This window comes from Callithrix jacchus, chromosome 3 (genome assembly GCF_049354715.1).
Source record: "Callithrix jacchus isolate 240 chromosome 3, calJac240_pri, whole genome shotgun sequence".
NCBI classification, from domain to species: domain Eukaryota; kingdom Metazoa; phylum Chordata; class Mammalia; order Primates; family Cebidae; genus Callithrix; species Callithrix jacchus.
The window spans coordinates 50992667-51569382 of record NC_133504.1 but is presented as its reverse complement, the minus strand read 5'-3'; the positions used below and the strand labels follow the sequence as shown (position 1 = coordinate 51569382).

The window sequence follows — 576716 nt, the reverse complement described above, 5'->3', positions numbered from 1 at the left end:
TTCCATCATATTAAGAAGGTAAAGACTTTAATGTTGTTGGGACAACTGTTGAAGAGTTGTTTTATGTGTTTGAAGTATGGGAAATAATTAACCAACTAGGAAAATATTAGAACTTATTATTAAGTTCTAATTAATAATTAGAACTGGTCTCTGGGAGTTTGAGACCAGCCTGACCAACATGGAGAAACCCGTCTCTACTAAAAATACAAAATTAGTCAGCCATGGTGGTGCATGCCTGTAATCCCAGCTACTCAGGAGGCTGAGGCAGGAAAATCACTTGAACCCTCAATCAGAACTTAATTCCAATTAAGTCAAAACTGTTGTTTGATATAATTAGGGAAATATGTGATTTTATTATTGGAAAACAAAAATTGACGTCTTAAAGCTTCTAAATTTTTGTCTTAAATATAATAAAATATTTTATATCAACCATTTTTTTTTTCTGTTTCTATACAACCGCAGTCACTAAATTCTCATAAGGTGGTTGGCAATTTCTACGTTTGTCCTCCTGTGTGCATCAAAAATATGCCTGCACTCCTGGAAGAAGTTTTAATGTTAGCTGCCAGATGTTTAGATCTTCACTAGCAAATATCTAGCATAGTTTCCCTGTTCAAATCCCACAGAATTTACTATCTCTAGGCTGAATGCAGTGGTTCATGACTATAATCCCAGGACTTTGGGAGGCATGCATATTTCTTGGGGCCAAGAGTTCGAGACCAGCCTGGTCAATCTGGTGAAACCCCATCACTACTTAAAAAAAAAAAAGACCGAGTGCAATGGCTCACTCTTGTAATCCCAGCATTTTGGGAAGCCGAGGCAAGTGGATTAAGAGGTCAGGAGTTCAAGACTATCCTGGCTAACACAGTGAAAAACCATCTCTACTAAAAATACAAAAAATTAGTCAGTTGTGGTGGCACATGCCTGTAGTCCCAGCTACTCAGGAGCGGAGGCAGGAGAACTGCTTGAACCCAGGAGGCACAGGTTGCAGTGAGCTGAGATCGGACCACTGCACTCCAGCCTGGACGAGAGCAAGACTCCATCTCAAAAAAAAAAAAAAAAATTAGCTAGATGTGGTGGCACATGGCTGTAATCCCAGCCACTTGGGAGTCTGAGACACAAGAATCATTTGAACTTGGGAAGTGGAGGTTGCAGTGAGCTGAGACTGTGCCATTGCACTCCAGCCTGGGCTACAGAGCAAGACTGTCTTAAGTTAAAAAAAGAAAAGAATTTCCTATTTTTAGATAGTATCTAGTAAATGCTCGTCACTTCTAAGCATATCCTCAAATTGATAAGTGAAAACACAGCTGTAAAAATCTCCTTTTACAGGTCAGGTACAGTGGTTCTCGCCTGTAATCAAAGCACTTTGGAAGGTCAAGGCAGGTGGATCACCTAAGATTGCGAGTTCCAGACCAGCCTAAACAACATGGAGCAACCCATCTCTACTAAAAATACAAAGTTAGTCGGGCATGGTGGCGCATGCCTGTAATCCCAGCTACTCAGGAGGCTGAGGCAGGAGAATCGCTTAAACCCAGGAGGCAGAGGTTGTGGTGAGCTGGCATCTGTCATTGCACTCCAACCTGGGCAACGAGAGTGAAACTCCATCTTAAAAAAAAATTCCTTTTGCACAAAGCACTATTATTTAGTTACTTGAGATGAAAGCACCGTGTACTGTTTGTTATACGGCAACATCTTTGAGGAAAGCAGCATGTCTTGTGCATATAGCTATATCCACAGAGACTGTGCTGAGCATATAGTAAGTGCTACAAACATGTATAGAAATAAGTAAACAGACTGCTGTTTATACTGAAAAGATACTCAATGCTTTTTGATAATAATTTACCAATATGTCTCAGAGCCTGTTAATTCTTGCATTTTCAGCTGCGCATCCAGAAAATTGAAAGAATAAAAATGATGAAGTACAGCCTGAGATGTTAAAGATTATAGTGAATATCTGTTCGTCAGGAGCCCCATGTAGTGGTCTATTAAAGTCTGGATGCAGAAATCTAAAAAGACTGGATTGTTGGCCTCAGACTGAATTCCTAGAGGTGAGGTCTCAGTCAGAAAGATAAAACTTGATTCTGGCAGCATGTATTTTTATAGTGCCATGAACATTTAACCCACCTTAATTAAAATTATATTCCATAAGCAATACTTTTTCTTATACATTTTGTCACTCATTTTGCAACTTCATAGTTAACTATTGCAAAATAAGAAGTAGTGAACATTTTGGCTGTCTTTAAATGTTTGCTGAATTTTGCTTGTCAGCAGTTGGTCATTGCTATGTACTTTCCTTTTAACCAAACCCAAATTGGAAAGAAAATAACAAATGTTCAGTGAATTCGTTTTCTGTGTGTATGTGTGTGTGGCTGTCTTTCAAAGACAATAAGCATTGCTTATTGATGGTCATCTTTTTGGTTGCAAACTAATCAAGTGGCAAAATAAAATGGATCCTACACAAGGGATTTAGAAAATACTTTATTAAAAAGAACTCGAATAGCAATTCTCATAGGAACTAGACCATACATGTAGAGCAAAGCATGTAGTGTGTGCTTTGGGAATAAGCAATGAAGTTATTAGCTATATGAGTCTTAAGTGATTACATTAACATGCTGGATGACTTGAGAAGTTGGACAACTGGTCTTTTACTTTTTGTATCTTTCTACATCTGTCATTTTCAATGGCCTTTCACTTTTTGAAGCTTAGCTCTGTTATATACTCTAGGTCATAGTATAAATGAATAGAATACTTTCTGCCTTCAATTTATTATAGATTGTCTTTAACATATATAATCGTTTGATAAAGAAAACTTTACATATGATAAAATTTTGTTTTACCTAAGGCACACAAGCTTGTTTAACCCAACTTACGTTGTTATTGTTGTTTTTCTGTTTTGTTTTGTTTTAGGCTCTCAGAAGCCTGAAGCCATGGTTTTCCGTTTCTGTCTCCAGTGATAAGCTTAAAAGAGGAATGAAGAAGAGGATTTACTGGCTCAACCAGAAACAGAAACTAAGAATCCATGACTGTATTCTCTCCCTTAGACACCCAATAGCTTCTCTCTTCTAGCAGGATAAATATCTTTGTAAATGCTAAGGCTATCTATGCAAATGTTTCACATTCTTTTTGATAACACAAACTCGATTAATTCCAAGATAGCATTTATATATATTTTTTCTTTATTTCAAATATGGGTAAAGGAAAAGGCTTCATTAACAAAACGTTGTACTACTTTCTCACAGTTCCATTGAAACCCGAGTTAAGAACCGAAAAAGCAGTTTCAGCTAGTAGTCTATCAAAAAACAGTGAGGCTCTGCCATCAACAAGATATGCTACGCATTCTCATTTTTAAATGAGAGAAAGATAGAGCAGAGGGTATAACCATTCCCCCAATAGTCACCCAGGAACTCTGATTGGAACTAAATCTAGACATCTTTACAATCAGTATCTTTCTTGCATAATGGCAATAAATCTATGACTAGCTTTGTACTTATAAACCCAGATTCTCCATTCTATTGGTTGAAATAACTATTAACAAACATTTATTTAATCATTTTTTTATCTTTATGTTCCTTTATTGGAGCAAGATTCCTGATTGGTATACAGTGATGTATTTACTAAACAGAGACCTGTGCAGAAATTACATACTATCCATCTAGATAGGTTGTTACACTTTGGCCTATTGATGAAATAGTTCCATTTATCAAGTTTTATACATCAAAAAGCTTTTGAATTTCACCAGACTGTCCATTAATTCATCTCTGAAAAAGTGGCATTTAATTTCAGCTACTATATTTTACAGCATCAAAAAGCTTATGCATTAGGGTGCTTCTCTGCACAATGGCATTGAGCAGACAGAGCTGAGTCCATTATCCCAACCAGATTCACATAGTCACATTTGAGAACTTGATACCAGAGAGCTGGGACAGTTACTGCCAACCATCACAGACTCCTTACTCTGAGAGCCTATCTCCTTGGCCACATTTTATATAGCCAATGAAGACATGCCAGCAACTGTCCCACATATAACTTGGCATGAGAGCACCAGGTCTGTTGGAGGTGGTGGCAGGTACTATTATTTTATATCCAGGTAAATGGCCAATTTTAAAAACTGCCACTTAGAGATAAAAATCAAGGGCACAATATACTCAAAGTATTGAGAAATCTGGTATTCCAAATGATGTGAATACTTTCAGAAACCAATGGCAAATTGCACCCGCTTCATTTTCAATGTTAGACAGTTGCATTAGTGAAATATTACAATATCTAAATAAGCAGAAATAGTGCCTACATAACAGATTTTTAAATTTGTTTTCAAATTAGCATTCAAAGCAACTAACTATATTATAACTCAAAAATACACTCAGCTATGATATTGATACAGGCAAAACTACCTGAGAAGAAGCCTCAATTATTTGCCACTTGAATCACTACTTGAACGGGAGGTAGGATGGAGGCTAAATGAGGTATGCCTGTAATATAATGATTTTATGTCTTTTCAAGTAAGCATCAGATCATGCTCAATTTGTGTTTGGCTCTTTAAAGTGGGTACATCAAAAGACTACATACCCATTTCAACTGATACCGCTACTTGACAAAACTTTGGCGTTCCTCCTTTGAAATTGTCTTTCAAAACTGCAACAAAAGCAAGATCAATATTCTCATCTTGCTTTTACCCCAAATGTAATTACCTAGATTAATCATTCACACATGTATTTAATGTGTTTGACTGTTTTTCTTAATCATATCCATGTTAAAAATTTTGCCACCATTGAGCACATTAAAAATAATGAACTAGAGATCTGAAGAAATTCCTATTAAAAAATTTGAACACAGGCAGAATAAGTAATTGTCTTCTATAGAGAAGCTCCCCCCACACACATACGCAAACACACATTGAGTATTTATGTTCTAATATCTTTTAGAGTCATTTCTTGAATACAAATTAATTAGTAAATTCTTATTGACTATACTAGAAAAACAATATGGCACAGTGAAAAAGAATTTGGCCTTTTGAGTCAGATTAATCTATTTTGCCACCTATTCTATTATCTTGATAAATTATTTGAAATTTTGAGTTTTTGTATCTTAATTTGTAAAATGGAAATGATAATGCTTATTTTGCAAAGTTGTCATGAAGATTAATGAAGATAATTTATCCAAAAGCGTTGAAAACTCAATGTAGTGTAAGACAGGCTCACGCTTGTAATCCCAGCACTTTGGGAGGCCGAGGTGGGAGGATCACAAGGTCAAGAGATTGAGACCATCCAGGCCAACATGGTGAAACCCCGTCTCTACTAAAAAATACAAAGCATTAGCTGGGCGTGGTGGCACGCGCTTATAGTTCCAGCTACTCAGGAGGCTAAGGCAGAATTGCTTGAACCCAGCAGGCGGAGGTTACAGTGAGCTGAGATCGTGCCACTGCACTCCAGCCTGGTGCCTGGTGACAGTGAGGCTGTGTCTCAAAAAAAAAAAAGACAGGTACTTCAAGAAGTCATCTCATTCTAGCCTCAGATCAAACCTTTTTAAGTATACCAGACAAATTAAGTAGGTTGTTCAAGTTTCCATAGTCATCAATCAAATAAATCAATTGCACTTAATCACTACGCTTTATCCCACCATGCTAGCCATGGTGGGCATCACAGAAGTGAAAAAAAAAACCCACTAGTCTTCCTTATGAGGCTTAGAATCTTTAAAAATCATTCCTGAAAATGATAGGAGACCCAGTGTATGGCACAAAAACAGACTGACAACCTAACTTTCCAAAGCTACATTATCTAATTGCCCTTTAATTTTCTCTTTTCAGCTAGACTGTTTTTTTCTTTTGTTTCTGATGTCCTTTAAAATTCCTACTGCTATAGCAGAGATGAAACTTTTACAAAGAACTGGGTGTCAGTGAAGAGTACCTGGATGAAACATATGCAGCTTGTTATTCAAAAAAGAGATTGCTGTAGTTTATAATGAACATTTTGGAATAGTAACTAGCTGTAGCTTCATAGTAAAGCAGTTCCTCTTGAAGTCCATTCATTGTATAGAACTTCAAGAGGGACTGCTTTACTATGAAGCTATAGTTAGTTGGCTCTATAATAAGTATAGCCCATTAAATAGTATACAGGATAGACCAATTTTTTCTTTGTAAAAACAGCTTTAATGAAGTTTAATTGACATATAATAAATTCATCTATTTAAAATGTAAACTATGCCAGGCACCTTGGCTCACACCTGTAATCCCAGCACTCTGGGAGGCCAAGACAGGCATGATCGCTTGAGGTCAGGAGTTCGAGACCAGCCTGGCGAACATGGTGAAACCCCATCTCTACTAAAAATACCAAAAATTAGCCAGGTGCAGTGGCAAGCGCCTGTAATTCCAGCTGCTCGGGAGGCTGAGACAGGAGAATTGCTTGAACCCAGGAGGCAGAGGTTTCAGTGAGCCGAGATCATGCCATTGCACTCCAGCCTGGGCAACAAAAGAGACACTTCTCAAAAAAAAAAAAAAGTGTGAACTGTAATCAGTTTTGACATATGTGTATACCTGTGGAACCATTAGCAATTCAAGATAATGATCATATCCATCAGCATCAAAGGTTTCTTCTTACTCCCTTTATAGTCCCTTCTCCTTGCCCCTTCCTGCAATCCACCTTACCCCAAGCAACCACTAATCTGTCTTCTGTCACTATAGATTAGTGTGCATTTTTTGGAATTTTATACATAAGTAATATGTATATGGTTCATACTCTTTATTGGTAGGGTGGGAGTTGAGTCATGTCACAGCGTGTATCAACAGTTTGTTCCTTCTGGTTGCAGTAGTATTCCCACTGCATGACTGCTCCATAATTTGTTCCTCGGTTTTCCTTTTCATGGACATTGTGATCTTTTCAGTTTTGGGCTATTACAAATAAAGGGTCTATGAACATCTCTGTGCAAGTAGATAGAATGTTTTCATTCCAGAATGTCTACTCATTTCAAAATAGACATATGCTTTCATTTCTCTTGGGTAAAAAAACCTAGGAGTGGAAAAATTAAATTATATCCTAGGTGCATGTTTTTAAAACTGCTTTCCAAAGTGATTATACAATTTTACATTCTTACCAGTAGTATATGAGAGTTCCAGTTATTCCATATCTTAGCCAATATTTATATGATAAATATTTATATATCAAACTTCTTAATTTTAGCCACCCTCATAGGTATCAGACTAATAATGATGAACATCTCTTTATATACTTATCTGCTATTTGTATATCTTTTTTGGTGAAGTGTCTGTTTCAGATATGTTTAAGTATTTTGCTCAGTTTTTAATTTGGTTGTTTGTTTTCTCATTATTGAATTTTGATAGCTCTTTATATATTCTGGTTACAAGTCCTTTATCAGATGTAGTGCACTGGATAATAGCCCCACAAAGATGTTCATGACCTAATCTCCCAGAACCTGTGAACGTGTACCCTGTATGGCAAAAGGGACTTTGCAGAAGTGATTAAGTTAGTGATCTTCAGGTGGGGGATTATCCTGGATTATCTGGGCAACCCTTTAGGTAATCACAAGGGTCTTTATAAGAGAAAGACAAGAGGGTCAACATGGGAGAAGACAGTGATATGACAATGGAAGCAGACATCAGAGTGCTGTGACCAGGAGTTAGAAATGTTGGCAGCCTCTAAACGCTGGACAAGGTTTCAACATTCTCTCTTGCAGACTCTAGAAGAAACCAGCCCTGTTGACACTTTGATTTCAGTCCCTAAAGACTCATTTTGGACTTTTAACCTCCAGAAATGTATAAGAATATATTTGTATTGTTATAAGCTACTAACTTTGTTTTAACTTGTTATAACAGCAATAGGAAACTAATAAATCAAATAACTACTATGCAAAGATTTTTCCCAACCTGTAATTTGTCTTTTTATTCTCTTAATAGTCTCTTTCAAATCTGAAAATGCGTTGAATGTTGATGTAGTCCATTTTGTCAATTTTTCAAATAGTGCTTTTTGTGTAATATCTAAGAAATAATCTGTACTTAAACCAAGAACACAAAGAAATTTTTCTACATTTTGCTCTAGATGTTTCATATTTTATATTTTATTTTTAAGGGTATGATGTGTTTTGAATTAATTTTTGTAGAAGATGTGAGGAATGGATCAACGTACATTTGTTTTAGAAAGTTTTATTGAAGAGACTGCTCTTTCTTCACAAAATTGTCTTTATAACTTGTCAAATATTAATTATCCACATATATGAGGGTTAATCTCTGGAGTCTGTATTCTCTTGCATTAATCTATGAATCTGTCTTTACAGCAATATCACACTGTCTTAATTATTCTAGTGCTTTAATAAGTCTTAAAGTTAGGTATTATTAGTCATCCAACTTTGTTCTTTTTTCAAATTAGTTTCGGCTTCTCTAGAATCTTTAACATTTTCATAAAATTTTTAAATCAGCCTGTCAATTTCTACAAAAATGTTGCTGTGATTTTGACTGGGGTTGCATTAAATCTACAGATACATTTCAGGATAATTGATATCTTAACAATATTGAGTCTTTTGATCTTTGAACATGATATGTCTTCCCATTAGTTTAGTTTTCTTTACTTTTTTCAGCAATCTTTTATAGTTTTCATTGTATAGGACATATATTTTGTCAGATTTAACCCTAAGGATTTCATATTTTTTGATGCTATTGTAAATAGTATTTTAAAAAATTTAATACCTGATTGTTTATTGCCAGTACATAGAAATAAAATTGATTTATGTATACTGATCTTCTATCTTGAAACCTTGCTGAATCACTTATTAGTCCACAGAAACAATGGTGGTTTCTCCAAATAGGGATAGGCTGGCTGCTTCCTTTACAATCTAAATGTCATTTACCTCTTTTTATGGCCTTATTGCCTTGACTAGAATTTCTAATGTAATGCTGTATAAAGATGGTGAAAGCAGATATCCTTGAATTGTTTGTAAACCTAAGAGGAGAGCATTTAGTCTTTCTTACCCATTATGAATAATATTGGCTGTTAGCTTTTTATAGATGGTCTATAGCAGATTGAGAGAGTTCACTTCCATTTCTAGTTTGCCAAGAGTTTTTATCAGACATGGATGTTGAATTTCGTCAAATGCTTTTCTGTGTCTATTGATATGATCATTTTTGTTGTTGTTAATGTGGTGATTAACTTGATTAACTTTCTAATATTAAACCAACTTGCATTACTGGGACAAACCTTATTTTGCCTGATATATTATCCTTTGCCATGATGTATTATCCCTATTGTTGTATTCAATTTGCTAACATTTTGTTTAGAATTTTCACATTAAGTTCAGCAGTTAGGTTGGTATATAGTCTTAATGTTTTCCTCTGGTTTTAGTTTCAGGGCAAAACTGGCCTCATAGGACTAGTTGGGAAGTGATCCCTCCACTTTACTTTCCTGGAAGAGTTTGTGTAGATTTAGTACTGATCACCAGTTTTCTTTAGCCCAGGAGAGAGTTAAATGCAAATTCTATTTCTTTGTTAGATACAGGATATTTGAGTTTTCTGTCTTTTTGAATGAGCATGATAGCCTGTGCCTTTTAAGAAATTTGTCTATTTCCTCTAAGTTGTCAAATTTATTGACATAAAATTGTTCATGATATTCTATTATCCTTTGAATATCTGTAGAATCTCATGTGATACCACTCTTATTCCTAATATTGATAATTTATGCCTTTTCTGTTTTGGATGTGCTGGTATAGTTTTCTTAATTTTCCTTAGAGTTTGTTTAATTTCTTCAATCTGTGAGTTTATAGTTTTCAACAAATTTGGGGAGTTTACGATATTATTTTTTCAAAATTTCTTCTGCCCCCTTCCTTTTCAGGAACTCTGATTATACCTATATTAGGCCATCTGAAGTTGTTCCATAGGTACTGGTGCTATTTGTTTCCTTTTTGTTCTTTGTTCTCTCTGTTGCACTTTGGTTAGTTTCTATTGCTGTATCTTCAAGTAGGCTTACCTTTTCTTCTGCAATGTTCAGGCTGCCATTAATCCTACTCAGTGCATTTTTCATTTCAGACATTGTAGTTTCCATCTCTAGCAGTTCAATTTTGTTTTTAAATATATTCCTTGCTCTAGTTCACTTTTTAAACTATGTAATATAGATACAATTGTTGTTTTAATATTCTCATCTGTTAATCCTAATGTCTATGTCAGTTCTGCATTGATTTTGATTTGTTAATTCTTCTGTTCATTATGTTTCATATTTTCCAGCTTCTTTGCATGCCTGGTAATTTTTGGCTGGATATCAGACAGTACCAGTTTTACTTTGTTGAGTGTTGGAATATGGATTTTTTAAAAAATATTTTCTATAAGTATACCTAATATTTTTCTGGAATGCGGTTATATTACTTGGGATTGGTTTGGGTTTTGTCTTCCTTTTAAGATTTATCAGCCCAGTCCAGAGCAGTGTTTAGTTCAGGGGTAATTATTTCTCACTACTCAGGTAAGACTCTTGTGCACCATGAATTATGAGTTTTTCAGTCTGGTTGTGCAGACTGGAAAGTGCAGAAAGGCACTTTCCCATCCCTGTGTGCATACTAGGCAGTGTCCTTCTAATTTTTTCAGATGGTTCTTTTCCTGATTTTCTCTTATGAATTCACACAGGTCTCTGAAGTTTTCACTCTGCACTTTTCTGTCTTCTCCAGGTCTCTGTCTTATGAATTCTAGCCATCTCAATCCACTTGGACTTTCAACCCCATCCCCTCAATTCAAGGAATCTGCTGGGAGCCTCCGCCCTTTCTGCACTGCAGCCTGGAATTTCTCTGAAGTCAGTAAACTGAGACAATTATAAGACCTACCTTTTTACTTTCCAGGCCTCCAAGATAATCTTCACTGTCTTGAAAAATCATGTTCTATGTATTTTGTCTGGTTTTTTGGTTGTTTCATGTACAAGGGTAAATTTTGACCCTGTTTCTCTATTTTGACAAAAGGTAGAAATCCAGTTTCATTGTTTTAAAGGTACAATGTTTCAGCAGGACTTCAGGACACTTCACCAAAGTATGCATATTTAATTTATTATTCCAAAGTTTAACAATGAGGTACCTTGGATGTACATGCAAACCCCAGCAATTATGTCTTATTCACTCTTGCATTCTTAACATCTATCACAGTTCCTGGACTGTAGCACATACTGGGTACTTAATAAATATTTCAAAATTAATCATGAGTGAAGTAAAGTAAAATGTATTGCAAGGACATTACATTCAAATGTTGCCTGTTTGACTTCTGGATTCTCTCTCTCTGTTTGCTTATGCTTGATTTTTATTTTTCCTTACATAGTGAGGCTTTCTCCAGGGAAAAATATATCAGGGTTGATATTTCCAAGCAACTCCATTTTTACATCCTTCTAGCTATATGACTTCAGAGACTCCCTTCTCTTCCCTTCTCCTCCAGCTGCAAATAGAAAAGTCCTAGGGAAGGACTCAAGCCAGTCCAGATTAGGTAATATGCCCACCCATATGGTGAGAGATAACACAATACTGTTATTTTTAAAGAAAGCATTTTAGCCATTAAAATATATGTTATTTATAAAAATTGTGGAAAATTTAGACAAGTATAAAAAATATATATGTATTACACTATCTATAGCAATCCAGTGTTAATATTTTGAGACCTATCTTTCCTTTTTATGAAACATTCTCATGGAAAATGGGGGAAGGGCAGCAGAGTCCGTATGTTTAGCTTGTTATTTCGGTTTCTATTTGTAAATATTTGAATTCATTCTTTCTGAGGAAAGTTAGATGAAGATGGAAACCAATTAGAACCTATAATTTGCCTGTAAACACAGCAAGTCCATGTGTTTGCAGGAAATAAGTAAAGAAAAGAATGATTCTACCTCTTTGACTGTATTGAGAAATTCTGTCTCTTTAAGAGACCCAGAAACTATTTGTTCCCATCGCAGGTCTTGACTCACCTGTGTTACAAAACACCTGTGTGCCTTCGGGGCAGTCTCTTTTGAACACTTGTATAAATTAAAATTTGCCTTTAGGGATTCCAAAGTTCTGTGTGAAAAACTATATGCAAGGGGAGTCTCAGCAAATCAGCTCCAATAGTTTTCATATGGCATAGGCCTTATTATACAGATTTTTAAAACGAATCTATTGTATTCAGATGAGCCATTTAAAAATGTTCATTAAATACCTACTTAGGGCATAACATTATACATGCTATTTCGGGGATCACAAAGAAAATGGAGGCGTGATTCCCATCCTTAAAAAGCAAACTAATAATCTCAGTGGGGAGGTAGGTAAAATGAATTTATCAGCTTTAGTGAGAGGGAGCGGTCAGGATTTTAAAGCCACAAATCCCAGTTTGACAAACATTCTGTTGAACAAATTCACATTTTATTGCCTATCCCTGCAATTCATTGTCACTGAGACTTAAAATATGAATGGCACAATGTCCCTCCCGGCAGGGCCGCTGCTAGAACATGAAGAACCTCTTAAAAGGAAATAGAAATCTCATCCATATCCCTCTGGATTGGGCTTTGCAAAAATCTGTCCTCTTTTGACTGACCAATTAGAAAAAAGCGACCTCTCTGGGCATGCTGATTAGAAAAATGTGCCCCTTCCACAGCCCTACGCTGGGTAGAGAAGCTGCAATTTGGGTACCATTTGTACTCCAGTAGCACAATCTAAATGAGGAATCTGCAGTTTATTCTCATTCTTCCATCCTCACATTTTCTAATAATAACCAATCCTAATTCTTTGAGCCAGGTAAATAAGGGATATTCTTATAGATATGGAACTCTGCTGCCTCAAGTTGTTACTTCTTTCAAGTTGAGACTTTGTTTTTAACCTCTTGGCTTACCTACAGATTCCGCAGGCTTGCTGCTATGCTTATTATTTCAGGATATATATATATGTTTTTTCACCACATTGTTAGATAGATGGCAGAAGATCTGACGGGCTTGTCATAAGAAGCCCTGGGCAGCTGGGGTAGTTTTTGCCAATACAAGCATTTCGGTGCTATGACTGATGGGCAGAGACAAGAGGGTTAGAGTACCTTCGAGCAAATACACAATCCTCCAGTGACCCCTCTGGCACTACATCAGAGGTTCTGCAATATAGCTCCAGGCAACAACTTGAAGCCAGCCAGAATTTATGGGGGAGGCTCTGCTGTGCTCAGCTTTTAAAAATACCTGCACTACAACGCCTGACAACTGGCTTCTTCTTAAGTGCATCTGATGACTCCAAACTGAGCCTGATTGATATCAGGCAGGACTGTCCTTGGGAGTGCTTTTGGGAGATAGCTCTCATTTGCAAAACCTTCTTTTGAGTCAGGGTTGTCTCAAGGGTGTAACTAGGGTGTTCCTATAAGTGGTTCCAAATAAATGGAAGCCTAAAAGCTAAGAACTTCTAGCCTTTTCACAAGCCTTGCTAAAAATTGCCTGGGATTTGTTGGGACTACCATGTGTACTAAAGTTAGTATCCTGAAAATAAATATTGTTTTGGAGGGTTATCATCCTTGGTTAGAAAATAATTTGATTTCTAGCCATACTTCATGGTTGGTAGTGAACAGCTGTTTGGAAAGCATGAGATTTGCTTCTTTTTCATCTCTACTTGTTTATTCTACTCAACCTTCACTAAATAAGTAACAATCTCACCAAATAAGAAGGATAATCTAGGCTCCCAGAAAAAGAATTAAGTTGTTTGTTGTTGCAGTGTTTGTAGTAGCCAGGAGTCGAAGGTAACCTCAGGATTTACTGGGTAGTAAATGCACACCCAGGAATATTATGCAATGGTTACAAACAATGACTTAAATGCACCTGTAGCAACATGCATGCATCTAAAACACCTCGTACATAGTGGAAGAAGTAAGAAGCAGAGGTAAATACAGCACATTAACATTTCCACGAGTTTAAAAATACATGCATACAAGACAACACTACCCATACTGCAAAAATACATACAAACGAAAAGGTAACACATCCCAAATGTTAAAATGGATGCTTGTGAGGGCAGGAGAGGAAAGGGAATGGGGTATTGAGAATGAAAGAGTAAATCGCGTAAGAGTGAGACTTACACACATAGCAGTGATTAGCTCTACCCTTTGTTTTTCAGGATCAACAACGAAAACAGCAACAGAGTTCTACTTTCCTCTGCTGGAGACTTCCAGAAGGTCTGTTGGAGTCCCAGGAATGTGTATTTAACAAGCCATTCTTTTTTAAGTGTTCTCATCAGAAAATTTGGAGAAACATTGTTCTAAAGTCTAGATAAAAACAGCTTACAATATCCACTTTCATTAAATTTACTTCAAAGCAATCATTGGAGAACTGACGAGAACCTCTTAAGAAAGGCGCAAAATGGGAGAAACAAAAGAAGTAACATCTGCTCCCCGCCTTTAATAAGCTAAGACCAACACACCTGGAAAAATCAAATAGAATGAGCACAGGCATACCTGGGAGATACTGTGGGTTCAATTCCAGACCACTGCAATAACGCAAAAATCCTTGCTTATATTGACTGTCAGGGCAATTTGGAGAAGAGATATTGAGTGCACCGGAACATTTAGGGAAAGCCTCATCAGGTGCTGGAATGTCTAACTGTTCTTTGTAGGTAGTATGAAGAGTTAGAAAGGGAAAGTGGTGTTGGCATTCTAGCAAAGACAATGGTGAGCCATGTTTCAGAATTGGGAATTGGCAGCATGCGCAGTACCAGTGAGGTAGATAGTCACCATGAAGGGCACATTTTGGATTGCATGAGGAATCAGTTGAACAGATAGGCTGAGAAAGAGTAGGAAGGATTTTTAAACCCAGGGGGAAGGTTTAGACTGATCTCGGAAGAACAACACTACTCCCCCGCAAATCTCATGTACATCTAATCCCATCTTGGTATCTGCTTCTCGGTGGACCTGAACTAATGCAAGTGGTACTGACAGTGATCCAAAACTTAGTCAGTTGAGATCACAATTTGGGACTGGCTCACCCTGCCCAGCAGGCAAAGAAGACATCGTCTTGAATAATAAGTGAGACACCCTGATACAAGGGGACAACTCACGTACTAAAGATTTTAGTGGTGATAACCTAGGAAAATGTCCCAGTAGAGGGAAGCAAACTTGCAAGACAATGATTCAGACAAGCGTGAAATCTCATGAAACACAGCACGCAACCACAAGACCCTCTTCACAGTGAAGAGGGTGTGAAAGTGGGTCTAGGACCATGGGATCCACTAGTCTTTGCATGCTGTAGTCTAGAAGCAACCAGCTTTATGGGACGCCGGAATAACCTTTTAAAGGTACAACTTCACTTTCAGTTCTGAAACAGTACTTTGGAAGGATTCAGTACCATTTCCCAGAATAGCATACGCATTTAATCAGAGAGCCATACTATGTCCCAAATAGGAGAAATACATGGGCTTAGAAACCAAGGGATGGAAGCATAGTGGCCTATTCCCGTCACTCACTTGGGATTTTATCTTCTCATCCTCACAACTCTGGGTTCTGCAAGGTTGTTGGTCCCACTCTTTCCAAGGGACACAGCAAGGATAGCATTGAACTAAATGCTTTGGCTACCCCCAGTGTACTCCATGTGATTCCTTGTGACTAGGGATTGGCAAATGATCAGTCAATATAATGGTAGAGGTAATTGACCCTGATTAGCAGGAAGAACTGTTATGAGATCCTGGCTAGCTTACTCCTAGATTAAAAGTTTCATATTTTGTTTTGCTTATAAACTGTTTCCCAAAAAATGGACAGTACTTAGATTTTCTTACTGAACATTATATTGAGATCCCTGCTCAAAAGTCATTTGGGTTCCACAGAGCAAAAGAAAGCAAGTTCACCTGGATTACACTAAATCAAATAAAAATTCTCTGGACATGCTGAAACCCCATCTCTAAGAAAAATACAAAAAAATTAGCCCAATGTAATGGCGGTGCTTACTCAGGAGGCTGAGGCAGGAGAATCACCGGAATCAGGAGGAGGAGGTTTCAGTGAACCAAGATTGCACCACTGTACTCCAGCCTGGTTGACAGAGTAAGACCCTGACTCAAAAAAAAAAAAAAAAAAAAATGCACTGGACAAATGAGCAGAGAACATCAGTTTGGTTTAAATGTAACAAGAGTTGGAGTGTTTATTAAATTTTAAGTGAAAGCAATAGCAAAGACTTGGAACCAACCCGAATGCCCATCAATAATAGACTGGATAAAGAAAATGTGGCACATATATACCATGGAATACTATGCAGCCATAAAAAAGGATGAGCTCAGGTCCTTTGCAGGGACATGGATGAAACCAGAAACCATCATTCTTAGCAAAGTGACACAAGAACAGAAAACCTAACACCACATGTTCTCACGCATAAGTGGGTGTTGAACAATAAAATGAAAACACACGGACACAGGGAGGGGAACATCACACATCAGGGCCTGGGGGTGGGAGGCTAAGGGAGGAATTGCAGGGGGTGGGGAAATGCGGAGGGGTAGCATTAGGAGAAATACCTAATGTAGATGACTGGGTGATGGATGCAGCAAACAACCACCATGGCACCTGTATACCTATGTAACAAACCTGTATGATCTGCACATGTACCCTAGAACTTAAAGTATAATAATAATAAAAAAATTTAAGTGAAAGGAGTTTGCCTTTAAGAGGTCATAACAAAAGGTGATATATTTCTTTTTTCTTTATTTTTTAGATGGAGTCTTGCTCTGTCTCCCAGGCTGGAGTGCAATGGTCCAATCTCAGATCACTGCAACCTCCACCTCTAGGGTTCAAATGATTCTCCTGCTTCAGCCTCCCAAGTAGCTGGGATTGCAGGTGCCTACCACCATGCCTAGCTAATTTTTTGCATTTTCAATAGAGATAGTGTTTCACTACATTGGCCAGGCTGGTCTCGAACTCCTGACCTTGTGATCTGCCCATCTCGGCCTCCCAGACTGCTGCGATTACAGGAGTGAGCCACCGCACCAGGCAAAATGTGATCTATTTCAACAATGGAAATTTCATGGACTTTCTCACACCAATTACTGAACTGGATCTTTTATTTTTTCATGGACACATGGAAACATTTCAAAATAAAACACTAAATGTGACTTGTTTATCCAAAGTAGCTTATGAAGAATTAATAAAAACAATGTGAAAACAAAATGAAACAGCAAATTAAATTAAACGAGAAAACAAATGCTGTTTCCTTCTCGTAAATTCTCCACCCCAGATGTGATAAATACTAATCAGATAAATACTAAAAAGATGTGTGACACAGTTATGATGAAAATTCCTAGGAGCCATTTTTAGCTTTTTTGCCAGCTGAAAATCATCTTCCCATTGCTTCATTCAACAAAGCGAAGGTCTGGACAATCCTAACCTGCTGCTGGACAACTGTCATTGTCAGTCTTAGGACAACATGTGGTGAAAGTGAAAAATAGCGGTGCAAACATGACTTTTAAACATTAACAAATTTGTATGTGTGCCAGGTAAGCCTTATTCCTTTAATCTCATTAGTGTTGGGCAGTTTTCTGTCTTTCCAGTTTATCCCGTCAGTGAACTCTTTTAAGTTATTTTAAGCCAGACGCGGTGGCTCAAGCCTGTAATCCCAGCACTTTGGGAGGCCGAGGCAGGTGGATCATGAGGTCGAGAGATCGAGACCATCCTGGTCAACATGGTGAAACCCCGTCTCTACTAAAAATACAAATAATTAGCTGGGCATGGTGGTGCGTGCCTGTAATTCCAGCTACTCAGGAGGCTGAGGCAGGAGAATTGCCTGAACCCAGGAGGCGGAGGTTGCGGTGAGCCGAGATCGTGCCATTGCACTGCAGCCTGGGTAACAAGGGCGAAACTCCGTCTCAAAAAAAAAAAAGTTATTTTAAATATACAGGCTGTTTCGACTGAATTACATCCCTCTACACACATCTTAATATATTGAAGTCCTAACCCCCGTATCTCAAAATGTGGTTGTATTTGGACATAAGGTCTTTATAGAGGTGACAAAGTTAAAATGAAAAATAATGGATACTTGGCTTACTACCTGGGTGATGAAGTAATCTGTACAACAAACCGCCATGACATGTTTACCTACGTGGCAAACCTGTGCATGGACCTCTCAACTTAAAATAAGTCAAAAAATATATTAAAAGTAAACATATGTTTAACAGCAGAAGAAATGTTAAGTTACTAAAATGTGAAAATGATAAAGATGAACCATAAAAATAATAGAAATTATTTTGATATAAAGCAAATTATACCAAAAGTTTGAAATCATACCAAAAGCCATAATTCATTGAAAGAATAGATTAATTTTTTCAAACTGAAATAATTATTCGGTTATTGGATTGTTTGGGAACATAATTAATGAAGAGAATGATGCATAAAAATACATTAGGGAAACAAACTCTTTCCTGATTTTACAATATTTTGATATCACTCGAGATAACATACAATTCACAATATTCTTCTAAACAAGTATATCAGACTGCTATGGCAAGCTAGTTACTGAGTGTTGTCAATTCAAAGACTATTTGAAATTAGTCATTCATTAGAAATCTTTAAATACTCTCAAATTTTACAGTATATGCAAAAAAGAATTTAGATTGTTTTCCCAAATTGAATGACAATTCTAAAAATTGACGAGACAGCATCAATAACAAAAAGATGAATAAAACCCACATATGTTTAGAAATTAAAAATAGGCTACTAAATAATAGTTCAAAGAAAAATACAAATTAAAATTTTAAACACTTAGAAATTAATTAAATTGAATGTGAAAATGTGGATGCATCAAAACTTGTGGAATGAGGTGAAAATGGCACTTTCAGAGGATATTGTAGAAAAGAATAAATATTGAAAGGTAATGTGGTAAGTGTCCAACTAATAAGTTAAAAACAGAACAATATAAGCCTGCAGGAAGAAGAGAATAAAGACAAGAGCAGAAATCAACAAATTAGAAAACAATTACAAATAGAACAGCCGCAAAACCAAAGTTGGCTCTTCAAAAATACTTATTTGAAAATCAGTCTCTGCTAAGATTGATCAAGGAGAGAGAGAGAACACGCCCAAATGAACAATACGAGGATTGAAAAGGGGTATAACCTCTGTTGTACCCATGGTTGTAATATTAGAGTCCTATAACCAAGCTTATGCCAATTTAAATTTGAAAATAAAGACAAAATACACAAAATCTTAGAAAAATATATCCCAAAACCAACACAAAAAGAAATATGTGCCTATTACATATATGTGTGAATTTTATCAAACTTTATGAAGTGAATAATTCCAATTAGAATTATTAGCTTACAGAACTTATTATCTTATACAAGTTTATACAGAACTGTCAAAAGGAAAAACTTGGAAATGCATTTTACAAGGCAGTTTAACTTTGATCTTAAAACTAAAAAATTGTACAAGAAAAGAAAAGTATAGGTCAATCTAATTTAGAAACATGATGAAAAATTCTAAATACAATATTAGTAAACTAAATCTCGCATATACAGAAAAATGAAATATGCCATGACTAAGTTGGGCATTTATCCCAAAAATGAAAGAGCACTTTAATATTAGCAAACTTATGAATATCAGTTATCATATAAATAGATTAAAGGAGAAAAACATGATAATTTTCATAAATGTAGAATAAGAACTTTATGATTGTATAACTCATTTTTTATTTTAAAAACCCTATCAATTTAGAAGCTGAAGATTTTTTACCCTGACACAGAACAACTACCACAAATTTGCACAAAATATTGTATTAGCCAGGCACAGTGTCTGTTGTCCCATCTACTAAGGAGGCTAAGGCAAAAGAATCTTCCTCCCAGGCTTGAGCTTGGTAGTTCAAGTACAGCCTATGCAACATAGCAAGAGCCCCCATCTCTAAAAAATAAAATGAAATGGCATAATCAGGAAAAACATTCACTTCTACTCAACATTGTATTAAATATGGTAAGCCAGTACAAAGAGTCAAGAGAAAAACTAATAGAAGCAAAGATTGGAAATGAAGGAACAAAAACTATCATTTTTCATAGATATATGTGTACATAGAAAACCCCAAAGAATCTGTAGAAAAATTATTGAAATTATGAGTTTGGGAAAGTGGGTGGCAAAAAGATAAATGTATAAAAAATCAATTCATTTATATACACCAGTCACAGACAGCAAACAGACTCTAAATATCCACTTAAAATTGCAACAACAAAAAAATGTACTTCAGAACAATCTCACAAAAAAAAATGCAAGTCCTTTATGGATAAACTATAAAACATTACTGAAAGATGTAAAAGAAGAGCTTGATAGGCAATGGTTCCATGTTGATGAAAAGGAAGACTCAATGCTCTAAATATGTCGATAGTCCCCAAATCAATCTACAGCTTTAATACAGCACAATTCAAATCTCAACAGTGTTTTTGGTGGAAATGTATAAACTAATTTTAAAAGGTGTACAGAATAGCAATGTGCCAAGAATAACAACACTTCTGATGAAGAGGAATAAAGTAGATGTACTTGTACTACTAAATATTAAAATATTTTAAAACTCTAATAATTAAGATAGTATTGTCTTGGTGCAGGAAGGCAAATTGACCAGTGGAACAGAACAGAGTTCAGGAGTTAGACATCTGATGTATGGTAGAGGTTGTATTGTAGTTCTGTGGGGAAAAGAAAAGATGAGATGGTTGATAAACATGCAAAGATAACTGGCTATCTCTAAAAGAAGTTGGATTCCTACTTCATTAGTATTCTAGGGCTATCATAACAAAATACCATAGACTGAGCAGGTTAAACAACAGATGTTTATTCTCTCACAGTTCTGGAGGCTTGAAGTCTAAGGTCAAAGTGCTGGCAGGATGGGGTTCTCGTAAAGCCTCCCTCCTTGACTCACAGATAGCTGCTTTTTTTCTGCGTTCTCACCTGGCCTTTCCTCTATACACATGCATCCTTGGTGTATGTGCATCTCTCCTAAGGCAGAAGTCCTATTGGATGAGGGCCAAACCCTAATAATTTCCTTTGGCATTAACTACCTCCTTAACGGTCCTATCTCCAAATATAATCACATTGAGAGTTAAAGCTTCAATATACAAATTTTGGGAGGACATGATTTTGTCTATACAGCTACAATAGACCAGTAGAAAGAAAAATCTATTCCAGATTGATCAAAGATTACATGTGAAAGACAAAACTTCAAACCTACTACAAGTGGATGTAAGACATGAAACAACAGTTTTTGTACATTGGTCATCAGGCAGCTCAAAACAGCAATCACTGAGAAAATGGAAATTTACAAAGTAAGCTCTAGAATTCCCCCAAATAATTGCTTAAAGACAGCTTCCTGGCTGCAGTGCAGGAATGAGGATCTCAAACAGCTTGCATGCTCCTAGTGTTAAGGGGACAGAGCTAAGGATTCGGGGAAGCCAGGGCAGCTAGAATTTGTAGGACCAAGTAGCAGAAAAATTGCTGCACAGAGAAGAGATCTGCACAGACAGAGCTGCAGATATCTACAGAGAGTTCCCTTTGAATCTTCAGTTAATTATTGATCAGTGAATGTATATGCTAAGAACCAGAAAAAGAATCACTAGAAAGGAACAGGTACAATAATCCCCAGAGATTATACAATGGGCTATTGCAGTCAGAATGGAAAAACTGATACTACTTGAAGAGGCATACAAAGACAGAAAGTGGCAGATATCTCCTACTTCTTCAGAGTACTCAGAAAGGAATTGCTTCACTAATGGGGCCAAATTAGCTCTAGACTAAAAGCTGCTCCGTTTCCACCTGAATAACCTTAAAAGCAAGCATTGAAAATATCAAATTGTTTTCAAGTAGCTTAATTGCATCTCAGAACAAAGTTCAAGAATATATAAAGGAATGAAGATGTCCTGCAAGGAACAATATGAAATTCACAATGTCTGAAATTCAATCAAAATTGCCAGGCATGCAAAGAAGAAGAATATGACCTATAATGAGGAGAAAAATCAGTCTATAAAAACAGACCCAATGAAATGGATTATAGAATTAGTGGACAAGAAAGTTAAAGCAGCTATAAAAAGTATACTCCATATGTTCTAGAAGGTAGAGGGCAACAAGAGCATTTTAAAAAGAGATGTGAAAGAGACTTTTTTAAAAAGACCCAAATAAAATTGCTAGAGATGAAAAATACAGTCATTAACAAGAGTTGATGCTGTAGAAGAAAAGGTTAGTAAATTAGAAGACATAGCAGTGGAAATCATTTAAAATGAAGCACACAGAAAAAAATGAAAAACAAACTAAAAAGCACAGTGCATAACTAAGTATACGGAAATATGTAATTGGAGTTTCTGAAAGAGAAAAGAGGAAGGAAAGGGGAAATAAAAATAACTGAAGAAATAATGACTGAAAATATTCTAAATTTCACTAAATTTATTGGAATTTTATTCCAAATTTAACTACCAAAGGTCTAGTGGATTCTTTCTTTCTTTTTCTTTCATTGAGACAGTCTTGCTCTGTCACCCAGGCTGAGGTACATGGGCACAATCTCAGCTCACTGCATCTTCCACCTGCTGGGTTCAAAAGATTCTCATGCCTCAGCCTCCCGAGTAGCAGGGATTATTGGCTTGTGCCACCAGGCCAGGCTAATTTTTGTAATTTTTAGTAGAGATAGGGCTTTGCCCTGTTGGCCAATCTGGTCTTGTACTCCTGACTTCAAGGGATTCACCCACCTCAGCCTCCAAAAGTGCAAGGATTACAGGAGTGAGCCACCAGTGCCTGGCCAGATTATTTCCTGAAGCCATTCAAAACAGTCATTAGAAACTACAAAAACAAGAAATTTGATTTTTTAATGAACTCACAAAAATACAGTAGTTTGTGGTTAAGTCAGAAAAAGAGAGAGAGAGAGTGAGAGAGAGGCATACAAAAGACAGGAAGTGGCAGATATCTCCTACTTCTTCAGAACAAACTTCAGGTGATTTATTCCAACTCGCTGATGATTTTAGATCTCAAACATCTCCCAGAGATCATCTTATCTAATTTCCTTGGCTTATAAATTCAAGAACCAAGAATAAAGATATTGAATGACTTGTCCAAAGTCACATAAAATGTTAGTTACAGAATTGTCACTAGCACTTAAGTTCCTTGATTTCCAGTATTCTAGGACTCTAGAAGGACTCTAGAAGCACTCTAGGCTTTCCAGCAAATCAGAGAGAAAAACCTCTCTCTCCTTTTTTTTTTTAAACCCTGGGCAAACCATAAGGTATCCCCAATGTACAAGTAAAATTCTCTGATCACATTACCCATTTTAGAGAATAGCTATGAAAATGTGATCTGCTTCAAGGATGGATAGTCTGGTTTAACTGGCTATGAGGTTGGCTTGAGGATCAATGAGAGAAAGTACCTAGTAGTGGCTCCAGGACCTGGAAACCTATCACAGGACTGTGTGGGGAAAACTATTTTCTTAATAATGCTAAGACACTATTTGCCTTTTCATGCTCCTTCTTTTGTGAATACACAGAGGAATTTTCCAGAGTCTACATGATGTGTGATATCATAGCAGATTGAATGTACAAGAAGGTGTGAGACTATAGCTGTCTTCTATTGTCAGGCGCTAGAAAATTAGAAAAACAATGCTACCCTTCTCACTATTTTTTTGTTTTGAAAAAGTAATTTTTTCATAAAATATGTTAACATGTAATGGGTTTGTTGTTGCTGTTTAAAAATATATAATAGGCTGGGCACGGTGGCTCATGCCTGTAATCCCAGCACTTTGGGAGGCCAAGGCAGGCAGAGCACAAGGTCAAGAATTCAAGACTAGCCTAGCTGATATTGTGAAACCCTGTCTCTACTAAAAATACAAAAAAAATTAGCCGGGAGCGGTGGCAGACATCTATAATCCCAGCTACTCGTGAGGCTGAGGCAGGTTGAACCCGGGAGGTGGAGGTTGTGGTGAGCCAAGTGGCGCCACTGCACTCCAGCCTGGTGACAGAGAAAGACTCTGTCTCAAAAAAAAAAAAAAAAAAAAAAAAAAAACAAAGAAAAAAAATATATGTAAAATAAATATTTTTAAAATTCCCTCAGTCTTAACTTCTAATTTAATAAATAGCGATAGGTATAGTCCATATAAATAAAAGTTCCTTGGAGTCCCTTAGAGGGAAAAGGGATCCTAAAACAAAGAAGTTTGAGAATGGCTATTATACCAGGTTTCCAAAATCATGCTGAAGAATTTATTTTTCACTCTCAGGCTCATCACTGAAGAGTTCTGAACAGGGATGTGTCACAATCAGAGTCAGGTTTTAGTGAAGACTTGCCTGGCAATTTATGGGGGGATAGACAATGAAGAAGGGAATGAAGATTAAACAATCAGAAGGCTATAAAAGTGCAATTGAGAATCGGGGAGATAATGGACTAAATATGAGAAGGAGGCAAGACGATGTAGCAGTGGAACTTACGGGAGAAACAGTGATGAGATTCAAGGGTCACTGGAGAGAAAAATGACTGATATATTACTACCTAGATGATCAAAACAGTGGCAGTACCATTAACAAAAATAAAAAAGTCAGGAGGATGAGTTTTAAGTTTTGAACAGTTAATGTTGAAGTAAAATTGTGAATACAACCTGCAGAGAGTTGGAAGTGTGGAACTAGAATTTAAGAAAGGTTAGTTCATGTAAAGATGGAGTTAAATGGTGTTTGAGGTTTGGGGAAGCTGAAAAATTCCCCAGGGAGATGGAGGGGCTGGGTTGGAGAAAGGAGGGCAGGGGAAGAGACTCCATAGTGCCTATAGGGGAGGTGTCAATCCTAAAGGTAGAGTTAGCACTAGGATTTTGCAATGCCTCTGAAGCCAGGAGGAGTGCTTCTAGAAGGAGAAAGAAGAGTTAATGGTACCTAGAAGCCCATAGGGGTAGGAGCTAAAATGATTTCTGTGATGTCTCAGGAATCTTCAAATATAATTTTATTGAAGTGGTGGATATGAGTCAGATTTCAGAGGGCTAAGGAATGAGTGTGGGTTGGGAAACTCCAAAAACAAGTCTGCCCATAAGAAAATAGAGTGAGAGAAAATGGTAGCCAACCCGGAGAATGGATAAACTCTGAGGATGAAAACATGCAGAAAAAGAAGGAAAATCCTAGAAAAACCTATTGTTTGAAGTCAGAAAGAAAGAGCTTGAAAAAGAAGGCCAGGATTGGTTAGTGCCAACGAAAATGAGATTGGCTAGAATGTGGGAAAAAAAACAGCTAACAATGTCCATGAAAAGCTTATATGCCTAGAAAACTCCTGGAGATTTTATAATAGTAAACTTTTGAAAGTGGTTTCCTCTGAAAAGTAGGACTCATGGAGATTTCCTTTTGGTATTTATTTTTCTGTATAATTGGAGTTTGAAATCTTTAAGATCATGAATTATTTTATAATTTAAAATATTTAAATTTTTAACAATCTGTGTCAAGCTCAAAATTTTAAACAATTTGACCTTGATTAATTGGAAGGAAAAATTGAAGAAGGTATCTCTTACTATATATATACACTTTAGAATTTCTTCATGTGCATAAACTTCTTTTATAATTTAAAACATGTACAAGAAAATATTGTCAACAGGAAGAAAAATAAATAGCTGGTACTATGTTCTGTAACATTCACCTTTTTTTTTTTTTTTTTTGAGACAGAGTTTCACTCTTGTTGCCCAGATTGGAGTACAATAATGCGATCTCAGCTTACTCCAACCTCTGCCTCCCGGGTTCTAGCAATTGTCCTGCCTTGGCCTCCCCAATAGCCAAGATTACAGTCGCATGCTGCCATGCCTGGCTAATTTTGTATTATTAATAGAAATGGGGTTTCATCATGTTGGTCAGGCTGGTCTTGAACTCCTGACCTCAGGTGATCTGCCTGCCTCGGCCTCCCAAAGTGCTGGGATATAGTCGTGAGCCATGATGCCCAGCCAACATTCACCTTTTAGTGCTGAGCAGGAGGATATAAAGTCCCTCCCCTCAGAGAGTAAAGAGACAGGACATGATGCAAAATGGCTTCTAAATCCCAGCCCAGGATACAGAGTAAAAACATCCTGGGACAAATTAAAAGAATTAACTCTAAAGCTACATCTAAAGCCTTTAAGGTACCTGGCATATGGTAGGCACTCAATAAATATTAGTTATTATGATTTGTCACTTTATATTTATATTTAGTATATTATAAAATATAAATGTAGTAGCCTTAGGCCTCTAATAATTCAATTAATATTTATAGAACACAATGGCTGCACATGTGCCAGAGATTAGAAAATGAATGAGATATTATTCTTTCCTTAAAAGCTAATTGGCAGGCTGGGCAAGGTGGCTCATGCCTGTAATCCCAGCATTTTGGGAGGCCGAGGCAGGCAGATCACCTGAGGTCAGGAGCTCGAGACCAGCCTGGCCAACATGGTGAAACCCTATCTCTACTGAAAATACAAAAATTAGCTGGGCGGGGTGGTGGGCACCTGTAGTCCCAGCTACTTGGGAGGCTGAGGCAGGAAAATTGTTTGAACCCGGAAGGCAGAGGTTGCAGTGAGCTGAGATCATTCCACTGCACTCCGTTCTGGGTGACAGAGCAAGACTCTGTCTCAAAACAAAACAAAAGCTAATTGGCAAACAAAATATAAAAAATATATAATAATGCAGGTCACTGTATGCCGTATTCCAAATATGTGATCCAGACACAAGTGATTCTGCAATTGAAGATTAGCGAAATCACAGAGAATAGGAGCAATTAGGAAAAGCACTGCAGAGATAAGACATGACTCGACCTTGGAGAATAGGTCAAGGAGAGAAAAGGGCATCCTAGGGGGGAAACTGTGACGAGCAGAGACTAGAAACAAAAAAGATGTGTGGTCTAAATACAATTTGTTATGCTGGATGGGATCCTGAAACAGCAAAAGGACAGTAGGATGAAAACTGGTGTTCAGTCAAAAGTAATATACTGATACTGTTTTCTTAACTTTGACAAATGTATCACGATAATGTAAGATGTTAACATTAGAGAAAACTGGATAAGGAGTACACATATAGGAATTCTCTGTACCAACCTTATAATTTTTCTGTACATCTAAAAATTATTCCAAATTAAAGTAGAAAAATTGCAGTCCTAGATTGCAGAAGACTTTGAATGCCTGGCTAAAGGTTTCTGATTTAATCCTGCAATTCATGTAGTGTCTTTAAAACTAGCCGAGCAATGAGGTGTTTGAACGAAAAAGGAGCCTTCCAATAGGTGGCCCAGAAAGTCTTATGTCACTATCAACATTGACTTCCATTTGTCCATTTCTAAAAACCACCACAAATGACACACTGACATATTCTTTTTCATATTTCCCTCAGTTATTAAAATACTAATGTTCAATAAAAGTACCAGGTAATGGGAGAGAAGCAAACATTGTAGCCCTCCCCTCATGAATCATTGAGCCCTAAATAATGATGACTTGGTCTCACTCAATATCCATAGTGCCAGAAGCAGACCTTTCTCTATGAAAAGTTAGTGTTGAAATGAACTTCCGCTTTTACTGTCAGCCAAGAACAGTTCCTTGAAGGATATTGCTTCACTGTAGGAAAATCATTTAAAAGACCCTCCAAGTTGAGAAAATGTAAGGCAAACAGTTTTTGCCTGAGAGTTTGTGTGTAGGTGTACGTGTCCAAAATGAGCATGTGTTTGTTGCTGAACCACATCTGCCTTTTCCCCTTTGCATGCAACAGGGAGATTCATTACTGGGGTGTGCCGAGGTGGTCCAGTGGCAGGAAAAGATGCTAAGACAGACCAAACCAAGATTTATGAAGAAGACCCATGTGTTCCAGAATGTCAGGAGGCTGGCATTGGGTTCTTTTCCAGCCTTGGCCCACCTGGCTCAGTGCTAAGCATTGCAGGGAAAAACAGACAAGTGTGTGAATGTGGTCTAAAATAGATGTGGTCTCAGGGCTCCAGAGGGACACTGCCGGGGTGATGGGAAGAAAAGAGCTGAATCAATAGGAGCGTCACAGCAGCCACAAACAAATATCCTACTATCAGAATGTGAGAGACCCATCTTTAACCTTATGTGGCCAAGACCAAGCTAAGGCATTAGTGGATTGTTCATACTTCCCAGCTTTCTCTCTCTTCCTGGCTTTTTTGCAAGACTGATCTCCTTGGAACTGAGTAAGTTCCTAGTGTTCTTACCCAAGCAAGGTGGCTGGGGGAGGCCTTAGGAAATAAGTGGACTTCCTGTCTCTAAGGGCAGGTGGGATCAAGCAATAAATCAAACAAATAATCATGAGGCAATTATGTTTGTATTCCAAGCTAGCAAAGTGGATCACTCCAGACATACTACTGATGTGAATTTCTACCAAGTGAGTCATTTCCCCTATGGTCTTTCCTAACATTTCTTAAATGTATTCCCACAACACCTGCAGTTCAGTGAACTGTTTCTGAGAATAAAAGAAGCAGAGCGTCCATCCTACCTAAGAGGAAAATGGACCCAGAGGATAGGAATGAGAGCTTCATAAAGAGGAAACCTGAGTGTACTAGTCTGATTATTTTTTCTGCTTTTTAGGACACACTAGCATGCTGCCTGTTTGAAGCCATCTCACAGGATCTTTACAAGAGCCACTAGGATGTCAGTTCCATGAAAGGAGGAGTCCTGGTTGCTTACTGACCTGTACCAGGGCCTGGTAGATGCTCAGTAAATATTTATTGAACAAACCAATGAATCCAGTGAGCTAAGGGACATCAGAGTGTCTAAATACTACAAAGTAGGATTGAAGACTGATGATCTTTCATGTCTATCCACTGAAAACACTACTAGGGAGGGATAAATTTTCTGGGAGAAGATTGTCAAGAGGAAAGAATACATTAATACAAATATAGAGGGGAGAAATTTTATGTAATGGAGGGCTCCGGTCTAAGTCTCTTTAAGCTAAATTGAGCCAAGAGCATTGCCTTACTGATGAGTATTCCTTTGTAGAGGAAATAGAGATCTTTGAGACGTAGAAGTAAATCTCAATTTTCTGGGCTTGATGCCAGATACTCTAGCACATTAAAGAAGACAGACAAAGGAGATGACACCTTAAGATTTATTCCAGACTGTATATTTTCCTCCTTTTGTGAATTAAGTTGTATATTTTCCTCCTTTTGTGGGTTGAATAATGCATGTTGAGGAAGTAATAGAGAATGTGGGGAAAGAAGATTTCTGCTGTTCTCTCTATAATTTTAGGAGCAACACTATCTGGGAAGCTTGAGGTCTAACTAATCCTGTGATGTCTAGACTAAGTGAGAAGAAATGGGTGGGCCTCCAGGTAAAGGAAGATGGTAAGATATATCTTGTCCACGGCTTCTTCTGGCTGAGCATGCACTAATAGCTGATTATCCCGAAGAGTAACTGAAAGTCCCACGGTAGCTCTACTTACTGGGAAAGAGGGACATTTTATATTTGATTTGAAATGTTTGTTATATTGTCGGAAAACTCTATTGTTACAGATTTTCTGAAACTCTATACTACATTTCCCCCATTATTCTAATGAGAATGACCTAGTAAGTCAACTGTGTCTTGCCGTGTATAATTTACAATACTGAATACTGGAAATTATAATACAATGGTAAGTATATGTGTATCTAAACATAGAAAAGGTCCAGTAAAAATACAATAGGAAGAGTGCAGCTCAGGTGTTTCCCTCAACTCGCGTCCTGGATGCGGGAGCACTCAGGAGCTCCAGGAGCACTCAGGCCAGTGGACAGTGAGGGTGCAAGTTACAATTTGGATATAAAACCATTTTTCTAGCCCATCTTAGAGAAGACTCTGGACACACTAATTAGAATGGTTCCAATAGTCTACCTTACAAGACATTTCAGATTCAAAGAATTTCCTTTGTAAAAACAATAAGGGAGGGATCACAATTTTCCATTTAGATCAACAACTTCAAGTTCTTACCATGGAAAGTTCAGAGTAAGACTGAAGTGGTTCTTCTTGCTGTGGCTCCTTCAATCCTAACACCAACAGGCACCTCAGGTTGTTTGAGCTGGACGAGGACTACATGAATGGCACCGGAAGATACAGAGTTGCCAAAAGCATGATCTCTCCCGTTCACAATGCATGTAAGAAGAAAGACGCTTTCTTCTTATATGCATCACCTGGGTTCAAGTGATTCTCAAGTGTCAGCCTCCCAAGTAGCTGGGAATACAGGTGCAAGTCACCACACCTAGCTAATTTCTGTATTTTTAGTAGAGATGGGGTTTTGCCATGTTGGCCAGGCTGGTCTCAAACTCCTGACCTCAACTGATCCGCTCACCTTGGCCTCCCAAAGTGCTGGGATTGCAGGCATGAGCCACCATGCCCGACCATCATCTGCCCTCTCTTTATTTTCAGGAACAACTTCAGAGATGACAGCACGCAACTTTGAATTGAGAGAACCACAGATAATGAGGGGTCTCATTCAAGAAGCTTATACTTCTGAATGCTCTTAGCCTTTATCGATAGCTTAATCAGACCTGAGTGGACTTCTCTCACACTGTCGTGCCTTCCTACTGAGAAGGACCTGTTCCCTGCTCAGCTGTGACTCTACTGACCCCAGGACATCACTGGACAAGGCATGTGGGGACCCTTGCAGGAGCTCTGGTAATGATGAAATGATCCTATTGTTACACTATTTATGGAGCAACAACTTTGTACAGAGTACGAGCTGCTTGGCTTTTTCTCCCAGTGCACAGGATGCTGCTGATGCCACAGCATAATAGCATAACTCTGGGTGTCCTCAAGGACAGAACTTCCCCTTTGAATAAGGAAATTAGAACAATAAACTTTACAGGGGAATAAATATTAATGGCTGATATGACTTTCTTAAAGGAAGAATAAAATATGCCATTGTTGGTACCCTCTCGCATCATTTCCATAATTTGCTTTTGTACAGTGAATTTAGAGGAAATGAGTGATGCTGGTATTTTGTTTTGCTTGTTTGTTTGATGCTGGGGGTTTTATGTGTGGTACAGTTTTTACCCCTTACGTTGTGTAATTTGAATGCAACAAACTTGCAGTAAAAGTCCTTTATTGACATCTTCATTCAGATGAAAAAGAAAACAAAATAGGGAATATTTTTAAATGGTACACTTGTGTAGGGCACTTGCCATGAATAGAGCTTGCAGGACTGGAAATCGCTCTGTATGAGTTAGTGAGTGAGAGGAAGGTGAATGTGAAGGCACATGACATTACTATACACTACTGTAGACTTTATAAACATTGCACACTTAGGCTACACCAAATTGATATAACAAATGTTATCTCGATAATAATAAATTAACATTAGCTTACCGTAACTTTTAAATTTTATAAACTTTAAATTTTTTTAACTTTTGGATTATTTTGTAATCACTTAGCTTAAAATACAAGCACATTGTACAATTTTACAAAAATATTTTCTTTTTTTATTATTATTCCATACACTTTTGCTATTTTTAAATTTCTTAGTGTTTGTTGTTTTTTTTTTTTTTTTTTTTTTGCTTTTTAAACTTTTTTGTTAAAAACTAAGACACAAACCACAAACACACACATTAACCTAGGCCTGCACAGGATCAGGATCATCAATATCATTGCTTCCCACTGTCACATCTTGCCCCACTGGAAAATCTTCTGAGATGACATACATGGAGCTGTCATCTCCTACGATAACAATGCCTTCCTCTGGAATACCACCTGAAGGAACCTGCCTGAGATTGCTTTACAGTTAACTTGCTTTTTAATAAGTAGAAGAACTATACTCTAAAATAATGATAAAAAATATAGTATAGTAACCACATAAACCAGTAACATAGTCATTTATTATCATTATCAAGTATTATGTACTGTACATAATTGTATGTGCTATACTTTTATGCAACTGGAAGCACAGCCAGTTTGTTAACACCAGCATTACCACAAACAGAAGAAATGCATAGGGCTATGACATTATGATGGCAACATCAAAGGTGACAGGGATTTTTCAGCTCCATTATAATCTTATATGAAACCACCATCATATAGGCAGTACATCGTTGACCAAACCATCACTATGTGGTGCCTGATTGTATATTTTTATGCTACATTTTAAATTTCAAATTTAAAATGCCAAATATTATTAATAATGATATGACTACTGAAAGTTTTCTTTTCTTTTTTAGTTATTTTTGTCCTTCAATTATATCCCACCAAGGATTTATAGATTGTTGCATTTTTTAAGTCATTCAAACTAATTCCTTTCTGTATCACAAGCTTAATTAACAGGTTGATTTGTGGTTGTTTTTAATTTTAGTTTTTATTGATTCTTTTACAAAATGACAATTAGTTAATTAATTAATTTATGTATTTTGAGACTGAGATTTGCTCTTGTCACCTAGGCTGGAGTGTAATGGCATGATCTTGGCTCACTGCAACTTCCACCTCCCGGATTCAAGCATTTACACAAAGGACTACAGGCACCCGCTGCCATGCCCAGCTAAGTTTTGTGTTTTTGGTAGAGACAGAGTTTCTTGGCTCACTGCAACTTCCACCTCCCGGATTCAAGCATTTACACAAAGGACTACAGGCACCCGCTGCCATGCCCAGCTAAGTTTTGTGTTTTTGGTAGAGACAGAGTTTCATCCTGTTGGCCAGGCTGATCTCGAACTCCTGACCTCAGATGATCCACCTGCCTCTGCCTCCCAGAATGCTGGGATTATAGGCATGAGCCACTGTGCCTGGCTTGACTTTCAATTTATAAGTAAGTAAAATATTTCCATGGTTCAAAGTTAAATCCACAAAACATGGTATATTCAGAGAAATCTAGCTTCCATCCTGTTTTCTCAGCCTTTTTTCCCTTTGCCCTCTCTGTGACTTTAAAACATTTTTTATTTATCCTTCCATGATTGTTTTTTATGAGCAAACATGTACATATTCATATCCCTCACCTTTTAAAAATAAATGATAACATGAACACATATTTTTCTCTACTCAACTTTTTTCACTTAACAATAAATACCAGCAATTACTCTCTGTAGCATATAGAAAACAGTCCTAACACTTTGTTATAGCTCCAAAGTATTCCGTTGTGTTACTTCAGCTAGACCTCTAGGAATGGACAATTGTGTTGTTTCCAGTCTCTGACAAAGCCAAGGTTTTTGAGAATGGAATAATGACTAGTAGTGTTTAATGAGTCTGAGCCATGCAGTAGAATAAAGACAGAAAAGTATTGATTGGATTTGGCAATACAAAAGTCAATGAAAATTTAACCAGGGAAAAAGTGTATGTACACAACCTTCCCAGCAGTATGGAGTGGCCCTGCCTTAGCAAGAATAGTTTCAGTGGAATGGAGCAGACAGAGGTTGGATTCTAGTGGCTTATGGGATGAATGTGACTTATGAAAATGAAGACAGTGGGGGCATGAACTACTCTTTCCAGAAATGTGAATGGGAAGAGAAAAAGAAAATGGATAAAACTAGATTAATATTTAGGAATGGAGGGGTTTTATTTTTGTGGCTCTGTTTTGTGTATTTATTGTATGCATATATGTATATTTTTAGGATGTTTATTGTTTGGGGAAAGGAACCAATGCAGAGAAAGAGTTGAGACAGGAAAAGAAATGTTGTTGCTGGTGAAGAAATTTAGCAATTCTTCATTTTTTTTTTTTTTTTTTGAGACGGAGTTTCACTCGTTACCCAGGCTGCAGGCTGGAGTGCAATGGCGCGATCTTGGCTCACCGCAACCTCCGCCCCCTGGGTTCAGGCAATTCTCCTGCCTCAGCCTCCTGAGTAGCTGGGATTACAGGCACGTGCCACCGCCCCCAGCTAATTTTTTGTATTTTTAATAGAGATGGGGTTTCACCATGTTGACCAGGATGGTCTCAATCTCTTGACCTCGTGATTCACCCGCCTCGGTCTCCCAAAGTGCTGGGATTAGAGGCATGAGCCACTGCACCCGGCCCAATTCTTCATTTTTTAAAGAGAAGACTCCTGAGGTCATTGAGAGTATGTTGAAAAATATAAAGGTGTCCACCCCTTACCTTGCCGTGTTTTATTGTCCTCATATCTTAGATTTCACATTTTATCTTGTGTTCTAGTGTTCATTGTTTGTCTCCCCAATTAAAATTATTGGTTTGTATCCCCAATTAAAATATCATTGTCAACTTAAAGTGAAAGCTTCTTGCTCACTGGAGTCATCCAGTGCCTAGAACTGTGCCCAGCATGCAGTAGGTACTCATTAAACATTAGCCAACTGAGTTAATGTTGTTCTTTCACTGGTACTAGGACTTTAATAGTAAAAACCTTTCCATGTTTTCACTATTATTTTATCTCCTGTGATTTTACACAAAGCATTCCAACTTAGCCATGGTTTTCGGGGACTATATAATCCATTTGAAATGGTTACAATTTGAGCTTAAGCACCTTAAAAACAAAACACAAACTTGGATGGGCACAGTGGCTCACCTACATCTGAATCCCAGAACCCAGCACTCTGGGAAGCCAAGGCTGGAGGATCACTTGAGGCCAGGAGTTCAAGACCAGTCTAGGAAACATAGGAAGATCCTATCTCCATTAAAAAAAAAAATAGCTAGCTGTGGTGGCATGCACCTGTAGTCCTAGAACTACTAGGGAGGCTGAGATGGGAGAATGGCTTGAGCTCAGGAGTTCGAGCCTGTAGTGAGCTGTGATTGCACCACTGCCCTCCAGCCTGGGAGACAGAGTAAGACCTCAAAACAAACAAATAAACAAACAAAAACAACTTCAGGGAGTCTTATTTAGGCAAAATGGAACCTCTCTTGGTTAGCTGGGGAAAAACGGGATCATCTTGTCTCAAATGGAAAAGCACAATATTAACCTGTTTTTTGAAAGAGGAGGTAACTTAGGGTATAAACTGATACAGAGTGGAAGACTCTTTCTAGAAATTAGAAGAAGGGCATTTTCTCGTGAGAGAGTGACCTTTTGTGATCCACAGTTATTACAAATACATTGCAGCTTGTGGCTGTTCCACTATGGTAGTATCTGAGACTTTTTAATTTAGAGGTAAAATATTAGCAAGCAAATTTGGCCACGGATCTAAGGCCAAATCATCCAGTTCACTTGTAAAGGGGCAGGGGAGTGGGGAGCAGCAGCATCAAGAAGATGCTCCCAGTTCCTTGATCCTCTTAACCAGAATAGGGAAAGGGGACCCGGAGGGGAGGTGAGTTTGCCGTCCTTTGAATAAATATCATGGACCCAAAGAGTTTTGCAGAGAGCGATTTATTAGACAGAGAGAGATTTATTAGAGAGAGAGACAGAGTGAGTGAGAGAGAGAGAGAGAGTGTGTGTGCTCGCGAGAGAGACATAGCTCTCACGCTGCCGTGGGAGGGGATTCAGAGGAGGAATCCATCTATATAGGGAGAGAGAAGTGGGATTTTAACCCTTGAGTTATTCCCTCCCCATTCATGTTCTCATCCAATGAGAGCAGTTCTTTCCAACTTCCTCTGGAGTGATTGATCTTTGACTCTAATACCAGATTGGCTACTTTTGATTTAGAGAGCCCCCTCCTCACAGAGCTTTCAGTGGGGTTTTTGGACAAAGGAGCCCACCTAGATTTCTCTACCTAGCACCTAGCCTATGGGCAGGAAACCCAAACAAAAAACTTCACCTTCCACATAGAGCCGGGAAACTCCTGCCTTTGAAACCCCACCCCTCATGGACTTGGGAAGAGTCCCTAACACTTTTTAGATAACAAAGATCATATTTAGACTTTTATCTCTCTGACTTCTGGTTTTTGTTTTTGTTTTTGGGTGGGGGGCAGGGTCTGCCACCTAGGCTGGAGTGCCCTGGTGCAATCATGGTTCACTGTAGCCTTAAACTCCTGGGCTGAAGTGATCCTCCCACCTTAGCCTCCCAAAGTGCTGGAATTACAGGCATAAGCCACTGTGCTGGGCCTGATTTTGGTCCTTATTTGGCTTCATACTTGGGAGGGCAAGCAGGTGTCATTTATTGACCATCTTCTAAAAACCCTCAATAGACAGTGTTCAAATATGTATAATTCACCTGCATAGCCAAGCCTTTCAGACTGATCATTATGGATCATCTTTTTAAAAATCCTCATCATAACTACTAGAGTTGGGTAACATTAAAGGAAGTCATACAAAGCAAGATTTTTCAAAGAAACATTTAAGGTACATGTTGCAACTCTAACTGACACATACCTTTGTTTCCCGTGCTTCTTTCTCTGTATTCTAAATATAGAGAATATTCTTGTCTTGGAGGCAAGACCCCTTAAGTAGGTTCATGCTCACAAATTTTTGAGGCTTTCTTCTTAATTTCCAGCTCAGTTTCTAAAATCTTTCTTCTTATTGCTTCCTTTCAAGACAAAAGGAAAGCATTTTTTTGTGTTGTCAGTGCTGTGCTTTTAAGTACCTGTTTACATTCTAAAGAAAAGGGGAAAAGACCTATTTTAGGAAGTTTCCTCCTTGAGGATGAACAGCCATTGACTCTTCCTTATAACCAGGAGCAGATAACATTCCACTTTACTCTTTTCTCAGGATTAAATTTTGAAAGAAAAAATTATTGTAAGGTATTTTTTTCTACTTCAGTAAAATTATACCTTAGAAAAGTTAGTGGTCTTAGCAACAGCTTGATATCACAGTTGCTTCAAATATAAAATTAAGAAGCTATTTCTGAATATATCTGAATCTTTCCAGATCAGAATATTTTGAAATAAAACCTTTTAAATGTCTGGAACAGAAATTCACAATATTTTACAGCACTCCTAACTTACTACCAAGAAACAATTTCTACATTCTCTGCAGAAAGAATTAAACTCAATAGAATAAAGAGAGAAGGTTTATTAAAACACCAAGTTTTTCCAAAAGATTACTTACCTATGTGTTAATAAGTCTCAATCAGTAAAGTCAGAAATGAGTGGCGAATGTAGTAAGACAAAAAAAAAAAAAAGCCTCAGTAGCAGGGACTCCCAGTTACTTGACCAATATTCAGTGTTGTGCTGGTAAAAGTTTAACAACTGCCTCTCCACAAAAGGGGGCAGGGCCTTAATTTTTGGTGTTCGACTGTTTTTGCAATGTAAATACTTCCACCATAGACAGTTTCAGGCTACCAATGTGTTTAAGGACAAACTTACAAAAAATCTGTAAATGTTGTCATCAGCTCTCAGAACCAGGACAAGTCATTTGGAGCACACCATTGCATTCATCTTTTACCTTCTTTCTCACTTTGTCATTTTGTGGTCTGGATTAGAAACAATTTGCCTAGATTAGAAACCAAAAATATTATTTCCTAGCCATCCTTGCAAATAGGAGAAGCCACATGAGAGTTCTCACCAAGGGTGTGTAGGCAGATGTTGTAGTAGTGATGACAGCCTATCACCCATGGTGGCGATAGGTGGTGTCTTCCTTAAAGGGGCTTTAGGCTCAGTCCACGCCTCTTGTTCTTGTCTTTTGGTTTTTCCTGTCCAGAATAAAGATGTAACTGGAGCTGCAGTGGCCATTTTATAATCAACAATGAGGGAGAGGCAAAGGGAATCACAGAGACCTTGGTCTAACCTAACACTTTAAGTCGATTACTTTGAGTTTTTAAAATTTGTGACAAACGTTCAAACCCTGGTTTGTGCCAGATATGGTCCTCAGCTACCCTACTTAACTGTCCCTGGAATTCCTTTTTCTGGTCTTCTTTCTACAAGAGATGAAGTAAAATTCCATCTTGCTTAAGCCACTGTTATTTTGATTTCCATGGTGAAAGCCAATCTTTCACCACAGAAAACCTTGCCAATGGATGAAGGCCTAGTGAAGAGAAATTACTTTTGAAAGCAAAACTGTTAAAGATTTTTTCTGGAAATCATGTGGTCATTAAAACTTTTAAAAACTGATTAATCCACTAATTGAGTCTACCTAAAATATGTCACTTATGTACAACACTGTGAATGCTCAGTGAAAAGAATATGGGCTACATTTACTGAACACATATATATGCCAGATACCTCATTAAGTACTTTAGAGACATTAGCATATTTCCCCGTGACTTTGAGAAGTTACTTAAAATGTTGGCGTTTCAGCGTCCTCATCTATAAAATGGAAATAGCATAGTATCTATCTCATAGGATTGGTTTGAAGAATAAAGGAGTTAATAACATATATGTAAGGTGCTCAAACCAATGGCTGGCAAATAGTAAACATAAGTGTTAGCAATTATTATTATTCCTCACAAGCCCTATTCAGTCGACATTGATACTATCCACAGATGAGGATGGTGGCATCTACCCTGTATGGAGATTTGAGACTGAAAGAGAATGATGCCTCTCAGGTGTTTAGCATTGTGACAGGAAAATGCTCTGTCAACTCTCGCCATTATAAGTTTGATATATAACAGCACTTGGAAAAGGCTCTCATTTCAATTTTACTTCAGTAGTTTTTGGGGAGCAGGTGGTTTTTGTCACATGGATAAGTTCTTTAGTGGTGATTTATGAGATTTGGGGGCACCTATTACCTGAGCAGTGTACACTGTACCCAATGTGTAATCTTTTATCCCTCATCCCTACCTCCACCTTTCCCCACAAGTCCCCAAAATCCACTGTATCGTTCTTACGCTTTTGCATCCTCCTAGCTTAGCTTCCACTTATAAGTGAGAGCATACCACAATTGGTTTTCCATTCCTAAGTTATTTCACTTAGAATAATGATCTCCAACTCAATCCAGGTTGCTGTGAATGCTGTTATTTTGTTCCTTTTTAATGGCTGAGTAGTATACCACCGTATACATGTGGCATCATGTCTGAAGCTGCACAGAGCAGCAGGGCCCTGGACCTGGCCCACAAAACCATTTTTCCCTCCTAGGCCTCCAGGCCTGTAATTAGATGGGCTGCTGCAAAGGTCTCTTACATTCCCTGGAGATCTCTTCCCCATTGTCTTGGCTATTAACATTTGGCTTGTCTTTAATTATGCAAATTTCTGCAGCCAGCTTGAATTTGTCCCCAGAAAATGGCTCTTTTTTTTTCAACTACATGGTCAGGCTCCAAATTTTCCAAACTTTTATGCTGTTTCCCTTTTAAATATAAGTTCCGATTTCAGACCATCTGTTTGTGAACACATATGACTGTATGCTGTGAGGAACAGCCAGATTACATCCTGAATGCTTTGCTGCTTAAAAGTTTCTTCTGCCAGGCTGGGCGCAGTGGCTCATGCCTGTAATCCCGGCACTTTGGGAGGCCGAGGTGGGTGGATCACAAGGTCAAGAGATCAAGACCATCCTGGCCAACATGATGAAAGCCCATCTCTACTAAAAATACAAAAAAATTAGCTGGGTGTGGTGGCACGTGCCTGTAGTCCCAGCTACTGGGGACGGTGAGGCAGGAGAATTGCTTGAACCCGGGAGATGGAAGTTGCAGTGAGCTGAGGTCACGCCACTGCACTCTAGCCTGGTGCCTGGTGGCAGAGTGAGACTCTGTCAAAAAAAAAAAAATTTCTTCTGCCAGATACCCTAAATCATCTATTTCAAGTCCAAAGTTCCAAGATCAAGTCCAAAGACCTCTACAGCAAGGGCATAATGCCACCAGCTTCTTAGCTAAAGAATATCAAGAGTGAATTCTGATTCCCAATAAGTTTCTCATTTCTATCTGAGATCACCTCAGCCTGGACTTCACTATCCATATCACTATTAGCATTTTGGTCAAAATCATTCAACAAGTCTCCATAAAGTTCCAAACTTTCCCACATCTTCCTGTCTTCTGAGCCTGCCAAGCTGTTCCAACCTCTGCTCATTACCCAGTTCCAAAGTCACTTCCACATTTTCAGGTATCTTTATAGCAATCCCCCACTTTCCTGTTACCAATTTTCTGTATTAGTCCATTCCCACACTGCTATAGAGAACTACCTGAGACTGGATAATTCATGAAGAAAAGGGGTTTAATTGACTCACAGTTCTGCAGGCTATCAGGAAGCAAGGCTAGGCGGCCTCAGAAAACTTACAAGTATAGTGGAAGTTAAAGGGGAAGCAAGGACATATTATCATGGAGCAGGAGAGAGAGAGCAAAGGGGGAAGTGCTACACTTTTAAATGATCATATCTCATGGGAACTCACTCATTGTCAAGAACAATGTGAAGGAAATCTGCCCCCATGATCCAATCATCTCCCACCAGGTCCCTCCCCTGACATGTGGGGATTGCAATTCAACATGAGATTTGGGTGGGGACAGAGAGCCAAACCATATCACCCCACAAATTTCAGAAACTTGAAATAAAAAGTTCCACTGTCAACATAATGTTTACCATAGAATTTTCACATGGAACTTTGTAATGTATAGACTGTTACAAAACTCTTAGAAAAAGAGCTAACAACTCTATATTAATTCCTACTATTTATAATTAGATCCAAATGTCAGATATGAGGGCAATAATGAGAATGATTACTATGAAGTATGCTGTAATTAAGAAAAAATACCAATTTGTATTTTACCACAACAGTTGTATTAGAGATTTATTCTTTCAGCAAATATTTGAGAGTCTGTCATGACAGGTCTGTGCAAAGTTTGGGCTTGGAGACAGGAACACAAACTAGATATGGCTCCCACCCACATATTACTTAGAAGAGCAGTGAGATTTTCTCACTGGATATTCGACAATACAATGAAATGTTTCAAAATATATATATATTTTGAAACATAGTCCTGCTCTTTTGCCCATGCTGGACTGCAATAGCACCCTCACAGCTCACTGCAGACTCGACCTCCCAGGCTCAATTCATCCTCCCATCTCAGCCTCCTGAGTAACTGGGACTACAGGCATGTACCACCACACCAGGCTACTATTTTGTATTTTTTGTAGAGGTGGGGGTTTCACCATGTTGCCCAGGCTGGTCTCCAACTCCTGATCTTAAGTGATCTGCCCACCTTGGCCTCCCAAAGTGCTGGAATTACAGGCATGAGCCACCATGCCTGCCCAGCATTTCTTTTAATATGAAAAATAACACACCAATGATCCTTGGCAGGCTTATTCCAGGAAACCTGAGTCACTTAAATTCCCTGAGGGATCTGAAGTATAAATCATTACATTTCTTTTTCTTTTCTTTTTTTTTTTTTGAGATGGAGTTTCGCTCGTTACCCAGGCTGAAGTGCAATGGTGCAATCTCGGCTGACCGCAACCTCCACCTCCTGGGCTCAGGCAATTCTCCTGCCTGAGCCTCCTGAGTAGCTGGGATTACAGGCTCGCGCCGCCATGCCCAGCTAATTTTTTGTATTTTTAGTAGAGACGGGGTTTCACCATGTTGACCAGGATGGTCTCTATCTCTTGACCTCGTGATCCACCCGCCTCGGCCTCCCAAAGTCCTGGGATTACAGGTGTGAGGCACCGCGCCCGGCCACATTTATTTTTTTATTGAGTAGAATCATCTCTTAAAACAGGTTTTTGGATTTACATTTTGCATATATAAAATTTGCAGCCAATTTAAAGGGCTCATCTTATTGTGATTAGTAGCTGATTTTTTCCTGATAAACGGATTACATAGCATAATTAATTTCCCTTCAGTTCCTTAAAATATTTTCTTTGAGGATCTTGTCTTCCTCTCTACCTAAGCCACCCACCATCTCTGGTCGCACTCCTAGATCTTGGCATTGCTCAAAACTGCTCCAGCATCATGATTTCAATTTCAAGTATCTCATTCCCAGACTGCTCCCCAGCTTTTGGAAAAGGTTCCCAACTCCAGTAACTCATGGACCTCACTAGTACCTTCAATCAGTAGATCCTATCATCTTTCCAACATCTCACATTACTATATGTTCTCACCTCCCTCCTATAAAGACCCCTACAGTCACTCCATTGCCTATACCTTCTGCTGTCTGATCCCGTTTCCTTCCATGACATACACCTACAAAACCCCAGCCCTAGTTAAACTCAGCTCTGCCCCCTTAGGTTGAAGGAGGCTGGAGAAGACCCACAACCATGCTGACTGGTCTTACTTTAAATTCATAGCCACTAGGCTGAGTGTAGTGGCTCATGCCTGTAATCCCAGCATTTTGGGAGGCCTTGGTAGATGGATCACCTGAGGTCAGGAGTTCAAGACCAGCCTAGCTAACATGGCAGAACCCCATCTCTACTAAAAAATACAAAAATAAATTAGTTGGCTGTGGTGAATGTGCCTGTAGTCCTAGCTACTCGGGAGGCCAAGGCAGGAGAATCACTTGAACCCGGGAGGTGGAGGTTGCAGCAAGCTGAGGTTGCATCCCAGCCTGGTGACAGAGTGAAACTGTCTCAAAAACAACAACAACAACAACAAACAAACAAATAAAAACAACACTTAATGGATTCACAGTTTTTCATGGCTGGGGAAGCCTCACAATTATGGCAGAAAGTGAAGGAGGAGCAAAGGAGCAAAGATGTCTTACATGGTGGCACGCAAGAGCATGTGTGCAGGGAAGCTGCCCTTTATAAAACCATCAGATTCTAGTGAGACTTATTCACTATCACGAGAACAGCATGTGAAAAATCCGCCCTCATGATTCAATTACCTCTCACCAGTTCCCTTCCATGACACATGGGGGTTATGGGAGCTACAATTCAAGATGGGATTTGGGTGGGGACACATAGCCAAACTAGATCAGTGGTATTCTATTCCAGCAACACAAAATGAACTTAGAAAGGGAAGGAATAGCTAGCACACAGACACCGAGATGACAATGTGCCCAGATTGTTCCAGAAAAGTGAGGACACTAGCATGGCTTGGGGAAGTGAGCAAGAGGGAAAGTAGAAGAGCAGATCAGAGTGGTAAAGGAAGGGGAAAGAAAGATTATGTATCTGAGTCATGGCACCAAAAAGAAAAAAAAAAAAAGAAAAAAGAAAGATTATGTAGGGTCTTGGGCTCATTATGGAAACTTAATTTGAGTGAAATGGGGACATAAGGGAGGATTTTTAAAAAATTTAATATAATAACATTAATATATAGTCCATATTTATGCTTTTACAATGGTCTCATCAACATCCTTTTAAAAAGAATATCCAAATTTTTATTACCATTTAAAGAAACAACTTGCACAATGGGCAAAATCAAATTTTATAGCATACATAATAATATTAATAATTATCATTTAAGATCTCTAGGATTACACTAAGAAAGGTCATCTAGGCTGAGTGCGGTGGGTCATGCTTGTAATCTCAGCACTTTGGGAGGCCAAGGCGGGTGGATCACTTGAGGCCAGGAGTTCAAGAGCAGCCTGGCCAAAATGGCGACACCCTGTTTCTACTAAAAATACAAAAATTAGACGACTGTGGTGCTGGGTGTCTGTAATCCCAACTACTTGGGAGGCTAAGGAGAATTGCTTGAACCCGGGAGGTGCAGAGCAGGCCGTTGCACTCCAGCCTGGGCGACAGAGAGAAACTTCATCTCAAAATTAAATAAATAAATAAATGCCATCTATAGGTTTAAAAAAAAATTACAGCTTTAAAATATCAGTTTATAGCTCCCCTCCCCGTTCAGGATCCAATCAAGGTCATATACTGCATTTCATTGTCATGCTTTTTTTTTTTTTAATAGCTTGAGGAAAATTCACATATCAAATGATTGACCCATTTAAAGTGTACAATTCAATGGCTTTTGGTATATCCACAGAACTGTGCAACCATCACCAGAAACTAATTTTAGAACAATTTTGTCACCCCATGACCTTTAGCTGTCACTCCCCAGGTTCCTCAATTCCTCAACCCTATGCAAACCAACAATCTACTTTCTGTCTCCATAGCCTTGCCTACTCTGAGCATTTCAGATATGTGGAAGAATACAATGTGTGGTCTTACTGTGTTATCTTCTTTCACTCCACATGTTTTGAAAGGTTATCCAGGTCACATGCATCAGTATCAGCACTTCATTCCTTTTTATGGCTGAATAATGTTCTCTTGTATGGGATATTTTGTACTGTTTATCAAGGGAGAGTTTTCAACAGGGGAGTGGCCTAATCTGAGTGGCATTTAAGAAGGTTCACTTTCCTGTTGTTCCAAGCAGCAGAGAATGACCAACTGCATCAAATGCTGCTTTTAGGGAAAATAGGATGAATTCCACGAATTGACCAGTAAGGGCGCAAATAGTTTAAGGAAAAAAGGAATTTACTATACATTGATATATGTTAATGATACACTGGATACACATGGCTGGGAGTGATGTTTTTTGCTTCATGTGAAATTTATTCCTCAAAAAATTATTCTTTTCTAAACGTCACTCAACGTTATGGTAATTATCCAAGATTTTATGCAGCTTCCAGAGAGTTGGCCAAGAGAAAAGTTGACTCTTGCAAGAAGATACTTTCAATGTCCATGCAGATCAGGTAGGTAAGAGTTAAGTTTGTTTTCGGGGTGTTGGCATCATCTAAAAGACTGTAGAAATTGGACCAAAATGTAGAGTTCTAAAGCAGTATCTCCTTGTGGCATGTTATTATTTGGAGCAACAAGGTTACCTACTCGAATCATTGTATCCTGAGTTGACACAAAACCCATCTGTTGACCCAGGGTTTGTATAAGCACGTGCAGTAGTTACTAGCTAACCACTTCTGGGTACGTTCAGCTTCTGGTGCCTGCAAATTATTGGAGAGTGAGTAAGGGACAACGAAAACTAGACATCAAAGGGCCAGTCTCGAAAGATAACTGTCAACATGCATTCCATATTTACAGAAGAGTTAATGAGCGTTTCAGAAAATAAACACATGGAGCATCGAAATTCACTTGCAGATAATGCACCAAGTCCACTCTACCGGGACTAAAGAAGGCAGGGTTAGGAAAGCCAGAACGCCGCCACGCTGTTTTTTCTCCAGGAATAAACGGAGCGTGGGGCTGGGGGTGGAAGGGGGTGACTCGGGCCGCTCCCCCTCGCCGTCCTCCAGCCCAGGCCGCGCTGCGCTCACGCCGGCCGGGCCGGGAATTTGGAGAGGATCCCTGGTCGCTCGGCAGCGGCGGCGGCGCGCGGGTGAGCGTGTGAGCGGGCGGGCGGGCAGGCGAGTGCGCCGGGCATTGGCAGCCGAGGAGTGGAGGCTGGGCGGCTCCGACTCCCTGACGCCAGCGCGACCAGATCAATCCAGGCTCCGGGAGAGAGCGGGCTGAAGGGCGGGCGGAGGAAGGAGAGGCCGAGCGGCTCAACCCGGGCCGAGGCGCGGGAGGGACCCTGGGAGCGGAGCGCGGCGCAGCACCAGGCCGGCCTGACCGGGGCCGCGGGACCCCGCTCTCCCGGCCACTCGTGCGCCCGCGCGGATGGGCGCGCCGCCAACCCGGTAAAACGAAACAGACCCGAACCCAACTTTCCCTTCATGCTGCGTCCACGCCTTCCCCTCGGCGCCCCGGGCTTTCCAGAGCTGACGCCTCTGTACGCGTGGGGCCGCCGCGGTCCTGCGGGGCCGGGGGCGCGGACGGCGGCGGGGAGGGGGCTCTTTCCGCGCGGGGCGGACCGCGACGCCCCCACCCCCCATGATGGCGCCTCCCGGCTGCTCTGAGGAGCGAACCTGCCACCGCGTCCTCTCCTCCTCGCGCCCAGCCCGCCAGGCTCCCCCGGCGTCTTTGTTGGGTCTTCTGCTGTGGGAAGCTGAGTTCCCGGCCCCCTCTAGCCTCGGCCCTCAGGCCTGACCGCGCCGGGACCTCCCCAGCCGCGCTCCCTCTCCGCGCGCTCCTCACATCTCTCCGGTGCTGCAGCCGGGCCGAGGCCAGTCCGCGCGGCCCCGGGCCCATTGTGTCCCCGCGCCGGCGGGGCGACCCCTGCGGGAGCTGGAGAACGGCCGCCGGCGCTGCCTTCCCAGGCGCCTGGAGGAACGGGTCTCGTGGGCGGGGGACCCTGGCGCCCCAGACCCCTCCACATCCCGCACGGGTTTCCTTCTCGGCCCTAGCGAGCCTCTTTGGGGTCGAGGTCAAGGAAAGTTCGCACCGAAATCCCCTCTAATTTATTCAAAGGTTTGGCCGCGGCGCGTAATTTTTTCCTCCTCTTCCGCCTACACCCGCTTCGTCTCCTGGTGTCTCATTCCTTTCCCTTGACCGCAGTCGATTGCCTCACTGCATGTGTATTCGTGAGTTCGCGTTGAACAACTGTTCCTTTACTCTGCTCCCCGTCTTTGTTAGTGTTTCTCGGGGTTGTTTCTGTAGGAAGGTGGGGGTGGTGGGCGTGAGAGACAGACGTGGGCTTGTTTTTCTAGTTGCTGAATCTGTAAGAAGGCTTTAAAGGGAGAACGTTTCCTTGATGATGTGCGTTAGGAGGGGAGGAGGAACAAATGCCTGCCAGATCTCACAACTACAGTAGCTGCGCTTTTGTTTATTTTGAAGCGCATGCAATTTTTAAATAGACGGTGCAAGACAACCAGTAAAGACGCGTTTCTGAAAATTGAGACCGATCTCAGAACCATCTCCTGGGAAAGCATCATTTTCGTGAGTGCCGAGACAACTGTCCTTTTTCTACGTCCCCCCCCCCCCCGCCCGCTCCCCAGTCTTTCTCTCCTTTCCACTGCATCTGAAGTTTCAAAGTACGTGGAATGATACAGAAGTTGCATTTCTGTTGTGTCTTCCTGTTGCTGGAACTCTCAGCTGCTAAATCTCAGAATGCCTTTATTTCAATAAGAACATCTTTGGCTCTAATTGCCTGTTGCGGGTAACTTGCCCACATTTCAGTAACACAGTGAGAAAACTGTTCCCTGCCCATGTTGATTTTTCATCTTGTTTGTAATTAAATTGTATTGAAGGTAGGTGAGCTGTATTAAAAAAGAATCGGGACAGAACCAGTGTTTACTGCCCCAGCATTTTCAATTGGTATAAATATTGTTGCATCAGTGTTATTCTGATGTAGGTGCCAGATCTAAATATGCTGTACTGATTAAAATGTTTGTTCTGCCCTCTCCCACTCTCCCATTTTCAGTTATTTGATATTTCTGTGCAGGTGGTGTATCATTGGTGGTGTAATACTGCAATTCTTAGTAAAGTTTAACTAGGGTTGTGAAAGATGATTTTTCTGGAGGTGGGTGATGCCAGAGGCTCTAGAGGATCCAGGAAGGATCGGGTTTCTTCTGAGGGTAGGGATTTGTCCTTGATTTAGTTTTGACCCCTGCAACCATAGGTATGTAACCAAATACATTTTTCCTCTTGCTGTATCCTTTGGTTTCATATCCTTGAAGAGCTGATGATCTTTGTGTTTTAGAGAAATGACAGTTTTTAGGCAATTAAAAAAACATTGACCTCTAAGACTTCTTGGAATTTAATTTTATTTCTACTAAGTTTAGTAAGGCAGTAAGATGAAGTAAGTCACATTTTCTCAACTGCATTTGTTACATTTATTAGTTAAAAACTAAATTTCACTTTGTAATTTCGATTTCTAGCAATTCTGGGTTAAAGATAAAATCTAATAACTTAGTAGATTGAAAATAAGAAGTAACTTGGGTGTAATTAGACAAACATGTTTAAGCTGCAGTAGCCTCCATAATCAAGGCCAAGTGTGTGTGTATAACAGATCTCATTTGTGTAGTCTTACAAAGCTAATGGAAGCATCACTGAGGCTTTATAAATAATGTAAGTTGTGTATAATGTAGAGTCTCCAGAGACTGCAGAGAAAGCATCATTACCAGGCTTTTCAACCTGCTTGAGATCTTAAATTGATTTACAGCACTGAACTAGTGCAAAATGATACATCAGGATGACATGGGGTCAGCCTGTAAAAGTCTATGATGTCAGCCTATTAGTTCAGTCATCATAATTAAACCATATTACAGGGGTAGCTAAGCAGGAGTCTGGCGTTATACTTCAGATATGGGTGGTACATGGGTTTTGTTTATAGTGGAAAGACTGAGATGGCCAGGAACACCAGTGTTCCTGAAAGAGGCAGAAGGCTTACAGAAGTATGAATTTTTGAAGAAAAATTTGAGATAAATGCAGAGATAGATACTCAGTCTGCATTGTCTAAGTAGCTTTTCATTTGGTAGAGGAGAAGCAGCTGCTTTAGAGATGCTGAGAAGGACCTTTGCAGCTCTGATCTGTGTACTGCTGTGTACTGAATCATGCTTCATGTGAGCTTGAATTTAACTTGGCCTTAGGGACCTTCTAAAATATCAGAGGACCACATACTTGACTCTAATCCTTTTATTACCACTGAATTTGCACTGTATTGATGTATCAACTGACATGTTATTTCTTTACTAGTCAAACTTACCAGGCCTACACCGGAAACAAAGATATTTGAATTGAACCTATAAAACAGTTCAGGAAAAGAAGATCCTTGTTTTGCTTAAGTTTCTGACAATTCTTATTTAGCTTATGGATTATCTAGGGCCTTGCTATCCAATAAGGTCTCACATGTAGTTTTTTTGAAATTTTGTTTTATTCTATTTTTTTTGAGACAGGGTCTTGCTCTGTCATCCAGGCTGGAGTACGGTGGCATGATCATGGCTCGACCAGCCAGGCCCAGGCAGCCCTCCCACTTCAGCCTCCCAAGTTGCTGGGACCGCAGACACTGCCACCATGCCTGCCTGCCTAATTTGTTTTTGTATTTCTTGTAGAGACAGGGTTTCATCATGTTGTACAAGCTGGTCTCAAACTCCTGGGCTCAAGCTGTTCTACAGCCTTGGCCTCCCAAAGTGTTGGGATTACAGGTGTGAGTCACTGCATTCGGCTACTTACAGCTATTTAAGTTTAAATTAAAATTAAATAAAAATTCATTTTCTCAGCATTGACCACATTTCAGGTGCTTAGTAGCCACTAGTGGCTGCCATACTGGACAGTGTACATATAGAATAGTTCTGTCATCACAGAAGGCTCTGCTAGCCAGTGCCGCCCTAGCACCTTTACCTCTTCTCACTTGTTACCTCTACTAATGAGTTTGTGGAGTTAAAGATGGAAAGCCATATATAAACTAATTTTATTTCTAACTAGCTGTTCTTTTTAAACTACAGCCCAGTTTGGAAGGGACAGTTGAAGCTACTGGATAAAAGGAGTTTGACTTTTCTGTAGACCTTATTTATTATTATATTTAGTATTAAAAGTTGCTTTAAAGTCATGGATCCTAATTTGGTTTAGAGTCTTGGAGAGGAGAAATAATTGTAGCTAACTTTTTTCCTGAATTTTTACTTTATGTATGCCAGGTGTTGATTATAATTACCATATCTCATTTAAGTCTCAAAACTTCCTTAAGTACTGTTGTTGGCACAATTTACAGGTAAAGAAACTGAGGCCAAAATAATTTAGTATCTTGCTTCAGGCTATATAATTAGTGAGCAGTTATAGTTTGTAATCTTAGCTGGGATCAAGCAGTCCGGCTCTAGAAACTCCATATTAACTATATTTTTTGTTTTTTCGTTCAGAAGACCCAAGTCATCCTTGTTCTGCTATGCTTTACTATGCCAGTATAGACATGACTTGGCTTGGGTTTTTTTAGGTCTTTAAATAAATTTACCTTCTGTTGTGCCTTTCTAGGCTATCTTCTCTCATCCTTTTGTAAGTGTTTAAGAAAAGAAAAATAATGCTTATCTAAGCAGCACATAATTTGAAGAATAAATCTGACATGAAAGTAATGCATTTCAAAGCCAAATTAGTTTTATCTCTGCTTCTCTGCATAATCCTTATCACTTTCTTCTTGCATTTTCTTACATAATCACAAACTGATGTTAAGTTAGGGATAGTAATTCAGTTTGTCTGTCTTACCAAAATTAGTCGTCTTTCCTGAGCTGTTAAACACTGTAATAATAGTAACTGCAAATTTGTTGGGGATTTTGTTTTTTGAGCCAGAGTCTGGTTCCCTCATCTGGGCTGGAGTGCAGTGGCGCAATCTCTGCTCACTGCAACCTCCACCTCCCTGGTTCAAGCGATTCTTCTGCCTCAGTCTCCTGAGTAGCTGGGACTACAGGTGCATGTCACTGCCCAGCTAATTTTTGTGTTTTTAGTAGATACAGGGTTTTACCATGTTGGCCAGGATGATACCCATATCTTGGCCTTGTGATCCACCCGCCTTGGCCTCCCAAAGTGCTGGGATTAGAGGTGTGGGCCACCATGCCTGGCCTTGTTGGAGATTTTTTGAAAAAACATTTAACATCTACTTTTATAAATGTTTTACAAGGTCAGAACTGTTTAAGGATCTGATGAAACTGTGGATCTTGTATCTTTTTATTCCCACCTTCCTATCCAAAAATGCTTAGATGCCATGGTGAGTTAATGTGTACACTTAACTATCCAAATCGCATGTCTTGGGTGAAGTATGTCCATGGGACTGCACTGTCAAGTGCTTTCATAAACATTAAGACTTGTAATTTTCTTTATAGAGAATAGAGAGATTTAGTATTAAAAGTTGCTTTAAAGATTTTCAGATCTAGTTGGTTCATATCAAGGTGAACAATCTGAAATCCAGAGAAGGTAACCGATGTTCAAATTTACCCGTCTAGTGATTGGAAAAGGGAAAGCCAGGATCTGGATTCCTCTTAGCATTAAGAGCCCATTTGTTTGTTTATTTGTTTTCCCTTGCCACGTTCATGATGTTCCTGAGGGTTTGGTCTGAGCATATCCAGTGTAATTTAGGGAAGGGGGGAAAGAAGAATTTTTTGACATGTTAGTGATTTTTTTATACCTAACATTGTTTGAGCTAAGTAGGAATCAAGCCTGACAACCATAGAGAAATGCTTATTTTCTACATATTAAAATGGATTCTTTTTCATTCTGGAGGTGGAAGAGAAAAGCCCTATGTCTAATTTAATCAACACGACCTCATTAGAAAATGGGAGATCCAAGATTGTACAAAATTCGAATTAAAGCAGGCAGCAGTGACATCTAGTAAAATACACAAATCTCCTCTTGACTCTCAAAAATCATATTCCTAACCAAAAGCTAAAGTTTGGGGTATTTAGGGGATACTAGGGAGCTAGGGAGTACTAGGGAGAGAGTTAGATAAGTCTGAGAAGAAAAAGGATAATTTAAATATAAAAATGTGGAGAAAATAGGTTTAATTCATAGCATGTCTTTGAGGTTGATAAAATGTTCTGCTACTTCTATATGTGGTTTTACTTTTTGGTACCAAGATTTTAGAATGTACTTTAATAACAAATAGGGACATCTCCTCTTTGCCCCAACCTGAAACCTCCTGAACCCTCTATATTCCTTTCCTGCTGCTATCTGGTAGTATAGCTATTCAGTCTAATCTGTTGATCTGTCATCTGATTTGCAGCAAAAATACCGGAAGTATTTTCATCACTCTGCTGTAGCTACCTTTAAAAAGAAGAGGAAGGGGGAAAAAAGGCAGAGCCACATAGTATTAATGTAATTGCTTAAAATCTAAATTAAAATACTCATTTTGATGTGTGTTATTACGATGGTGTTTTAGAGGTGCAGGGCTAGTCCTATATGAAAAAAGTAATGTCTATAGTTATTGCTTGCTGACTTGCAGCAATGAGCGGCTTCTCTTGAACATTCGTTTGCATAAAGGAAACTACGTTTCAGAAAAGAAAAGTCAAAACTTTTATAAGCAGTTTTACTTCAATGACTAAATCAGAGTTTTAGTAAGGTACTGGGAACTACAGTATTTGAACAGTTCAGCATCTTTATAATTTTTGTTACAAGCTAAAATCAGAACCTTAGAGAAAACTCTCTCTTGCAAATAAAGCATTAAATCCTCTAGGATGTGAGGGAGTCCTTACCTGGTGATTCTCCCAAATCTCTTCTCTGTTCTTAGTGTTTGAAAAAGGAGCTTTTTCTTTGTAAGAACCTAGGTTTGCAGTATAGATTGGTTTCTTAAGTATTTTTTTTTTAGCTAATAAGCCTAGATTTGAAGAAAGAATGTACAGTTGTTAATTATGCATCTGTATGCTTTTGAGCTCAGGATGTGAATGAATATTCACTAGGTCCTGTTTGGGAAGAGGAGGAGAGAGGGTTCTATTTGTTGATTCAGAATATATTTTTATACATAATTTTTAATGCTTTATTTGTAGTTACTCCTTAATTTTGGGACTTCTGTACTGTGAATATATTTCTCTATAATCTGAGATTGTTATATTTTTACTCAAACTATCCATTTATTATCCTTCCCCTGTCTTTTTTTTTCCTGTCGTTTCTTTGTGGTGTGCTTGTGCAAAGTAGAAGTATTCCAGACCTTTATAGCTTTTTTTTCTTTTAGTTTCAAACACTGCAAGAAAAAAAGGTTGGGGATGGGGGGAGACTGTCTCTCAACTGTTATAATTAGGCATTAAATTAAGTCATTATTCAGTTAATTAAATGCAAGATCTTTTGTTTGTTTAGATGGAAAATAAACTTATTTTTTTAATGAAGGAGGGATATTAGTTGGCCCCTTATTTGATAATTTTGCTGCAGTATTATAATAAGTGTATGTTTCATTTATTTTATGAATATTTATTAGTTCTGAGGCTCAATAATTAGGGGATACACAAAAATGAAAAAATTAAATGCACCAACATTGTAAGGGTTGTTACAAGGTAGCATAGGAGTAAGTTGTACAGACAGCTCATATCAGGACCACTGTGGCATGGAAGGACATGTGAGTTTGCATAGGTAGAAGGAAGAGGGACATTATTGCAGAGTAATGGCATGGAAAACTTGGGAGATAAGCATGAGTGTTGAGTATCTGTAGAGCAGCACTGTCCAATAGAGTATCTGCAATGATGGAAATGTACTACCCCTGTGCTGTCTAATACAGTAGCTGTAGCCACACATGGAACAGCATTTTTTATTTTAATTGATTTGTGTTTCAGTTGCTGCATGTGATTATCATATCAAATAGCACTGATCCAGAGGTAGTGAGCAGCCCTGCCTGACCCCAGTGGGTGTTCTTATGGAGCCTAGTATGGTGGTGTGGAGGAGATGCTCAGAAAGGTTAAGTTCCAGTGAGAATTTTAGGGCCTTAGAGTGCCAGAATAAGGAAACATTGAGAAGTCACTGAAAGTGTTTGAACATGCAGTTTGTATTGGAGGGATAGAACCCAGTGCCAGGAGGTCAATAAGAAAGCTATTGAGTTGCGTATGAGATGATAAATCTCTGGTAGACATAGAAAGAGAAGGGTATTTTAGGTAAAACAAAACAAAAAACCATGAAGGCTTGGTGATTACATGACTATAAAGTAATGAGAAAGAGATGTCAGAGATTATCCTTAGAAAAGGAAATTTTGAGCTGGAAAATTAGTAAGGGTGTTACTTAAGAATAGCGGAGAGCTGGTTGTAGAAGGAATAAAGATTGTGTGAATGATAAATTAGAGTTGATGTGTTGAATTTAAGGTGAGATATCTTGGTAGAAGTATGCTACAGGCAAGTTGGAGATAAATAACTGAAGGTTTGGGAGGACTTGGAAGCTTTACGTTAGACTCTCTGCAGTCATCTACTGGGTATCATGAGAGAACCACAAAGAGAGAGAACTGGTGGATTGAATCTTCCATTGGATCCCACAGTTAGGAATTAATAGAAGAAAGAGGCTAATTTAAAGTAGACTGTCTGAGAGGCTGTATACCAAAGAAGGCACTGGAAGAAAGGCACTGGAAGAGATTCTGGAAGTAGGTTTGGAGGGGAAAATGCACATTTCAGGGTGAAGGAGAAGCAGTCGGATAATCACGTCAATGCAATTTCAGAGAATACTGAAAACGTTAAGAAGTGAAAAATAGATTCTTATCCTGCCTTAAGTGACTTGCATTTTAAGATAGATGAGACCTCTTCATGTTTGAAGGTTGAGGGGAAGAAGTCAGTGGACAGAGAGCAGTTGGAGGTGATGGAGTTAGTGATCTGGAGCACAGGTGACAAAATGTTGACCATGTTAAGGAGGGAGAGTTGTCTGAGGAAGAAACAGAATGGGGTCTGAGTGAAAGGAAAGCATGTAGCAGAGCTCCTGCCCACTTTTTCTGATTTTCCTGTATTGTTGAAGGTAAGTCCTTTCACTGGGATGGTGAGGAGGAAGGTCAGCACATGCTAAGGGAAGCTTAGGAATACTGGAGAAGTTTTGGAAGAACCAGTGTAGGTAGTATGCCAGGCAATTTATGGAGAAGTCAAATTCTGAACAGTTGCGGGGAAGGCTGGGGTAAAGTTTGATGAGGCGGTATAGGAGACTAGGTTAATTGTTAGTTTTGAGTATCACTTTGAGGCCTTGTAGGCTTAGGTATAGCAAATGGGTTCAGAGATAAGTCTCTAGAGTCAGATTGCCTGGGTTTAAGACCGAGTGCCAACACCACTTCATAAGGAGCCCGATGAACAAAATGAACTGAGAAGAGGTAAGCCATGAGAATCCTGGTAATGAAATAGTGAAATTTCAAGGTTGGGAATTTGTGGATAGAGCATTTTCCTAACGGTTCTAGATAAAGGTTTCTAAGAAAAGTATAGAAATTGAACTAAGGAAAGAATCCCTTTAATGATTTTAAAGATTATTTAAATTGATTAGAACTTTAAAAAATAAGTACTGTATTCTGAATTTTTCTGTGGCTTTTCTTATAGCGTTCATTACAGTTAAAAACATTTCTTTTTCACTAAACCAATACATGCCTAATGCAGAAAGATTCTGCAGTGGATTCTTTTCATAGCTTTAGAAGGAAAGGGGAGATTGATTTATGCCATTGGGGGGAGGGTTATTAATAACCAGCCACAGAGCCCTTCTAAATGTGGCTCCAAAGGCAGAAACAATAAACTTTTTATAGATTTGATAGGATTTATTATATGACCAAACATACTCAAAAACAAAACCTGAAAGACAGATAACAGTTTTGTAACAAGATATTGTTCTTTGTAAGAAAGTCTTATGTCAATAGGAAGCACCACCCCAACAGAAAAATTGGTAATGGATGTGAACAAGCAATTCACAAACAAATAAAATATAAACTGCTGACGGGAAGGTTCTGTGCCTGTCATCCCAGGAGGCTGAGGCAGAAGATTGCTTAAACCTAGCAGTTCAAGGCTGCAGTGAGCTATGATTGTGTCACTGCACTCCAGTCTGGACAACAGAGCGAGACTCTGCCTCAAGAAAAAGGAAAAAAGAAGTAAAAAACTACTAATGAACATAAAATGCTCTGGTCATGTCCTAGATCAGACTCTTGATTGAAATGGGGACGATGCCTTCCTTTTTCCTGTATTTTGTTATCAGTCTGAGAAGGCTGGGCTTTTCTCATTTAAGGAAAGGAAGCCTAAATTTCCCAGCCTCCTAAGAGAATCTGGAGTTACAAGGGAGGTACAAGGTATATGTAAAGTGGAGTTGTAAGAGGCAGGCACCCTGCTTCCCTCCATAACATGATTTTGGTCCAGGAGTTTCCTTATTAGAATATGAGGGGCTATCAGTTATACACAAGTTTCTCAGTCACCTGGCATAGTTGATGAACCTTGAAGACACCCGTGCTTCTTAGAGCATATTGAAATAGGCCTCTTTCTCTCCTACCTGAATTGCAGTATTAGATTTTATAGTGGCATTTACTCATTGATGTGGATGCAGTGATGGTCTAGGAATATGGTTTTGATTATTGAGATGGATGAGTTTATGAGGTATTAAAATAAAGTGGGAAAAATTCCCTTTGTAGTAAAACCTTAAAATGTTTTAAAAAAACTTAAAATTAGGCATCAGTGTTTAATTTTCCAAATTTTTTTATAAGGGATAATAGTGGTCATGGGTTTTCTGTGAGTAGAAAATTCAAACTGTTTTCTCTCTGCTCTCAGACTACAACAGTCAGCACAAAACACTTCTGTGACTAAATGTGTGTGGGTTTTTCCCTACACACCAAACACTGGCTGGGTGTCTTCCAGTTCAGTTTTGACACTACTTGGAGATAGCATCACATCCTACAGATTGAGGGTTCAGTCCAACCCACCTCCAACATAAATCCAAGCCTCTGGAACTTCTGGCTGACCAGCTTCGAGTTGGGGATCCTGTGACCCTGCTCTTTGGATTCATTAAATTTGATAGAATGGCTCACAGGGTTTGGGGAAACTTATGTTTACTGATTTATTATAAAGGATATTAAAAAGGATACAGATGAAGAGATGCATAGGGCAAGGTATGGGGGAAGGGGGCATGGAGTTTCCATGCCTAACCTGGGCGTGCCATGCTTCAGGAACCTCTGCGTGTTCAGCTGTCCAGAAGCTCTCTGAACCTTGTCCTCTTGTTCTTTTATGGGGCTTCATTTTATAGGCATGATCAATTATACTGTTGGCCACTGGTGATCAACTTAACCTTCAACCCCTTGCCCCCTCCCTTGAGGTTGGAGGGTGGGGCTGAAAGTCTCAAACCTCTAATCCTGCCACCATCCTGAAGCTGGTTAAGGGCTGCCAGCCAACAGTCAGCATTAGCATGCAAAAAGACATCACTTTGGAGTCTCCAAGGATTTTAGGAGCTGTATGCCAGAAACAAGGTTGAAGTCCAAGTATATATTTTGCAGTATCGCAGGTTTAAAAGGCTATTCATATCCTTCCCATAAGGGAATGAGTCTGGTGGTTATTGGTAGGATCCTTACCAAACTGAATTACATTCAGTCTTAAGTGGGTTCTTACCTTGCCGCTAGACAGAATCAGAATTTTTCTGTGTCTTCTGTCTTACCATCTCCTTTCTTTTAAATGACCTGGAAACATTTTAAAGTTGGATAAAAAAGGCTTTTAAATTTCGCCTTCAGGCTCACAACTTGGCCCACTAGCATCCCCTGCCCATCCTTACGTCCTTTCTGAGTGAGACGTGACTGGGAGTACGGGCCCTGAAGTGGTATGCATTGGCCAGACCTGGCACTCAAACTCTTTGGGTTAAGTGGTAGAGCCAGGAAAATGGGTCTTAATTTTATCAGAGACAGTAGCTTTTCATGAAGGAGAATAATGATGCAGTGAATGTTGCTGTAGAAATTATACAGCTGGTTGCGTATAGCTTGCCATCTCATCTATTACAGCTTCCTGTTTTGCTTTTTGCCCATTGCCAGCTTTGCAGTACAACATAATTAATAACAACCCCTTTATTTTCCATGTGTTTATGTTTGTGTGCTAGGACTTCTGTTTAGTTTACTCAAGCTTGAGGGAATATTTTATTAGTTTAAATGTTTTTCTGTTAACTGTGAACAAAATTAACTTGATTATCATTTAAATGTTGGCAAAAAAACTGTATTTATAGCATTTATTTTCATTTATTTATAGCATATATTTGCTGAAGAGTTGTCAATTTGTGTGGGCTGAGATGTTCTGTATTCTAGAAAAGGCTCCTTTAAAAGGGGTGCATCCTCACTGTGGAGTCCTGCTTTTTTATTAAGCTGATATTAATCAGTTCAGCAAGTATTTCAGGTATTCCTACTGTGCATCCAGCACTGGACTATGTTTTGGGTGATGTAGAGAAAAGTGTAAATCATTTTCTGCTCTGAAGAAGCAGTCTAATTGGTAAGAGGAGATTATACATTTGAAGCTGTTTTACTTACAGTTGGGATCATCTTTTAAAATCAAGGGATTGGGTTCTTTTCCAATCTGATGCAGTTGTTAGAGCTTTTGCCTCTGGCCTAGTTCTACCTTAGTTCATTCTTTTAGCAAAGTTTTGAGTGTCCGTGTTTCTATTTATGCTTATGTTCATAGTGTGTCTCTTAGACAGCTTGATAAAGTTGGGATAAGGGATTGTAGATACAAGACCTGCACTGAGGATCTTCTAACTTTGAGGAACAATACAAATCTGCTTGTTTAGTCTAGCATCTGTTGTAATACCTTTTACTACACTTACCTTATTAACTCTTTAGACTGAGTTCCCTGAGGGTATGGACAGTGTCTTTATGATCTTTGTGTTAGCACAGTGCTGGTTCTTCCTTGTCTATTCATTAGAATTGTATGAACAGCCACCACCACAAAAATGCCTGGGCCCATCCTATCGAAGGATTAGGGTAAGGATTCTTTCACAAAGTACCACAGGGAATATTAATATTGTTAATATTCAGAAAGAAAAATATTGTTAATATCCAGCAATATTAAGAATGGTTGGCCTGACACACAGTAGGTACTTGATGAGTGTATTTTTTCTTTTTGTGCTTTTTAGAACTACATCAGGAAATATAATATGGTATATTGTGAGTTCACTGTGGTTATGAACCATGTCTTTTATACTTGGTAGCACCCAGCACTGTATGATGCCGGTTGTGGGTGCTCAGACTCACTAGTTCTGAGGATTGACTGCTTTGCTTCCCCTTTCTTTTCGTTGAGAAGAACAGAGATAGAAAGGGTGTGTGTGTTTGACATGTTTCCCTTTTCCTCTTGTGGAAGAATCAGCAGTTCTCTGAGTCCCGGAGTCTAGAAATGAGTTACAGAAAGCTGTTGAGGCCTGAGGTGCTTAGATTGCAAAGAGAAAAGGAGAAGAAAAGTGGCAGTATAGAGCCGTGGCTTATCTGGCTATGTTAGAAAAATGTTTGGTTGTCACAACTGGGAGGGAGGGGCTGGAGGGTTGCAAATAGCTTCTAGTGGGTAGAGGTCAGGGATGCAACCAAACATCCTGTAATGTTAAAGTTGAGGAACCCTGAAATAGAGGATGAAAAGGGAGATCAGAAGACAGATGGGATAACTGAAGTGGTAGTGTCACGACCGTTTCTGCCACACCAGCACACAGTTTGTGTGCTTTATCTTCCCACTTCCCTTACGCCTTACCCCAAATCCTTCAGAGTGCAGAGTACTATTTTTGCCATTATCTGTAAGTAGCATTGTGACTTACAACTATGTTTAACTGTGTATTAGGTGTTAAAATTAATATCTTACCTATATTAAAATATACCTGCAAGATTCCTTTAGTTAAATTTTCTTTATCTCTACATTTACTTGATTAGAAAAGTATTAACCTCAAGAAAAAGAGAGCTAGCCACTTTTATTTTATGTTTTCAATAAATGATCTTAAAATAATTAGTGGGAATGTAAAGAAAATGAATTTCTTTCTTTCTTTTTCTTTTTTTTAAATAGACAGGGTCTTGCTATGTTGCCCAGGCTGGAGGCTGGAGTCCAGTGGTGTGATCACAGCTTACTGTAACTTTGAACTCTTGGCCCCAAGTGATCCTCCTGCCTTAGGCTCCCAAGTAGCTGAGACTGCAGGCATGCACCACAGTGCCTGGCCTTTTTTTTTTGTAAAGGCTATATTGCCCAGGTTGGTCTCAAACTCCCACCCTCAAGCAATCTTTCTGCCTTCCAAGAGTCCTGGGATTACAGGTGTGAGCCACTGCGCCTGGGTCAAGAAAATGAATTTCTTAAAAGGAGTTTAATTTTAATGTTCTACAGATTCATCATGAGAAAAGGATTATTAAGATTTGAACATACAAGAGCTAATGGTGCCAATTATCTGATGTCTTGTTGAATGATATAGCTTATAATGTCTTATTCTAAGATCTTTAGATTAAAATGAATTTAATTTTATTACTGCTACACCAATAAAACTCTTGGTTTTTTCATGTCCTAACAGCGTGGGAAGATATCAAGAAGGAAAGCAACAGCAAAAACAAGAATAAATTAGAAGGGGAAGGGAAGGAGATGGAGGGCATTTTTTAAAACTATAAGCAAATCCTTTCCCGTTAGTCCTTCTGCCTTATGCATCAGACCAAGAAGGGGGCGACTGAGGAGAAGCAGTAGAGGTGTTAACCTTGGCAGGTTCCTTAACCTTTTTCTACCTCAGTTTTGTCATCTGTAAAATAGTAGTTATTTTATAGGACTCATAAGGATTAAGAGAGCTATTTAATTTAAGGTGCTCAGAACAGTGCATGGTGATTCATTATGGTGGTGGTTGTGGTAATGAAGATGATATAAGGATGATTTTTGATTGTTTTTGAATATAGTTGACCCTTGACCAACAGAGGCTCAAACTGCATGGGTCCACTTATACTCAGATTTTTTTCTCAATCAAAAGTGGATACAAAATACAGTATTCACAGAATGTGAAACCTGAAAATGCAGAGGGCGAGCTTTTTGTTTATGCACAAGTTCCAAAGGGCCCACTGAGACCTGTATGCAAGGATTTTGTATTGGGTGGTTGGGTCTGGGAACCAGTGCCCCAGGTATACTGAGGGATGACTATACTTCTGTTGAAAATTGGTGGAGTCCATGGATGTACTTTTATACAGTGTTTCTCGTAAAACCACCTACCAATTTCTCCCTTTGAAGTTGGTGGTGATAGTGATAAAAGTTTCATGAGTTTTCAAACTAGTATATTTCATGCGTTCTGTAAAAGTCTGTTTTATGCCTATACTCTGCATTCCAAAAGAGTGATTTATATGATAAAATGTTTGTCTTCATGTTTTTATAATATACTAAAACACTATAATTAACTGTCATCCATTTACATATTTTTCACCACAATTTTTAAATCTTAAATAGGCATTTCTCTAGAATTTGCTATGTTTTCAGGGTATATTGTAGCTTCATTAATAGTATAAGCAAAATATAAATGATTAAAAGCTTTCTTTGTTGAATCATAATACATTGTAGAAGCAATAGTTAATTATTAGTAAGGCTGCTTTGAATTATCCGTTCCATTTTCCATACCCACTAATGCAGGTGTTTGATAGTTTTTGGATTTCCATTGTAGGGTAAGTAACACAGCTCAGAATGTGTGGAAGATGTCATTGTAGTACAGACTGTAGGCCGCTTTGTCTGCATGTATGTTTCTCTTTAGGTGAAGAGCCTGAACAGTGGTCTTGTGACTTTTATCACAGTCTACCATCTAATATGGTTCTCCCATCTCTCCCATACCCACTTTATAAGCTTGATGGTGATGGGAACTGTGTTATTTTCTTTCTACTGCAGCTTTATGTTGGTGATGAGGGCTTACAAATTGGTTCAGTTAAATAGTGGATAAATGGAAACTAAAGCCTTCTTAGTAATCGAGCACGTGAAGGAGGAGAACTTGGGTTCTGAAGCCTTCTGAGAATATTGTCTTAGGTTTTTCCATTGTGATTGGTAAATAAGTTACTTTAGGGATGTTAGCAGATAAGATTGTACTAAACAAGTGATCAGAGGTAGAAAGGCCTAGATTCATGGGTACAGATCTCACCTAATTCTGTAGGTGATGCTTGCTTATATCTAAAGCATTGTTTCTCTAAAACCAGTGAAAAACTTTGCTTTTGCTTCGTTTAGGTCTTAGGTGAGGGAGCTCTCACATTCTGGAAGAGGGTTGCTGCTGTTTGTTCAGTTTCTCCTCTGAGGTGGCCAAGTGAATGTTTGCAATTACAGTCCAGTTTTTGGCAGATTGAAAGAGTCTGTCACTGATTGTCATATGGAGAGTGAAATCTGGCCGATCTCAGTGTTTGTTTCAGTGGTTATATAAACTTTGATTTTTAGAAGTTATTCTTTCAAATAACAGATTTCTGTAATGGAAAAAGGACAGGACTAAATTGCTCGTGAAGATATTTGAATAACATTTAACATTTTTATTTAGTAAGAAGTTCATGCATTGAAAAATTTATTGGCTATTTGAATAGTTAATAGAAAGGGGAGTAAGGGTCTAATATGGGAGGGAAACTTTTTTGTTATAATGTGCCATTTCGTGAAATGGAATTCTTTGATTATGTGCCTGGATGCTTAATAAAAGCGTACATTCCATTCCTATGCATATCATATTAACCTAGAATAGGGTCATGTATTTTACCAGAATACATTTCTCTGAACATCCTATGCAGATACACTTTAAAATTGCTTTTTTCCTTTATAAGAAGATGTATCTTGCCACCTGTTGGTCATAATGCTGTCTTCTAGGGCTATGTAGAAATAACTCTCTTACTTCCTTTCAGTTTTTATTTCTTTTTATTGTTGGGGTTTTAACTTTGAAAACAGCAATTGGTTAAGAGTAAAAGTAATTGGCTCTCCTGCACTCCCTTGTACCCAGCTCACTCCTAAACATAGCTACTTTTTCAGTTTCATTTATTTTTTTTTCCAGGCCTTTAAAAGTGCACATGTATATACATAGACAGTTTTTGTTTCTATTTGTGTTTTTAAAAAGAGACCATACTGTAGGTACTGTAACCACTTCTTACTGAACAGTTGAGGTAAGGTTTCCTTTTTATGGTAGTATTATACACGAATGTCCATCTGTCTTTTCTTTTGTTAACAGTTACATCATAGTCAAATGTACCATAATTTATTTAATCATTCCATTATTGTTAGGCACCTGTGTTATTTAGAACATGAATATCCTTGAACGTGGATCTTTGTGTGTGCTCATCTAAGGTTGCTATTTCCCCTATGGCTTTCTCAAGCCGTGGCTGCTTTCTCCCATAAACCTCTTACCTCTTTTTTCCACCTTCAGACCATTCTTCTAGCATCCTCTATAAAAAACACCTAGCTTTGACTATCCCGTAAAATTATACCACTCATTACCCTTCCTTGTTAATCATTTTCTGCCCCACTGCCATATAATTCATTCTAATTCCTGCAAGATTTAACTCCTAGTTGTTATTCCCTTGGTTGAGCAACCCTAATCCGAAAATTCAGAATGCTCCAAGATCCAAAACTTTTTGAGGACTGATGTGGCACCACAAGTGGAACATTCTATACTTGATGTGAGAAGTCACAGTGAAAACACAGTCAAAACTTTTTTTGTGTACAAAATTATTAAAATTATGATATAATATTGGCCAGGTATGGTGGCTCATGCCTATAATCCTAACCCTTTGGGAGGCTGAAGCAGTGGATCACTTAGCTCAGAAGTTCGAGATCAGCCTGGGCAACATGGCAAAACCCTGTCACTACTAAAAATCCAAAAATTAGCCAGATGAGGTGGCACTCGCCTGTAGCCCCAGCTATTCAGGAGGCTGAGGTGGGAGGATCACTTGAGCCCAGGAGGTCTAGGCTGCAGTGAGCCATGCCACTGCACTCCAGCCTGGGCGACAGAGCAAGACCCTGTCTCAGGAAAAAAAGAATTACTCTTCAGCCTATGTGCATAAGTTATAGATGAATTTTATGTTTTGACTTGTGTCCCATCCCCAAGATATCTCATTATGTGTATTCAGAATATTCTAACATCCAAAAATATCTGGAATCTGAAACGCTATCTGGTCCCAAGCATTTCAGGTAAGGGATACTCAGCCTGTATTCCTGTACAGGAATTATGGATATTTAGTCTGTCATTCTTGGACTACTTCTCCTCCAGTGGCCTTGTCTTTGGTCCTACCTCAGATACTCAATCTCTGGCTGGAAAGATTCTGTAAAAGGAAAAAAATCTCAGTCTCATAGTCTGCATAATATGAGATTTCATACTTGTAAAAATTAAACAATTCTCCAATCTTGTGGTTATTTTCTTTATTTACATAAGCAGTGAAGTATTATTTGTTCATGTCTATTCTTTGAGAATATATCCAGAATCTGACTTCTGCCATGCTGATTGAAATCTTTATCATCTCGTACCTTAATAATTGCCATAGCTTTCTAACTGGTCTCCCTACCCACCAGTCCCTAATTCCATCCCTGCATCTTTCAGTATGTTCTCAACCCAGCAAGCCGTAGTAATTCTGTTAAACTGTAAGATGGATGATCTCCCCTCTGCTCAGATCTCTCAGTGTTTCCATCTCAATTTGGAGCAAAAGCTCTGAAGTCCCTATGGGCCCCGCACATACCTGCCCCTGTGACCTCTCTGTCCTCATCTCCCATTTCTCTTCTCTCTCTCACTCCGTTCCAGCTTAAGTGAGGACTCCTTGCTGTTGCTTGAACATCTCAGGAACATTCTTGCCAAATGGCTCAAATGGCCTTTGCAATTGCTCTTCTCTCTGCTTGGAATGCACTTCCCCAGATACCGCTTTTCAGAGGGCTGTTAAGATACCATATTCGCAATGAGGCTTTCCTTGACCACCAGAATGTAGGCCCCATCAAGGCACAGTCAGGGACTTTGAAAAACTTTTTTTCTCTTTCAGTGCTGCCTTTTTAGTGCTTAGAATAGTGCCTGGCACGTGATACCTGTTTGTTGAGTGAATTGAATTACTGTAGTGGTTATCAGTTTTCCTTTTTTTGTATGAAGTTAGAACTTCATTAAACAGACAAAAACTAGACTGTAAACCTCATTTTTTTGCATATGCAAAATATTTAAATTAGCCCTATTTGTGAACCTGCTTTGTTAATAAATCACTTTTGTTTTTCAGCATGTTATAATTTTGAAGTAAGTCTTTCATATTCAGGTTTAATCTGCATAACAACCCAGTGGATTGGGTGGTGGTATCACAATTTTGTGGAAAAGCAAATTGAGGCTCAGAGTTGTTTTCTTGAAAATACAGCTACTTAAGCGGAGAGCTGCAGTTCAAACCTTTTCAAGTTAAGGACTCTTGTTTTCTAATTTAGAAGCCATCTTAAAATGACAAAAGATAGAGGTTTTATTTGAAAGTATGAAGAATGTGCCCTACTTTCTCATTCTGGGTTTTGTCTGCCTTTTGTTTCCATTTGGAAAATATGTAAAATAAATGGTTAACTTTAAAATTCCTGACAATGACAGATCAACAAGTTTTATTTCTCTCACCTGTGGAGGAAGTGGCCTCCACCCAGTTTTACTGAATTAGGAGGGAAGTGATTTTTTCAAGTGATAAAAAGAAATAAAATTCCATGCTCTTCCCAGAGGAGGAGTCCAACAATTGGGAGAGTGGCGTGAGACCATATGTTGGTTTGTAAAAGGATATAACTTGTAAAGATGTTTCCTTTGATGCCTGTGATGAATATGGATGTGTTTCCCTTCTAAAGGGTCCTGATTAAATTATGCAATTAAGAGCTGAGCTGAAGGATCTAAATATAGGAAGAGAGTTCAGACCGTCCTGCTTTGTGTCTGTCAGTTCACCCCTACAGATGTGCATGTTTGTTGTCATAAACGCACCTGTGAGATCAGCAGAGAGAGAGAATTATGTTCCAAAAAATGAAATACAGCAGGTTGTTTTTTTTTTTAAAGGGATAGTTTTTTCCTCCTATAGTTGATTCCATTTTCATCTGTGAATTTGGTATTTGGATTACTTTTTGTTTTTTAAGCCTGATTGAGGGACTTTGTTATCAGTCAGTACTGGTTTAAAATGTAGATCTACTACTTACCAGAATAGGTCTGGAGAAAGTTACTTTAACCTCTGAGCCTCAGGTTTATTAGTAAAATTGAGATAATGATTTATACCTTGAAGGACTGGTGCGAAGAGTCAATGCAATAATGTTTGTGAAAACAACCAGTATAATGCTTGTCTAAGGTGGTAACTCAATTCTGTTTATTAGCTACTGATGAATCATTCATAACTAACCACTTACGGAAATCTACCATATTTAGCATTCTTTGTAGTCTAAAATTGCTATTCTAGGATAACTGACTCAAAGAGAATAGTTTTTTCTAAGAGACAAATACCGTAGACCTTTTCCTTGAGTAGTCAATAAAATTAAATCTTAAAATGTCTCTGGTCTTCAATCCTTCCCGTGTTTGAGGAGTGAGCATTTATAGGCCAGGAGTCTTTACAGTGTTTGAGTTGACATGTATGTGAATGGACTTTATCAGGGTGAGCTTATGACGAGCTAGATATTTTGAAAGCCTACCATGTCCTGAAGGACAGTATTCCAAAACAAACACGAATTTGGGAATGGGGGTTCAGTGGGAGTAAGGAATGTTGTATAACTTTTAGAAAAAGTGGCAGGGAAATAGAGAAAAGCCAACTTCGTTGAAGTTGGGGACAATAAGAAAACTTTTTATTGCCTTGTCTGCTTACCTATGCAAGTAATCATCTAATGAGACAAAACAGATGTGACAACTGCTATTTTATAGAGAATTTCTATGATTAAGACAAATTAACCAGGCTCTATTAGCCTAGATTTGTCAGGATGGAAGGATTTGTGTATGCAGTACAGAACCAGAAAGAACTCCAAGAATTTTCTGATACAATGAAGACTTGTTGAAGAGCATACTTGGCGCACCTAAAATACATAAACTACAGTTATATCCTTAGAGACTCTTGTCATTGTGACATCATGAGTTCCTTGCTTTTTTTTCATCAAGGGGATGCTACTTTTGAAATTGTTTGGCTGAACTATAGCTTCAGTGAACTTACACATTGGCGAGTAATAAGCTGGAATTCAGTCTACATGTTATTCCTTTTCTTTTTGATTCCCAAAATTTCTACTCAGCACTATTGAGGGACCACATGTGTCTCTTGCTAGCATGTCATTTAAGTCACACTGGAGGGACTGGAAGACCTACTGTTAGTGTCTCTGCTTTAAAGGCAATAGTACCTGCATTATTACATTACTATAAATAGGTTTTCACGAGCTGAACCTCTCTCCTATCTCCAACCCTCAATTTCTCCAGATTTGGAAAATCAGTATCTGGCAAAAAAAAAAAAAAAAAAAAAAAATTCAGCAGGAAAAACATCAAACTAGCTATTCTGTGTCATCAATCCCATGTTTGGAAGGTTGGAAAGTGTTTGGAAGTAACTGGAACAAGGCTGAATAGTAAGAGACTCAGTAAGATGGAACTTTATTTGTGGGTGTTTGTGATAGTAGAACTCTCCTGCTGCTGTGAACTGAGACCAGCAGAGTTCTCTGTTCTCTGTGGGTCTCCATATGGCTTTCTTGTGTAGGAATTTTGGTTAAATACATTTTTTCCTTTAAGGACTCAGTCGAAGTAGAGTTCATTTTAGCCTTTTTAGCAATGAAGTTAAGCGCTGTACTTTATGAAGTACATTAGAATTAGTAAAAGAGTGAGGTTTTATCCATTTTTATATTTCTTTCTGTTCTAGGTTTTTTTCCCCCCTTATTTTGCTTAGTGGTGAGTTTTATTTAGCTAAATTTGACTTACTTGAGATTGAGAAATGTTGAAAGTTGAGGGCTAAGTGCCGTTTTAGACAGGAAAAAGGAATGCAGGGCACTTCACCTGTTTCCTCCCCCAGTACAAATACAGCAGGTCCTCAAACAACATCATTTCATTCAGTGTCATTTCCTTATAATGTTGATGAGAAAAAACATTCCCAACCTAGGACACTCTGTGTGTGGCGCTTGCACTTTCTCCCTGTGTCTGCATGGGTTTTCTCTGAATACTCCAGTTTCATCCCATATCCCAAAGGTGTGCGCGTTAGGTCAATTAGTATGTCTACATTGTCCCCATTGCAGTGAACGTCGGGGTGTGTGTGTGTGTGTGTGTGTGTGTGTGTGTGTGAGTGCGCCCAGCCATGAAATGGAGTCCTGTCCAGGGATTGTTCCCACCTTGTACCCTGAGATGCTGGGATCGGCTTGGGCCACTGTGACCCTGAACTGGAATAACTGGGTAAATAATTATCTTGTTTCTATTAATCTTTCTTAAATGTATATGTGGCTTACATTTATTTCAGTGTTAATTTTATAAGTGTTTTGGGTCTTAGAAGTTTGGTGATGTTTTTGTGACCAGGAATGCCCTGTAGGAATTTAACTCTTGTTTATATCAGTTAGCTGATGCTAAAATTAGTTTTGTTTTACATCGTTTCACTTAAAAAAACAGCTTCCAAGAACTTACCTAGGACATTAAGTAAGGACTTACTGTATCTGAAAACCCGGTTAGTTCCTAATTGGAGTAACTAGGTTAAAGAAGCCTTTGAACATTGTTATTTGTTGAACTAGATCAAACTACTTGAGGGTATTTTCTGGAACTTAAATAACTAGATCCATTTCTGTTTGTATATTCATTGTAATGGCATTGGACTTGTATAGCAAATTTTAACTTGTTTTTTCTTGTCTGCCTTAAGGGTAGATAGAGATTTATCATTTTTCTTAAGGAGCTGTACAATAATCTTTTATGCTTTTTATTAGGAACCGTTTACAGTTCCTACCATCTACTAATCATTGTGTTCTACTTGTTCCAGAGTTCTCTCTCCACCTGTCTTGATTTTTAGGGGTTCTATCTCTCTGTTTGGAAATGTGTGCGGATGCTTCTGCCTCAGCCTTCTTGCTGGGCCGTTGTCTCATGTCGGTTGTCTGCTGTTCCACATTTAAGTAATAGGTATTTAGCTTTATCAAAAGTTTGTAAGTTCCTAATTCTTCTGGACCTCTGATTTATTCAGTCTGATTTTATTTAGGGTAATGATTATGATCGCCTTTCCATTTTATGAGGTTTTCATCTTTTACCAATAAATCTCATTGTAATTCTTTGCTTGCAAGATGGCTTGAAAGATGCAAGCAGTAATAAATTGCTCTTTACATTTTAAAGTATTTATTGGCATTAAATTGCTGAAATAGTATGCTTTTTGCAACCTTTGTACTTTTATGCATTTTAAACCCTACATCTTCAGTGTATAATATTCTGTGAGTCTATAGTTTCTGTAGGTGTCAGGAATGTTTCAGGTGTCTTTATCATCCTTTGGAATCATGATCTATTTGGACAATTCCATTTTTGTTCAGAGTATACAGTTGACTTGAGTACCTAAGTAAAATGAAGCAGGTTAGAAAAAAGTAGTTTATTTTAGAGTATTGAAAAGTACATTACAGGACCCCTGGCATATTCCCCTTTGGCCTTTTTTTTTCTTTTTTTTTAAAGATGGCGTTTCACCATGTTGGTCAGGCTGGTCTTGAACTCCCGACCTCAGGTGATCCACCCACTTTGGCCTCCAAAGTGCTTGGATTACAGGTGAGCCACCACGCCCGCCTGACCTTTATTGATGTTTTAATTTAAGCATCTCAAGGCAAGAGTTAATCTCACCAGGCCTTGAATTCTATCCAAAATTGGATGTTGGATTAACATATACATTTCTATAATACTAATGGTGCCAGTTAATATTGATCACTTTCTACAGTGTCTCTGAGGTATCTTACATCTCCATGGCATCTAATAAGGTATATTGTGAAACGATTTCATATATTAAAAACACCGAACTACAAAATTCGTGCAGTTTGTTTATGATCACTCTAAAGTCCACCGTAGATCTACTTTGGGAGCTCAAGTCATACTTTTGCTGTGTATTCACAAGACCAGTCTATCTGTTTAAGAAGATATCTGGTGGTGTAAGTCTGGAAATTTGCACCTAGGTGGTTTCATTACTTGGAAATACTTGTTTCCAAAAGGAAAAAAATGGATCAAACAATTTTATTTCATTTTTTTTGAGGTGCAGTCTCACTGTCGCCCAGGCTGGAGAGCAATGACGCGATCTTGGCCCACTGCAACCTCCACCTCCTGGCTCAAGCAATTCTCTTGCCTCAGCCTCCCAAGTAGCTGGGACTACAGACATGCACCACCACGCCTGGCTTATTCATGTATTTTTAGTAGAGACAGGGTTTCGCCGTGTTGTCCAGGCTTGTCTCGAACTCCTGACCTCCGGTGATCCGTCCACCTCAGCCTCCCAAAGTGCTGGGATTATAGGCATGAGCCACTGCACCCAGCTCATCAAACAGAATTTTTATAAAGTTGTCTTTAAAAAAAAAAAAAAAACTTATTCAGCTGTTAAACATTTTCAAAGTGAAGTTAATCAATACCCTTTACTTTTAGTTTCTTAATTCTTTTGATCTTTGTGCCATGATTTTTTTAACTGTTAAGAAAGAGTAATGTGAACCAAAGAACAAGAAGTGTGGGGAGAAAGAGTTGCCTGCTTCGTTTGACATTAGACCATTTATCTTCTGTCATTTGCCTTTCTTAAAGTACTGGAAGTTTTTGGATTTTTTTCCCCCTAGTCACTTTTTGTAGCCTGTATTTTTTGTTTATTTTATTGAATAATGTAATTATTCCTTCAGTATTTCATGGGAGCATTTATTTAGTCTGTTGAATTCCACACCGGTCCAATAATTATAAAACAGCCTCTAGTCTGAAACTGATACAGAGGGTGGTTGGACATTATTTGTCTCCTCATCGTTTTATTAAGGTACTTGGATTTTAGCACTTGCTGGTTACTCCTCCCTTTAAAAAACAATTGTATCTTCATATGCAAATTAGAGTAATTTTAAAAAAAACTTTCCATGGGAATTTGGGATCTGTAACATATTAAATGGAAGAGAGTGTGTTTTGTTGATATTCACAGGAGTTGGATAATTTAAATGTTGCTTTATTACTAGATGATGACAAGATGAAGAAAATGCCCATTTGTTGTACAATTGGCTAATTAGGTTTCCTTAATATATAAAGCAAGTTACACAGCAGTTAATAGTATTTTAAATTTGTTTTTTTTTTTTTCTTTTAATGTTAAGGAACAACACATAAGTTGGAAAATTATATAGCTATGTCAAGAGGAGTCGTATAAGAGTATTTTTCTAATTTCACTTCTGGCAATTTTGATAGAAATCCTTCCCATGAGTGAGACTCCTTAGGAAAACGTCCTGAATTTAGAACACTGCTTTAAACAACCTTTTTTTTTTTAAATTTCTCAAACCAGATCACACTATAAATCCACCCTGATTTCTAAGTAGCATCTAGGTATGGCTTGAGCTAATGAATTGATTTTTGTGGGGTTTTTTTTTGGCAATTAGCAAATATTTGCATAGAAGGCCTTTTTTAAAAAATTGTAAGTTACAGTTTTTCATTAAAGAATGTTTGAAAAGTTTAGAAGAGGAGGAGAGAGGCACATTACTAATCTTCCAAACCCAGTCATAGTTAATATTTTGATATATTTACATAGTTGTTCATGGTACATATAACCATTTTATGTTCTGCTTACAGTCTTTCACAAGTTTTTACATAGTCTTTATGAACATAATTTTTAAGGGCTATATAATATTCCATTGAGTAGATGTATGTATGCAGTTTAGCTATTTTTCTAATTATTAGATGTTTCTCATTTTTCCCTATTATAAATAATGCTCTGATGAAAATCTTTGTGCAAAAACTATTTTTCCTTTCTGGTTCAGAATATTTCCTTAGGGTAAATTTCTGAAGGTAAAGTTGCTGGAATAAAGATCTCAATATTTTTAAGGCTGCTGGATTGTTGTTTTAACTAGATGAATACTTTTTCTTTTTTGTCAGTGTGAAATGTTTATATTTGGACAAGAGGGAAGGAAATCTCTGTTTGCTGACTCATGTTTTTATTTTGCACTTTAAACTGATAAGGCCAGTTAGCTTTTGACATAAACTAAGGCAGGAAGTACAAAAAAGGGACAGAAGAAAAGTAGTTGTCTTGCCAAGGCTATAGTATAGTAGACTCATTTGAGTTCCTTATATGAGGTAGGTTACCTGTTTGACTTGTATGTAAAAAAATGCTTAACTCAGGTAAAAATTAGTCATCAGCCTGCATTTTGTTTTGTCTGTGCATGTTTATATGCAAAATGCTGTGATCCTTTGACTTTAATTTTTGTGAGAGGCCTCAAGACATTTACCACCCAACTGGCTTCTATAGTGTTTGGAGGCCCTTGGTTTAGAATTTTTTTTTTTTTTCTTCTCCCAGTATGAAAGAACTCTTTCCATATTGAAGATACTACCTTAGATGTCTTTCTAAAATGTAGATCTAATAATGCTAATTCTCAGATTTAAAACCTCCACTTGTGTACATGATAAGATTCTTCACAGTCTTGCCACTGCCTTTATATCAGCCTTGTATAATCTCCAACCAGATTAAACCTTAGCATTTCTATCATGTGTCTATTAGAACAAGCCATTTAGAAAAGCAGTTTAAAAATTCTGGCTCTACATCCCAGCAAAATGGGTTCAGATCCAGGTTCTGCTACTTATAGCCGCCTATATAACTTTGGACAAGATACTTAACCTTTCCATTTTATTTTTCTTACTTGTAAAATAAAGAAATGATGATAATTACTTCACAGTAAATACTATGGCATTGTTGCTAAGATTAAACTGGTTAACAAATTAAACAACAGTGAGCAGTGTTTGTCAAGTAATGAACACTCAAAATGTCTGCTCTATTGTATTGCAAAATTCTACTTATCCTTTAAATCTGATGTTTTCTCTTGGGAAAAATGTCCTGAAATCTCTGGAATTAATTGTTCTTTCCTTTTCTGTTTTTATATATTATTGTTTATCTTAGTTTGTAGGCTGCTATAACAAAATACCATATAGATTGAGTGGCTTATAAACAACAGAAATTTATTTCTTAAAATTCTGGCAGCTGGGAAATCCAAGATCAAGGTACCTGGTAAGGGCCCTCTTCCTCTTGGGTGGCTTCTTCTCACATGTAGAAGAGAGGAGAGCTCTCTCTGGGATCTCTTTAATACGGGCACTAATCCCATTCATGAGGGCTCTGTCCTCATGACCTAATCACCTCCCAAAGGGCTCACCTCCTAATTCTGTCACCTTTGGGGTTAGGTTTTCAACATGTGAATTTAGAGGGGGCAGAATACAAATATTCAGACCAGAGTGTTGTTGATACTTGTTTTATAGCTTTTATATCACATGATATAAGAGTTAGTTAATAGTAGGCAAATGCATGGCATGTGGGCCTCCTCTTCTGTTATTCTTGTGCCATGGGTGACAGTATAATCATAGCATTTCTTCTGACAGAGTCCCTGGAAGTTGCCTAAAAAGACATCTCAGCACTTTTAGAATTAGCATGCAGGTTAGCAGTTTGCTTTACGGGAGTTAGTTATTTTCGCACTAGCTTTCCCAGTGGATTGTGAGCTCTTCCAGGATGTTAGACATCTTTGCCTCTGTGCTAGCACTGTGCTAGGCCCTTAGCAGGTGCCTAATACAGCTTTGTTGAATGAATGCCGATTTGAATAGTTAAAGCAGAAATCTGAAATGGTGGTTCTTACACACTACCTTGAAATAGCCCCAAGTGATTTTGATAAAAACTTAGCCATTCTGTTTTTAAATTATTGGTTAAAATGTTAAAAAGCTGTTTTTGAAGTAGAAGAAATGGGCATATAGAATATGAAGAAATACACTCCCTCTACAGATTGTTCTTAGAAGCCTCGAAAAAAGTTCTTGTTCTTTTGCAAAACTAACCTTTTAGTAAAAAGGAAATTATCATATCAGTAGGTACACTCTGACCAAGTGTAACTTTTGATAATAGCATAGTTTTGTTTTCTCTTTCTGTTAATGTTAAATGAAAATAATACCAACTTCAAAAGAACTAGTAAATTTGGGTGAACTCTTTAAAAAGGAAAACAGCAGACTCTCTATAGCCTCCCAAATAAAGTTGACGCTCCACATTTGGCTTTCTAAATTCTTCAGGGAGCTAAATTATTCATCAGGCATATAGTGAGAATCTGCCATGTGCCAGGTACTATGCCAAGTTCCAAAGGTAAGAAAATAATAAGCTGGAGTCCCACAATCATTTCCTGTAGTGAAGATGACAGATGTGTAGATTATCACAGTGTAGCCATAGACATGTGCAGTTTGCCGTGACAGCTATTTATAATAATTTTTTAACTTCTGAGGCTCACTAATAATTTTCCCCATTCTAATTTATTTTTTAGTAATTTGTTCTTCTCTTTTTTATTTATCAGTTTTGCTAGGGATTTATCCAATTTTATTAGTATTTTCGAAGAATCAACTTTGATTTTGTAGATTTTCTTTAGCATGCTTTAAATTTCTGCTTTCATTTTCTTCTTCTTTCTTTGGGTTTATTTTTCCTTTTAAAAAAGGCTTTGGTGGGTATTAGAATGTTAGTTTTCAGCTTTTTTCCTTTTCTAATATATGCATTTAAGACTATAAATTTCCCACTGTGCCTTGAGCCACATCCTACATTTTTAATGTGATTTTTTTTTTTTTTTTTGGTGAGACAGAGTCTTGCTCTGTCACCCAGGCTCGAGTGCAGTGGCATAAATCCTGGCTCACTGCAACCTCTGCCTCCTGGGTTCATATGATTGTCCCGCCCAGCCTTCCGAGTAGCAGGGATTACAGGCACATACCACCATGCCCGGCTAGTTTTTGTATTTTTAGTAGAGATGGCCAGGCTAGTCTCGAACTCCTGAGCTCTAGTGATCTGCCTGCCTCGGCCTCCCAAAGTGCTAGGATTATAGGCATTAGCCACCATGCCCGGCTTTGATGTGATATTTTTACAGGCATTCAATTAAGAATATTTTCCATTTCCACTACAATTTCTTCTTTGACACTTGGGTTATTTTAAAGTGTAGTTCTTTTCAATAACAATATTTTTATTGATGTCTTAGTTACACTAAGATCAAAGGATATATTCTATATGGTTTTAGTCTTTTGATAAAGATTGAGATTTGCTTTGTCGTTCATTATATGGTCAGTTTCAGTAAGTATTCCATGTGTATTGGAAAGTGTTATGAATTGTACAGTTGTTGAGTGTTGTGATAATGTGTATGAATTGGGTCAAGTTTTTAAACATGTTTCTTTTCTGTATCTGTTGTTTTTGTTTGCTTGTTTTATCATTTACTATGTTAATCTCCCACTAGGATTGTGGGTTTGCCTGTCATTGTAATTGTTAGTTTTTGCTTTATGAATTTTGAGGATGTTATTATTTGCATAAAAATTGGAATTTTAAAATCTGCGTAATGGTTCAACTCATCACTATAAAATGTCCTTTTTTTCCCCTTTTTTCTCTTTAAAAATCTCTGGTGATATCTCCTAAACTATTTTGATAGCTATGCCAGTTTTTTGGGTAGCATATGCATAGTATGTATTTTTCCATTCTTTTGCTTTCAGTCTTGTGTACTTATATTTAATGTATGTCTCTTTTAAGTACCATATAGTTAAATAATGTTCCCCACAACACCTGTCTCTTAGTTGTCATATTGTAGTCTATTTATATTTAAGTAATTTCTCATACTTTTAGGATTATATCTAAATCTTATTATTTTCTATTTGTCTCATCTGTTGTCTCCTTTTCATTTGTTTTACGTTCCATCATTTTTTAAATTTTTATTTGATTTTTAGAGACAACGCTCACTCTGTCACTCAGGTTGGAGTGCAATGGCACGATCATAACTCCTATTGGAGCTCTTAGGCTCAAGCAGTCTTCCTGCCTCTGCCTCCTAAGTGGCTGAGATTACGGCTACGTGCCACTTTGGCTGAGTACTTTTTTTACCTTTTGTAGAGATAGCGTCTTCCTGTGGTGCCCAGGCTACTCAGTAACTGCTCAAGCTGTCCTCCTATCTTGGCCTCCCAGAGTGCTAGGAATACAGTCATAATCCACCACACTGGGCCAATCATATATATATATATATATATATATATATATGAATAACCATATTTTTTAACTCCTCTATTAACTTGTTGTAATTTTTAATTTATTCTCTCTTAGTTGTTGCTTTATTATGACATGAATTGATAACTTATTATACCAATAATAAATTAATACTTTACCATGGCCTGGATAACACAAGGACCTTAGAATGCTAACCTCATTTATCTCTTTTTGCTGTTGCCATGCATTTTAATTCTACATATATTTTAAACACCACAAGACATTCCTGTTGTTGTTTTGTAAAGTTGGTTTTCATTTAAACTTACCCTTATTTCTCCTTCAGGAGCTCTTCCTTATTTCCAGCAGTTCTTTGCTTATTTCTATAATCTTTTTCCTTTTGCCTGAAGAATTTCTGTTAGTACTTCTTTTTAGTGGCAATCTACTATAAACCAGTTCTCTCAGATTTTGGTTGTTGGAAAGCATGTTTGTTTCACAATCATTTTTTGAATGATTGTAAAATGATTGAAAATTTATATAGAATTTTAATTTACCAGCTACTTACATATGGCACTAAAGATGTTATTTCATTGTCTTCTGTTTTCCATTGTCTATGCTGTAATGTCAGCTGTCAACCTGATTGTACTTACTTGAAGGTAGTGTGCCTTTATAAAGAGTTTTGTCAGTTTTTCAGGAATTTTACAGTAATATGATACTTTGAAACTTGTAGATTTCTCTGTATGTATCCTTGGTAGGTGTGTTAGGCTTCATCAATGTATAATTAGATGTCTTTTGACAGTTTTGGAAAATTCTTGGCTAGTATCTAAAAATATTTCTCTGTTACAGTCTTTCTTCTTTTCCTTTAAGACTCTACTTACATGGTGCTAGACCTTTCCACTAGATCCATTATGTCTTCTCAGTTTTTTATTTTTCATTTTTTCCCTCTCTTTACATTAGTGTATTTTTTACCAATCTTTCTGTTTACTAATCTTTTGGTCTTCTTTATCTAACCTGTTGTTAAGTTCATCTATTTAAAGTCTTCATTAGTTATTCAGTTTTTTAGTTCTGTAATTTTTTTTTGAGATGAAATCTCACTCTGTTGCCCCGGCTGGAGTGCAGTGGCACAATCTCGGCTCACTGCAACCTCTGCATTCTGGGTTCAAGCAATTCTCCTGCTCATCCTCCTGTGTAGCTGGGATTACAGATGCACCACCATGCCCAGCTAATTTTTTGTATTTGTAGTAGAGATGGTGTTTCGCTATGTTGGTCAGGCTGGTCTTGAACTCCTGACCTCGTGATCTCCCCACCGCGGCCTCCCAAAGTGCTGGGATAACAAGCATGAGCCACCGTGCCCAGCCAGTTCGAGAATTTTTATTTCATTCTTTTTTATAGATTCCAATTCTCTGTTAAAATCTTCAACTTTGTCTTCTTTTTCCCTGACATGTTAAATAGTAATCATTAATATTTTAAAGGCTGTATCTGGTAACTCCACTACCTAGGTCATGGCTTAGGTCTATCTGTATTCTGTTTTGTTTTGGTCATTTGGTCCTGTTTCCTAGTATGCTTGATAACTTTTGGTTGATTGCAATATACTGTGAATTTAAAATTATAGTGGCTACATTTGATGTCTCTATAGAGAATTTGTTTTTCTTCTGGCAAGCTGTTAGAGAGCAAAACCCGTCACCTAGACCCAGGCTAGGATTAAGATGATTCTAGGTTGGTTGTAAAGACTGCTGCATTTCATTTTTGCCCTTAGACTGTATTCCTCCAGGAGATTCCATTGAAAGCATAGACTAATTACCAGGGTTTCTCCTCAGCAGGCCTTCCACTCCATTTGTTGTTGTATTATATTTTGTGTTTCCTCAGCACTATGAGACTACTAAGAGCTCTGCGTTTTTTAGCCTCTTAATTACCTCTTTCTGCTTGGTTCCTAGACCTTTTGCTGCTCATAGCATAGCTATTGGCAAATCCCTGGAAAGGAAGAGCAGTGAAGAATATTCAGCTCACTTCATTGCATTTCTCTTCTCTCCAGGATCTTGGCCTCTTCAAGTCCTGAGTGCCTTGGTTCCTCTTTGATGCCTTTAGAAAGCTGGGCTTTTGTTTGTTTTTTTTCTGGCTTGTTTGTTTGGAAGGAGGTTGGTCTGATACATGCTACTCCAATTTAGCCAGTTTGTACAGAGTTAACCTCCTTAACCTTTTTCACATTTTATGTTTTCATGTTCTGGAGAGTCAATAGCTTAAATGAGGCAAAGTGGCTGAAGAATTTGGTACAGTATGTGTCCACGTGCTCTATTCCTTTTATGTCAATAAGTAGCATAATTTTTAAAGCAGGAGATGTTATTTCCTATCTTATTTGCCCTATAGCCCATAGACAGTCTTGTTCACTGAAGAAATACCCTAAAATATTACTGCATTTATATAATAGGAATTTTCTTTTAGCATAAGAAATATTTATAAAACAAACAAGAAACAGATCTTAAGACTAATATATATATTTTTTCACTCCCTGTTGCTTACAGTTTTTGTTAATTGAGGTGTTTTGAAATATATTTTTAGAGGTTATAAATGAATCTAAATCTAAAACATTGTAATATCTGTTGAGAACGTTGACTTTTTTTTTTTAACTTTGTTGCTTCTATTCCAGAGCTTATGTTAACAGTGGCTTACTACTTTTTAAACTACTTCTCAGTTTACTCATCTGTAAAATGGCAACAATTGTATTACCTAGCTCAAGGGATTGTGAAAAGCATTCAATGCTATATGTTAGTTTGATTTGGTTGCCATAATAAAATATGATAGACTGAGTGGCTTAAATCACAGAAATATGTTTTCTCAGAGTTCTGGAGTCTGGAAAATCCAAGATCTTGGTTCTGGACAATCCAGGCTTTGGTGAGGGTTCTCTTCCTGGCTTGCAGATGATCACCTTGTTACAGTGCCCTCCACAGCCCTTTCTCAATGCATGGGCATAGAGGCTGGAGGAGTGAGATAGCAATCTTAAGACCACCAGTCTTATCCGGTTAGGGCCCCACCCTGATGACCGTATTTAACCTTAATTACTTTCTTAGAGACTCCATCTCTAAATATAGTCACACTGGGAGATAGGGCTTCATCATATGAATTTTAGGGGCTACAATTTAGTCTGCAGCATACTGCAATACATGAAAGCATTTGAAATAGTACCTAGCACATAAAATAGTACCTTAATAAATTTGGTTGTATGATAGAGATGATTCTAACCACTTTTTTTTTCTTTTGTAGGTGCTGACTTTGGGTTACTTTTTGAAACACTAGGAATGGTAATTTCTACTTTTCTGGACTTCAGACTCAGAAGTTAAAGAGAGTCCTCTGTAACAAATCTCTTCTGCTGTCCTTTTGCATTTGGAGACTCCTTTATTTCACCATATCCAAGGAGTAGATAACGAGTGCTGTCATTATGAATGTGACAAGTTTATTTTCCTTTACAAGTCCAGCTGTGAAGAGACTTCTTGGGTGGAAACAGGGCGATGAAGAAGAAAAATGGGCAGAGAAAGCTGTTGATGCTTTGGTGAAAAAACTGAAGAAAAAGAAAGGTGCCATGGAAGAACTGGAAAAGGCCTTGAGCTGCCCAGGGCAACCGAGTAACTGTGTCACCATTCCCCGCTCTCTGGATGGCAGGCTGCAAGTCTCCCACCGGAAGGGACTGCCTCATGTCATTTACTGCCGTGTGTGGCGCTGGCCCGACCTTCAGAGCCATCATGAACTAAAACCACTGGAATGCTGTGAGTTTCCTTTTGGTTCCAAGCAGAAGGAAGTCTGCATCAATCCCTACCACTATAAGCGAGTAGAGAGCCCTGGTAAGTGAGTCCTTTTATGTTGATCTGCTTTTTGTGCCCAGTATCAGATTTGTGTTGTTTAGAACATCAAAATAATCCCTTTCCTTGTTTTTAGTTATAATTTGAAAATATTCATGGAAACTGTGTTTGTGTCTGTAAGACAGAGAAGGCCTTTGAGTATTTCGTACATTTTAACAGCTTAGTTATCTCTGGTTAACATTATGTCTTAGGAGCAGGCTATGACAATTGTCATTGCAGTACTAATACCTCTAATTTTTAATAAATTGTTTTCTTTCTAAATTTATTTTTCATGTCTCACATGGTTCTCTGCATTTCTCTAGATAAAACGAGCTATGAATTGTATTCTAAGGGAAGCAAATTAGAAGTGCAGTATTGCTGTCTATATGCTTGAGGGAAGTACAGCATGAGGGCAGTTGCCAATGACTTCAACCATTTTGAACTTAAGAACAGCACTTTTTATCATCTCTGGTGGAATTTTGCTGTGGCATATTTCCTGTAGTGAATATAAAGGAATTCTGTTCTTCTGTGGAATCATTTGATACTATTACTTCATAAAATACACCTAGTTTTTATATGTGTAGTCTTTTGAGAGGTATGGTAAAGGACATATATCAAAATTTGTACGGTTTTGCCTTCAAGTTAGAATCTGCATTCTAGACAATTGGATCATTAGAAAGTGATTAGATATTCATGCACTTAAATGTCTCATTGTCAGATTGGGACCAATTTTGTTGATGGATTGGCTGTTAATAGTTACTGGGTTACTAAGGCTGTACATTAGAATCATATGGCTCTCCTCCCAGACATCCTGATCCTGGAATAGCCTGGTAATCTGTTTTTAACAAGTACTTCAGGTGTTGCCAATGTCTATTGAATTGGTGTTTGGGAATTGCTAAACTAGATCATGTAATAGCATGGTTTTCAAATAAAAGGCATTCTGTAGTTTTGTGGAATATTTAAGACATGTAAAAAAAAAAGATTTTAAAGACTAGAGAATAGTATAACCAGTGTCTTTGTATCCACTACTTATTTTAAGAAATGAAAGATTACATGTAAACTGGAACCCCTGTTTTTGCTCCTCTGATTTTGCTCTTTGATAACCACTGTTCTGAATCTGATGCTTATCATTCTCATGCAGGTTTTTATATTATTACATATGTATGAGTCCATGACTATACCTATTTTTTATATTTTAAAATGTTATATAATGATATTGGAATTTCCTTGTACAACTTTTTTATGCTTATCCAACATTACATTTTTGTGATTTATAGATTATATACTTTACGATTTCCTTGTTAAGTCTTGTAACTTTGGGAATTTATTGGAATTTCATTGATTTTATTTGGGGAAGATTGACATAGTATGCTCTTGAGCGTAATATTATGTAGTACCCTTTTAAGTTTTTCCATATAGCTCTTGCACATGTAGATTTATTTCTAGATAAGTCATTTTTATTGTATCCTTTTAAAAGTTACATTTTGCTGCAGTTGTTCTTGTCTAAGTTTTTTCTAACAACTGTGCTGAATTCTCCTTACTAGTTCCAATGTAGACATTCTTTACTGCTTGTTATATCAGCTGTGATGCAGTGTTCTTTTTTCTCAACTCAGCACAGAGATATTTCTTGATATTGCCTTCTCCACACATATCTCCCTACTCCACTTGGGGAGATTAGGTCTCTGTTCCCACAGCAACATGAATTTCTTTAGAATGTTCTTCACACTTGTAATGATTGTTCTGTTGGTCTTCTCTGCAAGATAGTAAAGCTCCATGAGGGCAGGGACTGTGTATATTATTAACATCTCTATTTTTAGCAACAAGCTCATTTTGATAAATTTTACCTGTTAAATGATGTTGCTGATTTTTCATTTAATATATAGTCATTTGGCCATTTTTTTTAGAGCTGAATTTTCTAGCCAGAAATGGAAATGGAGCTAAGAGTTTTGAAGAGTAAAATGTATTGGATAAGTAATAGGTACCAGCAATGTTATTTAGGGACATGATTTTTTTTGATTCTCATAATGAACTTAAAAAGTATTAATACATAGGGAAGATTTTAGTTCTGCTGCATAAGCAATGAAACGGAGGCTCCTACAAATTAATTGCCCTATGTTAGAACTAGAAAATAGAGGCATTTGACATGAAAACCAAAAATCACTGTTTAAAAAACACTATGAATATGTCTTCTCCATCCACATTCCCCCTCACCCTGCGCTAACCTTCCAGCATTTCATCTTGCAGGGCAGCAGCTGCCTCCTGGCTGGTCACCGCCTTCAGTTCATTGTCTACAGAGAGGGATCTTTTAAGATGCAGACATGATCCTCTTGTCCTGCTTTTCATTGCTCTTGGGAAGTCCTCTAGAGAGGTCTACACATTCTGGTCCTTGCCTCCCTTTCCAACTTCCTTTGTGCTCTTGCATGCTTTGTGTGCTTGAATTTAGTGGAAATATTCCATGCACATTTCCTCTCTCTGTACCTGTTTATCCTCCCTCTTTGCCCAGCCCACTCTTATTTATCCTTCATGTATAGCACATGGTCATTACTTAATAAACTAAATAATTGTGTGGTGGAGGTCAGTTTCATTGGGAAACCTTTCTTGATATTGCCTTCTCCACACATACCTCCCTACTCCACTTGGGGAGATTAGGTCTCTGTTCCCACAGCAACATGAATTTCTTTAGAATGTTCTTCACACTTGTAATGATTGTTCTGTTGGTCTTCTCTGCAAGATAGTAAAGCTCCATGAGGGCAGGGACTGTGTATATTATTAACATCTCTATTTTTAGCAACAAGCTCAGTTTGATAAATTTTAGCTGTTAAATGATGTTGCTGATTTTTCATTTAATATAGTCATTTGGCCATTTTTTTTAGAGCTGAATTTTCTGTTTGTCTATACCTTTTGACCATCTTCTTCCCTTCTTTGGTCGTTTTATGGCTATTACACGTCTGATACAAGGTGAAAAGTTAAAACCAATACCGAGATGAATTTTTTTACTCTTAATAACATATGAGCTAATAAAATAATGGGGAAGAGGTAGAAAACTGACTTATGTAGGCATTTTGAGATTCCACAAATGCCATTTCAGCCTCCCCTTTACCCAGGAATCTTGTGAGTCATGGATAGAATAGAACAATTCTGGAAAGCATGAAGCCTGAGGCTAAGATCTATTTAATTTGAACATACCAAGATTTTATGTATATTTTTCATATTGTGAAGTGACTGATGTGAGAATTGGAACAAAGGTCTTTTTCCAGAGACCACTATGAAGCAGTCCCTGTACCTTTTGAGGAGAAACTACTAAATAAAAGTACAAGAGGCAGCCAGGTATGGTGGTACATGCCTGTAGTCTCAGCTACTCAGGAGGCTGAGGTGGGAGGATCACTTGAGCCCAAGAGTTGAAGGCTGCAGCACACTATGATCATGCTGTAAATAGCCATTACATTCTAGCCTGGGCAATGTAGTAAGACTCTATCAAAAAAATAAAGTTGAAAAACAAGTGCAACATAGTGAAACCCTATCTCTACTAAAAATACAAAAATCAGCCAGGTGACTTAGGGGCACCTGTAATCTCAGCTACTCTGAAGGCTGAGGCAGGAGAATCACTTGAATCTGAGAGGCACAGGTTGTAGTGAGCCAAGATTGTGCCATTGCACTCCAGCCTGGAGGACAAGAGTGAAAACTTTATCTCAAAAAAAAAACAACAAAGTCCAAGGGGCCTTAATCCCTCACATTGCCAGAATTGAAGAGTCATTTCCCCCTATAAAGCCCTATGGAGCACACCTGGATATTGTTGTGAACTCACAAAAAGGGTGTCTGGGATTCTAAGCTGCACATAGACACAGCTCAACACTGAATTATTTTGAACTTTGTCACTATTTTACCTCTGATGAAATACCTCAAAGAACATTTTAGCAGTTTAACATATTAAGTCTCCCAAACTTGGTGTTTCCTGCTGAGATCCCAGTGACTCTTGAAAAAAACTCAAAAATTGAGAATATTTAGAAAGTTTTGAGTAGTGGTTTTCAAAGTTCTGCAGACTAGTAGCATCAGCACCATCTTGGAACTTGTTAGAACAGCTAATTATTATTTTTAAATTGAGAAATAATTGTATCTATTTGTGGAATAGTGTTATGTTTTGGTACATGTGTACATTGTGGAATGATCAAACGAGGCTAATTAACATACCTGTCACCTCCAATGCTTATTTGCTTATTTCTTGTTTGATTAAAAAAAATTTTTTTTTTCACTGCCTAGTCTCTGAACCTTCTTTTTAAAATTTATTTTTTTCACCATACTTGTCTCTTTGTGATGAGAACATTTAAAATCCACCCCTAGCCTGGGCAACATAGCAAGACCCCCATCTTAATTTTTTTTTTTAATTAACTGGGCATGGTGGCATGTGCCTATAGTCCTACCTATTCAGAAGCTAAGTCAAGAAGATCACTTGAGCCCAAAAGATCAAGCCCGTAGTGAGCTATTATCATGCCAGTACACTCCAGCCTGGTAAGAGAGAGACCCTGTCTCCCACTCTTTTAGCAACTTTGAAATATACAATATATTTTTAACTATAGTCACTATGCTGTGCAGTAGATCCACCAAAACTTACTCCTCCTAACTTAAGGTTTATACCCTTTGACCAACATCTTCTCTTTCCATGTTCATCCCTCCCTGCAGCCTCTGGTAACCACCATTCTAATTATACACTCTACTTTTATGACTCTTTTTTTAGATTCCACATGTAAGTAAGATTATTATGTGGTATCCCTGTGCCTGGTTTATTTCACTTAATAATGTCAGCCAGGTGTCACAAGTGACAGTTTTCATTTTTTAAGGCTGAATAGTATTTAATTTAAAAAATTTTCAACATCAGTAATCATCAGGGAAATGCAAAAACTGTAGTAAGATATACCTCTCACCTGTTAGAATGGCTGTTATCAAAAAGATGAAAGATATCAAGTGTTGGCAAGGATGTAGAGAAAGGGGACAGCCATTTTGGAAGATAATATGGAGGTTCCTCAAAAAATAAAAAATAGAACTACTGGCTGGCACAGTGGCTCATGCCTATAATCCCAGTGGTTTGGGAGGCTGAGGTGGGCGGATCATGAGGTCAAGAGATTAAGACCATCCTGGCCAATGTGGTGAAACCCTGTCTCTACTAAAATACAAAAAAAAAAATTAGCCAGTTGTGGTGGTGCACACCTGTAGTCCCAGCTACTTGCGAGGCTGGGGCAGGGGAGCTCCCAGGGCTTGGCTGAGCCAAGGTCACATCACTGCACTCCAGCCTGGTGACAGAGTAAAATTCCCTCTGCAAAAAAAATAAATAAATAAAACTACCATATGATCCAGCAGTCTCACAACTGGGTATATGTCCAAAGGAGGTAAAATCAGTGTCAAAGGGATGTCTGCATTACTGTGTTCACAGTAGCATTATTTACAATAGCCAAGATAAGAAATTAACCTAAGTGCTCATCAGTGGTGGATGAATATGTAGAAAGGGGAAATTCTTTTTTTTTTTGAGACTGAGTTTTGCTCTTGTTACTCAGGTTGGAGTACAATGGCGCGATCTCGGCTCACCACAACCTCCGCTTCCTGGGTTCAGGCAATTCTCCTGCCTCAGCCTGCTGAGTAGCTGGGATTACAGGCACGCACCACCATGCCCAGCTAATTTTTTGTATCTTTAGTAGAGACAGGGTTTCACCATTTTGACCAGGATGGTCTCGATCTCTTGACCTCGTGATCCACCCGCCTTGGCCTCCCAAAGTGCTGGGATTACAGGCTTGAGCCACTGTGCCCGGCCAGAAATGCAAATTCTTAAACCCTTCCACAGACCTACTATATGGAATCAAACTCTGGAGTTGGGTCTGTGTTGTAACAAGTTCTCCAAGTGAAACTGATAGTGCAAAAGTTTGAGAACCACTGGTTTAAGGTATCCAGGCAAGTCAAATCTGATTGTCTAGATGAGCTTGCCTTGAATTCAAGAGAGAGGCTAATGAGCTAGTCTTTTAAATCTTCCAGCATTTTAAATTTTGCATGTTTGGATATAGACAGCAAATTGACTGCTCTTTCCAGAATTTTCTTTCTGATATTCATTAAAATTAGCCCTCTGACAACATGGGATAAGTTGTCTTTAAGTGGATAGGGAAGTTGGGGAGAAGGCCATGCTTTTGTTATTCTGCTCAGTGCAAGTTTTGGAATTGTTCTTTAGAGTATACTATCTCCATTTCTTTGACTAAAAATAATGTTATGGACCGGAGTAATTTGTTGTATTTCCTTAACCTATGCTCTTTATTTTCTTATGAATAAAACAGTGTAAAAAATGGTAGTGTGGAAAAACAAACTTATGGAAACACTTTGCTGCAACTTGTATTTATTCTAGTTAACAATGACAAGTGTGCAAGGAGAAAAACCTTCCTTTTGTTGAAATTTACTTCTTTGACCATTGCTGAACAATACATCTTTGGGAAAGTAGAAAGTGTTAGGAATTTCTTTTTCTGCAAATGTGTGAACACTTACAGGAAAGAGAGAGTTTGTGGAGCTTCTGAATACTGTGACCCTACTGATGATGTAACAGGTGGACTGTTTACTTGGACTTTTTCTAGCCTTCAGAATCAAGGCTACTTATTAGTGGTTAAATTAAATGTAGAGTTTATTTTTTCTTACCAGAGTGAATGCTGATAGTGGTTAAGGAAGTCATCTAACTGTGGTATTTGAGAAGACCATTCAGTTGCTATCTGCTGCTATTAAAAAATGCCTTAATGGAGATTACCTGCCATTGGCCTTTTTTTTTTTTAAATGTTTTTCACGTGGTTCTCGAAAATCATCTTCTGCACTTTGAACTTAGTCAACTTGAAAGGGCATATTAAACCTGAGCTTGAAATTCTGAGATTTCGGTTTTGATCTTGAAGATAACACCCTGGCGTTAGCTTCCAGGTACTTTCATTTTCAGCATGCTGGCTGTCAGCTGTTTAAAATTAAAATTCATATAAAATCCTCTTCACCTGTTGACTGAATGCATGTTTTCACTCTTTGTTCGCCTCAGTCACTGTGTAATTCGTGTCTTGGTAAATTTTATCTTGAAGAGAAACTATCTTAACATTACAGAAATGGAGAACAAATTCGTTCTCACCAGGGACTAAGGAGTGGAAAGAGGGGAAGGGGAGTGGGTGTAGCTATAAAAAGGTGAAGTGAGGGATCCTTGGGGTGACGACAGTTTTCTGTATCTTGACTGTATCAATGTCAGTATTCTGATTGTGATAATTCTGTAATATTCTGTGATAGTCTGTAATATTCTGATTCTGTAAGTGGGATTTCTCTGTTATTCTTAAAACTGCATGTGAATCTACAATTACCTTGATTTAACAAATGGTTTTCCATAAAAAAGGAGCCACTTCAGCTCACACTAGTGCTTTTCCTTAAAATAGGCATTGTACTTTGGCATGTGGTGAAGGTGCTTTTTTGCACTTTTCATTTTGTTACACAGAATGTTAAAAAGACAAGAGTGGAGACTTAATAAAATTAATATTTTAAAAAAACAAAAACAAGCTGGGAGCCATGGCTCATGCCTGTAATCCCAGCACTTTTGGAGGCTGAGGAGGGTGGATCACCTGCAGTCAGGAGTTTGAGACCAGCTTGACCAACATGGAGAATCCGTGTCTCTACTAAAAATACAAAATTAGCTGGATGTGATGGTGCATGTCTGTAATCCCAGCTTCTTGGGAGGCTGAGGCAGGAGAATTGCTTGAACCCGAGAGGCAGAGGTTGCAGTGAGCCGAGATCATGCCATTGCACTTTAGCCTGGGCAACAAGAGTGAGACTCTTGTCTCGATGGCACCGGGGCAGGGCAGGGGGGGATAATGGAAGTCTTTAAAAAATGTCTTGCTTCACTGCATTGTGAATGTGTGTGTGTGTGTGTTTTTGTTTTTGAGACGAGTTTCACTCTTGTTACCCAGGCTGGAGTGCAATGGCGCAATCTTGGCTCACCACAACCTCCACCTCCTGGGTTCAGGCAGTTCTCCTGCCTCAGCCTCCTGAGTAGCTGGACTTACAGGCACGCGGCACCATGCCCAGCTAATTATTTTTGTAGTTTTAGTAGAGACCGGGTTTCACCATGTTGACCAGGATGGTCTCGATCTCTTGACCTTGTGATCCACCCGCCTCGACCTCCCAAAGTGCTGGGATTACAGGCGTGAGCCACTGCGCCCGGCCTGTGAATGTGTTTTTATATGACATGTCTGTGGTAACAAAAAACTTCAGTCTAATTGAAGTTTTTTAAAAAGTGTTTTAAATACTTGGGATTAATTAGCAATAATATTAACTATAAAAATTACAATAAAGCATTATGCCTTGTGTTCCTGCATGTCTAAATTGCTTTTCATTCAGACATTTAAAGCACATAATAAACTAACTCCTTAGGAATAGTGCCTGCCCCAGAAAGATAGCATGTAATTACAGCACTATATGCTAACATGAATAGAGATGTGGACAGGGGCGGCAGCTAATTCTTACACATTGGACAGGGGCTGCAGCTAACTCTTACACACCCTGGAGTCACCACAGAAAAGCTTGCTCACTTAACTCTGACACATACAACACACTATGTTGCAGCCTATGTGGTGAAGGAATACATGAGTGTATGTTTCAGCATAGAAAGGACTTAAATTTAAGTTTACAGGTAGACATACAATAAAATACAAAAGAATTACTAATAAAATGGACACGGGAAAACAGTGAAAGATCAAAACTAAGGAAAACTAGCACAAAGGTGTTTCATAGGAGTTGCTGTAATACAAATATACTATGTATAGTTACATGTTTATAATCCTAGCCTGCATGTTTCTCATAATGGCTTTGGTGTGGGGGAGAGGTATATGTATTAGTAGCTTAGAGATGAAGGAAGAAAGTTTCAAGAGTTATGAGATACAAATCAGTTTTTGTGCTTGAAGGGTGGGTTCCGGGCAGAGCCACTGAGACGCTTACAGAAATTTCTAGCAGGAGCGGTGCTTTAGGGTGGGGAGGGTGCCCCCTGGCTTTTGCAGTTGCCCTTCCACAGTCCTCTCAGGGCTCCATTCTTTCAGTCTATGTGGGAATTCTTTTTTGGCTTTTTGTTTTGGTTTGTTTTTTTGAGACAAGGTCTGGCCCTGTTACCCAGGCTGGAGTGCAGTGGTGCAGTCATCGCTCACTGCAGCCTCAAACTCTTGGCTTCAAGGGATCCTCCCACCTCAGCTTCTCAAAGTTCTGGGATTACAGGCATGAGCTACCATACCTAGCCTGGAAGTTCTTTTTTGAAAAAGCACAAGGTCACTACTTAGATTTCTAGCCACACAGCCAAGTGGACATGGAGATAAGACAGTGAACTCTCCCCACAATTTTATCATTTGTATTGGCTTATGTTTGATAATTTTATCATTGTCATCTATAATATTCCAGTGTTAAATCCTAGGCAAAATGTGAAGCTTGTTATTTTAATTTTTTTTTTTTCCCCCCGAGCAACTGTTTTTTTTTTTTTTTGAGACGGAGTTTCGCTCTTGTTACCCAGGCTGGAGTGCAATGGCACAATCTCGGCTCACCGCTACCTCCACCTCCTGGGTTCAGGCAATTCTCCTGCCTCAGCCTCCCAAGTAGCTGGGATTACAGGTGTGCACCACAACGCCCAGCTAATTTTTTTTGTATTTTTAGTAGAGACAGGGTTTCACCATGTTGACCAGGATGGTCTCAATCTCTTGACCTCGTGATCTACCCACCTTGGCCTCCCAAAGTGCTGGGATTACAGGCTTGAGCCACCACGCCCGGCCACAACTGTTCTTAAATGCATTATTTGTGGCATTTGTTTGGGGTTATTAATTGATGAATAGATACTGTTTCAGCAATTACTATATGTTACTTTTACTTGAATTGTAAATATGCATAAATTATTATACATTGATTGAAGCAGACATCTAGACAACTACAATGTGATTTGTTTCTGGGCAGAATTTTTCTATTGCCAAATTAATTTGAAATTTTAAGACAGTAGTCTATAGATCATACAGAGTACCTTTCTCATACTTTTGCTTTCCTGATCTTTATCTTCTGCTTTATTATTTTTCTTCTATTTCTGCAGTATTAAGTGGGCAAGAGAAGATATTTTCAGATTCATTTAAAGTGCAGCTGTCTTCCACCCTCCATTGCTAGTTCATAGAGCTGAAAGAACACCAGCCAGCCAGCAGCTGTTAAAAAAGAAAGCTAAAAAAAAGTGGCTGAAGAAAAACAGCAATTTTGAAAACCATAGAAAAACATTTGTCATAGTATTTGAAATTAAAAGAAAACAAAAAACAGGCTAATATTTCCAAGACTAGCTTTGGGTGAAATAATAATTGAGACTTTCTGAATTGTGCTTTTTGGCTTATTATTCCCACATGTGGATCATCCTGAAGCAATAATTTCTTATAGGTTTGAGGAAGTTTTATATGTGATTGGGGTTGGGAGGAATCACAGGTGATTTGCCCCCTGTGGGAGTGCCCTGTGGCCTTGCTGGACACTTGGAAAGGGGCGAGAAATAGAAGGGCATGGTTGCTTATGTAATGATCTCAGGGTGATTAATTTGGTTTTACTTTCAGCCTCTTTGGTGCTAGATATCAAAGGATCAGAGAACAGACCGGAGATTGCTTTCTCTCAAATATATGTTCTATCTCCTTGCCATTTTCCACTACAAAATGCAAATATTCCCCTGAAAGACTAAGCATCATGATTAATAAGCATGAATTAGCCAGATCATCAAAACTCTGCCCTGATATTTGGAAAAATGAGATTTGTTTAGGGAGGAGATGGGGCAGCAATAAGGGTTTATTTGTTTTGAAGAAGCAGAGCTGGAGGATTTGAAGCAGCTGTAGGGTGGATACCATGAGCTCTGTGGTGAAAATCTAAGAGGGCTTGCAGAATAGTAGAGCTAAAACTCCTACATTTTGTTAATTTGCCAGTTTGGCTGGCGATTGGCGTAGTTGTTTGATACTGGTGCTGAATCTAGTTTGAACGTCTGCATGCAGACTCTTTCCCCCTGGGTACAGGCTTGGCTTTTGTGAACCGGGCCAGGCCTCCCTGTGTATGGGAGATGGAGAGATAATCACTTGCTGCCTGCCCACTCTGCTTTCCTAATTATCATTGCCTTCAGTCCTCAACAGGATTTCTCTAGCACTGAAGCCTGACTGTAATACTCAATTGTAGGTCTGCTCTACATAAAATTATGTAACGAGGTAAATGTAACTTCCTTGATAAAAATCTAGGGTCTTGGAACCACGTTCTGTGGCTTAAATAAAGATTTAGGTCAACAAAGGAGTGTTTGGCAATTTCCGCCAGTTTTCTAAATTATAATGTTCGTGCTCTGGAATCTTAGCAGGTTTTAAAAATGGAAGATCAGGTTTATATTCTGCTGTATCACCACCTTGGTTCTAACACAGCTCTCCAAGAGATGCGGCTGTTCTTAGTTATTTACTCTTTCACATGAAAAAAGCCATTTCTTATCAAAATTGTGGCCTGGCATGGTCTAGCTTATGTAGTCACATATCACCTTCACTTGACTAATTGCCCAGCTGCCTTTCTGGGATGTTCAGTCAGAATAAAGTAAAAGAAGATGACTTTGTATTTGGACAGCTCAATGTAAACTGAAAATAAACATGTAAATGATAACAGAGTGAAATTGCCTTGTACATTTTCACCTTTGTTTCCCTATCAGTTGTAGCTAGCTAGCTAGCTTTGTAGCAGATTCTGCAGTATTTTTTTCTGTGACAGTATCTTTGAGCACCTGAGAAGTTTACCCAGGGTATGGTGGTGTGCTTGACAGATACTTAAGATGATCAAGTTGGGAGAAAAGTTGTGGATAAATGTCTATTCACATACTTACAGCTTTTAAATAGGGAAAAATGATAGCTAATCTTAAAAGGTTATTTAAGAGAAAAATGATGGAAGCATGTCACAAAGACCCAGGGGACACCTTGTGACAAATCTGAGACAATTTGATCAACAGAATAATTAAGGACGGCAGTGAATTGTAATTGGTAGAAAAACAGGAATCCATGCTGATGACAAATGGAGGAGAAGGAAAAGGCTCTTACAGTAGAATGCAGTTGCCAACCGTGGATTTCTTTAGGGTATTGTGGACAATAAGGCCATTTAAAGGAGACACTTATTTCTCTTTAGTAGATGAAATATGGTAGGGGAGAATCTAGGGTTAGAAGGCCTGGACTAAATTTTGACACTTGATAACTTTGACCTTGGGTGAGTTATTTGTCCTCTTTGAGCTTGTGTTTGCTAACCCATAAAATGGAGGAGTGGTTACTTTTCACGTTGTGATCAGGATAAAATTAAATAGTGCATATGAAAAGGCTTTACGTACTAATGCATTCTTGAAACAATGTGACTGAAATAGTGATACGAGAAACATCACTTCTGTATATCTTTCTTAGAATAAAAACAAAATTTGTAATTTGAGCAATTTTCACTAAACAGATATCAGAAAACAAGTGATATTATTAAAATAAAAATATTAACAAAGTTAAAATAGTGACTTGTTTTTGCTTCCTGTGTGCTGGACATTGTGCTTATCACTTACCAGCTATTCTCAATTAATCCTAACCACAACTGCAGGAAGTAGGTACCAATGTGACTACTGAGAATTTGAGTAAGTTTTCACACAACTTATATCTGGAGAGCCAGGATTCAAATTTAAAAAGCCTGACTGCAAAATCCATGATGCTAACCACTGAATTGTACTGCTTCCCAAAAGAAGTATTTTCTTTAATCAGTTACAGAAAGGAGGGGCATCCGGGGTTTTTGGTAGTAGAGCATGTGATCTGTGATCATATATGTACCAGCTACATGAGTTTTTGGTTGTGAGTCCACATCTGCCCTCTAAGTGTTTATGGAGGCTTGTGTTTCCCATTGATCAGTAAGGTTTTCTTTTTATTTATTTATTTAGAGATGGATCTTACTGTCACCTTCGCTGGAGTGCAGTGGCATGATCTCGGCTCACTGCAACCTCCACCTCCTGTGTTCAAGTGATTCTCCTGCCTCAGCCTCCTGAGTATCTGGGACTACAGGCATGCACCACCATGCCCAGCTGCTATTTTTTGTATTTTTTAGTAGAGATGAGGTTTCACTATGTTAACCAGGCTGTTCTTGAACTCCTGACCTCAAGTGATCCACCCACCTCGGCCTCCCCAAGTGCTACCGTGCCTGACCATAATGTTCTTTATTAGATAGTAGGTATCTCATTTTCATGGAACATAATTAATTACATCAAATATAAACTCAGAATTAGCTGAATATAATTAATTCAGCTGCAGTTACAAATTAAGCAAAGATGCCTGGAAGACACCTGGGTTAGCATTTACATATCAATAGTGCAGTAGGTGATTGGGCACCACAGGCTAACTGCTTTATGTGATGATGACTATCCCTCACTGAGTGCTTATAGAACTTTGTTAAAACTAACCTGTGCAACATTGGGAGACACCACAGCACAGTGGCTAAGAACTTGGATTGTGGTGCCAGGCTGCCTAGGTTTGAATCCTGTCTCCCTGGTTATTGGTTATGTATTCTCTGTATCTCATTTTCCACTGAGATACAGAGTGAGAGGTAATGTAGTGCCTAGGATCAGAGTTGTTATGAGGATTATATGAGTTAATATATGGTACACCTTCGTCTATGACACTTAGTACACACATGTATAAGCACCATATTAAAAGAAAATCTAAGAAGTACTATTACTCCCATTTAAAAGTGAGGTTTAAATAGTAAATTGCCCTAGTTAATTGGCTAGTATATAATTAAGCAGAATTGCCAGTTTTGGAACTGAGAAACTAAAATCTGCTTCTGACCATTGTTATACTTCATGTGTGGCTTTTGAAGGTAATTTTTTCACCTGATGTTTTTAGCTTATACCTTGAATTTTTTTTCTACCTCTAACAACTTTTGAAGTCTCTAATAACATAGCACCTTCCTTCTGTGGAAGTAAAGCAAATAAATGCTTGGCAAAGGAAAGGAAGCTACTGGGGTAAGAGTCGGAAGAGAAAAGACAGAGAGGTGACTAGGTTATTCTCACAGTGCTGTTAAGGGTTTGCTATCCCTTTGGGGAAACTGAGGTGAGAACTCATGCCACCTAATTCATACAGCTAGGAACCTGGGCTGTCTTGATCCAAAGCCAATGCTTTTTCCATGACACCATGCCTCTTGACCAAAAAAACTGGACACTAAATTTTCTGTAAGCTTAGTATAAGGCCATGCCAGCCTTTTCCATGTCATTTGGATTTATATCTGTATACTATCAAAGAATCAGGACCAACACTGTGTAAAGTTTTTTATAAGTGAAAGGGATGATCTCTAGAAATTTGACTTAAAATGAGAAAAATTGAAGTTCAAGTTCCACAGCTACTTAGTAACATAGATAGGGCCGGACACCTAGCTCTCTTGCCAGTGCAAGTTAGTAACCGTTCATCTTCCTGAGGCTAAGCTGTATTCACCCAGATGAAGGTTTTGATTCGTTATACTTGGGTTGAGGTATAAAAATCTGCCTTTTAAAATAAGTATCTAATTCAGGTGCAGGGATTCTGAGGGCCGAACTTTGAGAAAGGCTGGTCTTTATGAGCCGGTTTATACTAGAAAGGTCAGAAATAGCAAAACAATTTACAAACATACAGTAATTGAAAAAAAGCATTCATTCAGGACCAATTAAGTGTCAGACACTGGATAACTCAAAAGAAAGAAAACCAATTATACCCACAAAGGCATTATGATCCAGGTGAAGAAAAATCAAATTAGCAATACAACGTTGCAGATGCTACTTCAAAATCTCTGTAGGGCATACTGAGGCACAAGGAGGAATTCTTTTCTACTAGGGGTAGGTGGAAAGACCAGGAAAGACACCATAGAAATGCTGTTAGAATTGAGACTTGGAAATATGGCCAAGTAAGCAAAGGTGCAGAAATATGAAACTAGCAGATGAAAACTGCAAAAACCCCCAAAGATAGGTTGCAGCAGGAATCTGACGTAGGTCATGGAGTCATAGCAGATGTTCTGTGGGTACACAGAGAAGGTATTTTTCAAGAAAATCATCTGTGGTATACAAAAAGAATCATTGGCCTGGCATTATTGAGGTAGTTGTATTCTCAGAAGTTGAGTTAGCTTTAGATGAATTTTAGGTAAATTTAATGGCTGTTTTTTAAAGCTTGATAATGTTATTGAATGAAATTCATTTCTTTATGTCAAATTGTGTTCACATATTTGTCTATAAATATATTTGTACTTAAGAGTAATTATACTCCTAGAAAATACTTCAGCGTTGCTACCTTTAGGCAAAACTGTCATACCTTTCAAGAACATCTTCCCCCAAAAAACTAAACAGAAGGATGGACAGAGAATTTAAAAAACAACTTCCACAATCTCTTTCCAGTTTTATAGTACTAAGTGATTGTCTAAGTGGTTATGGGCAGACATTGATGCACATCCTGGCCCCCAGTTAGCAGCTGTGTGACTTTGGATGGGTTACTTAGCTAGGCTGAGCCTGATCCTTCTCCTGTAAAACAGTGATGGCTGCTGTGAGGATTTAGTGATAGACACTTTCTCTATGGGCAAGGACAGTGTCTGTCCTGCTGACTCATACCTGCAGTGTCCTGCATGATGGACACATACGTGGTACCCAGCGAACCTTATCTAATATTTCAGATCCTTTGAACTATCACCTCATCACCAATAAGCAAAGAAAGTGCTGCCACTCAGGGATTCAGGCTGTTATATATTTTCATTAGAATTTAACCTCTATTGAGGTTCCAAGAATCGTTTCTTCAGTGTAAAATTTCCCTGATACAGCCTGAGGTAAGGAATTTTATTTCATAAAGGTGTATACTATTAACTTCTTAGCCTTTCTGGCACTTTCTACATGAAGTGTCTCTGTTTAGAAGGTCACTGAACACACTCTGTTTGGGACATCTGTCTTGTGTGGACATCATATTGGGCACAGCTGCTCTGGCAGCTTGCCCCCCTCCCCTTCTCACAAGAATTGTCTAGTTCTGGAGCAGCTGACTAGTTTTGGGGCCATTCTTCTACTAGCCCTGGGCCTCCTTTCTGCTTGTAGGTGGCCTCACTGAAATGTCCTGAGATTCAACTTAGATGCCATCTGGGGCTGGGCTTTGAACATTACGAAGCTCTAGGTGTACATGAGCAGCATTTTCATCAGTCAGAAGACTTGCAGAATTTAGAGCAGGAAGACCGGGTGGAGAACAAGTTTCTTACTCTTGTGTGTGAGGAAACTGAGTTCCAGAGACATTAAGTGATTGGTTCAAAGTCACAAAGGTGGTTCTCAGAGTCAGGACTAGAACTCAGGTGTCTTAACTCTAACCTAAATGCCTTCTCCACTTTCTCAGAACTGGAAAGCATTTCTCGACTGCCAGTTAACAAGTAGCTTGTGTCCATTATTTCTACATGGACAAACATATATCAGAACTCTCGTGTGTTTAAAAAGAAAAAAGCTACATTTGGTGGGTCACAGCCCATGGGATTTGTCAGACTTAGTCTCATTAATATACTATACCACTGACAACTTGGTGATAGAATTTCAAGCAGCATTTAAAAATCTTAAAAAAGCTCTTACATCTAGAGTTTACGGGAATCCTTTCCAGAGCTCAGTACCTCTACAATTTTAACTGTTCTTTTTCATTCTTTTCCTTGTACCTTAGCAACGCAGAAAAGCTGAGTGTAATAGAATCACAAATAACTCTCAAACTTTTACTTCCTGAAACATTCTTAGTTGGGTTTCCCTGTTGACTGGAAAAGGGATTTTATTTTTATTTTTAACAGAGGTGCACAGTTTGAAAAGCAGAGCTACATCACTGAGAAAATGCAGAAATCTGAAAATTTTTTTTCTCATGAGAGAAAAGGAAAAGAGGTCAGGAAAAGAAGATAAATCAGCCTTTTAAAGACATAAAACACAATTAGAGATTTTCAAGTGGGCGGAGAGGATTGGTGAAATCACCTAGGGGCCTTTTTTCAGAATATATTTGAGGGGTTCGGGTGGGAGATGAGATTTGGGTTTTTACCAGGGTTAGAGCTCCTAGGATACAGGAATGACATACATGGTCTGATTTTTAAATAACTCAAAAGAAATTCATGTGTACAAAGAAAGATGTTTTAACGTTGGGCTCCTCTTTGAAAGCAGATTCTTATTCAAATTAATCAACAGGAGCAGCCCTCAAAGGGAGAAGTCCCACACTTTAGCCATTCTTTGAAGTTACCAAGCAGGGGTGACCCTAGTGCACTAAGAAAATGGTTCCCCAGAATAGTCTATGTTCCCATATTTGTTTTGCACAAAATAGTAACAGCCCGAGACATAAAGCAAGTCAAAGGGAAACACTGCTCACCCTCTCTCCCTTCCTTCCTATTGGTGACCTTAGTTGGGCCTACAGTTTGCAAATCCTTATTCTTGAGGCTGGTAAACCTCTCACCCAAGAAATGAGAATGGCATAAAGAAAGTATGCTTAAATATGAGTAATTATCTGAATGTTTCTTCTTTCCCTTTCCCCTAATAGAATACATATTGTAATTATTCTTTACTGAAATCTTGCTGAAATAGAAGGAACATGAAATGGGGTAAAGTGAGATATCTGGGGGAGAATCACAGCATTGTCCAGGATTCCACACAAAGAGAGAGGCCTGGGCTGTGTTATTTTAGAGGAGCACGTGTGTAGGCTTAACCCAGCCTGAGTAACTTCCATGTGTCTCCTCTCTGCCACGTTAATACTTCTTTCTAGGGCTGGCAGCTGTTCCAGACCTGTCTCTTTCCTGAATTTAGTCAGTCATTGCTTATAGTTAGGATGAACAAGCCAGGAGGCTTGAAATTGACAAGTCACTTATTACTAATTACATCAGACAAAAGGTACAAATTGGGACACTCCCAGGCAAGCTAGAACGTACAGACACCCTACTTATACAGTTTCAGGCTGGGTCTGGTGGCTCGTGCCTGTAATCCCAGCACTTTGGGAGGCTGAGGCAGGAGGATAGCTTGAGGCTAGGAGTTTGAAACCAGCCTGGACAACATAGTGAGACCCTGTCTCTACAAAAAAAAAAAAATTAACTGTGCATGGTGGCAGGTACCTGTAGTCCTAGCTGCTCAGGAGGCAAAGACAGGAGGATCTCTGGAGCCCAGGAGTTTGAAGATGAATTGCTCTATGATTTTGCCTGTGAATAGCCACTATACTCCATCCAGGGCAGCATAGCAAGACCCCAGCTCTAAAAATAATAATATTTGTTTTTTAAAAACCAAATAAGGAAGTTATTGTATGTACTGCTGTGGACTGTGTGGTAATAATTACCAGTTAGAAGATACATTGGAGGAGAAGCCTCATTTAATCTCATTGAAAATAGCAACAACTTGATAAATTTAACAAGAAATGTACAAATCCTATATGTAGTGTTAGGAACTGAGTTGTATGCCCCAATATTGATATATTTAAGCCCTAACCCCAAGTACCATAGAATATGATGGTTTTTGGAGATAGGACCTTTAAAACAGGTAATTAAATTAAAATGAGACCGTGAGCATAGGCCCTAATGCAGTCTGACTGGTGTCTTTATAAGAAGAGGGATGAAACATGCAGAGACACCAGGAGAAAAGGCCATGTGAGTACACCCTGAGGAGGCAGCTGTCTACAAGCCAAGAAGAGAAGCCTCAGGAAAACCAACCTGCCAACACCTGGACTTTGGATTTCCAGCCTTCACAGCAACAGTGAGAAGATAAATTTCTGTTGTTTAAGCCACCAGTCTGTGGTATTGTGTTAATGGCAGTGCTAGAAAACTAATACAGACAGTACCCGTGGAACACAAAAGTGGGCTTGAACAGACCTTCCTATGTCTTCAGAAGGGCATTTCAGCATCATCAAGTTATTAATCTTGACTTAATTTATGAATATAATGTGACCTCAATAAAAGTATCAGTAACTTTTTTTTCTGGAGGTGAACAAGGTGGTAACCGAAGTCATATGGAAAACTAAGCATGTAGACAAAACACTGAAAAAGAACTGTGAGAGGGGTTGGCCCTATGAGATATTAAAACCTCTATGAAGCTTTTATAAGTAAAACAGTGGTACTGGGGCACAGACTGGAATAGGATGAAATGCAATGGAATTAAATATCTAAAAGTAGACCCAAACACTTATGGAACTTTTATTTTTTTTTTAAAGTGGCAACTCCAATCATTGGGACAGAGATGGGCTTTTTGATGGATGATATTGGATGACTGGCTTTGGAGAAAGATAAAATTAGATCCGTTCCACATACCACAAATAAAACTAAACTCCAAAGGAATCACAGATCTAAATAATGAAACTTTATAGGCACTAGAAGTATATATGCATGGATGAATTCCTCCTTATAATCTGGGTATAGAAGAAGGCTTTCTAGGACTCAAAAATCCATATACAATAAAATAAAATGTTGATAAATGTGACTACCAAAAAATATACATAAGCAAAGTGAAAGACAAATGACAGTTGTGGTAAAATATCCACAACATGTATCACAGGCTAGTATATCTAGTATGTTGTTTTTTTAAATGAAGGATGAAAAGACCAAAAATGGGCAAAAGGCATAAGCCAGCAGTTCACAGAAAAAGATAGAAAAACACTCTCTCAAATACATGAAAAGACAATCAACTATCACTGTAAGAGAAATGTAAATTAAAATTGCATGAAAATGCCATTTCTCACCTATCAGGTTGTCAGGATTCAAAAGCTTGACAGTTTATTCTGGAAGGTATGGGAAAAAGGGACTCCTATGTGACTGTGCAAAATGGTGCAGTCATTGGGAAGGGTACTTGACAATAACAAAGTTATGTCAGTGTACCCATTCACCCAACATTTCCACATCTAGGAATTTGCCCTGAAGATACACTTTGACAATGCACAGTCATTGCACTATTACATTTTATAGTAAAATATTGTGAAATACCTACATGGCCAGATATGGGAGATTGTTAAATGAACTTTGGTTATTATCTGTCAAAACACATGAGGAAGACCTCTGTGCACTAATATGAAGTTATTTCTCATGTATAGATGAAAAAAGCAAAGCCCAAAAGAGTACATATAGTAGGCTACCTTTCTTTCTTTCTTTTTTTTTTTTTTTCTTTTTTCTGTCACCAGGCTGGAGGGCAGTGGCATGATCTTGGCTCACTGCAACCTCTTGCTCCCTGGTTCAAGCAATTCTCCTGCCTCAGCCTCCTGAGTAGCTGGGATTACAGGCATGTGTCACCACGCCCAGCTAAGTTTTGTATTTTTAGTAGAGATGGGGTTTCACCATGTTGGCCAGGTTGGTCTTGATCTTCTAACCTCCTGATCTGCCTGCCTTGGCCTCCCAAAGTGAGTAGGTCACCTTTTTTTTTTAGCAGTAAAGATGAAATAAGAAAGCATGCATTTATCTGCTTGCTTTTTTAAAGAAGAAACACAGGATAAACCAGAAAAAAATGAAATTGGTGACCCTATGAGGCCGTTAGAACAGGGGTACTAAGTTAGAAGGGACAGGGTAGGGAATGTATTGTTTTAACTTTAAAATCATGTTAATATTGTCTGTATTTAAAAAGTAAAATCAACAAGAATCAGAGAGGGGAACTCCTAAAACTAAGTGCAAACAGCAACAAATGTATTCAAAGTAACTAATGAGAAATTGAATAAAATTTAAAAGTAATAACACTAAAGAGGGAGATGAATCCAAGTAAATTTTGAATGAACTTGAATGAACCCAAGTAGTTTGTATACAAAAAAATTTTTTTAAAGAAAGTAAACCCCAAACTTGTCTTAGTAGGTTTATTTTATAATTTCTACAATTTTTTCAGTGTATTGTAGAATTAAGCACATTCATAAATACTTTGATGGTAGCCAAGGTTCTCACTGTTGAAATAAGGAGATAGAGATATGAAATAGAGAAAGACAAATGAAAACCCTATGGAGTTGGCTTATGCTTGGATATAACAGCATAATGAAATTTCCAATACACACATGCACATACACAGGGCTTAGAATCTGTGTGACTCCAGTAGACATACAGAACACAGCCAAATCCCATATTTTGGTTTCTAAATACCATTCCTTACTAAAGGGAACAACAGATTACAGCGACTGGCCGAAAGGGAAGGTAAGAGATAAGCCTGTTGTTCCAGAAATTAGCAAATACTAAAAAAATTAGTATTTTTAATTTTAAAAAGGGCATGTTAAAAAGACACAGGGACTAGCTTGAACAGGCACCAAATAGCCAAATCTAAGACAATATGACCATCAAAATGGTTAAGGACAGTAATAGATTATAGCCCATTGACTAAGACTCCATGAAGCCATACTGATGACTATTACAGATAAGCATATGGATACATGAGAAGATGGAAAAGCACCTCCTCATATTAGAATCCTGACTAATAATGAAGGAATATGGAGTTAAAAGTCACCAGTTCGCAAGCATTATAGCAAAAATTTATTCAAGCACAAATGGATGCTAAATATAGAGGATAAAGCTTGATGAGGAACAGGATATTTACACAGTCTCGTGGTATCTCTCACTACTTATTAATTACAAAAGCAAGACAGTAACTGTCTACAGTGGAAGAAAAATGCACAATACCTTAACCAGGTGATCAAGATTAATCCTCAAACAGGCAAACACGTTGTGTGCTTCTGTATGTATGAACTGAGAAAGGAATAATACCTCTTACTTAGTAGTCTAACCAAAAATCTTAGAGTTTAATCACAGGGAAGCATCAGAGGGACCCAAATTGAGAAACAGTCTGTAAAATAACTGCCTGTATTCAAAAATGTCAGTAGCATGAAAGCAGGAAGGGAAAAAAAGACACTGAAGAACTATGCCAGATTACAGGAGACAAAAGAAATACAGCAACAAAGTATAATACCTGATTCCACCTTATGTCCTGTATCAAGAAGTTGCTACATAGGACATTGTTGAGACAGTTGACAAACTTGGAATATAATTTTATATGAGATAAAATAATCAATGTTAAATTTCCCAAGTTTGATAACAAATGTGTATAAGTTAGTGGTCTTTTTGGGAGTTACTCTGAAATGCCATAGGGTAAAGGGACATGTGTGTTATCTGCTCTCAGATGATTCAGAAGGAGTGTATATGTATTCTGGGGTGGGGAAAGGGAAGAGAGAGAATGAATAAGTTAATGTGGCAAGATGTTAAAAATTGGTGAATCTGGATAAAGGGTATTTAAGTGTTCTTTGTACTATTACAGTTTTTCTGTAAGTTTGAAATTATTTCAAAATACATTAAATATTTTTAAGTTCATAGAAGTTTTTATAGCTACCTCGAACTGGAAACAACCCAAGCATTAGGTTATTTTTCCCCCCTAACCCAAGTATTTATTAGCGGAAGATAAAATTGTATCATCAAATAAATTGTGGTTTATACACATAACAAGATGCTACACACACAACATTGGATGAACGTGCATTGAGGAATGCATATGCAGATTATTAGCTTGGGGAGCTGAAATACATTGCCCTTTGCTGTGGCTATTGTAAAAGCTGGTTCTTCCTCCCTGACTACCCCCATCTGCAAGTAGTAGGAACAAGTAAGTCTCCAGTTCTAAAACTGTTAGGAAGCAAGAGCTACTAAAACAGATGTTCCACTAAGTGTTAGATGGGTACAAAAGTTACTGCAGTTTTTGCCATTAAATGCAAAAACCGCAATTATTTTTGCACCAAGCTTAATAGACTCTGCATACATGTTGTGGGAGGGAGGGGTCCTCTGAAGGATAGAAGAGATGAAGAATTGGTTCTAGCCGCTGTCTGATGCTACGTTTGTGGGAAGGAGTTTAAGGGCCAATGTTTTCCCCTTTTAAGGGTAAGAATCATCATTGAGACCATAGCCAGATGCCTGTAAAAGGCACGTTGGGAAATAGTAACTCAAGTTACAGCAGCTAAAAGAAAAGGGAATGTTTGTCATTGCAAAAGTAATTGAAAGGTATTGGGCTGTTTTGGAATATAAATGTTTATTGGCATTAGGGATCCTTATCAGGAATGTTTCTTCGACAAAACAAAGGTATTTTATGGTTCAGATGACTGTAGAAAGATAGACAAAGAAATTACGCTTTTAATGATTTGGTTTGGGAAGATTCCATCACCATACTAAAATATACATTTATTATATACTCAAAAGATTTGTTTCTAAAGAGTCAAATAGGGAAGTCAACAAATCTGATGCTATGGGATTATGTAGGAGTATAAAATATAGCACATGAGAAATTTTAATAGTTTTTTAAAAACCTGTTTTTATCTAAAAAGCAAGTTTCAGCTCATAAAAATGTGATAAAGTGTTAAGAGAACTTTTTACTGTAAAACTGATATAAATTATGCATAGATTCCCTGGAAAGCCCTCAGAAGTCTGCTAATTCCTAATTCCACTAAATATTGTTTCTTTGGGGAAATATATTCTGATTCCTAACTACCAACAATAATTATAGGTTTTAAATCTCTCCTTTCTCCTCTCACGGAGTTCATAAAATGGGTTGTTTTTCTCTTTGGATCTGAGGCCACAGGAGCAAGAGGGATTGCAGAGGCCTTTATTAGAGTATCCATCTGGTGACCCTGGCAGAGAAACTTAGGATCTAACCCTGGGATCTGGCTAGGGCTCTGTAACTGACTGTTAGCCAGCCCTGCCTTTCTAGGATAATTGTATTTATAGTGGCTTTGCCTCAGGTGGTTTCTGGAGGTTGAGGACCATGCCAATTATTAACTCCTTAGGTTCCTAACACAGAGCATTTAGTTACAGGAGTTGTTTTCTTTACTTCTCAACAGGTGCCCACCTATTGGGCCGCCTTTGTACCTTGATTTTCAGTTCACAAAATGTGGATTGTATAACCTGTGTCTTCTTTGGCCTCTCAGATGGTGTTAAGGATTATTGAAAAGTGGATAAAATCCTTTAAAAAAAAGATTAACGTATGACTCCTAGAACCGGATACAACAAAAATCCACAAAACACCTTATATTTTATATAATTGACTATCGTGGCATTTGAGTTTTTTATGGCTCACTGATTTTAGTTCTTCAGCTTTATTTACTGGGCTGCTTTTTTATGTTAAACTAGGGTGTCAGCTTAAAACATTTGTGAATAATTGATATCATTCAATAAGCATTAACTGTTATATGTGAATTCTTTTCAGCAGGACAATGAAGTATAATTGTCACTGGTGATAAACAATTATGCTTTGGTTTTGAGTGAATGAAAAAAATTAAGAATGAGGGAACCTTAACACTTTTAACCTGAAAGATTGTATTTTGCCAACTTTCCTTGGGCAATTGGTGAATACTGCAAATCTCAGGCATATGTCGTCAGTGATTCTAAAGGGATTGTATTTGTTCCTGAGGGTAAAATTGCTTTTCATTTGAATGATGCTTTTGAGTTGGCAGCAGGGCAGGGATCAGATAATTTGTTGTCACAGATTCTTACTTTATTGTGATGTAATTATAGATCATCATACTCATTTTTGTCTTTTCTCTTTTTCTCCTTCTTTTTCTAGTACTTCCTCCTGTGCTGGTTCCAAGACACAGCGAATACAATCCTCAGCACAGCCTCCTAGCTCAGTTCCGTAATTTAGGACAAAATGAACCTCACATGCCACTCAACGCCACTTTTCCAGATTCTTTCCAGCAACCCAACAGCCACCCGTTTCCTCACTCTCCCAATAGCAGTTACCCAAACTCTCCTGGGAGCAGCAGCAGCACCTATCCTCACTCTCCCACCAGCTCAGATCCAGGAAGCCCTTTCCAGATGCCAGGTAGGTTGGAATGTTCAGTGTTGTTCTGTGGTCGGATCAGATAGTGTTATCACAGTGTCACAGAGAAGCTGGGTCACCCTGCAGTAGAGGGAGCTTTTCAGCTCTGGTATATGACACAGTGCTTCAGCACTTTTCGGATATGATTTTTGGAGAAAGGAGACCTCATAGCCAAGTAAGCAAATGTTTTATTTTATTTGTCAGGCACAGATGCTTGAATAAGCTGTATTTTTCCCTTCTTTTTAAAAGGTTTTGAAACAGCTGCATCCTTCTGGGAGTGGCATAATTGTTACAGTCTTTACTCTTGATAAAAAGAAAAATAGTATGTTTACACATTTGCTCTTATGAGAACACAACCTCAATTAACATCGTTTTCATACATGAAGAAACTTCTGTTCTAAGTGCAACCTCAGAAAAGATATTTTTTGAGGGATCACACCCCTACTTAATTAAATTTATCTAAATGATGATGTAATCCCAAGAAACACATACTTTAACAACAAAGGAATTAGAACAGAAGTACTAGAAACCATCTGCTTGTTCAGCTTAGCAAACACAAAAAACAGTTATCTTCTTTTTTTAGATGTAACTAATGTTGTAATGGTTATCAAAATAAATGATTAATAAGGACATTTTATATTTTACAGGTTAATGAGCAAGCATCTCCAAAAAAAAAAGTGCCAAATTGCTTGCCAATAGACCTTAAGAGGGATACCCTAAACAAAAATGTACTTAACATATATTAATGTTTTAGGAAAGGAAAATGATTGGGCACGTGTGTTTACTGGGCTGCTTGAAATGTTTTTAAGTAAATTTGAATTTAATATCAGTGCTAGGCCTTCAAAAATTGACAAGTGGTCCATACTTTATATTGCTTCCTTTTATTTATGTATGTATTATTTTCTTTTATTTAAATCTCGCTTATTTCACATTGTTTTGTCTGTTTTTCACTCCAAAGCTGTTTGGGACGAGGGTTGGGAGATAGACTAGTTTAAAAATGAAACTCACTGGTGACTCCTGTCCACCTCACCACTAACCTGTTTGATGGGCAGGTTAGTGGTGAGTAGACACATTTCAGAAGACTTTTGAGCAGTGGCAACCCAGAGTGGCCCCAAGAGTAAATTAAAGGTTATTGCTTGAATTTACACTTTGTTTCTAAGTGTCAGGGATTAAGGTAGGCCAAGTAGCAGAAAAATGGAAAACTGTTGCAAGGGATGGGAGGAGGTGCTTGTAGGAGTAGTAGAATAGTATCAATAATTATCGGGTCCCTCTTGGTTATACTGTTGCCGTAAGTTGCCAATGAAATTTTTATCAGCTTCTTGGCAGAAATTCATTGATTTGGGCTCAGAGGAGGCTCTTTGTCTTTATTCCTGGCTTTAGATAAAGCCAAGTCAGCCTTACAGCTGCAGGGAAGAAGCTGAATTAAAAGAAGCTGGAGAAAGGGCAAAAAAGATATCCAGAGAAGGTCCCAGTAGTCCTGTCTCAGTACTGTGAGTCGTTGCTTGTTAGCAGCTGGATGTAAAGTTACTGGGTTGGGATTCAGCTGGAGAGTGAGTCTTGGAAATCACTGGGCCTCTTTGAAGGAACAACATGAGTTATTTGTATTTGACAGTTGCTCTGAGTGGTCTTTATTACTTACCCAAGCATTCATGATTCCCTCAGGTAAAATTTTGTCTCCAAGGCTCTGTCACATATGTTAGATGGGCTCACGATAGCTAGTGAGGAACTTGCTTTTGGGTAGAAAAGAATTATTTGTGAGAAACCTATACCCTTTGTTTTATGTTAGGAAAATGCAAGACTTGTGTTAGTATTCTTTGTTGAAAAAAATCATGTTTGCCTCTTATTTGCCAGAAGAAACATATATACAAATTCTGAAGTAGAAGATAGCTGTGATAATCTGATTCATTTTGTTTTATTCTGTTACTAGGGATTTAAAAACTAGTGATGATTTAAATGGGTAGGGAGAATGTGGTCCTAACAGATTGCCTAAAGTCATGGAAGATGAACAGTTCAAATCAGTAGGCTGTAATGAAACTCAGTAAATTTCCTAAAAGCCCATAGATCTAATGCAAAAGACCCTGAAGCTCCTTTTCTTAAGAAGTCCAGTGAAGTTTTCAGAGGTTTTCCTCTACCAGTGAAACTGAAATGTAGTGGTCCTCTAAAAGCAGAATAAAGTATGCTTAAAATACTCTTCTGATTGGATAGGCAAACAGCTTCTGGAACTGGCTTATAGTATAATACTTTTCTTCCCACTTAATTTTCACAAAAATATATATGATTGTGGCATGATTAATACTTTTTAGAAGTTGTACATCAAGGCCAGTGCCTGTAGCCTTTAGTCTTTTAATGGAGGGGTTGAAATGGCAACTTGATCTCTTAAGAGTTTCAGTACAGAAGAGGATATGTGTTTAAGGGTTAAGAAATAACTTCTTTCAAAACTTTGTAGCTGATACGCCCCCACCTGCTTACCTGCCTCCTGAAGACGCCATGACCCAGGATGGCTCTCAGCCAATGGACACAAACATGATGGCGCCTCCCCTGCCTTCAGAAATCAACAGAGGAGGTAAAACCAATTGTTACCTCTTCCCTTTGTTAGAGTCTAAAGTTTATCTGTCCAGATGTTACTTTCTCTCACAAATTTTTATTAGTCTTTAAAAAGACAGCTATTTGAGAAAAAATAGAGCCCAGTGGTAAGAGAAGCTCAGTAGAATTCCTTCAAGTCTTTCATTTAAGGAACAAATACACTGACTTAACTAATGAAGACCTGAGAATGAGTTTGCAGTCATCTCTTTAGGTCTTTAATACTTATAATTTTTAACTGATGATGAAAATAATTTTTTTTTTTTTTTTTTTTGAGACTGAGTTTTGCTCTTGTCACCCAGGTGCCATGGAGTGGAATGGCACCATCTTGGCTAACTGCAAACACTACCTTCCGGGTTCAAGTGATTTTCCTGCCTCACCCTCCTGAGTAGCTGGAATTACAGGCCCACACCACCACACCCAGCTAATTTTTGTATTTTTAGTAGAGATGGAGTTTCACCATGTTGGCCATGCTGATCACAAACTCCTGACCTCAGGTGATCCACCCACCTCAGCCTCCCAAAGTGCTGGGATTACAGGCATGAGCCACTGCACCCAGCTGAAAAGAGTATTTTTAAATGAACAAAATGGTATTCAGAAACAATAAGCATAACAGTACTGAAGTAGAGTTTCATTGGTGATTTCCAAAGTTGGAAGTTGGTATAACTGGGCTGTCCAAAGGCTTTCTTTTGTAATTAAGATAGATACTCATAAACCTCATCTATTTTCAGTCCTTATGTATGTGTAACCACAACTGGAACAAACTAATAGCATTTCTTTCTTGCTGTTTGTTTCTAACTTTGTTACTAAAAGAAATTGAGGCCCAAGTTTTTCCTCTTTTCAACCTGAAGAACTTGCAAGCAGAAATGAAAATTTCTTTCCCCCTTTAGTAAAGGGCAGGTCTTTGATTCCAGTGGTATATTATCCTTAGCAGTGCTGAGTGGAGGATCATTCTTCCAGCTCCACAGAAGCAAGTAGAATAGACTTAAGTGAGCAGAGAACTCAGGTAAATAAGTCTGGTAGAATCTCTGAGAATTTGTTAGAATCCACAGCCACACTGGCAAATAAAACTGTTCCTAAGTAACCTCTCGTGAAAGAAGGTGCCTCACTGCTGCACTCAGCACATGGCATGGGTCATGCAATTTGTATAATGTTGATGCAAACTGAAGTTAAAGTGCATGCCTAGTAATTTGATTACCAGGCATGTCTTATTTCACTCTTAGTGCTTTTTTATTAAAATAGGAGTTGCTTATATTTTTAAGTACTTGAAATTGATTTTGTCTGTATGATACATTATACAGTGGTAGCTCCATGTCAGTATACATTTGTCCAAACCCATAGGATGTACACCACCATGAGTGAATCCTGATGTAAACTATAGACTTTGGGTGTAGGTCTGTAGGATGAATGTAGGTTCATCAGTTATAACAAATGTACAACTCTGGTGGGGGAGAGTCTTACATTTGTTAATGGGGGAGGCTAGGAAGGTGTAGGGGGTTGGGGGGCATATCAAAAATTACTCTACCTTACACTCAGTTTTGCTGTGAACCTAAAACTGCTCTAAATGTCAATTTAAAAATTGGTGATGAAGGCTAGGTGCCATGGCTCATGCCTGTAATCCCAGCTCTTTGGGAGGCTGAGGCAGGTGGATCACCTGAGGTCAGGAGTTCGAGACCAGCATGGCCAACATGGTGAAACCCTGCCTTTACTACAAATACAAAAATTAGAGGGGTGTAGTGGTGGGTGCCTGTTGTCCCAGCTACTCAGGAAGCTGAGGAAAGAGAATCGCTTGAATCCAGGAGGCAGAGGTTGCAGTGAGCTGAGATCACACTATTCTACTGCAGCCTGGGCAACAAGAGCAAATCTCAGTCTCAAAAAAAATAAAAATAAAAACAAAAATTAGTGATGAACTCAAAGGACCTTTCTTAGATGTTCAGTGTAATAAATTGGAAGGTACACCTTTTTAATCAGTATAATTTTAAAATATTTTTTATTGGCTTCATATTTTATGGTTCCTGATTATCTCTTGAAAATCTATCAAACATAATTATAAGTCAATGAACACTCTCATTGGGGGAAATAACCTCTGTCTCACACATCTGTGGAATTTATATTTGGGGACCAGGACAGCAGGAGAGAATAGGCACAGTACCTCACTATTAGGAGCATGTGGACCCAGTATCTATTGTTGCTAAGCCCAGAATGTCTGATTTCAGGAAACAGATCTTTAAATTGCTTTAAGATTTTTTTTCATTTAAATAGCTTTAAATTTTTTTTCCTTTTTAATGTATAGTCATTTAATATTTTCATGAGAAAGGAATGTTGGCCTTTTTTTTTTTCTTTTCCCCTTTTTTTCCTACTTTTCTTTAACCTTTGGTGATTTTCTTAGAGCAGGGGTCAACAAACAACAGCCCACAGGACAATTCAGCCCGCTACCTGTTTTTGTAAATAAAGCATTATTGGACCACAGCTGTATTTATTCATTACATATTGTCTGTGACTGCTTTTGTGTTACAAAGGCAGAATTGGATGGTTGTGATCAAGATTATACCACCCATAAAATCTTTCTGGCCTTTCACAGAAAAAATGGATCAACCTCTGACCTAGATGAATAGTATTTTGAAGTATCCTGATAGCTGATAAAAGCCTTCTGTTAAAATGCTGCGATCTGCTTTAAGATTTGTAAATCACTGAAGTTTTGTTCTTTGAAATATTGCAAATTGGTATGGTAGAGTTGCTTAGCAAGCAAGGAAGATAGTGTATGTTTTTAGCTAACTACTTAAGTATGTAAAGCAACTAACTTATGTCTGGGCTTTTTAATGAGTATTTTCCTTGTTTTCTTGGTGTGTGTGTGTGTGTGTGTGTGTGTGTGTGTGTGTGTGTGTTGTGTTTTTTCTTGTTGTTTTGTTTTGTTTTGTTTTGACCAAATTCTAAAGTAAGTGCATTTTAGTATTTGTGGAATTTGATGTTAAGAACACAGAGGTGCTTCTCCCTTAGCAGTTATAGCCTGGGCTTCTGATGTGGACTTTCTTTTCTTTCTCTTATTATTCTATACCCAAGACTTCGTAAACCTCAGATCATTATATATTGGCTTGCTGGAAATATATGGTTTGTATTCCTGGAATCTTTAAAGCAGCAATACAAGAGGTTTACTACAGAAGGAATTCATCTTTAAAACCTTTTAGTTGCAAATGTTTAGAAGCATGTTCTGTTTGGAAAGATTTGTTAGTCTTAAGAGATTTGACTTAACAAGCTGCATCCTGTCAGTAAAGTTGGGTAATTTCCATTGTTGGCCCATTCTGGGAATGGAGAGACAAAACACACCTGCTCTGCATGACTTAAAGCAAATATAAGGAAGTTAGCATGAAATCTGGATGAGAAAGATATGATTCATTCTGTAAGAATGGCCAGCTGGCAAGATTTCTTCCTGAGTTTGAGAACTGGAGCACCACTGTAGCTGTGATAGTTATTGGCAACTTAATATGAGTAATTAACTTCTTATCAATAATTAGAAACTGATTTTCATTGCTTTGAAAAAGCATAGGCATACTTAGTCTTTGCCAAAACGAATTCATTTTTATGCCGGTACTTTTGGCATATTTCCTGTCTTCTATTGCCCTCTTCCCACTTATTTTTTCACTTGTCACTTGTGTTTCTTTAGATGGTGAGTCAAAGTCTACAGTGGAGTGATTTCCATTTCTGCATATTACAGAGCAATTATCATATTGTTAGTATTTGGCAAAAGTTGTTGCTATGCTTCCTTAGCTGGTGTTTTGGTTATCTGATAGTAATTGGAGAACATTGTTTTCCTAAAGAAGAATGTCATATTTAGTAAGAAGTACCTGCTTTAAACATCATAGAAAAACTGTATACATTATAATAGCAATATCTTTTCCAATATCTTCATTCCATGATCCTGAGCCAATTCAACAATACGGTTTCAATTTTTGAGCGCTTGAGGCACTAACCTTGGTTGATAAGTCATTTTCTTTCTTATAGACGTTCAGGCAGTTGCTTATGAGGAACCAAAACACTGGTGCTCTATTGTCTACTATGAGCTCAACAATCGTGTGGGTGAAGCGTTCCATGCCTCCTCCACAAGTGTGTTAGTGGATGGTTTCACTGATCCTTCCAACAATAAGAACCGTTTTTGCCTTGGGCTGCTCTCCAATGTTAACCGGAATTCCACTATTGAAAACACCAGGCGGCATATTGGAAAAGGTGAGTTTTTGCTTTAACCTCTTTCAGATGTTTTCAGTTGGGTCCCTGTTCCTCCAGAGCTGACTTAAAATCATTCCTATACCAAACTAGTATAGCAAAGACCATAAGACTCACTTGCTGCAGTTTGTAAATATTTTTCCAGTTTCTTCTACCTGGAAGCTCTTGCAGTCAGTGATTTTTGTGCTCGATCAACTCTCATAATATTGAAATTAATTAGTTGAAATTATGATTTGCCATTTTAAGACTATTTTATTTGATATTTTACTACAGAATAAATTGATGGTTAAAAAATAAATTACAACCTAAAATTAAAAGCAAATTAAACTTAGTTGCTAATTGTATTTCAAATGAATACCGTAACTCAGTAAATAGAAGAGAAAACTAGCTTCTAGCACAGACATCGTGCAAGGTGGTCAAATAGAACCCTGCAGTGGTTGTCCCCCAAAAGGGACACCAAATTGAACAACTATCCACATAAGAAAGCACCTTCATAAGAACAAGAAATCAGGCATGGATATATTTATAATAAGAAAAAGTAAAGACCAAAAAGCAAGCCTAATAAGTTACCAATATAGTATGTGACTATATATCCTCAGTCTAGGCTGAGTGGAGTAGATAGCATAGGGGGAGGATTTCAAATAAATCCTGAACTCTTTCTAGTAAACTTGATTATTTCATAGCTGTGTGAGTGAAACCATTCTGAAACTTTCATATGTATTAAAAGATGAAGCAAATGACTAAATATGTGGATATTGTTTCCACTGTGGAAAAATGGACATAGAAATGCAGAAGGGAGCAAAAAATAAACCCTATGAAGGAAGATGAAGGTATCAGTGCAAAATCCTGATTTTAATAATATATATGTATATGCATATTTATGTTCTCATGTATTATGTATATGTGTATGTATGCATATGTATATGCATTTTTACATGCATATAGTTTCTTATCTGCCTGCTGAAAGGGCCCAGAAGCATACATACCCAGTAGCAATGAGCACACCTAATGTTCAGATCATCATCTCTGTCTAATACCATGTTCCACTAAAAGGAACTAGGGCTCCGTGAAGAAATGGCTGATCCCTAGGCTTGGACAGGTAGGCACAGGAATATCCTGGAGCATCTTGTTGTGGCAGAAAGTAAAGAAATAAAGAAATGCTTATGGAAATTATGGGGCATGCCTCAGGAGCCAACTTGGAGGGTCTTCCACTGGCCAACTCTCAGAGAATTTGAGCTTCAAAATAACTACACTGATGAATTTTATTTTATATATACATATACATAATTTTATTTCATTATATATTATCTATATTATATGCATTATGTGTGTGTGTGTGTGTGTGTGTGTGTGTGTGTGTGTGTGTGTGTGTGTATTGACATGGAGTCTTCCTCTGTCGCCCAGGCTGGAGTGCAGTGGTGTGATGTGGGCTCACTGCAAACTCCATCTCCCAGGTTCAAGTGATTCTTGTGCCTCAGCCTCCCCAGTAGCTGGGAGATTACAAGCATGCACCACCGCACTTGGCTAATGTTTATTTAGCAGAGTCTGGGTTTCACCATGTTGGGTAGGCTACTCTCAAACTCCTGACTTCAAGTGATCCACCACCTTGGCCCCCCAAAGTGCTGGAATTACAGGCGTTAGCCACAATGCCTGGCCTCAGTACAGTATTGAATTTTAAACCACTGAAAAACAAAACGAATACATAAGTCCATACTCATAATAAATAGATAAATAAGTGAATGGGGAAAGCTAATTGATAAATGTAGAGTGAGTGCTAAAGTTTAAATATCATCATTTTGTAACCGTCATAGTAAGGATCAGGCAAGAATCATCAATGGATGCTAAATATAAAGAAAATGTTTATGAGAATTGATATATTTGCATGGTCTTAGGAGTGTTGTCCCTCAAACTGCCTATTAGTACAAGGAAGAATAAAAAGCATTAACTAAACAGTGGAGAAACTGTATCATTTGTATTTTAATTGTAATTGCATAATTGATGCCCTCTTTTGACTGGGGGATCAAAATTATCATCACCAATGAGAGACAGATGGGTATCATATACCTCCAGATGTCATACCCTGAGAAGGCCGTAACATCACCTACACAGGATTCCAGCTGATAATGCAAATCCAAATCTCATCCTGAGGAAATACCAGACAGACTCAAAGCAAGGAACATTCTATTAAAGAGGGTGAAGAAGGGGGACTAATTTTTCCAAAATATTATGTCAGAAGACAAATAAAGATATGAAAATGTTCCAAATTAAAAGCAGTTAAAGAGATAGGACACCTGTATGCAATACCTGACCCTGGACATGATTCTATGCTGAACAAGAGAAAAAAATATACTGTAAAGGACATTATTGAGGTCAGCAGGCAAATCTAGAATGTGAGTGGTAAGTTAGACCAATGTATTTGCATTGCCAACTGTACTATGGCTACGTGAGAGACTATCCCTATTCTTAGGAAATACTTAAGTATTTAAGGAAGTGGTTCAGGAAGAAATTAGTATATAAAGATACCGGTCTACTCACGATCTATCTAAAACCTGTGTCACAATACATACGTACATACACACACATGCACGCTGCGTGTGAAGCAGCAGCGGGAAGGGAGGGCACAAGTGATCAAGCAAATGCAGGAAATTGTCACAGTAGATGCATCTGGATAATGATTATACAGGTTTTCTTTGTTCCCTTTCAAACGTTTCTACAAATTTGAAATTATTTCCAGAGTAAAAGTATGAAACAGTGACCTGTGAAATTCAGAACAGTGGACCAGATTAAAAGATTATTTATTGGATGCTTAAAAAGCACTCAAGGTAAAGTGTAGTAGCATTTACTCCTGAGGGTAAGAAAACTCCAACTCTTAAATCAGGAATTGATAGATATTTTCTTATATAATTTAAGGAAAAAATCCCTGTACATTTAATAATGAAATGCTAGAACTTAGGTTCAAGCATACGTAGATATCTTTCTGTGGTCTGTAAACCTCTGAAATTGTGTATAAACACAATTTTGCATACATTTGGGAGGGAAAGACATACTTTTCATTAAATTCTAAAGATGACAAAGTAGCAAAAAATGTACGAGACATTTCCTCTTAAAACATTATTAAGAAAATAAGGATTATTGGAATGCAGTTATTCTAGATGCCCTGAGCAGTGTCCTCAAATACGGAATTATAGATAATGGAAATCAGTCAAGATTATCATTATGTGTAGATGATATGTTTGATTGGCAATATTCTTGGGATAGACTCTTGAAGTCAAATTAGTAGATCCAAATCTCTTGATATATTTTACCAAGCTACTTTGCAAAGAGTAATTCCAGCACTTTGGGAGGCCAAGGCAGGTGGATCAGTTGAGGTCAGGAGTTCGAGACCAGCCTGCACAATGTGGTAAAACCAGGTCTCTACTAAAAATATGAAAATTAGCCAGGTGTGGTAGCACAGACTTGTAATCCCCACTACTCAAGAGGCAGAGGCACAAGTATCACCTGAATTTGGGACGTGGAGGTTGTACTGAGCTGAGATCAAGCGACTGCACTCCAGCCTGGGCAACAGAGAGAGACTCTGTCTCAAAATAAATTAATTAATTAATTTAAATAAAATTAATTTGCACTCGTACCAGAAGTATAGGATGAGAGCCTTTCTCTTTTCATCCATGCCAGTATTATGATTGGACATTGTGCCTATTCAAATGACATGATTGTTTATCTAGAAACCTCCATAGAATTTATCTTTTAAAAATTATGAAGTAAATTTCCTTTAATCTGGTAAGAAAATATAAAGAAAGGGGAAATCTCCTTCCCAATAGCCACAGAAAACATCAATTTCTTGGAAATAGTCTGAACCTGCAATATGTGAGAATTACATGAAGAACCCAAATTTTATTGGGAGAAAATTTGAATAAATAGGCAGTCTGTGTTCTTTAAATAAGCTTAATATTGTGAGAACATTTTAAGCATATTCCATCTAATTTGTAGTTTAAAACAATTCTTTTCAGAATCACAATGTAATTTTTTTGAAAGTTGGAAAATGTATTCTGAATAGTACCTAGAAGTTTAAACAAGTGAGGCTAGCTATATTTGTAAATGGAAAGGAAAGAAAAAATTATTGGCATTAGGGTTAATAAAACATTGTAAAACTATAAATAAATAAGTGTGTAGACAAAACAGAATGAGTTAAACTCAGACTCTACTATGTATAAAAATATAATGTGTGTTAAGTGAAGCATAACAAATCAGTAGAGTCTTCTAATGGTTCTACAGTAACAAAGTTAGCTTTTGGGTGAGGCTGGAAAAGAGAAACACTGACCTCATACTATATATGCAAACAGATTAATGAGTTGAATGTTTTTAAAAAGGCAAACAATTAAAAAGCTAGAAAAAAATATACTTGATAAAAGAGGTAGAAATTTTCTAAGCATAATAAGCAACAAAGGATCATAAGAGGTTTGACTAAGATTGCAAACTTCTGTAGGTTAAAATTACGTCACAAACAAAATGGAAAGACAAAGGACTAACAGGGAAACAAATAAGACATAAAGTATTTATATCCTTCCTACATTAACAGTTCATTAAAAAAAAAATAGAACCCCAGTGAGATAAATAGGTAAGAAATGTGAACAATGAATTCACAAGAGACACACAGATGTCTAATAAACTACAAAAGCATATCCAGCCTCACAGGCAAATTAAACCATTATTTGTCAGCTATAAATTAGGGAAATTTTGTTTTTGCTCTACACTCAAATTCAGTACTGGCACGAGTAAAATGAGAAAGGCATTCCTACACTGCTGGTGACAGTGTAAATTGATGCATTCTGGAAAGTCATTTGGCAGAGTGAATCAGCAGCCTTCCATCCAATAATTTAACTTCCAGGAATCTCTCCTAAGGATGTTACCAAAATTGTCCAGAGACATTTATCATGGCATTACTATAAAAGCAGAAAATTAATATCAACCCAGTGATCCACTAATGGGAGAATCATTTTATAAATACTCATACAATCATGCAGATATATAAAATGTTTGAAAAGACATTTTAATGATACCTAAAACCTAATACACTGTATCACACTATTAATATTTATTGCCTCTAAGTCACTAAAAAAGTGATAATATTTTCTGCTTCTTTATATTTTGATTTACTTTCTGATTTTTCAGAATGAAAATTTGTCATTTTTATTATCAGGAAAAATTAGTAGCACACACACTCTTAAATTGTTTTCTCTACATCAGGCCAAAAAAAAATGGGCTTCTGCTCTAGCAGCTATTTAATTGTTATAGAAATTCTAACCATTGTATATACATATAAATAGAACATATAATATTTTCTATGAGACAACAATTTAGCCTTGACTTAAGTTATACCAGAGTTACCTACAATGTGGATCATTTCAACCCACATAGGATATAACGCTGCTGGTTGACCTGTATAAAGTCATCTCTCATAATGGTGTGGGGCTTTGTGAGAATGAGTTTTTTCCCCCTATTTTTCTTTTTTTTAAGGCAGGGTAAGACCAATTTCCTACACTTTAAACACTCGGTCTCACAGGAAGAAATTCAGAGCAGGTAGTAGTTTAATGAGATCTGATTTTACACTTTATAGTTTTCTTTTCTTTTCCACTGCATCTTATGTCTTACAGCTCTTGGCAATACTTCTTCCACCTGTGGTTTTCCAGTTTCTCTACCTCTCTTTCTCCACCCTTCCCTCTCTCAAATTTTCCAAACATCTTAGCTGCAGAATAAATTCAAGAGCACTTTATATATAGTACATACATAGCATCCAGGTTTTGTTATGCTATATTTTTAGAGTGGAAATATACTTTCAGTGTGTGGCCAAATAGGGCAGTAATCACCTACCAAAATGAAATTGCTGTGCTTTGTTGTTGTTGAGACAGGGTCTTACTCTGTCACCCAGTCTGTAGTGCAGTGGCATGATCACAGCTCACTGCCGCCTTGACCTCACCTCAAGCCATCCTGCCACCTCAGCCTCCGTGTAACTGGCATACACTACTATGCCTGGCTAATTTTTTGTATTTTTTTTTTGTGGAGATGGTGTTTGCTCTGGTCTTGAACTCCTGGACTCAAGCAGTCTGCCTACCTTGGCTTCCCAAAGTGCTGGGATTACAGGCATGAACCACTGTGCCTGGCCTATTGCTATTTTTAAAACATTTTGTTATGTTATTTTCTAGAAACCTCCTAAATATTGTATTAACTAATACAGTTAACTAAGATTTTATCAGTCATACGGCATCCATCCCCAATCTTTTTGGCACCAGGGACCAGTTTCATGGAAGACAATTTTTCCACAGAATGTGGGGGAGGGATAGTTTCAGGATGAAACTGTTCCATATCAGATCATCAGGCATTAGAGCCTCATAAGGAGCATGCAGTGTAAATCCCTGGCATGCACAGTTCACAACAGAGTTCCTGCTCCTATGAGAATCTGATGCTGCCACTGATCAGACAGGAGGTGGAGCTCAACCTGTAATGCTTGCTTGCTTACCCATTGCTCACCTCCTGCTTTATGGCCTGGTTTCTAACAGGCCTGGGACTGATACTGGTCTGTGGCCCCGGGGGTTGGGGACCGTGTTGTACAGGACTTAGAGAATAGCTGTCTAGCCAGAGTTTAAATCCATGTAAATTTAAGTTTCTGTGTTGAAGCTGCACAGATGCCTTTGAGCTATAAAAACTAATGATAACAAAATGATATGTTTGTCTTCCTACAGGAGTTCATCTTTATTATGTTGGAGGGGAGGTGTATGCCGAATGCCTTAGTGACAGTAGCATCTTTGTGCAAAGTCGGAACTGCAACTACCATCATGGATTTCATCCTACTACTGTGTGCAAGATCCCTAGTGGGTGTAGTTTGAAAATTTTTAACAACCAAGAATTTGCTCAGTTATTGGCACAGTCCGTGAACCATGGATTTGAGACAGTCTATGAGCTCACAAAAATGTGTACTATCCGTATGAGCTTTGTCAAGGTAAGTGAGCCCTGACTCCTCCGTTTAAGGTCTAATATACTTTTACTGATTTGTTTGTTTGTTTTTTTTTGGCAATATATGAATCTATATCCTCTTGATAATATGTTCATATTAGCTGACTTATCTATGCATTTTTAAATTTTAGCAAGAATGTCACTTTTTAGGAAAATATCATTGGAACATAGGTGTACTTATATTAAATATCAAAAGCAGTAAGTTTTAATAGCCTTTTCCTTATTCAAATAGCACCGCTTTAGCTATTGTATTACCATTAGCATATGTTGTCATGTATTTAACATATCCTTTAAAAGATCAGTTGAATAAGCATCTTTCTTTCCATTCTCATTTTTAGTACTTTTATGATGGTAATTCTTGTTTTTGTTTCAACAGTAAGCAAGTGACTTTAATTTTGTAAAAATTGAAGTTCGTCGCATTGGAAATTGTGTTTGGTCAGGTTTTTTAGTGGTTTCAGTAAGCCTAATGATTTTTTTTATCATTCAAAAGGTAGTAAGACCCTTGCCCAAGATAAATAGATGCCTTAGCTAAAAGATTGCATTGTAAGGTTTGATGAGGGAGAAGTTTAAAGACATTGCTCATGATAATTGATCTTTTTGCTGCCTCATCTTCTGCCTCTGAGAAATAAAAATGTTTAAGATGCTATTGAAATCTAAAAAAACCTTAAATGTCTGATTAGATTTCATGAGTCAGTGACTTTTTCTAGTAACTGACCTATCTCTGAATTCTTAAAAATTAATTTTATCCTCTGGTACTTTGAGAAACAAAACTAATTATATATTTGAGTGAGCCAATTACCTTTTATATCTTCTCTTCAGAAGCTCACCAAACTTGTTGTTAAACCTGTTTTGTAAGGTATTTTATTACTGAGGATAATTTTGGAGCTTTACTTGTTGATCATCCCTTAGATCATAGATATCTTTTCCTGAATATAATTACTTTTCCTACTTATTTAAAGCATCTTAGATTTTCAGTGTATTCCCTCAGTGTTTTTGTTTTTTTGTTTGTTTGGCAGTGTACTTCAATAGTTATTTGTAGCTGAGTCTGATAGTAAGGAAATTTTTTTACCCTTTAAAGAGGTTGACCTATATGCTATGTACATAGGGGACTACAAAGACCTTTCTTATTCATTATTAACATGTGCTGTTTAATTTTTGTCTTAGCATTTGGCTCAAATGATTTTTAAAATAAGAACAATGACCTGCCAGAAGTGTTTTTCGTTTGCTTTTATTGGTATGGAGGAAAGAACAGCTCTAGAGAGTTGAGATGCAGTTTCCAGTTTTTTTCTACCATTTTAACTGTATGATTACGACACGGATTTCTTCTCTGGTTCTTATGTTTATCATCTTTGAAATGGAGGTGGATGGAGTTGAGAACTATGGTCATTATTTTTAAGGTCCCTCAGTGAGTCTATTATTATTGAAGGATCACTCTAGGTGAATTTATGACTTTAATGTTCCAATTAGCTTTCTCCTCAAACTCATTTCTTATTGATTACCCAATCAATTTTAATTATTTTACTTTTGTACAGTTTTAATAATTCACTTTTACACAAGTAAAAACACCCTTTACACCAATAAAAGGTATTTATAATACAAAGTTATGCATTCAAAATTTATTAGGTTTCATTGGTTCAGCAGATACTTTAGCACTATTTCAGAGAAGTAATACAAAGATGAAAAAGAACCTAAAGTCTGTCTTCAAGATCCTTATGCTCTAGTATATCTTTAATTATAATATGATAAGCACTAGAATCAAGAGTTATACAGGATATAATGAGCTTAGCCTGGAAGTTGGATATAGAGAGCTAAAGATAAATATTATTTAAAAATTCTGCTGAATGTTAAAGAGAAGTTGTTTATCATATATTAGCAACAAAAATTTTGCACACAGTTTTTACAAAATTGTTCTTTATGATAAGGACTACATACTTTATCACTCTGCCATTCAGCATTTTAAAGGAATTATAATAGAACATTTTACTAACAATAGCCAATCTTGTGCTGTTTTTTGATGTTAACATAAAACGTATTTTATAAATTATTAATCTCGCTTATGTCTGAAACTCCTGTGTCTGAAAATTCCAAGTCAGTTCAGCTGAACATGTGTTTATTGAGCTTCTGCTTTCTATTATTATGCTGTATATTGGAGGTAAAGATGAATTCCTGCCTTCAAAGATCTTGTTATCTGACAGAGGAAACCTGCACATAAACCTGTAAATTAAATTTAGGAGTTTGTTTATATTTACAAATGCATGGTATACATACATTTATATATATATATATATATATGTAGTTCATATAGGTTCTGACGTTGAGATATTTTTCTTTTCTTTTTTTTGAGATGAGTCTTCCTCTGTCTCCCAGGCTGCAGTGCAGTGGCATTATTTTGGCTCACTGCAACCTCCACCTCCCAGGTTCAAGCAGTTTCCTGCCTCAACCTCCCGAGTAGCTAGGATTACGGGCTGCCACGCCACCGCACCTGGCTAATTTTTGTATTTTTAGTACAGATGGGGTTTCACCATGTTGGCCAGGCTGGTCTTTAACCCCTGTCCTCAAGTGATCCACCCACCTGAGATGTCTCGCTCTGTCACCCAGCCCGGAGTGCAGTGTCGTGATCTTGGCTCACAGCAACCTCCGCCTCCTGGGTTGCAGTGATTCTTATGTCTCAGCCGCCCAAGTAGCAGGGATTACAGGTATACACTACCACCATGCCCGGCTAATTTTTATATTTTTAGTAGAGACGGGGTTTCGCTAAGTTTGCCAGGCTGGTCTTGAACTCCTGCCCGCCCATCTTGGCCTCCCAAAGTGGTGGGATTACAGACATAAGCAACCGCGCCTGGCCCCAGATATATTTCTTAAAACCACTGGAGTAAGTAGGTAGCACAAATAAATAGAACCCAGCCTTCTCTAATACTCCTCATGAAACAACAACCAGAAGATTAATCAGAACATCACATTCATTGTCCACCCACACCAATGAGTTTTTGATGTTTGCAGTAGCAGTTACTTTTCTCTTTTTCTTAGTGACTTTATTCTGTGGAACTGTAGTATCTTAATGCAGTCAATCTGGCAAGCTACTTTCTTGTACAAATGAATGGTAGAATGTATTGATTGATGGTAATGGCTAGGTGTCAGTAATAGCTTTTTGGATACTTGAATGTACTCCTGCCTGTTTTGCTTAGAGATTGAAAGATCAAGAGCTGTGTGTTGATAGAAGGACCTTCAGTGGCTGAGTAGGGAAGAAATTGAATGTCAGTCTGTCTAGCATAGCTTTTCCTTATTTTCTTGATGATAAAATGAGAATTTAACAATAGCTATTATATTACTATCAGTAATGTAATGGGCAATGAAAATTACAGTTTTAAAGTGTCTTTATTAAGACAGCTTTATAATGTATTTTAAAACCTTCATTCCTCAAGACCAGTAATTCTTATTGGAATCCATGGATGGACCCTGGGGAGCTAACATCCATCCCTTGAATTGCGTGCCAAATTATGTGTGTGTTTATGCATGTGTGTTTTTTTCTCCCCGGGGATGGGAGGCAAGGGGGAAAGATGCATAACTTTAATCAAAGTCTCTGGTTATGTAAACTTTTTTTACTTAATAAATTTAACCACTGAATTAAACAAGTTAAATGACCTCCAGTATGTTTTTCCTAGGGCTGGGGAGCAGAATACCACCGCCAGGATGTTACTAGCACCCCCTGCTGGATTGAGATACATCTGCACGGCCCCCTCCAGTGGCTGGATAAAGTTCTTACTCAAATGGGTTCACCTCATAATCCTATTTCATCTGTGTCTTAAATGGCCCCAGGCATCTGCCTCTTGAAAACTATTGAGCCTTGCATGTACTTGAAGGATGAATGAGTCAGACACGATTGAGAACTGACAAAGGAGCCTTGATAATACTTGACCTCTGTGACCAACTGTTGGATTCAGAAATTAAAAAAAAAAAAATCTTGGTAACATACTGTTGATATCAAGAACCTGTTTAGTTTACATTGTAACATTCTATTGTAAAATCAACTAAAATGCAGAGTTTTAGTAGGATTTTGTGTATAGTTAAAGGGGAGATGGCCAGGCCAGGGACAAATTATCTATTAGAAAACAGTCCTAAGAGATTCTTTTGTGTTTGGCACTTTAAGGTCATCGTTGGGCAGAAGTTTAGCATTAATAGTTGCTCTGAAACAGGTTTAGAGCCCATGTTGAGTCTTCTTTTCATGGGTTTTCATAATATTTTAAAACTATTTGTTTAGCAATGGTTTTGTTTGTTTAAGTAAAGGTTAATCTTGATGATACACATAATAATCTTTCTAAAATTGTATACTGACCATACTTGCTGTTGGAATAATGCTAGGCATATGCTCTTTGCTAAATATGTATGTACAGAGTATTTGGAAGTTAAGAATTGATTAGACTAGTGAATTTAGGAGTATTTGATGTGGGTGGGGGGAAGAGGGAAATGACAACTGCAAATGTAGACTATACTGTAAAAATTCAGTTTGTTGCTTTAAAGAAACAAACTGATATCTGAATTTTGCTGTGTTTCCATTTTTTTTAGAGATTTTTATCGTTTTTTTTTTCTCTCTTTGGCATTCTTTTATCCTCTTCAGAAAGCAGTTCTGCAGCTGGTTAATTCATGTAACTGTGAGAGCAAATGAATAATTCCTGCTATTCTGAAATTGACTGCCTACATGTTTCAATACCAGTTATATGGAGTGCTTGAATTTAATAAGCAGTTTTTATGAAGTTTACAATACAGAAATAGGCTTTAATTTTCAAGTGAACTTTTTGCCAAACTTAGTAACTCTGTTAAATATTTGGAGGATTTAAAGAACATCCCAGTTTGAATCCATTTCAAACTTTTAAAATTTTTTTGTACTATGTTTGGTTTTATTTTTCTTCTGTTAATCTTTTGTATTCACTTATGCTCTCGTACATTGAGTACTTTTATTCCGAAACTAAGTGGGTTTTCTTTACTGGAAATTTTCAATAAACCTGTCATTATTGCTTACTTTGATTAAAAATTTGTCATCTCCTTTGTTCACATACTAGATTTTAGGATCAGTTAAGTTTGCTACTCTTCTGAGAGTTTTTTCTCAAATGTCTTCCACCCAACATGAGCGAAATTGCTAATACAGAGACAGGGACATTGAAGCATGAAGAGACCAGAGCCAATTTAAATCACAAAAGAAAGGACATGTTCACCTTAAAAAAAATTAAGAAAAACTACCAAAATCTAAGTGTATAAACTTTTTAATTTTAGGAATTACAGCAGCAGCACTTTTTGGTTGGTACCATGCAGTCAACCAAAGTAACAATTTCTAAACTTCAGATGAAGTTACAAGTGTGACTGTGAGAAGAGGTAATAAAGGGAAGGGATGAGAACTCACGGTACAGCAGGAGAAGATGACTGTCTGCAATCTACTTAAGTCTGGGATGATCCCAACACTACCCACACCCTCCCAAAAAAGTTTACCAATGAAGGACGCAGATTGAAGAACATTTAGATTATTTCCTGGCCCAACAGATGCCATTCTTTCTCCTTTACATTTTTATTTATCTTTCCTGGAGTGTGTTTATGAGGCATGAAATTGAAGGACCCTCCCTTTTTAAACCCAGTTTAAAAGAAAAGAATGCCTTGCTTTTTCACCCCCAATTACAACATTTATTCCCTAAACTATAACCAAGCAAAAATTGCTGCTGTTTTTTGTGTTCAAAAACCATGATATAAGTAGAGAAATCCGTGAATAGAAGTCCTACATTATAACACAAATGCACACACATCTTTGCTGGATCACTTCACTTCTGTGAATTTTTATTTCTTCATTTGTCAAGTGGATATAATGTAGTTGTGTCCTTACCACAAAATTGCGGTAAAGATAGCTTAGAAACATCTGCCTTGCAATTATGGGGATCACTTGAACTCTCCCATATGCTCTATTTTCCACTTACCTAAGTCATTTCAAGCACAGGCAATCTAGATAATAGTGATTGGTGAGATGTAATCAAAGAAGATATTAAAACTAAGGCCTAACAATGGAGTATAACTGGAATTGTCTGGAAATAAAGAGCTCAGGCCAGGATTCCTCATCCTTTTCCTAGTAGAAAGCCATGTCTGAGTTCCCATGGTTGCCTGCTGGGACAGTTATACAAGTTGTTAGTTGGGTGTAGCAATGCTGGTAGCCAGCTTGAAGTTCTATCAGATAAAACACAAAGATCATCCAGTAGATTGAAATCCCCTGGTTGGGGATCCGTGGAGTTTGCAACATAGTGCATAAGTAGGTCCTTCATGGTTAGGTGCAACTCTGTTTATTTTTGATGAAATCTTAGGAAGATGATTGTCATCAACCATAGGAGGCTGTAAGTCTCTTTGAAAGGTTTAATTAAAGGAATGGAATAAATCAACTATCAGAAGTGGAGGGTCCTGGAGCTCTTGTCTCATTCCATCATTTAATATTGTTTGACTTCCAGCGAGAGTTTTAATTTTTCTGCACCTTTTTCCTTATCTGTAAAATAGAGACAATAAAGCCTACCTCCTGAGGTTAGCATGATCAAGCCGATACATGCAAAGCAGAGCCTCTCAATAAGTGTTAATACAGCCAACTAAATCTGGTTAGGGAAACAACTGAAAGGAATTTTATTCAAGGACATTTGATGAAGACCTACTTACCTTTGAAGTACTTAATAAACACAGTAGATCTTATCTTCAAGGAACTCAGAGTCTAGAGAGAGAAACCTGGAGAAAGAAAACTAGCAATGCATGAATGCCTGGCCTATTGTGTTCCCGGACTCTGCAGGGGGTTTCCAAACATTGTCTCTTTTCATCCTGGCAAGGACGTACTAGTTACTACTACATCCTCAACTCCTTATGCCATTTTTCTTATAACTGAGGAAATTAACTCAGAGGCTATATAAGTTGCCCAAAGTCACCTAGCTAGTTTAGAAATCAGTTTCAATTCAGATCTGACTTAAAATCTAGAGTTAATTCTATTAAATACTATATTCTTCTTTCTCTTGTGAGTTCACAGTCATTCGCACTTACAAAGTAGAATGAAGAGCACAGAGGGAAGTAGTAGTTCAGACTTGGTTGGATGGAGATCAGAGGAGGTTTTGCGGAGGAAGTGGCATTTAATATTGAGCCTTGAATGATGAGATTTTGATAATTGGAGGAACTTCTGGGCAGGAGAAGAGTCCAAGACAGATACCTGTTGTTTGGCATGCCCCAGCATCTACCCCCTGGTTTTTACAGATGTGCCACCCAGACTCAGGGTGACTGGGATTTATCATACTGCATGGCATATCCCCTCTGGCCACCGTTGGGTGGAACCTGCTCTTTGGGAATTCTGGAGCTGGAAATAAAGTTTGTCTCTGTGTATCTGAAGATGCAATAAACCTTGGGAATTGTCCCTTGTCATCTCACCTGCTATATGGGCTGGAGACAAAGAAAAAGAGAATTCTCAGGACATCCAGTGTCCTCGGTCTGGGATTTATCAAGACCTGCCACATTTCTGTTCTTTGCTATCTGTGGATATACCAGAATCTGTACAGGTAAATCCTCCCTTTTACTTAGTGTAGTTTCACTTGGGTTTTTGTTCCAATACAGTATGAAATTATTTGGCTTTTTTTTTTAAAAAAAGATAGATATTTTTAATTATTTTCTTTTAACCAAAATAATATTTGTCCACTAAAGATTTTTAAAGTACGGGATAAATAAACAGAGTCACGCAGCAGAAGCATACTGGGCCCAGAAAGTACTGGGTAAACAAAAAAGAAACCTAAAGTCACCTGTATTAACCCATGATAATTAAATGAGTTTATCCTTGAACTAGGTGATGCTAACCTGGCAGAGATAGCATGCTATAGGAAATGCAGGTATAGAGGCTAATTGGAGCACCAGCTTAGTAAAGAGATGATGATTGACTCCATTGTTAAGCAGTTATTGAGTACCAATACCAAGTGAACAAATCTCAGCCCTGCCCTCAAGGGTCCTGAACTCTAATAGGAAAGGCAGACAAGTAAATAGACTGATGGCACGGTGCCATGATAGCAAGGGGCATAACCTAGACATGTTATATAACCTAGACAGGAGTAAGGGGAGACTTCTCAGAGGAGATAACTGCCTCAGAGCTGAGTCTAATAGGTATTACACAGCAAGGCATGGGAAGGGGGAAATGTGTACCAGGCAGAAAATAAGGCACGACTGTTGGGAACAACCAGTAATTCTGTGTAGCTGGAGTGTAGGGCAATTATAGGCAATGATGGGTAAGAGAATGGAGAGGTAGGAAGGAGCAAGGTCATTAAGAATCTTATGTATGTTCTGCTAAGAAATGGGATGTTTCCCAAGGATTTTAGCTCCTAGGGATCTTAACCTAAGAGCTAAAATGATCAAACAGAACTGGGGCCAGGAGAAAACCAGCAGCCAAGCACATACATAAGGAGCAGAAAGGAGCTAAGAAAGAGTAGGAAATAATCACAGAAGCCAAGGGAGGCATTTCAACAAGCAGGGCTTGATTTACAACATAGAGAATGATGGAATTTAGAAAAAGTTTACACATAGACTAGGAAGTCTTTGATAACCTTAAAGTTTTGTAGGGGTGGGGCATAAAGCCAAATTATAAGGGACTAAAAAAAGTGGAGGAATTTGTTTCTTTCGTAAAGATGAAGTCTCACTATGTTGCTCAGGCTGGTCTCAAACTCCTAGGCTCAAGTGATCCTCCCACCTTGGCCTCCAAAAGTGGTGAGACTACTGGTGTGAGCCACTGTGCCCAGCTCAAAAAGCATTTTGATTCTAAGAAAAGTTTATTGGTGAGAAGGACACAAAGAAAACAGAATGAGGTGGCTGGAGAGATGAGCAGATGTGGAGAGAGGCTGTTAGGACAAGGAGCTATGGACATGCCTGTTAGATGATGTGTGCCTCCTTGGTGAGGTCATTCATTCAAAGGGGACTAAGACTGGGCTGAAGAACAGAAAGGTCACAGCAGCCATTATAAAGAGAGGAGTCCACAAGTAATAAACCGAAGCATTGTCAAGAAGTATCAATGTGCACAGCAGAGGTGGGTGATATGACCTTGAGGTGGACTCAGTCCACATAGTCATACAAAGTCTCTATACTTTGGGGGCCAAATCAGAGAAAAAGAATATAGTAAAATGCTTAGAGTTGGGGATCAGCAAAGCAGTGCTGGGGAAATTCTGTCAGACTAATGACTGCCTTTGGAATGATGATCCATGTGGAGAAGGCTAAGAATCAAACTAGGAACAAGAAGCCAAAGGGAGTTGCTGGGATGCTGAGATGACAGCGAAGAGTGCATTCAGCGTGAGTGTCCACAGCCTTCGATCATTACCTCCCCCTCAGAGAAATCTGAGAAGACAAGCATCTTGAAATTCCCCAAAATAATAAATCCTGAACCAAAGCCATTTCACGGGGGATGCTAATATGGAACAGAGTTGTAAAAGTCATTGAAAGAGAGCTCCAGCAGAGCAGCTTCCACAGACACACACCAGCCCACCCACACCCTTTCCTCATTGCAGCCTCCCCTGTGCTGCTTTGCCTGCACACATTCACCCATAGCCACCCCCAACCAACATCACTACACCAGTCCATATGTGCATCAGAAGACCTCGCCTCCTCTTCCCCACCAGCAGGCATGTGCATGTGCGCACTGTCATGCCACTGCTGCTGGCGTGAGTGCACCCTGCCCCTTTCCCCATCACATTGCCACTGCTGTTGGTGTTGGCAAGCACAGACCCTACCAGCCATGCCCCACTGGTGCCTCATCCCTGCATTGTCACTGCCACCGGTGCAAAACTAAGCACAGAAAACAGTGGATGTACCCTGAGTAGCCACCACTGCTGGTGTAAACATGCACAGAGAGCACACAGTCTTGTGCTCAACAGCATCCTGCCCCCATGCTAATACCACCACTGGCAGGAGTGCATGCACAGTCACCAGCAGAGTCCTCCCCCAACCCCCACGCGCGTGCATGCACGCGCGCACACACACACACGCGCGCACACACACACACACACACACTGGCATCTCACAGCCATGCTGCCACTGCTGCTGTTGCAAATGCCCACACAGAGACAGGCACCTTTGTATCCACTAGCAACCTGCCACAGCCAATGAAATGTGCACCCCACTGTGCTGCTGCTGCTGCTGCTGCTGCTGCTGGCTTGTGCAAACAAGGGTAGATCCCATTGCTACTACCCTACAAAGTGCTTTGGCTGGCACTACCCATTGGAGTGTTGTGACTAGCTTGTAACTAACAGCCAGAGAATATGGCAGCCCCTCCAGTGCAGGTTTTTAACCTCAAGGAGTCAGACAACAAAGCCAGGAACCAATACCAGCCCCTAGAGTTAGAGCATGCAGTCTAGAAGTCCTGAGTTGGGCCTTGACCCCATAAAATCTTCCAGAAATGAAGTCAATCAAATGAATCCACCTTATACCACAATCAAACCCCCAAGTTCATTAAATAGGATAAAATAAAATTAAAAAAAAAATCATCTGAAGGACAGCAACTTTAAATACTGACGGAACTTCAGTTCACAAAGATGAGAAAGAAAGAGTACAAGAACTCTGACAACTCAAAGAGCCAGAGTACCTTCTTTCCTCCAAATGACTGCACTAGTTCTCTAGCAAGTGTTCTTAATTTGGTTGAGATGGCTGAAATGACAGAAATAGAATTCAGAATACTAATAGGAACAAAGACAATTGAGATTCAGGAAAACATTGAAATCAAATTGAAGAAAGCCAAGAATCACAACAAAGCGATATGGGAGCTGACAGGCTAAACAGCCTGTGTAGAAAATAATGTGACCAACCCAAGAGAGCTGAAAAACACACTACAAGAATTTCATAATCCAATCACAAGTATTCACAGCAGAATAGATCAAGGTGAGAAAAGAATCTCAGAGCTTGAAAACTGGCTTTCTGAAATAAGATATTCAGAGAAGATAAAGAAAAAAGAATAAAAATAAATGAAACCTCCAAGAAACATGGGATTATGTAAAGAGACAATATCTACAATTCATTTGCATCGCTGAAAGAGATGGGAAGAATGGGAACTTGAGAAACATATTTCAGAATATCATCCATGAGAATTTCCTTAACCTAGCTAGAGAGGCCAACATTCAAGTATAAGAAGTGCAGAGAACCCCCACAAGCTACTTCACTGGAAGATCATCCCCATGACACATAATCTTCAAATTCCCCAGATCAAAATGAAAGAAAAATGTTAAGTGCAGTCAAAAGAAAGATCAGGTCACTTACAAAGGGAAGCCCTAACAGTGGACCTCTCAGCAAAAACCCTACAAGCCAGAAGAGATTGGGGGTCTATATTCAACATTATTAAAGTCAAGAAATCCCAACCAAGAATTTCATATCTGGCCATAAGTGAAGGAGAAATACAAGCCTTTTCAGACAAGCAAATGTTGAGGGAATTTGTTACCACCAGACCTGCTTTACGAGAACTCCTGAAAGAAGCACTAAATATGAAAATGAAAGAATATTACCAATCACTACAAAGACATACTTGGAGTACACAGACCAGTGACACTAGAAAGCAGCCACACAAACAAGTCTGCCTAATAATCAGCTGACAACACAATGACAGGATCAAATCTAGATGTATCAGTGCTAACCTTGAATTTAAATGGATTAAATGCCCCAATTAAAAGGCACAGAGTGGCAAGCTGGATAAAGAAACAAGACCCAATGATATGCTGTCTTCAGGAGAAGACATGCAATGGCAACCAGAGGTTCAAAACAAAGGGATGGAGAAAAATCCACCAAGTGAACAGGAAACAGAAAAAAGCAGGAGTTGTGACCCTAATTTCAAACAAAACAGATTTAAAACCAGCAATGATTTTAAAAGACAAAGAATGTCATTACATAATGGTAAAGAGTTCAATTCAACAAGACCTAACTATCCTAAATGTAAATGTATCCAACACAGGAGCACCCTTATTCATAAAGCAAGTTCTTAGAGGTCTTCAAAGAGACTTAGACTCCCAAACAAAAACAGTGGGAGACTTCAACATCTCACTAACAGTATTAGACAGATCATCAAGACAGAAATTTAGCAAAGATATTCAGGACCTGAACTCAACACTGGAGCAAATGGATCCAATTGACACCTACAGAACTCTTTACAACACAATATACATTCTTCTCATTGCCACATGGTACATACTCTAAAATCAACCACACAGTTGGACATAAAACACTCCTCAGCAAATGCAAACACACTGATATTATATCAACCACTCTCTGGGACCACAGTGTGATAAAAATAGAAATCAAGACTAAGAAAGTGATTCAAAACTATATAATTAAATAGAAATTAAATAGCCTGTTCCTGAATGACTTTTGGGTAAATTATGAAATTAAGAAGTTATTTCAAACGAATGAAAACAAACATACAACATATCAGAATCTTGGGCATAGTTAAGGCAGTGTTAAGAGGGAAGTTTGTAACACTAAATGCCCACATAAAAAAGTTAGAAAGACCTCAAATTAACAACCTAATATTACAATTAAAAGAACTAGAGAAGCAAGAACAAACCAACCCCAAAGCTAGCAGAAGACAAGAAATAACCAAAATCAGAGCTGAACTAAAGAAGATTGAAACAAGAAAAATCATTCAAAAGATCAACAAATCCAGTAGTTGGTTTTTTGAAATAATTAATAAGATAGATAGACTTCTAGCTAGACTAATAAAAAAGAAAAAAGAGAAGATCCAAATAAACATAATGAGAAATGACAAAGGGAATATTATTGCTGATCCCACAAAAATACCATACACACAAACTAGAAAATCTAGAAGAAATTTATAAATTCCTGGACACATAACACCTTCCCAAGACTGAAATAGGAAGAAATTGAATCCCTGAACAGACCATAATGGGCTCCAAAATTCAATCAGTAGTGAATAGCCTACCAGTCAAAAGAAAACCCAAGACCAGATGGATTCACAGCCAAATTCTACAAGCTGTAGAAAGAGGAGTTGATATTATTCCTGCTGAAACTTTTCCAAAAAATTGAGGAGGAGGGACTCTTTCCCAACTCGTTCTGTGAGTTGATATCATCTTGATACCAAAACCTGACAGCGACATAAGAAAAGAAAATTTCAGGCCAATATTCTTGATGAACACAGATGCAAAATTCCTCAACAAAATACTAGCAAACCAAATTTAATGGCACATCAAAAATATTTACTCCACCCCATTTGCTCTGCTGTTTTCTGTTTTTTTGTTTACTTGGTGGATTTTTCTCCATCCCTTTATTTTGAACCTATGGTTGTCATTGCATGTCTTCTCCTGAAGACAGCATATCATTCGGTCTTGTTTCTTTATCCAGCTAGCCACTCTGTGCCTTTTAATTAGGGCATTTAATCCATTTACATTCTACATCACAATAAAGTAGGCTTTATCCCTAAGATGCAAGGTTGGTTCAACATATGCAAATCAATAAATACGATTTGTCACATAAACAGAACTAAAGACAAAAACTACATGATTATCTCAATAAACTAGGTATTGAAGGAACATACCTCAATATAATAAAAGCCATCTATGACAAACCCACAGTCAGCATCATACTGAATTGGCCAAAAACTGGAAGCATTCACCTTGAAAATTGGTATATGACAAGTTTGCCCACTCTCCCCACTCCTATTCAGCATAGTATTGGAAGTCCTGGCCAGAGCCATCAAGCAAGAAAAGAAATAAAGGGCATCTAAATAGGAAGAGGGAAAGGCAAACTATCACTGTTTGCAGGCAATATGATTCTATCTAGAACACCACATAGTCTCAGTCTAAAAGCTCCTTAAGCTGATAAACAACTTCAGCAAAGTTTCCATAGACAAAATCAATGTACAAAAAATCATTAGCATTCCTATACACCAACAATAGCTAAGCTGAGAGCCAAATCATGAACCCATCCCATTTACAATTACAACAAAAATAGTAAAATATCTAGGAATACAGCCAGCCAGGGAGGTGAAAGACCTCTAGAGTGAGAATTTCCAAACACTGCTCAAGGAAATCAGAGAAGACACAAATGGAAAAACATTCTATGCACAAGGGTATTGTTAAAATAGCCATATTGTCCAAAGCAATTTACAGATTCAATACTATTCCTATCAACTACAAAATTAGAAAAACCTATTCTAAAATTCATACAGAACCAAAAAAGAGCCTGGGTAACCAGGGCAATCCTAAGCAAAAGGACAATGCTGGAGGCCTTGCATTACCCAACTTCAAACTATACTACAGGGCTACAGTAACCAAAACATCATGGCACTGGTCCTAAAGCAGACAAATAGACAAATGGAACAGAAGGAAGAGCCCAGAAATAAGGTCACATACATACAACCATCTGATCTACTACAAAGCTGATGGAAACAGGCAAAGGGGAAAGGGCTTCTGATTCAATAAATGGTGCTATGATAACTGGGTAGCCCATATGCAGAAGATTGAAACTGGACCTCTTTCTTACACCATACAAAAATCAACTCAAGATGGATTAAAAACTTAAATGTAAAACCCAAAACTATAAAAACCTTGGAAGACAACCTAAGCAACACCAACCTGGACATAGAAACTGACAAAGATATCAGGACAAAGATGCCAAAAGCAATTGCAACAACAACAATTGACAAATGGGATCTAATTAAACCGAAATGCTTCTGCAAAGCAAAAGAAACTATCGACAGTGTAAATGGACACTTACAGAATGGAAGAAAATATTTGCTAACTATGCAACTGACAAAGGTCTAACATCCAGCCTCTATATGGAACGTAAGCAAATTTAGAGGGAAAAAAACAAGCAATCCCATTAAAAAGTTGGGGAAAGGACTTGAACAGATACTTCTCAAAAAGAAGACATACATGCAGCCAAGAAGCATATTTTTAAAAGCTCAATATCATTGATTATTAGAGAAATGCAAATCAAAACCACATGAGATACCATCTCACACTAGTCAGAATGGCTATTATTAAAAAAATAAAGAAAATAACATACTGGTGAGGCTGCAGAGAAGAGGAAATGCTTCTATATTATTGGTGGGAGTATAAATTAGTTTCAACCAATGTGGAAAGCAGTGCAGCAATTCTTCAAAGAGCTGAAAAGAGAACTAGCAATCCTATTGCTGGGTATGTACTCAAAAGAATATAAATTATTCTATCATAAAGACATGTGCATGCATATATTCACTGCAGCACTACTCATAACAGCAAAGACACAGAATTAACCTAAATGTACATCAAATGATAGACTAGATGTGTTAGTTCATTTTCATGTTGCTGATAAAGACATACCCAAAATTGGGTAATTTATAAAGCAAAAGAGGTTAATGGATTCATAGTTCCATGTGGCTGGGGAAGCCTCACAATCATGGCAGAAGGCAAAAGGCATGTCTTACATGGTGGCAGGCAAGAGAGAATGAGATCTAAGCAAAAGGGGTTTCTCCTTTAAAACTATCAGATCTTGTGAAACTTATTCACTACTACAAGTACAGTATGGGGGAAACTGCCCCCATGATTCAATTATCTCCCACCAGGTCCCTCCCACAACAAGTAGGAATTACAGGAGGTACAATTCAAGATAAGATTTGGGTGGGGACACAGCAAAATCATATCACTGGATAAAGAAATTGTGGTAGATATCACTGCTCAAGGAAATAAGAGAGGACACAAACAGATGAAAAAACAGTCCATGCTCATGGTGAGGAAGAATCAATATTGTGAAAATGGCCATACTGCCCAAAGTAATTTATAGATTCAGTGCTATCCACATCAAGCTACCATTGACCTTCTTCACAGAGTTGGAAAAAAAACACTTTAAACTTCATATGGAACCAAAAAGGAGCCCACATAACCAAGACAAACCAAAAAAAAAAAACAAAGCTGGAGGCATCACGCTACCTGACTTCAAACTATACTACAATGCTATAGTACTTAAAATGGCATGGTACTGGTACCAAAACAGAGATATAGACCAGTGGAACAGAACAGAGGCCTCAGAAGTAATGCCACACATCTACAACCATCTGATCTCTGACAAACCTGATGAAAACAAGCAATGTGGAAAGGATTCCCTGTTTAATAAATGGTGTTGGGAAAACTGGCTAGCCATGTGCAGAAAGCTGGACCCCTCTCTTACACCTTACACTAATATTAACTCCAGTTGAATTAAAGACTTAAACATAAGACCTAACATCATAAAAATCCTAGAAGAAAACCTAGGCAAAACCATTCAGGACATAGGCATAGGCAAGGACTTCATGACTAAAACACCAGAAGCAATGGCAACAAAAGCCAAAATAGACAAATGGGATCTAATTAAACTTAAAAGTTCTGCACAGCAGAAGAAACAATCATTAGAGTGAGCCAGCAACTAACAGAAAGGGAAAAAATTTTTGCAATCTACCCATCTGACAAAGGGCTAATATGCAGAATCTACAAAGAACTAAAGCAGATTTACAAGAAAAAACAAACACATTCAAAAGTGGGCAAAGGATATGAACAGACACTTTTCAAAAGAAGACATTTATGAAGCCAACAAACAGGAAAAAATGCTCATCATCACTGGTCATTAGAGAAATGCAAATCAAAACCACATTGAGATACCATCTCATGCCAGTTGAAATGGTGATTATTAAAAAATCTGGAGACAACAGATGCTGGAGAGGGTGTGGAGAAATAGGAACACTTTCACACTGTTGGTGGGAGTGTAAATTCATTTCACCGTTGTGAAAGACAGTGTGGTGATTCCGCAAGGATCTAGAGCTAGAAATACCATTTGATCCAGCAATCCCATTACTGGGTATATATCCAATCCAAAGGATTATAAATCATTCTATTGTAAAGTCATATGTACACATATGTTCATTGCAGCACTATTTACAATAGCAAAGACCTGGAACCAACCTAAATGCCCATCGATGATAGACTGGACAAAGAAAATGTGGCACACATACACCATGGAATACTATACAGCCATAAAAAACGATGAGTTTGTGTCCTTTGTAGGAACATGGATGAATCTGGAAACCATCATTCTCAGCAAACTGACACAAGAACAGAGAATCAAATACCACATGTTCTCACTCATAGGCTGGTGTGAACAATGAGAACACATGGGCACAGGGAGGGGAACATCACACACTGGGTCTGTTGTGGAGTGGGAGACTAGGGGACAGACAGCAGGGGGCAGGGAGGTTGGGGAGGCATAACACTGGAAGAAATGCCTGAAGTAGGTGATGGGGGGATGGGGACAGCAAACCACCATAGCATGTGTGTACCTATCCAACAATCCTGCCAGATGTGTACATGTACCCCAGAACTTAAATTACAATTTAAAAAAAAGAAAAAATGTGGTACATATGCCCCATGGAATATTATGCAGCCATAAAAAAGAACAATACCTCATCCTCTTCAAGAACATGGATGGAGCTGGAGGCCATTATCCTTAGCAAACTAACTCATGAATAGAAAACCAAAGACCACATGTCCTCACTTATAAATGGAAGCTAAATGATGAGAAAATATGGACACAAAGAGAGGAAAAACAGACACTGGAGCCTACCTGAGGGTGGAGAGTGGGATAAGGAAGAGGATAAAAAAAATAATTATTGGGTACTAGGCATAGTACCTAGGCGGTGAAATAATCTGCACAACAAAGCCCCGTGACATGGGTGTACCTATATACCAAACCTGCACGTATACCCTGAACCTAGAATAGAAGTTTTTAAAAAGGGGTAAGAAAAAAAAATAAAATTAACACTTGGAGCATGATCTCTAAGAAATACTTTGTGAAAAGCTGACAATTTGTACATTTCCCCTTGATCCAAAAAACAAATATACCAAAGTGTAATATGACTGGCTTTATCTCTAAACACAGACAATTTTTAAAATGAAGTGAAAAGAAAGAAACAAAATTGCAGCAGAGCTCCTTGTTACTCTAGGATTAGAAATCCTGTGAGAATATGAGACAGAACATTTTCTTTTTAAAAACAAGAAAACAAACAAAAACACTCCTTATTTTTGTATTTATTTATTTATTTATTGAGATGGAGTCTCACTGTCACCCAGCCTGGAGCGCAGTGGAGTAATCTCAGTTCACTACAACCTCCACCTCCCAGGTTCAAGTGATTGTCCTGCCTCAGCCTCCCAAGTAGTTGGGATTATAGACATGCACCACCACGCTCTGCTAATTTTTTTTTTTTTTTAAGTAGTGGGTTTTTGCCATGTCACCAGGTGGTCTCAAACTTCTGACTTCAAGTGATCCACCCACCTTGTCCTCCCAAAGTGCTGGATTACAGGCGTGAGCCACCGCACCTGGCTGGAGAGAGAACCTTTTCATCTTTGCTTTGGTCTTGTGTCTGAGAGACTAGAGAAGAGTCACCCACACCTAATTTCCATCCCATGGATTCATAATTATACTGGAGAGGTAATGGCTAGGAGCAGGTACTGAGTTTATACAGACTTGCCAGCTCTACCACTTTCTAGCTAGGTCATCTCAGGCAAGTGAATTAACACCTGAGCTTTAGTCTTGTTATCTGTAAAATGGAAAAATAACAGTCACCCTCTTATAGGTGAGATATAATGGTGTGATGTACATTAAATACTTGCACAGAGCCACACTGTAGGTGCTTAATAGTGGCTTGGCTGCAATGGTCATGATGACCTAGAGGGGTTCATTAATACGGATCTAGTGTATTCATGAACTCAGTAAGCGGAGGTGGTAGGGTTTTCAGTATCCCTGGGATATGATAGATGATTTGAAACCTAATAAGAATTTTTTAAAATGCCCATAACAATAATAAGCATTACGGTAAAGAAAAGAAAAAATAAAAAGCAGTGCTCAGTACATACATAGCTAATGTTAATAAAACAGACCCTGCCAGTTTTCCTCTAATGCTTCCAACAGGATCCAAAGATTCCTGACTCGAAGAGAATGATGTGACTATTTTTTGCAAGTTTTATCCTATTTGCTAAATAATTGTATTCTCAGGGTACTTATAAATGTAAATTCCCATTTATGTCATTCTTTACCCCACCTTTAATTTATGGACTAGTCAACTGTTTTTTAGGGCATCCCTGACCCTTGTCATTCCCAATATGAAAATAAGTTCTTTATTTTTGGTTCCATCCACAGTTAGACTACCTTGAATGATTTCCACATCTGATCTCAGACTTGTGACTTCCACCCTCAGCCTCAGAGCTCTGCTGACCTCAAAAGATTCTAGCTGCTCTTTAGTTCTTACTGTCACTCACATCCCACTGCCACTGCCGAAACCACATGCCAGTCATTCTCTCACCCCACCAGGAATTCGCAGTCAGTATACGGCTTCACCACGACTTTGGCCATTCTCTGTCTGTAGAGTTCCACAGCCCACATTCTTCCTTAGCCCTTTGTAGGCAAGGATTTATTTTGGTAGTGTAATTTTTTCTCCTCTGGTCAGGACATCAAAGTCTCCTTTTCTACTTCTGGAAGTGTATGATTCATAACTGGGTGAACTAGCAGCCACTTTGCCCTGGTGTCTGCCCAAGTACACAGCAGATTCTACCCTTACCAGTCATCATACAAACTCACTTGTATCTAGTAAAATCCATTAACTCATGTCCCTACCACTTTTCCTACCCAACCCCCAACACTTGCCTAAATTTATTTAGAAACTTAAATTGGCAAAGGTCCTCTTGAGAGGAAGGAGACAAGATAAGCCAACCTAACATTTATAGGACATGTAATTCTACGTAAACACAAGGCATTAAACATAACACCAATAAGACATTTCTTTGAAGTCAATCTCCATATGGCAGTAAAACATTTTAAAGTTCAAACTAGTAAGATTCCTATACCAATGAGTTTTGGCCTTGATTTATCCTTAAAATAGGTGGAGGGTTTTCTGTGTGTATTCCAGACTCTAGCATCTATCTTTCGGGAGACGAAGGGGAGGATGAAGTAAGGGAAAGAGAAAAGGATTTAAGTCAGAGAGACCTGCATCCAAATCCTGGCTCCTGTACCCCCTCCTGGGGCGATCCCTGGGCAGTTCTTCAGATCCTTTGAGGCGGGATTTTCTTTCTGTATAATGGAAGATATACTCTTCAGAGATGCTGGGAGGACTGGGACTGATCAAGTGCTGCTTATCATACCCTAAGTTGATGCTCAGTAAACAGTAATTGCCATTTTATGTTTTGTTCAGCTGACAGGGTGATTTAGTTTCTAACTTACATATGTCTATTTGAAAATGCACTGTAACCACTTCAAATTAAAGATTAAAATTGTATGGTATGAGAGTTATACCTCAATAAGCCTGTTAATTTTTTTTTAATTTAGAAAATTGAAACTTTCAAATTCCCTTAGAAAATGTGAAAGTAATTTTTAAACTGAAAAATTTCATGGCTTATTCTGTAGGTGACCAACAAATATTGATTAATGGAATTTATCATGAGAACATGAGTCCAAGGCCTTCCTTATGTAGCCTGCCCTTAATCCAAACATTAATTACTACTTTTGTATTATAAGATTATTATGATATCCATACTCTATGCATTGGGAAATAATTTGAAATTCATGAAGAAGTCCATCCTTATGCTTTGATAAATGAGTATAATTAGTTCCAAAATTTTTGTTCATAAGGCAAAACTGGTGTCATCAATCATTGAGTATTCTCATTAAAATTAATGTTAAAAACCTCAGTGTTTCTCTTAATGGAGTAATTAATAGAAGACGGTGTCTCATTTAATAGTGCTGAAGGTCCCTGAGGCTCTCTCCTGGCCGCCTTTCCCTCCTCCATCCACCCACTCTCCCAAGGTGACCTCACGTCTCCAATCCCATGGTTTCAGATGCCTTCTGTGTACCACTGACTCCCAGATGTGTCTCCAGCCAGAACATCCCACAGGAACTCATATATCTAACTTGACATCTCCACATGGCTGTCATCTCAAACTTGGGAGTGGCATGGGGATCATGAGTTCAATTTGGGCCATGTTAAATTTAAAAACAGTAAGAAGACAAAGCCATGGATTTCTCCCAGGATCTGTAAAGGTATGTATCATTCACTCAGTTACTAAAGCCAAAAATCTTTTCTCATCTCACATCAATGCCATCAGTAAATCCTGTTGCCTCAACCCTAAAAACATCCTTAATCTATGAATTTCTTTCCATCTCTGCTCCTTCCCTGCTGCCTTGCCTGAGGCTAGTCATCTGTTGCCAAGTTTCCCTGCCACCACTTTTGCCCTGCTACCATAGATTCTCCACATGGCTTCCAGAGTACATGGAAAAACGCACATCAGTTTCTGTTACTTTCCTGAATAAAACTTTTCAGTGGATTCCCATGGTACTTTGAATAAATCCAAACTCCTTCCAGTGGCTCAGTGGTTCTCATTCCTGGGGAGTGCTTGGAATTTCATAGGAGCATTTTTATTGTTGAAATAACTGGAAAGAGGGGCTGCAACTGGCATTTAGCAGGCAGGGTCAGGAATGCTAGATGCCCCACTCTAGTGAGATTTCCTTCATTTCGCCTGTCAATCATTATCTGAGCCTGGATAATTACACAATATTATATATTAAATACAAAGTACTTACATGGAATTTTCCAGGAACACAATGACTGTGTCAATGTAGAAAAGGTCGTACTTTATTTTGTTCCAAAATTTGTCTAGAAATGTTTACTATTTCAGAAAATTACCTCACCCTTAGCGGAGCTACTGGCTGTATATGAGTCACTATTGCAACATTCCTGCACATGCACAGTGATTCAACCTAAACAGGCAATCATTTGATGGCTTCTCATGCTTTCTAGTGGACACATGCCTGAACATTGACAGGTGGCAATACAAAGCCTTTGTTATAAATTTCTTTATGAAATTACTCATTTAACAATCATTAATGGTTGATTGGCAATACAGTCCAGGCCTAGGAGTAAACATTTTGGACTGGTTATACCCATCCATTGAGGAATAAATGCATTTCTATATGAAACCACAGATTATTTCCTGATACAAAGAGTATGGTTGTCATAACAATCTTAAGATAAAATAAGCAGGAAGTAATGCAGGCCACAAGGGAGCAGTCTAAATCTTTGCACCAGCTATTTATTCCCTCTTCCTGCAGTGCTCCTCCGGACGGTGTGTATGGATGGCTCCTTCGTGACTATTACCTTGAGGCACTCTGCATCCCATCATGTACTTGAATTCTCTTTGGCACTTGTCACCTGATCAAGGACCTTTTCTGCTTTACAGAACACTGTGTCCACTGTGCCTCAAACACTGCCTGGACTAGAGTAGGGGCCCAGTGCATATTTGTGGAATGAAAGAACTGAGAAGATGAGGCAATGTAGTGAGCATCCTGGTGATAATATGTAAATTGCATTCCCAATTCTATAATATAGAAAACTGTCAAGTTTTGCACAATGAAATAAATTGTTAAAATATTTTAGCCAACTTGTAGCATTTGTGGTTCCCAGGCCACCATTTCAGAGGTGGCAAATTAGGGCTAACTGAAGCTGACATTTACAACACATTTGTAAGCTCTTTTATTCCAATTAGTTAAAACATATTTTTGGGCACAAATGTAGGGTATTAAAGCTTATGTGAGTGATATCTTATCAAAACCGGAGATGAAAACCAACCAATTGTAATGAATAGATACGTGGTCAGATGCCTCCCAGCAAACCCTGATTACCAATAAGCACAAATAGACTTGTCAGCATCAAAAACTGAAGTAAAAGTATAGTGCTTAGGCAAGTGCACATTTTCCTCAAGGGAATCTAAACAGAGATGTGTGTAAGGTGTGTTAGCCTGTTCTAGCCTCCCCATCTCCAGTCTGTCTTTCACACCATCTTTCCAAAATATCAATTATATGACTCTATTCCTGTGGAAATCCTTCAGCAAGTTCTTGTCCCCATATATGACATGTGTAATGAAATTTTTTAAATGCCATTTACTTACAAAGCATGTAGGGATCCTTTATAGTCTGGCACCTCCCATTTTCCTAGCACGACCCCACACATGGCTAAGCTCTCGCCTCTAGCCACACCTCATCCAGGCTAACAACCTCTTGCTTTTACACAGCCATCTGTCCAAGAGGGCCTTCTCCTGCTGCCCGGAAAACTCTAACTCATCCTTTAAAAATTATTTCAGACCTCCCTGATTCCTGTCTCAGGCAGTGGTGGGTGCTCTCCATTGCGCATGCACCATTTCAAGCAATAAACACTCCTTAGTAATTTTCTAATCATGTTCTCCCACTCTGCTAGCTGCTGTTTGAATCCAGGACTGTATCTCATTTATCTTAGGATTCCCAGTGCTACTCCAAGGCTCAGAAATGATAAGCACTCAGTAAATGCTTGTCTGAATGAAAAAGTGTACTCACCTAAAGCTATATAAACTCTTTATACAGGAGTAGACAGACCTCTCAGAAACGGATATTATAAATATGATTTTTGGCTGGGAACAGTGGCTCATGTCTATAATTGCAGCACTTTGGAAGGCCAAGACAAGTGGATAACTTAAGTCAGGAGTTTGAAACCAGCCTGGCCAACATGGTGAAATCTCCTCTACTACAAATATAAAAATTAGCCAGGCATGTTGGTGCGTGCCTGTAATCCCAGCTACTCAGGAGGTTGAGGCACAAGAATTGCTTGAACCCAGGGAGTGGAGGTTGCAGTGAGCCAAAATCGCACCACTGCACTCCAGCCTGGGCAACAGAGTGAGGCTCCGTCTTAAAATATATATATGTTTTATCCTTTTAGGATTGATCATGACTCAATTTGTGAGGAAGGCTTACTCAGTCTGAATGTGAAATCTGAACTTTCTTTCCTTGGGATTCTTAGATTCCATCTCTTTGAAATATAGTTCAGCAAAAACATAGGAGAGATATGAAAACAGGTGAATGTTTATGTGCATTACATTCAACAAAATTTTTGTTGTTGTTTTGGAGACAGGGTCTTGCTATGTTGCCCAGGCTGGTCTCAAATTCCTGCCTCAAGTGATCTTCCTGCCTTGGCCTCCCAAAAGTGTGAGCCACCACTCCTGGCCCTTAAACTTGATAAGATTTTTATCAAGGATATTTTCAACCTTAACGCTATCATGAGGTTTCCAAAAGAGTGAAAGACATGGTCTATCCTGGGTCACAGTTAAACTAAGGAAACCCAGTAGACAGGCATAGGAGAGAGACTGAGGGACCAGACAGATGGTGTAGCCCTCTACGGGCCCTTCATGGTCCTTACGAGGCATTAATGGCTGGAAAATGAGACCCTGAAATTGCATGTAAAATATTCTATGTATGTACCAAGGTGTATTTCTCCTAAAAGGTGGGGCTGGATGAGCCCATAGCTTTCAGTAAATTCCCAAAGCCATCTGTGACTGATAAAAGGTTAAGATCTAGCCCAATATCTATTCCCCCCACTGCTATTGAGGAAACTGAGGCCTAAGCAATTAGGTGATTTCTCCAAGGCCTCATGGCACGTTAGTGTCACATCTGTGTCTAGACCCCAGTCTCCAGGGATCTTTCCACTTCTTGACCACGTCATTGTCCCATCAGAGAACCCTAAAGGCTGTGGCAGTTTTGTTGGAAAGGCTTCATACATTGATGGCAGTGTTTACATTTGTCCTAAATTAAGTATAATATCAAAGGGTAGCACTTTAAAATTAGGAGAAAATACTAGGCTTATTATATTTGATCTCTGTTTGACACCAGATTATATAACAATGCTATGATACTTACATCTCCCTGTCCCTTCTCCCCGACTCTCCACAATTTGGAGATGCTTTTAAATTCCTTTTACATTTGTACCAGGTCAGAATGCAAATTTTATAATAAAATTAGTGAGTTGTGTTTGAGCTTTTAAAATTGCAGTTTCATAGGCTCTTAGTTTCTAAAACAGTGATGATTTGCTTTATTTATACACGAGCTAAGCTATTAAACTCTTTAAAAGGAGCTACGCATTTCAATATTTGGTTTTCTCTGTAGGAAATGACAATCAGAAGTTCCGCAGGGAAATTCTTGTTTCGACTCCATTTTTATGCTATTGGAAAGAAAAACATCATTGCTTTTTGATTTGGAATAGCAAAAAGAGATTGTGTCTCTCTGTTTCTCATGGAATATGCCCCCTTTAGAGTTACTGCCTTGATGCAATTGCTGATGTATCAGTCAGAACAGCCTATTGTTGTGTAACCATTTTCTTGGATTTTAAATACTGTGTTCCTCCATATCTGAGGCATACAGCAGAAGGATTGGTTTCAGGACACCCTCAGATATCAAAATCCTCAGATGCTCAAGTCCCTTACATAAAATGCATATTTATGTATAACCTATGCACATCCTCCTATGTACTTTATCTCTAGATTAATTATATACCTAATACAATGCAAATGCTATGTAAATAGTTGTTATGCTGTATTTTTTAATTTATAAAAGAAATACACTGAATTGTCTTCTTAGTTGTAAGATTTTTAAAAAGAGGTTCAACTCTATATAGTTCAGAGGTTCAATTCTAATACTGAAGGAGAACAGGAAGTTCTTCCCAGGTTGCACACTGGCTACAGTGATTCTGCTTAAAGCGTGGTATTATTGCTGAACTGATCTCACTCAGAGTGCTTGAATGGGTAAGGGAGAGAGAAAAAGCTTCCAGGTGCAGAAGAGCTCAGGGAGATATGCTACTATCACTATGAAACATCTAACCTTGGGGGTGGCCGTGGGGAGGAGCTAGCAGGGAGAAGGGAAGATGGAACCAGTCCTTCCTCTATGGGAATTCCTAAAAGAAAAGAAAAAAAAAGATAGTCTGGAGGGGAAACAATCGGAAGAAAAGTCTAGGAGCATTATGCAAACATCATAAACTGTTAGCATTATGTACACAGGAGGGACAAATGCATGTAAATTGCAAATGCGGAGAACTAGAGGAGCAGGGGGGGTGAAACCCGGAGGAGGCCTGACAGACCAGGCCAGGGGCAAAGGAAGACAAGAAAGGAGGGGAAGATGAGGAGGATTAAGGAATGACAGCAAGAAAAAAAAAAAAACAAAGGAGAAGGACGTGGGGAGAAGAGGAAGTAAGAAAACAGGAGTAGGGAGAGGAGAAGGAACAGACTGAGAGCATGCGGCTGTTATCTGCACCTCCCCATTTCCCTGAGGTACCCACCGAAATTCCCAGCCTTCCCCCCACCTCCAGTTGCTGACCTGCATGTTCCTAAGCTCCTCTTAGAAGCATATTCTTCCAGCTTCTGATCATTCACTCAGGTAGCAAGCATTTCTTCAGCAAATATTTATTGAGAATGGCTCTGGCAAGAGTGAAGCTTTCATCTAGCCTTGGAGCAGGACTGCCAGGAAATTGCAATGAGGAAGTAAAACCTGGGACAGTTCCAACAACAGCCTCAATCCCCAGCAGTGTGTGGTTACACTCAAATAGAATTGGGGTCGCCTGCAAAATGGTCCCTTTCCCCGGGTTCCTTTACACAACAGTCAAGTTGATGCTCCATTTGCGCTGGCTGTGGGTGAAGTGGGCAAGAGGCAGGCGCCTTAGGTGTCAGGCAGGTGGAGATATGCCCTATGACATTAATTAGGGATTGGTTGTTACATTACTATGTCATTATACTTGACTTGTTCTCTAGTATTCTTCCCCAGTCTCCAGGCCAGCTTCAAGAATGAAGGATAGAAAGGCTGATTAGAAGCTCTGAATATGGGCAAAGGGACTTATTGACCATCAGGTTTCCCTTCACAGTCTTTATGTTAGGGGATCCCTAAGACCAAAATGAGCAGAGTTTTGCTCTAGGGTTCTAAGCTCCATGATGGCTGCCCTAGTTCTTCCCAGAGAGTTTGTTGGGAAAGAATCTTTGTCTTGGAGTAATTGCTGTGTTGTTGCAGTTCTGCAAGCAATCCTGCTGGAATTGGAAGGGAGGTGGGAGAACTGTACTCTATATTAATCTTCTGTTCTCTGCCTCACTTCTCATTTCTGTACTGTGATATCTGCCATTTCCAGTCCCCTCCCCAAAGCTGCAGCCCTAACTGCTTATGTTCTTGGTGGCTTCTGCCTCCTGTCTGCTTCATGGCCAATATTCGCTATTCTCTTCACACATTCCAGAAGTGTGTTGAGCTCTCTTATCTCAACACATAAAATGGATGGGTCCCTCGCCCTTTTATTATTATTTTTGCTGGAAAATTATATTTTTTACATTTTAAATTACTTTACTATAATATCAATGGGCTCTCACAGGGAGCTGTATTTCAGCGTGTGTTCTTTGGTCTGCCATCTTGAGTACAGTATTCTGTGGAAATTTGATACACAAGAAATTGGGTCAGGATATGGGCAAAGGAAAATCATCAGAAAAACAACCTGAGGCAAATGGGATGTGACTGTGCCCTGAAGGACAGGAAACACAGCCACAGACAAAATAACATAAGATTCCTATTGACAGATATAGAAAAATTATTAATAGTCTTTAGCGGAACAGTTGGAAGCACCCCCAGTGCTGACATGCATCATCACAGCCACAAGCCACAAGACAGTTTGCCTACATCCCCAACAGGGAAAAAAACGTTAACCCAGCATGAATGGTTTTTTCAAGTCACCAACACCAATGATGACCATTCATTCAATAAATAGTTCATTAAGCATCTATTTCATGCCAGATATTGTGCCAAGTGCTTGAGATATAATGGTGAACAAAATCAGACATATTTCTTGGTCTCATAGAGTTTACAGTGTTGTGATTATATAATTAATATGGTTTGGCTGTGTCCCACCTCAACTCTCCTCTTGAATTCCCCTGTGTTGTGGGAGGGACCCTGTGGGAGGTAATTGAATCATGGGGGAAGGTCTTCCTTGTGCCGTTCTTGTAATGGTGAACAAATATCACAAAATCTGATGGTTTGATAAGGGGGAGTTTCCCTGCACAAGCTCTCTTCTTGTCTGCTGCCATCCACGTAAGATGTGACTTGCTCCTCCTTGCCTTCTACCATAATCGTGAGGACTCTCCAGCCATGTGGAACTGTAAGTCCAATAAACCTCTTTCTTTTGTAATTTGCCCAGTCTTGGGTATGTCTTTATCAGCAGCATGAAAACAGACTAATACAATAAATAAATGTAAACTTACATCTGTGGTTACTGCTGGAACAATACATCCATCTGTGAGAGTGAATAAGGGGTTGCTGACCAAGTCTGAAGGGTAGGTGAAGGTTTTTGGGAAAATCTGACTTATGAGGAGCACGATTTTCAATAAGGGCCATTGTACATTTTATAAATGTGTATGTATATTACTATTGTACAGATAGGCTTAATCATAAAAGAAAGTTAAATCCAGCCTAGGCATCAGGAGACCTGGGAGGCATTTTAGTTTCAGGTTTGCCAACAGACAGTATGACCCTGGGCAACTCAACTCAGCTTCCTTGGGAAGGAATTTTTCATCTGTAAAATGAAGAGATCTGATGAAGTAATATGTTAGGTAATGAGTAAAACACAGAAATATATTTGTTTTCACACAATATGACCTCATATCTTTGTATATTTCTGTTTGCACTTAAAATGACATCATATTGACAACTATACATTGGTCTTGTTTCTGGGAGATGTGTTGGCTGAAGAACAGGGTTTCAAGCAGCAATTATTTTTGAGCATTAATTAAGTAGTCTTTTGGGATTTTTAATCCTGGATTCATTTTAAATTGTGAAAGTTTCTAAAATGTTTATTTGCACATTAGTGTTAACTGTTAGTGTTAACATTAGTGTTAACTGTTGCTCTTAAAATATCCTTCATGAAATTGGGTGGAAGTTTGTGTGTGTGTGTGTGTGTTTTGTATTTATTGGCAATAAAAGCCCCCTTTGAGGAAACACAAGATTATTTTCTTGTCTATAGAAATGTCCCTAGAAATGATAACATATCTTAGGTTGCCTGAGTGATTCGGCACATTGAAAGAGAAACTTCCATGTGGTCAGAACTCTAAAACAGTTTTTAGAATTCAGCTAGCACTGAATCTTGAAGGATGTTATCTTTAATACTTCGTTTATCAGTTTGTGTTTATTCTTGTGCTTGATTGAAAATGTTCATAGTTTGGAAACACTATCTCCAAGTGAATTAAATGCTTGCATATTTTTAAAATAAAGTTACACTTCCATCTTTTAATTTATTTTCAAATTATCCTTGATTAAGCTCATAGTTTTAATTCCTAATTTGGAGTAAACTCTCTGCCTTCAGGAGCTTTAAGTCAGTGATCCACTAGTCCTCAAATTTAAGTGAGTTCATTATTTCATCAGAGATGCTGTCCCTCTCCCCGATAAAGAGTTGGTACTCAGGTGTGGTTTAGCTAAATCCACAGGAAACCTGACTCTCCTATGATTTTGCTGGGTGGTATTGAGGCAGAAAATAAAAGTAACATGTGACTAACAGTTGAGAGAGGAATCTCATCTGGGTCCCTGATAAAGGCTAAAGGAGAAATGTCTGTCTTTCACCAGTATTCTTTCCCCCTTGAGAAACAGTGGTTCCACCAGCAGAGTGTAACTGTCCAGCTCTGTTGCTCTCCAAGAGCCTTTGAAATACGAACATAATTATAAATAGGATTTTGAGTGACACAGGGAAATATTTAACATCATCTTTGGGAAAGTGGTGGTGCTCTCTCCAAATTCCTTTCAAAAGAAGTTTTGCGTCTTTCCTGTTTTCTGTAGTGATGTTCTAGTTGCTAACCACCATTTACAGTCCAGAGTGTGCAGTGAGATGGCAGTCGATGCATAAATAAATACTTGTGAACTGCTAATAAGTATCTCAGAAAAACATGGTCATTTTCAAGCATTCATGTCAACATTACTTTATAGGCAAATGTGTTAACAATACACATAGCTTTGATCAACTGTGGCTATATTAGTCAAAATGCAGCTGTGAAGGGATTAAGAAAGGGCTGACCAAATCTTTTCTTATAAATTGCATTAAAATGCAATGCAGAAGAAAAAAAAATGAATGAGAGCATGCATGGATTTCCTAAACCTACAACATCTGTGCTGATAGCTCAGACCTGCATTTTAATATTATACATATGTAGTTACACATATAAAATATGTTTAGCATTAAAAACTATATTGAGGATGAATACTTACTGACATGGAAAGAAATTTGTAATAGACATATAATTTAAAAATCAGGTGAAAAAACAATTTTCAGTGAATGGTGCCACTGTAGTGGATAAGTGTATACATATTTATTAAAAAGAGAGAGAGAGAGAACTGAGTTGATACACAGAAGCTGTTAACAGTGATTACCCCAAGACAGTAGGGTCATGGGCATCTTATGTTACTCTTCTTGCTGACTTTTTTCCAATTTTTCTTAAATAAGGTTGCCTTGTCTTTTTAATAAGAAGAATAAATATTAAACATACTGTATAACAAAAAGTTTTATGATCACTTGTCAGCAACTGAGCCACTGATATTTGCAGTGATCACATAAGCATGAGTGTGAAGGAAATAAATAACAATAAATTCCTTAGGGCCAACCTTTCCCAATGTGTGTTCCTGAGAACACATGGTCACAAAATTCTCTGTGAAAAGCATAAGGAGGATTGATATATTAGACCTATAGCCATGTCACCAACATTATAAAAAGGACTCTAAGTGTTTCATAAATTCAAAAGGCACTCTGGAAACTTCTGCAGTAGAGAAACCTGCTGCAGCAATTTCGGTTGTTGACCCTCTAACAACATGGGTCCACTGATATGCTGATTTTCTTCTGCCTCTGCCACTCTGAGACAGCAAAATCAACCCCACCTCTCCCTCCTCCTCAGCCTACTCAACGTGAAGGTAGTGAGGATGACAACCTTTATGATGATCCACTTCCATTTAATGAAGAGTAAATATACTTTCTCTTCCTTACAATTTTCTCAATGAGATTTTCTTTTCTCTAGCTTACTTTATTGTAAAAATACAGTACATAATATATAATATACAAAATATGTGTTAGCTGTTTTTGTTATAGGTGAGGCTTCTGATCAAGAGTAGGTATTAGTTTTTGGGTTTTGGAGGAGTCAAAAGTTTGCGTGCAGATTTTTGCCTGTATGGGGGGTTGGTGCTCCTGACTTCCCATACAGGCAGTTGTTCAAGGGTCAACTGTACTTATTTGACCACAGACCCCTTTTTTTTCATGGAACACCTATTAATATTTCATGGCCCCCACTTTAGAAAATGTCAACTTAGTTTATTTTGTGTTGTTATAACAGCTCGCCACGGACTAGGTAATTTATAAAGAAAAAAAATTATTCTTTACAGTCCTGGAGGTTGGAAAGTCCAATATCAAAGTGCCAACATCTGGGGAGAGTCTTCCTGCTGCATCATTTCATAGTGGAAGGTGGAAGGTCAAAAAAAGAATGCTCCAGAGAAACCAAGACCAAGAGGGGTCTGATCTCACCTTTATAACAAGCCCGCTCTTATGGTAGCTGACCCACTCCCACAATAACAACATTCATCCATTCATAAAGGCAGAGTCCACCTCTTAGTACGCCCCACCCACTGTTGCATTGGGGATTCGGTTTACAGCACATGAACTTTGGGGGACACACTTAAGCCATAGCGCCATCGTCAGTCTGAGAGAATTTCTTTCATTGAAGTTCCAAAGGCTTCTTATTTTGTTGACTTTGCCTAAAGAAGGGATTCTGCAGCCAAATGCTTGCTTTTCAATATGCCTAATGAGTAAAAGTGCAAAATAAGTACAGAACTATCAAACGGCAACAAATGTGCTTCTGCTGCCTACCACAGAATTTTCCTTGGTGAGAAGAAAACCCTGTATTACATTCCTCTTTGGCTTCTGTCTCTGCAGATGAGAAGAAAGTGGACACCCCCCCTAGTTTACAGGGAGTTTCAGTTTTCACGTTCAACACCTAATTTCTCAGGGTTAGCCCTACTTCTAGTCTCTTCCAATCTACTCTCACTTCCTCCAGTTGGTAGAAATGATGCCTCAGAAGTCCTAATGAGAATTTCCAGAGCTGGATTCCAGCACTCACAGACCAGTCACTGGGTGTTTGGTACCCACAAGGCTAACAATTTGGGATACCTTTTTAAAAGATAGGGTCTCACTATGTTGCCCAGGATGGACTTTAACTCCTGGGCTCAAGCAATCCTCTCACCTCAGTCTCCCAAGTAGCTGGAACTACAGGTGCACACAATCATGCTCAGCTTTAAGTACATTTTAATCACAATTTTAAAGTCATAATAAAACAATTACTTTAATGTAGTAATGTAAAAAAATGTCATTTTGACCATTTTAAAGTATACAATTCAGTGACACTATATACATTCATGTTATGTAGCCATCTCTACCATCCATTTCTGTACTTTTTCATTACTCCAAATGGAAATTATGCACCCATTGTTAGAAGTCTTTCTATTAGTTCTGTCAGTGTGAATTTGACTATTCTAGGTATCTCATATAAGTCGAATCATACAACATTCATCACTTTATGTCTGGCTCTTTTCACTTAGCATGATATCCTCAAGATTCATCCAACACATATTTTTCAATTAATAAAGACTATCTCATATCAATTAAAGGGATGATGTTGTTTGTAGTTTTTTGCCAAGATAAAGAGCCCACATGCAGTCCATGTCTTTCCTGACTCTATTTCTGCTGAAATAGCTCTAATAATCATCATTGGTGATCAGGATTGGTAGAATTATACTATAGTTTGGTTTTCTTAAGAAAGCCTGATGGCCACAATATTTAAAATAATTCAGTTTACACTTTGACATGAGGCTACTAAAAGGTAGGATATATCATTGAGATATGCCACTTGAAAAAACTACTTTTAAAAAGTGACATTACTGTGTCATGAAGAAACGCTTTTATTTCAACCATGGTTTCAAAACCTTGTGAAAACACTTTTCCCCTTGATAAATAGTTTACTTCTGTGTAGAAAAGGAGGCCCCCCTAGCATAGGGTTGGAGCAATAAACTAGTCAATAAGTCACTGAGCACTTTTCTTTCACATATTTCTGCACATTTCTGTCAAGTACTGATTGATACTCTGCACACCTGATTCTTTCCAAATGTAAGCCAAAGATCTGCCAGCATGTACTCCTAATAAGACATTGCTCATCTGTGCTGTATGCCATTAATATTCTAGGATATACAGCAGTTCACTTGGATTATGGAATTGCCAGTAGCTAATTAAAGTTTCTGTCTGAGCATGGTAACTATCATTAACCTTAGAGCTGGTTTTAGAAATTGTTTAATGATAATGTGACTTCCATATTCCTTTTTTGATATATAATTTTGAATAATATTTATTTAGTTTCAGTCTCTTCTCCATCTTTAAATGACAAAATTTTTCAATTTCATATTAGAAAGCATTATTTTGTGCTTGTTCAGGAAAAACTCAATTGGTTTATCAGAAAGGTCACGGAACTCTGAAAGCAATGCAAAAGCTCCTGTGGCTTCTTGCCATTCTTTAACAAAGTTTTGTAACAGACAATGCAATAGAAACTAGAGGCAAATTGATTGCTGGTCTGACAAAATCCAATTTTCACATACTCATCAAAATTCACTTGTTTTAGCAAATACAGCTTCATATTTGATATTTGCATTGAATTCCTGTTCACTGTTTACATTTACAGTGTTGTTCTATTTATATTAAAATTTTGTCACTACTTTTACACTTTACTTTTAAATAACTGATTTGTTTCTGTGAATTGGCTATCAAGACACAATAAAAAGTCTAAAACTGACAGATGTAAATGACATTTAAATATATAAAATTCAATAGTAAAGGCAAAGTGCACTATTAACTATTAGCTGAAATGCACAACTTTTAGGAAGAAACACAGTGATTATTAAGCATGTGACTAGCTTTCTATAAAATACAGTAAGTTAACCTTAACTCTCAAGTTTACAGAAAAAATATGAACTAAATGGTTTTCTTGCTCTTTCCTCCTATAGCTAGCCTGGAAAACATCAATGACCCATAGTCCACCTGAGATCAGCATTTCCCTATAGGGTCTAATTTTATGGTTGCCTGTCCTCCAAAATAGCTCATTATTTAAAGCCTCCAACTTATTTTTTTTCTTCCTCTGATTGCAAGATAGACCTGGCTCATAAAATTCAAAGGATGTAAGTACTGTGTGAACCAATTGCGTCACTTGTCCCAGCTACTCCGGAGATTGAGGCAGGAGGATCAATTGAGCCCAGGAGTTCAAGGCTGCAGTGAACTGTGATTGTGCCTATGAATAGCCACTGCCCTCCAAACTGGGTGATATAGAAAAATTCTGTCTTAAAAAAAATACTCAAGGCTATTTTTATTAATATCATGCAGCCTACACCATTAAAGGCAGGCTATAGACTTGAGCTACATATGAAATAGACATAGTCCCTATCTTCCCAGGGCGTATGATTCAGATCTTAAATAAATAAGCATGAATAAACTGCAAACTACCAATTGTAATAAGTGCTGAAGGAAAAGAAAGATAAGAGAGAATAATAAAGTGAAGGTGAGTGTCTAATTTAAATTGTTGGGTCAAAAGCAAGTACGGTGTGAGCTCTTTTCTTTGAGCTCCTCCACCTGGGGAATAATCCACAGGTACTTAGTATATGTCCCTTTTCTAATAACATTTGTGTAGTATAGGAATGCCTGGAGATAAAAGATGTTTCTTCTATGATTCATTTACGTTTTTTAGTGGTTACTATAATAAGACATTGTTCTAGACTTGGCAGGCGCAGATGGGGGCACAGAGTAAGACAAGATTTCTGTTATTATGTAGTTTTTCTTCTAGAGGTGAGAGGTTCCTCCTCAGAATATGGAAAGAGAGGCCGGGCATGGTGGCTCATGCCAGTAATCCCAGCACTTTGGGAGGCCAAGGCGGGTGGAACACAAGGTCAGTCAGGAGTTTGAGGCCAGCCTGACCAAAATGGTGAAACCATGCCTCTACTAAAAACACCAAAAAAAAAAAAAATTAGCCAGGCATGGTGGCGATTGCTTGTTATCCCAGCTACTCCGAAGGCTGAGGCAAGAGAATGGCTTGAACCCAAAACGTGGAGGTTGCAAGTGAGCCGAGATTGCGCCACTGCACTTCAGCCTGGGCAGTAGAGCAAGACTCCATCTCAAAAAAAAAAAAGAATATGGAAAGAGAAAAATATAACTTTTTTATAACTGGAGTAAACTATTTTTTTAAATAACTGGAGTAAACTATTAAAAAAGTTTATGAAGTTCACCACGGGGATCAAGAAATACACCCATGCCCGATGACACTTGACTGTAGTGAATATTTAATAATCGGTTTTTTAGAAAGGCATATATCAATCAGAGGTGGTGATGAACAAGGTAGAAGATAAATGCTAACATGGAGCTGGTATAGTACATATTATAGATTGATGACACTACCCATTACTCTTACCTTACTCCTCGTATGATTGAAATTTGGCCTCAAATATAAATTTGTTGTAGAGAGAATTATTAACAAGAACTGGATATGCTGCTGGCATTCTGGTCACATATATTAGTGTTTGGGAGTGTGTTTACCATGAATCTTTACCTGAGTAGGCTATAAATGAAGCGGTGAGCCTGCTAGGCCAGGCACTGGCTCTGGATTGAGTGCGGCGCCATCATCCCCAAGTAGTGCCCCCAGGGCCTGTGTTGGGGTAGCCAGGCAGCTTTCCCCTTGAGACCACTGGCGTTAGGGTTAGTTTTTTTTTTTCTTTTCCAATCAGCAATTTGAATTAATCAATTATCACATTTTTGAGATACTTCATCAACTATCCCTAGAAAGACAATAATGATTTAGAATGTCAGATAGGAATGGTTATTTCAAGGTTTCATTAAAAAAAAACATTTTCCGTGCCGGGCGCGGTGGCTCAAGCCTGTAATCCCAGTACTTTGGGAGGCCGAGGCGGGTGGATCACGAGGTCAACAGATCCTGGTCAACATAGTGAAACCCCGTCTCTACTAAAAATACAAAAATTAGCTGGGCATGGTGGCGCGTGCCTGTAATCCCAGCTACTCAGGAGGCTGAGGCAGGAGAATTGCCTGAACCCAGGAGGTGGAGGTTGCGGTGAGCCGAGATCTCGCCATTGCACTCCAGGCTGGGTAACAAGAGCGAAACACAGTCTCAAAATAAAATAAAATAAAATAAAAACATTTTCAAAAGATAGGCTGATATTCCCAAGTGTTATCAAAGTAGACTAGAAAGTGTAGGAGCAATTGAACCCACAACTTTTTATCATTTTATAAATGCAGTTGCCGATTCTATAAGGAAGAAGATGGGCTAACACAGCCAACAGGATTCTTTTCAAATAAATGAATACATTAAATAAACAGACATTTCTTTTATTCTGACAACTGAAATAGTGCATAAGATCAAAAATAAACATTCGGCAGTTCAGTCTTGTCTCCCTTTCTTATGAAACTGAATAAGCACATTTGAATTTGATGTAAAGGGGACTAAGAATATTTATCATAGACAGTTGAATAGTACTTATCTGAGACCAAATCTACTCATTTCAAATTCAGCAAAAATACACAAAGAATTAGATAAATATTGCATTATGCTTCAGGGCAACTGCTTATACTTTTAATATAATCTTTTTTTTAAAAAAAGTAATTCCTTCTACTTTGAAATTGAGGTCCATCACCACATATGACTTTAAAAATACATTGTATTTCTTTTTGTCTCAGCCTAGGGAAGATTTTTTTGCTTGCTTTTACACCACAACCTTCAGTTATTTTTCTCCTGAATGAGAGGAAAGAAAGCTTGAACATTTGCAGAAAAATGCAGCAAAAGGAAAAAAAAAATTGACTGACTGTAAAATGTTGTGGTCATGTTAGATAATTGCATACTATTGCTAAGACAGTATGTTTAGAGACATTAACTTAGATTATGCTAATTATTTTGGAAATGTATAGTATTCAGTGTATGGAGCTTTATGTAAAATGGGGAATACTTAAGCAACTTAAAACATTGATTAGTTTTTCTACAATTTGACTGCACATTAAGATCATGGGATATTTTTAAATGTAATTTTTTTTATTCATAACAATTAAAAAGTGCTCTTTACATATTTAATTAAAACATGAGAGGGAGACAGACACTGCTAACATGTTGTGCATTTCCTTCCAGGATCTAAATAAATAAAGATAGTTGTAGATCTAGGAATCACACATTACTGAGATTTGATCATGAAAGCAGAAAACTCTCACATCTTCTGTCTTCTCTCTTCTCTACCAAGGCACATGAAAAGAGATGCCTTCATCACAATCACAGTTTCACGCAATGCCTTTGCTGTTGCTTCCCCAACTAATGAATCAATTTTCCCTATAATGCTTCCTTTCCACATTTATTTAGGAAGCCACCTTTCTCATAATTTTTTGTTGCTGGTATTCTGAGCCAGGCATTCTTTTTTTTTTTTTTTCTTTTTCTTTTTTTAGATGGAGTTGCTCTGTTGCCCAGGCTGGTGTGCAATGGCACGATTTTGGCTTACTGCAACCTCCATCTCCCAGGTTCAACTGATTCTCCTGCCTCAGCCTCCCGAGTAGCTGGGATTACAGGCATGTGCCACCATGCCCAGCTAATTTTTGTGTTATTAGTAGAGACGAAGTTTCACCATGTTGGCCAGGCTGGTCTCAAACTCCTGACCTCAGGTGATCCACTGCCTCGGCCTCCCAAAGTGTTGGAATTACAGGTGTGAACCACTGCACCCAGCCAAATCAGGCATTCTTTGTTGTGATTTATAACTAGTTTTCCTGCTATAAAAGAAAATTATTATTATTTTTTAAAATATATTTTATTGAACTTTAGGTTCTGGGGTACATATGCAGAACATGCAGGATTGTTGCATAGGTACATACATGGCAATGTAGTTTGCTGCCTTCATCCCTGTCACCTGTATCTGGCATTTCTCCCCATGTTATCCCTTCCCAACTCCTTACGCCCCACTGTCCCTCCCCTAGTCCTCCCAAATAGACCCCAGGGTGTGATGCTCCCCTCCCTGTGTCCATGTGTTCTTATTGTTCAACACCCGCCTATGAGTGAGAACATGTGGTGTTTGATTTTCTGTTCTTGTGTCAGTTTGCTGAGAATGATGGTTTCCAGATTCATCCATGTCCCTACAAAGGACACGAACTCATCGTTTTTTATGACTGCATAGTATTCCCTGGTGTATATGTGCCACATTTTCCTTGTCCAGTCTATCATCGATGGACATTTAGGTTGGCTCCAGGTCTTTGCTATTGTAAATAGTGCTGCAATGAACATATGTGTGCATGTGTCTTTATAATAGAATGATTTATAATCCTTTGGATTAGATATATACGCAGTAATGGGATTGCTGGGTCAAATGGTATTTCTAGTTCTAGATCCTTGAGGAATCGCCACACTGTCTTCCACAAAGTTGGAATGAATTTATATTCCCACCAACAGCGTACAAGTGTTCCTATTTCTCCACACCCTCTCCAGCATCTGTTGTCTCCAGATTTTTTAATGATCGCCATTCCAACTGGTGTGAGATGATATCTCAATGTGGTTTTGATTTGCCTGTCTCTAATGACCAGTGATGATGATCATTTTTCATATGTTTGTTGACCTCATAAATGTCTTCTTTTGAAAAGTGTCTGTTCATATCCTGCAACCACTTTTGAATGGGTTTGTTTTTTTCTTGTAAATCTGCTGTAGTTCTTTGTAGATTCTGGATATTAGCCCTTTGTCAGATGGGTAGACTGCAAACATTTTTTCCCATTCTGTTGGTTGTAGATTCACTCTAATGATTGTTTCTTTTGCTGTGAAGAAACTCTGGAGTTTAATTAAATCTGATTTGTCTATTTTGGCTTTTGTTGCCGATGCTTTTGGTGTTTTAGTCATGAAGTCTTTGCCTATGCCTATGTCCTGAATGGTTTTGTCCTGGCTTTTTTCTAGGGTTTGTATGGTGTTAGGTCTTATAGTTAAGTCTTTAATCCATCTGGAGTTAATTTTAGTGGACGGTGTAAGGAAGGGATCCAGTTTCAGCTTTCTGCACATGGCTAGCCAGTTTTCCCAACACCGTTTATTAAAGAGGGAATCCTTTCCCCATTGCTTGTTTTTGTCAGGTTTGTCAAAGATCAGATGGTTGTAGATGTGTGGAACTGCCTCTGAGGCCTCTGTTCTGTTCCATTGGTCTATATCTCTGTTTTGGTAAGAGTACCATGCTGTTTTGATTACTGTAGCCTTTTGGTATAGTTTTAAGTCAGGTAGCGTGATGCCTCAAGGTTTGCTTTTTTTACTTAGAATTGACTTGAGTATGTGGGCTCTCTTTTGGTTCCATATGAAGTTTAAGGTGGTTTTTTCCAGTCTGTGAAGAGGGTCATAGGTAGCTTGATGGGGATAGTGTTGAATCTATAAATTACTTTGGGCAATATGGCCATTTTCATGATATTGATTCTTTCTAATCATGAGCATGGAATGTTTCTCCATCTGTTTGTGTCCTCTCTTATTTCGTTGTGCAGTGGTTTGTAGTTCTCCTTGAAGAGGTCCTTTACATCCTTTATTAGTTGTATTCCTAAGTATTTTATTCTTTTTGTAGCAACTGTGAATGGCAGTTTGTTCTTGATTTGGCTCTCTTTAAGTTATGGGTGTATAGGAATGCTTGTGATCTCTGCACATTGATTTTGTAGCCTGAGACTTTGCTGAAGTTGCTTACCAGTTTCAGGAGATTTTGGGCTGAGACTATGAGGTCTTTGAAATATACAATTATGTCATCTACAAATAGTGACAATTTGACTTCCTTCTTTCCTAATTGAATACACTTTATTTCTTTTCTTGCCTGATTGCTTTGGCTAGAACTTCCAATACTATATTGAATAGGAGTAGTGAGAGAGGGCAACTTTGTCTAGTGCCAGATTTCAAAGGGAATGCTTCCAATTTTTGCCCATTCAATATGATATTGGCTGTGGGTTTGTCATAAACAACTTTTATTATTTTGAGATATGTTCAGTCGATACCTAGTTTATTGAGAGTTTTTAGTTTAAAGGGCTGTTGAATTTTATCGAAGGCTTTCTCTGCATCTATTGAGATAATCATGTCTCTGATTTGTCTTTGACATGATTGGTTCAACCAATTACTTGCATATGTTGAACCAGCCTTGCATCCCCGGGATGAAGCCTACTTGATTGTGACAGATAAGCTTTTTCATGTTGTTGCAATCAGTTTGCCAGTATTTTATTGAAGATTTTTGCATCTATGTTCATTATGGATATTGGCCTGAAGTTTTCTTTTCTTATTGAGTCTCTGCTGGGCTTTGGTATCAACATGATGTTGGTCTCACAAAATGATTTGGGAAGGATTCCCTCTTTTTGGATTGTCTGGAATAGTTTCAGAAGGAATGGTACCAACTCCTCTTTTTATGTCTGGTAGAATTCAGCTGTGAAGCCATCTGGACCTGGGCTTTTTTTGGTTGGTAGGCTATGAATTGGTGACTCAACTTTAGCCCTTGTTAATGGTCTATTCAGGGTTTTGACTTCTTCCTGGGTTAGGCTTGGGAGAATGCAAGTGTCCAGGAATTTATCCATTTCTTCCAGGTTTACTGGTTTATGTGCATAGAGTTGTTTGTAGTAATCTCTGATGGTAGTTTGTATTTCTGTGGAATTGGTGGTAATATCCTCTTTATTAGTTTTTATTGCATCTATTTGATTATTCTCTCTTTTCTTTTTTATTAATCTGGCTAGTGGTCTGTCTATTTTGTTGATCTTTTCAAAAAACCAGCTCCTGGATTTATTAATTTTTTGAAGGATTTTTTGTGTCTCGATCTCCTTCTGTTCTGCTCTGATCTTAGTTATTTCTTGTCTTCTGCTATCTTTTGAGTTTTTTTTATCTTGGTCCTCTAGCTCTTTCAATTTTGACGATAGGGTGTTGATTTTAGATCTTTCCTTGCTTCTCATCTGGGCATTTATTGCTACAAATTTTCCTCTAAACACTGCTTTAAATGTGTCCCAGAGATTCTAGTATGTTGTGTCTTCGTTCTCATTGGTTTCGAAGAACATCTTTATTTCTGCCTTCATTTCATTGTTTATCCAGTCAACATTCAAGAGCCAGTTGTTCAGTTTCCATGTAGTTGTGCAGTTTTGAGTGAGTTTCTTAATCCTGAGTTATAATTTGATTACACTGTGATCTGAGAGACTGTTTGTTATGATTTCTCTTCTTTTGCATTTGCTGAGGAGTGATTTACTTCCAATTATGTGGTCAATTTTAGAGGAAATATGATGTGGTGCTGAGAAGAATTTGTATTCTGTGGATGTGGGGTGGAGAGTTCTGTAAATGTCTATTAGGTTTGCTTGGTCCAGATCTGAGTTTAAGTCCTGGATATCCTTGTTAATTTTCTGTCTCATTGATCTAATATTGACAGTGGAGTGTTAAAATCTTCCAGTATTATTGTGTGGGAGTCTAAGTCTCTTTGTTGGTAGTTAAGGACTTGCTTTATGTATCTGGGTGCTCCTGTATTGGGTGCGTATATATTTAGGATTGTTAGCTCTTCTTGTTGCATTGATCATTTTACTATTATGTAATGCCCTTCTTGGTCTCTTTTGATCTTTGTTGGTTTAAAGTCTGTTTTATCAGAGACTAGGATTGCAACTCTGGCTTTTTTTTTTTTTCTCTCCATTTGATTGGTAAATCTTTCTCCATCCCTCTATTTTGAGCCTATGTGTAGCCTTGCATGTGAGATGGGTTTCCTGAATACAGCACACTGATGCATTTTGACTTTTTATCCAATTTGTCAGTCTGTGTCTTTCGACTGGGGCATCTAGCCCATTTACATTTAAGGTTAATATTGTTATGTGTGCATTTAATCCTGCCATTTTTATGCTAACTGGTTGTTTTGCCCATTAGTTGATGCAGTTTCTTCATTGTGTTGACGCTTTTTACCATTTGGTACATTTTTGGAGTGGCTGGTACTGGTTGTTCCTTTCTATGTTTAGTGCCACTTTCAGGAGTTCTTGTAAGGCAGGCCTGGTGGTGACAAAATCTCTCAGCAATTGCTTGTCCATGAAGAATTTTCTTTCTCCTTCACTTCTGAAGCTTAGTTTAGCTGGATATGAAATTCTAGTTGAAAGTTCTTTTCTTTAACGATGTTGAATATTGGCTTCCACTCTCTTCTGGCTTGCAGTGTTTTTGTGTAGAGATCTGCTGTGAATCTGATGGGCTTCCCTTTGTGGGTAACCCAACCTTTCTCTCTGGCTGCCCTTACCTAGCATTTTCTCTTTCATTTCAACCCTGGTGTATCCGAGGATCATGTGCCTTGGGGTTGCTCTTCTTGAGGAATATCCTTGTGGTGTTCTCTATATTTCCTGGAGTTGGATATTGGCCTGCCTTGCTAGGTTGGGGAAGTTCTCCTGGATAATATCCAGAAGAATGTTTTCCAGCTTGGATTCATTCTTTCTGTCACATTCAGGTACACCTATCAAAGACAGATTAGGTCTTTCACATAATCCCATATTTCTTGGAGGCTTTGTTCATTTTTTTTACTCTTTTTTCTCTAACCTTGCCTTCTCATTTTTTTGATTGAGTTGATCTTCAGTCTCTAATATCCTTTCTTCTGCTATTGAAATTTGTGTATGCTTTGTGAAGTTCTCATGTTGTGTTGTTCAGCTCCATCAATTCATTTATATTCTTTTCTAAGCTGTTTATTCTTGTTAGCATTTTGTCAAAACTTTTTTCAAGGTTTTTAGTCTCTTTGCATTGGGTTAGAACATGTTCTTTTAGCTCAGAGAAGTTTGTTATTACCCACTTTCTGAAGCCTGTTTCTGTCAACTCATCAGACTCATTCTCCATCCAGCCTTGTTCTCTTGCTGATGAGGAGTTATGATCCCTTGTAGGAGGAGAGGCATTCTGGTTTTGGGTGTTTTCATCCTTTTTGTGCTGGTTTCTTCCCATCTTCATAGATTTATCTACCTGTGGTCTTTATAGTTGGTGACTTTCAGATGGGGTCTCTGAGTGGACATACTTTTTGTTGATGACGAAGTTATTTCTGTTTCATAGTTTTCCTTCTAACAATCAGGCCCCTCTGCTGTAGGACTGCTGGAGGTCCACTCCATACCTTGCTTGCCTGGGGATCACCTGCGGCAGCTGCAGAAGAGTAAGGGTTGCTGCCAGTTTCTTGTTCGGTTATCTTTGTCCCAGAAGGATACCTGCCAGATGTCAGCCTGAGTTCTCCTTTATGAGGTGTCTCTTTGGATATACAGGAGTCAGGGATCTGCTTGAGTAGACAGTCTGTCCCTTATGGGATCTCAAGTGCTGAACTGTGGGCTCCATTGTTCCACTCAGAGCTGCTGGGCATGTTCATTAAAGTCTGCTGCAGCAGAACTTATAATTGCCTTTTTTTCCCAGCTGCTCTGTCCTGGGAAGGTGAAGCTTTATTTATGAAGTTATTTATTTATAAGTTATTTATAAACTTATTTATTTATAGTTCCTGATGTGCTGCTGCGTTTTTCAGAGATGCCCTGCCCAGTGAGGAGGTAGCCTAGTCACAGTCTGCCAGCAGAGGCATTGCTGAGCTGCCGTGGGCTCTGCCCAGCTGCTGTGTGAACTTTCTTGCAGTTTTGTTTATAGAGGTATAGTTAGAACTGCCTTGGTAATAGTGATCTACCTCAGGAATGGTGGACTGTCTCTGTAATGGCAGACTGCCTCAGTAGTGGTGGACTGCCTCAGTAATGGCAGATGCTCTTCCCCCAACATAGCTGGACCATCCTGGGTCCAGCTGTTCTTGCTGTGAAACTCTCAATACAGAACATTTCAGATTTCTGGTCTTTGTGTGGGTGGGATCAGCCAAGCCAGATCACCTGGCTCCCTATTTCAGCCCCCTTTTTTTCAGTTGAATGGGTGACTCTGTCTCTCATGCGTTCCAGGTGCCAGTTGAATTGGCCTCCCAGATTTGTGTGAGTTTTTGTGCAGAGACCCTCTGCACCAGCTGAAACAGCCAGCTGGAGACTCATGGTGCTTTTCTGCCTGGGAATCTCCTGGTCTGTGGGCAGTAAAAACTCATTTGGAAATGTGGTGGTCACTCACCCTCTGTATTCTCACTGGGAACTGAAGTTTAGAGCTGTTCCTATTTGGCCATCTTGGATCATCTCCCCAAAATTATTAACATGTATCAATTTATTTTCTATTTGGCCTCCTAAGTGAACCTTTTGTTTAAGAAGTTGCCAAACATAGGATCTACTACCCCTTCTTTGGCTAAGCTTTCTTTAGGCTGTAAAATCTGGTCACACAGAGGTGGAAAGTTTTATGACAGAAGTGAAAGTTTTATGACACAAGTTGATGAAACTCAATCAAGGGATTTTAGTCTCTTTTAATTCTTTATTGAATACTACTAAGTAGGGTTCAACCATTCCTCTTATTGCTTACAGCCCTCTTGTGAAGGAGAAGTTTCTACAAATGTCATTGTAAGGACCATTGCTCTCACAAAGCGGGTTTCCTTGACCCTTATTATTACCTCCTCTGAGTCAGAAGCGGTGTGCTCTTACCATTGAGACATGTTCGACAATGATTTTCCAGACCAACATTTAACTACATTAGGTTATCATTTGTATTCTTTCCTATAAATCTTACATAGCAAGAAGCATGCTTTCTTGGTAAATGTAATATTCTAACAGGAATTTTCAAACATTACATAGTTTTCTCATGTTTTATTATGTATAATTTATTTTTCTGGTAAGGGACCAAAAATTTTGGTGTGACTTGACTAAGAATAATGTCAGAGTTTATTAACCACACGTCTTCCTGTGGGAAAGAAAAAAACAATAACATGGTGATGCCAATGGGTCTTACAAAAGTCTCTGCAAACACTCATTTATTAGTTTCAATAGTTTTAAAATTAATGTTCTTGGGTCGATAATAATGATACCAAGAAATAAAAATAGTTTACTTTTTCTTTTCAACATTCATACCTTATAAATGTAATATATTAAGTCAAATAGATTATTGAAGAAAAACCACATGACCACCTGATTAGATTTTAAAAAGGCATTTGATAAAATTTACCAATCATTCTTACATTATTTTATGTATCTGTTTATTTACTGTTTTGAGACAGAGTCTTGCTCTGTCACCCAGGCTGGAGTATAATGGAGTGATCTTGGCTCACTGCAGCTTCTGCATCCCGGGTTCCAGCAATTCTCCTGCTCAGCCTCCCAGGTAGCTGGGATTACAGGTATGCACCACTACCCCTGGCTAATTTTTGTATTTTTAGTAGAGATGGGATTTCACCATGTTGGCCAGGCTGATCGCTAATTCCTGACCTCAGGTAATCCACCTGCCTCAGCCTCCCAAAGTGCTAGGATTGCAGGAATGAGCCACTTGGCTGGGCCTCATTCTTACATTTTTAATGTAGTGAACAAGGAATAAGATGTTTCTCTAACATGTTCAAGATTATGTATCTTAAACTAATCATCAACATTAAAATATCTTTGTGTTTCTGGATTAAGTCACATATTTTATGTTGGCTTTTAGTATTTCTCCTATAATTTATTAATGTAAAACACATTAACTAATTTCCTAATTAAAACCAATCTGCATTCTGGAATAACCCCAACTTGGTCTTTAATTACTATACTTTTTATACATTGCTATATTTGATATGCTAGTGTTTTAATTAGGATTTATGCATCAAAACTCATAATTCAGACTTGGCTGTAAATTCCTTTCTTGCAAAGTCTTTGAGGTTTTGTTATCCAAGTTAGAATAGCCTAATAAAATTAGTAGAGGAGTCTTCCCTCTCTTCAATTCTCTGGAAATGCGTGCGTAAAATTGAATTTTTTTTCCTGACTCTTTGGTAGAATGTACTGATGAAAACATCTGGGCCTGAAGATTTCTTTTTTCCTATGAGAATATTTATGACTTCTGTTTCAACTGGTTATAGAACTATTCCAGTTTTCCATTTCTTTTAATGTCAGTTGTGGCTAGTTACATATATTTTATAACCACTTTTCCATTTCATCTAAATTTTGAAATGCCTTGACAATCAACAAATTTTTTAGTAATATCTAACTATACATGTATTTAACCTCTCTTAAATTCTATTTTTTATTTTTTGTATTGATAATTTGTGCTATATCTCTTTGCTTTTGATCACTGTCACCAAAGGTTTATGAACTCCATTAATTTTTTCAAAGATCCAAATTTTGGCTTTGTTATTCCTCTTTATTGTATGTCTGTTTTCTATTTTATTTATTTCTTCTTCTTTTATATTGTCTTTTCTCCTACTTTCTGTGCATTTATTTTGCTAGTCTTTTTCAAACTTCTTGAGATATCTGCATAACTCATGAATCTTCAGATTTTCTTCATTTCATATATTGAGCATTTAAACCAGTAAATTTCCTTCTATATACAGGTTACCTTTATCCCAGTAATTTTTTCTGTATATTATTTTCATTATTATTCAATTCAAAATACATTCTAATTTTCATTATTACTTCTTTATCCAGTGATCATTTATAAATATATGACAGTTTTGTATTATTACATTGTTGCTGACTTGTTGTCCACTTAATTGCATAGAATATGCTCTGAATACCAAAATTCCCTGCTTTTTATCATAAAATATGACATATGTAGAAAATTGCACAAAATATATGTGTACAGATTAATAAATTATTAGTTGTGGTATAACCAGTCATGTAGCCCCTACTTAGCTCAAGAAATACAACACTGTCAGCCTTCCGGAAGCCTTTCTCATTTCTCTTTTCAAGCACAATGCCTTCCAACTTCTAATAATAACCATAATACTGACTTTTAAAATAATCAATTTCCTATTGTATATTAAATGTTTTTTCTATCTAAGCATAGATTTCTAAACATTATAGTTTAATCAGCTTGTTTCTGAACTTTATATAAATGGAATCATGTGGCATGAAGTATTTTATGTCTGGATTTTTTACTGAATATTATATATTTGTGATTTATCAGTTCCATGTAACAGTAATTGACTTATATTCACTGTTGCATAGTATTCAGTTGTTTAAAAATATAACAACTTATGTATCTATTCGATTGTTAGTAGACATTTGTTTCTTTCTATTTCAGGGCATAACACTTCTATAAACATTCTTCTATATTTCTCCAAGCATACATGTGCAAGAGTTTCTTTGTGGTATGGATGTAGGAGTGCCATTACTGCATCATAAGGCTTGCATATGTTCAACTTTATTTTGAAATAACTTTAAACTGATAAAAAAGTTGCGAAAATGGTAGAGTGTTCCCTTGAATCATTTGCTAAGATTTCTCTTATCATAACATTTTACATAATTATTGTACTACAATGAAAACCAGGAAATTAACATTACAATACTATAAACTATTCTACACACCTTATTGAATTTGCCAAATTTCCCACTTTAAACATTTCTGTACTCTCTCTTTTTTTTTTTACATAAGAACACTTTTATTTTAATCACTTAACACTTGTGTAGTATTCAATTTTGAGACTGAAACACTTGTTTCCCTTTCAACTGATTAGGAAACAGTCTGAGTTGGCAGAAGTTAATCCTCACATTATTCAGCTAATGAGACAGAATCCTAAAACCTGATTCTAACTTCTGCCTGTATCCCACAATGCCTTTATTTTATTGTTATATAAGTATAAGGACCATATAATCTGGATTCGTTAACTTTAGGTAACAATAACTTAAAAGCTAGGGAAAGGTATACAGAGATTTAAAAATTGACTATACAATAAATGATGAAAACTAACAACAGAACATAACAATGTTCAAATAGTGAATACAATTAACAAATGGGGCCAAAAGGTCAACATTTATCTTGCATCATCTTTCAAGCAATGTCTCAGCTTTTTTCTCCCAAACATAAAGGCAGATTAATTCAAAGTAGCCCTATTAAGAATATTTGTTTGTTTCCTTCTGAAATGAATATTTGTTTGTTTCCTTCTGAAATGAATATTTGAATGGAAACTGTATCAATAACTCACAGCTTCTCCTAAACATAAAGACAGATTTTCTTTTCTCTCAAACATAAAGGCAGATTAATTCAAAGTAGCCCTATTAAGAATATTTGTTTTCTTCTGAAATGAATATTTGGATGGAAACTGTATTTGTAACTCATGGTTTCCTACTGAAGTTTAAGATTCCCCTAGATGATGGTCAGATTTAGACAATGCTAGAATAAGACAACTGGCAATTATTTCAAAGTATGAACTACAGGCAAAATCTAAAAGGACATACATAATTAAAAGTTTTAATTTAAAAAACATAGTAAATATAAATGAATTAACTCACACAACCTACTTACATACAGACAAAACTAGGATAAACAACAATTTTGCCACTTAACAGGAGCAAGATCTTAGGTGGGTCATTGTGTTTAAGGATGACTTGAAATTTTACAACACTACCTTAGCTCCCACACATGAAAACTCTTCAAGAATCTTATCAACTAGAAGTTGGGCAAACTACAGTGAGAAATAAAATGAAACAGCTTCTCACCCATATGAAGGCCCAGATCATGCCTAAATTTCTAGGGATTTAACTTAAGAAGCTCCTTGCCCTGAGAGATTCCTTGATCCCACAACACTCTCCTCAGATGGGACAGAGAATCCCAGAACACTACACAAGCCACAGAAGAAACACACAACCCATCTTGTATCTGGCACCAAAGGCTAATATCTAGCTATACACAGCATTGACTTTAAAGTTGGTTAATGAATATTTTAATTCATTAAAATAAAAGTTAGAAATTACATGCTTAGTCTATACAAGTTTAACTTACGTTAGTCCCTTAGTGAATTGTGAATTGGCTCCTGTTAGTGGTCAGGAGAATGCTTTGTATTTGGTGTAGAAACCAAATAAATCAAGCTATTATCATCTTTTGAGTACAAACAATGTTTGTTTGTAAAGTGCCAGTTTTATATTTAAGTAAACATTAAAATCTGCATTGAAGCAGTGAGACTGCATCATTCAACTGCCTGTGCTGGTTAAATGAAATGTTTAATCCTGCTGTGTCAAGCTCACTAGAAGGTCACCCCTCACTTTAAAGTCAAGAAGACTGCCACTGTCACTGCTATGGTAAGTCACAGCCAGCCAGCCAATCTGCTAGCAAAAGGTGATAGCACCAGCATTATAAATAAACAGGACTGGTTGTGAGGTAGCTACACAGTTTTAAAGATGCTGTTAATGAACATTACGGACAATGCATGGTGTAGCTAGTTGATAACACTTTAGGTGATGTTTTCATGAGGTGGAAAAAAAATCAGCAAAATAAAGGCACATCTTCGGTTCATTTACAAGTCAGCATCCAAGGTAAAAGAATTCTCTGTTGGACTTGACATCACTCCCATCCTCTGATACTTGCCTACTCTCTTCTCAAAGAAGTTAGTCTTTCCTTCCAGTGAAATATTCTCCATAAAGTCAAATGGATTCTCTACTCTGAAAACCTTGCTAAAACCCAGTTCCAGCATAAGTCTGTCTGCTACAAACTCAATGCATTGCTTCATTAGAGTGCAATTCTTCCCAATGAGCTTCACAGGCAAGGCCTCAGTGAGGAGCTCCTGTTCTATCCGAATAGCATTGATAATTATTTCTCTTACTCTCTCCTCTGATGGTTTGTGTACTAGCTGTTTGAACATCAGGCAAGCAAAATCACAGTGTAAACCCTCATCTCTGCTAATAAGTTCATTAGAAAATGTGAGGCCAGGCATCAGTCCTCGTTTCTTGAGCCAGAATATGGATGCAAAAGAACCAGAAAAGAAGATGCCTTCCACTGCAGCAAAGGCTACGACACCTTCACCATAGGTAGTCTCTTTGTCCCCAATCCAGGGCAAGGTCCAATCTGCATTCTTCTTGACACAAGGCATCGTTTCAATGGCATTGAAGAGAAATTCCCTTTCGTTGGGATCTTTTATGTAAGTGTCAATAAGGAGACTATACATTTCAGAATGTATGTTTTCCATGGCAATTTGGAAGCCATAGAAACAGCAGGCTTCTGTAATCTGAACTTCTTGGCTAAATCACTCCACCAAGTTTTCATTTACTATGCCATCACTTGCTGCAAAGAAAGCCAGAACATGGGATATAAAGTATCTCTCCTCCGGCTTCAGGGCTTCCCAGTGCCAAATGTCCTTGGACAGGTCCACCTCCTGGCGGTCCAGAAGGAGGCCTCCGCCTTCTTATACATCTGCCAGATATCGTGGTACTCCATGGGGAAAATGACAAAGCGGCACGGGTTTTCTCTCAGCAGCGGTTCATCCTCCATGCTGGGGGCGGCTGCTCTAGCTTTCAGCTCTGCGGGCTCCCGAAAGATCCTCCTCGCGGTCTTGCAGGCCAGGACGCAGGTCCGGTTCAGGGCTGGGGGCATGTTCTCCTTGTCGACCAGGCTTGAGCCCCTTCAGCGGGAGAGCTGCAGCCGCTGCGGGTCCGTGATGGGCGCGAGTGGGACGCAGACGGACAGCGTGGTGACGGCGCAACTAAGGAGAGCTGGCAGTCAGTCCGGGCAGCTGGGAAGGGGTGCACAGGCATTTCTGTACTCTTATATGTTAGATATGTTCCTTACAAAGAGTATTTAATTTGATTTTCTTAAATTTCAGTCCAACAGTCTCTGTCTTTTAAATATACCATTTGGTCCATTTACATTAAATACAACTGCTAATAGATAATTTATATAAACAATTATAACCTACTCCTATGTCCTGAATGGTTTTGCCTAGATTTTCTTCTAGGGTTTTTATGGTGCCAGGTCTTATGTTTAAGTCTTTAATCCATCTGGAGTTAATTTTAGTGTAAGGTGTCAGGAAGGGGCCCAGTTTCTGCTTTCTGCACATGGCTAGCTAGTTTTCCCAACACCATTTATTAAACAAGGAATCCTTTCCCCATTGCTTGTTTTTATCAGGTTTATCAAAGATTGTATGGTTGTAGATATGTTGTGTTGCCTCCGATGTCTCTGTTTTGTTCCATTGGTCTATATCTCTGTTTTGGTACCAGTACCATGCTGTTTTGATTACTGTAGCCTTGTAGTATAGTTTGAAATCCAGTAGTGTGATGCCCCCTGCTGTGTTCTTTTTGCTTAGAATTGACATGGCTATGCGGGCTCTTTTTTGGTTCCATATGAAGTTCATGGTGGTTTTTTCCAGTTCTGTGAAGAAAGTCAATGGTAGCTTGATGGGGATAGCACTGATTCTGTAAATTACTTTGGGCGGTATAGCCATTTTCACGATATTAATTCTTCCTAACCATGAACATGGAATGTTTCTTCATCTGTTTGTGTCCTCTCTTATTTTGTTGAGCAGTGGTTTGTAGTTTTCCTTGAAAAGGTCCTTTATGTTCCTTGTGAGTTGTATTCCTAGGTATTTTATTCTTTTTGTAGCAATTGTGAATGGCAGTTCTTTCTTGATTTGGCTTTCTTTAAGTCTGTTATTGGTGTAGAGGAATGCTTGTGATTTTTGCACATTGATTTTATATCCTGAGACTTTGCTGAAGTTGCTTATCAGTTTCAGGAGTTTTTGGGCTGAGGCGATGGTGTCTTCTAGGTATACTATCATATCATCTGCAAATAGAGACAATTTGGCTTCCACCTTTCCTATTTGAATACGCATTATTTGTTTTCCTTGCCTGATTGCTCTTGCTAGAACTTCCAGTACTATATTGAATAGGAGTGGTGAAAGAGGGCATCCTTGTCTAGTGCCAGATCTCATGATCAAAACACCGAAAGCATTGGCAACAAAAGCCAAAATAGACAAATGGGACCTAATCAAACTCCACAGCTTCTGCACGGCAAAAGAAACAGTCACTAGAGTAAATCGGCAACCAACAGAATGGGAAAAAATGTTTGCAGTTTACCCATCTGACAAAGGGCTGATATCCAGAATTTACAAAGAACTCAAACATTTACAGGAAAATAACAAACAAGCCCATTCAAAAATGGGCAAAGGATATGAACAGACACTTCACAAAAGAAGACATACATGAGGCCAACAAACATATGAAAAAATGCTCATCATCACTGGTCATCAGAGAGATGCAAATCAAAATTACATTGAGATACTATCTCATGCCAGTTAGAATGGAGATCATTAAAAAATCTGGAGACAGAAGATGGCGGCGGGGGCAAGGTGAGGTGTTGGCAGTGGAAAGGGGTTCGGGCGTGGGGGGCGGGGGCCGCGGGGAGATGGCCCGCTCCGGCCGCAGGGGCGGATAAAAAGCCGTCACGCTGCGGGAGCGGGCGGGAGGGAGAGAGGGTTCCCGAGCGCCACAAGAGTATGACGGGGCTGTACGAGTTGGTGTGGCGGGTGCTGCACGCGCTGTTCTGCCTGCACCGCACGCTCACCTCCTGGCTCCGCGTTGGGTTCGGCACCTGGAACTGGATCTGGCGGCGCTGCTGCCGCGCCGTCTCTGCCGCGGTCCTAGCGCCACTCGGCTTCACGCTCCGCAAGTCCCAGGCGATCGGCAGGAACCGCCGTTACCATAGGCACCCACGCGGGGGGTCGTGCCTGGCCGCTGCCCATCACCGGCTGCGCTGGCGCGCGGACGGCCGTTCCCTGGAGAAGCTGCCTATGCACATGGGCCTGGTGTTCACCGAGGTGGAGCAGGAGCCCAGCTTCTCGGATATCGCAAGCCTCGTGGTGTGGTGTATGGCCGTGGGCATTTCCTACATTAGCGTCTACGACCACCAAGGTATTTTCAAAAGAAATAATTCCCGATTGATGGATGAAATTTTAAAACAACAACAAGAACTTCTGGGCCTAGATTGTTCAAAATATTCACCAGAGTTTGCAAATAGTAATGACAAAGATGATCAAGTTTTAAATTGCCATTTGGCAGTGAAGGTGCTGTCCGCGGAAGATGGAAAAGCAGATATTGTGAGAGCTGCTCAGGACTTTTGCCAGTTAGTAGCCCAGAAACAAAAGAGACCCACAGATTTGGATGTAGATATGTTAGGCAGTTTACTTAGTTCAAATGGTTGTCCTGATCCTGATTTAGTATTGAAGTTTGGTCCTGTGGACAGCACATTAGGCTTTCTTCCCTGGCACATCAGATTGACTGAGATTGTCTCTTTGCCTTCCCACCTAAACATCAGTTATGAGGACTTTTTCTCTGCCCTTCGTCAATATGCAGCCTGTGAACAGCGGCTGGGAAAGTAGTGGTCATGGGTTGCATAATTTGATTTTAGGGTTATGGAGGAAAGGATCCAAGTGACTCTGATGTTTACAAAGCACCCCCTACACACCTAGTTCATAATCCTCATAATTTATCAGCAAATACAAAAAAGTGTCTTACTTGAGATTGAGTGTGTGTGTGTGTGCGCGCGTGTGCACGTGCACACATGTGCACGTTTGTATGTGTGGAAATAAACTTATAAATGGGGATGTATTAGAGAAAGAAATACATACACCTACAACTTTGAGCAGATAGCAGCGATGTTTTAGGAACTGGAATGTCACACTTAACATCTTCAGCCCCAGCTACTTCCCTGTTTTTGTGGGGAGTAGAGGGCCTGATAGAACTTTTCAGGTTGTGTTTGATGGGAGGGGAATAATTTTTGTTCAGTCCTTCTTAGTGACCAAACTTTAATTTTTAAGAATAATATATTGACTTACTGAATTGAAGCATTCTGAGTTTAAAGGAGCTCCAGAGGAATGGAGTTTTGTGTTGCTCTTGTGTTAAAAGCTTGCTCACCTTCAGAGAGAGCAGAGGGAATACCTATCTTCATATATCCGTCCATTTTCATCTCTTTATTACAGTCACAGTGTGACTTGAGAGTGTTGCTCTGGTGTCTGTATTCTGGGTTATGAAACTCTTACTGCATTGAAATATAGACTTTAAAAAATTTAAATATTGGTAGGCAGTCAAAAAAAGCAAACAAGCATAAAAGGTGAATATGTTGTAATCTTAAAAGATGGAGAACTCATTTAAAAAGGAAAGAAGGTTTTGATTTCCTTTTTTGTTTGACGGGCAGCATGCTGTATCATACCCAAAGTTGGTTTAAAAAGTATTTCCATCAACTATTTTTATTTAAAATAAACATTTGAGGGAAGTTACTAAGGCAGCTTTTTTCCTCAAAAGTAACCTGGTTACTCTTTGGAATAGCACATTTTAGGGCCATGGTTAATACCTGAGACTTTTACTCAGTAAGTCCTGATGATTACTGTGTATAAAAGGATTGAAGGCCTGTGTGGGGAATAAAATATTACCAAAGTCTATCAAAATAAATTTTACATGTTCTCTTTTATGACAGAGAGCAGCACTGGTTCTGTTATTTTTAAAATGAATAATTGATTTCTTTTTTTTTTTTTTGAGACGGAGTTTCGCTCTTGTTACCCAGGCTGGAGTGCAGTGGCGCGATCTCGGCTCACCGCAACCTCTGCCCCCTGGGTTCAGGCAATTCTCCTGCCTCAGCCTCCTGAGTAGCTGGGATTACAGGCATGCGCCACCGTGCCCAGCTAATTTTTTGTAATTTTTAGTAGAGACAGGGTTTCACCATGTTGACCAGGATGGTCTCGATCTGTTGACCTCATGATCCACCCGCCTCGGCCTCCCAAAGTGCTGGGATTACAGGCTTGAGCCACTGCGAATAATTGATTTCTTGATATGTGTCTAATATTTCTTCCCTCACTGCTGATTCTTAGATAGAAACCATTCTTTATATTTGATAGACTGTTTTCAGAAAACCCTTATCAACAAGTGTAGTTTTCTAAAACCTTACATTTAGAATGGAGCAGTTTAATACTAGATCTCAGAAGTTTGAAAATAGCAAAGAAGATTGGATTTGAAAAGCATGGTCTACAATTCCTTGTAAAATTCTGAAGCTATGAAGGATAAATGTTTCAACGCTGGATTATGAAACCCCATTTATGATTTTTAAAATACACTTGAAATAAAAATGATTAAACTAAAAAAAAAAAAAATCTGGAGACAACAGATGCTGGAGAGGATGTGGAGAAATAGGAACACTTTTACACTGTTGGTGGGAGTGTAAATTAGTTCAACCATTGTGGAAGACAGTGTGGTGATTCCTCAAGGCCTTAGAAATAGAAATTCCATTTGACCCATCAATCCCATTACTGGGTATATATCCAAAGGACTATAAATCGTTCTACTATAAGGACACATGCACACGAATGTTCATTGCAGCACTGTTTACAATAGCAAAGACCTGGAACCAACCCAAATTCCCATCGATGATAGACTGGATTGGGAAAATGTGGCACATATACGCCATGGAATATTATGCAGCAATCAAAAATGATGAGTTCGTATCATTTGTAGGGACATGGATGAATCTGGAGAACATCATTCTCAGCAAACTGACACAAGAACAGAAAATGAAACACTGCATATTCTCACTCATAGGCGGGTGATGAAAAATGAGAACACATTGACCCAGGGAAGGAAGTACTAAACACTGGGGTCTATTGGGGGGAATAGGGGAGGGACAGTGGGGGGGGGAGCTGGGGAGGGATAGCCTGGGGAGAAATGCCAAATGTGGGTGAAGGGGAGGAAGGCAGCAAAACACACTGCCATGTGTGTACCTATGCATCTGTCTTGCATGTTCTGCACATGTACCCCAAAACCTAAAATGCAATAAAAAAATAAAATTAAATTAAAATAATTAAAAAAAATTATAACCTACCATTTTATTTTGTGCTTTATATATATACTTTTTCTTAACTTTTGAGTACTCTTTGGGTTCAAAGGATAATTTTTATCTGTTTTTATCACCTCAGTTTCTCCCATTTTTTTCTTTTAGAGTTTGCCATAGAAATTGGAACATGAACACTTAACTTCTTGAAGCCTAAAATTAATCAGTTTACTATAAGGACATTTACAACACTCTGAGCCCATTTACTTCATGGATTTTTATGTCTATGGTAATTGTTAATTCTACTAGACAATATTATTTATATTTTAAAAATAAATTATATGGTTTATATTTAAGGTACACAACATGATGTTATGGGATAATACATGTTTATAGTAAAAAAGCTACTATAGCGAAGCAAATTAACATATCCTTTGTCTCCCAGCTACCTTTTTTTATGGCAAGAGAAGCTGAAATCTACTCATTTAGCATGAATCCCAAATAAACTACAGTTTTATTACCTATAGTCTTCATGTTGTATGGGAGGTCTCTAGACTTGTTCATCTACATATTTGCTACTTTATATCTTCTGACCTACATCTCCCATTTCCTTTCTACCCCGCAACATTCCTGATAACCACTGTTTTGTTCTCTATCTCTAGATATTATATTTAATTTTTTGGAAAATTCCACAGATAAGTGAAATCATGCAATATTTTTGTTTGTTTCTGGTTTATTCACTTAGCATAATGTCCCCCTAGGCTCATCCACTTTGTGGCAAATAGCAAGATCTCATTCTTTTCAAGGGCTGAATAATCTTCCATTTTGTTTGTACACACATACACTCAAACACACCCCATACATCAGTATGTCTTTATCCATTTGTCTGTCAATGAGCACTTAACATTGTTTCCATATGTTGGCTATTGTGAATACTGCTGCAATGAACATGGGAGTGCCAAAATCTTTACAAGGTGGTCATTGCATCTCCTTTGGATATATATTTAGACAAGGGATTGCTGGGTCATATGGTAATTCTATCTTTAATTTCTGTAGAAACCTTCATACTGTTTTCCATAATAGCTATACCAATCTACATTACCACCAACAGTATGCAAGTGTTCTCTTTTCTCATATCCATCCTAACATTTGTTATCTTTTGATTTTTTGATAATAGCTATTCTAATGAAATAAAGTGATATCTCATAGTGGTTTTAATTTGCATTTCCCTGATGATTAATGATGTTGAACACTTTTGCATATTCTTGTTGGCCATATTTATGTCTTCTTTGGAGAAATGTCTATTCAGGTCTTTTGCCCATTTTTAAAATCCAATTATGCATTTTTCTATTTGTTATTTATTCATTCTGTTTGCTGTATGATTTCTTTATAAATTTTACATATTAACCCCTTATAAGCTGTATGTTTTACAAATATTAGTTTCTAGTCCATAAAATGCCATTTCATTTTGTTGATTGTTTCCTTTGATTTGCGGAAGCTTTTTAGTTTAATGTAGTTCCATTTGCTTATTTTTGCCTTTGTGACCTGAGCTTTAGGATCAAAAATTCATTGCTAAGGCCAATGTCCAGAGGCTTTTCCTCTGTGTTCTCTTCTAGGAGTATTATAGTTACTGGCCTTGCATTTAGGTCTTTTATCCATTTGAGTTTATTTTTGTGTGGGGTTATTTTTGTTTAAAATACACAATGCTTGGTCACATTCATTTATGCATTTAGCCTTTACTTTGCACTTTATTTCCTATTGCATATCAGACTCTCCCTTTCAAATCACTTTTCTTCAGTTGAAATTATATCTTTCATCATTCTTCTTTGAGTTTTACACTGCTGGCAAACTCTCCTTTTGTTTTTGGTCAGAAAATGTCTCTACTTTACCCTCAATCTTGAAAAACAATTTTATTGGATATAAGATTTTAATTGGCAGTTATTTTCTTTCAACATACAAAAGATATTTCACTACCTCCAGGCTTTCAGTGTTTATTGTTGGTCTAAGTGAGGCTCCTTTGAAAATAATCATTCTCTTTTCCTACAGATTCTTTTTAAATGTTAAGTCCTTATTTTTCTGCAATTCAGTGTGTGTCAGGATTTGTACTTCTTTTTGGTTTCTTTCATTAGTTCTGGAAAATTCTCAGCTATTATCTCTGTTCCATATCTTTCTTTCTCTTCAACTGGAACCTTTATCAGATGTATAATAGATCTTCTTAACCTAAGAAACTCTTAAAGAAGCTCTAAGCTCCATGTTAAACTCTGGTTTATACTTTCTACTTGCTTTTGTCTCTGTATTCTGAATAGTTCTTTTCTTACCCATCTTCAAATTCATGAATCCTCTTTCGACAGCTTCTTGTATGTTGCTAATTCTATCCATTGATTTTGTATTTCAATTTTTATGTTTTTTATTTTTAGAAGTTTGCTTAGTTCTCTTTCAAATATGCTAGTTTCTTTTTAAGTTTCCTATTCCCTGAAAATACTTTGTTTTTCATTTTCAAAACATAGTCATTTTATTTCCTGTAACTGGAATACTACATCTAAATTCATTGTATATTTGTTTCTGCTGTTCGTTGTTTTAGGCTGGGTCTTATGCATAGTGACTTATTTCCTTGTGGTGCTTGGTTACTTTTGACCATGAGTTGCTTTTTGTTTTCCATTGGAAAATTATTTTTGTAGTGTCTTAGAGGCCTAAAGAGAAGAAAGCTTTGCCTCTGACTAGTGCATAGAAACACTACCACTTTGGAAACAAAATTATAGCTTAAAGTTTTCTGGACTACCTTGGTGTTGTAAGTATTGTATGCAAACTCCTGAAGCATCCATATGGTTACAACTTCTCAGGGGTGTTTATTTCCTACCCCTGCTCTGCTTAGAGCCAAGTCAACATTCCTTGAAGAAGCAGAACAGGTTCATTTCTGGTTTTTCTTTTTCCTGAGGGAATATTCCTTTAGTATCTTGGCTTTATGAGAGAAGAGTCTCTATTTAGATCCTCACCTAGTTCATCTTGAGTACACACTAGGCTTTGAATTCTGTTTTCCATGCTCTAAAAGGCCACTAAAGCCAAAGTTGCTTGGTTCAGCAAATCCTTTTCGGGCAAAAGCAGTTTCAGTGCTATGCTCATACCTTGAGTCTTTTCTCTGTTTAAGTTTTTCCCTGAAAATGTCTTACTATCTTACCACTTCTTTATTGCTTTAAAGCATTCACTTTTTATGTGCTGTCCAGCATTTTAAGTTATTCTTGCCTTCAGTCAGTAGTGTTGTTTTGAATAACCTAGCCTGCCATACGACTGGAAACAGAAGTCTTCTTTTGGAATGATAAAAGCGTATCCAAGCGTTTCTATTCCCTTTTTCATTCCTAACATATTAGGTGTGTGTGTGTGTGTGTGTGTGTGTGTGTGTGTGTGTGTATGTTTCTTAATGAGAAATCTAACTTTCCCCCCTTATAGGAAGGATAGCCAAGATGGCCAATCACTAGCAGCTCAGGTTTGTAGCTCCCAGTGAGAGTGCAGAGAATGACAGGATGCCACACTTTCAGATGAATTTTTGTTGCTCACGGACCAGGAGATTCCCAGCGGAGGAGCCCCATGGGTCGCCAGCATGACTCTTGTGGCCAGCATGGCAGTTTTGCCAGTGCCCTGGCACAGCGGTTCTCGGTGCAGAGTAAATGGGACTGGGTCCCCTTTTGGTCATCATTTGGAGAAGAGTAGCTCATTTAGCTGTTTGAAGAAGGGATTCAGGAGGGAAGTGAACTGGAGACTCCCCAGGCAGAAAAGCACCAACAATCCTGACGCTGCTGTTTTAGCTGGCACAGTGGGTTGCTCAGATTTTGGCACTGGGAATTAACAAGTTAGAAGTCCACTCAGAGACCTAATTTGAAAGTCGGTAATTACAAAGACAACAGGTGGATAAATTTACAAAGACGGGAAGAAACCAGCATAAAAAGGCTGAGAATACTCAAAATCAGAATGCCTCTCCTTCTACGGGGGATCACAGTTCCTCATCAACAAGGGAACAAGGCCTGATGGAGAACAAGTGTGTTCCAATAACAGAATTAGGCTTCAGAAGGTGGATAATAAGAAACTTCTGTGAGTTAAAAGAACATGTTTAGCCCAATGTAAAGAAACTAAGAACCTTGAAAAAAGGTTTGACAAAATCCGAATGAGAAGAGACAATTTAGAGAGGAATATAAGTGAATTAATGAAACTGAAGGATACAATACGAGAACCCTGAGAAGTATGCACAGGTTTTAACACTCGAATTGATCAAGCAGAAGAAAGGATATCAGAGACTGAAGACCAACTTAATGAAATGAAATGAGAAGACAAGGTTAGAGAAGAGTAAAAAGGAATGAGCAAAGTCTCCAAGAAATATGGGACTATGTGAAAAGACCTAATTTACGTTTGATAGGTGTACCTGAATGTCATGAAGAGAATGAATCCAAGCTGGAAAATATTCTTCAGGATATTATTCAGGAAAACTTTCCTAACCTAGTAAGGCAGGACAATACTCAACTCCAGGTAATACAGAGAACACCACAAAGATATTCCTCAAGTAGAGCAACCCCAAGACACATAATTGTTAGATTCACCAGGTTGAAATAAAGGAGAAAATTCTAAGGGCAGCTAGAGAGAAGGGTCAGGTTACCCATAAAGGGAAGCCTATCAGACTCACAGCAGATCTCTCAGCAGAAACCCTACAAACTAGAAGAGTGGGGGTCAATATTCAATATCCTCAAAAAAAAAAAAAAAAAGAATTTTCAATCCAGAATCTCATATCCAGCCAAACTAAGCTTCACAAATGAAGGAAAAATAAAATTTTTCACAAACAAGCAAACACTCAGAGATTTCACCACCACCAGGCCTGCTTTACAAGAGCTTCTGAAAGAAGTATTACACACAGAAAGGGACAACCAGTATCAGTCATCTCAAAAACTTACCAAAAGGTAAAGAGTATCTCCATAATGAAGAATCTATATCAACTAATGGGCAAAATAGCCAGCTAGCATTAAATGACAACATTAAACTCACAAATATCAATATTAATCCTAAATTTAAAAGGATTAAATGCCCCAATCAAAGACACAGACATGCAAGTGAATAAAACGTCAAAACACATCAGCACTCCAGATCCATCTCATAAGCAAGGACACACAAAGACTCAAAAGAAAAGGTTGGAGGAAGACTCACCAATCAAATGGAGAGAAAAAAAACAACAACAGGAGTTGTAACTTTTGTCTCTGACAAAATAGACTTTAATAGTAAAAAAGACTAAAAGAGACAAAGAAGGACATTACATAATGATAAAAGGATCAATGCAACAATAGGAGTCAATGATCATAAATATATATGCACCCAATATAGGAGCACCCAGATACATAAGACAAGTTTTCAATGACTTATAAAGAGACTTGGACTACCACACAATAAGAGCGGGAGACTTTGACACCACATTGTTAACATTTGACAGATCAATGAGATAGAAAATTAACAGGGACATTTATGATTTGAACTCAGACCTAGAACAAGTAAACTCAGTGAATATAGAATTCTTCACCCCAGGTCCACAGAGCATACATTTTTTTTCTTAGTATCACATTATACCTATTTTGAAAGTGACCACATAAATGGAAGCAAATCACTCTTCAGCATTTGCATAGCATTTCACAGATTTAAATGAAATATTGGTTGGCAGTTTGTTTGCTATTTTCTTTCCTTATTCCTTCCTGTCTCCACTGTTAAGCACAATTATTGGCATAAAAGAGGTTTTTAATACCTACTTTTAGATTGTATTCCAGCCTGGGCAATAAAGCAAGACTTCTGTTCTCTCTCCCCTTTTCTCTTTCTCTTTCATTAAAAAAAAAAAAAAAAAAAAGATAAATCTAATTTTTTTTTTTGGAGGAAGGCAGGAAGGGAGGGAAGGAGGACGGTAGGGAGGAAGGAAGGGATGAAGGAAGGAAGGAAGGGAAGAAGGGGGGAGGGAGGAAGGGAGGGAAGGAAGGGAAGGAAGAAAATCAAGCAATGAGAGAGACATTGCCAACCTGGATCTAGAGGTTTACAAGTTGATTTCTTTTTTTGAGAGAAGGAAAGAAAATAATAATAATAATAATAAGTAAAGGAGAGGAAGAAAGAGGAAGAGAAAGAGGGAGATTAAACAGAAATATTGCTTTATTCTGAAAAAAATTGGGTATTAATAATGGCCAATCAATGCTTCATTTAAACTTATGAGTAGGTGTGATGTGGTATTGACAAGAATGTATATTTTGTGTATTTGAAGTGGGGAGCTCTACAAATATTTATTAAGTTTGCTTGTTCCGGATCTGAGTTCGAGTCCTTGATATCCTTATTAATTTTCTGTCTCATTGAGTCTAAGTCTTTATGTATCTGGGTGTTAGGATCGTTAGCTCTTGTTGTTGCATTGATCCTTTTACCACTGTATCTTTGTTGCTTTAAAATCTATTTTATCTGATATGAAATTTGCAACTCCTGCCTTTTATTTATTTATTATTTATTTTTGCTCTCCATTTGGTTGGTAAACCTTTCTCCATCCCTTTGTTTTGAGTCTTTGTGTATCCTTGCATGTGAAACAGTCTGGATGTAACATGTCGTTGGGTTTTGGCTGTGTCTTTTGATTGGGGGATTTAGTTGATTTAAATTTAGGGTTACTGCCATTTGATGTTGACTGGCTGTTTTATCCATTCGTTGGTGTAAATTCTTCTTTATGTTGGTGCTCTTTACTTTTTGGTATATTTTTAGAAAGGCTAATACTGGTTGTTTCTTTCTGTGTGTAATGCTTCTTTCAGAAGCTCTTGTAAAGCAGGTCTGGTGGTAATAAAATCTCTGAGTTCTTGCTTGTTCACAAAAGATTTTATTTTTCCTTCAGTTGTGAAGTTTAGTTTGGCTGTATATGAAATTCTGGGCTGAAGGTTCTGTTCTTTGAGGATGTTGAATATTGGCCCCCACTCTCTTCTGGCCTGTAGAGTTTCTGCTGAGAGATCTGCTGTAAGTCTGATAGGCTTGCCTTTGTGGGTAACCTGACCTTTTTCTCTGGCTGCCCTTAGAATTTTCTCTTCGTTTCAACCCTGGTGAATCTAACGATTATGTGCCTTGGGGTTGCTCTTCTTGAGGAATATCTTTGCGGTGTTCTCTATATTACCTGGGATTGAATATTGACCTGCTTTGCTAGTTTAGGAAAATCTTCCTGAATAATATCCTGAAGGGTATTTTCCAGCTTGGATTCATTCTCTCCGTCGCATTCAGGTACACCTATCAAAAGTAAATTTGGTCTTTTCACATAGTCCCACATTTCTTGGAGACTTTGCTCATTCCTTTTTATCCTTTTTTCTCTAATCTTTTCTTCACATTTTATTTCATTAAGTTGGACTTTGACCTCTGATATCCCTTATTCTGCTTGAACAATTTGAGTGTTTCAACCTGTGCTTACTTCTCGGAGTTCCTGTATTGTATTCTTCAGTTCCATTAATTCACTCATACTCCTCTCTAAGTTGTCTATTCTCAATAGGATTTCATCAAACCTTTTTTCAAAGTTTCTAGTTTCTCTACGTTGGGCTACAATATGTTCTTTTAACTCACTGAAGTTTGTTATTATCCATTCCTTGAAGAGTACTTCTGTCATTGGGATGCGCTTGTTCTCCATTAAGCCTTGTTCTATCGTAGACGTGGAACTGTGATCATCTTTAGAGGGAGAGGCGTTCTGACTTTGAGTATTCTCAGCTTTTTTATGCTCGTTTCTTCCCGTCATTGTAAATTTATCCTCCTGTCGTCTTTGAATTTACCAACTTTCAGATTAGGTCTCGAGTGGGCGTCCAGGTTGTTAGTTCCCAGGGCCAGAGCAGCGGCATTAAAACTGATGGTGCTTTTCTTCCCAGATTCTCCTGTTGGGCTTCCTTCTTGTGTCCATAGTAGGCGACTCTGCCTTCCCGGGGCTCCAAACCTCGTCAGAAGGGGAACCCGTTTACTCTGCGCTGAGCGCTACTGCGCCGAGGTGCCGTCACAGCCGCTGCGCCGGGCTCTGGTGTTGTGCTGGGGGCCCGTGCGGGTCCTCCAAACCTGTTTACTCTGCTCCGAGAGCTGCCGCGCCGAGGTGCCAGCGGAACCGCTGCGCCGGCCATGAGAGTCGTGCTGGGGACCCGTGTGTTTCCTCCACTGGGGATCTTCTGCTCTGTGAGCAACCAGAATTTGTCTGAAAGTGTGGCGTCCTCTAGTTCTCCACACCATCACTGAGAGCTGCAATCCCGGGATGTTAGCGATCAGCCATCTTAGATTGTCTCTCCTTTTTTTTTTTTTAAGGGTATTTTTCTTTTTTCTGAGACAAGGTCTCACTCTGTCATCTAGGCTGGAGTGCAGTGGCACAATCACGGCTCACTGCAGCATCATCCTTTCATGCCCAAGCAATCCTCCCTCCTCAGCCTCCCAAGTAGTTGGGATCACAGGTGCATGCCACGACATCTGGCTTATTTATTTATTTATTTATTTATTTATTTATTTATTTTAGAGACAGGGTCTCACTATGTTGCCTAGACTGGTCTCTAACTCCTGGGCTCAAGAAATCTCCCAATTCAGTCTCCCCAAGTGCTGAGATTATAAGCATGAGTCACCGCACTCAGCCTTTATTTTGTACTATTTTTTCCTTCAAAGACACAACTCTTGGTCTACTTATAACTCTAATGGCTTTTATTTAATAATTCTTTAATTTTTGTCTTTATTTTTCTTATTTCCTTTTCCTTAAATAATGTATTTATTTGAGTTCATCTTTGCATGCATCCCATTAGTTTTGTTATTTTATATACTTCTTTTCTAAAGGTGCAATAATTATCATTTTTATTTCCTTTTTGTCATATAACTTATTTGGGATAATTTCCTTCCAAAATTTCTAAGTGATTGCTTTTTTCTCCTTGTTTAATCATTTGTTATTCATTTTTATTGTATTTTATTATTTTTAGAGAATGTGGTCAAAGTTTTAGGTTACTTTCTAAATACTGATTTTTTAATGGCCTAATATTATCAATTTTAGCATATATTCCACAGATCTTTGTCAAAAAGAAATAATCATATTTAGGGTCTAACATTCAAGATATACATACACATAGGTAGGTAGATATTAATCTTTTAAATTATAATCTTAGAATTTTTTTAGCCACACAGCTAATGACAGTTATAAAATGAAAATCCTTCTTAGGGATAACAGGTCTAAGCATATTATTTTCTATATATGAAGGCATTTTCCCTACATGTCTGTGCATATTGTTTTCTATATATGAAGATATTTTCTCTTATGTTACTTTAGAATATTTAATATTTTCATTAACTAATGATACTTGGCAAAGCATATCATTAGTGTCTGTAACAGGATTGCTTTTTCTCACTGTCAGATTTTAATCCCCTACATCCCTTTCTATATTGAATACATACAAACTACACCAGAGTGGTCTTTCTGTGCCTTCTTTCTCCAGTAAGCAACATGATGATTGTGATGACTGTGGGGTCTTTTGGTGTATGTGAAAGGAGGAAGTTGGGTTATGTGTAGACTGGCACCTTTGTCTTATTTTTGATCTTACCAACCATACATTTAGAACAAAATGGGCAAGAATGTAACCTCTAAATAGGACTTTGGGAAGCCCACAACCACATCCTTAATCATTGTTAAGACTTATTTATAGGCCAGGCGCAGTGGCTCACGTCTGTAATCCCAACACTTTGTGGGGCCAAGGTGGGCAAATCATGAGGTCAGGAGTTCAAGACTAGCCTGGCCAACATAGTGAAACTCTGTCTCTACTAAAAATACAATTAGATGGACTCGGTGGCAGGTACCTGTAATCCCAGCTACTCAGGAGGCTGAGGCAGGAGAATTGCTTGAACCCAGGAGGCAGAGGTTGCAGTGAGTTGAGATCATGCCACTGCACTCCAGTCCAGGTGACAGTGCAAGTCTGACTCAAAAAAAAAAAAAAGTAAAGTGGTTTCTCAGAAAATTTGAAAACAGCATGGCAATACAAACAAGCAGGAGGAAAGTGGTGCATTTAATCACATCACACCAAGGCAACCATTAATAACTAGTTTTGCTCCTTTCCTTCTAATATTTCCTCTAGAATTGTTTTTACATAATTGAGACTCTTTAACTATTATGTAATAGGCATTTTCCATCATTAAAAATTATTGAACAGAATCATATTTAAATGCCTTGACAATATACTATTATTCACATTTATTTAATATTAGACTGGAATTTCCAATATATTTATATTATTAATTATGCTTGGATGAATTTGTCTTCCTTCCTTTTTTCCCTCCCTCCCTCCTTTCCTTCTTTCATTCTTTCTGTCTTTCTGGAATCTTGCTCTGTCGCCCAGGCTGAAGTGCGGTGGCATGATCTCTGCCCACTGCAACCTTCGCCTCCTGTGTTAATGTGACTCTTCTGCCTCACCCTCCCAGGTAGCTGGGATTACAAGCACCCACAACCACACAGGGCTAATTTTTGCATTTTTAGTAGAGAAAGTGTTTCACCATGTTGGCCAGGTTGGTCTTGATCTCCTGACTTCAGGTGATCTGCCTGCCTCAGCCTTCAAAAGTGCTGGGATTACAGGCATGGGCCATAAGTAACACAGTGGATCCCTAACTTTTGGGTGCATCCAAAACCCCTGAAGGGCCTCATTCCCCAAGTTTCTGATTCAGTAAAAGTCTGAGTGTGGCCAAATAATTTGTATTTCTAACATTTCAGTTGATATTGATGCTGCCGGTCTAGGGACCAAACTTTGAGAATCACTGTAATAATAACAGGTAAGGATTTGTTTCAATAATTTTTGAAAAGCAATGCTGCTGCTTCTATTGTTGGTTCGACCTTTGATAATGCAATGAAAAAATAATGTTTATTTTAGATTAGAAAAAGAAGTAGTAATGTCTACCAAAGGTTTTAAAAAATCTTTTAGTCATTGGCTTTCACTAACTCCTTTGCATGGATTGTGGAATCTTACTGGAACCATTTGACCCTGAAGCTACATCACAGTACAGCTGGTCTCATTTTTTTAATGTCACCTGCTCTCATTTAATTCATTTCCTTTGGTGTTTTCCTTCCTGTGGAAAGTCTCTGACATCTGTCCTACATACTTCCTTATGAATACAAAAGCTCATCATTTTTATTTTTAGCTTTTATGAGCCAATTACTCTTACCCTTTTTGTATTTGTGATGTTTTCATGTCTTATGTTTTCAAAAGACACTCTAGTCTATAATTATTTATGATTGCTCTTTAAAAAGAATTTTTTTAAACATCTTTTACTACATTCTGTTGACATATTTAGGTCTGAGCCTAATGTCAAATACTAGCAGCAAGATGACTTCTCACTTCATTGGCACCATCATGTGGTGAAACTGTGCGCTACATTGAAACTTTTGCCAACATGGTGCCATTTGATCACATCTTATATATAGATAACACTGAAATTGGAGTAATCATAATAAGTTAGGGAATCTGAAATAATCCTGTTACTTTAGTAAATGCACAAAAAAGTAAGCATCAGTGATTAAGTATGTGGACACTGAAGTCAATTACATGAGTTCAAAGCCAGGCTTTTATACTAACATATGACATTGGGCACATTGGTTAATATCCATATGTAAAATGGAATAACAGTAGTATCTGTCTCACAGGGATGTTGACAATGGCCATAAAGTAGTTTAATAATATAATCTGTTATTGTTACTATGCCATCACATTTGATTTTCCCTTTATATTCAAACCAAGAAAAGAGTATCAGAAGACTCCCCTGTGAATTTAGAAAATTACACCAAAACAAAATAATTATTTTCAGAATAATTAGAAGTAACACAAAGTTAAAAACTGTGAAAGATCAAGATTGAAAAAACATTTAAATAAAAATTATTTTATTAAAACAGCAACTTCTGGAAAGAAAGATCTTACGAACTTTAACCAAGTGAAATTTGAAAATTAATCCGGTTATATTAAGCATAATTGACAGTCAAAATAAATAATTGTTAAGGATGAGTAACTTAAAACCTTTTAAGGGTCAAAAATACTTTTTAAAATTAAACATGATTTATAGTCCCCAATGCTCTCAATGATCTATTGAAAAAGAAATGTATAATTTTATAAAGCCTTGAAAGAGATACATGTGGGACAAATCTGTATGTTGGAAACCTATTAAAAAATAAATTCTAATTATTTTATCAGAATAATAGTGAGAGTAGAAGAAAGCAGGCAGGTTTGCTGTGATTTGAATGTGTTCCCCAAAGTTGATGTGTTGGAGGCTTCATTTCCAATGCACTTGTGTTGAGAAGTGAAACTTTTGAGAGGTGATTGGGTCCTGAGGGCTCTACTCTCATTAAGGGATTAATGGAGCCATTATTGCAGGAGTACATTAATTGTCATGGGAGTGAGTTTCTGATAAAAGGATAAGTTCAGCCCCCTTCCTTGCTTTTCACCCTTACCTACTCTTTCCTTCTCTTGCCCTCCTGCTTTTCACCATGGAATGATGGAGCAAGGAGGCCTCACCAGGTGCGGACCCCTTGATTTTGGACTTCCCAGCCTTCAGAACTGTAGGAAATAATTTCTGTTCCTTATAAACTGCCTAGTCTGTGGTATTCTGTTATAGAAGCACAAAACAGACTAAGAACCTTGGTGTTGAGGAGTCAGGCTGTTGCTATAACAAATACCTGAAAACGTAGATGTGGCTTTGGAACTGGGTAACAAATAGAGGCTGGGAGAATTTGAAGGAGCAAGTAGAAAAGCCTAGACTGCTATGAATGGAGCACTGGGTAATTCTGGTGAGAAGACAAGAGTTGTGAGCAGAGCCGAATCTTCTTAAGGATTCTTGAGTGTCCATGACCGAAGGCTGGTGGAAATATGGAAAGTAAAAGCCATTCTGATGAAGTCGCAGATGGAAATGAGAAACAAGGCATTGAAAACAGGATTAAAAGCTATCCTTGTTTTGCAGAAAACTGTGGTGGAACTGTATCCATTTCCTAGGACTTTGTGGAAGGCAGAACTTAAAAGAGATGAACTAAAATATCTGGTGGAAGAAGTTTCTAAGCAGCAAATTACTGAAGGAATTAGATGGATATGTTTAACTGCATACAGTAAAATAAGAGAAAATGTAAGATATAAAAGCTACAGAGAGAGAGACAGAAAGAGAGAGAGGTGATTTAGAACTTATACTTAATGGGAAGCAGAGCAGAAAGATTTGGAAAATTCACAGCCTGGGTGTGGAGAGTGTGTTGTCCAAAAGACCACCAGAATGGCTGTATGGTAGAATGGAGAGCTTTACTGGCAATATCAGTTTACAAACTGAGAAGAGAGTCTTGGCAGGTGCTCTTTGAAGATGAAAAGGGCAGGTTGGGTCTTACGCCTCAGAGGACCTGCCTGTACAGTCATACACATTCAGCAGGTTTGTGAAAAAGCTATACATATTTATGTGGACAGCTGAGTGAATGTGTAATGGGAAATATCTGTTTCCTTAACCTTGGGGTCTTAGACATATGTAACACATATCCCATGTTCCCTTTGAGGAGGGGCTTTGGCATTAAAATGACGTGAAATTTGGCTTCATGTTAAAAGGTTAACTATAAGGTACAAAGATTGTACGTAATCTCTATAAGCTTGCTGAAACTAGTTTAAGGTCTACAGAAACTTATTAGGAAAGAGTTTTATAAGGCAAGTCCTCTGTCCAATCAGAGTTGCAGTGGTCTGAGTTGTAAATCAGAGTTTATGAGGGCTCTTGATGATTTACCTGATAGCTCCTATTGTTAGGGAGTTGACTGTGTTTTTTCTTATAGCCATAGGGATTTAGAAGTTATCATGTCAGTTGAGCACTGAACCCTCAACCTGTAGGTAATATCTGTTTCCTTAACCTTGGGGTCTTAGTAGATAGAGGAGCATCTATTTTGTTTTCTCAGATTACAAGTAAAATGGTATTTTTAGGACAGCAAACCAAGGATATGGCCAAGCAACTATTTGCTAAAGAGTAGGGTTAGAAGGAAACCAGGTGGTATTCATCAAGACCGTGGAGAATAACCTGAAAGGAATTTCAGACATCTTTGAGGCTGCCCTCACATCACAGGCCCAGGGCTCTAGAACAGAATGGTTTGGGGTGGGGGACGGCTCAGGGTGCCCTCTAGAGCACTGCCCAGGGCCACTTCCAGACTCCTCTTCCTGTATGCCAGTACAGTAATCCTGTCACCCCAGCTGTGGTTCAAGCAGGCGTGGCTATGGTTCAGGTTGTCATTCCAGAGGACACAAGCAGTAAGCCTTGGTGGGATCATGTGGTGCTGATTCTGCAGATATGCAGAATGAAGGAGCTGTCGGGCATGGTGACTTCCACCTAGATTCCAAAGAATGTGGACAGCCCAGTAGATCAATGCCTAGTGGTCTTGGGAGTGGGCAGCTCCCGAGACCACAAACTGTAGGGCTACCAGCATGCAACACCAACCTGAGAAAGCTGCAGGCACGAAATTTCAACCTGAGTGCTGCTGGGTGGACAGTACACCAAAGCCATAGGAGTGGAGTTGCCTGAGGCTTCGGGGACCCTGCCCCATCCTGGTGTGCCTAGGATGTGGCATATGGAATCAAAAGAGATTATTCTTCAGCTTTAAAACTCTTTTATTTCTTATTGGATTTTAGACTTGCTTGGGTCCTACTTTCTTCTTGACTATTTTTCCCTTTTGGAATGGGAATGTCTATCCTATGCTTGTCCCAACATTTTTTTGTGGAAGTAGATAACTCGTTAAATTTCACAGGCTCACAACTGGAAAGGAATTTGCCTCTGGATAAATTGTGCCTTGAATCTCACCCATATCTGATTTACATGAGAGTCTGGTCTTTGGACTTTTGAACTGATGCTAGAACAAGACTTTTGGGACAATTGGGATGGAATGAATGTATTTTGAATGGTGAGAAGTCATTAAATTTGGAGGCCAGGGGTGGAATGCTACGGTTTGAATGTGTTTCTTGAAGTTCACATGTAGAGGCTTGATCTCCAATGCAACAGTGTTGAGAGGTGATTAGGTAATGAGGACTCTGCCCACATAAACTGATTAATGCCACTTCACAGGAATTAGTTGGTTGTCACAGGAGTGAGTTCTGGATAAAGGGATGAAACCAGTCCCCTCCCCGCCCACCCTTCTTCCCCTCCCTTGCCCTTCTGTCTTCTTCCATGGAATGACATAGCATTAAGTCCCTCACCAGAGGTGAGCCCCTCAACATTGCACTTCTCAGCCTTTAGAACTCCAAGAAGTAAACGTTTATTTTAATTTTTATAAATTACCGAGTCTCAGGTATCGTTATAGTAGCACAAAATGGATTATTTTCCATCCCCTTTAACACCATGTATAATTATTAAATAGAATGAGTAATCTTGCCAGAACCACAGTCTTACATTCTGTTTCCAAACTGTAGTTTCCCCCAGATAGTTAGCATTGTTCAATGAATTTTTGTTATGCCATTATGCAAATGTAGTCTATGTTCATTATCTTTGTACTTATATTCATCAAAAGCTGTCCAGGAACAGATTTATGTTTTGTCAACTACACCAATAATCTTGTTCCCAGATTTTACATCAGTATTTTCAGACTGTTAGGGAAGGAAAGCAAGAAATGGGAACAATTTCATGAATTTTAAATATGCTGTAACTCTGTTTTAGTACAATCAAGTATATAACAGCCGTCTGCAGTTGCTTCCAGCATACCTCAATCTCAGGACAGTGCCAGGTTAATGCAGTTGGTTAGAATGTGGCAATATGTCCATAATTATTTCCCATATGAATCACTTGGCTTGGCTGTGCAGAGAAGAATGTCTTCAGTGTTTGTCTGAACTTTTGAGGCCAGCAGTCTGGAAAATCTATGCCTTTGATTATTGAGATTTGGAGATTTCCAAAGGTCTATTATTGACTTCCATTTTTATTCCATTGTGGTTGGAGAATAATACTCTATACGATTTTAATACTTATAACTTGAGACTTACAACCCAGAATATGATCTTTCTTGGCACATGTTCAATATGTATGAATATGGGACATCTCTCCATTTATTTAGCTTTCATTTCAGCAATGTTTTGTTACTTTAGAGCACAGTTCTTGTATGTTTCATTAAATGCATCCCTAGTGTTTATAATACAGATGCTCCTCAACTTATATAACGAGGTTATGTCTGAATAAACCCATACTAAATGAAAAATACTGTAAATTATAGGTGGGTTTTCCACTTAATATTTTCAACTTATGATGGGTTTATCCGGATGTGACCTCATTGTAACCTGAGGAGCATTCTGAATGCCTATCACTTTCACATTATTATAAAGCAAAAAAATCCTAAGTCAGACCCTCCTAAGTCAGGGATCATCTGTACTATTATAAATGGCGCATTTTAACATTTCATTTTCCAATTGCTGCTTACTAGTATATATATTTTTTATATATGACTTCAACATCTAGATGAAGTCTTCAACAGTAGATGTTGAAGATTTTCCACATGGACAGTATACAAAAACTATTTATGTAGTTTTGAAAAACAGATTTTCTACATGGACCACTGTGAATAAACAGTTTTGCACTTTTCTAATATTTATCTTTTATTAATTATTGTACTGTCTAGAACTTCTGATACAAAGTTGAATAGAAGTGGTGAGAGCAGACAGCTTCATCTTGTTCTCAATCCTAGGATTGGATATTCCACCATTAAGTGTAATAGCTATTGATCTTTCATAGAGATCCTTTATAAATTATTTTATTTCTAGTTTTGTGATTGTTGTCATCATGAGTTGGCAATAAATTGTGTCAAATACTTTTTCTGACATTACTAAGATTTTCTCTTTATTAATGTTGTAAATTATTGTTTATTAATGTTGGCAAATCTTGCATTTTGGATAAACCACAACTGGCCATTGTATTTTACTTTTTTCTGGGTTCAATTTGCAAGTACTTTCTATAGGAATTTTGCATCTGTATTAGTGAGTAATATTAGTTTGTGATTTTTTTTTCCTCTAACGTCTGTTAGATTTTTCTGAGGGTTCTGCTGTCATTATTCCTTCCTCCTCTATTTTCTGAGTTTATATAAAACTGATAATGTGTGTTCTTTAAAGGCTTGATAGAATTCATTAATGGGCATGAGGTTTTGTTATTTTTTAATTATGAATTCAAATTCTGTAACAGATGTGGTAGTACTCAGACTTTCCATTTCTTCTTCAGTGTTTTGATAATTTTTTTTCATTATTTTTCTTGAGACAGTCTCACTGTCATCCACGCTGGAGTGCAGTGGTGTGATCTCAGCTCACCACAATTTCTGCCTCCCAAGTTCAAGCGATTCTCCTACCTCAGCCTACCAAGTAGCTGGGATTACAGGTGTGTGCCACCACACTCGGTTAATTTTTGTAGAGACGAGGTTTCTCCAAGTTGGCCCAGCTGGTCTCGAACTCCTGACCTCAAGTGATCTGCCCACCTCAGCCTCCCAAAGTGCTGGGATTACAGGTGTGAGCCAGCACGCCAGCCCCCAAAACTTTTTATTCTAAGTTATCAGATTCTATTGGCATAAGTTTGTTATAATATTCTCCCTTTATGGTTTTAATTAGGATTTTTCAATCTCAGCGCTATTGACATTGGAGGCCAGCAAACTGCTGTCGAGAATTGCCTCATGCACTGCAGAATATTCAGCTGTTTCCCTGGCCTCTGCCTTCTGATAGCAGACTCTCCAACTGTGACAACCAAAAATGCCTCTGGACATCGCCAAATGTTCCCTAGGGACAAAAAAAACCTCTGGATAAGATCCGTGTTTTAATGTCTGTAGAATCTTTAGTGTTCTTTCATTCCAGATAGTGTTAATTTGTCTATTTTTTAAATGAGTTTTTCTACAGTTTTTAGGCTGTTCAAAAGAAGACTATGAACTGGTCTTGGCCTGTGGACCATGGTTTGCCGATTCTTGATCACTGATTTTTTCTTATTTTCTAATAAAGGCATGAAAAAACTATAAATTTCCCTCTGAGAATAGTTGTATTTCATAAACTTTGAACTGTTGTATTGATGGATATTAGTCAAATAATGGTTATGGAGAGTGCTTATGAAGATAAAGTGAGCCTGACTGAATGTTATTCCAATAAAAGAGCTTACAAATGGACTTCTGGATCTGTGAGAGATGAGCAATGAAGAACAGTATTAATGTAAGTACTTTCTCAACTAGTTGATAAATTAACATAAACTTCCATAATCTGGCACCAATTCTTTTGGCTCCTATCCCTAAAAAAAAGCCAGTCTGCAACATCCAAAACATTTACCAAGACAAGGATATCACAATGATTTTACTGTACCTTATCCAGTATTAATTTGCTGCCACCTGCTGGGAGGCAGAAATGGGTTTCCAGCATTGCTAGCTACAATTTGTCCCCAACTATTTATTTTGAAACATTTCAAATTTATAGAAGAATTAAAAGAACATTCATATACTATTCACCTGAAACTACCAGCTATTTTGCTTTGTTTTGTTTTGTTTTTTTGGGACTGGTGTCTCACTCTGTTGCCCAGGCTGGAGTGCACTGGCACCATCTCAGCTCGCTGCAACCTCCACCACCTAAGTTCAAGAAGTTCTCCTGCCTCAGCTTCCGGAGTAGCTGGGACTGCAGGCATGTACCACTACATCTGGCTAATTTTTGAATTCCTGACTTCAAATGATCCACCCACCTCAGCCTCCCAAAGTACTGGGATTACAGGTGTGAGCCACCATGCCCAGCCGAAACTACCAACTGTTAACATAGTGCTCTATATTCTCTCCTTCCACATTTTTGTTTGGCTTTGGTCTGGACTATCTGTAATACATTTGCAGACATCATGATTCATTCCTAAGTACTTGGACATGTATCTCCTGAGAACAAAAGAATTATTCTAATAACCACAATACCATTATCATTCCTGAGAAATTTAAGTCAACAATATGTCTTGATTCCGGGTTTTTTGTTTTTTTTTGAGAGATGGAGTCTCGCTCTTGTCCCCCAGGCTGGAGTGCAGCGGCAAGATCTTGGCTTACTGCAACCTATGCCTCCCGGGTTCAAGCGATTCTTCTGTCTCAGCCTCCTGAGTAGCTGAGACTACAGGCAGGTGTCACCACACCTGGCTAATTTTTTTATTTTTTAGTAGAGAGGGGTTTCACCATGTTGGCCAGGATGGTCTTGATTTCTTGACTTCGAGATCCGCCCACCTCGGCCTCCCAAAGTGCTGGGATTGCAGGCGTGAGCCACCGTGCCTGGCCCAGGTTCAAATTGTTTAAATCCTTAATGCTATCTAGTTGACAGCTGTCTCTAATGTACAACAGTCTTCCTGCCCTTTTTCACGTTAACCTTATTGAAAGGTCCAAACAAATCACATTCTGAGTTTATCTGAGTGTTTTCTCACAATCAGATTCAGGTTAAACATTTTTAGCAAGAGTACTACATAGGTGTACTTCCCATAGTCTCATAATGGCAAGTTCCTATTTTCGCCAGTATTGGTGATGTCAGCATTTTTTCCCGTGAAGCTTCTATTAACATTTTGCAAAAGACTATTGTTCAATGGAAATGTGTTCCCTAACCTGTGTTGTTTAAGAAACATCTAATAAAAAAGTTGATATGCACAAAATGTTTTAGAGTTTGTAGAATGAAAAGCAGGTAAGGATCAAGTCAGTTTTAAAATTAACAAACTTCTTCATTTCTAAGCTAACACAAACTGAGCTTTCATGAAACGTAACCCTTAGCAAAACAACTGTCCAGATGAGCAAAGACAAGTTTAAAGAAACGAAATAAACCATCTCAAGAACTGTCATTCTGTTTGTGTTCAATAGCTGAAATTTGAAAGGTCTAATTTTATGTTCTTTCCACTAGATCCTCAGCTTCATTTAGACTTGTGCTTAATTTTCTGTCATTGACTATTGAGTCTACAATCACTCTTCGGATTGTGGTAGTCTTTTAGTCCATATAATGAAAATGGTGAGACCAGTAATTCATTTTTTATCATTCTATATTAAGAATCAACCTATATCAAATAGCTGCAAAGGCCTAAAGTCTCCCAAATGCATGTCATTATGAAAATTGTGTGTAAGGACTGACATCTTGGTTCCATATACTAATGATACTGCATGGCCCCCATTTATAACCATCTCCACTTGTCATAATTTGATCCTGGCTACTGCCTATGGATGCTATCTTTATCACATTACAGCAAACATTTGGGAGATGAAGTTTTTAAAAATCCTAGAATAGCATACAACGGCTTTACTACTTATTACGTCATCTAAGAGGGTTTTAAAAAATTAGTTGCCAATCAGCCCACGCAGTGAGGTAGCAAATATGCCTATTTTCATCTCCATTTCAGGCTAGCGCCTTTCCCCCCTCGGGTGACTTCCCGAGGACATCCCTGCAGCAGTGAGCCCGAGTCCTGGCTTTGGGTGCATGTTAAGAAATATTAATCAATATGAATGGATGCCTTTTAAGAGAAAAAACTGTGGATCCTTCAGCCTTTAAAAACCATGCCACGGTTTAAAAACTTAAAACTATATTCTGGTGGAATGCTGAGCATTTCTTCAAATCACTGTGAGGAGCTTGTCTTTAATTTCACCGGTCTGTCAAACGTAACGTCTCTCCCCCGGCCCACATTTTAAGCTTCCAGGGAGCGGAAGAAGGGGCTCTGGGTGTCCCGGCTGCTACAGGTTGCTGGGTGTGACGGCAGGACTTGGCCTCCGTCCGACTCCAGGGCGTCGCGAAGGCCAGGACGGAACAAACGTTACCCTCGAACTTTGGGGACGAAACATTCCATGGGACCTAAGAAGGGCAAAACCTACCCTAAAGGCCGTAAACTGCCCTCCCCTCCTCCCGCCAGAGAACTTTCCGGCGCAGAGCTGCCGCAGGCCAAGAGACCTTCACGCTCACGCGCTATTCGCCACACGCCGGAACTGCGCGGCCACGTCCGCGGGGACCCGGGCATGCTCCACACCGCCAGCCGGCCCCAAGCGATCCCGCGGCCCCACGCGCCGACAGTCGGCGCTGCGCCTGCAGGGAGGATCCGGCGGAAGGGGCGGGGTCAGGCGGCACTTCCGTGGCTTCGGGCGGGTGAGTACACGGAGTACGCGCGGCGTCCGGGAGTGGGGACTGGGCTCCCACCTACGGCTGCCCTCCCGCCGATGGCCAGTGCGGCCCTCCGGGGCGCCCCCTGGAGGATTTGGGGTGGGGGAAGGAAAGGAGAATATTACCGAATATCCTAGGGGTGCGGGATATTGTGTGGACAGGCAGGAGTCGGCAAATGGGTTCAAATGGAAGGTTTAACAAAGAAGGCCCTGTACATAAACAGTGTTTTATAATCCTCATTTTGGACGGGTTTCTCAGGTTATCTTTGAGCCACAGCAAGGAAGCTTTGTTAAGGTGGCTCATGCCTTGTCGGTGCCAAACCCGGTGAATGGTTAACCCGAGGCCGCGTCAGTGAAAGCCACTGTGACTCCTCCTACCAAAGAGTGAAATTAAAACTCTTTTCGGGGAATAAAATGCAGGATATCAAAGTAGGATTCAAACTAAAAGTTAGGAACAGTATCTAGGTTCTGTCACCTGCTGTGCCGGGCAGGGGCTAAATCTTTTTCAGCAGAGAACATGCTGTCTTCATATGTATTTCTCATTAGAAAATGAAAAGCAACCTAAACCAAAATAATCTGATAACATTTTTGTATTTATTACCTGTCTTGAGAGTTGTACCCTAATCCATATGTTTTGAAAACATAAACTGATAAAACTTTTCCAAGTTGGTAGAAAGCCAGAAGTTTCCAGAAAAACTGTGTGGATTATTCAGCATTTTGCAGTTGTCTACAATGCTCAGAATATTCCTTTACAGTGATTTTACACTACTGTTTTGTGTTCAGGGTAACAAGAGTTTTTTAAAAGTCAAAGACGGACAGGTTTCTAAAGGGTTGTATCCTATTAGGAGAGGAAACAAGCGTGAAAAGTTACATAACCGTAAGAAATGTAAATCACTATTTGAGATATTTGAAGATATCAAAACCTTTATTTATAATGGAAAGAGCTGGTGAGTGCTTGAAACAGTTACCATTTAGCTGATTGCTGCCATGTGGGAATGGGGGGTCCCTCAAATCCAGATCCTATTTCCTCCATTACAGGCCAAAGATCTGTATTTTTACGTGATTTTTCTTGATTTTTAATGTTACTTGCAACCAATTTAGTTAACACACACCTGTGGGTGGGCCAGGTGCAACTAGTTTGTGACCTCTGCAGATTTTCACTTTAGTACAGTCCTTCACTTAAAAATGGTTCAGCTAAAAATTTTTTGACTTTGCAGTGGGTTTATCCAGACACAAACTTCATTGTTAGATGAACAAATAATTGAATAATAATTACTCAGAAATAATTGGAATTAGAGGTCAGAAAAAGTCCTGGAGACTGGGATCGTCAGGAAAGATTTTAAGCTGGGTAGGAGAGATATCATAGAGGGGGAAGGATATAAAAGATGAGTCAAATCTTGGGGTTGGGAGAGTGGTAGGTTTGGAAGATAGTAAGTAAAATTTCCTTAGAGGAAATTTGGAAAGGCAAGTGCAAGAGGTGCTGCTGGCCTGGGGAGTACACTTTGGGGACTACCCTTTGAGAACCACGGTCCTAGAGTATGGTGAACTTTCGGAGGAATTTGAGTAGGAGGGTAAGGAGACCACATTCATCTTTCAGGATAAGTCTTGCTGTGAAGTCTGAAAGGAGAACTGAGGAGGGAGAAAAGAGGATGGTTTCTTAGAGGTAATTGGCACCTGCTTGGTGCCAGGCCCTGTCCCAGGCTTTCTCATGCATACTGTCTCATTTCATACTCACCATGACCCTGATAGGTAGATCTTAATGTTTTCATTTTGTAGGTGAAGGAACTTTGAGAATATGAGAAATTGCCCAGGTATCATAGTTGGTCGCAGAGCTTTCTAATTCAAGTCTAGATTTGAAATAGGGTGGTCGCAGTGGGAATGTATCAAAACATTTAATGGTCATGGAATTTAGAAAAATAGAGACTTCTGAAGCAAATTTAAACCCAAAAGTAGAAATTGGGAAATCTGAATCTTACTGGAAAAGTGATCAAAGTTAAAGTGGGCAGAGAACTTTAGAGAATCCCTGCATGAATTTGGTATGCGTTCCTTATTACTCTTAAATCATGATGACCTATTTAAACCTATTTAAAAGTTGCTTATTTAAAAAGTCATTCTGCTCTACAAAATTTTTCTGAAATTATTTGAAAAAGAGAAAGTAAAGCCTTCTGTTGGGGGTGATGGGATATGGTAAACAGATTAATGGCATTTGACAGCTTATCTTCAAATCAAAAGTGATTAGCATTGAGGAATGGAAACACATGGTACAACACTGAGTTGCCTGTATAAATTGTGCTGTGCTGCAGACATTGACCTAATGTATTGATTTTGGAAATTCTGTATGCTTTTTTCTTTTCTTTTGCCAGAGTAGTTATTGAAATTGAGAATATTCATTGGATCAATTTCAAGACAAATATCTCAAGTCAGACTGGCTTCTGCTGAGCAAATTTTTAATAAAGGAAAATATCCATATATTGAAATACATTTAAAAAGAAAGTCCTTAAAAATATATATATATATATATTACTGTAAAATCTAGAAAAAAATGTATATTTTAAAAACATCAGTTAACCAAGTAATCACTATAGTGGAGTTATTGATCCATGCAGAATTATGGCATATATTAATTAATTCTGTGAGCAAATAATTGTCCTGTAAATACAAAGATAACCAATATGGTTTGGCTCTGCCCCTCCCCAAATCTCATCTTGAATTATAACTCCCACAGCCCCCATGTGTCATAGGAGGAGCCTGGTGAGAGGTGACTGAATTATGGGGATGGGTCCTTCCTGTGTTGTTCTTGTGATAGTGAATGACTCTCATAAGAGCTAATGGTTTTAAAAAGGAAGTTTCCCTGCACAAACTCTCTCTTTGCCTGCTGCCATCCATGTAAGACGTGACTGGCTCCTTTTTGCCTTCTGCCATGATCATGAGGCTTCCTCAGCCATGTGGAACTGTAAGTCCATTAAATCCCTTTTCCTGTATAAATTACCCAATGTAGGGTATGTCTTTATCAGCAGGATTAAAATACTAGGTATGGCATACTTTGAGGTATCTTACTGAATCTTGTAAAGCTGGGAAGTTTCTCTTGTATTTTGGTAGTGCTTAGCTTACAAATTGTAGAATGAAGCCATATTCCCAAGAATCATGAAAATTAGTTGAAACATTTTGATTTGGGTTTTTTTTTTTTTTTGGCTGTTATTCTTTAATGGAGGCAGATACAAAATTCATCAACGCAAAAGAATGTTTTACATACTCATTAACCTAGTGATTAATGTAAATTATATTTTGACAATGTAAAATACAGTGTGTTTGGCGTCAAAAAGAAACTACAGTTAGCTGCAACTTAAGATAACTGGAAAGGCTCCTTACATTGTCTTTGCATACCACCTTTATTATAATAGTTCTAAATGATATCTAGGGAAGGAATTAAAAAATGATACAAAGCTCTTTCCAGCTGTGGTTCAGAGAACTCTGGTGAAGCTGTTTGGTAATGACATTGTGGGACCATGAAGTTTCTTCAGAAGTATTTCCAATAACAGGCAGTTAAGAAGCTTAATAGTTTAAAAGTTTGGAAAGCACCTAAGATATCTTAGAGAATTTAAAAACATTATAAACCCCACTTCTTTCCTATGGAAACATTTTAAAGCATGGACATAACTTTAAGGAGATTGAGAAAACATGAGTAGTTTTCATAAAGTTTCAATGAATACCCCAAAGCACAAGTGTTGAAAACACTTGTTTTCAACTGTTCACTAAAATGTCACTTTTGGAGGTACAGGTAATGCTGTCCTTGCAGTGAGAGGATTACTTTATCCCTAGATAAAAAGCATCAGGTGTCAAGCTTGGCTTCCATTTACACAGGATACACCAATAATCCCTATGATAGTGAATGGTTCAAGTACTATACTACATTTCCAACATGTATTTGCCTATTTGCTTAGTCGGTACTAGGGTTCTTTTAAACCCCATAGGTTTGTAGAGTATTTTAAAAGTCTAGAACTACCTCAAAAATAGTCTTGAGGCCAGGCACGTTGGCTCTCATGCCTGTAATCCCAGCACTTTGGGAGGCCCAGGCGGGTGGATCACGAGGTCAAGATATCGAGACCATCCTGGTCAACATGGTGAAACCCCGTCTCTACTAAAGATACAAAAAATTAGCTGGGCATGGTGACGCATGCCTGTAATCCCAGCTACTCAGGAGGCTGAGGCGGGAGAATTGCCTGAAGCCAGGAGGCGGAGGTTGCGGTGAACTGAGATCGCGCCATGGCACTCCAGCCTGGGTAACGAGAGCGAAACTCCGTCTCAAAAAAAAAAAAAAGTCTTGAAATAATACCAAGCTCTAAAAGAGCTCACTGGATATTTTAATAACATTTACAGAAAGAAAGACAAAATTTGCAGTAGCTGAGTTTCTTTCATTATTATTATTCAACTGAAGAATAATAATATAGAACATGTAGACTAAAATGTTTGGTAATGTCAAAAATTGCCAAGATTATTAATATATATTTTGATAATCACTATTGACCAGGTTAATTTTTTGTGAAAAATACACTCTATATTAATAGAAAAGGAAAATCATTATTTCAGACCACTAACAGAAGAAAACCCACAGCAAGAGAAGCACCTATAGGGCAATTAATTGTTCTGGAAGTTTACTAGCTTTAGAATATGTCATTACACTTCAATTACAGAAATATTTCATTTTTAAAACTAGAGTGTTTTAATGTACTTTCAGTACTGACTCAATCTAAGGAGTCTTGGAGGCTTGTGAAAAAAGACGTATCCACAAAGATGCTGCATTTCTAGTGTGGGGGTGAATTAATACTTCTGTAAGAAGGAAGGAACTGAATCACCTCGGCATCAATAAACAACATTTTTCTTTTAAACAGCAACTCATAATCTGATGACTCACTTTGCTTTACTAGTTCAAAATTAGGCAGGAGAGGAACTAAGCTAACTGGTCAGACCCAGAAACGCAGTCATGCAGCTCATGATGTGTGATAATTGGCAGAAAGGCCACTCAACTCTAGTCCATCCTTCACATCTGTATGGGAGTTGAGTATAACCACTTGTCTTTATCAACTTTAAGCTGCATACAGGCAAAGAGATCACAAACTGCAGGGAGGTTGTAATGGTCTGAGGGGAAGTTATGTTCTTCCTATAGAGGTGAATTAAGTAATACTTCCTGGGTCTTCTTTCGAAGCAGCCACTTGTCTTCTCCAGAGGATAACTGCTGAGGTTGGCCATCTTCTTTTCTGGCAGGACCTAGTCAGCTGTGTTAAAGGGACACCAGGAAGTTGTCATGGGACTTTTAAGCTTTTGTTTGCCAGCTCTGTCTTCAGTACTAGGCACTTCCTTAGACTTCCTTCTTTGCATGGGGGCCTGATAAGCTACTCAAGGGGCTGTTCTTTATGAGTTGGAAGGAATCAGCAATTCTAGAAGGAACCATTGCCTTTGGTGCTTTAGTTTGTTCTATTCTTTTCCAGAATGACAGAGTCACATATTCAGGGAATCTTTATGCTTCTCAGGCTCAGATTTGGGTTCCACGGGCATCCCATTTTTATCCTTTTCTTCTTTCTTCAGAAGCCACTTATACAGAACCTTCTTCTCACAATTCTCTTCACACACACAGCCAAAGTTTGTGCAGGGCTCATTGGCTCTGCACACCTCCTCTACCTTACATGGGTCATGATGATTCTGGACAACCCAATCCTCTGTAACCATGCCGGGGGTGGATAGTGGTTTCTTGGCCTCCAAGTGGTCATTCAGGCACTTCAGATTGCCCAGGTTTTCAATCTCCACACCTTTGGGCTGTTTTCTCTGACAGTTGGTACAGGAGTCAGTCTTGACAAGCCAATCATTCACATTTAGGACTGGAACAAGAGCTTAAACTTCTCACTGATTTCACGACTGCCATTCTCAGGCTTCCCCAGCTGATGGGATTTCTGGGGAGTCACCAGCCAATGTGATAGGTCCATCTCATCTTGCTTAGGAAGCTCTAGATCTTCAACCTTTTCAGTGGAGAAGGAACTAGTAGTGGAATGGCTATTACGCTTTTGATAACCTGGTTTTTTAGGAACTTCCTGTTGCTGATTCTTCAGGAGCCAGTTTTCTAAGTCCTTTAGATTTCCCCAGACATTACTGAAGAAATTGCAGGCTCTGGAAGAAGTCTGATTATTCTCCAAGGTCTGCTGTTGGGTGAACCAATAAAGAATCAATTTTTTTTTATTGGTGCTGGGTATGTAAGGAGTCTGATGACCACTGGCAGGTTGCTTCCAAGAAGTCATTGACTGAGGGAGACAGCTGCAATACTGGATGCTGACTTCTGCTCTGGCATTGGAATATAGCCTCTCTTCTCCAGGAAGGGCCCAGTATTTGGTGAACTATGAGCCATCAAGTGCTCAGGAATTTGAATGGTTTGGGGAGACCCAAATGTGGTGATGGTGTGGTGCAAAGCAGTTGTGTCAGCTAAAGAGCAGGACAGTGGAATCTTCAGGTTTAAGGGTCAAACTGCCCAGTCTTCCAGGCACACAGAGACTCGATTAGCTAGAGCTTTGTTTTGGGTACACTCCTTTTGATGAGTAAGACAACTGAACTGGCCCAATAGCCAGTAGAGCTGCTGAGCCTGCTGTTGAAATGTCTCCTCTTTAAGCTTATAGATGAGGTCTACCTGTTCATATAGCCACACTTACGGTGTCTAAGACATTCCAGGTAATGGCTTATGCAACTGTGAATCTGAGCTTTGACCTCTTGCAAGTTATCTTTAATTTGCTGTTCAGCCTGGAGAACTCCACCAATAGCAAGCTCCCAGTCCCTCCGTGCATCTCTACACCTCAAAAGGATTTCTCTATTACTGGAGCTGCCACTCTGGTCTTGGAAGTTATTCCTTCTTCTCACTGCTCCAGGCCAAGTGCCTCTCTGAATGATCTAAGGGTACCTTGGGTGGACTGAGACATGGCCCCACACAAACCTAGGGCCCAAAGCTGATTAGATTATTGATCAAGTTCTTTGATTTCTTTTCATGAGAAAGCAGGAAAAGATGCTGAGTTACAAGAGCAGATAGGAAATCCTCTCTACTTACATGATTTTGCCATTTTAGTGGAATTAGTCTGTTCTGCCTGTGACATACATAAGGGTAGAAAGCTGCTCATACAAGGCTGAGTTACACTGGCTTTTAAAAAATTTATGGGCTGCTTTAAAATCTGGTTGATTGGATAAATTCATGGGGTTAAATATATTATGAACTTGGTTATCAGGAGTGAATTATTGTCTGTGGAGCAAAAAATACTTTAAAATGTGGTCTGTTCTGTCACCTTACACATTATTGAGATCTCTTACTGATACAAAACTTCACACCAAAGATAGAAATTAATTTTTCATTTTGGCCTAAGCAAAAAATAAATAAAAAGATAAACTGCCACCCATAATCAGGCATGTTCAAAAGTACAGGATTATTTTATTTTCTCTAGAGTTGACACCGTATAAATCTGGATTTATGAAATCCATAAATTTTCCCAGTTTCTGCCACTAGTTGTGAGGCCCTGATGAATCAGCCTCATGCTGCTGGGCCTCACTTTTAAAATAGGATGTCATCCAGTGGAGGATTGTTGTGAGGTTTAGCTGAAAAAAATGCATGCACGATGCCTCACATATAATAAACACTCAATAGAAGGTGGCAGCTGCTGCTTGCCAGTCAGATGGTCCAGAGAGTTGGGGGGAACCAAGAAAATTAGTCCCCTGGGAAGAAGTTTGAGGATGTCAAAAACCACAATTACGTACATCTGGGTAGCTTTTTGGTTTTGGCAAAAGAATTGGAGTAAGATGGTATCATCCTTTGTGTGATTCTTTCTTTTCACTGAAAGTCCTTTTAAGATTTGTATTGGCATCAGAAGGCAGAGAAGAGTTATCCCAAATTGTGATAAAACCTGCAGTGTAAATCATAAGCTTATCAGGCTGGGCATGGTGGCTCACACCTGTAATCCCAGCACTTTGGGAGGCAGAGGCAGGTGGATCACCTGAGGTCAAGAGTTTGAGATCAGCCTGGCCAACATGGTGAAACTCCATCTCTACTAAAAATACAAAAAAACTAACTGGGTGTGGTGGCACACGCCGGTAATCCCAGCTACTTGGGAAGCTGAGACAGGAGAATCACTTGAACCTGGGAGGCAGAAACTTCAGTGAACCAAGATTGTACCACTGTACTCCAGCCTGGGTGAGACAGAGCGAGACTCCATCTTAAAAAAGAAAAAAATCATAAGCTCATCAGACAGTTGGTGTAGATTTTCTAAGAAAAATTGCAATTAAATTGATGTATGAAACCACTATTTTTAATGTTACAGCCATCTATAATATTTATTTAGAGAGTATTTGCTTACATTATTATAAATGGACATATTTTCATCTAGTAAAGCTTTTCATTCTAAATTTTGATTTCTTGCAAAACCTTTTCTTAGCATTTTTCTGTTTAGAAGATTGGTTATATGTCAAAGGTGCCTTGATTCAAAACAGGAAACTTAGAAGGCAGAAAGTTTCAGTAAAGGTCCTTCAGTCACACAGGTTAATATTGTTACCCAAACTTTTCCTTATGGTTTAGTAGATTAACATAGAGTAGATAGAGTATATATTCGTGAACCTAAAAAAATATTGGAAGGTTATGTGTGCCAGGCACTGTGCTTGTTTCTGAGGAAATATGCCCTTTCTCTGGGAGAATCAGTTGAGATGAGCAATGAGAATTGGTAGGGAGAAGTCTATAAACAGATAAATTAGAAGACAAGAAGACAAATACTATTTCTCAGATGAACAAAAGACTGTGGAGCATTGAATGGAACACTTAACTGCCTGGATAAGGTGTGGGAAGATGTATCTCTGAGGAGCTGCTATTTGAACTGAGTAGGCATTTGTCAGCAAAAAAGTGAAGGACATGCATTACAGATACCTAGTTTTTATTACAGCATATATATAGTTAAAAAATATTACCATGCTCAAAAATGGTTACTATCTCATATATATCATGTTATTTCAGAATTTTTTTGAACTTCAAATTTAACATGATGATTCTGATAAAATATCTGTTCATAGACGAAAAGGTAAATTGTGATTATTGCTTATTTCACCTTGCACATAATTCTTTTTACAATTTTTTTTAGTATATATGTTGACTTTATATCTAATTTAGAAACATATGAATGCATTTGATGTAACACTGATAGTCACATAACTGGTAAAATTAAGCATTCATCAAGTTTGACTCTGATGTTAGGAAAAAATCTAAATGCAAAAGGAAGCAAGTTACAGGTTATGGCAAAGATTATAATTCATAAGTAGTTATTAGATATTTCTTATTAAATTTTTAAAATTCTGAATTTTATCTTTTAAAAAAGATTTTTGTTTTTATTTACTTTTTCTTACCATACCACTGTATTGGTTTTCTATTGCTCCTGTAATAGATTACCACAAACTTAGTGTCTTAACACAGATTTATTATCTTATAGTTCTGTTGGTCAGAAGTCTGACACGGGTCTCACTGGAGTAAAATCATGGTGTCAGGAGGTCTTCATTCCACCTGATAGGATCTAGAGGAGAATCAGTTTCCTTGCCTTTTCCAGCTTCTATAGGTTGTCCTCATTGCTTGGTTCATGGCCCTTTTACTCCATCTTCACAGCCCTGAAGGGTGGATTGAATCCTCACATGATATTACTCAGCCGTTCATTTCTACCTCCCACTTTCATATTAAAGGATATTGGTGATTACATTGTGTCCACCTGGATAATCTAAGATAAATCTTTTTACCTTGTCAGCTGATTAGCAACTTTAATTCCATCTGCAACTTTAATTCCCTATTTGCCACGTAACATAACATATTCTTAGGTTCCAGGGATTCAGGTGTGGACATGTTTGGGAAACCATTGTTGTGCCTGTCATAGTAACATGCTGCTTTAAAAAAAAATAGAAAAATATGGTCAGCCAAAAAACAACATAAAAGCACCATAATACCACTGATCTGTAGATGAGGTTACATACCCATCGATATATTTATTTCTTCTGTGTGTGTGTATAGCGGGAGGGTGTCAATGTATGTTTAAAATTTTTTGAAAAAGGTGTCACACTTCCTCTTAATCTTGAATCCCTTTTTTAGTAATCTGGTCTCATGGATTTAAATGACATCTAAACATCGAAGGAATGGTGAGTTTTATCAGATGCTTTTTCAGTGTCAATTGAAATGCTTGTAGCTTTTTGTCTTTCATCTGTTGATATTATGTATGACATTGATAGATTTGTATATGTCAAACCATCCTTCTTTCACAGGGATAAACCCCACTTGGCCATGATCTTTTTGCTATCAGGCCAGTATTACTCTGATACCAAAACCAAAGATAAAACAAAAAAAGAATACTAGAGGCTAGTATTCAGAAGAATAGTATTATTTTTCTCTTTAGTATTCAAAAGAATACTAGCCTTGTATTAGTTCATTTTCATGCTGCTAATAAAGACATAACCCAGACTGGACAGTTTACAAAAGAGGTTTAATTGGACTTACAGTTCCACATGGCTGGGTGAGGTCTCAAGATCATGGTAGAAGGCAAGAAGGAGCAAGTTAAATCTTATGTGGATGGCAGCAGGAGAAGGAGAGCTTGTGCAGGGACACTCCTGTTTTAAAATCATCAGATCTCATGAGATCCATTCACTATCAGGAGAACAATACAGGAAACACCCAGCCCCATAATTCAATAATCTCCCACTGGGTCCCTCGTAGTAACATGCTGCTTTAAAAAAAAAAAATAGAAAAATATGGTCGGCCAAAAAACAACATAAAAGCACCATAATACCACTGATCTGTGGTATTATGTGGGAATTATGGGAGCTACAAGGTGAGATTTGGGTGGGGACTCAGAGCCAAACCTTAACCCTGTAGAATTTTTTTTTTCTGGCCGGGGAGGGGGGCGGGGGGGGGCGGGATTGTCTTTGGTTTGGGTGTAAGAGTAATACTGGCCTCATAGAATGAATTTGGAAGTATTCCCTTTTCCTCTGTTTTTCAGAATAGTTTCAGAAGGATTGGTATTAGTTCTTTAAATACTTGATAGAATTCAGCAGTGAAGCCATTGAGTCCTAGGCTTTATTAGATTTTTTATTACAGCTTCAATTTCATTACCTGTTATTGGTATGTTCAGGTTTTGGATTTCTTCATTGTTCAATCTTGGTAGGTTATATATGTCTAGGAATTTATCCATTTCTTCTAGATGTTTTCAATTTATTGGTATATACTTGCTCACCATAAGCACTAATGATCCTTTGAATTTCTGCAGTGTCAGTTGTAATGTCTCCTTTTTCATCTCTACTTTTATTTATTTGGTTATTTGGATCTAATCTCTTTTTTCCTTAGTTTGCTCTTGATTTTCTAGTTAAGATGCATTGTTTATTTGAAGTTTTTCTTCTTTTTAAATGTAGTCACTTAAGGCTATAAACTTCCCTCTTAGTACTGCTTTTGATGTATTCCATTGGTTTTGGTATGATGTGTTTCCATTATTATTTGTTTCAAGACATTTTTCAATATCCTTAATTTCTTCATTGACTCACTGTTCATTCAGGATCATATTGTTTGATTTCCATATGTTTGTTAGTTTCCAAAATTCTTCTTGTTATTGATTTCTAGTTTTATTCCAATGTGGTTAGAGAAGATGCTTGATCTTATTTCAAATTTTTGAATGTTTAAAGACTTTTTTGTGAGCTAATATATGGTCTATTCTTGAGAATGATCCATGTACCAAAGAGAAGAATGTGTTTTCCCCAGCCATTTTATGAAATGTTCTGTAAATAGCTATTAGGTCCATTTGGTCTGTAGTGCAGATTAAGTCTGATGTTTTATTGTTAATTTTTTGTCTTGAAGATATGTCCAATAATGAAAGTGGAATGTTGAAGTCTTCAGTTATTATTGTATTTGGGTCTATCTCTTTAGGTCTAATAATATTTGCTTAATATATTTGGGTGCTCCATGGTTGGGTACATATAGATTTAAAATTGTTATATCTTCTTGCCATATTAAACCCTTTGTCACTATTTAGTGACCGTTTTTGTCTCTTCTTATAGTTTTTGTCTTGAAATCTATTTGTCTGATATAATTATAGCTACTCCTTTTCTTTTTTGGTTTCCAAAAAAGTTCTTTTTTGGTTTCCAAAAAAGTTCTTTTTTGGAATAACTTTTTCCATCCCTTTATTTTCAGTCTATGTTTGTCTTTATTGCCTATAGAAAGTGAAATGGGCTTTCTATAGGCAACAAATCATTGGGTCTTGTATTTTTTTTATCCAATCCACTACTCTGCGTTTTTTGACTAGAGAGGTTAGTCCATTTACATTTAATGTTATTATTGATAACTAAGCACTTATTCCTGCCATTTTGTTATTTTCTTGTTGTTTTTTGGTCTTCCCTTTTTTCTTTCCTGTCTTTATCATAGTGAAGATGATTTTCTCTGCTGAAATGATTTAGTTTCTTGCTTTTTATTTTTTGTGTATCTGTTGTATGTTTTTTTTCTTATGTTTGAGATTACTGTAAGACTTGCAAATACTGTCTCTCTACCCATTATTTTAAACTGTCAACAAGCTAACACTTTAAACAGAAATAGAATAGATAAACAGAATTAGTGAATAGAAAACTAATAAAGAGTATTCCTTAATTCCCCACTTTTTAATTTTTGTTGTTTCTGTTCATATCTTATATGCTGTCTGTCTTGAGAAGTTGTTGTAGCTATTATTTTTATTGGTTCATTGTTTAGTCTTTATACTTAAGACTAGTTAACACACCACAGGTACAATGTTCTTTTGTATACTTACTGTTACCAGTGAGTTTTGTACATTCAGATGATTTCTTACTGCTCAATAATATCCTTTTCTTTCTCACTGGAGTGTTTTCTTTAGCATTTCTTGTAGGAAAGAATTGGTGTTGATGAAATTTCTCTGCTTTTGTTTGTTTGGGAAAGTATTTCTACTTCATGTTTGGAGGATATTTTAGCATGATTTTTCTTTTTCCTTCACCACTTTAAATAGGTCATGCCACTCTCTCCTGGCCTATAAAGTTTCCACTGAAAAGCCTGCTGCCAGTCATATTGGAACTCCATTGTATGTTGGTTGTTTCTTTTCTCTTGCTGCTTTTAGGATTTATTCTTTATCCTTGACCTTTGGGAGTCTGATTATTAAATGCCTTGAGGTAGTCTTTGAATTAAATCTGCTTGATGATCTGTAACCTTCTTGTATTGACTATTGATATCTTTCCCTAGGTTTGGGAAGTTCTCTGTTATCCCCTTGAATAAACATTTTATCTGTCTCTTTCTCTACCTCCTCTTTAAGGCCAATAGCTCTTAGATTTGCCCTTTTGAGGCTATTTGCTAGATCCTGGAGGCATGCTTCATTGTTTTTTATTCTTTTCTCTTTTGTCTTCTCTCCCTGTTTATTTTTATATAGCCCACCTTCAGCTCATTAATTCTTTATCTTTTTTTTTTTTTTTTTTTTTGGAGATGGGGCAGATAGGGATCTTGCTGTGTCACTCAGGCTAGAGTATAGTGGTGTGATCAGGGTGATCAGGGCTCAGTGAAAGTTCAAGCAGTCCTGTCACCTCAGCCTCCTGAGTAACTGGGACTACAGCCACCACACCCAGCTAATTTTTATATTTTTTGCAGAGATGGGATTTTGCCATGTTGCCCAGCTGGTCTCAAACTGGGTTCAAGGCGTCTGCATGCTTTGGCCTCCCAAAGTGCTTAGATTACAGGTGAGAGCCACCATGCCTGGCCCAAGCTCACCAATTCTTTCTTCTGCTTGATCAATTCTGTCTTAAGAGACTCTGATGCATTTGCCAGTATGTCAGTTGCATTTTTCAACTCTAGAATTTCTGCTTGATTCTTTTAAATTCTTTCAATCTCCTTATTCAGTTTATCTGATAGAATTCTGAATTCCTTTTTTGTGGTATCTTGAATTTCACTTTTTGTTTTTTGAGATGGAGTTTATTCTGTCACCCAGGCTGGACTGCAGTGGTGCAATCTCAGCTCATGGCAACCTCCACCTTCCAGGTTCAAGCGATTCTCCTGCCTCAGCCTCCCAAGTAGCTGGGATTACAGCACCCACCACCACACCTGGCTAATATTTGTATTTTTAGTAGAGATGAAGTTTGACCATGTTGGCCAGGCTGATCCCAAACTCCTGACCTCAAGTGATCCACCCACCTTGGCCTCCCAAAGTGCTGGGATTACATGTGTGAGCAACCACACTCAGCCATCTCTTGAATTTCTTTGAGTTTCCTCAAAACAGCTATTTTGAATTATCTGTCTGAAAGATCACATATCTCTGTTTCTCCAGGATTGGTGTGGTGCCTCATTTAGTTCATTTGGTTTTGGTCATGTTGTCCTGGGTGGTCTTGATACTTACAGATATTTGTCTGTGTATGGACATTAAGGAATTAGGTATTTATTAGAGTCTTCGCAGTCTGGGCTTGTTCGTACCTGCCCTTCTTGGGAATGCTTTCCAAATATTTGAAAACGCCTGGGCATTCTGATCTAAGCCATATCTGCATTTGGGGGCACCCCAAACCCAGTAACACGATGGTCCTTGCAGATTCATAGAGGTACTACCTTGGTGCTCTTGAGTAAGATCCTGGAGAATTCTCTGGATTACCAGGCAGAGACTCTTGTTTTCTTCCCACGCTTTCTCCCAAATAGAGTCTCTGTTTGCTTTGACCTACCTAGAGCTGGGGATAGGGTTATATAAGCAATGCTGTGGTCACCACCACTATGTACTGAATAAGACCTGAATCCAATACAGCACTGGGTCTCACAAAAGACCCATTATAACTACTATTTATCATTTGTGTTTGTTCAGATTCCTAGGGCTGTGCAATCAGCAAGTGGTAAAGCCACACAGGCTTATGTCCTTCCTTTGAGGATGGTTAAGTTCCCCCATGCTTTAGGCAAGTCCAGAGATGTCATCTAGGAGTAAGAGCCTAGAGTCAAAAACCCTAGAAATCTACTTGATGCTGTGTTCTACTGTGGCTAAGCTGGTGCACAAACCACAAGACAGTGTCCTTTCCACTCTTTTCTCCCTTTTCTAAAGACAGAGGAACCTCACCCATGACTGCTACTACCATAGGCCCACAAAGAGTACTACCAGACTACTGTTGATGATGTTCCCTTAAGGTCCAGGGGCTCTTTGGTCAGCTTGTGTGAATGCTGCCTGACCTGGGACTTACCCTTCAGGGCAGTTGGCTCCCCTCTGGCCCAGGGCAGGCCCAGAAATGCCATCTAAGAGCCAAGTCCTGGAATTGGGGACCCCAAGAGCCCACTTGTTTCTTTACCCCACTGTGGCCAAGCTGGTACCTAACATGCCGGACAAATTCCCCTTTATTTTTCCCTTTGCTTTTCTCAAGCAGTAGTCTAGCCCTGTACCTGCTACAGCGTGGAATGTGCTGAGTGTCACCTGAAGCCAGCAAGTCTCAGAGTCTCACCCAAGGCCCTCGATGTGGTACCTTGGCATTGCTGCTGGGCCCAAGGGCTTTTCAGTCAGCAGGTGATGAATCCTGCCAGGAGTGGCTCCTTTTCTTCAATGCAGCAAGTTCCCTTCTGGCCCTGGGTGTCTACAGATGTCATTTGGGACCTAGGGCCTAGAAGGGAAACCTCATGACTATAACTGGTACCCCATCCCGCTGTGGCTGAGGATATCCAAGAGGCAAGACAAAGTCCTCCCCACTCTTCTTTCCTCTCATCAAGCAGAAGGAAGGTGTCCTTTTGTAGCCATGAGCTGTGCAGCCTGGGATTAGGGAAGGAGCGATGCCAACACTCTCTTCACTGCCCCGGTTGGTGTGTCATTGGGTTGTGTTCCCTCTAGTCCACTGACTCAGTTTAACACTAGGACTTACCTAGGAGTTGCAGTCTTTGTGGCTTAGATTGCCTTTAAAGTTTATTTGGGGCACTAGAGCACTTTAACCCACAGTGGCAAGGCTTGTGTGAGCTCAGGGAACTCAAGTTCCGACCGCTGGGAACAGCCATTCCTTTCTGGCTGGTTTAATCGTTTAAATGTTCCTTCCGTGTGCGGTGTCCAGTGACTTTGTTCAGGTTTTGCTTTCTGCTGTAGCAGGGTGGCAGTGAGTTCAGTGCCTCAAAATTGCTATGTTCTCCCTCTCCCCAGAGCACAGAAATGCTCTCTGTATCATGCCACCGCTGCCAGGGAATGGGAGAGGAGTGGCCTTGGGGATTCAAAACAGTTTTTCCTACCTCTTCAGTGCCTCTTTGAGTGATAGGAAATTAAATCCAGCTAGAAGATGATTGGTGGAGCCTTGCATTCTGCTATCTTGCTCCGCCCCTGGCCACCTCTCTCACTCTTTTTTTGAACTTGTTTGGTAACAGGAGGTAGTCATGGTAAGACTTGTTAATTAAGGAGCAAATGTTAAATAGCTCTAATTTGCTCTTAGACTTCATATGACAACATCTCCCTTATGGGTCAGTAGGACTAGATTTGATATTAAGAATGTTTTATATCCTGCAGATTTCTTCTGTCTGTTCTTTGGCTCCTCCTCATGCCACCACCATCACTGCAACTGAAAATACTTCTTACTCACTTCAGAAGTGGGCAGAGTTACTAATATCTACTTCCCTTTTAGCCAAAGGACTTCTCTGTTATTTTAACATAATTTATTAAGGAATGCCTGCCATAGAGAATCAAACAACCTGGGTTTGAATTTTGGCCCTGCCGCTGGCTGTGACTGTAATCACTCAACTCTCTGGGTTCATTTCCCCCTCTGTTAAGTGAGAATAATAACTGCTGTACTGCCCTCATGGAATTAACTGGAGAATAAAGTGAAATAAAGGATCCGAAAGTAGCTTGTAGACTCTCATGTGCCAGGTATTTGGAGAATGAAATAAGTTCAGATCAGCAGCAGCTCTTTTTTTCTTTTCATTTAAGCAGTTGCAGTGTGCCAGGGTCCATGTCAAACTTTGAGGATTCTAACAAGATAAACTAGGTTAAAAGGTCTTAAATCAGCTTTTCTTTTCCACTCCTTAATACCTTTCCTAAGTCCAGGTCCTCATCATCTCCTTTGCTAGGCTTCCTTAACTGGGCTCTGTTAAAAAGTCGCATCACTCTTGACTTCATGCCACTGCTTCTAGAGTTATCTCTTCAAAAGCAAAGTTAATTATGTCACCTCCATAAAAGTCTCTGTCATTTGTCCACTGCCTACAAGACAAAATTTAATTTCTTGACCTCAGTTTACATCCGGTCCAACCTTATCTCCTATGAGTTGTTCCATATACCCTAGGCTTCTGCCTTACTGAATTTCTCAGTTTTCTCTGACATGACAGGGACGAGACCAAGTCCCAACTCTGATTTTGCACATTTAGGTCCTCAGCCTGGAAAGCCTGCCTCAACCTTCTTCAACATTTTTGTTATTTCAGACTCAGTCTTGACATAGACTCCTCTATGGCTTGAATTCCCCAAGGAGAGTAAGTTTCTGTAATCTTGTCTGTTCCCGTAGCACTTTGTCCTTTCTTTGATGTGGTGTATTTTACTCTGTGAGCTCTTTAAGTGCTAGGATTAGGTTAAGATAAGATAATGAATGAGGCATTCTACCGAAGAGAGTGTAACGGGTTGAATGATGGCCTTCAAAAAGATATGTCCACATCCTAATCCCTGAAACCTGTGAATGTGGCCCTGTTTGGAAAGAGTCTTTGTAATGTAATCAAGTAACTAATTCTGTTATGGTAATTATGGTAATTTGTTACAGCAGCCCTGGGGAACTAATATATTAGTAGAAGGTTATGGTACAATGGCTGTAACATAATCAAATACTATTGTCATCACCATCAGTACCATTACTATGGTCACCATTATTATTATCACCTATCATGGAATCTGAAAAGTAGTATGTACTAAGAAAATTGTGGTTGAATAAAAATACAGTTCTTGCCTATGAGCTTCCAGTCTGCTGGTAGTGGCAGTGGTATTGATGAGAATTGTACTTAAAGGTGGTATTGAAAGAGAGCGTCTAAAACAGACTCTCTATTAAATTTCTGTTTTGAATATCTTTTTGTGTGTTTGTGTGAAAGGTGATAGTAGATGTTTTAAAATTATTTTTTAGAAAAACTTTTATACATTTTTAATTGTCCTTTTAGAATAATGCTAGTTTTGTACAAATAGACATTAGTAATGCACCCCCTAAATAGAAAAAAAAATGTTGTTGTTTTTGGAAAACTGATGAGCATTTATAGTTCTACCAGTTTAAAAAATCTTAAAGTATTCTTTCTCCCTAATAGAATGTTAAGTAGCTAAAATTAATTTTATGTTCATTGGCCTTTAAGTACCACGTAGAGGTGGATCTTGGAGCAATAATTTATTCTGTCATGCCACAAGGTGCTTGAAAATCAACCACAGTTTACAAATACTCATAAACCCAAATTGAGTGAGTTATATTTAACTGTAAATTTTAGTTTGCTACTGGAAGAATTACCAGTGTTTCATAACTTGATGTAATTAAAATAAAAACTAAGGTTAATTGAGCTCTTACTCCGTTGTAGACACTGTTGTAAGCTTTTTTTTTTTTTTTTGAGACGGAGTTTCGCTCTTGTTACCCAGGCTGGAGTGCAATGGCTCGATCTCGGCTCACCGCAACCTCCGCCTCCTGGGTTCAGGCAATTCTCCTGCCTCAGCCTCCTGAGCAGCCGGGATTACAGGCACACGCCACCATGCCCAGCTGACTTTTTGTATTTTAGTAGAGATGGGGTTTCACCATGTTGACCAGGTTGGTCTCCATCTCTCGACCTCGTGATCTACCCGCCTCGGCCTCCCAAAGTGCTGGGATACAGGCTTGAGCCACCGCGCCCGGCCCTGTTGTAAGCTTTTTACAAGAATTGTCCTTTTGCTCTCACAACCACCCTGCTTTCTCTTTACTCCAGAGGAAGCTGAGGCACAGATTGGTCAAGTAACTTTCCCAAGTTCATTTTGGCTTAAGTAGCAGAGACTCATAGTGACCATGGCTCATAACCTCTGCACTGCCCTGACTCGGCATACCATGTCAACTTTCATTCTTTAATACAATTTGAAGTAGAGAATATCAGTATGCCATCATAAAAAGATTATTATTTAATTTCGTAGTGTTTCAAACATTAGTGTAAATCTACAGAGATTCTGATTAGTGGGGCTGGGAATGTGCATTTTAAATAAACACCCACATGGCTCTGACTATACTTTGAGATACACTGATCTGGTTACTACACAACTCCTACGATTCATTTATGGCTTGTTTGTGTGCTTTAGGTTAGGCTCCTCTTTGCATACATCTGTGTTCAAGAGTGAGTCTGTTGAATGTGTCTAAACTTACGCCTGAAGTGCCCACCCTAGTAATCACATTTCCTTTTGTAGAAAATGAATACAAGGCCAGCATCAGAGAGATTCATTTTTTTAAAACCTCTCATATGAGCTTCAGAATCTGGTGTATTGACCTGAGGAAACTGTTAAGATGAATGTAAGAGAAGGCATAACATAAAGTTTCTACCCTGGTGGTATTCTATATATTCAGTTTTTATTAGAAGAAAATTTTAATGTAAATTCCACTTCGCAGTAGAGTAGTAGTTCCATTATTTTAGTTACTCTGAATATTAACTGTGACCATAAAGGGATTCTTCTGTTTTATTTAGTATGAAAACTTTCACCCATTTTTACCACCAAAATCTCTGATTAGGTGTGGTTTAGAATATGGGGGAAACACTATGCTTTCAAATTTTACTACTTCATTATTTTAGTTATATGTTGAACTGGCTAACATGTTTTTCTTTCTAGGAAGGTCACAAATCACATTGAGCCAAAACGCACCCAGTGTTTTCTTCAGTTACAAATAAAACGAATATGCCCATGCTGCTACCACATCCTCACCAGCTTTTCCTAAAAGGCCTTTTACGAGCACCTTTCCGATGTTACCACTTCATCTTTCACTCACAGACTCATCTCGGATCAGGAATCTCATCTGCTGGGCCATTTAATTCTCTTGGACTCCATTGTACAAAGTGGATGCTACTGTCAGATGGTTTAAAGAGAAAATTATGTGTACAAACAACCTTAAAGGACCACACAGAAGGACTTTGTGATAAAGAGCAAAGATTTGTGGATAAACTTTATACTGGTTTAATCCAAGGGCAAAGGGCCTGTTTAGCAAAGGCTATAACTCTTGTAGAATCAACTCACAGCAGGAAAAAGGAGTTAGCCCAGGTGCTTCTTCAGAAAGTATTACTTTACCACAGAAAACAAGAACAATCAAATGAAGGAAAACCACTAGCATTTCGAGTAGGTCAGTCTTTTTTGTGTGTTTTTTCAGCAGATATTTTTACATTCTCTGTATTCTGTTTTTAAAAGAAGTCTAAATAGTTTGCAATTGAATGGGGACATTTTTCACATATTTGGATGAATTTTAAATGACTTTTCATGGCAAATGTTAGTTAAGTTGAAAAAATTGCCATGACCATTTGAACCAAGGCTATGTATTTTAAGAAAATAATAAAAGATTTTTATTTTGGCAAGAATCTTGCTTTGGATCCCAGGATAGAAATATTCATAGGAAGAACTATTAGTGACTTTACACCTTTTTCTTCTGGTAGTCCTTCTGCTAATAGTCTAAAGTTAATTCCCTGTTTTATTGTTGTATCAACTATAATTATCACATTTCAAAATTCTGCCTCTTAGGTATTTTACAGTCTTTGTATAGACAAGTCTCGCTTCTTTCAGGTACTTTTTATTGAGTTTCTGGGTGTGGCTGTAAATACAGTCATCTCAATACCAAAATGTATTTTTTTTTTAATTATTATTTTTTGAGTCAGTTCACTCTGTTGCCCAGGCAGGAGGGCAGTGTGCGATCTTGGCTCCTGGGTTCATACAGTTCTTCTGCCTCAGCCTCCCAAGTAGTAGGGATTACAGGCGTGCACTACCACACTAATTTTTGTATTTTTAGTAGAGACGGGTTTCATCATGTTGGCCAGGCTGCTCTTGAACGCCTGACCTCAAATGATCCACCTCCCTCCGCCTCCCAAAGTGCTGGGAGTACAGGCGTGAGCCACTGCACCCAGCTATTTTATTTTTAGAGATGGAGTCTCACTCTGTCACGCAGGCTGGAGTGCAGTGATGATCACAGCTCCAACATCGTGCTCACCTACAACATCATGCCTCCAACATAATGCTTGGCTAATTTTTTGAAAAATTTTTCCTAGAGATGGGGTCTCATTATGTTGCCCAGGCTGGTCTCGAACTCCTGGTTTCAAGCGGTCCTTCCACCTTTGCCTACCAAAGTGCTGGGATTACAGGCATGGGCTACCATGCCCAGCCTATCAAAATGTACTTTAAAAAAGAGATCATATTTATTTGTTTTCTGTCTATTAGATGTTCATTTGATTTCTTGAATAATGTGACTTGGTTTTGAAATTGTGCATTGTAAAACAGTTTGGATATGTTTGACTAGCAGGAATCAACCAAGGCAGTTAGGATGGAATTAGGATGGAATGAGAATGTCCCATGGTGGTGAACTAAGTGATTTGACCCAACTGTCCTGCTAAAAGCAACTTGGTTTGGTGGTTAAAGTGCAAAAATTTTGTGGTGAAAGAGTAAATACTTTTAAAATTTAATGTTACATTACACTTTTATCTCACAGTGTATTGGCAATGCAGAGATGAAAGCCTTCTAGTTTCTAGGGTAATGGTCATAAAATGCTTTAAAGATACTTCAAAATAGCTCACCAACCAGTATTTATACTGGTCCCCATTTTTCAAGCTTCTTAATCTTCTGCCCTCACTGAGGGATTTTCATTTTGAGAGCACTACTTTGGATGTTAATAATCTTTGTGTATGGTAGACAAAGATAATAGCAAACTCCCACAGAGAAATTCTTGTTATGACAAAGTGCCTACTTACTAGGTTTTAGAGAATCTTTGAGAAAATGTCCGAGAAATATCTGGAATTAACTAGCAGTTCACACATAACTTTGTAGTGCTATTCTGGTTCTTCCATCTTGATCTTCTGAGGCCAGATGAACCTGTGTTTTTATTGCAGTTATGTTTTCACCATCATAAGTAAAAGCAACAAATGTTTATTCAGCACCTAAAAAGGTGTTTAAGATAGGGATTAGATCTGCCCTAAGAATTGTGGTAGGGAGTCAGGCATACCGTAACACTATACATACTTTGAGTGTAGTTAGTTAAATGCCTATGTTTTATGTATTGCATTGAATATACACTTAGATATCTCTTACGCCATACACTGTTCTAAACATTGCAGACATTAACTCAATTCTTAAAACAACCTGAAGAGAGAGGTACTATTACTATATCTATTTTATTGCAGTGGACACTGAGGTATAGAAGGAGGTTAAGTAACTTACCCAAGATCACACAGCTCGTAAGAGGCAGAGTTAGAGTGAGAACTGGCTGTGTGGCTTCAGGGTATGTGCTCTTACCTGCCAGGTACTGGTCCACTCTCTAAGTAGGAGAGTTTTCTGCTTTTCTTAACATAAATTATTTTTTTCAGGATTCAGTTTATATTCTTTGAGTTATGAATGGGATGAAGAAAAACGATGATCCTTTATAATTAGAAAATTGTTTTCTTAATCACTGGGAATTTCTAGAATAATGAGTTGTTTTACCAGTGGGAAGAAGTGTACAGAACTGAGGCAGGTAGAATAATTACTGATCATGGTGAGAGATGGGCAGATGTAGAAATTGAGCACATTAACAATGGAGACAATGAAGCCTGTCCAGGAAGATCTAGATTATAGTACAAAGGCAAAGCATGCTTTGTAATTTTTAAAAGTGAATCTTGTGATCATGTGGAACCCAGAGTGTTTCCTTTGTATATCTCCATTACTCAGGAATTAGATAAAGAAACATTTTTTTGCCGTTTTAGGGCATGTTGAAATATAATTGAGATTTTAATACATTAGGGGAAGGCAGTCTAATATTTTACTCAGTAAAACTGATCATAGTTCCGATTTCATTTGTTTCATTGAATTAGAAGATCTCTTTCTATCATAGGATTGTCTGGGCCCCCGGGTGCTGGAAAATCAACATTTATAGAATATTTTGGAAAAATGCTTACTGAGAGAGGGCACAAATTATCTGTGCTGGCTGTGGACCCTTCTTCTTGTACTAGTGGTGGTAAGTATGGTTGATTCTTTTTAAATTGCAGGGCTCTGGGAGCTCTCTCTTACAATTTAGTAGGAATTGGCACAGTTGGGAGACCTCTAAGTACTAGCTAAGTTTGGTCTCGCTGAAGGAAGGGAGTTCTGTAGTTAGGTGGGAGCTGAGGGAACTAGTTTGGGAGCGTTGTACTCTTCAGAGGAGGCCAGCTTGTGGATAGCTCAGCAGGTACTCAGAAAACTGCAGTAACAGGTGCCAGAAGTTGAAGATGATCAAATGGAAATTTCAGTCCTTTGGCTCCCATGCACAAGGCCAGGCCCCTCTTTGCTCCTGGTTTTTTTTCCCCCCTGGCTGCATTAGTACCTGTACAATTCAGAAAAATAGGTCCTTACTCATTCATCATTTTCCTCATAATGTTTTAACATCTCTTAAGCTTTTTAAAAAAAACCTTACTGTTGTATATAATTGTCAACTGTTTACATAATATGTTCAGTTAAACAGAAAGCTCTTAGAGGGGCACTGTAATATACTGCAGTTCCCCTTACAGCATTTAGCATAGTACATTGTGCTTCACAGAGTGTTCAACAAATACTTTCTGATTTGAGGTCATGCAGTCACTCAAAGTTTAATTTGCAGCTCATCAGAGATAAAATGAATATAAACTGTTTTGCAAAAGATCATTTAAAGAAAACAGAAAGCATACAATATAAATACTCAGGAAAGGTTTTTTTCTTCCCTTACCCCTCTTTATGATTTCAGCTTTTCATATTACAGTTACTTACTTAACAAGTATTTGAGTGCCTTCTATAGGTGAGGCATTGTACATGGAAGGTTCTTAAACTGTGTTACATAATGGTGAACAAGATAGAGTCCTGACCTTAGGGAGCATTTGTCTTACACAGGAAACACAAACACAGGCCATTACAATATAAGGTGTGTTGTGAAGGGGTAAATACAAGATGCTTTATGGAAGTATTTGTTTTTTCTATACTCTGTAATAATGCAGGTTTAATACTAAAATTCAGAATGGTGATGTAACTATATTTTAGGGACTTGGGTTAATATAGATGTGGAAGATTCCTGTTCCTATCCATTGAGAAATCTAGCTCAGAACTTCCAAAATTTTTGAGTCACTATAATGAAAAAAGTTAACTGTAAAATAAAATTTTTGCTCACAAGGTTCAGAATTAAATCCATGTCAATGTGTTGTATAATTTATTTACAGCTTTAGAACTTTGTTAAAAGTATGTACTTAAAGGATTTTTAAATAAGTGGCCCTCATTTGTATATAGGTGAGAAGGCCATTCCCCCATTTTCACAACATTCTAAATACTTACAATAGAAAAAGAAAATAATAGCTTGAGATAATAATAGAGGAAAATAATGTCATAAAACATTCTGTGATTAAAGTTACATGGCTATGTAGTTCCTAACCTTTCTCAGAAAATAAGGATCCCTTTCTAAGGCAAAAAATCCTATAGACTTTGAAAGAGAAAAATACAATGATAGACTAAACACTATAAATTTCTACCTTATTGCATCAGTACATACATACACTTGAAAAATAGCATTACATTAAAGTTTAAGAAGCATTAGTTTTTTGGTGTAAGCTCAATCTTTTTTGTGCTTCGAATTCACAGAACCCCTGTGATAGCTTTGAGATCTTCCTGAGGTTCTGCAATGAACAGTTTTGGAATTGCTGGCTAAGACATGGGAGAGTAGTTTTGTAATGTTGACTTCAGTGTGATGGGATCTATAGGATAGTAATTTAAAGTAAAGCTTTGGCAAGTTGTTTCCTTACACAGAAATTATTTCATGTGGAAAATTACTTTAGAAAAAGGTTGTATGTGAAGTAAATAAGGAAGAATTGGAACCCATCAGAACACTCTGAACTGGCATTTAGTGGTAAAAGAGCATATCTTTAAGAAACTTTTCAATCTTTAATACCACGAAGAAAAAGTAGCTCTTAAAAAGAGGGAAAATAAACACTCAGATTAGAACAGCAGTATACCTACAAATGTTATTATATGACTAAAGCAAAATAGTAGAAGGTAACAGTAGTCCTGGGACTTTCAGTCTTCTGGAATTTGTAAGTATTGATGTTTGTCAAAATATTATACTACAGTGAACACAAAAACATAACCAGTTTCATTCCACAGTTATTGAGTGCCTACTCTTAACACTTTGTTAAGCACTTAGTGTAAAACATATGTAAGACATGGTCCTGTAGGCAAAGACTTACACTAAAGCACGGTTTCTCAACCTTGGCAGTAGTGACATTTCGTGTCAGATCATTCTTTGTTGTGGGTGGCTGTCCTGTGCATTGAAAGATGCTTACTTAGCAGCATATTTGGCCTCTACCCAGTAGGTGCCAGTAGCACCCTACCCCTCACTTGTGACAAGCAACTGTGTCCCTAGGCATTGCCAAATTGCCCCCAGTTGAGAACCACTGTGTGAAAGAGAGAAGATATGAAACCCAAAAAAAAAGTGTTGTATGAATAGTTTTCCATCCATTAACTTAGCTTACATTGCATTCAGTGAGAGCTCCAAATTTTCTAAGTAGTAGGCGATTAGAAGCAACAGACTGGACAGAAGGGGCAGCTTGAAGATATATTTGCGTAGCACTTACATAAGGTTGAGAAAATGTCATTTGTAAAAATAAAAGAATGAGGAGTGGAGGGTGCTCATGTAGATAATAGAAATAGGAGGGACACTAAACTTCTCTTATGCCCTCCAGGATGCTGGCGTACATTTCAGAGCTGTTGTACCATAGAAATTCACAGAGATGGGCATGGACTGAAAAGGTTCCAGGCAGACTGTACAAGGACTTTTACTGATCTTTATAAGGTGGATAAGTTCTATGTTTTTGTTATTAATGGTTTTTGAAGCACATTCCTGTAAATAATTACAGGAATTCTGTAATTCCTGTAAAAAATCCTCCAAATAAGTATAGGATTCTCCCAGTAGCACATTACCCTTGTGATGTAGCTGAGGAAAGAAGGGTTCAGGAAGGTAAAGTGACCTCTCAAAATTGGATAGTATGAAATGGTGGAGCCAGATTACAGACCTTGGGCTTAACACACTGTAACTTAGCAGTGAGGAAACCAAGAGATACTTCTGGCATGAGAGAACAAACAAAAGATGGGAAGAAGCAAACACAGTGATGTTAAGATAACATTAATCTCCCTGGTTGGAACAGAGGATTGGTGTGGGGACTAGTAGAAGCCAGAATTGGACAGGTAAGATGCAGCTAAAGAATCTAGATGGGAACCTTTTGTCGGTGGGAAGCCATAAATGATAGGTTTTGAAGGGCTTGAAATGTTAAGATTAATCTGACCTCATTATATACAATGAGTTGGAGGGAAGCTCAGTAATATGAAATGCAGTTTGAGATTTAGGGAGAAATGGCACGAAGCCTCTAGAAACTGGCTGATAATTGACCCGCAAAACTGTTCTACAATTATAAAATGTAGCTGTGTGTTTCAGGATCACTCTTAGGTGATAAAACCCGAATGACTGAATTATCAAGAGATATGAATGCATACATCAGGCCATCTCCTACTAGAGGAACTTTAGGAGGTGTGACAAGGACTACAAATGAAGCTATTCTGTTGTGTGAAGGAGCGGGATATGACATAATTCTTATTGAAACCGTAGGTGAGTGTGATATTCTATTTCATAACAACAATATACTGTTTTGTGAATGCTATATAAAGATGAGTGACCACTTATTTTTGTTCATTCAGCAGGTATTTGCTAAATGTATAATTAAATACAAGATATCCCATACTCCATAGAAGATATGAATGTATAGTTTATAATCCTTACCCTCAAAGATCTTACCATTTAAAAAGTAAAAGTAAACCATCTATCTGGATAACTGTTATACAGGTGGTATGTTATACATGCCAGAGGAGAACTGTAAGCATTAGGATGACTTGTGTAAATGATGCTTTAGCACAGCACCTATTTTGTTTAAGTACATTTCATATGTCTATTATGTTCACTAAGAAAATTAATGTAGGCCGGGCACGGTGGCTCATGCCTGTAATCCCAGCACTTTGGGATGCTGAGGCAGGCGGATCACGAGGTCAAGAGATCGAGACCATCCTGGCCAATATGGTGAAACCCCGTCTCTACTAAAAATACAAAAAAAATAACTGGGTGTGGTGGCGTGTGCCTGTAGTCCCAGCTACTCAGGAGGCTGAGGCAGGAGAATTGCTTGAACCCAGGAGGCGGTGGTTGCAGTGAGCCGAGGTCACGCCACTGCACTCCAGCCTGGCACCCGGTGATGGAGTGAGACTCTGTCTCAAAAAAAAAGAAAGAAAGAAAATTAATGCAATTGGCTGCCTTTTGAAAATGCAGATATGTTTTATTTTATTGTTTTATATCCTTAGCTTATACTTACATGCAATGGAGATACTGAAATGAAAACCCCAAGAAATTCATTCTTGTGGAGAGACAGTCTATTATATTACTGTGTGATAAATGTGATACAGCCTAACTCAGATGTGGGGACCCAGTGAAGACTTCCTAGAGGAGGTGACAGCTGAACTCAGTTTTGAAGGAAGAATTGGAGTTAAACAAAATATGGGATAAAGGGCATTTGTAAAGATACGTGGGAGTGAGAAAACATGGCACATCCAGAGAAGTGCAGTTTGCTCAGGATACTGAGAGCATGGGGTGTGAAAGCAGGGAGTGAAGGGACATCAGCTGGAGCAGTAGGCCAGGCCAGATTGTCAGGGACCTTACATGCCATCCCAAGGAGTCTTCTAGAGTTTGCCATGAAAGGAGTGGGAAGATGCTGCTGGAAAAGTGGGAGAGTGAGAAAATCAGATATGTATTTTGGAGAGATCCGTGGCAGCAGAGTATAGAATGGTTAGAAGGAGGACCAGAGTTGAATAAGGAGACTACTGTACTTATCCCAGAAGGGGATGGTAAATGTCTGAACCAAGTGGAAGTGGGAATGGAGATGAGATGGATCAACAAAACATTAAAGATAAACGGGCAGGATTTCATCTATAATAAGATGTGAGATAAGGAAGGAAGGAGCATTGTAGATGATAGAGAATACTGTGGAAAAAGTAGATTTGCAGAGAGGAAAACAATCAGCTCAGTTGTTTATATATTAAGTGTGAAATGCTTATTAGGTGTCCGAGTGACTGTGTGTCTCAAGAGAAAAGGACTGAATGAGAAATACAGACTTAACAGTTACCAGCATAGTTCATAGTTTCATATTTTAAGAATTTGGTTTAGATAAACGGGAAAATATGAGACAAAAATGGAAGATAGTTATATTAATCTGCTAGGACTGCCATAACAAAATACCACAGACTGGGTGGCTTAAACAACAGAGATGTATTTTCTCACAGTTCTGGAGATGGAAGTTCAAGATCAAGGCGCCTGTAGGGCTGGTTTTTCCTAAGACCTCTCCCTTTGTCTTGCAGATAGATGGCTGCCTTTCTGCTGCATCTTCACTTTACTTTCCCTTGTCTCTACTCTTAGTGTCTCTTCCTGTCCTTTTGAGAACACCAGTCCTATTGGATTAAGGCCCTACCCTTATGACTTCATTTAACCTTAATTGCTTCTTTCAAGGCCCTATCTGTTTCAAGAACTTTAACATAGGAAAATTTTTAGATGAGGGAAACACAAGTCAGTTCATAACAATAGCCATGACAGGGCTTTAGAAACTGCACCATTAAAGAGTAGGTCAAAGAAGAGTTAGTGGCCTGAGTGGTATTAAGAGAATCAAAGAAGAAGAGCACCTTAAAAACCACATATTTTACCTGGAAATTGTAGTTAGCTACTTTTCCCAGAAACTCAAAATAACAGTGACTCAAACAAGAAAGAGGTTATTTTCTAAATAAAAAAGTCCTAAACCAGGCATTGTGGCCGCAGCCTGTAATCCCAACACTTGAAGACCAACACAGGCAGACTGCTTGAGTCGAGGAGTTCCAGACCTGACTGGGCAAGATGGTAAAACCCCGTCTCTACAGAAAAATATTTAAAAAATTAGCTAGGCATGGTAGCGTGTACCTGTAATCCCAGCTACTTAGCAGGCTGAGGTGGAAGGATCACCTGAGCCTGGGAAGTTCGAGGCTGCAGCGAGCTGTAATGGCACCATGGCACTCCAGCCAGGGTGACAGAGTAAGCCTTTGTCTCATAAAATAAAATCAAAGAAGCCTGAGGCCAGGCATGGTGGCTCACACCTGTAGTTCCAGCACTTCAGGAGGCCAAGGATTGCTCGAGCCCAGGAGTTTGAGACCAGCCTGGGCAGCATAGCAAGACCTCAGCTCTACCGAAAAAAAAATAGCCAGGCATTGTGTTACACAGCTGTAGTTCCAGCTACTCAGGAGGCTGAGGCAAAAGGATGGCTTGAGCCCAGGAGTTCAAGGCTGCAGTGAGCCATGATCATGCCATTGCACTCTAGCCTGGGCAACAGAGCAAGAAGCAAAATCAAAAAGGAGCTAGAGGCAGGCAGCCCAGAGTAGGTGTGGTGCTTTGACAGAGCCCTCAGCGTCACAGGTTTCTTTTGTCTGCCTGCTCACCGTTCTTAGCACTCAGTTTCTGTCCTCCAGTTTGCTCATGCTTAAAAGATGGCTGATAGAGCTCTGACACTTTCACATTCCACACAGAAGGAAGAAGGTAAGGGAAATAAGGAAGCAGATGGGTGGCAGAAGAGGTATAGCTAGATTAGCCATCTTTAACACACTTTTCTGGAAACCCCATCTAATGACTTTTGCTTTGACTTATTCATCACATCTAGCTGAAAGAGGATCTTGTGAACGTGGTCTTTAATCTGATGCATTGATACTCCTAATAACATTGGGGTAAGAAAATGGGGAAGAATAGATATTAAATATGCAACTCTAAGTCCATCACACCAAGAAAGGGAGAGAGTTTCCAGAATTTTAGTGGAAGCAAGTTTTTTTTGTGAGATGGAGTATCATCATGTTGCCCAGGTGGGAGTGCAGCAGTGCAGTCACAGCTCACTGCAACCTTAGCCTCCCACCCTCAGGTTCAAACTGTCCTTCCACTTCAGCTTCCCAAGTAGCTGGGACTACAGGCACACCACCATGCCCAGCTAATTCTTATACTTTTTGTAGAGACAGGGTCTCACTACATCACCCAGGCTGGAAAGCAGTTTTAAGTGGGGTGAGATGTGAACATGAAGTGAAGTGGAAGCAGTGAGCATAAATTCCCTTTTTCCAGAAACTTGAGTATAAAAAAAAGTGAGAAACATGGTGATAGTTGGAGGATTTTGTGAGTTTTTTTGTCTTGTTATTTCGTTGATGGTGTTTTGTTTTCTGTGGTTTTAAGATGAGAAAGATTTGAGCACAATTTATGTATTGTGCTGGGGGGCAAGAGCCTGTAAACAAAGGAGAGGTTAAGATAAAAATCAGCAAGAGGCCGGGCGCGGTGGCTCAAGCCTGTAATCCCAGCACTTTGGGAGGCTGAGGCGGGTGGATCTCGAGGTCAAGAGATTGAGACCATCCTGGTCAACATGGTGAAACCCCGTCTCTACTAAAAATACAAAAAATTAGCTGGGCATGGTGGCGCGTGCCTGTAATCCCAGCTACTCAGGATGCTGAGGCAGGAGAATTGCCTGAACCCAGGAGGCGGAGGTCGCAGTGAGCTGAGATTGCGCCATTGCACTCCAGCCTGGGTAACAGGAGCGAAACTCCCTCTCAAAAAAAAAAAAAAAAATCAGCAAGAACCCAGAGGAAGTGGAAAGGAATGAGAGGTTCCTTTTCAGTCGATAGTTCTTACACTGAGACTGCAGATGAGGCAGTAAGGCTGAGTTTGTATTTGTGTCTTGTTACCTGTGGAGTCCCAGAGAGGGAGGTGGTGAGGAAGTTCTTGCCTTTATTTCCTCTGTGAAATAGGTGATGTGGTCCTCTTCAAGCAGGGAGTTTATGGGACAGTGAATACTGTGGGAAATGGAATGGAGGCCAGCTGAGGGCGTTTAGGGAGATTGCTTTTGCCAGGCAGCAAGGAAGATGCAACAGAGGCTGCCTGTAGTGTCTCTTGTCCACAGAGTTGAGCAAGTTCTCTCACGTGCTTATGGGGGAAAGAGCACACATAGTTGGATTGATCCATACATAATTGGGCGTTTGCAGGCAAGTATGAGGACAAGAAGGGAAAAAAGATGAAAGTGTTTGCAAGCATGATTCAAGATTTGAGTCACAGTGTTCAAGCTGCTCGCCGATGAAAGGGAAGCCAAGAAAGAGCTGTGAGAGTGAGGAGAGGATGGAAGCTTCTAGGTTCTCCATTCAATCCAAGAACAGAGGGGGAGAGCTGGGAAGGATAACTGGTTTGCTTAGAGGGTAAGATAGAGACATTTAATACATTTCTTCAGAAGTGGAATGTTTAAAGTGGTGACCAGGTTGATTGTGTGACTGTTAGTATGAGTGAATGAAGTAGAATGAAAATGATGGTCAGTGTAGTTGAGAAAATCTAATAAAGGTGAATATTTTAGGATATAGTTGTGATTTAAAATTTCAGGTGTGGGTCAGTCGGAGTTTGCTGTCGCTGACATGGTTGACATGTTTGTTTTACTACTGCCACCAGCAGGAGGAGATGAGTTGCAGGTAATTATTTGGATTTTTTTCCCCCAAAAATACAAAGTGTTTGTCTCTGAAAATAAAAATTTCCAATGTTGTGTTTTTGTAAACTAGTTGATAATGCTTTAGAAAAAGGAGCATTATTCATATTGGCTAAAATACCTGAATCAAAGGCAGATTCTCTGTATTTTTTCCCAACTTACAGGAATAGACTATATAACCTTGAGAATGTAAAATTATACAGCATAATTTTTTCCATCTGCAACATGACTGAAATACAGGGATAGTTCGAGCCAGAAGAGACCATTGTTGCATAGATGTTGTTACTTGATTCAAAAGTTCTTCATAAGCTATAACTGGGATCCCACTATCCTAGTTTATATGTTGTAACAACAGGATTCTTACTCTCCTCCTGCACTGCAGTTCTGGCACTACTACCCAAAGTTAGTGCAGACTTCCTAGGGTGAGGACATAGTCCTCCACAAGCCTCCTTTCACTTCAGACACTAGCTGCAGGATCCAGGCTTCCCAGGCCACCCGTACCTCTAACCAACTGCCTATAAATTTTAGGGTTCCCATTGCCCCTTAGGTTTAGTAATTCATTAGAGCAGCAGTCCCTAACATTTTTGGCACCAGGGACTGGTTTCATGGAAGACAGTTTTTCCACGGCTGGACTGGGGGTAATGGGGGATGGTTTCAGGATGAAACTATTCCACCTCAGATCATCAGGCATCAATTAGATTCTCATAAGAAGTACATATCCTAGATCTCTAGCATGTGTAGTACACAATAGGGTTTGCACTCTAATGAGAATCTAATGTCACTGTTGATTTCCCGGGGCAGAGCTCAGGTAGTAATGCTCACCCACCTACTGCCTGCCTGCTGTGAGGCTCAGTTCCTCCATGGCTTGGGGATTGGGGACCTCTGAGCTAAATGACTCAGAGAACTCAGGAAAGCAAGATATTACAATTGTAGCATGCTTGTAAAGGATACAAATCAGGATCATCCAAATGAAGAGCCACTAAGAAGTCTGGGAGGGCCCAAATGCAAAGCTTCTGTGTCCTCAGGACATATTTCTCTCCTGGCATATTGATGTGTGTCATCAACCAGAAGACTTCCTGAGCTTTGATGTCCCAAGGTTTTATTGCGGTTTCATTATATAGGCATGACTGATTGAATAACTGAACTTGATCTCTAGCCCCTGTCCCCTCCCTGGAAGTTGGGTTGATATCACATGGCATAAAACCTCAACCCTCTAATTACATGATAGGTCTTTCTGCCATGGTCAGCCTGCCATCCGGAATGATCTCATTGTATAAACTCAGGTATGGCCCCAGGCACCTCCCATGAATAACAGACACTCCAGTTATTCAGGAAATTCTAGGAATTTAGAACTTAAAAGATTACCTCCCTGCTTTCTCTTAGACAAATGAAGGTGTAGTTAAAAAAAAAAAAAAAAAAAAAAAAAAAAAAAAGATTACCTCCCAGAAACCCAAAGACTAGATAAATTTTTTCTTTTTTTTTTAGAGACAGGGCCTCACTCTGTTGCCCAGGCTGGAGTGCAACGGCATGATCATAGCTCACTGTAACCTTGAACTCCTAAGCTCAAGCTATCCTCCTGCCTCAGCCTCCCAAGTAGCTGGGACTACAGCCATGTGCAACTACTCTCAGCTAATTTAAAATTTTTTTTTTCTCCAGATGAGGTCTTGCTTTGTTGCCCAAGTTGGTCTTGAACTCTTGACCTCAGGCATTCCTTCTGCCTCAGCCTCCTAAACTGCTGGGATTGCTGGTGTGAGTCACCACACCTAGCCCAGACAAATTATTTGTTATACAGTATATCCATTTCAATTTTGTAATTCTAAAGCATAGTGATAGCAGACTATGGCTGCTGATTTAGAAACATCTATTAGAATTTCATAATTGAAAGTTTTATTAAAAAATATTCAAAAATAAATTTTAATCTTATATAGAAAAGTCTGTATTTACCAAAGAAGATTTGGCTTTTGGATTTCATCCTTTATTTCTAATATTTTTATGTAACATAATTTGAATTAAGAGATTGAGGTTTGTCCATGTAAAGCTGAAGGAAGAAAAATACAAAGTATGAAAAGAAATAATAAAAAAGATATTGAATATTTTTAGACATCAGATTATTTTGCCTCAAATGCAAATTGAAAATAAAATCCTAATTTTAAGGAAAATTTCAAAGACTTTTTTCTGGAAATGCAGATGTTAATGATAGGTGTGTTTTCTTTTTAAGAACCTTAATGATGGATGGTTTTGCATCCTGCAATGTTAGCTCATGAGCAGATTCCATCATGAGACAATGTGAACTCTCCTGCCTCAATCATGTTGTGGCTTGATGTATTTACCCTAAATTTGGAAGAGATATTACACATGACTCCTATAATCCCAATGGCCAATGCTTTTGAGTAATTTCTGTCAAGTAATTGTGTCTTGACATCCAGGGCTTAGGAGGATACGGATAAAAAGTTAATGATATATATGACTTTCAAAATCTTAGCATTGACTAATTTCCCCATTTTTATTTTGGCCATCATTAAATGTTTTTGATCTCTTTAGGGTATCAAAAGAGGTATAATCGAGATGGCAGATCTGGTAGCTATAACTAAATCTGATGGAGACTTGATTGTGCCAGCTCGAAGAATACAAGCAGAGTATGTGAGTGCACTAAAATTACTCCGCAAACGTTCAGAAGTCTGGAAACCAAAGGTAAGCTTGCACTGCATTCTGTATCTTTCACTCTGAGTGGATTGTGTACATTAGAAGACAGGATGTAAGTCCCAAACTAGACATATAATCAATCTTGCTTCTGTGTGAAGATTATAGTTTTAAAAATCATGACAAAGCCAGAGTGTGTAGTGATGATTTGAAATATAATCCTTTAACCACTAGATGTCAAAAGCTAGATAAGAGGTGATAGATTTGATTGTTTAATACTTGATTTGAGCCATTCGAAAGTGATAGCAAATCCATTCTGAAAGAACCATCCTTAAGTTTTGGAGCAGCTAATGATTTGATTATCTATATTGGAATTTGAGTAAGAGAAAAGGCCTCCATTCCCATTATGTTTGTTGGGTGCCATTTTCAGTAAGGAAAAAAATTTTAATCCTGTAATAAGTGATGCAGTAATATTGATGTGGGCCACTTTATTTGTGGACAGACACTATGTTATTAAGGAATAAACTGTAATCATTATAATAAGACAATGATGACTTACTATCATATCCCAGTTTTTCCCAATCATGTTGTCTGCATTGAATCTGGAGCCACCTTAGATATACATGCAGGTGTCAGATGCCCACTCTTCCACTTGCTAAATTGGGCAAATTTGACAAAGAGAATTAGGCTATTTCTCAACCTAGCTTCATTTTTTGGCACTCAGGCCTCAGGGGAACTTACCTGGCATTGCCCTTATCACAAGTCCTCTATGATGCCCCTGACCATCTGAGGAATCCTAAATTAAAACAAATCTCAGCAGGGCATGGTGGCTCACACCTGTAATCCCAGCGTTTTGGGAGGCTGAGGCAGGCAGATCACCTGAAGTTGGGAGTCCGAGACCAGTCTGACCAACGTGGAGAAACCTCATCTCTACTAAAAATACATAATTAGCTGGGCGTGATGGTACATGCATGTAATCCCAGCTTCTTGGGAGACTGAGGCAGGAGAATCGCTTGAACCCTGGAGGCAGAGGTTGCAGTGAGCCATGGTCACACCATTGCACTCCAGCCTGGGCAACAAGAGCGAAACTCCATCTCAAAAGAAAAAATAAATAAATCTCTGGGCTAAAAATTTGACCTTGAATCAGTGTTTTATTTCTGCTGTGCGCTTACTAATCCTAGGTATATTACCTCAGAATATATATTGGTATATTTACTTTGACACAGCAATAAAATCTCATTCATGTCAATTGCCTATTTCTGTAGACTGTAAGAATTAACTGGCAGATATCAGAGTCTCCAAGAAAATGTTTTCTATTATTTTAAGTAAAATGGTCTGGTTCTTCCCTTTTCAATAGGTAATTCGTATTTCGGCCAGAAGTGGAGAGGGAATCTCTGAAATGTGGGATAAAATGAAAGATTTCCAGGGCGTAATGCTTGCCAGTGGGGAACTAACTGCCAAACGACAGAAGCAACAGAAAGTTTGGATGTGGAATCTCATTCAGGAAAGCGTGTTAGAGCATTTCAGGACCCATCCCACAGTCCAGGAACAGATTCCACTTCTGGAACACAAGGTTCTCACTGGGGCCCTGTCCCCAGGACTAGCAGCAGACTTCTTGTTAAAAGCTTTTAAAAGCGGAGATTAATAAAATTCATTCCATGTAATAATGTTACATATTATTTCATAAATTATTTTATAGAAAAATCACTTATATGCTTACATTTTCAGTAATTATTTTATGGTGCTCTTCTCTGATTGTGAGCTGTGCTTGAAAACTTGAAGGAAGTTAGATATGAATGGGAAAGTTTAGACAGTCAGGCAGTATTTATAAGGTACCTGTTGTATGCTACTGATTTCTGTTTCTTTCTCTTCTTATACCCTGTCATGATGGCCTGTAGGGTAGTTTCTTCTTCTTAGTCAAGAGCAGAGAAAGCTGAAGAGAGCAGAAAATACCTTGCACTTTAAAATGCTTACTTTGATTCCATATTATCTGAAATTCCAGAGAAGATGTAAACAAGAATGGCCATATTTTTGGAGTCCTTGAAGCCAAAACAACACACAGTGGGTTGCTATGAGCTGAAAATCATAATTGACATTTAGTGTACCAGATTATTCTAAGAATTTCTGAAATCACCACGTTCATGCGTAATGAAACAACTGGAGTAATGTGATGATGTGCACACAGTTCTGAAGTCTGCTTGTCTCGATTTGCAGGCACCCTTCCCCCACTGGTGTGATAGGTAAGAGAGCCAAAAGGAACTGGGAAAATCAGCTACAAATAAAATGGGTGATTAATCCCCAATTCTTGGACCCATTTTATCTGTAGCCAATTGGAGTAAACCTCCAAAGACGAAGTGAGGTCAGAATGATTCAAGGATTATTCAGTTGAAGACTACCAAAGGCTTTTGCTTCTCTTCTTCCTTGGCCATTTCACTTCATTTTAGCATTTTTTAAATCTACTTTTTTCTTGACAGTGAACAACTTTTATCCTATAGAGGAAGCATAGCACAGTGATTAAGAGCTTGGGCTCTGTAGTTGGACTATGTGGGTTTAAACTTTAAACCCAAATCAATCACATATTAGCTATATAAGCTAATCTCTAAGCTTCCATTTCCTCCCTGGTAAAACGAAACTGGTAAATAACTTTATAAGGTTAGTGAAGACTAAATGAGATAATGTAGGAGAATTACTGAACTATCATCATGGTATATAGGCAATACTGAAATGCTGCTTACTATCATTATTACATTAAAGTTATGGATACCTGAAACCGTACAAACCTGATATGTAATTTCAGTTTTCTCCCATGGTCTTGTTACTACCGTCATCCTTTATTGATGTTTTATGTTTTATCTTTGAAGAACCCTTTCTAGTTAATTCTTTGAATATATTTTATACTATTCAATTGTAGTTGTAATTATGTACATTTGAATAAAGTTTCTAACCATAAAATTTCTCCACTGCACAAAAAGCCTTTATAGAAGTTTCTAACATATTCTATTCTGAACTCTGTAGAATATTTTATGTAGTATAGCAGCTTGCATTGTTACTTACCCTACTGTGGAATCAAATCTCTTGAGCATTATTTTAACAAATATCCCTTTAAATTTTTTGGAAAGATTTTTGGTACTCCATTGGCATAGCTATTTCATACAAGGATTAGGAGAAACTTGGAAAGGTTATCCAGTTGACTTTTCTGATTTTAGAAAGGACTACCATTAAGCCACCCAGCAGACAAAAAAAACTGGTTTTAGAAACCTGAGAGAAGGAATTTGATAATTACCCTGAGTAAGCTGTTACAGGACATAACAAATCTCCTGCCATATGTGGGACAGTGTAAGTAGCACTGGAGCACACACACACACATAGAGAAGGTAGGAAAGGTGGAAGGACTTTTGTTAGCCTTAATTTTAAAGCTAAAAGCATTTCTTCTCAGTTTGAACTACTTTTAAATGTTATAAATGTCATCGTAAAAATCATTAGAAAACTCCCTTCTCCTTATGTTGTCATTGTACCATTGGGTATTGTATAGAGACCAATTTCTAAGAGATTTTTCACCTCTCTTTCTGTTACTTGCCGTACTGGAGGTAATATAATAATAATGAAATGTAGCCTTCTTTTTCAACTCGGAAATCCTATTCCCTCTCCCCATCTGTGATTATATTGTGCTGGACTTCTGACTTGGTCAAAAGCATAGGTTTTGACTTAGATACATGTGGGGTCAGATCTCAGCTCTATCACTAACTAGCTATATGATTTTTGGCAAGTTTTTTCTTTATATGCACCAGTTTCCTTATCTTTAAAATTAAGATAATAGCTACTTTACAGGGTTAGAAGAATTAATTTAGAAATTATAAAGTGCTTAGTACTCAACGATTGGTAGGTGATGGTGTAAATATTTTACATAGATATTTGTGACAGTTCTGTGTTCTACAGAATAGACTAATATTTTCAGATTCGCCAAGCTACTTAATTTCTCTGTGCCTCAGTTTCCTCACTATTAAATGGGGATGACATTAGTATCTGTCCAGAGCAAGACTATTTTAGTATTACATATAATCCTTGGATATAAGTGCTGATGAAGTTTGGATATCTGTCCCCACCCAAATCTCCTGTTGAAATGTAATCCCCAGTCTTGGAGGTATGGCCTGGCGGGAGGTGTATGTATCAGATCAGATCTCTCATGAATGGCTTGGGCCATCCTTTGGGTGGTAAGTGAGCTTTTGCTCTGGGTTCACATGAGATCTAGATCTGTTTATTTAAAAGTATGAGGCACCTCCCCCCGACACTCCCTCACTTGCTCCTACTTTCATCATATGACATGCCTGCTCCACTTTTACCTTCTGCCATGATGTAAGCTTTCTGAGGCCTCCCTAGAAGCTGAGCAGATGCCAGCACCAAGCTTCCTGTAGTCTGCAGAACCATAAACCAATTAAACATCTTTTCTTTATAAATTACCCAGTCTCAGGTATTTCTTTATAGAAAGAACAGCCTAGGACAAGGGCTAAATACATATTTGATAATAAAGGGTAGTTATCTCTTAGAACTGTTATGAGGATTAAATGAATTACAGTATCCATTCATCTTAAAAAGATAATTCTGAAAAAGTCTCATAGGTTGACTTTGCCTTGTCAAGAACATAATTACCATTAACTTCTGTAGGTAGGAAAAAAATGTCCTGAGCTCCAAAACTGACAGACATTTTGCTAAAAAATATCAAATCTCATTAAAATGATGAGAGTTATTTTAATAGCTGGCATTAGCTATCCCAATGCAACCTAACAGGGCATTTACTCTCCATAATCACTTGATCATATGGCTATTTACCTGCTTTCCCTAAGCTTTTATAGCTATTGCCCAGTGTATACTGAAGACAGCAGCTAACGAACAACATATGTATGATAATTTATGTAGCTAAACCTGTGATGCAAAAAAAAAAGCAGGAAAAATCAGTGCAAATCATCCAAACATTGTCCTCACCAGATAGACTGCCATCATCGAAGTCATAATGCTACTGCTAAAAACTAGTAAACTACTAGTAAACTGTGAAGACAGAAGTAACTCCTGTGATCTATACGTTTGTGCAGATGGTGGAGCTTTGCTGCTCCTAAAGCCTGAGAAATGCAAATGTGGCTTCGTTAATGCAAATGCTTCCTACGCCAGACTTTATGAAACTCCTCCTAAAGTTGAATTCTTATCCAAGTGGGCATATGTTAGGGTGCCATTGTAATTCAGGTAGAGTGTCAGAGTGGAGGCTGGCACCAACAGTAGACGTTCTAAACAATAGCGTTATTCAGGTAAGACTACAAAGATGATGAACATGTCAAAACTTTAAAAGGAACAATCAGAAAAACTCCAACATATGTTTTTCTTTCTATAGTATTTTAATTAAAATTTACTAAATTTATGAACATTTTTATCCCGCTTGAGATGAATACTTAATGATAGTTCTTGTTCCATGAAGTTTCTATAGATTTGCTTTGTCATTTGTGGTATGTTTGATAACAAAAATATTAGTGGCAGAAAAACAGTTATATTGAATGCTTTTGTTTTAGAGAAAATTTCACTCTGTACTAGCAATGTAGATGATGTGAGTCAAAATTTATTAATACTTCCCTGAAAATTTGTGCATAAAAGTAGCCTTGAAGCAGTTTATTCTGCTTAGCCCTCTCAGCTTCTTGGTAGAATAAGGTGAGGACATATGTAAGTCAGTAAACTATTCTACTGTTAGTAAGGTCAAAGGCTTAATCTAAATAATTATGCTTTTAACTAACACAGAGGAAATCATATGACCTCATTCTCAAAGCTTGTAACATCCACCTGGCCAATCTTGAGATGTGGATAGAATTCTTTTTTTTTTTTTTTTCAATTTTCACAATAATTTTTGACATATCAAAGCTGTGCATGTTTATGTGGGCATAATTCGATGCTTCAATACATGTATATGTTGTGTAATGATCAAATCGGAATACTTAGCATATCTGTCATCTCACGCATTTTTCATTTCTTTGTGGTGAGAACATTTAAAAATCTTTTTTTCTAGCTATTTTGTAATATATGGTACCTTACTGTTGTGAATCATGGTCACCCTACTGTGCCATAGAACACCAGAACTATGCCTTCTATCTAATTGTAACTTTGTACCCATTGAGCCCCTTCCCTTCCTTCCTTCTGCTCTCCCCTTCCCAGTTTCTGGTAACCACTGTTCTCTTCTCTATGAGATAAACTTTTTTTTTTAAGATTCCACGAGTGGGATCATGCATTAATTGTGTTTCTGTGTCTGGCTTATCTCCTTAAACATAATGTCCTCCAGGTTTATCCATGTTGTTGCATGGTCTTAATAGAATTTTACAGAGAAATATCTTAGCATGACAGCATAGCCATTTATAGGGCTCATACTTAAATGCCAAATTTTGTTATATATGGAACCCAATTATTTCAAGGATCAATGTTCTCTTACGGAGTCACATTAGCATTTACACCCAGATTTTGCTGACTCAGAATTTCATCGAATGCAGGATCTCGGTCTTCTGAAAAGTCCTCTCTCCAACTATTTTTGGAAGTCCTAGGGGTTTCCTCACTGATTCACAAACAAGTTCACACTCTTGGGTGCAGCCTACTCGTGCCAGGCTTCTGTTGGGCCTCTACTATTTCTACTGGTGCTGTTCCTGTAGGAGAATGCTGCCTTGCTTAGATGTTCCCAAACTGTGAAACACTTAAGTTGCCAAAATAGTGCTGTGTTTTCAAAGCACAGCATCCTTGCCTCTCTTCCCACAAGGGCCAATGCTTTGTGCTGGGATAGGAACCAACTACTACCATTTCTCATTGTCCTCAGGTCTCCTGTCTGTCTCTTCTGCTGAGCACCAAAGTACACAACCTCTGCAGAAAGTTTTCCCCACACAAACCCACTTTTCAAAATGTAAATCAACTCCTGCAAAGGATGCCTGGCTTGTTGGCTGTCCTTCCTTTTCTGGTAGTATCACCTTTGGCTGAATCATGACCTCCCAGCTTCACATGTGGGTATCATTGCTAATTCTGTCAACCCCTCAAAAAAGATATCACCTCCATTTTACAGAAAGAGAAATTCAGAATCAGGCATACTAGGAAATTAATCAAAGTTCACCATTTCTAAATGTGATGCATTATATACATTAGATTCAACCCATTACCATTTTCCAAGTTACTCAAAGCACTCTATGAACCTCATTCTTTCTATAAGACAGTTCAGTGGCAGATGTTATCTTCAATCATATGTAACATCTGTGGTATAGAGTAGTTAAGGAATTTGTACATAACTCAGACGGTAAGATCCTGCTCAGTGTTTTAACTTTAAGGTCTTTCTTCTGTAATCTAATATCCTTGATTTTGCTTTTGTGGAGAACACACCTCAAGGTATTTTATTCCAGTAGAATTTTTTGCTTATGTTTAAGGATAATATTTTAGACATTCAAACCAAATAGAAACCCTTAACATCAGCTTCTGTATTAGCCCAACTAGAAATGATGGAAATCTACTAGCTTGGGTAAGAGAGTAATATACTGGCTCGTCTAATAGTACAAGGAGAAGAGTATAGGAGTACAGTAAACTTCACAGGCACAAATGTTGGGGATTCTCCCTGCCTTTTATCCTCTATGTATTATTGACTTCATTATTCTGGCTTCCTCCACATAGCTGGAGATATGGCAACAGCAGCACTTAGGTCCACAGGAAGGATTTCCCCTATCTCCATAGACCTAATTCTAAAAGTCTCAGGGGAGCATTCTTGCTGGTCTGCCTGACAGGTCGTAGGTCCATCTCCATGGCCAAGGATATGGGTTCTATGATTGATTGGAGTTGAGGAAAGATCAGTTCCCCAAAATAAGAGGTTTGATAGTCACAGAATCAAATCAGATGCCAGGCGGACAAAACAGATGTCTGTCATAGATACTTGAATCTGTTTTGGAATAAAGTGAGATATAAATGTATTATTGATTGGTGTCTTATATTAAAAGGTTCAGTCTTCATGAAAAGGTTTAATTACCGAATTATTGGTAATATAGTTAACCCTTGAACAATATGAATTTGAACTGTGTGGGTCTATTTACATGCTGATTTTCTTCCATCTCTGCCACCCCTGAGATAGCCAGACCAACCACCCCTCTTTTTCCTCCTTCAGCCTACTCAACATTAAGATGACAAGGATGAAGACCTTCATGATGATCCACTTCCTCTTAATGAGTGATAAATATATTTTCTCTTGTGATTTTCTTAACATTTGCTTTTTGCTACCTTTATTGTAATAATATAATATATAATACACATACAAAATATATACTAATCAACTGTTGATGTAATCAGTAAGGCTTCTGATCAACAGGAAGCTATTAGTAAACTTTTTGCATAGTCAAAAGGTATACATGGATTTTTGACTATATGGGGTTTCAGCACCCCAACCTCAATGTTGTTCAAAGGACAACTCTACCCACTGAAACACACACAAGTGAGGTTCATATTGTCAGCTGTCACATTTTTGAACTTATATTAATAACACATAGAAATAAATAACATCCTTATTAGAAATATCCTTCCCTGATCCAGTTTTACAAGTAAAATATTTTTCTTTTATCCCCCTATACTAAATTACTGTTTACCCTTCCTGTCATTGAAGATGCATCTGAAAACAAGGATCAGTAGCTTCAAGAGGAATGGTTAAAGCGTGGCATCTTTTTTGTATTATTTCTTTTATGTCTAGTTGATTAATAGGAGATTTTAGAGTCGAAGAAGCTATGACTCATGGAAGCAATACATTTTAGACACAGGACTTTTGATTGTGTGGTTGATCTACCCAAGCCAACTCTAGAGAAAAATTGCTTTATTTTAAATATAGAGAATCTCATGAAAATCCAAGGACAGGAATCAAAATTTAGCCTTTAAGAATGGAGGCAATAAGGACTTCCATTTTAAACTCGGACATATAAAGAACTTGAAAATCACCACTCCCACCATCCTTACCACAGGAAAATGCTGGTCAAACTGAAAATCACGGACTTTGGGACCCACAGGGAACCACCACACTGAAATCTGGAGACAGGTGCACACAGACAGTCACAGCTCAGATCTGCTTATCTAGAGCAGAAGTCACTGGAGCCATGAACTGTTAGATTATCTTGAAAAATTAAGTGATTATTTTGAAGAATTGCTGGAGACTGAGTTTAGACTAGTGTAAAAGTGAGAAACTCCTGGACATTGCAGTCTTGGGGGAATCCCCACAGTTTCACGGACTTTACTTCCAAGAACAGTGTTGTCACAGGGGAGATTAAAAAGAAAATCTCTCATGGCTCTGGGAGGAGGAGGAAAAGAGAAATCATTTTGTAATAAGCCCATAGGCCTACTGTCCAGGGGAAAAGACTGAGCTTTTTCCAGGCTGGGATAATGGCATTCCTTCCACTCCATTCCCAGCTGATGTTTTTTCTCACCTAAAAGGGGCAGGGGAACATAGTCAACAGGAGTCAGGGCTTGGGGCAACTAGATTAGAAACTCAGTAGCCAGTGAATGGAGAATGGAGTGGGAGTAGGGAGAATCTGTATCATTGGAAAAAAACTTGTGAAGTCACAGTTCAGAAACACAGGACCAATTAAAAGACTGATATTTAATTTTAAGATTATGGGACCCTCCCCCATTAAACCTTGCATTAAACCTTGCTATTGTAACAGTGGATTACAGTTGTAAGAACTGCCAGACACAGACTCTTTGAGGAGGAGTACTTAGGAAAGCCTCAAATCAAGAGGAAAGACAAAAACAAAGACATGAGGAATTTGACTCTAGTACCTGTAGCTACCACAAATACTAAATACAGCTCAACTTCTAGCCAGACTAATATGCATCCTCACACTAAACAGCTGTTTAAGTTTTTGTTACCCAATAACATGTATATATTTCAATAAAGAAATTACAAGTTATGCCAAGAGGCAAGAAAATATATAATATGAAGAGACAAAGCAATCATCAGAACCAGACTCAGATATGACACAGATGTTTGAATTATCAAACAGGGAATTTAAAATAACTGATTAATATATTAAGAGATCTAATGGAAAAATAGACAACATGCAACAACTGATAGCTAATGTAAGTAGAGAGATGGAGACTCCATGAAAGAAAAGGAAATGATAGGAATTTCTAAAACTAGCAAAAATGAAGAAAGCCTTCAATGAGTTCCTCAGTAGACTCAACATGACCAAGGAAAAAGATCAATGAGCTTAAAATAAGCCATTAGAAATTCACAAACTCAAATGCAAGATAAAAAAAAATCATGGAATAGAACATTCAAGAATTGTTGGAAAATTCCCAAAGATACACAACTATGGATTACTAAAAGGAGAAGAAAGAAAAAAAGAAATGTTTGAACAAATGATGCCTGAAAACTATCCAGAATTAATGACAGACACCAAACCACAGATCCAGAAGCCTCAGCAAACACTAAACAAGATAAATAAACAACAACAACAACAAACCCATACATAACCTATATTTGAACTGCAGAAAACCAGACGAAAAGGCTATGGGCCATTCTCACATGAACCAGAAAGTCTCAGTCATGATATTTCTCTCTGTCTTGTTTCTGCACCATTCTCATTCTAGATTTTAACTCTTTCATAACTGTTTTTTATATGGACTATTAAGGGACTTTCTAGCTTAAATTTTATCTCATTACCTTACATCTTTAGTTTCCACTTTAGCACTTTATAATTTATTGGTTCCAAATTTCAGATTCCTGACAGAAATCTTTTGGTGGCAACAGGGGTCACTGAGAGGGATCTATGGGTAGGTTTCCCAGAATCTGGTGCTCACCTCAATCTGTGTCTCAGGAGGTGGGATAATAAAGCATAAATATGGTTCCTGCTCATTCATCAAGAACTGTTTGGATGGCACTTTTTCTTGGGGTCTGTGGGTAAAACAGGCAATGGTGTGTACTTCCATCACAGAATATTAGGTAGACCAATGAGCTCCAGAGGAGTGAACAGTTTGCTTAAGCAGCCAGTATGACTTAGACTCAAACCTACCTCTCCTAACTAGCATTTACTTAGTGATCTCTCTGTGACACGGATTAGAAACAGTTTGTTAAGAAAAATGTTTTGCCTTTTGTTAAATTTTTTTTTTTGAGACAGGGTCTTGTTCTGTTGCACAGACTTGGAGTGCAATGGCACCATCACGGCTCATTGCAGCCTCGACCTCCTGGGCTCAAGCAATCCTCCTGCCTCAACCTTCTAAGTAGCTGGGATTACAAGTGAATGCCACCATCCATGCCTGGCTAAATTTTTGTATTTTTAGTAGAGACAGGGTTTCACCATGTTGGCCAGGTTGGTCTTGAACTTCTGGACTCAAGTAATCCACCTGCCTTGGCCTCCCAAAGTTCTGGTATCACAAGCATGAGCCACCGTGCCCAGCCTTTTTTTTTCCGCTGTAGAAAAAAATACAACACAGGTGGGGTGCAGTGGCTCACACCTGTAATCTTGGCACTTTGGGAGGCAAAGGTGGGAGAATCACTTGACTCCACAGTTTGAGACTAGCCTGGGCAACATGGCAAGAGCCCATATCTACAAAAGATAAAGTAAAAATTAGTCTAGGTGTTGTGGTTCATGCCTGTAGTCCCAGCTACTTGGGAGGTTGAAGTGGGGAGGATGGCTTGAGCCCAGGAGTTTAAGGCTGCAGTGAGATATGATCTCTGGACTATACTATACTACAACCTGGACAACAAAGCAAGACTGTCTCTAAAAAACAGACACACAAACAACATAAAATTCACCCTCTCAATTTCCAAGTATAAAAGAGCATCAACCACATGCATATTGTTGTGCAACAGATGCCCAGAATCACCCCCACCCTGCATGACTGAAATGCTTTAGCTACTGAACAAACATCCCACTGCTTTCTTCCCCCAGCCCTTGGCAACCACCATTCTACTTTCTATTTCTATGAGTTTGACTATTTTAGCCACCTCATATATGTGGAATCATGCAGTATTTGTCTTGTGACTGGCTTATTTCACTTAGCATAATATCCTCAGTTCATCTATATTGTAACCTAGGACAGGATTTCATTTTTTTAAGGCTGAATAATATTTCATTGTTTGTCCATACCACATTTTCTTTATCCTTTATCTATCAATAAACAGGTTGCTTCCACCTCTTGACTGTCATTAATGGTGCTACAAATGTGAATAATGCTGGATGTGCAAATACCACTTTGAAATCTTTAATTCTTTTGGATATCTATCTAGAAGTGGAATTGCTAGATGTATTACTTTGTTATCACACTGCTATAAAGAACTGCCCAAGACTAGCTAATTTATAAAGGAAAGAGCTTTAATTGACTCACAGTTCTACATGATTGGGGAAGCCTCAGGAAACTTACAATCATGGCAGAAAGGGAAGCAAACACATCCTTCTTCACATGATGGCAGGAAGGAGAAGCACAGAGCAAAGAGGGAAAAGCCCCTTATAAAACCATCAGATCTTGTGAGAACTCACTATCACAAGAACAGCAGCTCCCATGATTCAATTACTTCCCACCAGGTCCCTCCCACAACATGTGGGGATTGTGGGAACTACAATTCAAGATGATATTTGAGAGGGTACAGAGCCAAACCATAACACTGGATCAATATGGTAGTTCTATTTTTAACTTTTTAAGGAAACTCTATACTGTTTTGCATAATGGCTGCATCATTTTACATTCCCAAAAACGCACTGGAGATCCAATTTCCTCACATCCTCACCAACACTTTCTGTAACTCTTACCATTACTTCTTTTTTTTTGGTAGTGGCTATCCTAAAGGGTATAATGTGATATCTCACTGTTGGCTTTGACTTCCATTTCCTTGATGATTAGTAATGTTGAGCATGTTTTTATATGCTTAAAGTCCATTTGCATATCTTCTTTGGAGAAATGTCTAAGTCTTTTGCTCGTTTATTAATCAAGTTATTGTTTGTTTGTTATAAAGGTGTAGATGTTCTTTACATATTCTGAATATTGACCCCTTATCAGATATATAGTTTTCACATAAACTTTTAAATTATTCCTGTTCTTCTCTCATAGAATTGTCAGTCTATCTCATTCTAGAAATGTCATTGCTTCCCAGAGATCTGCTACACATACTACATCTTTATTTCAAATAAAGAATCTGAGAAATTACACCACCTCTTTTGTAAAACCAGTGGTGTTACTGGTGCCAGAAACTTTCTTCCGACTAGCTCCAGTCACTTGGGGCTCTTCAAAATAATAGAGGACACAAAAACCATTTTTCTCAATGAATCTAAGAACATGTTATTGCCTGTCATATATTATTACTGTTGTTATAGCTTGATTGTGATTGTGTCCCTCTCTCAAAAAATATGTTGAATTCTAACATCCAGTACCTCACAGTATGATCTTATTTGGGAATAAGGTTGTTGCAGATGTAATTAGTTAAGATGCAGTCATGCTGAAGTAGGGTGGGTCTATCCAATAGGACTGGTGTCCTCATAAGAAGACAACATGTGGCAAAGACACCCAGGGAAAATGTCATGTGATGATGAAGGCAGAGATTGGAGTGATGCAGCCAGCTGCAAGCCAAAGAGGACCAAATGCTGCCAGCAAACCCCAGGAGCTAGGAAGAGGCAAAGGAGGATTCTCCTACAGATTCAAAGGGAGCATGGCTTGGCCAGCACCTTAGTTGCAGACTTTCAGCCTCCACAACTGAGAGATAATACATTTTGGTTGTTTTATGCCATCTAGTTTGTGGCATTTTTTAATAGCAACCTTTTTGCTTCCTTTTATATTCCACAACTTATACCATATCTTGGCCTTAAATTCAGTATTGGGCTTTGAAATATTCCAAATATTGAAATAGATATTTTTCCAAAGAAGATACACAAATGGCCAATAAGCATACAAAAAGATGCTCAACATTACTAATCATCAGAAAAATGTAAGTCAAAGCCGCAGTGGGATATCACCTCACACCCTTTAGGATAGCTGCTATCAAAACAGAAAGTAACAGTAACTAGTAACAGTTACAGAGAGTGTTGGTAAGGAAGTGAAGAAATTGGAACCCTGAGAAATTAATACAGCTGTCAAACTATCTAAGCCTGCCTCAGAGAGAGAAATGTCTACAAAGATTTTATAACTACCCCTGCCAATCCCCACTACCCAAATAAGAATATATTCTTTCACCTCCCAATTCTGCTTCCCTCAGTACCTTAAAACCCCATAAAAAGAAAGGAACATGTGAGACTCCTTGTGTCTCTCTTATCAGGGTACTTTGCTTCCTTTTATATTTCATAATTTATACCATATCTTGGCCTCAAATTCACTATTGAGATTTGAATATTCCAAAGACCTAAATTTTACAAGTCTGGGAGGTTGAATTCCTTATAAGAGGGACTCGGGAGATGTTAGAGGCATCCTAAAAAAAATTAGCAATGAGCAATAGAAAAGTCATTATGAAATCTTTGGTCACTCAAGCTATTCTTCCTTGAGGAAATAATGGGGAGAAGGCAGAGTATATAAAGTGTTCTGCTATTATAAAACTCATTTCAGTTCTATCAAACTTTTGATTTATTTATTTATTTTTGAGATGAAGTTTTGCTCTTGTTGCCCAGGCTGGAATGCAATGGCATAATCTTGGCTCACTGCAACCTCCACCTCCCAGGTTCAAGCGATTCTCCTGCCTCAACCTCCCAAGTAGCTGGAATTACAGGCATGTGCCACAACGCCAAGCTAATTTTGTATTTTTGGTAGAGATGGGGTTCCTCCGTGTTGGTCAAGCTGGTCTCAAACTCCCCACCTCAGGTGATCCGCCTGCCTTAGCCTTCCAGAATGCTGGGATTATAGGCCTGAGCCACTGCGTTCGGCCATTCAGCTTTTTATAATATGCATTCATGTTCTCTAGCATCAAGCTCTATCACATGGCATTTACATTACAAATTTTTAGCTCAAAATAATATATATATATATATATATATATATTTTTTTTTTTTTTTTTTTTTTGAGACAGAGTCTCTCTCTGTCACCCAGGCTGGAGTGCAATGGTGCAGGCTCAGCTCACTGCAACCTCCACCTCCCAGGTTCAAGTGATTCTCCTACCACAGCCTCCTGAGTAGCTGGGATTACCGGCACCCACCATGACACCTAGCTAATTTTTTGTATTTTTAGTAGACAGGGGGTTTCTCTATGTTGGCCAGGCTTGTCTTGAACTCCTGATGTCGTGATCTGCCGGCCTCAGCCTCACAAAGTGCTGGGATTACAGGCCTGAGCCACCGTGCCCAGCCCTCAAAACAATATCTTAATAATTTACTAGGTATTTGTGTCTCAAAACAACAGATAGTTCACTACACAAAATTTACCTACTTTCCAATATCAAGAAACAATAGCCAGTGAGATTTGTATGCTGTTTATGCTGTCTTTTTACACAGTTTTCTGCTTAAATATCTCTTGATTAGAGAATTAATCCTAAGCAGGGTGGTGGGAGGAAATGACATGGGTATAGTGTATATCACTCAAATGTATTTGTAGAAAGTGGATGAGGCCAGGAGCAGTGGCTCACGCCTGTAATTCCAGCACTTTGAGAAGCCAAGGTGGGCAGATCACCTGAGATCAGGACCAGCCTGGCCAACATGGTGAAGCCCTGTCTCTACTAAAACTACAAAAATTAGCCAGGCATGGTGGCAGGCACCTGTAATCCCAGCTACTCAGGAGGCTGAAGCAGAAGAAATGCTTGAACCTGGGAGGCAGAGGTTGCAGCGAGTGAAGATCATGCCACGGCACTCTGGCCTGAGCAACAGAGTGAGACTCCATCTCAAAAAAAAAAAAAAAAGCAAGTAGACCAGTATGGAAGGAAATAATAAATGGTGCTGTTCAGTGACCCAAGGTAGTTGCAAAATAAGTATTTATTGAATGAATGGGTGAATGAACAAATTCTGAGCAAAGTTAATATGTAGACACAGGGACAAAGAGGCAAAGCCATAGACTAAACAGTCCCTTCAAAGAATGACAGATCAAAGGGCAGTAATATGTTGAATTAATACAATTTTCCAAATACCCTAAAATGGCATTTGTCAGGATACTCACATTTCTGTAAGATAAAACATTGCATTTCTTGGCTCAAACTATCTTTCCGTGTACCTCTGGAAACGCAGAAACAGGTATGTAAATACCAGTGCACATTATAAATCTGCTACCATGCAGACTAAATGTCCGAAGGACATGGGGTGAAGTATTAACCTTGGTCATTCTAGGATCGTCTGTTCCCAGGTTTTGGCACATTTCTTTCTGTGCATCCTCAAACTTTTAGGTCCCAAATCAGCACATAGTGAGAAAAGAGATAAGGAGAGTCAAACTTGGATATGTATTTGATTAATCCACCAACATAGGCAAATAAGCTCCCCTTGATAAATAGGGAGGGAATGAAGGTCTGTCTGTTAAACCCCAAGAAGGTTTACCCTCTGGTCTCTGTTCACCAACATTCATACATTAACTAATTATTTTAGCAACTTTATTTTATGGCTTTCTCCACTTCTACCATGAGGTTCCAGGTAGAATTCAACTTATCTAAAGCTATGAGGAGTTCATCTATCTATTATTTGTCTTCAAGCATTAAGAAACTGTAACTCACTAAGATTAATCTCTTTTTAACAGAGAACTTTTTTGGACTCCAGTTAGGATGTATGCCATGGGTGATAGCCTCCTAGAATATCTCCTCTGAGCTTGAATAATTTCTGGGGTTGTGAGGTTTTTGCATGTTAATATTTAATTGATAATATTTGATGTGTGGTTCTTAAACTTGGTTTCAGAATCTTCAAAGTATTTCAGTGATGCATGTAACAAGAGACTGTATACTTCTTTCCTGTAAGCAAGTCTACAGACCTCAGCTTGGGTACACAAGGCAGTTTGCATTAAAAATAAATAGAGAATGTCATTCTTTGGTCTTTCTCTGCAGGACTTACTTATTAGGTCATGATTAGAAGCTTCTTTGAATATGAAATCCAGTCATATATGGGTTATCAGAGATACTTTTGGAGTAGTCAGCAAATGTGGGACCAGGCAAAGCCAGGGCAGAGATAGGTGGAGGGTAACAAATAGGTGGAATGTTCAGTAGGTAAGAGTCCAGACTCCGCAACCACATTGCTGAGTTTCAACCCCAGTTCTACTGCTTCCTAGCAAGGTGACTTTGGGTAAACTTTCTATAGATCAGTTTCTTCCTCTGTGAAGTGAGGGTAACAATGGTGCCTTTCTCACAGGGTTGCTGTGAGGATTTAATGAATGTTAATGTCTAAGAAATGTGCCTGGAAAGTGTTAAGTAATTTGCTTCTTTATTAATCCATTGTTATTATTAAATACATGAGACTCAGGTTAGTTAAGCAAGAATATTTTGAAATATCTTTTAAGACATCCTTCTAAATGACTTTTGACTATCCCAATAATGTTTGTCGTATAAGAGACTGAGACAGGTGTACAAACAGAATTGTATAGGAATAGCTTACTTTTACAGTACAGGAAAGATAGGCCAGCTCCACTTGAGAGTCAACATTCCCCACTCTCTCCAGGGGTGACCTGACAAAATCAGCTATTACTATATGCTGTTTATCCCAGAGCTGCCATTAGGAAATCCATGAAGTCTTGACCATTAATATAAATTTTTTTTTTTTTTTTTGAAACAGGGTCTCACTCTGTTAACCAGCTGGAGTGCAGTGACCTGATCTCAGCTCTCTGCAGCCTTTAACTCCCAGGCTCATATGATCCTCCCACCCCAGTCCCCCAGGTAGCTGGGACTACAGGCATGTGCCACCATGCCTGGCTAATTTTTGTGTTTTTGTTTTGTACAGAGGGGGCTTCAACATGTTTCCCAGGCTGGTCTCCAGTCCCTGGGCTCAAGCAATCCGCCCACCTCAGCCTCCCAAAGTGCTGGGATTACAGTTGTGAGCCACCATGTTTGGCTTTGATCATTCTTATTTGTCTGAGAGTGTGAGGCACAATTTGTGGACTATTTCATCACAGGTATTTATGAATAGACAGGGTTTCCTTGAAAAAGAACAACCATTCAAGTTTCCTCACATGAATACCTTGGTCCTTTCCTCAGTGGGCTCTCATATTCTTTCCACCCTATTTTTCTATTCTCTATTCCCCACCCATTACATTACACACACACACCCTAAAGAGCTGTATACCTTATTTTCTCCTACCTCTGATTATTGGATCCAGAACTAAAAGGAAAGAAAGTTTAAGAAGTATCATATTTGATTGAATTGATTCCAATCTCTATGCCTTAGTGGTTTTCTTTCTTAAGGCCTAAATTCTGGAAGGAAGTGGAAAAGTAAATGCAAAGAATTTCTTGCAAGATTTGAGTGATTGATTATGACATATGGCTTGGATATTGGTCCTGCCCCAAATCTCGTGTTGAAATGTGATCCCCAAAGGTGGAGGTCAGGCATCCTGGGAAGTGATTGGGTCATGGGGGCAGATCCCTCATGTATGGTTTAGGTCCTGCCCTGCCATGATGAGTTCACAGAATATCTGATTGTTGAAAGAGTCTGGGATCTCCCCTGCTTCCTTCTCTTGTTCCCTGTCTCATCATGTGATATGCTTGCTCTCTCTTTCACTTCCACCATGAGTGAAGCTTCCTGAGGCCTCACCAGAAGCAGATGCCAGCACTGTGCTTCTTGTGAAGTCTGCAGAACCATGAGCCAATTAAATCTCTTTTCTTTGTATATTACTCAGTCTCTGCCATTCCTTTAGAGTAACATAAAATAGCCTAATACAGATTATATGTTGATGCATTTAATTTGCTTTAATTTTTGTAAAATATCATTTTGACTCTGATTATAAATTACATATATTCGTTGTAAAAAGTTTAAAAAAATAAAAGAGGAGGAGGACTCAAGATGGCGCTGTGAGAACAACCCAGGATTGGAGCTCTTCTCGTTGAATCCGCAAACGGTGAGTCAGAGCGGCATTTCCAGACTGATCTTTGTTGCCCACAGAACGGGGAAACTCCCAAGTATAAAAAAGACACGGGACCCCAGGCAGTAGGTCTGCCTGGCGAAGCCGGCAGCCGAGGCGGTGGCGGCCGGCCCTACCCAGCAATCCCCACAGGGCGCGCTTGTCCGGGTGCCCTGTTGAACCAGCAACCTGAGACTTGAGAGGGCTGGACTTGAGACTGAACGAGACTTGGACAGTAGGCCAGCCCAGGGGATTGCAGGGATTGGGATACCCAGTGGGATGAACAAAACCGCGATTTCAAACTATCCCGAGCAGACGGTCCGAGACGCTCTGTGGGGGAGGGGCGTCCACCACTACCGAGGCAACCCGCCCCAACTGAGATACACGCCCACTGCTGATGCAGCCAACCGTTGCCGAGGCAACCCGCCCCAACTGAGATACACGCCCATTGCTGCCGCAGCCAGCCATTGCCGAGGCAATCCGTCCCTACTGAGATACACGCCCACTGCTGACGCAGCCTGCCGTTGCTGAGGCAACACGCTACAACGAAGAGACTCCACCACAGGGCGTGGCGGAGACCACAGCAGAGCCGGCAGGAACAGCGCGAATCACACAACAGCAGGGCGGAGCCTCAACAGCCAAACAGTGGCTAGTCTGCCTTCTAGCTGGGCAAGACACCTGATCGGACATCCAAAAATAAAGCCCAAACCCCTCAACACAGAGCATTTGAGGAAAAAAAAAAAAAAAAAAGGGTTTTTTAATGAGCTCTGTTGCAGCAGAATCAAACATAGCAGCCTAACAGCCCTGAATGAACAACAGAGTGCACAGCTCAGCAATTAAACCCCTATAAAGTACAAACTGTCTCCTCAAGCAGCTCCCTGACCCCTCTATATCCAAAAGACTGACATTAGGCAGGCATCATCCTGGGACAAAGAGAGCAGAAAAAGAAACTGGTAGCATCCCTCACTGTGCCACAGCTACTAGAGGTGCACCCCAGACAAGCAGGGTCTGGAGCGGACCTCAGCAGTCATACAGCGAAGGGGCTAGACTGGTAGAAGGAAAACCAAGCAACAGAAATACTTCATCATCAACATTCTGGGTGTCCACTCAGAGACCCAAATGAAAAGTCAGCAACTACGCAGACGACCAGCGGACAAATCCACAAAGATGGGAAGAAACCAGCGCAAAAAGGAGGAAAACACCCGAAACCAGAACACCTCGCCTCCTAGAAAGGACCAAAACTCCTCACCAGCAAGGGAGCAAAGCTGGACGGAGAAGGACTGTGACGAAATGACGGAATTAGACTTCAGAAGATGGATAATGAGAAACTTTTGTGAGCTAAAAGATCATGTATTAAATCAATGCAAAGAAACTAAGAACCTTGAAAAAAGATTTGAAAAAAGATTCGAGGAAATGATAACAAGAATGGATACCTTAGAGAGGAATATGAATGAATTAAAGGAGCTGAAAAACACAATACAAGAACTTCGCGAAGCAAACACAAGTTTCAATAGCCGAATTGACCAAGCAGAAGAAAGAATATCTGAAGTCGAAGACCAACTCAATGAAATAAAACGAGAAACCAAGATCAGAGAAAAAAGCGCAAAAAGGAATGAACAAAGTCTCCAAGAAATGTGGGACTATGTGAAAAGACCTAACCTACGTTTGATAGGGGTACCAGAAGGGGATGAAGAGAATGAATCCAAGCTGGAAAATACTCTTCAGGACATCATCCAGGAAAATTTTGCCCACCTAGCAAGACAAGCCAACACTCAATTGCAGGAAATACAGAGAACACCACAAAGATATTCCGCAAGAAGAGCAACCCCAAGGCACATAATCGTCAGATTCAACAGGGTTGAAATAAAGGAGAGAATACTAAGGGCAGCCAGAGAGAAAGGTCGGGTCACCCACAAAGGGAAGCCCATCAGACTCACAGCAGATCTCTCGGCAGAAACACTACAAGCCAGAAGAGAGTGGGGGCCAATATTCAACATTCTTAAAGAAAAGAACTTTCAACCCAGAATTTCATATCCAGCCAAACTGAGCTTCAGAAGTGAAGGAAGAATAAAATCCTTTGCGAACAAGCAAGTACTCAGAGATTTTGTCACCACCAGGCCTGCTTTACAAGAGCTCCTAAAAGAGGCACTACACATAGAAAGGATCAATCAGTACCAGCCATTCCAAAATCACACTGAATGCTAAAGAGCTTCAACATAATGAAGAATCTACAAAAACTAACAGGCAAAACAGCCACTTAGCATCAAAATGGCAGTATCAAATTCACACATAACAATATTAACCCTAAATGGAAATGGACTAAATGCACCAATCAAAAGACACAGACTGGCAAATTGGATAAAAATCCAAAACCCATCAGTGTGCTGTATCCAGGAAACCCATCTCACATGCAAGGATACACAAAGGCTCAAAATAAAGGGATGGAGGAAGATTTACCAAGCTAATGGAAAGCAAAAAAAAGCAGGAGTTGCAATTCTCATCTCTGATAAAATAGACTTTAAAGCAACAAAGATCAAAAGAGACAAAGAAGGCCATTACATAATGGTAAAAGGATCGATACAACAAGAAGAGCTAACGATCCTAAACATATATGGACCCAACACAGGAGCACCCAGATACATAAGGCAAGTTCTTAATGACTTACAAAAGGACTTAGACTCCCACACAATAATAGTGGGAGACTTTAACACTCCACTGTCAATACTAGACAGATCAACCAGACAGAAAATCAACAAGGATATCCAGGGCTTGAACTCAGACCTGGAGCAAGCAAACCTGGTGGACATTTACAGAACTCTCCACCCCAAATCCACAGAATACACATTCTTTTCAGCACCACATCACACCTACTCAAAAATTGACCACATAATTGGAAGTAAAGCACTGCTCAACAAATGCAAAACAACTGAAATCATAACAAACAGCCTCTCAGACCATAGTGCAATCAAGTTAGAACTCAGAATTCAGAAACCGACCCAGAACCGCACAGCTTCATGGAAACTGAACAACTGGCTCTTGAATGTTGACTGGGTAAACAACGAAATGAAGGCAGAAATAAAGAAGTTCTTCGAAACCAATGAGAACGAAGACACAACGTGCCAGAACCTCTGGGACACATTTAAAGCAGTCTCTAGAGGAAAGTATATAGCAATAAGTGCCCATATGAGGAGAATGGAGAGATCCAAAATTGACACCCTATCGTCAAAATTGAAAGAGCTGGAGGAGCAAGATCAAAAAAACTCAAAACCCAGCAGAAGACAAGAAATTACTAAGATCAGAGCTGAGCTGAAGGAGATTGAGACACGAAAAACCCTTCAAAAAATCAATAAATCCAAGAGCTGGTTTTTTGAAAAGATCAACAAAATAGACAGACCACTAGCCAGATTGATTAAAAATAAAAGAGAGAACAACCAAATAGGTGCAATAAAAAATGATAAAGGGGAAATCACCACAGATTCCACAGAAATTCAAACCATCATCAGAGAATATTACAAACAACTATATGCGCATAAACTAGTAAACCTGGAAGAAATGGATAAATTCCTGTACTCCTGTGTCCTCCCAAGCCTAAACCAGGAGGAAGCTGAAACTATGAATAGACCAATAACAAGGCCAGAAGTCGAGGCAGCAATTAAGAGCCTACCTCACAAAAAAAGCCCAGGTCCAGACGGGTTCACAGCCGAATTCTACCAGACACACAAGGAGGAGCTGGTACCATTCCTTCTAAAACTATTTCAAACAATCCAAAAAGAGGGAATCCTTCCCAAATCATTTTATGAGACCAACATCATCCTGATACCAAAACCCAGCAGAGACCCAACGAGAAAAGAAAACTTCAGGCCAATATCCATGATGAACATAGATGCAAAAATCTTCAATAAAATATTGGCAAGCCGATTGCAACAGCAAATCAAAAAACTTATTCATCATGATCAAGTAGGATTCATCCCGGGGATGCAAGGCTGGTTCAACATACGCAAGTCTATCAACGTAATTCACCACATAAACAGAACCAAAAACAAAAACCACATGATTATCTCAATTGACGCAGAGAAGGCATTTGACAAAATTCGACAGCCCTTTATGCTAAAAACCCTCAATAAACTCGGTATCGATGGAACGTATCTCAAAGTAATAAAAGCTATTTATGACAAACCAACAGCCAATATCATACTGAATGGGCAAAAACTGGAAGCATTCCCTTTGAAATCTGGCACTAGACAAGGATGCCCTCTCTCACCACTCCTATTCAATATAGTACTGGAAGTTCTAGCCAGAGCAATCAGGCAAGAAAAAGAAATAAAGGGTATTCAAATAGGAAAGGTGGAAGCCAAATTGTCTCTATTTGCAGACGACATGATAGTATACCTAGAAGACCCCATTGCCTCAGCCCAAAAACTCCTGAAACTGATAAACAACTTCAGCAAAGTCTCAGGATATAAAATCAATGTGCAAAAATCACAAGCATTAGTCTACACCAATAACAGACTTAAAGAAAGCCAAATCAAGAGCGAACTGCCATTCACAATTGCTACAAAAAGAATAAAATACCTTGGAATACAACTCACAAGGAACGTAAGGGACCTCTTCAAGGAGAACTACAAACCACTGCTCAACGAAATCAGAGAGGACACAAACAGATGGAGAAACATTCCATGTTCATGGTTAGGAAGAATTAATATCATGAAAATGGCTATACTGCCCAAAGTAATTTACAGAATCAACGCTATCCCCATCAAGCTACCATTGACTTTCTTCACAGAACTGGAAAAAACCACCATGAACTTCATATGGAACCAAAAGAGAGCCTGCATAGCCAAGTCAATTCTAAGCAAAAAGAACACAGCGGGGGGCATCACACTACCGGATTTCAAACTATACTACAAGGCTACAGTAATCAAAACAGCATGGTACTGGTACCAAAACAGAGATATAGACCAATGGAACAAAACAGAGGCACCGGAGGCAACACAACATACATACAACTATACAATCTTTGATAAACCTGACAAAAACAAGCAATGGGGAAAGGATTCCATGTTTAACAAATGGTGTTGGGAAAACTGGCTAGCCATGTGCAGAAAGCAGAAACTGGACCCCTTCCTGACACCTTACACTAAAATTAACTCCAGATGGATTAAAGACTTAAACATAAGACCTGGCACCATAAAAACCCTAGAAGGAAATCTAGGCAAAACTATCCAGGACATAGGAGTAGGCAAGGACTTCATGAACAAAACACCAAAAGCATTGGCAACAAAAGCCAAAATAGACAAATGGGACCTAATCAAACTCCACAGCTTCTGCACGGCAAAAGAAACAGTCACTAGAGTGGATCGGCAACCAACAGAATGGGAAAAAATTTTCGCAGTCTACCCATCTGACAAAGGGCTGATATCCAGAATTTACAAAGAACTCAAGCAGATTTACAGGAAAAAAACAAACAAGCCCATTCAAAAGTGGGCAAAGGATATGAACAGATACTTTACGAAAGAAGACATATATGAGGCCAACAATCATATGAAAAAATGCTCATCGTCACTGGTCATCAGAGAGATGCAAATCAAAACCACATTGAGATACCATCTCACGCCAGTTAGAATGGCGATCATTAAAAAATCTGGAGACAACAGATGCTGGAGAGGATGTGGAGAAAAAGGAACACTTTTACACTGTTGGTGGGAGTGTAAATTAGTTCAACCATTGTGGAAGACAGTGTGGCGATTCCTCAAGGCCTTAGAAATAGAAATTCCATTTGACCCAGCAATCCCATTACTGGGTATATATCCAAAAGACTATAAATCGTTCTACTATAAGGACACATGTACACGAATGTTCATTGCAGCACTGTTTACAATAGCAAAGACCTGGAATCAACCCAAATGCCCATTGATAATAGACTGGATTGGAAAAATGTGGCACATATACACCATGGAATATTATGCAGCAATCAGAAATGATGAGTTCGTGTCGTTTGTAGGGACATGGATGAATCTGGAGAACGTCATCCTCAGCAAACTGACACAAGAACAGAAAATGAAACACCGCATATTCTCACTCATAGGTGGGTGATGAAAAATGAGAACACATGGACACAGAAAGGGGAGTACTAAACACTGGGGTCTATTGGGGGGAAAAGGGGAGGGCCAGTGGGAGGGGGAGGTGGGGAGGGATAGCCTGGGGAGAAATGCCAAATGTGGGTGAAGGGGAGAAGAAAAGCAAAGCACACTGCCATGTGTGTACCTACGCAACTGTCTTGCATGCTCTGCTCATGTACCCCAAAACCTATAATCCAATAAAAATAAATAAATAAATAAATAAAAGAATATAGGATGTAAAAATCATACGCATTTTTCCACTCAGCTAAAATAAGTATTAATATTTTATATAAACCTTCTAGCCCTTTTCTTCTAAATACACACACACACACACACACTTTTTATTAAGTAAAATCAAGATCACAATATACGCACTGTTTATAATCAGTTTCAGTTTTCAAATAGTAAACAGAACCAAAAATAAATTTCAGGAAAGCAATGACAAAAGATCCTTCCTTTTGGTCTTTTGCTCACTAATTTTATTCACTTCCTTTTCCTGTTCCTTTGCAGTTTCCCCTTCTTTTATTTGCATCAATTCTTATTGCAACTGATTTCTTGTATCCCATGTCTTTTAGGCCGTCTACTACCCAGTTTTTGATAAGTTGCCGAAAATTTCCAAATCCCACAGTTAGTTGGTAAGCATGGAGAAATTATTCCAGGAACAAGGACTGAGAATTAACACTATTGTAATTGAGATACTCAAACAGTTACTAACCGTAACACATTATGTGTACTCATTAAGGTGTATAGCCACACTCATCCAAATATCAGAACTTAGTACCCTATGGGGAGGAGACGGATTCAGGCTGAGATGGAAATTTCAGCTTTGTATGTTTTTGTTTTTGTTTTTCTCAAGGCAATTCTGCTTTCTCTAGTCTTTATCTGGTATCTTCCTAGGTTTCATCTTGTGATGATATTAGTTAGCTTCTGCCTTCACAGGATATTGCCTGACGTACCTAGTCTATGGTGATAGAAATGGAAATAGTGGTTACCAGATGTGTTTTGTGTGTGTGCGTGCTTGCATGTGCGTGTGTGTGCACATATGCATGTGGGCATGTGTGCATGTGTGTGGGCATGTGTGCATGTGTGTGTGCACATATGCCTGTGTGTGCATATGTGTGTGCTGTTTTGACTAGAAAGGGACACAGAGGAGCCTTCTAGCAGATATGGGTCATAGTTACATGGGTAAGCACATATGTAAAATATATGTGTGCATTTTACTGTTTGATGTTATCTCTAATTTTGTTTTTGAGATGGAGTCTCTCTCTGCTGCCCATGCTGGAGTGCAGTGGTGCAATCTTGGCTCACTGCAACCTCCACCTCCTGGGTTCAAGTGATTCTCCTGCCTCAGCCTCCTGAGTAGCTGAGGCTACAGATGCACGCCTCCAGGCCCAGCTAATTTTTCGTATTTTTTTTAGTAGCGATGGGGATTCACTATGTTAGCCAGGATGGTCTCAATCTCCTGACCTGGTGATCTACCCTCCTTGGCTTCGCAAAGTGCTGGAATTACAGGCATGAGCCACCATGCCCAGCCTGTTATCTCTAATTTTTTTTTTTTTTTTTTCCACAAAATACAGTTTGATCCACCCTTTTGGCAGGCTGTCAGTACTTCAAGCTGGTGATCTGGTCAGGATCCAGTAACTTTCAGAGACTGCAGACCAGCCATCGTGTGAAAGTCTCTGGCCTTTCCTGTTCCTAGACTCTTCTATAGAATAGCAATCCTCAGAGATGCTTTTGACAAAAGGAGTTTTGTGGTCAAGTAAGTTTAAGAAATGCTGCACAATTTACAAGATGCACAATGACCAGTTTGCAAGACACACAATGCAAACAGATGTTTAAAGCGCTGAGAAATCTTACAGCAAAGAACATGTTTATCCCAAATTGTTCTAAACTTACTTACCATGAAACCCTTTTAATTAATACTTATTGACATCTCATTCGAATAATCAGCTTATGTTCAGAGAGAAGTCTAGTCAAGGCGAGGTCACCAAAGGCTCCCATGCACCAGGTGAAATGAGCACCCTCTTCTAGTTTTATTTGATGTGAGGTCACTTGATAAGTTCCTGTTTTCACAAAATCATGCTCACAACCCAGAGTTTGTTGTCACAGTGCTCTTGATTTTTTTTGTCATATTTAACACACTAGTGACTAAACAATACAGCTTGCCATAAATCAGTTACAAAAGGGAAGGTTTAGTGCAGATTTTCCAAACTGGAAATCAGACCATATAAGTCAGTGTCCATGGAAAGTTAAATATCTGATAAAATGTCAGAACAAAGAATGAGTATGAGGCCCTCTAGAATAATTATAGATTAAACACTTATAATCATAAATTCAATTAGTCTGTTCACTTATTCTCTAATTTGAAGTCCAATTTATTTTTAACAGACTTGTTCAACATCTAGTGGACTGCTGAACTAAGCCATAATTCTATCTAAACCCAAGAGTAGACATTTTCCCTTCAGTCTCACTTTTAGTTTTTGAGGATATAATTATTAAAATTATATCATAACTTACTATGGGAAAAGTAAAATATAATAGAGGACAGGAAAGTGATAATAAAGTACACTGATACCATAATGTATTTGTAAAAGACCTAATTTTATTTCATATTCATTTATAGACTAACACATAATTTGAGAAGAAAATTTAAAAATGTTTCCTACAAATGATCTTTCACAATTTTGTCTATTTATTTTCCTGTCTCAAAACAATACATATTGCTGGCAGAGTTTTCCTTAAGCAGCCGCTACCTGATACTGAGAGGGCTGAAAAGGCTGAGACAGCCCAGTGTTCCTTTCTCGTCTTCACTCTTTATCTCCATCATCTTTTATTTTAAAAAAAGAGATAGGATCTTACTCTGTTGCCCAGGCTGAACTTGAACTCTTAGGCTCAAGTGATCCTCCTGCCTCAGCCTCCTAAGTAGCTGGGATTACAGGTGTGTGCCACCACCCCTGGCTTCTTTCATCTTTTTATCTCATCTGGAGTTCTCCAAAAGTCTTCAATTCCATGATAAAAAGTAGCTAAGTCTGCCAATATTTGCCTAATTCTTTTTCTAGGACAAAGGTGCTTATGTTCCAGATTTCAACATTTTAAGGAAGAAACCTTAAGGAAACATACTAACAAGTATTTGCAAATAATCTCCTTCTCAGATCAACATACCATATAGTGTGTCAGCCTGATTTTTAAAGTCTTCAAATTCAACCCCTGAAGCAGCATCACTTGTATTCAAAGAGCAATTGCAGCAGAATCATGTAACAATATGAAAATGCAGATCCCTCGGCTTACCTCAGACCTACAGTCTCTGAAGGTAGAGCTGGGATTTCTGCAGGTTTAATGGGCCCTGTTGGTGTTGATCAAATTAACTATGGGATTTCTTTTTTTCAGCACATAATGATAGCTCCACTTGCAGAGTTGCTAATCAGTACTTCTGGCATGAGGGTGCTGCGGTGAAGTGGGGATGATACATGGCATCTGTGTTTACTAAGAATTCTGAGGGTTACTTGAATGCACACTGAGGGGCTGAGAATTACTGTGCCAACAGCTAATTAAAAAAAAAAGAACAAACATTGAAAGATGTATTTGATTATGATTTGCCAATGAATTGTTTTTTAATCTGGAAAAGTGAGAATGGGCAAACGATTTACAGTAATTATTAGTGAAGGCTGGAGGGATCCAAGTGAATAGAAGACCAAATGCTATGACTGCTCAACATAAAAAGATCCATGGTTTCATTTCCATGACCTTAATTCTCTCTCCCTCTCACTCTCTCACTTTTTTTTTTAGGAGGAAATGCACTTTTTAATATTTCAATAGATTTTGGGAAAACAGGTGGTTTTTGGTTACATGGATAAGTTCTTTAGTGGTGATTTCCGAGATTTTGGTGTACCTGTCACCCAAGCAGTGTACACTGTACCCAATATATCATCTTTTATCCCTTACCCACCTCCCACCATTGCCCCAGAGTCCCCAAAGTCCATTATATCATTTTTATGTTTTTGCATCTTTATACTTAGTTCCCACTTATGAGTGAGAACATATGATATTTGGTTTTCCATTCCTGAGTACTTCACTTAGAATAATGGCCTCCAACTTCATCTAGGTTGCTGCAAACGCCAATACTTTGTTCCTTTTTATGGCTGTGTAGTATTCCATGGTATCTATATACACCACATTATCTTTATCCACTCATTGGTTGATGGGCGTGTTGACTAGTTCCATATTTTTGCAATTGCAAATTGTGCTGCTATAAACATGCATGTGCATGTGTCTTTTTCATATAATGACTTCTTTTCCTCTGGGTAGATACCAAGTAGTGGGACTTCTGGATCAAATGATAGTTCTACTTTTAGTTAAGGAACCTACATACGGATTTTCATAGTAGTTGTACTAGTTTACATTCCCACCAGCAGTATAAAAGTGTTCCCTTTCCACCACATCCATGCCAACATCTATTATTTTTTGATTTTTGCATTATGGCCGTTCTTGCAGGAGTAAGGTAATATCTCATTTTGATTTGCATTTCCCTGATAATTAGTGATGTTGAGCATTTTTTCATGTTTGTTGACCACTCATATATATTCTTTTGAGAATTGTTTATTCATATTATTAGTCCACTTTTTGATGGGATTGTTTTTTTCTTGCTGATTTCTTTGAGTTCCTTGTAGATTCTGGATATTAATCCTTTGTCTAGAACAGAACTTTGCATGGTTTGCAAATATTTTCTCCCACTCTGTGGGTTGTCTGTTTATTCTTCTGATTATATCTTTGGCTGTGCAGAAGCTTTTTAATTTAATTAGGTCCCTTCTATTTATCTTTGTTTTTGTTGCATTTGCTTTTATGTTCTTGGTCGTGAGGTTTTAGCCTAAGCCAATGTCCAGAAGAGTTTTTCCTATGTTATTTTCTAGAATTTTTATGATTTTGGGTCTTAGATTTAAGTCTTTGATCCATCTTGAGTTGATTAAGGTAAATGATGAGGATTGTTTCATTCTTCTACATATGACTTGCCAATTTTCCCAGCACCATTTGTTGAATAGGGTGTCCTTTCCCTATTTTATGTTTTTGTTTGCTTTGTCAAAGATCAGTTAGCTCTAAGTATTTGGCTTCACTTCTGGTTTCTCTGTTCTGTTCCATTGGTCTATGTGGCTATTTTTATACCAGTACGATGCTGTTTTAGTAAGTATAGCCTTGTGGTATAGTTTGAAGATGGGTAATGTGATGCTTCCAGATTTGTTCTTTTTGCTTAGTATTGCTTTATTCCATATTAATTTTGGGATTTTTTTTCTAGTTCTTTGAAGAATGATGGTATTATTTTGATGGAAACTGCATTGAATTTATAGATTGTTTTTGCCATTGCAGTCATTTTAACAATATTAATTCTACCCATCCATGAGCATGGGATGTGTTTCCATTTGTTTGTCTTATCTATGACTTCTTTCAATAGTGTTTTGTAGTTTTCTTTGCAGAGATCTTTCATTACCTTGGTTGGGTATATTCCTAAGTATTTTATTATTTTTGTAACTGTTATAAAAGGGGTTCAGGTCTTGATTTGATTCCTAGCTTGGTTGTTGATGGTGTATAACAGTGCTACTGATTTGTGTACATTGATTTTGTATCCTGAAACTTTACTGAATTAATTTATCAGACCTAGAAACTTTTCAAACGAGTCTTTAGGATTTTCTAGGTATATGATCATATCATCGGTGAACAGCAACAGTTTGATTTCTTCTTTACTAGTGGATGCTCTTTATTGCTTTCTCTTATCTGATTGCTCTGGCTAGGACTTCCAGTACAATGCTGAATAGAAGTGGTGAAAGTGGGCATCCTTGTCTTTTTCCAGTTCTTGGGAGGAATGCTTTCAACTTTTCTCCATTCAGTATAATGTTGGCTGTGGATTTTTCATAAATCGCTTTTCATATTTTGAGGTATGTCCCTTCTATGCTGATTTTGCTGAAGGCTTTAGTCCTAAAGGGATGCTGGATTTTGTCAAATGTTTTTTTCTGCATCCATGACCTTAATTCTTAACCCTGGCTGCTCTTTAGAATCCTCTAGGATTAAGCTTTAAACAAATAGTGATGCCTGGGCCCTACTCCACACCAACTAAATCAGAATCTCTGTGGTGGGGGCCTAGACTCCTGCTTATTTTAATGACTTTCAGGATGACTCAAGTGTGCAGCCAGCCAGAGCACCACTACTCTGTGACATATGAGAAGCTGTTGAGTCACCTCAATAGCTTATATGTCTGCTATTGCTGACATTGTAAGCAGTTAATGTTCTCTTTCAGACACTTGGAGGCTAGGTCTTTAGGGGAAGTGAATGCTTGGCACTGTTTTTTCATCTCTTGTTTCCACTTCTTGAACCACCATCATTAGGAATTACTGCTTTGTTCATGAAAGCAGTAATATACAAATAATTTTGCCACCTGCTTTCTTGCCATAATTATGAAGCAGCATATTTCTTTAAGTCCAGAAAGTTATATAACTTAAAAATTGGTTAGTTAAAATTTCCCTCCCTCCGGAGGCAAGGGGGTAGCATTTGTGGAATTTTGTGATTCGTTGCTTGGCAACTATATCTAAGACAGTTAAGCTTCTGCACTCTGTGAACTGTTGAGTCACAAAGTTTGGTGAGCCCAGTCAATTGCTTCCTGCTACTAGAAGGAAATTAGTTCTTCATTATGCAGAGGACATGACAAGTTGTCATCCGGAGCAGGCCTTTTGTAGTTATGTCACACTTCTTCTACTTGACTCCACAAATTCTTCTGCCCTTTAGCCCTCTTACTTCTCAAGAGTTTGATCTGATCAGACACAAGGCTGGAGCATCTTGGCAGGATGAAACACCATGGTCAGATTCTTCTGTGACAACATACACAGGCAGTTACCGGAAAAAACAACTGGACGAGTCCACGTGTAGCCGATTTTCTTTAAGAGCAGGACAGCATGAGCCTGAGTGTAAACAGTAAGATTTCTTTGTAATTTGCACCTGGATATACCACGATAAATAGACAAGAGTGCTCTTAGAAGAAAGAGGTATTGTAGACCCTGAGAGACTTCATAGACTTTAACCCTCTATATTTTCTTTTATAAATGTCAGCAGGAAGAAGAGCTAAATGTCAGTGACCAGATGAAATTATGATCTTATTCTCTATTTAGTATTCTTAAAGTTACATATAGCTACCTACTCCTGAAATGAATATTTGACTAACTTTTGGAAATTTTGGGTTCTCTTTTCAGCAAAAAGGTGCTCCTGAGAATTTTGCTTTGTGTCTTGCTTAGTTTTCTGGCTTTCGGGAGCTTAAAATTTCCTTCAGAGCAGGAAGAAATTGACTAAATCCTCTCCTACTCCCTACCTGTGGTTATTGCATTTTCTGAGTGTTTACTGTAAGCCAGGCCCTGTGATAAGCCAATAATCAAAAAAATTAATTTCAGTTTGATACGTGACTGCAACTATAGAAATAAGTAATCAGCACAAACAAAGGAGATTGTGTGGGTGTCTGGTGGGGGAGGGAGTGTTGTGTGTCGGAAGAGAGCTCAGTAAAGCAGGTTTCTTCTAAGCTGGGTTGGAAGGCAAGTGAGTTGGGGAATGAAAAAGCACACTGCATGGAGAAAAAGCATTCAGCCCCAAGCACTATCAAGGAGCTGCAAGGAGCTCAGTAGTACATTTGAAAAAGTAAAAGTAGGGATGTGGAAATATGTCAGGACTCATTATGAAATCTGTCCTTCTGTATATATTAATTGGTAAATATTTTACCCAAATTCTTGAAACCTATTTGATAATCAGTTAAATTATTAACTTCAACTTCAGATATGAGAAATAACCCACATAATACCCTGATAAATAGTTGTATTGCCATCCAGGCCTTTCCAAATTATCAAAACTAAGTGCTTAAAGTTAAAATGTCTCAGAAGTACTTTCCAATTGGGTGCCTTGCCTGGTTTAGTCTAACAAACTAGAATTTCTGGATTTTTAAAATAAATCTCAACTATTTTGACACTTAATTAGCTTTGGACATCTCACTGCTAATTTTGTGATACTTGAGGTTCCTCTTGGCCAGATAGTGAAGTTGTCTTAGTCCATTTTTTGCTACTATACCAGAATACCACAGACTGGGTAAATTATAAATAATGAAAGTTTATTTGGTTTATGGTTATTGGAGGATGAGAAGTCCAAGAACATGATGCCAGCATCTGGTGAGGATTATCCTGTGGCAGAGGGTGAAAGGTGGAGGAGAGCACTTGCAGCAGAGAAAGATACCAGAAAGTGAACTTGCTTTAAAACAACCTCCTCTTGAGATAACTAACCTGCTCCTATGATTAATCTATTTGTGAATATTCCACACTTATGACCGAATCACCTCTTATTAGTCCTTACCTCCCAAAACTATTGCAGTGGGGATTAAATTTTTAACACATGAACTTTTGAGTGACACACTCAAACCACAACAAGAGTCTTTAAGCACTACTGAGGTCTTTTCTGAAACTAGTGTTTGAAACAAAGGTGGTATCCAAACAGATCCACTTACCAGAACAGGAAAAAAAGGCATTACACTTAATAATTCTGAAAAAAATACAAGAATAAGACATCTGGTGAAACTGTATAGAACTCTGATTTTCTTTCCTATTCAGAGTGTGATCATTATGTGAATCATTCCAACCAAGGCGGCCTGTGACACTGCAAAGCACAAAAGAGCATGAGCTAGTGAGGTTCATCTGTTTTTGGAACCTCAGAAATGTAAATATATTCTTTGCACAACTATTTCTTATTCTATTAGAAGCTAAGAAGAAGCAAGTGTTATAAATGAGGATGAAGTACAGATTGAGCTCATTTTGAAAGTACTGATTATATTCTAAATTTGCTTTTGTTTTTCATCTTTTTTCATGGCTAATTTTAGCCCCAAGGACAAATGTCTTTTTAAGTTCTGAGCAAAAGCTATTTGATTAAAATTCTGTAAGCCTATGGAGAGACATGTTACATTGCTATAAAATCAGAATGGCCCAAGGAGAATTATTGGGACAAAACATAAAATGATTGATCATTTAAAGTGGGTTAAGTCAGGAAAGAATTAAAATATACAAAACATTATACTTTTTATTCATCATTTTTATTTACCATACATTGAATATTCATATTGTGTGAGATAGAAGAAAGTTAGTAGAAGTCCTGATTATTTGGTTCTGAACCAGTTTTAACCACAGATATGTAAATTTATAAACATAATAAAAGGAATTCTGCATTTGGAGTATAGAGATTAGTGTGATACAGACTTAAGCTATTATGAAATATTGGCGTCAATCCCAGTTGTCTGCCAAGGTTAAGATAAGGGAAGAGTCACATTTTGAAATTCCTAAGCCAGGGATATGGCTCAAGTATAAATTATTAAGTCCTGATTCTTTGTGTATTCAAGACAAGGAATGGAATGGCATACAAATTGGGAAGGAAGAAATAAAACTGTCTTTGTTTGCAGATGACATTATTATCTACAAAGAAAATCTGAAAGAATCAGAAAAAAAAAACCTGGAACTAATAAGCTATTATAGCAAGATGCAGAATATAGGGTTAATATATAAAAATCAATTACCTTCCTATATAAGAGCAATAAACAAGTGGAATTTTAAGTTAAAAACATCACACCATATATATTAGCATCTCTCAAAGTTAAATACTTAGGTATAAACCTAACAAAATGTGTACAAGATTTACATAAAATTTTATAAAACTACAAAATTCCAATGAAAGAAATCAACCAAGAGCTAAATAAATGGAGAGATTTTTATATGTCGATGGATAGGAAGACTCATTATTATCAAGATGTCAGCTCTTCCCAAATTGGTCTATAGGTTAAATGCAATTCCAATCAAAATCCTAGCAGGTTAGTTTGTGAATATCAACAAACTAATTCTAAAGTTTATATGGAGAGGCAAAAGACCAAGAATAACCAACACAATATTGAATAAGAACATAGAGTTGGAGGACTGACACTACCCAACATTAATGCTTATCATAAAGCCAAAGTAATCAAGATAGTGTAGCATTGGTGAGAGAACAGATCAATGGAGCAGAATAGAGATCCTAGAAATAGACCCATATAAATATAGTCAACTGCTCTTTGACAAACGTGCAAAGGAGCAACTATTGTTCTTTTCAACAAATGGTGCTGAAACAAATATTCACATGCCAAAAAATTAACCGAGACACAAACCTTACACCATTCACAAAAAATTAACTCAAAATGGAACATAGACCTAAATGTAAAATGCAAAACTATAAAACGCCTAGAACATAACAAGAGAAATCTTAAATGACTTTGGGTATGTCAATAGCAATGATATTTTAGATACAATACCAAAGGTATGATCCATGAAAGAAATCATTGATAAGCTGAATTTCGTTAAAATTAAAAACATCTGTTCTGAGTAAGACAATGTCAAGAGAATGAGAAGAGAAACCGCAGACTGAAAGGAAATACCTGCAAAGGACACATTTGACAAAGAACTGTTATCCAAAATCTACAAAGAACTCTTAAAATTAAACAATAAGAAAACAATCTAATTACAGAATGGGTCAACAGGGCAAGGTGGCTCATGCCTGTAATCCCAGAACCCTGGGAGTTTGAGACCAGCATGGCCAACGTGGTGAAACCCCGTCTCTACTAAAAATGCAAAATTTAGCTGGGCGTGGTGGTAGGTACCTATAATCCCAGTTACTCAGAAGACTGAGGTGTAGCTTGCAGTGAGCCAAGACCACATGAGCCTCCAGCCTTCGGGACAGAGTGAGACACTGTCTCAAAAAAAAAAAAAGCTGGGGTGGCCCAAGAGGCCGGGTACAGTAGCTCAAACCTGTAATCCCAGCACTTCGGGATGCTGAGGCAGGATTACTTGAGCTGGGGAGTTTGAGACCAGCCTGGGCAACATGGTGAAAATTCGTCTCTACTAAAATACAAAAAATTAGCCAGGTGTGGCAGTGTGCGCCTATAATTCAAGCTACTAGGGAAGCTGAGGCAGGAGAATTGCTTGAACCTGGGAGGCAGAGGTTGCAGCGAGCTGAGATACTGCACTCCAGCCTGGGTGACAAAGCGAGATCCTGTCTAAAGAAAAAGGGGGGTGGAGGGCCAAAGATTTTAAAAGACACCTCACCAAAAGGATATACAGTTACACAGTTGGCAAATAAGCATAGAAAACGATGTTCCACCACAAAATATGTCATCAGGGAAATGCAAACTAAAATAGCAATGAGATACCATTACACGCCTATCAAGAGTGAACCCCTAAGGTAAACTAGGAGCTTGGGCTGATAATTGATGTGTCTGTGTAGGTTCATCAGTTGTAACAAATGTACTGCTCTGGTGGGGGATGTTGATAATGGGGAAGCTATGAATTTGTAGGAACAGGAGGTATATGGGAAATCTCTGTATATTTGTCTTAATTTTGCTATGACCGAAAAACTGCTCTTAGAAAAAAAGTCTTTAAAAAATTGAAGCAGAGGAAGCTGGGGAGTGGTAAGGAGGGCTGCTTTAAAAGGGATGGTCAAAAGGCAGGAAATATTATTATGGTTAAGGAAAGACATTTTCTAATAATAAATGAGTCAACCAAATAGGAGAATATGGCAATCCCAAATTTGTCTACATCTAATAACATAGTCTCCAAGCTTATTAGGTAAAACTGAAAGAGCCAAAAGGAGAAATAAGTAAATACACAATCATAATTGAACATTTTAACATACCTGTCTCAGTAACTGATGGAAGAAATAAATCATTAAGAAGGGCAAACCAAATATGAACATGATTAAGACACTTGTCCTAATTGACATAACTACCAACCACAGAATATACATTTTTTTCAGGAGTATATGGAATATTTTCAAGAATTGACTATAACTTAGAACATTAAAAAGCAACAATTTTCCAATAATTTAAATCATGCAGAGTATGTTTTCTGACAAGTGTTAGGCTGGAATTCAATGACAAAAACAAAACTAGAAAATGTCTAAATATATAGAAATATAACAATACACTTAAAGCAGGAAAAGCTGCAAGACCAACCTCTCGAACACTGAACTGGGAAGGAAGGGGTGATTTATTCGTCTGGGAGCAGGGGGCATAGTTGCCTAACAGCCAAGCTCAGCTCACAAAGAAAGTCCCTGCCCTTTTAAAGCTTGCAACTCCAGAAATTACATGTAAAAGGTCTTGGGCTTACAACTCTACAAATTACACGTGAAAGGGTCTTGACCCATGAAGTAGGTGTGGGGTGGGTGTTTGATCCTGTTTAAGTGAAAACAATGCCTTCGGAGAGATTCCTCCATACCATATCTGTATGATTATAGATGGGATTGTGGTTAGCAATAGGGATCTTACCCTTAACCAGGCTGGCCATGCCAACTGGTCCCTTTTCTGGCTAACTTCTAACTTCTCCCTTTGAGATGCAACATAGAAGGCCGAAAGTGATTAAGGGTCTCCTTCTTCACACTTACATAACCCATAAGTAAAAATTAAATCACAATGGAAATTAGAAAACAATATTTGAATTGAATAATACATAAAGTATGATAAATAAAAGCCTTGTGAGAGCCATTGCCAAAAGGTGGAAACACCCCAAATATCCATCAATAGAGAAATAAACAAAATATGGTACAGACATACCATAGAACATTATTCAGCCTTAAAAAGGAATGAATGCAATTATGGCATATGCTACGACATGGATGCACTGAAAAAAAAAAGCATTGAAAGCTTTATGCTAAGTTAGTGAAGTCAGACATAAATCAAAAGACAAATTTTGTATGAAGTTCCTAGGCTAGGGAGATCATAGAGACAAAAAGTAGAATACATGTTACCAGAGGCTAAGAAGAGGGGGAAATGGGGAGTTATTATTTAATGAATATAGAGTTTTTGTTTGGGTTGACCAAAAAGTTCCAGACATGGATAGTAGTGATCATTGCACAACATGTGAATATTCTTACTTTCACTGAATGTACACTTACAAATAACTAAAATGATAAATTTTCTGTTGTGTGCATTTTACAATAATCATAATAATGAAAACTTCTGAAGGGTAGGACTTGTAGAATGCAGAGAGGGGGCTCGTGTATATCCATCCCTCCATATACCTCTGCATATTCATTCCGTGCGCAAATTGTCAAAATCAACTTTTTCAAAACTCTGGAAATTAACCAAAGGTTTACAGCAATCTGAGGAGTGTATATTTTGTGGAAAACTACAAAACTCTGGTAACAATGGTGAGGTTTTCATATTGTAACTTGATCAGTCCCATCTCCTTGATAGTCCTTCAGAGCAATGATGGTTACTACACTGTCTGAGCGTGAAAATGGTAAGTTCTTTTTAAAAATAAAAGTTCTCAAGTGACTTTCCTTAGAAATTATCATAATGAAGCACTTATGTTCCAGATGAATCTTATGATCAGAAAACAATGGGAAATGCTGTTTGGAAAAGGGTGAAAAATCTGTTCGAGCCACATGACAGCCTGACACAAAACTCATGTCACTTAAGGGGCTCTGAGGAGTCACTCTTTCAGAAGACACTGTTTCCCTTTACTCTCTGTGAAAGAAAAAGAAATCTTGGGGCTCCCAAATCACTAAGTAAAAGGGGGAAGTCAGCCTAGGAACTGCTTAGGGCCAACCTGCCTCACATTCTTCTCAAAGTCATTCCTCTGCTCAATGAGATAGATGCATATCTAATTGCCTCCTTTGGAAAGGCTAATCAGAAACTCGAATGCAACTGTTCACCTCTCATCTATCTGTGACCTGGTAGCTCCCTCCCTGCTTTGAGCTTCCTGGATTTGCTTCAAGCTGTCCTGCCTTTCCAGGCTGAACCAATATGCTTCTTACATACATTGATTGATGTCTCATGTTTTCCTAAAACGCATAAAACTAAGCTGTGTCCCAACCAAGTTGCGCACAGGTCCTCAGGACTTCCTGAGGCTGTGTCATGGGTACGCATTCTTAACCTTGGCAAATAAACTTTCTAAATTAACTGAGATCTGTCTTTAATTTTCAGGGTTCACAGCTCCTTTTCACTAGAGGACAAAATTTACTTTTCTATGTCAATCTTGGACTCCTTCAACTGACCTCATTGTTGCTTAGGAGAAAAACAAACCCAGAAAAGAGAAAAAAGTTGCGATAACTGACTGAGCCTTTCAGAATAGTCCAGAATTGTTTGAAAAGCAATCGTTTTCCTTTCTGAATTGGCAGTTATGGAAACAAATTCCTGAGTGAAAAAGCAGCAGCATGTCAGGTTATGCTTCTCAGATGAAGTAGCACTGTGCCAGGTCTCACAGAAAGCCGCTGGACAAATAGGGAGCAAGAGTTTGTTACCGCAGCAATAGAAAAGTAATACAGGTGGAAGAGAGAGCAGAAACATTTTTATAGTAAAGAAAAAGTATAAATGATTTTTATAATAAAGGAAAACATAGCGTGATACAAAAATTTTAATAAATGTTTAAATTAAAAGAGGAAATTAAAAAGTTAGTGCTTACCAGTAACGGTTAAAAATGATGTTAAAAAAATGTCACATACCAGCCTGAGCAACATAGTGAGACCTCATCTCTACAAAAATTGAAAAAAAAAATAGATGGGTAGTGGTGACACATGCCTGTGGTTCCAGCTAATCGGGAGGCTGAGGTGGGAAGATCACTTAAGCCTAGGAAGTGCAAGCTGAAGTGAGCCATAATTGCACCACTGCACTCCAGCCTGGGTGACAGAGTGAGACCCTGCCTCAAAAAAAAAAAAAAAAAATGCCACCTACAACATGGCTAAAATAGGTCACATCTCTAGTAAGAAATGTAATCAAAGATGTGCAAGATTTCCACACAGAAAACTAAAAGACATTAGAGGAAATAGAGACAATCTAAAAGGAGATGCAAACCATGTTCATGAATTGAAAGATGATTGATGTGGTTTGTCTCTGTGTCCCCACCCAAATCTCATATCTAATTGCAATTCCCATGTGTTGAGGGAAGGTCCTGGTGGGAGGTAATTGGGTCATGGGGGTAGTTTCCTCCGTGCTGCTTTTGTGATAGTGAAGGAGTATTCATGATGTCCGATAGCTTTAAAAGTGGCAGTTTCCCTGCATGCCCTCTCTCTCCTGCCACCATGTAAGATGTGCCTTGCTTCCCCTTTGCCTTCTGCAATGATTATAAGTTTCCTGAGGCCTCTCCAGCCATGTGGAATTGTGAGTCAACTAAACCTCTTTTATTTATAAATTACCCAGTCTCAGGTAGTATGTTTACAGTAGTGTGAAAATGGGCTAATGCAAGAATATTGTAAAAATGTCAGTTCTTTCCAAATTGATTTACAGATTTTATACAGTTCCAATAGGTGTTTTTGTAGAACTTGACACAATGATTTAAAAATTTATGTGGAACTACAAAGAGCCAGGAAATAGCTAAGACACTCTCAAAAAAAAAAAGAAAAAAAAAAAAGAAAAAAAAAAAGGTGAGTGTCTAAGGTAGGATACTTTTATGAAACAAGAATAAACAAAGACCAGTGGAACAAAATAAAGAGCCCAGAAACAGACCCATGCATATACAAGTATTTGATTCATTAAAAAAAAAAAAACGCAGAACAGCAAAGATAGGCTGTGTTTTTAATTCCAGGTAGATTAATTCAGATGAATTCAATATCAAAGTATAAAAGGCAAATCAATGAAATCATTAGATGACAATATGGAGAATATCTTGATGATTTCAAGGTTGGCAAAGATTTCTTAAACAGAACACAAAAAGCACTAACCACAAGGAAAAAGTTAGGTAAATTTTGAAATACCTTAAAATTAAGTAAAATTAAGTAAAATTCTATTCAATCAAATACAATATTAAGGGTATATTAAAAGGCAAGCCATAGAGAAGAATATATTTTCAACTAGTGACTGACAAAGGGCTTGCATCTATGAGAGATATATGTACCTATATACACACACATGAATTTGTAAGAACTCTTACAAATAAGTACCAAAAAAAACACAATCCACTAGAAAAATAAGAAAGAGGCTTCAAAATTAAATTAATAAAACAAAATATCCAAATAACCAATAGTTAATAAACATACCAAAGGTGCTCAACCACATTAACAATCATAAAACGCAAATTAAAACCACAAAGATCTTATGCTAAATGCCCTCCAGAAAAGTTGAAATTTAAATAACCATTAATATTAAGTGTTGACATAGACCAATGGCACAGAATAAAGAACCCAGAAATAAAGCCACATACCTACAGCTAGCTGATCTTCGAAAAGGTTGACAAAAATAAACACATTATTCAACAAATGGTGTGGGGAAACTGGCTGACTGTATGCAGAAACATAAAACTAGACCCCTACCTTTCACCGTATAAAAAAATTAACTCAAGATAGATTAAGGACTTAAATGTAAGACATCAAACTTTTATAAAAACCCTAGAAGAGGCTGTGTACAGCGACTCATGCCTATAATCCCAGCACTTTGGGAGGTGGAGGTGGGCGAATTATCTGAATTCAGGAGTTTGAGACCAACCTGGCTAACATGGTGAAACCCCATTTCTACTAAAAATAAAACAATATTAGCTGGGCATGGTGGTGCATGCCTGTAATCCCAGCTACACCCAACTACATGGGAAACTGAGGCAGGAGAATCATTTGAACCTGGGAGGTGGAGTTTGCAGTGAGCCAAGATCGCACCATCACACACCAGCTTGGGCAACAAGAGAGAAACTCCATCTCAAAGAAAAGCTTCTAGAAGAAAACACCTAGGTAACACTCTTCTGGACATTGGCGTAGGCAAAGAATTTATGACTAAGTTCTGAAAAGCAAACACAACAAAAACAAAAACTGACAATTGGGATCTAATTAAATCAAAGCTTCTGCATAGCAAAAGAAACTATCAACAGAGTAAATAGATAACCCACAGAATGGGAGAAAATATTTTCAAACTTTGCATCCAACAAAGGACTACTATCCAGAATCTATAAGGAATTTAAATCAACAAGCAAAAACTAAATAACTCCTTCAAAAAGTCCATAAAGGACTAGGTGTCGTGGCTCACATCTGTAACCCCAGCACTTTGAGAGGCCGAGGCAGGAAGAGGATTGCTTGTCCCCCAAGTTTGAGACCAGCCTGGGACCATAGGGAGACCCCATCTCTCCAAAAAAAAAAAAAAAAAAGAATTAGCCAGGTGTGGTGGCATGTGTCTGTGGCCCCAACTACTCAAGAGGCTGAGATGGGAAGATTGCTGCGAGCTTCATGCCACTACACTACAGCCTGGGTGACAGAGTGAGACTTTGTCTCAAAAAAAAATTGCGCAAAGGACATGAATAGACACTTTTCAAGAGAAGACACAACAAGTGGCCAACAAACATATGAAAAAATGCTCAGCATCACTAATAATCAGAGAAATGCAAAGCAAAACCACAATGAGATACCATCTCACATCAATTAGAATGGCTATCAATAAAAAAATAACATGTTGCAGAGAAAAGGGAACATTTATATACTGTTGGTGGGAATGTAAATTAGTTCAGCTCCTGTGGAAAGTAGTTTGGAGATTTCTCAAAGAACTTAATATAGAACTACCATCGACCCAGCAATCCCATTACTGGGTATATATCCCAAGGAAAGTAAATCATTTAACCAAAAAGACACCTGTGCTCGTATGTTCATTGCAACACTATTCACCATAGCAAAGACATGGAATAAACCTAAGTGCTCATCAATGATGGATTGGATAAAGAAAATTAACAAGGATATCCAGGACTTGAACTCAGACCTGGAACAAGTAAACTTAATAAACATTTATAGAACTCTCCGCCCCAAATACACAAAACATACATTCTTATCAGTACCACATCACACCTACTCTAAAAGTGATTACATAATTGGAAGTAAATCGCTCCTCAGTAATTGCATAGCATTTCATATGTTTAAATGAAATATTGGTTGGCTGCTTGTTTGTTATTTTCCTCCCTTATTCCTTCCTGTCTCCACTGTTAAGCACAATTATTGGCTTAAAAGAGGTTTTCAATACCCATTTTTAGACTGCATTCTAGCCTGGGCAACAAAGCAACAATCCCGTTCTCTCTCCCTCTTTCTCTTCCTCTTCCTCTTTCTTTCTCTCTTTCATTCTTTTTTTTATGATTCTTTTTTCTGTCTTTCTCCTTTTTTTTCTTTCTCTTTCTTTCTTTAAAAAAAGAAAAAGAAAATGTGGTGTGTATACACCATGGAATACTACATAGCCATGAATAAGAATGAAATAATGTCCTTTGCAGCAACATGGATGAGGCTGGAAAATGAATTACTGCAGAAATCGAAAATCAAAAGTAGCATGTTCTCACTTATAAGTGGGAGCTAAGCAGTGGGTACACATGGACATAAAAATGGAACAGTAGACACCGAGAATCCAAAAGTTCAGAGAGGGAAGGGAGCAAAGGTTGAAAACTACCTCTTGGGTACTAAGTTCACTATTTGGGTGACAGGTTCAATATAAGCCTGAACTTCAGCATCACACAATATATTCATGCAACAAACCTGCACATGTACTCCTCGAGTCTAAAAAAAAATGCCTACTTTGGTAGGTTGGTAAGGGCTCTTTCCTTGCCTAATGCAGCCATGGCTTGTGGTCTCAAGAAGCATCTGAAGCTGGTGGCAGCTCCAAAGCATGGGATGCTGGATAAATTGACCAGTGTGTTTTCTCCTTGTCCATCCACCGGTTCTCACAAGTTGAGAGAGTGTCTCCCCCTCATCATTTTCCCAAGAAACAGACTTAAGTATACCCTGACAGGAGATGAAGTAAAGAAGATTTGCATGCAGCGGTTCGTTAAGATCGATGGCAAGGCCTGAACTGATATAACCTACCCTGCTGGTTTCATGGATGTCATCAGCATTGACAAGATGGAAGAGAATTTCCGTCTGATCTAAGACACCAAGGGTCGCTTTGCTGTACATTGTATTACACCTGAGGAGGCCAAGTACAAATTGAGCAAAGTACGAAAAATCTTTGTGGGCACAAAAGGAATCCCTCATCTGGTGACTCAAGAGGCTCGCACCATCCGCTACCCTTATCCCCTCATCAAGGTGAATGATACCATTCAGACTGATTTAGAGACTAACAAGATTGCTGATTTCATTAAGTTTGACACTGGTAACCTGTGTTTCGTGACTGGGGGTGCTAACCTGGGAAGAATTGGTGTATCACCAACAGAGAGAGGCACCCTGGATCTTTTGATGTGGTACATGTGAAAGATGCCAATGGCAACAGTTTTGCCACTCGACTTTCCAATATTTTTGTTATTGGCAAGGACAACAAACCACGGATTTCTCTTCCCTCAGGAAAGGGCATCCGCCTCACCATTGCTGAAGAGAGAGACAGAAGACTGGCAGCCAGAGCAGTGGGTGAAATGGTCCCTGGGTGATATGTTAGATCTTTATGCGTAATTTAAAATCATGTGGCATGTTTTAAAAAAAAAGTGTTGGTAAGGATGTCTAACAGTAAGATCTCTCATATATAGCTGATGGGAATGTACATTGATGTCACTGTTTAGAAAAAGTTGGGTTTTACTTTCTACAGTTAATTCTATGGATATCTTAGACCTAGCAATTCTACTCCAACTGAAATGCACTTTCACATGTATGTCGAGAGACATATATGATAATGTTCTTAGCAGTACTTTGCATAATAGCCGAAAAAACGAAAACAAGCAAAATGTAGAATAAGTACTATTCATCGACAGAAGAGTCAACAGTGGTGTTATCATCGATGGAATACTATATAGCAATAAATAAGAACAAACTATGGTTCCACTCAATAATCTCATAAATATAATGTACATTTTGAGCTAGATGACATGCTATATAATTCTATTTAGATAAAATTAAAAAAAGGAACATCGCAAACCATCATGTTTACTGATAAAATATATTAAAGCAAGCCAAAGAAGTGGTTCCTGTTGAAGTCAAGAAACTGGCCCACTTGCCACCTGTATCAGAACCATCTGCCCCAAATGTACTAAAGAATCCCTGCTGAGAGTCAAGCTAAAAAATCTGTACTTTTAAATTCATACCCCCAGGTTAGAAGAACGATGCAGGGTAGGCCACCAACCCCTGTCTCAGGAATTATTAGGGCTGATTTGTATGCTGATGATACATGTGTAGGAATATTTTAGGGCTCGTTAGGCTGACATCAATTCCACTCTACCCCTACCTCACAGAGTCACAGGTTCCTGAAGCTTGAGGTCCCTCCTCCCTCAATCAGAGGCCCTAAAATAATTATTACTATGTGTTGCACTCTAGAAACTGATGACTTTGTTCATTCTGTACAAAATAATCTGTTCTTGCCACCCAGTCTCTGCTTGCTTAGAGTCATATTTGGATTCAAGGAAACTAGGATACAGATGTGTTTCAAAGGATACACACTGCATCTGTGAGTCCCCAAGTTACTCCACTGATACTAAGTTTTTAGTTTTTTTCAGACACCAACATAATTACTGCAATCTTTCATATCTCATTCATAGCACTTATCTTATTTTGAAAACAACTCCCTAGAGAAACACTCATAAATTCCTTTGAAATAATTACGAACTTAATGTTTGAGCTTTTCATGCACAGAAGTTGAAAATATTACCCTTTTATGACAAATTAGAGAACAAACAAATCACTAAAGATGATAAAACCCAACTTTAGTTTATTTAATGGGATTGTGCGATTATCGTTAGGAGTATGGAGAGAGAGGAAGAGAAGAAAGAAATGTTAGATGAATGATTCATATTTCTCTCAGTAAATACCCAGTAATGGGATCACTGGGTAGAATGGTAGTTCTGTTTTTAGCTTTTTGACAAATTGTCATACTGCTTTCCACTATGGTTGAACTAATTTACCCTCCTAGCAACAGTGTACAAATGTGCTCTTTTCTCTGCAACCTTGCCAGTATCTGTTATTTGTGACTTTTCCAATAATAGCCATTCTGACTAGTGTAAGATGGTATCTCACTGTGGTTTTAATTTGCATTTCTCTAATGATCAGTGATAATGAGTTTTTTTTATATGCCTTTTGGCCACGTCTTCTTTTGAAAAATGTCTGTTCATGTCCCTTGCCTGCTTTTTCATGGGATTGTTTGTTTTTCTCTGGCAAATTTGTTTAAGTTCCTTATAGATGCCAGATATTAGACTTTTGTCAGATGCATAGTCTGCAAATATTTTATCCCGTTCTGTAGATTGTCTGTTTGCTCTGTTGATAGTTTCTTCCGCTGTGCAGAAGCTCTTAAGTCTAACTAGATCCCCTTTGTCAACCTTGACTTTTGTTGTGATTGGTTTTGTTGTCTTTGTCATGAAATCTTTGTGAAATAGAAATCATTCCGCTCTAAAGACACATGCATGCAAATGTTCAGTGCAGCACCATTCAAAATAACAAAGACACAGAATCAACCTAAATGCCCATCAATGACAGATTGAATAAAGAAAATGGGGTACATATGTATCATGAAATACTAAAAGAGAACAAGATCATGTCTTTTACAGGAACAATGATGGAGCTGGAGGCCATTATCCTTAGCAAACTAATGCAGGTACAGAAAACTAAATACTGCATGTTCTCATTTATACGTGAGAGCTAAATGATGAGAACACATGGGCCCAGAGAAGGGAACAACAGGCACTGGGGTCTGCTGGACAGTGGAGGGTGGAAGAAGAAAGAGAAGCAGAAAAAATTGCTATTGGGTATTAGGCTTAACACCTGGGTGATGAAGTAATCTGTACAACAAACCCCCATGACACAAGTTTTATCTATGTAACAAACCTTCACGTGTGCCCCCAAACCTAAAATAAATGCTAAAAAAAAAAGATGAATGGAAATCCCTGTAATCCATAGGCTTCATGTGACTTATAAATCCATACATTTGTAATTTGTTTCTTCTATTTGCTCCCCTTAGGATGCCATTGCCAAATAGTTCTGCCTGTAGTCTTCTCCGCTGGGCTGGTACCCAAGAGACTACGGATGTCAAAAGTAAGTGCAATATGATTCATTTCTGGGCCCAGCCCTTTTGCCAAAGTTGCTGTGTTTCTTGGAGATTCTTTTTTTCTCTTGCTTTACTGAGGTATGATTGACAAATAAAAATTGTAGGCCAGGTGCTGTGGCTCACGCCTGTAGTCCCAGCACTTTTGGAGGCTGAGGTGGGCAGATCACTTGAGGTCAGGAGTCCGAGACTAGCCTGGCTAACATGGTGAAACCTTGTCTGTACTAAAAATACAAAAAAAAAAAAAAACAATTAGCTGGGTGTGGTGGCGCATGCCTGTAATCTGAGCTACTCAGGAGGCTGAGGCATGAGAATCACTTGAACCTGGGAGGCGGAGGTTGCAGTGAGCCAAGATTGCGTCACTACACTCCAGCCTGGGCGACAGAGCAAGACTCTGTCTCAAAAAAACCAAAACAACAAACAAAAAAATTGTATATATTTAAGGTGCAAAATATGATATTTTGTTATATGTATATATTGGGAAATGACTATTACAATCAAGCGAATTAGCATATCAATCACCTCACATAGTTACTGAGTGTGTTTCGTGTGTTGAGAACAATTAAGATCTACTCTCTTGGCCCGGCACAGTGGTTCATGCTTGTAATCCCAGCACTTTGGGAGGCTGAGACAAGTGGATCTCTTAAGGTCAGGAGGTCAAGACAAGCCTTAACAACATGATGAAACCCCATCTCTACCAACAATACAAAAATTGGTCAGGTGTGGTGGCAGGTGCCTGTAATCCCAGCTACTCAGGAGGCTGAGGCAGGAAAATTGTTTGAACCCAGGAGGCAGAGGTTGTGGTGAGCCAAGATCATGCCACTGCAGTCCAGCCTGGGTGACAGAGCAGGACTCCATCTAAAAATAAAAGAAAAACACAAACAAATCTACTCTCTTGGAAACTTTTTTTTTTGAGACAGAGTCTCACTCTGTCACCCAGGCTGGAGTGCAGTGGTATGATCTTGGCTTACTGCAACATCTGCCACCCAGGTTCAGGTGATTCTTGTCCTTTACCCTCCCAGGTTCCTGAGATTACAGGCACCTGCCACCATGCCTGGCTATTTTTTGTATTTTTAGTAAAGACGGGACTTCACCATGTTGGCAAGGCTGGTCTCGAACTCCTGACCTCGAGATCTGCCCGACTCGGCCTCCCAGAGTGCTGGGATTACAGGCTTGAGCTACTGCACCCGGCTTTCATTGCAAATTTTAAGTATACATTTTAATTAACCATAGTCACTATACTGTACATAAGGTCTGCAGATTTATTCATCTTATAACTGAAAACTTGTACTCTTTTACCAACAAATACCCATTTATCTTACCTCACACCTCCTGGTAACGACTGTTCTACTATGCTTCTGTAATGTCAACTTTTTGGATTACACATATGAGTAAAATTAGGCAGTTTTTGTCTTTCTGTGGCTGAGTTATTTCACTTAGCATAATGTCCTCCAGGTACATCTATGTTGTCACATAGACCAATTTGTCCTTCTCTTTAAGGCTGAGTAATTTTCCATTGTGTGTATATTCCACATTTTCTTTATCCATTCATTACTGATGCTCACATAATTTGTTTCTATATCCTGACTCTTGTGAATAATGCTGCAGTGAACATGAGAATGCAGGTATCTCTTCAAGATCATGATTTTATTTCCTTTACATATGTATCAGTGAGATTGTTGGATCATACAGTAATTCTATTTTTAATTTTTTTGAGAAACCTCCCAATTAACATTCCCATCAACAGTGCATAAGGGCTTCCTTTTCACATATCTTTGCCAACACATATTTTTTGACTTTTTGTTAATAGCCATTCTAACAGCTATAAGTGATATGTGGTTGTGGTTTTGATTTGCATTTACCTGAAATTAGTGAGATTGAGAACGTTCTTACATACTTGGCCATTTGTTTGTGTTATTTGGAAAAATGTCTCTTCAAGTTATTTTCCCCTTTTTAAATCAGTTTCTTTTTCTGCTATTTATTTATATAAGTTTGTAAACCAAAAGTATTTGAGACAGGTCTCAATCAGTTTAGAAAGTTTATTTTGCCAAGGTTAAGGATACGTCTGTGAACAACAGCCTCTGGATGTCCTGACAACATATGCCCAAGGTTAGGGTACAGCTTGGTTTTAGACATGTTAGGGAGACATGAGATATGGGTCAATATGTGTAAGAAGTATATTGGCTCAATTCAGAAAGGTGGGACAACTCAAAGCAGAGATTTCCAGGTCACAAGCAGATTTAAAGATTTTCTGATTAGCAAATGGTTGAAAGAGTTTTTATCTAAAGACCTGGAATCTATTGGAAGGGAATGTCTGGGTTTTGATAAAGGGATGTGGAGACCAAGACTTTATCATGTAAACGAAGCCTGTAGGTAAGCTTCAGAGAGAATAGATGGTGTTTCTTAACAGATTTTAAAAGTCTGTTCTATCAGTCTTACGGTCTCTGTGTTGATGTTTGTGAGACATGTTTGACCCCCACTTCCCATCATGGCCTGAACTAGTTTTTTGGAACAATTTGAAATGCCTTTGGGTGAGGGGAGGGTCCACCAGTCAGGTAGGGGGGCTTAGAATTCTATTTTTGGTTTACAAGTTCATTATATATTTTGAATATTAACTTCTTATCTGAGATATGGTTTGCAAATATTTCCCCTTATTCAGTTTTCTTTTCATTTTGTTGATTGTTTCCATTCCTGTGTAGAAAGTTTTTGTTTAATACAATTTCATCTGTTTATTTTTGCTTTAGTTCACTTTGCTATTGATGTTATATCCAAAATTCACTGCCAAGTCCAATGTCAGAAAGCTTTCTTCCTAAGTTTTCTAGGAGTTTTTGGTTTTCAGGTCTTATTCTAACACTTTAATCTATTTTGAGTTGATTTTTGCGTACACTGTAAGATAAGAGTACAATTTCTTTCTTTTATATGTCGATATTCATTTTTCTCAGCCCGTTATTGACAAAATTACTGTGGGAGCCATAGGCTCTTGGCCCCCTAAAGGTTTGCTAAAAATCACTGACATTAGGCAGATTGATTTATAGGAGAAAAGGCATAAAAATTTATTTAACATGCATCCACAGGAGCCTTCAGAATAAAAGCCCAACTTCACAATGAGTTACAGAAACGTGTATATTATCCTGAGGCCGCAGTGAAGAATGCAGACTATGAGCAAGTCTAGAAACAGGCAAATCAGGTTTAATGGCAAGGCAGGTTTAAAGAGAGAGAAATGAGGAGGCTTGACTAGCAAAGGTGGCCTTTTTATGTAGATGAAGCCTCCTTCAGAGAGAATAGATAGTAAACATTTCTTTTCAGATCTTTAAAGGTGTCAGTTCATCTGCCAGAGGTGGAGGAAAAGGTTTTAAATAAATAATTAAGGCGTCAGACTCTCAACCTCTCCTGGATCTGGGGGAAGGCATAGGAAGGGAAGTAGAGATGGCTTCGCTAATGGAGATTCTCTACAGATGCAAATTTTCTGCACTTAAAATAGCTTCACAAGGCCAATTCTGCCTGCTGGCCAAGAAGCAGCCATTTAAAAATATGTCAAAGAAATGTATTTTGGGATAAAGTATTTTAATTCCCTTCACTATTCTTTCCCTATTGTATAATCTTGGTGCTTTTGTTGAAGATGGGCTAACTGCATATGCATGGGTTTATTTCTGTGTTCTCTATTCTTTTTCATTGATCTATGTATCTGTTTTTATGCTAGTGCCATGCTCTTTTGATTGCTACAGTTTTCTAACATAATTTGAAATTAGGACAAATGTTTTCTCTTGCTGCTTTCAAAATTCTCTGTCTTTGAGTTTTGTAAGTTTTCTTACTGGTGGCAAATCCATACAGGTTTGCAGAAATCGCAATTCTTGCCTCCTCAGAAGAAAGAGTTTGACTGAGAGACATAAGCAGAAGGAGAGACTAAGGCAAGTTTCAGATCAGGAGTGAAAGTTTATGAAAAAGCTTTAGAGCAGGAATGAGAAGAGGTAACGTACACTTGGAAGAGGGTGAAGCAGGTGACTTGAGAGATCACCTTGGAAGAGGGTAAAGTGGGTGATTTGACAGATAAGTGCACGGTTTGACCTTTTGTCTTGGGGTTTCATACATTAGCATGCTTCCAAGGCCTTGCATCCCTTCTCCCCGTTTCTTCCTTTGGGAGGGGCTGTCTGCACATACAGTGGCCTGCTAGCACTTGAGAGGAGAGCATGCACAGTGTGTTTGCTGGAGTTGCATATTTGCTCATTTGAGGCATTCTTCCCTTACCAGTCAAATGTCCCTAGAAGGTCATATACTAGTTAAACGCCACAATTTTGCCTCTTAATGGGCAAGCTTGAGCCCATGCACCCAACTCCTGAGATCTTATCAGGATGCTGCTGATCACCAGTTTCAGGTGTTTCTATTTATTGGGAGACTAACTTTCCCTGGCGTTGGCTGTGACCAATTATTATTTTAGAGAGACAGTTAACCACCTGACCATAACCTGATGGTTGCCTGAAATTTCTGGTGTGTGTGTGTGGCAGGGTTAGAGGTTAGGCCCTCTCTTGCACAGCTCAAGCCTGACTAGCTACCTACTGTAACATTTCCCCACTCGAGAGTCCAATACCCAATTCTTTGAGGAAAATGGACGAAGGTCAATCTTCTGTAACTGATTCCTGCTAACAGAGAGGCGTTTTAGTGGTTGTTCTGCAGGTCTTGGCCTCTTGCTAGCTGTCAGGGCAGAGTTGGCTCCATGGGTTGGTGAAAGCAGTATTCAACCAGGTTTTTGCCTCTGTCATGTCCCATTGATAAGCAGTCTAGGCGTTCTCTGTAGAAGGGTGGCTCTTGAATATTGAGAGGACTGTATCTCTTAGTGACATCATCTGGAACTTGATGACCTGAAGACAAAAGGAGACAAATAGGGTTATTAGAATTCGAAGAATGCCAAACCAAAATAACGGGGTGATGATAACTCCAAACAATTCTGAGACTGCCAATATGCTTGGGTAGCTGATGGCTATAGGTATGCCTGCTAAGACTTGGGTCTTAGCATGGGGTTGTTAGCTAGTTTCAATATGTGCTCAGAATTAGAATGTTGATCCAGATTTTTACACTACCCATCCATCTTGTTTCTTCTGAGTTGCAGCCAGAGATCACTGGTTGTTGGTTCACAGGAATAAGAAGGGTCAGTCTAAATTGCAGACAAAAATTCAAAAACAACTGATGAGACTAGAATCTAATAATAGCTGTACCATAGTTTTTGAAACATAATTTTTTTCTCTCCAGTCGTCAGTTTTATTAAAGACAAATCATGATAGAATTGACTTGTTCACAAAATAAAGTCTTATTATACTTGGCCTGATTATTTGCATAAAGCACAGTGAGAATAATTATTTGCCATATAGCTTCCTTTTAAAATTGTCTTTAATGAAACTTTGTTCCTTAGGGAATTTCAGATGAGACCTTTTTAAAGCCTTAGTTTGGCACCATTAAATACCCGTATGACTTGGGTAAAATTTCTCTCCACTTGAGGTCCCAAGAGAACTTGGGGTTTCTAGGCCTATTAGAAAGCAACATTCTTTTCTTACCACAGACCAGGAACCCCATTCAGGAACTATGTAGCCAAGGTATGAGGGCAGTTTTCTGAAGGGGCTTTTATTGGCTTCATAATTTCATTTTGATTCCTTAAAGGAAAGCATGCCATTCTAGTCAAAGCCCTGGTAAAATAACCAGTTTGTCAAATTGTGTCCTGTAGAAAACAGATTCCTTTTTTTTCTTTTGAGATGGAATCTTGCTCTGTTGCCTAGGCTGGAGTGCAATGGCACAGTCTTGGCTCACTGCCACCTCTGCCTCCTGGATTCAAGCAATTCTCCTGCTTCAGCCTCCCAAATAGCTGGGATTACAGGCACCTGCTGCTACACCCAGCTAATTTTTTGTATTTTTAGTAGAGACAGAGTTTCACCATATTGGCCATGCTGGTCTTGAACTCCTGACCTTGTGATTCACCCACCTTGGCCTCCCAAAGTGCTGGGATTACAGGCATGAGCCACTGTGCCTGGCCCTTGAAAACAGATTCTTATTGCACTTATGCAAATAACTATATTGCCGTAAGTTAAAAATGCAAACAGTTTCCAAATTCTGGAGAAATTAGGTAGAGAGAAGAAAATGAGCTCTAAATTTTGTTTACAAGAGTATATTTTACTCAATTGTTAAAAGGTATAAATAGCTCAAAAGAAAAGTTTTCTTGGCTCTGAAAAACAAAGGATCAGCAATGTTTTAAGCAAAAAGTCATAAAAGGATTATTTCAACCTTCTATCAGTTCAATCCAGGCAGCTAACTCCTGTTCTGCTTGATATTCATGAACATTTCAGCTCTCTAATAGAGTCCTGAAAGGTTTTTTTCTTTATTCTAATGTCACAATCTCCAAAGTTATCTGAAACCTGCATTTAAGAGCACCTGTTAGGCCAAGTACAATGGCTCATGTCTGCAGTCCCAGAACTTTGGGAGGCCAAGGCAGGTGGATCACTTGAGGCCAGAAGCTTGAGACGAGCCTGGTCAAGATAGTGAAACCCTCTCTCTACTAAACATACCAAAATATAACCTCTTGTGGTGGCACATGCCTGTGGTCCCAGCTACTCAGGAGACTGAAGCAGGAGAATTGCTTAAACCTGGGGTGGCAAAATTGTGCCACCATGCTCCAGCCTGGGTGACAGAGCAAGACTCTGTCTCAAAAAAATTAAAAAAGAGGACCTGTTAGAGTCTCAGAGCTGATTATAAAACCATCTGTTAAAGACAATTAAAACAAGACAATGGTCTGTGGATGACAAAAAGTCTTAGGGCAGCCACAGTCAAAGACACAATTGACAAGGACATCAGACAGAAGTGCAGATAGGGCTTGACTCTTTCCAGCATAGCCGGGGGGCATGGCTAACTCTGTATATCCTCAGGCTTTACCTAGCTTTAAAGCAGACAAGGCTTACAGTTAAGTCATTGTAGCAGTTTATGAAGCATTTAGTAGGCATAATAACCTTTAAAATTGCATAACATTTCTTTTATAAATTCCCTTTCATGAATCTTTTTTATGACTCACACAGACTATCTACAACATGCTTTGACTTTCTAACTTGTCCTAAACATCACTCTTTTTAAGCAACCAGTTATTTTACTTTAGGAAAAGAATTTACTATCCAAGATACTTTTTCATATCAAATTTCTTTTCTTTATAACCTTCCTTGCCTTTAGAACCTTTGAATTTGACAAACCATTGAATTGTACTGCATGCTGCTTTGCACATTCTTTAAAGGGGGGCACATGAGGAGTTTATTTACATTCTGTACTGGAGAAGTTATCTCCCCTCAAGAGATTGCTCAGTTAGATTTTTGCGAGGGCTTGTCTGAATAAGTGTGGCCTATTTCTATACCACTGGGGTAGGATTTTCCAGGATGCAGTTACTGGTTAAAGATTTAGGTAGCTTTCCTTGGAGAAATAGAGCTATTAGAAAGATGAATTCAGGGGTCAGGTAAATATTAAGCAAGCACCCATGCTGGTGAGTATATTTTTCCCCTCAAGAGGTGTTGGGTATTTAGACATCACCAGGGACTGGTCCCCTAAGTAATATAAAGGGATGTGAATATTTTATTTTGGAGGGATGGGGTGCCATTTCTCCCAATTACCTGACAAGATTTGGAAGAGAGTTGCTCAGAGAAGATTAGCACAGAGTAGTCAGCACTTGAACCCAAAAAGGAAATTTATAATTTTACTTGCAACCTCCAAAGTTGCCCTCAGCTTTGTCCTGTTGATGACAGTGTCTGATTTGGAAACCAGCCAGAGCAGACAGCCCCTTTAGCTCAAGGCCATCAGGAGTTGAGATTCTGTCCCATGGGTGGTTTAGACCTCAGAGCAGTCTCACTTTCAATGGCCAACCTTCTGGCAGAAGGGGCAAGCCATTCACATGGCTTTTATCCTACAGGGGCAGTGCCTTACAGTGGCATGGCTTCCTGTACCAATGGTAATTACCTGGAGAAGTGTCCTTGGGGCAACCTGGAGGAGGCTGGTGGGCTTGCAGAGCAGCCAATAGTTGAGCTCACCTTCTTTCCCTTTGTTTCTCCTTTTTCTTAGCCCTGTCCTTCTTATTCTGCTCTCAGTTATGAAAGACTGAAGAGGCTAAATCGAGGACCTCCTACACAGGGGCACTGGGTTCCAAGGTTGACTTTTGCAATTTTCTTTTCATTCACTTTTAAGCCAAATAGTGTTACAAAGGAAAACTAGTCTCCTGTTTTAAGGTTTGGGGAAATCTTTCCGTTTTGGGGGATGCATCCAAGGGATATGTCATGTGGTATGGAGACGAGATTACCTGTCTGTGAAGATAGAGAAGAAAAAAGTAAAAACAAGGTGTCTCCTCTTATCTTTCTATTATCCTATATGGGGTCCTCTCAAATTTTTCTATTATCCCTATTCATCCTTAGGGTTCCAGAATGAACCGCTCTTACCATGTACCCTTTACCTTGGCTCTATCTCAGCATAATTATGCACTTGAGAATAGAGGAGATATTGGAGTAAACAGTGGGCCCCCTGTTTATCCTTGGGGTTCCAGAATGAACCTGGCTTACCATGTATCCCTAACCTGGCCTTTGTCTTTGTTCTAATGGTAATCTGTTAGTCTGGGACCAGCTTTATCTCTGTCCTATGGGTTTCTTGTGCCTGTGGTATTGGGCTGACCTATATCCTTGTCTCCATGACCTCATAGTGACTCTCACTTGGAGCATTTTAGCAACAAAATCATTGTCTTTTCTCAGATTCCCATTTTCCATGTTCTTTAAGTAGACAAGAGGCCTGCTTTTCAGCTAACTGCCCGAAGGGGGCTGGACTTCGCTTCCTTTAAATATGACCTTGAAGGTCTTGATGTATGTTAAGAAGGGCATGGAAGTGATTAGAGAAATGGAGGCTACAAGAAGTGGGAGGAAGTGAGAATACTCATGGGAATCCTTCATAGACTTGCAAAAACAGGAGCTCTTGAATTTTAGAGGAAACGTTTATTTGCCCTCTTGACATAAAGTAGTAACTTCCAGAGGACTTGGGGCTTGGAGTAAGAACTCACATATGGCAAAGGAAGAACTTTCCCTCCTTCTGGAGGGGTTCTAACTCAAAAAAAGCAAGTTTGTGGGGTCTTAAAGGGCCACAGAGTGAGGCCTTAATCAGGTGAACAAACTGCTTCAAAAGCCACTGAAAAACTTACCCTTGGAGCATAACAGGAACAAAAGCATATGGGAAGTCATAAGTTGTTGGCAAAGCCAGGGTTCCAGTTAGTGTCTATCTCCACAATGTGCCAAGAGACAGGGGAAGGGTTGGAAGTCATCTGAGTTGGTAGGGTAAAAACAAGTATAAATCTCAGGGGATACCTGCAAGGAAGCCCATGTCTTTGCTGCCGTGCAAATGCAGCAAGAGCTGCAGGAACATGAATTACAGGGAATGTGTGTTGAAGAAGTCATGTGGCATGCAAAGTGAAAACAAAGAGGTGGACTTGCCCCCAAGGCAGTCTGGTGGGTATGCAAGGCCATTTCAGAACATACATAGAGAAAACAGTAGAATAGGCAGTGTAGGTTTTTCTTTTTCTTTCTTTTTTTTTTTTTGAAAGAGATAATTTCAGTTGAAAAAGCAGAAATCCCAAACATTGCATGGGTTTAGGCTTCAGCTCTATCACTCTCGCTAGCTCCCTGTTTAGAAGGGCCATTAGTGCCTCAGTTCTACTTGATGTGGGCCCCAAGATTTTTCCCACCCCCACAAACCACCTGCCAGGGTGAGCTGAGAGATTAGCTAAGAGGAGCAGAGCTACTTGTGGCTGAGAGGAATCATTCTGGGGGTTGGTTAGTAATCAGGGGAGTAAAAGGAGAGAAGAAAACCATGTATAGGGGTTGAATGTCTCCAGCTGAAGAAGGCAAGGTGTAGAAGTTTCTTACCACTAGGGAACATAGCTGAGTCACACAGCACTAAAGTATGCTAACAGTGGAATGTATTTGAGTCATGGGATCAAAGTATTATACCAGCAGCAAATCCATACAGGTCTGCAGCAATCTCAATTCTTGCCTCCTCAGAAGAAAGAATTCAGCTGAGGGGGATAAAGCAGAAGGAGATACAGAGGCAAGTTTTAGAGCAGTAATGAAAGTTTATTAAAAAGCTTTAGAGCAAGAATGAAAAGATGTAAAGTACACTTGGAAGAGGGCCAAGCCAGTGACTTGAGAGATCAGCTGTGGAGTTTGACATTTTGACTTGGGTTTTATATGTTGGCATGCTTCTGGGGTATTGCGTTCCTTCTTCCGTGATTCTTCCCTTGAGGTGGGCTGTCTGCATGTGCAATGGCCTACTGACACTTGGGAGGGGAGCATGCACAGTGTGTGTACTGGAGTTGTACATGTGCTCACTTGAGGCATCCTTTTCTTATCAGTCAAATGTCCTTAGAGGGCCATATCCCAGTTAAACTCTGCCATTTTGCCTCTCAATGTGCACACTTGAGCCCACTCACCCATCTCCTGAAATCTTATCAGGAAGTTGCCAATGATCAGTTTCAGGTGTTTTGGTTTATAAGGGGACTGTCTTTTCCTGGCATTGGTTGCAGCCAATTATTATTTTAGAAATACAGTTAGGCCTGTCTCTCTGATGGCTGCCTGACATTCCTGGTGTGTGTGTGTGTGTGTGTGTGTGTGTGTGTGTGTGTGTGTGTGTGGTGTGTCTGTGGTTGTGGTGGGGGTGGGAAGTGAGGAGCCCTCTCCTGCTCTGCTCATGTCTGACTAGCTACCTACTGTGACAGTTTGAATTTAATGTGTCATGGTTGAAGAAAGCAAAGATCACTTGGTGACCATCTAGAGGCAAAACTTCTCTATGGAATTTAAAAGTAATTAGATTTTCCTTTCATCTAAAGCTGGCGTCTGGTACCAGGCTTCTCTGCCCCAAATTTATCAATAACTTGAATATTTATACATCTCCGGAATGCATGTATGCCAAAACTCATTGTGTAACCCTTGCTGACATCAAGGCACCAAAATGTCTACAAATGTAATAATTTGTCATGACCTACATGTTTAATATGGTCTAAATTACCCTTAATGCTTCTACTTTAAGGTCCAGAAATACACTGCAGGAAAAATCCACCACAGTGCACTCAGTCCTCTCTTGTTGAGGTGCCCTGCTGCACTCTTCTTCAGTGTTCTATCTAATAAAAGTTAACTTTTCAAATCTATACTGTTGTTGGTAAATTATTCTTACTATCCCGCTATCTGTGAGCTGACCAGTTTCCATTGCTTGGGCCTTAATACCTCACCTAACAATGGAAAGGTCATCTTTGGATTGCCTCTGTTTGGGAATTTTTGATCTTCATGTACCTGGCTGTCCATATCTCTCTCCAGGTTTGGGGAAATTTTTGTTCTTTAAATCCATTTTTCAATTATTTATCTCTTCTGGTACTTTCTCTCTCTTTTCCTTCTGGTACTACTATAATCTGTATATTAGTTCTCTTGATAGTGTTCCATAAATCCCATAGCCTTTTCTCATTTCTTTTCATTCATTTTTTCTTCTTTCTCCTCTGACTGGATAATTTCAAATTATCTGCTTTGAGTTCATAGATTTTTCTGCTTGATCAAGTGAATTGTTGATGCTCTTCATTGCATTTTTAAGTTTATTTATTGCTTTCTTCAGCTCCAGAATTTTTCAAAATAAATTTTATTGTGCTTACTTAAGGTACAGGAACACGTTGTTTTGTTGCATTTTGCTCCACTGTGCTCCACAGATAATTGGCTTTTTCTCACAAATTGAAAGTTTGCGGCAACCTTGCATCAAGCAAATCTATTGCTGCCATTTTTCCAACAGCATGTATTCACTTCTAGTCTCTGTGTCACATTTTGGTAATTCTCACAATATTTAAAATTTTTCATTATTATTGTGTCTGTTGTGGTAATCTGCAATTCATGATGTTTGATGTTATTATCGTAAATGTTTTGGGACACCACAAACCACACTCATATAAGACAGGAAACTTAACTGATAAACTTTGTCTGCTCTGCCAACCTATCTCTCCTCTTCTTGGGCCTCCCACTTCCTTAAGACACAACAATATTTAAATTAGGTCAGTTAATAACCCTACAATGACCTCTAATTGTTTGAGTGAAAGGAAGAATCACATATTTCTTACTATAAATTAAAAGCTAAAATGGTTTAGCTTAGTGAGGAAGGCATGTTGAAAGGCAAGATAGATCCAAAGTTTGGCTTCCTGCACCAAACATTTAGCCAAGTTGTGAATGCAAAGAAAAATTTCTTGAAGGAAATTAATGATGCTACTCCAATGAACACATAAAAGAAAACAAAACAGTCTTATTGCTAATATGGAGAAAGTTTTAGTTGTCTGAATAAAAGATCAAAGCAGCCACAACATTTTCTTAAGCCGAAGCCTGATCCAGAGAAGGTCCTTAACTCTATTCAATTCTAGGAAGAATGAGAGAGGCAAAGAAGGTGCAGAAGAAACATTTGAAGCTACCAGTTGTTGTTGGTTCAGGACGTTTAAAGAAAGAAGTAATCTCCATTACATAAAAGTACAAGGTGGGCCTGGCGCAGTGGCTCACGCCTGTAATCCCAGCACTTTGGGAAGCCGAGGCGGGCAGATCACGAGGTCAAGAAACCGAGACCATCCTGGCCAATGTAGTGAAACCCCGTCTCTACTAAAATACAAAAATTAGCTGGGCATGGTGGTACGCACCTGTAGTCCCAGCTACTCGGGAGGCTAAGGCAGGAGAATTGCTCGAAGCCGGGAGGTGGAGGTTGCAGTGAGCCGAGATGGTGCCACTGCACTCCAGCAGGGCACCTGGCAAAAGAGTGAGGCTCTGTCTTAAAAAAAAAAAAAAATGTGCAAGGTGAAGCAGCAAGTGCTGATGTAGATGTTGCAAAAGTTATCCGGAAGACCGAGCTATGGTAATTAATGAAGGTGGCTTTACTAAACAACATATTTTCCATGTAGACAAAATAGCCTTCTGTTAGAGGAAGATGCCATCTAGAACTTTCACAGCTAGAGAGAGGAAATCAAAGCCTCGCTTCAAAACTTCAAAGGATGGGCTGACTCTCTTGTTAGGGGCTAATGAAGCTGATGACTTTAAGTTGAAGCCAAAGCTATTTACTATTTTGAAAGTCTTAGGGCCCATACGAATTATGCAAAATCTAGTCTACCTATGCTCTATCAATGGGACAATAAAGCTGAATAACAGCGTGTCTGCTTACAGCTTGATTTCCTGAATATTTAATCCCACTGTTGAGACCTACCACTTGGAAAAATAGATTCCTTTTAGAATATTACTGCTCACTGACATTGCACCTAGTCACTCAAGAGCTCTGATGGAGATGTACATGGAGTTTAATGTTGGTTCCATGCCTGCTAACACAACATCCATTCTGTAGCCTATGGATTAAGGAATAATTTCAACTTTCAAGTTTTATTATTTAAGAAATATGTTTCATAATGCTATGGCCACCATAGATGATGATTCCTTTAATGAATCTGAGAAAAGTAAGTTGAAAACCTTGTGAAGGAATTCATCAGTGAAGATGCCAATAAGAATATTTGTCATTAATAGAAGGAGGTCAAAATATGAAAATTAACAGGAGTTTGGAAGAAGTTGATTCCAACCCCTATGGATAACTCTGAGGAGTTTAAGACTTCATTGGAGTACGTATTTGCAAGATGAGATGGAAGTAGCAGGATAATTAGAATTAGAGGTGGAGCCTAAGGATATAACTGAATTGCTACAATCTCATAATAAAATTTTAATAGATGAGGAGTTGCTTCTTATAGATGAGCAAAGAAATTGATTTCTTGTGATGGAATTTACTCCTGGTGAAGGTGCCATGAACATTGTTTTAATGACAACAAATAATTTATAATATTACATAAACTGAACTGATAAAGCAGCAGCAAGGTTTGAGATGATTGATTTCAACTTTGAAAGTGTTTTAAAATTAAGGTATGTCCATTTTATTTTTATTATTTTATTTTATTTTTTTGAGACGGAGTCTTACTCTGTTGCCCAGGCTGGAGTGTGGTGGCACAATCTCAGCTCACTGCAACCACCTCTCCCTGCTGGGTTCAAGCTATTTTCCTGCCTCAGCCTCCCAAGTAGCTGGGATTATAGGCACCTGCCACCACATGCAGCTAATTATTGTATTTTTTAGTAGAGACAGGGTTTCACTACGTTGGCTAGGCTGGTCTTGAACTACTGACTTCAAGTGATCTGCCTACCTCAGCCTCCCAAAGTGCTGGAATTACAGGCATGAGCCCTGTATCTGGCCCATTTTATTTTTAGACATAATGCTCTTGCACACCTAATAGCCTACAGTATAGGGTAAACATAACTTCTGTATGCACTGGGAAACAGAAAGTTCATGTGACCCACTTTATTGTGATGTTTTCTTTATGGAAATGGACTGGAACTAAAACCACATTATCTCTAAAGTATGCTTGTATACAATATGATGCTATACAGTACATGTATAGTAAACAGATTACCATAATGATGCAAATTAAATATCCATCAACTCACATAATTACCCTTTTTTATGGCAAAAGCAGCTAAAATCCACTTATTGATTAATAGTATGATCCAGGATCTACTAGTTTTATTACCTGCAGTCCTCATGTGTACATTAGATCTCTAGACTCGTTCTTCCTACGTATCTGCCACTTTGTACCTTCTGACCTACATATTCTGTTTGTTTTTATTTCTGTTTGTTAAACTTCTCGTTTGGTTCATGTGCTGTTTTCCTGATTTCATTAAGTTGTCTGTGTTCTTTTTGTGGCTCACTGTGTTTTTTCTTAACAATTACTTTAAATGTGTCTGGAAATATGTAGAGCTCCATTTTGGAGGGTTGTTTACTGGAAAAATATGGTGTTTCTTGGGTGGTGCCATGTTTCCTTGATTTTTCATGTTCTTCAAAGTCTTGAGTTACTGTCTTTGCATTTGGATATATAGTCATGTCCTCCAGTCTTCACTGACTGGCTTCAGGGGACAAACACCTTCACCAGTCGGCTCAGCTGGGTATTTGACAGCTCTCTCAGGCCTTTTCTATGGATGCGTCCATACCGCCCCTCCTGCTCCCCTCTTTGAAGGAAATTCTTAAGATTGTATGGCTTCTGTCAATCCTGCAGCGCCAGACCAGATGCTGAGAAGCTCTTGTTTGTCTTCCCTAGAGCAGTGCCCTAAAATGCTCACATTTGTGTGCTTTCTCCCAGTCCCATGGAGTTGGGTGGTCTGTCTGCACATGCTATCTGCAGAGGCTTGCACTCCCTGTCTCCAGGAACACATGTGAAGAACAGGCTGCAGGGTAGGGGGTAGTGATGCATGTGGGGCATTGGGGGTACCCATGGGCCAGTTGGGATGGTCTGCAGGTGAGACATCCCAAACAGCTCATGGGTGGGTTTCTGATGGACTCCCTGAAGCAGCAAGCGGGGTCCATGGCCCTTTGTTTAGTAGTGAGCCCTGGTGGCTGTGAGTCTTTGCCTCTCTTTGCTGTTTGCAGCCTCCCTCCCCACTCAGCTGTGATAATCACCTCAGTATTTTCTGTGGGGTGAGAAAGAAGTGGGCCTCTTGGGCAGTGTCTCACACAGCTGGAGGAGCCAGGGGCTCATTCACTATTGTCTCACTTCTTCCCGTGGGAGAAATTGTGGGCTGAGGAGATCTCTCTTGGCACTGAGTTGTGCTACCTTGCAGGAGAGGTGTCATGGGTAAAGTGAAACTGTTCTTCTTGCCCTCTTCAATGCATCTATTCTTGGATTTTTTTTACTCCAATAATGTTCTGGAATTTCTCCACTGGCCACCCAGGCTCATACTACAGTACTCTCATCCATGGGTAGTCGTCAAAATCAATGTGTCCATGGGGAAATGATAGTAGAAAACTCCTATTCTGTCATTTTACTGACAGCATTCTCCTCTACTTTTAGATTCTTTTTTTTTTGAGATGGAGTTTCACTCTTGTTACCCAGGCTGGAGTGCAATGGTGCGATCTCGGCTCACCGCAACCTTCGCCTCCTGGGTTCAGGCAATTCTACTGCCTCAGCCTCCTGAGTAGCTGGGACTACAGGCACACGCCACCATGCCCAGCTAATTTTTTGTATTTTTAGTAGAGACGGGGTTTCACCATGTTGACCAGGATGGTCTCGATCTCTTGACCTCGTGATCCACCCGCCTCGGCCTCCTAAAGTGCTGGGATTACAGGCTTGAGCCACCGCACCCAGCGTGGTCTCTATCTCTTGACTTCATGATCCACCTGCCTCAGCCTCCCAAAGTGCTGGGATTACAGGCTTGAGCCACTGCGCCCGGCCTACTTTTAGATTCTTTATTGTAGCCCCGATGGCTTCCATTTGCCTGCTAAAGGTAGGGTGGTCTTTAGCAAGAAAACGACCATGTTCCACTCTGGAACACTTGCTCTTAAAAATGACAGTTCTTCTAAAGCAAACATTTTTCTCCGTTATATTAGTCACAGAATGTAACTTCCCCAGAGCTTGAAGCTCTAGGTGATATAATCTGAGCTTTACTGAGTACACCAAGAAATTAAGAAGAGAAACCCAAACTATCATCTATCACCTAGTACACTATATTTACTAATCTATAACCACCTTTACTCTGTTTCAGTTAAATTAGGTTAATACTAGTTGCTATAGACAACCCCTCCTAAATTATCTGTTATCAAAAGTATCTACTAATTAGTGGGTTGATAGATAAACCCCCAAATTCCAGTTGCTTAACACAATAAAATACTTTTTTCCTTTATACAAAGGCAAAGGTGGCTGTTCTTCAGGTAGACGTTTCTCATGGTGACTTGGGACACAGACTTCCTTCCTCTTGGGGTTCCACCAGTTTCTGAAGCCCTAGAGCTCCTTGTCTCCATCTGGCCATGGGGGATAAAGGAGAGGGGAGACACACAAGCTCTCTCCTCACTTCAGCCTGGAAGTGACTTTCATCACTTATGCTCACGTTCCAATGTGATGCCAGAGAGCTAAGAAATGGATTCCTTGGCTGGGCAGCCACTTCCTAGCAACAACTGCACAACTATGGAAGGAACAGCTGGCCGTCCTGTCACACTGATTTTGAGAAGAGAACACAATAGGTTATTTTCCATGTAATTTCCATCTCTCAGGGTTGAATCATTGAAGGTTTAACAAGACTAATGATTGTAATCGCAAATTAGGATTTGTAGCAGTTTATAAAATATTCAGGTAATGCCCATTTGTGGCTGGATGTGTTTATGTGTATGGTGGGGGCTGTGATGCTAGAAAAAGCTATTCTGCAGCCTTATTGAGTTTTCCTAAATGATGGAGATAAAGGTTTTTGATAGTTGCCTTGGATGATCACTATTCTGTTGGCTTTCTTAGTAAAATTTGACTTTATGAGCATAGTACATCTGAGGAGGGTTTTATGTGTTCCTCTGTGGTTTGTTGAGGCAAGAGGAGAGGGCACCTGACCATGTGTGCTATTGTTAAAATCAGGGAACACTTTCTTTCCTCCCTTTGCAGTAAAGAACATAAAATTGAAACATGCTATGTAGCCTGAAGACAAGTCTGAGCCCGTGTTTGGGAAATTAAATGGCTTGATCATGTCATTCATAGTAAGTTAAGGTGACAGTGCATCTGATCAGTGCAATTCTATTACATCAATATTGTTTTTTGTGCCCTTCAGAATTCTGATGAATTCTGATTAACTTTGCTAATCACCTGTGGCCTGCTAGACCTGCTGAGCAGTACTGCAGTTGCGTGGGTGGGAGTATTTGAGGGCTGGTAACATGAACAGCAAAAACAAGAATCTACTACTCTACAGTAGGCATTACTTTGCATTCCTATCTCCTCTCCAGTTATTCTAGTAAAGCACTGGTAGGATGAAAGGTAGAAATGGCATCAGTGAATATACTCAGAATGACTGCTTATCAATTTACCCATATTGCCTTTTTCATTCTTCTCAAGTGGTCATTTTCATATAACTGATGCTGCGTCTCTTCATTAAGAGGTAACATACATCAATGCAGAACTATTTACCCAAATGATAATTTCTCCTTGTGCTTTTTCTCCATTTCCATGTCAAATTTTAGATTATCAATATTAATTTTGCTTGAAGCCAAGGATCAAACTGTCAATGCCAGCCAACTATATAAATTTGCTTGTCACTAGTGGACTTAGGTCTGCTTGTTGCTCCTTTGCAACATCTGTTCATAAACAGAAAAATTGCATGGGCGGTTCTTAAGTGTGATTCATGATCATCATAGGAGAAAAGTTCTCAAATTCTTTTTTGCATCTGCCTTTCAAAGATTTCAGTTGTATTTCTGCCTACATTAAGGTGCTTTTCTTTTTGTATTAAAATTAATTTTCTTTCCAAGGATTTGATTTGGTTGCGGCTTTTCTGACCTGGTTCCCTTCTATATCGTATGCTCAGCTCTTATATTCAAATCCAGTATTATAAAGCTGCAATACAACAAAATTTTAGTTCAACTTCCTCTGCTAAGACCGGCTCTAACATGTCTTGTCTTATTAAACTTCTCTGCAGCAGCACATCTTTATGAAGAGCGTGTAGAATGCAGACCATGATACCGCTGGGCCAACACTTAGTGGCCTTCCCTTTCCTTTCTCTGACCTCAGCTCTGTATCTGTGTCCCACATCTGTACTGCTCTAGGGAGAACCCAGCTGAACCTTGCAAAACAGTGCACTGGTCTCTTTTATTCTTGCTGTTCCAGGAGATGTGATATGCACTAGGAGGAGGGGTTATGTTGTATGACCACAGCAAAGCCCAGATGTGAAAACATGTGTAAGATGTCCTTGGGATATTTCCTAACCACAAACAGCAAACTTCAAGTCTCCAAATCAGCTACTTGGAACTGCTTTTATGGGATATGACATTTAACAAGGATGACAGTGCCTAGGATAATATTGAAATGAACCAAATAATGTTCTAAGAGGGCCAAATGCATATGAGTTGTGATGCAATTTCAAGAATATTTGTGTCTGTTTTTAACATCCTTTCTCACCTGTGCTTTCAACCCCACTTGTATTCTTCTGTAAAGCCTTTCCAAGCCCTGAAAGACTTCAAAAAGCAGTAAGAATTCACTGGACTACCCCATAAGTCATGTCTTTCCAACCCAATCTATTCTCCACAGAGGGACATCTTAATGCATAAACAAAATAATCTCACTTCTGTTTCCTGTTGCACTTACAACAAAATCCTAATTCTTTACCACAGCCTAGATGTTCTTGCACGAATGTGACCCTGACCATCTTTGCAGTCTCATTTCACACCTTCTCCCACCTTTGCTCACTCTGTTCCAGTTATACTGTATTCGCTTAGCAACTTGAAAATGCTAAGCTATTTCCCACCTCAGAACCTTTGCTGTAGTCTTTGCTGGAACACAATTATCCCAGTTCTTTTTTTTTTTTTTTTTTGAGACAGAGTCTTGCTCTGTTGCCCAGGCTGGAGTGCAGCAGCGTGATCTCAGCTCACTGCAACCTCCTCCTCCCAGATTCAAGCAATTCTCCTGCCTCAGCCTCCTGCGTAGCTGGGATTACAGGGGCATGCCATTACACCTGACTAATTTTTGTATCTTTTAGTAGAGATGGAGTTTCACCATGTTGGTCCATCTGGTCTCGAACTGCTGACCTCATGGTCTACCTGTCTTGAACTCCCAAAGAACTGGGATTACAGGCATGAGCCACTGTGCCCACAATTATCCCAGTTCTGCTGAGCTGTATCCTTCAGGTCCTTCAAGTCTGAATTTAAATGTTACCTCTTCAGAGAGGCCTTTCCTGGCTACCATGTTTAAAGTAAGTCCTTCACATTCTCACCCTCTTCATCTCTATCTTGATGCCACTTTGCTTTCTATGCATTATAGTATTTGTTTACTCGCTTATTATCTCTTTCTCCTACTAGAACATAAGCTTTATGAGGGCAGGAACTTGTCTGTCTTCCCTTTGTATCACCAGCACCTGGCACAGCTCGTCACACAAACCAGATTGTTTGTCACTGTTTGCTGAACAATGGTTTTTATGGTCCCTCCATGGTTGGCTTTTCCTTCCCACAATGTACTTCCTTATAGGGGCAGTTCTTTGTTTATAATTTGCCTTCCAAAAGGAAACTTACAAATGACTTTTAAAAATTAGAAGGCAGTGTATAGAAGCAACTTTTGAAAAACTGTGTTTCCAGCGACAGCCTTTAGGATCCTGTGTAGGAGCCTCTGGAATTGCGATACTTAAAAAAATGAAGCGAATAACTAGTGCATGGCACTGTTGCACACAAACAGGATTTTAATTATATTCACTTTTCCATCCCCTACCCAGGTTCCGCGATGCATTAAAGGAGATACGCCCAGGCAAACCCCACATCTGAAACTTACTCATAAGGAATATAAATAAGGGATGGCAAATGTGATTTGGGCGAGAAGAATAAAGGAGAGAGGGCAGGTGACTGGCTGGTGCCTGTGGGAGGAGTTGGGACCATTTCTTAGCACCTTTCCAATAAAACTGGAACAGAGTGAGCAAAGGTGGGAGAAGGTGTGAAATGAGACTGGAAAGATGGGCAGGGTCGCATTTGTGCCAGACCTTCCTGCTTCCAAGCTTGGTTGGTTTGATCATGGCTCAGAGGTGTGCCCCCTTGCTCTGTGGTTGGATCACTACCAAAACTAATTGATCTTGGAGGTTGGGGTCCCAGAATGAAGGTGGAAGCAGGTGGGTTAGAGCATTCCTGAATAGAGGGAGGCTTTTTTCATGGGTTTTCTGGTCTGTCTGTGAAAAGGACTCTACGCTGGCCCTGGGATGAGAGCATAAAGGAGCAATGGGCACCTCCCCCAGCTCTCCGGGGAGAGACTCACAGCTCACCAGCCATGGCTTCCTCACACCCAGGCCAGCTTTTCCCAGCAGAGGGAACTTCCCTCTCCAAGGCCTCCTCTGTTCTGAAGCCCGGAAATGGGACCAACGGGAAGACTCTCACTTCTCACTTCTCAGCTGTACGGGGAGATACCCAGGAGTGAAACCCACCCACCTATAACTGCCAAAGGAGCCCTAGGTCTCACCTATCTCCTTCTGTGAGTGACTCCACACAATATTCCACCCGTTGGCTGAGCCGTTGCTAGCTGAGGTGCTGCACTTTTTACCCCCACCACAGATCCCCAGGCATGTTCTTCTGCTCTTCCTCCACCCATCTCCCCACTAACAGAGACTGATTTTAGCACTTCCTTCCTGGTACAAGGCCTTAAGGTCTTTCTGCTGAGAGGAGAGAAGGGCTCAAAAGGCTTTGGTGTGATGTCTTCATTGTTTTCCCCTAGGGCCACCCTTATTTGCTTCCCATTTTCAACAAAGAAGAGATGCCCCTGTGGGACAGGGGAGGGGTCAGGGGTCAGACAGGCAGGCTGCTCCCTCACCTAATCATTGCTCTCATCCTCCTTCCCGTTTCCCTGTGGAACTTGATAGTCACAGCTGCCCAACGAGTACGATATAGGGAAGAAGATGGCCTACACGCCTCACTCACCATGGTGTGAGCTGTCACAGAAGAGGGAACTTTTAACTTCATGATTTTGGTTGTTTTCTGGCTAATTTGTATGCCTTGCTGTGAAGAGTACATACATTTCTTTTAAACTACAGGAAGAAGAAAATATCACATTGGTCACCAATACTTCTAGGTAGAGTGAGAAACACTTTACCTGGAATTGAGGTCCTCACCACACTAAACATGACAGCTACGCTGTGTGACTGCCAGCACTCCCCAGAGAATCGCAGGATGGGCCTCTGGACTCAGAAAATATCAATGTCCCTTTCAGGTGGTGGGAATCTTGTTTTATTTTACTCTCTTTATTTTAAATTAGAAAACAGACTAAGAAATGGTTAAATGTGTTTGCCGGAAAATATTCAAGTGTAAGGCAACAGTTTCCAAATTCCCTGCAGAGACCGGGCACAAGGGAACATTGGCAGCCAAGTCGGTTATTAAGAAGGTCACAAGATGCCATCTGTTACTGCGTGCACTTTACTGTTCAAGCATAACATGGACTTGGAGGTGGCAGCAATTGATTTTGCCTGTGAACTTAAAAGATAGAGCTATGATGGACACCATAGTGAGTTTAGTAGGCTTATATGAACAAACCATGTGTCTGCCTATGAGATGGGCAGGAGTCACGTGGGAAGAAAATAGGGAAAAGGTGACGCATTATTTTCAGTTGTGTCCTTGGTTATAGCTCAAATGTAATTTGGGGTGCTCCTGGTTGATTTTCTTTTTCGTGTGTGTGTGCCTGGTTTTAGCCATTTACAAAATATGACAGTAGAACTGCCTTCTTTATTTCTAATTATGAAGTTAAAGCAGATAAATGGGGGAGAGCATGCATAAAAAGACAGATAAATGAACTGCCTTATTCTTCTGTTAACAAAGAATAAAAGAGTTAAAAATTCTTTTAAAGAAAATTCTTTTAAGGAATTTTAAAAATCCACAAGAAAGTTAAAATGGCACAATCAATACCCACCTGCCCTCTCCTAGATTCATCAATTGTTAATATTTTGCCACATTTCCTGACATTTGCTTCATCTCAATCTCTCTGTACTGATACACCTACATATACTTATTTGCTAGAATGTTGAGAGTAAAATTAAAATATCATAACAGTATGTCCTAAATATTTCCACATGAGTATCCTGTGGATGAAAATGTTCTCTTACACAATATTATGATCACACTAAAAAAAAATGACATTTTCTTAAAGTCAGCTGATTAGAAAAAAAGGAATTTAACATTGCTAGAGTAATTTTTATCTAATATGTAGACCATTGAATGACTTATTTTTAAAAATCTGTCAGGAAAGAGATTTGCTCTCTAATCTATCTTGATGGTTAACACATCTCCCTTTAAGACAATGATACCTTATATTTTTGAGACACTTTGAAAAATCTGATGGAAGCTCTGGGCCCTATCTTCAGAAAAATATTCATAAAGACAGTACCAGTCTGTGGCCTGTTAGGAGCCAGGCTGCACAGCAGGAGGTGTGCAGTGAGGAGCCAGCAAAGCTTCATCTGCATTTATGGCCACTCCCCTTTGTTGGCATTACCATCTGAGCTTCTCCTCCTGTCAGACCAGTGGCAGCATTAGATTCTCATAGGAGCACAAACCCTGTTGTGAACTGTACATGCAAAGGATCTAGGCTACATGCTCCTTATGGGAATCTAATGCCTGATGATCTGTCATTGTCTCCCATCACCCCCAGATGTGACCATCTAGTTGCAGGAGAAGAAGCTCAGGGTTCCCACTGATTCTACATTATGGTGAGTTGTATAATTATTTTATTATCTATTACAATGTATTAATAATAGAAATAAAGTGCACAATAAATGTAATACACTTGAATCATCCTGAAACCATCACCCCTGCCCCTGCCCACCTGCCTTCCATGTTTCCATGTTTCCATTGTCTTCCCTGAAACTGGTTCCTGGGGCCAAACAAGGGTGGGGACTGCTGCATGAAGACACTTAAACTGGTCAATCATGCATATCTTGGCTGCTTCTAGTTATGTTTTCATATTTAATCTAAATTCCCCTCCTCTGTGGACATACAACTTAAGACCACAGTGCTCAAAAAACATGGAGAACGGTTTGTCTTCACCTTCCAACATTGTGTTTTGTGTTCATGAATCTTCATTTCAAATGACAGGCATGTGGGAGCTCAAAGTATCCCCCACCTGTTAAAGGAAAACAGAGTCACACATAAGGCTGACAGTTGTACTATGGCAGACACCCAGTAGGTGGACTAAATGATTAGAATAGAGACCTGGAGGTAGACTTCTAAACTTGAGCCTCTCTGATTCTGCAAGCCTACACTTGCTTTCTCGATAATTTGCTTTTAAAAACTAAATACCTGTAACCTGGAAGTACAGGAAATACAGGTATTTTCATCAGGGTTGGCACAACATTTAAGAACCTAATACCTAAAGATGGAATTTGTTGGTAATCACAAAGATATTTAGTTTTATCAACAAATTGCCCAATTCAGTTACAGTTCTAAGACTGGGCAGGGAAGCAGGAAGGTACATGCTAGCAAATTAGGGTAACATTAAATGTCCTTAACTAAAAGGCAGGCTGAAGCTGCCAAGGTCAAGTCGTACCATAGGCTCTATTTTGTGAACTGTGAACTTGCAAAGAAAAGTCATTAGCTAAGCATACTACAACATAAGGGAGCTTAACACTGGTTAAGAGGAACACTGGTTCCTCCATACCAACTAAAGAAAATGAAAGACATTTCTAGTTCAGTTAGAGAAATAATCAAGTTGACTGAAAGATCAACACAAATGAGTAAATACCTAATGCTGTGGTCTAGCACAATCCTAATGTCTGGTTTTGTTCTCCCATAATGCACCAAATGCCTCAAAATTACTTTCTGTAAAACTTTAATATTGTAGAATCATATCACTTACTAATTAATGATTAGTATAATTCCTGAAAGGAAGGGTAACAAAAAGCTAGTTAAGCCTCTGGGAGGCCTGTGGGATTTATAAAAGTCTTACAGAGCTTTGAAAGGCTAAGAATTCACAGAGCATGGAACAATCAGCACTAATTGTGAAGGATAAACTTCTTATCCATCTGCTTTTACTGTGGCTATGAAAAAGTAGGTTTTTCTTGAATTTAGCTAAGTAATTGTTAAGCTCTTTGACTCTGGCTTAAGATGTCTTGTTTTTAAAAAGAGTTTATCAGCATAAAAAAAAGCACACGAAGCAAGGAACATTGGCCACTGGCTAGTTCTCTCTTTTGACTTATTCCTAATGACCAGACCCCATCATATTACAACAAGCAAGGCACCCTTTCAGCATTTTCCTCTGATTTTTAATAATATCACACCAGATAACTCAATATCATTAGTCATTAAAAAAATCAAGCTGGATACCATGGCTCATGCTTGTAATCCCAGCAGTTTGGGAGGCCGATGTGGGAGGATTGCTTTAACTCAGGAGTTCGAGACCAGTCTGGACAATAGCCTGAGACTTCATCTCTACGGAAAATGTTTAGAAAGTAACTGGTGGCATGTGCCTGTAGTTCCAGCTACTTGGGAGGCTGAGGCAGGTGGATCACTTGATCCTGGAAGTTAGAGGTTGCAGTGAGCCATGATCATGCGCTGCACTCCAGCCTAGGTGGCAGAACAAGACTATCTCAAAAAAAAAAAAAAAAAGAAGAGAAGTGCAAGTGAAAAAGCACAATGACAACGTATGTTCTCATTTGGAAGTGGGAGCTAAGCTATGAAGATGCAAAGGCATAGGAATAATATGATAGACTTTGTGGAACTCGGGGGAAAGGGTGGGTGGGGGTGAGAGATAAAAGACTGCACTTGGGTGCAGTGTACACTGCTTGGGTGATGGGTGCATGAAAATCTCAGAAATCATCACTAAAGAACTTATTCATGTAACCAAACACCACCTGTTCCCAAAAAATGTATTGAAATTAAAAAAAATTTTATTTTTATTAAATAAAAAAAAACAACACAATGAGCTACTACGTCACATCCATTCGAATGGCCATAATCACAAAGACAGTAACAAACTTTGGGAAAGATGTGGAGAAACAGAAACCTTCATTCATTGCTGGTGAGAAAATAAAAGAATACAGTCATACTGGGCACGGTGGCTCACACCTGTAATCCCAGCACTTTGGGAGGCAGAGGCAGGTGGATTACCTAAGGTCAGGAGTTCGAGATCAAGCTGGCCAATATAGTGAAACTCTATCTCTATTAAAAATACAAAACTGAGGTCAAGAGATTGGGACCATCCTGGTCAACATGGTGAAACCCTGTCTCTACTAAAAATACAAAAAATTAGCTGGGCATGGTGGCACATGCCTGTCATCCCAGCTACTCAGGAGGCTGAGGCAGGAGAATTGCCTGAACCCAAGAGGCGGAGGTTGTGGTGAGCCGAGATCACGCCATTGCACTCCAGCCTGGGTGGAGTGGAACTCTGTCTAAAAAAAAAAAAAAAAAAAAAACTTAGCCAGATGTGATAACACGCTATAATCCCAGCTACTCTGGAGGCTAAGGCAGGAGAATTGCTTGAATTCAGGAACTGGAGGTTGCAGTGAGCCAAGATGGTGCCACTGCACTCCAGCCTGGGCTTGGGTGACAGAGTGAGATTCCATCTCAAAAAACAAACAAAAACAGCACTTTGGAAAATGGTTTATTTAAAAGTTAAAGAAAAATTAATAGGAGGATCCAGTGATTCTACATATAGGCTTTTACCCACTAGAAATGAAAACATTTGTCGGCACAGACTTGCAGGTGAATGTTCATCACAGTATTATCCATAGCAGCCAAAATTGGAAACAATCCTAATGTCTGTCACCTGGTGAATGAGTAACAAAACCTGGTATATTCATACAGTGGATTACTATTCGGCAATTAAAGAAAGAACAAAATACTAAAACAGCTACAGCATGGATGACCCTCAAAACATCGTATTAAGTTAAAGAAGTCGACATAAAAAATTGCACAGTGTATGATTCCATTTGTATGACATATCCAGTAAAGGCAAATCTATACAGAAAGTAGATGAGTGGTTTTCTGGTGCTGCTAGTAAGAAAGGGTATAATGAGCTATAAATGAACAAAAGGAATCTTACTGGGCTGATGAAAATACTCTAAAACCAGATTACGGTGATGGTTGCCTAACCTGGTTAGTTTACTTAATTCATTGAACTGTATACTTAAATTGGGTCAATTTTATGGTATAGAAGGTATATCTCAATAAAATTGTTTAAAAATACACTTGAGCTTCTTAAGACCTTAATAAAAATTTACAGTCTTGAAATTTTAGCAGTCTTACTTCTCTCTAATTCTAAGAGTGTAAGTTTGTATCGTAGCATAATATTTCAGACACAAAAATGTTTACCTCTCCCAAAAGCTCCAGAAGAATTACTATGAATTTAACTAGTTCAGTTTGATGAACTGTTTGATGTTTACTTTTAAAAAGAGATATTATTCTTAATTGACACATAATAATTGTATATATTTCTGGAGAACAGTGAGATATTTTAGCACATGTATATACTGTGTGATGAGTGAGTCACATGGCATATCCATCATCTCAAATATTTATGAGTTATTTGTGTTGGGAACATTAAAAATCCTTCCTTGTAGCTATTTGAAAATATACAATATTCCAGAGACATTTCAAATAAAAAAGAAAATACACAATAAAATTTTTTTTTTGAGACAGAGGCTTGCTCTGTTGCCTAGGCTAGGGTACAGTGTGCAATCATGGCTCAATGCATCCTCAACTTCCCAGGCTCATGCAATCCTCCTGCCCTAGACTCCCTAGTATCTGGAACCACATGTGCCACCATCACACCCAGCTAATTTTAAAAAATTATGATTTGTAGAGACGAGGGTCTCCCTATGTTGTGTAGGCTGGTCTCAAACTCCTGGCTTCAAGTGATCCTCTTGCCTTGGCCTGCCAAAGTGCTGGGATTACAGCCATGAGTGGTGGTGCCTGGCCATAAATTACTGTTAACTGTATTCTCCCCACAGTGTTGAAGAACACTAAAACTTATTCTTACCTAGCTATAATTTTTGGTCAGATGCTAAAGGGAAACAAATGATGTGTGTACCATTTGTTGTAATAGCCTAATTGGAAGTGTAAGAAATTTCATTCTAACACTTCATTTAATCCTGAATTTTCCTCTTCATGTGCATGCAGGACTATTCCCTGATATAACCAGGACCTTTAAAAAGTCATTTGATGTCAAGCATGGAGTGGTAAGTCCAACATTTCTCAGTGATTACTTAACTGTAGAGAGCTTAAATGATTGTATACTACATATTATTTATTTAAAAAAGGGGTTAAAATTTTAAAAAACAATACTCACCATTTATTCCTGATTGCCTATTTTATGTGTAGCTTTCTATTTGGTGATAGGAATACAACAATAACCAAGGTTACAAATAGTGAACGACTGATGGATGATACTGTGTTTTTCTCATCATCACCAACTTTTCCTCTTTCCCATGCAGAGGAAAAATGATATGTAATATACTGGCAGTTAAAGATAACTTTTCTCTAATTGTAAACATTCAAATAATACAGAGTAATAAAGTAAAGATTATCTGAAATCCTTTCCCTTCCCCCGGGACAATCACCATTTTCATTTCAGTGAACATCTTTATAAATCTCTCTCTATACTTATGTATACCTAAGGATACATGCATACACACAGTATATTGATGAGATCATACTGAACACTGTCCTCTGTAACCTGCTTTTATCACTCAGTATTTTCATGGATATCCTTCAGTGTTAATTAACGTAATTATTTGTTGTCATTTTTAAAGGATACATAATATTTCATTGACAGACTCCATTACAATTTTAAAATATGCCACGGGCTGGGCCCAGTGGCTCATGCCTGTAATCCCAGCACTTTAGGAGGCTGAGGTGGGCAGATCACCTGAGGTCAGGAGTTCAAGACCAGCCTGACCAACATAGTGAAACCCCATCTCTACTAAAAAAAAAAAAAAATACAAAATTAGCCGGGAATGGTGATGTGTGCCTGTAATCCCAGCTACAGCAGGTGGAGGCTGCAGTGAGCTGAGATCATGCCACTGCACTCCAGCCTGGGTAACAAGAGCAAAACTCCATCTTAAAAGAAAAAATACATACATATATATATATGCATGCCATATCAGGAGGCATTTAAGGTTTTCTAATTTATAACTATTGTAACCAATGCTGTGATCGACGAAATTTGAATACACGTTTTGCAGCTGTGAAACTATCTTTTCAGGATACATTCTCATAAGAAGAATTCTCGGGTCAAAAATACACTTTTTTTACATATGGCAAAATTGCCTTCCCAAAAATTGGCCTTAAGCCCCAGTAGTGTGTGAGAGTGCCTATTTTCCTATATTCTCTCTAACACTTGCTTTAAAATATAATCGATGTTTTCCAACTTGACAGATGAAGATCAATTTTCTTTTAATTTCATTTATTTATTAGTGAGGTCAAGCATCTTCTATGTTTATTCATCATTCATAGTTCTTTCATGAATTGTAATTGATTCTCACTATTTGTAAAATCACCATGAATACTGACTTAGGTAATACTGAACCATTGTTCCTAAAGGAAATATAACATTAGGTTCCTGGGAGCCTCCAGTCATGACATTTTTGCCAACTAATCAATATATAATTTTGTTTTTACATATGTTTCTGTTTAAAGACACAATTTAATTCATGTTTTTATTTTATTAACATTGAACTCATGGCTAACAGCACTGTAACTAATTCCAGAATGGAGCTTAGTTGACAAATAAATTTTAACAAGGAGGTAAATTTGCAAATACAAATTCATAAATAATTATATTTGAATGATAATGATAGATTTCCTTTGTCCATTTTCCTACTAGGGTGTTTAGCTTTTTCTTATTGATTTATATAAGGTATTTTTATATTAGGATTATACTCTTTTGTCTACATTTTTCTGTTATTGTTATTACAGTGGTGGCTTTTTTTTTTTTTTGGAAACAGAGTCTTGCTATGTTGCCTTGGTTGGCCTTGAACTCCTGGGCTTAAGAATCCCCTGCCTCAGCCTCCCGAGTGGCTGAAACTACACTGTACTCATGGTGGTGGCTTTTGACAACAGTATCAGTGCTTTCTGAAAGCAGGGGTGGGGAGGAACAATGTTGGGAAAATGAATTTTATTAGATTTCGATTATTATGAAAGTGGTTGGTATTTATATCTACCTCTCCTTTTCTAGGCACATCAAATTTGGGGTTGTGGTGATTTTTTTCCGACACCACCAAATTATGGAAAATCTTGTAAGTCTCATCCTAAACTACCATATTATATCCATTTTCTGCCTTTATTTTAATCATGGTCTTCATGTGATATTTTCATACCTTTTGCATTTCTGCTTCCTTTCTCCTCGCACCCACATTATTGCATCATTTCGTCTCTCCTAACAATACAAAAGGTAGGATGCAGAAATAGGAGGGAGAAATGCAAGAGGCATTTGCTCCTCATGCTGGTGGTAGAGATAGGGGCTGTGTAAGTAAAGGTTTGGATCTAGTGATTTAACACGAGGTTTGGGAATGTCAGGAAATTTCACTTATGGTAGATTCTGTTTATCACAAACATTCACACATTGGCTGTCTCTTCACTCTAGGTGTGAGACCTAAAAAGCCAGCACAAGAGGCCCTGATGAACTATGGTCGACGAGGAATATGTGTCCTAAAGCCTGTAAGAATCTTTTTACTTGACGTGCAACAGATCTCTGGGAGAGAGTCAGGAAGAGGGGTTCCATGTGTCTCCACATGGCAGCAGGGAGGTGGCCTGTGTATGTTTAGAGTTGGTATAAAAGTATTCCCCAAGTTACAATCAGGCTAAAAGTGGAGCAGTTCTGATAAGAAAAAGTCTTCCTTCGCCGGGCGCGGTGGCTCACGCCTGTAATCCCAGCACTATGGGAGGCCGAGGCGGGTGGATCACGAGGTCAAGAGATCGAGACCATCCTGGTCAACATGGTGAAACCCCGTCTCTACTAAAAATACAAAAATTAGCTGGGCATGGTGGTGCGCGCCTGTAGTCCCAGCTACTCGGGAGGCTGAGGCAGGAGAATTGCTTGAACCCAGGAGGCGGAGGTTGCAGTGAGCCGAGATCGCGCCATTGCACTCCAGCCTGGGTAACAAGAGCGAAAACTCCGTCTCAAAAAAAAAGAAAAAGTCTTCCTTAAAACATCATGAACAGTTTCTTGGGTAGATCTCTCCATAGCTTTTTTGGAACAAACCTCTAAGAGGCTTACAGCAGTTGGGATTTCTATTGTACTTCTGAATTTTCATCAGCGCGTTGCTGGGTTCTGCCTGTTGTGAAAGAGGGAGTGAGTTCTCAGATCGCCCTGCTCTGCCGCATATCCATCCTGTGTGTCTGGTGGCTGGAGAGTCCCTCTCCATGTGCCTGTCCTGCCACCCAGCATTTATGATCCCTGCTTCCCCGATATGGCCCTCCAGACCAGGGAGTCTCTCCTTCCTCATTAGACTTTCTCAAAACCCAGGGCTTATAAACAGATTGTTAAAATGGGGTTCTTTTTATGTCTTAAAGTTCTAGCAGAGACTTTCAGAAAATAAGTTGAAAGAGGTCGGGCGCTGTGGCTCATGCCTGTAATCCCAGCACTTTGGGAGGCCCAGGAGGGCAGATCACCTGAAGTTGGGAGTTCAAGACCAGCCTGGCCAACATGGCAAAACTCTGTTTCTACTAAAAAGACAAAAATTAGCTGGCGTGGTGTTGGGTGCCTATAATCCCAGCTACTCAGGAGGCTGAGGCAGGAGAATTGCTTGAACCCTGGAGGCGGAGATTGCAGTGAGCCAAGATCATGCCATTGCACTCTAGCCTGGGTAACAAAAGCAAAACTCTGTCTCAAAAAAAAGAGAGAGAGAGAGAGAATAAGTTGAAAGAATAAAAACTGGTTTCTACATAGAAGGTACAACTATTTTTGCTATTCTATTACTTTATTAAGATTTCTCTTTAACTTAAAAAAACTCAGACTCGTCCTAAGTAATTATGTTTACTATACCGTGGGTCTGATATGCTCATTATGTGTGTTAGAAAAAAAAACCCTGACCATTAAAATAAAAAATGTTATACAAGTACTACCTAACAGTATCACAAAAACCACCATTTAACTTTGGAAATGTTGGTCTTTGGGCCTTAACTAGCAAATCTGATACATTTCACTAATGGGAGAGGGTTGGATGACCCATGCTGATTCCCAGGCAACTAGTCTATTTTAGTGGTAGTCTTTCAGAAATGGTGCAGTTTTTCTTGACTTTTCTACTTAGGGCCTGATAACTTTCCCAGGGAGCATTTCAAGCATGGGAAGCCAGTGATGTGGCAGACCAAGGAGGGAGTTATTTGGGGACATTTGTAGCTGTGTGGTCCCCTTAAAGTTATATTGTGTGATCAACCAGGGACATCCCTTTACTGTAGGTTGAAGCCTGCTTCTAGGAAGGGTAGATGATTTCCTGAAAGTACATTTACTGAAAGCTGGCCTCTTGGGAGTGGCTTTGGAGAATCATTAACTATTGTCAAATAAATAAATCCCTTTTGCCTACATGGAGTTTTACTGGTGCCAAGCAATTCCATTGCCAATCAGTGTCTGCAGCTGTTCTGGGGAACAGTTGCTTCTCTCTGTAAGGTACTTCCCCAGCCCCCACCCCCAGAAAGGGAATTCTCTCTACTCACAATAGCAGCTTTTAAGTCAACCATTCCCAACAAATAAATGACATTACATCCTGCTCTTGCTTTTGTGGTGCAATAACAGGCTAAAATTACATGCACATGCACATGCACACACACACACACAATTAATATGGGGTGCATATTTGGAAAACCTTGGACCTAGAGTTCTGATCAAAAAATAAATCATGACTTTTTATTTATAAGACAAGGCAAATCTTAATATTTTTAAATAGGGAGGAGAACAAGCTCTGAGATATATAAATGCCCAATTTCCTTCATCAAAGCAACAAGCAGAGATTGAATGAAAATTTCAACCATCGTTAACACTATTCTTAGTTTAGAAAGTATTTGTTTGCTGTGTAGCGCCTTTGGTAACCATTCCCTAAATGTTTATATTCCTGTGTCCTATCTTGAAGAAGTTCCTGATGGAAACTGGAAAGCAGAGCATTTACCTCCAGGATTGTGGGGACTAAAGGAATGGTAGGGAAACCTGGAAAGAATCTTACCAGAGAAGCAGTGGGGGCCGGTTAGGGATTGTAAGAGTTTCTGCCCTTTTTCTCTCCTGCTTTAGCCATCTGGCCTTCCTGAAAGAGACACAATATATCAAACAGGAAGGTTAAGAGAGATGGAACAAAATGCAGGATCAATCCTATCTCCTGCTCATGATGTCTGGTTTGGAAGAGACCATTTAATTCTCAGTTCGGTGGAAAAGTGACCTTTGCAGATGAGTGAGTGCTGACAACCAGGCCATTTTTCTCCAGCTTCATAGACCGTGGGATTCTGAAAGCAAGGTTGGCTCATCTGAGGATTCAGAAACTGATCCATACTCCGATTATGGCAGGGGAGGACCCTCATCACCATTTAACCGAGTTGGAAAACGAAGCCGCAGTGCTGGAGGCCTGGAGTTTGTTTAATAAACAACTCTGAGGTATGAGTCCCCCCAAATCCTACCCCCCCGCTTTACCTCCAGGAACGTCTGGATCCTGGCAGGTTGGCTTTCTGGGACGTTTCCTTTCTCATTTTTTTTCCCTCTTTAATTGCAGAGACAAAAGTTGTTATAATCTTTATTAAATCTTCCTTTGTAAACAAATACTTGGGACCACATTTCGCTGCAAGAACCACAGAAATGGTGCTGCAGCCCCGACCGTCGTGGGCTCGGGCGTCACAGAGTTGGTCCCTTGTATATGGGCGCCCCGGAGAAGGGCGCAGGGGCGTGAGAAAGGCTCTTTGTATTCAGAGCGGTCACCGGCAGAGCCGGAGCCTTCCACCGCCAGGTTTTCCTCCGCGCAAAGCGCCGCCGGGAAGCGAATTGGCTCAGACCGTGCGGCGGGCGTGCGGGAGGGGGCGGCTTGAGCCGAGGCGAGCGCGCGAGCTCAGCGGCGGGGATCGCCGCCCGCCGGCCCCGGCTCCCTAGGTGGCTGCCGGCGCCCCCAAAGCCCCGCCCACGGCCCGCCCACCCACCGCCCCTCCCCCCGGGCCCTCCCCTTCCCGCTCCTCCCGCCCAGCCCTCCCCGCCCACCCCACCCGAGCGGCCGCCTCCTCCTGCCTCCACCGTCCGCCTCCTCTCCCCTATGATCTTCTGCTCCCTCCACGGTCCTCCTTACCCCCAGCATCCACGGGCCGCCTCCACCGCCTACGACCCTCCTCCTCCCTTGACGACCCTCCTTCTGCTGATTCTCCCCCCACCGCCCGCCTCGCCGCCCCCAGCGGAGCACACCGGAGGGAGGGACCGGGAGCTGCCTGGCTGCTCGGTGACCCGGGCGCGGGAAGGAGCCCGCTGCAGTCCAGGCCCGCACCCCAGGGCCCCGGCAGCCGCCGACTTCCGAGGAAAGGCAGGACGGTGTTTGGTTTGCTAACGTAGCCGCCTCCCTACCCCCTCTGGAGGCCCAGTCCCAGCTCTCTGCTCCCCACGCCCCCTTCCATTTACTTCGGGTTACCAAGACGGTCCTTCTCCTAGGATTTCTATTGAATAGAAAATACAATTAAAAGTCGCAGCACCACCCCTGCATCCCGCCCCCTAAAGTCCTAGTGATTATTTCTGTCCCTTAGCCCTAGGTTGGGTTAAATACATTCCCCGGGAGCCATCTGGTTTGATTCCCGGCAACCTTCATATGGTTTCCATTAAGCTCGCCAAAAGCATGCATTCAAAAGGCAGCCCTGTAGCCACTCAGAAACCTCCGGAGTTTTGCTCTGGCCAGCCCCGGTAGACGTCTCAGGCAGATGGAGAGAATCTGTTTAGGTTCCGAGTCTAGTACCTCATGATCCTGGTTTCAATCTCTAATATCTTGGCTTTTCCTAGTCCAAGAAAATACAGTTCTCCAAGGTAATGGTTATCATTCATTTATTATTTGATTTTTTACTATATGCAAGGGCTAGCTGATTAGAATTCTGTTTTAATTCTAAAAATGAAGGCTAACAGCTTTACAGATGGGTTGCAAAAGTAACCTGGCCACAGAGGTTAAATTTGACCAGTAGCATTGGTATGGTGGGGTTTACACTTCTCTCCTGTCTACCCCATTCCTTAGCCCCCCAAACGCAAAGAACAAATGTTAGCTTGTGGAAACATATTCCCTCACACGTGGGTTGGGGCTTGTGGTCCAAGAAAAAGGGAACCGGCTGTTCATAGACTCAGTGTTATAACTAGAACGTTCCTTAGGATTCATCCAATATGTATGGCAATTAATTGAGAACATGCGGAAAATGGAGAGGCTACAGGAAGGTCACCTACAGTACTGCCGCCTAATATGGGGATGGGAGGGTGGGGAAGAAACCTGGGCATCAAGTGCTTTATCGTATACAGCAAGGAAGATTGTGTCAAACCAATTCATTAGTGGCACATCCTGGCTCTCCCCAGCCCTTCAGCTGCAGCGCCATCCCTGTCCTGCTCTGTGCCTCCCTGTTTGGGGAGTTAGAGCTCTTTGCTTTTCTTCCTATTTCCCCACTCCCACCCTGACTGTGTGATTTTCATTTGGGTTTTTAAAATGAAACCAGGTGCTGCATAAAACAAAAGCAAAGTAATAACAAGGAAAGACTATCCAATGCCTGAGGAATGTGCTGAGTTTTATGACTCAGGCTGTCCTGGCAAAGAGCTTGGCCTGACAGCAAGAGGTGGGTGGCACGGAGCACAGACCATACATGGCAGCCCTGGCCTCCCCAGATAGGCATGGTCAAGGCAGCCTGTGACTCATTTCACAAAACCAGAGACTCTTGTTCTTTGTGGAACAAGACTTCCCCGAGGCTAGAGCAGGATGATCATCAGCTTTTCTCCTAGAGCCAGTTCAGTCTGATAAAGCAGGGGCCACCCCAGAGTTTGGAGGGGAAGAGAGCCCAGGCACAAGGTCATCCCTGGGAAAGAAACAGGCTTGGTGGACTTGGGCAAGGCCTCTGGTGCAGTCAGGAGATGAATAACAGGGAAGCTGACATGAAAATTAGCATGTATTGTAGTGGAGACAACGGCTTGAGAATTACAGGTGGCGGGACTGCCACAGTGCCTTGGAGAAGGGGACTGTTGGTATGCTCCTAAGCCCAGAGGAGGTGTTTGCTCTTCCTAAGTGCATGGAGCAGAGGAAAAGCTTGTCAGATGCCAGTAGGGTTTCTGAGGTGCCATTCCTCTTGCAATCAGGAAGAGTAACTAAGGGCAAAATTAGTAGACTTTGCATAAACACCCAGAGAGCCACCCAGGCACACATCCTCACATTCTGAGAATTCTTTTCAAATGAGCATAGTAATGGGGTGAGGTGTACATTTTTTCTGTTACTAAGAGACAGCCTGAGAGAGTGAGAATGCAAAGGAGAATGTCTCTCCTAGCAGAGGTGGTGGAGGGGCTGGAATTTGGGTGACAAGGATCTGTTTGTGCCCCCTTTGTTACACAGGCCTGGGTGGAACGGGACTGATAGGGTTCCTTCTGATTTCTGCGATCCCAGAGAAGGCTGTCACGGTTTGAATGGGAATGAACTTTGACTGGCATAAATGAGATCTCCGTGCAGCAGCCCCATGGAACAGGGGCTTGTTTTTCCTTTTCTTATTTCTTTTTTTCTTTTCCTTTCCATGGAATACCCATTGAAAAGCTATGGTGACTATTCCATAATTGCAGGCAAAGCTCTGCTTAACTTTTCCCTCAAAGTCTGCTTACCTGGAAAAATAAAGTCTTTTGAGAACGATGACTTCATAAATATTTATAGTGGGAACAGGCGTCACTCTGGTTCTGTGAGAGAATGGGCTCATTCAGTTTTATTTATGATGTGACACTTGGGTGAGTGACATCCGTCATCTGGGTCGGCCCTACACTCTGTTCCACTGAAGCATGTTTATGGAGTGATTATGCCTGCAAATATTTGCTATATTTAGGTCCTCTCCTCCCCTAACTCCCTCTTAGCCTTCTTAAGTCCCCAAACCAGCAAAAAAGTCAAGCTATGGTCTAGGAAGGTTTGAACCCTAATGACAAGGCACGAGGGCTTGAACATGTGCTGTAGAAGGACTTGATGAATTGGGAGGCAATTAGAGTGGGAACACTGTTATTATGGCATTCAGGAGGTTTTGCTGGTCCTTGTCTAGCAGGTGAGGGCTCTCAGCTGGGCATGAAGGGTTTTGACAGGTGACGAGCACAGCCCTGAGTGATGAATGCAGAGGGATGCTTATGAAACTCTTCCCTTCCCAGGGAGCTTTCTCTGGACAGGATCTCACAGGCCCTGAAATCGTTACCATGTACCCCAGGGCTCTGGGGGCAGGACCTGGTGGGAACTCTGTGACCTCAGCTGGGTCAAGGTCTGTGGTGTAACCCGAGGCCTCCTCTCAGCCACACCTGGTCTGGGGTTGGGCACAGCAGCTGCTCTCCATCAGCTGTGGAGGAGGGAGGATGTTCTCCAGCTTCCTGGCTTTCAGTTGCACATGTCCTGACCTAGGCATTTCAGGCCGGACCTAGACATTCCTCAGGACTCAATATTTGCCTGCAATCGGCTTGGCAATCTATTGTTTATCCTGGGAAGGGCCAGGTCTTGGCACAGTGGCCTGAAGCATTGCCAGTGTTTTATTTTTAGAGACGGGAAAATGTCTGCCTTTTGGCAGCTGCTCTTTTTCTGGCACACATCAGTGATGGTGTAAAAAAGTTCAAGTGAGAGATTCCAAGCCCTAAACTCATGGCCTATGACACAGACAATAGCACCCTAAGCCTCTCAACAGGCACCTTTGGGGAACCTAAGATGTGTCATTAGAAGACCTCCTGGGTAGAGTAGTAGCCTCCCTGCCACACCTTGGAGGCAAGAGTCCTGTCTAGTCCAGAAACCTCAGAGCCTGAACATCTTGTGAGTCCCTTTTGAATGCATCAGCGATCTGAATTATTATAGCTCTTACCTTCATTCATCTCCTTATCTACCAGTCCATAATCTAGTTCAACTTGGTAGGCAGAGTAAAAAAAAAAAAAAAAATCTGTTAAATTTCACGTTCATCAACCCTTCTTAGACCCAGTGACGTCATCATAATGATTGCAGAAGCCAGCCAGTGTCTGTGGCAAGAAATATCTTACTAGACTCAGGGATCACATTTCCAAGTTTTATTGCAATTAATATTTGTCCTAACATAGTGCCCTCTTAAAACATATTTTTCTAGGTCCTGTGATTCTGGCTACTGACAATTTGTTGGAAAGCATTTTGTAAACTTTAGTGACATATTATGCAAAGGTAAAATGGAATGGAAACAAAGATAAAGAATTATCATTACCTCCTTTTCTCCCCAGTCTTTGAAAAAAGATTACTTTCTAATTGCACAAATAAAACATGAATATATTCTCCTTTACTGCTTATAGCGCATGATCACCTTTTGGATTCATTTTTCTTCCTGCTGGAGCACATCCATGGTAGATTTTCTTTTGCTTTTCTTCCCTTCTTCATCAGAGTGGGTAATACATTTGTGTAAGGGCTTGTATGTGTGAGAAATTATTTTGCTCTCTCTGTCTGAGTGTTAGCTTGGCTTGCTATAGAACTCTAAGTTCAAGTTGATTTTTCCTGAGCATTTCTAAGCTATTCCGTTATTTTCTTGAGACTGCTTTGGTTGATGAGCAGTCTCCTTTTGATCTGACTCTCACTCCTTTGAGGTAATCCTCTGTCCTCTTGTACCTTTTAGGATTGTCTTTTTCATCTTGATGCTTCAGAGTTTCATTTTGATATCACTATGTCTGAATTTATTTTTAAAGTTTATCCTGATTGGTAATGATAGGCTCTTTCAATCTGAGTGTTCAGGTTCTAAGATACTAGGTGGAAACCAGAAAGGTTAAATTCATCTGTGTAGCAAAGTGCTGAGGAAGAGAGGAAAGGAATTGTGTGGCCTGAGCACTGGAGGAATTTTAAGGGGTGATAGAGTAAGGCTTGGAGAGATTCTTTGTTGGTTGGTTCCTGCTGGAGCACATCTTTGGTAGAGAAAAATGTGTAAAGAAACTTTTTAAGTTCTTTGGATGCATATTAAAAATATACTCCCAGCAGGGCTCAGTGGCTCACATCTGTAATCCCAGCACTTTGGGAGGCTGAGATGGGTGGATCACCTGAGGTCAGGAGTTAGAGACCAGCCTGACCAATGTGATGAGAACCCCCATCTCTACTAAAAATACAATTAGCCAGGCATGGTGGAGGGGCCTAGAATCCCAGCTATTTGAGAGGCTGAGGCAGGAGGATTGTTTGAACCTGGGAGGCAGAGGTTGCGGTGAACCAAGATCACACCACTGCACTCCAGCCTGGGTGACAGAGTGAGACTTTGTCTCAAAAACAAAACAAACAAAACAAACAAAACAAAACAAAACATGTGTGTGTGTGTGTGTGTGTGTGTGTGTTTGTGTGTGTGTATGTGTGTGTATATATATATACACACAATCTTTGGTGTTTTATGAAGAAGCTAAGACTTAAATTGGTGTTAATTATGTTTTTTCTGTGGGATTGTTGTATCTGTGATTTAATACTAAACCACAAGATTGAACCATAAGACTGCTTTGAATTAATATGAATTACATAAGCAATTATCATTATTATTTTGAGATAGGGTCTTGCTCTGTCACTCAGGCTGGGGTGCAGTGATATGATCTCAGCTCACTGCAACCTTTGTCTCCTGGACATAAGTGATCCTGCCACCTCAGCCTCCCAAGTACCTGGAACCACAAGTGCACACCACAACACCCAACTAATTTTTTGTATTTTTGTTAAATATGGGATTTCACCATGTTGCCCAGGCTGGTCTCAAACTTTTGGGCTCAGGAGATCTGCCTACCTTGGGCTCCCAAAGTTCTGGGATTATTGGCATGAGCCACCGCACCTGGCCAGCAATTATTTCCTAATGATTAGGCAAATATCCTTCTTTCATTCTGTCCTTCTTCCTTCTCTTCCCTTCCTTCATGCTGTCCAGGCTACAGTTTCTTCTTTTACATAATGAAGGATTATTTTGCAGATTGAGGTGGAGTTAGATGCTCTAAAGTCCCGCTGTTTCTCTATAACTCTTCCTTCTTACTCATTTGTCATCTACCTATCTAAACATTTTCTCTTATGGCTAATGGCTTATAAGTGGACACAAATACTTTGTCCACTCATTTAGTAATCTGATTTCTTGCCAGATGAGTTGTCATGTTTAAATTATAGCTTTGGTCAGAAAAGGCTATACAGTGACCAAAGTTATATAGCAGGTTAGGACTCTTAGCTTAAGATCTAGAATGCGAAGCTCTGCTGACCTCCCCAGAAGTTTACTGCTCCAGACTGAGGAATTCATTCCATAGATTGTCTTAGTACACCCGTAGGAGTTAATGTGTGTCATAGAGGGGCAAGATTTGGGAAAGGCTAAAACACAAACTGATATTCAACCAACAATAGAATCTCTGAACAAATGAAGGCAGGAGATACAAACAGAATTATATTATGCCTTCTCACTCTCTCAGTGAATTAGCTTTTATTTTACCATGTGCATGCATTACCTTTCAGAAAGCACTAAAAACAGTTGTTAAACTTTTAGAAGTGTAAGGACAATAGAATCATTATCGAGGGGCCAAATTCTCCCAGGAGATTTGAATTACTTGAGAGCTTTTTCCTCTACTAATCACCACACTAAAGTGTTTGATATAACGAGACAGTAAACATATGTAGTCTGTGAAATCTGAATTATTCTCCTGAGGAAAAGGTAGAGATTGAGTCTCTGCAGCCCAGCACCCCTGAAAAATACTGAGCTCCTAGTTGTTAGATGCTGCTACTGTCACTAGAATTTGAGATATGCAGTCTCTGCCTGAGTAAGCAGGGATGCAGTGTGACCTAGAGGAGGGAGATTTGGGAAAGGCTCAACGTGGAACTGATATTCAACCAGCAATCGCATCTCTTAGCAAATGAAGACAAAAGATGCAAAAACGTGTAAGTTCAGAGTCCGCTGACAATGGAAGGCAGCCAGGTGAAACCGGTTCACGTGGATCTTCAAGGGAGTTGGGTGTTTCTTCGAGTTGCCATCAGCATTTCTTCTTTTCTAGAATGTAAAGTTTCATTCAGTTTGTGTGTAACTAGGGCTCTATCTGTCTCCAGAGAGGGTGAAATACTTTCCAAATTATAGATATTTCTTACTTTCTGAAAAAAAAAAAAACCCCTGACAATGTGAGGTTTTCAAAACTGCATTTTACAAAACAAGAACTGTGCATTTACTTTATAATTTCAAATGCTGTATGTTCCATTTTTGGTTAATCTGTAATTAACTGTGGCTGTTAACTCATCAGATTTCCTACGGTCCTCTTCATTTCTCCAACCTTTATGATAAAAAATTAATGCTCTATACATTATGTAAATACCCTTCTGAAATTCAGTACCCAAGGAAAAATCCATTTGTAAAGAGAGGGATTCTGAATAATAACCACCCCTTGTTTTGAAAATATAGGTTTTCATAAAACAGCATTTGTAAAAGCAGGTCCACTTTTAGAGAACATGTGACAAGTATCTAGCAGATGTCATTACTGCAAAGCACTCCCTCAAAACCCTTACATTTTCACTTCCTCTGGATTGGCCACTTTTATGGAAGAGCCCACCATGGCGACACTCGCTTTGCTTCTCAAAGTGTGGTCTGCAAGGCTTTACCAGATGGTCTCCTTCAGAGTAAATGCTTTCAATATGATAATGTTTATATTTGTGTTTCTGGCATGCACTAATAATTTTCTCATGATAGTTAATAAAAAACAGATTATTTCATTTCTACCTCATAAAACTCAGTACCTTTCCTCTCATTCTATCTGATGAGAGTTATTTTTCCCATTGGTGGGGCGGCAGCAAGCGTGGGCAGGATTATGGAGCTGCCGCCTTCTCCACAGCTGAAGTGGTGTGCAGCCTAGAGTTTGAGATCACTCCTCCTCACAAAGGTCAGGCTTGCAATGCATTAAAAAAGGTCAGTTTGTCAGGGTAACATGAGATCAGGGCTCCAATATCAACCATCTCTTTGAAGCTTCAAGGTTTACCTTTTAGCCCTAATATTCTGGAATTCAGTGACTGAATCTGGGCTCTCTGGCCACATCCATCATATTTTCTTAGGGGCTGATCATATTCCCTTCTAATCCTTCATTTTTGCAGACTTGAATACTTATTTTATAACTCTTGCCACAGCAGAGGGGTGAGGGTTAGGGCGACTTGTCATCGCTTGACCTCTTTTTTTCCTTTTTTAACTTTTTTGGATTCTTTGTATTTAGGAGAAGAGGTACTAAATTTGATCTGTGTAGCCCTGTTTTCCTGTGGATGTGTTTGGCTAACAGAAACTGGTCTTGGTGGGCAGCAATAGTAGGGATTGTATGAAGACGGATGGCCTACACTTCAAAGGAGGACTCGATAAAAATATGGAAAATTTGTTTGGAATGTGACTGGAGATTATAATGCCACTAGTTTACTCTTCTTCAAAGGAATGTGAAGAAGGGAATGTTTTGGAAAAGGTTAGATTTCCCTGAGAGAGAAGGAAAGATTTGGGGTCTTTTTGCGAAAGCTAGGATGCATTAACTTTTCTTCTTTTCTTTCCTTTTTTCTTTTCTTTTTCTCTTTTGCGACAGAGTCTTACTCTATTACCCACCCTGGAGTGCAGCGGCTCACTGCAAACTCCGCCTCCCAGACTCAGGTGATTCTCCTACCTAGCCTCCTGAGTAGCTGCGATTACAGGCACCTGCCACCATGCAGGGCCAATTTTTTTTTTTTTTTTTTTTTTTTTAGTAGAAACTGAGTTGCACCATGTTGGCCAGGCTGGTCTCAAACTCCTGACTTCAAGTGATCCACTTGCCTCGGCCTCTCAAAATGCTGAGATTACAGGCATGATCCACTGCACCTGGCTGCATTAATTTTATTTCTTTCAGTACTAAACTCAATAGAAGGGTAGACTTTTTTCTTTGTTGCCAGCGTCTCGCCATCTACTCATTCTTTAACCAACTGGAATTTAGCTTGTGCTCCTAACCTGTCACTGAATCTGCATCCTTAAAGATCACCAAGGGCCTTCAAATTGATAAAGGCTGTGAGATTCAGCCTCACTCTACTCATCCTTCTGTACAATTTCACATAAAAGTCTCTCTGTCCTTGGCTTTTCTAGCAATGTGGTGCTTCTCTCCAACTTCTCTGTTTCTTCTCGTTCTCCTGTGTTGACACCTCCTCCTTTTTCTTCTCCTCCCTTAAGTTCTCTCCCTTAAAGCCATCTCCTAAGTTCTGTCATTGGTGCCTTTGTTGTTGCTGGTTGTTGCTGCTGCTGTTGCTTCCATGGTGTTGCCACCCTCTTCACTGTCTTCAAATATCGTCTTTGTTCCAAGTCTCTTCCTAAACTTTCTTCTGAGCTTTGGAATTCATTTTCAGTCTTCCACACAAGAGCATTTTATCTAGACAGGAAACTATTGTGATCCACCTGGTGAGGGTGCAAAGAACCTACACAAGGATGTTAAGAGTGGAAAAGACAGGAGAGAGTCATAAAAATATTTGGCAGATTAAATAAAGAGAGCTCTTTGATGGATGAACTATCCAAAGAGCAAGAGGAAGAAAAAGAAGTGGGAGAGCTAAAAGGCGACAAAGCTGACCCCAAGGTTGATAGTTTAGGTAAGTTGGAGGATAGGTGTGCCCTTACTGGAGCAAGAAATACATGGTAAGGTTCAGATTTAAGGGAGAAGAAGATGACTTCAATTTAGGACATTTGGAACATACCTCATCTATCTGCCTTTTTTGCCTGAGTCTTCCTTTCTGTCTTAGTCTGTTTTGTGTTTCTGTAACAAAATGCCTGAGACTCTATCATTTATAATAAATAGAAATTTATTTGGCTCATGGTTCTGAAGGCTGGAGAGTCTCAGATCAAGAGGCCAGCATTCTGTGATGATGCTTTCTGGCTGCATCATCCCATGGCAGAAGGTAGGAGGGCAAGAGAACGCATAAGAGAGAGAAGGGGCAGCGGGCTCAACTCATCTTTTTGTGAAGATCCTGCTCCTGGGATAACAAAGCCATGCCTGTGATAATGGTATTAATCCATTTCTGAGGGCAAAGACCACGTGAGCTAATCACCTCTTAAAGGTACTATCTCTCAACATAGCTGCATTAGGGATTAAGTTTTCCACACAATGAACTCTGGGAGATTCAAACCACAGGACTTTCTTAGTGCTGCTAGTATTATCTTCCTAAAATGCAGGTCTAATTCATGCTATTCGCCTTAAATTTTTTTTGCTAGCTCTTACTAACTACAGAGTAGTTTAGGCATTCAGTCTCTTTGACGGGGATTTGAAGCCCTACACAAGCTGTCTTTGTTTGGTTTCATTGTAATCTTCTAGCACAACAGAATCCACCAAGCAATTTCTCACCTTCTTGCCTTTGCTCAAGCTGTTCTCTCAATCTGGAATGCCCTCCCCAATTTTTCTGTCTATGGAAATCCCACTCATTCTTTAGATTGCAGCTTGCATGCTACATCCTCCATAAAGCCTCCTCCCACCACAGTTAGAATCTGTCACTCTTTACTCAATATTTTCACAGCAATTTATGTGTATTTTTCTTTGTATTATAATTCATATGCTCAGATGTGCATTTATTCTATTGGTTGGTAAACTCCTTAAAGCTAGGACATATATCTTAATTCTCTCCATTCCTTATCAGCTGCTGACACATGACTTTCCATATATTTCTTGCTCATTAAATAATAAATGAAAAGGAGAGGAAGACATTGATCATGGTTATGGTAGAAGGGGAATCGGGGAGAGAGAGATGGTTGGTAAGGTAGGCTGGGTCTTTCTTTAGAACATGTTCAACTGGGATGGAAACTTTGGGTTGTGAAGAGCAGGAACAGAGAATAATGATGAGGGAAGTGATGGATTATGGGTAATGTGAAAGGCTCATATTTAAACACAGGATCCTATGACACAAAATCATGCATGTACACATTTAGCTTCTTATCCACAGACAGATAAACCGAATTGTAAACTCCTTCAGCAGGAGATTACCCTGCCCATTTAATTGTAACCACGACTCAAGAATATTTCACTATTGCTGCTCCTGTGTCTATTGTCTGATGCCATAAAGAGATGGGACCTTGACTAATAGTGTGGTGATGATCCATTACTATGCCTATTTATTTAATTGTAGAAAAGGTGGGCAAGGAGGTCTCTGATTAAAAGATTTTTTTGACCCTTAATTTTAATTTTCATCAATCTGGTTTTATATTAAATAGTATAAAAAATGAAAAATATTGTCTTTAAAAATTATTTATTTTAATGGGTACACAGTAGGTATTTATATTTATGGGGTACATGAGATATTTTGATACAGCATGCAAGGCATAACAATCACATCAGGGTAAATGGGGTATCTGTCATCCAAGCATTTATCCTTTGTGTTACAAACAATCCAATTATACTCTTTTAGGTATTATAAAATGTACAATTAGATTATCATTGACTATAAGACACGCTGTTGTGCTATCAAATATTAGGTCTTATTTATTCTTTCTGTAGCCATCCCCATTTCCTCTTAACCCCCCACAGCCTTTCCCAGACTCTGGTAATCATCCTTCTACTCTTTATCTTCATGACTTCAGTTGTTTTAACTTTTAGATCCCACAAATATGTGAGAACATGTCAAACTTGTCTTTCTGTGCCTGGCTCATTTCACTTAACAATCTCTAATTCCATTTATGGTTTTGCAAATGACTGGATCTCATTCTACTTTATAGCTGAATAGTACTCCATTGTGTATATTTACCACATTTTCTTCATTAATTCGTCTGTTTATGGACACTTAGGTTGCTTCCAAATCTTGGTTATAGTGAACAGTACTGCAAACAACATGGAAGTGCTGATACCTCTTCAATATACTGATTTCCTTTCCTTTGGGTATACACCTAGCAATGAGATTGCTGGATCTTCTAGTAGCTCTATATTCAGTTTTTTGAGGAACCTTTAAACTGTTCTCCATGGTGGTTGTACTAACTTACATTCCCACCAACATTGTTCTAGGGTTCTTTTTTTCCACATCCTCATCAGCATGTGTTATTGCCTGTCTTTTGGATAAAAGCCATTTTAACTTGGGTGAGATGATATCTCATTGTAGTTTTGGTTTGCTTTTCTCTGATGATCAATGATCAGCTTTTCAATGGTCAATGATAAACCTGTTTGCCATTTGTATGTCTTCTTTTGAGAAATATGTATTCAATTTTTTTGCCCATTTAAAAATCAGATTATTAGAATTTTTTTCTTTAGAGTTGTTTGAATTCCTTATTTATTCTGATTACTATTCCCTTGTCAGATGGGTAGTTTGCAAATATTTTCTCCTAATCTGTGGGTCAGCTCTTTACTTATTTGTTTTCCTTGAGGTGGAGAAGATTTTAACTTGATGTGATCCTATTTGCCCATATTTGCTTTGGTTGCCTGTGCTTGTGGAATATGACTCAATAAATCTTTGCCAACTTCTGTGCTTGGACAGTTTTCCCAATGTTTTCTTTTAGTTTCATATTTTGATGTCTTAGATACAAGTCTTTAATCCATTTTATTTGATTTTTTTGTATATAGTGAGAAATAAGGGTCTAGTTTTATTCTTCTGCGTATGGATTTCTAGTTTTCCCAGTGCCATTTATTGAAGAGACTGTCTTTTCCCCCAAGGTAAGTTCTTGGCACCTTTGTCAAAAATGAGCTCACTGTAGATGTCTGGACTTGCTTCTGGGTTCTCTATTCTGTTTCATTGTTCTATAGGTCTCTTTTTATGTCAGTACCATACTGTTTTGGTTACTACAGCTCTGTAGCATAATTTGAAGTCAGGTAATGTACCTCCAGTTTTGTTCTTTTTGTTCAGGATAGCTTTGACTATTCTGGGTCTTTTTTGGTTCTATATACATTTTTGGATTCTTTTTTCTATTTCTTTGAAGAATGTTGTTGGTATTTTGATAAGGATTGCATTGAATCTGTACATCGCTTTGGCTAGTATGAACATTTTAACAATATTGATTCTTGCAATCCACGAACATGGAATATCTTTCTTTTTTCTGTCCTCTTCAGTTTCTTGCATCGGTGTTGTATTATTTCATTGTAGAGCTCTTTCACTTCTTTGATTAATTTCTAGGTATCTTATTTTATTTGTAGCTATTATAAATGGGGATCCCTTTTAAAATTTCTTTTTCAGACTGCTGTTGGTATATAGAAATGCTACTGACTTTTGTACGTTGATTTTGTATCCTGCAGTTTTACTGAATTGATCAGTTTTAATAGTTTTTTGGTGAAGTCTTTAGGTTTTTCCAATATAAAGTTATATCATCTGCAAACAAGGATAATTTGACTTCTTTCTTTCCAGTTTGGATGCCCTTACTTTCTCTTGTCTGATTGCTGTAGCTACAGCTTCCAGGACGATGTTGCAAAACAGTGGTGAAAGTAGGCATCATTGTTGTGTTCCATATCTTAGAGGAAAGGTGACTTTTTCCACTAGTGATATGATTTAGTTTCTTTTTATTTTATTTTTTTTATTTTGTGTGTATCTATTTTTTGGTTTGAGGTTACCAGAGACTTGGAAATACTATCTTATCACCCATTATCTAAAGCTGATAACAACTTAACACTGTTGGCCTAAAAAAATCAAGCAAGCGGCGGGCGCGGTGGCTCAAGCCTGTAATCCCAGCACTTTGGGAGGCCGAGGCGGGTGGATCACGAGGTCAACAGATCCAGACCATCCTGGTCAACATGGTGAAACCCCGTCTCTACTAAAAATTACAAAAAATTAGCTGGGCATGGTGGCGTGTGCCTGTAATCCCAGCTACTCAGGAGGCTGAGGCAGGAGAATTGCCTGAACCCAGGGGGCGGAGGTTGCGGTGAGCCGAGATTGCGCCAATGCACTCCAGCCTGGGTAACAAGAGCGAAACTCCGTCTCAAAAACAAAACAAAACAAAAATCAAACAAGCAAACAGAAAACTAATAAAGACTCTATGCCTTAATGTCATCTCCCACTTTTTAACTTTTTGTTGTTTCTATTTATATCTTACATGTTATCTATGTCTTGAAAAGCTGTTGTGGTTATTATTTTTGATTAGTTCATCTTTTAGTCTTTCTATTTAAGATGAGAACAGTTCACATACCAGTTACAGACTTATAATATGCTGTTTTCTTTTTCATGAATTTACATTAGCAGTGCTTTGTGTACCTTCAGATGATGATTTTTTTAATTGCTCATTGACATCCTTTTTTTTTCCTGAAAAGAACTCCCTTTAGCATTTCTTGTAGGACAGTTCCATTGTTGAAGTCCCTCAGGTTTTGTTTGTCTGGAAAAAATCTTTATTTCTCTTTCATGTTTGAAGGATATTTTCACCAGAAACACTATTCTAGGGTAAAAGGGTTTCTTTTCCTTCGGTTCTTTAAGTATGTCATGCCAATCTCTCCTGGCCCATAAGGTTTCCACTGAAAAGTCTGCTGCCAAACATATCGGAGCTCCATTGTATGTTACTTGTTTCTTTTCTCTTGCTGCTTTCAGGATCCATTCTTTATCTGTGACCTTCGGGAGTTTGATTATTAAATGCTTTGAGGTAGTCTTCTTTGGATTAAATTCACTTGGGGTTCTATAACCTTCTTGTACTTGAATGTTAGTATCTTTCCATAGGTTTGGGAAGTTCTGTGTTATTTTCCCTTTGAATAACCTTTCTACCCCTATCTATTCCTCTACTTCTTCTTTAAGGCCAACAACTCTTAGATTTGTCCTTTTGAGTCTTTTTTCTAGGTCTTGTAGGAATGTTTTATTCCTTTTTACTTTGTCTCCTCTGACTGTGTATTTTCCAATACCCTGTCTTCAAGTTTAACAATTCCTTCTGCTTGATCAATTCTGTTATTAAGAGATTCTGCTGCATTCTTCAATATGTCAATCACATTTTTTCAGCTCCAGAATCTCTGCTTGATTCTTTTTATTTTCATCTCTTTGCTAGATTTGTCTGGGAGAATTCTGATTTCCTTCTCTGTATTATCTTGAATTTATTTGAGTTTCCTCAAAGCAACTCTTTTGAATTCTTTGCCTTAAAAGTCACATATCTCTATTTCTATAGGATTGATCTTTGGTGCCTTATTTAGTTCATTTGGTGGGGTCATGTTTTCCTGGATTATTTTGATGCTAGTAAAACAACTGCTAGTTGTGTGTCAAAGATGGGAAGAAACAGACAAAACCCCTATACTGAATATTTTAATTTTTAATTATTTGTTATGAGTGGAACTACTCTTTGTCCAGCCCCATCTTCCTGAGGAAGTTATATGTTCCTGAGGGAGTTGTACGCACAGAAAAGATGCCAGACAAATGTAATCTTTTTATTCCTAGTTGGAGTGTGGCTCACAACACCTTTCATGATGAGTCTGAACCTAGGAGAGCCACTGAGATGCCTTTTCACTTGGGCTTGAGGCTCCCGCCGAGGCCTGGGTTGTAACTTCTTCCTATCAGCCCTGTTTTGATTATCATATGGCTTTCCTAGGTCAAGGAAGCTATGGGGGAAGGCAGTGCACAACTCTCTCCCATGGATTCCCCCTAAAAAGTCCTAGAAGAGCTACATCCCATCAAAGAAATAATAAAACACACCCCCAATATGAGAGGACTCTAAAGAGACCCTGCTACATGAATGAGAAGGCTCTGCCTGCCTCTTGATGTGCCAACTCCTCCATTTCTTAGCATGATGACACAATGCTGTTCTTAGCTCTGCCCAAGCCCATCAGTCCTTCTCAGGAGTGGGGGGCCAGGAGTGGAGGGGAAATGCTTTGAGCTAACCCAACAGGGTGGGTGGGTAATCAACATTGACCTAGAGGCTAAAGACATGGCAACATTCACACCAAATACGATCATTTTATTAGACACCTCTTGTTTTGCACCTCACAGACTCACCTCCTACCTTTTGCTGTAGCAACCAGCTTTGGTCAGATGTCATTGACAGGACCTCCTCTCAGCTTCAAGCAACTGGGGTCTGGGAAATGGAGGGGGTGTGGGAAACGGAGGGAGCAGAGTTGGAGAGATGAAGGCGGGCAGGGCAAAGCCTCTCCATCCATCTGGCAAACCCCTAACTCATCAAACCAGATCAAACAGTTCAGCAAAACACGTTTAAGCCACCCTCAGGATGACTGCAGGCAATCCAGGCATGGAGACTTAGTTTTAATTAGAAGAGAAAAACTTCAAGCCAGTCGCTCACGGGTGGCTCATGCTGGTAATCCCAGCACTTTCGGAGGCCAAGATCGGAGGATCACTTGAGGTCAGGAGTTCAAGAAGAGCTTGGCCAACATGGTGAAACCCTGTCTCTACTAAAAAAATACAAAAATTAGCTGGGTGTGGTGGCATGCACCTGTAATCCCAGCAACTCAGGAAGCTGAGACAGGACAATTGCTTGAACCCAGGAGGTGGAGGTTGCAGTGAGCCAAGATTATGCCACTGCATTCTAGTCTGGGCAACAAAATTGAGACTCTGCCTCAAAAAAAAAAAAAAAAAAAAAAAAGAAAGAAAGAAAGAAAGAAGAAAGAAAGAAAGAAAGAAAGAAAGAAAGAAAGAAAGAAAGAAAAAAGAAAAACTTTAGATCTCCTAACCTGTGAAGTGAGCAAAAAAAATCTTTTTAGTCTTTTTTTTTCCCCTTCACTGGGCCTGGTGTGCCTTAAAAATGTTGAGGTGCCATTTTTGCTGTAACTGCATTTTAAGGATTCTGCCTTGCAACCATCTCTCTTTCAAAAGGCTTTTTCTTGTTTACAACAAGTTGTAGAACCGTAGTTGATTATATGTTATATTAGAAGTAGGAAGGGAGGGTCTTAGAGATCATTTAGTTCAGTGTCTCTTTTCATAAGATGCTTAATGGTATGTCATTAAGACACACCCCCTAGTTTGTGTCTGAGTCAGGTTTGTAACTCAGGTAGTCTGACTCCATGGTAACATCCCTTGTGGTTGACAAAAGTTATAAGTAATCCAAATTTTATCACTATACAGGGTGAAAAAACACCTGTAGGAAGTTGTGTAGGGGGAATTGATTTTGAAGTGTGAATTGAGGTAGATTCTCTGCTCCAGGTTTATTATTCTACTGAAAACCAAGAATTATAAACTAACACTTAGCTGTATGAGAAAGGGATTCCAGGGGAATATAGCAATTGGTTTTTCTTTTGCCTTTTGCACCTCCTATCAACGTGAGCAGGATCTGCATTTTCCTGTTTTACAGATTCAACTACAAAGGAAGAATTACGAACCGAAGCTCTACAACTTCATAAAGAAGAGGCCTTGATTAATAAATAACCTGACACCTTTCAGATGTAGCATAAGGAAAAGCATGGTGCCCCAATTTCTGGGAGTCACTGCACTTCACTTACCCTGGGGCCTGTTTTACAGGCATTTTCCTGCATAGTTAATTGTAGTTATGCCCAAAATAAACCTCATTTTATGTGGGACTATTCTATTCTGAGGGAATGATGTAAGCAAGAATATTGGCTGGAGTATCTTGAATATCTGTGATAGATGGCTCCTTAGAATGAATCCTAAATCTCCAAGGGACCTATTTTATCTTGTGATTTTGCTCACAGGTTCTAAGCTACTGCTGGGCAGGGTTCCAATTCTATATTCTCTGTCTTCTGGAAGCACTGATGAAATCACTCAGCGGCTACCAGCTTCCATCTCACTAGGCACCTCTTGGCTTCATCCCCACAGACTGAAAGCACGGAGGTGACTAATGTGTCTTCCCCTTCAAATTATTCACAAACCCCACATGACCTTTGGCAGGCAGGGGTTCTACCGTGATGCTTCTGACCGTGGGTAAGGGACATATGTGCTCACCGTAACTTGCTATTTCTCCTTGCTCCCTCGAGACCAGTGAGGCAGCTCTGTTAATGGTCAGGCATAGTTTGTTGGTGGCCCCCAAACAATCCATCGGCAGTGGACATATTACAGAAAACATGGCTTTGAGTCTTAGCTTAAACTGTATTTATGTAGCATGACGATAGGAAAAATATCTAATTGTATTTGAATTAAAATTCAAACAAAGGCCCCATGACTGGCTTGAAGATGCCCAGGTCCATATGCCATGTTTTCCAAGGAAGTCAAGATGGGAGAGGATGTGGTCTGTTCTGTCTTGAACGGTTCTGTTTCCAGACCATTTCTCAAAGTCACTGGAGGCCCGCTTCTAGGGAAATGATTACTAAACTGTTGATTATTTTCTTTGTATTGCTGGCTATTCCCAACCACAGGGAAAATATGAGGTAGCTGTGGAGTTTAAGGAAAGAAAATGTGTACAAAAATGAGAAGCCACGCCTGCCTGTAGCACTAGCAAACATCAAAGACGTCTGGTTTATTTGAATATTTCCAATAAACACCAGACACCCCAAACAAAATTAGTATTGGAACCAAATTAAAGAATTTGACTCAATTACCTAAAAAATAGCTATTGGATGAAAAAAATAAAGGCTAAAATAGTGTCTAATTACTGACTGGCCATTTTCAAAGTGGCTTCTCCTACATTATCCCATTTTTAAAAAAGTAAATTTGATCTTTTTAAATGTTAAAGTGAAGTGGTTCACAATTGCTTGAAATAAGCAAAGGACATTATATTTATACGCATGCAAATTACAAACCAGGCAAAACAGTCTCTTCTGCTGCTTTATATATTTTTGTCAACCATCATGGATTCATGGAAAGGTCTCAAATAGATAGAACAAAATGGATTTTAAAAAATTGTTTGAACTTAGCCTGTTTTTCATTTCATTCTCGCTGTCTTTGGTCTCACTTTCTCTGTTACCTTCCCTTGAATGGTGAACTATTATTACTTGCATGTGGATGGATTATTATTTAGTTTGCCAAACATACCATTTTTCCTCTCATTAAAATCTCATAGTTGCTCAGCTTCATTAAGATAAATGGAATTATTCATCTGTTTCCACCCCTTTGGCTATGGGGTCAACAAAATGATGTTAAGCAGGAGAGGACAGGGCTGGTGAACACTTTTAAATATCACTAAGTAATTTTAGGAAGGAGCTGGCCTACCACTGTCCTGAATGATGGATACGCTCTCAACCTTAATGCCCATTAATGATGTACATAATAACAGTTTGTATTGTAACCATGGCTGTTCAACACTTGAATTTTGTGACAGTTATAACCAGGAGTGAACATTTCTGAAATCTGATTAACATACACTGAAAAGTCAAAAACCAGAACAAAGCAAGACAGACAAAACCCCGAGCCTAACAAGCAGTCAAGGATGGCAAACCAAAAAAGAAAAAGAAACAAGAGTATAGCCAACTTTTTTTTTTAATTAGAGTATATTATACTTTCAAACTGGATACACTAGAAATTGGCAATGCAACATAAGATGCAAAGGAATATACCAGTTACTGTCAAAATGACCCTGTACAGCCTTGTAATGCAAAAAGCTTTATACAATACAAATTTTCAGTAATGTACACAAACCTTGACAGTGTGATCATCTGAACATAATATGAAGAGTTAAAAAAAGGACAGAAGAAAGAAAGTGCTGAGATCCCTAACTGCATTACTATATGGAAAAATAAGCTAGCTTTCATTGAAGAATGCATAGTGAAAACAACTGAAGTTAGTTGGTAGGTGAATTTCTCAAAGATGTTAGTGTTTTACACGGAAAGGATATCTATGGAATACATCCTTCCCTGAGTATCAACTGCAAACCAAATTCAGGGGTACATATTTTCTAGGGTGGAGTCTGAAAAATGCTGTAGATTTTTTTCTTTATTAATAACAATAATAATATAAAAAGTCAAACAAACTCCCAACACACCTGTTCTCACTCAGAAAACTTTTATAATTTACCAGAAAGATTGATGACTCTTTCCAAAGTGCTAAAAAAGTTGCCCAATTATATTAAGCATTACTAAGTCATTCAAATACAAGTTCAGTGGCAAGCAGTGAAATGCATGGCATTTGAACAGTAAACGTCTCCTTCCTTCACCCCTCTTACTCTTGAAAGTTGCAACCCTAAGACCTCCTATTGCACAAGTGGCATGCTGTAAAACCTATAGTCCGAATTGTCAGGGCCGCCCTTTCAGGTTTTTAACCCACTGGTGCTTAAGTGTTATTCACCTTTTCTACCAGCCTCTGTGGGATTATAGCCCTCTTTCCTGTCATCACTGAACTTGTAATTTTGAAAACATATTGTTAGCCTAGTGGCACATTCTCCATTATATGGGGATAAAGACATGACTGGAATAAAGACATGACTTAAAAAAAAAAAAACCAACAAAAAAACCATCCCACCCATAAGCCCAGAATTCTTGGAGTGTATTGTCCATAACTATCTTTAGTGTCTTTTACTGAGACATTGATGTGGCGAGGTTGAACATCATTTCAAACCTGGCCAAGAGCAAAGGTCTCTGCTGGAGAATGACTGAGGATTTGGGAGCTTCCCTCCCTAGCTGGTTTGGCCTCCCTGACCCTGTGGGCATCTCCTTAGTGTAAACAGGTTTGCCAGGGCACCAAGCAGGCTCCCCATCCATGGTGGGTGACTGGCAAAGGGAGGTGTAGCACACCTGCTGGGTGTGGGGAGGAGGGACTGGCATGGAGGGAACTGGGGAGAGCATGGTGTGGACAGACAGTACAGTCTTCTGGCTTCCTGTAGAACTGTACTAATTTCCAGGGAGCTTTCAGCAAAGCAAACTGACTAGAGGAAGAATCTTAGGGATGCTTTTATTTTCCCCTGGTGAAACAGATTTTAAAAAACCCCAACTCTTAGGATAACACATGATGGAAAACAGCAACACAGAAAGAACGCATTCCTCCTGTACACCAGTTCTCCAATAGATAAATAATATATAAACTTTTATATTCCAAACTTCCCATTATGATACAAAGAACATTTCTTCCTGCTCTTTCAGCCTGTTTCATACTGGAAATTCTGTTGTTTTAAAAATACAAGCAATGAATGTATTCAGCCAAAGATTTTTTTTTCCTTTTTTCTTTTTAAATCACCCATTACTTTTTAAGATTAGCAAAGGGCTTTACAACCAACCCACACCTGCTTCCTGCTGCAATAAAGTGCTGCACATAAATTGCCATTTTAATGACCACAAAATAAGAGCTTTTAAATAAGTATAAAGTTAGCCTCCTAGCAGGTTACATCCACCAGGCGTTAACAAAATGGAATACAGAGTTATTAATAACATGGAGGATACCGCGATAGCCAGAGGATCAGCAAAACACAATGGAAACTTGTCAGGGGCATAAACTGAACCATAAGACTAAACAGCACCTTTTTGTTGCGTCATTATATGTCAAAGAGGTTGTGGCTAAATCTTCAAACATACAGTCTTCTCATTCCATAAAAAAGGTACATTGTCTTCCTTTTATTTTACTTTTTTTTTTTTTCAGATGAGAAACAAAAACTAGTGCAAGACCATAGCACTGTGCAAAACTGCCGTTTCTTTTTTTTTAGTCTGAGCATTTATACCCAGAAATTATCCAAACCCCTTTTAATCTCCTTGGCTGGATTTATCAACCATAAATTTTTTCACTCATACATTTCTTTTTCCTGCAAACAAATGGTAACCACTGAATTAATACATCATATATATATATATAATCTGCCCTTAAAAAAATGATGCACGTGTGTGTGTGTGTGCACCGTCCACATCTGTCTACGTGTGGGCACATACACACAAAATACACTTAAGTTCTGTGATGTTAGCTGCAGTGCTGCGAGATATTTCTTCCAGATCAGTCACTCGATTCCTCGCATCTTCATCACCAGAGAAGATCTGAGCACAGGGTCTCCAGCGCTCTGGCGGAAATCTCCAGCAGCACTGCAGATGTCTACCATTCCTTCATCGACTAAGCACCAGGCCCTACCACTCTGTAGCCGTCAAAGAGAGAGGGAAAGGTGATGAAGGAGCACAGGGAGAGACAGTTGTGGATGAACCACCCAGGAGGGAAAAGAATGTTCATCGCTGTTGAAGAAGCCAGTACAAAGAATGTGCAATAGAAATGTCACGGCACGCGACACACGGCTTTCTCTTTCAGAATCCGCAAACGCCCACGCACCCCATTCACCCAACAGAAAGCCAAATGCACCGGTATACAAGCTTACAAGTGCTGATTGCTATTAAGGACACTCTCTTTAGGGTTTAACAAGACAAGATTCCTTTCAGAGAAAAGTACGGAGAAGGGCTGAGAGTGGGAGTGGGTGGCTGGGGAGGCATGCCTCTGAAGGTAGAAGTATGCAGTAGGTCACCTCTCTGAAGATTGGATAAAGCAGCTTTCAGGTCAATGCAATAGGTATACACACAGAGCCAATTCTCTATTCCTTACTAAAGATATACAGTACACATGTTTCAGACCCATGGGGGCCTGTAGGTTTTGCAGCAACATACACCTGCTGGGGTTGTGTTTAAGTTTTGAGGGTTTTTTTTTTTTTGTCTTTGTCTCTTTGTTTTTTTGGTACAGAACATGGCTGCCCTCAGACAGTCTCTGCTCTTTCTCTCAGTCCGAGATAGGCGAGGAAGGAGTGTTTGGGCGAGGGAATACTGGGAGGCGCAGTCTGAGGTCGGGGAGGGTGGAATGTGAGATCCAAGTGGTTCTTGGGGTATAACATTGTCAAGGGAATGAGATGGGCAAAATCTGAGTTCCGGTACTTGTCAAAGCGCAAAGGGGAGCCGTTGAAGGCCAAAGCCTTGAGTGCCAGGTTGGGCTCTGAGCTGCTGCCGTGGGCTGCCGACAGGGCCACGGTCTGCAGAGCCTGGGAGGCGGACATGACTGACAGGGGAGACAAGAGATTCCGGGAGCTCCCGACCACCAGGAGCGGGGCCCCGGGGCCGGCTGGTTCCTTGGGGGCTGGACACAGGCCCTTCTTGTCCTCCTCGGGGCAGTCCCCACTCTGGTGCTTCTTGACGTGGCGGCTGAAGACGAAAGGGTGTGTGGTCTTGAACAGGCACTCTTCGCAGCTGAAGGTCTGGCGTGGGGCGTGCTTCAGCTTCTTGTGCAGGTTGAGATTGTCCTTGCGCTTGCAGCTGTAGCTGCACTGGTCACAGTGGAAGGGCCGCTCCCCGGTGTGGACGCGCACGTGCTCGATGAGCTTGTTGGCGGTCTTAGACAGGTAGCCGCACTGGTCGCACTTGTAGTGGTTGCCCAGGCGGTGCTCCCGGGTGTGCGTCTCCAGCTCCAGCTGGTTGGCCTTCACCGTCTGGCAGATCCGGCACTTGTACTCCATCTTGTAGTGGGTCTTGAGGTGGCACTCCATGGCAGCGGGGCGGTTGGTGGAATAAATGCAGAATGGGCACCTGCCGGGGGAAGCAGCGCAAGGGAGGTTCAGTTGGGACAGTTCCGAGGCAGCCCCGCTTCTCCCCTCCTCACCAGCCTTCCCTCACACCGCCCCCCAGTGTCTGAGGCCTGCCCAGCCCAGCCCTGCCGCCTCTCAGGGGTGGAACAGCCCTTTTTGGCTCTCCCTGCTGACAGAGCAGTCCCCACTGACAAGCAGCTCTGGCGAGGGCCGCTCAGCCTATTCTGGGTCTCCTGGCCAGCACAGCCAAGGCCAGCCCTCAGGAAGGGGAGCAGAGAAAGTGCCAGGAATCAATTTCCTGGTGCTCCCCTCCAGCCCCCTCCCAACCCCTTGGAGCCCTCCCCACTCCCGACCAGACAGAGCAGAGGTCTAAACCTCCTGACCTCCCCTCTAGATGGGAGCAACACAAAGAATCGACTTTTCATGCACCACACCAAGCACACGCAGAAAGGCTAAGAGGTTTTAAAGAACAGCTTATAGGGGGAGCGCTACCTCCAGCAAACAGAAAGTCACAGGGGTCAGAATCGTGCTTATTAAGGGGTTGTTAGGATGAGAAGGCCTGTGTGTGTCTCTCTGTGTGAGTGTGTGCGTGTGTACATATCTATGTACTCATAAAACGTATCTCCTTACAGGACTGGCTCTTGATCAGGAAAGGAAGCTGAGGACTATGGCAGGGGCATGGGAGGAGAAGGAAGCCCACCCAAACGGCCCATCTGCTAATGAGGAAGGGAGGAGGGAGGAGACAGCTGCTATCTGGAGCTCAAAGACATTATTAATACATGATTATGCCGTAGAAATGGTAATAATCCAACTGGATCGGAAATTCTCAGAGGGCGGGAACGAATCTTACATTTCCTCTGCATTCTCTGCAGTTCTTGGTAGAGTACTCAGCACATGGTAAGCACTCAGGACATACTGGTTCATTATTTGAGTGGTCTCTACAGGCAATTTAGGTAGATTCTGGAAGGGTGGATGCTGGTCTCAGCTCCATCACCTTATCAGGCTGGAGCTGGATACCCTAGGATGAGCCTGGGCCTCTCTGTGGCTCAGTTTCTCCATCCTTTGCAGTGAGGCTACGCTACCACCAACCCTCCTGGCTGTCCAGAGGGGCCACAAGGAGTGGTGAGGCCACGTTAACAAACTCCGCTGAGCTTCTCTTTTAGAAGCTGCCAGGCTGGAGTCAGTGGCTTAGAGGAGAATGGTAGCGTGTTTGCTCTCTTTCCACAAAGAATGCAAATGCAAAAGTGGCTGCCTCAGCTCTTGCTCGGCTCCTGCAGGGCAGGGCCTGGGAGTGGACTGTCCTCGGAGGGTCTGGAGAGAGGTGTTCAGCAGAGCCCAACACAACCAAGTGCACCGTGCATGGCCTCCTCAGCGCCAAGCTCGCCGTTAGCCTTTGAACCTCAGCTCACAGAAGAGTGCACACGAGAGAAATATAAAGCCCATTCCCAGGTCAGGTGCACACACAACCCCTACGCCAAGCTGGGCCTTACCTAGAGGAGTCTGAAACTCACCACTGTCCTGAGCTACGGCAAAAGAAAAATAATAGTATAATCTTATTTGATCTGCATTATGAACAGGATATAGAGTACAAGCAGTTCCATCACAGAAAAGCAATTTAGACATTGGCAGTCTGTTTCATTTTAAGGACATTTCTGTGACCCACAGCTCAATCTTTCTTTCACTGCTCAGGCAAAGTGCTAAGGGTTTTTTTCCGTGCTCCCGTTATTTTCTTAAAGACACTCTCTCAGGCAAATTAATTCTCTGATATGGCAAAGGAAACAAAACAAAACAAAACGGAGACTCACTGTATAGCCAGAAGGCATTATCAATTTTTTCAAAGTATTCTTCTACTTGGTCATCCTAGAACATAAACTATTACACAGGGGACGGTTAGCACCGCACGGGAAGAGTCTGTACCAGCAAAAGCATCAGAGTTCACTGTGCATTCTCCCCCATGGCTTTAGAGGCTCGGGACTTTGGAGGTCCCTGAGGAAAGGCGAACTGGCAAAGCCACAACTGGCAGGGGCCGTAATGTTCATGAGTGTGACTGGGCTACTGGGAAGGGCAGTGAGCACTGGTCCAACCACAGAAAAACATGGTTCTGGTGTTTTTCTTTTTAAAATAAGAGCACACAAATATTTATAAAGGGACACTGGGAACAAACCAAATCGAATCCCCAAATGAGCTCTCACTAGGCATTTCCCATCAACTGGTTTCCTTGAATTATAATTACCCCCTCCCCAATCCCCTCTGCTCTCCCCTCCCCCTCCCACGGAAGCGCCCCCAAGAGTAAAACGAAATGGAGTTCAACTGTAGGTCCTGTTGCTCCCTGACTCTTCTGTTCGGGGAAGTTTTTGAGAAGGCAGGGGCCTGGGGGCACCAAGCCTGCAGTGCCCCCAACACTGCAGTCCCAGGGTCCTTTTCCATCTCTCCCTTCCTCACCCATTTGGGGGAGTCATGCCACATCTCCAGCAGGTTGTGAGTTTCAATGATAAAAATATTTTAAAACAACAGTTTTTTTTCCCCTTGTGTTAAGTAAAATGTAATTTTTTTTAATTAAACATGATTGTTTAGTTAAAAAGAGTAATTATGCCTTGAAAACGGTGTCTTTCTGTGTTGCTACATGTGCTGCTTTCTCTTTACCAGACCCTAAGTGCCTTGTGAACAGGGACTCTGATTTCACTGGGCAGATTAGGTAGTACTAAGGGCTACATTTCTGGAGGGTGGAAATGGTGTTTTATTCCTGTGTGCCCGTTAGCACCTGTTATCAAGCCAGACACACAGTATGTTTTTATATTAATTGATTGGTCACACTTGAGACCAAAGAGTCTCTTGAAAGTACTGGCTAAAGATGATGGTCACTATCTAGATCTCTGGAAGAAGACATCAGTATGTTTGCAGGAGGATAGGAAGCACATGATCTTTGTATGAAAAATGTTGCCTCCTGCCTCTTCCAACTGTCCAGTTTTGGGGGGTGGATGGTTGTAATGGTTACTTAAAGGATGTGTAGCAAGCCATCTGAGAAACAGAGATGGTGAATCTTGGTGACAGCATCATTTATGTTTGTGGACACTAAGCCCCGACTCCATTAAAATCAAGTCTGAACAAACCTCAAGCAGTGTAGGAGGAGTCTATTCTTGCATGCTGGGCTGTTGCAATGTGTCATTTTTCTTGCCCTGAATCCCAGGATATTTGCAAAATGGATTCTCCTGCTGAGGTCTATTGACACCTTAGGGGGACAGGTCTAATTCAATCCAGCTAAAAGGCAGCAGAGGTTCCTGACTAACTCCCCTCATACCAAGCTCCCCTTCTCCATGACTCCCAAAACCTTCACGGGAAGGGACAGGGTAGGGAAGGGGAAAGGGTGTTTAATAACAACGCAGTAAAAGGTTCTGTACTTGCTTTCCTTACTTGAGCCCACCGGTGGGGACAGTGTGGCATTTCTTATGCTCCAGCAGCTGTTCAGGGGTCTTCATAAACTTGTGGCACACATCACACTCAAACATCCGGGTGATGAGGTGTATCTGCAGATGACGCTCAAACATGTTCTTCGTCTTGCAGACAAAGTTGCAAAAAACGCATTCGAACCCTGCAAGGACCGAAGCTGGGTATAGAGGTGCATGGGGCAGAGGGGAGAGGAGGGCAGGAGTGGAGCCGAGTTCCTCCTTCCTCCTGCCTCCTCTGCCTGACAGCTATACCTTGCCAGGCACTGTTTCCCACATCTCCGTGCTAAAAGGAGTCAAACATACAAACATCGGGAGCAGAGTCATCCTCCCCATTCTTCCACCCCATAGTCAGATGCAAATTAAGCCAAAGGAAATGCAAGTTTTAGGTGATACCCAGCATACTACATTCTGGGCCTATTATCAGTTTCAGACATCGCTCCTGTCCAGGGCTTATTCTCAAGAATGGGTCATCCTGGGGTGCGGAGGGTTGAGCAGGCTCACACCCACCTCCTCCTTACCTTTCTCTGGCTTTTCCTCACTGTTCAGTGAGGGCTGGCTCCCAGGCATGACAGAGATGACCAGCAGGTTGTTCCCACCCTTGTTTTTCTGGGAGCCATCTGAATCATCTTTGCTGTTGGCCGAATCACTCAGAGCTGAGAGGGAGGATGAAGAGGGGCTATTTGACTCACTGGGTGTCTTCCTGTCTTCCCCTGAAAAATAGGCAAATAACCCAGTCTTGTTACTGAGATGAAAAGAATGATAGCAACTGACGGTGATGAGTTGAGTCTCATGGATGCATCATCATTCCAGGAGCAAAGGCTCATGTCCCCAGCAACCTCAGCGCTGGGGGATCCCAGGTCCTAAGGCACCTACCTCCTTTGTGGTACTGGGGGCCAAGAGCAGGCATTCATTCATTTGAAAAGTGTCTATTAGCTAAGATGTACTGAACATGTTACTACATTCCAGGAAGTGTGTTTAAATTATCTCATTTTGTTTTTTTCAAAAATCCTATGTGACACAACTGTTATCGGCCCCATTTTACAATGAAGTAATGAAGTCACAGAAAGGTTAATGTGGCCTAGATCATCTGACTGGGAAGTGGTGGAGAAGAGGTTTGAGCTGGTCTGACTCCAGAAGAGGTTTGATGCTGTTCAGTACACTAGTCCCTCTCCCTCAAAGCCAGATACAAACAAATTAGCAGGCCATTAAAATCTAGTGTCAAAAGACTTCTGCTTCTACTCAAGAGGTAGTGTCAGGGACTGGGTTTACCATTACTACTGAAACAACTGAAAAAATCAGGCAAATATATCACATGCTAGTTTTCACATCACTGGATGTTAGGCAATGAAGAAAAGTGGTCCCTGAGAGACAGGAAACAAAAGAGGCGAGCCCTGTGACTGATCAGCTTTTTGCCTTGAGACTTTCTGGGCTCCAGTGCACAGAGGAGGAATCAGGTGGAAACTGACAGACTCCCTGAGTGGAGGAGACGGAGCTGAGGGCCTGACCAGACTTTGCAGAACAGAGTATCAGAGAGGAAGGGTGAAGAACTACCTATAGTTGGAGGGGGAAAAGCCACCTGAAAGGCTTAGAGAACACTGCCCGACAGAGAGGGCTAGAAATAATGCTTGTTTCCACCAGTCAGATTGGAAAAACACTTAATCTACAGGGCATTAGATAGAAAACTGAGAAAGCTCTCTAAGTAGTGGGTTAAACCTAGATAAATCACCACCTAGTGATCTAGACCCGCTTAAGAATCATGAAAGCAAGACCCCAAAGGAACGAGGTTTCCAGGTAACTAGTTGCATCATAAAACAAAGGTCAAGAATATGTATAGGGTTATAAAATATTAAGCATCCAACATGGTAAAAATCACAGTGTTTGCATCCAAGGATGATCAGATGTGCAAAACAATAAACAAAATTCAAATTGAGAATAATCACCCAGTCAAAGCTGACCCAGAACAGACACAGTTGTTAGACTTTGCAGACAAGGACATTAAAACAGTTGTAACTGTATTTCAGATGTTCAAGAAATTAAGTAGAGACATGGATAATATTAAAAAGATCCAAATAAAATTTCTATGGATGAAAACTGCAGTCTGTTAGCAGCAGTAATCCCATTAGATGTGGCATAGGAAAAGATGAGCAAACCTGGAGATAATAGCTGTAGAAACGATCTGAAATGAAACAGAGAAAGGAAATCCCCCAAATGAAAAGAGCATCAGTGAACTGCGGGGTGCCTTTGGGAAGTGTAAACTAAGTTTAATTGGAATCCCTGGTGGGGTGGGGAGGATGGAAATTTGAAACGGCCAAACATTTTCCAAATTTGAGGAAAACTATAAACCCATAGATCCAAGAAGCTCAATGAACTTCAAGCATAAGAAACATGAAGAAACCTGTACAAAGGAACATCAAAAATTGCTTAAAACCAGTGCTAAAGAACAAAATCCTAAAAGTAGCCAGAGGAAGACAGATATGTTACATGCACAGGAACAAAAATAAGGATGACGGTGGATTTCTCACTGGAAACTATGCAAGTAAGAAGACTGTGAAGCAACATCTTTAAAGTACTGAAAGATATACTGTCAACCTAAAATCTTATACCCAGTAAAAACATATTTAAAAAATGAAGGCAACAAACAAAAGCTCACATTAAAAAAGAAGGAATTCATTACCAGCAGAATTACAAGAAATGTTCGAAGTCCACGCAGAAGAAAAATGATCAGATGTAAAACTGATCTACACAAAAGAATGAAGAGGCTGGAAATGATAAGTACATGGATAAATTTGTACTTTTAAAATTATTGAAATATCTTTAAAAGTAGCATTGTTTAAATAAAAATCACAGTGTTTTGTAGGGTCTGTAAAACATATGTAAATAAATATATGACATAGCATAAAGGTTAGGAAGAGAGAAATGGAAGTCCACTATTGTGAGGTTCTTATACAACATATGAAGTGGTTTAATAATCACTTGAAGTTCTACTGTGACAAATTAAAAATGTACTTTTTTTTTTTTTTGGAGAGAGGGTCTACTTTATCACCTAGGCTGGAATGCAGTGGCATGATCTTGGCTCACTGCAACCTCCACCTCCTGGGTTCAAGAAATTCTCCCGCCTCAGCCTCCCAAGTAGCTGGGATTACAGGTGTGTGCCATCATACCTGACTAATTTTTGTATTTTCAGAAGAGACAGAGTTTCACCATGTTGGCCAGGCTGGTCTTGAACTCCTGATCTCAAGTGATCTACTCACCTTGGCCTCCCAAAGTGCTGGGATTACAAGCATGAGCTAGTGCACCCAGCCTAAATATGTACATTATAAACCCCAAGTAACTGGAGAGCTAAACTTTGTTCCTGGTTCAAGAAACTTGAGAATGTTAAGATGTCAGTTATCCACAAAATGATTTATAGATTCAATGTGAGCCCGTAGTTTTAGGGTAGGGGAGAAAATATAGGGAGACTGTTCTTCAGTTCCCTTCACATCAATTAATTAAGCAACCTAGTGACTGTAAATGTGCTCCTAATAACTTCCTTTATTAGGAGATTAAAAAATAAGTCATATATAGGTATACAAAGTTAGGAAATAAACAGCACTATAATGGTGGGTTACGTCTAGAGTATAAAATTATTGGTGTCATGTTTGTTTACTTTTATTTCATTTTCAAAATTTTCTAGAGTGACCATATTTTTGGCTGGGTGTTGTGGCTCACATCTGTAATCCCAGCAACTTTGGAAGGCTGAGGTGGGCGGATCACCTGAGGTTAGGAGTTCGAGACCAGCCTGCCCAACGTGGAGAAACACCCTTCTCTACTAACAATACAAAATTAGCTGGGCATGGTGGTGCATGTCTGTAATCCCAGCTACTTAGGAGGCTGAGGCAAGAGAATCACTTGAACCCGGGAGGCAAAGGCTGCAGTGAGCCAAGATCATGCATGCCACTGTATTCCAGCCTGGGCAACAAAAGCGAAACCCTTGTATCAAAAAAAAAAGTTTTTAAAAAGGGAAAGGAAGAAATATTTACCCACTTACAATGTTTTCAAATGATGTTCCTGTCAGAACTGCACTTAGAGTCCGGGGCAGACAACTCTTACTTCAGTTCACAATTTTAAAAACTTTGCTCCTATTAGAACTGCAAGTATGCGACCTCAGTCACTGACCATGAGGAGCAATGGCATATGCCTTTAGAATTCAGACTCCTTCTTGGTACAAGGAAGCTATGTGAAAGCTAGTACCTGTGCACAGGTGTCCTTCACCAAGATCTTTGTGATGCTGAAGAAGGTAAATGACCACTTGGGTCACAGCCTTGAACTTGAATGGCAAGGGCATCCTGGCTCTCTCCACAAACATAGCCAGTCACTTATCTGTATATATTATTGCCAGTCACTTATCTGTATATATTTAACCAGCTTAGTTACATTTTCTAAATCGAACATTTTCAGCAGGGACCCTGAATCCCTAATATTGCAACTCCATCTTCTAATAATGGCCTGTTGCAAGTGATTCTTTTAAATTCATTTTTAGAATTAAAACATATTAATTTCAACTACCATCTCTAAACATAGATTCAAGTACCCTCAGGCTTATGGCACCAGGCAGAAATACCTAAATTAATAAATTTATAAAGATATAATGTGCTGTGCCAGCCACTCTGTGGTGCAAATCCCTAGTCCAAACAGCCTCCTCCGTTTCTGACATCATCTTGCTTTGCTATGTCTGTGGAGAGAGCCAGGATGCCCTTGCCAGTCAAGTCCAAGGCTGTGACCCAAGTGGTCATTTACCTTCTTCAGCATCACAGAGATCTTGGTGAAGGACACCTGTGCACAGGTGATGCAACCTCACACATTAGGACAACCAGCTGAAGAGACCTTAAAAAACAAAACAAAACAAAACCCCTAAGTATTGCACAATTTAAAACAGCACAAATTAGGAAATCGAAACCATAAAAAATTACCAATCATCTTGCTGCCTCAATACAGACACTGTTAGATTTTAGTGCACTTCTTTTCATTCTTAAAAAAGTAAGCACTTCTATTTTTAAATTGTTGCCATTAAGGTTAAGAATAAGGACTCTAGGCTGGGCTAGGTGGCTCACGCCTGTAATCCCAGCACTTTGGGAGGCCGAGGCGGGTGAATCACGAGGTCAAGAGATTGAGACCATCCTGGTTAACATGGTGAAACCCCATCCCTACTAAAAATACAAAAAATTAGCTGGTCATGGTGGCACATGCCTGTAATCCTAGCTACTCAGGAGGCTGAGGCAGGAGAATTGCCTGAACCCAGGAGGCGGAGGTTGCGGTGAGCCGAGATCGCGCCATTGCACTCCAGCCTGGGTAACAAGAGCGAAATTCCGTCTCAAAAAAAGAAAAAAAAAAAAAAAGAATAAGGAGTCTAGATATCCAGGCTGGGCGCAGTGGCTCACGCCTGTAATCCCAGCACTTTGGGAGTCTGAGGTGGGTGAATTGCTTGAGGCCAGGAGTTTGGAACCCCGTCTCTACTAAAAATGCCAAAAAAAAAAAAAAAAAAAAAAAGAAAAAAAGCCAGGAGTGGTGGCCCACGCCTGCGATCAGAGCTATTCAGGAAGCTGAGACATGAGAATTGCTTGAACCTGCGAGGTGGAGGTTGTAGTGAGCCAAGATCGTGCCACTTCACTCCAGCCTTGGCAACAGAGTGAGACCCTGTCTCAAAACAAATAAATAAATAATAAAAATAAAAAACAGATCAGAATATCTGAGTTTGAATCCCACCTCCACCACTTAGTAGCTGTATGACTTTGGACAAGATATTTAACTTTGTGCCTCAATTATCTCATCTATAAAATGGGGTAATATCAGCACTTACCTCATATGGTTATCATGAGAATTAAATAGGTTTTTATACGTAAATCACTAAGAACAATGTCTGGATCATGGTAAGCTTTATAGAAAATATTATTATTCGATTATAAACATACATAATATTACAAAATATAATAATGATAACTAATGCTTTGTATTTTCCCATGTGATTTTAGATATCTGTACATAGTTGGCTCTCAAAAAAATTCATGAAAATATTTGTGTTGTTTTAAATGATAGTATTATATACATAGAGGGGACTTACTCTACTTAAATAGTTCCTTAAAATTAAAGTTAAAATTAATACTTCACTGACTGAATATTTTTCCATGAATAAATTCCTGGAGATGGTATTACTGGGTCACAGGGCATTACATTTTAAGCCTCTTGGTATATACAGCTTAATTAGTTTCCAGTTTTACCACTCTGCAGGGCGACAGCAATGTGAGTGCCAGCGTCATCCCAGCAACAGTGAGTATTAACATCAAATGCTCTCCTGACTTAACAGGGGGAATATAAGCCTTGAGTTTCAGCTGGACTGCCAGTGAGGCTGTATGTGTTTCCTTACGGTAAGTGGTTAGCTTTTATTTCCTTCACTGTGAATCGAGGCTCACGTCCTCATATCCTTTGCTAATTCTTCACTTGGAGGCCTAAAGATTTTCTTAACAGTTTATAAGAATATTTTATGTAGTAAATAGATTAACCTTTTGTCATTTTTGCAAACACATTTCTTTTAGACTGAGGTTTTGGTTTTGCTTCTCTTTTTCCATTATTTTGCAAACTGAAGAAATTTTTACGTGTCAAACCTGTCAACTGTTTTCATTTGCGCTTTATTTTATCAAGTAAGCTTTGACAAATCCTTCTTGCTCTGTGAGTTTGATAAACATTCTATTTTCTTCAGGTTTTTCTAGGGCTGATTTGTTAACAAGGATTCTGTAAGTTATCTGGAACTTATTTTGGTGTCAGTGTGAGGTGAGGTATTGGTAATTGTATTTTTCCAAACAACCATTCAGATTCCTCAATGCCATTTATTGCAACATTTAGAAATGGCAGCAAAATTTGCACTGAAGAAGTCACAAGCACCAGAGGGGATATTTCCCACTTGTTAATACTCTCTTCAGGGACAAGATGCCAGACGGTGGGAGAAAGAAGCTGAGGAGGGGTCACTATGGGGAAACAGCTGATGAGAGGACAGTTCTTCAGGTACTCCCTTAACATCCCACTCACAGGCATGCCTGGTGTCACAGCAAGCCATAAGAAGATGTGAGAAAGCACGGGTTCTGTAGGAGGCTACACAAAATGCATGCTGTTGGTTAGAGCTCATCCTGTAGATCACAACTTCACTTAGGTAACAAGACAGTGTGGCAGTTTTCCTAAGGTACTGAAATAATAGGTGTCTTTTCCTAAGATAGGAAAATCAAATTAGAGAACAAGGCTCATAGAATTAGAGAATCTTAGGCCCAAGGGCATCTCCTGCACATCTGAAAATACAGGGAACAGGTGGAGGCTCAGAGAAGTAAACTGAGGTCCTACATTCACAATACTACTTATGGTGCCACAGGGTCTAGAACCTGGATTCAGTGTGTGCTTTCCTCCATGTCAAGTAACTTCCACAGAGATTACAGAAATAAGTCACTAGGATTCTAAGGTTCAAGCAAGGGCCACGTCTAAGTAATTTTCTTACTTAACATGCACAAATGTGGGTAGATGAGCTTGTACACAAATATATTCATTCACTGAAGGAACACTGAGTCGCCACTTATACTATGTAGGGTGTGTTCCAGGTGCTGATATACAGCAGTGACTTAGATAAGCTCTCTGTTATTGGGAATACATATTGCTACATATGTCATGTGACATATATATTGCTTTATATCATAACTTTGCAACAATCTAACTTACTAATATCCAAATTTAGATTGATCTATTTTGGGTCAAACTCAAACACATCAAAACTACACTAAATATAGGAAATCTTTGCTGTGAGACCTTTAGCTTATTTTTATTTTTATTTTTTTTGACCTTTAGCTTATAACAGGGGTCAGTAAACTGTAGTCCTTGGGCTCAAATGAGCCTCCTGTTTTTGTAAATAAAGTTTTATTGGAACATGGCCATGCCCACGCATTTGCATATTGTCTACAATACTTTCAAGTTTCAATAGCCAAGTTGAGTAGTAGTGACAGAAACTGTATGACCTGAAAGCCTAAAATATTTACTGTTTGCCCCTTTTGAAAAAAGCTTACAGGGCCTTGGCTTATAAAATAGATTTTAACCTTATTCATAGAGCAGCAGCATTAAAGGCTTCTACTGAATTAAAAAAGAAAATTCTTTAATGCATTTCACTCTTGGGTGACTGTGCTAATGAACAAGAGTATTCTTTCCTGCTAAACAATGAGCCCTGAGTCCTGCTACATCAGAGAGAACAAGAGCTGTGCTTCATTCCCTGTGGTAATTACCAGGTATGTGTTTGCGCTGGTTAGCTGTGAAGTTTCCACTCACGGCAATTAAGTGATGACAAGTCCAGCTTCTTTCCAGCCATATGGTTTCTATGGTTTCCTTATGGTGGGATGGGCGAGGAGGGAGATTTGGAGCAGGATGGGAGGGAGGAAGTTTGTCAGCTGGGTTCAGGTATTCTTTGGGTTAAAGAGGGTTAGAATGAAGGTTAACAGAAAGGAGAAAAAAAAGACTATCTGAAAAGCCAGTGGTAATGGAAAAGAGGTTAGCCTTTTCCTCCATTAGCCACTCCAGAAATGCTGAATTTAATTTGTCTTCAACATGGGTTTCCCAGCTCACCTGCTGCCCACAGGCTAATGTGGTTACAGTCAGACAACTGACTATAAAAATGGCACCTTCTCACTCAGCATAATGGCTCTCTGCAGACCTCCAAGTCATAGCTGCTCAATTTACTGACAAAAACAAGCTTTTATTGCTGTTGGCATCACTGAGCCAAAGTGGCCGGAGAAGCACAGAGAGATCCTTCTATGCCGGGCACATCGTCAGCATAACTGTCAGGGAAACTCCCCTTCCCAAATCCTTCAAGTGCTGATGATGTGAGGGGCTAACCCAACACCCAGGCTGGCAGTCAGCAACATCAGCTCTTAATTTGTAATCCCTGCAAATGCAGTGGGGAGCTCCTCCTCATTCTCACTTAATGACTCCTTGCTGGTATCATCTGTAACCACCACTTGTGAGAGTATAATTGCACGGTGAAGTCAGAATGTTAACATCAATAAACGGAAGAAGTTAACCAGAATGGCAACAGGCTTAAACAACAGGTGAGCACTGGTGGAGGCTTGGCCGTGGCCTAGACAGCGATGGGTTTGTTTCAGGAGAATCTGGTTTTCTTTGGCCCTGAACACACACGCCATGCATCATTAAGGAGAGCATCAGGGCTGCAGTTTCACTGGAGAGGAGCAGAGCCTACAGAAGTAGGTGTGCAGTGCCTGGCAAGAAAACAGACAGGTTCAAAGCTCTGCCAAGTGTTTCTTGGGGTTGTCAGAACAGCAATGATACAGAGAGCAAGCCCTGGAATGAAAATTGTTCTGGGCTGAGTTTCACTAGTGACTGAAACTAGTGACTATAGTCTCCTAATTGCTGACCTTGGATGGAATACCCCACCTCTCTTAAGCCTGTTTTTTCACCTGTACTATACAGTTTGATAACAATAGTATTCACCTTAGAGTGTTGCTATGGGGCTTAAATGAGATCCAGGGTGCAAAGATGTAAGGCTGAGGCATTGAAAGATTGTCACATATGGTGATGAGGAAGAGGACCAGGGTGAGCAACAAGCAAAGAGCTCAGCCCCTCTCTACTGCATCTGAACTTGGGAGTCTTTCAGAGCAGTGAGGCACAGGCCTTGCCAGGAAACAGTATGATGACTACAGGGAAACGTGGCTCTCATGCCTTGGGAAAGTCCTTCCTTCCATGGAAGGAAAAGGCAATGTCTCAGAGCAGTGGCGATGCTTCAGCCAGGTGGCAAGTGCTCTGGGGTGCAGGGGATGGAGGAGGAGCTTGAGAAAGACAGACAGGAATGGTCACCTGTGTGCTTGGTGCCAATGTGGGTCTTTATCTCTGCTTCCTCCATGGTGACGAAGTCGCAGGCAGTGCAGCAGATCGAAAACATCCACTGCTCCTTGTCCACGTGGAGTGACATGTGGCTGACAAACTGGACATTGAGTTCGGTCTCAAATCCACACACGTGACAACTACATGAAAGGGTAAGAGAGGGGGAGAGAAAAGGGTGACACATACTTCTAAATGTGGGCTGCCCATTTATACACAGTACACTCAAGAAAACTGGAATTTTAAAAACATTTGTCTCTTCATCAAAAGGTTTTGCATTAGAAAAGCCTTCTGCTTTCTGGGTTGTCTCTAAAGTAGTCAGTGTGCCAAGCAGACTAAGGGCCAGCACCATGTAACAATCACATATGTCTTATAATGATGCTAAATAATCATAAAGTTAATGAAAAACTATTCCAGATGCCGCACGTCACCTAAGTGATTTCCTTTGGGCGAAGAGACACAGGGTAGCGTTGCCAAGGTATTTAGTGGTGCTGGTCCACTGATAGACTTGGAGAGCACCTCATAGCCCAGGAGCCGCTCTCTGGCTCCGGAAACCTTCCCTAGTTGCAGTGAAAGCACATAGAGTTTGTTGTATGGCAATCCAAGCAAGAGGCTACTTTATCTGGGACTTCTGATAGAAGCCACCCATCACTAGAGACATTTCCTGCAAAAGCAAGTTCCCACCAATCAGTATGGCATATCATAGGGCAAGATTTGACAGACAGCCTGAAATTGGGGGTTTTATGGCAATCAAACCAATATTCATTCATGATTGAATACAGAAACAAAACGTAAAATCCAGGTACTAAAGGATGATACAATGGAGGGAAAATATGTAACGCCTTCTGGGCTATTTCTTTGGGGTTCTCAGATTTACATTTCCTCAGCTTTTTTTTTTAAAACAATTCTTAGGGAGCAGCAACACATTCAGTTACAAAGGTTGGAGATTCTCAGCTGAACAGACCTAAAAATTCATCATCACCACAGCCCAGTCACTGTCTGGAGCTCCACCCCAGAGAGCCACCTCTAAAACCATTTCTCTTTCAATTAAAACTACCAGGGACACCCAAGTCAAGAGAGGAGTCTGTGCAACTGCAGGGCTCAATCTAAGCAAAGAAATTACTAAAATGAAGGCCAGGCTATGATTGAGAAAAACGGCTTGGTGATGTATGCCCACAGCAGACAGTAGAAAGTGTTGAAGCCAAACAAGAGTCTGAGAAAGGCAGACTAGCATGCTCCATCTGCAACTCACCTGTAGTAATAAGGATGCTTCTTCCCGTCACTGCCTTCAGAGGTGACAGCGCTGACAATGTCCTCGGTGTCTGTACTCACCAGCTTCACGGAATGGACAGTCAAGTGCTGGTTCAAATTTGCACGGCACTTAGCAGCATAGGGGCACAAGTGGCATTTGTATTTTCTTTCCTCTGTGGGTGAAGGAACAGGAAAAAGCCCAAATTACTTTCAAAAAAGGAAGTCCCAACACCATGCAAGAATCAGTTGAAGGTATCAAGGAAAGAATGGTTCAAGTCATATTTCAAATGGAGACCATGATAATGCCTTGGAATTCTAAGTATCTAAAAGTCTTTACCCAGCGGGTCACGCCTGTATTAGCACATCTAAATATAAAAGAAAATCTCCAACTGGGCACGGTGGCTCATGCCTGTAATCCTAGCACTCTGGGAGGCCGAGGTGAGAAGATTATTTAAGGACAGGAGCTCGAGACCAGCCTGGGCATCACAGCAAGACTCCATCTCTACAAAATTTTTTTAAAAAATTAGCCAGGTGTGGTGGCATGCTCCTGGAGTCCCGACTACTTGGGAGGAGGAGGTGGGAGGATTGCTTGAGCCCAGGAGGTCAAGGTTACAGTGAGTCATAATCACACCACTGCACTCCAGCCTGGGTGAAAGAGGTAGACCTTGCCTCTAAAAAAAAAAAAAAAAAAAAGTCCCAGGGCAACTAGAATAGATAATTTGCTTTTTTTTTTTTTTCCTGGACACCCACAGCCCCTTTTTCTGATAAGATAAGCTCCATATTTATCTTATTGTGTGTGAGTGAGCAAGTGTGTGTGTGTATGCACCCATGTGTCGGTCGTGGGTGGGTGTGTGCTGAGCAGTGTGAGGGAAAAAAACACAGCATTTGCAGGACTGCAGCGTAAGAGAGGCCCTATCATTCTCCCTAAGCTCCTGGCCTGGGTCGCCCAGGAAATAAAAAAACTAATGAAATTAAGAGGGAAAAATGCTGTGTGAAATAATTTAATTGGAAATTTCATTTTACATAAATAAAATAAAGAATTTCAATTAATTTCTTAATGGGAACTCTCTAATAGAACTGACAAATGTTTTAGGATCATTTTCAGAGTGGCATTCTGAATTCATTTGATTAATCAAGCAAATTAAGCTAAGAGAAGCAGGCTTTGCTTTCATCATACAGATAAAGGTAATAGCAGAAGATGAAGGAAAGAACAACAACTCCAGTGTTCTGTCCTTAATGCTTACTTGGTATTACTGAGCCTGGCTTAAAGAAAATACCTGTCTTCCTTAGTTCACAGAGAAGAACATGGAAAAAACTTCTTCTCTACAAAATATAAGACCATTATTATTATAGGTGGTCCCCAACATCTTGAAGGGCGGGAATCTGGGCTCAGCAGGGTCAGGGGAGGAGCCCTACCATGCAGATAAAATGTGTCCTTTCTTTAGACATTTTGCTTTTGTATGAATAAGTGAGTTGTTAAGTTTTGTTATTAAGGTTATGCATCCTCCATAAAGTGAAACTGTGGAGCTTTTTAAATCTTCCTCTTCATTTGGAAAGGTTTAATAACATTCGAATTTCCTTTTCTCAAAAGGTTAGAAAGAACCCACCAGGGAAAATTTCTGGACCTAATGCCTTTATTAACGTTACGTCCTTCATAATTTTTCCAAATTTCCCTTTGGGAACTGATTGATTCAAGTTCCCTCCCCATTTTGGGTCAATTTTAGTCATTCTGTTTAAATGAGCTATGTCATCTAAGTGTTCAGCATTTTTTTCCTAGAGCTTCATTATTCTCCAATAATCCTTTAACATCTTCCGAATTGAAGATTAGGCTTCCTTTTTCATTCTTAACTTTGAGTATTTTTGCTTCATTTTCTTAATCAGCCTTAAACGGATTTATCTATTTTACGGCCATCTTTTTTCAAGACTTTGTTGTTTTACCAGTTCCTTAAGGTGACTGTTAAATTCCTTTATTTTGGTCTTTCTCTCTGATAAAAACGTTTAAGTCTATAAATTTTCCTCTGACTAGAGCTCTTGCTCCAGGTTTACCTATGAAGTGTTTTCTGTTTCATTCCTTCTAGATATCTGTTATTTAAATTTTTATATTCTCCCCTTTTCTTTGGTCCAATTAGGCAGGACATTTTATTTATCCTTACTTATTTAAAATTTCATTTACGTATGCTCAGAGAATGTGACCTTATGAAACTCCACTTTCTGGAACATGTTCAAGTTTTCTTTGTGGCTAAGTATGTAACTAAATTTTACCTTTAGTGGAATTTAAGATTAAAAATATAAAAAGAAAAAAAGACACCAGCCTGGGCAACATGGCAAAACCTCGTTTCCACAAAAAATTTTTTTTTGTTTTTTTTTTTTTTGAGACTGAGTTTTGCTCTTGTCACCAAGGCTGGAGGGCAGTGGCACGATCACAGTTCACTGTAACCTCCTCCTCCCGGGTTCAAGTGATTCTCCTGCCTCAACCTACCAAGTAGCTGGGATTAAAAGCCTGCGCCATCATGTCCAGCTAATTTTTGTATTTTTAGTAGAGATAGGGTTTCACCATGTTGGCCAGGCTGGTCTCGAACTGCTGACCTCAGGTCTTGGCCTTCCAAAGTGCTGGGATTACAGGTGTGAGCCACCACGCCCGGCCACAAAAAACTTCTTTAAAAAATTAGCCAGGCATGGTAGTTGCATGCACCTGTAGTCCCAGCAACTCAGAAAGCTAAAATGGAAGGATTGCTTGAATCAAGGAGGCGGAGGTTGCAGTCAGCCAGGATCATGCCACTGCACTCCAGCCTTGAGAAGAAAAAAAAAAAGACAACTCCAGAACACTGGAGTTGTTGTTCTTTCCTTCATCTTCTGCTATTACCTTTATCTGTATGATGAAAGCAAAGCCTGCTTCTCTTAGCTTAATTTGCTTGATTAATCAAATGAATTCAGAATGCCACTCTGAAAATAATCCTAAAACATTTGTCAGTTCTATGAAAGAGTTCCCATTAAGAAATTAATTGAAATTCTTTATTTTATTTATGTAAAATGAAATTTCCAATTAAATTATTTCACACAGCATTTTTCCCTCTTAATTTCATTAGTTTTTTTATTTGTCATATTAATACTTCCTGCCTTGCTTTTTAAGTTTTGTGTGATGTATGAAATCTTTATTTTGAACTTTTCTTTATCATTTGGTTGTTGTGTCCCGTGTATATAAGATATATCTGGATTATTTAAAAACCTGATTTCAATGTAAAAAATGGAAATGTTTGATTTTATTATTTCCATCTTGCTTTATGTTTACTATTGATTTTACCTTATGTCTTTTTGTCTTCACTTATTTTTGCTGTGTGGATTAAGTTACTATTTATTTCTCCTCCTTAACTTGGTTGCCTTCCCTTTCCCAACTTTCAGAACCAACTGTATTTTTCCACGATTATATGTAAATAATGGCAGAACTGTTTTTCTACCAACGTGCCTTTTCCCCCCGCTGCTCCCACCCACCATAATAAGATGAAACCAGTAAGATGGAAAGTGTCCCTGTCCTGCACTCTCAAGATGAGATCAATACATTCTTTACAGAGTTTAGGAATTTTACCTGAATAAACCTAAATCGCGTATATTTTCTCATCAGAACTCAATGAGCCCTTTCAATCCAAATAAAAAAGCCTTTCCAAGGTCTTCCTTAAACATGCCAGGCAAAATGGCTTGAAAAGGTCCGGATAAACACATTCCCAGCACTTCCTGGAACGCCTCTCTTAGAGAAACTCAGATTCTGGGGAGTAGAGAAGTTGATGATGGAGTACAGAGGGCTGACAGCCCAGGACCCACTCACTCACCTGTGTGCAGCGAGAGGTGTCGGGACAGTGTCTGCTGTCGGCCAAACACTTTCCCACACACGTCACAGGGAAAAAGCTGGTCATTGAATTTCCAGGATGGCAATCCATTTCCTGCCTCTAGGACTATCTTTTCTGTTTCTGGGTCAAAAGAACAAAGCATCATGAGAAATAAGGCAACAAGAATACATTTTATGTTGGTCGACATTCAGGATTTCAGCCAAGACATCTCTCTGAAGATTGTGGCTATTAACTACAAATTAGTCTCTGCATCTGGTTTTTTTGCTCACTTCCGGTCTCTAAGAAGGCCATTCTTGAAAGCCACAGTGGCAAGTGATTCCGACTCCAGTCAAATCTTCAGTATTTTTTCCCTTTCATCACTAAAGACCAGCCAACTAACCCTCTAGTAGGTTGACAGCACTGTGCCCAGTGTACAGCAGATACTCAAATAAATATTTGTTAAATGAGTTGCCTGAGTTGCCTGTTAAAATTCCAGAAATGTAGGCTCTTGCCACAAGACAGTAAATAAACAATTGTAGGCCAGGCGCGGTTGCTCACACGTGTAATCCCAGCACTTTGGGAGGCCAAGGCGGGAAGATCGCTTGAGCTCAGAAGTTCAAGATCAGCCTGGCCGACATGTTGAAATTCCATCTCTACTAAAAATACAAAGATTAGCTGAGCATGGAGGTGGGTGCCTGTAATCGCAGCTACTTCAGAGGCTGAGGCTTGAGAACTGCTTGAACCTGGGAAGTGGAGGCTGCAGTGAGCTGAGATGGTGCCACTGCACTCCAGCCTGGGTGACACAGTGAGATGCTGTCTCAAAAAAAAAAAAAAAAAAATTAAATAAATAAAAAGAATTGCAACTCTCAGATTCTGAGGTAAAAAGAAATGGTTCAGTCCCTTGAAAGGAAACATGCTTTCATTCTCTTTAAGAAGAAAGCTTTGCTCTTCATTCCAGTTTGTGCAAAATCCTTAATGAGGAACTTCTGTTAAGTAGATTCAGTGATGACTACCACACACTGTGCCACAGAAAATTCCCCAGTGCAAGAATGAGCCAGAATTTCCCCAAAGGTCTCAAATTAGGGAAAACAGTGAGTGTCACAAATTATCTACCCATAGTTCACAGTTGTGAACGAAATAAATGGTCTTTAATATATTCTCTAACCATCTTAAAGAGCTTTTATTTTCTCATTCTCATCCCTAGGATTACCTTTAATTTTCCGATCCATGTTTCTTCTTGTGGAACTGTACCAGATTACACAAACATTCCTTCTATGGTAATGTCGTAAAACAGGTGACAGAGAACACCAGAAAGAGGGAAGAAGACACTTCCAAAAGGACACTTGAATGGGCCACTGATAGACCTTTCCCCTCACTTTGAAGACCAAGACAATGGATCCACTAAGTTAATATCTTGTCTATCACCTCAGTGAATCATTGCAAGTCTCCTTCAAGCACACTACTGCATTATAGCAGTGGACACCATGTGGTGATAATTAAATGGTGGTAAGAACTTCTCATAATCCAAGCAGATGAAAATGCTCACAACACGGGTCAGAGATAACATCAGAAGAAAGAACTTTATTTCACACAGTTTTGTTGAAACTGCTTCCCAAATACAAGTTTCTACTTCTCTGTGGATAAATCAACGGCAGCATTTTTCATTTGAATGATTTGTCAGATAGGATAATCTAAGAGAAGAAGAAACAAGTATGAATGTATGTCTGGAAAGGGGAGGAGAGGAGATGATGGTGAAATTGCCACACTGTTCACTGTGAGGCACCTGCCAGCAATCCCAACACTGATAAAGCACATAAATTGATTTATCTCTGTTTGTTAAAACATAAAGCTTGAGGCCTCAGGGAGAAGAGCTGCTCTAATGAAAGTAGGAACGTAGAAACCTTTAAAGGGGAAGAGGGCAGAAATGTGGGAGAAAAGGAAGTGGAAAAAAAAGGCAGTTGAACTTAGGAGGACGAGAACCACTCTTAGTCAGCCGTCCTTGAGTTCAAGCAGTGGGCATTTCGGCTGTGCAGTGAATTTCAGCATATCAGTAGCCCCTTTAAAGTGTATACTCAAAACAGTGCTTCAAAGAACGGTAACAGTAATAATTACAAGGAGAAGTTAAGAGGGTACAGGGTCTCCTAATACATTCACAACAAGAATGAATAAATGGGGTCAAATGCCAAACAAGCAGATGCAATTATAAATAAATAAGCATCTTAATAATTTCTTCAAGTATCAGTAATGTACTGGAGAAGTTGAAGCATCGTGAACTGTCTGATTGCCTTCACTGGCTTGGAAAATGGTGACAGCTACCGAGGTTGTGCTGCAGCTGAGTGGGATGAACACCTAGAGCCGAAGTGAGGCAAGCAGTTGCCACAGGGCACCCATGACCGCTCAGCCACTGCCCCGCACCCAACTCCAAGCCTCATCTAGGGATCGCTGCCCTCCCCACCCCATCTTTGCATTTGCTACAGCCATCCATTTTCATTTTGCACACAGGAATGAGGCAACCACAGGCCATTTGGAGCCTTATCCCAGAACAAGACCTGGAAATCACAGCTGGGTGGGGCCCGGTGGGAGAGGCAGTGCGGGGAGGAGTATCACTGTGGCAACGCAAGACCTGAAGCAAAGGCCTGCTCCTTGTTCTAGGAGCTGAGATGAAGCTGAAATGGGGCTCTGCAGATGCCACATTCTCCCTCATCTCCTGTGAATGATGCCACCCAAGTGCCCTGTGAGAAACTTTAGAAACTTTTTTCGACTCCTCCCCTGACTCCCTTTCAACACATCCAATCAGTCATCAGAAGCTGTTGCACTTACACAGATAGATCTTTCTGGACCTTGCTGCCTTAACTGTGTCACCATCTTTCACCAACACTGTGGCTAAAGCCTTCAAAACAGCTTCTCTGCTCCCAGACTCTCTCCCTTCCAACAGCCCCTCCTCATCTCACAGATTCCAGAATGATCTTTCCGAGGCACAAATCTCATCACGTCTTGTCCTGTATGCCAACAGCCCCCCAAGGCCAAACTTCCGGCTTCAGGGTCCTTCATGGTCTGGCTCTGGCCACCTCCCACCACCCGAATGCTTGGCAGAGTATACTCTTTGACTTTTCAGGACCGAACAATTCCCTTTTAAGTGTCATTGCTTTTGAATCAACTGTTTCTCCACCAAAAGCTACTCTCCCCAACCACTTCTGTACAACAAACTCAGACTCAATTTCAAGCCCTATCTCAGATTTCATCTTCTCAGGGGAGCCCTGCCCAATTCTCAAGGTACAGTTACACATTTTCCTTCTCTGTCCCAGGGCACTTTCATGAATATTTCTGTTGTACTACTTTACCTATTATATTACTTGCTTATATAGCTTCTATAAGCCATACACACACACACACACACACACACACACACACACACACGCATCTTCCGCATGTAAGGCACCCTACACAATCCAGCATGAAGCAGTGCTCAGTCAACACGTTCCCTGGCCTCCCTCCCCTGGGGAAAGGGTTCTGTATTATTTATTTGTGTATCCTCAGCATTCACACAATCTCTGCTACATAAGAGGTGCTTAGTATATATTTGTTGAATAAGTGAATGACGGAATAAAAGGGTTCAAGTGAGGCAGAGAATAGACATTATCCTTATTTTATAGTGGGAAAGACTAATAATTTATTAACATTCATTAAGGCCTATGGGCAATTCAGAATGAAAAATCAGGCTACCTGCCTTTCGAATTGCTGTTTTAACTAAATTCATTAACTGCTTTTATGGTTCTATTTGTAGAAATGTTTTCAGTCCTGAGCTATACTCCCAAAGGCTCTAAATTCTTACCTCTTCCCAACAGCATCAAGCTACAAGATGATTTTCTTTATGACAAACTCTGGCAGTTGCCATTTGTCAGTTAACCCAACAGTCATTCTCCACTTCCCTTATCCCCGGCTTTCTCCAGCCATGGAAGCAGCTGGGGCAGCCATGTGCCAAAGTCCTGAGACGGCTTCTGCTTTTCTGATAAAATGAAAGATATGACTGGTATTGGCCCTCTTCTCTTTTCCAGCCTTGATCACAGAGGAAATGGCCATGACTCTGAATATGAGGCATGTGGACAAAAGCCAACTGCCAAGGATGGAGAAAGAGAAAGATGAGAAAAGTATAGGTCCTTGATAGGGTTTGGATCTGTGTCTCTGCCCAAATCTCATGTCAAATTGTAATCCCCAGTGTTGGAGGTGGGGCCTGGTGGGAGGTGATGGGATCATGGGAGTGGAGTTCTTATGAGATCTGAGTTTTTAAAAGTGTGCAGCAGCTTCCCCTTCTCTCTTCCTACCGCTCTGGCCATGTAACATGTTACTGCTTCTCCTTCACCTTCCACCATAACCAAAAGTTTCCTGAGGCTTCCCCAGAAGCCGAGCAGATGCCAGCATCATGCTTCCTATAGAGCCTATGGAAGTGTGAGCCAATTAAACCCCTTTTCTTTATAAATTACCTAGTCTCAGGTATTTATAGCAGTGTAAGAACTGACTAATCCAGTCCTCCATGGCATTTCTCAGTAGCTGAGTGAATGCCAGAAACCACCCACTTCTGGATTCTTGTTTGGTGAGGAAAATAAGCCCCTGTTTGTTTCAGCCACTGCTAGTTAGAGTTTCTATTACTTATAACATTCTTAACTGAAAGCCCCTCCTATGGTTCTTCTTGGTTTTAGAACTTTGAACATTAGGTTCCACCTTTTGACAGGCCTTAATTCCCAAACCGCCCCCATCCTGTGAAGAATTCTACACATTTATTATCAACAGCAACAAGTGTACAGCCATCTGAACACATTATCTGAATTATCTTCTTCTGCTGGGGAAGAAAAACTTTAAAAGCTTCTTTTAGATTATTCAGAAATTTTCTTTTAAAAAACTTTTTATGAAGCATAATACATGTAGCAGAAAAGTGCACCTATCTATGACTGCTGTTAAGTTAGTTCCAAAGTCACAAAACAGCTTGGAGTATGGGTACTATTTTTAAATTTTTGCTCTTCTTCATCTTGATTCCCATATCCCTTAACATTTGTTTCATTATTTTAAGTGGCTTGAATGTATACTTAAGATTTTCTTCATTTCTTTTAGAAATACTTGTCTAATGATAACCTCCTTTTTTTGTACAGTCTCATAGGATTTTGTCTCTTATAAAGCATTTTATTTCTTTTCACATTCTTATATTCTGATCTGTGGGATAACCATAAATTGCTTCTGTAAATTCCTGGCTACTTGGTATTATGTGATCAGATGGTTTTCTCTCTACTTTCCACCTATGATGTTTGCCTTGAATGTCATTTGAGCTTTTCCTCTTCTTTATATAGGTTTTTGCTTTTGTTTTAAATGAAGCAAATAGGTGTACAGTATTAAGCACTTTTGTCCTTAGAGTACAGCTAGAAATATAGGAACACAGTGGAAGGAGAACGATCCCATCCTAGCAATCCCAAAACAAGGCTTTCAGCTCTTCCTGTTAATGTTGAACTGAGGTCTGTTATCCATAATGATGAGGACTAGTTGGCCAAAATACAACATGGCAAACTATGCTTCTTATAACCTAGTGATCCAAGGGGACATGTCTTATTTCATGCATAGGTCCTGGCATGATGAAACCCATCCAGGATGTTTCCAAAAACTTTCCTTAATTATACCCATTTGGTAAAATTCAGGAGGGAGTTCTATCAAAATATGCTTGATAAAACATTATATGAAGTAGAGGACTCAGTTATCTTCAGATCCAATTTGTTCATTTTCAGGAGGATAAAAATGACACATTATATTCCAGGACCTCTCCTACCCCAGAGGACCCCACAACTCGCACAGGTTGGGCAATGGTTTCCATAGTAACTAAGTTTCTATCCTGCCCCAAATCTTAGCTCAAGGAGAAACCTTAACGATCATCTTGTTCAATGTCTTCTGTTTTTTATATGAGGAAACTGAGACCAAAAGAACCTAAGTAATTACCCCTGGCTAGTGACTCTGGGAGAGCAGAGACAGACTCACAATGTCATTCAAGCTCCTCCAAGCCATACGAAATCAATGCCAAAGTCTACAAACAAAGGAGGGATTTTTCTTTTCTTCCTGTTCTTTGGCTCCGAGTTGAATACTCTTGGTTACAAATGGACATGTGCGGATTTAGCAACAATCCGCAGACACTAGCATTTTTCTCCATTTCTCTTCTTAAAAGTGTAAGCCTAGACTATTTCCAGGCACAGAGATGTTAGAAACTGTCACATGTCAAAACTTAGAATAAAGAAGGAACAAGAGGAAGATCAAATAGGGAAGTCCTAAAAGCTAATCCTCTCTGACTTAAACATGGTATTACTGAAGAATAACATGGGCTTTTCATTGCCATTTGGGGAGCATTTTTGGTAAAACTAAACAAACAAATAAGCAAAACCTCAAAAACTGAGAGGGACAAAGGAAAGGACTTTAGTTTGCTTCCTTTCAATTTTAACATCATTTGATCCTATTGTTTGGCTTTGTTGGCATGTTTTACTGTGTGAAGAGATCCCTGTATTCCCTGACAAAACAGTCCTCTTGAAGAACCATCTCTCAACCTGATTTTGGTAAAAGAAATACTAAGACAGAAGGCTTTATTTGGCTACAGCCATAAGCAAAAGATTGGCCAAAACATGACCTCAATGCATAAATAACTGTTCAGATCAACTAAATCTCGTTACTGAAGAAGAGGCTCTGGGGCCGCTTGGGTTTTCCATTGTGACATATGGTATTTTGATCACTTCTTTCTTTCATCATCAAGGCCTGAATGTTTTGAGGCATACCTCAAACTGAAATTCTGAAATCCTCTGTACTCCTGGATAGGTTAAAACCTACCAGGTCATTTTCGAGGCAGAAAGCAGAGGGCATGGAACTTTCTGGTCAGACTCTATCCCTACCGGCTCTGTCCTTTGGTTTCATGGGCTCTGCATGGCCTCTGCTTAAAACAAGCTACCACCTTCTGAGGGTTGCTTGTGAAGCTAAGAGCCAGCTGTGGTTTATGACTCTTTGGGGGTTAGTACCTTTGTTCCAGTGCTTGTAGCTCTTCTATATCCCTTTTTAATTTTTCAGAGTCATTTCAATTTAGGATAACATCTACCGTTTTAGAATTTCCAGCTCAGAGGATCTATCTTGCAGTGTCACAGCTGTACTGGAACAGCAGCCACAATGCAGATGGCTGGCACTGTGACCTGTCCCACCATTTCATTTACTACTAGTGACCCTGCACAAGATGCCAGTCCTAACAGACTTACTAGGCTCCCTATGACCACCTCTGCAGGTCTTGATGTAACCAACTTCTCCTTTAAGGACCAATACACTCTCCCAAAAGACAAGATTTTCTCCTGACCAAGGTGTTACCTCAATGAAGTGCTAAGACAGAAGAATTTAGAAATAGTTTTTGTTGGCCAGGCGCAGTGGCTCATGCCTGTAATCCCAGCACTTTGGGAAGCCGAGGCATGTGGATCATGAGGTCAGGAGTTTGATACCAGCCTGGCAAATATAGTGAAACCCTGTCTCTACAAAAAATACAAAAATTAGCTGGGAATAGTGGCACACACCCTGTACTCCCATCTACTTGGGAGGCTGAAGTGGGAGAATCTCTTGAACTTGGGAGGCGAAGATTGTAGTGAGCCAAGACCATGCCATTGCACTCCAGCCTAGCAACACAGTAAGACTCTGTCTCAAAAAAAAAAAAAAAAAAAAGAAAAAGAAATAGTTTTTTTCAATCTGTGCTCAGAAACACTGGGTGGAGATTCTAGATGTAAAACAGTTAACACCCTTGATCTTCTCTGGGCTCGTTTCAAACTTAAATGCTTAACAAACTTAGCGAAGTAGAGTTTTGCATTACTACTTTGAGAGGGTCCGTGCACAGGTCCTGGGAAGATGAAACCCATCAAGCATATCTCCAAAAATTTTTATTAATTCAATCCATCTGGTAGACTTCAGGTGGCAGTTTTCTCAAACTCTGTTTGACAGAACATTAGATCAAGTAGAGGACTCTGCCACTTCCAATCCAACTCCTTCATTTTCAGGAGGATGAAAATGAAGCCTGACATTCCAGGGCTTCTCTGATCCCAGGGCACCCCACAACTTGCAAGTAATCACTTCCACAGTAATTAAATCTCTATCCTGCCCCAAACCCAAGATCAAGGAGGAATCCTAACAATCATTTTTTTTAAAGTTTCTGTTTTACATATAAGGAAACTGAGGCCTACAGAACCTCACTAATTACCCCAGGTAACCTGCCTAGTGACTCTGGGAGAGCAGAGACAGACCCACAGTCTGCCTGCTCCTCTAAGTCATATGAAATCAATGCCAACTGCTTAGTAAACAGGTGCTTCTGAAAAATCATCCCAGGAAAACTGGGTGACTTTTTTTTGTTTTTTTTTTGCTTACTGCTGGATAACAGTTAGCTTAAAAAATACTTACTGATTGACTTATCCTCTCATAAAAACTGTTTTCTATATCTGGTCTTTAGGCAGGTCATTTTAATTCAATAGTAGAAAACTGGACCTCAATCCCTCGGGTAACAGAAATGGCTAGAACTAGGTACCCCTAATTCCAGTGAGGCTGATCACATAGAACTTGAGTACCACAGGGACCTTCTCTAAGCCTCCAAATGTAGACACTCACTGACAAAATCTAGGCCAATTGATGCCTGCCATTATAACAATATTTATTAAAAAAGAAAACTATATAATTTAACCTTTTACAAGATCCGTGTATGAAAATTTGGAATGTTGCTTCTATGCTTTCCCTACACTTATATTTCCAAGATTAGTGGGATCCTCCATAAAACCTTGTTGAATAAAGGATATAATCACATCACCAAGATCAGGACTGTTGTACTGAATGGCAACCTAATTTGATATTACAACATGGAAGCAAACTGACAATATTGATTCAAGAATCATGTCTAAAGGATCTGGTTATTATTTTCCCCATTACACAGACCAGTGACCCCTTCTCTTCTTAATGATGATGGTAGAATTTAAGGTCTTAGCAAAAGCCCTCAGAATGTCCCAATATTGAGGATATTTATAAATCTCTGTTAGAAAAATAATCAGGCCTGAAAATTGTGTCTTTTTTGTTAGTTTGCTTGGCTTTGTGGTAGAAACTGATGTTTATTTACTTAATGTCCAACAGAACTATATGGCTTTTTGTTTGTTTCAAGGTGACAATGTGCCCAGTTAAAAACATACCTTCCTTACCAGTTTCCACTGCTATTAGAGGCTGTTCATGAAACATAGCTCTGACAATGATATAGGTGGAAGTTCCTGCAAAGAGATTCTCTGACATCCCTCTACTCTCCAGAAAAGACAGTCTTAGAAAAAGACTTTTGCCCTTCACTCTGGGCTCTTGCTTCTTGGCTGTCTAGAGGTACCACAGCTCTCTTTCAATTACGAAGATGAAAGCCATCGATGAGGGTGGGGGAGTAGAAAATTAAATGGTGGGTCCTCGCTGTCTCCTTCAAACAGCTATACCAGCCTTATATTGCTTATTTTTGAATTCTTTATTATGAGAGAAAAACAGATCCATAATTGGTTAAGTCTCTGTGGTTAAGCTGAACATGATTCCAGCAGATAAAGACTTAAAGTGTATAAATAGTTTCATCCAATTTTGGCAGTTTATCTCCATTATGCAAAATCAGAATTTGTTAAAAATACATTAAGGAGACAGTACAAAGTTAAAGCAATAGCTTATATTTATGGAGGACTGACCATTGCATTAGTCACTATATGATACATTTTACACATATATTAATATTTAACCTTATAGCAGCACTATGCATTAGACACTATTATTACCATTCCTATTTTACAAAACAAAACAAAACAAAACAAAACAAAACACAACACAACACAACACAACACAACACAACACAAAAACAGTATCAGGCTCAGGGTGCATGAAGTCAAGGTCACCTAGCAGGAAAGTGATAGCCTTTCCCAAACCTAAAGCTGTCTGACTACAAAGCCCATACTCTCAACCATTTATTACATTATACTACAAGACCATAGAGGAAAATCTAATGGTTCTAATTTATTTCATCAGAGACAGATCTTCTGTCTGTTACAATCTCTATTTGTTCCGCTGTAAATTCACCAACCATAAAGAAGAAGCATCCACTATCACATAAATCTAAAGAGAGCTTTATTGAGGCAACCCAAATGCTTCCCCCAGGGCCTGCCTGGAGACAGAATGGTGGAATTTGGAGGCTCCGCCTCACTTCTATTACCCAACTCCTCTTTGGCCTCTTCCTATGTCTTTACATCTGGTGAGCTGCTGGGTCTGAAAAATCTGAGCAACAATTATGTAAATTTTAATTATAAAACTTATTTCAGGTCGGCTTTCACTTGCTCCAGAATAAGACCCTTATAGTCTTTTCTTTCAACTTTTCCCAGAGAAGAAAAATAATAGGCATTCAAGTGCAGAGCTACCTAAAGACTGTATTAGGTGATAGTAAATCTTTAAATCCCAAAGTTATCTTCTATAATTTACTATAAAGTATGGGTACATATGAGAACACTTTGAGGAAAAACATTATTATTATTTGGGCAAATAAAATAATTTCCTCTTTTCCCTTGTTTGTTGTTGAACTAGGTTCTCAATATATATTAATATTTACTTACTAAGTGAGGAGAAGGGATAAACTAAATGAAAAGAGCAGACCACTATAATTAAAAATTTAATCATCCTAAAATACTCTAATATTCTAGAAATACTCTGAATTTAGAAAGTAAATCCAGACTTTCTAAAATACTAAAATATTAATGTTAATTTACTCCTGAAATTATGCAATGTGCTAACAGAGTCATACCTATAGAGTCTTTAAAATATTGAATATATTTCTTCTTAAAATTCAAGTCACAGTCATTTCCAAATATTATTCAAGTAAGCCTCTAGGGATTCTACAGTTCTCTTCACTGAGATTGGAATCCACTGGTATTCTCAATTATTCTAGTCTTCTTTTCTTATGGACAAGCCTTGATCATATCAACCATTCCTTTAAAGATTTCTAAATTTCCTTAAAGCCCTTATCAGCTCCCAGACACTGCAATATTCTTGTGTGACTACATCCAGTTTCAAATTTTCAGTCTTCCTCTTTCTCTTCTCCTAACCTATTGAATTCTGTATTAACAGAAAATATAACTATTCTGCTTTGCCTTTCTCCTGACCTTGGGTTTTAGCATATTATAACATTTTTGTTAGTTAATGGCAGATTTAAAGTTTTAAGGCAGCAATGGTCACACATAATTTTTCTCCTTGATCCAGAAATTCTACCTATTTGACTAGGCAGGGTTACATGTTTTTATATGGTGAGGGTTTCTGTTTGTTGGTTTACGTAATCATTTTTCCTCCGGTGGGGAATCACAGACATAGGATGGGGAAATGCTTTGTGTCTTAGTTCAGCCTGCTATATAATAAAACACTGGGTGACTTATAAACCACAGAAATGTTTTTCTCACAGTTTCTCACAGTTCTGGAGGCTGAGAAGTCCAAGATCAAGGCACTGGCAGATTCAGCATCTGGGGAGGCCCTGCTTTCTCATAGACAGCTGTCTTCCCACTCTACCCTCAGATGGCAGAAGAGGCAAGGGGTCTTCTAAATAGCATCACTTTAGGGGTGAGGATTTTAATGTGTAAATTGAAATGGTTGGACATAAACATTTAGACCATATTACTTTGTTAGGAGGGGAGGAAAAAGATTATTAGTATTTTCCTATGAAGGTATGCCATAATGATTGGCAGCTCTGAAAATCAGTTACCAGTAATAATAAATAGCACAGTTGGCAAATATTTTATTTTTTAGATAAGTGAAATAGGCCATCTCTATTGTATCATTCTCAATACTTTGAATAGATGCATACTTTAATAATTGAGAAAACTTTGTATTTAGGTGTAGCTGAAAGAGGAATTATACATATGAATAGCTAAAATTTATTTAGCACTTATTTTACTCTGGGCACTGTGCTAAGGCTACAGGTTTTACTTACATAATTTCATTTAATCCTCTTAACAAAAGATTAAGGTTGGTTTCATTATTACCCTCATTTTATAGATGAGACAAATCAGGGCTCAGAATTTATTAAGAAATCAGCTTTTTCTTACCTAGCTGGTAAGAGGGAGAGCCAGGATTAAACCTGGAATGCCCAACCAGGAAGCATATGTACTTTACAGCTTTCCTTATACTCACAAAACTCTAGCTGTGTCCACGGCGTGTGTCATTCCTCTTGGCAAAAACCTCTACTTTCTGTGACAAAGTTGAAAAAGACTGAGAGTCTTGAGGCTGAGCTTCTGGCCTCAAGATTTCTATGACATGGTGACCTCATTTTGGACCTGGTGCTAAGAAGGCCAATACCATGTGTAAAATGTTTCTCTCTCCTAGGTGGCAAGTGCCATTGCATTTCATGGTCTCAGATCAAAATACAACATGAACAAAATGTTCCTGTTGAAGAATGGAATGGAGTTAACAGTGTGAAGGGTCTAATGCAAATTTATTCCTACTCCAAATGCATATCCTATTGACAAAGAGTTTGAACTACTGAATTTGTATATGAAAGTTAGGGCATCCTTCTGCTTTCAGTTGTCATAAGAAAAAAAACGAAAAGGCATTACTACTGTCAATATAAATAAAGGAAAAATCTAAACCACTTCTATTTATCATTTCAGAATTGAGAAAGAGTAAGAAATGGGCTTTTGGCCCACAAACCAGAAATATATATATTCAACAGCCTAGGAATATATATACACACACACACACACACACACACACACACACACACACACACATATATATGCATAGTTTTTTTATTTTTTACTTTTTAAGACAGAGTCTCACTTTGTCACCCAGGCTGGAGTGCAGTGGCATGGTCATAACTCACTGCCGTCTTGAACTCCTGGGTTCAGGCAATCTGTCTTGTCTGTCTTGGCCTCCCCAAAGTGCTGGGATTACAGGCCTAAGCCACTGTGCCTGGCTTGGGATATTTTTAAGTAACGGATAATATTCAATGATTCAACTCTAAAGTAGTTGAGCAAAAGAAGTACATATATTTAAAAAGATGTCTTCCTTCCATTTCAGTGTTCAAACTGAAAAGGAATTCAAATAAATTAAATAAAAAATTCAATGTAAAATTTCAACTACAAATAAAACTAAAGAAAGATCAAATAATAAACTGGAAAATATGGCAGGACTACCTTACTCCTGCGTGGAAATGCAATACATTCTAGTTATGTGCCCCGTATTACTCTAGGTTGTTTGTGTGTTGATTTTTCTCATGGATTATGACTCAACCATCTTTGAAAGCATCTCTTCCTACCCTCTCTCTTTACATAGATCTTAAATATAGTAGCCAATAAATATTTGTGGATTTGACTAAAATTTCACTAGCTATAGGCAAGAGAAAACATGCATGGACATATAACATATGCAATTTAATATCAGTAATGTCCACAGACAAGACTGAGAAGCCCCTGCCTGTGCACGCTGTATCCTTACCATATTAGTCAGTGTTCCCTAGAGGGAAAGAATTAAAGGGAGTTTATTAAGTATTAACTTACATTATCACAAGGTCCCAAAATAGGCTGTCTGCAAGCCTGAGGAGCAGAGAGCCAGTCCGAGTCTCAAAACTGAAGAACTTGGAGTGTGATGTTCAAAGGCAGGAAGCATCCAGCATGGGAGAAAGATGTAGGTTGGGAGGCTAGGCAAGTCTCCCCTTTTCACGTTTTTTTTGCCTGCTTTATATTTACTGACAGCTGATTAGATGGTCCCCACCAGCTTAAGGATGAGCCTGCCTTCCCCAGCCCACTGACTCAAATGCTAATTTCCTTTGGCAACACCCTCACAGACATACCCAGGATCAATACTTTGCATCTTTCAATCCAATCAGGTTGACAGGATTAGCCATCACACTTTCTTCCTCCTGACCGAAAGCCGCTACCTCTAACTTTGATGGTAAAAGATCAACCTCAAAAGGTCTTTGGAGACCTTCCCTCAGCAGAATCTTTGCCTCATCTTTGGTGAATCAGGGAGAACTGCAAGAAGACATAGTATTGCTTCTAGTTCATAGAGAACTTGAGATGTGGATAAGCTAATTGCTTGCCTAAGGTCTTCCAGTGAAATTCTAACTGGGAGGAAATCAGTCTCAGCTCAGCTCCCTCTTCACCTCACCCCACTGCCTCCCCACATGCTGAGGTTCAGGTTCTTAATCACACTACATACCAAAGGCTTTGCAGAACTAATCGGTCTTCAACCATACACTATATTACCGAATATGTCCTAGAGTGGAGAACAGATGTCACCATGAGAATCTTATTTTCTGCTATTTCCCAATTTTGGCATGTGAATATTTGTAACCTTAATGTTGCATGAATGAAGATTTTTGTATGTAATATTAATAATGGGAACTCACAAATGCTCCTTCTCCAGTTGGAATGCTGCCACATTCTGATTTCAACAGTGTACCGCTGCTTTTTCAATTGTGAATTTGCCTAAAGGTCCTTCTGAGCTGAAAATGTGGTCACTTCTAGTCTTACAGATAATGTCAGGTAAACTTTTAGAGACATTTACATTTCTCACTTTCAGAGCACACATAGCCTGTAATCCCAGCACTCTGGGAGGCCAAGGCGGGAGGATTGCTTGAGCCTAGGGGTTGGAGACCAGCCTGGGCAACATGGTAAAACACTGTCTCTATAAAAAGTACAAAAATTAGACAGCTGTGGTGGTGTGTGCCGGTAGTCCCAACTACTCAGAGGGCTGAGCCAGGGCAGGGTGGGGATGGGATGGGAACTGCTTGAGCCCAGGAGGTTGAGGCTACCGCATTCCAGCCTGGGCAATGGGGCGAGACACTCTCTGTAAAAAAAAAAAAGAAAAAAAGAAAAAAAAAAAGCATATACATACCCAACACCAGTAAAGGCCAATGGAAAAGCCTTTTACTTGTCAAGACCCAATTCACAGAGTTATTTCTACTCTTAAGGAAACCAGTAGCATCCATAGCAGAACAAACCACCGCATAACACCATATCCAAAATATTGGTTTGCCAAGTAACCATGGGTTAAAAAGTAAGTTTTCAAAGAGAGGGCTTTCAAGTGGACTGGCACCTTTATTTCCTCTTCCAAAGTGAAGGTTTTAAAAAAATGGCAAACTCTGTTGTCTAGCCAAGGCTGCTGAACCACGTATACCTGCCAAACCACCCAGGAATTAGTCAGCAGCTGGTATATAGTGGCTGAATCTGCTTCTTCCCTCAAGATGCATGTACTGGGGGTGTCCTCACAGGGTCACGCCAAGTAAGAGGCAGGATGTTATGTTTTGTTTTGGTTTTCTTTTGTTGCTTTTGTTTGTTTGTTTATTTTCAAGACTAGTCTTGCTCTTTGCCCAAGCTGGAGTGCAGTGGTGTGATCTTGGTTCACTGCAATCTCTGCCTCCTGGGTTCAAGCAATTTTCATGCCTCAGCCTTCTGAGCAGCTGGGATTACAAAGCACCCACTACCTTGCCTGGCTAATTTTTGTATTTTTAGTAGAGACGGGGTTTCACCATGTTGACTAGGCTGGTCTTGAACTCCTGATCTCAAGTGATCTACCCGCCTTGGCCTCCCAAAGTGCTGGTATTACAGGTGTGAGCCACTGTGTCTGGCTAGCATTATGTATTATAAAGAATTCTGGTCTCTTAGAGCCAATGGCTCTGAGTTACACAATTCTGGGACTATATGTGCAATAATTATGAAGCAGTGGCATTCTAACATAATCTAATATCCCCAAACAAAAATCAGAGGTCATATCCCATCAGGTTCAAATCGGAACCTGAGTTCCTCCGTGTTGGATCACACAGCATGAATTAGGCAACATGATAATGAGAAGTATTTCCTTTTGAGACAATCATTTTGCCCTAAACAACAGAACGTGGAAGAGCTAAATCCCTACATTAGATTCACACGTGTGAGGTAACGTTTAAAAGGAAAGTGGAAGCAGCTGTACTATCTCTGAAAATTTTTGCTGCATCTGCCCACCCAGAGTAGGGTACCTCATCAGTGGCTCCTCAGCTAAGGCTTCTAATTGCTTTTGAATTTAATTTGGAGCCAGTCATTTGATAAATCATATAAAATATGGAAAAGAGAAATAGCTGTTGATTCTGGGCACACATATATTTGGCCCATATAGTTAAACGACAGTTTCTCGACAGTGAAATAAAATGGCCTATAAGAAGCAGTAATAAACCCCAGGTGATTCCACGGAACCATTCTTTCAGGCTTCAGTGTCTACCCTACTGAAAGGGTGCTAGTGTCCTTCATGTTCTGTTAACTTGGGAAAGATGTAACCACTTGATTCTACAGGGTGAAAAACTTGCCATTTGGAACCATGGAGGGAAGAAACTTTTACCTTATTTCCCCATTTCAATTATCAGCTTGAAAGGAGGTTCTTTATTCTTGCAGGTAGAGAACTGCTTAAGAATAATTGTTCCTAAAACAAATACATATAGACAAGTTTCCACTTGTTTGTGCATAAAATATCTCTGGAAAAAGGTACACGAAACTGGGAACACTGGGAAGGGTGAGGGTTCGCGGGTGGAGAGGACTGAGGTTAGTGGAGCAAGGAGCAGTGAACTGTTGATGGGGAAGGAGGGTGGAAGGGAGACCTTTGGTTACTTGCAAATCAAATTTCTAACGAATTTTGAAAATTTGGTGTCACCCCTCTTTTATCTACCTTCTTAACACCTATGCAGGAAACATGGCGACAACAATGATGATACAATTTACTGAGGGCTTATGATGAGTCAAGCACTCTGCTAAGAACTTGACATAAATTATATCATTTGTTCCTCTTTTTGCTTTTTTTTTTTTGAGATGGAGTTTCGCTCTTTGCTGCCCCGGCTGGCGTGCAGTGGCGCAATCTCGGCTCACTGCAACCTCTGCCTCCCAGGTTCAAGAGATTCTCCTGCCTCAACCTCCCTAGTAGGTGGGATTACAGTTACCCACCACCATGCCCAGCTAATTTTTTGTATTTTTAGTAGAGCACCAGGCTGGTCTTGAACTCCTGACCTCAGGTGATCCACCTGCCTTGGCCTCCCAAAGTGCTGGGATTATAGGTGTGAGCCACCATGCTCAGCCTCATTTGTTCCTCCTAACAACCCATGTGGTAGGTACTATCTTCATTTCACAGATACCGAAGTGAACCACATACACTGACTGACCAGAGATGCATGTACTAGGTGTCCTCCTGGGGTCACACCAAGCCAGACACAAAGTGTTATGTTTTATAAATAATTTTAGTGTCTTAGAGCCAGTGGCTCTGAGTTACACAGTTCTGGGACTACATCTTCTGTTAATTATGAATCAATAGTGTTCTAGCATAATCTAATATCCCAAAACAAAAATTAGAGGTCAGATCCCATCAGACTCGAATCCAAACCTGAGTTCCTCTGTGTAGGATAGAAGAGACTACAGAGCAAAGTAAGTTCAGATCATGCTGTTCAAGGTAAATTCTTTGCCTTTAGGAAAAATTATTTTAGGAAGCTTCACATTGACCTTTACAGACACTCCCTCTACTGCTCTTATATAACAACAGCTAGAGAGGATTATCTTCCTATCAAGTTACAACTGTTCACCTGGTCACTCACATGAGTCTTATGCCAAGGACAGGTTTGTGAAATCTCCCCTACTCACAAAGGCTGCCTGACAGGAAAAGGACTCGACCTTCTTCTCGGGAGCTTGCTCACCAGCGTAAGGTGATCAGTCCTCATTCCCATCTGCTCCTTCTCTGCCTTTCTAGTTCCCGAATTCGCTTATTTTAAAATGAAAGACGATATGAGTAGAATCCTTGTTTTTCTCGTTGGAGGAACCAACACTCTACGGCTTGTTTCGTCAAGTCCTGGAATAGTTTTTAAGCATTATACTACAATATGTTGAGTTTTAAAAGATGAAAGCTTCTGTAGTATAAATGGAAACAATTTATTCTAGAAATTCTCATTGTATTGTTGCTAAACCCTCACTCCCTCTGATTACTTACATTTTTAGCCAGCCTAGAAAATATTTTGACCCAAGCCAGTCTAAATAACGTTCATTTCCATATGACTATATGCAATTGTTTTATCATTTTCTGTGATAAAAATAGTATAAATTGCCAAATGAGTCACCATCATTCTCCCTCACCGAATTTAAGATTAAATGTATATAGAACCATCCTATTAAATTTCATGTTGTGAGAACCAAAGGTTCTTTGAGAAACTTTTTGAGAAGAAAAGGAAGACAGAGGTTTGTATACTGGAGTGTGGTTTTCTCCGTGGACTTCACATTCACATGAGGGTAGGTTATAACCTATAGAAGAGACAGCCTGCTCCTTTCAAGCAATATATATGGTTTTATTTTCTGTCACTTCACATGTAAGTAAAATATTGCCCTGCTTTGAAAATTTATGCTGGTAAAATAAGTATGAAATGACCTAACAGTGAACATGTGTGCTTTAGGGGCCAAGCTATCCTAATATCAATACAGGATTTTCTCTACATATATATATATGCTTGCAAATTTAAAGATGTTCTGGTTGGACACCGTGGATCACACCTATAATCCCAGCACTTTGGGAAGCCGAGGCAGGCAGATCACCTGAGGTCAGGAGTTCGAGACCAGCCTGGCCAATGTTGTAAAACCTCTTCGCTACTAAAAACACAAACGTTAGCTAGGTGTGGTGGCATGCACCTGCAGTCCCGGTGACTCAGGAGGCTGAGGCAGGAGAATCGCTTGAATACAGGAGGCAGAGGTGGCAGTGAGCTGAGATTGCGCCACTGCACTCCAGCCTGGGGGACAAGAACAAGACTTGTCTTAAAAATAACAATAATTTTAAAAAAGATGTTCTAACCTTATTTTAGCCATGTTACCTATTAGAACTGATGAGGCAGAATTTCAGGGAAGGTTATCTGCTACATGATGTTGAAATCTAAAATAATGTAAAAGGTAAGACAGCCACTGCCATTTGTAAATCTGAGTTGTGCCTCTTCGACTGTGAGTTTCCAAATGTCTTTACTGAGGATAAAGAAAGAATTTTCACAAATTTAATGATCCTTGTGGGATCAAACCAGAATTCTCTGGCATCGTTGAGAAACATGAATGCAAGGCAATGCTATCTAAAGTTGACAAAACAGCTGGAGCATCAGTTGCCCACACTGAATTTCTAGCTTGGCCATCAATGTTCTGACATAAGGAGCTGGCAGTCTACTGATTCGTGATCGGCTCCGGTCCACATCAATTCCAATTTAGCATTATCTTCATATTCAAAGCAGATCTACCATTATGATACTTTACTGGGGTTGGGAGGTTTTGGCTACAACTCCAAATTAGATTAAAGCAACAAATACTAGGATTTACAAACCAAATGAAATTAACAGACATTTATGTGCTTAATAATTTAAGGCTTAAATCAGCTAGTCGGGCACAGCAATCACCCTTAACAATAACATTTACAGCTCTTAGTGGAGCTCACTATGTGTTAGGGACTGTTCTGAGTGTTTTACATATATGACATCATTAATCCTCACCATAAGCCTATGAGTTAGGTATTATTGGCAATTTACAAATGGGGAAGTCTGGCATAGAAGGTTGACTGTTCAGAATTAATGTAATAGAGTGAAATAACAGGCCATTGCAGACACTGTCACAGTGTGTGAACTCTATCCTGACCAAAGGCCATTTGGAATTATTAACCAGTATTTGGGTTAACCTAAAAGAATTAACCTAAAACCAGACATCTGAGCAGAGACTGCTAGCTGTCCTCCAACATCCATACTTTTCTCCTTCCTTTAATAAAGGAACCCCTGAGTTTTAACTGGGCACATGGCTGCCCAACAAAACACCGTCAATCTCCTTACCAGCTAGGGATGGTCATGTAACCAATTTCCAGACAACAGGGTGACCAGAAGTGATGTGTTACATGGCCTTAAAAGGAGGGCCATGCCCTCAACTTCCTTCCTGCTGTTTAGAATGTGGATGGGATGGTGGGAGCAGGGGCAGCCATAGTAGGCCATAAGATGGAAGACAGATGCCAAGAATGGCAGGATAACAAGAGAGAAGGAGCCTGAGTGCCTGGAGCTGCCACATTAGCTCTGGACTGCTTATACTCTGGCTGTTACATAAAAAGAGAAATCAGCTTCTACCTTACTTAAGCCACTGCTATTTTGGCCTTTGTTTTATAGCCATCAAAATTTTATCATAACTAATGTATACAAGAGTTTTTTCATTTAAAGTTTGCTTAGTTTATAGAGAGTAGGACCCTGCTCTATAATGCATATGTTCTGTTTCTTGAGATTTTAATAATTCACGAGCAAGATTCCATCGTATTTAATGCTTATTTTCCAGGCCACTGTTACAATGAAATTGCATGTCACAATTGTCCAGTTGTCTTTTATAAAACAAGCACCAGTATTAATAGAGCTATTAAATAACCAAACTGTAAGTTAGAAACTTGAAGAGTTTCCAGAAATACACGTATAAACAGTGAAGGAATATCATTTCATCTATTTCATCTGGATAGACAGTCTTTTTTTTTTTTTTGAGACAGAATCTTGCTCTGTCGTCAAGGCTGGAGTGCAGTGGCATGATCTCAGCTCACTGCAACCTCTACCTCCTGGGCTCAAGCAAGCCTCCCACCTTAGCCTCCCGAGTAGCAGAGACTATAGACTCCTGAGCTGAAGCAATCCACCTGCCTCAGTCTCCCAAGGTGTTGGGATTATAGGTGTGACTCACTGCATCCAGCCTGTACAGCTGGTCACTGAGTCTTAGTTTTAACATGCCCTTTGTGTACACATCTGCCAACACGATTTGATGTTTCTCAACCTCAGCACTACTGACAGTTTTGACTGATAATTCCCTGCTGTAGGGCCTGTGCTGTGCAGTGTAGGATGTTTAATAGCATCGTCAGCTTCTACCTACAAGATGCCAGCCGTACTTCCCCCAGTCAAGACAATGAAAAATATCACCAGACACTGCCAAATGTCCCCTTGGGGGCAAAATACCTCCCAGTTCAGAATCATACATCTAATGTATCCTGGGTTACAGATTTTGAGAAAGCAGAGATTGAGTATTTAAATTCTAGTAGGGATACAGACAGGTAGGCCCTTAATGTACTTTGAATGATAGTGGTGCCCTGGTGATTAACAAGGGTAAGGAGCATGAGCTAATTCTTATTTTTTAAATTAAAAAGTTCACTGAGCTTTCAATAAGAAAATTCACAGGGTAGTAAAAAAGTCATAGGCATAATTCCAAGTACATTTAACTATTAGTCCAACTTCCTCTATCCAAGGTTAAGATGGAAATAATTGCCTATGTGAAGTTAAAAAAAAAAAAAAACCTCTATGTATGAACAGGATTCTTTTAGAGAATCTCTAATGGTAGAAGAGAATTTGACCCTTTCAGGATTGAGACCATTGCCCTATTAAATTTCCAGTTCCTTTAGCAATTGTATGTTGCTAGAAGTGTACTTGAAGATGTTCAGATATTATATATGTATTATAAGAGAAAAGCATTTGCAGACATTTTCAAATATGTAATCTTTAAAAGCCCCATTACCAAGTTCTTCTACCTTGATACCCCCATCAGACAGCACTGAATCTGTTTTGATGGAAACCTTTCCACATTCCATGGGATCAGCTAATTCAAAGCAAATAAATTCTTCAAAATCTCTTTCCTGTTAGAGAGAGTGGGGAAGAAGTGTACTCTAAAAAAGATACATCAGGCCCATCACCTGTCCTGAGATGGGACTCCAGAGTCAGGAAGAAGCTGTCAACTTGTGTTTCTTTCAAATCACTACACTCATCCCTAGCACCTTTGGCATAATTAATGATTGTCAGGGCGTGGGAAGCCAATCAATTTGATGTTCATTTTCATCAACATTAGCAGAAGTAATGCCCCAAGGGTGGGATGGAAATTACATTGTTTTAATTGAGAGAATTTTCTCTCTGCTGTTTCTAGAGTGGGTGGAATCGAAGACATAGCTTCTTTTCCCTTTCAATACATATGCTTTTAAAAGCTTAGCTGATTGCTGCCAGCAACCAAAAGCTCTATTATTTCAATGTGAGCATTCTATCACTCATGGCAGGGAGGGTAGGGAGGGCAGGAAGGTGGGTCTGCTATTCATAGGAAAAGATCATTTTAGAAAATGGAAATCAAAGGCAACATACTGGAGAGAGAGGGTCATTTGTCCGTTATCTAATACACCAAATAAGAATGAAGGCTGGCATTGTCATAGTTACCTATATCCATGAAAGTGCATAACCAAAGACTTGTTTCAGATACTAAGAACTCTAAGAGTTCAATTAAATGGCTAAACGCTGAATTAAAAAAATTTCTTCTCTTTCCTCCCACTTAAATTTACTTTATCATGACTTTAAGATTCTGAAAAGCATTTCCGAGACACTGTTCTTGAATGAGATTCACTCAAATGTAAAACACCACTCCTTCTCTTTCCACTCAGATACAAAGCAGAGTATCACCAGACTACACTGGGAAAGGCTTGGTTCCTTTTGTTTTGTTTGTTTTCACTCCTGTTGGGCACAGCTTCAAAGGTCTGGTTCGAGAATAATCCAATCAACTCAATAAGGATGGAAGTTTGGATCTACAAGGTGTTTGGCACAAACCAGCCTGTTCAGTCAAAACCAAAGCAGCTGGCACAAAGGTGGGAGAATGAGGGAGCGCTCAGGTCTTCCTGAGGGAACTCAGAGGTGGGGACTCCAGGCTTTCTTACTGGTTAGCCCAGTGATGTTCAAATTTCTGGTTGTGACCCACAAGCAGATCATGAAATTAATTCAGTGGATCTCAACCAACATTTTTTTAAAAGGGTGAAATAGGTTGGCCACAGTGGCTCGTGCCTGTAATACCAGCACCCTGGGAGGCCGAGGTGGGAAAATAGCTTGAGCCCAAGAGTTAATGGCGAAACCTTGTCTCTAACAAAAAAAAAAAATTAAAAAGTTAACCAGACAAGGTGGTACGCCCCAGCTACTCAGAAGGCTGAGGCAGGAGGATCACTTGAGCCTTGGAGATGGAGGTTGCGGTGAGTTGAGATTACGCCACTGTCCTCCAGCCTGGGTGACACAGTGAGACCCTGTCTCATAAAATAAATAAAAAATAAAAGAGTGAAATAAAATCGGATAGATTTTTAAAACTGCAGACATGGTACATGTGTGAGGATTGTTTCAGTTACCTGTAACTATCAATCCTCCCTTTTTCCTTCCTTCCTCTTTTCCTCCATCCTTCCTATCTATAATCACTATCTGCTTTATGAACCAATATATCTCTTTATTTTACATTGTCATTTAACACAAACATACGCATAGGCACATACAAACAGGTAAAACTGTATCTGAGTTTTTTCAAAAAAGTTTGAAAGCCACCAATTCAATACATCATTTCATCTACTTTGTTATGACAAAGGATCCTAAGAGTTGAAGTCTATTAAAACCAAACCAAAACAATGACAAATATCCTTTTCCTAGTGCAGATTTAAAATTCCTTCTTTAGAAACCTCTGTAATCCCATTAAACTCAGCCATTAGAAAAAAAAATGAGCTCAAGCTGGTTACCACCATCAAGAGGGTAAGAAAATCACTTCTTTGCTAGCAAACAGTGTATCAGGATCGCTCTTAGTTAGTTCTTCAATTGCACAAATAAAAGCAGTCATGTTGGAATCTAGCTGTTTGCAAAAGGATTTAGAAACTGTCATGGATATAATCTGAGAGGCACAGAGCTAATATCATCATCTTGAGAACATCAATCACACCATCTGACCAGGGAGACATCTTTTCTCCCTCCATCATAAGCAGAGAGGAGTTTTTCCAATTGATCAAAGGATTCCTTATAAATCGGTGTATATGACTCTCCAACGCTCTAGAATTTAATAGAGCCGGCAATATTCCTTAGCTTGAGCCAGTAATGATTTCCCAAAGGCCAAACTCCAACTTTATCCCAGTTTTCCAATCAAATGAAAATGGACTTAAATGCATTCAGAGTGTGTGCTAAGCACACAAGATCCTCCTGGTTGGGTTATTTATGCATATGAAAAGAACTCAGTTTCTCAAAACGGATGCAGTTTACCCTAACTTCATTTCCTTTTTGTTATAACTTGTTCTGCTACATGCTTCTGCAATCCAGAAGAGGGGCCACCATTGCCGGATAGCAATGTGTTCATTTCAGTAAACCAATAATTATTTTTTAACTCTAACATCTCTTCAGTGGAAATTTCTATTAAAAACAGCCAAACCCTTTAATAATCTTGACCAGTTTACTCCTACATGCCAAAAGGAAGTGAACGCATACACATACGCGTGTGTACACACATAAGTGAAAATCAGTGTAATCCAGTCAGTTGTAAAGGGTTCTCCTCTCTCCACCCTCTACTCCTCACTCCAGTGAATTGTGAAGCTTGCATCATTGCAGAGGAGATTGTAGTTTGGATTCTCTGGCTCAGGCATTAAGTAATCAACCTCACAGCTTGCCAGTAAGGAGTGGACTGCCTATGTTATCAGTGAAATATATTATCTCACTCCCTATCTCAGCAAACTGCCTCTGAACAGCTTGGCTGAAGAATGGTACAAGAACAGGTCTAGACTAGATAATCACCTACTCTGTTCTAGTGGCTAAAAAACACTTAAACATCTAGCTGAACAATGGGTTTATTATGTAATCCAAGTCTTGAAAAGTCCATGGAGAATCTACATTTCCTCAGATATTATGAGTAACAAAGGAAAATGTTTTAAAAAAGTGATTTTGACATCTGAAGATTACTGAAGGTGGTGGAAAGTGGTATATTTAGCTGAAAACTCGTCTTGAACCTGAACGCTTCAGTGGCTGTGGTCATTTTACTTAGTAACTAGGTTTTTGATGGCATAATATTTAGTAGTGTTTCTAAGTATGGGAGGCAAATAAATTTCTTATTAGGGACTATTGCCATGAGAGACAAGGCAAATCCCTCCCTCCAAAAGATGCCTAGGACGGACTAGCAAACATGAGCTTCTTTGACTGTCAGTATTACATTCACAAAGCAAATATTTAAGAATTCCATTCTAAGTAATGGATGTTACTGTCTTACACAATATAATTTGGTATAACATTTAGAAAATGCCATCATTGGTGGTTTTAGGACTGTAAATCACCTTTTCAATGGCAGTCCTGGCAAAATACAAATATACAACAGCCTCTAGGCATGTTTTGTTCCCATCTGTTAGAGTAATTTGCAGTTTTATTGGAGAATGCATAGTTCCCTGACACCGGCTCTTTATAAATAATACTGGAGCAATTCTTGTGTGAAGTGAAATTCACCTTTCCAATGAAGGCATTCTCTCTTCTAGTAGAAATTCTAAATAATGGATTCGTCTCCTTTAAAAATTTTCCTGGTTTCAAGTCATTTAACTTTCTGAGCCTTTCTTTTTGCTATTAGAACAAATTTTGTAGACTTTTTCCCATAAGTGTTCAGTTAGATATCTAGATAGTCGTTTTTAACTGATTAGAAAAAAAAAAATCCCCAAATTTCAACCAAACATAACAAAATATAATCCCTCATTGGTAGCTTAATAAGGAAAATTCAATGGAATAAATAACTGGGCAACACTCACCATCAATAATTAAATAATTGTTAAAGGGACATGCACAGATTCCATCCACTATAAAAATTCTGCTCAGCAAATTACTTTTCTTTGTCTCTTTTATCTCTACACAGGGTCTCTCTGCTCCCATTCGGCCTTTCAGGGGACATTATTTGGGCTTTAAAGATTAAACAGGAAAGAGTTAAACGGAAGTAAGATCACGTCACTTTTCTGCTCAAAGCATTCCAATGGTTCCTGGCATACTTGCAATAGAGCCCAAGTCCATGCTATTTCAGATAACCTAGGAGCAGGCTCCCTCCCTCCCCTCCAGCCTGACCTCCCTTCCGGCTGTCACTTGCCCAACCAAGCTCACCCTCCTGTCAGGGCCTTGTTGCCCCATTTACATGAACTCTTTTCCCCACAAGGGAATACAGGACTTGCTCCCACCCTTGCTTCAGATAGCTGCTTGAATTTCACCTTCTGGGGAGTCTTTTCCTGACCATCCTACCTTATGTGACCCTTTCCCAAACCCCCTCTTTCCCTTGCTTATTTTTTTTCACGATGTTGTATATAATTATACTTATTATCTGCCTCCGCCTCTAGGGTATACACCTCATGAGGACAGGGGCTTTGTTTTATTCACTGCTATTCCCCAGGACGTAAGAAGTCACTGGCATATGAAACTGCTCAATAAGTATGTTGAATGAATGAACTTTTTTTTTTTTTAATAGGGTCTGGCTCTGTTGCACTGGCTGGAGTGCAATGATGCTATCTGGACTCACTACAATCTCTGCCTCCTGGGCTCAAACCATCCTCTCACCTCAGCCACCCAAGTAACTGGGACCATAGGTACATGCCACCAGGCCTAGCTAATCTTTTTTGTATTTTTGGTAGAGATGGGGTTTTGCCATGTTGCCCAGGCTGGTCTTGAACTCCTGAGCTCCAGCAATCCTCCTTCCTTGTCTCCCAAAGTGCTGGGATCATAGGTGTGAGCCAGTGTGTTGGGCCATGAATGAATGAACTTCCTTTTCACCCCAGTGATACGAAAACCTCACAATCTTCTCATACTGCTCATCAAATGTTTAATGATTCTCAGGTCCTTTTTAAATTTAATCCTCATTTTGCACCATCTCAGTATTCTTTGACACTCGCAGAAAAGAATGAAAATAACCTAAGGGGAAAGTCAATGATAGGTTTGTCAGGAGCCACTGATATCCTTTTTCTAACTGACCTTCTTTGTTAGGAAATTAAACAGATGTAAGAGAAATCAGAGTGCTTATTATACGTTTTGATATAACTACTGAAAATACCCTCCCACAGCAGCTATTATTTTATTAATTATACCTAAGTCACTAATACTTATGAGACCAATGATGCAATGAGACAGTACAACAGACTTTCCCATTGAACACTATTTTCAACAACCAAGAGAGAGAAAATGGCGTGCGGTTCTTCTATCACACGTGGTGCCCTAAGATTAATTTAATTCATGAATTTCCCTTGCAAGGTTAAAATAAGTAACCACCCTCAAACTTAAGTCATTTCTTGAGTAAGCTTCGTGAACCTCCAAATGGAAATGACTGTGATCATAGTCGTATTTCATACAAGGATTTCACAGCTCTTTATTAATAACTTACAGGATGTGTAACTTTAAAGTTGCGGAAATGACTCTGCCAAAATTTGTTCATTGTTACACAAGATGTTTAGCAGCCTCTGACAAAGACCTATCCTGTGTACAATCATGATAATCATTAAGCTTATGGCCTATTAACTCAAAGCACCATGAATCTTATCTTTGTTATTTAACATCTTACTCCCTCTAATCATTAAATTTTTCTTTATAGAAGTGTTTTGTGCTCATTATGGGAAACTAGAAGAATAGAGACAAGGTAGGGGGAAAAGAAACCCCAAAACCAAAACCCACAGTCAGAGTTTCTATCATCACTCAAATATAACTTCCATGAACATTTTGGTGAACTTTCATTTTTCTTTTTCATGTCCCAATGCTTTTTTTGAGACAGAGTCTTGCTCTGTCGCCCAGGCTGGAGTGCAGTGGTGTGATCTCGTCTCACTGCAACCTCCACCTCCCTGGTTCAAGCAATTCTTTGCCTCAGCCTACTGAGTAGCTGGAATTATAGATGCCTGCTACTATGCCTGGTTAATTTTTATATTTTTAGTAGAGATGGGGTTTCACCATCTTGGCCGGGCTGATCTTGAACTCCTGACCTCCTGATCCACCCACCTCAGCCTCCAAAATTGCTGGGATTACAGGCGTGAGCCACCGTGCCTGGCCGCTTTTTAAAAATTTTTTAAACCACGTTAATTACTATGAAAGGCATGGCAAGTCTTAGTATGACACCAGTGATGTTATTTTTAAAATACCACATTTTCGAGTGATAAAAGTAACAGTTGGGAGATAGACCAGAGTGCTTTAAAAATTAACATTTTCATAAAAATGAAAAACAATTTGACCAAAAATAGTGTCAGAAATAACTTTCACATACCGAAAGCATGCCTACATGTTAAAAGCACTTGCAAGAGTACACATTTTTTTCCTGAGTAAACTTTCCCCTGTTTTTCTGTGGGTGCAAGTGCCTATACAGTACATAGAAAATTAGTGAGCAAAAAAATAATTGGGATGAGTCATCTTACCTTTTAAATCATCTTGTCACAAAACGGTTACCTAAAATCCACCTAACCAATTAATTCCTGCCTTGTACCCTAACAAAGACAGCCAGAATTTGGATTTAATCTTTTTTGTAAATCATTCTACCTCCAGGCTATCCCACTCCCTCATTATCCTGTTTCCTGGCCTCTTTCCCATTCCTACAATACAGCTGATTTCCCTGATAACCTCTGCAGAGGCCCCTTTCCCAGGACCCTCCCCCATCATGAATCTTTCAAACCTAATTCCACTGAAGTTAGAAAAGAAGCAACTCATTTGAGTGACTCATTCCTAGATACATAGGGCGGAGAAACTAGATTCTGCAGCTGGATGAGTCATTTTGACTGGAAAGCCCCATGCGAAAGAGGTTCTGTAGGGTGCAGAGGATGAGGAAATCATAAAGACAGTAGGTACCGATGAACTCAGAACCTTCGAACAGTGTTCCTGAAGCACGTCGATGCCTTAAAGAGGAGTTCTACTTTGCAAACATCCCTTTACGAGATTTTTTTCCCCAACATTTTCATCTCTTGCAGCTGAAAATATCTTTATTCACTTTTGTTACTTTTAGGTCTACCGTTTTTCTGGAGGTATATTTATTTGTTTGTTTTATAATTTTATTTTTTTAAAGGCAGTGTTTCTCTGTCACCCAGGCTGGAGTGCAGTGGCTCGATCTTATTAATAGCTCACTGCAGCCTTGAACTCCTGGACTCAAGTGATCCTCCTGCCTCAGTCTCCCAAATAGCTGGGACTACAGGTGTATACAACCACACTTAGCCAACTTAATTTTTTGTAGAAACAAGGTCTTGCTATGCTGCCTAGGCTGGTCTTGAACTCCTGGCCTCAAAAGATCCTCCTGCCTTCGCTCCCCAAAGCATTGGGATTATAGGTGTGAGCCACTGTGCCCATCCTGGAGTCATATTTAAATGTGGTTCTGCCAAAGTGGATTTTATCCAAAATTCCAGGAATATCCTCATGATAGAAACTTCCAGAAAGAGCTGGTGTCAAGCATTCAGTATGAAAATGTACAATATAGTTTTTCCTTTGTTCAAAATGAAAATAACTTAATTGATGTTTTTTGATTGAAACCACCTTTGCAAAGATCATGATAGAGAGAGAAGTCTAGCATGGCTGACTCCATCTTGCTTCTAGCCTCACAGACTGGCTACCTTTGCTTATTCCTGGGCATAGGCCAGGTTAATCATGGGGAGAATTTAGTTTATAGTTTAACATTGAAGCAAGGATGATAAGATGATAATAGTCCCTCCCTAAAACTAATGCCCTCTTGGCTCAGGGACTGAAAACTAATAAAAGGCCACAAGACTAGGATTATGAGAGGAGTCTGAATTCTAAAATGTAGGTGTAGTTTCTATAATCCTGTACTGTTCAGGAGTCATGTGGCCAGAGGTCACAAGATTTGTGACTTCCCCAATTGCTTCTATAGATAACGTCACTATTAGAACCTAAGATTGGTCTTTTGAGATGTTTTTCAGACAGCATTCTGGCAACTGACAGACTCCATCCAGACCCAGGACTCAACTCAACCAGTCCTGTGGCCCCCATCCAGAGGTGGACTCAGCTCATGAGGACCATCTTCTTTACCCCTATGATTTTCTCTCCAACCAATCAGCAGCACCCATTCCCTAAACCCCTGCCTACCAAATCATCCATAAAAACCCTGGGCTCTGAGTTCCTGGGGAGACTGATCTGAGTGATAACTCCAGTCCTCCTGCTAGGCTGCCCTGCATTAATTGAACTCTTTCTTTATGCAATAACAAGTTCTCAGTGAATTGGTTTGTCTGTGCAGCAGGCAGCAAAGACCCATCAGGCAATTACATGATTATGAAAATAACATATACTTATTATAAAAATGGAAGTTCATAAAATATAAGCATAAATACTTCATATGCCAACTAAACTGAGGCAAGCTAACATTTCTAGATTTATTCTTTCTGATCTTTTTATCCTATATGCCAATAGTTTTATAAATTGTGGTTAGCATACCATTCATGTGGATTTGTAACCCGCTCTGTAGTCTCACAAACTGTATGAAAAACTCATTTAACTCTAGTTTCTGGTTGGGGGAGCTCACTGAAGGAAGATGGCTAGGAATTACTGCTTTATATTTTTAGCAGTTTACTTGATCTAGAGATTATTCACTATGGCTCCAAGTTATTATATGAGTAAAGGCCAATTCTAAAAAAAAAAAAAGTAACTGAACTTCACTTTTTTAACTTTTAGAAATTATAAAAGTAATGTAAATTGATGAAAAAATAGAACAAAGGATATAAACTCAAAAATAAAAGAATACCTCTCACTACTTCCCCTCCTCCCAATCCCTGTCAGTCGTAATCACTATTCACAGTTTAAGAAATCATCCACGCATATACAACCTATTGTGTACACATAAATGTACTGCCTCTGTTTTAAAACATAAATGGGATCATGTTGCACATATTGTCAGTAGCCAGTTTCCTTTTTTTTCAATCAAACAATATGTCTTAAGTATTTTTTCAAAGAGATTCCTACAGATCTCCTTCATTCTTTTTGTATGGCTATGGAGTTTCCCACTGAATATTCATGGTTTATTCAAACAGTTTCCTACCTATGTGCATTTAGTTTGTTTTCTGGTCTTTATGCTGCAAAGTGGCATTTTTGTCCATATCCCTTAAAGTGACGTGCTCAAGTCTATTTGTAGATTAAATTCCTAGAACGAGACATTGATGTCTAGCTCTGTTATTTTGTTCTCTGTAACTAAGAGAACTCATTTCTTTTCTTTTCTTTTTTTTTTTTTTTTGAGTCAGGGTATCATGCTATTGCCCAGCCTGGAATGCAGTGGTGTAATCCTGGCTCACTGCAACCTCTGCCTCCTGGGTTCAAGTGATTCTCTTACTTCAGCCTCCTGAGTAGCTGGGATTACAGATGTTGTGCACTACCATGCCTGGATAATTTTTGTTTGTTTTGTAGTGACAGGGTTTCGCCATGTTGGCCAAACTAGTCTCAAACTCCTGGCCTCAAATGACAGGCTCGCCTGAGCCTCCCAAAGTGCTAGGATCATTGGCGAGCCACTGCACCTGGCCTCCCTCTCACTTCTTGTTTATATTTTTAATAGAGTATTTCATGTAAGTATTGCATTATGTAAGCCTCACCATGGCTCACAGTAGACACAGAGAAGGAAAAGACTGGGAGGAGATGGAACGCAAAAGCACCTGAGCGTATAGGAAGCTAAGGACAGAAATGGCTGTGTACATATGGCAATTTCCAAATCTAGTAGGATCGGTCTCTGCTGTTTCTTGTAGAAGTGAGGAGGTCTAAGACTAGGGAGGTGTGCAGCTTGAGAGTTGTAGAAAGTTCTTTCTCTCTTCATGTGCAAGAAACATCCTTGGAAGTATTGGAAGATTTGTGGGACATGTTTCCCAAGCAAGAGGGAAAAACCATGCACAATTTTTTAATAACTTAAAAGAAATACAGATTTATCATTTTTCATGGGAGGCCCAGATTCTGTAGTGATTTAGGCCTGAATTTAAATTTGTCTCACACAAAATTTACCATAAGTATTGATGAGAGACTCCAATGTGAACTTTTGCCTTATGGGGATCAAAATATAAAACTGTCCATCATTAAAATAATTTATATTAAAAAAGAAGCAATTTGATAAAAAAGATTCTATAAAACATCTGTTAGCCCAGAGATGGAAAAAAAATTCTACTTGAAGTAACTCCAACCATTTTTTTTGTTTGAGATGGATGCTTGTTCCGTCACCCACGCTGGAGTGTAGTGGCATGATCTCAGCTCACTGCAACCTCCACCTTCAGGGTTCAAGCGATTCTCCTGCCTCAGCCTCCCAGGTAGCTGGGACTACAGGCGTGCACCAATGCACCCGGCTAATTTTTGCATTTAAGACAGGGTCTTACCATGTTGGTTAGGCTGGTCTTGAACTCCTGACCTCAGGTGATCCACCTGCCTTGGCCTCCCAAAGTGCTGAGATTACAGGTGGGAGCCACTGCACCCAGCCAACTCCAAGCTTTTTAATGTGAGGCTAAGGACAGAGGGAATTTTTATGACTGGGAGACTTATTATTACATGTGAAAATCAGTATTCAATTTTCATATTAAGTATTGGACTCTCACATCAAACCATCTAAAGTCTTCTTGTGCCTCCACTCTCTGCTGCCAGAAATGCCCCAGAGCTTCTTTAGTGGTTGGCAATCAGCTCTGCGTCTAAGGTAAAAAAACAAATATAGTTCTGCAATCTTTCTCCCATCAAGGTAAGCCATTTTATTTATTTATTTATTTGTTTGTTTGTTTATTTTTGAGATAGTGTCTCTCTGTCACCCAGGCTGGAGTGCAGTGGTGCAATCTAGGCTCACTACATCCTCTGCCTCCTGGGTTCAAGCAATTTTTCTGTCTCAGCCTCCAGGTAGCTGGGACTACAGGTGCAAGCCACCACACCTGGCTAATTTTTGTATTTTTAGTAGAGATGGGGTTTCACCATATTGGCTAGGCTAGTCACAAACTCCTGATGTCAGGTGATCCACTCCCCTCAGCCTCCCAAAGTGCTGGGATTACAGGCGTGAGCCACCACACCCAGCCTAAACCATTTCATTCTAAAAGGAGAGTTACTTCATGGGACAGTCATCTCTTCCTCTGGGGGTTTGCTTTCTAAGATTTCAGTTATCCACGGTCAACAGTGGTCTGAAAATATTAAATGGAAAATTCCACAAATAAACATTTCATAAGTTAAGAAAAATTGCATGTTGTTCTGAGTTAATGAAATCCCTTGCCATCCACTCTGTCCTACCTGGGACATGAGTCACCCCTTTTTCTGGCATTCCATGCTGTATACACTAAACACCCATTAGTCATTGAAATCCTCTTCTCCTGACATCTAACCATCAACATCATCATGGCTCCAGGATCCAGGATCACCAAAAGCAGATGATCCTCCTTCTGACGTAGTGTCAGAAGGTCAGCAGCGGCCTCACACTATGTCACTGTGGCTGTCATTCACCTCACTTCATCACATCATGTAGACGTTTCATCATCTCACATTAGCACAGGAAGCGTGCATATAGTGCAAGAAGATCTTTTGAGAGAAGGACCACATTCACATAACTTTTGTTATAGTATGTTGTTATTAAATTGTTCTATTTCATTATTATTGTTGATCTCTTGCCATGCCTAATTTATGAATTAAACTTCATCACAGGTATGTGTGTATAGGAAAAAAACATAGTATTTATAGGGTTTGGTACTATCTGAGTTTTCAGGCTTCCACTAGGGGTCTGGGAATGTATCCCCTGAGGATGAGTGGGGACTAATGCAGTGTGAGCACCCGCATTACATAGAAACCAATTATATTTCTAAGAGGCTTTATGGTACGTTTTATTTTCGTAAATGGATCCATTCCAACCCGTGGCAAAACCAAACCAGTATCATCATCAGTCTTATGAGTACATGTGCATCAGTCAAAGTTTAGATTTTATCCTGATGACAATGGGAAGCCCCCCTGGCTGGCAGCGGCCTGATGAGATCTGCAGTCTAGAAAGATAGTTGGACTACAGGAAGAGAGCAGGGATTGGAGGGGGTGACACTGGAGACAGGGAGACGAACCAGAGGCCACTGTAATCCAGAGAACTAGTAATGAAGACTTGAAAAAGTTATTGCAGTTAGGATGAGGAGAGATCTAGGAGGAGGGATCAATTTAGGACATGGTAACTGAATGGAAGTGGAGGGTGAGTAAGAGGCAATAATGAAAGATGGTGCAGCAGACAGTGTTGTTCCTCGTGTCCCTCCCCAATTACAGGTTAAGCTTCCCACATCCCAAAACCCCAAATCTGAAATGCTCAGAATACGAAGTTTTCGAGCACCAGCATGACTCTCAAAGGAAATGCTCCTCAGATTTTTGAATTTGAGATGCTCATCCAGTATCATCAAAATAAAAAAATCTCAAATCTGAAATACTTTTCTGGTCCCACACATTTTGGATAAGTGATACGCAACCTGTATCACCTCTCCTTCATGGCTTCAGTGCCTTACTTCCCACCGCTAGTGCTGCATATATTTCCTATGTGCTTTCTGTGGCCACTGAAACCTGGTTGGCCCACCAGATTGGGGGAACTAACTCTCCTGGGTGCAGCTTTAACTGATGACTGCTTGCATAAATATCCCAGCTGTCTCACCCTTCAGGCAGGAAACTCTGAAGTGTGTATCCTACATTGTGTCCCAGAGGTCCCCAGGGAAATTAATCTCCAGTTGGCCACATTGGTAACCTGTTTGGCTGCTTTCCTTTGCTTGGCTCACTTTTCCATCCTGCTACCAGTGCCCTTCCTGGTCTCACCTCCAAAAAAACCCAAAAAACCAAAAAAACAAAAAACTAGGCCGGGTGTGGTAGCTCATGCCTGTAATTCCAGCACTTTGGGAGGCAGAGGTAGGTAGATTACCTAAAGTCAGGAGTTTGAGACCAGCCTGGCCAACATGGTGAAACCTTGTCTCTACTAAAAATACAAAAAAAAAAAAAAAAAAAAAAAATTAGCCAGACGTGGTGGCATGTGCCTGTAATCCCAACTACTCAGGAGGCTGACGCAGGAGAATTGCTCGAACCTGGGAGGCAGAGGTTACAGTAAGCCAAGATGGCACCACTGCACTCCAGCCTGAGTGACAGAGCGAGACTCTGTCTCAAACACAAAACAAAACAAAACAAAAACTGCACCCAAATTTGTCTCACAATCTCCCTCTGGGGGAATACAAACAAATAGTGTCCAAACTTATGGTGTGTGCCATGGCGGGTGGTGATTATGATGCTATCTATTAAGACAGAAAAACAGGAGAGGAGGGTTTTAATTCATTGATTGATGTTTTTGGAGGAGTGGTATGAAGAAAGTGGGAGGTGGGGAAAATGCCACCTTCAGTTTGAAGACCTTTGAATTTAAAGAGCTCCGGGGACTTTGACGTGAATGTCTGAATGGAACATCTGGGATGGCGTGGTGAACCTTACATTGTGAGAATGCAAAGACCCTTCTGCACTTCTAGTGAACATCTTTTGTTTCTGAATGATAAAATGAGAACAGAAAAGCTAAGTAACTTGCTAAAAGAGACACTGAATGAGGGAGAATAGCAGAAAATAAAAAATGAATTATTGGACCATCATTCCTATCACTACATCAGGAGACAGCGATGGTGTGATGTAGGAGTGTCTTTCTTACCACAGAGAGGCACTCATCTGGCCTATGTAAGAGAATACAGAATGGATTTGTTTGAATGAAAATAGATGGTCTAGTTTATGAGCAGAATTACTTTTCTTCTTTTTTTTTCTATCCTGGTTACCAGAGGGCAGTTGCTGCCCTGAAAAGGAATAAACACAAAGAAGAAATTGCATGAAATGAGAATATGTATTTTTGATAGCAAAGGAATGGAATAACATATTGTATATAGAGAAAAGGCCTTGTAGATTGAATTAGCCAGCCCCAACTGAAGCCACGGTCACTGCATTGCAATTTTCAAACAAATACTCTCCATCATCCATTACACATACTCAAGATTTTGGCCTTTTATAGCACTATTCATTCTCGAGGCATCTAAATAGTCTTTGCAAAAGTAAAAATGCAACCACAGGCACTGCTGAGGCCTTATAAAGGGTGTTTGGAATATTTTATGTGAGCACATAGAAATTTGCTCTGCTCAGGGGAAGAAACCTGGCCAAGGCCAAAGTGGCCACAGCCCTGGGGGTAACCTATGCTTGAGAAACAAAGTTCTCAAATGGGATTTGGGTTTTTCTGAGATGGGGTCTTGCTATATTGCCCAGACTGGTCTCAAACTCCTGGGCTCAACTTATCCTTCCACTCCAGCCTCCTGAATAGCTGGTTGTCATAGATGCATGCCACCACAAACCTGACTTGAATCTGGGTTTTAGGGGGGCTTCCAAATGTTAGCATTTCCCACCAAGTACAGATATGAAAGTGTTGATAATTATGTTTAATACCAAGTGACTCAACCCATCTGGGGAGATTCAAACCATACAGGCAGAGATAAAGGGGTTTGGCCACACAATCACTTTTTTTTTTTCTTAACCTTTGTGCCTTTCTATAGATTCTTCAGGTGAGGCATCTAAACCGGATACACATTTCTCCTTTGGAAAGATTGTCACCCTTTAAAAAAGTGTATCAGTACTTTAGTGTGTGAACCTATAAATGCTGGTCTGTAGGGGCTGACAACTTAATGTAATTAGTTAATTACTAAGAAGGGCTAGCTCAGACAGTGCCTAATGAAATATCTTTCTCTACAACTAGTTTCTAATGGAGTCAACAGCTCCCCTTTGGTATACACCTATACTCTAAGACTAAATGAGGCTGATGGGGGACAGATGGGACTAGCAAGGAGCACACAGTCCTTGGCCTCAAATAACATTGTCTGGATCAAGAAAATCCATAACCAGGAAACTTTCTCCCTTTAGTAAACAGCTGCACAGACTATAGCTTATCTCCTGCCATACATCAAAGAAATGCCATAAGCAGTGTGGAATAGTTTCTGGCTTTGAAATGCAACAGGAAGAAGATATATCAACCTACATGTCATTAGTTCAGGGCAACCAGTTCATGATACAAATAGAAATGTTCCTGCAAACTAAGTGGTGTAATTGAAAAGCTATTGTTGTCATTGTCACTGTCATAGTCTGAAGCAAATGTGCACTCCCATAATGGCCTTAAGGTGTCCACTTGGCATCTAGATTCACCTATTTGTAAAAAAGCCAATTTAGCCTTGATAAATGCAGAAATACTGTCATAAGAATGCAGCTTGATGAATTTTTACAAAATTGCCTACGTATGTAATCAGTAACCAGATAAAGAAATAGAATGCCCCAGCTTCCTAGAAGCCCTTCTCATGCCCATCCCAGTCACTACCTCTCCTCAATACTGTGTCTTTCAAGAACTAATTATGGTGACTTTTCCCTTTCCCAACTTTTACTATGGGTGGCAGAATTTTAGCATTAAAGCTCTAAACTAGACTGATTTTCTACTGTGCTAGCATATAGTCTTGACCCTAAAAAGAAAAGAAAGGAGCCTGTGCTAAACTTACAATGCTGTAACAGATGTGTATTAGTCTATTTTCACACTGCTATAAAAATACTACCAGAGACCGGGTAATTTGTAAAGAAAAGAGGTTTAATTGACTCACATTTCTGCATGGCTTGGGAGGCCTCAAGAAACATAATCATGGTGGAAGGGGAAGCAGGTACATCTTACATGGCAGCAGACAAGAGTGAGTGAATGAAGGAGGAACTGCCAAACACTTTTAAAATCATCAGCTCTCGTGAGAACTCACTATCACAAGAACAGCATGGGAGAAACTGTCACCATGATCCAAACATGTGGGGATTACAATTTAGATGAGATTTGGGTGGGGACACAGAGCTAAACCATATCAAGATGGCAGAACTTTCAATTCAGGGCATGTACAAGAACCTTGTGGACCTTCTCATCTCTTTCCACAGGAAATTGGGCTAGGACCAAACCCAAGTTCTCCTGAATCCCAGTCCAGAAACTTTCCTTCTGTGCTGCTGATCAGATCATCACTAAATTTGGCATTGCATGTTTTATCTAACTGAAACTTTTAACACAGCTTCATAAAACCATTTCAATGAACCAGATGACCCATTAAAAACTACTGACACCTTAACTGAAAGAAATGTTCCGAGGAACTATGATATTACTGATTTTCTCCTGTGCTAGCATATAGTTTTGGCCGTAAAAAGAAAAGAAAGGAGCCTGAGCTAAAGTTATTAACGCATTAAAGGAAGAGAGAAAAGACAGAAATAGAAGAGTATAAAATTAGAATTCTGTTAATCAACAGTAAGTACTCATAAATTATTTTGAGTATCTTACTTAACGAACTCATTTTTATTTCTAACTAAAAGATGGCAGTGCATCACTAATACTTAAAATGCCAATAGCTGGGGTCAATGTGGGCAACACTGGGAGGTGTGCTCCTTTTGGTCAGGGCCTGACATCATCTGACTTAGCAGGCAGCAAGATAGGGAAGAAAGAGAGAAAATGTGCTGTGCAATTCTGAGTCTAAAGTCCTGTGCTGCCCCTCCCCAACTGCATGACTTTGAACAAGTTATTAAATCTCCCTACACCTCCAGGTAGTCATTTGTAAATTGCAGATAATTCCTATGTCTCAATGAGTTGTTTCCAGAATTAAAAATGAGATGACATATGTCCTGTGCCTGACAATTTAATAGACCCTTGAAAACTGCTAGCTTCCTTCTCTGTACAAAATGAATTTGTCTCATCAAAAAAAAAAAAGTTCAAGTTACAAAACGATACACACCAATGCCCTATGTTCTATTGTTTATCTATGACTTTGTCTAAATTGAAAAAGAATCTGCTGTGTTTGAGAATGGATTGAAGAAAATAGTTTGCTATAATATAATCCAAGATAGCTTTATATGTGTGTCTCTCTCTCTCGAGGCATGAGTTGGGAAGTCTTAACATAAAGGAAGGTGACACGCACACATAGAGACATGCCTTTTTAAGCCAACTGTTTTAAAGAGGTCACTCACATCTGACCAGGAGTGTGTCAGGCTGAGAGCTAGTTGCAGGCGGCACTCTAATGCAAGGCATCATTTATTTAGATTTCAGGAAAGTATATGACACAGTATATTAGATTGATAGGCAGACCAGAGAGGGGAAAATGGATCGAGAACAAGGCTGAGGACAAGGCAGACAATTCCAAACAATTCCGACAAGTCCAAATTGAATATCAAATTCTGATTGGCATAGCAGGTCCTGAAGAAACTAAAACTTCCCCCTGCCTACCAATAAAAGCTTGTTTTGCTGAGGGGTGCTGATGTTTATCTTTTCTGGTTTGTACATTATAAACAAAACCAACAAAAAGAGATTTTTAAAAATGCAAGTTAGGAAATAATGAGGGAAGGAATTGACGAATATAATTGCAGATGTGCTTTCCATCATCTCACTCCCGGCTCCATCTGAAATAACACACGGAAGCACAGGGGACTCCAAACACTCGGAGAGAATTCCATGGAGACCCACATTTTCCTTCACACCCGCTCTGGTCGTGTTTTTGTTTTTTTGGCTTAATACAGAGCAAACATACTGTGACTTCAAAATCATAATAACACAGAATGGAAGCTCCACATTGTTTAAAAGCAGTACTGGGATATAAATCCTTCTCTTAACGGCCTTTGCTTACAGCAAGATGATGGGAAACAGGAACAGCTGCAGGTACGATGGCAATGGGTCTGCTCTTAATACAGACTCACCCACCCTGAAAAATCACCTGACCTCAGAATCTTTCTTCTATTGATGTAAATTTTGCACAAAGTGAGACAACTATAAATTAAATAAAGTACATTAAATTACACGTCGTCTATAATTTCTATCTCCCCCATGAAAGGAAAGCTCTTTTATGTCTTTCGTAAAGTCACCAGCAGCAACATTACCACCCAGTGTATATTCAGTTATCTATTTATGGCTCTAAGGATATTCTGTCCCCACATCCCTCCCGCAGAAGTTGACAGCAGTTTTTAACTCATCATTTTATTAATGATTCCTGATGCTACCTCTGCCTAAGACATTCGCAGCAAGCAAAAATGTTAGGTCTTGGCTAACATGAGCATTCTTTAGTTCTCAGGAAAGTCAGTATAGAAATACTGGCAACAACCGTGGCCAGGACACCATGAAGCTCTGTGTTTATTCTGTTTCTCTGGGACGGTGGCAGCTGTGAGTTTCAGATACCATCTGCCGAAGGCAAATGCCTAGTTAACTGTGCTATTCTCGATCTCTTCACAGTCCACAGTTCTACCAACCTCTCCCTACTTTGCAATCCCACTCACTGCTGGCTTCCTTCTCCAACAGGCCTGAAACACAAGCACAACACAGTGAGGCGACCATGGATCCCCTTGGCCCAGCAGCTGCTATGCACTAAATGATATTCTCATCTGGCACCTCAACTGCCCTGTGGTTTTAATCTGAAGGCATCTGGACTCTCCATCCTATTGGTAGAAGGTACATAACTATAGACTAATACTGTATATATTGTTGAAATGATGCTACGTATTTCAGCATTTGCAAGGGAAATGGAACTCGGCACATTATATCTCATTAATTATGGTCTTTGCTAATAGGGAATCTGACAGAATTCTCTGGGCTGACATTTATTTTTGCATTATCTGCTGAAAGAAGAGGTTTGTTAAGTAAAGAAAGGGTAGAAATAGTTTCTTAATGGTAATGTTTAAACCACCTAAGAGAAGATGTCTAAGGATTCTGAGGCTTTCATCTGTATACTAACAACAAATTATTTTCTACCTAGTCACTAAAGCCAGCTGTCTCCTTTCTGGCTTCCCCATTTCTTCACAGCCACTATCATTTCCTAATTCAACCTGCTTATTAGCAAAGCTAGCCAGTCTCCCAACCAGCCAACTCATCCTCTGTCTGCTTCTCCCACCCCACTCCTCTTTTTCTTTCTAACTCAGGCCCTTATTAATAAAGCCACCCTGGAACTAGAGGATCCCGGCTGGTCTCCTGTCCTTTGCCCCCAGTCCTCTCCAGTGATTCAGCAATCTGCTGCTGGATTGGTCTTCTAAAAATTCCTTTTCATTTTTTTCCTTTCACACCCCAATCTTACTATCCCAGATGAAATTTTCCATAAGAACCCATGACTCTTATACTCCAGAACTTTAAGATCCTCAACTGTAGCTTCACTGTCCTTGCTCCCAGCACTGCATGTAGCAGATTACTAAAATAAATGTGGATTCACAATATCTATCTGAAACCCCTGGGGCCAGATGTAATTTGGGATTCATACTTCTTTCTGATTTTAGGAGGACAATATGGTGCATAAGACATACTTTATGTAACATCCCAGTGCACCTGGAGTAACACTTCATAGTCAAGTGCACTGATATTTCTTCAGCAAAATGTGTAAATTTCACCCTTGTAATAAATAAAAACTATAAATAGCTTCCCATTAGGTTTTGCCACAAAATACGTATACTAAAAATTTTGGTTGGTAGGGTTTTTTAGATTTCAGGATTGTGATTAAGGGACTCAGGATGTACACTCATCCATGGCCTTATCACTGTCCAGACTTGAAAGAAGTAAGTTTTCTTTAAAAGTCTCCACGCTGCTAACTTTGATTAATTCAGACTGGTCTTCTCCACAATTAGTACAAATTATTGAGACCTTCCTTACACAACTGTCTTCAGATTAATGAGACCTTTATGATCACAAGGTTGTCCCTATCATTTAAAATTTTTTTCAAACTTCAATTCCATTCCCAAAGCATTTTCACCTTGCTTATTTAAAAAAAAAAAAAAAGTCTTTTTTTAGCTGCTTATTTTAACAAAATGTAAATGAAGTCATTTTGCTTTTCTCTACCTGAAGAAAAGCTTTGGTGAAGTATTAGACTGATTATGTTTCAGCAGGGTAGATTTACATTTTAAAAATCCCAATTATGCTGACTTTCTCCCCCAAATAAGAGTTAAGCCTTTAAAGTGTGAGTTCATCTAATGTCTAACGTAAGTTTATCAAGCAAATCACAGAAAACCCCCTATGTACAGTTAAACATATACCGAAATCACTCTTTAGGTCAAGTTTTAACTTGACCAGTAAGCCCTGCTTTAAATACAGCCAAGCCAAACATTAAGCCAGCAGTGCAGTTTGTATATACATCATGGGATGCTGGCCGTACGGGTCACAGCATTCTGACAGGCAATTCCTAGGCAGTTATTCTGACATTAGAAAGTCACAATCCATCAACTTAACAGCAGGGCAATAATTTTGGGACCACGGAGACGGCTATTCAAAATGACACTGTGGGAAGTAAACAGTAGTTCCAAGAGCCCCTGTTGGAGTATGAAGACATAAACTAAGCAGAATTTCTTTCCACCTCTAGAACCAGCTATTATGTAATGTGGTTTTGTGTAAGCACGTTATTTTTGGCGTTTGAATAGAAAAGCCCTCCCTGCAAAGCTAGAAAGCATGCAGGTATCTGGATTCTTCGACTGGATGTGTGGAGACCAGAAGACATGGAACTGCCCTTATGAAACTCAAGAATGACAAGGAGTTGCCTTCCCCACTCTCACCCTCCACCCCCAGTTTGTCACAAACCATTTCCAATGACCTGTGATACCCGATGCCAATATTTCAGATGTTACTGGATTCTTTCTGCATTGCAAATTAATCAGTTCTTCAGTGTCCTGTGAAACAGGGCTCTTTGAGTATGTGGAGGAGACTTGGACTTTATTCCTGAAGGGGCTGTGGGGCCAATAACTCTGCTGTGAGCCCTGCACATACCCGGCCTCAGTCTCCTGGACAAATGAATGCAGATGGAGGCTGAGTGCTGCTGAGATCCTCTCCACAGCTGCTGACATCCTCTCCACAGCTGGGAAGGAAGGTAGCAACTGGCAGAAGTTTTCTGGCTGCTGGATTGGTGGTAGGTGGGGTGGGTATAGGTAGGAAGTATGAACTAGAGTGCAGTGGTTCTCAGATTTTCTCATTTCACAATAACTCAGAACACGCATCTAAGCCCTCCAGGATGGCCATGCTGCAGATAACGAGCAGCAAGCACATCCTTCCTTCTACCCTGAAAAGAAGAAACAAAAAAAGGAAGAATAGATAAAAAATGATGTACTGATGGCTGAGATGGCAAACCAGAGCACTAGACGGATATATTTAGATACTATGGCCAAGAAGAGAGACAAAATCTGGGTGGCATGGTTTTCTCAATGAGCTGTCTTGTTTCCATGGAAACTGAGGTGGTCTTTGTGGCAGTCCACACCCCTTGGGGTCATGACCTGCCCTACTGGGAGCTAGCACTCTAGCCACTGCCCTCCCCTATATTCCTGGCTGCCAGCCTGAAATACAAAGTGAAAAGCAAATTATTGTCAGGTTATACTTCATTATGTGGGTGAAATATCAGCAGGTAAAGAACAATAAGCTCCTAAAGCGAAGATGAAGAGGCTTATCCCTGTAAACATTTTATTTTAATAAACTTTTCTAGCTTAAATTGAGTTTCTTCTTCTTTTCTAAAACCTAACTGAATATGAGTGACTACATCTGTAAGCTGAAAGTATCTGAAAATTCACAGATTTCAGAAAAGTAATTCTTAAGCAACCAACAGTAGAAGCAAAGCCAACAATGTTTCCATACCTGGAGCTGATATTCTTCCGTGCAGCACAGATTCACTGGGCAGCAGTTCTTTTGAATTGGAGGTGAATGGTGATTGTCTAAATGTGTCTTCTGAAAAGAAAGGGCTGGGGTGGGGGAGGGGGAGTGAGGTTTAGTAAATTAAAGTTATTTAAGACACCCAGAACATCTGGCCCCAAATACATACACACGCGATATTGGATAAGGTGTTGTTTTCAATGGTGTTTAAAAATATAATTAAGTGAATATAAGAAGATTGTGCTTAAAATGGAGAAAAAGAAAAGTCATCACGTCAACAAGTGCCAGCTGTACCTTCTGCCTATGGGTTTTATATTTGGGGGAATATACGAAACATCATCTTTGAAACACTGTTAAATCTATAGAAAAAGACAGCTGAGCAGTATGTTTTCCTCTTGCTCTGCTCTTTCTGTGTGTGCCCTGCCTATGTCAGAATCAGAAAGGGCCTGTCCTTACTTTTCCCAGGGTAGAGATGGAATTGCCCTGGCTCACCCATGTTCTGTCACCTGATCCCTCAGGGAGCCACCGCATACATCAAGACAGATGGCTGGGGCCAGGGACAAATACACTGAAGGAAACATGTCGTTTGTCCCCACAGAAACGAAAACTGCAACTTGAAATTGTGTTGCTTCTGAAGGAGTTTAAGTCAGAAAATGGGGCTGCCAGAAGGGACCCCAGGGAGCTCCCCCATTTAACATGAAGGAGAGGTCTTGACCTAAGTGACTCTAAGCTCCCCTAGTGACTCAGCTAGAACTAGAACGGGTGCCACCAGACGTCCTGCCAGGTTCCCCCTAGAACCATGGCACAGTGAATATAAAGGATTAAATATTTTTAAGGGCCAGGCACAGTGACCTATGCCTGTAATCTCAGCACTTTGGGCCGAGGTGGGCAGATCATGATGTCAAGAGATCAAAACCATACTGGCCAACATGGTGAAACCCCGTCTCTACTAAAAATACAAAAATTAGCTGGGTATGGTGGCGTGCGCCTATAGTCCCAGCTACTTGGCAGGCTGAGGCAGGAGAATCACTTGAACCCGGAAGGCGGAGGTTGCAGTGAGCCGAGATTGCACCACTGCACTTCAGCCTGGTGACTGAGTGAGACTCCATCTTAAAATAAATAAATAAACAAACAAACAAATAAATACATGTTTTTAATTAGAGGATTGTAACTTGGTCACAGGGTCCATCTTCCATGCCTCTAAAATAAAATGTGAATAAGTACTGTGATCACATATGAGAATACTGGAGTATCCATCAGAGTCCAACATAGAAAATGGAAAGCCCTATCTATTTAAAACAGAGGAAATTTAACCATAGGAACTGGGTACCCAGATGGTGGAAGGTCCATAGGCCAATAACACAGCCCAGAGATGGGAAGGGCAGGAAGCCACTGTCACCCTGAGTCTGGAGGGACAAAAGAAGGAGATAAATGGAGCCCAGGTGGTGGGAGTCAGAGCCCTAGAGGAGATGCAGCTGCCGTGGGAGACAGAGAGGGAATGGGAGAATACCCAGGTTCTTCCTTAAGCCCCATCCCTCCCTTCCACCAGTGCCTCTGATTGGCAGAACCTTCCCAGAAGGTGGGGAAATGCAGCCAGGAGGGATCACTACTCCCTCCCCCCCGCCCCACCACTCCCCTGAGCAAAACAGGAGATCTGGAGCAGAACAACAGACCAAGCCTAGCACTCCCAGGACTGGTGCTGCTTTGCTAAACATGCCACAAAACTATGGTTGCTATTATTAAATTGTAAAAAAGGAATGTTAAGATGAAAATGAAAGCCACTTTTTTTTTTTAATAAAACATACATTGCTAGATAACACAGTTTTACATGACTATGTTAGGCTAGATTTAACGCAACTTTGTATGCCATGGCTTTTCTTTGTATCTTAAACACAAACCAATTTAAATAGGCTTAAAAAGTGAAAACTTGCTATAGGCTAGTAGGAGGCAGGAAGTGGGGAGAAGCGAAGGGGCAGATATGTCACTTCCTACCAGACATCTCATGACCCTCAAGTGACTGACTTCTTTAAAGGACAAGGCAGTGCAGCATGGTGGCTAAGTGCATGCACTCCAGAGTAAGCAGTTATGGGTTCAAACTGCAGCCCCTCAACTTAGCAGCTGTGCAACTTTGCACATATCATTTACCTTCTCCAAGCTTTCATTTCTTGTCTATAAAATTGGATAACAGTGTTCACCCCTCACAGAGGAGCTATGAGGATTTACTCAGATAGTCTCTGGAATGTCCTCTGCCATAGTGCCTGTCACACAGTAAGTGCTCAATAAATGAACTATTTTTAAATTTTATCTGTCTAGTGCAAAGTAGAGCATAAATTAGTCAACATATCTGCACAAGTTAACACAATGTGTAGAGTATCCTTGATGTAAAAGGCATTACAAAATGAATGAAGAAAAGGACCCTCTGAATTGGAAAGGTGAGTTAGCTGCAGGGGTTAGGCTAATTTTCAACCCTTCCATAAATAAAACTATGAAGGATCAAAGAACTTTCAGGGAGGTAGAGACCTTGGCAGACTGCTGGTCAAACCCAGAGTGTAAGATTTTCACAAAGAGCTGTAACTCTGAAGCTTATACATAGGTGACAGTGACACTCTCAAATCTGAGTGGACAATCCACATGGGAAACACTGTGGAGGGGAGGTGCTCATGGGCACAGGGTAAAGGTCAGGTAAAAGGCCTTGGTGTTTCCATGACTCTGGCTATAGAAATTACCTTGAAATCTGAGAGTTCAGGGGAATGTTGGAAGTATTTGGACTGAAATGTAGAGAGTTCGATTTGGGGACAACAGAAACCCAAGAGGGGTCCCGTAAAGCGTGCAAAATTTCACTGCCATAGGGAAACTGTGTACTACCTTCATTCTCTCCATTTTATGACAATTATTATTATTTTTGAGATGGAGTCTCGCTCTGTTGCCAGGCTGGAGGGCAGTGACACAATCTCGGCTCACTGCAACCTCTGCTTCCTGGGTTCAAGAGATTCTCCTGCCTCAGCCTCCTGAGTAGCTGGGATTACAGGCATGTGCCACCAGGCCCAGCTAATTTTTGTATTTTTAGTAGAGATGGAGTTTCACCATGTTGGACAGGTTGGTCTCGATCTCTTGACTTCACGATCCACCTGCCTCAGCCTCCCAAAGTGCTGGGATTACTGGCGTGAGCCACTGCGCCTTTTACGGTAATTATTTGGTTGACGCCCATGATAATGGTCACACAGGCACTGGGAACACCACAGTGAGCAACACCAGCTATGGTTGTGATTCTCAGGGAGTGTACATTTACCTAACAACTACATACATAAATGGCAACTGCAAGGGAAGCTAAGGCCATGGAAGACGGGACACAGTGTGACCAGGCCAGGGAGCCCAGGAAGGGCCTTCCTGCAAAAGCCACCATAAGCTCAACAGAGAGTAGGGTTATTAGCATTTTAAGGAGCTGGGGAACATGGCCTCAGCACTTCGAGAGAACACAGCCAGTCTGCAGAGCTGCAGGAAGGCCCATGGTGGAGGGTAATGAGGCTGGATGCTGTGTGCCGGGATCATGGCTTTGTCCCAATAGTAGTGAGGGCACTGCAGTGTTTTAAGTAAGGGAGTCAGGGAACCACACTGCAGTTTCAGAAAGCTCCATGTGGCTGCAGCAGACAGTGAGGCCTGGGGGGCTTGCAGAAGACAAGGCACGTGGCCAGTGCAGCAGACCAGATGGAACATGGTGATGCTGGTGGCCAATGTTCCCAGCCAGAAGCAACACTTCCAGGTTGAAGAAGAGTTTAAAAGAGGGGCTGGTCAGGTACATTCAAGAATAATCTTCACCTAGCTTTCTAGGTGAAGTAGGCAGAGGGTGTCATGCCATGTGCTGGCAGTAGTCTCCTGGGTCTTGCTAAGTAGTGGCAATGGGCTAGTGCTGTGTCTTCACATGCTCTCTTCAAAAGTGCAGATTCCTGCTGATGTGAGGAGTGGAGCCCTATTATCATTGAGCTGCTCCAAAGAAATTGAATCTAAAGAGAGACAAACACTGAGGGAAACAACATTCAAAATAATTTTCTACCCTGGATGCCAGCTTTATCCTGTATAGAAAAGAAAAGATTTCTTTTGAGGGAGCAGAGAATTAGAAGGGAGTCCTGCCGGATACTAAAAATGCACAAAAGGGCTGCCAATGTTTCTGCAGGGGCAAAGAATCAACGGAGAAACTTTCAGAAGGCAAGGCAGCTCAAGGCTGGCGTAAGTCTTATCTACAAAGAGAAGATATTAGGTAAACAGAGAATCGGTCTCAGGCCAAACACACAGCTGCCATGCTCTGCATTCAGATCTGTTCATGCCAGGAGCTGGGGAGTGTAATGGTTTTGCAGAGAGTCTGGAATCAGAAAAATCGAAGTCTGAATTCCATATTGGTCACTTCATATTTAAGGGACCTTTGTCCAATCAATAACCCTATTAGCCTCAGTTTCATCACTGAAAAATAGTTTTAACAATGCCATCTTTTAGTGGGGTGCTGTAAGGGTTCAAATGAGATACTTCATGTTACAGTTCTCAGTACATAGTACATGCTCAATAAAAAGCAGCAGCACACACCAAGTATCTGGCACTGACTTAAAGTGCTTTGTGGGTATTAACTTCACTTGGTCTTCATAAGAACTCTTTGAGAGTAGATACCATTATTATAGTAGTTCCCCTTATCCACAGTGTGGCTTTGTGTGATTTCGGTTATCCACAGTACAGTACAATAAAATGATTTGAGAGAGAGAGCATATTTGCATAACTCTTGTTACAGAATAAGAATATTGTTATAGTTGTCCTAGTTTATTAGTTCTTGTTGTTAATCTCTTACTATGACTAATTTATAAATTAAACTTTATCATACGTATGCATAGGAAAAAGCATTGTGTATACAGGGTTTAGTACTATCTGTGGTTTATGGCAACCACTGTGGGTCTTTTTTCCTTTTTTGAGACAGAGTTTCTCTCTTGTCGCCCAGGCTGTAGCGCAATGGCGTGATTTAGGCTCACTGGAACATCTGCCTCCTCTGTTCAAGCAATTCTCCAGCCTCAGCTTCCAGAGTAGCTGGGATTACAGGGGTGTGTCACCATGCCTGGCTAATTTTTGTAGTTTTAGTAGAGACAGGGTTTTGCCATGTTGGCCAGGCTGGTCTCGAACTCCTGACCTCAGCTGATCTGCCTGCCTTGGCCTTCTAAAGTGCTGGGAATATAGGTGTGAACCACCATGCCTGGCTAACCACTGTGGATCCTGAAACATATTCCCTGTGGGTAAGGAGGGACTACTGCATTATCCCTATTTTACAGATGTAGAGACTTAGGCACACAGAAGTTATAGAGTGGCCCATGCCCATGAGTTGAGCATGTTGGCCTCCTCATCTGCACTCTTCCCTGCTCAGCTACACTGCCTTTCGTTGGTCTCTTAACACCTAAGGAATTTATGGACAATAGAGAGCCATGAATCCTTGGAACAGATGGAGAAAAGGAAGAGACAGAGAAAGGGGAGCTGGAGGGGAGCAGAGAGCAGCCATTTCAGTGTAAAGGTATTGAAGGAAATGGAACGACTTTTCTATTGAGAAACAGAGCAAGTAAAAATAATTTTTGTTATTTTCCTATAAAAGTTAAGATATGCTGGATTTTCTAAAACTTCTGCCACTCATGGGCCTGGTCAATTTGCAACTCTTAAACATCCATCACTGCTTCTGAGAGCAAGCCTGTATCTGCTATTAACTCTAAATGAAGAAGGAAGGTAATGAGGTCATTAGCTGTTTGTAAGCTTCAATTTTGCCAAAGCTATAAAGTGCATGGTGGTCCTATGGCTACATACACATTTATGTATTAATCCCTCTGATGCCCAGATTAGCATCAGACTTCAAGAAGGAGCAAAAACTAAACTTGGAGCATGCCCTATAGTCCAGAGCTTGCTTCATGGGATTAGAGCTCCAATAACATTCACTGGTTATCCTGAACTCTCTGCCCAAGGTACTAAGAAAACAGAAGACACTCCACATGTAACTTTGTGCCATGAAAGTTCATTTTAGAATGCCAAGATCGTACTCCATAAGTTCCTTTTCTTCACCTATGCCTCATGGTGACCGTAAGCTACAGAAGCACATACGTTCTCAGGTGATGCCCAGCTTTGCGGTGGACAAAGCACTTCCATAAGGGATGGCAAGGCTGACACCTCATTCATGCTGTTCAGTGACTGTCACTGTTGGCGGTGGGCAGTGGAGAGGCAAGTTCCAGGAGGTACCGGACACAGGATGAAGTGGGCTGCATCTTCCCAGGGAGGAAAACAATCGATGAAATGCATCAGACTTTACGACATGCCGCCAAGCGTGTTTGTACTGTCCTCCAACTGGTGACTTCAGCCAGTTACCAGCAAAGGAGCCAGTTCATGAACACCATATAGCCCTTGCTTCTGAATCTCCAGATGCCTAAACTTTAGTCATTTTACTATGAAAAAGCCCCTCCAGCCAGAAAGTAAGCCAAGGAAGTGGAAAAAAGAATAAAAAAGAGATTTATTTCTGGTTAATATTTTTGTTAAAAGGTCGATAGAGGAGGAGGTGGAAATAGCTAATAGTGAGGGGATTGTCACTTATTTTCACTCAACAAAATCATCATCTACCTCAACATATTCCCTTTGGCCTGGGTCAAAGACAGAGTCCTAGAAGACTTACATAATTCATGTAAATACTCAGCAACTATTCAGTAGCAGCATCTGGAAGTTGATGGTATGGACTTAAACAGCCCAATCCCCATGTTACTTTCCCTGAGTTTTGCTATTTAGAAAATACAATCTTAGAAAACTTTTATCTATTTGAGTTTCTTCTTCTAGATACAAGTGAAATGGCTGTGGAAAGCATGTTTTGATTTTTCTCCTGTAGAAAATCTCTAAGGGCTAAGATATGAAGGGTCAGGGTTGTCACAGTGAGTGGACAATGCCAGGCCAGGCATGGGCTGTGGGGTCAGCAGCACAGGACTGAGAAAGGAAAAGATTTACAATAAATAATAAAACAGTCCATAAAAGATTATGGCTCTAAATAGCGATACATTTTGCTAAGTGCTTGTTGTGGCACCAGTATTTCCACCTTTAACATCTGAGGGCCAATAGGGAGTTTCGCTTCATGCAGAAGAGAACGCCCTCCCCACATGCCACCACTAAAACCAAACGTTACAGGGATTCTCATTTTGACAGCAATTACAAAACCAAAAGAGAAAAGAAAAGGTGAGTACAGACTGTGAGAGAAAGTTCAGAAAATACCTCGGTTTGGTAATGACACAATAGTTTTAGAGGATGAATAGAGAAGAAACGGATTTTTTTTTCTAAAAGACAGTTACTTTCAAGACTAAACTTGGGAATGACAAATAGAAAAGAAAAAGATTAAACAAAGTAAAAAAGACTGCACTGTAATGTGTTTTTACTTAGAACTCAGAAGGGCCTAGATAGATTAGGGTGGCACGAAATTCTATTAAATGTAAGAGTTTCTGGCAAATCATCCTAAAGTGATAGTCTGTCTTCTATCTGTGCTGAGATAAATTGCTTCAGTAACTTTTTTTAAATAGTGAATCTTAAAAAAAAATTCTTCAGTGAATTAATCAAGTAAAAGTATTCGATTCAGCCATATATTATGTGACCTAACAGAGTTTACAGATTTGAGAGCTGGGTGAAACATGTCCAAAAGATTCTGGGCAATTTTTATTTTCTTTTGTTTTACTTTAAGGACATTTTAAAAACAAGTTATCCAAAGTAGACATATGTCTGAGAAACTATACTGCAAAAAGAGAGCTGGAAGTCCCCGTGTCGGGTGGAACAGTTCTCTGGGAGCCAACCTGTTCTCTCTCTAACTGCTGCCTGCTCCCCAGCAGACCTCAGCCCCTGGGCCCCTCACCTGGTGGCTTTTCTATCCTCCTGGTAACAGTGTCTTCCTCCTCTCTACTCAGACCCAGTTATTAAGCCACTGCAATACTGGTTTTCCATGTTGATATATCATGCTATTTTTTTAAGAACTGAAATACCATAGATGTGTCCATAATCACTGAACCAGTATTTTTAAAACTCTGACCTCTGAATCACTTAGACCTTGAGAAGCCCTCCAGGAGTTACACATGGCATGAACGTTTTGAAGTGAAAGGAAGCAGTAGTTGAGAAATCAGTATTCCATGTCTCCAAAAGCCACAAGAAAAGGCAGGCAACAGACCAAAGTTATCTCAAGAATTAATCTGACTTTAGTTCAAAAATCTTTTGAATATGTGGAATATGCATGTTATGGAATTAAAATGGATACAGGTAACCTGCATATGGAATCTCCAAGTCTGTGTTTCATATAATGACACTAAAGGAAATGAGAACTGGAAATGTCTCTTTGAACAAAAACTAGAGCTTGCTAATAATAACAGATTACAGGCCTTGCCAAAAGGAGAAAAAAGGTGTGTGTGTGTTTTTTTTAATGATTCTCAAACATATCAACTAAGAAAGGTGGGATTATTCAAAGATAAGGAAAAAAGGAAATTAGTTGAATTAGTTATGACTATCTCCTCAGCATTTTCTCAAGTACTCTAAGGTCAGAAGACACTCTTGGAGAAGCTGGAATAGCTTACCTGAAAATAAGCTCACACTCAAAAAACACTTTATTTTTAGATATTCCACTTTTGAAAAAGATCTAATAACAGTATTTCATTTTTAGCTTAATTTTCATGATTAATGCAGTTTTCTTCACTTCTAATGATTTTGTTTTGCTCAAATATTACTTCCTTTTATTAATTTATCTGCTAATAACAGAATAGATGTTTAATATTTCTTTTTATATATTCATATGTGTACATGATGTGTAACATATTTATAAGTGATTGTATTTGAAATATATTAGGTGCTTAGTTCTACGTATTTTTGTAAAAGATTTTCAAACACTTTAATAAACAAAATAAAACACTCTCTACAGGTACATCAGTATCATGTGAAATGTAGAAGGAAACTCTGATACAGTCCTTCTGTTCCATGGTAGCAATCAGCCTCTGTGGCCTAGGACCATATGTGGTCTTCCTAACTTCCTCATTTTCATTTTGAATAAGAAGTTATATTGCTGTTGCTTCTGAAATGTACCCAGATATTAACATGTTATGTATAAGAATCAGGGCCAGTTGTCTTACTTTCTTGCAGTCAATTAAAAAGGTAATCTATAATGAAAGAAAATAGTTTTAATGGTACTCATGAACACTGCTCTTCCCTTTTCAATACCACAGAAACGAGGACCCCTGTTCCTAAAGGATTTTATTTATTGTAATGAAAAGAACCCTGTGTGGCAGGTTAGGGAATGTGAGGGTGGACAAGAGTGCCCAAGATTAAAAATGACTGTGAGTCTCTGCCCTGAAGACAACCCTGACCATCTGCAAGAGAAAATGCCTTATTTGACCATACAAGGGACATAACAGAGACCTCCTGTGACCCCAGTCGGTTAGGCCTGAAAAGTCAGTCATTGATCGTGTTGGGCTCACACATTTTCAAAGAAAGAGGGGCTATTGTGAATAAAACTTGGATTAATCCCTATACGTTGGCAAGCTTCAGCTGGGGCATTTATCTAAAAATTGAGTCTGGCATTGCAGATTCAGTGGGTTTCTAAATAGGGCTGTGGCAGAGGGGACTCAAGGGTACTCCATCACTCTACTAGCATCTAGGCAGCAGTTTTTCTTCTTTAATTTTTGGAGATGACAAGGAAGCTAAGATGGGTTTCCTCTCCTCCGATTCACTGATGTGGCTGCGCACTTGGCTGGGGCCAATCAAACAGAAACTTTGCAGCAATTAAAAACTAAAGGTGTTGCTAATTTTGTAAGATGTGAAATGGTATTACGGAAAATCTCCTTACTTTTTAGAGATATATACCAAAGAATCCGGGAATGAATGTTTGGTATCTGGGATGTGATTAAATTATAGGAGGTAAAAGAACTGGTAAACCAAGTGTGGCAAAATGTTGACACTTGTTCAATATGGGTGATGGGAATATAGTGATTTGTTACTTTATTCTTTCTATTTTGATTTAAAAATTTCATAATAAAACCAGTAGCAACAACCAAACAAAAAATCCGACTCAGACAAGCCACCAAACAGAATAAGAAATGACAGTAAAATAAAACACAAGGTCATGCATGGTGGCTATGCCTGTAATCCCAACACTTTGGGAGGCTGAGGTAGGAGGATCACTTGAGCCCAGGAGTTTGAGAACAGCCTGGGCAACAACATGGTGGAAACCCAGTCTCTACAAAAAATATAAAAATTAGCCAAGGGTGGTGGCACAGGCCTGTAGTCCCAGCTACTTGGGAGGCTGAGGTGGGAGGATCACTTGAGCCCAGAAGGTAGAGGCTGCAGTGAGCTGAGATTGTGCTACTGCATTCTAGCCTGGGCAACAGGGCAAGACCCTGTCTCAAAAACAAACAAACAAACAAACAAACAAAAAACACCAAAGAGCAGATACAAATGTCTACCCATGAACAAAATGCTTGAAAGCACTGGAAATCAATAAATGAAAAGATTTTAAATGGAAGATATAATTTTTCACCCTTCAATTGTTAAAAAATTTTTAATGATAAGCACAGAGTTGGTCGAGCCTTTGAAACATTCTCTCAGTCTCTCTCTGTCTCTCATGAAAACTGTTAGCATTGCAGATTCAATCTTTTTAAAAGTCATTTTGGCAACTCGTACCAAAAGCCTGAAAAATATGAATGCTGTTTTGAGTCATTTTATCCCAGCATTATTTATATTAGTGATTTTTTTTTGGGGGGGAGACCCTTGAAATCCAATAACAAGGGACTGATTAAATAAACTGTAACACAGGCAAATACTGAATACTATGCAAATGTTAAAATAATAATAGAATGTCCATGGAAAAATGGACAATCTTATAGATTGCTAGGTGAAAACAGAAGATTATAAAACTGTATATGTATTTGGATTCAATTACACATACATAAATATGGACTTCTAAATATAAATGTATACATATATAAATGGAAAAAATTCCACCGCTAAGTTGGTGGTGTGTATCCTTATACACCAACTCAGCGGTGGCTGTCTCTAGCTAGTAGGACTAAAAGTATGTTTTCTTCTTTATGTGCTCTTATATTATCTGGAAACAAGTTACTTTTGAAAGTTAAAAATAACTATTAAATTTTACTGTTTAGGATCCTTTACTTTTGAAAAGACTCGGTCTTTTAAAGAGAAAGCTCTGAGGGACAGTTGTAAAAGACACAGGCAGAAACAAGTGCATCTCAGTTATGACCCTCAGTATCAGTCTGCCTCAGTTTCAGAAGTCTGAAAGCTGTGGAAGGACGAGGTTGTATGCAATATTGTAAAAACAGAGCATCTCAGGAAAACATACATATTGTTCATGTTTTGTACTTTCCTCTTTGAAAAGTATAAATGCCTCCTGTTTCAGACTGTCTTAAAGGTGGGCCCATATGTACAACCTAACACTGAGTTTTCAGGGAACCAGTTCCTGTTGCTGCTGCTCTAGCATTCATGCACTGTGGAGCCAGGAAACTTCTCGGGACACGGAGCACAATGCCAGGCCTTGTCGAGGGCTGCTGCAGTGCAGAGGCCAGACCGGGGGAGCCAGAGCCAACCACAGACCAAGGAAGTGAACCCTGCACGTCCGGATACTTGAAATGTCAGCTTGTGGAGGATCTCCCACAGGAATCTGACTGTATACACAAACAAAGACAATGAGCTTTCTGCTGAGGTGAGCTGAGAACCGATGAAGTTAGTCTTCTCTGCAGTGACGCAAGACTCTGTCATGTGGAAGTTACAGATGTTACTAGTGAAACAATGTGGATGGCCTCCTGGCCCACCTCATCATGCAAGAGGGCTGCTTCACAGAGGTCAACCCTTGAAAGCCTGATATATTTCCAGTAACAACCATGAAGATACTCTTGAGAGAAAATTCCAGATAAGAACAGCACTTAAGCCACAGATACTTTTTGGTTATATCTTTCTTGCAAAACCTGCCAAAAGTAGCCAGAGAGGAATACAGTCTCTGGATGTCTACTGACAGAGACTTACCAATTCACACTTCATTCCTGACTATTAGGAGTTATAAAAACAGGCTAATACTATTGCAAGCTAGTAGAAACAAAGATGAGTGTCCATGGAAAAGGAAAAGAAAGGCACAGCCCTCTTCAGATCCTGAAAAGGAGATTTAAATTTGCCACTTAAGAGGAACACAACACTGAACCATTCTGGAAGCATGTTGTTCAACATAACAATTCAGTATCGATGTCACAAATGGGAGGAATAATGGTAGAGGGCAAAAATGGTAGATAATTATATATGGGACAATGGAATACAGGAATAGGAAAAAGTACTGAGAAAGGGCTTGGTGAAATGGGAAGGAAAAACAAATCCAAATGGCAACAATGCACCAAGTAGTTTCAGGCTCTGTGTGCGTGTGTGTGTGTGTCTCCATTGTTTTCAAGGATCAGTTTTAATTCAAAGATACGTTGGAAAGAATGTACTGCCAATGAAAAGACTCTCAAGTCAGCATGTGTGTCAGGGCAGCTGCAGATAGCGGTGTAGGCTGTCAACTGTACAAAAGCACATCTGGAGGGGCATGAGTAACATCACAGACATCAGATTTACTGTGACAATATTCCAGTAGATGGCAGTGTACTAAGGGAGGGAGTCTTTTTAAAATGTACAATGGCACCATGTGGCCCCAAAACAGCCGTGAGTTCACCAAAAAGAAATGAATGTCCTAACTGAAGGGACTCCATGAAATTAGTAGCAATTTCCATTCTTTGGAAATAGAATGCTCATTGCACTTAATTTTAAAGTCACAAAATGCAAAGGGTAAAGAGAATATATGGAGATCTCCTCAAATATCAATTGCATTTGCTCTGTTTCTGGTTGCTTTTCTTAATTGCTTCTGTCTAATTCAGTGTTCTCTGAAAATAATATTTTACTTTTTAAGGTAATATAGCATTATTCTCTTATTCCTTCTGAAGAAATGAAAAGGGAAAATTGTGTGAATTGAGGCAGCACATCATGCTTTTATAAATTTGTGCAATTTCTATTACTGAATCATAAATATTTAAGGACACGCATCCAAACCATCACAAAGGAAAATTCTACATTAGACGATTCCAAGTGAATATGTCTTTTAGTAAGCACTATGTGCCATTATCTAAATCATAGAAAAATAGCCTGCATTTCAAATTCTGAAAATTGGGCAAATTAAATATTGGTCTGCACAGCATGATATGAGTCTATCTTTCTCTGATTTTCCACTTCTGCTTTTTGTCTAGTAATGGAGAAAAGAACAATTCAGGTGAACTCTTCTTTGCTTTTGGAAGAAAGCAAGCCAGGTGTGAGAAATATTTCTTATAGGCCTGCAATCGTATACCCCCACGGACACTGAATTATTAATGGGAAAAAGAGAGAACAAATAACCAAGAGAGGGTTCTTGGCAGCCCTTGTTTGATGTTCATGGTGTTACACAACATTGAGCATGTCCAGTTCACCTGCCAGGAGCTATCTGATTCTTACTCTAGGGTTCCATTTTCCTATTTCGATCTTATCCAGCATCTGGTGGGGTGATGGTCCATGTCAAAGGATGTAGATCTTCTTTTTATTCCATTAAACTTTGAGACCTGATTATGATATCATGCCTCATGTATTTTCATCTACCAAATGATCATAATAGCCAGTTATCTGCTCCCTCCAGAACCTAGGCTTGTGCTGGGAAAGGAAATCGAAAAATCAGGATTTTATTAGTCTCAAATTTTTGATTCTTCTGTTCTCAAACAGTCTGGGTCTGGCCGAGACTATCTCCTCATCTCGTTTGTCAGATAGAATGGCATTAAGAACACTCAGTCCACACAGTATCTCAAAGGAAACCCACGGCCTTCTTTACACTTGGATTGAATTTTCTAGACTCTGAGGTTAAACAGGAAAAATGACTCCTGTTTTAGCATTTACAGTGAAGTTCCATCTAAAGGACTGATTCAATGGGAAGTGCCCCGATGAGGACACAAACAAGGGTGGAGGGAAAAGGTCAAGGCATTGGTGAGCAGGACCACATGATTCAATCATTCCAGCTGCTAAGTAGATTGATTTTTCTGCCTGGCTACATGGTGTGGTTTGGTGGATTGTTTTCTGCTTTACTTTGGGGAAGATTATCCTAATTTAAGTGGCTGAGTCTAAGTTCTTAGGATTAAAAAAAAAGAGCATTCTCAAACCAGTTCTTAAAATGATGTCTGGGATTTGCTTCAAAATAATCTACAGGGAGGGGGAAGTTGAGGAGGGAGATAGATAAAACATCACAAATCATTACTTGATAATTGTTTAAACTGGATGACAGATGCTTCTGTATATGTTTGAAATTTTCCATGATAAGAGTTTTAAAAAATGTGGTAGAAAACCAGTGATCCAGAAACTTGAGAGTTACTAGTTTGAACCTTTAGCTTCACCACCCCTTAAAAAAATCACTAACAAAGAATGCTGTTTCCCAACATTTTTACACTCCTTACCTACCCATCGTATAACAGAGGTATTAACAAGGAGCAGAGTTGCCACTGGACAGGTGTGAGGAGGGAGGATTTGATGATGAGGAAAGTGCAGTCACCAGTGCTTATGGGATAAAGAATGAACCGCATACGTCCCTGGACTTTTGTGTGTTCTTGGTGCAGGACACGGGCATCAGCACATGTACTGGAATGCCAAGCTAGAGTGTTTCCTCTTGGGTTGCTACACTTTGCATTAGTTCTTGTGGTTGAAATGAGCATCAAGATCAATAATGATAAACAATTGTGAGGGAAGCTGTGGGTTTATAAAAGGCAGGGACAGAGTCAGCTCCTTTCTTCAATTTTGTGTCTCTTCTCTCCACCTCATGTCCTTGGATATCCAGGCCCTAGGATGAGGAGATGGCAAGGAGTGGAGGAGCATAGGCATTCACCAGCATGAGAAAGGCAAGGGAAGGCTTCATCTCAGTGCTGTGCTGAGGCCAGCACACCAGGCCTACCCTTTACATATTAAACTATCATAAATACACCTAGCTACTCTCAGAGTGAAAAGTTCTGAATTTGATTCCAATCACAAACCATCCTTCTGAAGAGTCAGTTTCTTCTAAGAAATCAAACACAGAGGATATGATTACTGAATAAACATTCCATTAAGTACTTAAAATTCTGAAGATACAGAAATTCAGAGGCTTGATGTAAATCTTTCTGAAATGCATCACAAATCACACCTTAAAGCATAATCCACACACTGATCTTGAACGTGGAAAGTGAGAGTTCCTTCTAAAACAGGAGTCAGAAAAGAAGAAAGAAAGTTGGCATTTTTTTTTTTCTGTTCCTGATATCAGTTAACTCAGGTTAAAGAGAATTTCTTGGCATAAAAAAATTTGATTCTATTCCACCTAAAGTAATAAGGCAAGAAGTAAAAAAGATATCTATTTGTGGATAGGCTAATAGAGCAAGTTGCCTCTACTCGGAAAAAAAACCACACACACACCAAGGACTTTGTAGAACTATAAGCCAAGAATTCCTTAACACTGATTTCTATATACCATATCATGCCGAGGGCTCACAGGAAGAGCCTCTTCCTTTGCTTTGGGCAAAAGATCTAATTCGGATTTCCTCTTACTCATAATCTCCCAGCAAGAGGAGAATTTAAGGATTGCATCATTTTTGCCAAATGGTTAAAAAAAATTTTTTCTCTTCTATCCTATAATCATGCTTCAGCTCCAGCCAAGGCAGTTTAGACTGGAGGCACATTAAAATCCTTGTATGGGGCCACTTTGAGGCCTCCTCTTAAGTCTTCCCAGAGAACACCTGAAAAGCATAAAATAATATGGTCTTGCAGCACATCTTTTTGTTGTAGAAATGTCATGTAAGCTTAAAGGGCCAGCAGAAACCTCCACAGATCATGCTTTTGGGGTCCTGCCCAGATCCTCCTTCCGGCACTAGTGTACACACCCCAGAGTTGCTGTTAAGTGTTGCCTAATAACTGTAAGTGAGAACCGCTGTCCCCATTGGAACCCAATCACATGGAAGGTTATCCATGCCCTGCAGGGGATGACCTGAAGCTAGTGAACCTCCCTGGGGGATGGAGCTGAAGTTAGAAACCAGCTGAAACCACATCCTTGCTCTCAGCTCCTTCTCCTTCTCCTTTCCTCTTCTGCCCCCATCACCTCCCTGCAGGTTCCTCTGGGAGTATTCCCTCAACAAGGCACTTCCATGAGAATCTCCATCTCTAGGGGACTTAACTTATGACAAGAATCCTATGGCAGCAAATAAAAATGAACATTTATTATTTTTAGTCTGCTGTCTTTCAAGGAATGCTAATCTGGCCAATTTCATCAGTGTTTAGATCCACAGACACAAGCAGATACACTAAATAGCCTTAAGATTAGATGTAGGAGGAGGTAGGATGGACTCTATGGGAGCTCACATCTCCTATTTAACACACAAAATAGCCTTTCCATCTCCCCAAAGCCATTTCCCAATATGATCTGCAGTCCATCTTCCTAGTCTCATTTTCTATCTGTGTACTTATATACAGACACAAAACTTAAGACTAAGAGTGGTAAGACATACCACTTTTCTGTTCTGTTAGAACGAGGTTCCTTTCCCTAATCTATATAAACCTAATGTGAACCAATCACTGTGGCTCACTCTTGAAATCCCAGCACTTTGGAAGGCCGAGGCAGGCAGATTGCTTGAGCTCAGCAGTTTGAGACCAGCCTGAGCAACATGGCAAAACCCCATCTTTACAAAAAAATATAAAAATTAGCAGAGGATGGTGGCACATGCCTGTAGTGTTAGCCACTCAGGAGGCCGAGGTGGGAGGATGGCTTGAGCCTGGAAAGCAGAGGCTGCTGTGAGCCAAAACAGGACAACTGCACTCCAGCCTTGGAAACGGAGTGAAATTGTCTCAATAAAATCAATAAAATAATAATAAAATAAAATTAATAAATAAACCCATTGTGAGACAAGCTGATTCTGTTTTAATTATTGTTTGAAATTTGATATTCCTAAACTCCAATTAATGGAATTTTTATTTTAAAACCTCAGGTTAAAGTTTAAAGAGTACTGTCCACAGGCCTGATGATGCTCTGAGGTCAGTTAATAACACATCAAAAAGAGAAATATCATTTCCCTTTTGTTGCAATAATTGAAACACAAAACCCAGCAACTGCTCCCATCAGGAAGAATCTTTCTCTGTTTGCTCAGGAAAGCAAAGTTCATTGATTTAAAGACTCCTTGGTAGCTACCAGCTAGTTCCCACTGTTCCTAGTTATTCATTCTAAAAACTCGTATTGTCTTATCATTCTGTAAAGCTCATATCTTGGGCTAACTCAGAAACTAGAGGGAGGTTTGAAGGTGGAGAACGGTCCTTCAAAGATGGAGAATGTTTCCCCTGAGGTGGGGTTTTCACCTGCTGGCTTTCGCCTACAATGTTGCAGGTTTGGGTGGACTTCAAGGCTCCATGGGAGCAGCAGCACTGGCTGGTCCTCTTTTCACAGTGGCAGATGGATGGTGGGCAGCCCACACTGGCTGACCTCCTCAGACTCCTTTGTCAAATGGAAAACTCCCTTGCCCTTGCCCACAGGGTGAATGATATAAATTTTCTCGCAATTTTAAAAAATATACTTTAAGTTCTGGCATACATGTGCAGAACGTGCAGGTTTGTTACATAGGTATACACGCACCATGGTGGTTTGCTGCATCCATCAACCCACCATCTACATTAGGTATTTCTCCTAATGCTATGCCTCCCCTAACCACTGACCCCCATGACAGGCCCCGGTGTGTGATGTTCCCCTCCCTGTGCCCATGTGTTCTCATTGTTCAACTCCCACTTATGAGCGACAGCATGAGGTGTTTGGTTTTCTGTTCTTGTGTTAGTTTGCTGAGAATGACAGTTTCCAGCTTTATCCATGTCCCAGCAAAGGACATGAACTCATCCCTTTTTATGGCTGCATAGTATTCCATGGTGTATATGTGGCACATTTTCTTTTCCAGTCTAAGATTGATGGGTTCGTTCCAAGTCTTTGCTATTGTGAATAGTGCTGCAATAAACATACATGTGCATGTGTCTTTATAATAGAATGATTTATAATCCTTTGGGTATAATATACTCGGTAATGGGATTGCTGGGTCAAATGGTATTTCTGGTTCTAGATCCTTGAGGAACTGCCACACTGTTTTCCACAATGGTTGAATTAATGTACACTCCCACCAATAGTGTAAAATCATTCCTATTTCTCCACATCCTCTCCAGCATCTGTTGTTTCTTGACTTTTTAATGATTGCCATTCTAACTGGAGTGAGATAGCATCTCATTGTGGTTTTGATTTGCATTTCTCTAATGACCAGTGATAGTAAGCTTTTTTCCTACACTTGTTGGCCATATAAATGTCTTCTTTTGAGAAGTGTCTGTTCATATCCTTTCCTCACTTTTTGATGGGGTTGTTTTTTTCTTGCAAATTTAAGTTCTTTGTAGATTCTGGATATTAGCCCTTTGTCAGATGGATAGGTTGCAAAAATTTTCTCCCATTCTGTAGGCTGCCTGTTCACTCTGATGATAGTAGAGAAGCCTCTTTTACTGTGGGGAAGCCCTTTAGTTTAATTAGATCCCATTTGTCAATATTGGCTTTTGTTGCCATTGCTTTTGGTGTTTTGGTCATGAAGTCTTTGCCTATGCCTATGTCCTGAATGGTAATTCCTAGGTTTTCTTTAAAATCCTTGCCTTCCAAATAATGCTGGGAGGCTAAAAAAAAAGTTGGGATATCCTTGGTGACAAATTATCAGCCTATAGTCACAGAGGCAATTAGGAGCAGGGTTGCAATAAGACAGAAGGAGGCCTTCATGAGATACAGTCCCAGCCCCCAGTCCCAGTTGAGCCACCCAGCTCAACACTCAGGCCAGGAGACTTCTGCATAGAGGATGATAATCTACTTCACAAAATTACTATCAGGAATACAAAACAATAGCCTATGGAAAATTCCCCAGCAAAGTGCATCTATTAGATGTTTAGTAAGTATTAGAGGTCTTTATTTCTGTATTGTTTCTACCATCTGAGAAATCCTGGTAGAAAATGGTGTAAAGGGTGTGACTCCTTTGAACCCGGTGAAAGAAAGCGGTTTGGGGACAACATTCAACATGTGTTACAGGCTGGTGGCCCACATTGGGTGTTCCGGAGGAACCCCACACAAAGTGGCCTACCTGGTGGTCGTCCGGATGGTGTTTTCTTTTGTATGATTGTGCTCTTTGCTCACTTTTTCTGTAAGGAGAAAGAATGAAACATACACCTCTTAGGTTGTTCTCACTCAACTTGCATCTCTTAGCCTTAAACAGAAAACCCTCAACATCTCTCTTTTTCTTTATGGTTTTCTTTTGATTTTTTAAACATCCAGATCCTCCCCAACTTACTGGAAAATACAATCATTGAAAGCATGTCAATAGTATCCATAAAAATATTTTATTAAAAACCAATCAGGATGGGCGTTGTGGCTCATGCCTGTAATCCCAGCATTTTAGGAGGCCGAGGCAGGTGAATCACTTGAAGTCAGGAGTTTGAGACCAGCCTGGCCAACATGGTGAAACTTCATCTCTACTGAAAATGCAAAAATTAGTCGGGTATGATGGCGTGTGCCTGCAATCCCAGCTACTTGGGAGGCTGAGGCAGGAGAATTGCTTGAAACCAGGAGATGGAGGTTCCAGTGAGCCAAGATTTTGCCACTGCACTCCAGCCTGGGCAACAGAGTGAAACCCTGTCTCAAAAAAAATAAAAACCGATCAAAGAGAAACAGTTAATGACAAATATCAAGTGTGTGGTCTGATCTGAATGAGGCCTTAGTAAGCGCGCGCGCGCGCGCACACACACACACACACACACACACACACACACACACACACACACACAGTTATGGGCAGAGACAGTTATTTCCACTGTATCTTTCCCCAGCTGAAAATTTCTGCTTTCCTCTGATTCAGCATGAAAACTGCAGTTGTTGCAACTGTTCCGCCTCTGACTTTGGTGACAACCTTTAAGCCTTCTGTATTGTGAGGCCCCTTTGTGAGAGGGGAATATAAAAACAGCTTAAGACCTCTTGGTGCTGCAGTCATTCAGCATTTATTCTGATAAATGTCATAAGGGACAAAAAAATATCATTTAGACAAGAGGTAGACCCTCCCTTACTGTGGCTTGAGGTCTATATCTATCAGCTGCCAGAAATTATTTAATGAGCTTTCAAGAACACAAAAGTTGAACTCTGGCCTTCCCACTCCAGTTCAAATGTGAGGCCCTACCTTGACGGTCACAACTGTCAATGGTTTCTTTTACTATCCAGAAGAAATCTTGCCAATTCTATAAGAGTTTCAGACTTAAGCAACAGGGCCAGTGAACAACTCTTAATCTTGTGGATTTGGGGAAAAATTTAAACAAAGATTTGCAACACCTGTCTCGCACTTTGTACTACTAGTCTGAAGCTACTGCGTGTGTGTGTGCACAGACAATTCATTTCTGTCCACTCAACAATGACAACGAGCGGGAATTTGGATTCACAGCCAGTACTCTTTCAGAGAGCAGGAAATCGGGGCTAAATGACTTGTCTGAGGTCACCCAGGCAGTGACAGCGCCAGGGTGAGAATGCTCAGACACCAAGTTTTTAGCTGATAGGAGACTGCGACAGCACATGGTTTAGAGACAGACTTTCTGAAAAGAACCATGCAGGTCTCACTTTTGCAAATTTTAACCCCTCAATCATTATTAAAGTTATATTGTTTTTAAAGAGGCTTCATCCTTCAGAAAAGAAAAACTAGCATGTTTTGGAGCTTGCAAAGATCTGTGGGTCCTATTAAGTTTACAGAATTGGTGATTTCAGCTACTGCAGAGATCTGCACAAACACAGTCCCTGTTTGAGGTCCTGGAGGCCACTGTTTTCAGCACCATCTGATTACTACGCAGCTATGGGCTGTGTTGCCAGGTCAATGAGAAGGTGAACTATTATGGTGACAGACGGATTTTAGCTTTTTTTCCCTCTTTCCTGGTACCTTCCTGAAGAGAGAATTTATGGATGCTTTATATTTGTTATTCATAAGAAAACAGAGTTTGTCGAACATTAGTAACAGATTTTCTTGATGCATAAACCTTAATATTTAGGCCAGTGCTTGACTTTGGACAAGGTATTTGCATGTATTTCTATCTGCATCTTATATATCTATATACCATCAACCTCAATCACGTGCGAAAAATAGAAGCGTATTAAATTTGCTAGGGACAAATGGTGTGTGGCTTGAAAGAGATGACAAAAGGAACAACTTAGGCACTGCGATCTTTAACTATTTCATCTCGACACCTCACTGAGCTGGTAATTACTGCACTTTTCTATTGTAAGTATGTGCAGTACGAAGAGTTGGTTTACAAAAACTGTCCTTCTAAGGCTGTAGCTGGAAATAGTTCTCATACTTTCATCTTTTGCTTTTTCTTCCTTTGTTTTGCTTTTGTTTTGGCAAGATACAATAAAATCTCATTAATTCAGACCACACTAATTTGGAAGTCATAGTAATTCAGTCACTGTTGGAATACATCGAAATTTATCTTTGGCACATTAAAAAAAAAACGCTGTTAATCAGATCAACTCCCTCAAAAATTAGAGGTGAGGTGTTTAGCCCAGTCAACAGGAATCATTTGCGCAGAATTGAATAGAGTTTTAATTTCAAGTGATTCTTAACTATTTATTAGGGAAACTTTGGCAGGAATTTTACTTGGCAACACTTTATTAACTGTTAGTTTGGGTGGCATATACATGTGTTAAAGCAATAAAATTGATTTCTGTCTAAGAAATCTGTAATTCAAGTTGTTTTTTTTTTTAAAAAAACTGTGTTAGAAGGGTTTTCCTTCAGTGATTTCCAATTATTGACATTTTTCTGCACATAAACATACCCGACAGTTGAAAGAGGAGCTCGGAAGCCATCTTCACAGAGATATCCTGACTGAAGAGGTTTCTCTCTGGGGGTACTCTGCCCTCTGGCATCTTCTGTAAGGGTTCGGTTTTTTCTCGCCCGATTAAAGTGCTGTAGCCAACATTCCGGTTGGGTGATATTGAGACGTGGGAGTCCTGGATGTCCACCTCCATGGGTTCCTCTTTAATCTTCACCATCTGTGTTTCCTTGTAGCTTTCCGCTGCAAGTAGGTGAATGAAGAGAAACAAAAACACCACCATTTCTTAATTCCAAGCTAGATCCAGTTTCTAATCACAGAGAAAAACCATGAAGACTGTGTCAGGGAAGAAAAGAGCGCGTGTGCATGGCACATCGGACCATAGTTTGAAAACTATTGGTGCAACCATCTGATAACTGAAACAGTAGGAGACTTCAGTTTTTTTTTAGCCCAGATTCAGGGGCTTGTTCAGGGTCACACAGATGGCAGCAGGGCCAGGCCTTGACCTGCAAGCTGGAGCCTAGGTTTCTGGACCAAGGTCTCTCACCACCCACATGTGCCCTTCCTTTCTACCAAGCTGTTTCCAGAACTCAGAGAGGACATGGTAAATGTCTGTTCTTGCTCTGTAACTTACTCAATTCAGTGAATCCAATAAGAACAACCACCTGAATATTAAGGTTTTCTCCTTTTTTTTTTGAGATGTAGTTTAACTCTTGTTGCCCAGGCTAGAGTGCAGTGGCACGATGTGGGCTCACTGCAATCTGCACCTCCCGGGTTCGAGCGATTCTTCTGCCTCATCCTCCCAAGTAGCTGGGACTACAGGCATTGACACAATACCCAGCTAATTTTTGTATTTTTAGTAGAGACGGGGTTTTGCCATGTTAAACCAGGCTGGTCTTGAACTCCTGACCTCAGGTGATGTACTGGCCTTAGCCTTTCAAAGTGCTGGGATTACAGCCGTGAGCCACTGTGCCTGGCCTCTCTCTCTATTTTTTAAGCTCTGACCAATTGCTTTTCTCTATTCTAGGGCACATACATTAATCAACGATAAATATGGTCAATTCAAGTGAGACATTTGCACCTTGCTGGAGGTGTAGGGAAGACCACACAGGAAGTTAACTGCAGCCCAAGGAGCAACACCCAGAAAAACAGGCATCTTACAAGTTGTAATAATGGTATAATTTACTGTTTGTCATTTAGGTGTGACTATTAGATGTTGGGTCTTTAGTCTGAAACACATATGCTTTGTAAGGGTGGAGTGTCTATGTCCATGTATTGCTCAGAGTTAATGATAAATCATCTTTGAAACAAGGTGGGACAATTAGCCCAGAAAGTAAATTGCATCACTTTAAAATAAGGCCACATTTTCAAATTAATAATAATGATTAGTAACTAGTGTGTACTCAGCACTCTGGAAAACAAAAAACAACGAGGATTTTGAGAGTTGAACAGACAGATGATGGACAGACTAAGATAGCGTAGTGGGTTGAATGGTGGTCCCCTAAAAGAAACATTTAAATCCTAACCACAGAAACTTGTGAATGTGAATGTGACCTTACTGGGGGAAAAAAGAGGTAAAAGGTCTTTGCAGATGTATTAAGTCAACACTCTCAAGATGAAATCATCCTGGATCATCTAGGCGGGTCCCAAATCTACTGACAAGTGTCCTAATAAGATACAGAAGAGGACGAGACAGGGCAACAGTGGAAAAGGCAATATGAAAACAGAGACAGAGGCTGGAGTCATGCAGCCACAAACCAACGAGTCCCTGGAGCCACCAGAAGCTGCAAGAGGCACAGAAGGATTTTCTTCTAGAGCCTCTGGAAGGAGCACAGCCAGACTAACATTTTGATTTCAGACTTCTGGAACTCAGAACCATGAGAGAATAAATATCTGTCGTTTTAAGCTTCCAACTTTGTGGCAGTTTGTCACAGCAGATGTAAGAAACTTGATAGACAGATAGATAGATAGATGATAGATAGATAGATAGATAGATAGATAGATAGATAGATAGATGGGCAGGCAAATAGATACACAGACGCGCAGATAGAAAAAACAGTAAGAATCAGTGTAAAGGAAGTGCTGATCTGTGGGACAGTAAGGAGATGTCATCAAGGAAACCTCATTGTTAGAAGCTGGGAGGTCCAAGAAACTATGCTTTCCTTGGAAAGCATGACATGGGTGAACATCAAATACATAGTTTATTGACTAGTAGTTTAAAGAAAAAGAAGAGCATTTTAACCTAAATGATTAAAATTAATACAGTCCTATCAATAAGATCTTATGTAAGAAGAGTGCTAATTGCTCTTTTTTCTTCCTGACATATTACACATGCTTCTCAGGGAAAACTGTTTGTTTTTTGTCAACAGCTAAACTGCAGGCAAGGGTGGTATTTACTTTAGATCCCTTCCTGCTTTCCCTACTCCTGCCAAGCTGTTTTTTCTCTGCATGTCTGTGAAGCAGCTCATAAAAATCGAGTTCACTAATTCAGTCAGTCACGATAAAAAATATTTAAAAAGAAAGAAAGAGACGAAGAAGAAAGCTGTCCAAGATACATGCTTAGCTTCTCTGCCTTTACTTCCAGTCCATCTGATTCTTCACGGAGGACTGATCTTCCTCCCTCAGGCCCCTTAGGGGATCTGGTGACCTCACAGCCATCCTGACCTCCAGCCAGATCACCCACCCTCATGGGCAGTCACAACACAGCTTCCTTTGTCATGCTCCCCCAAAGTACCTAATATTTGGAAAATAAACAGTGGGGTCAGTGTCATAGGTACATAACGATGCCTCTGAATCTTGCACTGGGAAGTCATTCTAAGGCCTGGGGACAAACACAAAAGAATACTAGGACAAATACAAAGGGATTCACTTCGTTTAAAAAAATCTTGACACTATAAAAAGCAAAGCCAGAAAGAAGCTCTCTTATTTATCTTCTCTTCACACCTCACACCACCCTGACTCATTTCCCTAGCTTTGACCATGGAATAAAAAAAATCACCTGGCTATCTGCACCACTAAATTTAATGAAATTAGTTTTTAAAAGCTTCCTGGGATCACCTAAAAAAAAAAAAGTGTGATTTACATAAAGTGCTTTCTGCTCTTTCTTATGACAACCCTTGCCCTTTCAAGAATGCACAAAAACACCGATTACCAATAAAAAGTCTTTGGCCTTCTTAATCTACTTGACAGATTCCAGACTCACAGAGAGTAGTTTTTCAAACTAAGATCTCAACGGGCAAGTGAAACAATGGACAAATAATACAGTAAATACCACATTCCCTTCTCTTCCATGCAATAGCATTATTGCCAGGTGTTTTCTTGCCTTTTCTTTTCAAGCAGGATTTCTCAACCTTGGTACTACTGACATTTGGGGCCGGATAATCTTTGTAGACGGGGACTAAATTGGGCATTGTAGGGTGTTTAGCAACATCCTTGGTCTCTCTACCCACTAGATAGCAGTAGCACTATCCTCTAGTTTTTGTTGTTGTTGTTGTTGTTTTTTAAGAGATGGAGGTCTCACTATGTTGCCCAGGCTGGGTCATAGCACACTGCAGACTCGAATTCCTGGCCTCAAGCAACTGTCCTGCCTCAGCCTCCTGAGAAGCTGGGACTACCTGCACAGGCCAGCACACTGGGCTCCATCCTCTAGTTTTAACAACCAAACATGACTGCAGATATTGCCAAATTTTCTTGGGGGCTGGGCAGCGGCTAAATCACCCTCGTCGAAAACCACAGCTCTGTTTTTTGCCACACTCTAGCTTTTGGTCCAAAAAAAGTTCAAACACAAGACAAAGAAGAAAGAAAAAGCTCCTTTCATTTCTAGCCTAGGCCTGGTATCAATCACCATCTCAGCCAGGTTCCTGGACAGGCTGACCTGGGAACACAGGTTTCTGTTACCTACTTCACTTGGTCCCCAGGTCAGCTCTCTTCTTTTTGCCTGGGGTGTTCTAACATAACAATGGTTGAATTAATCATTTCTACTCACTCTTAGCTTTGTTTCCCATACCCAGGGACATGTCTACACATCTAGAATTTTATTCTTTCTGGACACATACAGCGTGAATCCTTTCAGAGCCTCTTCCCAAAATAATAGGACAAATATTCATTTTATCCCAAGTGGTCTATATGTTGTTGCTGCTGGTGTGGTGGTGTGCCTGAAGTCTGAGCCACTCAGGAGGCTGACGTGGGAGGATCTATTGAACCAGGGAGCTCGAGGCTACAATGAGCTAGGATTGTGCTACTGTACTCCAGCCTGGGCAACAGAGGGAGACTGTCACAAAAAAAAAATCCCCAAAAACAAAAAACTCACAAGATATTTCAAAGGTTGAATAGGAATGAGTTGGTGGCTGACTGGAGTCTGAATTAAGAATGAAAAGACAGGCTGGCTCTGTGCACTTTGGGAGGCCGAGGTGTATGAATTGCTTGAACCCAGGAGTTCAAGACCAGCCCGGGCAACATGGCAAAACCCTGTCTCCTAAAAAAGTACAAAATTAGCTGGGTGTGGTGGCACACACCTGTAGTCCCAGCTACTTGGGAAGATAAGATGGGGGGATCATTTGAGCCTGGGAGGTCAAGGCCACAGTGAGTCCTGATTGTACCACTACACTCCAGCCTGGGCAACAGAGCAAGACCCTATCTCAATTTTAAAAAAAAGAATGAAGAAACAAATTTGAGAGAAATCATGGATGAAACTTGTACAGGAATTGGATGAGCGGCAGGTAAGATAAAAACAAAGTCCTGTGAATTGTAAGCTGCTAAGGTTTGCAAGATAATATCAATAGGAATAATGAAAGCAGAAAAGTTGGGCCAAAGAGAAATCCAGGAGAAGTTCTGTGTTGCCTAAGTATTTATGTTTCCCACAAGAAGTGGAGGTTGTGATGGCTTATAGGCGGAAGGGAAGGGCATTTGTGACACAGAGATGGGAAGTCATCTGATTTCCTGGGACTGAGTGAGGTCTGCAAAAGAGAGCGAGCAGAGGGCAGTGGATGGGGTGGAACTGCTGTTACCTATCCTTAAAGAGAAGGAGGAAGAAAATAGCAAGGAAAAGAGGTGGAGATGGAATAGTTCCACTTCTCCCATGGAAGCTGGGAGAGAAGCAAGAGGCTCCGCAAGTGCCACGTCAGCTTCCTGCTCTCTGCCTTCTGGCCCTTGAATTCCTGCACCTGCTCAACGATTCCTTCTCTGTCCCACAGAAATTCTCAGCCCCACCCTCCCTGCCTCATCCCTGAGCACTCCTCCATGTGACTTTATGCTCCTGTAATACTGAAATATTCCAGTTGCTTGAACAGGCCATGCTTCCCCTTACCTTATCTTTTTTATGTGCCCTCTCCTTCCAAAATATCCTAATAAAACCCTATTCAGATGTCCCCTCTGTGAGCAGCCATCCTGTATTTTCCTCGGGTGGCACTTTCTCCCTCATCTTTTCTATATCTAGATTGTTCGTACCTTGCAAATATTGTTATGTCTTACACAATAATTATTTTGTACAGATTAATTAATTTCCCCTCTGGACTGAACTCTCAGGGGAGTGCTTGATTCTTGTTCATCTTTCATCCCCAAGACAGCACAGGGCATGGCGCATTGAGCAAGTTTAATGCTACGTTTGCCATATTATCACCTGAGGTGTGGCACGCGGTGGTGTGTAATGTTATCCTCCCTTTCCTTGGCCTTCAGTCTGCAAACACTCATACATGCTACAGATTACAACAAAATATGAAAGGATGGGAAATTGGAAATGGCACTGAAATAAACAATATCAGTTGGTCCTTCCGTCTAGACTGCATGCTATCATGATTTGGAACTAGTATTGTAGAACAAGAAGCTTAAAAGAGCAACTGGAAGCACTGCCAGCTATGCTATACTGACACACACCATTCCCTTTCTAGAGCTTTTCAATGTATAAATTAAAAAGCTTTCATCTCCAACTTACCAGGCTCAAAGATACAAAGGTCTTGGTTGGGCAAATAACCTCCACATATGAAATTTGATTCCTGCTGCTCTTGGGTTTGATCATTACTCAAAACTTTGTGAAAAAGAATGCAGACTAAAAGGACAAATAAAGTGAAACAAATGATCAGGACCCAAAGTGAGATCCCATGGTAACATCTTTATCTGGGGCCTGGCACCTGCTGGCATCTGATAAAGGCAAGATGCCTGCTCCGTTTGCCTTCTCCTTTTGCCTTTCCAAACCCACAGTGGAATGAAGAGTTGGGCTGGGTTGTCTTGGTTGCTCAGAGAGTGGAGGCCAAGGATGGAGGCAGAAAAGGAAATGTTTATTCCACAGAAGTCTATACTAGGTATTTGGCTTTTCCTAAGCAGTGTGTAAGTGAAGCAGCCTTAGGTCCTGAAGCCATTCCTTTACCCTATGGCTGGAGCTAGGTACCCAGTGCAATTGAGATATCTTGTGTCTCCAGCCTTGTTATGAGAATTAAGAACCCAGTGCTTAGATGCCGAATGTTATTCTCCCTTTTGGCTTTTTTACTCTACACTGTGTCTCCCTCTGTATCACAGAACAGAAGCAGAAGTCTATTGAGACAAGTGTTATGTTCTATAAAGGATTGGCTTATTATATGCTTCTTCTCCATGGAAAGTTACATATTAAATTTCATATTTCTCTACCATGTGGCCCTTAGTGGGAAAAAGCTCCCCATTCCTACTCTGGGGAGTGAATTCCAATACTGGGGCTTGCCCATGGGTGCTGCCACACCCCAGAGAGAGGCAATGCACGCCCTGTTCCTATGCCTGCTTTCCCTCCTGGACACACTGGCCATCTGTTCTTGGGGAAAAAGAGAGGACACTCTCTCCATAAAATAAAACAGTAGTGGGGCACATTTTCCTTTAGTTCTCCTCAATATAAAAGAAACTTCAAGGTGGGTAGCTTTCAACAGAAAATCCATACAATAACTTCCAGTAAACACACACACACACACACACACACACACACACACACAATTGCTCAGAATAGTGCAGGAAAAACTGGAAAAAGTGAGCAAACTATGAGACCAAGCAAATGTTTATGATGAAGATGATAAAAAAAACCTGTGTCAAATTAAGTATTTAATTAATTCATTCATTAATTGAATTAAATACTCTTTTCTGGGTGGTGACACCAATCTTTACAGTAGCCTAAACATTAGAATAATTTTTGTTAAAATAATAAAACTAAGTTTTTCTGTATGCCTCCTCTTTCTTTCACAGACACACACACACACACACACACACACACACACACACACACAATTTTATTCCTAAAACAATTTCAAAGGTATTTTATCAGAATTGACTTCTTGAATTTGATCATCAAAATCATAAAGTAACCAACATTTTCCCTCTGTATCAGTATAACACCTGGAAATTTAGTAAGGAAAATTAAAATGTCTGAAGAATTAGCTATGTAAATTAGAATTCATAATTAAGTACACAGAGGTGAGCAGATCAACTTAAGAGTCAGTTTTAGAAAAACTCTCTAGAAGCACCAGATATTCTATTTTACTAATTGTTTTGAATTTACAAAGAACAAGTATGCCTTAAAAATGCTGAGCTCCAACTTTACAGGTAAAAAAGAATTAGTGAGAGTTGGAATTTCTTTCTAGAGTACATGAAACACATCATTTTCTACAAGATCAAAGCACTTGTTGCTTTCCTTTTATGTAGATTTTAAAATCAGTCTCGTGTCTTCTATACCAGTTTTCAGTGCAACATGTCCTTGACTGAGATAACTCAGATGGATATCTGCAAATGTTTTCAGACTGGCCATAGTACTAAGCCCACACCTGCAGTATAAGTTTTCAACTTGACTCTGGTGACCAGATATCATAATATGTCCATCAAACATAACAAATTCTGCACTCAATTTCACTTTTGTCCAAATCCAAATCCAAATTAAAATCTTTCAGTCACTGGGGGCTCAGGGAGATTAGCTTTGCCAGCCCAGCAGATGATATGGGGTGGCTCAGTCATTATCTGTTGAACTTTGAGTGTCCTGGTGTTAAATGTAAAACCTCTCCCGATCATCTTGTTTTCTTTTCATTTAACGATTTCACTAGAAATTAGCTAAAGAGGTGCATTTGAACTGTATATATGCCATTTGGTAACATTCCAAATGATCTCATTTTAAAAAAATTAACCTATTTTTCATCTAATGTCCAGAATATACTTTTCTTGTCTCATGTTAAAAAGCCAGAAAAAGAAAAAAGCGAAAACGGTCAATTAAAGTATCTGATCTAACCTTAAAGCTATTTAACATTATTATCCTTTGCCATTTCATAAATCGAAGCCCTGTCCATCCTTATCTGTTGTGATTAATAGGCCTTTATATACCCTTCCATGAACCAGAGTGCTAGTGTGTGTGCATGTGTGTGTATGTGTGAATGTGTGTGTGTGTGCGTGCATGTGTGTGGCTCCTAAACAGGATTCCTGGCAATGGTTCATGCCTATAATCCCAGCACTTTAAGAGGCTGGGGCAGGAGGATCACTTTTAATATGGATGATTTTCAAAATGAGACGGTACATCAAAATCAGTCTAGAAATCCCCTCTAAAACATAACAATCTAAAATATATAAATTCTGGCCAGGCACAGTAGCTCACACCTATAATCCCAGTACTTTTGGAGGTCAAGGTGGGAGGACTGCTTGAGGCCAGAAGTTCAAGAGCAGCCTCGGTAACATAGGAGAATCAGTCTCTACAAAAGATAAAAATCAAAAAATTAGTTGTGCATGGTGACACATGCCTGTATTCCCAGCTACTTGGGAGGCTGAGAAGGAAGGATAGTTTGAAGCCAGAAGTTTGCGGCTGCAGTGAGCTATAATCATGCCACTGTACTCCAGCCTGAGGGACAGAGAGAGACCCTGTCTCAAAAAAAAAAAAAAAAGAGAGAGAGAGAGAAAAATGATGAAAAATAAACAATTCCTGAAAGATTCAGTAGTATTCCTGCTGCCATAAAAAAATTACCAAAAAGCAAAGGCTGTCTCTGTCAACTGATGGGTAGGCCATTGCTTTATGCACAAAGAGTTGGCGGACAGAGGGATTCCTTAATGCCCAAGGAAGGAAAGGAGAAAAATAAATTTTATTTTAATAACTGAGTTTGTCAATTTTTCAAGTATTTTCCACTTCCAGAGGGTCAAAAAGCTTCAATATATGCAGACAAGTTTCACATGCTTTTCTTATGTGGTGTAACATATTACTAATATGTACTAGTATATAAACACTAATATATACTAGTAATATTAATCTACTAATACTGCTATTGTAAATGATAATGGATGTGTAGCAAGGATATTTCTGCTGAGAAGCTGTGACTACTTCACTTCTGCTGATCAATGTTCCCAGCAGGCAGGGAAGGGCTGGTAAACATGCAGAGTGGAGCATCAGATAACAACAGAGACCAGAACGCAGGCAATACCAGGAATAAGATATGGTAGCAATAGATGGGGTGGGAAGGGGATGTAGGCTCCATGCAGGTGAAGGTCTTATTCACTTTTGTATCCTTCGTGCCCAAATAGGGCTTGAAAAACAGCAACAGCTCAATAAAGACTGGCCGAATGAATGAATAAGTGAAATAAAACAAAAAGGAGGTCACTAAGAAGAAATGGAAAGATAGAATGAGAAATATAGAGTTCATTTAAATCCCAAGAAATCTTCAAAACAGCCTGTGAGTCTGTGTTTTTGATAGGACACTGTCTCTAGTCCCATGCCTGTGGGAGTCGCTGGATTGTGGGGTGGGAGCTCCCGCTGGTGGATGACATTCCCTCTGATCTCTCACTTCCCCATAGCTTCTGGAGATACAGAGTGCATGGATATTCCCTTGATGTATTTTGGCTGTGTTTCAACCTTCTTTTCCAAATACTTGTTAAATCAAAGCTACTTACAAGTAGTGTAAGCAACTCAGTTTAATTTCCCTTCCTCTCTCTGGTTCCTGTGTCCTTTCTAGCTCAGGTGATGAACACCAGTCAAACAGACAGTAGAGGGAAGAGAAGGTAACCCTTACACTGGTTACCGAGGCCCTAATCACTGAACACTCACAGTTACACACAGGATTGATACTCCAGCCCTGGGTGTCTCCAGGAGAGCTGAGCGTCGGGTAGGAAGAGCTTTCCAGTATGAACAACGTTTTAGAAGAAAATATTTTCAACTGTATGATAGGATAAACAGAGTCCAAAATGTAGTGGGGGCTAGCAGAAGTAATTGAAAGGGTTTGTCTTGATTAAATGTGTAATTCTGTCCTGATTAAACTATCTTCCTAGTCCCAGCTTTCTTCTTTCGTCTTCACAGCTCTTCGGAAAAAAAGTTCTAAAAAAAGTATCACTTAACTACTTCCCAATATGTTGGCTAAACAAACATGGCTGATTTCCAAGTGGAGGTTCTTACTAATATTTGAATGTGCAGAAGCAAGAGATCCCGCTCACGTAATCAGGTCCACAGTTCAGTGCAATTTCACCTCTTGTACTCATTAATCCTTGGTTCTGCTGAGGGCCTCTTTCCCTCTTGAGTTGAGGGACTATTAGTGTACCTTTGGCAGCATGCATGTGGATCACAGGGAGCTCTGTAAGGTTGTCCCCATAAATGCCCTCTACCTCAAAATAGCAGGAAGAATCTCTGGTAGCAAAAACAGGGGAAGTGTATGCACATGTTTAGGGCACGAGTAGGTTTATGGGGAAAAGGATGGTAGTAGTCAGAAGTAAAGAACAAGTTCATAATTTATTCTTTAAACAGTGACCTTTGCCATCCGATTTTGTACCTAAGATAAAATGTGATGGATCATGCATAAATTCTATCACCTCTCCTCTCCAGCTGTGGAGATAAGTGATACAAGCATATGGCAAGCCACAGGAAACCAGGAAATGTGCTTGAATCCAGCTGCTATCCCGTAGTTAGAAAAAAGGAAGTAAATTAACTCACAGCACAAACTCAGGATGACTTAAAATGGGAAAAATACATACATGGGTGGAGTAAAGAGAAGAATTATCATATGGGAGGACAAACATCCCTTCAGAAAGAATACCACAGGTCCTTACAACTTGATAGTGAGAAAACACTTTTAAATCATTTGACTTTCTGTAAGAATCATAAAAGACATAAGAGAAAAATAATTTTCTTTGTGAAAGTTTCCATTACTGGGCTAATATGGACACTCCCCTGCCCAATGGAAAGGGTCCCATCCCTCCCAGACTATGTGCATCTTCCAGTGTAGTGTGCACATGCGCTGAGTAACCCCTGCCCCACCACGCAGTAGAGCCCCTGCCCAGCGGATGACCTGGCCACTTGGCAGCAGACAGGCTACTTAGCAATGAGGATTCCCTTCTCCAGGGGTAGGTCCATGAGACCAGCATGTGCCCAGATGGGCACTGTATCCATGGGGTTTAATTATGCAATGTGAATATTCCCCTTCTTTGACATGAATAAGTTAAAGGTGAAAGGTTAATATGGTGATGAGAAGAAAAACCACTGTGGAATGAGAATGCTTTCGGTATCTCTTTGAGGAAAATAACAATTATGCTCTCCCCTCACAAGATTACTACTGTATTAACATATAGCCAAAAGGGCTGCTGGGAGGAACCCAAAGAACCTAGAATGGTGCAAGGTACACAGCTTCTATCCATCAAGGAAACTTGTCCATTGAGTGAAAAACTGAGCAGATTGTTTGACTGGTTACTCAAATATTTGCAATCACACTGTGACTGGATCTCTCCGAAAATAAAGCTTCTTCTCAGAGTTGTCATCATCAAATCATATTTACTAGTGGCCTCTCCGTTTGTGCCCCAGTATGTGTTACAGATAAGGTAACATCTGTAGTCATTTATAGCAGAAACAGAAAGTGATGCAGGAATCCAAGAGGAAGGCCTAGATATCATTCTTAATTCTTTTGCTCAATATTTATAAAGGAAGATCTGGAGCCCCTCCACCACGCCCCCACCCCCTGCAGCACCACCTGCAGCCCTACCCACTCCCTGCTGTACCCAGAGCCCTCCCTGCCCTAGTCCTGAAGCAGTCCAACGGAAAAGAAATCTACGATGAAGGGGGAGCACATGAAATTGTTTTCAGCGTTCTTGCCTGGTTTCTGGGAACACCACACAATACAAATTTTCGTGGCCATATTAACATATGCAGCTATGGGACAGGGAGATGATAATAAAACAAGAGCCCTTTTAAATCTGGTCTTTCGAATCCCACGCCTTGGAGAAAGCTGGGTCAAAAAAGCAAGAAGAGTAGCCTGAAGCTCGAGGGCTAAAAAGGGAGGTGAAGAGACCCTGGCCTTGAGGGTTTGAGCTGGAACAGCTCCTATATGGAGTGGGAAAAAGCAGCAACAGCCATTCAGGTGTATGGGTTCCAGGATTTGTAAAGGGCGTGTGGAATTACAAAATAAACGAATGGGGGCTTACTGGCTAGAGCGAGTGTAACACCAGGTATGGTCGGACAGCCTGTTGGAATAAGTTCCTCTTCATAGCGGAGAAAGAACCAATTTCCAGGGTTGCCTGCATCCAGCTACTTCTGAGTCTGTCCTGCTGAAATGGTCAGGTTAACAATACTGCTGTCTAGCCTCTGAGCTTAACGAGATCCAGACCTTCAAGAGAAGATTTCTCTGGGTATAGAAACATGTCAAATTTTTACCTTATTAAAGTGATCTATTCCCTGTTTGCACAGGATATACTTTTGGTACTCCCAATATCTACAGTTCTCATTGAGTTTTCAAGGGCTAAAAAAAAAGTCTAATTCCTTATTTATATTTCACTGTCCCCCAGCCATGGGTTTTACATATATATATATATAATTGCTCATGGTGTATATGGCAATGAGGAAAGTGGTCCAGCCATTAGTTGTAGGCCGATTGCTGGTCATGTTAATTATAAGTAATTTAAAAAGCTGACATATAAATATTCTTTGCCATTAGATATATAAAGAATGCTACAGCAAATACAGAAGTCAGAGGAGTTCACTCCATCGAGGTGTTATTCAGTAAATTCGGTTTCACAGGCTTTATATCTCTGAAAATTAAATAGCACTATGTGAATATAAGACAGACTTTGCAATATTTATTTATTTATTATCATTATTATTTTGAGACAAGAGTTTCGCTCGTTACCCAGGCTGGAGTGCAATGGCGCGATCTCGGCTCATCACAACCTCCGCCTCCTGGGTTCAGGCAATTCTTCTGCCTCAGCCTCCTGAGTAGCTGGAATTACAAGCACACACCACCATGCCCAGCTACTTTTTTGCATTTTTAGTAGAGATGGGGTTTCACCATGTTGACCAGGATGGACTCGATCTCTTGACCTTGTGATCCACCCGCCTCGGCCTCCCAAAGTGCTGGGATTACAGGCGTGAGCCACTGCGCCCGGCCAGACTTTACTTTTAATATGAAATAAGTCTGCATTTTTGGCTTAATTTTGAGATTTATGAAAAATGTGATAGCGCTTATAAGCAACAAAAGAAAAACTGAGATAAACAGGACCATATCAAAATTAAAAACGTTTATGCTGCAAATAATACCATTAAGAAAATGAAGGACAACTGGCAGAGCTGGGAGAAAATATTTGCAAATCCTATATCTGAGAAGAGATTTATGTCCAGAATACATAAGGAACTTTTAACAGTCAAGAATAGAAACAAATAACCCAATTTAAAAAGTAAGAAAATAACTTGATAACTTGAATAGACACTTCTCCAAAGAAGATCTACAGATGGCCACTAAGCACATGAAAATATGCCCAACATCATTAGTCATCAGGGAAATGCAAGTCCAAACTACAATGAAACACTAGTTTACATTCTTCAGATGGTTATAATAAAAAAGACAGACAAAACCAAGTTTTTGCAAGGATGTGGAGAAACTGAGACCCTCATCCACTGCTGGTGGGGAAGTAAAATGGTGCAGCTACTTTGTAAAATCATTTGTCACTTCCTTAAAATGTTAAACACAGAGTTAGCATTTGACTCAGCAATTCCATCCCTAGGTATATGCCCAAGAGGATTAAAGACCTAAGTCCATACAAAAACTTGCACATGAATGTTCATAGCAGCAAAGTTGGCAAACAATCCAAATGTCTTCATCAATGGATGAATAGATCAAGAAAATGTGGTATATCCATACAATGAAGTGTCATAAAATGAAAATGAATAAAGCCATAAAAATGAAGTACAGACTTATGTTACAACATAGATGAACCTTGAAAACATTATACTAAGTGAGAAAAGCCAGACGCAAAAGACTACATATTGTATGATTTCATTCATATGAAATGTCCAGAATAGGCAAACGTACTGAAATAGATTTGTGGTTACCTAGGTAGGGAGTGTGGGGGTGGGGATAGAGAGTGATTGCTCATGGGCTTGACATTTTTGGGGGCAATGAAAATTTTCTGGAATTTGATGTGATGATGATTGCACAACTCTGGGGAATATACTAAAAATCACTGAATTGTATACTTTGAATGGGTGACTTCTACGGTATGTGAATTATATTTTAATAAAGATGGGCTGGGTGCAGTGGCTCAGCATGTAATCCTAGCACTTTGGGAGGAAGCAGCAGGTGGACATTGCCTGAGCTCAGGAGTTCAAGACAAGTCTGGCCAACATGGTGAGACCCCATCTCTATTAAAAGACAAAAAATCAGCCAGGCGCTATGGCAGGTGCCTGTAATCCCAGCTACTCAGATGGCTGAAGTATGAGAATTGCTTGAACCCGGGAACCCACTGCACTCCAGCCTGGATGACAGAAGAAAACTCTGCCTCAAAAAAAAAAAAAAAAAGACATTTTTTAAAACAAGATGGTACATTGAAATGAGTCCAGCAATGCCCTCTAAAACATAAAATATATAAATTCTGGCCAGGTGAAGTAGCTCACACCTGTAATCCCAGTACTTTGGGAGGCCAAGTTGGGAGGACTGCTTGAGGCCAGGAGTTCAAGACCAGCCCGGGCAACATAGCAAGACCTTGTCTCTATAAACAAAACAAAACAAAACAAAACAGAAAAGCTGAATGTGATGATGCATGTCTGTAGTCCTAGCTACTCAAGAGCCTGAAGTAGGAGGATCAATTGAGCCTAGGAGTTGAAGGTTAACAGTGAGCTATGATCACACCACTGCACTCCAGCCTGGGTGACAGAGCAAGGACCCTGTCTCTAAAAATAAATTAAATATATAAATTTGAGAAAAGCAGAATATTGGATTCAATAAATTTCTTCAGGGGCTCAAAACAAGTTGAAATGAAAAAATGATTTTTTTGATTTTTGGACTGATTAGACTGACTAGATCTACCTATTCACTTTATAAGTGAGCTCCACATTTAGCCTTTTATGCAAGCAGGCAAACTCATAAGGAACTAAGTACAAATAGGCCTCACATCATCTCTACCACCTAATCAGATAACTTCCAAATCTGATGGAGGCAGACGTGAGAAGGCAGTGACATAAAAATACATGTATTTTCCATCCTTATAGATTACTAAAGTCACACTGCTTAGAAAGCTTGTTAGACTATAATTTTCAAAGAGAAAATACCAAATAGGTCAGTGAATAGTTTTTACCCTGAGAAATTATTAAGCTAAAAATCTCTAATTAATCTCAAATAATTCTTTAGAAGAGTCTCCAACATAGTCTTAGATTATGTTGAGGGGAGGTAGGGAAAGGTTTTTCTCCAAAAAGAATGCCAACATTGCTCAGGAATAATCATGAAATTTAACAGCAAAGAACACTGAAAAAAGTAGTGTTATCTGAGGCTCACAGCCAACACTATCTTGATTTATTAGGTACATGAGCCCTTCTAAAAAAAGGTTCCCAGATACCATTATTTCATAATAAATTAAAAAGAATCTTCACTGAAAAGAGATGGTTCTTTTTAAAAAGTAAAATGTACATTTAATAGAGCTTTGTTCTCTGTCAGCTTCAACCTAAAGCATTCTTCTCAGATGGATGAAACTTATTTTTCCAATTAACCATTTCCTCAGCACAGTGCTTCTCAAGCCTTAGCTGTCAGAATCGCTAGGAGGGCTTGTGAAAACACAGACAGCAGGACTCCCACCCCCAGAGTTTCAAGTAGGTCCAGGGTAAGTCTGAAGAATTGACATTTCCCCGGGCGTGGTGGCTCACGCCTGTAATCCCAACACTTTGGGAGGCCAAGGAGGGCTGATCACCTGAGGTTAGGAGTTCAAGAGCAGCTTGGCCAACATGGTGAAACCCTGTCTCTATAAAAATTAGCCGGGCATGATGGCAGATGCCTGTAATCCCAGCTACGCAGGAGGCTGAGGCAAAAGAATCACTTGAACCCCAGAGGCAGAGGTAGCAGTGAGCCGAGATCGTGCCATTGCACTCCAGCCTAGGCGACAGAGCAAGACTCCATCTCAAAAAAAAAAAAAAAAAAAAGAATTGACATACTTCCTTGTCCCCACAAATTTCATGATGATTCTGCTGGTCCAGGGACCACACTTTGAGAAGCACTGCCTTAGCGAATTAGAGAGGTATTTCCTCTCAGACCCTTTCAGGAAGGAAAGATAAACAGCACCCAAAGGTCCAAACACATTTCCACTCAATACTGAAATGACAGCAATCACCATAATTGTCCCTGGACCTTTTGTGGTTCATACATATTTTTCTATCTTCCTGTTTCTCACCTTACCCTCCTGCCCTCCCTCCCAGCAATCCCACATCGCTAACGGCAGCAGCCACATCTACCCAGCATGCCCTGATCCCTAAATAGAGAAGTTTCCACTCTTGAGTCCCAGTTGAAGCTAAGGCACTCAGTTGGGATTTAGGACTGGGAGGAAGACATTTCTGTCTGGCTACTCTTTTAAGCAAGACATAAACTCAGAAGCTGCTGGCAATTCCCCCTTTCCATCATGTGGACTGAGAAACAGAAGTCCATCTGTCGGTGCAGAGAGAAGCAGAAATGAGGTGGGGGAGGGGGTGGTTTCTGGGTTCCATATGGTCCTCCAGCCTCTGGCTGCAGTGGAAGATGGAGGCCCCACTGCGTCTCTGCCCTTAGAATCCATACGCCAATCTCAAAACCACATCTTACACTAAATTCTTCTATCCTGCTGAAACTATCTGAGGAGGGTTTCTGTTATTTATAACCAAAGGGGCCCTAATTACAACTGCTAATAAAGTGAGTTCTTTTCTTCTCTGCTTCAGTTCACCTCAGAGATGAAATTCATCTTAAAATGTCATCCTACTCAAGCTGACCTGTTCCTAAACATTTCCTAGCTGAAGCTCCATCTCATTTAGGTGATACCCTAAACCAAACATCACTATGTATTTCAAATCTAGGGCCTGCTTGAATTCCTATACAAGAGGCAATTATAATTTATATGCTTCTCCAGGACTAGGCAGGAATAAATGAATATAAACCAGAAATGAATATAAATCCCCTGGGTGAGCACAGAAATTTAAAAAAACCAATAAACTTGTTTCAAATTAAGGTCTAATATGAAGTTTTATTTACCATGTAGAGAAATGTAAATGTTTAATTTTTCATTAATGTTTCTGCATAACTCCAGCTTTCCAGCTATGTACCTTTTGTGTATGGAATTCATATTTTTAAATGGCATTCTTATCTACTACTTCTAGGCTCACCCAACCATGCATGATACATTTTATATATGCATTCCCATGGAAACATGTAACTCCCCAAAGAAAGAAGAGGGCATTTATCTTTCTTTATCACTTTGCATCTAGCTACTTCTCTTAAAGCAGAACAGAGACAAAGCAGACAAAATTTTGTGTTGCTTTCACCCTTACATCATATCCATGATAACACAGCTGTCCCATAAGTTTGCAAGGTGACCAGACATTGCAAAACCAGAGTTTAAAGAGGACTTTGAATATCTTACACTACCTAATGTTATATATCCTTTAGTTGAACATGAAGATTTTGGTCTCCTTGAATGAAGACTTCTGGGAATTATCTTTGGCAACCATATGCTTAGCAAAAAAGTCTGATTATTTTGGCTGCCTCGTGTCACATAACAACAAGTAGTCGCAGACTTCCAGTGCTTTCCTCAGAGTGTGTTGCTTTCTTTATGGCAATCAATTTACTTGGCCCAGCTGTCAGGCTTTCAACTTCCCAATTAACAGCTGGAAATAAAACTTGAACCACAGGAAGGAAGAAAGCTCATATTTTCCCAAACGCACACTTAATGAAAAATTGAGCCTACTCTTTTGCTCATCTGCGTTTTTCCCACAAAACACAAATGTCAATTTGGAAAACAATATACCTACAGAGGTTTCTCCACATAGAAAAGTTCCACATGATACATGACTGGGCCAGGTGCCAAGTCTCCATCCTTAAGGCGTTAACATAAATTAATTTAAAACTGAAATGAAGCAGCCAAAATTGTGGACTAGTTTCTTCTTATTAATTCAGTGAGAAGACTGAAAGGGTCTAAACTGTAGGTCACCACTTCTAATCTCAAAGAAAATAAGTAACAGGGGGAAAACTCCTTTTATTCCACATCTTAGAACTACTCCTTGGGTCAAAAGTGAAACAAGGAAAAGCATGCCTGATGCATCATTCTTGCATAACTAATTACCCTCACCCAACTCTTCCTGACCAAGAGGATTTTCCCCAGCATAACAGAAGACTATAAATGAAAACAAGCAAGGCAGGAAGCAATGGAAACGCCTGTTCACAAGAACAGCTACAAGAAAGCTTTAGGGGTATCAGCTGAGGTGAACTGGTGGTGCAGCCCCGACCACCTACACAGACACTTCGGGAAATGAGTTATTACTCTTGTCTATAGAGGAACAGAAATGATCGTGGAAAAGGGTGTCTGAAGACATTCAAAGTCCTTTACTTGGATGTCTTTCAGGGCATGAACAGTGAAATTGTTAAAATCACAATTTGAGGAAAGACCATACAAAGTTTTTTCCTAACCTAACTAAGGATGAGTCCTCTTTACCTTATGGCTTAGGAATGAAAAGGTATTTGCTTTTAAGTCACATGCCTATTTTTATGACAAAAAGCTTCTTCCCAGTTTACCTGACCACGGCCCCTAGAGTATGGCAGTACTAAGCTCCAAATCACTTGAATGGATTTCACTGCCCTGGATTACTCCTGACTAGACCACAGCATCTAAGGGTCAGGACTGTGATGCATATCTCTTTGACCTAAGAGGTATGCACGTAGAATGCTGAGGCTTTTTATTTTCAGGGCAAAAAAAATAGTCATTAGTCTTCAAACAAGTTTTCATTTCTACATCACGAAGCAGGGGCAGATGTCATTTGGAAATAGGACCATGTCATCCATTCAACTATTGCTGAACCCCATAGCACATGTACTCAACCAAAGTCAACATACACATTCAGAAAGACCACTGCTGTCCACAAATATCTATCAGTGTTCATGGCTGATAGACATATTCTGTTGAAGGATATCATTATTATCTACAAAATGATTCCATACTTGTGTCTCAAATCTCATCATGCAGAAGGATTAAGATAAAATATTTTTCCTTAAAGAACATCTCTCCTGAAATCTCATTTTTTACATATTATCTTTTGGTGCTACCCAAGTCTCTTCTGCTCACAACACTTGCTTCACAGCAAACGCTGCGCTAGAAATATTATATTCTAGAATCTGACCATAAGGAGGGAGACAGGGGTCACTGTTGGATAAGACTTCAAGTCACTGGAATGTGAAAGTGTATTCTATGGGGGAAGAATCAGAGCTTTGTGGCTTCTTTGAATTTATCAGAAAAACAACAAATGGATTACTCTACACTGTTTGACATAGGAAAGAGAGTTCAAATATACAAAATATGTGTTCACTTGAACATCCTTCATAAATACGTTCAGCTTTTATAACAGCAAATAGTACAATCTTACTAGACCTCTCATCAGCATAGGAGATACTGCACTATCTCTGCAAAGTTTAGGAAAATGGGGCTATGATAAGGATATAATAATTGCATTATGCTTTATTTATAACAAATCATGTTACCTTGAACTTCCAATGCGCTTGAATTAACGTCAAAGAAAAGAATTCTTAACCCCACCAACTGGTAAGTATAGGAATTTCAACTGTTCTGATATAATGACTAAATCACTATTAATTTCTTACTTTCCAACCCACTAGTCAGCTAGAAACACAGTCAGAATTGCTGATGAAATTACAGGTCTTAAAGGAGTCTCTCTAATGCATTTCTTGCTTTCATCCTTCAAGCACAGCAAGTTCCCAACTAAAAACGGCTTTTGATTCATATTAGCATTTTAAATACAGTTTCTAAAAATTGCCCTTAAGAGGTAATGAACTAAGGATGGGATATGACTTGACAAGTATTATTATTGATATAACTTTTCTTTCCATGTTCTGAAAGTCCTATCTTTGAATTTAAAAGACACTATGTTTTTACCTGTTTCAAAGGGACAGGGTGGATAAGACATAACATGGGAAAAATCCAAACCATATACATTTCAAATTATAAGCTATTTTTCCTACATTTAATAAGCTGAGATTACATTTAGATACTAGTAAAGAATGATTCATTAATCTTAAGAACAGATTAATTATTGTAATACTCCATTATAAAATTCTCTATCCATAAAATCTCTTATTGCCACTCTATTGGTAATTACTTCAAGTGCCATCTCAAATGCTTATGAGCATTAAGAAAAATGTTTTTTAATGGTGCTTAAAGAGTATAGTATAAATACACACAAAATGCCAGGTCCTCTATTAGGAAAGAATAGATATTTTGATCAATTAGCAGAAGAGCTTTGAACATCATTAGAACCCATTTAAAATTATGGCCTATATTACCTTAGAAAGCAACAGTGGTTTCCAGTGATTTGCTGTGATAGGGAAAGGTTGTATTTAATAAAATAGGTACACAGCTAATCTACACAAACACACTCACATACAACACTGGAATTTAAGCCAAGTAATCTGATCGTTCCTTGAATTCATAGCAATAATGTGATATTGCCGCCATTGGGTTAATTATAACCCATGCAGGAAGCAGTCCAGTTGGCCTGCAAGCGAAATTATCAGAATGTGAATAGTTTAGAATAAATCAAGTACCTGAGAGTTTCATGAGAAGTTCAGAGGCTGCTTTGACTGACACATCCCGCCTCAGCACATTTCCCTTCCCTTCCTGGGGCTTTAGTGTGTCCTCAGAGGCTCCTGGGGCTGACACTTCAGATTCGGGGCTGAACACATAGCTGGACCGAGGCAAAGTCACACTCAGGGACTCCCCTTCCTTAGGTTCCTCTTTCACTTTAAAATTAAGATTCATGGGCTCCTTCTGATTTGCAGCTGTCAAAAGAAAAAAGGGATTATATATACAAAAAAGGCCACTCCCCCACTTAGCCGCCCTGGTACTTAACGAAGTATGGAATGCACAATCACACTGTGCTAACACCGGAGGGATCACAACCCCATCAGAACAGGTTGGGCCTTGGGCAAAACCACACAATACACTCCATGGGCCTACGACTCTGAAGAGTGTGGGCTTCTGAATCTTTTGAACCTATAAGAAGTGCTACATCTACAAAGTCTCTGGGCATTTTCTTTTTGGTTTCTCTAAACGTTCTTTCCTGTGTATGCCACTGCCTTCCTGACTTATTAGCACTCTCCCTACCTAATCCTATTATGAAATAACGCTTTCAGGCAATTATTCTGCCAGAAGATAATGAATACAAACATGAGTCAGAGGCAATATCCAAAGCAAAAACCTGGGATGTGATGGTAAGGTGAGGATGGAGAATTTGCCAAAGAGATAAGCTCAGACTAGAGATAGACCACTGTTGCCTTATTATAAGACGACGCTACTGATCCATAAACAATGGGGCATGTACTTAGCACTGTTCTTCTGATTATGGTGAATAAATCCATGTCTGTAGCCCAAGTCACCACTAAGTCCAAAATAGCCTTTTTTTTTTAAAGAATAGTTTTTATTTTGGAATAATTTTAGATTTACAGAGAAGTTGGAAAGATGGTTCCAAGAGTTCCCATATATCCCTCACCCAGTATTCCCTAATGTTAACATCTTACCTAACCGTGGTACATTTGTCAGAACTAAGAAATTCACATTACGATGATCTAAACTCTAGATTTTATTCAGATTTCACCAGTTTTTCCACTAATGTCCTTTTTCCATTTTTAGCACGGTTGGTTGCTGTGGAGTGTGTGGTCACGGTAGAGCTAACTGACCTATTATGGGATGGATTCTGTGGCTTAGCCACACTGTACCAGACCTCCTCCACTGTGCTACATACTACCCAGGAAAAACCAAGAAGGAAGAGACAAGCACCCTCATCCCCCCTCTTTTCACTTACACAGGCATCTCACACCCTTTAATAGTCCATGAGGTGGGGGGAGCTTATGATTGGTTACATTGGATGTGTCCATCTGTTGAGAAAGAGGATCTCATCCTAATACAGGATTCTTAGAAACACTTATCAGAATGAGCTTTAAGCTCATTCAATTTTAACAAACAAAAAGACGAAAATAAATCCCTAAAGCAAACATCTATCACCCCTTGCCCACGACCTACTCCAAGCCAATACTCAAGCACAGAGTCTGTTTTCCACCTCATAACCCTCTAAGAATATGTATTCTACAATCAAGAGTTCACACAGACCAGCTTATTTGGAAACTGAACCCCAGAAGTCCAAAGTACTATTTGGAAGTTTCACTACCAGAAAGATGCAGAGCTGGGACCAGAACCTAGGTCCACGGGCTTCCCACTCTGTGTCCCTTACCTGCCTCCACCGCACCACCTCCACTTCTGGACTCTTGTGTTGTAATAAAACTTGAAAGTACTTCATCTTCCAATTTGCTCAAATACCACCTGCTCAGTGAGGTCTACTCTGATCATCCCCTTCAAAACTGCAACCACCACCTTCACCATCCTCCCAACCTCTCTTATCCTGATCTAACTTTCTTTTTTCCCTCCAGATTCTTATCATTTAATAACCTACTGTTATTAACTCACCTATGTCCCTTCAAAATTCATATGTTGAAGCCCTAACCTGCCAGTGTGGAATATACTTGGAGTTAGGACCTTTAAGGAGGTAATTAAGGTTAAATGAGGTCATAAGAGCAGAGCCCTAATCCAATGTGACTGGTTGCACTAAAGAACCAGAAGAATAAGAAGAGAGAGAGAGACACCAGGGATGCATGCACACAGAGGAAAGTTTGCACAACAACACAATGAGAAGGAGGCCGTCTGCGAGCCAAGGAGAAAGGCCTTAGGAGAAACCAAACCTGTTGACGCCTTTATCTTAGGCTTCCAGCCTCCAGAACAGAGAAATAAACGTTATTTAAGTCATCCCCTCTGTGGTACTTTGTTATGCGGTATTTAGTTTAACAGACTAATCACATGCTGTATAGTTTTTAAAATTTATTATGTTAACAATTTATGGCCAGACGTTGTGGCTTATGGGCTTATGCCTGTAATCCCAGCACTTTGGGAGGCTGAAGTGGGTGGATCACTTGAGGTCAGGAGTTTGAGACCAACCTGGCCTCCTGATCTGCTTGCCTTGGCCTCCCAAAGTGCTGGGATTACAGGTGTGAGCCACCGAGCCCAGCCCAACAATTTTCGTCTTAACACTGATGTGTCTCAAGCGCCTAGAAGAGTACCTGGCACATAGTTGGTGCTCAATATATATATTTGTTGAATGAATAAAATGTATTGTTCCAAATTAGTGGCATCCAGTAATGGTGTTCCAATATTATCTGAGGTTAACAAAAACTAAGACCTCCAAAATATTGCACCAAAAGCAAGCAGAAGTGCTTTCTCTGGATATAATAATTGAATGGGAGATAAGACCTTTGAAATAAAGTTGAAGACCTTTCTACCTAGACCACAGCATTACTAAAATAGCTAATCATCACTTGAACTCTAGCATTACTAAAGGAGAAGTCCAGAAAAATCTCAAGAAAAATGCTTAAAAGCTAGCCCTTTGGGGACAATGCCATAGGAATCTGAACCTACAGAGCAATCCTCAAATATGTACTTCCGACCTCTACCAGGAAGGTTGCTCCTAAGAGGACTTGGTTTATTTAGCACATTTTTACCCTTTGCACCTTTCCCCCACTTCTTGGGGGATTTTGCTGGTCACCTTCTAAAGCTTGATCTCTCCCAACACCATTCTCCCAGAACTTTTTATAAAGTCCTTTTCCAAGGGCACCCTAGTTCATCATGACAGAGTAATTAAGTCGGGTGTTTATTAAGTCCGTGTTTTCAATTCTTTGAGAAGGAACAATTTAAAGTGAATGGTTAAGTATGTTTAAAATGCTTCATTGCTGCATCTTTTATTTAAAAACATTTTAAAATTTGGCTGGGCGCGGTGGCTCACACCTGTAAGTCCACCATTTTGGGAGGCCAAGACGGGCAGATCAGGAGGTCAAGAGTTAAGAGACCAGCCTGACTAACATGGTGAAACCCTGTCTCTACTAAAAATACAAAAATCAGCCGGGTGTGGTGGCACATGCCTATAATCCCAGCTACTCAGGAAGCTGAGGCAGGAGAATCCCTTGAACCTGGGAGGCAGAGGTTGCAGTGAGCCGAGATCACACCACTGCACTCCAGCCTGGGTGACAGAGCAAGACTCCATTACACACACACAAAAAAATTAAATTCTAAGATGAGGCTAAGAATTTATCTTAGAGTTCTCAAAACTATTGAAGTCTTAAAAGCAAATCCCAACTTCTAGAGATTGTTAAGCAGATGCTTTCTGCACATGTAAGTGGTTTCTAGAAGCATTAGAGTATATGCTACGAGAGACTTAGGGAAAAAAGTAAAGATATTTAGCATTGCTAGCACAACCTGGATTTAACAGAACTTCAAAAAGACACTTTAAAAGGCAATAGGCAAGCTGTATATTGTTGGATTGTATATTTACAAGGCACTACATACCTGGTTTTCATTCTGACAATACAGGGAATGACAGAAAATTGTAATGTGCTGAGGAAATCTAAATATTGCTAATGACATGCCAGAAAAGCATGTGGAAATCACTCATTTGCCCAAGTTTTAATTTTTCAAACATTTGAGTCTCAATAGAAGATGTAAAAGCTAACCTGCTTTCAATGACCAAAAATATTTACATTAAGAGCAATACACAAAGCCTATATTTTAACATTAATATAACTTAATAATTACCATCTTTTATATTACCCCACTTTATAAAAAACCCACACGTGCAGTGAGAGGTAGAATTCAAGATGTTTTCTTTTTCTTTGGGGAAATTGCTAAGAGAAAAGCAACCATTTATGACTCATGACATAGTCTTTATTTCATTCCTATCACTAACACAGAAAGACTTCTGCACATGTGGGATCAAGGGCTTAACCAGCACCTGCCTTGACTTCTGTTTACGTACTTGAAAGTTTCCGGATACTGCACTTTTGATGTGGCAAGGAAGCCCCCGCAAATCAAGAGACCCCCTTCTCTCACTGTTTGTTCCCAGCATCCTAGGACCTGGGTCACTCTGATGATCAATTACACATACCTCTCAGTTTATGTACTTGATGGAGTTTTTGTACTTGAAGGAAACAAATCAACTTTTTTGAGGATTTATGAAGGATTCAAGATAAACACAAACGTGGGAAAGGAATGGGAAAGTTGCTGGGATAAGATGATTCCAATTTTCCAATTCTAGGTAATGACTATGTAACTACAAAATACTATATTATATATATATATATATTTATATTTATGTATACTATTTTTTATATTACTAGATAACTAGAAAATATATAGTATCATTACTATAATATTATACTATACATAGAAAATATATAGTATTTTCTAGTTATATAGTAATTGGAAAAATACTATATAACACCCGTATTACTAGGGAAAATACTATATAACTTCCTTCTAAAGACCATCATTTGTTTTAACGACGCATACAACTAGCACTTGAGTAATGTCTCAGGAATCTTGCCTTCCATCAACCACAGGAGATAGATGTTATTACTATCTTCGTTTTACAGGTGAGGAAACTAAGGTCCCAAAAGGTTAAGAAACTGATGCCCCAAATCACAGATCTAATTCACAGAGAAACTAGGCTCAGAGATTCTCACTGGAAATGCATTCAAACCCTTTCCTTTCTCTCCAAGACACCCAGGTACCTTTAAGAGGGACACTATCCTCAGCAGGTGAACCTAGGCTTTGGAAATTAAGTGATGTGAATGGATTAAGCATTTTTCATGAGAAAGGGAAGGGTGGGTTTCGCCTGAAAAAAAGGGGACATCTTCTGGTAGGAAGACATCTTGTGAAGATTTGACTAAGAGGATGAAAGAGAAGGAATCGACTGCGAAATGAATGCTTCTGTTCTGTTGGTTCCCTCTGGTGAAGGAAAATGACACCTTTTCTTGAGCTTAATAAGACAGAACTCTCTTTCAGTTCAGAGTATGGCAATTTTGTAAATGCTGAACTGCTCTGTGAAAAAGCAAGGCCACTGAGAATTTTATTTACAAACTCACCCTAAACCACAGCCAAAGACTCTTGGGCCTGGAAGGGACTACAGAGCAATGGTTTTCAAATAGTGCTCCAAGGAACCCTTGGATATGCTTTAGGAGTTCTAACAAATGTTTGTTTCAAATTTAAGTTTTTAAAAATTATTTTAAAATTAAGTTAAAACTTAAGTTAAAAGTATGCATCGTCCACTGCATTATATATAAAACACCAGCGTACTGGAGACTGCTAATGTGTTACCTTGTGTTGACAAGTTAATTCAGTTTTGTGTAGTGCCCTCGTAAAGCAGTTTCTCCCACTCTCACAGGAGTGCTGCAGTTCTAGTAATATGTCATCAGTAATGAAGTGGCTGCCTTAGCACTGGTTTTTCAAAAAGTTCAGGCCTATGCATGTGTGTCCATATATAATTATAGTAGTACTAGAGCCTGTATATATACTTTAAATTAGTGTTTATCAACCTCAACACCACTGGATAATCTGCTGGGAGGAGCTGGGGTGGGGGACTGTCTTGCACACTGTAAGATGTTTAACAGCATCCCTGGCCTCTCTACGCACTGGCAGCCAGAAGTATTTCCCAGCTGTGAAAAAAAAAATTTCTCTAGACATGGCTAGCTGTCCTTAAATTAAATGCAAGGGTAGGTTCAAGTGTATCAAGTGTATCTGCTTGGTGCAGTTTCTGACCTTAGCTAATAGACAGACAGACATATGTAGGTAGATAGATAGATAGATAGATAGATAGATGATAGATAGATAGATAGATAGATATAGATGTAGATATAGCTAGATCTATCACTGATTGAGCACATAACATGAGCCAGTTGATACACTAAGTATTTACCTGTATTAAGCTATCTGATCCTCATAATCACCCTTTGAGGTAGGCACTACTATTATCCGCATTTTGCAGATGAGAAATCTCAGACCTAGAGAGATTAAATGCATTTCCCAAATAATAGTTAACTGAGTAATAACCAAGTAGTTAACATAGAATTACAGATGGCTTTAGGGCATATTGTGAGTTTTGGATACTGCTTATCTCTCATTTATTATAAGGAATGAGGGCAGTTGCTCAATGCTGTCAACTTTGAAGCCAAAACTTGTACTCTTCTTTAATTGAGGAGATCCTGAAATTACAAGACAAGTTGTTAAAAATCTGTTCCCATTTGCCACTATGTGAAACTGTACTTGTGTTTTTTTCAAACTGAGATCAGCAAAATACATTTAGAAATACAGGAGATGATCACACTGCTTTAGACTGTGCTCCCTGATAGCACTGCAGTGTCACATTTTCTGCTCGCCAAATAGCAACTTTTTTCCCCCTAATTGTTTGGCTTTTTGAACAGGTAAATGTAATACATGTGAACTTCTGAAACAAAATGAAAGCCGTTACTGTAAAATACTCCCTTATTTTACAACAAGAAAACACAGGCTCAGAGGATGATATGATCTTTTGAAAATCACACAGCTCATTAATGACAGAACCAGAATCAGAGCTTAACTCTCCAGATGACAAGCTGGTACTGTTCTGTCTAACCAAGTTCCCTTGTTAGCAGTGCATATGTATACATGTATGTATGTATGAATGAACAGGCTGGAATTTTTCAGCACTGTGATGTGCTTTGGGTGAGAAATTGCCTTCTGAAATCATAAGAAAATCCAAGATTTAATTAAATAATAATTAATAACGGTTAAATATGACTTATATGTTAAGCGTATTATATTTAAATGGAATGTTTAGAACATTCGCTAAAATATTTTTAAATCTTGCTCTTTAATTTCCCTTAAATCATTTTATAATTAGTGTTTAGTGAAATTTAGCCATCTCATATTTCTCATTAATCCCCACCTGAGCTAATCCTTGGCCACACTTCAGGGCCTATGTACCCAAACCAAGACTGCAAAGGTCCCTGTGATAGCGACAGCCAAAGGGGCAAAACAGCCTCTGGAGAAGGGTCAAAGGTTGCCAGTGAGCAGTGCCTCAAGAACTTTAAAATAAATAAAGTTTTTCTGTAAAAACCAAACTACTAAAACCAACCCACAAAGGACAAAGGTAGCCATTTGCAGTAATCCACTTAACAGACAGGATATCTCCTTTGTCAAAAGCAGGAAGAACAAGTCCTGGAAAACCAATCAAGCCCTGAGTAAATTCCTACTATTAACATGGCCAAAGAATGAAATGTATGAACAGCAATGGAGTGGTTTGCCTGGAGACTAGAAGAAGAACACCTGAAGATTGGATAATAGATTCCCAACCTTTTTCAGGAAAGTCAGTATCCACCAGCCCCAAATGACATCTCTTGACCGTTATACCTGTCATTTTAAATTAGTATGCTGACATTCTGGTTTACAGATCAGTTTGTAAATGATTTTTGTCACTGTGGATCACTCAGAGAATCTGAAGAACTCTGGACTATGCCAGACCACGAAATGGCTACGATTTCCCTCTCCAAAGGCCACCTCTTTACACTATGACTTTGTAGCTCCCCTCAAGAGGAGGAAGGTACACATGTAATTCCATGGTTCCAGTGATCAAACCCCAAGAACAACATGAATAAAGGTAGAAAAATGGAAATGAGAGGGGTATGTTCATGAGCTGGTAAAGACTGTTAACAGTTTTCTTTAGAGGAGTGGGGAGATGGTTACTCAGGAGAAAAGAGCCGGGGCTGAGTATGGTAGCCTTGGCCTGCGCCTGTAACTGCAGCTACTTGGGAGGTTGAGGTGGGAGGATCGCTTGAGGTAAGGAGTTCAAGATCAGCTTGAGTGACAGAGTAAGACTTCATCTCAAAAGAAAAGAAGGATAAGACAAGACAAGGAAAGACAGAGAGAGAAAGGAAGAAAGGAATGGAGGAAGGAAGGAAGGAGGGAGGGAGGGAGGGAGGGAGGGAGGGAGGGAGGGAGGGAGGGAGGGAGAGAAGATGGGAAGGAAAGAAAAGAGCTAGGCAGACAGGAGTATGATCTGATGCAAGAGGTACTGGAAGAAGAGTCCATCAGAAATGCTGGGTGGATGGGTGGGGATGGTGCTAAGGTGGAAAAGGCATGGCGGGGGAGCTGGAGGGGTAACTTCAAGACATGAGGAGGAGGCTGAACGTGAAGGGATGGCGTGTAGATAAAAATTTCAGGACAATTTTGAAGACATAAAAAATTTAACCAGATTAGTGACTGAAACTGCATGCATTAGAAATGATGCCATGATTTGAAGCCAAGGAAAATAAACAGTGAAGCAGACGGAGGTCAAAAGACAGTTTGCTCAACTGAGAAAAAAAATAGGTAATAGCTAATTAAGTGGTCAAGAGCCAAGCTTTTGCTGTTATCCAGAGCTGTATCCTTGCTCTGTCCCTTGCAGCCGAAACCTTTAAGTCTCAGCCTCCTCATCTATAACCTAGATTTACTATTACAGACCCTACAGGGCTGTGGTAAGGTTAAATGAGAAATTACATGATGTGGCTGGCACAGTGCCCAGCTCACTGTAAGCACTTTTGATTAATTATAGCTCTTAAAATAATAATAATAGTGGAAGCAGTAACAATAATAACAACAGCAGTAAAAAGAGTGGACTTCAAGGAGAATGACACTTAACTTCGTTTTTACAGATACAATAGACTTTGGTAAAATTTCCCAGGGGTCTATCAAGATAAAAAATTACTCTCATGGCAATTCTAGAACTAGGTACACTCTATCCAGCACAGTGAGGAAAGAAAGGTCTGGATTCCGGTGTGACTCTTCTACTGCTATTTACCCCAAATCTTAGTTTTCTCATCTACTTACTCGTTATGAAATAATATATTTAGAAATACACTATATACTATGAAGCTCTACAGAAATACAAGTTGGCCCTATTCTTACTGCTCTATTTGCACTAAATAATTCCTGAGATGCCTAAAACTATTAACACACATTCTGAAGTTGTCTGACATAATAGCATCCAGAACATGCTGAAATTCTGGCTAATTCCACAACACACAAGAAGGGCAGAGAACAGAGCCCTTTTTTCCGTTCTCTGTTTTTGCTGCTTCTTTCTGTAATTTGGGGGTATAGACAGCCTGGGGAATGGAATCCTGAAACCAAGCTGCCTGGATTAGAATCCCACTTCCACCACCTATTCATTGTGCTAACCTGGGCAAGACTCCTAACCTCTCCACTTGTCATTTCCTCATCTGTAAAATGGGAATATTAATACCATCTACTTATGGCGTTGCTATGAGGTTCAAAAAAGTGAGGGCACAGAGTAAGCGTTAAATAAAGTAAAAATAATAAGCAATGAGCAATTAGCATAAGAACTCAACCTGTGTGTGTGTAAGCAATCCAGGCCCCACTCATAATCCTCCAGGCCCCACTTACCTATAATCCCACCTGCCCCTTTCTTAACTCAGGTCAGTGCTTGTCTCATGAGTGGCAAGTCACTGAAAAACAGGAAACAGTCACACTCTCCATCTCATATGAATCACCAAGTTCAATAAAGTCAAAGATTTCAAAAGGGCACTCAAGCTGCTTTCACATATAAGGCCCCTAAACGCAGCTGCTCACACGAGGAATTTTAGTCACATGATCAGTGAGTGCCCATCACGAGGAAAACAAGGCAGGGTTAAAAGGAAGGGCCAAACTGAAAATGCAAAGGGAAGCTGCCAAAAATCACCTGACTGGGGCAGGCATGCCCAGGCGTGGGCAGTGGAAGAGCCCCCTGGCTGCTGGCACTGCAGTCGCAGGGTGTGAATAACACAAGGATGGCATTTATTTGGAAGAAGGCTCATTTGTTGGGATGATTGCCTTTACAGAAAGGCAATCAGAGTCACTGGGCAATGAAGATGACTTGATTCAATGGGCATCTCCCAGCCCTCCTCCTCCAGCAGCACAAACGAAGGTAAAGCAAGATTGGGAGCCGCCATTTACACAAAAACTGTATTGTACCTACAGAGGCTTAAAATCGTGTGAAATAGATGGAAGTTGTAGAACAAAGGCCGACGGAAAACTACAGTATATGACACAAACACATTAACCTACAACCGACATTTATACGTGAACACCTTTGCTGTTTAATGGCTGAGCTACTAATAAGTCAGAAATGGTTTAGCTTCTATCCATGTGTTCACGAACTGTCTCTGTGAGGCTAAAAGTAAGTTGCTGCTTTAAAGAAGTCCATGTCTCCTAGTTAAAATTATTTTGGTCTCAATTTTACGAAATTAATATAATGTGGGAGACAGCACAACAATTTTTGCTGGCTTCCAAATTAAAAATAGTTGAAATGACATATCTTTTATTTTGGAAAACCAGGGACAAAAAGATATTCCCAGCCAACAAGTGAAGTGCCAAGTTTCTGTCAACTGCTTGGTTATAATTTGGAGAGTTAGAATTAAATTTTATATCTTTTAAAGTGTAGTTTTCAGAAAAAGAAATGATGTAAGGCCACTGTTGCAGGCAACTTTTAATCAGGCTTCTAATAACAATGACCCTCCTAGTTCCTTGATGCTCTGCACCAAGTCTTGAGACTTTTTGACTGGAGAAAATCCCCTGTCAGGAGGCCCCACAAGGAACTACCTGGAGATCCCTGAGCACGGCTCACCCAGGCCTCTCCTCATGTCAATCTTAACCTATGGTGAAAGCCACAGACCCATCTCATACCACCATGCCCTGTTTCATGGTCTAGGGTGGAGACCACAGGAACAAAACGGCACTGATGAAAACCACAGCTGTCCCAAAAAATACAGTACCAGGTACCAAGTTCATATCCACATCAGTGGTCCTCAGCCCTGGCTGCACATTAAAATCATTCTGCACATTAAAATCGTTTGAGGATATCAAAGAAAATACCAATGTCTAGGGCCTATCCCAGTGAATCATAATTTCTGGACCCTGGCATTTTGTGAAAAACTCCCCAGGCAAGGCTAATGTGCAGCCGAGGTTAAGAACTGCTGCTGGCTGTGTGCGACAAGGCACAGAATCAGCAGGAACTCAGCTCTCCACAGTTGGGTAAGCACCTATTCCCTGAACACCCCTAGCCACATGACCACTGGCTCACCTGCCCTGACATGCAATGATTTGCATATGCCTTCCAGCTTCCAGGAAAGAGTGACTGGAACATACAGGCCTGGAGCCCTCTCAGGCCTGCCTCAGTCTAAACCATGGGTGAAATTTATAAAATTCATTTTTCTTTCAGCCCAGAAAGCTACCCATACTCTTCTTCCCTGAATCCACCACGATGCCGGGCCTGGAAGCCTCGGTTTTGGAAGCAGCATTATTCTTGAAGGACCAAGCAATGTTCAGTGTGGGGTCAGTCAGAAGAATAGCTGATGGTTGGGAGATGGGGTTTTATTTCACAATCATGCACGTTAAGAAACCTCTAACAGGAGTGGGGGTGGGGGGCTTCGAGAGTCCATTTAAAACAGCATTCTATCCACTGACTTTTAATCCCATTGGGTTCCATTCAGTCATCTTTATGCTTAGTTTTAGTCGAAGGAGCAAGAAAGACTCCTCTTAATAACCAGGCAAGAAAGCATCAAGTGTTTTCTCTCTTTTGGAAACAAGTAGGTGTCTACACGCTTGAATTTGTCACTGTGCTCCAGTTTTGCAGACAGTGATCTGGCTGGCACAAAGATTCACAGACTCAGTGCCCACAAACAGCTGCACCCTACAGTACCAGCAGGTGCACGGACAGAGCCCAGCGAAAAAATTCAGTGCAAGAACAATGGCGCCGTTATAACGCCAAGGAGAAGGCCCGAGACTAGCCACTACTTCACTACATTTGATTATGGGAAGAGCTAGAAACTCAGCCGCAGCTCCCTGGGATTTAGCCTATCTGTCCCTAAATCATATCCACAGACACAGCCAGGTAGGGCACCACAGCGAAAGCAGCTATCAAATGTATGGCGAACCAACCAGAGAATAAGAAAAATTAAAAAAAAAAAATTGCTCCAGAAAATGTATTCCTTTCCTTTTAACACATCTTCCCCTCTCCTGAGCTGCACCGCCACAGTCACCAAGTTTGCATTTACATCCAAATATGCACACATAAAAAAATTAAGGATGCATCTCTCTCCCCGGTGACTTTATAACAGGTTGCTAGGTAACAGTGCATACAAGTCAGGTTTCAGGACCTCTAGTAAGCCACCATAAAATAGCTGCATGGGCCTTTTGCATAAATAGTGTGTGCATTTGTTATCTGTTTTCTTATACCAATTGATCAGTCAGTAAATATTCTGACTGCCAAACCATAAACAACTCCCCATCAATAGCTAACTGAAAACACAGACCACGATGTAAGGCTTTGATGTGCAGTTCTTCACCCCAACCTATCAGCTGGCTTCTCCTCTCGTGTCGTGTCTCTGCTGCTTGCAGTGCCGGTGCTAAGCAGCCTTATCTTATGCTCCCTGAGATTGGGTCTGGAGCTAATTAGAGCCTAATGTGGGCACTCAGAGCTGAGCCCAGCAGGAGCCACACATCATACACAAGTGTTTTATCCAAAGACCAAACCTTCTCTGCTCCCACTCACCTTCCTCCAGATTTTAAAATATCCCTGGAGTCATGGAGTAAAGGGAGTAACACCTTACTCGAGTCATTCACCTCCGCTCAGATTGCCCCGGTCTATTAGGTAAAGAAATGTCCCCTTTCTAAGCTATGCTATGTGAATACGTCATCTGCATTCCTTCCCTGGGGATCGCACTATAAGGGCCCATAAAAGAAGCCCCCTTTGCTCTCATGTTGACAGGCAAGACAATTAAGGAAAAACTAGAGTTCCCTTGGAGGTGAAATGCTGAAGGATCAGGACAGCAAACATGGAATGCATGAAAACATGCATTTTCCCCACAGGTTCAAAAATTTTTAAATATGAAACTCAAAGTATCTAAAAATCACACTTTCCCCTACATTGGAATAGAAGAGGGAGAAGTCTGGGGAGACGGGTGATGAGGAGCAGAGAAGCTGGCATTCTTCAGGGCCACACTCAAAAGCATTTTAATCCTGTGACTTGGCCAATTTCAGCATAGGATCCCCACGCTCTCACTGCAGGTCAGTGTGCTTCACTGTCACATTCCCTGCTCTTTGCCTACTTGGTTCATTTTTGGGACACCTAACTTTCCATCCCCTGCCTTTCCTCATTTTTTCCAACTAGCGTCTCCCACTCCTAAGGAGCAAAGATCTGGGATGAGGGCGACATTCCAAAAGACCCGACTGAAGTGTCGCTGAGCAAAGGGACTTCAGAGTGGAGCTGAACCTCTAATTCACCTGGCAATGACATTTAGTGAAATGCGACTCACAGTCCATTTAAAGGAAGGCGGTTACCAATTATTCTCCATTTAAAAGGGTATTGTCAATCTCCAAAGAGCTGAAATGGCATTTGGAAATCATTCTGGGGACTGCCATCTTCACTGAAAGACAGAACCAGTTCTCCGCAGACCTTTCCCCACCCCCTACATCTCTTTTAAAATTTAAAATCATACTTTTAAAAACGTAATGAGTAGCCTCACAATCCTGCAACACACCTTATTCCAAAAGAGAATGAGAGGAAAAACAGAGTGCCCTAACACCTTGATGCTCCTGTTCAACACCACAATCAAATATGTGGGGAGAAAAAATGATAAAAAAACGAGAAACATCACGTACAATTTGATGGTGGTGGAAAGTAATGTCAACTAATCAGAATATATCTTTATAATTTATACTTCATCTTTTTTTTCCAAATGGATCAGGGCAGTTTTTTTTTTTTAAAAAAAGAACTTTTCTAAAACGTGTTTTTAAATTCCACTTTACATGAGGTCCTAGAGTAGTCAAATTCAGAGACATAAAGCAGTGGTCTCCATGGCCTGGGCGGGAGAGGTGAATTGAGAGTTGTTTGATGAGTTTCAGTTAGAGAGAATGAAAAGGTTCTTGAGATGGATGGTGGTAATGGTTTGCACAAACAATGTGAATGCACTTAATGCCACTAAATTGTACACCTAAAATAGTTAAAATGGTAAACCTTATGTTAAATATGTTTTGCCATGATAAAAAAAATTCCCATTAAAAAACCTGAAAAGCTTATTAAAGATAGCTATCATTTGCTCAAATTTTAGAAGTCTGTAATTCCTAATCGTAGCCTTTGTATATATGTCCTTTAAAAATCTTATAAATTAAGATAGTAAAGAACTTGAATAATGCCAAAATGAGGTATTCCATGCAAGTCCAGTGCAGAAGAGACATGTTAAACAGGGCCCAAGGTCACACAAGCAACTGACACAAACCTGGCTTACCATGCGACCTTTCCCCTCTACAATAAGAACTCACCAAGGGGAAAAAAAACAGAAGGAAATCAACAATCCCGACTGTTTTGAGACCCAAGCCAAAGCAATACTACTTCCAAAGGATTACACACACACAAAGTCAAGGAGAAAATGTATGAAAAGTGCAGACTATCCAAATTTAAAGGGACCTTGAAATCATCTAGTTCTACCAGCTTATTTTGCAGATGAGAATACTGATAGAGAGAGAAAGAAAGAGAGAGAGAGGGAGAATACAACCCTATTCAAGTACCTGACAGCTTCATGAGAAAATCAGACGCCATCTTAACAGAGATGTCCTGGCTGAACAATGCTGACGCACTGTTGGCCACATACTCGGAGGGGTCTTTCAGCTTTGTGTGGTTGGCGGGCCTGTCGGCAGCATTCAAAGTAAAGGAGGTGGGCAGGCCGTTATCTTCCTTGGGTTCCTCTTTCACCAGCAAAGGCGAGACGCCAGCCCCTCCCTGGCTAGTCCTCTCTGGAGTGTTAGACGTCATCATGGTCCCCACTAGCTCTGTCCCTCCTCCTTCCCTTTGCTGCCCCAGGCAGGCACTGTCACTGAGGTGGGGAGATCCCTTGACATCTGGGTCTGGGATCTCCTCCTTCACCTTGGCTTCTGTCCTCAGGAAGTGCTGATGGCAACGCATGTGGAGTTTCAGGCTGAAGTGGCGTGAGGAAGTAAAAGGGCACAGCTGGCACTGAAAGGTCTCTCCCCGATCCTGGTGCTGATGAACCTGACGGAGAAGCAAGAAGAATGAGCTAGCCACCGTGCATTTATGGAAAATGCCTTGCTGTAGATCCAAACTATTCATCAATCATTTCCTCACCATACGAAGGGCTGGCCTTTGCACTGCAGAGCATTTCATTACTGGGCTCCAGGTAATGAGGCCAATCCCTAAACATAAAGTGGGTCCACACAGGTTAAGAGTCCATTACTGGGGCCACGTTCAGTCAGCCAATTGCAGTCAGCCAATGGATGCTATTTTGGGTAGCATCCCAGTATTCTGGTCATCTGATCTCAGCTGCTATCTTCGGAGAAAATATTATAAACCCAGCACAATTCAAACTTACATAATTACTAGTTGCGGGTCAAAGAAGTAACCTGTCAAGTAATTCCTCTCACAGTAATGATAGTTTGCATGTACCCAATTATTGTCACCCAGAGAATTAGCTATGTTTTGCAAACATAATTTCAATTTTCAAAATGCTGCTCCTAGGTAATTAAGAATGTAGAAAATAATGTCCCCAGGGTATTCCCGTTTCAAAGACAGAGAAATTGAGGCCCCAGAATAAATGGATTGAGCGAAATTACAGACAAAAAAAGCAAGGTAGGAGAAAAACCAAGGTCTGACCCTCACCAAGTATTCTGAGCAAGAGGAAACCAATTTTTCCAAATGTGGCTATATCATGCTCCAGATTCTGACGTCTGCAATGAAAGAATGCAGACTTTTAAATCCAGTTCCAGTCTTGCATGCACACGATACCTGTAAAAATTGGGAGAAACTTTTTTCTTCCTGTCACTACCAAATTTAGTGCTTAAAAAAGTGAAGAAATCATTGCATTGGCTGGAGCCAGGCTTTGAGCTGGCAGGTGCTCATAAGCTTGTAACTTCCCCATTCATCTCTGCCAATGTACTTTAGTGCTGACCTGCTACACTCTGCTATTTCAGGACTGGCCCTCCCTTAAGTAGAAACTGCCAATGGTGTAGATGTGGGCCAAATGATTTGGGGAGCTGTGTGATCTGAACAAACAAATAAGCGATTGGAATCCAAAAGCAAAACAAAACTGACACTTGCTCTTTTAGGGGTGACCTAAGCAGGACTCGAACCCAGGTCTCACCAAGGTTAAAGGCTCATGAGTTAATCCGCTGCACCACCTGGCCCCTCTGGGTAGGTTTTCATTCCAAGAGAGTGAGTTTTACAACAGCTGTTTATGCATTCTGAATGCAATCCAAAAGCATTATTCACCAGCCAAAACATACTTTTAAATAATGTTAAGTGACCAACAAAAGCAAAGAAATTAAAAGTTAATGGTGAGATCCTGTCGCTACAGCACCCCACTGTGGCTTTTTGAAAAAAACAACAGAAGAGATTCTGGGTCCCCCAAGGCATGAGTTTCTCAACAGAAATAACCATACACATTTAAACCCGGTCAGGCAAAGTCCTGCTTATGAAAAGCCTTTCCCTCTGCCCGGGGGAGTGCTGGGGGTGGGGAGACACCCATTGTCTCCGGCTGTTAACATCACCTTTCTGTTCTTTCACAACAAAGGGATTTCACTGGATGCTGATCATTTCATTTGCTTTCTCACAGAATCCCCACCGTCTCCTCCAACCAATCTATGCAGAAGCAGGCACCTTGGGGACCTCAGGTCACAGTCCCATGGGACCCTGACCAGTGCTGCCAAAAGCTTGCCCCGGAACCAGGTGGTAAAGGTCACGAGGCAGAGAGCTTCCATCATCCCTGAGAGCAGTGCAGTGGGGCAGATGCCATTTCAGAAGTGTCATTACATCTACTGACCCAAGAGAGGACAGGAGCTAATCCAGAACAGAAGCTCCGGAAGCAGCTTCTGGAAGAAGGAAAAGGACAGAGCGCGAGCCCAAGTTTTAAAATCAAAAGGGAGCCCTGGATTAAAAACAGTCTGTGTGCAAGTATCTTATGTGGCTTCTTTTCCACCAGATCCTGGTCTTGTTACATTTAGTTACAGACAAATTAGTGAAGCTTTAAAGGAAAAACAGTGGGTATTTTGTTGACTTTTGCACTTAACAATTTTATTTGAGCTATACCTTCCCAAAGGCACTATATGTCATATTTGGCCTTTGAGAGAAGTATTAGCTCTATCCTCTGAATGCAGTTTTATCCCCTTCTCTCCTAACATTGAAGCATCTGTTTAGCTTGACATTTGCTTGAAGACTGTTAGTCTACTAAAATGAAGAAATGCTTGTCTAAAGCATGTCACTCTCTCCAGGCCGTGTTTAGGGGCTCGCTTACCCCCTGTCATTTCACACAAACAACCCATATCAGGTGCCGTAACATCACTAGGGCTATCTCTTCACCATTAGGGCCATTTCTTGGTAGCAGTTGGATGCTTGGGTAGTGGTACTTCAGAGCTTCGGGAAATTTTGGGAAACCTCTACTCCATCCCCCACTAGGGGGACAGGTGGGGGCTTTGATAAGAAGTTGCAGCTCCTTAAACAGCAGACCTGAGACTACTAGAACTCAGTACCCTGACTCTTGGTCAGTTTCTTGCTAATATTTCACCAGTGTTCTTTATCTTAGCAGTCCTTCTCACCTTTTCTGTTCAATTTTAGCTTATGAATTCATGTTTAATTCCTGTATGTTCATTCATCCAGGAAAAATTTTAAAGGACTTAATGGAAATCTGAGATAACTCTGAAGAAGCTGTAGGCCCCTTTATAAGCTCTTCCACACTATTTAACTTCATAAAAACATTTGCATAATATATTATGAAGGAATGGTGGACTAAAAAAATGTACAGTGCCTAGAACACAATAGGATAGAGTAAGTACTATATTACAAATACAGTAAGTACCATATTTGTTGAACAAAGAAAGTAGAATCCCATTTTTCTTAAAAATATTGATACAATCAATATAGAAGAATGTACATCAAAATGATAATGGTTATTTATCATTCTGGGTGATGGAATTAAAGATCAATTTTATATATTTTTTATCAGTTTTTCTAAGTTCTCAGCATTAAGGCAGATTACAAAAAAAGAAAGGCAATAAAATTTATTTTAGATTAATTTTTATACCATTTCATTGATGACTTCTAAATGTAAATAAACACTAATGTATATTCAGATGGCCTTCAGATGATTACTGAATGTTGTTTCTCCAGGCTTGGCACTGTATTAAGTGCTTCATGTGTGTTATCTCATTTAACTCTTATAGCAACTCCATGAGATAGCCTGTGTGATTATTATCTGCATTAGTGGAAACAGAGGTTTGGACAGTTAAATGATTCTTCCAAAGTCTCACAGCTAGCTCCTAAGGTGAAACTCAGATTCTAACTAAGGTTTTCCTGACCATACAGTTTGAGATCCACTTGAGATCTTAATCTCTGGCTATACTCCCCCTGCTTTTTCTTTTTTTGAGACAAAGTCTGTCACCCAGGCTGAAGTGCAATGGAGTGATCTTGGCTCACTGCAACCTCCGCCTCCTGGGTTCAAGGGAGTCTCCTGCCTCAGCCTCTGGAGTAGCTGGGATTACAGGCATGCACCACCATGCCCAGCTAATTTTTTCGTTTTTTTTTTTTTTTTTTTAGTGGAGATGGGATTTCACCATGTTAGCCACGCTGATCTCAAACACCTGACCTCAGGCAATCTGCCCACCTTGGCCTCCAAAAGTGCTGGAATTATAGGCATGAGCCGCCTCGCCCAGCCTACTGCCCCCGCTTCTTAGGCAGAATTCATTTTTGAAAATCTGTCCATGGCTGGGCGAGGTGGCTCATGCCTGTAATCCCAACACTTTGGGAGGCCGAGGCGGGCAGATTGCCTGAGGTCAGGAGTTCGGGACCAGTGTGGCTAACATGGTGAAATCCTATCTCTACTAAAAATGCAAAAATTAGCCAGGCGTGATAGTGCATGCCTGTAGTCACAGCTACTTGGGAAGCTGAGGGAGGAGAATTGCTTAAATCCAGGAGATGGAGGTTACAGTGAGCTGAGATCATGCCATTGCACTCCAGCCTGGGCGACAGAACAAGACTTGCTCTCAAAAAAAAAAATTGTCTGTCCATATTTGTAGTCTCTGGCGGATGTAGCAGAGACTATCTATGCATAAGACTACAACCATTATATTTCCAGGTAGACTGGGTTTGCAAAATGTAGAAAAATTAAAGTATGTTTAACCAAATAAAATCATGAATGCTTTAATTAAAGAAAGAGCGGCCAATAAATGAGGTGGAAAGCAGGAACAAGAAAGAATATACCATTTGATAAAATTAAACTTGCATGAGCTCTTCTCACACTTCCCGTATCAAAAGCTCAAGTCATAGCTCAACAGGTTAGGACACCATGAGTTTGAATAAAGTAGTAATTTCACACAACTGCTTTATCGTACTGGTTATTGATTTGTTCTGAAAGCATTCTAGGACCCCACGACCCTCAAAGCCCTTGCAGCTCTCATCTGTGACACTGCCATGGCCAGCCGTCTGTGTCATCAAGGCACCCAACTCATCTCCCTGTAGTTTCAGGGTCAGTAGTTCCTGCTATTGAAAACCCTGCTTTTTTTTCCATGGGTTTATAAATAGGCTGTTTTAAGTGACCCTGAGATGAAACCAAGCTTCCAAGGTGTCAGGCTGGATGCAAGTTTTCTGCTCGCTGAAGCTTTAAATTTGCCAGAGCTGATTTCTAAACACAGCTTAGGAAATAGTAACGAAAACACATTTTCATTTTAAAGGCATTTCTTTTGAAGTCTCATTCTGCTAATGAAATTCAACTCTGCAGGTTTAAAATGTAAGTCTTTACTTTGGGAAGACGTAACAGAGGATGAGGAGGGTTAAAGTAAAAACTAAGTCGGCTGAGTAAAATTCAGCCAACCAGAACTCCTGGTTAAATGGATTCTGAAGATGAAGGGCATGCTACTCTCAGGAGACAAAGGCAAATGATAGAAAACAAATTACATCATGGATTTAAATTTTTGTAATCTTCCAAGCTATTTCCTAAAGTCAGTAAAGGTTCTATCTGGTCACACTTTTTTAGAGCTGCAATTCTGAAGAGTGATTAATGATCTATTCAGAAGGATTAGATGGTAAGATTTCTAAATAAGCAAATACCTTAATTATGTCCATACATTATACTTCTTATGGTAGGAAAGTAAACACTTTGTAAATAACATCCACAGCCAAATCATATTGAAATATCAGTGAAGATATGATTGCTATTAAGATGCTCAATGATAGTTACTAGAATTAAATAACTTCCGTTGAAAATTCCTATGTCAAACACTTTGCTAATATTCTCTCCTTAAGTACTAATGACAACTCTTCCAGACAAACATTATCATTCCCATTTAACAGATGAGAAAATTCAGAGTCTAAAGGTTAACTTGCTCAAGGCCACTTAGCTAATAAGTTGCATAAAAAGATTTCAATTCAGATCTATCAAATTCAAAAGCCCACGCTCTTTGGATCCCATGAGTTTCCTCCTTGACTTTGAGACAAAACCCTTCGCATTAATAGGGTCAGCTAAAAAGATTTCCATCTAACTAAGTTTTCCCCCAGCTCACAACAGAGGGACCCATGGATTCTAGTCAATTCTGTACATGCTTAGCCTAGGTTTGAGCTCCCTATTGTTTTTAATAGGACATTGAAAATGATGTCCCTGGACGTTTGGTAAATGTAATCCTGGGAATTATGACAACTCAAACACTGACAGCCTTAAGGACTTCAGTCTTGTTAGAAAGGGCCCCCAAGCCTCCCAAAGGGCTAAGTAAAGTTAAAGGCCAGCTGCCTTCCAATGTCTTCATGCTTCCTACATGGTGTCTCTGTGTGTTTCTCTGGGTTTGCAAGCTCAAGGGTAAAGCCATAACAGCTGACAGCGGGCTCTCCAGGAAGGGGAGCAGGCTCTCCAGGAAGGGGAGCAGGTCCAGGAGCCCTCTCTTTGGTGCTCAGTCCAGCAGCTCTTCCTGAACTTGGCTTTCCTTGCTTCTTGCTATTCCCCAACCTTGCCTCTGAGTGCCCCAAGAAATGTGTCAGCACATAGGCCAGGCAGGCTGTTGCTCCCCTATAGGAGAGGACCACTCTCCAGTAAATACATTATTTGGATATTGAAGATTATCTCTGCCTTTAAGCTCTTGGTTGCAAAGTGAACATTAACACATTTATGTTGAATTCTACCTTGTTACAAGGAGTACCATCATCTACATGCTCCATCAGTGGTGCCCTCCCTCGGCCAAGAAGCCTCCTGCACCAGACCATATACAGGAGCCCTGGCTGTGCCTGCCTCTCCAAGAAGTCCGTAGGTGGCTTACCTTCATGTGGGATTTGAGATTGTCCTTGCGAGCACACCGGAATGGACAGAGCGGACACTGATGACTTTTTAAACCTGTGTGAATCACCATGTGCCGCTTCCAGTAACTCTTCCTTTTTATAACCAAACCACATATTGGACACTGGAAAGGCTTTCCACTTTCCTCTTCTGAGGCTTAGAAGAAGGAGAAAGAAAGGAACATTAAGGAAAACAACAAGGCACATTGCATCTGGCACTAATTCACATACATTGCCATATAAAAAGCACTAAAAATGATTTGGGGTTTTTTCTTTACAATTCCAAGATTTTATCCATAAGAAAGTTTCAGTACTGCTTTTCTTCAGGTAGGAACCCATATTCATCTAGTTACTTCCATCTGGGCTCCATTTTCCGAAATCTGATCATCCCGCAGTGTGAAATTCTTACTTCCAAAGGCCATCAAACACTGCAGAAGACATCTGCAAAGGGGCTTCGCCCGGCCTGTCCTAACTCAGGGCCCAAGGGCACTGTGCACAGTCACAGAAGCCTGAATGCAGGGGCTTTGTTTCCTGAAGGAAACTGTCAGACTCGAGTCCGTGTCTGAATTCCTGAACTTGGAAAACAGTGAGAAATAAAAACAAATCACGTGGGACAGAGAATAATGCACTGCTCCACACTGAAAACCAAACAGCTATCATAAACCTCAGTCTCTGAACGCCAATGGAGACAAATTTTCGGATCCCTACTGCTGACTTGTTTAGCTGTGGTTTGAGCAGATGCTGCTGCCAATTTAGCCATCAGGGGGTCTTAAGGTCAGGGTTTTTGACCCTTTTATTTCTGTCCCTCTGAGCCACTAACAATATGTGCTGCCTTCGTCTGCACAGTGACTGGGCCTCGCTGCCCACTTTGGGAAGAGCTGCAATGAGGCCGCCACAAATGCTCCAATTTTTCAAGAAATTAGACAAACCAACTATCTCCTCCAAATAAAGCTAAGATTGCTCTCAAAGTGAAGCGTCTCTGTTGTGACACTATTGCTAAAACTTCTGGTCTACCAACTTCCGTTGCTCAGTGCCACACTAGCCTCCGCAACTTGAGGATACAGGGAGTATAAAGAAGCAGAGTCAAGAACTTGAACATTTCTTACTTAATCATAAGGAATCAGAAATATTTCCAAACTGGCTAAGTAACTTGGCATATGCTCACACAATAAAATGTAGAAAGCACTTTTAAAAATGAGCTAGATCTAGAGACGATGATATAAAAACATGTCCAGGATATTAGCATTAGTGGATAAAGCAATATACAAAACCATATATCCAGGGTGATTCTATTTTTGTTTTTGAAAAAGTGAGAATCAATCTCAGCTAAAACCATTGAGTGAAATATTAGCAGCGAGCTTTATAAAGAATGGATCAAGTTGACAACACGTAAAACCAGTAATTAAACTTAACATTACTAAAAATGGGACAGATACTGTGCGTCATAACTGATACTTCTGATATGCCATCTGTGAAATGTCCTTAGAAAAAATTAAACAATCCTCTATATAACTAGCCCTTTATTGGAAATGCAATTGATTTTTTTTTAAAGTGTTAAATACACAAACGGGATGAAATCAGCCAAATCCATAATGTATGAATTCCTCAGGACAAACAACTCAGTTTCTTCAACATGTAAATGATATTTTTAAAAAAGAAGCAGTTATGGAAAAATAAGACTTAAGAGATATATATAAAAAAACACAAGGTGTGAAGCTTGTTTAGCTTCTGTTTAAATAAAACAATTGAAAAAGAACATTTCTCAGATAATTGAGGAAATACTGATTATAGCTTCGGTATTCCATAATGTCATTTAACAATCGTTGCTCCTGTTAGATGTGATAGTGGAATTTTGGTTATTTTTTTAAAGTCCTTATCTGTTGAAGATAGATACATGGAAGCATTTACAAGCAAGTGGATATGGCATCTGGGATTTGCTTTGAAATATTTGAGAAAAAATAAAGTGAGGGAGTGGGAAGAATGGCATGAATAAATGAAACAAATGAAAAATGGCATCTTCTTATTTGCACAAAAACTTTTTGGAAGCACACCCTGGAAACCACTAAGCGGTTACCACTGAAGGACTGTGAATTAAAAGGAAGGAATCAGGGAGGAAAACTTGTGTTTTCATTTCATATCCTTCTGTACTGTTTGAATTTTTTAATGTACACGTTACTCTTTAATTTTAAAAGAAAATATTCCCAAGAGTATACTTTAAAATAATCTCATTGTGTATTTATTGAATCAATTGAGTCTTTACATACAAAGGAGCACTTGAAATGGATGGTACCAGAAGGGTTCTGAAATAAAGTCAGGGCATTCCAAAAATGCAGTTTTACTAATACAGGTCTAAGCAATATTGGTTAGCTCAACCATGCAACTTGAAAAAGAATCATGTCTGGAAATTCTACTTGTGATGTGTTCTACCACATGTATTTCCTTTTTTAATTGGGGGGGATAAGAGGAAGTGAGGGTTTCCTTTTATCCTAGGAAGAGCACACCTTTTAGATACGTATAAACAAGCATTTTTATTAACCCTCTGTAGCTTTTCTGCTGTCTGTTTTTGTAGATTGCCTCTGCTGATCTGGACCCTATCTGCAATTATGTCTCTCGTTTTCTACCCTTCCTTGTCATTTCCTCCACCCTGATATTCTGATCACGAAGACTACATGATGAACAACAGACTGGAGAGAAAGGACTGAATCAGGCCTCTAGGTGAAATTATTGTCATACACTACAGGGAGAAAATCATAACAATGTCTATTTGAGGTTGTAAGAACATCAAAATAATAGGAAAGAGATAAACAAACAGGCTGTCATTGATCCCCATCTTCAAGAAGTATGTCCCACTATCAAATCCCTAAACTGCCTAATTTTACTGAGCTGTCTGGAAGAGGAGAGAAAAACTGAGATGTTTTCTACTGACCTGAGATTTCATGGCACACCATAGGAAGGCAATAAAAAGGGCATTTGCTGAAAAAATGAACACTGCCAGCTTCTCCTAGTTTCTTGCCTTGCCTAATGTGACCAATGTGTTTCCTGTTCTTTCTGAGACCCCCTCGACGTTCACCCTAATCAACGATTCTTTATTTCAAATGTATCACAGAGTACATTACATTTAACCCCGCATATTATTATTTCATATAAATCCATTTAGCTATGCTTCCTTAGTTTTAATTAACACCAAAATACACGAGTTGGGCACAAATTAGGGTGCACTTGGACTGACAGAAAAAAATTACAACACACAATGAAGAGAAACTAACTGCAAGAAATGTGGTCAAATAGGTACACTACTATAACTTCTGAAATTTTTAACTGATCACAGCAGGATACAACGACGACAGAAACCAAATGATAAAAGTAACCTGAGCACCATGATCGATTCTCACCTTTGGCCAGTAATCTCCCCTGGTAACATCTGCATTTTTATTTATGCAAGAAAGAAATTTCATATTTTAGCAGGGCGCTCTCCAGGTGTCTGTGATGTTGTTAACCACTTTAAAGAAGGGAGGAAGTAAGGCTGTATTCTATTTCATATGCCAAACTATTTTCAGGGAACTGACAGCTGTAAATTTCACTCAAATTTAGAACCTAAGGAAATATGACCACTTTCTCAGAATGAAACATACACTCTTGAGTCAATGGGATTGAAATGTTCATAATTTCACCTGGTTTACAACTGCCTAATAAATAACTTTCCCCAAGCATATTACTAGCTAGTTAGTATCACTGCAAACAAAACTAAACCAAATGCTAAGAGAACCAGTGAGATGAATAGCTGCTAATTTGCTCCTCTGGAGAAAACACATTCCCTTTATAGCCAATAATATTATTGGAATAAACAAAATACTGAATGTACATAAGACACCTGTCACAATGAAAATAGAAGCTACTTGTAGTAGTTGTTGTTGTAGTAGGAGTAGTGACAATAAACAAACTCTAGACATGCTCTACAAAGCTGAAAACTCACCATCAGAGCAGATGTAAATTTAAACTAATATCACATAATAAATACACAGTCAGGGCTTGGCCCAACATGGTAGTTTGTCACTGGAGCCAATATGAAACAAAGAAGCAGGAGTACACAGTGTGGCTCAGGTGCGGTCCAGCTCAGCCTAGACAAAATACTGATGGGCAATTTCAGCTCAGCAGAGAAAAAAAAGAGACATCAAAAAAGACAGAAGAGAGTGGAGGGAGGAATTGGCTGCAATAGGGCCTGGAAGTCCTTACCTTTGTGTCTCCAGACCCCAAACAATGCCAGGTACAACATATAATTCAGTAAGTGTGTGTTAGACAGTAAGGAGATAAAGTGATAAAGGCTGGAATAGAGAAAAGTGAAATCAGGGCTAGAAAGACGCAGGAGGCTGCTAGTAAGTTCCAATGGAACTTGTGTTAGCCCAAGAGTGTATGTATGCTTTTCACATAGTGAGCCAATACACACCCTAAATGAATGGATGGATAAACAGATAAATGTTCATGTACTTAAGACCTCAGCTATTTCCAAAAATGAACCTAGAGCAGCTTATATTAAAAACGCATATGGTATGACTACATCATTAATAAAGTACAGTGATAGACGTTGAACTATTTATAACAAACGAGAGCTGCCCAAAGCGGAGATGATCTTGTGGGAGGTTTGATAGTGAATTTTAAGAAGTCACATATTAAACTCAAAAATTGGGGGAAAAAAGTTTGTTTTGAGTTAATAGACAGAGTTTTAAAACACTGAGGAGTAAGTATAAGCAAGGAATTCTAAAACAGGAAAGGATCTTGGAGATCATTCAAAACCAGCTCTGTTTACAGATGAGGACACTCAGCTGAGGTGGTATGCTGCAAGTCTCTCTACTGGTTAGTGGCAAGACTGGGATTTCAGCTAATCTCTTCATTTCTTGTTTGGTGCTCTACCCTATTGTCTATGCATAAATCCACAAACGACAACAAAATTTCACTGGGCTAGATTTTTTTTTAAGTCACAGACGGTGGTAGTAGCTTAACTGCTTTAACACGAAGGTATTTTAAAAACAAATTAACTGTTTAGTAGCCTTTGAAATCAAGCGTCCTGTTGTTCAGTTCTATGTGGTGATTTGCAGCAGGTCCAGATAACTTGCAACTGGGTAGTTTCTGCACACAGACCTTACCTCCTCTACACACAGGAGTTCAAGATGCCTGGTGACTCTGGGCCTGCATCATCCGTGCATCATCATAGTCTCCATTCTGGACCTACCAACACTACCGGTGCACATCTGTGTAGGATGCCGACCCATCTTCCTTCGTAACAATACACATGGATTTTAAATCTTTTAACAGAATTTCTTTGTCATGTGTCTCAAATGCTATTTCTTGGCAACAAAAACAACCTAGGTTAGCAATGGATGTCCCTGAGTTTATCTGTTATTATGGATGCTGACTTTATTAATGCCTATTTTAACTAGTAAGTATTCAGAGAAGTCTGATACCTATAGCCATACTATGCTTAAATTACTGGGAAAATATAATTGAGATTAATGACAGACAGTTCCAAAAATCTTGGTTATAAAGCAAATTTTCTAAACAAGTTCATGTATGAGATCATTCTCAGATTAAAGCTTATTAAGACTTATGGCTGGGCCCAGTGGCTTATGCCTGTTATCCCAGCACTTTGGGGGACCGAGGCAGGAAGATCACTTGAGGCCAGAAGTTCAAGACCAGCCTGACCAACATGGCAAAACCCTATCTCTACCAAATATACAAAAATTAGGTGGGCCTGGTGGTGCCTGCCTAGTCCCAGCTTCTCAGGAGGCTGAGGCGCAAGAATTGCTTGAACCTGAGAGGCGGAGGCTGCAGTGAGCCGAGATCGTGCCACTGCACTCTAGCCTGGGCTATAGAGCGAGACTCTGTCACAAACAAACCAACAAAAGACTTATTATAATAACCATGGGCCTAATGGGACTATCAGGAGAGGCGATCTCCTCCTCGGACTTTGTATGCTTTGCAATAATTTTAATAATACCACATAAATGTGAAAGAAAACAGCAGCCAGAAACCCCCTATGTATTGATCCACAGGAAATACTCTTAGTTCTCAGCTGTACAAGACCAGGTTGCTTCTAAGAATATTTACATTTTATTCAGTACAATAAGATGTTTTGGAGACCCTCACTCTGAAACTCTACCCGTTAATTTCTTTTAACTCGGAGTCTGGCATCCTGGGAATCTTGTTGGCCTTCTACAAGAAACTTTGTCTTTAAAATCAGAACTATTTGTTTTATTCTTAGCTGCAACAGAACAGTAGCTTCAAAGAGAATTCAGTCAATGTGTGACATTTATCTTTATAGCAAACGGACATAATCTTCCCTCTATCGTGTCCCCTTTCAGAGGAGCCGTGTAGCATGTGCTGGGGGCACAGGGTCACATGAAAGAAAACTCCCCCTCAAGTGTCACATCTCTCTTGCAGGGAGAAAAGGCTATCGAGTGGTGGACTCTTTAAGGAATTAAATACACCATGACCTGGCAACCACTGAATCCTGTTCAAAAAAGAAGAATAAGGCCAAACCTAAAAGACAATTTTTTTTCATGGTTTGGACTTCCCTTGACCTAAAGAAGGTCAAAGAAATGCTGGTGTCTAAATTACTCAAGGCAGGATCAGCTTTTCTAGCATATATCTCTTTGTAACTTAAGAATCAACTTCATATGCCCTTTTTTTTGGCAACATTTTGAGAAATCGCTTTTTAAAAATGCAATCCCTGAATCAGAATGGTGTGTAGTTTATTTTTGTGGCTTTTTGTTGTTGTTGTTGAGGTGGTTATGATTTGTTTACTTAAGTTATTAGGCAACAGAAACTCTTTTCCCTGCTGTGAGAGGCCGGTCCACCTATGTATTTTGAATCAAACTAAGATTTCCTCCTGAGGGAAAGGAAAAAACAATCAAGACAAATGTTCTGAAACAGGGGTGATGGCTCTCACATTTCCATAACGCTTCTTACATAAATTAAAGGTACAACCCAGTCTAGCCCCAGGTGGCCTCCCGAACCAACAGTATAATGTGTGGAAGGTGGGGGATGAGGGGGAGGAAAGGAATAGGAGTCAGGGAGGGTGGAGGAGACAGTTGGAGATGATCCACCTTTCCTTCCACTCCTCAGATGCCAGTATCAGTGATCCCCAGTAACACCAAATCATGTACCCATGATACAAAGACAAATAACAAAATCAGATACTCTATGAACTCCTTATGAACCCATAATCTAGCTAGGCAGCTGAGAAGTAATGATATTCACTTTAACTGAAAAGAGTGTGGGCATCCCCTTTTCCAATCCATGCAATAACAAACAGAACTTGAATGTAGGATGTGTCTACGTGGACGTAAGGAATATTTTTTGAGTAAGAGTAAGAATTTCAAGGGTCCTCGTTTTCTTGGCAGTGATCTTTCCTCATACATGAGTTTTAAAAAATGAAATACTTTTTTAAATACAGTTACTGTGCTGATGAAGCTGCTTCTCCAAGTCTTGGACTATGAACACAGGCACGTTGAAAAGGGGGAGTCTGGGTGGGGAGGCCTTAGGTACAAGTCAATCAGCAGGAGGTTCTACAACCCAAAGCTGAGACGTTCCTTTCCCTCCTCTTTCAGTTTGAACATTCTGAACATCCATTGATTAAAATATTAAGTGTTTCAGCAATAGAATAAATTTAGTAAAAAGCAAAGTAAGAAACGATTTCTTATAGATCTCCTATATTAAATTCTTCTGAGAAGCCCACTGAGTTGTTGGCATAGATTAAATGCATTTAAACCAAAAAAGGAACACAGCTTTTCCCTAGGGTGTATTTCCTACAACAAAACAAACAAAAAGTCTACCATTCACTGGAAGCTCATGACCTCTTTCTCATCTTTATATGCATCTAGTCGTTTCAGGGAAAAAAATTATAATCACAACCATTGTTGCTTATACCCAAGACTACTTTAACATGACAAAGCTGCTACAGTTTGGCCTTCAGGGGACATGGTTTTATCAGTCACTTCTTTCCAAGTCTTCAGTCAACTGAAGTTTAATATTAATTTTGTATAAGCTATTCCAAGTAATTAATGTCCAGAAGAATTTATACTAGAAACACCATTCATACATTTATTCAATAACTAGATGTGAAGAATATATATATATATATATATAATTATTATTTTCATTTATTCATTTTTTATTTTTTTGAGACAGAGTCTCACCCAGGCTGGAGTGCAGTGGCACGATCTCAGCTCACTGCAACCTCCGCCTCCCAGGTTCAGGCAATCCTCCTGCCTCAGACTCCCGAGTGGCTGGGATTACAGGCATACACCATGATGCCCGGCTAATTTTTGCATTTTTAGTAGAGACATGGTTTTGCCGTATTGGTCAGGCTAGTCCCGACTCCCTGATCTCAGGTGACCCACCTGCCTTGGCCTCTCAAAGTGCTGGGATTACGGGCGTGAGCCACTGTCCCCAACCTAAAATTATATTTAGTATATAGCCATACCTTTCTTTCTACCACTATCCCTAAAGGAAATTTCTGTAAGTCAGGGGTGATTTTTTTTCCATGTAAAATTACCCCAGCCTCCTTTGCTTTTCTCGTTTCCAAATTTTACCCATCTCTCCTTATTTCACCAGACGGCAGGTGAGAAGAAAGGAGAAATGAAATTGATAAACCTTCTAGGATTTTATTGACATTTCAGAATCTCTAGAGTGAACAGTTTGGATCACTGAGAGCCATAAAAGTCCCAAATACACATTTTCCTCACTGTCTTCTGCTGTTGACTCAAGTGTTGAATTATAATTAGCGCATATAGCTCACTCAGCAATTTAAATGGAAATTTGTCATAAATGCATCAAATCGACGTTAACTGTGATCGTTCAGTCAATTATTTGCCATTCCAAACCCTCTTCATCACTGTTGCTGCAAATAATCAAAAGTTGGCTAGACACACACAGCAGCAGTGTTTGTACCGATGAGGACACACATAACCTACTTCCTGCTCCAGTCTGGCAGGATATCCTTAAGAGACATCTGAAACCCCAACATGCATCCCCAGGAACATGTATTTCGTGCACACGATTTAAAAGCAAACCAGAACAAGAAATGGTGTTTCCTCTGTGAGAACGCAAGTGACTAAATTTCCCCCTCAGATGAAGAATTGTGACTACCAGTGTCCTATATGACAGCGATTTCTCCTTCGGAAAGACTGCCTCCACTAGAAAAACCTTAGGATTCAAATTTTCCACATGCATATTCCTTCAGAATTGGATTGGATTTGACTTAAATAAAGCATTCACAGGAAATGTGTTGATTATGTTTGATTGACAATCTTTTTTAGAGTTCTTACAGGACAAGAAATTGTAGAAGAATAGGATATGTGAAAAGGGCTTAAATTCCACAAAAAAGTAATAAAAATGCTAACATAAAAGTATATGCTGTGATAAATTAGGGCAGAGTAGTTCCTGATTGTACAAAAGTCCATTTGTGATGGAGGCAGCAGGAGTGTGGGCTCTCCGTTGTCCACTATTTCAAAAGCAGTGGGCTTTTTTCCCCCCATGTTCAGTGATGCCATGCACTCCATGACAAAGATGCTTTGATCTTCCCCCATTAAATATATCTTGTATAGACCTAGCCTGAACTTAGTAAGAAAAAAAATCATTTGTATGAAAGGGAGGAAATGCTGTATGTCTCTAAGATTATTCATTACCTTTCAAAAGGGAAGCTATTTGTGAAGTCTTTGTGTATTACGTAGACGGAAAGACTACTATGCTGCTTACTTAAAGTATTTTTGTTGTGCTCTTGCTTTTTTATTCTTGCCTCAGATCAGATGGGGAACCCAACTGAAAAAGGCAATAAGACATGGCAGCTGATAGTCAAAAGGACTTACACGATGATTGAAAGAAAAGATGCCATACCTGAATTGGAGGGTTTAGAAACTCTTCCCTTAGGAACTGGGAGTAATAATAATTCCAGAGATTGTGGTGGTGGTGGTGGAGGTGGCGGTGGAGGAGGCGGAGTGACTTTTTCTGGTTTCTTCTCTGAAGGCGGGGGCGGTAAAGGGTCCTCAGGCAGCAGCGATGATTTCTCAGCCAGAAGACTGCCAGCAGCCCGTGCGGCCACCTCCTTCAGAAGGGCCGCTGAGGAGGTCATAGAAGCCAGGGAAAGGAAGGAGCTGGCGGGAGGAGGGTGCTCCTGACCGGGAGTCAAACTTCTCTCACTGACCTTCTTGGACAAAGCGGCCAAGGTAGAACTGGCAGACTGGGAGCTAAAAGGGGAGGAAAAGGACTCAAATCGCATGGTCTCCTCAGTCCTGGTGAGAGATTTGTCCTGCAGAACGGCATTGGCTGCAGCTTTCAGTTTTAGGATGGCTGAATCCGGAGACAAGCTGCAGGCGGTGGTTGAGTTTGGCAACCACTTACCTTGATTCCATATAAAACGGTTACTTGGAGTGTATTGGTCATTCTGTTCCTGCTTCTCGGCCAACTTCCTGGCCAGAACACTGAGCTGCTGGGCGTGGTGGGAAGGCGGGGAAAAGGAGAGGTTCGAGCCAACGTTTACGGGGGACTCCACTCTGCCATTGGCTGTGGCCGCAGCATCCAGTTTGAGGGAACCAGCCTCCAGCAGCCGCCTCAAGTTGCTGCTCAGGGGCTTGTTAGAGCCTGGGTCATCTTCACATAAAGAAGACACTCCTGGGGAGAGGTGATCTTGACACTGCAGTGAGTCTCGCAGGACCTCACCGTCCAGTGCCACCAGCTCCAACGTGTGGCTGCTGGGAGTCGCGCTTCCCAAGGAGGTGTCGGGGGACGTGGACTGCTCCTGGATCCGGTCCTCCAGCGACAGCTTATAGTTCTCCTGGACTTCCCCATAGGATGCTTCTGATGGAGTCTCTGAAGAGTTTCCATACCAGTGTTCTCCTTCACTGAGCTCTCCCTCCGCCTCTTCCTGCCTACTAACATCTGGGGAGAATTAAGAAGATCAGGTTTACTCCCAAAGTGAGCAATAGGTCAGTCTCGAGACATTCAAATGGAGTTGATGACATGCTTTCTCTTCCCTTCCACCCAAGAACCAAATGAAAGGTGGCAACAGCCTTAACAGAATGTCAGATGCTGAATCAGACAGACTTGGCAGAAGCCTTGAAAAAAGTAAAAAAGTGATAAACAGGCAAAGGTAAAAACACACCCACGTAGTCCAGGTAAGTTGAAATGGAAAAGAAGGAAAAAGAAAAAATGGATCTGGTAAAGAGGTAACTGGAAGAAGAAACTGCTGTTTTCGGTGAATGGGGGGAAATGGGAAGTCTATATCCTTATGAAAACCCAGCACTGTATGTTTAGCACTGTGACAGAATGAGAGGGGCAGGCTGGCATGGTGGGACACAGACCATGGGACACAAACCGTGGGAAGTGCTTCCCTACTTTCCACCTGGGTGACTCTAGGCAAGTCATTTAGCTGGTTTGAGAATCCACTTCCTCCAATATAAGATGCAATTTTTTTAAAAAAGCTTATAAAAAATGTAAATAATACCTGTTTAACTCACTTCACCAGTTGTTATGGAGCTTAAATCATAATAACCATCTGATGATGTTTTGAAAACAGTCAAGTACTGTATAAAATCAGATTGCATGAGCAAACACTACTCACATTTCTGACTTCTGACTGTGACAATACTCCCATGTTATGCATGCTACCTATTTGAGGGACTTCAACTTCAGTCACCAACATGCTTGCCATCTTATCACAGGCCCTGATTAGGAATCTGTTCCCTCCCTCCACTAAGAGTCCCTTTTCGTTACTTTCTATTTATCGATCTGCCACTACCACTCCCATGTGCCAGTTAGGCAGGCTCCTTGCATTCATAAGCCCTGCCACTTTTCTGCCTTTGCTCACAATATTCCTTCTATCTGAAAGGTCTTTCCCCCAGAAAAGCTGACTATCCAATTCTACTTACCCTTCAACATCTGGCTTAAAGATTTCTTCCTTTTGATTCTCCCTGGAACTCTCAGTCAGAATTAATTTCTCCTTCTTATTCCCTCATTTAACAGACAAATACAACTGTATACTACATGCCAAGCATGGTTCTAGATTGCCTAGTTTGTTCTAGATTGAGTAACATTGAACAAAACTAAGATGCTGCCTTCTTGGAGCTTACATTCCAGTGAGGGAAGACATGCGTCAAACAATATTAATAAATGAGTAACTCACATAGTATCCCAGAGGGTGATAAGTCCTATGGAAAACCACATAGGGCAGGACATGGAGAATGGGGAGTAATGGGTGGGAAGACAGCTGAAATTTTAAACAATGGTCAAGGTGGAGCTTCACAGATGTGGTGACATTTGAGCAAAGATTTCAAGGAAGTGAGAAACTGACCACGCAGAGGGAGAGTCACTGTGAAGGCCCTGCTGTGGGAACATGCCTGGCACATCCATGGAACAGCACTGAAGCTATTGTGGGTGGAGTGCAGTGAGTGAGGTCAGAGCAGTGACACAGGAGGTAAGAGAATACCATGAGTGTGTGTGAGCACGTGTATGGCAGTGTGTGTGTGTGCACGTGTGTGTGTGTGCATGCACTGTGGTGCAGGAATGAGGTCATGCAGATCCACAGGACATTGTGAACTGCAGAAGAGTCTTCTGCATTTGGCAAAATTGGGGACCACTGGAGAGTTTGTGGCAAGGGAGTGTTACGACGTGACTTATGTTGTCAAACCTTTGTTCTGGCTGCTGTGTGGGAAACATGAGTCCAGGTACAAGGAGGAGCACAAGAAGGCCCGCCACGAGGCCAGAATCCAGGTAGGGATTATGAAGGCTCAGCTCAGGATTGCAAGGGTTGAGAAGTGACCCAATTAGATGCATATTTTGATTGCAGAGCCAACATTCTCATATTTTGTTCATATTGACTTTATATTACTCCAAATTATCTGTCTGCTGTGGGCTTCCCTTCTAAAGTGGTGCTCCTAGAGGGCAGGAATTGTATTTTATTATCTACATATTCCACACTTGTGCCTAGCACAATGTCTGGTCCCCAGCAGAGTTCCATGTATCTGTAGGAATTGAGCCAAAATCCCTCCTTGTGCCACGTTTTGTCACATAACATGCTGTTTCTTTCTGACATAGAAATAACTAGAACTAGTAATGCATGAACTACACACTAATACATTGATCTTCCCATGCTATTTAGAGAAGAAATGTCACAAATGACAAATTTTCTTTCACAGAGCTAAAATTCTGCAACTCCTTCCTGAGATTCTTTATTAAGTTATCAAGAAAATGTAAAATATCAAATGGAATTTGCTGGGAAAAAGCACATAAAATTGAATTTTCTCTGTTAAAAACAGTCTAGTTCTTTGTGATCTGCCACATTTCCTTCTTCCCACTTGATTTCAACATTTTTCATCTTTCCTAAAATAGGCGGAGACCCTAAACTCATCATTTCCCCAGTGGCTTCTTGGAGAGATGCTTTTTACCAAACACCAAGCAGTCCAAACCAATTTCAACAACAGGGCTAATTTTTTGTTTCTTTGGCAAATCACCTTTCTTGATTGCAGATTAAACATCTCATCCTTCAGTAGAATCACATACGAAGTATCCTACAAATACTAAGTCAAAAGTTTAAAAATCCCTACAGTAAGAATTTGTTGCGTATCTGCTCAAAGAATCTTTTTTTTAAATCTTTATTATTAAATGAAGTACACTCACTAAGTGAAGTAAAGGGAAAACATATTATTCAAATTTAAATACTTTTAGGTCATATGTGTGTCATACCAGAGTAGCTCTAGATGTCAAGAATGGTCACAAACTAATGCAGGATCACCTAACAACATACATAAAATCTAGGTTTTGAGAACCACAAAAAGTTACAACCACACACTCAATCTTGTCACATTACTCAGACTATTAAATATGTTTAATTCAAGGTTACTGGCTGAATCAATGACACACGACCATGTAGAGCTAATGCAGAAACCAAGAACCCCAAATCTCTCAGTGACTCAGTGCTACTCTGCAAGGCTCCACTGCACAATCTGCAAACAGAACCTCTGTATGGCAACTTCTAGAGCGCTCTGATCAGCTGCTCACCTCCTTTCCATTCCCCATCCTTCCTGCCAGCCTCTTGAATCAGAAATCAGCAAGGGATTCTCTTAAGGACAGTATTCACTCTTTATCTTGAGCTAAATCATTAAGAGGTGAGTACTCATTATTTCTGTACTTTAATCTCTTTATTCCCATTCTGGTTCTTTGTTGCAGTCCAAAAGGAGATTCAAATGCCTAAAGAATTTAGCACTTCTACTTGCAAAGTGCCAAAAGCAAAGCTTAATTTCCTAACCCCCTCCACACCCTCAGTGAGCAAGAATATTCCCCCTCCAAATGCGCGGAAACAGGTGAGTGTGCAAACAGGTAAGCGTGCCAAAGGCTAAAAAAACAGTCAATCTAGGCTCTAATCCTACCAGTGATAAAGATGTCTGAACATTCTTGAAAGACACAAGAGCTAATATCTACATTTAAGGCAACTTTCCTATCCTTGCCAAAACACAAATTCAAAACAAACAACTGAGTAAACAAAGTATTTCTTAAACAGAACTGTTTATAGCTCCTAAAATGCCTGGATAATTTCTCAGCCATCCATCCCTCTGTTGTTTGCAGATTCGATCACTGATATACACACGCTTCTGGACTGCAAGAAGACTTGGATGCCTGAAGACTATCTCTTGGCTGGGCATGGTGGCTCACATCTGTAATCCCGGCACTTTAGTAAACTGAGGAGGATGGATCATGAGGCCAAGAGTTCGAGACCAGCCTGACCAACATGGAGAAACCCTGTCTCTACTAAAAATACAAAATGTTAGCCAGGCATGGTGGCATGCACCTGTAGTCTCAGCTATTCAGGAGGCTGAGGCAAAAGAATCCCTGGAACCTGGAAGGCAGAGGTTGCAGTGAGCAGAGATCATGCCACTGCACTTCAGCCTGGGTGACACAGAGAGACTCTGTCTCAAAAAAAAGAAATAAAAAGAGTATCTCTTAAATTCATAATACCCTATTAATCGCTTTTCTGAAGATGCTGCTACTGAAATTGAGGTTATTCAAGAAATAAGTTACCATATATTTTTAATGTGTGGCCTAGAAAGAGAAAGAGCAGGAACTTGAAGAGAAACATCTGAAATTATTCTGGCAATACCTGAGGTCAAATAAATGGTGGGGGTAGCTTTTGGAGAAATGAATGCAAGATAAATGAGGATGTACAGAGGGCGGGGAAAAATCTTAAGAAGCTCAAACAAATATGTCTGTGTTCACAAAACAGCAAGGATTTTCTCCCACTTTTTTTTTCTTTTTCGCCTGCTAGTCTCCTCTATTTTCCTGTTCAATCTCATCAAGAAGGAGTTCTTGAAGGCTGCGATGGTCCAGCTATGGTGAGCTCCCCTTCTACAGAGTCTATAGGACAACCTGCACCTTTTCTAGCCTGGAATTTCTTTTCACACTACATTGTAAGAAAAGCTTCTCTCATTGGGAAGCCCAAAACAAAGCATGCCTGAAATCTAGAGGATGAATTTGCTGGACACAACAAACTTGAGAATATATAAGCATTGACTTTTGTGTCTTTCTTTCACAATCTGAGAAGTCTCAGGCAGCAAGATACCTCCATTTTCCAGTCTGCCAACCAGCTCAGACTCCTCGCACGGAATCACAGAGCAGCACCACATAAGTCGGGGTCCTGGAAATGCCTCCTGCAGTACAGTGACTATGGATTTCACAGCTTTCTTAACTAAGGCTTCCCTGGGAAGCCTCTGAATGGCCAAAGTAAATAACTTCTTTGTAAATACATTATTTTTAACCTCCAGAGAAGAAAGCTACTTTCCTTGCTAATTTTACAACAACCTCTGTCTCTGACTGTCAGGTTCACACTGTTTCTTGTCAATTTTACACAACAGTCTGTTTTTGTGTGTGTTTTCCCTTAAAATCAGAAACACAAAGAATTAAGAATAGCAATGGTGCAATTACAGAATGAAAATATGCTGAATACATTTTGTTTCCATGTGGCGAATATTTCTCCTTTGGGGAAAACAAAACAAAATTCCACTACCTAACACATTTATTTATAATTCAGTTCTCAAGCAGCAACTCGGTAACTTGATAGCTACAACTCTTGCTGCATTCTTGGTAGAGAATGTCTTTTCAACTCAATTCCTTTTTGGTTTGACAGTTTTAATCACATACATTTAATTGGACCAATATACAACTCAGAGCATCCTTGTTCAGAAAGATTGGGAATGCAGAGTGAAAAAATATACAAGAAAGAGACGCCTATTAATTTTCATGCTTTTTGGTTGAAGCAAGTGGGGAAGGAAGCCTAAATGTCCCATTTCTAAATCTACTCACAAACTATTCCTACCAGTCACCCACATGAATAGTCAGTCCACATGAATCTAGCCAGCAGGTGTTAATAAGAACAGGACTCAAATTCTTAAGACTCACCTGGTCGATTCTCTAACAATCAGTGTCTCCAGCACTCTCTTCTTGTGACCACAGGTATGTTCACCTGGTACCTACCAACCAACCTTCTGGTTTATTTTCATGTAAAAATCTTTTAAGTTTTCCCTTTCCTACTTATACACCTCTAAACATAAATATCTATGCCAATTAAGATGGTAAATTAGCATTACCAGTTATGCTCATAAGTACTACAAATCATACAACCAACTTTTACATGCAGTTTACCATAAAAGTAGTTTGTAAAGTTTAATACAAAAGTTATTATCAAAACGAGTGCTAATAATTGACTTATTTCAGCAAGCATTTACTGATCACCTACTATGTTCTGGGAACTGTTCCCCACAAAGGGAAACTCAGAGACACAACACTCTCTGGCATAAAAGTTTACAATCAACAGACGAATGAGGGGTTCACAAGCATTCAAAGCATAATGACTGGTGCCACCATTCAAAAACAGCAAGGGTTGTGCGAGCACAGAAGAGGGAATAATTCCAGCAATGCAGGTGGCTTTGAAAGTGGATCTTAAACGGCGAAGGCTATTTTAATGGTAGACAGAAATTCATTTACAAGTAGCCTTGCTCCTCTGCAAACTATCAAAAAGGAAATATGTCAATCATGGAGCTAGCTAATATCCAAGTGATACATGTTGGATAAATTAACCCAATGAAAAAATTTTATATTCTTATAAAATACGCTATCTTCACATCTTAAAAATACACTATGTATTGATTTGTCAAAGGTAGACCTTACCAACTACTTTATCATACTCACTAGTTTTGAAATCAAACTATACATAATAAATACCTGGAGGAAGGGCTATGAGTTACTCATTTTTGTGTTCCTTCTCGATGCCCTGCTCATAGTAGGGGTATCTGGGCTCCTGTGGTTGTAAATGACAGAAAACCAGCAGGACCGCATGAAGCAGTAAGGGAATTTTCTCAGTTCCTGTACCAAACAATAAAAGGGGCACAATGGAGCCAGCATCAGATAGGATGTCGAAAGCACCATCAGGGCTCTCTCTCATTCTCCTCTAGTCTCTTTCTCTCTGGCCACTTTTCCCAGGAGGCTGAAAACCTGGCTGCAACCGGTTCTGGGTTTTCACTCTCAATGACTTCCCACTAGAGAAAGGTCTTTCTGCCTCTGATTGGCCTGTTGGAGGTCATGTTCCCCTTCCTGGGCCTATCACTGAAGCCAGGGGGCGGGTTCTACAATGGGCTCAATGTGGGTCACAGAAGAAAGGAGAGGGAAGAGGTATCAGGAAGACAAAGGCAATGACCTCTATAACGTTTAATAAAGGGTTCTTCTGCCGCATATCAGGCTGTTCTGAACCAATTTTATGATGCCAAGCATAAAACACATCCGCATTTAGGCCGGTTTTACTTGCCAAGTTTTAAATTGTCCCTTTGTAGCCTGAAAGCCTTAGCACATCCCCCACACCAGGTCTGCCTGAAACTAAGAGACCTCTCGCGTCTTCAGGGCTCCAAGTCCACAGTCTGAGGTAAACGCACGGCTGGCAATCGGCTCCACAGGACAGAGACTTAGAGATTACAGTTATCAAAACATGGATGCCCAGGACGCCCAACCGCTGTCAGCGTGGCCAGGAAGAAAATGTAAGAACTGCTAGTTATTTAAAACTGCCAGGGTGGAGAAGACAACCAGATTCCTATCACCAGTCCAGCTCGGGAAAAGGTGCCGCAAAGGCATGAGGAAATGAGAGGAAGTCTGGAGAGCAGAAGAGTCCACAGACAGAGAGCCGGGGGCTCCTGGGTCAAGACGAGCGTTTGGCACACAGCAAAATTGTGAAATCATTCTCCCAAATGACAGTGAGTAAAATAAAGGTAACACAAATGAACACATCATTCCTCTGCAGAGTGAGTTCCAAATAGTAGCTAAGTCAGTTTCAGTATTCTCATATAAAGTATTTAGATCTAACATGGCCGAGGAGCTGCCCGAGCTCCTTACTCAAGCTGCCCAACTCAGCAGGAATGGCAACTCCCCCATTCTTCCAATTGCTTAGACCCAAATCCATGCCACCTCCCTGGACTCTCCTCTTTCTCTCAAACCCCACATCCAATTCGTTCTCAGATTCTGTTGGTTCTACCTTCAATAGAGGTACCAAATCTGGCCACTTGGCACCATTTCCACCACTGCTAACCTGGTACCCAGTGCTGCCGTCCCCCACCTGTACTAAGGCTATAGCCTTCCAACTGGTCTCCTTACTTTCCAGTCTTGCTCCATCATTCTCAACCAGCAGCCAGAAGACATTCTCAAAAATAGTATGTCAAATTCCGTTCCTCCCATCCCCAAAGCCTCCACAATGGTTTCCCACGGTTCTCGGAATAAAACACAAAACTCTTACCTGGACCTCAAGGCATCCCTCATCCGTCTCCTGGTGACCTCCTTTCTTAACACTCTCCCTTACTGGGAAAATAACCTCCTGCCTCAGGGCCTTTGCAATTGCTCTTCCTTTGCCTGAAATCCCTTTTCCCACACAACAGCCACATGCCTGAGTCCCCTAATTCCTTAGGTCCACCCTCGAGCCTCACTGTTTTTTGGAATACAAGCTCTGAGAGAGGGCTTCGTTTTGGTTGCTGCTGCATCCTCAGCATTTAGGATGGTACTGAACATAGAGCAGGCACTCAATTATTATTTGTCCAGTGCATACATGAAATGGAAGAATGGGCTGAACGATCATAAAGGTAACACCTGTCAGTAATGGAAATGAGAACTATTTTCAAAATTATATTGCTATTTTTCTCATGTGAGTCAAACTTGGAACAGAGAAAAAGCCTGTTTTGCAAACTTCCACCACTTTCCCCAATGGCCAAGAAAGAACCGCACTGTAGGGGAACTTGGAACTAAAGTTGCAGCCCCCTCTAAGAAGCCCCCACCTTCTTTGAATTTTAGCTTGACATTTCAAGTGAATTCTGCATTCTACTCTATACATAGCTGTGTCATCAAGGAAACTTTATTCTCTAGAAAGATGCAACCTACTTCTCCAGGTACCCACCTGCTTTGGAGAAACATATACCTTATTTGTAGAAGCAAGAACGTATAAAAATACCTAGCACAAGGACAAGAGCAATAAGGGGTGATTATCATTATTACTGCTATTACTAACCAGAAAACAGTACTAGACCTATTACCCCCACTTTCAAAGACAAAAGGGAAGATGCAGAGGATAAAGTAACTTGCCAGTATGATACAATTAATCTGTAAGATATCAAAAACTATTTGTTATATTTGAATTTTGTTATATGAATTATTTTAGAGATGAAAAAGCCTTGGAAATCTAGTCTATATGGCTAGTTTCTAGTTAGAGGCCTAGAAAGGGCCAGAGATTTGCCCAAGGTCCCATAGATGATTTCCAAACATACACAGTGCTAGAGCTCAGATGTCCCAATACCACTAAACCATGGTACCTTTCAATCAACATTAAGTGAATTAATGAATGAATTCTAGAACAAGCCCTGGCATACAGCAGGCTCCCAATAAACATTTGTTGAATGAATGAATAATCATGAAAATACATCTGGAGCTACGATAGATGTTTTCATATTCATCAGCAAATTTCATCCTCACAGTAATTTTATATGGGAAACCAAACTCTTCATTTTACAGACCAGAAAACCAAAGTTCCAAAAAGTCAATGGTTTACACAATATGCATGCTTATTGAGGGACAACGCCAAGCTGAAACCCAAATATTCAGAACGTCTGACAACATGTGAACAGCTTGACGAAAAGGAATTTTTCAGGTAACCAAAAATTACCAAAGTAGCATCAAGTACTCAAGATTTTTACAATTTTATTTTGGTGGGATTTAAAAGTGCAAACACACTCAAACACAGTGTGTTGGTGCTGTTATGTCTGTTATACATAAATGTGTTTCAGGAGCTACTGGAACTTTCAGCAGTTTGTCCCTACATTAAATGGCCCCAAGCAACTATGTATTTTAAGTCCTTATTCCTACTTTAATAGTCTTTTTGAATACTTTTGCTCTCCATGATACCCTCAGCAGAGACCCTTTCTCCTACATTTATAACTCTGTCTGCATAAACTGAGATGAAAATCACCAGACTTATTAAAACTGTGTGCAAACTTGGAATGAATACCTGGTATCATGGGTTGAATTGTGTTTCCTCAAAAGATATTGAAGTTCTGACCTCCAGTACATATGACTGTGACCTTATTTGGAAATAGGCATCTACAGATAATCAAGTTGAGATGAGGTCATTAAGGTCATTGAATCTAGTAGGACCGGTGTCCTTATAAAAGGGAGGAATTTGGATGCAGAGACCCACATGCACACAGGAAGAACACCATGAGATATGTTGTCATAAACCTAGAAACTACCAGAAGCTGGGCAAGAGGACTGGAACAGACCCTTCCCTACCGCCTTCAGAGGGAGTATGGCCTTGTGAATACCTTGAGGGCAGACTTTTAGCCTCCAGAATAGTGAGACAATATATTTCTGTTGTTTAAGCAGTGGTTTGTGATACTTTGTTACAGCAACCCAAGAAAACTAATATAAGTATATTTGGATGAAGGCCTGAGGCTTTTTTCCTGGATTTTTTCCCCTCTGGATCCTCAACCATTGCCTCAGTTTGTAATGTAGTTTTTGTAATAAGCTAGGTATTATTACATAACACTGACCACACTGCTGATCAGTGTTAAGTCTTGTGAGGCTGGAAGGACTATGAGAGGACTAATATTATTTTTGCCTATCTCTCAATTTTAGTCAAATTTCTTTCGAATGAAAGATTTAAAAAAAAATAGGCCGAGCACAGTGGCTCACACCTATAATCCCAGCACTTATGGAGGCCAAGGCTGGCAGATCGCTTGAGCTCAGGAGTTCAAGACCAGCTTGGGTAATATGGCAAAACCACATCTCTACCAAAAATACAAAAATTAGCCAGGTGTGATGGTGCATGTCTGTGGTCCCAGCTACTCTAGAGGCTGAGGCAGGAGGATCACTTGAGCCCGGGAAGTGGAGGTTGCAGCGAGTCATGATTGTACCACTGCATTCCAGCCTGGGCAGCAGAGCAAGACCCTGTCTCCAAAAAAAAAAAAAATTAGCAAGAGAGGCTTTCTATTACTATGACTACTTAGAAATCTCCAAACAAAAAGATATACTCATCCTTACATCCTTACTCATGTTTCAGCAAATTAATAAGAAAGGAATAGTTGAAAAGATAGCTTGAATTCACTCACCAAAAGACCACTAAGACCAAAATGGAACTGGTTAGTACACGGATTGATTACTTGCTCTCTCACTCTTTCATGCACCTCCATATTACAAAAGGCTCATAGGATCTGTCCCCTCAAGCAATCAGAAGTAAATTTACCATGGCTACCACATCGTTATCAGAAAAATTGTCTGCTAAGGCTGATAAATCAGTTGATTATCTGCCTCCTTGACTTTTATTTTTTTTGTATAAATGTTTTCATTTTAATATTACTAATACTTGTTAGAAGATGAGTAATAAATTACCAAACTACTGAAATCACCAGAAAACCCTTACTAGAGCAAAGAACCTAACCAAAAAACAAACCCCCTCGAAAGCCCTAATCATATAACAATGTACTCTGCAGTCTAAGAAATAGCATTCTATGGATAAATGGTTACTTATCAAAATCTTAGCTTATACATAAAATGATACATTTCTTTGTAGATACACACAGACACAGGTACACATATATACACCAAGAGCAATGGCATCATGTACCTTGTAATGAAACATGTTATAGTCATAATCATTCTGTCTGCCAAAAAAAAACTTCATACAGTAAGTCCTTTATTTACTAAAAATACACATATATCCAGAAAGAAGAGGGCCGTGGGAGACAAGAGACTTAGCAAGGGAAAAGAGACAAAATAGCTTTTTATTTAGTGCTTAAATATATATAAAACAAAAGCTGCAAGGAGGCAGCTTTCCCCAGTGCACCCTCCCCAACCCACCACCAACACATTCACAAAATATTGGTGCAATTGATTGTATGAGAATATTTTTTACCCATTATGCACAAGTATCCATGACAGCAAAGGACAACCGATTTCAAGTTAACTCAAAGTTAACTTTAAACACTGATTTAGGCCAACAGCTTTAACCTTTATTCCTACTAGGCTTTGTGCCAGGGCTGCTATCAAGTGGTCAAATGTATTCTTATTCCTTGTCTCCTTTTATTTTCCCTGCCCACCTTCTGGTACACACAGAAGAAGTCAGCAGTAGAGAGCAAAATAAATAATTAATTAATTAAAAAAAAAAAAAAACAAACAAACAATAACAAAAGCTGCAATCAACCAACAAGCTAAGGTAATTTGAAGGGCCAGGATACCCCACAGCTAAATTAATATTCCCTTAACAATTCAAGTCCAGTGGTTTTATCCATTTAATTCTCTTTGAAGAATCCTAAAGATACCTTCCTTTCTTCTTGGGCATTCCTCAGGTATGCCACTTGGGGTTTTCACTAAGAGGGCTATTCTAGATATTTCACCTAAAAGAAAATCAGCACTGTTTTCTAGGACTTTGTCCCTAGCAGTGATGCTCCAAAGAGCCATTCATTCCGTCCCCAACAAAACTCGGATGCTTCTTGTCTTAGTTGATTTCATGTTTCTAAAACAGAATACTTAAGACTGGGTAATTGATAAGGAACAGAAATTTACTAGCTTGTGATTCTGAAGCCCTGGGGGCCACATGTAGTGAGGGCCTTCTTGCTGAATCATGACAACAGAAGACATCCTGCCAAGAGAGAGCAAGAGCAACAGATGGCCAAAATAACTTTTATAAAAACTCACTCTCCCAATAACCAACATACTCCCGAGATAAGGATATTAGTCCCTTCAAAGGACAGAGCTCTCCTGACCTAATCACCCCTTAAAGGTTCCACTTTCTCAACACTGTTGCATTGAGGATTAAGTTTCCAACATCTGAATTCTGGGGGATGCATTTGAACCACAGCATTCCAACCTTGGCTCCAAAAATTCATGTCCTTCTCACATGCAAAATATATTCATTCCGTCCCAATCACCTCAAAAGGCTTAACTTCTTTCATCATCAACTGAAAAATCCAAAAGTCCAGGTCTAATCCAAATTAGATATGGGTGAGATTCAAGGTGCAATTCATCCTGAGGCAAATTTCCCTCCAGCTGTAAGACTTCTGTAAAATTAAACAAGTTATCTACCTCCAAAATACAATGGTGGGACAGGCACAGAATAGATATTCTCATTCCAAAGGGAGAAATAGGCAAGAGAAAGGGGTAAATGGTCCAGAGTAGGTCCAAAACCTGACAGGGTAAACAATATTAAACCTTAAGATGCCAGAATAATCTCGTTTGACTCCATGCCCCAATCCCCTGTACACTGGGGTGGGGATTGGCCTGCCAAGGCTTCAGGGAGCCCCACCCCAATGGCTTTGCTGGGTTCAGTTCATGCAGTAGCTCTCAAGGGTTGGTCTTAGGCCTGCAGCTTCCCCAGGCTGGAGCTGCATGCTGCCCCATTCCTACAGTTCCACTAGACATCGCCCTAATTAGGGCTCCCTGCCTTAGCTCTGCTCCTGCAGAAAGTCTCTGGCTGGGCCCCCAGGCTGTCATAAAATCTAGATCGAAGGAAGTCATGTCCCCACCGCTCTTGACTTCTGAGCACCTGTACACTTCTACCATATGGACATAGGCAAGATTTGCTGCTTATACCTTCCAAAGCTGTGACACCTGGGGTGACCTGGGAGCACTATCTGCACTGGAATCTGGGGAGCAAATACTTAACAGCGAGCCTAGTGTCCCAAGAGCACCTGAGGCCTCTCTTTTGACATTTCCTTTCCCCAGGCCTTGGCACTCTGGCCTGTGATGGAACAGGGGCACTGATCATCTCCATGGTACCTTTGGGGTCATTCTCTCATTGTCCTCTGGTTTCCTTCTATCCATGTTAACCTCCTTATCAGTCAGTTGCTTAGCTATACCTATGGTCTCCTCTCCTAAAAATATTCTTTCATTCTCTACTACAAGGCCAGGCTGAGAATCCTTCAAATTTTTCAGTTCTGTTTCCCTTTTAATTATAAATTCCATCTTTAAATCATTTCTCTCTTCTCTCATTTTACTGTATGAAGTTAATAGAAGCCACGTAGTTCCTTCAACATTTTGCTTAGAAATTTCTCTCAAGAGATACCCTAGTTGATGGCTCTTAAATTCTGCCTTCCCAAAAGCCCAGGGGTATGGACACAATTCAGCCAGGTTCTTTGCCATATCGTAACAAGGATGGCCTTTACTCCAGTTTCCAATAATTCCTCCTTTCTATCTGAGATCTCATCAGAATGGCCTTTACTGTCCATATTTCTACCAACATTCCAATCACAACCACTTAATCTCTAAGAAGTTTCTTAGTTAATCTCTAGCTCTCTTCTAAGCCCTCACCAAAATTGCCCTTAATGCTCTGTTTATAGCAATCTACGCTTTTTCTAACCTGCTCCTTCAAATTCTTCTAGCCTCTATCCATTACCCAGTTCCAGAGCCACTCCCATATTTTCAGGCATTTGTTATAGCAATAGCCCCACTTCTTAGTACCAATTTTCTGTCTCAGGCCATTTTATGTTGCTATAACAAAACACCCAAGCCTGGGTAATTTATAAAGAACAAAAATGTACTGGGTGCACAGTTCTGGAGGCTGGGAAGTCCAGGATGAAGGGGCTACATCTTGTGAGGGCCTTCTCACTGCATCATAACATAGTGGAAGGCATCACTTGGAGACAGAGTAAGAGAGAGCCAAACTGGTTTTTGTAACAAACCCACTCCCATGATAGCAAGATTAATCCAGCTACGAAGCCAGAGCCTCTTAAGGTCCCTCTTGATTACCTCAGAAAGGCCCCACCTCTCCACACTGTTGCACTGGCAATTGTTTCAAACACAAGAACTTTGGGGAACACACTCTAATCACAGTACTTTGAGAAATGCATCAAGTGGTAAGATCGAAGTTCAGAAACATGCTCTGCTGCTACTTTGGATAAGGCTCAACTCCAAGGTAGCTGGTTCAAAAAACAAAAAATGGCATTCATATGCCATTTCCTGGGAGTGACCACTGACATTATTCCTACATCAGTTCCTCTGGTTCTTGACCTTTGGATATCTATAAAGGGCCATAATTTTGTATTTGAATAAATACACCACTTCTTTTTCATCTAAGAACTGTCTCTAGTTCTGTAGCTGCGACATTCCTACATATTGTAAGAATTTTGTTAACCAGCTTATCCTCCACCCAAAACTGGCATTTGAAAAGGAGAGTGAAAATGTACTGGGCAATTTAAAGAAGTTATTTGAGAAACAGAAGTTTGAAAAGCTTTTGATATATAAGGTTGGGGCAAAAAGTAATCACGGTTTTGCCATTACTTTTAATAGCAAAAACTTCATTCAATTGCTTTTGCACCAACCTAATAAATTTGCTCAACTAATCAGGGTTTCTTTTAAATCTCTGTTTTGCAGTTACTTAGAGAAAACCTAATTTTACAAAAGGTTCCACATTAATATCAGTAGTAGTAAATCTGACTTTATGTTTGTGGGCCACATAGGGTCTCTGTCCTTATATTTTGTTTTTGTTGCTCTTGTTTTAATCAACCCTTTAAGAATGTAAAATCTATTCTCAGCTCAAGGCAGAAAAACAGGATACAGTTTGCAGACTTCTGCTCTAAAACAGCAGCGAGCTAAGATTGCACCACTGCCCTCCAGCCTGGGCAAAAAAGTAAGACCCAGTCTCAAAAAGAAAAAAAAAATTCTGATACATTGCAATAAGTTTCATCATCATCTTTTAAATCTAGCCACTTGTGGGAGTCATTGAGCACCTTTGCGCCTCAGTATCTTCATCTATAAAATAGGGGGTTAGGATGGATCAGTGGTTTCAGCCTGGGGCTGTCAGACATGGCTGGGCTCTATGGACACACCCCTAGCTCTCGCCCCAGCACATACCAGCCAGCACAGCCCCTGTTTTGGCTCTGATCTTTTCTACATAGTGGAGCTCTCCATAAAGACAAGGAAGGGTTCCATCAATTTTGTTTTGTTTTGTTTCGTTTTGAAAGCCACTGTTTTAGATGACCTCAGGGATCCTCCCTGTGCAAATCCTCTATGAATCCACTTTAGATCACAATCATTATCCAATCATCTTATTGGGGACTAAACATCAGGTAAATAAAAATGATTGAAAATCCTATCTTGAGCCAGGCACAGTGTCTCACACCTATAATCCCAGCACTTTAGGAGGCTGAAGTGGAGTATCACTTGAGGTCACCCTGGGCAACATACCAAGGTGTATCTCTACAAAAAGCTTAAAAATTACCCAGGCCAGGCCGGGCACGGTGGTTCAAGCCTGAAATCCCAGCACTTTGGGAGGCCGAGGCGGGTAGATCACAAGGTCAAGAGATCGAGACCATCCTGGTCAACATGGTGAAACCCCGTCTCTACTAAAAATACAAAAAATTAGCTGGGCATGGTGGCGTGTGCCTGTAATCCCAGCTACTCAGGAGGCTGAGGTAGGAGAATTGCCTGAACCCAGGAGGCGGAGGTTGCGGTGAGCCGAGATCGCGCCTTTGCACTCCATCCTGGGTAACAAGAGCAAAACTCCGTCTCAAAAAAAAAAAAAAAAAATTACCCAGGCCTAGTGGCATGTGCCTGTCCCAGCTACTTGGGAGACTAAAATGAGAGGATCACTTGAGACCAATAAGTGGAGGCTGCAGTTAGCTGTGACCGCACCACTGCACTCCAGCCTGGATGACAAGAGTTAAGACCCTGTCTCAAAAACAAAAATAAAAATAAAAGTATATTCCCATATTGGGTATTTAAAAGAGGAGAAGCAAAAACAAGAAAGATCTTGTTCTAAGAGACCACCTGTACTTGTTCAGATTTGTGGAAGTTCACTGTATAGCCAAATCAAGAGCATTCCCAAGCCCACACATACCCATGAAAGGGAGAACTCATTCCTGCATCTCTCTGCTTAGAGCACTGGGAAGAACAGAATGCTTTAGCAAGGGAAGGACCAGTGACTCAGAGACCTGGTTCCACTTTGAATTTGGAATTTACCAGCTATGTAACTTCTGATGTTTATCTAACAAAAATTGAAGAGCCTACTATATACCAACCCTTAGACATGGTATTAGGAATACAGTGATGAACCAGAACGATGAGGAATGCTCTGTCTCCCATTATTCAAATCCATCATCCATAAAGAAGGGTAACAATACTGCTTTCTCTCCCATACATGGTAGTCCTGCAGAGATGGCCAAGTACATGTAAACTCCAAAGCATGGATAACATTAAACCAGAAACCCATAGAGTCTCCTCCTTTTCAGTAAATAAAATATATTCAACTTCAAGAATTCACTAATATTGATGAAATAAGGCCACAATAAGTTTTGTAAAGCAAAAAATCGATTTATACAGCATGACACAGCATGGAAAATAGAAAGGGCATAAGCTTTGAAACCAGACACTCCCACTCAAATCCTACCCTGCTATGCACTAGGCCCACCTGAAGTCTACAAACATCTACTCCTGTTTAGAGTATAAGATACTAATATCTGCAATTGTACACGGTTGTGGTAAAGGTAAATCAGCATTACATAAGTAAAGCACCTGGCAAAGAGTGGGCACTTAGTGAATAATAGCTTTCCCTTTCCCTTTCTCCCAGGCACCTAGAAATCTCAGATGAGAAAACATTATGTTTTAAAGAGTAGGGCTTACCTCAGAACTGTTGATACTGTAACCCAGCTCTATATCATAATCCCCCCAACCAAAGAAGACAGGAAACTACTGGTTGTTATGACCATGGAATCCAGATGCAGAATATGCCCAGTCATCAGGAAAATCTGACAGTCTTGGCACAGTTTGAGGACAGAAAGAGAGCAACAGCCAATAGCTGAGGGGAGACTCTACAGTCTGGAATGTGCCACACACTTCCAACCACAGAAGTTCTCTCTTGCACTTAGACGATGGTATCCCCTGTAGCATAGGCCACGCCCTCTGCTCTTCTGGGCAAGTCTCCTCAGGAAGGGAGGAGAAGCACGTGACTCCCTCCAGGCTACATTCACGTGAATGTACAGGGCACTATTCATCACCTCCTACCCAGCCTGGACGTACAATTTAGGCAAATCGTTTTCACATTTTTGAAGGAGGAAGACAGCAGGAGACGGACTCCAAAGTCTCTTCCACATCTAAAAAACTTTGATTCTGTGACCCAGGTTTAACTTCTTTGTTTATTAATTCAGCAGTGTTTATGAAACACCTCTTATGGGATCCCCCTTCTTAACTTCATTCATTTGTTCATTCAGCAATATTAATAGAACATCTCCTATTTCTTGGCTTCTGTGACCAGTTCTTCACTTCTCCCTTCATTCATTTATTCAGCAATATTTATTGATCCCTACTATAATCAGTCACTGTTATGTGCAAGAATGTACAAAAATGAGTAAGAAATAGTCCATGCCCTTTAAAAGCTCACAGTCAATAAGAACATCAACAAGTAAGCAAGTATAACATGCCTAGGAGGTTATGAGGTTATTATGATAGAGCTATGGGAATCAGGGGAGGGGATGCCTGATTCTGCCCAGGAGGTGAGATGATGAAGGGGAAGCAGCAAAGGCTTCTCAGAGAACTGAGTGTTGAAGGCTAAGTAGGAGGTTATCAGGCATGTAGATGAGTTGAAGTTATTTCAGAAACAGGGAAAAGAATACGCTAAGGAAAGGAGGCATTAGCATGGTTTGCAGAACAGATAGTTCGGTACGAATGAAACAAGGAGTACACAAGATGGCAGAGGAAAGGGGCTCAGATGACGAAGCATCTTCTAGACTTTGCTTTTGGCAAAATCTAGAAGTCCAAACTTTATCCTTTTAGAAAATGCCTAAAGGATCTTAAATAGGATTATCTGGATTACATGAGTGTTTAAGAAAGTCTGCCATGGTGGCAGTGTGAAGACTGGATTATAGAGGCAGGGATGGGGGAAGGGAGAGGTGAGTCCCAGGCAAAAAAAAAAAAAAAATACGAGGTTGGTTGGCAACCATTTCAATTATCTCTGAGAAAAAGTAAGAGTGTAAACCAAAGCAGTGGCAGGGGGTGGGCATGCTTTATTCTAGAGATATTTGGAAGGTAGAATCAACAAAGACTGGGTGGGCAAGAAATTCAATAGGGGGAAAAAAAGGAGAGGGTGGCATTTGAATTCCACTCAGGTTTCTGTCTTAGATGAGTGGGTTCATGAATGATGAGGACAGCAACCCAGAAAAAGGAGACATGAAGACCAGAAATACTCCTAGTTCCTCAGGACTGCAAATGTTAGTCATCTCTTCTTTGCTACCATGCAGTCTCCAAGATAAATCATGCTGGACCAAGGCACTCACTGGAGTTCTCCTCCAACAGGGGTTCCAGGAAGTCATAGGGGTACCAGGATAAACATGGAGCATCTTCACAGACCAACACTGTTGCATACATATTTACAAGAAACAATAATAATTTCTTGTAATTTGAGGAGTTACTGAAAACATTACTTTTAGTCTCAATCAACAGACATATATCGTATAATGCATATTTTAAGGTAATTCAAAGGAACATCAAAGAAATCTCACAGAAGCTGTGAGAACCCTTGTGAGTTTAGGATTCCCCATCTTCAGGGTTCTTTGCCTTTGGGGGGTCTTGGATGAAAATATTCCAAGTGCTACATTATAGCATTACTTAGTAAAGCAGAAGAAGTACATGAACCAAGACGCGGCATTTCCATTGCTGTGGAGACACCTTAGAGTAGTGGTTCTCAACGTGTGGTGCGTGGACCCCTATATATCTCTGAGACCCTTCCAGGGATCCTCAAGATCAAAACTGTTTTTAAAATAATACTAAGCTATCATTTGCCCTTACCACTCCATTGACATCTGTAATGATGATACAAAAGCAATGACGGGTAAAACTACTGAGACCTTAGTTCAAATCATGGCAATAGCAATAAATCATACTACTAATCACTGCATTCTTCACTGCTGCACATATTTAAAAAACTAATATGGAAACATAAAAGCAAAACAAGGAGAAAAGCCCTGCCAGTTTCATTAGGAATATCTTTGATGAAGCAGTAAAAATTATTTTCATTGAAGACTGACCCTTGAGTAAACATCTTTTTAATAATACATGTAACAAAATACATGCATAAAGCCCTTCTGCCATCACTGAAGCACGGTGGCTGTCTCAAGAAAAAGGACATGTGTGTGACTGAGTTAGGAGCTGAACTAGCCACTTTTTTCATTGACAATTACTATTTTTTTACTAAGACAGAGTCTTGCTCTGTCGCCAGGCTGGAATGCAATGGCGCTATCTCGGCTCACTGCAACCTCCTCCTCCTGGGTTCAAGCGATTCTTCCGCCTCAGCCTCCCAAGTAGCTGGGGCCACAGGCACATGCCACCACAGCCGGCTAATTTTTGTATTTTTAGTAGAGACGGGGTTTCACCATGTGGGCCAGGATGGTCTCCATCTCTTGACCTCGTGATCCGCCCACCTTAGCCTCCCAAAGGGCTGGGATTACAGGTGTGAGTCGCCACGCCTGGCCTGAACATTACGTTTAATTGAAAGAATAGACTATGGTCATTCAAGTGTGGGTATTTGGCAGACTCTTCATTGGAAATGAATAAAAGTAAGACTGATACTTCAAGGAAAAACTGACAGTATTTGTTGCCAATGATAAAATTCAAGTTTTCAAGTAAGAATTAAAATTTTGGAAAACATATATCTTACACTGTGAATTTGACAGCTACCCAATACAGTCCTTAAAGACTTTTCAGATAACATCAGTGTTGATATTAATAAATTATTTTATTGTATAACAAAATGTGTCAACATTTGGTAGATCTACCTAACTCAGTGAACCAATATTTTCCAAATGTCCAATGCAAGATGTTCTATGCACATTGATCCATTCAAAGCACAAGAAAGACCAGCAGATTTTAATGCAACAAAATATGAAAAGTTTATTGAAATGTTTTGATTCATCATTGCAACTAACGTTTTTAAGAAGCTACCTCTTTTTGAGTCTTGGTGTATTATCAATGAATATTCACAATTGCCTGGAAAGACGATTACATATTGATGTGAAGTCAGATTTTCTTCAGATACGCCATCCAAAACATGTCAAAAGATCGAATGCAGGCCAGGCTCAGTGGCACATGCCTGCAATTCCAGCACTTTGGGAGGCCAAGGCAGGCAGATCACCTGAGGCCGGGAGTTCAAGACCAGCCTGGCCAACATGATGAGAACCCGTCTCCACTAAAAATGTGAAAAAAAAAAAGAAAAGTCAGGCTCAGTGGTGGGCACCTGTAATATCAGCTACTTGGGAAGCTGAGGCAGGAGAATCGTTTGAACCCAGGAGACACAAGTTGCAGTGAGCTGAGATGGCGCCACTGCACTCCAGCCTGGGCAACAGAGGAAGAATCTGCCTCAAAAAAAAAAAAATGGTTGAATGCAGTAGCAGATAGGAGACTCTCGCTATCTTCTGTTAACTCGGGCATTAGAGATTTGCAAAAATATAAAACAATAGTGCTCTTCTCACTAAATCTATTTTGGAAAATATATTTTTATTAAAATATGCCTATTTGTAATAAACAGGTAGTGAGTTAGAATCAGTATTTTTAATAACATATTTAATTTCTCAGTTTTAATTTCTACTATGATATAGATAAACAGATACGATGCATATACACAAAAGGTTTTCAGAATTTAGGGGTCCTGTTTGACAACCAGTGTCTTAGAGAAATTCATACTCAGGCTAAGCTGATATGTACACGCATGTTCACAGCAGCACTGTTCAGAACAGCAAAAAGAAGTGGAAACAAAAGCAAACATACATCGTGGTATGTTTCTGCAGTGAAATACTGGAGAGGAGTGAAAATGAATGTGCCAGAGCTACATGCATCAACATGGAGAAATCCTGGAAAGGTAACCATGAATGAAACACCATGGTGCAGAACACACAAACACACACTGTACACTAACACTGTTACACATCTCAAAGACAAGCAAAACTAAGCAATATGGCAAAATCCACAGAAAAAACAAAGAAAACAATAAACAGAGCATTTAGGGTAATGGGAACTCTTAGGAGACAGGGAGCAGGAGAAGAATACATGGCAGGAGAAGAATACACAAACAGGTTTGATAGCATTAAAACTAGTTAAACTGGGTGGTAGGTTTAGATGTTTGTTTTGTCATTGTGCTTTTCATTACACATGTCTGGATATTAGATATACAATTTTTTGTTAACAGCACATACTCTATGATCCTCTAAGGGAGACAGAGCATTAGAACTCTCCTTGCTGATTATTGAGGAACCAAAGAGGTAAGGGAAAATTAAATAAGAGGGGATGGCAAATGCTGGCTGAGTGTCTGCAGCACTGGCCCCAAGAAGCTGGTTTGAGGCAGAGCTCACCCCATAGCCCCTTCAGGGGTCGCATCCCGTGCCACCCGCCTGAGTTTGGTTTCTCAACGCTCCCTACTTGAAAGGCCACTTCGTCATTTAGGCCATCGCCCTCCATCTCCATTTTTATCACCATGGCAGAAACTACCACACTTCACAGTTGATTTTTGAGATGTAATCAAACCACTGAATTTAGCAATCATAATCTCCTATCTGGGCCAGCTCCTTCCATATTTTTGCTGCTTCTTAGCTTCATATCACCAATATGGCCCCTCTGGTTCAATGAACTCCCTTATCTTAGGGTCTCTCACATAAATGAACTTTTGGTTTATTTTGCCCTCTTTTGGTTAATGTATTAATCTGTTATCATATTGCTAATAAAGATGAGACTGGATAATTTATAAAGAAAAAAGGTTTAATTGACTCACAGTTCCACATGGCTAGGGAGGCCTCACAATCACAGTGGAAGGCAAAGGAGGAGCAAAGTCACATCTTACATAGTAGCAGGTAAGAGAGTATGTGCAGGGGAACTCTCCTTTATAAAGCCATCAGATCTCATGAGATTTATTCACTATCACGAGAAGAGCATGGGAAAGACCTGCCCCCATGATTCAATTACCTCCCACCAAGTCCCTCTCATGATATATGGGAATTATGTGAGCTACAATTCAAGATGAGAGTTGGGTCGGGACACAGCAAAACCATAACAGCTAATGACATTTCTTCTTGGAATGTTCTCTCCTCTCTGCTCAGGATGGAAGTCCGTTGCTTCCTTCAGGACACTTTATACGTCATTCCTCTTTGAGAATCTTTTACCCATCACACCTGCTCTGTGTTTCCTCAAACATTTACACATCTGATAGTGTATCATCTTGCACTTGTTAGCATATTGATTTGTACTTATCCTCTGTGATTATTTTGTGTCAACATTTGTAAGAACTGTCAGCAGAAGTTGCATCCTACAGAACTTCTGTGAACAAGGTAAATGCTCGAAACTTTTCCTTAATGAATGAGCACCACCTGGGAGTTACAATTCTCAGCCAGTCAAATCGTCACTGCTCCAACATGATACCATGTGTGTCACCACACACCTTTACTCCCAAAAGGCTCTCAATTCAGTATAGTGAAAGACGTGTTCCCCTGCTTTGGAAACAGATTTCCAACTTTAAATAGAAACAAGCAAAGCAGCACTTTATAGAATCGTTTCCTGAAATATTAAATAATTTTAGAGTTCAACACTTCTCATCCCACCCCACGTTACTTGAAGTCCTTAGAAAATCACCCCCAATGGGTGGTTGAACCAGCTTCTTCATAAACACAATATCTGCTGTTTGACTTTTGGATAGTTTTATTTTTATTACGTTTTCTTCGAGACAGAGTCTCGCTCTGTCACCCAGGCTGCAGTGCAATGACGCAATCTCAGCTCACTGAAACCTCCACCTCCCAGGTTCAAGCAACCTGCCTCAGCCTCCCGAGTAGCTAGGACTACAGGTGCATGCCACCACACCCAGCTAATTTTCGTATTTTTAAAATAGAGATGGCGTTTCACCATGTTGGCCAGGCTGGTCTTGAGCTCCTGACATCAGGTGATCTACCTGCCTTGGGCTCCCAAAGTGCTGGGATTACAGGCTTGAGCCACCATGCCCAGCAGGATAGTTTTATTTATTCAGCAAATCTTATCGAATCAAATGTATCTTCCTTCTAACTTTTACATTATTGGTCTTACTCTCTGTTTTCTGACCAGCACTTTCATAAGTTAATGAAAATACTTTTCAAGCTGAATTTTAATTTGTTTCCATATCTTTCTCTGCTCATTTGTCTCTGAGCTCCTTGAGAGCAGAAACCTTGCTCTATTCAGCTCCACAAATTCCCAATCCCTGCCACACATATGCTGAGTTAGTGCTGGTGAAATAAACGAATGAATGAGAAAATGTAGTATCAGTTATCACACACCAGCTGAGAATTTAGGATGAATAACAATTTACTCCCTTTCTCACTTGACAGAACTTCATATATTTGAATGTAGCTACCATGCACAATTTTTACGCCCCCACTCTTAAATGAAGTATTCCCAGTTGCCTCAACAACTAGTTTTTCATATGATGATTTCAAGAACATACAACATTCTAGTTGCCTCCCTTCTTGTGAGTACTTTATCAATTTCCCTCTTTAAATCTGTTTAACCAATCTGGGATTCACTACTATAGATGGATTGAATTAGTTTCGAAGAGCGATGTTGCCACCCTTGTTCTGAATTCTGCACTTAAATTCTTTCAGCCAACTCTGCTGAAATGTATCCATTTTTCAAAGAAAGGCTGAGTTTTAAATATTAATTGTTGATTAACAGTGGTTATCTCTGGGGGTGGAAGTTGGGATGAGGGAACTTTCATACTCAAACATTATTACATGGGTTTAATTATTATACTAAGCATGTACTACTTTTGTCATTAAAAGCCAACACTGATTTTTACAAATAAATTAGTAAAGAGTTAATATTTGTGATTTCTATGGTTTCAGCCTGATGGAGTATGTCCAAGTCATATTTCAGCTTCTCGTACGTTTTCTCTTCTACACGTATTTTTTCACCTATCAACAAGTATTTGAGTAGCCATTTGTGCACAGCACTTCTCTCTACCTACGATCTAGTAGCCAACCCAAACCCTACTTCTAGATTGTGAAATTTCCCTCTTTCTATAAATGTCACAAAGCAGCTCACTGTAATTTTATTTCTAACTTTTTAAGGTCAGATTAAAACCCAACAAGTTATTATTTGAAGTTTGCCTTCCCCTAGAAGGGAGAAATCATATAGCACATTTCAGTAACATTTGCTGGAGCGTAGGGTCTCCCACACTTTGTTTCCTCCCAAATACAGCTGTGTTTCATGCTCTAGAGAGGACTGTTGGGTTAACAAGTAGGGCCAAACAAGTGCAGATTAGAAAACACCGCCTAATTCTAGCCCATTACGCAAGGCAGTACTCTCCATATGGAGTAGATAATTCAGGACTCAGACAGTGTCACTGCATGTGACTCCATTCTACTACCCTCTGCTTAGTCTAATATCAAAAACTCAGATCTTGAGTCTTTGAGGAGGGAAATATCATTGACAGCAGACGTTTTCATGAATCACGGGGCCATCATGTTCCATCAGCACCTAAGGGGTTCTCCTCCTGTAGTAGAGGGTCTCTGAGCAGTTTATAGTGGCCAAAACCATCTCCTTCAGGTTGTGAGATCCCATGTAGATTTCACAGACCTACAACTGCACTGTGTCTCAAGAGACCATCAAATGGTCCAGTCCTTGGTAGTGCTGACACTGGTGACTACATGCTAGCTTCTTCCCCTCTCTGGGTCTGTGTCCACTTCTGTCCAATCGTGGGAGAAGCAGCCCTTCCCTGCCTGCCTCACGGGCAGATGATATCAGTGAAAGTACTTCATGAAGAATAAAGCATGATATAAATAGAAGGTTTGGGTAATGTACTGGGTTTTCCATTTTACACGATGGAGCTACTTAAGCACAGAGAAGGTAAGTGACTTGCCCAAGGTCACACAGCCAGTGAGAAACCTTGGTGCTGGGAGAATTTGAAGAAGAAGACAGCAGTCTGTGTCTCCTGCCTACTGTAGGCTCCTTCTGTGAGTCTCTCTGGTTTCCAACCTCGAAGAGTTACAGTCAATTACTCAAGTCCATGAGCTGAGTTTAGGGTTTTAAGAGCCTAACAAATTACCGATAAGCTGACCAGACTCAGCATTGCAGGTCTTTATTTTTGGCTGAAATGGTAACATCCCAGAGTGGGAGTTCTGGTTAGTTCAGGGGTCATCAACTCGGGATTAAGCAAATTAATCACATCACCCAGAGAGCTTATAAAAAATGTTCAGGCTCAAGCTCCACTCTGGGTCAATTCAATTTAAATCTCTGGGAGTTTGTATTTTTAAAAAATCTCCCGGATGATTCAACTAGGTAGCCAGGGTTAAGAGCCACTGGGTTGGCTGATGGTGATCAGAAACTGATGGGCAGCAAGAGTTGTCCTTGACTGATTACATAATACAGTTCAAGGAATCCTCAGTTGAAATGAATTCACACCTTAGCTGTGTTAATATGGCCAGCATTTACTGTGCACATACTCTATGCCGGGCACCAATCAAAAGTCTACATGTACAAGCTGACCTAGTCTCAGAGAACCTACAACGGCCTCCCACTTAACAGATGAGAAAAACAGGCAGATAATAGCAGTAACTTGCTAGTGTCACGCCTACAATGTGGTGCTGCCAGGATCTTAATCCCTATACAGCTTCTTTATACTGCCATCAAATGTGCTATACCACACCTGAAACGCAGTGATGAATGGAAAGAGCAAAGAATGCTGGGGCAAGCAGAGCAGTTTCTAATCCAAATGCCTACAGGGACCAGGAGGTAAGACACCTGAGGTAGGCAGGCAGGTGTATATGCATATGGGGACATGGTGGCCGAGTGGCAGGAACTGTGGCAGACTGACGAGCACATGCCTAGGGAATGGAGACAGCCGCCACCGACTACAGCAGATTGCTGCCATGTGGGGAGGTGGGCCCAGTGCGAGTGGCTCTTCCAAGTTTTCAAAGGAAGCTGGAAATTTGGATTTTTATATGAAACCTCCGATTTCCAAAATGTTGTCTCAAGTTTTTAAACAGTATCTGTGTGGGGCAAAACACATTACTATGGCACCAGCTTGTAACCTACGATATGATCTCTCTCTCTCCCACTATGCACACAGCCCCATCCTTCATTTCAGATTCATTTTGTGTATTACTGGGAATTGGTTCTCTGTGATTAGAAACAACAGACCCTGCCTTTCCTTTTTTCTATGTAAATGAACTATTACCTATGTAACATATGGAACACCTAATATAAATTTCCTCTGTGTTATTCTAATCAGTGGGCTCCCTGTTGAACAGAAGAATAAATACATATTTATGGAATGCATATTCTCTAATTTGGGTCTCACTCTAAGTGTCCAAAGGAGGATTTAGTATCCCCACTTTATAGTAAAACCTGGTTATAATGCATATGATTATTACACAACTTAGATATATCTAATTCAGGTCAAATCATGTAAACAGAGAAACTCATTCCTATAGTAAAAGCCTAATATAATATCATTGGCCTATGAAACAAGGCCCTACAATAATAGCCTTGTAAATGAATTTTACCATATCATATTATTATTACTCACCACTCTAATGAGATATATTGAGAAAAAACCCATAGAAACCACCAAAAAGTTCCAGGTCAGATATATCTGTAGTCTAGTCACAATCTAAACAAACTAAAACACATTTCACATACTTAATAATAAGTCATATTTACCGAGTTCTTTCTATGCAGCAGGCACTAATTAGGCATGATTTTGTGTATATGTATAATATCTACATTTGTATATGTATTCAATTAATCCTTCTAATAGCTCTGTGATACATAAACTATTATCACTATTCAATGATGAGGAAAGTGGATAGCAGGGAAGATAAGTAATTCACCCAAGGTCACACAGCCAGTCAGTGGCAAAGCTGGGATCTGAACAGCCTGGCCCCAGAGTTAGTACATTTGACTGCTGCCCTGCGAACTTCGAAAGCATATGAGTCCTGTTTCTACTTTAGTTATACCATACACAGTAGACAAAGTTAAAAGAGGGCACAGTCACAGATGATACTTTCTCCCTCTCATTACAAAACAACAACAAAAGCTTTTTAAAATACAGTGCCAGACCACCTAAGATACTAGCACTATGTAACCTTAGAAATATCTATCACCCTCCACAAGCACAGTAGCTTGTTTCAAATGCTCAGATAAGCAGAGTGCTACTGATCAATCATGTAAAAGATCATTTTCTCCTGGCCTTCTTCAGTCTCCTTTGAAGGCCGCCTTCTTCAACACACTCAAAACAATTCATCCTGAGATCTACCCCTCTCTCTGTCTCTCTGTCTCTGTCTCTGTCTCTCTCTCTCTCTCTCACCTCTTTTCTTTTTTCCTTCACATCACAATTCTAATGGGATCGATCATTTCTACCCATGTAGAAATGACCAAAGAGAAAGAGATAGAGAGAAAGGTTATTTTAGGGTTTGCTTTTTCAGTCCCCAGTCTCCAAGAAGGTCCATTCCTTGTTGGTGGAGAAAACTTGGTTGAATTAGGATTTTCTTAAAAACAGAAGCCAAGTGTATCTAAACCCCAGTCACTTAAGAACTCCAGAGACAGAACTTCAGAGGTAAAGGCTGTTTTCTAGTAAGAAGGGAATGGACAGTTGGAAACAATATCCTTTTTAGGCACACTGAATCTGCTGCATTTAATATAACCCCAGGTCAGACTGTGAAAGCAGAGTTGCTAAAGGCCACATTCTGACTTCAGATCATGGGCGCAAATCACTGTGCATTTTATAAAATTAGCTACAGTGTAGCCTGTGTGTGTGTGTGTGTGTGTGTGTGTGTGTGTACAGGGACGCTAACTTTTATAAAATAAACAGCAGCATGTACCCATACCATTTAAGATTACTAACAAGCCAAAGTCTGATTTGAATTTATGAAACTACTTTGTAACTACAACAATTGTATCCCAAGGTGGGTCCCTAAGGAATGACAGGAGTCATCTGAGAGGCCCTGCCTCAGCACCTAGTCATACACTATTCTCCAATATCATAAAACATAACTTACAGAGAGAGGATAGAAATACAAAATTTGCTCCCAAATAGGAGAAAGCAGCCAGAAACTTCAGCCTATCAAGTACTCTTACCTATTTCTAAGGTCTCTGCTTCACACATTATTCTCTTATAAAATATGACAGAAGACATTTCAGCTACCATGAACTGTAAAGTGTTTTGTACACTTAGCCCTGGATGGAATGAATTACTGAGCTATACCTAGCAAAGTAAGAGACAGAAAAGAGTACATCAGAAACAGGAACCATCGTTTACAATCTATACCTCTAAAACATGGTTCTAAGACTACATTAACTAAGCCACTATAGTAATGAAATCTGCTGAAGAAAAGCTCACATCCTACCATAACTAGGCCTGGTCTGGATTTTTTTCCAATAAGAGAAAACTCAACATCTATGCCTTCACCACAAAGCTCATGGTCTTGTAAAACCTTATGCTGGAAATCCTTAATGCCTCCAAAAGTCCTATTCTGTAGGTCACACTCTCATTATCTTGTTCTGCGATCAGTCTGATTAAATTATCCAAAATTATGAATACATCACTCAGAATGGAGAGATTAGCTCCAGCCTATTCTGTTTTTCCTTTTCCTGTCCTAATACTCCAGTGGATATTTAAAAATGAAGAATGGAGGACGACATGGCAACCTCAAATGGGGACAAATATATTCACCTAATCTCGGAAATACACCGCCTTCAGTTTTCACAGATGGCACTGCTGACCAGTCATAGAAACAAGCGTAGCAATGGGGGCTCCACCATATTTCCCTCCCTCACACCTTGTGCTGTGGTCTGAATGTTGGTGTCCCCCCCAAATTCATGTTGAAAGTTAATCCCCAATGTGATAGTATTAGAGATGGGGCCTTTGGGAGGTAACTTGATCGTGAGGGTGGAGCCCTCAAGAATGGGATTCGTGTGTTTATAAGTGGCCCCAGGGAGCTTGTGTGCCCCTTCCCCTATATAAAGACACAGCAAAAAGGTGCCATCATTGAAGCAGAGACAGAACCCTCATCAAACACTGAATCTGCTGCTGCCTTGATCCTGGACTTCCCAACTTCCAGAACTGTAGGCAGTACATTTCTAGTGTTTATAAAATAATCCACTTTAAAATATTTTGTTATAGCAGCTCAAACAGTCTAAGACACCTTGTCATCTTTAAGTCAAAGATAACAATTTGAAGATAAGTGACCAGGGATAATGATAGGGGATGAGAGTTTTTCCTCTTTTCTGAAACTAACTTGTACAGACAGGATCCGAACCCAATCTGCTGAGATTACTTAAGTAAACTAGTTTACCAATACAGTCAGGCACCATACATTTCCAATCCGGCCTTTTCTACAAGAACATGTTGACATTAATAGAACTCCTCGTATTTTAAAGCAACTTCTGACCTCAGGAGAAGCCTGTGTCATCACTCCACAAACACACACTCTCCCTTGGGTGTCCCCATGGTCTTTGTCCTTCTGATTTTACAAGCCTCACAACAGAGATTTTCTACACCTCCCTCGGAACTCTCCTAATAGATGCCATTCAACGACTCTAAAATCTCTAATGCACAGCAAGCTCTAACACTGGCCGAAAGCTGTCCCATTTATACTTGTCCAGCATGATTTATTAACACTTTGTGCAGTGAGACTTGTCAACTCACACAAGCTGTGTCATCCCCAGAGTGAGATGGCAGCATGCAGGTAAATTAAAAATCAATTTTTTTTATTAGAAACTATTTTGAAGCATGAGAAGAAATGTGACTTTGAGTTTTCTTTCCTACTTCAGCAGGAAAGCTCAGTGATACCCTACTTACTGTATTAGGAATACAGAGATGTTCTTTTCAGAGAACAGATAGGCATGATCACCCAGCATCCACCAAGACTGCTTCTGGGTACCTTGGAATCATTAGCTTTGGCTGACAGAATCAGTGAAATATTTTGCTACTTCAGACTCAAATTTTTTCCCACGTGGTCCCTGCCACAGTTAGTCAGGAGGTACTGCCCGGTCACTGCAAAAATTAATAAGAATAAATAGGGAAAAATAATTAAATCTTTCACCCTTTCTCTTTTATTAGACATAAAAGGACTTGTAAAATGATAAAAATAAGGAATCCCATTGCTTTTCAGTCACTTTGCTTCCCAATTTTACTAGAAAGCAAGAGAGAATTTTAAAAAGTTTTGTTAATGAAAAACACAATAACCTGATCTGGTCTTGATCCACAACTGAGTAAACAATGAAAATACTGGAATCCTGAAACAACTGCTTTATTAACTTTTCCTTTGTGTTTCCCCTCGGGAATAGGCATCAGGCAAATATCCAATGGTAAATATAATAGGATCTAAACTCGTACACGTTTATGTGTAAGTTGAAGCTAATGAGGAATTGAGTGCTGATCAACAAACAGACGAGAACACCCTTCCTTATCCTCTCCCTCTTCAGTTTGTGATTCCAAATGTAATAATGTTCACAAAGTGCCTAGTCCCATGCATGATAACTGTCACACCATCAGTTACCCACACAGTTACTCACTCTTCCTCTTTCTTAGGCTGACGAAGTTTTTTAAGTTATCCAGTTCAGGATTCTGCTAAAGACAACCAGGTGCTACACAGCTCAAAGGGCCTCTCGGACTTTTTTTTTTTAATGTAGTATTGGACCTTGTTAGTGGAAAGAACTTTTGTAAAAGAGCCATGAACAACAGCAGAATCATATTTAAATCCCAAAATGATAATTACTGCTCTAGTCCAAAAAATAAAGGCTTCATCTTGTGTAAGAATTTTTAAAACCACCCCTCAAAAGTAGTGTAGGTTTAACATCCTTTGCTTAGGGTCACCTGCAAAAGTTAATACAGGACTCCTTTTGATTTGTAGACAGTAAGATCACCATTCAACCCCACAATATAGGCCGTCTTTTTCTGCAAATGTATGAGGCCCATATAACAAAACAAACACAGATACAAACACACACACTTAATTCAGAGGCCCGGGAGGAAATGGCTGTGTAGAATTTTAAATCAGAAACCTAAGGCTTAGGTTAGTAGTGTCAGGTTAAAGGCTAACCCATCTCCAAAGCTAATTCGGTTCTGAACAGTCCCATGGGTGTCTAGCTGAACAGAAGGAGCTAGGAAACCTTAGCAGGCCGGAGCCCAGACTGGGGAATTGCTGGGACTCTGTGCCAGGGGTTGAGGCTCACCCCAGACTTGGTATCAGATAATATCAAGTGCTAGTCTGGATTTCCAGGACTAATCCACTCCAGGGTGGAACTTCCAGGTTCCCTGGTGTCTGTGCTGTGTAGTGGGAGGACTGTGGGCTTTGTAGATCCAGACTGTGTTTGGCTAGTATTGTACTCAATATCAGAAAAATAGATCCAACACAGAAAGAGTCTATAAGTAGCAATGCTTTATGCTGTAGAATCCTTAGAGGGTTGCAGGCACAGGGAGAGACATAAGAGGAAGCGGAAAGTCCTCCAAATTTTCTTATAGATACAGGTTTCACAAGTTCCTTTATTTTTGTATTCGAATTTGCCCTTCTTAAATGTGTGTTTACAGGTTCTACAGATTCTTAAAACAATATATTAACAGTGGCTATTAAGCACTTTTGTATTTACTCAAAAGGGCTCTTTGGCTTCAAAAACATTTTCCTCTCTCATTCCTTCAAGATCTCCCTTCCCCTCCTCCGTTACACACAGCACTTCTTTCTTTTAGAGTCAACTTTTAAATCTGCCCCTAACTTCTTAAAACCCTGGGATGACTTATAGGAGGAGAAATTAAAACCCCAGACTTCCTATATTTTAAGTTTGATACAAAACAGTACTCGAGCAAAAGAGAAATCCTCCTCTCACAGATAAACAAAGTGTATGCATTAAAACTGGGACTCAGAACTGCCATTATATTCGACATGAAATACAAATTAACACTAATTTTTCCCAAAGTCAAATAATGACTACTTCACACCACTTCCAAGTTTCAAGCCTCACTCAGCACTTAGCAAGCCTTGGTGACTGTGACTGAACTGCAAAATACACCATTTGCCCAGAAATTGCAAAGTCCAAACTCAACCTGCTCAAAAAAAAAAAAAAAAAAAAACCTGTGTAAGCCACACTTAGCACAGGCAACACACATCCACAACAATCCATTCAATGCAAAGGTAAGTGGAAACCCTTAGAAAATTAAGGTTTCCCTCTCAAAACTGCAGGGACTTTTACGGTGTTTCCAAAGGTAATTGCTTCTTACTTCAGTAAAAGTGACTTTATGTGACTGAAAGAGGGAGGTAATTTTTTTTTAAGTGAGTGATAACAGGATTCAATCAGACCGCAAAGTAGGAGAGCCCACTCTCAAAATATAACTTCATCACCAGGCACCGACGCGCAGGAGAGGCCCACCAAGCGCCCGAGCTAAAATGGAGCCTGAATTTCCTCTCCGGCGGAAAGGGTAGTCGCAGGAGGTCAGGGTCAAGGTCACCAGCAGGGCAGGCTGCAGCTGCCCGGCTGCGCTACACACCAGAGGAGGGAAGGCGTTCCATCTCCGTCACAGCCGAAACAGATAAATCCCTTCTCCTCTCCCACCCTCCCTCTAACCCCGTCAACATTTTTTTTTAAGCAGGGGGAGAAGAGAAGAAAGGGAAAATGACCAAATAACCTCACCGCCCTGTTTTCGCACACAAGCTCATCAGCTCCCAAAGTTGCCATCTAAGGGCAAGTTCGCAGAGAACACTGAAGCCTATTTTGTCCGAGCAGGGCAGACCTTCCCTGACCCCCTGAGGATTCCTGCCTCCTCTCCCTCCCTTCCCCAAGCCCCCGACCCGAGCCGGGCAGCGCGGCGGGCCGGCCATGTGCACACACACTCTTCAACCAACTGCTGCGAGTTTTCTGTGAATCGCAGCGCGGAGCCTCCCAACTCGCCTTCCCCGACTCCACCGCCTCCTCCTTCTTCGCACAAAATTTCCCTACACACGCAGCCGCCTGCGAGTGATTTTATGTGCATATATATTACATATGTGATATTATCCTCAGAACCTCTAGCGGGCAGGCGAAGAAAGGACTGCACAGGGGCATTTTTTTTAAAAGGAAGGGGAAAAAAGCACAACCCAAGCCCTTTGCGTCGACTCATGCGTACCGGGAAGGGGAAAGAAAGAGGAATGTTTGCGGAGCGGACTGCTTGCAAGTGCCCTTGCTCGCCACTTCGGCTGCGGCCCGGGTGACACGGAGCCGCGGGGGCGCCCGGCCCGAGCAGCCCACGCCCCCCTCCCTGTCCCCTGGGCAGGCACCGCCGCAGATATTTCGCGAGGGGGAGATCGATCGCGCTGCCTGTCTGCAGCGGAAACGCACACGCTCACACACAACCCGAGCCCGAGACACCATAACCTTAACCCTTCCCCCACCCTCCGTGAACTTCAGGTGACCGACCACGTCGGCCTGACACCCGGGCGGGCGGGCGCTCCGGCTCCACTCCCGCCCCCAGCCCGGGTTTTGCAGGATCGGGCTCCGAGCAGCGCCAAACCGCCGGGAGAGGGGAGTAGTGTGGGGGGAGAGAAGAGAAATTGACCCTCCGTCTCCCCCGACCCCTCCCTCCGGCGCCTCCCGCGTCCCCTCCTCCCAGTCACCCCGCCCCATGCCTTCTCCCCTTCCCCCTCTTCCCTGCATTCAAGGAGCCGGGCGGCCCCGGGGGATATTTTTAGTTGCTTCTTTCTCCTTCACTTTTAGCTTTAGCAGCATCTCGGAACACTCAAAGCGGAGAAAGACTGGGGGGTTGGGGGGAGCTGGAGAGGGAGTGGGGGAAAAGTTAAGAGTCGCGCAAAGAAAAGCCGGAGGGAGGGCAGAGAGGGACCGGGGGCGCGGGTGGAGAAGGGGAAGGGGACCGGGCCGTGCCGGCGGGTGTGTGTCTCCAGTTGGCGTGTGTGGCTGCCGCCGGGGAGGGCTGTGATGCACTTTAGTCCTGGACTCTGCTCAGGCTCGCCAGGGAGGGGGTCTGAGAGCCCGAGTCTCGCCCGGCTCCGTCTGCTCCGACTGACCCCGCATTTTATTGCGGCCAGGAGCCCTGCTCCTCCCTCCCCTCGGCTCTGCAGGGACCTCGCGCGCCGCGAGCCGCCCAGCCTCCTGCCTCCGCCTCGGCGCAGCTCCCGCACCCCACATCCGCCTGCCGCTGCCCGGCCTCGCCCCCCGCCCGGCCGCCCCGCGCCCCGGCGCGCCCCCTCGCCCCGGCGCCGCGGGAGCAGCCGCCCGGCGGCGCGTGTGTACCCGTGTGTTTGTGTGCGGTGTCCCTACACCCTCCCCAGCCGCTCCCGCCTCGCCCGCCCCCGACTCCCCTCCTCCGCCGCCGCCTCCTCCACCTCCGCCTCCTCCTGCTCCAGCCGCCGCCGCCGCTGCCGCCGGCGGCTCCGGGGCCGACCAACCCCGGCGCAACCTTTAGCCAGGGACGGACCTCTCCCTGGATCCAGTACCCGGCGGGCTGCCGCGCGCCCTCGCCCCGACACCCCCAAACGCCATGTCACGGCCCCCAGCCCTCCGCGCGTCCCGACCCCCGCACCCTCGGGCGCTGGAATCCACAAGGAATTTTTTTTTAAGATTCCAACCTCTCCCACCTCCCCCCACCAACCCCCCGATAAAAACCCCAGGCATCCACACTACTCCCCTCCTCCCGCCTCTTGCCCCCTCCCCCCAGCAACCCGGGGCGAGGAGGGGGAAGGGGAGGGAAAGGGAAAAAAAAAGCCCGATCTCAAGGAAAAAAAGAGGGGGGGGTGAGAGAAAGAAAGAAAAAGAGAGAGAGAATAGAAAGGGCACGGGGCTGATCATCACCAACATGGCTGCCTCAGCATAGACCTAAACGAGGAGTAACCCAGGCTGTGTCTTTGTCAGTTTCACCTCTGTAACCCTAAACTAATGCAGAAAACAACGGAGGAGGCTGCGGAGGGGAAAGAGGAGAGGGAGGGCGAGAAAATGGCACGAGAGGAGGTGGAGAAGGGATGACTTACGTGAGGGAAGGCGCTTGGGCTGCTCCTGCTTCCTCCTGGGCATTTTCCCCCTTTTCTCACATTCTCCTCCTTGGTTAATGTGAGATCAAATAAACCCCCGTGGGGGCAGAGAGGCAGACACTGGCAGGAGCGGGGAGGTAGTTGGGGGGCGGGCGGGCGGACAGGGGGAAACCCCTTCTCTCCGGTGTGTGCAATGGGTTGAAGCTTGTTTCCTGGAGCCAGAAGAGGGGTTTTCTTCTTTTCTTTCCTTTCTTTTTTCCTTTTTTTTTTTTTTTAATTTTTGGTCGTGCACCTGGCTTGTCCCCGAGCGTAATATTCTTCAATGGAAACAGATCTAATAGGTGTGAGTGTGTGTGTGTCCTATGCTCGCGTGTGTGATGGGAGGTATAAATAAATGAGTGCCGGTGCGGCGGTGTCTATGGCCGCGCTCTGTGTCTCCGAGCCCCTAACACTAATGTCGGGATCAAAGGGCAGCGGCGGCGGCAGCACAGCTCACAGCTCGCTCTCTTGCTCTCTCTCTCTCTTTCTCGCTCTCTCTCCTCTCGCGCTCTCTCTCTCGCTCTCTCTCTGTCACACACACACACACACACACACACACACAGGCACAGACTGAGGGAAAGAGCGAGAGCTACACACGCACACACACACACACGCACACACACACAGAGCAAAGAGGAAGGTGCCCCAAGGCTCCCAGGGCGGACTCAGCCTCGGATTTACAACCGCTCTGTCTGGAAAGAATGGGGGGTGCGCGTGCGGGGGTGGGATGGAGTTCTTCAAATTTATCCCGCTAGTCGCCAAATCTAGGGGGAAAAAAGTTTTTCTCACTCTTTAAACAACGATTAGTTCATTATTTTACTGATTTTTAAAAGGAAATAAATTTTTGTCTTAACTTTCGTTTGTTTATTAAGCTACATTTTGATCTGTATGAAATTCTGCAGGCTTTTGTCCCTAAAAGAATTACTCTCTCGCCCCATTACCTTAAATCTGGAGGTTATCGTCTCCCACACACTCTCCAAAACATTCCAATAAAACTAATCAAAAATAAAAAAATAAAAAGACAACATATGGTGAAATCAATAACTCGGTTGACAGTTGACAGAATAAGTGCCCAGTTTTGGAGTGTCCAGTGGAGTTAAAACTGAAAAATGCTCCTAAATGAACATTACAGCTACTTGACAAAGAGAGGAAAATAAGATTAGGTCACCCCTGATGGTTGCTTTAACTGCTACGTGGTACTCCTAGAGTGCACATAGCAATCTTTACTTGGGAAATTTACTTTTTCCCCTGCTATACACTGCAGGTATATGAAGTTTACCCTGAAGCAATTCCAGTGTGCATTATGAGCCCAATATAGCAGTTTTCATTAACTGATACATACTTTCATTACCTTACAAATCACACATCTTTCTTCAAAGACAGACATAAAGGAGAAAAATAGAAAAGGACGGGTCTCACTCTAGCACAAAAGGTACTTGGTGAAACAGGACTGTTCTCTTTGTGACTTGCAGTCATTTGGATAAAAGTTCACTCAGAGGTTGTTAATGATTTAAACTCCAAAACCTGCTACTATAATTGAAGTAAAAATGGTCTGAAGAAGAGTTGTTTCATAAAACTCTCTTTGTAAGAGGAAACTTTGAACTTAGCAGAATACATTATATGTCATGAGTCAGATGTAGCTAAAAAAATAAAAAGGTGCATTATTTAACTACATCTTCCCTTTTTAGCTTTTTTAAAACTCTGACTCATCATCTTATTATGTTAAATATTTTCCTACCAATTTTTAAATAGACCTTTTCATCAAAGAAGGTGGAGGCACAGTAAAGATATAGAATATTAAAATGACACTCTATAAGCCTACATGGATAACTCATGCCTCTCTGAGGTTGAATTAATTCTTACAACTTCAGTGGTGTTAAAGAGAGCCATGGGGGTTAAATTCTGACCTGCCCCTTTAACAATAATAATAAAGCTTTATATTGCACACTTTTATAAGTGAAGCTTAAAGAGTCCGGTATCTCCCAAAAGATGTCTTTTATTGATAGAGAAATCTTAGGTTCAATACCTCCCTGCCAACTCCCCCGAAAAGATCTAGCTTCCCAGTAACAAGTAATGCTATTGAAAACAAGGTTTGAAACACCTGCATGAATTCAATCTCAAACCAAAACAGAGAGCAGTCAAGTTTAAAATGGAACATTATCCTTAAACCAGTTCTTCCCCAATGTTGGTTTTAAAAATCTGGTAAAGTTTTCCTGCATTATAATTTGAAATATAACTAACTTTCCACTCAGGTCCAATTCAATTTGCCATAACTTTGACTATTGTCGGTGACGCTGGACTTGAAATTAATATATTAATGATAAATCAGAGACCATCCTTTCCAAGTAGACCATGGCCCTGAGTGTGTAGGATCTTTACACCTAAACAGAATGGTCATCACACTTCACTGCTGCTTTTTCAGAACCTTTGGCAAAGGTGTTCAGGATTATTACTCTGCATAGACACACCAACACCTTTTCTGAATTGCTGGGACTCTTCATAATGTTTAGTATGCTATAATTGAAAACACACTTTAGGCCTTTCCTCAAAGCAGAGTACATCTCCTACAACCTTTTAAAGGAATGCAGGCAAATGCTGTCAACTTTTAATTATATAGGTGTACTATCAACAGCCAAAAGCATTTTTAAATTGAATTTATTCATAACTCCACCTCTTTCCAAAAATTATTTGAAGTAGTACACAACAATAGAAAATGGAAATAAGGACAGAACAATTTCCACTTCAATCTCAGGTTGGTATCTCTATGCTACAAAACACTCTTCAAGGTCATTTGCATCTCACCCTCAGTTGCTGTATGCTCAGGGAACACAAACTAAGTTTAACATTAGACTAACATAAAACATTAGGAAAATAAATAGTTGGGGGTTACAATAATGGATTTCAAAATCAAATGCATAAATAATTTTGGAAATGTATGCTTTTGGGATATATATACCCATGAACCGTGAGGTTGGATTATTGTTGGCCATATTCATCATATTGGAATATTCTATTTGATTCACCCCACCCATGGGCCAAGCTTTTAAAAGCTAATAATTACAGTACTCTCTCCACCCCCATCTCCACTATCTCTCAAATGTGAAATTAAAATAGATTTTCCCAAAACTGTGCATTCTAAGAAGTTTCATAAACACTCTCACAGGAGTGGTATCTATTCAAACTCAAGTATTGCAAAGGGTGGGTAGACAAAGGCACCTATCCTAGAATAGTGTGTGGTCTGCAGGTACAAAACTACTTTCATACTAACCAGGGTCCATGAGGTCAAAACTACTTTCATACTAACACTGAGATGTTATTTGTCCTTTTAGCTGCATTGACATTTGCACTGATGATGTAACAGCAATAGTGGGTAAAAATGCCTTAGCACTAATTAAGGCAGAGCACCAAAATGTATAATAGTCATCCTATTCTTCACCATCATGCACATAGAGGAAGGAAAAAGGGAGTTTTGTTTAAGAATGTCCTTGATAGAGCAGTAAAAATTATTAATTTTATTAAATCTCCATCCTTGAGTACAAGACTTTTAAATATTCTTTGTTGACAAAAAGGTAGGTACATATAAAGCACTTCTGCTGCATACTGAAATACATCAGTTGTCTGAAGGAAAATCACTTCTGAGATTGTTTGAAATAGCCGGTTTTTAATGGAATGTTATTTTTACTTGAAAGGATGACTGACTGACAAACTCAGAGGGGTATTTCTCAAAAAAAACAAATGAAGTGAACCTACAATTTCAAGGAAAATAATGCATACTATTTTTTGGCAGTGACAATATTTGCATTCATTAGTAAAAATTAGAAACTTAGATCACTCGTATCCGTCACCATGAATTTAACAGCTTCCTGATACTTACGGGCCTTTTTGATGAGATGGATGGTAATGTTAATACATGTGACTTTTTGATATTACCTCAAAATTTTGGAAGATCTGCCAAGCTCAGTGAACCAATATTTTCCAAATGACCAATGCTTGATGTTACCGAATCATGCTGTAGTACAAGATCCACTCAAAGCACAAGAGAGATCAGTGGGTTTTAACATGAAAAAATATGAAAAGTTTATTGATACAGTTTCAGATTTTATACTCTAAGTAATCCTAAAGAAACTACCACTCATCAAGTTTTGGTGTATTATCAAAGAAGAATATCCACAATTATCTAAAAAGGCTATTAATCTACTTCACCCTCCTCCAGCTACATATCTGTATGAAACTGCGTTTTTTACATTAACTACTTTAACCAATGCAACATATCATAATAGATTAAATGCAGAAGCAGATATGATAACCCAGCTGTGTTCTATTAAGCCAGACATTACAAAAATTTTCAGAAATGCAAAATAGTGCTCCTTTTAAAAAAATATTTTTTATAAAAATGTATTAACATATTACATTTCTGACTGTTATGTACAAATGAATAAATATTTTTTAAAAATCTACAGTTTCAATGAGCAACACAGTCACAATCAATAGACATAACTGATATAAATAAAGCTCTTAGGGGCGCTCAAAAACTTGTAAGAGTATTAAGGAATTCTGATTCCAACAAGTTTGAGAACCACTGCCACAAAAGTAAGATGCAGTTAAAAAGAACAAAGAACAGGTATGGAGGTTTTACCAGAGGTGTTGGAATCCGATTGTAAACATGCTTACCCATTTCATAAAACGAAGCTCACCAAGCCCCTGTAGCTGAGGGTTAGTCTGTGTGCCCAAGCTTCGCTCCTCTGATGAGATCCCTTATGGGACACGGGAAGTAGAAGATGCTCATCCAGTCTTGTTGAAACAGGTTATTCAGCCACGTAGAGAGGCCAGTTACTCTAAACAGAGGGCCCAAGTCTCTCCTAGCCTCAGACCCTCTAGGAAAGTAAAACCGGGGGCGTGGTGCCACTCTTTTCCCAAGGCAAGAACCATCGGCCTCAACAATTAAGACGAGACCCTGGCGACGATCCGTACCGTCGCAGACTTTGGCGTCGGAAACATGGCGGCCTCGGCTGGTCCGGCAACGGAGAAAGCATCCACCGAGGTTGACCTGTATTAGCGCGTGTGGCCTCGGGCCCTCATTCCCCAAGGTGTGCCGCCTTCCTGTTCTCAGTCGCAGGCTCAAGCCTTGTCTGCCCTCCTTCTTTTTGGTTTGGTTTTGGAACTGACCCCGAGGGTTGGAAGAGCGTTGGTGGCGACGGCCAAGTCAGATCACTATAAACAAAATTTCCACAAGAGAAAATGAAGAAATAGGAATTGCGGATACACTGGATATACCGGATGAAATACAAGCGGTTAATTTTTGTAGCGTGGGGGAAAAGCCCACGTTGCTGGTTACACGTGTAAATCACTGCGTTATTGCTTTAGTCATTGTCTCTATTTAGCAATAACAAGACTGGAAGAAGTAAATAGAGAAGTGAACATGCAAAAAAAAAAAAAAGAGTTAAGACGAGACACTCTATCCCAAATGTGCTCCAAGTCTGACATTTTAAATAATGAATGCCTGTCCCAAAGCAGAGGCATGGGTCTGGTGTCTCTCCTGGCCTGGACTTCACATGTTATAAGTCAGTATCTGGTGAGGGTGGCCGGCCATTCTTTACAGAGGGTAGACTTTTACTCTAACATGGCCTGGATGGAATTGGCACATTTGGTCACAATTTGGTTAAACCTTGCTTTAAAAAGTAGTGGACGTGTAGGCCCATGGCCCAACATAGTACCTGGCAACAGAAATATTTCTGGGCATTTGGGGTATCTTTCATCTGACCCATGGCCTTGGGCCCCCTCCCTAAATATCTTTTCAATAGTTTTTTACCTCCAACACCTGATGTGAATGTTTCAGAGTACAAAGTCATATTCGGATTGGTCAAATTCCACATCTCTGTGGTGTGTTTCCCTCACCTGGTCCATCCTGGCAGCTCTGATGTCAGAACCACTCAGTTATTCCTTGCTTACTCCTAACTTAAACCACAACTTGAAATAAAACTCTTATCTACAAACCTTTTCATGCCATGATTCTTAGCATCTCTGTCCATTTAGCTTTCTTGGGTCTTTTTCTTAAATCTGCATGGATGGGAACTCCCCTAAGCAGCTGCTCCCCACTTTTATGTATTTTTGAACTGAGTTGTCTGATTGTGTAATGTACTTTACTGCCTGACCCAGCCATCCTCCGACCTGCCTCAAATCATACTGCTGCCTCCTTGTGAGTCCCCTCTTGCATGCGGCTTCCTTCACAGCCCCTCTTCTGGCAGCTCTGATTCAGCTCCTCTGCAACATGTATCTGTCCCTTTGTACATTCTGCCCCCAAGCTTCTTCCCCCACTATGGTTCACACACCCAGGGCATCTTGACAAGCGTGTTCACCCAATGTACATGTCAAGCAACATCTTCCTTAGACTACAACATTGTTATAAGAATAACAAAAGACAAAATTATTACATGCCCAGACTCATTATTTTTGGTGATCAGCAAATACAATGGGAGCAGAAACCAATAAAAAACTTCCTGTGCGTTTCGCTTATACCTTCTCTTCCGTGATTACTGTCTCTACCATTTGTGGTCACTCCTCTCTACCTCTATTTATGGAATTCCACTTCTACCACGGCCCATTTTTATGCCAATATTTATGTAGTCGGTTCTCATGGAAGGTAGGACCAAGTTACCCGGAGCGCCATCTGTTTCTTTTTGGTGCTAGAGTTTGGCTATGTCTTTTTATTGGGCTAGAAGTCCTTTCATATAAAGCAACAAATGGCAATGCTGTGAGAGTTAACTATTATACACTCCCTCTTTGCCGTCATTTCATTTCCTACTTTAATATTTTTAATAAGGAGGCAATATTAGAGCTTCAAATTAGAACCACAGAACTTTATGGCCAGAAAGTGCCTTGCAGATCACTTGGTTTTGCCCTGGTATTATACAAATGAAGAGTCAGAGTAACTAAGTCAGAGTAACAGAATCAGACGCTGCTTGCTGAGCTCTGACTAGTGAGCTCTCTGCTATTCCAGAAAATTAGAGCTCAAATGTAGGATTATGTAAAGGCATATTTATGCATCCCAAAGTATTTAAGCAAACCCATTTTGCAAGCCAGAATGTAGAAGAATTTGAAATTGCAACATACAAACTTAAGGAATTGAGTGTTTTTAAATATTGTGTGTGGACAATTTAGTGTAAGTTTGATATTGTTTTGCTAGCTCCTGGAAGGTTCTTTTTAAATGTGAATGAAGGATAGCTATTCTTTAAAGAAAGAAACTTTAAAATTTACCATCCCCCCCCCCAAAAAGCCCAAACCATAGAGACAAACTAACTCTGTCTTGAGAATATAGATATTATGATAAAATACAGGAAACCTTTAAAAAAGATGTTACCTTCTCCAAGAAGAAACCTTGTGGACATTTCAAAATAAAATGTTTATACCTTCATGAAAAAAGGTAGCCTAAGTTCAGATCCCATTTCATTGTCTGCCAATGGTACACTTAGTCTTGGCTAATTGTCTTAGGACGTCTTTCAGTGGAGTTCATAGGTACCCAGTGTCGATGTATCACTGCAACTCTCTTACTCTTAAAGCGCAAACCATGAGTCACTAAACTCAGCCCAGCTCCCTGCTGGCAGGTCCATGAGCCATTTTCATGTTGGAAGGATGGGTGCTCTTACAAAGGCAGCTTCTGAACCTCATCCTCCTTTACACTGCACTCAGGAGTCCATATCTGGGGAACAATGAGAGAAACAGAATCTTTGTGAAGTGTCTGGGGCAAGAGAATGAGTTCTATAAATTGCTCAAAATAGCAGGAAGGAGCAGAATGGATAAACCACAGTTTGTCCTGGAGTCTGAAGCACAACTGGTCCAGCAAATGTCCTTTTAGTAAACAGAGTCTGGGGAACGGATTAACACATTAAAGTGGAGTTAGGCTAGGACAGAGGAGCTGCACCATGGAAGTATGAAGTATGCTTGTGTAAAAGCCTCACATACCTAGGCTCTTTTGGCACACATCTTGGGCCCACAGAATACAGAGAACTAGCTCCATATAGTACCTGTTAATGACATCTGAAAATCAGACTCCAGGCATTGCAGGACTTACTTAATCCAAAGATCATGGCTCTAGAAATTTGTACCCCAGGAGATTCAAGCTTCATTTGTGCCATATTTTTTGTTGTTTTAGAGGAAAGTTGTATTGCTGACTGATCTTTTACATAACATATTTCAGCTTTTTGGAGAGGTTGCTTCTTAGTGTAGTGTCCATGGGAAGCTTTGTTATGACTTTTGCATAATGTAAGTGTGGTCAGCAGTATTTGTGTTTGAGTATCAACACAGCTCCATCTAGAAAAAAAAAAAAAGAAACATACCATATCAGCAAGGACTACCTAATTCATCTTCACATCAACTCTGTGAACCATTTTTTCCTCACTTTAAGGCTGGGGAACTGAGGCATGGCCCAGGCAAGAAATTGCTCAAGGCCACATAATTAGACCACTTGCACTTGAGGGCTATGGACATCCTAATTCCAGCTCCAGTGATCTCCCTACAACAATCAGTCAAAAGCCTGAGGAACAGACGGGCCACGCATCATGCTCTAAATGTCAGGAGACTGGTTTCTGTCTAACAGGGAAGTAGTAGACCCAGATGCCCCAGTGCTCTCCCAGGAAATGTTGGTTCCAGTTTCCTGAAAAACAAATATAAGCTCCCATGTAGATGTCAATTGTTACATTATTAAAGAGAGCAAAGTAATCTCTAAGAGTAACCAGAGCCTAAATATGCAGAAATGGACATTGAATTTCCCGTGTGCTAGTGAAGTAGCATTGTGCTGGTTCACATTTGCCTCCTCCGCTTGTTGTTCCTTCTCTACCCCTGTTCTCTTTGCCCCAGGAACTGACCGCTGGTGACTGCAGCACCCATGCTCCCTGGCTGGCTTGATATACAGCTGGATTCAGGCAATGGGAGGTAACTGTAAGAGAGATGAGTGGGATGGGAGAAGGGTAGGAATATTTCTTCTCTTCTGTGTCTTTGCTTCCATGCTTTGTGTCTGGCTGTAAGTCTGTCCTTCCATGATTACAGCCTCTAGCGTGGCACAGACTTCACTAGTGTTGGAATACACTGTTTCCTCTCCTCATCCCTTCAGCCCTAGCACTGGTGGTAGCTCCTGGAGGCCTCTCAGCCCTCATTAGTTCCCTTACCCTTACTCACCACTGTAAGGAGTTCCTCATTAAACGCTTTTCATTTGAATCACCTGGGGTAAATTCTGTTTCTGCCCGAACCCAGACTGATACAAGCTATTTTCATTCATTCACTAAATATTTAATGAACGCCTACTATGTGCCAGGCACTGGCCAAAACCACTGGGAATACTATAGTGAGCAAATAGAGATATTATCCCAGATCCTGTAGGGTTTACGGAACTCCGTGGCTTATTTTACCTAACTCTTCTTTGTTATTTCCCATAACATTTAGATGATGATGATGATTATTTTGAGACAGAGTCTCTCTCTGTCTCCCAGGCTGCAGTGCAGTGCTGTGATCTTGGCCCTCTGCAACCTCCACCTTCCAAGTTCAAGTGATTCTCTTGCCTCAGCCTCCTGAGTAGCTGGGATTACAGGCACACACCACCTCGCCTGGCTATTTTTGTATTTTTAGTAAAGACGGGATTTCACCATGTTGATCAGGCTGGTCTCCAACTCCTGACCTTGTGATCCGCCCGTCTTGGCCTCCCAAAGTGCTGGGACTACAGGCATGAGCCACCACACCTAGCCGGATTTTTTTAAAGTACAGAAATTCTCCAAGCAAGCCAGGGATTCTGAGAAAAGATAATGAGGCTATGTGAGAGGTAATTTAGGCTTCAGACAAATTTGAAGTATGTCATTAGTAGATGATTATGGCAGGGGGCAGGGTGGGCAAGGGGCGCAGAGAGGGAGAAAGGATCAAGCAGACTCAGTCTCCCAAAGGAAAGCCTTGGTGCCCCAGGATCTAGCACCTTCTCGGTTCCAGGCTCTGAACAAATTTAAGGTGACGTAAGCAAAACTGATGAGTGGGCAACAGTGATCTCCAAGACCCCTTCCTTGATGTTTCCTCCATCCTTTCTCCCGTCTCCACTTCTGGAATGTTTGATGCCATTTGCTCTCTCAGCAGTAGCAGTCCTTTAGCAACCAGAAATACCGCTGTGGTGTCCCACTTAAACCTCTCCTGATAGATGGTCCCATATTCTTTCTTTATCCAAAATATAACTGTTATTTTTTTTTCTTTCCATTTCCCAAGGCTTCCTCATGCTTTTTTTCTCCCAAAATGATAGCTAACACGATAATAAGAGTTCATTTTTTCTCTTTTATTTTCTAAGTTTTTGAGAGTGAAACATATATTATTACTATAATTTAAAACTTTTTTTGAACTGCAACAGTAAGTGAATTAGCTACTCAATGCAAATATCTTCAGCGGTACGAATAGCATATCCTGTTTTACCAACAGGGATACCTTTGAAATATCCAGAAAGTAAGAGATGTCATAGAATAAATACGGCCATTTTTCTGGAATGCTCCTTTTGTGGATACATTTGTTGAGGGGAAGTTAAGCAATTTAACTTTGACATAATAAAAAACATACTTTTATTAAGATATGTATAGAGATACCGTGTACTCTGGTTTTTCTTATTAAAGATGAGGATAATGACAATATTGTACTCCCCTATCTTCCCCTATATGAGGTTGCTATGGGATTTAACTGAATCCTTAAGCACAGTAACCGGGATATGCTGTTGCTCCTGATGGCATGGGATACGCCATGAGGTCCAAACTATGCATGAACTTTAAGTCAAAATGCAGGGTTTCAAAGAAATTTTGCCCAGAGACTTCTTGAGGCTCTGTCCCCAGATTCCCAGGGGAAACATTTTCATTTGCTTTGGCTGCTAGAGGAAAAATCTGAATATATTACCTCTGCTTTCTGGATTCCCCACGCTTTATCCCACAGCAGCAACTTTCACAGCAGGATTTTAGGCATTGTGGCATTTATTCAGTTATAAAACATTTATGGAGGTTTTCGTGATTTGGGTTTTTAAACCAACCTGTTCTCCTTCTTCTTCCCTATTGTTGTGCCTGAAACAAAATAAATGACCCAGAATTATTTGGCATTCATCTGACATAAATCATAACCCACATTGGGTTACGTTCATGTCTACATTATAGTCCCTTGGAAAAGTATAATTCTGAATGAGGATTACTTCTTCCCTTTCAACACTTCTTTATCACTGTCTGAAACAAACAGATAGGCAAGGAAAACTAAAAACCGAAGGAGAGAAAGAAAGAGAAATAAGAAAAAAGCAAGCAGGAACTAATAGTTTCAAAAACATTTATTTTATAAACTAGGTCTTTCTCTGAATTCAGAAAATGATTTTTACACCAAACAAAACAAAACAAAGCCCACATACACAAATTTTGATAATGTTTAACCCAATCTTGGGTTCAAATCTTACCCTTGAAAGAACTAAAGTCACAGAACAAGTCTTGTTGTCTTGATGTGCTTTGAATGAATGGTTTTCATCACACACTATTTTAAGTGCCTGTGTCATCCTGTTACTGAGTTGGATGACTGTTTTTAATTCACCATGAAACACACTCAAAATTTAATATGTTAATAACAACAACAAGCCATAATATTATTGTACTCATAGTAATGGCTAATGTTATCATACAACCTAGGCTTTGAGTTTACAGTGTGAGAAAATATCCATGGCCCTGCTCTCATGGAACAAATATCATAATGCCAAGTGATGACCATTTTTTTAAAAGGCTCTAAGGGTAACCGCTTAGACTTTACTAGTTGTTTTTGTTTAAAAATTAACATAGCAAAGTAACTGAATATATGAATACTGGAAAAAAAGATAAATGTAATATTCTCCTGTTTCAGATGCTTTGGTCAAAGAGCTTGTATCTTATCAAAAGCTCTTTAGGTTTGTAAGTCACTGACATCTACCACTTGATTATAATTGGGTAGCTTGCCTAGATGAACAATGAGGCTGGGGGCAGCAGGTCACACACTGTTGAGCAGGGCAGTGAGGAGGGTACCTCCTCTTTCCCACTCCAGGGATTATGAGCCCATTGCTGCAGTGTTTTCCCATCTTATAAGCGAAGCGAGGTATCCATATGTTATTGAGAAATCTGCAAGTTCTGGGACATATATACTCAACAAAGTACATCTGCAGGTCAGATCTGTGGATCATCAGTTTGTGATGATCATGTGTTATGTACATGTAACTCCCAACAAACCATTACAATTCGTGCATTATTCTTATATGCATCAGACCAGAAAATAGACAAAATAATAAGGTCCTCAGATCCCATTGTGTCACCTATTTGTAGACTCTCGATTTTGGAGCTAGACTTACATTTATATAGACTAACTTCTGATTTGATCATACTTGGTAATGAGGCAGACCCTAATTGGACAGAATCTCACTGTGAGATCATTGTTTCTTAGAGTCAGTCAAAATCTAGTATTTCTCTTCACACCCATTAGATGGCTATTATTTTAAAAATTAAGAACATAAAATAACAAGTGTTGCTGAAGACGTGGAAAAGTCAGAATCCTTGTGCGTTGCTGTTGGGAATATAAAACGGTACAGACACTGTGGAAAGTAGTAAGGCAATTCCTTAAAAAATTACCTATAGAATGGCCATATAATAAGCAATTCTACTTCAAAGTATATATCCAAAAGAGTTGAAAGCAGGGATTCAGACATATTTGTACATCTATGTTGACAGCAGCATTATTCACAGTATCTAAAAGGTGGAAACAAACGAGATGCCCATTGACTAACAGTTACATGAGCAAACAGAATGTGGTGTATACATACAATGCAATATTATTCAGCCTTAAAGATGAGGGAAATCCTGTCCCATGCTACAACACGGGTGGACTTTGAAGACATTAAGCTAAGTGGAAGAAGCCATACATGAAAGGACAAATACTGTATGATTCCTCTAATATGAGGTACTTAGAGTGGTCAAATTCATAAAGATGGAAAGTAGAATGGTGATTGCCAGGGGCTGGGAAAGGGGGAAAATTGAGTTATTTTATTTTTTAGTGAGTACAGAGCTTCCATTTGAGGAGATAAAAAGGTTCTGGAGATAGATGGTGTACAACAGTGCGAATGTACTTAACGCCATTGAAATGTGCACCTAAAATGTTTTAAATGGTAAATTGTTATGTTTATTTTACCATAGTTTAGAAAAATGAAAAAAGGCAATCTAGCATTTCCACTGTCTGTGCTTTCTTCTGTCCTCTGAAGCCACAGAGCGTAGATTTGCTATTTTACATGACTATCCTCCAAATACTGGCAGAGAGCAGCCCTCGCACATCTCAGTCTCCCTTCCTGTATCCTTGCTGTTCTCCACTGAGGCCCGCCCTTTCGCCATGCCCTGCACCCGGGCCAGACGCAGTGGACAGGTGAAGGAGTGCAGGACCATCACGTCCTTTGTTCTGAATACCAGACTGGGGGAGGTTCTCTCCAATTGCACAACTCAGGCATTTTAGGCTGCATCTCATTTTCTCAGGGACTCTCAGGGATTGGGGTTCTAGCACCATTTGTATGGCTCACTTATTTGCAAATGATAGATAATGTCAAAGACTCAAGCAAAAAGACTCAGGACTGTTATTTCTGATCAGACATCTTCAAAGCACATCTATCAGCAACACTTTAATTTTTTTCTGAATTCTGGAACTGCTACATGGGTGAATTTGAATTTCCACTGAAAATTAACCTGCAGTTGAAAAGGGTCCTAAAGGGGGGCTTCTGGTGTATTCTCAAGCTTTTCCATCTGGAAGCTGTATCTGTCAGATCTCAGATGAGGCTCAAAAAATAGAGAGGCTAAAACAATTTTTTTTCTTCTACATCTTTCTATCACTTTCTCTGATAATGTTTACAAAAGTAAAAGTAGTTTTACAAGTTTATATTTTGGGATGCTAGGCATTTAATGAGCTCTTCTTACTCTTAGGTGTCACTAAAACTGATTGTCCTCCTTCCTGTAAAGTCCACCCGAACCCTAAAATTCAGAAGCCCTTTTATATTATTTTAAATTTGGTATTTGCCCATACAGGAGGATGTAATAAAAAGTGACTTCCTAAAGAAGCTCTGACAAAATCGTGAGCCCTTTTGACCTCACAGACTTTAAGGCATCCCAACTTATTTCCTTCTAAGAAGAGAGGCGGAAAAAAGGCTTCCTTGCTCAAACAGCCAGCTTTGCAAAGGACCTTGAGAGGTCTGGGGGATGCTGGGAGCTCCCAGCTTGCTGGCGCAGGCGCCAGTTCCACTAGGTCATGTTAAATATGAGTATGCACAATAGAAAATGAGAGATGACCTCAATTGTCTCAACAGGATGTAGGAAAGCAAAGGGACGATGCAGCAAGTGGCTCAGGCCTTCACTATTAAGAGCTTTAAATATCACTGGTATTACTAAATGAGAAGCTACAAGCAGTGTCATAAACATTATGAGTTCACAACACAGTGTGACAATTCCTGAAATATTGGTTGTGGCTGAGAGATTCCTGATTATGCTGGGTCTGGACACAAGGTAGGCAAGCTGGCAAAAAAGGTTATTTGTCTCTAAGCCAAAGTCCATCCATGGGCAGAAGCATTATTACTTATTATTACTGACTATCATGACAACAACCACATTTTTATGGCATTTGAATATCACAAAATGCCTCAACATCATTCTAAGTTGTTATTGTATCTCACAATGGAGCAGAGTAGAAGGTCAGAAGGAAAACATCAAGCTTAGATGCAACAGAAGCTGATCCCGAGATTCAGGTGGAGTTGGTAACCTCTAAGAAGTCATTCATTTAATTGGTGAAAAATTAAAAAGTCATTAGAAGCCCCTTGCTTGAAGCAGTCAGAAATGTTCAATGTTCCAATAGTGGACTTCAGCAGCATCAAAAATTCTGAGTACTCAGGTTTTTTTCTTTGCCCCTCTCCTCCCCCTTTAGCTGCCTACCTTCCAAATCCAGCCTGCCAGACCTGGTGTTCCACCTGCCTGTATCCCTGCCCGCACCCCTGAGCTCACTTCCTGCCATCCTCCCTTCACCTTCACTCTTCTCGTCACATAGCCTTGCTTTTCTAAAACCCAGAGCTTCATGTGACTTTCATGGGCCCATTCCTCCAGTACAAAAAAAAAAAAAAAAATCAAAATTATATTCTACTACTGCATTGGTATAACGATGAACATACAAACATTATGTATTAAAACACTTTTTTGACCTGAAAGTTCATTTTTTCCTTCTGATTCGGAAAGAATTAAAACATTTCTGTGGGCACCAAAACTATTATAAGCCCTGTGTCTACAGCACCTGATAGAGAAGTTAGATCTTTCAGGACTTTTGCAGTTGCTCTTCTCTCTGCCTGAAATGTTCCTTCCCCAGCTCTTCATATGACATACAGCCTCAGATATTTTGCATTTCTGCAAAAATGGCAATCTTTTTAGGGAGGCTTTCTCTTATCACCTTACCTGAGACAGGCCCACACTTCAACTTCAGTGAAGCATTTTCATCCCTCTAAGAAATGACCATGCTCTAATTTCTTCTAAGCATCTGACATCATTTAATTACTTATGTTTTACTTGTTTGTGGCCTGTCTCTCCCACTAGAGCATAAGTTCTGTGACACTAAGGAACTCTGTCCTCAGGGTCCAGAAAGTTTCAGACATATGGTATATATATTCATAAATGTATGTTCCAAGTGGAATGCATTTCTTCCTGGGATACTTCTATATTCCCAAATCGTTACTATATAAGGAGAATGAAAAGTGATCATGAGGGAAGATGGAAAATACTCTCAAAATACTCCCTTGCTTAAATGTCCAACCTTAATGGAAGATCTTTGGAGGGCTGGAGATATGCTAGGAGCCCCAGTCCTTCCAACCAGGCCCCCTGCTCTGTGCTCCGCACCACTTTTTACATTTTCCTATCCTGGTGCGCACCACCTGTTCTGTAATTACGCATATTTGCTGAGGCTGAGGCTGAGGCCGCCCATCCCTCATGCCTTCTAAGAGTACGTACTGAACACTCTGTAAATCATTGGTGGATTGAAAATGGATGAATGGGAAGAAGAGAAAGATACAGATAATGCTGTCAACATGTGAAGAACTTATGCTTCACCACTGGATTGCACAGAATTAATGAGGATGGCTTCAACAAAATGGGGAGCCCTTACCAGGGGATATTTGTTGGAGACTCTAAGAGGAAGATCATTTTAACAAGCAAAGGAGAATGCATATAAATAGAGCCAGCATCTAGAAAACAGGGCTCTGGGATGATACTTGGAGTGCCACGTATGACCCTTTTGGTTGCAAAATCCTGCCTTAAGATCAAAAGAGGATTAATGACTCTGAAAAGCTCAGGAATTGGCTTGTTGCAGGCCTTCCTGTATTCAGAGCGCTAACAGCATATTCAGGACTTGGTTAGTCTCTGAGCAACTCCTCCTGCTGGGGTAGTGTTCATCACAGGCTCTACACTGCAGCAAAATGAAGGCACAGCTCTAACCTTTTGCCCTCTCAATTTCAGCACAGGAAGAAAGAAAGTCTGTTTCCCAGAAGTATCTGCTCAAACTCACTGTTCCTTATGGGCTCTGACTTAGCCATTTACCTACCTTGGACCCAGTTGCAGTACCCAGGACAGTGGGATCATGCACTGACCATACTAGGCCTGTATGGAGTGATGCCTTTGAGCCACAGGGACCAGGAATGAGTGACAGGTGCTTCCCTGACTGCAGTTACAGGAACGAGGGTATATATATGAACACCAAGTGACCAAAAAAACAAACGTCCACTCCTCTTGGCTCTAGAAAGAAAGTGTAATGGACCGGTTTAACGTAAAAAGCCTGGACATGAACTAAGAGGTTGCAAGGAAGTGTGCTAAGTGTTAGATTCTCTAGGGACAATGCAAAAAGATTGTTAGCAAATGTGGAGGAAAATTAGAGACTCCTTTCCTCACAATTCTCATGTTCTGTTAGGCAAGCAGTTCCCAAGATCTAAGGAATGAGAGGGAGAATTTCGTTTTATTGAAACATTTTTTTAAAAAGATGCAGATATTAATTTTGTTTTTAACCCAACTTTTGCCTGAGCAATGGGTGTGGGTGTGGAGTGAAGGAGGGAATCTGTGACTCCCTTACCAACCTTCTCCACCAGAGGTCCAGGGGATGCTGCTGTATAGGAGGAATAAGTGGTTTTTCTGCAGCTGCTTCTGACCAGGTTATCTTAAACAAGTCATTTCAGTGACTCAGAGAATTTGGGTAGATGCCAGATGACTTTCTGCTTGGGCTTAAGGTGTTAGTTAGGAAGCAGAGCTTTGCAGAGGTCTTATTTTATTTAGAGATAAAGAGGAAACTGAATGCTACAAAGCCTCCCTGGTGACTACAGCTCACTCAGAAGAACAAAACTGCCTTCCTCCAGGCCTATGGTGTTGGGATGAGAGGAGAGAGAAAGTTCCTGTCAATGACGTGTTCTGAAAACCCATCGAATCTTGCTCAACTGTCTGTGCCTGCTCTAAGGCAGAATGCCACGTAGACCAGATCAAACCAACAAAGGTACCTATGTTCTTTTCTTCCACACTGAATGGTTGTTTCCACTGAGTAACAACGAAGCCATAATTGGAGTATTTTGCCTCTTCAGAGAAAAAAGAAAAGGACCAGGCAAAATAAACAAGAAAATATTTAATTTAATTCAGATAACAACCACCCTATTTCATCACTATCCCCTTTTTTCCATAATGAAAGAAACTGTGTACTTTCCATTTCAAACTTAAAATATTGTAAAGGCAGCACAAATTAAAATTCAGTAAGTGTGCGCCTCTTAGAGCATGGGGGGGTGCCATGTTGGCAGCTGTGCTTTCTGCTACCTAGCTTGCCGAGTAAGAGAGCAATGTGTGTGTAAAATATTTTGCAATCCTTTTTGGCTTGAGATGTATAACAACAAAAAAATACCTTTGACATGACGCTACATTAGTTCTGTTTTATTTTGATCCATCAAAATATAGTATAATGTCTTATTTCTTTTTTTATGCCTTCTTTCTTCTTCTTCTTCTTCTTCTTCTTCTTCTTCTTCTTCTTCTTCTTCTTCTTCTTCTTCTTCTTCTTCTTCTTCTCCGAGCATGAATTTTCTGATTTTCTACTTCTTGGGGGCAAGGAGATGGTGTTTAGAATTTTAGATATGGATTTGTAGTCTGATATCATTACATGGATCTTTTCTCATTTAGCTCTGTGAGTCTTCTCTGGTGTAAATTTTTCTTGTCTTTCGCTTTCCTCCATGTCCCCCAAACTTTAGTGCTACTCTCAAGATCACCCTAAAGGAAGCTAACTGAGGAAATGAAGTGATGATTCCACACTCAGACGCAAAGAATGAGACAAAAATTTTGACACCAACCCGGATAATTAAACAAATATCTACCTATTCCTCCCCTCATGAAGGGATAAATGCAAGAATGAGTGACATTCCATCCTATTTGCTGATATCCATCTTCCTCCATTCTATGTCCCTAAATGTGCTCCCTAGCCAATCTCGATTCCCATATTTGTCTGGAGGATTTCAGTACCACATTTCACCCAGCTGCATCTTTCTGGCACCAGCTGGGTGAAATGTAAAAGAGATAGAGAGATTCACCTTTCCCATGGTGAATCTCTCTATCTCTTTTGCATTTTCCATTTGATCTCTTGTTTTACCAGTTTGACTAAAACCTGCATTTGTCATGAGATTCCCTTACCAACCTTCTCCACCAGAGGTCACTCTTCCTGCTCATGGGCTGAGGTGAGGGGGGTTGCCTCCCGGAACTCTGCTAATTCCAGGCTGTCCTTCTACTACTTCTCTTCTGAAGCCCAACGGCAGCCTCTCTCCATCTCTTTCACCCTCACCCTCATCTTGCCAAGCACACGTCCGTCTTCCTCGGTGACTTCAGTGTCTGCGTCTCACACATTAACATCCATTGGTATGCAGGTATTCTCATCAGTGACACTGTAACCCTTCAGTTTCTTGACTTTTTAGGTTCTAGGGACAATAATCTCCACTCTGTTTTACTGGGCCACTAATGTGGCCTCACTTTAACCTTTGCCTTTATTGTCTTTTTTTTTTTTTTTTTTTGACACAGGGTCTCACTGTTTCACCCAGGCTGGAGTGCAGTGGTGCGATCGTGGCTCACTGAAGCCTTGACCTTCCAGGCTCAAGTGATCCTCCCACCTCAGCCTCCTGAGCAGCTAGGATTACAGGTGTTCCCCACCACACCCAACTAATTTTTGGGTTTTTTTGTAGAGACAGGGTTTTGCCATGTTGCTCAGTCAGGTCTCCAACTCCTGGGCTCAAGCAATCCACCTGCCTTGGCCTCCCAAAGTGCTGAGATTACAGGCATGAGCCACCCCACCAAGTCTTTATTGTCATTTTGTAATGCTTCTTTCTAAGCATTTGTGGTAACTAGGACCAAACATGTCTTCTAAAAATGTTCCTTTCTTGTAACACTCATGCTGGCTGCCTCACACATCAAGAACTGTGATTTATTTGCCATCCTCTGAAATCCGGGTTGGCCGTGTGACTGTGTGGTGGAAGTGACTTCTGGGATTTCCGAGCCCAGGACTTAACAGAATTGGTAGCTTCTGCTTCCTTCTTTTGGGAATTCAGATGCCATTTGTGAAATCTGATTACCCTGGGGCCTCCATGCTGTGAAGAAGCCCAAGCTAGCCACATAAGAGGCTATGTGGTGACACAGAAGCCTGACCAGCCCCCAGCTGTCCCAGCCATACCAGCTGAGGATTCAGACATGTGAGTGAAGAAATATCTTGGACATTTCTCAACCCAAACACAGAAGGGATGGAAATAATAAATTTTTACAGTTTACAGTTTTCAGCCACTTAGTATGAGGTGATTTGTTATATAGAGATAATGAACTCAATCTTAAATTGTGAAATTCCTTTCCTTCTTCTTCCCTCCCTCCCTCCTTCCCTCCCTCCCTCCCTCCCTCCCTCCCTTCTTTCCTTCCTTCCTTCCATCCTTCCTTCTTTTTTCTTTCTTTTCTTCTTCTCTTTTTTTCCTTTTTTCTTTTCTTTTTTTTTTTTTGAGATGGAGTTTCACTCTTGTTACCCAGGCTGGAGTGCAATGGCGTGATCTCGGCTCACCGCAACCTCCGCCTCCCGGGTTCAGGCAATTCTCCTGCCTCAGCCTCCTGAGTAGCTGGGATTACAGGCACGCACCACCATGCCCAGATAATTTTTTGTATTTTTAGTAGAGACGGGGTTTCACCATGTTGACCAGGATGGTCTCGATCTCTTGACCTCGTGATCCACCCGTCTCGGCCTCCCAAAGTGCTGGGATTACAGGCATGAGCCACCGCTCCCGGCCCCTTTTTTCTTTCTTTCTTTCTTTTTTTTTTTTTTTGTTGTAGAGATAGGGTCTCATTATGTTGCCAGACTGGTCTCAAACTCCTGGACTGAAGCAAACCTTCCACCTCACCCTTCCAAAATCTGTTGGGATAACAAGCATGAGCCAACGTGCCCAACTGCTGTTCTGTAATTTCGTCCCTACTGACCATCCCAACATCCAGTATTTACAAGGATCTTTATTTTTTAATTAATTAATTTTTAGACTAGTCAAATGCAGCAGTAAGAAGGGAGAAAAGAGTAGAATGAGGAGTTTCATCCATAACTGACTGAACAATCAATTGAAGTAACTCAAAACCTTTGGACCAGCCCAGAGGATCTTTGAAGCTCCAGCCCATCAGCCTGCTACTCTATGAAACTTGGTCCCCTCAAACATGTTCATGCTTCATTTACCCCTTCTCTACACAAAAGGCCCTTCCTTAAACTCTATAATATTACTGTAGTTCCAACTTATCTCTTCTTTCTCTTCACCTATACATTTCTCTCTTTTTTTGAGATGGAGTCTCACTCTGTCGCCCAGGCTGGAGTACAGCGGCATGATCTCAACTCACTAAAACCTTGGCCTCCCAGGTTCAAGTGATCCTCCTGCCTCAGCCTTCTGAGTAGCTGGGATTACAGGTGCCCACCACCATGCCTGGCTAATTTTTGTATTTTTTTTTTTAGTAGAGATGGGGTTTCATCATGTTGGCCAGGCTGGTCTTGATCTCCTGACCTCACGTATACATTTCTTGAAAATGTCTGTTTCCTGCCTTTATTTCCTCATTACCCTCTCCCTTTTGGTTTCAATCATTCAAAAACATATATTGGGCATTGACTACATACACCATTTAAGGAAACAGCAGGGATAACATAAAGAGCATCTCTGCGCAGCCCTCATGAAGATTACATCCTGAGGAGGGAGTCAAACAGAGACAGAAAATAACAACAGCAAATTAAATGTGTAGTGTCAGGTGGGAATTCAGGTTTTGAAGAAAGAGCAGAGTAAGGATAGTGAGGTAAAGAGGCTGCCTCCCTCATCTCCGATCTTTGTCTCCTCTACTCAGTGTGATCACCGTGCTTTGCTGGCATTTCTTTCCCTGAGCCAGCGTCTGGTAAGTGCCTCCAGGCAGAGCATTGGGTCTATCACTGAGCTTACCTCTCTTGTTTAAATTATTTCAGTGATGACAGTTGCCAGTTGTGCAATGTCTAATGTTGATTCATAGACGTCGTCCAGTTTTCTAGTTGTTTATGATGGGAGGGCTAGTCTGGTACCAGTTACTCATTCATGATCAAAAGTGGAATCCTCTGGCTTAAGGGTTTGAGGGCGGCTCTGGCTGTGTTTTTCACTCTCTGCTACTAATTTCTGCCCTTGATACCCTACTCAGATTGCTCTCTCCTCACTTCTAGGCTTCAAATCCAGTGGACTAATCTTAGTCCTTGCCTTTCAGATGTCCCTGAGCATTTGATTCTGTTGTCACCCTCTCCTTCCTGAAAAACTCTCTCTTCCATTGGCTGTTATAATACACAGGGGTTTTTAGGGAGAGGAGGGGAGATGTTTTGTTTGCTTGTTTAAAATCACACTTCACTTTGTGTTGTGCACATTTGGACATATGCACCATTTTCCCCACGGAACTGCAAGCACCTTGAGAGTAGGACCATGAATTGTTCATTTTGCATACCCATGCCCAGCATAGCACTCTTGACTTTCGTAGGGACTGTACAAATGTTTATTCAGTGAATTTGAAGCCCAGTAATAAAAGGCAGTATATGGGAAGCACCCTTGGAGAGGCATAGACAGCTTCAGGTCCTCACTTTCCCAAGGTGACCAACCATTCCTGTTTGTTCAGAACTGAGGATGCTGAACTTTAGAACTTTTAGTGCTAAAATCAGGAAACTACTGGGAAAACTGAGATGATTGATCAACCTGGCACCTCCCAGCCTCATTCAAGGCACGGCACTTGTGGAAAACGGTTGTATTTGTAAAGTATCCTGGTGTCCATGGTTAAGATTGCTGGGGCAGGAGAGGAACTGCCTGGGGCTCCCAACATCTCAACCTTGCAAGACTCTTAGGAGGCCTGCAGGGATTTAGTAACTCAGTTCTCCTCCAACCCGCAGGGATCTGTATGTGCACTCAGCAGCTGGGAAGCTCTTCTGCAATGATCTTAAGGAGATGGTCCAGCTGTTGGCCTCCACCTGGAACTGGAAAGCTTACGTTTGAGTCCTTACTCTGCCACGGCCTACTTGTGTGAGCAATGGTGAGTCACCTTACCTCTCAAAGATTAAAAGTGGGAAAGCATTAATACCATACAAATGTCTTACCTCATTATTGTGTGTTAGTTTGTGCAGGTAGCTATAACAAAATACCTTGAGTACCTGATAAACAATAGTTATTTATTGGTCACCGTTCTGGAGCTGCGAAGTCCAAGATCAAGTTGCCAACAGATTTAGTATCCGGTGAGGGTTTGCTTTGCTCCATAGATGGCACCTTCTTGCTGTGTCCTCACGGGGTGAAAGGGAAAGGAGGCATGGTCTCTTTTATATTTCAATCTCTTTTATAAGCGCACTAATCTTACTCATGAGCGCAGAGCCCCATGACATAATCACTTCTCAGATACTCCACTTCTTAATTCTATCATGTTGGGTGTTAGGTTCCAACATAAAAATTTTGAGAAGACACCAACGTTCAGACCATAGCATATTGCTTCTGCTTCATAATTTGACTGCGTAGAGAGAAAGGAGCTGATTGAAGGGACAGAACCATGGAGAAACTCTCCATGACAATGGTAGAGGGGTTAGGCTTAAACATGTGAGAGGATGCCATGTCTCCTGAGATAAAAGGGAGGAAAGAAGGGTTCCACGGAGAGAGAAAAATGCAGTGGCTTGAGGAGTGTTAATGGGGGACTGTTTAACTTAAAAAATTTACCTATTTTGGACGGCTGAGGGATGTGGAAGTGGTTAAACTTAGGTGGTGAGTGTGACACTGGGAGCTAAGGTCTCTGCAGAAGGGTTAGAATAACTTCCTTTTACTAACATGAGAGCGGTGGTGGGTGGCAGAGGAAGAGTTTCGGGTTGTTTGTGGGATGAGTGAGTTAGGGCCACCCCAAAGATACTCCCGTGAGGTGAGCAGGGTTGAAGAGTCTGGGAGAAGAAGTCATGACGGAAGATGCTCATCTTATTTTCTTCTCTTTCCCTTCCCCGTATTTCTCTTCTCTTTTTTTCCTCATAACTGGCCGTAAACCAGGCAGTTTTAAAGCATTGGTCTTATTACTTGTGTGTATTGAATTCAAGATTACCTTAAAAGCTTGAGAGTTGAATGCTTTTTTTTCTTTCAAAAAAAAAGTTAATAGTGAAAGTGTTTTAATTTCCATGTAGCCAATAATGATTTTTTTTTTTTTAGTGGCTCCTTTATGACTCTTACAGAGGAAAAAAAAATTTCTCCGCCCTAAGACTATTCTTATAATGCTTGAATTATGTGGCACTAATAGCTCTTCTCTGATATTTATTTAATACAATGTATCTTTTTCAGCTTTGTTTCCTGTGCAACTTTCTTTCTGGAGAGGCAAAATCTTCCTTTTGGCCATCTTTCCCTGAATGTCAAGGACACATAATAGACCCTCCCAAAAGTCACCTGCCTTGTAGCCTGTTCCATAGCTAGTGCTTCACTATGAAGAGGAAGATTTAAGTTTAACAGCTGTTAGGTTCACCTGCCCCAAATCTTAGTATGTTTTGCGTGGTTGTGATTATTCTCATAAATAATAGATTTCTTTAAATTATTGCTTTGATCTTCATGCTATAATTTAATTTGTCCCCATTTTCATGACTATGCCCTTACTACTTATTTATTATAGATACCTTCATATGAGCATGTTTTTTGTGTGGGAACAATCAGGGTCACAGCTCTATCTTTGGCCTACAACAAGTGAAGGATTAACCCGATGCCATTTCTCTGTTTATTGAAGTCTGAGCCAAGAGATCATTTTTAAAGTTGAGTTTGCTTATTTGGCTTTGCTGTTTGGAGTTAATTTATGGCATGCCCAACTAAGTTGTTACGTCCTTACTAGCCTACAATAATTTGATTTTGCACATAGGCATGAGTATATTGTAAAAGTATAGAATGGTTTTAGACTTTCTTTTTTTTTTCATTTTAGAGTTTTAAATGCTATGGCTTCTTCCCTATGGCTTTCAATATAAATCATCAAGTCAATAAGACACTATATGATATTATTTAATATGCAAATATATCTTCATTCAACTAGGTATTTCTCTTTTTTTATTGTACTTTAAGTTATGGGATATATGTGCGGGAGGTGCAGGCTTGTTACATAGGTATACATGCACCATGGTGGTTTACTGTACCCATCAACCCATCATCTACATTAGGTATTTCTCTAATGCTATCCCTCCCCTTTTCCCCCATGCCCCAACAGGCCCACTGTGTGATGTTCCCTTCCCTGTTCCCGTATGTTCTCATTATTCAACTCCCACTTATGAATGAGAACATGTGGTGTTTGGTTTTCTGTTCCTGTGTTAGTTTGCTGAGATTGATGGTTTCCAGCTTCATCCATGTCCCTGCAAAGGATATGAACTCATTCTTTGTATGGCTGCATAGTATTCCATGGTGTATATGTGGCACATTTTCTTTATCCAGTCTAATATTCATGGGCATTTGGGTTGGTTCCAAGTCTTTGCTATTGCAAATAGTGCTGCAATAAACATATGTGTGCATGTGTCTTTACAGTAGAATGATTTATAATCCTTTAGGTTTATTGCTGGATCAAATGATATTTCTAGTTCTAAATCCTTGAGGAATCACCACACTGTCTTCCATAGTGGTTGAACTAATTTACTATCCCACCAAAAGTATAAAAGCATTCCGGTGTCTCCACATCCTCTCTAGCTTCTGTTGTTTCCTGACTTTTTAATGATTGCCATTCTAACTGGTATGAGATAGTATCTCATTGTGGTTTTGATTTGCATTTCTCTAGTAGCCAGTGATGATGAGCTTTTTTTCATGTTTGTTGGTCACATAAATGTCTTCTTTTGGAAAGTGTCTGTTCATATCTTTTGCCCACTTTTTGATGAGGTTGTTTGTTTTTTTTCTTACAAATTTGTTTAAGCTCCTTATAGATTCTGGATATTAGCCCTTTGTCAGATGGATAGGTTGCAAAAATATTCTCCCATTCTGTAGGTTGCCTGTTTACTCTGATGATCGTTTCTTTTGCTGTGCAGAGAAGCTCTTTAGTTTAATTAGATCCCATTTGTCAATTTTGGCTTTTGTTGTTTCAGTCATGAACTCTTTGCCCATGCCTGTGTTCTGAATACTATTTTCTAGGTTTTCTTCTAGAGTTTTTATGGTTTTAAGTCTTACATTTAAATCTTTAATCTGTCTTCAGTTAATTTTTGTGTAAGTGGTAAGGAAGGAGTCCAAAGTGGGTTTGTCATTAGTAGCTCCAGTTTCAGTTTTTTGCCTATAGCTAGATAGTTTTCCCAATATTATGTATTAAATAGGGAATGCTTTCCCCATTGCTTTGTCAAGTTTGTTGAAGATCAGACAGTTGTAGATGTGTGATGTTATTTCTGAGGTCTCTGTTCTATTCCACTGGTCTATATATCTGTTTTGGTACCAGCACCAAACAGTACAATGCTGTTTTGGTTACTGTAGTCTTGTAATATAGTTTGAAGTCAGGAAGTGTGATGCCTCCAGCTTTGTTCTTTTGGCTCAGGATTGTCTTGGCTATATGGGCTCTTTTTTGGTTTCATATGAAATTTAAAGTAGTTTTTTTTTCTAATTCTGTGAAGAAAGTTAATGGTATTTTTTTTTCATTTGTTTGTGTCCTGTCTTATCTCTTTGAGCAGTGGTTTCTAATTATCCTTGAAGAGGTCCTTCACATCCCTAGTAAGTTGCATTCTTAGGTATTTCATTCTCTTTCTAGCAATTGTGAATGGAAATTTGCTCATAATTTGGCTCTCTGTCTATTGTGTAAGAAATGCTTGTAATTTTTGCACATTGATTTTGTATCCTGAGACTTTGCTGAAGTTGCTTATTAGCTTAAGGAGTTTTTGAGCTGAGATGATGGGGTTTTCTAAATATACAATTATGTCATCTGCAAACAGAGATAATTTGACTTCATCTCTTCCTATTTAAATATCCTTTATTTCTTTCTCTTGCCTGATTGCCCTGGCCAGAACTTCCACTACTTGAATAGTTGAATAGGAGGGGTGAAAGAGGGCATCCTTGTCTTGTGCCAGTTTTCAAAGGGAATGCTTCCAGCTTTTGCCCATTGAGCATGATATTGGCTGTGAGTTTGTCATTATTAGCTCTTATTATTTTGAGATATGTTCCATCCGTACCTAGTTTATTGAGTGTTTGTTTTTAGCATGAAGGGGTGTTGAATTTTATCAAAGGCCTTTTCTGCATCTATTGAGATAATAATGTGGTTTTTGTCATTGGTTCTATTTATGTGATGGATTACATTTATTGATTTGCATATGATGAACCAGGTTTACATCCCAGGGATGAAGCTGAGTTGATCATGGGGGATATGCTTTTGATGTGCTGCTGGATTCAGTTTGCCAGTATTTTACCGAGGATTTTTGCATCACTTTTCATCAGGGATATTGGCCTGAAATTTTCTTTTTCTTTTTTTTTTTTTCTGTTGTGTCTCTGCGAGTTTTGGTATCAGGGTGACACTGGCCTCATAACATGAATTCGGGAGGAGTCCATCTTTTTTTATTGTTTAAAATAGTTTCAGGAGGACTGGTATCATCTCCTCTTTGTACTTTCCTCTGGTGGAGTTTGGCTGTAAATTTGTCTGGTCCTGGACTTTTTTTGATTGGTAGGTTATTAGTTACTGCCTCAATTTCAGAACTTGTCATTAGTCTATTCAAGGATTCAACTTTTTCCTGGCTTAGTCTTGAGAGGGTGTATGTGTCCAGGAATTTATCCCTGTCTTCTAGATTTTCAAGTTTATTTTCATAGAGGTGTTTATAGTATTCTCTGATGGTAGTTTGTATTTCTGTGGGATCAGTGGTAATCTCACCTTTATCATTTTTACTATGTCTATTTGATTCTTCTCTCTTTTCTTCTTTGTTAATCTTGCTAGTGGTCTATCTACTTTGTTAATCTTTTCAAAAAACCAGCTCCTGGATTCACTGATTTTTTGGAAGGGTTTTTCATGTCTCTACCTCCTCAGTTCTGCTCTGATTCTGGTTGTTTCTTGTCTCCTGCTAGCTTTTGAATTTGTTTGCTTTTGCTTCTCTAGTTCTTTTAATCATGATGTTAGGGTACTGATTTTAGATCTTTCCCGCTTTCTCCTGTGGGCATTTCATGCTATAAATTTCCCCCGAAACATTGCTTTGGCTGTGTCCCAGAGATTCTGGTACAGTGTGTCTTTGTTCTCATTGGTTTCAAAGAACTTATTTATTTCTGTCTCAATTTCGCTACTTACTCAGTAGTCATTCAGGAGCAGGTTGTTCAGTTTCAATGTTGTTGTGCAGTTTTGAGGGAGTTTCTTAATCCTGAGTTCTAATTTGATTGCACTGTGGGGTCTGAGAGACTGTTTGTTATGATTTCTGTTCTTTTGCATTTGTTGAGGAGTGTTTTATTTCCAATTATGTGATTGTTTTTAGAATAAGTGGCATGCGGTGCTGAGAAGAGTGTATATTCTGTTGATTTGGGGTGGAGAGTTCTGTAGATGTCTATTAGCTCCACTTGGTCCAAGCTGAGTTCAAGTCCTAAATATCTTTGTTAATTTTCTGTCTCATTGATCTATCTAATATTGACAGTGGGGTGTTAAAGACTCCCACTATTATGGAAATCTAAGTCCCTTTGTAGATCTCTATGAACTTGCTTAATGAATCTGGATGCTTCTGTATTTGGTGCATATATATTTAGGACAGTTAGCTCTCCTTGTTGCATTAATCCCTTTACCATTATGTAATGCCTTTCTTTGTCTTTTTTAATCTTTGATGGTTTAAAGTCTGTTTTATCAGAGATGAGGATTACAAACTCTGCTTTCTTTTGCTTTCCATTTGCTTGGTAAATCTTCCTCCATTCCTTAGTTTTGAGCCTATGTGTGTCTTTGCCTGTGAGATGGATCTCCTGAATACAGCACACAAATGGGTCTTGACTCTATCCAGTTTGCCAGCCTGTGTCTTTTAATTGAGGCATTTAACTCATTCACATTTAAGGTTAATATTGTTTTGTAAAAATTTGGTCCTATCATTATGATGCTAGCCGATTATTTTGCCCACTAGTTGATGCAGTTTCTTCATAGTGTCGATGGTCTTTCCATTTTGGTTTGTTTTTGCAGTGGCTGGTACCAGTTTTTCATTTCCATATTTAGTTCTTCCTTCAGGACCTCTTGGAAGACAGGCCTGGTGGCAACAAAATCCCTCAGCATTTGCTTGTCTGTAAAGAATTTTATTTCTCCTTCACTTATGAAGCTTAGTTCGGCTGTATATGAAATTTTGGGTTGAACATTCTTTTCATTAAGAATGTTGAATATTGGCCTCCACTCTCTTCTGGCTTGTAGGGTTTCTGCAGAAAGATGCACTGTTAGTCTGATAGGCTTCCTTTATGGGTAACTCGACCTTTCTCTCTGGCTGCCCTTAACATTTTTACCTTCATTTCAACCTTGGTGTGTCTGATAATTATGCATCTTGGGGTTGCTCTTCTTGGGAAGTATCTTTGTGGTGTTCTCTGTATTTCCTGAATTTGAACGTTGGCCTGGGGAAGTTCCTTGAATAATATCCTGATGTGTGTTTTCCAACTTGGTTCCATTCTTTCTGTCACTTTCAGGTACACCAATCAAACGTAGGTTTGGTCTTTTCATGTAGTCCCATATTTCTTGGAGGTTTCGTTTGATTCTTTTCATTCTTTTTTTTCTTGTCTTCTCTTCATGCTTTATTTCATTAAGTTGATCTTCAGTATCTGATATTGTTTCTTCCACTTGATCGATTAAGCTATTGATACTTGTGTATGCTTCATCAAGTTTTTGTGCTGTGTTTTTCAACTCCATCAGATCATTTGTGTTCTTCTCTAAACTGGTCATTATAGATAGCAATTCCTCTAACTTTTTATTAAAGTTCTTAGCTTTCTTGTAATGGGCTTGGAGGAGCTTGTTATTATCCACCTTCTGAAGTCTACTTCTGTTGGTTCATCAAACTCATTTTCCATTCAGTTTTATTCCTCTGCTGGCAAGGAGTTGTGATTCTTTGGAGGAGAAGAAGCATTCTGTTTTTTTGAATTTTTAGCCTTTTTGTGCTAGTTTTTTCTCATCTTCGTGGATTTGTCTACCTTTGATCTTTGCAGTTGGTGACCTTTGGATGGAGTTTTTGTGTGGTTGTCCTTTTTGTTGATGTTAATGCTATTACTTTGTTTGTTAGTTGTCCTTCTAACAGTCAGGCCCCTCTTCTGCAGGTCTGCTGGAGTTTGCTGGGGGTCCACTCCAGACCCTGTTTGCCTGGGTATCACCAGCAGAGGCTGCAGAAGAGCAAAGATTGCGGCCTGCTCCTTCCCCTGGAAGCTTTGTCCCAGAGGGACACCTGCCAGCCACAGCTCTCCTGTATGAGGTGTCTATCGACCCTTGCTGGGAGGTATCTTCCAATGAGGATACATGGGGCTCAGGAATCCACTTAAGGAGGCAGTCTGTCCCTTATTAGAACTCGAGTGCTGTGCTGGGAGATCTGCTGTTCTCTTCAGATTCAGTTGGCAAGAACTTTTAAGTCTGCTTAAGCTGCACCCAGAGCCGCCCCTTCCCCCAGATGCTCTGTCCCAGGGAGATGGAAGTTTTATCTATAAAACTGGGGATGCTGCCTTTCTTTCAGAGATGCCTTGCCCAGAGAGGAGGAATTTAGAGAGGCAGTCTGGCTACAGTGACTTTGTGGCACTCAACTAGGTATTTCTAATAGCAATAGCTTTTGTTGAGCTGCCAGGATATTTGTTAAATTCCACTTTTACACAGAAAATAGTTCAAGACACTAATTATATGGAGTTTTGAAACATCCAAACCCAGATATTTGAATAATTCTATTCAGTTTAACTGGTGATTCTCCATCAAGATTGCATTGTGCAGGAAATTCATGTGGTATCAAAACGAATAACTATCAGAAAGTTAGACCAAGCTTTTTTTTATTGCAGTGCATTTAGTCTACCATATTTTACACACTTTTGTAAGGATTTTAAGATTTATAAATTTATAACAATGTCATGCTGCCTCCTCTTTCCATTGTTATTTGCTGCAATCTTCCAATCTTCAAGTAACTCTCCTGCTTTTGTAAAGTAATTGGAATTCCCCTTTGCTATGTTCTTCTCCATCAGCCTGGGTTAGTTCAATTTTTATGTGCACCCTATCTTGCAGTTTCTTAAATTTATTGTAGGTCAGTGTTCTTGTTCTCTATATCCCCGAACCTCTACTAAGACCACACCCTGGACTTTGCTATCCACAGTCACCCCACCTCTGAAACGCTACTGTTTTCTTCTAACTAAAGCTTCCTATCCATTCAGCTTGTGTCCTCTTATTCTGTAACTTGCAAGGCTCTTATCTCAGTCTTCTTCATGAGTGCAGTCTCCTCTATTTCTTAATATGCCAGTGGTTTTGAACATGATTCACTTTTCTTCTTACTCTACATTCTATCCTTGAGTGATCTCATCTATTCCATTGGCTTCCACTACCATGTATGAGTTGATGACTCCCAAGTTGTTTTTCTCATCTGTATCCCTTCCTGCTCTTCTAAGGTTCAGAAAAATATTTCTAGTTCCTTAATAACAAAAGTAACTAACATTTATAGAAGAGTAAATGCTCTAAGTGTCAACTCACAACCCTATGAGAGAGGTTATTCTTTAGTACTGAATTTTACTCTGTCTAAGATAATATAATCTAGCAATTCACTTTTGAATATACACCCAAAAGAATTGAAAGCAGGAACTCAGATATCTGTATCACAGCAGCACTATTCATAATAGCCAGAAAGTATATGCAACACAAGTGTCCATCAACAGATGAATGGATAAAGTCATACAAAGCAGCCATAGGCCTACCACATTTTACTAATAAAGTATTAATATTTAATAATGAAATATTATTCAGTCTTAAAAAGGAAGGAAATTCTGACATACGGCACAACATGGATGAACTTTAAAGACATTGTGCTAAGTGAAATATCAGACAAAATGATAAATATTGTATGACTTCAATTACATGAGTACTTAGAGTAGTCAGATTCATATAGGTAGAAAGTAGAATGGTCATTTTAGGGGACATGAAGAGAGGGTAAAAAGGGATGATTGTTTAATGAGTACAGAGTTTTAGTTTGGGAAGATGAAAATGTTCTGGAGATCAAAGTAGGAAGAGTTGCACAACAATGTGAATAATGTAAATGCATGTAAATCCACTTAACTACATTTAAAAATGAATGATTAAGATGACAAATTTTATGTTATATATATTTTATGAGAATTAAATATTATAAAAATACCAAGAGTACAGATGACAAAAAAAATGGTTAAAATGGTAAAAAAGATGATAATGATTGTGAAATACATCATTACTTTATGTACTGCTAAGGAAAATAGTGATACCAATTAAACAATAGTATAATACTTTCTTATCACTTAGAATTTCAAAATATCTATTGAGAGAACTGTTTTATATGTATCCAGACATTTTATTTATTTATTTGTTTAGGGACAGGGTCTTGCTCTATTGCTTATGCCAGAGCACAGTAACATACTCCAAGGACCTCAAGACTAGCTGATGCCCAGTACATCTGGCTCTAGCCAAACTGGCATGAGTCCTATAGATATTTCTTCACAGAGACTTACATAAAATAATGTATGTTCCCCTGAGGAATTTGATTCCTATTTTATTTTATTTTTAGAGACAGGGTCTCATTCTGTTGCCCAGGCTAGAGTGCAGTGATGCAATCATGGCTCAAGTGATCCTCCCACCTCATCCTCCAAATTAACTGGGACTACAGGCACAGGCTACCACACCCAGATAATTTTTGTATTTTTTCATAGAGATGGGATCTTGCTATATTGGCCAGGCTGGTCTTGAACTCTTAGGCCCAAGGGATCCACCTGTCTTGGCCTCCTGAAGTGCTGGCATTACAGGCATGAGTCACTGTGCCCAGCCCAGGCATAATTTTTATCACGGATTACTCTTGTGCATATATATAAAGAAACTTCATCATAATCAGTATCTTAATTTTCTGAATCACTTTTCGAATCAGAGTCGTTGACACCCATGGTTTTCTACACAAAGTTGTCCTCTGTGCTATGCACAGAATTGGTGAAATGGCATTTTTAAAGAAAGAGCTCCACTTTGGTTTCTACGTTTTCTTCCAGGGCACTGACACCCATTCTGTAAGTTTTGATGCTGACACTATTGATTATACCAGTGGAAGGTTTTTGACAACTACAAAGGCTCATATTTCTTCCTCAAATGGTCTTTAAAGGATTTGTTGACTGCAGTGTGAAAGGAGATGCTGTTGTCCAGTTATGACACCAACAGTAACAATCATATTAGCATACTGTCTAGCAAGCTTATCTTTAGCTGTTAATATACAAGTCCATGAAATTCATCAAGAACTAATATACTGGCTGGATTATGTGGGGTTCATGGAGAACTATTCCAGATGATATTTAATCATTTCCATTTCTTTCTCACCTTTCCTGTGCTCTGGGAGATTCACTTTTTGGCACAGGAGAAATCCTTCTTCCTATGAGTTTCTGTGAGTGAAACTCCTGTTTGTGATTTTGCTTTTCTCTTAAAGACTAAGATTTTGCTCCAGCAATGTACTTAATTCAATTAATATGATAAAATGTAAATAGCCATGATTAAATGTGTACATATAGAGACAAAAATTACTATGTTGTAATTGCCAATAGCAGTTGAAAGACAGCTATCCTAACTTTACAGAAGTTAAAATTTGTATCTTTAGACCTCTACTTTCAAGGACATGAAATAGACATAATTTTCCCTATTTGTCTTGCTAAGTACAACTAAAACCTCTGGATATTATAAAGCAAACACAGCTAACATGCCTTAAAAGAATACCTAACAGAATTTATCTAATCAGAAAGGCAACAATAAAGGAAGACACCTTGGATCATCAGGAAGAAAGATCATGGTAGGCAAAAATATGGGAAAATGCAGTAGGTTTTCCTTCTCTTCTTGAATTTCTCAATTATGTTTCATGGTTAAAACAAGAATTATAGCACTGTCTAATGTGATTCTAACTGTATGTAGGGAAATACTCAAGATAATTATATAAACAGGAACAAGTAAAGGAATCTAAATGGAGATAAAGGTTTTACATGTCACTCTGAACTGGTAAAATGGTGATACCTGTGATGTTATGTAGATATAATGTAGTAGTTATAATACACACTAAAAAGACCATACCAAAATAAAAATACATTTGAATGGCCAGGCATGGTGGCTCATGCCTGCAAGTCCAACACTTTGGGAAAACAAAGCAAGAGGATTGTTTGAGGCCTTGAATTTGAGACGAGCCTGGGTAATATAAAGAGAGTATATCTTTACAAAAATGAAAGAAAATAAATAAGCCAGGTGTAGTGGTGTGCACTTGTAGTCCTAGCTACTTGGGAGGCAAAGGCAGGAGGAAATACTTGAGCCTAGGAAGTTGAGGCAGCAGTAAGCTATGATCATGCCACTATACTACAATTTGGGCAACAGAGCAAGACCCTGTCTGTTAAAAATTAAAAATACATTCTATGCTGGGCATGGTTGCTCATGCCTGTAATTTCAGCACTTTGGCAGGCCAAGGCAGGAGGATCACTTGAGGCCAGGAGCTTGAGACCAGCTTGACTAACATGGCAAAAATCTGTCTCTACTAAAAATATAAAAATTAGCTGGGCATCTTGGCACAAACCTGTAATCCCAGCTACTTGGTAGGCTGAGGCATGAGAATCACTTGAACCTGGAAGGCAGAGGTCGCAGTGAGCCAAGAATGCATCACTACACTTCAACCTGGGTGACAGAGTGAGACCCTATATTAAAAAAAATTCTAAAACTCTTTAGAAAAATCAAAGTGGAATCTAAAAATATCTTCAAGTAATCCACAGAAAGGCAAGAAAATGAAAACAGAAACAACAAAGAAACAAAATGTAAAATGAGAGACTTAAGCTCTAACATATCAATAGCCATATTAAATACACATGGTCTAAACATGCCAATTAAAAGACAGAGGTTAGCAGAATGGGTTAAAAACATGATCCAACTATATGCTGCCTACAAGAAACTGAAAATATAATAACATAGGTGGAAAGAGAAATGATATAAAAATATGTATCACCCAAAGGAAAGCATGAGTGGTTATGTTAAGATTAGATAAAGTACGCTTTAGCACAGAGAACATTACCAAAGATAGAAAGAGACATTATATAATGTTAAAAGGGTCAATCCACTAAAAAGATATAGCAATCCTAAACAAATGTATGCTGAACAACAGAACTGCAAAATGCATAAAACAAAAGCTGGTAGAACTGAAAGGAAAAATACTAGAAACCTCTCTCAGCAATTAATGAAACAATTAGACAGAAAATCAGCAAGGATGTAAAAGAATTCAACAATACCATTAACCAACAAGATCTAATAAAAGTTTATATAAAATTTTATGAAATATTTCACCAAAGAACAGCAGAATACACTTTATTTTCAAGTGCCCATAGAAGATACACCAAGATGGATCATGTTCTGGGCCCTGGAACAAACCTCAAAAAATTAACAACAACAAAAAAAATTGAAATCAAACAAAGTTTGTTTTCTCAACCACAACTGAGTTCAACTAGAAATCAATAACAGAACAATAACAAGTAGATCTTCAAACACTTTTGAAACAAACAACACATTGCTAAATAATCCTTAGGGCAGACAGGACATGGTGGCTCAAGCCTGTGATCCCAGCACTTTGAGATGCTGAGGTGGGCAGATCACAAGGTCAAGAAATCGAGACCATCCTAGCCAACATGGTGAAACCCTGTCTCTACTAAAAAACAAAAATTAGCTGAGCGTGGTAATGTGTGCCTGTAGTCCCAGCTACTTGGGAGGCTGACACAGGAGAATTGATTGAATCCTGGAGGCAGAGGTTGTACTGAGCAAATATCATGCCACTATTCCAGCCTGATGACAGAGTGAGACTCCATCTCAAAAAAATAAAAATAAAAATAAATAAGCCATGGGGCAAATAGGAGTTCTCAATGGAAATATAAAAATACATTTAACTGAAAAGAAATTAAAATACAACATATCAAAATTTGTGGGACACAGCTAAAGCAGTGTGGAGAGAAAAATTCATAGCACTAAATACATAGTTTAGAAAAAAATAAAATGTCACAAATCAGTCATTTAAGCTTCTACCTCAAGAACCTAGAAAAAGAAGAGAAAATCTGAGAGGGACCCAAGATGGCGTGGTGAGAACAACCCAGGATTGAAGCTCTCGGTGAATGCGCGGAGAGGGAGCTGAAAAACACAATACGAGAACTTCACGAAGCATGCACAAGTTTCAACAGCTGAATTGACCAAGCAGAAGAAAGAATATCAGAAGTCGAAGATCAACTCAATGAAATAAAACGAGAAACCAAGATCAGAGAAAAAAGCGCAAAAGGGAATGAACAAAGTCTCCAAGAAATGTGGGACTATGTGAAGAGACCTAACCTACGTTTGATAGGTGTACCAGAAGGGGACGAAGAGAATGAATCCAAGCTGGAAAATACTCTTCAGGACGTTATCCAGGAAAATGTCCCCCACGTAGCAAGACAGGCCAACATTCAAATGCAGGAAATACAGAGAACACCACAAAGATATTCTGCAAGAAGAGCAACCCCAAGGCACATAATCATCAGATTCAACAAGGTTGAAATAAAGGAGAAGATACTAAGAGCAGCCAGAAAGAAAGGTCGGGTCACCCACAAAGGGAAGCCCATCAGACTCACAGCAGATCTCTCGGCAGAAACACTACAAGCCAGAAGACAGTGGGGGCCAATATTCAACATCCTTAAAGAAAATAACTTTCAACCCAGAATTTCATATCCAGCCAAACTGAGCTTCAGAAGTGAAGGAAAAATAAAATCCTTTGCAAACAAGCAAGTACTCACAGATTTTGTCACCACCAGGCCTGCTTTACAAGAGCTCCTAAAAGAGGCACTACACATAGAAAGGAACAACCAGTACCAGCCATTCCAAAACCACACTCAATGCTAAAGAGCATCAACATAATGAAGAAGCTACAACTAACGGGCAAAACAGGCAGCTAGCATCAAAATGGCAGTATCAAATTCACACATAACAATATTAAGCCTAAATGTAAATGGACTAAATGCACCAATCAAAAGACACAGACTGGCAAACTGGATAAAAATCCAAAACCCATCAGTGTGCTGTATCAAGGAAACCCATCTCACATGCAAGGACACACAAAGGCTCAAAATAAAGGGATGGAGGAAGATTTACCAAGCAAATGGAGAGCAAAAAAAAAAAAGCAGAAGTTGCAATTCTCATCTCTGATAAAATAGACTTTAAAGCAACAAAGATTAAAAGAGACAAAGAAGGCCATTACATAATGGTAAAAGGATTGATACAACAAGAAGAGCTAATGATCCTAAACATATATGGACCCAATACAGGAGCACCCAGATACATAAGGCAAGTTCTTAATGACTTATAAAGAGACTTAGACTCCCACACAATAATAGTGGGAGACTTTAACACTCCACTGTCAATATTAGACTGATCAACCAGACAGAAAATCAACAAGGATATCCAGGACTTGAACTCAGACCTGGAGCAAGCAAACCTGATAGACATTTACAGAACTCTCCACCCCAAATCCACAGAATATACATTCTTCTCAGCACCACATCACACCTACTCTAAAATTGACCACATAATTGAAAGTAAAGCACTCCTCAGCAAATGCAAAACAACTAAATCATAACAAGCAGTCTCTCAGACCATAGTGCAATCAAGTTAGAACTCAGAATTCAGAAACCAACCCAGAACCGCACAACTTCATGGAAACTGAACAACTGGCTCCTGAATGTTGACTGGATAAACAATGAAATGAAGGCAGAAATAAAGTTCTTTGAAACCAATGAGAACGAAGACACAACATGCCAGAATCTCTGGGACACATTTAAAGCAGTCTCTAGAGGAAAATATATAGCAATAAGTGCCCATATGAGGAGAATGGAGAGATCCAAAATTGACACCCTATCGTCAAAATTGAAAGAGCTAGAGGAGCAAGATCAAAAAAACTCAAAACCCAGCAGAAGACAAGAAATAACTAAGATCAGAGCTGAACTGAAGGAGACTGAGATACGAAAAACCCTTCAAAAAATCAATAAATCCAAGAGCTGGTCTTTTGAAAAGATCAACAAAATAGACAGACCACTAGCCAGATTGATTAAAAAGAAAAGAGAGAACAACCAAATAGATGCAATAAAAAATAATAAAGGGGAAATCACCACAGATTCCACAGAAATTCAAACCATCATCAGAGAATATTACAAACAACTCTATGTACATAAACTAGTAAACATGGAAGAAATGGATAAATTCCTGGACTCCTGTGTCCCCCCAAGCCTAAACCAGGAGGAAGCTGAAACTATGAATAGACCAGTAACAAGGTCAGAAGTCGAGGCAGCAATTAAGAGCCTACCACACAAAAAAAGCCCAGGTCCAGACGGGTTCACAGCCGAATTCTACCAGACACACAAAGAGGAGCTGGTACCATTCCTTCTGAAACTATTCCAAATAATCCAAAAAGACGGAATCCTTCCCAAATCATTTTATGAGACCAACATCATCCTGATACCAAAACCCGGCAGAGACCCAACAAGAAAAGAGAACTTCAGGGCAATATCCATAATGAACATAGATGCAAAAATCTTCAATAAAATATTGGCAAGCCAATTGCAACAGCAAATCAAAAAACTTATCCATCATGACCAAGTAGGATTCATCCCGGGGATACAAGGCTGGTTCAACATACGCAAGTCTATCAACGTAATTCACCACATAAACAGAACCAAAAACAAAAACTGCATGATTATCTCAATTGATGCAGAGAAGGCATTCAACAAAATTCAACAGCCCTTTATGCTAAAAACCCTCAATAAACTCGGTATCGATGGAACATATCTCAAAGTAATAAAAGCTATTTATGACAAACCAACAGCCAATATTATACTGAATGGGCAAAAACTGGAAGCATTCCCTTTGAAATCTGGCACTACACAAGGATGCCCTCTTTCACCACTCCTATTCAATATAGTACTGGAGGTTCTATCCAGAGCAATCAGGCAAGAAAAAGAAATAAAGGATATTCAAATAGGAAAGGTGGAAGCCAAATTGTCTCTATTTGCAGACAACATGATAATGTACCTAGAAGACCCCATCGCCTCAGCCCAAAAACTCCTGAAACTGATAAGCAACTTCAGCAAAGTCTCAGGATATAAAATCAATGTGCAAAACTCACAAGCATTCGTCTACACCAATAACAGACTTAAAGAAAGCCAAATCAAGAATGAACTGCCATTCACAATTGCTACAAAAAGAATAAAATACCTAGGAATACAACTCACAAGGAACGTAAGGGACCTCTTCAAGGAAAACTGCAAACCACTGCTCAACGAAATCAGAGAGGACACAAACAGATGGAGAAACATTCCATGTTCATGGTTAGGAAGAATTAATATCGTGAAAATGGCTATACTGCCCAATGTAATTTACAGAATCAATGCTATCCCCATCAAGCTACCATTGACTTTCTTCACAGAACTGGAAAAAACCACCATGAACTTCATATGGAACCAAAAGAGAGCCCGCATAGCCTAGTCAATTCTAAGCAAAAAGAACACAGCGGGGGGCATCACACTACTGGATTTCAAACTATACTACAAGGCTACAGTAATCAAAACAGCATGGTACTGGTACCAAAACAGAGATATAGACCAATGGAACAAAACAGAGGCATCGGAGGCAACACAACATATCTACAACCATACACTCTTTGATAAACCTGACAAAAACAAGCAATGGGGAAAGGAGTCCCTGTTTAACAAATGGTGTTGGGAAAACTGGCTAGCCATGTGCAGAAAGCAGAAACTGGACCCCTTCCTGGCACCTTACACTAAAATTAACTCCAGATGGATTAAAGACTTAAACATAAGACCTGGTACCATAAAAACCCTAGAAGAAAATCTAGGCAAAACCAACCAGGACATAGGAGTAGGCAAGGACTTCATGAACAAAACACCAAAAGCATTGGCAACAAAAGCCAAAATAGACAAATGGGACCTAATCAAACTCCACAGCTTCTGCACGGCAAAAGAAACAGTCACTAGAGTGGATCGGCAACCAACAGAATGGGAAAAAATGTTTGCAGTTTACCCATCTGACAAAGGGCTGATATCCAGAATTTACAAAGAACTCAAACATATTCATATTTACAGGAAAAAAACAAACAAGCCCATTCAAAATTGGGCAAAGGATATGAACAGACACTTTACAAAAGAAGACATATATGAGGCCAACAATCATATGAAAAAATGCTCATCGTCACTGGTCATCAGAGAGATGCAAATCAAAACCACATTGAGATACCATCTCACACCAGTTAGAATGGCGATCATTAAAAAATCTGGAGACAACAGATGCTGGAGAGGATGTGGAGAAAAAGGAACACTTTTACACTGTTGGTGGGAGTGTAGATTAGTTCAACCATTGTGGAAGACAGTGTGGCGATTCCTCAAGGCCTTAGAAATAGAAATTCCATTTGACCCAGCAATCCCATTACTTGGTATATATCCAAAGGACTATAAATCGTTCTACTATAAGGACACATGCACACAAATGTTCATTGCAGCACTGTTTACAATAGCAAAGACGTGAAACCAACTCAAATGCCCATTGATGATAGACTGGATTGGGAAAATGTGGCACATATACACTATGGAATATTATGCAGCAATCAGGAATGATGAGTTTGTGTCGTTTGTAGGGACATGGATGAATCTGGAGAACATCATTCTCAGCAAACTGACCCAAGAACAGAAAATGAAATACCGCATATTCTCACTCATAGGCGGGTGATGAAAAATGAGAACACATGGAAACAGGGAGGGGAGCACTACTCACTGGGGTCTACTGGGGGGAAAAGGGGAGGGCGAACAGGAGGGGGAGGTGGGGAGGGATAGCCTGGGGAGAAATGCCAAAAGTGGGTGAAGGGGAGAAAGGAAGCAAAACACACTGCCATGTGTGTACCTATGCAACTGTCTTGCATGTTCTGCACATGTACCCCCAAACCTACAATGCAATAAAAAATTAAAAAAAAAAAAGAAGGGAAAATCTAAAAACAAGCAGAAGGGAGGAAATAATAAAAAGGAGATATCAATGGAAGTGAAAACAGAAAAAAGAATAAAAATAAGAAACATAGCTGATTCTTTGAAAAACAACCATAAAGTTCACAAACTTCTAGTAAGACTGACAAAGGAAAAAAAAGGAGGTGACAAAAATTTTAAACATAAGAATTAAAATGAGATATTACTACAGACCCTGCAGACATCAAAAGAATAAGGGAATATTATGAACAACTCCATACATATAAAATTGTAAACTTAGATGAAATAGATTACTGCTGCAGGAAATACACAACTACCACAATACAAACTACCACAACTCATCCAACAGGGGATAATTTGAATAGCCCTGTAACTATTAACGATTTTAATTAATAATTTAAAAACTCCCAAGGAAAAAATCTCTACGCACAAATAGTTGCACTGTAGAATTCTATCAAACATTAGAAGAAAAACTAACATCAATTCCACAAGCCTTTTCCAGAAAATAGAACATAAGGAACCACTATCCAATTCTTTTTATTAAATTAAAATTACCTGATACCAAAACCAGATGAAAGTAGTGCAAAAAGGGAACTATAAATAAACATTTCTCATGAATACAAATGCAAAAATCCTTAGCAAAAGTAAGTCGAATTTAGTAATATCTGAGAAGAATTATATGCTATAACCAAATGTAGTTTATTCTACAGATTTGAGGCTGGTTCAATATCAGAAAATCAATCAGTGTAATCCATCATATAATTATATCAATTATAGAATAGATATTTGATAAAATTTAATACTTCTTTGTGATAAAAACTTTCAAAAATTAGAATAGAGGTGAATGTCTTCAACTTGGTAAAAATCATCCAAAAAATTCTATAGCTAGCGTCATATTTAATGAAGAGTAAATGCTTTCCCTTTAAGCTGAGAATAAGCCAACAATGTCTCCGTTTACCACTCTTATTCAACATAGTGATGACATTTTTAATCAATGCAATATGGCAAAGAAATAAAAAGCATAGAGATCAGAAAGGAAGAAATAAAATTGGCTCTTGTTTCAGATGACATGATTACCTACATAGAAAATCTTTTTTTTTTTTCTTCTTTAATTTTTTATTGAATTTTAGGTTTTGGGGTACATGAGCAGAGCATGTAAGACAGTTGCGTAGGAACACACATGGCAGTGTGCTTTTCTTTCCTTCTCCCCTTCACCCACATTTGACATCTCTCCCCAGGCTATCCCTCCCCACCTCCCCCTCCCACTGGCCCTCCCCTTTTCCCCCCAATAGACTCCAGTGTTTAGTACTCCCCTTTCTGTGTCCATATGTTCTCATTTTTCATCACCCGCCTATGAGTGAGAATATGCGGTGTTTCATTTTCTGTTCTTGTGTCAGTTTGCTGAGGATGACGTTCTCCAGATTCATCCATGTCCCCACAAACGACACAAACTCATCATTTCTGATTGCTGCATAACATTCCATGGTGTATATGTGCCACATTTTTCCAATCCAGTCTATTATCAATGGGCATTTGGGTTGATTCCAGGTCTTTGCTATTGTAAACAGTGCTGCAATGAACATTCATGTACATGTGTCCTTATAGTAGAACGATTTATAGTCCTTTGGATATATACCAAGTAATGGGATTGCTGGGTCAAATGGAATTTCTATTTCTAAGGCCTTGAGGAATCGCCACACTGTCTTCCACAATGGTTGAACTAATCTACACTCCCACCAACAGTGTAAAAGTGTTCCTTTTTCTCCACATCCTCTCCAACATCTGTTGTCTCCAGATTTTTTAATGATCGCCATTCTAACTGGTGTGAGATGGTATCTCAATGTGGTTTTGATTTGCATCTCTCTGATGACCAGTGACGATGAGCATTTTTTCATATGATTGTTGGCCTCATATATGTCTTCTTTTGTAAAGTGTCTGTTCATATCCTTTGCCCACTTTTGAATGGGCTTGTTTGTTTTTTTCCTGTAAATATGTTTGAGTTCTTTGTAAATTCTGGATATCAGCCCTTTGTCAGATGGGTAAACTGCAAACATTTTTTCCCATTCTGTTGGTTGCCGATCCACTCTAGTGACTGTTTCTTTTGCCGTGCAGAAGCTGTGGAGTTTGATTAGGTCCCATTTGTCTATTTTGGCTTTTGTTGCCAATGCTTTTGGTGTTTTGTTCATGAAGTCCTTGCCTACTCCTATGTCCTGGATAGTTTTGCCTAGATTTCCTTTTAGGGTTTTTATGGTACCAGGTCTTATGTTTAAGTCTTTAATCCATCTGGAGTTAATTTTAGTGTAAGGTGTCAGGAAGGGGTCCAGTTTCTGCTTTCTGCACATGGCTAGCCAGTTTTCCCAACACCATTTGTTGAACAGGGAATCTTTTCCCCCTTGCTTGTTTTTGTCAGGTTTATCAAAGATTGTATAGTTGTAGATATGTTGTGTTGCCTCCGGTGCCTCTGTTTTGTTCCATTGGTCTATATCTCTGTTTTGGTACCAGTACCCTGCTGTTTTGATTACTGTAGCCTTGTAGTATAGTTTGAAATCCGGTAGTGTGATGCCCCCGGCTGTGTTCTTTTTGCTTAGAATTGACTAGGCTATGCGGGCTCTCTTTTGGTTCCATATGAAGTTCATGGTGGTTTTTTCCAGTTCTGTGAAGAAAGTCAATGGTAGCGTGATGGGGATAGCGTTGATTCTGTAAATTACTTTGGGCAGTATAGCCATTTTCACGATATTAATTCTTCCTAACCATGAACATGGAATGTTTCACCATCTGTTTGTGTCCTCTCTGATTTCGTTGAGCAGTGGTTTGTAGTTCTCCTTGAAGAGGTCCCTTACATTCCTTGTGAGTTGTAGTCATAGGTATTTTATTCTTTTTGTAGCAATTGTGAATGGCAGTTCGTTCTTGATTTGGCTTTCTTTAAGTCTGTTATTGGTGTAGACGAATGCTTGTGAGTTTTGCACATTGATTTTATATCCTGAGACTTTGCTGAAGTTGCTTTTCAGTTTCAGGAGTTTTTGGGCTGAGGCGATGGGGTCTTCTAGGTACATTATCATGTCGTCTGCAAATAGAGACAATTTGGCTTCCACCTTTCCTATTTGAATACCCTTTATTTCTTTTTCTTGCCTGATTGCTCTGGCTAGAACTTCCAGAACTATATTGAATAGGAGTGGTGAAAGAGGTCATCCTTGTCTAGTGCCAGATTTCAAAGGGAATGCTTCCAGTTTTTGCCCATTCAGTATAATATTGGCTGTTGGTTTGTCATAAATAGCTTTTACTACTTTGAGATATGTTCCATCGATACCTAGTTTATTGAGTGTTTTTAGCATAAAGGGTTGTTGAATTTTGTCAAATGCCTTCTCTGCGTCAATTGAGATAATCATGTGGTTTTTGTTTTTGGTTCTGTTTATGTGGTGAATTACGTTGATAGACTTGCGTATGTTGAACCAGCCTTGCATCCCCGGGATGAATCCTACTTGATCATGGTGAATAAGTTTATTGATTTGCTGTTGCATTCGGCTTGCCAATATTTTATTGAAGATTTTTGCATCTATGTTCATCATGGATATTGGCCTGAAGTTCTCTTTTCTTGTTGGGTCTCTGCCGGGTTTTGGCATTAGGATGATGTTGGTCTAGTAAAATGATTTGGGAAGTATTCCCTCTTTTTGGATTGTTTGAAATAGTTTTAGAAGAAATGGTACCAGCTCCTCTTTGTGTGTCTGGTAGAATTCAGCTGTGAACCCGTCTGGACCTGGGCTTTTTTTGTGTGGTAGGCTCTTAATTGCTGCCTCGACTTCTGACCATGTTATTGGTCTATTCATAGTTTCAGCTTCCTCCTGGTTTAGGCTTGGGAGGACACAGGAGTCCAGGAATTTATCCATTTCTTCCAGGTTTACTAGTTTATGTGCATAGAGTTGTTTGTAATATTCTCTGATGATGGTTTGAATTTCTGTGGAATCTGTGGTGATTTCCCCTTTATTATTTTTTATTGCATCTATTTGGTTGTTCTCTCTTTTCTTTTTAATCAATCTGGTTGGTGGTCTGTCTATTTTATTGATCTTTTCAAAAAACCAGCTCTTGGATTTATTGATTTTTTGAAGGGTTTTTCGTATCTCAATCTCCTTCAGTTCAGCTCTGATCTTAGTTATTTCTTGTCTTCTGCTGGGTTTTGAGTTTTTTTGATCTTGCTCCTCTAGCTCTTTCAATTTTGACGATAGGGTGTCAATTTTGGATCTCTCCATTCTCCTCATATGGGCACTTATTGCTATGTACTTTCCTCTAGAGACTGCTTTAAATGTGTCCCAGAGGTTCTGGCATGTTGTGTCTTCGTTCTCATTGGTTTCGAAGAACTTCTTTATTTCTGCCTTCATTTCATTGTTTACCCAGTCAACATTCAAGAGCCAGTTGTTCAGTTTCCATGAAGCTGTACGGTTCTGGGTTGGTTTCTGTATTCTGAGTTCTAACTTGATTGCACTATGGTCTGAGAGGCTGTTTGTTATGATTTAGTTGTTTTGCATTTGTTGAGCAGTGCTTTACTTCCAATTATGTGGTCAATTTTAGAGTAGGTGTGATGTGGTACTGAGAAGAATGTATATGCTGTGGATTTGGGATGGAGAGTTCTGTAAATGTCTATCAGGTTTGCTTGCTCCAGGTCTGAGTTCAAGCCCTGGATATCCTTGTTGATTTTCTGTCTGGTTGATCTGTCTAATATTGACAGTGGAGTGTTAAAGTCTCCCACTATTATTGTGTGGGAGTCTAAGTCTCTTTGTAAGTCATTAAGAACTTGCCTTATGTATCTGGGTGCTCCTGCATTGGGTCCATATATGTTTAGAATCGTTAGCTCTTCTTGTTTTATCGATCCTTTTACCAGTATGTAATGGCCTTCTTTGTCTCTTTTGATCTTTGTTGTTTTAAAGTCTATTTTATCAGAGATGAGAATTGCAACTCCTGCTCTTTTTTGCTCTCCATTTGCTTGGTAAATCTTCCTCCATCCCTTTATTTTGAGCCTTTGTGTATCCTTGCATGTGAGATGGGTTTCCTTGATACAGCACACCGATGGGTTTTGGATTTTTATCCAGTTTGCCAGTCTGTGTCTTTTGATTGGTGCATTTAGTCCATTTACATTTAGGGTTAATATTGTTATGTGTGAATTTGATACTGCCATTTTGATGCTAAGTGGCTGTTTTGCCTGTTAGTTGTTGTAAAATCTTCATTATGTTGATGCTGTTTAACTTTTAATGTGATTTTCGAATGGCTGGTACTGGTTGTTCCTTTTTATGTGTAGTGCCTCTTTTAGGAGCTCTTGTAAAGCAGGCCTGGTGGTGACAAAATCTCTGAGTACTTGCTTGTTCACAAAGGATTTTATTTTTCCTTCACTTCTGAAGCTCAGTTTGGCTGGATATGAAATTCTGGGTTGAAAGTTATTTTCTTTAAGAATGTTGAATATTGGCCCCCACTCTCTTCTGGCTTGTAGTGTTTCTGCCGAGAGATCTGCTGTGAGTCTCATGCGCATCCCTTTGTGGGTAACTCGAGCTTTCTCTCTGGCTGCCCTTAGTATTTTCTCCTTTATTTCAACCTTGTTGAATCTGACGATTATGTACCTTGGGGTTGCTCTTCTTGCAGAATATCTTTGTGGTGTTCTCTGTATTTCCTGCATTTGAGTGTTGGCCTGTCTTGCTAGGTGGGGGAAGTTTTCCTGGATGATGTCCTGAAGAGTATTTTCCAGCTTGGATTCATTCTCTTCGTCCCCTTCTGGTACACCTATCAAACGTACACTAGGTCTTTTCACATAGTCCCACTTTTCTTCGAGACTTTGTTCATTCCTTTTTGCGCTTTTTTCTATAATCTTGGTTTCTCGTTTTATTTTATTGAGTTGGTCTTCAACTTCAGATATTCTTTCTTCTGCTTGGTCAATTCGGCTATTGAAACTTGTGCATGCTTCGCGAAGTTCTCGTATTGTTTTTCAGCTCCTTTAATTCATTCATATTCCTCTCTAAGTTATCCATTCTTGTTATCATTTCCTCATATCTTTTTTTAAGTTCCTTAATTTCTTTGCATTGATTTAATACATGTTGTTTTAGCTCACAAAAGTTTCTCATTATCCACCTTCTGAAGTCTAATTCCGTCATTTCGTCACAGTCATTCTCCATCCAGCTTTGTTCCCTTGCTGGTGAGGAGTTTTTGTCCTTTCTAGGAGGTGAGGTGTTCTGGTTTCGGGTGTTTTCCTACTTTTTTCGCTGGTTTCTTCCCATCTTTGTGGGTTTATCCGCTTGTCGTCTGCGTAGTTGCTGACTCTTCGATTGTGTCTCTGAGTGGACACCCAGATTGTTGATGATGAAGTATTTCTGTTACTTGGTTTTCCTTCTACCAGCCTAGCCCCTTCGCTGTATGACTGCTGAGGTCCACTCCAGGCCCTGCTTGTCTGGGGTGCACCTCTAGCAGCTGTGGCACAGTGAAGGATGCTACCCGTTTCTTTTTCTGCTATCTTTGTCCCAGGATGATGCCTGCCAAATGTCAGTCTTTTGGATATAGAGGGGTCAGGGAGCTGCTTGAGGAGACAGTCTGTACTTTTATGGACCTCAGTTGCTGAGCTGTGAGCTCTGTTGTTCATTCAGGGCTGTTAGGCTGCTATGTTTGATTCTGCTGCAACAGAGCTCATTAAAAAAAACCCTTTTTTTCTCAAATGCTCTGTGTTGGGGGGTTCGGGCTTTATTTTTCAATGTCCAATGAGGTGTCCTGCCCAGCTAGAAGGCAGACTAGCCACTGTTTGGCTGCCGAGTCTCCGCCCTGATGTTGTGTGCTTCTCCCTGTTCCTGCAGGCTCTGCTGTGGTCTCCGCCACGCCCTGCGGTGGAGTCTCTTCGTTGTAGCGTGTTGCCTCAGCAACGGCAGGCTGCGTCAGCAGTGGGCGTGTATCTCAGTAGGGACGGGTTGCCTCGGCAACGGCTGGCTGCATCAGCAGTGGGCGTGTATCTCAGTAGGGGCGGGTTGCCTCGGCAACGGCTGGCTGCGTCAGCAGTGGGCGTGTATCTCAGTTGGGGCGGGTTGCCTCGGTAGTGGTGGACGCCCCTCCCCCACAGAGTGTCTCGGCCCGTCTGCTCGGGATAGTTTGAAATCGCAGTTTTGTTCGTCCCACCGGGTATCCCAAACGATCTGTCCCTGCAATCCCTGGGCTGGCCTACTGTCCAAGTCTCGTTCAGTCTCAAGTCCAGCCCTCTCAAGTCTCAGGTTGCTGGTTCAACAGGGCACCCGGACAAGCGCACCCTGTGGGGATTGCTGGGTAGGGCTGGCCGCCGCCGCCCCGGCTGCCGGCTTCGCCAGGCAGACCTACTGCCTGGCGTCCCGTGTCTTTTTTATTCTTGGGAGTTTCCCCATTCTGTGGGCAACAAAGATCAGTCTGGAAATGCAACTCCGACTCACCGTTTGCGGATTCAACGAGAGCTCCAATCCTGGGTTGTTCTCACAGTGCCATTTTGAGTCCTCCATCTAGAAAATCTTAAGAACAGTAACAAGTAAACCTTCCTAGAACTAATAAATCAATCTAGCAAGGCTGAAAGAGACAAGATAAACATGTAAAAATCAATTGTATTTCTATATACTATCAATGAACACGTAAACAATGAAATTAAAAATACAATATCATTTACAATTGCTAAAAAAATAAAACTTTGGTATAAATCTAACAAATATGAACAGGGCATTGGTGATAACTACACAATTCTAATGAAAAAAAAACCCTAAATAAATGGAGCAACTTATTGGGTTTATAGATCAAAAGACTCATACATAGTAGAAATATCAATTTAGCCAAAACAGATGCACAGCTTTAATTTGATTCCTATCAAAATCCTAGCAATATTTTTTGTAGGTTATAGGCAAGATTATTTAAACATTTATATGGAAAGGCAAAAGAACTAGGATAGCTAAAACAATTTTGAAAAAAGAAAAGGAAAAAATGAGATGAATCAGAATACCTAATTTCCAATTTCAAGGCTTTCTATAGTAATAAACATTGTGGTGCTGATGGAGAAACAGGCACATAGATGAGTGGAACAGAATGGAGATCCAGAAGTAGACTCATAAAAATATGCCCAATTGATTTTTAACAAAGGTGCAAAAGCAGTTTAGTGAAGGAATGATAGCCTTTTCAATAAAAGGTGGTGGAACTATTCGGCATCCATATGCAGACAAACTGAACTTCAAATTCTACCTTAAACCTTATATAAAAATTAGCACAAAAAGGATTATACTCTTAAATGCAAGACTATAAGACTTATAGGAAAAGAAACCCCCAAAAACCAAAAAACCAAAACAGTCTGGTGCAGTGGCTCTAGCCTGTAATCTCAGCACTTTTGGAGGCCAAGGCTGGTGGATCACCTGAGGTCAGGAACTTGAGATCTGCCTGGCCAACATGGCAAAACAATGTTTCTACTAAAAATGCAAAAATTAGCCAGGTGTGGTGGCAGACACCTGTAATCCCAGCTTCTCAGGAGGCTGAGGCGGGAGGATCACTTAAACCTGGGAGGCATTGTTCTTCATGTTTTAAGCACTTTATGAAGAATAAAACATTCATGTACTGCAAAAAAAAAAAAAAAAAAAAACCTGGGAGGCAGAGGATGCAATGAGCTGAGATTTTGCCACTGCACTCCAGCCTGGGCAACAGAGCAAGATTCCATCTCAAAACAACAACAACAACAACAAAAATAGCAACAAAATTTCTTAGATTTGATATCATAAGCATGATCCATAAAAGTAAAAAAAAATCAATAAACTTTAAACTGGACTTGATCAAAATGAAAGCTTTTACATTGCAAATGGCCCCGTTATAATGATGTAAAGAAAACTTACAGGATGTGAGAAAATATTTGAAAATCATATATCCAACAAAGGATTACTGTCCAGAATATATAAAGAGCTCTCAAAATTCAACATTAAAAAAAATTCAACTGGACATGGGCAAAATACATGAAGCGATAGGTATTTCATTGAAGAGAATATACAGGTGGCAAATAATCACAGGAAAAATGTTCAACATCATTAGCCATTAGGGAAATAAAACTTTTAATCACATTGCAATACCACTACAAACCTATCAGAATGGCTAATATAAAAAATAACATCAAATGCTGGTGAGAATGCAATGAAACAATCTCTCATATACTCCTGGTGGGAATTTTAAATAGTGTAGCTACTATGTAAAATAGTTGGGCAGTTCTCTTTAAAATAAACCTAATATACACTATAACATGATCGTGCAATGCACTCCTGGACATTAATTGTAGGAAAACGAACACTTATGTTCACATAAAACCCTGTATGCAAATATTTTAACAGCTTTAATTGTAATAGACCCAAACTAGAATCAACCCAGATGTTCTTCGATGAGTGAATAAACAGTAGTATATTCATTTCATAGAATGTATCCTTATCATGGAGTAAAAAGGAATGAATTATTGATACATACAACGATCAGGAACAATCTTAGATGAATTCTGCTCAGTGAAAAAGGCCAGTCCCAAAATTACATACTGTATGATTCCCCTTATATAACATTGTAAGTGGTTAAAATTACAGAAATGGAGAAGAGATTACAGTGTCTCTTCTGTACAGAGATTACAACCTTCACGGAGGTTGCCAGGTGTTAAGGAAGGGGTGGGGAGAGTAGGGAACTATATGTGCCTATAACTGGGCAACTCAAGGAATCCTTGTGGTGATGGAAATGCTCTGTATTGATTGTCTCAATGCCAATATCCTGGTTGTGATGTTGTTTTCTCGTTTGCAAGATGCTATCATTGGGTAAAATGTACTCTGGTAAAGCGTATCCAGGATTACTTAAAACTGTATGTGAATCTCTGATTAACTTTTTAAAAATTTAATTTAAAAAGTGTACTGTATATCTTAGACCTGATCAAATACAGTATCTTACTCAAGATTACACAACAAATAAGTGATAGAGCCTGTTGGCACTCAGTTCTGTCTCAACCCCAAGGTCGTGGTGCTTTTCAGTATGTCTATTGGACATTCCTCAGTTCCGTTCTTTCTTTTCCTTTCCCACCATTCCTTTCTTTTGCATTCTTTTCTTTTTTCTCCTTTGCTTTCCTAAACAACTCAGCCCTGAAGCTGTTAGGCAAGACAGTATAAGATGAACTTCTGAACCCAAGGTAGGGTGGCGCATGAGGCAGTACCTGCTGTGCCCAGACACCAGATAGAATGTCAGAGCCTGAGCAGGGTGAGGAAGGCACCTGTATGGAAGCAGTCCCATGGGAAGTGCCAGGAGGTGAGTGGCATGAGAAGGCCTCTGTGCAGGGGAAGGAGCAACAGTAGAGCTGGGGTATTGCTTACAATGGGTTGACCAAAAAGTAACTAGAAAGCCAGATTTTTTACTGTTCAATGTCACTGTTCAGTGTCACTGGCCTGGAGCATTGACACTAATAATATGAGCATATCTAGCTCCCAGAATGTGTCTTCTAAATATTATTCTTTACTGAAAGAAACCAAGGCTTTTTAGATAAATGATTGATTTCAGGGTTGGTAGGCTAAGTACAAGATCAGTCCAAAATGTCTTATTTATGCCAGAAATCAAGGAAGTGCTCAAAGAATGAGAGAAGCATGTCAAAAGGACTCAGGAACCAACTGGAAGGGGCTCTTGTTGGCCAAATCTGGGACAGTTTAAGCACTTAAATAAATAATGATAGTAGTAGATAATAAACAATTGAATAGAGAAATCATAAGTCCATTCTGATATAAACTAATGAAGAATAAATTAGAAGTGTGATGAAGTGTAGCAAATTTTCTTATTAATTACATAGGGGAAAAGAATAACTTTAAAGTGAAAGAAAACTGGCAGACACCACTTTAATCAAATGATCAAAGTGAACATCATCAGTAATGGGACAAATTGAAATCGCGTGCCACCCAATAAGGTACAATAAGAAGAACGCAGCATCACTTCTTTGATTTTCCTGCCAAAGAGGCATAACCCAAATCCAATAATGAGGAAACATCAGACAAACCCAAACTGAGGAACATATAAAAGAGTAACCGCCCAATAATTTTCAAAAGAGTCAAGGATGTGAAAGACAAGGAGACTAAGGAACTATTCCAGCCTGAAGGAGACTAAGGAGTCTTAACAAGTGAACTCAGCCCATGATTCTGAACAGGAATATTTTTGCTGCAAATGATCAGTGAAACATTTGGCAAAACTTGACTGAGGTTTGGGAATTTATTGGTGGCAATGTATCTAGTTAATTTCCTGATGTTGTGGTTATGTTCTGATTATGTGGGAAAATGTTACCATTTGTAGGAAATAAATACTAAATTAGGGAGTGCTGTGGCATCAGGTCAGTAACTTATTTAGACATAGTAAGTAGGAGCTGGGGGGAAGTTTTGTTTCCCACTTTGTACTTTACTTATAGCCTTGTTTGAAGATGTTTCAAAGTTTTTTCTTTAAAGGAAAAGAAAGAAAAAATGTCACCTGGTTAAATCCCAAGTATCTAAAATTTACTATATCTTGAACAGAAATGGCCACCATTCCAATTTGCTCCTTCCTGACTCTCAATTTTGATGAATGGTACTTACATCTAATCACTTACCAAAGATAACTGTGAAAATCAAGGAAACCAAGGGATGATTCTTAATGTCTCTTTCTTAGTTACTCCCACATCTCAGCTTTATCTACCCTGCCTCAGAAATATCTCCCAATGTGAATGTGTCTTCTTCACTCTCACTGCCACTGCGGTGGCCTCTTTCTTTGTCCCTGATATCACTAACCAGCCTTTCTCCATCCATTGCTAGCCTCCGTGCTAGCAGTTAACTTACTAAAAGTGAATCTTATGTCCCCGCATAGAGACATCATTTGGCTCTCCATGGCATTCAGGATAAAGCCTGGCATTAGTAGCTTCAAAGCCTTCCTTAATCCTAACCAACCTATAGTCATCTTATCTTCTGTCTCTCCTGTAAAACAACCAGTTACCCAAACTTCTCCACCTTCCTTAGATATACCTGCCCTTCCTTAACTTTGTGTTTTTTACACGTGTTGTCCCTACTGTGTAAAACACCTATGTCACCTTAAAAGCAGGAGACACAAATTGGAAGGCCAACAAACCAAATCTGGGCTCCAGAATATTTCATATGGCCAACACAGAGGTTTTGGAAATGTGCAAGGGGCATCCTTTAGGTGGGGTCTTCCCTCTGCAGCTCACCAGGAAGCCCCCAACATTTGGCAACTTCACGCATTCCCCTTTCCTGGAAGGATTTTAGTCAGACTTTTCAATACTCATCTCCCCTGAAGCCTTTCATGACTTCCCCCTTGTGAAGGCTCCATTCATGATCCCAAAATAGCACTTATCACTGAGATCTCTGCTTGCATGCTGCTCAACTCTGACTCTCAGCAGGAACTGTGGCACCAACCTAAATTCTACCAAGAAAAGTACAGACACATACTGGAAAGCACTAGTTAGGGATCCAGAAGTGATTCACTCTTTCCTTGGAATATTTTTGATCTCCAAAGATATCTGGAACAACCATTTTCATATGATCCCAGGTCATACATATTTTAGAAAAAAGTTCCAGCAGGGGAAAGTGCTTTTAAAGTTTCTTTTATCTTCTTTGGAAAGGTGGTGATCCTAAATGATTGGCCTGAGCTATGTGTTAATATTTTGCCTGATTAAGGTTTTAGGTGGGTTGTGAAGCAGAACGTGAGCTTCTCCTTCACTTTGATATGGGTGATTCCATTTCTGTTCCAGGTCTGCAGGCCTTTGGACAGTGAGTAAGCAAATGAAGGAGCATGATCAAAAGACAGATAGATAAATAGATAGTATTGATATGTATAATGTCTATCATATATATATGTACATATGTATGTATATATACGTGTATATACATACACACACACACACACACACACACACACACATATATATATATATATATATATATATATATATATATATATATATAGAGAGAGAGAGAGAGAGAGAGAGAGAGAGAGAGATACAGATAGACAAACATGTTTGAGGCCCTAATGGACTGACATAATCATATACATATTATATACATAATATACTTATTTTTTTAATTTAAGGGATTAAATCATGTGTGAGTGTGTGTGTGTATACATATATGTGTGTGTGTGTGATTATCTCAATTCAGTAGAGTAGCAAACATATGTCTAGTACAATTTAATAAGCCTTTTTGTTATGTAAGTAAACATCAGACTTTGGCCCAAATAAAAATGGACAAAAGGATTTGTGCAATTCTACCAATACTGCATAAATATTTATTTTGATGAGTTTTTGGCTACTTTTTAAGTTTTTTTTTTTGTTAGTTTGACAAGGCTTGGCTGTTTGGGGTCATATTAATTGTGTTCTCTCGTTACACATTTTTAGAGGATTTTGGAAATTAGGAAGCACAACAGGCAGATGAACAGAGATGAAGGCACAACAAAAATACTCACCAGGTGACTTCCCTGAGTGCAGTCATAGGCCCATTTACTCCCATTAGAAATTAGAACTGACAAAATCTTGTACAGCAGAGATGGCAAACAGATGCCAGACACATGTGGTTCTCCTAAAGAATGATCTTCTGGGGGGAGTTCTCTGTGCTTCTGACAGTCCCCTCTGTGTGTCCCCTTGTGGGATCCCTTAGATTAAAGCATGCTCCTCGAATTCTCAGTGCGATGAGAAAGAGGAAGGTGAGGGGTATAGAGAAAGGGGCATGAGAAGGTGTGGGTTTTGCAATAAGGGAATGGCACTAAATTTCTTTCTTTCTTTTTTTTTTGAGACAGAGTCTTGCTCAGTCACCCAAGCTGGAGTGCAGCGGTGGGTGTAATCTCGGCTCACTGCAACCTCTGCCTCCCAGGTTCAAGCGATTCTTTTGCCTCCTGAGTAGCTGGGACTACAGGCACGCACCACCACACCCGGCTAATTTTTGTATTTTTAGTAGAGACAGGGTTCCACCATGTTGTCCAGGTTGGTCTCAAACTCCTGACCTCGTGATCCTCCTGCCTCTACCTCCCAAAGTGCTGGGATTACAAGCATGAGTCACCACACCCAGTTGTAACTTAGATTCTGTGTCTACCTATGGAGAAAGCCACAAACATTTAGGTCAAATTCTGGTGACAGTGAAAGTCAGTAAACTTCAGTTCTTCATTTTTACTGCTTTCTGTGATTGGAGGGCACAAAAAATTGTTTCTTAAAATTCTCAAAAAAAGTTTAAAAAATTCATTATATTATTAGGGAAGGTGGTGGTAATGCCTAACTGTTTAAAATGGGACAATGTGTATAGACCTTGTGTTGACAAGTGGGTTTATAAGGTTGACAGTATTGAGCTCGAGCAAATTAAAGAAGCCTTGTCTCTCCATGGTTCCTTAAATTTACTCTGGCAATTTGTGATGTACAGAAAGTCTAGATCTCTCTGCCTACAAGCACATAGGACTCCTTTAACTTGAGCACCTGGGAGTAAATAGCATGTAGCTGACCCTATTAGTTTCCCTCGTTTGTGTCATGTAGTCTCTGCTTCTGAGATACCCTCCATGCAAGACATTCCATCAATCTAATAACTTTTCAAGGGAAAAAAACTCCATTACATTTAATATGCATAAGTGACTTTACGGTAAATCCTGATTTTAGAAATGTTGTAAAGGAGTAGGAAGGAGGACAGAGAAGTGCATCTTAAAATTGGGTAGGAAGATGCTGACTTGAAGAGAGTCTCTTCTAATTGGTTCCATAAAAATTAGCATGTGGGTTAAGGACATAGATATCCTAGAACCTGATGGCAGGAGGTATAGAAAGACTTCTCAAGAACTAGGCAGTCAGCAGGAGCCGATATTTTGAGTTCCGGTGGTGTCTTCTCAGCACATCTGTTTGGTTCATCTTTCTTCAGCTCTTCCTATCCATAACCCTTAACTTCTGCTCCCTCAGAATTTCAGCATCAACTTTTCATGCTATCAACTTTGGACTCAAAATTGGACTGTTTTGCACTGCTAATAGACTTACCCTTAACGTACTCCAATTACAAAATTCTACAGGAGGAATCTGATGGGCTCAGCTTGGATATTTCCTCTTTGTCCTGTGAGGTTTGGCCACAGAGTTCGGTTGCCTAATAAATACATGGGTACAGGGGTTCACTTCACAGTGTATAGGTGGAGCTAGAGTCTCTTAATATGGCAGGAAAGGTAATTATTATCATTGCCTAAGAATCATGGATGTGTGGGGAATTTTTCAAATCAACAGATATTGGAGGTAAGTGGGAGATATTCATAGGTACCTTGGCTTATATGTTAAAATGACCAAAATCTTCATGTTCATCTAACTTGTGACTTGTTTTAAGTTGTGAGACTCTATCTTCAAGTGACCTATAAGCTAGATCTGCCATCTAAAATGTCAGAGATTTAAAATGACAAGATTATTGGATTCATGTAATATACACTTTATGTGACACACTCTTTTAACTAAATTTTTTATTTAATGCAAGACATACGGTGAAACAAGGATCTTCTTGCATTGCTTGTCAAGTGTCAGTCATCAGAATCCTCTTAGAAGGCAATTTGGAAAAATGTAATCGAGAGCTTTAATGTGTTCATAACTTCATTTTGAATTTGGTTTAAGACTTATTTCAGCAGCTTATATAGTTGGTGCTCAATGAAAGCTTGTTGAGAGATTAGTTTACATTTTGCTTTTTATATCATGTTCTTTTATGCTTTCCTGTTTAACCTGCCTTGCTGTCTATGGCATATCGGGCTTGTGTCTGAATGAACAGAACATTTGTGAAAGCAGGTTAAAAAGTGTGCATGCAATTTGTGCAATTGAACATAAATTTCTTGAAAACAGAGTTTTGTGCCAAGTTGGACAGATTTATAATGTGAACTTTAGGACATGATGACTGAAGGCAAACTTGGAGAAAGGGCACTGATGAGAGGTTGAGGTTTTACTTTCTACACTTTGGTAAAATTTGATCATCCCAGAATTTTCTTGGCCTGGCTCAACTCAACGTCATCTGCAGCCAGAACTCATCACCTCACCCAGTGTGTAAGAGGCCCATCTCCTTCCTTAAACACTGGCTCTCTGTAGATAGTTGGAAAGAAGGCTACATAGCATGACATATCTTGAATGCCATAGACTTAAGAACTCCTCTTTCACCACACACATTCCCACATATTTTATGATATTCTACTTCAAACTCAGCCATTACTACATAATTTTAACTTACAAAGTCTTCCAAGAGTGAGATCACATTTTGGTCCTTCAGGGTCTAGTACAGCAGGATTCTGGATGTTACTTTATTGACTTGCGCAAAAGTGGTCCCGATCTCAACGAGAATTTGTCATCATACATTCTTGTTGCAAGAATCAAGATGTAGCTCATTATTATTATTTTTTTTAATTGTACTTTAGGTTCTGGGGTACATATGCAGATCATGCAGGATTGTTGCATAGGTACACACATGGCAATGTGGTTTGCTGCCTCCATCCCCTATTCACCTACATCTGGCATTTCTCCCCATGTTATCCCTCCCCAACTTCCCCACCTGCCCTGCTGTCCCTCCCTTGGTCCCCCACAACAGACCCCAGTGTGTGATGCTCCCCTTCCTGTGTCCATGTGTTCTCATTGTTCAACACCTGCCTGTGAGTGAAAACATGTGGTATTTGATTTTCTGTTCTTGTGTCAGTTTGCTAAGAATGATGGTTTCCAGATTCATCCATGTCCCCACAAAGGTTACAAACTCATCATTTTTTATGGCTGCATAGTATTCCATGGTGTATATATGCCACATTTTCCTTGTCCAGTCTATCGTTGATGGGCATTTCGGTTGGTTTCAGGTCTTTGCTATTGTAAACAGTGCTGCTATGAACATATGTGTGCATGTGTCTTTATAATAGAATGATTTCTTTGTTTACTTCAGAACTGTTGTTCCCAAGGCAACAGTGGGGACTGGTGAATGCTAAGATTCTGCTTCCTCTTTGTAGGCAAGCTCAGGTAGACTGCCGCCTTTACCTGTGGTTTGTCATGAACGAAACAAATCTATGTAGAAATCTCCATACTTTGAGGGTGTGCAGATGCGTATGCATAGTAATCATATTTGTTCTTTGACATGTTGAATTTAGATGTATTTAACACAGTGTGGAATTTGTCACTGAATAGAACTGAGTGTTGACTGTGAAATCACTTAAAATAACTTTTAAAATTCAGTATTAATGAAATTGAGGGGTTTTGTTAGGTTTCTGAGATTCAAGCACCTCTTTAACGGCATCTGTCAATGCCAGCTGCATTTGACAGGTTTGCGTGATCCAGCTAAAGAATATTTTACAAGAAGTTGCTGAAGATCTCATACATATATACCTCCCTTTCTCATCAAGACTCTTCTACCTTTTCTAATATTTGGTAGCACAACAGGGGGACTACAGTTAACATTAAATTATTGTATATTTTAAAATAACTAAAAGAGGCCAGGCGTAGTGTCTTAACCCTGTAACCATGGCACTTCGGGAGGCCAAGGCAGGTGAATCGCTTGAGGCCAGGAGTTCAAGACCAGCTTGGGCAACATAGTGAGACTCCATCTCTATAACATCTCCGTGAAAAATTAAAAACGTAGCCAGGTGTGGTGGTATGCACATATAGTGTTAGCTACTTGGGAGGCAGGAGAATCGCTTGAGTCAAGGAGTTCAATGCTGCAGCCAGCCACCACACTCCAGACTGAGCGATGGGGTGACACCCTGTCTCTAAAAGGAAAACAAATACAATAATAACAATAATACGAATAACTAAAAGTGTGGAATTAGAATACTCCTAACACAAAAAAATGATACATGCTGGAGGTGATGGACACTCCAATTACCCTGATTTAATCATTAGAGACTATATGCCTATATCAAAACATCACATATAATATAAATATATGCCACTATTGTGTATCAATAATAATTAACATTTAAAATTTAAAAAAAGGATTCCCATACCTGATTGCTACAAAAACTCAAGTTAGAGTTTTTGGGGGCTGCAGAGAAATGAGAGGAGGAATAGGGAAAAAAAGACAAAGATGTTGTCTATCTGGATTTTGAAACAAAGTTTCTAAGTAGGTCCATGGAAAAAAATCAACATAAAGTTAAATTGAGGTACTGCAATTTATACTGTATGTTCACTTTATAATTGTAACTCATTTCCCAGGATTTCCTGTTAAAATTTGTATTTTCTAGGAATTGATGGTACAGTGATAAGATGATCCTTCTAGTCTCTAGTCCGTTTGAGGCCCTACTGTATAAAATCATTTCCTCCCAAGGGTAAGGGGTATTTGTGGTGTATTTCCTTATTCCAGGTTCTTACGAGTTCCAGGAAGTGTTGCCTTGTGTCCCTTTGTCCTAGAGCTCCCACAGAACTGCAGACAGATCTGGCTGCTGGGACATGATGCAGAATGCTGACCTGCAGGGAGGGTGAGGGGACTTGCTATTGCCCACCTGCTTTTATTTTCACTTCCTAAGTTCAGCAGCAAAGGGGAACTTCCACCCTGTCCCTGGACCTCATTCTTTCCTGGAAGAGAAGTCTTCTGGCACCAGTGCACACATCAGACCAAGAGAAGCCTGCTTTCCTTGACTTTTCTGATAACTGAAGGCATAAAAAGGGACCACAAAGCTTTCACAGGGAATCACACTGCAGCAGAGACAAATCTGAATTGCTGTGTTAATCTCCTATCATTCAAGGTCAAGAGAATAAGAGATACCATACCCTAATGCTACCTGCACATGCAAAGTACCCTCAGCCCTACATTCTGCATTGAGAATTCTGTGGAAGCAACAAGAAAACAGTGGAAAGTTAGGAGAAAAAAAAGAATTTCTCAAAATCGATATGCCATATCTTTCAATCGTGCTCAAATAAACCGTTTTGAAAAAGGTAAATGTCTTCGTATTTTCCTGCCAAAAGCGAGGCTGATCAGTTTTTCCTTTGTGGTGGATGCAGGAAGAGACAGAGGAAATGCCAGTGTTTAGCCTGGAAAATTGTTAAAAATCTGTACTTTGTTATTATTCCGTTACCATGCAAAGTTTTACGTAACAGAGACGGTTATACTTTTAATTGCTTGGTAAACCATGTAAATGACTTAAGTTCAAATAAGGATTTATTAATGTATAAAGCTATAGGAGTTTTCCTTTTATGTTTATTTTGTTTACTTATTTGATTTTAACCATTGTTTTTATATAACCTTTTATATATAAATATAAAAATACCTTTTGCATATGAAAATGCTATTCTCTGGAAATTTTTAAATTAATGCTGAGTTTTCTGTTTAGTAGAGAAGAGCCCAACAAAATTCTGTGAAGCATTTCTTTAACTTGCATTTCTGTGATTCTATTTACAATACTTAGTTACTCTTCAGTTAAATGCATTAAACACTATTGTTTCAATGGCCCTTGCTGTGTCAAATTGTTATTTCTGGCATTTCATACAAGCCTGAGGTCAAGAAGAACAGAAAACACCAAATAAATTTCTCAGCAGGAATTCTAGCTTCCCTTCTCCTATATGGTCATATTTCTGATTTCTATGAAGAAAGAAAAATCTTAGAGACAGATTAAATCATCTGAATTTTGCTCTCATTTCTGCCCATGGCTTTTAAAATTCTAAATGTGTAGTATTCTATACCATACTGGATAGTTTTGTATAGTAGATGCTGACTATAAATGTTCTTGGCTTATACAGAGGAAGTGATCCTAAAATAAAATATATTTTAATTCCTGAACTTATGCTCTCTAAATCCTTCCTTATATAATTCTTCTACGGAAAAATAAACCACCATGATATCTTATTTCTGGAACTCTCTTTGTCTGGTATTTTCTAAACTTTGATGTCTGAATGTCTTTAAAAATGTTTAATCATCGTAATGCATAAAACAATTGGAGCAGTCTGACATTGTTTATCTTTGTGTGGTTGAAAAAAGTGCAAAAATAAATTGTTTGTATAGTGCTGAAGATGGAGGTTGGGATTAAATTGACCTAAGGTTAATGATAGGATGAAGATCAACTGTCAAGCAGCAAGAAAGTGCTGTAGCTTTGGCAATAATTAATGGTGAACAATGGCTGGAGTTCAGATTATTGTAATGAGAGATGATATGCTGTTCTGACTGTCCAGAGGTCAACGTTACTTGGTTTCCTATGGTTAGGGATGAATAAGGAGGACTTTCTAGTAAAAACAGTGTAACTGGATACAGTGAGCCTGCAGCAACCCAAGGTTCATGGGAGACATTGTTTGCATGTATAAAGAGTTTATAAAATATGTAGCAACCAATGTTTTATGGAATTCAGTGACTGAATGAGGAATGATGGGGGTAGAAAGGTGGAGCCAAGGAGGTGTTTATCTAGCTGCAAAAAATAGACTAAGATTATATTTTCCAGAGTCCCATATGTTGGCTAGTATCCTGTAATACTAATGAATCTTTTTTGAATCCTTCATTTTTTGAATGGCACCATTCTTCCCATAATATATCATCAGTTGTCCTTGCTCTGATAATGTATTACATTAATATATCATTAAAGCAATAGCTATATTAGAGTAATACATTATCAGAACAAAGCACTCTGGTGGTGATATATTTTGCAAAAGATGGCTCCATCTTGGCAGCCCAGGTCCAGAAGCAGAGTCAGTTCAACGAGGCAGAAGGTGAATCCATGTTGCACGTTCTTTAGCACCTGACATTTGGCTGCAGCTGTGAGATGCAACCCAAGTGTAATGTACATTCCAGTTTCTATTGGACCACTGGGCCTTCATCAAAATCCTTGAATATGGTGAGTCTCATTTCTGAAAAAGAAATAGAGTGGAACATATGTCTTCCCTGAGAGAAGATTGTTTGTAAGCAATGAATTGTCTAACACTTTGTTGTTTCTGGGAAGGCAGGTTCATCTGTGAGGGCAAACTTAAGTCCCTGGTTGAGGTGATGTCTGCACCATTTGGCATCCCAAATGGTGTATTTGCTTTCTCCACCATCTAACTACAAGAATTATTTTCCTTTCCACTGTTGGTTTCTTTAACTTGGAATAAGTTTTCTTTCTGCATATGGGCATTCAGTTTTCCCACACTATTATCGAAGAAACTGTCCTGACCCTTTCCCAGCTAATGTTTTTGGTACATTTGTCAAAGATTGGAGGATAGATTTGTTTAATGGTTTATCTATCATCGTCTTCTTCTCTTGATATTTAGCTTAGGATTTCAGAACAGGGAGAAAGCTGAACCTCCAGGGTCTTTGGGTTACCTCGGGGATATTGACTTGTTTACAGACAGATAGGGTCATGGCCAGTGCCGTTACCAGTGTTGGGATTTTTCATGTTATAGCTATCTATAGCTACAACAAAATTTCAATCATGTTATAGTTATCTCTGTGCAGAAAATCAGATTTCTTATTCACTGCCAACCATTGTAGCTACAAGGCTTTATCAAAGAAAGGAATAGAATGTTTATAATAACTCAAAGGCAAGCTGGCTATAAGCTGCAATTGATGGGAAGAACTTCATTAATTATGATGTGGGTGAGGATGGGGAATAGGGCTCCTTTCTAGGTAGTGACCTCTTACATTCGAATGGGCCTGAGAAAAAGGGTCATTCATTTAATTAGTTCCCTTTCATAGTCCTCTTACAGCTGTAAAGTTATTATGCTCCTTCCTCCTTCCCCAGAAAAGTAATAATCACCTCCTAATAAGAGCCTGCCTCAGAAGCCAACACCTAGAGAAAGTAGCCCCAATTTACAGAATGGCATCCCACGGGGACTTCCTTCTGATGCTTGAAGAAAGGATTTGGAAGTGTTCAAAAGAGGAGCATAATACTTGCTAATGTGTTTTTACAGTAATTGTTGTGACTATTTTTCTTGTCTTTTTCCTGGACTCTTAGTATATTTATTAACTCACTGGCCATTTCCTAAGTGGATGACTTAGATAAATAGATGGATCTATTCTTTAATAGGTGGACTACTCTTTAATAGACTGCCAGATAGATCAGGAGAGAAAGGTAGAGGAGAACTGCTGGTACCTGCGAAAGTCTGTTACAAAGCAAAGTAGACATGAGTTATACACCTGCCAGGGAAAGAACTTTGAGGAGGCTCATTTTTAAATGGTAGTAATCTCAAATAGAAGACACAGCAACAGGTTTGTAGGAAGAGACAATTATCTCACAAATGAACTATGGCCCCATCGTGTGTTTATTTACCAGTGACCTTGCCACTGTCACTCAGTACTGGATAATTTGAGAAATAACCAGGTGCCATTTTTAACCTTTCACCAGAACAGACTCAGTTCCCACAGGGCACTGACATATCCAGACCCTGAAGTACCATAGATTAATACACTGATTTTAAATATTTTATAAAATGCACCCATCAACAGGCTAGAAGCATATATCCATCAATTAAAAATTAAACAGTCAAGGCAAAACAACACACACACACACACACACACACACACACACACACACACACACTGCTCATCCATTACTGAGAACAAGTCCATCAACAGGAGACCAAGGAAAGACAAATAACTTACATCAGGTTTGCAAGTAAAATGCATTTATCAGCCCACTTAATAATGCTTTTTGACATTTAAGAGCCTGTTTCTATGTGGTCCTGTACCAAGAGGGATTTACACATACATACTCTTGTGCATTCTCAGAGTTTATATTCTAAAAAAGAGTAAAATCCACTTAAGACTTCCCAGCAAGCTGAACTAACAGGAAAGTTATTTTTAAAACAAAATTAATATGGGTGTCTTTAGGGGGGTTTATTATATCAATCTGAATTTGGAAGAAAGATGAATTAGAAGGCTCCCATTATATGAGTATGCAGTGACTCGCAGATATTATAGAGGAGAGAACAAATGATTTCCAACTTCTTAGAGCAATTTGACAATGCACATTTAAAACCTTGAAATTTGTCATTCCCTCTGTCCTGGAAATTCCACTTACAAATATTTATTTATTTATTTATTTTAATTTTTTATTGGATTTTAGGTTTTGGGGTACATGAGCAGAGCATGCAAGACAGTTGCGTAGGAACACACATGGCAGTGTGCTTTTCTTTCCTTCTCCCCTTCACCCACATTTGGCATTTCTCCCCAGGCTATCCCTCCCCACCTCCCCCTCCCACTGGCCCTCCCCTTTTCCCCCCAATAGACCCCAGTGTTTAGTACTCCCCTTTCTGTGTCCATGTGTTCTCATTTTTCATCACCCGCCTATGAGTGAGAATATGCGGTGTTTCATTTTCTGTTCTTGTGTCAGTTTGCTGAGGATGACGTTCTCCAGATTCATCCATGTCCCTACAAACGACACGAACTCATCATTTCTGATTGCTGCATAATATTCCATGGTGTATATGTGCCACATTTTTCCAATCCAGTCTATTATCAATGGGCATTTTGGTTGATTCCAGGTCTTTGCTATTGTAAACAGTGCTGCAATGAACATTCGTGTACATGTGTCCTTATAGTAGAACGATTTATAGTCTTTTGGATATATACCGAGTAATGGGATTGCTGGGTCAAATGGAATTTCTATTTCTAAGGCCTTGAGGAATCGCCACACTGTCTTCCACAATGGTTGAACTAATCTACACTCCCACCAACAGTGTAAAAGTGTTCCTTTTTCTCCACATCCTCTCCAGCATCTGTTGTCTCCAGATTTTTTAATGATCGCCATTCTAACTGGCGTGAGATGGTATCTCAATGTGGTTTTGATTTGCATCTCTCTGATGACCAGTGACGATGAGCATTTTTTCATATGATTGTTGGCCTCATATATGTCTTCTTTCGTAAAGTGTCTGTTCGTATTCTTTGCCCACTTTTGAATGGGCTTGTTTGTTTTTTTCCTGTAAATCCGTTTGAGTTCTTTGTAAATTCTGGATATCAGCCCTTTGTCAGATGAGTAAACTGCAAACATTTTTTCCCATTCTGTTGGTTGCCGATCCACTCTAGTGACTGTTTCTTTTGCCGTGCAGAAGCTGTGGAGTTTGATTAGGTCCCATTTGTCTATTTTGGCTTTTGTTGCCAATGCTTTTGGTGTTTTGTTCATGAAGTCCTTGCCTACTCCTATGTCCTGGATAGTTTTGCCTAGATTTCCTTCTAGGGTTTTTATGGTGCCAGGTCTTATGTTTAAGTCTTTAATCCATCTGGAGTTAATTTTAGTGTAAGGTGTCAGGAAGGGGTCCAGTTTCTGCTTTCTGCACATGGCTAGCCAGTTTTCCCAACACCATTTGTTGAACAGGGAATCCTTTCCCCCTTGCTTGTTTTTGTCAGGTTTATCAAAGATTGTATGGTTGTAGATATGTTGTGTTGCCTCCGGTGCCTCTGTTTTGTTCCATTGGTCTATATCTCTGTTTTGGTACCAGTACCATGCTGTTTTGATTACTGTAGCCTTGTAGTATAGTTTGAAATCCGGTAGTGTGATGCCCCCCGCTGTGTTCTTTTTGCTTAGAATTGACTTGGCTATGCGGGCTCTCCTTTGGTTCCATATGAAGTTCATGGTGCTTTTTTCCAGTTCTGTGAAGAAAGTCAATGGTAGCTTGATGGGGATAGCGTTGATTCTGTAAATTACTTTGGGCAGTATAGTCATTTTCATGATGTTAATTCTTCCTAACCATGAACATGGAATGTTTCTCCATCTGTTTGTGTCCTCTCTGATTTCGTTGAGCAGTGGTTTGTAGTTCTCCTTGAAGAGGTCCCTTACGTTCCTTGTGAGTTGTATTCCTAGGTATTTTATTCTTTTTGTAGCAATTGTGAATGGCAGTTCGTTCTTTATTTGGCTTTCTTTAAGTCTGTTACTGGTGTAGATGAATGCCTGTGATTTTTGCACATTGATTTTATATCCTGAGACTTTGCTGAAGTTGCTTTTCAGTTTCAGGAGTTTTTGGGCTGAGGTGATGGGGTCTTCTAGGTATACTATCATGTCGTCTGCAAATAGAGACAATTTGGCTTCCTCCTTTCCTATTTGAATACCCTTTATTTCTTTTTCTTGCCTGATTGCTCTGGCTAGAATTTCCAGTACTATATTGAATAGGAGTGGTGAAAGAGGGCATCCTTGTCTAGTGCCAGATTTCAAAGGGAATGCTTCCAGTTTTTGCCCATTCAGTATGATATTGGCTGTTGGTTTGGCATAAATAGCTTTTATTACTTTGAGATACGTTCCATCGATACTGAGTTTATTGAGGGTTTTTAGCATAAAGGGCTGTTGAATTTTGTCAAATGCCTTCTCTGTGTCAATTGAGATAATCATGTGGTTTTTGTTTTTGGTTCTGTTTATGTGGTGAATTACATTTATAGACTTGCGTTATGTTGAACCAGCCTTGCATCCCGGGATGAATCCTACTTGATCATGGTGAATAAGTTTTTTGATTTGCTGTTGCATTCAGCTTGCCAATATTTTATTGAAGATTTTTGCATCTATGTTCATCATGGATATTGGCCTGAAGTTTTCATTTCTTGTTGGGTCTCTGCCGGGTTTTGGTATCAGAATGATGTTGGTCTCATAAAATGATTTGGGAAGGCTTCCCTCTTTTTGGATTGTTTGAAATAGCTTTAGAAGGAATGGTACCAGCTCCTCTTTGTGTGTCTGGTAGAATTCGGCTGTGAACCCATCTGGACCTGGGCTTTTTTTGTGTGGTAGGCTCTTAATTGCTGCCTCGACTTCTGACCATGTTATTGGTCTATTCATAGTTTCAGCTTCCTCCTGGTTTAGGCTTGGGAGGATGCAGGAGTCCAGGAATTTATCAATTTCTTCCATGTTTACTAGTTTATGTGCATAGAGTTGTTTGTAATATTCTCTGATGATGGTTTGAATTTCTGTGGAATCTGTGGTGATTTCCCCTTTATTATTTTTTATTGCATCGATTTGGTTGTTCTCTCTTTTCTTTTTAATCAATCTGGCTAGTGGTCTGTCTATTTTGTTGATCTTTCCAAAAAACCAGCTCTTGGATTTATTGATTTTTTGAAGGGTTTTTCGTATGTCAATCTCCTTCAGTTCAGCTCTGATCTTAGTTATTTCTTGTCTTCTGCTGGGTTTTGAGTTTTTTTGATCTTGCTCCTCTAGCTCTTTCAATTTTGACGATAGGGTGTCAATATTGGATCTCTCCATTCTCCTCATATGGGCACTTATTGCTATGTACTTTCCTCTAAAGACTGCTTTAAATGTGTCCCAGAGGTTCTGGCATGTTGTGTCTTCGTTCTCATTGGTTTTGAAGAACTTCTTTATTTCTGACTTCATTTCATTGTTTACCCAGTCAACATTCAAGAGCCAGTTATTCAGTTTCCATGAAGCTGTGCGGTTCTGGGTCGGTTTCTGTATTCTGAGTTCTAACTTGATTGCACTATGGTCTGAGAGGCTGTTTGTTATGATTTCAGTTGTTTTGCATTTGTTGAGCAGTGCTTTACTTCCAATTATGTGGTCAATTTTTGAGTAGGTGTGATGTGGTGCTGAGAAGAATGTATATTCTGTGGATTTGGGGTGGAGAGTTCTGTAAATGTCTATCAGGTTTGCTCGCTCCAGGTCTGAGTTCAAGCCCTGGATATCCTTGTTGATTTTCTGTCTGGTTGATCTGTCTAATATTGACAGTGGAGTGTTAAAGTCTCCCACTATTATTGTGTGCGAGTCTAAGTCTCTTTGTAAGTCCTTAAGAACTTGCCTTATGTATCTGGGTGCTCCTGCATTGGGTCCATATATGTTTAGGATCGTTAGCTCTTCTTGTTTTATTGATCCTTTTACCATTATGTAATGGCCTTCTTTGTCTCTTTTGATCTTTGTTGCTTTAAAGTCTATTTTATCAGAGATGAGATTTGCAACTCCTGCTTTTTTTTGCTCTCCATTTTCTTGGTAAATCTTCCTCCATCCCTTTATTTTGAGCCTTTGTGTATCCTTGCATGTGAGATGGGTTTCCTTGATACAGCACACTGATGGGTTTTGGCTTTTTATCCAATTTGCCAGTCTGTTTCTTTTGATTGGTGCATTTAGTCCATTTACATTTAGGGTTAATATTGCTATGTGTGAATTTGATACTGCCATTTTGATGCTAAGTGGCTGTTTTGCCTGTTAGTTGTTGTAGATTCTTCATTATGTTGATGCTCTTTAGCATTGAGTGTGATTTTGGAATGGCTGGTACTGGTTGATCCATTCTATGTGTAGTGCCTCTTTTAGGAGCTCTTGTAAAGCAGGCCTGGTGGTGACAAAATCTCTGAGTACTTGCTTGTTCGCAAAGGATTTTATTTTTCCTTCACTTCTGAAGCTCAGTTTGGCTGGATGTGAAATTCTGGGTTGAAAGTTATTTTCTTTAAGAATGTTGAATATTGGCCCCCACTCTCTTCTGGCTTGTAGAGTTTCTGCCGAGGGATATGCTGTGAGTCTGATGGGCTTCCCTTTGTGGGTAACTCGACCTTTCTCTTTGGCTGCCCTTAGTATTTTCTCCTTTATTTCAACCTTGTTGCATCTGATGATTATGTGCCTTGGGGTTGCTCTTCTTGCAGAATATCTTTGTGGTGTTCTCTGTATTTCCTGCATTTGAGTGTTGGCCTGTCTTGCTAGGTGGGGGAAGTTTTCCTGGATGATGTCCTGAAGAGTATTTTCCAGTTTGGATTCATTCTCTTCGTCCCCTTCTGGTACACCTATCAAACGTAGGTTAGGTCTTTTCACATAGTCCCACATTTCTTCGAGACTTTGTTCATTCCTTTTTGCGCTTTTTTCTCTAATCTTGGTTTCTCGTTTAATTTCATTGAGTTGGTCTTCGACTTCAGATATTCTTTCTTCTGCTTGGTCAATTCGGCTATTGAAACTTGTGCATGCTTCGCTAAGTTCTCGTATTGTGTTCTTCAGCTCCTTTAATTCATTCATATTCCTCTCTAAGTTATCCATTCTTGTTATCATTTCCTCATATCTTTTTTTAAGTTCCTTAGTTTCTTTGCATTGATTGAATACATGTTCTTTTAGCTCACAAAAGTTTCTCATTATCCACCTTCTGAAGTCTAATTCCGTCATTTCATCACAGTCATTCTCCGTCCAGCTTTGTTCCCTTGCTGGTGAGGAGTTTTTGTCCTTTCTAGGAGGCGAGGTGTTCTGGTTTCGGGTGTTTTCCTCATTTTTCGCTGGTTTCTTCCCATCTTTGTGGGTTTATCCACTTATCGTCTGCGTAGTTGCTGACTTTTCGATTGTGTCTCTGAGTGGACACCCAGATTGTTGATGATGAAGTATTTCTGTTACTTGGTTTTCCTTCTACCAGCCTAGCCCCTTCGCTGTACGACTGCTGAGGTCCACTCTAGGCCCTGCTTGTCTGGGGTGCACCTCTAGCAGCTGTGGCACAGCAAGGGATGCTACCCGTTTCTTTTTCTGGTATCTTTGTTCCAGGATGATGCCTGCCAAATGTCAGTCTTTTGGATATAGAGGGGTCAGGGAGCTGCTTGAGGAGACAGTCTGTTCTTTTTAGGAGCTCAATTTCTGAGCTGTGAGCTCTGTTGTTCATTCAGGGCTGTTAGGCTGCTATGTTTGATTCTGCTGCAACAGAGCTCATTAAAAAAACCCTTTTTTTCTCAAATGCTCTGTGTTGGGGGGTTCGGGCTTTATTTTTCGATGTTCTTTGAGGTGTCCTGCCCAGCTATGAGGCAGACTAGCCACTGTTTGCCTGCTGAGACTCCGCCCTGCTGTTGTGTGATTCGCCCTGTTCCTGCAGGCTCTGCTGTGGTCTCCGCCACGCCCTGCGGCAGAGTCTCTTCGTTGTAGCGTGTTGCCTCAGCAATGGCAGGCTGCGTCAGCAGTGGGCGTGTATCTCAGTAGGGACGGGTTGCCTCGGCAACGGGAGGCTGCGTCCGCAGTGGGCATGTATCTCAGTAGGGACGGGTCGCCTCGGCAACAGCTGGCTGCGTCAGCAGTGGGCGTGTATCTCAGTTGGGGCGGGTTGCCTCGGTAGTGGTGGACGCCCCTCCCCCACAGAGCGTCTCGGCCCGCCTGCTCGGGATAGTTTGAAATCGCGGTTTTGTTCGTCCCACTGGGTATCCCAAATGCTCTGTCCCTGCAATCCCCTGGGCTGGCCTACTGTCCAAGTCTCGTTCAGTCTCAAGTCCAGCCCTCTCAAGTCTCAGGTTGCTGGTTCAACAGGGCACCCGGACAAGCGTGCCCTGTGGGGATTGCTGGGTAGGGCCGGCCGCCGCCACCCTGCTGCCGGCTTCGCCAGGCAGACTTACTGCCTGGCATCCCGTGTCTTTTCTATACTTGGGAGTTTCCCCGTTCTGTGGGCAACAAAGATCAGTCTAAAAATGCAGCTTGGACTCACCTCTTTGCGGATTCAATGAGAGCTCCAATCCTGGGATGTTCTTACAGCGCCATCTTGAGTCCTGTCCACAAAAATTTATTTTAAAGACATTGTCATATAGACTGTAAAGATTTAACAAGAATATTAATTTCAGGCGGGACATTCTGGCTTATGCCTATAATCCCAGCACTTTAAGAGGCCAGGGCAGGAAGATTGCTTGAGTCCAGAAGTCTCAGACTAACCCCAGCAATATAATGAGACCTGTTCTCTACAAAAAATAGAAAAAATTAGCCAGGCATGGTGCACACACCTGTAGTCCCAGCTACTCAGGAGGTTGAGGTGGGGGGAATCACTTGAGCCCAGGAGGTGAAGGCTACAATGAGCTGTGATTGTGCCACACTGCACTCTAGCCTGGGTGAAAGAGTAAGACCCTATCCCAAAAGAAAAAATAACAAGAATATTAATTTCAGCATTATTTACAATAGACCAAACTTTTAAATAGTGTAAATGTTTGAAAATGCAGGATGATTTCAAATTTTTATGAAACATCAATATAGTGGAAGCCTATGCAAGGTTCTAAAAGTGACAACGAAGAATAATTAAAGACATCGTTGTAAAATGGAAGAAGAATGCTGCAGAACAGTATTTTTTTTAACTCTTGGTTAAAAAAATTATGCACACAAATATCCTTACATATATGCTCTAATTTATTTGTACATGTAGATGTGGAATGTCTGCAAGGAAAGAAGTCCAAATATCAATAATAACTATGTCTGTGTGATCCAATTATGGAAGATTTCATTTTATTTATGCTTTTTTTAGTGGCTTCATGTTATAAATTCAACCATTTAAAACTGATAAAATGCACAACAGTGGGTAAAAACAAGTATGGTTGAGGAGGGGCATGGCAAAGAGGTAACATTGGAGATATAGGTAGAAAGCAGAAGAGCCTTGAATGCCAAGCTGAGAAAGAATACATTTTTCTCCACATGTGACATATTTTATTGGCATTATGCACATTTGAACCACTGCTATATAAAATATTAACAGTCTCACTTTATGTTCAAAACTGGAGATAACTTGAATCCCCCACTCTCAGTACAAAAGCCTTCATCAAAAACCACACACTATCAGAACTGGCGGGCTGAGTGGTTGGAAGCTGAGTGGGCTCTATGCCACTCAGCAGCACCCCTTAGCCACATTCACCCTCTGTCAATGCCTGGTGAACCTGTTTACAGGCACCAGGCACGGGAATGTTTGTGAGTGATCTGATGGCTTCGCTTCAGTTATTTTAACATTTGCTGCTGTTATAATTTAAACTCTTCTTTATATCCTACCTATAATGCTGTAACAAGGTCATCCAAGGGTTCTTTAAGTGTTAGAGCTGTAAAACACTCAGAATGCTGAAGAAACTCGGGGAATTTGGAAGAGAACTTAGATGTGCTAAATCTCTGTTGAGAAGGCCAAATCCCACCATGGTGTGCTGTACTGTTAATTTAAGAGAGAGCACTTCAAAATATTAGAGAAAATACAAGGAAAATAAAAAGCAGTCTTATAGCAAATATATATTACAAGGTTTGCAGATTTATGCACTCCAAGATTGCATTCTCCCTCCTGCACACACTTTATATTCAGTCCTGTGGGAAAAGTAGGCTTGAATTATGTAAGCTTTGAATTATATGAGGTAT

The 576716-nt window shown here is 39.7% G+C and overlaps 4 protein-coding genes, 2 long non-coding RNA genes and 4 pseudogenes across 37 annotated transcripts; 6 read left to right on the top strand and 4 right to left on the bottom strand.

Annotated features, from left to right (window-relative positions):
* The first annotated feature begins 44708 nt into the window (after nucleotides 1–44708).
* On the top strand, nucleotides 44709–122185 carry SMAD1 (SMAD family member 1). Of its 5 annotated transcripts, none has more exons than XM_035292895.3 (7): nucleotides 44709–44793; nucleotides 77974–78548; nucleotides 103096–103353; nucleotides 105797–105913; nucleotides 109930–110151; nucleotides 116886–117142; nucleotides 120819–122185. In XM_035292895.3, exons 2-7 carry the CDS (start codon nucleotides 78149–78151, stop codon nucleotides 120960–120962), a joined length of 1398 nt encoding a protein of 465 aa, XP_035148786.1. In that variant the 5' UTR covers nucleotides 44709–44793; nucleotides 77974–78148; the 3' UTR covers nucleotides 120963–122185. The 5 variants fall into 5 exon arrangements, with proteins under 5 accessions (XP_035148786.1, XP_035148783.1, XP_035148784.1 ...); XM_035292892.3 differs by lacking the exon at nucleotides 44709–44793 and adding an exon at nucleotides 44894–45094; XM_035292893.3 differs by lacking the exon at nucleotides 44709–44793 and adding an exon at nucleotides 44894–45877.
* A 42072-nt stretch (nucleotides 122186–164257) lies between these two features.
* LOC100415677 (ribonucleoside-diphosphate reductase subunit M2 pseudogene) lies at nucleotides 164258–169459 on the bottom strand (annotated as a pseudogene). Its single transcript, XR_087355.6, has one exon. The product of XR_087355.6 is annotated as a ribonucleoside-diphosphate reductase subunit M2 pseudogene (transcript).
* LOC100415318 (dehydrodolichyl diphosphate synthase complex subunit NUS1 pseudogene) lies at nucleotides 169215–171984 on the top strand (annotated as a pseudogene). Its single transcript, XR_013532877.1, has one exon. The product of XR_013532877.1 is annotated as a dehydrodolichyl diphosphate synthase complex subunit NUS1 pseudogene (transcript).
* A 21449-nt stretch (nucleotides 171985–193433) lies between these two features.
* Nucleotides 193434–234399, top strand: MMAA (metabolism of cobalamin associated A). 6 transcript variants are annotated; one of them, XM_008992637.5, is made up of 9 exons: nucleotides 193712–193738; nucleotides 203888–203934; nucleotides 213555–214059; nucleotides 216784–216906; nucleotides 219626–219735; nucleotides 220362–220545; nucleotides 225394–225479; nucleotides 228035–228184; nucleotides 229491–234399. In XM_008992637.5, exons 3-9 carry the CDS (start codon nucleotides 213621–213623, stop codon nucleotides 229776–229778), a joined length of 1380 nt encoding a protein of 459 aa, XP_008990885.1. In that variant the 5' UTR covers nucleotides 193712–193738; nucleotides 203888–203934; nucleotides 213555–213620; the 3' UTR covers nucleotides 229779–234399. The 6 variants fall into 6 exon arrangements, with proteins under 6 accessions (XP_078222585.1, XP_078222586.1, XP_008990885.1 ...); XM_078366456.1 differs by lacking the exon at nucleotides 203888–203934; XM_054252886.2 differs by lacking the exon at nucleotides 219626–219735 and having other exon boundaries at nucleotides 220375–220545.
* LOC103791866 (nuclear receptor coactivator 4 pseudogene) lies at nucleotides 198741–210860 on the bottom strand (annotated as a pseudogene).
* A 25472-nt stretch (nucleotides 234400–259871) lies between the features above and the next one.
* Nucleotides 259872–327696, top strand: C3H4orf51 (chromosome 3 C4orf51 homolog). The gene is made up of 7 exons (XM_008992626.5): nucleotides 259872–260163; nucleotides 275108–275181; nucleotides 302861–302919; nucleotides 304917–304977; nucleotides 305325–305398; nucleotides 308152–308318; nucleotides 326018–327696. Exons 1-6 carry the CDS (start codon nucleotides 259931–259933, stop codon nucleotides 308302–308304), a joined length of 654 nt encoding a protein of 217 aa, XP_008990874.4. The 5' UTR covers nucleotides 259872–259930; the 3' UTR covers nucleotides 308305–308318; nucleotides 326018–327696.
* On the top strand, nucleotides 271617–272721 carry LOC144581744 (small ribosomal subunit protein eS4, X isoform-like; annotated as a pseudogene).
* On the bottom strand, nucleotides 277851–308822 carry LOC103791818 (uncharacterized). Of its 2 annotated transcripts, none has more exons than XR_001910472.4 (3): nucleotides 308355–308822; nucleotides 307897–307974; nucleotides 277851–280047 (listed from the first exon to the last, which is right to left on the bottom strand). It is a non-coding gene; the product is annotated as an uncharacterized LOC103791818 (long non-coding RNA). The 2 variants fall into 2 exon arrangements; XR_618344.5 differs by lacking the exon at nucleotides 277851–280047 and adding an exon at nucleotides 296964–298868.
* A 381-nt stretch (nucleotides 327697–328077) lies between the features above and the next one.
* ZNF827 (zinc finger protein 827) lies at nucleotides 328078–505550 on the bottom strand. 20 transcript variants are annotated; one of them, XR_013532875.1, is made up of 16 exons: nucleotides 505022–505550; nucleotides 468408–469448; nucleotides 458501–458673; nucleotides 451763–452243; nucleotides 436858–437091; nucleotides 415856–416095; nucleotides 413134–413191; nucleotides 393905–394008; nucleotides 350502–350639; nucleotides 346679–346850; nucleotides 345403–345569; nucleotides 336051–336242; nucleotides 335498–335690; nucleotides 333892–333958; nucleotides 333577–333609; nucleotides 331166–332087 (listed from the first exon to the last, which is right to left on the bottom strand). XR_013532875.1 is itself a non-coding variant. In XM_035292888.3 (15 exons), the coding sequence occupies exons 1-13, from the start codon at nucleotides 505062–505064 to the stop codon at nucleotides 335494–335496; spliced, it is 3225 nt and encodes a 1074-aa protein (XP_035148779.1). In that variant the 5' UTR covers nucleotides 505065–505550; the 3' UTR covers nucleotides 328078–332087; nucleotides 333577–333609; nucleotides 335489–335493. The 20 variants fall into 20 exon arrangements, 18 of the variants coding, with proteins under 18 accessions (XP_035148779.1, XP_078222576.1, XP_035148773.1 ...); XR_013532876.1 differs by having other exon boundaries at nucleotides 335498–335675; XM_035292888.3 differs by lacking the exon at nucleotides 333892–333958 and having other exon boundaries at nucleotides 328078–332087; nucleotides 335489–335675.
* Nucleotides 469006–475010, top strand: LOC118152191 (uncharacterized). The gene is made up of 3 exons (XR_004740623.3): nucleotides 469006–469684; nucleotides 472734–472867; nucleotides 473130–475010. It is a non-coding gene; the product is annotated as an uncharacterized LOC118152191 (long non-coding RNA).
* Nucleotides 505551–576716: the final 71166 nt, after the last annotated feature.

Bases quoted from the DNA above. Each gene is read 5' to 3' on its own strand.
- C3H4orf51 (XM_008992626.5), top strand. From the start codon at position 259,931: ATGTCACACTTCTTCTACTTGACTCCACAAATTCTTCTGCCCTTTAGC. The intron at 275,182-302,860 runs GTAAGTGCAATA...ATGTGCATGCAG, and splicing joins AGAGACTACGGATGTCAAAA to GACTATTCCCTGATATAACC. The intron at 305,399-308,151 runs GTAAGAATCTTT...ATTTTTCTCCAG, and splicing joins GAATATGTGTCCTAAAGCCT to CTTCATAGACCGTGGGATTC.
- SMAD1 (XM_035292895.3), top strand. From the start codon at position 78,149: ATGAATGTGACAAGTTTATTTTCCTTTACAAGTCCAGCTGTGAAGAGA. The intron at 105,914-109,929 runs GTAAAACCAATT...TCTTTCTTATAG, and splicing joins TTCAGAAATCAACAGAGGAG to ACGTTCAGGCAGTTGCTTAT. The intron at 117,143-120,818 runs GTAAGTGAGCCC...TGTTTTTCCTAG, and splicing joins TCCGTATGAGCTTTGTCAAG to GGCTGGGGAGCAGAATACCA.
- MMAA (XM_078366456.1), top strand. From the start codon at position 213,621: ATGCCCATGCTGCTACCACATCCTCACCAGCTTTTCCTAAAAGGCCTT. The intron at 225,480-228,034 runs GTAATTATTTGG...TGATCTCTTTAG, and splicing joins CAGGAGGAGATGAGTTGCAG to GGTATCAAAAGAGGTATAAT. The intron at 228,185-229,490 runs GTAAGCTTGCAC...CCTTTTCAATAG, and splicing joins CAGAAGTCTGGAAACCAAAG to GTAATTCGTATTTCGGCCAG.
- ZNF827 (XM_035292882.3), bottom strand. From the start codon at position 505,064: ATGCCCAGGAGGAAGCAGGAGCAGCCCAAGCGCCTTCCCTCAC. The intron at 413,192-415,855 runs GTATGTTTATGT...TTCTCCTTACAG, and splicing joins GCTCCTCTTTCAACTGTCGG to AAAAAGTGAGCAAAGAGCAC. The intron at 336,243-345,402 runs GTGACCATTCCT...CCTATTTTTCAG, and splicing joins CATTGGCACCAAGCACACAG to GGGAAGACAGGAAGACACCC.